The 480,732-nt window shown below is 44.3% G+C and overlaps 2 protein-coding genes across 5 annotated transcripts; both read left to right on the top strand.

Annotated features, from left to right (window-relative positions):
- Nucleotides 1-78,961: 78,961 nt before the first annotated feature.
- IFIH1 (interferon induced with helicase C domain 1) lies at nucleotides 78,962-222,043 on the top strand. Of its 2 annotated transcripts, none has more exons than XM_029605609.1 (16): nucleotides 78,962-79,060; nucleotides 87,200-87,368; nucleotides 95,652-95,828; nucleotides 107,380-107,463; nucleotides 142,762-142,991; nucleotides 146,557-146,767; nucleotides 160,097-160,314; nucleotides 166,259-166,375; nucleotides 177,917-178,040; nucleotides 180,928-181,146; nucleotides 185,409-185,665; nucleotides 186,030-186,179; nucleotides 206,876-207,037; nucleotides 215,378-215,568; nucleotides 220,558-220,651; nucleotides 220,756-220,947. In XM_029605609.1, exons 2-16 carry the CDS (start codon nucleotides 87,341-87,343, stop codon nucleotides 220,945-220,947), a joined length of 2,454 nt encoding a protein of 817 aa, XP_029461469.1. In that variant the 5' UTR covers nucleotides 78,962-79,060; nucleotides 87,200-87,340. The 2 variants fall into 2 exon arrangements, with proteins under 2 accessions (XP_029461469.1, XP_029461468.1); XM_029605608.1 differs by lacking the exon at nucleotides 78,962-79,060 and adding an exon at nucleotides 79,149-80,276 and having other exon boundaries at nucleotides 220,756-222,043.
- A 181-nt stretch (nucleotides 222,044-222,224) lies between these two features.
- Nucleotides 222,225-479,979, top strand: FAP (fibroblast activation protein alpha). 3 transcript variants are annotated; one of them, XM_029605610.1, is made up of 27 exons: nucleotides 222,225-222,262; nucleotides 245,946-246,053; nucleotides 246,751-246,835; nucleotides 276,341-276,436; nucleotides 291,537-291,631; nucleotides 291,756-291,830; nucleotides 298,717-298,769; nucleotides 298,866-298,938; nucleotides 302,436-302,556; nucleotides 335,752-335,906; nucleotides 337,920-338,023; nucleotides 338,156-338,291; nucleotides 364,999-365,043; nucleotides 380,202-380,306; nucleotides 380,395-380,465; nucleotides 384,400-384,453; nucleotides 387,215-387,339; nucleotides 391,221-391,268; nucleotides 394,219-394,317; nucleotides 405,539-405,608; nucleotides 407,633-407,827; nucleotides 429,170-429,224; nucleotides 451,779-451,878; nucleotides 456,462-456,526; nucleotides 462,959-463,031; nucleotides 463,288-463,361; nucleotides 479,523-479,979. In XM_029605610.1, exons 2-27 carry the CDS (start codon nucleotides 246,048-246,050, stop codon nucleotides 479,622-479,624), a joined length of 2,280 nt encoding a protein of 759 aa, XP_029461470.1. In that variant the 5' UTR covers nucleotides 222,225-222,262; nucleotides 245,946-246,047; the 3' UTR covers nucleotides 479,625-479,979. The 3 variants fall into 3 exon arrangements, with proteins under 3 accessions (XP_029461470.1, XP_029461471.1, XP_029461472.1); XM_029605611.1 differs by lacking the exons at nucleotides 222,225-222,262; nucleotides 298,717-298,769; nucleotides 298,866-298,938 and having other exon boundaries at nucleotides 245,885-246,053; XM_029605612.1 differs by lacking the exons at nucleotides 222,225-222,262; nucleotides 245,946-246,053; nucleotides 246,751-246,835; nucleotides 298,717-298,769 and having other exon boundaries at nucleotides 276,398-276,436.
- Nucleotides 479,980-480,732: the final 753 nt, after the last annotated feature.

The raw sequence follows: 480,732 nt of genomic DNA, 5'->3' as shown, positions 1-480,732 counted from the left end.
ATCCTGGTATCCCTCTGGCTTGGGCCCACCTGTGAGTAGCTTCCGAAACCACTTTTTTCGTGTGCCCATTTCCATATCCCCTGCTCGTTTGTGGTCGTGACACTGGCTTGGATTTTTGCGTGTTTATCTGCAATGGAATTGTACAGATTAGATAAAGAAACATCTTTCACATGTGCGTCTACATGGAACACTGTAACATGCTTTTTGTGACACTCAGCCCAGATTTTTTGCCAAATGTCAGCGCCCCATACCGGGCAGTGATGTATCTTCCATTGATCTTTATGCCATTTTGGTATCCACTGAGTCATTCCTTTCATGACTGCCCAACTGTCAGTATAAATGTGGCAATCCGTTTCCCCTTTTTGTAAAGCCATCCATATGGCATAAAGTTCCGCAAACTGGCTAGATTTGCCTTTCCTTTCCTCCTGACTTTCGTTTGTATGGGGATTATACACTACAGCCTTCCATAATCGCTCGGTTCCCTTCATTCTAGCCGAACCATCTGTAAACCAAGCATGTAACTGCTGTTCTTTGGATAATTGGTCGAATGGTACCCCGGTAGTAACTGGAGAAGGTGGAATATCCAATGTTTCTATCTGTTCTTTTTCTTGATTAATAGGAATTTCCGCTACCTGTTCATGGAGCATGGAGTGCCCAGCCAAGCCTGATTTCGCCCTGTCCTGGATATACCATTTCCATTTTACAATGGAAGCTTCGTTGCGCATATACCCTATCTGATGGGTATGCGGGGTGCTGTGTACCCACTGCATAATTGGGATTAAAGAGCGCATAAGGATTTCATGGTTCTGAGTTAATTGGTCCGTGTCTAACAAAGCCCAGTAACATGCTAGTAACCTGCTTTCTCAAAGGCTGAATACTGCCATGCAGCATCAGGTAATTTCCTGCTCCAAAACCCTAATGGTACTCTTTTACCGTCTTGTTTCTGCCACAAACTCCAGTCCGCATGACAAGATGAAAACAAAACTTGTAATTCTACTGGCCCTTCCCTGATAGGCCATAAGTCTAATGCTGTTTGGATAGCGACCTTAGCCTGATCAAAAGCAATCTTGTTGTAATCTTCCCCATTCAAATTTTTTCCTTTTTTCGAGTGACTTTATACAATGGGAAAATATTTGCCCAAATGTGGAATGTGCTGTCGCCAGAATCCAAATAGTCCTATAAACTTCTGGGCTTCTATTTGATTCCGTGGCGGGGAAAACAACAATATCTTATCCTTTGCCTTTGGTAAGATTTCTCTTTTACCATTCGACCACTGTATCCCCAAAAATTTCACAGTGTTGCTAGGTCCTTGTATTTTATTCTTGTTAATTTTCCAACCTCTATTCTCCATATTTTCTACTACTTGTGCTAGAGCTATCGCTACTTGCTCTTCTGTATCCCCTTGTACTAATATATCATCAATGTAATGAGTTAATTGTATGTCTTTTGGACAATCATACCTTTCTAAATCTTCTGCCACCCTCCGGTGACATATGGTAGGGCTATGTAAGTATCCCTGAGGTAGTCTAGTGAAGGTATACTGTCGTCCTTCCCACGTGAAGGCAAATTGTTCTTGGTTTTCTTTACAGATAGGAATTGTGAAAAAAGCATTTGCTAAATCAATTACGGCGTACCACTTCCCCGAATGTTGCTGTATCTGCTCTACCAATGTTACAATATTGGGGACCGCAGCAGTCAGAGGGTCTGTATTTTTGTTCAAAGCCCTATAATCTTCTGTCATTCTCCACGAACCATCTGATTTCTTCACTTGCCAGATGGGATTATTCCAACGGCTAGTGGTTGGAATTAGCACCCCCACTTCCTGTAAATCCTTAATTGTTTCTGTTATCTCTTTATGTCCTCCAGGTATCCGGTATTGCTTTTGGCATACTGGACCCCTTGTTTTAGGCAAAGCTATTTCTGGACCCACAGTTCTACCCACTATATTGTTCTGGATAGATATACTGGTCTTTTGTTTTCAAATGCTACTTGCTTACTTGGCGCCTTTCCAAACACCATTTACCCACATGTTGTATTCAACTTAAGTCCCTGTAACAGATCCATCCCAATTATATATTCCTTAATGGGTACAATTACTACCTTAGCTTGAGGAATTTTTTATCCTCCCACGACTAAAGAAATTATGGTTCGTTTTCCTATCACAGTTTTTCCTCCGAGACCCGCTAATTCTACCTTTTGCCCCCCCATGTTTCTTGGGATTTCCAAATATTAAAGTGGCCTCCGCCCCCGTATCTACTAAAGCCATCACCTGCTGTGCCTCATTTCGCCATTGTATTTCTACCCCAATATGGGGGCGATTATCCATGGTGATGGCAGCGATTTGGGGGGGTATGGCCTTTTTCCTATTGTGCCCAGGATAAGTCCGGATACAGTCTGGTACTATTGGCCTCCTGAGGTGGGGCGCTGGGTTGTACGGACTCAGACTCGTTTATGAAGGGGTTTGTAGCATTTACCTCTTGCTCTTTTTTCTCTTGCAACAATTGGTTCATCTTGTTAGTAACACTTTTCCCCAGTCTTCCTCCTTTTCCACGTAAACTTTGTTTTGTTTACCCTTGCATTTTTGCAGATACAATTTATACATGTCTTTGGTTGGAATACCATCTATTTTCTCTTTAGCCACTCCGGCAGCTATCATGCTGCAAACGTATCTCTCCTTGACACCCGGGCGACCGGTATCTCGGTTTCGGTGATCCCTGTATCCCTTTCAAATACCTTCTCCTCTAGCACATACTTCACCTTTAAATGTGAAAGTCCTTATCATTGTGCTCTTGTATCCCGAAATCTAGGACCCTCTCTGATGCCTGAATCAAATCTCCAATTTTCTTCCAGCCGTATTTAAATAGCAAGGTCAACATAATGGACGCAGTGTGCCGGGATTACGGTAATGCATAATCTCTGCCTGAGCCGTACCGGGCAAGGGGTAGGTCCATGAAATCTCCCTGCAAAATTCCTCAGACACCATGTTTGCATGGTAATTTAGTTGATACACTGTATATATCATTCATATTATATAATGGTTTGTTACTGACGGGGCCAATCTAATACAGTGCTATACCTTGTTTTAGTGGGCAGTGGCACTACTCTAAACAAGTCCATCATGTCCCCTTGCCAAACTACTGTTCTGATAGCTGCCCTTACCACGGGATCGGTAGAAATAATAGTGAATCTTTTAACATCTTTTTGATCAATCATAATGTCCTCCCACCCCCCGATTCATATAATCTCACTAGCCAGCGGTCAATAGGTTCTGGTTTTCGCCGCCGATGCAGCAGGAAAATTGCCGGTGGAGGTGGCCGCTGCAAAACGCCGACACAGGGCGAATGTCGGCCTTTGCTGGCCGAGGAGATCACACTAGTCCCGGCGCTCCGATAACCCCCCCCCTCCCCCGGTCCCGTCGGAAGCTGTGTTAGCTGGGTGGTAAGTCCTCTACATATATTACCTTGGAAATATTGACTTTGATAATTCTAACACGAGTGGCTTACCCAGAACCAGCAAGGACGAGGAGGATAGAGCTATCCGGGAGGTTATGAGTGGGAATACCCCCAGGAGGGGGAGAATGACTCAGAAACAGCTATTGGAGAAATACACACCCATTGAGACGCCGAAGGTGATAACAATGGAGTCCCTGTGGCATGCTATGAAGGGGTTGGAAAGAGCTGTTATCAATTTGACCAGTAATACATTGGAATCCAATAATAGGATTGTGAAAATTGAGAGAACTATGACGGAACATGCTGATAAACTGCATGGGATGGAATAACGTATGGACAAAGTGGAAAATATTCAAACTGAGATCTTGAGAGTGGAAAATATAAATGTGAAGAAGCTTGAGAACATGGAAAATCAGACAAAATATTTAAATCTCCGAGTACTGAACTTTCCATTTATAAAAGAGATTTCTGCTTATGAAATGTTAAAGAATTATATGATAAAGATATTGAAAATACCTTCAGAAGGGCTTCTGAAGGTATCAAGAGTGTACTACCTACCGAATAAGGGAGAAAAGGCAAAAGAAGTGGATCAGGAAGAAGAGAACCCGTTAAATCTGACTCAGATTTTGGAATTATCATTGGAATCTGAAGTTAAAAAGAGAATGACGTTATTCCTTTCATGCACTTTTTCAGCAGATAGAGATCTGATCCTAAATATATTTATGAGAAATAGGGAGGAAGTTTATTATGGAAAAAAAAATCTGGATTTATCCAGATATATCTCATATTACCCAAGAGAGACGTAAGAAATTTTCTATCTTTAAGGTCTGAAGTAGTGGCTAGGGGTTCCAGTTTTAGCCTGAGGTATCCCAGTAAGTGTGTTGCTAAACATTTGAATGCGAAGTATATTTTCTTTGAACCTGCTCAATTGCAGAAGTTTCTTGAGCCTAGCAACCCCCAGAATCTGGAGTAATCGTAGCATCGTATAGTAAGTTCTGCTGCAGTCATGTGACAGTCTAAATGTTTTGTGAAAGTATATTTTGATTTCTTGTAAACCGCCATGTAAACCCCCCCAGGATTGCTTGGAATAATAGATGAGAACTTGAATGATTTAACTGAGTAAGAAATTAAAAGTTTATGATATTGAACCTAATTTGTGAACATAAATCTACGCATTGTATAATGTTTACTTTATGTGAATATTGAAAAGTTAATAAATATTAAATTAAAAAAAAAACTGACAAGTATTGAAACAACAAAGAGCATAAAGAAAAGGGATACAAAAGATGTGTGAATAAATAAAATAGAAATAAAAAAAGAAAAATGAAAAATAAAAATTGCATGAAAGCTAAGATCAAAAAATATAGAACCGTAAATAACCTATAGGTGAGCCTACGAGATCCAATAGGTGGGGTGAAAAAAGTGGGTGATAATCTTGTAACAAGCACCAACAATGTGTGATATTAAAAAATAACTGCATGTGTGCAGAAATGGAAATAACTAAATTAGCATAAGGTGCAAATCACTGAGCTGGCACAACCGTCTATAACTGTGAAAATAAATCAAAATTGCTTACTTGTAATATGAAAATTAATAACGTAAATATAGATTCCACACGGAGTGTAATGATGACAGTGAGAGGCACTGCTTTTAGTGTGGACTCCAAAGCTGATTAGTATTCAAGGCAGCAAATGATTGACTACAATATAATCGACAGAGGTGAACAGAAAATTAAGCTGATAAATAATTGTAAATTCTAAAGTGATGTATTAGCATACTTTAAATAAACACTACCTCAATGTGCAGGAACGCTCAAAAGATACGAATCAGACAGGTAGTCACTTAAACTGAAAGTGAAAACAACTACTATCTCTGATTTTCAATGTATGAACCAGTGAAACTAAAAGTTATAAAAATCCTATAAATATGAAAACCTAAGGTAACTACTGCTGAGTTCCCGTGCTGAATCAAATTCAATAACAGGCTCATACATATCCAGCATAGCTCCCTGCTTCAACGGCAGGGGAGAAGAAAAACAACCAATAAGGGCTGTATAACATAGTCTGGGTAAAACAAATAAGCATGGGTGTAGCTTGCTTATTGCGGCGGCTACTACCCCTAACTAATCAAGCTAGATATTTCACTTGGCTGCAGCTCCATCACTGCTCTCTACATTAAAGGTGGGGGTGGAAGGGAAATAGAACCAAGAGCTAAGAGAAACAGATAAGTATGAGAGAAAAAATGTGTGAAGCTTGCTGGGCAGACTGGATGGGCCATTTGGTCTTCTTCTGCCGTCATTTCTATGTTTCTATGTTTATGCTGTGAATTAAATTGTAAATAAAAGACCAGGAGAATTGTACCAAGAGTGATCAGCAGAGGACTGAGCAGCCAGACAATTCGGCAACAGAATGAAAAAAAGTGTAAGATAAAATCACTGCTGACAATGACAATGACAATGAATCAGGAACTTGGAGACAATCAGGACCATGTTTCATTTTAAATGTTTTATACATGTCATTTATCCATTGTTACCTTTTAAGTATTTATTTGTTTTTTTGTTATTTGTGTTAGTCTTGTAATTTTTTGTATTGTATTGTCAATAACCGATATTTATTTATTGTAGCCCCTGAGGCAGCCCCCGCGAGGGGGGCGAAACTCGGCCTGAGTCGGGCATTTTGTGCATTGGACCTGTGAGTCTCCTGAATAAAGTTTCCAACGGACATTTTTAGGCATCTATTTTATGTGCATTTCCCCCAAGGCACGGAGAAGGCAGGTGTAGCAATTGTCAAGGCACAGAGAAGGCAAGCGTGGTCAGATGTAGCAGAGGTCAGGCTTGGAGAAGGCAGGCAAGGTCGGACGCTGCAGAGGTCAGCACCAGGAAGTCAATCAAAGTACGGCTGAGACGAACGAGGAATCAGGAACTTGGAGACAATCAGGAACACGGAACAAGGAAGCACGGAGGCAACAAGTACTCAGAACCAAACAGGGAACCGAGGAAACCTGTTGCAAAGGCAACGCTATGGTGGAAGGCCTGAGCATTTATACACTGAAGGATCTGACGTCAGCATCCGGGTCCTTGGCCAGGTTCCCACCGCGGACCCTTTAAAAGGTTTACTGATGCACGCACCTAGGGAGGGGCGCGACACTGCTGACGGCGGAGAGGCCTTCGGATGGAGACATCCTGGCTGGAAGTCCCAGGAAGTGGAGCAGGTCGGAGCCAGTTGCCCACTGCCGCAAGCAACGGGGAGCTGGAGCGTGGAAGTTGCTTAGAAAGGTGAGAGGGCTGCACCGTGGGGCTGCTGCGGGCGGCGAGCGTAACAATCTGGGGACAAATGACCTCGCTAGAAATGATACTCATACAGAATGGAAAGATTTCCAAAACCTAGGGAAGAAGATGCGACACATGGCAAAGACTATTGCCTTTTCGGAAGTATTACTGGTTCATGGAAAGGAAAGGCTATGCCATAAAGATAATTTCAATTCATGGCTCAAAATAAAGTGTAAAGAAAATTGTTTTGGATACATTGGAGGCTGGGGCCCTTTATGGAACAATGAAAGGTTATATGGTAAGGACTGCCTACATTTCTCTGTGGCTGGAAAGAGGATGCTAAGCATGAAATTCAAATCATACATTAGGCATTTAAACTAGAGGATGGGGATGACAGGAGATGGCCAATAAAATTTACAGGAAGTGGGAGGTGAAAACAACAAAATCAATCCTCTCAAAAAAGATGGCTGCAAAGAGCAGCAAACCAAGGCCTAGATTCATAATTCTACTATAAATATGGCAAAAATAGCACCTGTGATAAAAAGAGCATGGTTAGGATAAATTTCCTGGTAACACCTAGGTATTTTTTCACAACACGAGTTAAATTTATTGCATAGGTTCCCAAAAAAGTTAATTATATATACCACTGTAAGAGAGGCCACTAGTAACACGGGGTGAGGTTTTTTGGGGTGGGTTCTGGGGGGCATGCACAGTTATACGTGTGAACAAAACTATTACCATCAGTGAAGATTTAATGTGATTTGGAAGGACGAAAGGTAAAAGAAGAGCAGATTTGTACACTTTATCCTCTACCTACCTTGATTGCAGCTAGGTAGAGAGAGCATCAAGCTAGGTACAGAGAACATGGTACAAATCTACTTTTCTTTTACATTTCAACACTCCAAAATCACATTAAATCTTCACTGGTGGTAACTGTTCTGTTCGTATGTATGACTATGCATATAAAACTGCCCTCCAGAATCCATTGCACCCCATAAACCTCACCCCAAATTCATAATGCCCCCTCTTACAGTGGTATAAAATGTTCAAATACAAGTGAGCCTCCACAGATGCTCTCACTCTCACTCTCTCTCCCTCTCCCTCTCGGGATTTTTGATAAATCCCATAATGTACAGAAAAAGGTGTAGTTATTTCCGGCATTAAATCCCAAACTCCTCCCACTCAACTACTAATTTTACATTTGCATATGCAATTTGTGATGCAGTATTTATCGCATGCATTACGCCATTATCGCGGGTGTTAAGGCCCTAACGCATTTTGATAAATGACCCTCCAAGGCAGAAAAATTGTAAAGTTATGACCACAAATGCTCATAGTCTGGGCAATAACATTTCAGAGCTGCAGAACTTTATGGTGGACACCAACTTGGACATTGTTGTTGTTACAGAAACTTGATTCATTGAGTCTCATGATTGGGATATGGCCATCTCACGCTATAACTTGTTAAAGAAGGACAGAGAAGACAGAAAAGTGGGAGGAGTAGCTCTTTATGTAAAAAAAAAATATCCAAGCAACTGAAATGCAAGGAACATGGGGTAGGGAAGAAGCATTACGGGCTGTCCTAAAAAAATAAAAGATGGCACTTCTATTTACACTGATGTGGTCTACAGGCTTCCGACTGAAACAGAAGAACAGGATAGTGATCTGATCAAAGGCATACAAAAAGTGGGAAATAAGGGTGAAGTTTTGCTGTTGGAGATTTTAATCTGCCGGATGTGGATTGGAGTATCCCTTCAGCAAAATCTACAAGAAGTAGAGAGATAATGGATGATCTTCAAGGGGCTCTGCTCAAATAAATGGTAATGGAACCCATGAGAGAGAGTGCAATATTCAATTGGCGCTCACTAATGGGGATAATGTCTCTAATATTCAGGTAGGTGCTCACCTACAGTATGGTTTGATATAGAAAATAGGATACAGAGAAGTCGCACAAAGATCCGGGTTTTGAATTTAAAAAATACGGACTTTGTCAAAATAGGAACATAACTGGAGGAAGAACTACAAGACTAGAATAAAATGGATGAGGTGGAACAACAGTGGGCCAGATTAAAAGGAGCTATTACAAAGGCCACAAAACTGTATGTTAGAAAAGTAAACATAAGTATGAGGGAAAAAAATGATCTGGTTCTCAGAGGAGGTGGCTGAAAAAGTAAAGGCCAAAAGAACAACGTTCAAGAAGTACAAAGGATCCCAAAAAGAGAATATTTAGTAAAAATAAAGGAGATGAAGAAAGAAATTAGGAAAGCAAAAGGTCAGGTGGAAGAAAGGACTGACAAAGAGTTAAAGTGAACTGACAAAACATTTTTCAGATATATCAAAGAACAGAGGACGGCCCGAGGTGGGATAGTGAAATTGAAAGCTGACAAGGAGCAAAGTATGGAGAAAGATAAAGGAAATAGCAGATATATTAAACAAATACTTCTGTTCGGTGTTCACTAAAGAAGACCCTGGGAGGTGGACAGTTGCTGGTTGATAAAACCATGGATGGCAATGGGGTAGATGCAACCCCATTTATAGACGAGAATTTATGGTATGAGCTAGGAAAAATGAAAGTGGACAAGGCCATGGGGCTAGAAAACGTTCATCCCAGACTACTGAAGGAGTTCAGAGATCTGCTGGTGGTTACATTGAAAGATCTGTTCAATAGATCCCTGGAAATGGGAGTGGTGCCACAAGATTGGAGAAGAGCAGTGGTGGTCCCACTTCACAAGAGTGGTAGCAGAGAGGAAGCTGGAAACTACAGACCAGTTCGCCTCACCTCGGTGGATGGAAAATTAATGAAGACTCTGCTGAAGGAAAGAATAGTGAACTATCTACAATCCGGTGGGTTGCTGGACCTGAGGCAGCATGGATTCACCAGGGGATGGTCCTGTCAGACTATTCAGATAGATTTTTTTGATTGAGAGAATAGAGAATTGGATCAAGGAAGAAAGTGCAATGTGATTTACTTGGATTTCAGCAATGCTTTTGATACAGTCCCTCATAGGAGGCTCATAAATAAAATGAGAAGCTTGGGAGTGGGTGCCAAGGTGGTGGAGTGGATTACAAACTGGTTGACTGACTTGAAACCATGTAATGGTGAATGGAATCTGTTTTGAAGAGAAAATGGTATTAACTGAAGTGCCACAGAGATCAGTTTTGGGACTGGTTCTGTTTAATATCTTTGTGGTCGACATTATGGAAGGGATAGAAGGTAAAGTTTGTCTATTTGCAAATGATACTAAGATCTGCAACAGAGTAGACATGCCTGAAAGAGTACAGAAAATTAAAAGTGATTTAAGAAAACTTGGAGTGGTCAAAGACTTGGCAGCTGGGATTCAATACTAAGAAGTGCAGAGTTATACATCTGGGGTGTGGTAATCCAAAAAAGCAATATGTGATGAGGTGAACAACTAATGTGCACAGACTGAGAGAGAGAGAGAGAGAGACCTTGGTGTAATAGTTTCTGGCTATCTGAAGACAACATAACAATGCGACAAGGCGATAGCTAAAGCCAGAAGAATGCTGGGCTGCATAGAGAGAGGAATAACTAGCAGGAAAAAGGAAGTGATAATGCATTTGTACAGGTCCTTGGTGAGGCCTCACCTGGAGTACTGTGTACAGTTCTGGAGCCCGTATCTCAAAAAGGATATGGAGGCAGTTCAGGGAAGGATGACCAAAATGATGTGGGGTCTGTATAAGAATTGTTATAAGGAGAGGCTGAAGGATCTAAATATGTTTATCCTGGAAGAGAGGAGGTGCAGGGGAGATATACTCATCTTCAATACCTGAAAGGTTTTAATGATGTATGATCTTCAAACCTTTTCCTTTGGAAAGGAAACTGTAGAAATCGGTGTCATGAAATGAAACTCCAAGGGGAACAACAGAACCAATGTCAGGAAATACTTCTTCACAGAGAGGGTGGTGGATTTCTGGAATGCCCTTCCAGAAGAGATGGTGAGGATGAAATAGTAAACTAATTCAAAAAGGCATGGGATAAACACTGGAAATGAAGGGTCAATGGAATTAACCTGCACGGAGCAGCAGTTACTACTCTTAACAGAAGGCACCTTAACCAATTAATCTGATGTTTGTGACGCAACTGCAACATCTCTGTCTGCTTTGACGGCAGGGGAAAAAAAGGGAAATTAGGTTCAGATGACAGCCAACCCTAGGCCCCAACTTTTATGGTTCTGGATACTGATATGAAGACAGTAGGGTAAAGCACAGGACTGCTTCAATGGCCAAGTCCAAAAAGCAAAGCATGTTCAAGCAGCATTGTCTAAATTATCATGAAGGCTGCTCACTGTGTAAGAACAATTTTGTAATGAATATTTCAGTTGCTTGGTTTAGATTGTAAATATTGCTATCTTTAATATAAGGCTTGGGGGTAGTCTGAATGGAGCAGCAGTTACTACCCTCAAGAGAACTATGGGTTAACCTACACAGAGCAGCAGTCACAACCATAGGAAACTTGCTGGGCAGTCTGGATGGGCCGGCTGGTCTTTTTGTGCCATCATTACTATGATAAGAACTATGTTAAACACATAGGGCCTCATATATTAAGCAACTTCCTCATAGGCAGAGAATGGAAGAAACGTTTTAGTAAATCAAGTCCTTAGTAGAGATGTGAATCGGAACCGGAATCGGTTCGGATTCCGGTTCACATGTGGTTTTTTTTTCCATCGGGCCCGATCGCGGTTTTGTTTATCGGCTGCGCCCGAGCCGATAAACAAAAAACCCACCCTGACCCTTTAAAACTAATACCTTAGCTTCCCCCACCCTCCCGACCCCCCCAAAAACTTTTTACAGGTACCTGGTGGTCCAGTGGGGGTCCCTGGAGTGATCTCCCGCTCCCGGGCCGTCGGCTGCCACTAATCAAAATAGCGCCGATGGCCCTTTGCCCTTACCATGTGACAGGGTATTCGTGCCATTGGCCGGACCCTGTCACATGGTAGGAGCACTGGATGGCCCGTGCCATCTTGTGCTCCTACCATGTGACAGGGGCTGACCAATGGCACCAGTAGCCCCCTGTGACTTAGTAAGGGCAAAGGCTATCGGTGCCATTTTGATTACTGGCAGCCGATGGCCCGAGTGCAGGAGATCGCTCCCGGACCCCCTCTGGACTACCAGGGGCTTTTGGCAAGTCTTGGGGGACCCTCCTGACCCCCACAAGACTTGCCAAAAGTCCAACGGGGGTCCGGGAGCGACCTCCTGCACTCGGACCATCGGCTGCCAGTATTCAAAATGGTGCCGATAGCCTTTGCCCTTACTATGTCATAGGGGCCACTGGTGCCATTGGTCAGCCCCTGTCACATGGTAGGAGCACAAGATGACGCGGGCCATCCAGTGCTCCTACCATGTGACAGGGTCCGGCCAATGGCACGGATACCCTGTCACATGGTAAGGGCAAAGGGCCATCGGCGCCATATTGATTAGTGGCAGCCGATGGTCCAGGAGCGGGAGATCGCTCCCGGGACCCCCACTGGACCACCAGGTACCTGTAAAAAGTTTTTGGGGGGGGTCGGGAGGGTGGGGGAAGCTAAGGGATTAGTTTTAAAGGGTCGGGGTAGGTTTAGGGGTTATTTTTGTGTGCAGTTTTTCCCGCCCTCTCCCAAAACGATAAGAGAACCCCCATGATCAATATCATGGGGTTTTCCTATCGTTTTGGGGGAGCCCCCGATTTCTGACGATTTTGAAAATATTGTCTGATATTTTCAATCATCTGAAGCCCGATTCACATCCCTAGTCCTTAGTTCTTCAACTTAGATGATGAAGAAAGGGAACAGATGCTGAGCAGAATATACAAGAAACTTCAGCTACTAAATGCACAAAACAGCATTCACAAGAGTCTGACACTTTGGTGGCTTCCATGTTAGACCTCATTTTCACAATGATCATTGTCCTCCAGCTTTAGTTCATTTTGATAAGAAAATGTTTTATATGTTAGTTTCATTCAGTTGTTTCTTGCTTTATATTAGACTTTCTTTTTCTTCTACCTTTTTTTGAAGATTTCTAAGCAATTACATCACAATAATTCTACATATTGTTTCTTACTGTGAAACCACCATAACACAGCACAGTGCCAGCTGTAAAGCTATTCATTCAGAGGAGCTGGTGCAGTAAATACATTTTATAACTTATCTATGGAAACAATTCTTAGTACATATGGCCCAAAAAGAGATGTGCTTACATCTAGAAACTGGAGGATTCAAACAACCAGAAAAAAAAGTACCATTTCATGTACTCTAAATCAGCTCTAACTGGTCCTATCTATAAGAACACATAAGATAACAAAAACCATCACTCACCACTGTGTGTACAGTGCACACATGGACCTATTTCAGACAGGCAAACAACTGGTAAATACTTTATCTTAAAAAATACATTTCCAACTAGAAAGTGATTAGTCTTACTGACCCTCAGTTCACTGTCAAAATATCAAAGAAGAAGACTTTTTGATCCAATGAAAAAGCTTTGTGCTTTGAAATGAAGAGAGGCGTGCTGAATAGTTCTGACATCAGATGAAAACTAGTAAAACCAATCATTGGAGATGTCACTAACCTGATCAAAAAGAACATCCAAGCACACATCAATATACTGTCAACATGAAATGGATAGAGAGATAGTATGAAACTTTTCTTCAGAAAAAGATCTCTCCCTTCTTTGGAAGTAAGATTAATGTTTTTCCTAACCTTTTCACGAGTACACAGATGCAGCAAAAAGAATAGGGGCATTCTTTTTTTCTGAAATGTCCATGTAAATGTGTTGTATTTCAAGGGAATACATTTATTTTTCACAGTTAAAAAGGTTTCTTGCTGATAAACTTGTTTAGAGAGTACTTAAATGTAAGACTAATTTTTTTTGTCTAGGGGTTCTTCTGATAAATTGATATATACATATGGTTTTACTTGCAAAGATTTAACAACTATTTCTCCAACTATAGACTTTTGTATGTATTATGGTGAATTTTTTCTACTACTCCTGGGGGAATTCTGCGCAAAAAAATTTAAAATTCTGCGCACAAAAACTGAAAATTCTGCAAACTTTATATTGGTCAAAATAACACAATGTACATGACAGTCTTTAAGTAATTACATTTTAAATTATTACAGAAAAAAGTTATTACTTAAAGTTGCAGAATTTTAAATATTTTGAGCAGAATTTCCCTAGAAATTCATTGTAAGAGTGTCCCTTCCACATACACACACCCTCATACAGGCTCCCTCACTCTCTCGCACACACACATCCCCTCATACAGGGCCCTCTCTCTTGCATACACACCCACACAAGCTCCCTTTCTCTTTCACACATACATCCCCACACAGGCTACCTATGTCTCTCTCTCACGCAGCCCTTCACACAGGCTCTGTCTCACACATACACAATCCCTTCACACAGGCTAGCACACTCACATACACACAATCCCTTTTTCATACACATGAGCTCCCAATCTCTCACACACATACACACTCCTTCACAATCTCCTCATATAGGCTCCCTCTCTCTGAAACCCACACTCAATCATCCACCCCACTCCTCTCTCTCTTACCTCCCATGCTCTCTCTCACACCCTCCTGCTCTCTCTCACCCTTCCCACACCACCCCCCTTCCCAACCATGCTCTCTGTCACCCTCCCCTCTCTCACACACACATTCTCTCTCACCGGCATCCCTCCCCCATGCTCTCTCTCTCTCTCCCCTCCCCTCTCTGACACACATTCTCTCTCACCGGCATGCCACGGGATGCGCTCCGTTCGCGGCGAAAAGGGAAGGCCCCCATGTGCTGCGAATGGCGTGCTGGGCCTTCATCTTTGCCGTGAACAGAGCGCGTCCCACGGCACATGGGGGACTTCCCTTTTCGCCGCGAACGGTGTGCTGGGCCTTCATCTTCACCACGAATGGAGCGTGTGCCACGGGACGCGCTCTGTTCGCGGAATGCCGGGGTCTCCTCTGCTATTTTTTGCACAGAATTTGGCAATTCTGTGCAAATTCTGTGTTCCGCAGTAGCGCAGAATTCCCCCAGGAGTAACATATTATTTCCTCTTCTGGCAGGTCAATCACACCAATGGCTTATGCACTTCTGCCAATGGATGGAGTTGGAACAAAAGCTGACGTTCTGGATATATAGTCCCACTCAAACATCAGCCAGCCAGAATTTTTGTCTCCAGCAGATGGTAAATGTGTATTTCCTTACAGTAAAAAAAAAAAAAAAAAAGAAAGGAGGAAAGGAGACATCAAGAAAACATTTATATAGCACCGCTTGCCTCCTGTGCTGATTCCATTCAGCACCTCCCTCAGTAGAGTGCCTTCAGTTCTGTAGCCTTTGGTGGTGTGGATTTGAGATTACATTAAGGTTGCAGGCTGAGAGAAGCTTGGTTGTGAAGGCTTTCACCCTCTCCCCCCATAATCAGGACCCATTCCTGCTCTCAGCCACGGAGAGCTGAGCTCAGGTAAAAGCTTTTACTTTGTATTAAAAAAAAAAAAAAAGGAGAAGAACAGGAACTTCCTGGTGAGGAGTTTCCTACTGGGTCTGTTTCCCTCGGCACTCAGCTTTCCTGCTCACGTGTCTGGGGAGTTCTGTAAGTTGTGGAGGTGAGTCAGGCACTGCAGGTTGAGCAGCCTTGTGGCAAGGCCCCGCTCTCAGGCTTCTTGCCACATGGTAGGCTGTGACGGTTAGTTTGCATGCCTTCCCTTTGTGCCATTGATGTACATCTGTGTGTCACCTTGTGCATCCAAGTTAGGCATCCTTCCTTCTTGACATACAGCTTGTGCACCTAGTTTGGGCATTCCTTGAGTGTGTGGACCTGGATGCAGGGCTTGTATGCCTACGTTGGGAGAGAATACTAAGCACATGCCTGGATGCACATTGTTTGTGTGCCCGTTTTGGAAGTGATTCCTATGCGCTGGTAACTGGACGCACTTTTTGTGCATCTAGCGGGGCACGTCCCTATACCTGTCTGAGCACATTTCTTACCATGGCGCTGGCAGCAAATAAGTTTAAGCGCTTATTTATTTGTGCTGCATACCATATCAGGGCGATACACCTGGACGTTTCTACAGGCCTGTGTCAGCGCTGCCTGGATGCTCTTGAGAATTTGCCTCCATCTGAATTGCCAGATGGTCCCTCTACTTGGTTTGAGAGGAACCAAAGGCGACACAAAGTAGGTGTTCCCCTCCATCTGTTGATCCACTAGCAAAGTCATCAGGGGAGACTCGCTCTCTGGTTGTCAGGTTTGGGCCCCTTGTTCGGGCCTAAGGAACTTGGAATGGACCCATCCTCCTTTTCCTTGGTGCAATTCTTCCAGGGATTACAGACATTTCTACAGGGGTGGTTGTCTGTGTACAATGCCTACTAGTTTAGGACCAAGCCCTAGGAGTTCTCCAGTGCCTTATTGGCAAGCTCCATGGTGCAGCACGGCCTGACAAGGTTCGAATGCATGTGGATCAAGATAACACCAATGCTGATGGCAGTGGTTCTCCTGTTGTGGAAGGGAAGATTCCCCTGGATTTGCAGCCGCATAGAACTCTTGTATGTTTCTTTCATTGAGATGAATGGCTGAGCTTGATCTCTCAAACCTTGAGCACCCTCGGAATGGCTGGGACTGCACCTTAGGGGTGCAGAGGAAGGATTCCATTTTGATTAACCCACGCAAGGCCTCATGTTTCTTCTGGATGCGATTCAAGAGTTGCTTGATCTGGAATGGGGTGTCCATGCCTGTTGTATACTCATAAGTTGGTATTTTTTAACAATGTCCACGCCTGTTGTATGGCAGCAGCTACAATATGGGTGGCCGGTCTGACGCTGTTCTGCTCCCAGGCCTGACTCCCTAATGTTGGCAGTTGTTGATGTCCTTTTCCTGTTCTCTTTCTTTTGCTTTTTCTACTTCTTCTATTTTCTTTCCTTGGGAGCCATGGTTTTGTTCCATTTTGACATTGCACTCACACCCTATTATGACTAACTGTATTTAATTACTGATTACTTCTATACTTCCTATTGGTATATATACTGTATATATGATACAACCTAAAGTTTACTTACAGTTATTATCCTATGTTTTAAACATGTTTTTTTCTGGAGTGGGTGAAGCCCGACATATTTGGCTAAGCTGGATATCTTGTAGCTGCGTGTATGCTTTGGTGTTTGGTTCATTCTTTTTTTTTCCATTTTATTTTTATTAAGTTTAAACAATATAGATAGCAATGCAGCATATCAATGAAATACAAAGTGGCAGGATTAAATCTAAAAAAAAAAGGAAATACAGTTTCAGAAAAAGAGAAAGAAATACTTTCTTTTACTCACAACCCCATCACTTCTTTTACCATGAAATTGGGGGAGGAGATTCAAAGCAAATACTACCTGCACATAATTAGGAAACAGAGAGAGGTGCCAGGACACATATTTAGTATACTTCGACTACCATTTAGCTGACATTTTCCGGTAAATGTGAGTCAAGAAATAAATGTAATTGTGAAGGCTCAAAGAACACATATCTGTTGTTGTGTTCTGCGGCCGCGGCCGCCCACAGGCACGGTCCCCTACCTCGTTTCCTGACCGTGCCGCCGACAGCGTCGGCTCTGACTGCCCTGCTTCGGGCTCAGCACCCCTGCGCATCGGCGCAGGCCCCTGAGAGAACCACCGGATTCGGAGCCATCCCTGCTCCTCCCTCGCGGTCGCCTGCTGCTCTCCCCCGTGGCCCGGATCCAAGATGGCCGTCGCCATCTTAGGTGCGAGGCTACGCCTCTTCACTAGATTTAAAGGGACTTTGTCCCTTTAATTGCTCTCAGCTGATTCCTATCCACAGGGCCAGAGGAAGTCTAAAAGGAGACTTCCTCTGACCGTTCCTTGACTTGGCAACGTCTTCTGTGAGAGTTGTTTGAGTCTGCTTGCTTCGGTGAGTTCCAGCGTCTTGACTCCTTGTTCCAGTTTTGTCTTGGCATTCCTGGTTCCTGACTTCGGATCAGCTAGCGGTGATTCCTGGTATTGACTTCGGATCGGCTAGCGGTGATTCCTAGTATTGACTTCGGACTGGTAAGCGGTGATTCTCTGGTGTTTGACTTCGGACTGGCAAGTGATGATCCCTCGGTGTGTGACCTCGGACTGGTAAGCAATGACCCTCTGGCACTTGACCTTGGACCTCTTCCTGACCATCGTCTCCAAGGGCCCACCTAAGTCCCAGCGGCCCGGGTCCCTACGGGCTCCTCCCGGGGGGATCCTGGGCTTCCAGGGGTGAAGCTCCTGACAGCCCTTGCACCGTACGTCTGTGGAATAGATTTAGTTTTTGGGTACTTGCCAGGTTCTTGTGGCCTGGATTGGCCACTGTTGGAAGCAGGATGCTGGGCTTGATGGACCCTTGGTCTGACCCAGTATGGCATTTTCTTATGTTCTTATATTCCTTGACCTCTCATAGGTCCACCTAAGTCCCAGCGGTCCGGGTCCCTACGGGCTCCTCCTGGGGGGACCGCGGACTTCCAGTGGCGAAGACACACCTCCGTTCCTTGACATCACGACTCCTCATCCGCCTTCACAGTCACACCTGTCAACAGTGCCAAGGGTCAGCTGGTCACATCTTCTGTTCCTGCCTCGTCACCCGACGGGAGAACCTACGGATCTTCCTCCAAGATATACTATCCTTCCGTCGGCCCAAGAGTCCACAAGCCTGAGCATAACATCTGTTAATCTGAAATCTTAGAACACATTTACATGGATAACGCATTATCATATTAGCTCCTAACTGACATGCTTCTGGGCCCATTTGAAGATACTTCTTATTTATTTATTTATTTATTTATTTATTTATTTAGAGGATTTATATACCGATGAACGTTGGGAACATCTCATCGGTTTACATTAAAACAAAATTATAGCTAACCGAGCTTTACATAGAAATTGGAACCAATTGTAACAAGGAACAGAACAGATAATAACAGGACAACATTAGAACTTAACTTATGAAGGGGAATAAGTAAAAATGGATCAAACACATATATAATAGGGAAAGGAAGGGAGGATCTATTTACAGGAAACAGGGGGTTATAGTAATAAAAATATAATAATAATAATATTAAGGAATTCAATTACAAGTAGTAAAGTGCCAGGGTAGGATGTTAAGCAAAAGCTTGCTTGAAGAGGCAAGTTTTTACGTTATGTTTAAATTTTTTTGGGCAGGGTTCCTGCCGCAGGAAGGGAGGGAGTTTGTTCCAAAGGACGGGCCCAGCTAATGAAAGAGCTCGTGCTTTGGTGGAAGCAAGCTTGGATTGCTTAGGTGATGGTATGACAAGAGTAGCCCTGTGCTGTTGCCTAATTGGTCTGTTTGATTTGTGAAAGATGAAGTGGTCAGATAACCAATGCATTTCTTGGTTGTGTAGGGCTTTATGGATCAGTGTGAGGGTTTTATAAGCTATTCTTTCGGCAACAGGTAACCAATGTAAGTTTTTAAGAATAGGGGTGATATGTTCGCTTTTATGTGTGCTAGTGAGAATGCATGCAGCAGCGTTTTATAGAAGCTGTAGCGGCAGCAACGTACTTTTGGGTAAACCTAGCAGTATAGCGTTGCAATAATCTATTTTGGAAAGAATGAAAGCTTGTAGTTTGGTGCGAAAATCATTGAGGTGCAGAAGGGGTTTGATTTTTTTGAGGGCGTGTAGTTTGAAGTAACCGGATTTGAGAGTGTTGTTCTTATGACGTTGCTGTGTAATCCTAGCAATGTCTGGATATATCCTTATTTTCTCTCCCAGGAACAATTTTCCATGATTTCGAAGAAATAACTTTAACACTGAATCACGATCAGAAGGAAATATAAATGTCATAAGCAATGTTCCACGGTATTCTACATTCTCTGTATCAGAAGATTCCAAAACTGCAGATAAATTACTTATATGAGCAACAGCTTCACCATTTTCCTGTACCACATTAGAGGATTCAACTTTCTTCTTTACCGGAACTATATAATATATCCGGGATAATGGAGGGAAAAATTCTTCTGAAAATGAAAGGCTTCCTGTAAATACCTTTTAAAAACATCACAAGGTGTAAATTTAACACAGGGAAAATTCAAAGCTCTTAGATTTAAAGCTCTAATAGTGTTTTCCATATTTTCCATCTTTTTTTGCATTAACTAAATCTGATTGCACCAGTTCATTCTGAACCAATTGCCTAGCCTCTGTTCATTGATCCAAAGTAGAAATCTTATCATCATGAGCAGAAATTATAACCTCCATTGCTTGTACCAACTGTTTGCTTTCCGACATGATCATGGTTAATGAGGAAACAGACTTTTGAATCGTGTTAAGAGCTTCCCAGACCAGTTCTAAATTGTTCCAGGCTTGACAAAACAAAGTAAAGAAGAAGAAGTAGTCAAAAAATCACTGTGGGACTTACCCAATTCCTGGTGCCTCACAGACAGGTCTATCCAGTAACGAGCGGTTACTGGATAGACCTGCGTTAGTGCCCGGCGCACCCGCAGTTGCCGCACGCACAGTGCAGCTCACCTACCGCTCGATCCTGTATGTAAATAGCTTGCAAATGCAAACTGCGTCTAAGAAGCGTCCGTGAAGCGTTAGGCCCGCGCAACCCATTTTACTGGATAGAGCGCCTATACAGTATCCTGGGTGCGCGGGCCTAACGCTTCACGGCCACGCTGGTATCTGTCATTTCAAATGTCATTTGAAATGACAGATACCAGGAAGTCGGGGAAGCGACGAAGCGGCGAAGCGACTTACTTTTTGCAGCCCCTCCGGACATCGGACGACCTCTCCTGCCTCCAGCTGCTCGCGAAGATGGACGCCTGCACGGCCGCTGAAGAATTGACGTCACGACGTTTGGCGTCACGGCATGTGACTTCACGTCTTCAGCGGCCGTGCAGGCATCCATCTTCGCGAGCAGCTGGAGGCAGGACAGGTCGTCCGATGTCCGGAGGGGCTGCAAAAAGTAAGTCGCTTCGCCGCTTCGTCGCTTTACACTGCCGGTCCCTTCTTCCCTCCTCCCGGAGCAAGGCTGCTTTTCGCACCCTGCTTCGGGAGGAGGGGAGAGGGGACTGACACGGGGGAAGCCACGATGTCCGGAGGGGAGCTGCAAAAGTAAGTCGCCGAGCGTAGGATTGCCCGTCCTCTCCCCTCTCTCTCTTGCAATTTTTTTTTTCACTTTTTTTTTGCTTCGGGAGGAGGGGAGAGGACTGGGGCTGCCCCGGAGACCAGCATCCATGGACGCGGCCAGGTCAGGTGAGCGGGGGCTGGGGGAAAGCTTGCCGCCTACCCTTACCCCTGCCTCTAACGCAGGGGTAAGGGTAGGCGGTAAGTTAGCAGGTTAAACGCGCGGCAAAATGGCAGGGTAAAATAGCGATAGTCGGGGCGCGGGTTACTGGATGCTAGGGAATAGCTAATTCGCTCATTTGCATGCAATATACATGCCGCGTGCGGAAGGGGTTGCCCGAGGATTTTAGGACGCGGTAAGGGTAGGTTAAAGGGGGTTGTGGATCACAGGAAGGGCTAACGCGGCCAGAAAGTGAGTAGAACGCGGGTTAGGAGCGGGGTAAACGCGGCCGCACTTTACTGGATAGACCTGAGAGTCCCATACCCCATTCGGGGTGGATGCTTGAATTGCACTTAGTTGAAATTTAGGCCTCTCAGCCCCTTGAGGTAAATTTTCAAGTGTTCTTGCTTTCAGCCACCATCTCCGATGACCACCACATCGGACCGGGTTCCTACCCTCGCTAACACTGGCTCTTCCAGCATACCTAACTAGACTGGTGTATTCAGGTCTTCGGCACGTTCGTGGGCTGGGGGAGAGGGAATCTAAGGAGCTCCAGGGCTTAGTGTGACTTGCATATCTAGTGGGGGAAGGCTGCACTTCACCAATTCCCGCAGCAGACACTCCCAGAGTTTCTCTGTCCTGCGCGGTGAAAAAACTCTCAATTCGTTGTTGCACAGGGCCAGCATCAGTAGGGATAGAGGGAACCTCCCTAAGCCGACCCTTTCTTTTGGTATGCGGCATTTTGTTCAAGGAAAATTAGAGTGAATGATAAGAGCTCAAACGCCTTCCTCTCTCTTCAGAGCGCCATCTCAGCTCCTCCCCTGGTTCTTTATTTTTTACCTTGACTTCTAAGAGAATATAAGATACATTGCAGTTATACCCTTCTGATAAGAATCTATGCCAGTTAGAGGCTTTCGTTTATTTCCATATTCAAGGTTGCAGCCTTTCGTACTATTTTCCGGGTTTTTGTTTTCCTCACAGCAGTGCAGAAACTCAGTTATTCTTTGAAAAGAATTCTGGGAGTTTCAGGACTCCCTAGCAGAGGCTTCTGAGGGTTTCAGAAGTGCTCTAGGTTACACTATAGCCTACAGCTTTTCCATCTCCCCCCTTCATTGCCTGCTACTTCTCTACTCCACAACTGCCATCCTAGGTTGCTTCTCTTTCCCCCAACCCCAACACAAGCTGCTGTTCTTTCATTTATTGTTGCCTCATATGAGGCTGCTCTTCCAATCACACTCCCCCCAGGTCTCAGGCTTTTCCCTGCCACACATCTACATTCTCTCCCCTCCAATAAACTAAACTATGCTACCTCTTTTGCTTCTTGCAGCCCGCCATACTTCCAGCATCTCCATATCTCCTCTACCCCTTCTCTAACAGGCCACTGTTCTTCTAGTCATCGGTGTTTCATGCTTTTGTTGCTGCCTTAGAATGTTAATCATAGAGACTTACGCCTTTGAAATCCTAAAATGTGCAATTCCTCTGGTGAGCAGTGTTTGCTGGCATTTTGATGAAAACCTGTTTTTTTTGCATTGTTGATTATCATCTGGAGTTTTGTACACTTTTATTTTATAAGAAGGTGTTTTTTTACATTTGGCCTCCCTTTTCCTGGAGTTATTATCTCTCTGCACAGGGATTGGGCTACCACATGAGAAGATAAACATGCTAATGCGAATTACCTTTGGGTTTGTTTTCCAAAATCTGCCTAGCACCCCCAAACCACACCAAAATTGATCTTTGTGGCCTGTTACTTACATTACTACTCATAAATAACATTTTACCACACATATAAGAACAGAGTAACCCCTTTTACTGAGATACTGGAAGTAAAACTGGAAAAACACATGAACACAGCAATATGCATCACAGTGCAGTACGCCATATACTTAACTAGCACTCACCAATTAAACCACCTCGTACCAGCCCAAGGCAGTAAGAGTAATAACAATATTACAGAGAGCAAATGCAGATGATTTTAATACTGAAATCACTTGCTATTATAATAAAAGCAAGAACCCCAACCACAAACCCAGATATATTCTAAATATTTAAGTAGTTACTTGGCCTATAGGTACACCCCAGCAGGGAATCCAAGGAAAAAAACCTACATTTAATGTCCCATAAAAGTAGGGAAAAGCTATGTCTTGTTGGGGAGTTAGTAATCTGTTCTAATCCGTTATGCTGATGGGAGGAGCAATCATTAGGCACAGCCCACCACCACCCATTTGACATTTGAAATGACAGGTACCAGGAAGTGAATCCCAACTTTAATCAAAAGAAAACCTAAGGCGAACAAGGCGCAGGGCGAAAAGCGACTCGACATGCTCCTCTGGAGGCGCGCACCGTGGCTCCCCTGCCTCCTGGGGGCAGCCGGCGGCGAAAGCGGCTTCCAGTGGCCCCCGCCGGCGAAGATGGATGAACTCACGCCCGTAGTGCACGGGCGCTCGTCAGCAAAGGCGCATGAACGGGCGTGCGTTTGTCACGCACGCCCGTTCATACGCTTTCGCTGGCTTGAGCACCCAAATTGACGGGCGCCCACGTCAGCGAAAGCGTATGAACGTACGCCGTGATGTCACGCATGCCTGTTCATGCGCCTTTGCTGACAAGCGCCCGTGCACTACAGGCGTGCGTTCATCCATCTTCGCCGGCGGGGGCCGCTGGAAGCCGCTTTCACCGCCAGCGGCCCCCGGGAGGCAGGGGAGCCACGGTGCGCGCCTCCGGAGGAGGGCAGAGAGGACTGTAAGAAAAAGTAAGTTAACTTTTGTTACACTTTATTTACAATATTTTAATAGCATGTCGCGCCGCTTTTCGCCCTGCGCCTTGCTTCGCGAGGAGGGGAGAGAGGACTGGGGCTGCCCCGGAGACCGGCAGCCAGGGCAGGTGAGCGGGGGCTGGGGGAAAGTTTGCCGCCTATCCTTACCCCTGCCTCTAACGCAGGGGTAAGGATAGGTGGTAATTTAGCAGGTTAAAGAAGCGGCTAAACTGCAGGTTAAAAAGGGCGATAGTCGGGGCGCACGTTACTGAATGGGAGGGAATAGCTAATCCGATCGTTTACATATCATATGCATGCCGCGGGCGGAAAGGGTTACCCATTGATTTAAAGAAGCGGTAAGGTTGGGTTAAAAGGGATAGTGAATCGCGGGTTGGACTTACACGGCCAAATTGTGAGTAAACAGTGGGTTAGAAACGGGATAACTGCGGCCGCGCTTTACTGTATCGGCCCAATAGTTGGTAGTGATGACTTCCAGGCAGTAGAGTATATGAAGCAAGTCTGGGAACAAGAGCCCTCGAGGAGCGAATACCGGTTCCAGACTGTCACCTAAAAAACAAAGGAGAGAGCGAGGCCCCCAAGGAGCAAGTACCTCTGGTAAGTCCGAGGAGGCAGAGTAGCTAGGAGGAATCCAATTCATTTCCTTGCTAACTCGATGTGTTAGCAAATACTGAGACCTTAAATATCCGTCATGGGTGATGACATCTCAGGGGGACGCCCCCGAGATTCGTGCCATTGCCGATACTTCAGTCGGGGCCACGCCGCGCATGCGCCCCTCGGCCTCCAGGAACATGGCGGATAGCAGCGTCGAGCCGGTCCGGGAATGCCCGAGGACTTGTGGCAGAAGAACGCCACGGCAGCCAATCTTCCAATGGCCGGAGAGGGAGGTGCCAGAGAGGTAAGGAGGGCGGAGAGAGGGCGTTGGGCACCGACGGACACAACAGGGCCCTTGAGGAGATTCGATGAAAGTGGCTGTGGTGTCCTGGGCTGAGTAGGTCCAGAGGAGGATGATTTTTTTTTTTTTAATCTCTGGGGCAAATGCAAACCCCCGCACTTCAGAATCCATCTATGACAAGCAACGGGAAGCAAAGTAGTATTAAGCAACTCTCGGTGCACCTAGTGTCTTGAAGGTTATGCCTCAGTGAGTCTGTAGTACTTCTAAAATAGGCTGAGGAAAACGCTAAATGGTGTTGCGCCTGTTGGTCGCAGACAGCTGCGACTTTTTGCTGCTCACCTCATTTTGCCCCTATAGCTCCGATTCTGGCTAGGATGGCCACCATTGCCTCTGCATGACCGACTTCCCTGGTGTCCCCGGGATTGACGTGGGCGGTCCCGGTCGCCATCTTGAATCTGGTGTAACTTAGGGCATGTGCGCGGTGCGCCTGCCTCCGTCTTATCCTCGTCATGGCGGGAACCTCGAGGGCGTCCCCATCCGCATGACATCACTGCCTACATGTACTTAAGCCTACCGGACCTTCCTACCAACGAGTTAGCAAGGATTCCATCTTGCTCAATTCCTTTTTCTCAGAGACGCTTTGCCTCACTGTTCCTGCGTTCCTGACTGAGTGACTCAGGTACCCGCTCCTCGGGGGCCTTGCTGCATTCAGGGCTATCCGCTCCTCAGAGAGCCTTCCCTGAGAGTCTCACCTTCACCAGCTTAGCGAGTTCCTCTCGTTACTTCTATGGATGACCCTTCAGTGTCCCTACTTCGGGGTCTTCGCTGCTGCTACAACGATATCTCTACTGCAACACCACGGAGTGAGTACTAGACCTGATCTTCAACTCTGCTTCTCTCTTCCTGTGTGGATCCTCGGGTTACCCCGCTCTGCGGACCACTACTGGATCCATGCTGTCTTGTGCCTGCTGCCAACATCTATCTCCAGCCTACCCCGCGCTGTGGACCACTACTGGAGCTACCACGCACAATAACTACCAAGAAGCAAGTATTTCCCGGGTTACCCCGCTCTTCGGACCACTACCGGAGAGAATCCATCTCAGGTCTTCCTACTCAAGGACTGAGTTTACAAACCCGCTCCTTGGGTTTCTCTTTGCTGTATAATAAATATATCTCTGACTCCTGTGTCCATCACTGCTGAGACCCCGTCTGTCGTGGAGAGTCTCCACAGGGCTCCTCCCTGTGGGTGGCGTCAGCTCTCTCCATGACCCAAGGGCCCACAAACCAAGTTCAAGTATAACAAATGGTAAGCCAGTGCTTTAGAAAGCCTCTTCTTAAAGGTTGGTTAAATAGTTATAAGGTACTTGGCTCCAGGTCTTGCAGCAGGTGATACAGCATGGGATCCTGGCTGTAGGTTTTCTTGGGTGACACTGCACTCTGAGTGGCTTGTGTTGAGGGCTTCTGTCTCTCACATCTGATTCTCTCTAACCAGTGGCATAGCCATGGGTGGTGGGCTGTGCCTAATGAAAAGGCCTTACGTGTATGTGTATGAGAATGGGAGCTTGAATGTGTGTATGTGGATGAGAATGAGAGCTTGAATGTATGTATGTGGGTAAGAATGGGAGCTTGAATGTGTGTATGTGGGTGAGAATAGGAACTTGAATGTGTGTATTTGGGTGGGAATGGGAGCTTGAATGTTTGTATGTGGGTGAGAATGGGAGCCTGGGTATGCATCAGTGTATGTATACGAATGGGAACCTGTGGGGGGGGGGGATGAGAGAGTGAAAGCTTTGTGTGTGTGTGTGTGTGTGTGTGTGTGTGTGTGTGTGTAGAGAATGTGAGCTTGTGTGGGGGAGGAGAGCATACGAGCATGAGGGCTTGTGTGTGTGAGGGAGTCTGTGAGAGAAAATGTGTGTGTGTGTGTGTGTGTGTGTGTGTGTGAGAGGGAGGGAGGGAAGAAAACAGTGTCTTGTTCCTGTTCTGATAAGTATTTCTAAGGGGAAAGACTTCATTAACGGATTACACGTAAAAGTTACTCTCCTGGCATTAGAAACCCATGTCACATAAATTAACACATCAGTGCCACTAAGGATCAATTAATCTAAATCAGATCAAGTAATTGTACGATAAGAGATATGAATCAAATGATGGCTTACCAATACGAATTAGAAGAACCAGGCCAGCGTGTTACACTGAAATCAGCATAATAGCCCCGAGTGACTGGCCTTCACTGTTTTTATACCGTCAGTCTAGGTTACAGATTATGGCTTATAAATTAGAATATTAATCTAGAACCTCTGATCGCTACATGTACTAGTCAAGCTAAATATACAAGAACATTTGACTATAAAAGAGAAATTCTTTGATCTTCCATCAAATCTACAGCAAGACATCTATGTGCCTTGATCATAGCTCATCAGTCTTTAACTGACAAGAAGACATTTAATTTCATATATTAAAACATAACATAGGATGGGTACAATCTCCAATATTTCTAATATTTAAATGCAGTACTAAGATACAGTAAATATATTTATTTTTAAGTTTGTAAGAATATAATGAATTATTTATTTTATTCTGGTTCCGTATTACCATTAAAGGGAAAAGTTCTGGGAACTCTGCCAAATTTAGGACATTAATCACAAAGATAGCAGAGTGCTGGCTAGTTTCCCGGATTTAACAATTGTAGGTGTTTAAAAAAATATTCTTCTTTAGAAGAGAGAAAAAAGTTTCAAATTTGTTACTGCAGTTTATTCAAGAATAGCTGTGCACTAGTCATTTTTAAATCTAAAGAATAATTCAGAACAATTTAAAAGAATACTGAATGGGTCAGAGAGTTATTGATTTCATAATTCTATGTTCATGATACAAGGGTAGCAGATACAATGTCAACAGTAGGAGAAGAGAGACACTGAAAAGGAATTAGGAAATGAGTGACAAGGGAAAAATGGGAAAAAAGAGACTGTGACCAACTGATTAGAAAAATACAAAGATCAGACAACAAAGGTAAAAAAAAAAAAATTATTTTGAGATTTCAGCAATTGGAATATGCCATCTTTGGGAATGTTCATTTCTTATATTTTTGTATTTTGCTCTTTCTTCAGCATTCCACTGTTCATGGTCTAGTTTCTCAGGCTTTCTATTTCGGTTTTGTTTGCGTGTTGCTGTTTCTAATTTGTAGTCTCTTATTTCTATATTAGGTAAGGGTCAGTCTCTGTTTTACCAGTATGTGTGTGTGACTGAAGTGCAATATTTCTGCTTTCATTTAGTTTCTCTGTAGTAGTCCAGCTTGTTCTGTTACTCCAGTAGGTGATATATTAATGTTCTAGCGCCCAGTGTAGTATTTGCATTGCTGCTTTTTCGTAAGATTGCTATTATTTCAGTTCTGAGAATCAGTGCTGTGACTGATTGGTATGGCAATATTCTAGATGTCTCTTTCTTTGCAGGAGTTTGTTACTTCACCAAATAGCAGTGGAGGGATATTTTTTGTTGAGGTAACACCAGAATCTGAATATTTGTTTTTCATGTTGGTTGTAAAGTGAATTGTCCTAGCTCTGCTCTGCACCTGTTCTGGTGATTAATGATATTTTATTGTAGTTATGATGATTTCTGGCTTTCTACAAAGAGAATTCATAAAAAATATATAAATTTTTGTTTTATTATATGATTGATTGGATCTGTTTGTTTTCTTTGCATTTTACATGATATACTTGTGCATTTATAAACTGCAATAAATATAAGATAATTAATACAGTTTAATAAGGAATTTTTAATTCTGGTAAGTGCTTGAAATAATTGAGGTAAAATGTTTTAAAGATTTACGCATGATGCATAATCGCTGTTGCAATTTACTTAGAAAGTCATTGTAAGGTGCAAAATATGGCATTATTTATCAATAAGAATATAACTAGTAGGTCTCAGACTTGCATGCCTACAGCCCACCCATGTTAAATTTGTGCCAACCCAAAAATCAGTTCCGGCTATGCCACTGTCTCTAACTTCTTGCTCTCTAAGTCTGCTGCAGCAAACCGCCCGGCTCCTTGAATCTCCCAGCAACACTGATCCCAAATCCTTCATCTCTCCTTCTGCAAACCAGAGGACACACACAAAACAATCCCCCCTCCCACACAAAAAAAAGATCTAGTTCTTGGCTGGAAAAAGAAGTGAAGTCAATTCTAATAGGCTGAAACCTCTAATATTTATTTCATATTTTCATATTTATTTATATACCGTTATTCTAAATTAACAATCATGGGCAGTTTACAATAAAAACAACTATTTAAAACATAAAAATCAAATACATTCTAAAACAAGTCACATTTCAAAACCATCTATACAATAAAATGTCATCAGTTTTGGCTCCTTCTTATCAGAAATGGGTCTGATTGGATGCACAGGTCAGGGCAACCCTCTAGCCCATCGTAGGGCAAGCTTAGTCTTTGCACATCTCTTCAATAGGCAGACGCCTTCCAAACTGCCAAAGCCAGCTTGTGCAGCCAAAAACAATTACAGTTTATGCAAAACATTCTGCGAACCTGCATCTCATGATCCCATGGGTTACCACACTGAAACAACTATCTGCTCATCAACAAATTGCCCTGGATGGTATTGGACAATTGGAGGTCCTCTTCTATTTAATACTTCAAAGTATCTAAATAACAATACTGACTGTCTAACTGGCCTTCGAGGTACTAAAGGAACATCTTCTGGATAACCTCAACAAAAATTATGCACAGGAAAAAAGGTGATTACTAATTCTTCTAGATGTGTGTTGTGTCCGCCGGTTCCCGACACCCTCTCTCCGCCCTTCTTACCTTTTTGGCGACTCCCTCTTCGACCGCGGGAAGATTGGCTGCCGCGGTGTCCTTCTGCCGAAGTCCTCCGGCGTCCCCGGACCGGCTAGATGCTGCAACCAGACATGTTTCCTGGAGGCCCTAGGGCGAGCGGTGGCGCGGCCACCCGACTGAAGTACCGGGCAATGGCGCGACCTTGGGGGGCGTCCCCCTGAGATGACGTCACCCCGCGACGGATATATAAGGTCTTAGAATTTGCTAACAGATTGAGTTAGCAAGGGTTGGGTTACTCTACCTAAGCTACTCTGCCTCCTCGGACTTACCAGGGGTACCCGCTCCTCTGGGGCCTCGCTCTCCCCCTTGTTTTTCAGGTGACAGTCTGGAACCGGTACTCGCTCCTCGAGGGCCCTCGTTCCCAGATTTGCTCCGTATTCTCTTCTGCCTGGAAGTCATCACTGCCAACTACATCAGTGAGTTACCATCGCTCTCTCAGAGCTTTCTCCTGGAACCAGGTACTTCGCTCCTCAAGGGCCTATACATTCTAGCTCCTGGCTTCTATGAGACATTGTGTGTTACCATCAGGTTCAATACATGAACTCTGCATACCTTGCCTACTCACTATATTTCAGTTTCTCTACAGCTCAGCCTCCAGGGATCGCTGCTCCAGTATCTGAGAGACTACAGCCCAGCCGGGCATTCCAGCTCACTACTGCCACCTTTGGTGGTTCAGTATACTGTCTAATAAAAGAACTAGTGTGTGTCTGTCTCCTAACTCTGTGCCTGACTGGTGGTCCCTCTCGGGATCTTCCCCGGGGGCGTGGTCATCTGCCACTGGTCCAAGGATCCACCCACAACTCTCCTAAATAACTACAATGTGCAACAGCAACCAATGAATAGGGGGAAGGGGGTTGGAACATAGAACATCCTAGATGGCCCACAGGTGGGGGAATACATCGATGGTGTTATTGGTGACTGCCCAGTAATGCTCAGTCTGAATTCTGGCTCTTACTTCCGCTCTGAAAATGGCCTCACAATTGCTCGCTCTGCCACCAGCTCTTTCTTCCTCCCTATTGCATCTGATTGTCTGCTTTGTAGTGGCCAGGAGTAAGTTCACCAGGTGGTCACAGTGTTTCTCTGCTAGAGATTTCCCGAAAGGGTGTCTGTGCATGAAGAGGTGAGGTGAGAGTACAAGCCAGAATTTCAGGAATAGATTTTTTAAAAAGTTGAAGAAGGGAGTTAACTTGGGGCAAGCCCCAGTATATGTGTGTGTGGCACAGAAGGGGCACAGGGGTGGGGCACCTGAGATAGCTTCTAACATGCTCCCCATGCATATTGTCCCATGTACAACCTGCCATGAGTGGTCTCCATATTGCTGTGGTGTCAGGGTGCTATAGAAACTTTTCCATCTTGGCCTTGCCTTATCCCCCAACATGCCATACCAGTCTGTGTCAGGGTGCGAGACTAGGGCATCAGATTATATATTTTCTTGCATGGAATCTCCTGCAATGCTACAGTGAGGATCACCAGTAGCCTGCTGGGGCTTTGGGGTGAGGGAAAAGGGGTGGATGGGGAAGAGGCTCTGGGGATGGGGCCTATATGCAGAATCAGAAGAGGGGGGATGGAAGGTAGGCAGGGATCTGTAGCCTGAGGATTCCCCCCCCCCCCCCCTTACCGGCTTCATGGGTACTCAGTTAGCTATCGCTTGAATGGCCCCAGCTAGGGATGTTAGGTCTTTTCCCCTAGTTCACCGTTAAAAGTTGGCTGACCTTGGTGATTTCAGCTGAAGCAAATCAATGGCATACCGTGGGGGACTCCAACATCTCCACACCCAGAGCGGAGTTGTGGAATAGAGGCTTTTCCCAGTAGTCTCCCACAGGACCCGCTGATCGCCTTGAGGCGGAAATCATGAGCCAAGACTTAACAAGGTCTTGATAGAAAGACGGCAGCACCAATTGGCGACCAGTGTACCCTTCTGGTTTGATTACAAATAGCTGCCAGTCTTACTAAAACCCACCCTCCTGGTGGAAATAAAAAGCAGCCAGGGGGGGGGCCACAGATGAGAGAGGTCTGCATATAGGAATCTCTGCATGGCTTGTACTTGGCTTGTGTTCCTGGATTTTTAGAGAAACAATGCTTTGTCCTCCTTCCTTCACAGGAAGGGACAGGACTCTCACAGAGACCCAGTGCCTATTCTAGGTCCAGAAAATGTCCAGCAGCTTCCTCTGGATGTGGATGAGGAACTCCGCAGGAGGGCTCGGGGTGGTCAGCCAATGCACAGCATGCTAGACACCAGCTAATTTAAGACCAAGACTCTCCTGCAGTAGGATACCAGATGTAACAGTCTCGACCACAACCCCAGGCGAGTGTCCACCTTCTCCTCCAGTTCTCACCAGTTCATTAAGATGGTTCCTCAGATATTTCAGGGCTTTCTGGCTCCATGAAAAGTTATCAACATCACTTGGAAAAAGGTCCCCCCCGCTGCAGTTCTATCAAAAGCCCAGCACATTTCCCCCAGTTGATCTTGGCGGAGGATGTGCATGAATACGCCCACTGGCAGGTTCATATCCTCTCCAGATCAAATGGGTCTTGGAGCATGTCATTGGCATAGGCAGATAAAGTGACCTGGAGTCTGGATTCTTGCAGTATCAGCCCTGTGAGCCGCCTATTCAGGAGAGAAATGGCTCAATGGCCAAGGTGTACAGTTGTCCGAACAAGGAACAGCCCTGATGTACTGTTATAATTAGTGAGGTTTGGGTGGACTCTTGGACACTATGGCAGCTGACCACGCCCACGGGGGGAAGTTCCATGAGGGGCCACAGGTCAGGTTCAGCTTAGGACACACAAACACAGAGATTGATCTTTTATTAGACAATGTGAAGAAGCCACCAGAGGTGGCAGTGGTGATCAGTAGAAGTAGCCCGGCTGAGCTAGTATCCCTCAAGCGCTGGAACAGCGACTCCTCCGGCAGCAGTGCTGTACTGGAAAGAACTGAGAATAATGAGTACAGTGGAATATGCACAAGCCCCAGTATGGAGAACCCCAGGATAGGGAGAGCAGGCCCTCGAGGAGTGATTACCTGATCCCTGAGAGCTGAGAGGCTTGAAGGTAATGTACTCACACGGCGGTTCCACGTAGGAGATGGCACTAGGGCTGGAACGGAGGCAGGTACTCGAGGAGCAAGTACCTGGTTCCAGGGAACAGCTCTGAGGTGAAGATGTTAGTACTCACTGGTGTTGAAGATAGTGAATCCTTCCAGGCAGAAGAGAAGGTAGGAGCAGGCAGCGAGTCAGGGAACATGGGCCCTCGAGGAGCAAGTACCGGTTTCCTAATAGTGTCCTGAAAAGCAAGTGAGGACCCCGAGGTGTGGGTACCCCATTAGCGTTAAGAGTCCAATGGAAGATTGGAGGCAGAGTAGCTGGGTACGGAGAGCAAATTTCATCCGAAAGGAATCCCCTTGCTAACTCAAAGACTAGCAAACATAGTAGGCTTTAAATATCCAGGCAGCATGACGTCATCACAGGGGGACGCCCCTGAGGTTCGCACCAAGCAGGAAATAAGAGTGAGGGCCGAGCAGTGCGCGCGCCCTAAGGAACTAGTGGAGCATGGCAGGAGGCGGCGCCCAAGCCGGTCCGGGGACGCCGGAGAGGACGGCAGGCAGAAGCCGTGGCAGCTAGGCATCCATCCACAGCGAGAGGAGGTGCAAAGAAAGAACGGTAGGCGGAGTGAAGCCATCGTGATGGAATGGTTGCAAAGTACCCCCCTTCAAAGGGCGGGCTCCTCTGCGGGTACCAGGTTTTGGTTTCCAAGGATGCGAGAGATTAAACTGATGGAGCATCTCTTTGTCAAGGATATTAGCCAGAGGCTCCCAAGAATTTTCTTGGGAGCCAAAACCTTCCCAAGAGAGAAGGTATTCCCAGGTTTTGCCTCATTTGCGGACATCAAAAATGGCTTCGACCTTGTATTCTAGGTCATCTTCTGCATTGATAGGAGATGGTTCCTGAGATTTGGAAGATAATTCACTGATGAGTGGTTTCAGAAGTGAAACATGAAAAGCGTTACGGATGTTCAATCCAGGTGGTAACTTCAGACTGTAGGTAACATTGCCAAGACGTCGGAGGATTAGAAATGGTCCAACGTAGCGAGGAGCAAATCGAGAGGAGGGTATCTTCAGTCTAAGGTGCTTAGTGGATAGCCAGACTTTGTCTCCAGATTGAAAGACAGGCGCTTTGGAATAATGAGTGTCATAAAACTTTTTGGCTCGATCACTCGCTTTAAGTAGCATTGCTTTCATCTGAGTCCATAAATGATGGATTTCTTTAGCAGTGGATTGAGCTGCTGGGGACGTCACTGAGAGCTTCAGTGGAAGTGGCGGTGATGGTGAGCGTCCATATACCACTTCAAATGGTATTGATCCAGTTGATGTTGCTGGATGAGAATTAATGGCGAATTCAGCCCATGGTAACATTTCAGCCCAGTTATTCTGACGGCAACTCACATAGGCCCGAATGAACTGTTTCAGGGTCCTATTCATCCATTCTGTTTGGCCATTTGATTGAGGATGATAGACAGATGTATAATCTAGAGAGATGTCGAAGAGTTTGCACAGGGACTTCCAGAATCTTGCCGTGAACTGTGATCCTTGATCCGAAACTAAATGCTTTGGTAGACCGTGGAGGCGAAAGATATGGACTATGAAGAGCTTCACAAGTTCCGAGGCTGAGGGTAAGCCAGGCAGTGCCACGAAGTGGGCCATCTTGCTGAAGCAGTCGACTGTGACCCAGATAGTATTCATTCCTCCAGAAAGGGGTAGATCAACTACAAAATCATTAGTGATATGCATCCAGGGCTGTTCCGGAGCTGGAAGCAGCAATCCCCATGGTTGGCCCGAAGTAGGTGTGTGCTTGGCACAGTTGGCACAAGATGCCACATAGGAGAGAGTGTATCTTCCTTGATAGTTGGCCACCAGTAATACCTCAGTAGCTTCAACAGGGTACGACATAAAAAAGGAGTGTGATAGGGCATCAGCTCTGGTATTCTTGTCTCCAGTGCGATATTTGAGCACAAAGTCAAAGCGGTTGAAAAATAAGGACCATCTAGCTTATCTATGGTTAAGACTTTGCGCATGGCGGAGATAATCTAGATTTTTATGGTCCGTAAACACGGTAATTTGATGTTGAGCGCCAAGGCTGCCATTCCTCGAATGCCAACTTAATAGCCAGGACCTCTTTGTCACCGATCTCATAATTCTTCTCTGCTGGAAAGAAATGTCGTGAGAAGAAAGGGCAGGGACGTAAGGACTTGGAGTCTCCAGTCTGGTTCAGAACAGCCCCCACACCGACGTCAGAGATGTCGACCTCTACAATGAATGGCTTGTTGGGGTCCGGATGATGTAGGCATGGTTTCGTGGAAAAGGCAGTCTTTAAATCTTTGAACAAGGAAATGGCCTCCGCAGACCATTTAGAAGCATTGGCCCCTTTCTGGGTCACAGCAGTCAAGGGCACCGTTAAAGAAGAATAGTTCTTTATAAAGCTTCTATAGTAATTGGTGAACCCCAAAAATCATCTCAAGGCCTTCAGGCTGGTAGGTTGGGACCAATTCTTGATACTTTCTAATTTTTGGGGATCCATCTGGAAGCCATCTTTAGACACAATATAGCCAAGAAAAGGCACGGAGTCTTTATGGAATTTGAACTTGGATAGCTTGGCGTAGAGTCGGTGTTCTCGGAGTCTTAGTAGAACTTGCTTGACATCTTCTAGATGAGTAGACAGATTCTGAGAAAATATCAGGATGTCATCTAGGTATACTCCAACACTCTTGTACAACAAATCCCGCAGAATGTCAATCATCATGTTCTGGAACACAGCGGGTGCGTTGCACAAGCCGAAGGGCATTACTAAGTACTCAAAATGACTGTCTCAAGTGTTGAAAGCCATTTTCCACTCATCACCACTGCAAATCCGGACTAAGTTGTAGCCCCCTTCAGGTCAAGTTTCGAAAATATCTTGGCTCCCTGAAGCTGGTCAAACAGCTCTGAGATTAAAGGCAGGGGGTAATGGTCTTTAATCATAATCTCGTTCAGACCTCAATAGTCGATACAAGGACGTAAGGTTCTGTCCTTCTTCCCCACAAAGAAGAATCCTGCGCCGGCTGGCGACTGAAGGTCTAATGAAACATTTCTGTAAATTCTCCTCGATGTACTCTATTGCAAAATCAGCCAGTGGTCGATTGCCTTGCTTCAGGTCCACCAGATCAGAACCAGCAACAGTCATTCGAGCAGGATCATCAAAAACGGATTTAAATAATTCTAGAAATTCATCAATATCCTGCAGGATTGGATCCTTACATTCCCACAGCGTTGAAGCCCAAGACAAGGCCCTTCCATCAAGATAAGATAGAATATAAGTAGTCTTGGCCTAGGCTATGGGGAAGTGTGCAGGCTGCAAAGCGAAATGCATGCAGCATTGGTTTAGGAAACCTCTACATAGAAACATAGAAATGACGGCAGAAGAAGACCAAATGGCCCATCCAGTCTGCCCAGCAAGCTTCACACATTTTTTCTCTCATACTTATCTGTTTCTCTTAGCTCTTGGTTCTATTTCCCTTCCACCCCCACCTTTAATGTAGAGAGCAGTGATGGAGCTGCAGCCAAGTGAAATATCTAGCTTGATTAGTTAGGGGTAGTAGCCGCCGCAATAAGCAAGCTACACCCATGCTTATTTGTTTTACCCAGACTATGTTATACAGCCCTTATTGGTTGTTTTTCTTCTCCCCTGCCGTTGAAGCAGGGAGCTCTGCTGGATGTGTGAAGTATCAGTTTTTCTTCTCCCCTGCCGTTGAATCAGAGAACTATGCTGTATATGCATTGAAAGTGAAGTATCAGGCTTATTTGATTTGGGGTAGTAACCGCCGTAACAAGCCAGCTACTCCCCGCTTTGTGAGTGCGAACCCTCTTTTCTTCTCCCCTGCCGTTGAAGCAGAGAGCTCTGCTGGATGTGTGAAGTATCAGTTTTTCTTCTCCCCTGCCGTTGAATCAGAGAACTATGCTGTATATGCATTGAAAGTGAAGTATCAGGCTTATTTGATTTGGGGTAGTAACCGCCGTAACAAGCCAGCTACTCCACTCTTTGTGAGTGTGAATCCTTTTTTCCACATTTCCTCTTGCTGTTGAAGCTTAGAGCGATGTTGGAGTCACAGTAAGCATGTGTATGTTTATTTAATAAGGGTATTGACTCCAGGCAGTAGCCATCATTCTGGCGAGTCACCCACTCTTCATTGGCAGCCTCTTGACTTTATGGATCCACAGTGTTTATCCCACGCCCCTTTGAAGTCCTTCACAGTTCTGGTCTTCACCACATCCTCCGGAAGGGCATTCCAGGCATCCACCACCCTCTCCGTGAAGAAATACTTCCTGACATTGGTTCTGAATCTTCCTCCCTGGAGCTTCAAATCGTGACCCCTGGTTCTGCTGATTTTTTTCCTATGGAAAAGGTTTGTCGTTGTCTTTTGATCATTAACACCTTTCAAGTATCTGAAAGTCTGTATCATATCACCTCTGCTCCTCCTTTCCTCCAGGGTGTACATATTTAGATTCTTCAATCTCTCCTCGTACGTCATCCGATGAAGATCCTCCACCTTCCTGGTCGCCCTTCTCTGTACCGCCTCCATCTTGTCTTTGTCTTTTTGAAGATACGGTCTCCAGAACTGAACACAGTACTCCAGGTGAGGCCTCACCAAGGACCTGTACAAGGGAATAATCACTTCCCTTTTCTTACTCGATATTCCTCTCTCTATGCAGCACAGCATTCTTCTGGCTTTAGCTATCGCCTTGTCGCATTGTTTCGCCGACTTCAGATCATTAGACACCATCACCCCAAGGTCCCTCTCCTGCTCTGTGCACATCAGCCTTTCCCCCCCCATCAAATACAGTTCATTTGGATTTCCACTCCCCATATGCATGACTTTGCACTTCTTGGCATTGAATCTCAGCTGCCATATCTTCGTCCACTCTTCCAGTTTCCTTAGATCTCGTCTCATTCTCTCCACTCCTTCCGGCGTATCCACTCTGTTGCAGATCTTAGTGTCATCCGCAAAAAGACAAACCTTACCTTCTATCCCGTCCGCAATGTCGCTCACAAAGATATTGAACAGGACCGGTCCCAACACCGATCCTTGCGGTACACCACTTAAAACCGCTCTCTCTTCAGAGAAGGTTCCATTTACCATCACACATTGTCTTCTGTCCGTCAACCAATTTGCAATCCAGGTCACCACCTCGGCACTCACTCCCAAGCTTCTCGTTTTATTCACCAGTCTCCTGTGCGGAACCGTATCAAAAGCTTTGCTGAAATCCAAGTATATGATATCGAGCGCTCTTCCTCGATCCAATTCCTTGGTTACCCAGTCAAAAAAGTCAATCAGATTTGTCTGACACGATCTTCCTCTGGTGAATCCATGCTGCCTCTGGTCCCTCAATTCTCCAGACTGTAGATAGTTCACTATTCTCTCTTTCAACAGTGACTCCATTACTTTTCCCACCACTGAAGTGAGGCTAACCGGTCTGTAGTTACCAGCCTCCTCTCTGTTCCCACTCTTGTGAAGCGGGACCACCACCGCTCTTCTCCAATCACTCGGCACCACTCCCGTTTCTAGGGATCTATTGAACAGGTCGCACAGCGGTCCCGCCAGCACATCTCTGAGCTCCCTCAGTATCCTTGGATGAATCCCATCAGGCCCCATGGCTTTGTCCACTTTCAGATTCTTTAGCTCTTCCCATACATTATCTACTGTAAATGGATTTTCCTCTGTTCCGCTTCCCTCCAGTTTCTTGTTGTGTAGAGATGGTCCTTCTCCAGGGTCTTCTTTAGTGAACACAGAGCTGAAGTATTCGTTTAATATTTCTGCCATTTCTTCGTCTCTCTCCACACATTGATCATTTCCACCTTTCAATTTCACTATACCACTTTGGACTTTTCTCTTTTCGCTGATGTATCTGAAAAATGTTTTGTCACCATATTTTATATCCTTGGCAATCCTCTCTTCTGCTTGACTTTTTGCCAACTTGATTAATTTCTTAGTCTCCCTCAGTTGAATCAGATGTTCTTCTTTGTGCTCCTCCCTTTGGGATCTTTTGTATTTCTTGTATGCAGTTCTTTTAGCTTTAATTTTGTCAGCCACCTCCTTTGAGAACCAGATAGGTTTCATTTTTCTTTTGCTTTTCTTTACATTTCTAACATATAGAGCAGTTGCCTTGGCGATTGCTCCTTTTAGATTGGTCCACTGTTGATCCACATCTCTCTCATTTTCCCATCCATTTAGTTCTTCCTCTAGGTACTTCCCCGTTTCCTCAAAGTCTGTGTTTTTGAACTGTAAAACACTGGTCTTTGTGCTTCTTTTCCATATTCTTTTAGTGATATTAAACCATACCGTTTGATGATCACTGGTGCTGAGGTGGGCGCCCACCTTGACATCAGAGACAATATCTCCATTATTGAGCACTAAGTCGAGAATAGTTCCTTCTCTCGTGGGTTCCAATACCATTTGTTTGAACAAAGATACTTGCATGGCATCCACTATTGCTCTACTGTTTTAGATTCTGCAGATGGGATTTTCCAGTCTACATCTGGCATATTAAAGTCACCAACGATCACCACTTCCCCTTTCTTACCTATCTTATGGAAGTCTCTAGTTCTTTGAATCTCTCCAGAGAAACGAACTGGAGCAGCCAGAGGTACCATAGTCTTTATAGTTACTTCAGGTAACTGACCTTCATTACTGGAAATAGCACCTTGCGTCTTCTGTGCTTGTAGCTGATGAAACGCTGAAGTGAGTTTCTCCAATGCGTCTTGTAGTTCAGCAGTGCCTAGGGCCAGGCCTGGAATGGCCTGCAAGCATTGAGCTGTGCTGGATCCATGGAGTTAGCAATCTGGTAAAATTAGTGAGGTTTGTGTGGACCCTTGGACACTGTGGCAGCTGACCACGCCCACGGGGGGGAAGTCCCGTGAGGGGCCACAGGTCAGGCTCAGCTTATGACACACAAACACAGAAATTGATCTTTTATTAGACAATGTGATGAAGCCACCAGAGGTGGCAGTGGTGAGCAGTAGAAGTAGCCTGGCTGGGCTAGTATCCCTCAGGCGCTGGAACAGTGACTCCTCCGGTAGCAGTGCTGTAGTGCAAAGAACTGAGAATAATGAGTACAGTGGAATATGCACAAGCCCCAGTATGGAAAACCCCAGGATAGGGAGAGCAGGCCCTCGAGGAGCGAGCACCTGATTCCTGAGAGCCAAGAGGCTTGAAGGTAATGTACTCACACAGCCGTTCCACGTAGGAGATGACACTAGGGCTGGAACGGAGGCAGGCCCTCGAGGAGCGAGTACCTGGTTCCAGGGAACAGCTCTGAGGTGAAGATGATAGTACTCACTGGTGTTGAAGATAGCGAATCCTTCCAGGCAGAAGAGAAGGTAGGAGCAGATAGCGAGTCAGGGAACATGGGCCCTCGAGGAGCGAGTACCGGTTTCCTGATAGCGACCTGAAAAGCAAGTGATGCCCCCGAGGAGCAGGTCCCCCATTAGCATTAAGAGTCCAATGGAAGACTGGAGGCAGAGTAGCTGGGTACGGAGAGTGAATCCCATCCGTAAGGAATCCCCTTGCTAACTCAAAGGCTAGCAAACATAGTAGGCTTTAAATATCCAGGCAGCGTGATGTCATCACAGGGGGACGCCCCTGATGTTCGCACCAAGCAGGAAATAAGAGTGAGGGCTGCGTGACACACGCGCCCTAAGGTACTAGTGGAGCATGGCGGGAGGCAGCGCCCAAGCTGGACCGGGGACGTCGGAGAGGACGGCAGGCAGACGCCGCGGCAGCCAGGCGTCCATCCACAGCGAGAGGAGGTGCAAAGAAAGAAAGGTAGGTGGAATAAAGTCATCGGGAAGGGACGGTTGCACCATGTACTCCCCTCCCAAAAGCCAGGAGCGCTGTTAGGATCCAATTTACTTTGATTAAGCACTCGGCAGACAAATACAGGAGGTGGAAAAGACCCACAAATCTTGCCGAAGTCAAACTCCTGCAGGGTCTGCATGAGGTACCCATGATCCAATCTTTCGAATTATGTGTGTGTGAATTAAGTGTGTGTATGGAGGATGCCCTGCAACACACTTTCTCCTGGTCTAAAGACAACAAGCCACTGACAGGTTCTTCTTACGGCAATAATAGATCAGGTCCTGGATTAGAAAGATGTTATCAAAGATCGAGCAGCTTGGGACCATGTAAAATTGGTCTTGGTGGATCATGTGGTCTAGCACAGATCCTAGCTTCAGTGAAAGTGCTTTGGCCAGGATTTTTAGTCTGTGCAGAGTAGTAAGACCATCTGCCAGTTTTGCAAGTTATGTGGATCCCCTTTTTTGGAGTGCAGGGTCAAAACTTCACAGCGACATGACAGCAGTAACTCTCCAGTCTCCAGGGCTTTTCTAGAACCCACAGGAGATCGGATCCCAGCAGGTCAAAAAATTAGCAGAAAAACTTGTCCGACAGGCCATCGATGCCCGCCGTTTTGTTACAGGGCATCCAGCTCAGAGCCTCAGAAAGTTCAGCTAGAAAGAAGGGTCTCTCTAACCTTTTTCTGCTGTCTGACTGATGGCGGGAAGCGCCTTCCACAAGACCCTGCAGGAGTTTGAATTGACTGTCTCCGGAGAGAATAGAGTTGAGTAAAAGTCCCGAGCCACTGCCAGGACTCTCTCCAGGTCTGTGAAGGGAGCTTCAAGATGCACCACCTCTCCCTGTAGGTATTTCATCTCTTGACCATGCTCCCTGCAAACACTCCTAGCATAATCTTGACAGAGTCATTTGAGGCGGACCTTCTCCACATCCCACCACTGTCTCCGCAAGGTAGATTCCACTTCAAAGGTGTGCCATTCCACCCAGAGCTCTCAGACTGCTGCTATGAAGTCCCTGTCCTCCAGCAAGGAGTTCTTGAAATGCCAGTGTGTGGCATGAGGACCAGCCAAGTCAAGCCTCACCTTCACAGACAGCAGGTGGTGGTCCGAGAAAGCTGCCACCTCAATGGCACTCGAAAAGGCTTATGACTTTAAGAAGCCTCTTATGTACAACCGGTCGATCTGGGTGTAGCTGATTTGTTCCCCCACCACCCAGACATAAGTGAAGGAGGTGAAATCAGCTGGGTGAAGCAGCTGCCAGATATCAGCCAGGGAGAAGTGGCTAACTATCTTTCACAAGGCTACCACCAAGTAGGGGTAATATTCCTAGCCTCAGTGATGTGCAGTGACATTTATAGTTGGGGATTCAGTCTCGCTCCCTCAGCCCCCTTTCCAGTTCCAACTCTCCCCCTCCCCAAATCCTGAGTCACCAACAATCTGTCTCCTTCCATTCCCTCTACCCTCCACTACTCCCCTCCCCTCCCCAACTTTCAGCAGTCTCATGCCTTCTGTCCTCTTTCCCCAACATACAAAAGACAGTTGGAACCCATATGGCATTAGGCTTTTGTATTATGCATTGGGTGTGGGCTTGCCCCTCAGAAAGCCATGAATAAATAACTACAATATAGTAAACCTCCCATACCGAAACAGCACTAATTGCCAGTACACTAAACAATGCACCAACAATGCAAATATTGCATCAGGCCCTAAAACACCATTACACCACCTATTAGGTAAACAGAACAAGCCAGGCTGCCTAAAAATACCTGCAAAATACCTTTACCTAAAAATATTGTATAAGAGCTTTTAAAATTATGTCAGATAAGAAATATTCACATTTATAGATAGATCCTACATTGTCTCAATAGCTCATGTACAGAATTTTGGGATAACACTTACATAACTCCAGTAAAAGCTATCACAGTCTGCCAAGAATACAGTTTACTCAAGCAACACATCTGCCATATCAAAACAACACTAACTCCCAGGACTCAAACAGCAACAACTCTACCCAGAAAAGAGCACCACTGCAAATATTACATCAATAAAATATTTAAAAACAACAGACATATCAAATAACATCCAACAAGTAAAACAAAAAAAATCCTCTGCTCTCCATACCTGGGAACTTTTAATTTCCAGTCGCCTTGAGTTTGACCCGAATTAGTTGGGGGGAAGGGTATATAAACTTTATCCTCTTTCTTTTCTCCATACACACACTTAATTCACACACACATACTCAGTAGCTCTTTCTTCACACACACCACACACACACACACAAAAGCACTCTCTCACACTCAGTGGCTGTCTCACTCTCATAAACATACACATACATACTCGGGTACTCTCTCACATTCAGTGGCTATGTCTCCTTCACAAAAAAAAAGGTACTCTTATACTCTGGCTTTTACACACACAGGTACTCTCTCACACAAAAAAAGGCACTTTCTACCTCACACACACACACAATACACATATTCAGGCATTCTGTCACATTTGGTGGCTCTCTGCACACACGCATGCACACACACACACACACACACACTCACTGGCACTCTCTTCAGTGGCTCTCTCTCTCCCTCACACACATACTCAGGCACTCTTACATTCTGTGGCTCTCTGCACACATACACATACACACACACAGGCAATCTCTGGAGGCTAGAGTGGCAGACCTGGAGGATCTGAGGCAGACAGAGAGGTATATAGATGAGACCTTCAGAGACATAGTAGCCAAGTCCCAACTTCAGACTGGCAGCCCTAATGCTGCCTTGGAGGAAGAAGATCTCATGATTGTCCTTTCGCACTGAGGATATCTCCCCAAGGCCTACTGCCCAGGAGGGAAGTGTTAGGTCAGCCGTCATAGTTGGTGATTCGATTATTAGGAATGTAGACAGCTGGGTGGCTGGTGGGGGTGAGGATCGCCTGGTAACATACCTACCAGGTGCGAAGGTGGTGGACCTCACGCGTCACCTAGATAGGATTTTAGGCAGTGCTGGGGAAGAACCGGCTGTCGTGGTACATGTGGGCACCAATAACATAGGAAAATGTGGGAGGGAGGTTCTGGAAGTCAAATTTAGGCTCTTAGGTAGAAAGCTTAAATCCAGAACCTCCAGGGTAGCATTCTCTGAAATGCTCCCTGTTCCATGCGCAGGTCACCAGAGGCAGGCAGAGCTCCGGAGTCTCAATGCTTGGATGAGATGATGGTGCAAGGAAGAGGGATTCAGTTTTATTTGGAACTGGGGAACCTTTTGAGGAAGGGGGTGTCTCTTCCGAAGGGATGGGCTCCACCTTAACCAGGGTGGAACCAGACTGCTAGCGCTAGCCTTTAAAAAGGAGATAGAGCAGCTTTAAAACTAGAATAAAATGGGAATGCCGACAGTCGCTCAGCAGCACATGGTTCGGAGAGAGGTATCTTCAAAGGATACTAATGTTGCATTAGAATTAGGGCACCCCAACAGTGAGGTTCCAATAATAAGAAAAGTAGTCCAGGTGCCTGTAACTAAAAACTCACCTGAGCTAAAAAATTCTAACTTATCCCTATCAATTAAAAAGCATAATGAAAATACAAACAAAAAACAAACTTTGAAATGTTTGTATACTAATGCCAGAAGTCTAAGAAGTAAGATGGGAGAATTAGAATGTATAGCAGTGAATGATGACATAGACTTAATTGGCATCTCAGAGACATGGTGGAAGGAGGACAACCAATGGGACAGTGCTATACTGGGGTACAAATTATATCGCAATGACAGAGAGGAGCACCGAGGAGGTGATGTGGCACTTTATGTCCGGGATGGCATAGAGTCCAACAGGATAAACATCCTGCATGAGACTAAATGCACAATTGAATCTTTATGGGTAGAAATCCCTCGTGTGTCGGGGAAGACTATAGTGAGAGGAGTATACTACCATCCACCAGTATACTACCATCCACTGACAGTGAAATGCTAAGAGAAATTAGGGAAGCTAACCAAATTGGTAGTGCGGTAATAATGGGAGACTTAAATTACCCCAATATTGACTGGGTAAATGTATCATTGGTACATGCTAGAGATATAAAGTTCCTGGATGGATTAAATGACATATTTATGGAGCAATTGGTTCAGGAACCGACAAGAGAGGGAGCAATTTTAGATCTAATTCTCAGTGAAGCATAGGATTTGGTGAGAGAGGTAACTATGGTGAGGCCGCTTGGCAATAGTGATCATAATATGATCAATTTTTAATTAATGACTGGAAGGGGACAGTAAGCAAATCCATGGCTCTCGTGCTAAACTTTCAAAAGGGAAACTTTGATAAAATGAGAAAAATTGTTAGAAAAAAACTGAAAGGAGCAGCTACAAGGTAAAAAGTGTGCAAGAGGCGGGGACATTGTTAAAAAAATACCATCCTAGAAGCACAGTCCAGATGTATTCTACACATTAAAAAAGGTGGAAAGAAGGCAAAACGATTACTGGCATGGTTAAAAGGGGAGGTGAAAGAAGCTATTTTAGCCAAAAGATCTTCATTCAAAAACTGGAAGAAGGATACAACAGAAGAAAATAAGATAATGCATAAGCGTTGGCAAGTTAACTTGGCAAAGAGAGAATTTGAAAATTGAAGTTGGCCGTAGAGGCAAAAACTCACAGTAAAAACTTTTTAAAATATATCCGAAGCAGAAAGCCTGTGAGGGAGTCAGTTGGACTGTTACATGATCGAGGGGTTAAAGGGGCATTTAGAGAAGATAAGGCCATCGCGGAAAGATTAAATGATTTCTTTGCTTCGGTGTTTCCTGAAGAGGATGTTGGGGGAAGTACCCATGCTGGAGAAGGTTTTCAAGGATAATGATTCAGATGGACTGAACCAAATCACGGTGAACCTAGAAGATGTGGTAGGCCTGATTGACAAACTGAAGAGTAGCAAATCACCTGGACCGGATGGAATACACCCCAGGGTTCTGAATGAACTCAAAAAATGAAATTTCAGACCTATTAGTAAAAATTTGTAACCTATCATTAAAATCATCCATTGTACCTGAAGACTGGAGGGTGGCTAATGTAACCCCAATAATTATAAAGGACTCCAGGGGCGATCCGGGAAACTACAGACCGGTTAGCCTGCCTTCAGTGCCAGGAAATATAGTGGAAAGTGTTCTAAACATCAAAATCACAGTACATATAGAAAGTCATGGTTTAATGGAACAAAGTCAGCATGGCTTAACCCAAGGCAAGTCTTACCTCATAAATCAGCTTCACTTTTTTGAAGGAGTTAATAAACATGTGGATAAAGGTGAACCGGAAGATGTAATGTACTTGGATTTTCAGAGGCGTTTGAGAAACTTCTTTATGATAGGCTTTTAGGAAAAGTAAAACGTCACGAGATAGGTGGCGAATCCCGATGTCCTTTCATGGATTACAAACTGGCTAAAATACAGGAAACAGAGAGTAGGATTAAATGGACAAATTTCTCAGTGGAAGGGAGTGGGCAGTGGAGTGCCTCAGGGATCTGTATTGGGACCCTTACTTTTCAATATATTTATAAATGATCTGGAAAAAAATACGAGTGAGGTAATCAAATCTGCAGATGATACAAACTTGTTCAGAGTAGTTAAATCACAAGGATTGTGATAAATTGCAGGAAGACCTTGTGAGACTGGAAAATCGGGCATTGAAATGGCAGATAAAATTTAATGTGGATAAGTGTAAGGTGATGCATATAGGGGAAAATAACACATGCTATAGTTACACAATGTTAGGCTCCATATTAGGTGTTACCACCCAAGAAAGAGAGCTAGGCATCTTAGTGGAAAACATATTGAAATTGTTGGTTCAGTGTGCTGCAGCAGTCAAAAAAAGCAAACAGATTGTTGGGAATTATTAGAAAGGGAATGGTGAATAAAACGGAAAATGTCATAATGCCTTTGTATTGCTCCATGGTGAGACCGCACCTTGAATACTTTGTACAATTATGAAAGAGGTGTTTAAAATCATGAGATGTCTAGAACAGGTAGATGTGAATCAGTTATTTACTCTTTCAGATAATAGAAAGACTAGGGGGCACTTCATGAAGTTAGCATTTGGCACATTTAAAACTAATCGGAGAAAGTTCTTTTTCACTCAATGCACAATTAAACTCTGGAATTTGTTGCCAGAGGATGTGGTTAGTGCAGTTAGTATAGCTGTGTTTAAAAAAGGATTAGATAAGTTCTTGGAGGAGAAGTCCATTACCTGCTATTAATTAAGTTGACTTAGAAAATAGACACTGCTATTACTAGCAACAGTAGCATGGAATAGACTTAGTTTTTGGGTACTTGCCAGGTTCTTATGGCCTGGATTGGCCACTGTTGGAAACAGGTTGCTGGGCTTGATGGACCCTTGGTCTGACCCAGTATGGTTTGTTCTTATGTTCTTATTCATTGACTCTCTGCAAACACACACACACAAACACAGACACTGGCACTCACATTCATTGGCTCTCTGTGCACACACACACACACACACACAGATACTGGCACTCTCTACATTCAGTGGATTGCTCGCTCTCAGACACACAGGTTCAGGGCCTCCCCCCTCTCTTCCCCATTCCACTGAGTCACATGTCCTCTCTTATTCAGCACCACCCCCTCCCCCCCATCCCTGCAGTGGCCTGCCGGGTCTCATCTTCAATCGCCACAGTTTGGGCTCCATAGCAGTGGCCTGGTAGATCACAGGTTCTTCATGAGTGGCATGGACCATGGTAGTCGCACTGATGCAACGTGAACTTCTATTGTCACATTTCGATGTCACAATAAGCTGCGAGATTGGCCCTGCAGCGGCAGGAGAGGATACTCAATTGGTTGCGACTCCTGCTGCTGGTTGTGGGTGTAAGGAAGTGGCGGTTGAGTGCAGCATCAGTTCGGGCAGGGTTTTGGATTAGCCGTGCCTGACTTGAAACAAAACCCACAAAGAAAAAAATTAAATAAAGGAAATCAGTCGGGGCTGGGGATTCACTAAATCTCTTGAAGGCCCTGACCACGTGTTACTGCCCAGCCTTGATGGTCATGGGCGTCGAGGTTGCAATTAAAGTCACGTTCATGCACAACCTCCTCAGCAGGATCCAAATTCTGCACTAGGGCTGGCAAATGGCAAAAGTATTGAATATCTAGCATATCGGCCTGCAAGGATTCCACAAGCAAGATGGTCACCCTCCAGCATATCTGGAATGGCTAAAAAATGCCCTTCTGTGCCACTCCAGGAATCAGTTGGCTTCACTTTTGGTAATGGTATGGATCTCCTGCAGGAGGCTTGTGGATTACCACCTCTTCCAAAGAAAGGAGAGTACCCAGCTCCTGCAGAGACTGTCCCTGCAGCCGTTGGAGTTAAGGGTGCTGATCATCAGAGCCATTTTCTGTCAAGATTAATCTGACACTTGACCAGATCCCTCACGGGGGGGAATTCCAGCAGCAAGCCGAACCTGTGAGCATGCTGTTTGTTCGCTGTGCTCACAGTCTTGCTCTTCAGAAAGTGGTTCAGGAGGATGTCAGTGGCGATGCGAAAGTGCTCCACTCCAGATTACTTCCTGAGAGCTCTGTCCACCTTACTAACCCTTCTTCATGGCTCATGGAGGAAGGCATCCAGTTCATGATAGGGGATAGGGGAATTTAGACCTCTGTGGCCCGAGGAGAAGGCAATGGTGCTTTGTGGTTCATTTGAAAGTAGTTGTCCTTTGGGGCGCTACTAGAAGGCTCCCTCTGCTTCCCTTCCCATCCTGGGTCCAGCTGAGTCAACATTTCCCCTGGTGGTTCCTTCAAACAGGAGACCACTTGCTGTTCCTGGGAAGGTGCTACCTCTGATCTGGGGGTGTATCTCCAGTTCCAGTGGGACGGTGGTCTATCCTTGTTCAACCAGATGCTCCTCCCCCACTCTAGGACTAGTCCCCAGAGCTTCACCCGGCTCCCTGCCTTTGCCAATTATACCTACCAAGGGGAGTCCCCTGCTCTTCCCCAGCTGCTGCAATAATCACTTGCATTGCGGCCAATGGTGTCAGGAGAGGCAGGGAGGGAAATCCCTTGGGAGTACTCCTGGGGGAATTTTGCGCACAAAAATTTTAAATTCTGCGCACAAAAACTGAAAATTCTGCAAATTTCTGCAAACTTTATATTGGTCAAAATAACACAATTTACATGACAGTCTTTAAGCAATTACATTTTAAATTATTACAGAAAAAAGTTATTACTTAAAGTTGCAGAATTTTAAATATTTTGAGCAGAATTTCCCTAGAAATTCACTGGAAGAGTGTCCCTTCCACATACACACACCCTCATACAGGCTCCCTCAGTCTCTCGCACACACACACATCCCCTCATACAGGGCCCTCTCTCTTCCATACACACCCACACAAGCTCCCTTTCTCTTTCACACCTACATCCTCACACAGGCTACCTATGTCTCTCTCACGCAGCCCTTCACACAGGCTCTGTCTCACAAATACACAATCCCTTCACACAGGCTAGCACCCTCACATACACACACAATCCCTTTTTCATACACATGAACTCTCAATCTCTCACACACATACACACTCCTTCACAATCTCCTCATATAGGCTCCCTCTCTCTGAAACCCACACAAGCATCCCCACAGCCCCCCTCTCTTACCTCCCATGTTCTCTCTCACACCCTCCTGCTCTCTGTCACCCTCCCCTCATAAGGGCTCCCTCTCTGAAACCCACACTCAAGCATCCCCCCCCCACTTACCAATCAAGCTGCTCTCACCCTCCCCCACACCCCCTCTCCTCCACACATTCTCTCTCACTGGCATCCCCCTCCCCTCATATAGGCTCCCTCTCTCAAACTCACACTCAAGCATCCCCCACCTACCCTCTCTTACCTTCCATGCTCTCTCACCTCCCTCCCCCCTTACCAATCATGCTCTCTGTCACCCTCCCCTCTCTCACATACACATTATCTCTCACCGGTATCCGCCCCCCCATGCTCTCTCTCACACGCTCCTGCTGTCTTTCACCCTCCCCTCCCCTCTCTGACACATATTCTCTCTCACGGCATGCTGCAGGACGCGCTCCGTTCGCAGCGAAGATGAAGGCCCGGTGTGCCGTTCGCAGCGAAAAGGGAAGGCCCCCATGTGCTGCGAACGGCGCGCCGGGCCTTCATCTTCGCTGCGAACGGAGCGCGTCCCGCGGTACACGGGGGCCTTCCCTTTCGCCGTGAATGGCGCGCCGGGCCTTCATCTCGCCGCGAATGGAGCGTGTGCCACGGGACACGCTCCATTCACGGTATGCCGGGGTCTCCTCTGCTATTTTCTGCACAGAATTTGGCAATTCTGCACAGGGGGGGAATTCTGCGCAAATTCTGCGATCCACAGTAGCGCAGAATTCCCCCAGGAGTAAACTTGGGAGTTCCACTAGTGGCAGTTTGAGATTCTCAGAGTTGAGACCCGGTAGTAGCAGGGAATCCTAAAATTGAAGTCAGAGGGAATCAGCTCAACCCAGTTGTGAGATGCATCAGATAAGGAAGGTGGCTGTTCCCATTCTATACCCTCTAGTCCTAGAAGTTGGGTGGCAAACTGCCTGGTTTTGAATTGGACTTTCCAGTTTTCTGTTCACTTGTACAGTGTCCAGTCAGAAGTACTAACCGGACACTAAAAATCTGTCTCCTGTGGTAGGCAGTTCCTTTCCCCTACATCTCTGCACCACTTCCTGTTTACAGGTAGGGGAAGGGACTAAGGCAGAACAAGCGGCTCTGTCTCCTCTCGCTGTGCTGTGATTGGTAGCTGTAGGGGGAGGTGATGGGACCTCATCTAAGCACACTCTCCTTAGCAGCTGCTTCTGTGTATCTTCCCCCACCTCCTCTCTCTACTGTGATTGGAAGCTGTGGGGAGAGGATATGAGAACACAGCTCAGTCTCTCCCTCCTCTTGGCTGCTCTAGCAGCACTTCCTGCATATCTCAGAATGGCACAGAGGAGGCAAAAAAGATGGGATGTGAGAGAAAAATAAGAGGATGTAGGGAATGAGGGAGGTACAGGCTGGGAAGGGAGAGGGAGTTGCACAGGCTGAATGAGAAAGCCAGAGGTGCCGCATGGAAGGAAGGGGAGAGGGAGGGGCACAGGGAATGAAGGAGAGAGACAGAGGGCACAGGGGCTGGAGGGACAGACACAGACGAGGGCACAGGTAATGGAGGTCAATAGGGCACAGGAGAGGTTGGAGGAAGAGAGAGCAGGGGCACAGGGGCTAAGGATGAAAAGACAGGAGGGCACAGAAAATGAGAGAGAGAGAGAGAGAAAGAGAGGGGGAACAGGGCCTGGAGAAGACAGGAAAAGAGACAAGGTAGGAGACAGGAGGGAGAGAGATAAGGGGCAGTGGGAGGGGTAAGAGACAGTCAAGGTACAAGGAATGGAGGGAAAAGGGAGGAGCAGGTGACAAATATATGCAAATTTATTATGTCAGAAAGGAATGGGGCACCCCCTCCTCCCAGTCCTGAAGTGTCCAGTCACAGTCTATGAAAAAGTTGGTAACCCTACCTGGAAGTGAGGTGACAGCAATGTTGCCTTCTCCTTCCTCAGCAGTCTCTTCCCCGGTGACCTACCTGATACTTTCAGTGTGCTTGGCTTTTCACTTTTTCAAGGTCTGCCCCTCCTCAAACCCCCGTAGCTCTTTCTGTTTGAACACAGAAATAATTGAGGCAAATGATGCTCCTGGTACCTGGTAAGTTGCTGTAGGAAGTAGTAGCCTCTTGGCTTTCTTCCTACTTTGGCTTCTGTCCCTGCCTCTTCTCCTTTTCCCTCGTCTACCTCCATCTCTTGGGATGGTATACTGTCAGGCAAAGGTGGAGCATTTCCAGCCAGAGCTTTACCATTTTGGTTCTACTTTTCAGTATGGACAGAAGTGCTGCAAGAGGGAAACACAACCAGGTAAGCTTTGATCTTTTTAGGTTCTGTGGCCGTTTGCTTCCTCTTGCATGCGGACATATTTTATGGGCTCTTTCCCTTAGAGGCTTTAGAGTCTTTGGATTCTGCTGCCCCCCAGCTCTGAGTCCCTGTCGCTTGGCTTTGGTGGTAAGGATTTCATGGGGCTTGATGAAAAAGGAGCCCTCTGGGCCTTGATCTTGGCCAAAGGAGCAGGGTTGGTGGGGGCTACCTTCTTTTTCCAGCTCTGGGCATTCTCTGGTTGTTTTATGTGGGGGCAGGGGGGGGGGGGGGAGGCTGGGATTGGGATCCTGCCTGCTCTGTTTCCACGGAACTATGCCCTCTATGGGATCGTGCTTGCTGGAGGTGTCGCTGGAGGCCTTTGTTGGAGGGGCTGAGATTACTGTGGTCGAGGTGCTCGACTTGGCGGTGTTGCGCCCATCGGTCGCAGACGGCTGTGCCCTCTATTGCTCACCTTTTTCCTGCCTGACTTGGTTCCTTTTGGGAAGATGGCTGCCTCTGTTTCTCCACGCCGACCCCTCCGGTCCAGCATGGGCGATTGCGTTCGCCATCTTTCTCCCGGAGTCACCTAGGGCACGCCCGCACAGCCCCGTCCTTTTACGTGCTTCATGGCAGGAACCTCGGGGGTGTCCCCACTGCATGACCTCACAAGCTCTGATATTTAAACTCTGTTCACGGTTCCTAATATGAGTTAGCAAGGAATCCTCCATGCTGACCTTTCTACATTACCAGATGCTTCCGCTCTGTGTACTCTTGCTCCAGGATGACCTAAGTACCCGCTCCTCGGGGGCCTTGCCTCACTCCTCTACACCCTCTGGGGTTATCTGCTACCACCAAGGATGCCTAAGGTACCCGGCTCCTCGGGGGGCTTATTTCGTCCCGGACCTCCGTTCCTTGGGGGTTCTCTCCTACTACAGCTGCCAGCATCAGAATGAGTACTACCGCTCCAGTTCTGTCTCTGCATTGTCTCATCTCTCTCAAATAGATCCTCGTCTATACCGCACCACTACCGGATCTACTCTCACTGGCCTTTCCATCTAGGCCTGGGTTCTCGGCCTACCCCGCTTCGCGGACCACTACCTGACCTATCTCCCTCTCGGGACCTGGTGAGACTGTGTAACTGCCTTTTCTACTCTGCAGTTTTCAGACGGAACATTGCCATCAGACATCTCCTCTTCTGGCTGGGATCATTGCCCGTTCCTCGGGTTACCATCTACGCTGCAGTATAATAAAGACTAACTTTCTCTGTGTCCATCTCTGCTCGGAGCTAGCCTATTGCTGCAAGTCCCCGCAGGGCTCCGCCCTGTGGGAGGTGCCATCTCTTCGAACGACCAAGGGCCCATGCCTCAATGTCCAAAACACAACAGGCAGTCACTTGGAGGGATGGCCTTGGTGATGGTGGTGTTTAATGTTACTCTCGGGCACCTCTTTCCAGTATGCCCAATCTCCCCGTACACATAGCACCTCACCTCCTCCGTTGAGTAGTGCACACAATATACAAAACTGTCATGGAGAATGGTAAACCACCTCTCGACCTCCTGAATCAACAACTCTCATTTATACGATTGGATCCGGTGGCATGCACGGTCATTGTGCCGTGTGGGAAGAACCAAAATAGGCAATTTCAGCTCCCCCAGGGCATGAAAGTGCAACTCCAAGGCATGTTTGAGCGGGGGTGAGGGGAAGACATTGAAGAGGATGACCCGAGTTCTCAAGCCATCCAAGCATTCGAGGGGGTGGAAAATCCGTTTCACCACCAGCCCTTCAGTGAACATCTGGTAGGTGGTTGCTAGGGAAAACAGAAAACCTACTGCCTTCCCATACATTTTACACAGGCTAGATGTTCTATAGCCCCACCAGCTTCACCATGGCCGTGGCAAAATCCTGGGGCTCATCATTAGGGAGCATGAGGCAGCGGACTTCGTGTTTATGGCTCAAGTTAGCTGCTGCTCCACTGGGAATTATGCCACTGGGCTATGAAAGAAAATTTGGGATGCCGACGGCCACCACCACCTTATACATGGGCTTGGGGGCAATCAGGCACAGCTGCAGCTGTCTAGTTCTAGTTCTATGGGGAGTATCCTCCTCCAAGGTATGAATTGGATGGATTTTTGTTTTGTCTGTTTCATTCTAGGTCAGAAAGCCTCTTCTTCTCTGCGTGGGGCTCCGCATAATTGTGTGATACCATCACCCAACATAATAGGCTTACTAGGCGCAAACAAATTCAGTCTGCCGGTTGGCGGTCCATCTGGCTTTGGCAGGGCAAGCACTGGCACACCTTGGGGTGCTGTGATTTGACACTATATGATGCCACTTGGGGTATTCCCGCAACCAAAATGATGCTTAGGTGGAAATCTCTCCTCCTCTCAGTGCTGCTAGGACTCAGTTAAGATCTTCCCTGAATGTCGACAGTCTGAGGTGGTATTCTCCCTCCCTCCCTCAGTGCCAGATTGGGATCCCCTCTTACACTCAATAGAATGCTGAGCTTAGGTATCCCCCCCCCACCCCCAGCTATGCTAGACTGGATTCCCATCCCACCTCCAACCAAGGTAGGCAGCATTAAAACTGCTCCTGGTTGCATCCCACTTACCATGGCACTAGGTTGTATTGTCTGCAAGGTGGCACCTGACAAGGTTATGTTCCCTCCCAGGATGGTGCATGGTTGAGTGTGGGATCCTCCTGAGCCTGGCCAGGGCAGCATGTTGATCTCTCCCTGTCTTACCTGTGATTATCCCATAGCAATGCACCCTGCTGGTGCAGAGCTTCCCGAGGATTTTTGCTTGTCTCCTATGGTGGCCATTAGATATTCCTGGCTCATGGTTGTTTCTCAAGGGGTATGAGGGCGAATTTGCATGGGGCTGTTTCATTTGCTCTTCTTTATGCCTGAGGGGTGCCTGCAGGCATAAAGAGTATGTTTGTTTGCTGAAGATGTAAGATGCGGCTGAATGGTGGTCAGATTTTGTGGCATTTGGTTCCTGGGTCCAGGCTTTATAACTGAAGGGATTTGTCCATGAGTAGAGGGGGTTTGAAGTTCCCCTTGAACGACAGGGGTTGGAATCCATTGATTCTGGATAAGGTTGAGGCCCCGGCCTTGTGGTTGGTTGAGTGGTGGGTGTAGCTGGTGGTCTTGTATATCCACAAGCTTTCAAGACCTCACTGACAGCCAGAAAAGTAGCTACATCTGGCCCAGCTTGCTATTCTTTCTTGCTGTCTTTAGGCATGCTTTTAATGTTATAGAAAAAACTGAGAATGTTCTTGAATAAGGGGAGAAAAAATAAGGAGAAAGTGCAGAGCCAGCAGTGGGTGCAAGTTGTTGTGTGAGGCTTGAGAAAAGGGAGGGGGTACCAAAAAAACCCCAACAAACAGGTATTGACTTAAATGCAGTCGAGAACCTGGGGGAGCCTGTGTTAAACTTCACACAGACAGTGGGTAAATGGGGGAGGGGGGGGGAGAGAAGAAATATAACTTCCTAAAACTTATAGGCTGCAATGGGGAAAGAAAGCTAAAGGTCTACTCGGCCTGGTAAGAGAGAGAAATAAAATGGGAAACTCCACCTAGGTGGGGCAAACACTCACACTAGACTCTCTCCCACACACACACGAGCAAACTGAAGGAAAAGGCAGGTAAGTAACTAAACCCTGTCTTTTAGAATAAATGGAGAGGAAAGAGGAAGGGAAGGACTGTATTTTTTTTTATCTGATGCAGAAAAAAAACAACCCAGAGGTGAACTGTGGTCCTTTCAGCTGTAAACTCCCCACCTCCACTGTCCCAGAAAAGACTAATCAAGCTGCCTTACCCTGAGCAGAGACAGAGGTGGTGAGATTTGCTCTGAAGAAAACAGTAGTCAGTTGCACTGGTGGAAACTGAGAAGGGGGAGGGGAGCTAGAGCACTAGAGTGAGCCTGTTGGAGGTAGTGTCTCTAGGGTGGAGAAGGGGGAGAACAAACAAAGCAGTACTTTCTTCTCTGTTGTTCAGGGAGGAGAAAAATAAGCTGGGCAAATGCCTCTAGAACATCTGACTCTCTCCCCAATAAACTGCAGGAAACAGCCTTGCTTCTGGAATCTCCCAGCAGCCTTTGCACAACTATTTCCTGCAGTTGCTTGTAGGCTGTATCACAGACGTTATCAGTACACTGTGGTGCAGGGGAATAACTGAATATGGACAGACTGAAAATTATTTTAAAGTTTTACCTGCTTGTGGGAGTACCCATGCCCCTGGAAGAGCCCCCTGGCCAAGCTGAAGAAGTAGGCAGGCAAACTAAACAAATAAAAGGAATAAAATAAAAGCAAAAAGAGAAAAGAAGTAAAATAAATTAAAATAAAAGGAAGAGGGTTTCAGGAAGTTGCAGGGGGACTGCAGCAAGCCCCCACTGCAAGGATCAAAATCCTCAGCCCCTGGGTACGCCCAGTAAAGCACTGGGGCACAGGGGAGAGATGGGATAGCTCCTGTTACTGTATCAGACATGATTTGCTTTGAAAGGCGTCTTAACTTCTGGAACGCAGTCACAGCTTCCATAGACCAAGTAGCAGTGTTGGCTCCCTTCTTAGTCATTGCTGTTAATGGACTAGTCAACGAAGAGCAATTTTTAATAAAGGTCCGGTAGTAATTGGTAAATCCCAAAAATCGTCTTAGAGCCTTTAGGCCCATGGGTTGTGGCCATTTTTTAATACTCTCAAGCTTCTGAGGGTCCATTTGGAAACCATTGTTTGAGACAATGTAACCTAAGAAGGGCACGGATTCTTTATGAAATTCACATTAGACAATTTGGCATACAAGCGGTTCTCGCAAAGTCTCTGCAGAACTCTTTTGACATCTTCCTGATGGGATTGCAGATCCTGAGAAAATATCAAGATGTCGTCTAAGTAGACAATGACACATTGGTAGAGTAAATCATGCAGAATATCGTTCATCATGTTTTGGAAGACAGCCGGGGCGTTGCACAAGCTGAAGGACATCACCAGGTATTCAAAGTGTCCATCCCGGGTATTAAAAGCCGTCTTCCATTCATCGCCAAAGCGGATGCGAACTAAATTATACGCTCCTTTGAGGTCAAGCTTGGAAAATATCTTGGCTCCCTGTAACCTATCAAATAGCTCCGAGATGAGTGGTAAAGGGTAGTGGACCTTTATGGTGATCTCATTCAGACCTCTGTAGTCAATGCATGGACGTAACGTTCTGTCCTTTTTCCCCACAAAGAAAAATCCTGCCCCGGCAGGAGACTTAGAAGATCTTTTGAAGCCTTTCTGGAGATTCTCCTGGATGTACTCTGACATTGCCTTATTCTCCATTACAGAGAGGGGGTAGACCCTTCCTTTGTGTGGTTCCATATTTGGCTTCAAATTAATTGCGCAGTCATATGATCTGTGTGGAGGTAACACATCAGCAGCTTCCTTTGAGAATACATCTTGGTAAGACGCATATTGAGGCGGAAACCCAGGCAACAATGGGGTAGTTGGCATGCATGGTATTGGAGAGACTTCCATTAAGCATTTGCCATGACAGTCTGGGCCCCAATGTGAAAGCTCCAAAGTGGTCCAGTTGAATTGTGGCATGTGTTTCTGCAGCCATGGTAGCCCAAGTACCAAAGGGTGCAAGGCCTTCTCTAGCACAAAGAAGGAAATAGTTTCTGTATGGAGAGCACCGGTATGCAAGCTCACTGGTTCTGTAAGCAGAGTTACTTCACCCGGTAAGGGCTCTCCATGAATAGAGGATAATAGTAATGGAGGCATCATAGTAGTGGTAGGGATCCGCAAATGTTCCACTAAACGTTTCAAAATGAAATTTCCCCCTGCCCCAGAGTCTACTAAGGCAAGGGTCTGATATTCCAAAGGCCCGCAGATTAAAGATATTGGAGGAGAGAGTGGAGGAGAGGGTGCATTTAGACCTAAGAAGAGTCCTCCCACAGGATTTAGGTTTGCCAGTTTCCTGGACATATAGGACATGTTTGTACAGCATGACCAGCTTGTCCACAATACATGCATAATCCCAACCTCTTTCGGACTCGTCTCTCTTTAGAAGTCAAATGACTGCGGCCCAATTGCATTGGTTCTTCTTCGCCAGCAGCAGGCCCTAGGAGTGTAGACCTGGGTACAGACTTGATACAAATCTCCCCCTGGAGTGGTCTTCTGGGACTCTTGACCTCTTGAACTTTGTCGCGAATTCGGCGATCAATCTTTGCTGCTAACTGCATAAGTTCCGCTAAGGTCTCGGGCATCTCACGAGTCACCAGTTCATCTTTCAACCTGAGTTCAGGCCTTCAAAAAATAGGGTTTTCAGGCACCTAGGGTCTGAATGTAATTCAGAAGCCAACGTCTTGAATTCAATAGCGAAGTCTGGTAAAGGTTTGTTACCTTGTTTTAGATGAACCAAAGCTGATCCTGCTATCGAGTACCGGGCAGGATCATCAAATACCGACTTAAACTTCAAGAAACCGGGCAAGATCATTCAGGATAGGGTCATTGTGCTCCCACAGCGGTGAGGCCCAAGCCAGCGCTCTTCCGTCCAGATACAAAAGGATATAGGTGGTCTTGGCATATGCTGTAGGGAAATGGTTAGGTTGCAGAGAAAAGTGCATGCAACATTGATTAATAAATCCTCTACATTTCCAAACTTCACCCGTGAAGTGTGTCGGAGCAGAGAGAGGCACTGTAGACTTGACAGTCACTTCTGGCGGTGTAACTTCTTTACCTGAGGCAGCCGGCACATTCATCTGTGCATGTAGCTGATTAAAGGCAACAGTCTAGTTGTCTAACGAATTCTGTTGTTCGGAGATTCACTGGGCCAGGCCCGGAATGGCCTTCAAAGCGGAGAGCTGAGCCGAATCCAGGGAGTTAGCAATCTGTTATGGTTATGAGGTGTTGGATGGATTCTTGGGTACTGCGGTGATGGCACTCCCATGGGGAGGAGCCCCATGAGGAACTGCAGAAATAGGCTAGACTCTATACATGCAGACACAGAGAAGTTGTACTTATTATACAGCTCGATGGTACTACCTGGGGGAGTGAGCAGCAGTGAAGGTAACCCAGTGAAGTAGTCTAGGGGTCCTCAGCAGAGGAGACCAGTCTCACACTCGAGTAGGTGATAGGCAGCGCGGCGTAGCAGGGACAGGTCCCGGATGTAGACACAGAGTGCTGAAGCTAAAGGTGAGACAGACTGAAAGGGTTAGTACTCACTGAAGCAGAAAGCTGTATAGTTGAAGGTCCTGGCAGGCAGAAGTTGTTCAGTGGCAGGCACTAGATTAGGGAGAGCAGGCCCTCGAGGAGCGAGTACCCAGTATCCCAAGAGAGATACCTGAAATAGAGCAGAAGGGCCCCCGAGGAGCCCCAAAGGGCAGAGAGAGCTTCCTGCGGCAGCTGGGAAGCGGCAGAGCAGCTTAGACCGTAGGCAATCCAATCCTTGCTAACTCAGTTTGTTAGCAAACGAAGGGCAGGCTAAATACCAGGATGTGATGACATCACTCAGAGGGGTCGCCCCCGAGGTTCCCGCCATGACATGGATAAAGACATGGGTGGCGTGTGCACGCGCACCCTAGGAGGCCCTCAAGAAAATCATGGCGAACACCGTTGCCATTGCCAATCCGCGGACGCCGGAGAAAGCGGCATGGAGACGCAGGAGCAGCCATCTTCCCAAGGCTTGAGGAGAAAGAAGGAAGAAAGGTGAGGCACAGAGGTCGAAGCAGTCTGAAACCGACGGACGCAACAGCATCATAGTGGATACTGGATAATACTTTAAAATCATCGGCTCAGTGTGCTGCAGCAGTCAAAAAAGCAAACAAAATGTTAGGAATTATTAGGAAGGGAATGGTTAATAAAACGGAAAATGTCATAATGCCTCTGTTATTGCTCCATGGTGAGACAGCACCTTGAATACTGTGTACAGTTTTGGTCGCCGTATCTCAAAAAAGATATAGTTGCGATGGAGAAGGTACAGAGAAGGGCAACCAAAATGATAAAGGGGATGGAACAGCTCTCCTGTGAGGAAAGACTGAAGAGGTTAGGGCTGTTCATATTGGAGAAGAGATGGCTGAGGGGGGATATGATAGAGGTCTTTAAGATCATGAGAGGTCTTGAACGAGTAGATGTGAATCGGTTATTTACACTTTCAAATAATAGGAGTAGGGGGCATTCCATGAAGTTAGCAAGTAGCACATTTAAGACTAATCGGAGAAAATTCTTTTTCACTCAACGCACAATTAAACTCTGGAATTTGTTGCCAGAGGATGTGGTTAGTGCAGTTATTGTAGCTGCAGGGTCGGATTTCCCATAAGGCCAACCTAGGCCATGGCCTAGGGCGCAGCAATCAGGGGGGCATATATACAGCAGAAATAACAATCAAACATTTACAAATTTTTCAGTATTATTTTGAAAAGGCCATATAAAATGCTGTTTTTTAAATTTACATCCATATACTTTAAATAAATTGAGCAGTACATTTACGTTGCCCATCTCTACAGTTTGCGCTGTCTTGCTCAGTCACAGGCAAAAAGCATTTGCTATTTCTCTCTCACGCATTCAGCATAAACCACGTGTTAGAGGAAAATTCCAGATCTGGCATTACAATAGTGATTCCAAGTGATTCATTACGCTCATATCACTTGTCTTCTACATATCTACTGATAATAGGTACTTATATTGTTACTACTTTTATATACTGTTTTTGGCTGAAAGCCGTAAGCAGAAAAAGTTGACTGGGGTGTTCGCCAAATTATAAGGGGGCTGCGATTTTTATTATAAAACATGAAACACACACAACTTATGGCTTGTTTATGCAGCATCATTTAATGTGGTGTAATGTAAGTTTGACACAAAATGTAAAACATTTCAATAAAATTCTATAATGTCAGATGAGAATCGATGTAAATCTTCTGCATTTTATGTCAATTTTATTCGCTGTTTTTTTGTATCGAATATGCCATCTGGGTGAATAATTTGAAGTAACCAAAGAAATAATCGTCGTACCTCGTATGGGATATATAGGCAGATGTCTGCATTTTGCGGGCCAGGTCGGGTTCAAAATATTTCAGCGCGGGTCGGGTCAGCCAGAAGAACTTCCGCGGGGCGATGCGGGTCCCGCGGGCTGAAATATTTTTACTGGTTTTGGTCTGTTTTATTTTGCTTTTGGGTTCACTCATCGCAAGTTTAATAAAGTTTCAAAAATAAACTATAGGAAAATTAGGTTCTTACCTGATAATTTTCGTTCCTGTAGTACCATGGATCAGTCCAGACTGCTGGGTTATGCCTCCCCTCCAGCAGATGGAATCAGAGAGAAAACTGAAAGCACCCCCTAGATCAGGGGTCAGGAACCTTTTTGGCTGAGAGAGCCATAAACGCCACATATTTTAAAATGTAATTCCATGAGAGCCATACAATATGTTTAAAACTAAATACAAGTAAATGTGTGCATTTTATGTAAGATCACACTTTTAAAGTACAATAAGTCTCTGAAAATATTACACCAGGCCTTAAGACACCAATACATCTCCTATTAGGAAAACGGACTAAGTCAGGCTGCTATAGAGTCCTACACAGAAACTACACGCCAGCAGAAAACCTCACCTGAATCACGTGCTGTCCCTCACCTAACATAGAATAAAGAGACCAAAACGCATAACAAGAAGCATGCAGAAAAAACTGAATTGAAAACTGCAACAAGCCAGAGTCTCTGTATGCAGTGTAACAAAGGAAAAAAGAAACATCACCCATCCTTATAAAACAAATCAAGAAATATAAAATCAGCAGTAGTAAAACTGTACTAACAAAAAGAACATATTTCGAAACAGCTGATGAGTGGAATATCCAATAATTAAAAACTCATATAAAACATTTCCAGATACCAACAAAATATTTCAAAATAGCAGACACAAGACCCAGTAATGAAAAATAATAAGGATACAAAAATTTTTTTGCTCTGCATACCTGGGAACGTTTGATATCCAGGTGTCCTGAGATTGTTCTGAATTAGCAGGAGGCGGGGTGGTTTGCTTGGAACTTTCTCCTCTCTCAGTCACATACCAGCGCTCTCTCTCACACTGGCTCTCAATTACACACCTATACACACATGCTCTCAGTCGCTCACATATACACATGTTTTTTCTCTCTCACTTATATAGGTTCTTAATTACACATTTACACACATGCTGTCTATCTTTTCACACTTACACACACACACACAGGCTTTCAATCACATAAATACATGCTGTCTTTTTCTCTCACACACAGACTCTCATTCACATGCTTACAAACATGTCCTCTCTTTCTCTCATTTACACACAGGCTCTCAATCACATACTCACATGCTCCATCACCTAAACCAGCTCTCAATCACACACAGACACACATGATCTCTCTCTTACTTATACACACAGGCTCTTAATCATACATACATATGATTTCTCTCACACACAAAGGATCTCAATCATACACACATACTCTTTCACACAAACAGGTTTTCAATCACAAACTTACATTCATGCTCTCTCTCTCACAGGCAGGCTCTCAATCACAGACATACTCTCTTTCACATGTACAGGCTCTCAATCATTCACATACATGCAATCTCACACACACACACACACAACCCCCCCCCCCCCCCCCCCGCGGCCCGGAAGAGGAAGTGGAGCGTATCGTGTGCCTGCGCGGCAAGAAGAGGCCACGCTAGTGCGCTCGGCATCGGCCCGAAGAAAAGAAGACTGCAGCGCGGCTCGGAGGAAAATGAAGAGCTTCCACCGCGGCAGATGGGACTCCGCCTCCGCGAGGGTTGAAAATGAAGAGGTTAGCGTTGGGAGAAGGCTGTTGCTGCTGCCGCGAGTTCCCGGGGTGGGGGAGAGAGAGAGTGAATGAGTGAGCAAACACACATGCTTGCTCGCTCATTCACTCTCTCCCCCACCCCGGGAACTCGCGGCAGCAGCAACAGCCTTCTCCCAACGCTAACCTCTTCATTTTCAACCCTCGCGGAGGCGGAGTCCCATCGGCCGCGGTGGAAGCTCTTCATTTTCCTCCGAGCCGCGCTGCAGTCTTCTTTTCTTCGGGCCGATGCCGAGCGCACTAGCGTGGCCTCTTCTTGCCGCGCACGCACCCGATACTCTCCACTTCCTCTTCCGGGCCGCGGGGGGGGGGGGGGGGGGGAGAGAAAGAAGAGAGCACGCCGGTGCCGCTGACTCCAGCTGTCCTGCCGCGTTCCGCCCGGGCTGACAGCATTTTAAGCCCGGGCGGAGGAGGACCGGGGAGCAGCTGGGTCAGCGGGAAAGTGTGGCGACACTTGTCTGCGAGCCAGATGCAGCCCTCAAAAGAGCCATATCTGGCTCGCGAGCCATGGGTTCCCGACCCCTGCCCTAGATATACTGGTGTGCCACCTGCCATCCTTCAGTATAATTGATATCAAAGCAGAAGAAATGGATCATCCTTCCGCCAAAAATTAACTATGGCCACTGGCTAGATCAAGTAGTAAAACTCTGCAAAAGTAAGCATTAACATCGCTCAAACACTACTGAGCCAACCAAGCAAACAAAGCCAAAAGGCAACGAAATGAATAATCACTTACCATATCAAGTTATCGATACCTGAAAGAGTGGAAAAGATACTGTTACGAGCGGACTCTCCTGAAACACCATTACTGGGCGGGCGTCTGGACTGATCCTTGGTACTACAGGAACGAAAATTATCAGGTAAGAACCTAATTTTCCTTTCCCTGTACGTACCAGGATCAGGCCAGACTGCTGGGATGTACCCGAGCTGACTTAAATGGGGTGGGACCCCGAGAGTCCCGCTCGAAGTACGCTGCTTCCAAAGGAAGTAGGTGACGGCCCTCGAACATCAACCCGATAATGTCGAGCGAAAGTATGCAACGACTTCCAAGTGGCCGCCCTGCAAATCTCTTGGCTCGAAACCAGGTGACTTTCTGCCCACGAAGTCGCTTGAGAACGGAGAGAATGGGCCTTGAGCCCCTCAGGAACAGCCTTACCGCCACCAATGTACGTGGCAGCGATCGAGCCCTTCAACCAACGGGCAATAGTTACTTTGGACGCCTGAAGCCCCTTCCTGGGGCCATGCCACAAGACAAACAGATGATCAGACCGTTGAAAATCATTGGTAACTTCTAAATATCGCATGAGCACTCGAACATCCAAACGTCTCAAATCTGACCCTTGAGAAGACTGTAGTTCTGTCGCCGAGAAGGAAGGCAATTCCACCGTCTGATTTACATGAAAGGCCGATACCACCTTAGGTAAGAAAGAAGGTACCATACGCAACGACACACCTGAGTCCGAAATACGCAAGAACGGTTCTCTACATGAAAGAGCTTGCAACTCAGAGACCCTACGAGCGGACGCGATCGCCACGAGAAACACCGTCTTGAGAGTTAAATCCTTTAAGGAGGCCCGCCTGAGAGGCTCAAAGGGGGCCGCATTGAGGCCTTTGAGAACCAAGTTCAAATTCCAAGACGGGCAAGGAGGCCACAGCGGAGGCCGCAAGTTCCGAACACCACGTAAAAAGCGTGCTATGTCTGGGTGACAGGTGAGAGAGGACCCTTCAACCTTTCCTCTCAAACACCCCAGAGCTGCTACCTGAACCCTCAGAGAACTGTAAGCCAAACCCTTCTTCAAGCCGTCCTGCAAAAACGTAAGGATTTGAGCTACAGAAGCCCGGCGTGGCGCAATCTTTGAGACACCGCACCAGGAGTCAAACACCTTCCACACTCTAGCATAAGTAAGCGTAGTAGAGGGCCTCCGTGCCCGAAGCAGTGTGGAAATGACAGGCTCAGAATAACCCTTTTTCCTTAATTGTCTCCTTTCATAAGCCAAGCCGCCAGACAAAAGCGATCCGCCAGATCTAAAAATACCGGCCCTTGCCGAAGGAGGTTCGGAAGATGACTGAGATGTAAAGGCCCGTCCGTCGCAAGATGAACCAGATCCGCGAACCATGGTCTTCTTGGCCACTCCGGGGCCACTAAAATCACCCGACCATGATGCGATTCTATGCGTCTTAACACCTTCCCGATCAGAGGCCATGGAGGAAATACATATAGGAGGACGTGACGAGGCCATGGAAGCACGAGTGCATCCACTCCTTCTGACCCGTGCTCTCGCCTTCGGCTGAAGAAACGCGCCGCCTTTGCATTGTGCCGAGTCGCCATCAGGTCTAGGTGCGGAATCCCCCATCGTAGGGTGATGAGACTCATTGCCTCAGCCGAGAGCTCCCACTCTCCGGGGTCCAAGTGTTGTCGACTGAGATAATCCGCCTGAACGTTGTCTACGCCTGCAATGTGGGTGGCCACGATGCGGGACAGATAACGCTCCGCCCAGGTCATCAACAACGCTGCTTCGGTCGCCACCGGTCGACTTCTTGTACCGCCCTGGCGATTTATTTATGCTACCGTGGTTGCGTTGTCCGAGAGGACTCGAACCGCCCGACCGCGTACCAGGGGCAGAAGATGGACCAAGAGGCCTGGCGAGGGGACCACGTTCCCTGTACCGCTCTTGATTGACAGACCGCTCCCCAGCCCGTTAGACTGGCATCCGTTGTCACTACCACCCACTGAGGTGGATCGAGATCTACCCCCTGCAAGAGGTGGTCCGGGATCAACCACCAAGCTAGACTGGACCGAGCCGGTTCCATCAGCGGCAACTGGGCACCGTAATCCCTGGTTTTCTGGTCCCAGCGAGAAAGAAGAGCTGTTTGCAAAGGACGCATATGCGCAAAAGCCCACGGCACCATTTACAGAGTAGAAACCATATGTCCAATTACCTGCAAATAATCCCATGCCGTAGGTAAGGGGAGATCCAGTAGGTTCTGTTCCTGAAGCATCAGGTTCTCCAGTCTCTGCTGAGTCAGGTATACCTTGCCCACCAAGGTATACCTGACTCAGCAGGTATACCTTGGTGGGCAAGGTATACCTGCCCACCAAGTGTTGGGCAGGTATACCAAGGTATACCTGCCCAACACTTGGGAATTTTTGGGAGCACGAAACGTGCTCCCAAAAATTCCAAACACTGACTCGGAACCAGCTGGCTCTTTGCAAAGTTGACTACCCAACCTAGCGACTGCAGTTGCTGAACCACCACCTGGACTGCTCGCTTGCACGAGTCCTCCGATTTCGCCCGGATAAGCCAGTTGTCGAGGTAGGGATGCACCAATACTCCCTGACGGCGCAGGAAGGCTGCGACTACGACGAGAACCTTGGTAAACACTCTCGGAGCTGTGGCTAACCCGAACGGGAGGGCGCAAAACTGAAAGTGTTCCCCGAGCACCATGAACTAGATCCAAAGAAGCCAAAAATTCTCCCCTGTGGACGGCCGCAATAACAGATCGAAGAGTTTCCATGCGAAAACGGGGAACGCGCAAGGCCCTGTTTACTCTCTTCAAATCCAAAATTGGCCGGAACGTACCTTCCTTCTTTGGAACCAGGAAGTAAATGGAATACCGACCTGTTCTGGTCTCGTCCGGCGGAACGGGCACCACTGCCCCCAGGGATCGTAACCGGGCCACGGTTTGGGCTATTACCAGTTGCTTTTCCGGAGGACCGCAAGGAGATATCATAAAAAGATCCCGGAGGGGCCGAGCAAAATCCAACTCGTAACCGTGACGCACCAAGTCGAGGACCCACTGGTCTGAAGTGATCTTGACCATTCCTCCCAAAACTGGGATAACCGGCCTCCGATGCGTGGGAAGGAGGAATGGGCCCGCACGCCTTCATTGCACAGGTTTGCCTGTGGCCAAACCCTGCGAGGAACCCATTTGTTGTGGTTGTCTGCCTCGAAAGGAAGGAGTCCAAGACTGAGACCTGGGGCCCTGCTGCCTTTGGGGAAAAGATCCACCCCTTCCCGTGCGAAACCGGCGTTGCCCTCGAAATCGGGACCGCGTGTTTCCGAAAGACCGCAATTGTCGGGGCTTGTCCTCCGGCAACTTATACACCTTATTGTCTCCCAAGTCTTTGATGAGTTGATCCAACTCCTCACCAAACAACAACAACTTCCCCTTAAAGGGAAAAGAAGCTAGTCGCGACTTAGAAGAGGCATCTGCCGACCAACGACGGAGCCACAATAGTCGTCTGGCCGCAACAGCCGAGGACATAGTGCGGGCCGAGGTCCTTAGCAAATCATACAGGGCATCCGCTGTATAAGCAACCGCCACTTCCACACAATTGGCCTGCTCCGCCTCTTCCGGCGGGAGTTCTTGGGTGGTTAGTAATTGTTGCACCCAGCGCAGTGTGGCCCTCTGGACCATACTGCTACAAGCCGCAGCCCGGACTCCTAAAGCCGCTATCTCAAAAATGCGCTTTAATAGGACCTCTAACTTCCGGTCCTGGAGATCTTTCAAGGCTACCCCTCCCGTGACGGGAATGGTAGTATGCTTAACCACCGCAGTGACTGCCGAGTCCACCGAAGGGACCTTAAAAATCTCTAACGAATCCGAGGGCAGAGGATATAATTAATTCATTGCCCTGCTAACGCGCAGGGATGCCTCTGGAACCTCCCATTCCTTAGATACGATCTGTAATACCTTAGAGTGCAAGGGAAAGGTTTGCGGGGGGGCTCTCAGACCCGCCATAGCTACGTCCCCAGTGGAAGTATCCGTGTCCTGCTGCGGTGCTGGGATCTCCAGCTCCTTCAAAACATGAAGAATCAAATAGTTCAGCTCGTCCCTGCCAAACAGGCGTAAAACCAGGGGGTCATCCCCTTCGAGACCCCTGAGCGTTGGAGATGTCGGCCCCTGCCCCATCCGGTGAGCCCTGGGTGAGATCCGGGAACCCCGGATCGTCGGCACCCCCAAGGGAACAAGCTCCTGATTTGCCCGGAGCTTCAGCCTTTTCCTGGTCTCCCGATTTGTCCTGCACAGAAGACACCTTAGGCACTTTTAGGGGGGGGGGGGGGGGGGGGTTCGTCTGGCTCCCAGCCTGCTTCTGCCTCCAAAATAGCCTGGTGCATCAACAGCACAAACTTGGAGGAGAAAGGCACCTTCCTTTTAATTGATCCCCCCACGGGAAACACCGGAGGGGGGGGGGCTCTTGGGGCATCAAATTCGGAGCCACTATGAGGACTCAAAGCCGGCGGTGAAAGCGGAGGAAAATCCTCCTCCTCAGAGGCAGAATCAACATGCTGCCTCATGGACAAGATGGCCGCCGGCTCCCCCTCACTGGGAGGCGGGGCCGACGATTGCGGTGCCGACAGCCTCCACAGCCGCGCCGAGGAGGATGGATCCGCGCCGCTGCGGGCTGCGCTCGGCCCCCGGGAGGGTCCCTCGCCCCCGGGAATGCAGCGGGAGCAGAGACCCTCCCGGGAGAGTCGCGCCCCCGCCCTACCGCAGGCCGTGCAGGCCGAAGAACGTGGCATCGAGGAGGCAGAAGAAAAGCGCGCCAAAAATAGGAGCCCTGTGCAAGCGCCTCTAACGCCGGGTGAAAACCTCCACCCCCTCCGGAGTCCCTGGTCAGGCTAATTACCAGCACGGCAGGCTAGGGCTGGAAATGGATCACTGCCTGCTACCAACAGGGCTTATGTGTCCTGCATCCACTTTTTATTCACTCTTTCTTTTTTTTTTTCTTCAAGTAAAGCCCTCTTCAGATCAAAGTCTGGAATCACTGTACTTCTGGGGGGGGGGGGGGGGGGGGGGGGAGGGTGACCGGCCCACCGGTAAACTTTCCCCCAAGACCAAAAGGGACACTAATCCGGGTAAAACAATAAGAGCCAAGCTCTCAGTGCCTGCCTGTACGCTGCGCTAGCAAAACCAACAAACAACTGCTACAAAAATATCAACTTTTTTTTTTTTCACACTAAGCAAGGAAGAGAATAAAACCAGTTGATCTAGCCAGCAGTTATAAAAATCATAAAGAACACCTGAAAGATTGTTTTAGTCAGAACAGACAGGACCGCAGGTTATGCCTCTCAATCTGCTGGAGTCAGAGGAAATACTGAAGGATGGCAGGTGGCACACCAGTATATCTAGGGGGTGCTTTCAGTTTTCTCTCTGACTCCATCTGCTGGAGGGGAGGCATAACCCAGCAGTCTGGACTGATCCTGGTACGTACAGGGAATACATATTAAATAGAAAATTATAAATCTACTTTTTAGGGGGAGGGGGCGCAGAATTGTGCTTTGGCCTAGAACGTAGAAATGTGTAAATCAGGCCCTGTGGAGCTGGGTTCAAAAAAGGTTTGGATAAGTTCTTGGAGGAGAAGTCCATTAACGGCAATCAAGTTTACTTAGGGAATAGTCACTGCTATTAATTGCATCAGTAGCATGGGATCTTCTTAGTGTTTGGGTAATTGCCAGGTTCTTGTGGCCTGGTTTGGCCTCTGTTGGAAACAGGATGCTGAGCTTGATGGACCCTTGGTCTGACCCAGCATGGCAATTTCTTATGTTCTTATGTGTTGATCATCAGCTCTGTCTTCCTCCAAAGAATTGTGTTGGAGCTAGCCTGTATTAGAGGGGCGGACTGGGAGGGAACTTCCCTACCCCTCTGCCCATACTCCCTCCCTCTTCCCCTGTCCTCCTTGACCCCTTCAAAGGCCCTTCAAATGGCCGCTGTACTGGCCGCCTCCATCTCCGCCCTGCCCCCTAGACCACCCCTCTCCATCCCCTGGCCCAGCTCACATAACCCCCATTTTTTACGCAAGCCAGCCGTTTAAAATCGGGCTGTTAGTGTTAGAATTCAGAGTCCATAACCAATAGATGTTTCCAAACAATAATGAGTTTATTTTTTTTCTCTAAGCACACAAGACAGTCCACGTGTAAGTTCCTCAATTTTCCCTTCTTTCAGAGGGTCTTACATGTGCTCCAAGGTGGGAATTAAAATCCACTTGGTTAGCCTTTAAAATAAAAAAAAAAAAAAAATCCAACATGCCACATTTCCAGCTCCTCAGGGTTAGTGCAGTAATTTCTCATTTAGTTGATGAAGGTGACATTAGCTCAGCTCACGAGGACCCTCAGCATTTATTCTAGTCTACTAGACTTCTTAAGAGACACCGGTGAGTCAATTAAAAGAGAGGTTGCAGGAAAGCCCAGATTATAACCATAAAGGTGCTAGGCTTTCTGATCCTCTGCCTGCTCAGTATTGGAACAGGGGAATCATTGCCTAATTAAATGCTTCTGAGTGCTTTGGTTTGCTTCTTTGTGGCTACTGAAATTTGGGGAGTTATGGCAGCAGCAGCTTGTCCTTGTAGAATGCTTGAGCCATGAGTGTCTCTAAGAAGCCTGGTCTAGACCATAGGGAGTTCATAACATTGTCCCTTAAGGCTAGTTTGTAAGCCGAAAACAAGTAACTTTTAGTTAGGTGCTCTGCCTTCTCCTGCCATTTCTCTCTCCTCCTTAACTTGCAGGGAGTGTATGATTCAGTTCATGCATAACTCAGGCCAGCTCTTTGAAGCCAGTTCTAAATCAATCAAAATACAGAACATCTTTTAGTAGTATTCTGGCTTCCTTGTAGCCTCTCTCTTACTTAACTAGCTTATTTATTTTGTTTATTAGGTTTTGTATACCATCACAAAGACAGACCATTGTAATGGTTCACAATAAAATAAAAATACACATCAATTTAATACCTAAATATGATTTTTAGGAATGTATCTTATAATACATAAAAGCCTAAAAATCTATAAAATTGATAAAATTTATGAAAGTACAACTCATAAAATAAATGCAAAACAAATGAAAGCTACAAAAAGCGAAAAGATCAGATTACGCTCTCTAATACCCTGTTTCCCCGAAAATAAGACCTAGTAGAGGTTTTGCTGAATTGCTAAATATAAGACCTCCCCCGAAAGTAAGACCTAGCAAAGTTTTTATTTGGGAGCATGCCCGTCGCACAGATCACCAGAGCATGCAGCTGTGATTTTTTTTACCTTGCAGGATTCAGTTAGTTGTCATCACAAACCAGCATAACCAGACAACTATTCAGAATATGATAAATGTTCATTTTTTTGTTCAACAATATATGTGAATTCTTCTTCATGGAAAAATAAGACATCCCCTGAAAATAAGGCCTAGTGCATCTTTGGTAGCAAAAATTAATATAAGACACTGTCTTATTTTCGGGGAAACACGGTAATACAGGTAAAGGAAAATTAGTTTCTTACCTGATAATTTTCGTTCCTGTAGTACCAAGGATCAGTCCAGGACACCTGGGTTGTGACTCCGCACCAGTAGATGGAGACAGACTAAAACTTGTGGGCGGAGCATATATGCCCCTGTGCCAGTCACAGCCCCTCAGTCATACGTAATGTCAAAGTAGACAAAAGCCAAAAGGCAACCATAGCTAACCATACAACTTGGTAGGGAAAAGAAAACCAACACCCCTACAGGAACCAGACTCCCCAACCGGGAGAGCGAATGGATCAGCGTACTGAAAAACACAATAATGAGCGGACTCTCCGTTACTATAACGCAACACTGCGGGCGGGATCCTGGACTGATCCTTGGTACTACAGGAACGAAAATTATCAGGTAAGAAACTAATTTTCCTTTCCCTGTACGTACCAGGATCAGTCCAGGACACCTGGGATGTACCAGAGCTAACTTACCGAGGGTGGGAAGCAGAGAGTCCCGCTCGGAGTACCCTCTCTCCAAAACCCCCAGCTTCAGTAGCCTGAACATCCAACCGGTAATGTTTAATGAAGGTATGCAACGACTTCCAGGTAGCCGCCCTGCAAAGCGTGTCGAATGAGCCCGAAGACCCACCGGCGGCGATTTTCCGCGCAGAATGTACGCAGAACCAATGGCTTCCTTGAGCCAACGGGCAATTGTCGTGCGGGACGCCGCAGCACCTTTCTTTGGACCCGAAGTTAACACAAACAGATGATCCGTCACCCGAAACGGATTAGTAACCTCCAGATAGCGAAGCCGGGACCTCCGCACATCTAGTTTTCTCAAGTCATTTGTTTTCGGGTCCGAAGACTCCGCAACCGAGAAAGCGGGAAGTTCAATTGACTGATTCCAATGGAACGACGACACGACCTTAGGAAGGAAGGAGGTAACCGTCCACAAGGAGACCCCTGAATCGGAGATGCGCAAGAAGGTCTCCCTACAGGACAACGCCTGTAATTCTGAAAACACGACGGGCCGATGCAATCGCCACTAGGAATACGGTCTTCAAGGAGAAATCCTTGAGCGTAGAACGTTTCAGGGGCTCAAAACGGCACTGAGCATAAGGCTGAGAGTACCCAGTTGAGGTTCCAAGACGGGCAAGGGGGCCGCAACGGAGGACGGAGGTGCTTAGCCCCCCTAAGAAAGCGGGAGATATCCGGGTGGAGAGCCAGAGAGATCCCCCGGACCTTACCACGCAAACAGCCAAGCGCCGCCACTTGAACCCGAAGGGAATTACACGCTAAACCTTCGGCGAGCCCCGCCTGGAAAAAAGCCAGAATATCGGGAATAGAAGCGGAAGTGGGGTCTAGGCCCCACTCCATGCACCATTCCTCAAAAACTACCCAGACCCGAACATAAGCTAGGGACGTAGACTGTTTTCTGGATCTCAGCAACGTAGCAACGACCGCATCCGAGTAGCCTTTTCTCTTCAACCGATACCTCTCAAAAACCATGCTGCGAGACAAAAGTGAGCCACATCCTCCAAACAGACGGGGCCCTGACGAAGGAACCCCGGGAATCCCTGTAGACGAAGGGGTGCGGCCACTGACAGCTGGACCAGGTCCGCAAACCACGGACGGCGTGGCCACTCCGGCGCCACCATGATCACATTGGATGGATGCAATTCTATGCGCTGAAGGATCTTTCCGATCATGGGCCACGGTGGGAACACATAGAGAAGCACATCCACCGGCCAGGGAAGCACCAACGCGTCGACTCCTTCTGCTCCCCTTTCGCGACGTCGACTGTAAAATCGCGGAGCCTTCGCGTCGTGCCAGGTGGCCATCAGATCCATGTGGGGCATTCCCCAAGTCCGGCGAATGAAGAGAAACGCCTCGTCCGCCAACTCCCACTCTCCGGGATCCAAGCGGTGACGACTGAGAAAATCCGCCTGGACGTTGTCGATTCCCACTATGTGGGAAGCCACGAGATGGCTGAGATGCCGTTCTGCCCAGAGCATCAAGAGCCGCGCCTCCTCCGCCACTAGAGGACTTCTTGTCCCTCCCTGGCGATTGATGTAAGCCACGGTGGTAGCGTTGTCCGACCATACCCGGACCGCCTGTCCGCGCACGAGGGGTAGAAAAGCTTGCAGCGCAAGACGGACCGCTCTGGTCTCCAGCCGGTTGATAGACCACCGGGTCTGCGACTCTGACCACAGACCCTGAACCGACTTCCAGCTCAGGCTGGATCGCGCCTGCCCCTCGAGAGGTAGAGGTAGATAGAAATCCTCGGAAACCGGTTTCCAGCGGGAAAGCAATGAGGACTGCAGCGGCCATAGATGAGCGAACGCCCAAGGGACTAACGCCAGCTGGATGCCATAGACCCCAGAACCGTCAGGTAATCGCAGACTCGTGGCCGGTGTAGCGACAAAAGACGTAGCACCTGAGACTGTAGTTTGCATATCCGGTCCTGCGAGAGAATCACACTGCCTCGCTACGTGTCGAACAGGGCTCCAAGATATTCCAAGGACTGAGAGGGTTCGAGATAACTCTTGTTGAAGTTGACCACCCAGCCCAAGGACTGCAAGAGCTGTAACACCCTGGCCACCGCCTGCCGACACAGACTCTGAGACTTCGCCCGGCTCAGCCAATCGTCGAGGTAAGGGTGAACCAGCAGGCCTTCCCGCCGCAACTGCGCCGCCACGACCACCATCACTTTCGTGAATGTCCGAGGCGCTGTCGCCAGGCCGAACGGAAGCGCCCGGAACTGGAAGTGCCTGCCCAGAATGCCAAACCTCAGAAACCGCTGAAACGCTGGTTGAATTCCCACATGAAGGTATGCTTCTGTGAGATCTAGGGACGCCAGGAATTCGCCGGGACGCACTGACGCGATCACTGACCGAATGGTCTCCATTTTGAAGTGAGGGACTCGAAGGCATCTGTTGACTCCTTTCAGATCCAGAATTGGGCGGAAAGTGCCGTCTTTCTTGGGGACTAAGAAGTAAATGGAGTACCGGCCCTTGCCGTACTGAGCGGCCGGAACCGGCGAGATGGCTCCCAGTCTTTGGATGGTATCTAGCACCGCCGCCTTCTTCTTGGGATCCTTGCAGGGTGAGACCAGGAAATTGTCCGTTGGGATGCGAGCCAAATCTAACTCGTAGCCATGTTTTATCACGTCGAGGACCCATTGATCCGATGTCACGCTGGCCTATTCCTCGAGGAATAAGGATAGACGCGTCCCCACGTTTGGAACAGCGTGCCGAGGACGCGACGAGGGATGGGCCGGCCGAACTTCATTGCGAAGGCTTGGACCCCGCCCCCGATGGGGCCCCTCCTTGCCGGCCAAAACGTTTGCCCCGAAAGGACTGCTGCCACTGGGTGTACCAAGAGGAAGACGGCCTATACGAGGGTCCAGAGGATCTTTGTGGCCTAGACTTCCTGGGCCCCCTGAACCGGGCTCTGCCTGAAAAGGAAGATCTCAACCGGGTCCTATCCTCCGGCAGCTTAAACGCTCGGTTCTCCCCCAAGTAAACCATCAAATCGTCCAACTCCTTGCCGAACAGCAATGTCCCCTTAAAAGGCAAAACCCCGAGGTGAGCCTTGGAAGAGCCATCCGCTGCCCAATTGCGCAGCCAAAGGAGACGACGTGCCGACACCGCTGCCACCATGGACCTAGCTGAGGTGCGCAAAAGATCATGGAATGCATCCGCGCCATAGGCAATGGCCGCCTCCAATCTGTCAGCTTGGGAAGCCTCCTCTGAAGAGAGACCCGCATTCGCCTGCAGGACTGAGCCCAGCGCAGACTAGCACGCATAGCAAAATTTGTGCAACTGGCGGCACGCACCCCTAGGGCAGAAACCTCAAAAATATTTTGAGTTGAACCTCCAACGTACGGTCTGGAATATCCCGGAGGGCTGTCGCTCCCGTGACCGGGATGGTAGACCTCTTCGTGACAGCTGACACTGCCGAATCCACCTTTGGGAGTCGGAGGAGCTCTAGCGCGTCCTCCGGCAAAGGGTAAAGTTTGTCCATGGCCTTGCTGACCTTCAGACCTAACTCCGGAGTATCCCATTCCTTGAAGAGGATATCCGTGGACGAAAAAAAAATGAAAAACGACCGCCGGCCCTGTGAACCCAATCAGAACAGGATCCATATTTGCCTCCTGGCGGACCACCACCGGAGGAGCCTCAATCCCCAGCTCCTGGAGAATGGCCGGAATGAGTGGCGACAGTTCCTCTCTGTGGAACAGACGCACCACCTTGGGGACATCCCCGTCGACGGCCTGCGCTCCTTTACCTGTACTGGGCTGCGCCGAGCCATCTGCTGCTGCCGTCCCGGCCCCAGGCAGGGGCTCCTCGGAGGCCTCTGTGTCCGCCCCGGAGGTATCTTCGGAATCCGAGTTCTGCGGCACCCCTCGGGGAAGCCGTTTGCCCCAGGCCGCTCTCTGGGTGGTCTTCGCCACCCTCCTTGCCATCTTCTTCTGCGGCGGGGACCGGTGGACCCTTGAACGCGAGGCGTCCCCCCGTCTGCGCTTGCTGCGCTTATAACGGCGCAGCAAAAGCGCCAAATCTTCAGAACACTTGCCCGAATCCGTTGCGTCGCTTTCCGAATGCCCCCGGGACTGGGGCCCCTCTGAAGGGACCTTCACCGCTGCGGGGAAAGCGTAGGAGGTAAAACCGAGGCCCCCACCGTTTCCCGCGAAGCTACCCGGCCGGTAGACAAAATGGCCGCCATTCCCGCGCTGACCAGGAACGGGTCAGGAGGCCTATCAGGGGGACCCCCCCCCTTGCGACGGCGATCGCGCGACCCGGGAACGGGCCCCCCGAGGAGCCGCCGACGATCCCTCGTCTCCCGGGACGCAGGCCGAGCAAAGCCCGTCCCGGGAGAGATGCGCGCGCGCCGAGTCGCAGGCCCTGCACTGCGAGCCGCGCGGCCTTGCAAAAAACCACGGGAAACCAAAGACGCGCCGAAAAGCACTGAGGGACGCCGAATAAACACAAAAATTCAACACGGCGAAAATCGGCGACCTCCCCCCTGCCGAAGACGCCCCCCCTCGAGCGGAACGGAGCGCAACGCCAAGGAACGGAGAGCCGACTGAAAACAAAAGTAAAAACACTTTTTTTTTTTTTTTTAATAAGAAAAAATGCTGTCCCAGGTGCTGAAAAGCCCTATGTCCTGCAGGGGTGAGTGAACCGGGCTCCCCGGTGTCACCCCTGACGCTGCTACTAGTCCAGCCGGGTCCTCAACCCTAGCAGCGGCCTCAACCTGGGGAGGGTAGTCCCCTCAGGACCTCTCAACTCCCCAGGGAGGCAGGGCAACTGGGACTAGAATTAAACAAGATTAAATAAAACCCAATTTGAAGAAAAAAACCAAGTTAGGCCTAATAAAATCAACCACAAAAGCGAACCTGACTAACCACACAGAATCAGGCCCGACAGGGCTGTGACCAGACCTGCACCACCTACTGGAGACAGAGTAAGACTGAGGGGCTGTGACTGGCACAGGGGCATATATGCTCCGCCCACAAGTTTTAGTCTGTCTCCATCTACTGGTGCGGAGTCACAACCCAGGTGTCCTGGACTGATCCTGGTACGTACAGGGAAATAAGCATTGGAGACAGGATAAAACAGTAAAAGCCTAAATAAAAGGTAAAAAAACTAAGAATGGCTTGTGTATGCTTCATTAAAAAGCCATGTTTTTAAATTACGCTTAAACTGTTTAAAATTATTCTCAAGTCTAAGAGTTGTTGGAAGCGTGTTCCAAATTTTGGGTCCTGCCAGTGATAAAGCTCGCTCTCTAACCTGATTCAGATGGGCCAAGTGAACAGAAGGTAACGTTAATAAGCCCCACTCCAGGTTTTCCTAGATGCAACTGGACATGGCTACTGTTTCGGGGGCAGATAGTGGGTAGACCCTGCCCCTAAGATGCATTTGACCTGGGTCAATTGAACAGTCATAAGACCTGTGGGGTTGTAGTGTCTCTGCATAACTTTGGAGGGTCCAGTGTCTCGAATAACTTTTTTGGGTATAGTTAGATTCAGAAGCTATGCAATCGCGTTTACCAGCTGCCCCCTCCCTCCACCATTGTGCTGCCCCTATGCCCTCCAAAGGAACTCCCTTTTCCTACGCTCACTGCACTTCCCATACCTATACCACGGTCAGCACCTACTGTTCCTCCTATTTTACCCTCGTTTTCAATCTTCTGAGTCATTTGAGTTAACCACAGATGTATATCCTAAGAACCCCAGGACATAAACCTATTTCCTGCCATCTTATCCCTAAGTTTCTCATCATAGTTGAGCCATGCCCAACCAGAGTAATCTTTGAATGCTCCCAATATGCTGTCAGCATATGACAACAATGCTCCATACCGGGAGGGATCGAAGTGCCCTACCACTCTAAGAAATCCCCTAGTCCAATTAACCACATTCTTGGATATGTTAGGGCCTGTCCCCTTTCTTTTACCCTTCTTCTTAGCCCTCTTACTATCCTTCCGTCCTCCCCATCTGCCTTCTAACAATCTAAAAATATCAAGATTTTTTTTTTTTTTTTACGTATTCTTTTAACTAATTGCTTCGGCACCTCTTCCCACAATTCCAGTAAGGACGCTAATGCAGGGTGGCCCATATCCTGCCCCTGCCCCTCTTCTAACTTTTTTCTGTAAAGAACCTCGCTCACTGGAACTAGAGGCTGAGGAGGAGCTAGATGAAGAGCTGGTACTGGGACTCCTGTGTTTCCTTTTTCTCACTTTCTCTAACATCCCCATCTGTCCCTTGTTTACCTGGCCCTGTTTCTTCTGCACTGCTCGCTGCCACATTCACAGTTTGTCCCTCTTTCCCCTGTCCGCTGCCTCTTGTCGCTGCTGGTCCTGCTGTAAAAGCTGTATCTCTCCACGATTCCTGCCTTGAAGTGCTGGGAAACATCTCTTCTGAAGCACCTGGGAAAGAAAACACAGTCCTATCCCCTCCCTGTATCTTTGTGTACTACTGTCCGCCTTCTCTCAGTATCCTGCCATTCCTCCCTCTGCCATCTCCAGCTCCCCTGCTCCTCTCTCCCCGAACTTGAGCTTCTGGGAAACTCCCCTCCCCTCTGGCGTATCTCTCTCTCTCTCCCCAAACCTCTCACTCCCCCCTGCTTCACTGACTCCTACAACCCCTCCCCTTCTGAATCTAGCTTCCACAAAATGCTCTAATATGTCAGCAATGAAAGCAGCCTGTGACTTGCTACCTCCCCTTTGAATATCCTTTCTTTGATTACTGGTATCCTCCCCCATACTGCTACTCTCCCTAATGCAAATTCCTTGACTTCTGCCAAGACCAGGTACAGATCTACCTCTCATTACCTTTATCGTTCCTTCCTTCTTATACCCCTACAAGCCGTTAAGCCCGTTAAAACGGGCTACATCCCTCTGTCTCTCACCTCCCCCTCATTCTCTCTCCCCTCACTCTTCACCACCCCCCTCCCCCACCTCTCCCTCTCACTCAGTCCCTCCCTCCCTCTCTCCCTCCCACTCAGTCCCCCCTCTCCCTCCCACTCACTCAGTCCCCCCCTCTCCCTCCCACTCAGTCAGTCCCCCTCCCTCCCACGCAGTCCCTCCCTTCACCCGCCTCCATTTCCTTCCGACGCCGTACTCGCAACTCCTCGCAGCCCACACCCACCTCCATTTCCTCCCGGCGCCGTAAGCGCGACTTCCCGCAACCCTCACCCGGCTCCATTAACTCCTCCCGCTCCTGCCGGCAGATCTCGGGGGGTTCGGAGTGCCGATTGTCAGAGTGTTTGTAAGGCAGTTGAATTACAACGGAGTGATCTACCTTATAAATGGCCTGTGACCGACGGCCCGCAAATGCGCAGTAGAGCGCAGCTCTACTGCGCATGTGCGGGCAAGGACGTCGGTCAGGAAAAAAAAATGGCGGTGGGGCCGCAGGAGCGGGAGGAGAAGCAGCGGCGCCGCGCGCGGCAGTGACCCCCCCCCCCCCCCGAGATCTGCCGGCAGATCTGGGGAGGAGAAGTAGCGGCACCGCGCGCGAGCGGTGCCGCTACTTCTCCTCCCGCTCCTGCCGGCAGATCTCGGGGGGGGGGGGGGGGTGTCACTCCCGCGCCCCCCCCCCCCCCCGAGATCTGCCGAGGAGAAGTAGCGGCACCGCGCGCGCGCGGCGCCGCTGCTTCTCCTCCCGCTCCTGCGGCCCCACCGCCATTTTTTTTTCTGACCGACGTCCTTGCCCGCACATGCGCAGTAGAGCTGCGCTCTACTGCGCATTTGCGGGCCGTCGGTCACAGGCCATTTATAAGGTAGATCACTCCGTTGTAATTCAACTGCCTTACAAACACTCTGACAATCGGCACTCCGAACCCCCCCCCCCCCCCCCTGCGTGCCCTAGCAACCCCTGCTCACTAGGCCTCCTTGTAACTCTTTCTCTTCCCTTCCTCCCCCTCACCGTGCCTCGACCTCTTCCTCCCTCCCAACTCCTTTGAGAATCATTAAGTAAGCCACTTGCAGCCGTACCTTCTTGTGGGTTAAAAGCAGGAAAAAATTGCTGGAAAAAAAGATAATGCTCCCCTCCCCCTCCTCTGATATGGGGGAACAACCCGTCAAAAACTCACCAAGGGAGGCGTTCAGAGAAATGTCTCCTACCTCTGCTGCAGTGTAGCCAGATGGGAGAGAGGGAGGACCCACCCCTCCCTCTGTCTGCAAACACCTCATTAGACTCCGGACAACTATCGCCCGACTCAGAGGCTCCCTCAGTTGTCTCACCAACCCTGTGTTTCCTCATGCTGCCTACTCTTCCTACCAGGTAAAAAACCTTGCTTTTTTTGCCCAAGTCAACCACAGCAACTGCCGAAAGCAGCACTAAAAGCAAGCACTGCCTTTTGCCTCGCTGCTCCCGGTTAACTGAAGCACCATAGAAAAAGGCGCCAGAAATGTTTATTTCCTGTAACCAATGGCGTAGCAGCAATTCAAACTGCTGCTGTCTCCATGAGTTACCGCCCCCCCCCCCCCCTTTATTCCAATTAACTCTTTCCTCGCTCTGCTTGCTCCTTGTTACACTTCACAGCGTGAGACAAGCTCACACTGTTTCTTTATAAAGCCACTTTCTTTGAATTCCCAAAGTAAAAAAAAACCATATTTTTGAATTTAAAAAGGAAGCAATTAAGTGCAATTTCTCAGCTCTCCTTTCTAGTTGCTTTGAAATGTTGATATGCATGCAACTCTAAAAATATGATGACGCTGCTAAAATGAACTTCATTAAGGAAAACCCCCCAGAAACGCATAGCAGCAAATGACCTACGCCAACAGATTTTACAAGACGCCGTAAGAGAAAGCGCAGACTTTTCGCTGCAGCCTGTTGGCAAGTTTTTACTGTATCGGTACCTCCCTCCTGGATTCCGATTACGTTTCGAAAGTGAGCCGGAGAGGAATCGAAACCGAAAGCAGGAGCCGCAGTATTAAAGAGCAGGACGGAAAGCTTATTCACGGGTTCCGAGGAGCCGGGCGAGCACAGTGACTCACTAGCGCAGAGCTTCGAAGCCCAGGGGGACCGGTCCAAGGAGAGCTGAAAGATGGCTGAGATTAACAGCTCGGATCCGAAGAGCCGGCTAGAGCTTTTAAGGGTTTTCAGGCCAAGGCTCAAGCGAAACATCCAGGCAGTGCAGGTGCTGGATTACTTAGTTTTCCTGGAGGCGGAGGAGAAGGAAAACATCAGGAAGGCAGAGGCCGAGCACGGGAACGCGCAGGCGGTGGAGCTGCTCCTCCAGGCAGTGGAGCGGGAGTCCCGGAACGCAGGCTGCTTTCAGGAATTTGTCACTGCTCTGAAAGAAACCGAGTGCTCCCAAGCCGCTAGGTACCTTGTACGTGAGGAACTGCCCTCTCCGGCCTTGGAAGCCCAGGACGATTACTGCGTGCTGCTACTGCAACGTCTCTTCCCCACCTTGGTGAAGAAAATCAAACCCGAGCCGGTGACGATAGCATGTTTTCAAAAGGGAATATGCAACCAAGAAGACGTAGACGTGGTGAGTACTGTATTAACGATCTCGGTATTTGTTCGTAGTGACATAACTACTGTATAATACGTTAAGGAAGTAAAAGACCAGTTGGCCCATGCAGGCTTGCTCATTTGCCTTTCTGTCTGGTGCTCTTCCACGTTGGGTGCATCAGTATATATTCCCCTAGGTAATCCAACATCAGCTGCCCTGCTCCATGTCTTTTACCTGACCTCTTACTACTGGTCACAAACTGGTCTCCACCACCAGGGCTGGCGTGACCATTACGCAGGACTAGGCAGTTGCGGACTGGCGCTGCCAGAGTACGTGAGGGCACCATTTTCAAAATGTGAAAGAATGGGTGACGGTGATGGCAGAGCACTTGCTAGGTTTGTACAAATTGGTGTATGGAGAGAGAGAGAACTGTAAGAGGGAAACCATAATCGATATCTCTAGCACTGTCAGATGGGCACATTCACCTCAGGGTGTTTTTGGTGGTGGTGTTGGGGAGGGTGGTGTTACATTGGTCTGCCTAGGGCACTACAGACCCTTGCACCAGCCCTGTCCACCACATTCATCAGTAGGCTATTCCAGGCATTGAACTCTTCTTTGGTTCTTACAAGTCCCATTCTTATTTTAACTCAGGTCCCCTCCCATGTCTTTAATCCAATTACCACCCAAAACTAGTGAAGCTGTTGTCCCAAACATCTCTAGACCCCATATTCATTGAGGCTAGTGTTATAACCATGCTTGCTTATGCAGGTTACTCCAGCCTTCTTGTAAGGTTGATGCAGTTGCACTGTCAATGTACCTACCCACTGGTTTGTATTCTCAGTCTCTTTGGTTTTTTAAAGTTACATATGGCAGTGATTGCCATTAGGGTGGATGGTTTCTTGGGTCCTGGAGGATAGCAAGCACAAGCTTATATGAGTGCAATTCATTTTCTCACCTCACCACTAAGACTGGAGCAGTCTCATAGAAGCTGCTTTGCACTTTCTGTCTCCTCTGACCCAGATGTACTGGAAAATGTAGACTACAAGTGCATCCTTAAGGCCTGGAAAGAAGCAGCAGTATGGTGGTTGAACCGTGGCCCAACTCACGGTATTGAGGATATAGCAGGATTCAGCATTGCAAACCTTTCCAACCCTCAATCTAGCATCTCGGGTCTGGACAGCAGCATCAATGTGGTTGGTGAAGTGTGGTCCAATTGATGGTGTTGCGGACAGAGCAGCCAGATGCAGTTAGTCAATCACAGTTACTGGATGTTGCTAGACACCAGACATAGGCCCCATTGCTGTTTATTGAGGCACAGCATGCAGAAAGGCAGAGCAGCCTGCAGCTACAGGATCTTCACGTTCCATTCATTCATCTTGCCGCTTGCATGGCAATTCTGGATGGCCAAGCAAAAGCAGATTAATTTTAAGGAACATTAGCTTCTCCATCAAGTATGGTGACAGCCTGTAGCGATGAGAACTTATGATGTCTTCTGTCATGGAAAATACTCATTTGCTGGGGTCACTCGGTGGTGGACAAGAAAGATAGGGTTTGAGCCACTCTCACTAGATCTGGCCAGATGTTAGATATGTGAGACCAAAATGCCAGCACATCTGTCTCCATGTCCTCTATGATCTCGGTGAGATAGTGTGTCACTGAGATTTGAGCTGCCGTCTCCTTCCGTGGTATTGGATGTGAATCTTTCTTCCCAGCTGCTTTAGGATTGTTTTCATTTTCCTGTGGCGGGTGTGCTAGGTATCGATGATGGGGTGCTGCTCTGATTTGAACTGCTGTCTGACTTGGCCAGTGAGGTTGTTTCCTCCTATGCTACTTCGCTCCTCTGCCTCAACCTGTGGTGCTCTAGCTGACAGACCTCCTCTGTCAGCATGCTCTTCATATGTGTCAGATTGTTCATCTCCAATGCAAGTCTCCCTTTCACATGTGGATCACATAATGTTGTGAGCATGTATGTGATGTTTCTGGTCAGAGGTCCTACTCTCTCTGTGACCTGCTTTTCCAAGACGCCAAACAACGCAGCACCTCACCTCTCATTCCCTGTTGAAAGCTCTTCAACGTTTCTAACAGGATATTTACTATTAGGGTGACATCTCCAAAAGTGGCACTTGTAGCACTCATCTCCTCTTTGGCATCCTTAAAAGGGCTTCAGGATTTTCACAAGCTGGCTCATGACTGACCAGTCATGATGCCCTAGGGGAGCCTGCACACCTAACTCCATTTCCTGAGACAGATTATGCAGGGGTGTCTGCCGCTCTACTACCCTCTGCAGCATCATTTAGGTTGAATTCTAGTGGATATTCACATCTATGATGACGCTTATGAGACATCTCTAATTCCTCCTGCTTTTCATGGAGAAGGTCACCCACCTTCTCGTTTTAGTGGAAATGTCCAGCGATTTTTCTACACTTCTGTAGTAGGCATGCTCTGGATCCCTGGACCCCAGCTCCAGGGCCTCCTTCACTGCTAGATGTAGGGTGTGATCGAAGCATTGTAAACCCTGATATCCACTGTTGGATATTGCCTTGATCATATTAGAGCCATTGTCAGTGATAAAGAAACCTGGGTTGAGACTTCTGGCTTTCTGATACAGCAGACAGCCTTCCAGCATTTGTTGAATCGCTGCTAAAATATTGGCAAAGGTATGGGAACTATCCGCCACATGAGTATGCAGCAAAGCCCACCTGTGTCCTGTTGCTCCGGACCCCGAGAAGCTGCTGCATGCCCCTACCTCAGCAAGGTCCCACTAGTGTGCTGTCAGAGAGAGGAAGGAGTGTGAGGCATTTGTGCAATAGTTACAATGTGCAAAGCGTGGGTCCTCCCTCATTTGAAAATAGCTCCAGATCACAGATTTCTTTCCTGATCCCTTGCCTTTGTCTGTATCCTTTAGGGTGGATGGCGCAGCTAGCAGTGAAGTGGGGGTGGTCACAGATGGAGCCTGAGGAACTGCAACAGAGGATTCACTCATCCTCTGCTCCTGCGCTGTTATTGTGGCCTGCTCTCCATTACTAGCATGTCCTCCTGGCTCTCTCTCCTCTGTCAGTGAAGTGGAAGCAAGCACAGTACTGACTGAACCTTCTAATACAGGGTCTTCAGCTAATGCCTCTTCCATCTCTGCTTCAGGAAATCCTTTGAAGGGAGATTCATCAAGCTCTGAATCGGAAGAGGATGACAAAACTGATCTTATAGTCTCTACTGCACTAAGGGTTTGCGGTGCTGGTTTCGGTTTCACCACTTGTACTTCTCTAGACACTGGGGGTTGTACTCTGCTGCTACTAGTACTACTAGTGCCTTCTCTTTCCCTCTTCTCTGAGATAGCAGGATCTGGCTGAGACACTGATCGAACAACTGGCGTATTCTCCCCAAATCTCAACTTCTTGCGGCTTGACATACCTGTCTCTCCTGCTAACGTTTGGGATTTGAACAAAATCCCTATTTGTCTTAGTTGGGGGACTCGCTGTTGTCTGTCTAGCAAATCCCTTGCCAACAACTGCAGGCTTCCCATATCCTTTGCCTGACATGATGGATTTTTTTTCTGCTACAGTGCTGGACAAAAGGTGTTATCAATCTTTATTTCTGAAAATTTGGTGGTTTGTTACACTAGTGTCATCTGTGTGACTAACTACTACAGTGATCCTTGGTGTGTAAGGTTGAACAGCACATAGAGAATACACTACAGTAGAACAACAATTTTAGTATTTTGTTCTGCTAGTGACTACAGTGCACACAGATGCACACAACACTCAGAAAAAGCAAAGAATGATACAGTGCTATAGTGAGCTCACTACTGTTAAAACAGAAGTAAAAATGAGTGCATTAGTAATTTAAATGCAGTAGCAAAATAAAATAATCCACAAATTGACTATCTGTACCTGTGGATGCACCAATGTATCTAACAGATACAGACCCAGACAAAGAGAGTTAAAACAGTCTTTCTATGTGGGATACTGTGGTAAAGTTCAGCTACAGCGCTGGTACTAAATTGGTAGCAACAGTTTTAAAATTTAATAAATCACTGTAAAAATATCCAGTGCCAGCCAGGCAGGATAAGCAGCTTGAAGTGACTTCCCCCTAAAGGGAAGGAAATGCTAAAGAACACTAAACTTCCTCTAAGTCTAAGTCAGTAGCAGATGAGATGTTAAAATTTTTTTTTTCTATTAACCAGTGCAAATTAACACAGTGTGACAGCAGCTAACAGGATTAGACAGAATGTTTCTAATCTTGAGCTAAAGCACTGTTGATACAGAAGACTGTAATAATACAGAATTCTAAGACAACAGCAAAGAAGGATGTATTCTCCAAGTGAGAGAGAGAATCCATCTGCAAGCTGAAACAATCAGGGATTGCAATAGAAAGAATGGAAAGTTCAGTGAGTTGCTGCTTCTCTCTGATATGTATCTTTGCTTTGTCAGTTTGGTTTCCTTGACAGTCGATCCCAGTTTTCCTCTGACCTCCAACTTGAGTCATAGGCATAAGGGCTGCTTGTTATGGAAACTCCACATGACATGCCCAGCCTCAGAGTCTATTGTTTTAGTGCAGCCAAAGCTTTTCAATGGGGAACCATAAATGAATGAAACGAATGACATATGTTTCATTCATGGGACTTTACATGCATTGTCTTAATTGTATGTATATATATCTCATGCATAATCATTGTGAATATTCTGAAAACTGACATGCTAGGTGTGTTCTGAGGACTGGGTTGAGAACCCCTGTTTTATAATATTGCAAGGGATCATATGGCCTAGAGGCTTTAAGTATAATACCTATAGTCTGGATCATCCTATGACTGGCTTGATAAGGTGTAGTTTCAGAATATTTAAATTAGAATGCTGATGTTTTAGAGCATTGTAGTATGGATCTTAAGATGTTATATACTGCTGGATATTAGTATCATGATGGATTAGATATTGATGGGTGTGGGGAAGGCTGGACATTGAATTTTATTAATGATAGGTATTTTATGTTGTGTGCTTTAGGCTGCTGCTAATAGTTTGTCTGTATATTGCAAGGAGTGAATTGTGGTGAGTGGTATGTGGTTTTGGTTTTTATGTTTAAATGATAGGGATTATGATCTGTTTATTTGAAATAGAAACATAGACAGTGACGGCAGAAAAGGACCAACTGATCCATCCAGTCTGCCCAGAAGCTTATGTTAGCATATTCCGTGTAGCATCTGCTGTACCGTACAGGCCACCCCCATATTTAGTTCCCCAAATCTTCAAAGTTCAGGGCCCATGCTTATGATGTATTTTATGCTGGATTATATTTTTAATTGACTTGCCTGACATGCTGTCGTTTTTTAAGTCATTATTGTATAGTGTGTGAGGGTAGGGGTTGTTATATGATGGAGTATGTTCCATTTTTATGTTGTAATTTATCCTGAGTTGTTGATAGAAGGACTGAATAGAAATCAAACTAAATAAATAAATAGGACTTTGGACAGAACTTCATCTGTCTTGCAGATACCACAGACAGTTGGGCTATAAAAATATCCGCACTGAATATGTATAAGGCAAATTGGCATACTTTGGTAATCCATTATTTGCAAATTTATTTCAATCATATTCATTGTGGATATCCTGAAAACTTGACTGGCTGAAGGATCACTAGGATAGGTATGAGAAGCTCTGGTTAATGTGCAGATTCAAGGTTGACAACCCTCAACACCTCTGCTAGAGGAGCTATATTTGTCTTTTAAAGCACATTTAAAACTACTTTAGCATATTTTATTGGTGACACTCATGCAAGCATTGCTAATATTGCATCAGAAATATGGTCCATTGTGAGGAAAATGTAAATGTGCTGTGCTACCAGTACATGCATTGCAAACATCTCAATAATATTAAAATGGCTTAACATGGATTAAGATAAACCTTCGCAATGCATATTGAGCCAGGGAAAAATAACACTTAAGAGGTGTGTTAAACTTTTTCCCAAGAGCATCAGCAGGTTAATACACTTGTTGATGCTCTATAGATCCCTCCCCCCCCCCCCCCCCCCGAGATATTTCAAGGGCTATTTAGTTCCAAGTTATATGACTGCCCACAAGTCAGTTGTTCCTTCCCAGCCTGAGAAGTTCCAAAATCCTCTTCCTCTCCATGTGTAGGATAAAGGGGAGTCTTGAGAAAGCTGGCAACATTTTTAATTATGACACTAGCAGGGCAGGAATGACTAGGGATAGTTCTTGCCCAAGAAGGAGCTGGAGGCTACTGATAATAGTGATGGGTGGTGAATTTTAGAACATTTCTTGTTGGGGGTTGGGTTAATACCAAGGCAGGCTGGGGGTATTTGCAGGACTTCTATTAAGGAAATTGGGATCTCTTGAGGGGAAGAAGTAGGACTTGGTTTGGGGGCTTGTTTCGGAAGTGGGGGGAGGGTGCACATGTAAATTTGGACTAACTGGTTCTTTCAAAATTGTGACTCAGAGGGAGACATGAATGCATGTTGCTGCCAATGGTATCATCCACACATTCCTGGCTTCATGAACATAGGATTCTCTAATCTTGGCAAATAACCTGTAATTAAAAACAGTATGTTAATATGCCATATTAATGTAGCTTAGAAAATGTGACCCTAAATTAGGTGCTAAATGTTGAAAATCAGTGCTAGGCACAAGACTTTCTTTCCTGACCCTGTCCTAGCTTTCTAGCCACCCACTTTTTAGGGACCTAAATTTAGGTGACTGGTGAAAATAGGCACGTAAATATAGGTGCCTAGCTCTAATTCAAAGGATCTGAATTACCTAATTCAAAGGATCTGAATTACCTAATTCAGAAAGGATCTGAATTAGGTGCCTAAATTCCTGTATTAGGCATCTAAACTATTTGAAAATTGACCCACTTAGGACCATAGTGCTAAACAATTCCGAGATGTTATTTAATAAACCCAGAGATTTATTGCTCATTCATGTCATTTATAATAGTACTTTTTGTTTGATTTAGATACTTGCTAAAAAAGATCAAAAAGGAGAACGGAATGGCACAAGGGAGCTGCTAAACAGAATTGTACAGAAGTGTGGTTGGTTTTCCCCGTTCTTGGATGCTTTACGTGAAAATGGTCATGATGACCTTGCTGATGAATTAATGGGAAAAACTGATGGAAAAAATGAAGGTACAGACTTTATTTTCTAAGTTCACAGTAACACTTTTGCTTACTTTCTCCTCTATATTGACTTTTTAGGGTAAGAACTTATTAACTATCTGAACAAGTTTTTTTTGTCATTCCTGGAATGCTGGTTTCAAATCAGTTTTGCATATATTTCATGGTAGTTGAAGAAAGATAATTAATTTTCCCTTTTAAACTGGTTTCTAGACTCATTTGGGGGGGGGGGAAGAAAGCGAATGACCAGACACCTAACTGGTTACAAAAGTAAAGATGCAGCTAGAAACAGTAGTTAATCTTGGAGAACGTTTTTGGTAGCTGGCCTGAATAGGGCGTTGAGTTTTACACAGAGATAAAGAACCTTTTAGTGCTAGTTTTTGTTTCCATACCAGCCCTGGTTGATAATGACCAATAGGTAATGCTGTATCTGATGCCCATTTGGTCTGAAACAGATGTATGGATTTCATCCAGTTCTGAACGCTCTAAGAGGACAATTTTCAAAGCCATTGATCTGGGTATCTACAAATTGCCCTCTTTTGAGTGGCTAAGAAGTATATGCTGGGTTCACACAATGCATTCTTTTAGCCACATTAGACACAAGCCATCCCTTGGCCTTATTTCCATGGCAGCTGGTCACTGGAGGGCTTATTGGTGACTTAGTCTGTGTACTGAGTTCTTCTCCTCTCCAAGGGGAGAACATCTATAAAGGACAGATTAAGAAAAGGAAGTGAGGGAAGCCCAGGAAAGCAAATCAAATCAGAGGAACCCAGGGGAAAAGAAACAAGGAGAATAAACTGGGAATGTAAGAACATAAGAAAATGCCATACTGGGTCAGACCAAGGGTCCATCAAGCCCAGCATCCTGTTTCCAACAGTGGCCAATCCAGGTCATAAGAACCTGGCAAGTACCCAAAAACTAAGTCTATTCCATGTAACCATTGCTAATGGCAGTGGCTATTCTCTAAGTGAACTTAATAGCAGGTAATGGACTTCTCCTCCAAGAACTAATCCAATCCTTTTTTAAACACAGCTATACTAACTGCACTGACCACATCCCCTGGTAACAAATTCCAGAGTTTAATTGTGCGTTGAGTAAAAAAGAACTTTCTCCGATTAGTTTTAAATGTGCCCCATGCTAACTTCATGGAGTGCCCCCTAGTCTTTCTACTATCCGAAAGAGTAAATAACCGATTCACATCTACCCGTTCTAGACCTCTCATGATTTTAAACACCTCTATCGTATCCCCCCTCAGTCGTCTCTTCTCCAAGCTGAAAAGTCCTAACCTCTTTAGTCTTTCCTCGTAGGGAAGCTGTTCCATTCCCCTTATCATTTTGGTAGCCCTTCTCTGTACCTTCTCCATCGCAATTATATCTTTTTTGAGATGCGGCGACTAGAACTGTACACAGTATTCAAGGTGCGGTCTCACCATGGAGCGATACAGAGGCATTATGACATTTTCCGTTTTATTCACCATTCCCTTTCTAATAATTCCCAACATTCTGTTTGCTTTTTTGACTGCCGTAGCACACTGAACCGACGATTTCAATGTGTTATCCACTATGACACCTAGATCTCTTTCTTGGGTTGTAGCACCTAATATGGAACCTAACATTATGTAATTATAGCATGGGTTATTTTTCCCTATATGCATTACCTTGCACTTATCCACATTAAATTTCATCTGCCATTTGGATGCCCAATTTTCCAGTCTCACAAGGTCTTCCTGCAATTTATCACAATCTGCTTGTGATTTAACTACTCTGAACAATTTTGTGTCATCTGCAAATTTAATTATATCACTCGTCGTATTTCTTTCCAGATCATTTATAAATATATTGAAAAGTAAGGGTCCCAATACAGATCCCTGAGGCACTCCACTGTCCACTCCCTTCCACTGAGAAAATTGTCCATTTAATCCTACTCTCTGTTTCCTGTCTTTTAGCCAGTTTGCAATCCACGAAAGGACATCGCCACCTATCCCATGATTTTTTACTTTTCCTAGAAGCCTCTCATGAGGAACTTTGTCAAATGCCTTCTGAAAATCCAAGTATACTATATCTACCGGTTCACCTTTATCCACATGTTTATTAACCTTCAAAAAAGTGAAGCAGATTTGTGAGGCAAGACTTGCCTTGGGTAAAGCCATGCTGACTTTGTTCCATTAAACCATGTCTTTCTCTATGTTCTATGATTTTGATGTTTAGAACACTTTCCACTATTTTTCCTGGCACTGAAGTGAGGCTAACCGGTCTGTAGTTTCCCGGATCACCCCTGGAGCCCTTTTTAAATATTGGGGTTACATTTGCTACCCTCCAGTCTTCAGGTACAATGGATGATTTTAATGATAGGTTACAAACTTTTACTAATAGGTCTGAAATTTCATTTTTTAGTTCCTTCAGAACTCTCGGGTGTATACCATCCGGTCCAGGTGATTTACTACTCTTCAGTTTGTCAATCAGGCCTACCACATCTTCTAGGTTCACCGTGATTTGATTCAGTCCATCTGAATCTTTACCCATGAAAACCTTCTCCATTATGGGTACCTCCCCAACATCCTCTTCAGTAAACACCGAAGCAAAGAAATCATTTAATCTTTCCGCGATGGCCTTATCTTCTCTAAGTGCCCCTTTAACCCCTCGATCATCTAACGGTCCAACTGACTCCCTTACAGGCTTTCTGCTTCGGATATATTTAAAAAAGTTTTTACTGTGAGTTTTTGCCTCTACTGCCAACTTCTTTTCAAATTCTCTCTTAGCCTGTCTTATCAATGTTTTACATTTAACTTGCCAATGTTTATGCTTTATCCTATTTTCTTCTGTTGCTCAGGCAACATTTAAACCATTGTCATTGTTTTGTATTCTTTTAAGGGGTTAACAGTCTTATTCTATTATTTTTGCTATATCTAATGAGCGCTCAGATGGAACTAGACTTTTTTTTTCACTTGTTGATTTTCCCTCCTGGGTGTTTCGTATTGCTAAATAAACCCACTTAAAGAACACTTTGTGGAGGCTGTTTCTCCGACTCAGCTCACACGAAGAGCCAGGGAAGTCTTAGCTTCATGTCAGTCTTTTACAGTTAGTTATAGCGGACTGGATAAATGAGACCAAAGTACTGTTTGCTAGTTCTAGGTAATTCAGAATGTTGAAAGAAAGCTCAAGGTTCATAAAGTTCAGCTTTCTAACTGCCTAACAGCTAATTCTCCAATCCAGAAGAAGGGAAGAAAAACCACAGTGCATGGTATTGGTGCCCAAATCTGAAATACAGTGGAAAAGAAATTTTCTGCCCAACTCTTAATCCGGTGATCATCTTAAATCTCTGGCTTACCACTGTTCCCCAGCCTCTAACTGTATCATCGTACCCAGCAGCTCGTTTTCTTCCAAAATCTTGCCCAGTTTTCCTTTATAAGTAAAGCAGTGACACTTTCTCCATTGGCAAATGTTCACAATTTCATCCTGCCTACTCATTTTTTTCCTAAGAAAAATAGCCTGAGTTTTGGACAGATTTTCAGCATGCATTAGCCTTTATGCCTCTTTATTTTCTTTTTGTAGTTTTTCCGTATGGCCGGCACCATTTTGTACGGAAAAACGATTCGCGTGCAGGAAGTCATTCCTGGACCCCCGCTGGACTTTTGGCAAGTCTTGTGGGGGTCAGGCGGCCCCCCCAAACTGGCCAAAAGTCCCTGGGGGTCCAGCGGAGGTCTGGGAGCGATCTCCTACGCTCCTGACGTCGGGGGACAAAAAAACAAAATGGTGCCGGCGCTACTTTTGCCCTGTCATATGACAGGTCAAAGGTAGCGCCGGCGCCATTTCTACAACGTACCGGAGGCCCGAGAGTAAAAGATCACACCGGGACCCTTCCTCTGGACCCCAGGTAATTTAAGGCATTTTGGGGGGGTTCGGGAGGGTGGGGGATTTATTTTAAAGGGTCTGGGTGGGTTTTAGGGTTGTTTTAGTGTGCCCGAGAGTGGAAGATCACACCGGGACCCCCCCACTGGACCCCAGGTAATTTAAGGCATTTTGGGGGGTTCGGGAGGGTGGGGGATTTATTTTAAAGGGTCGGGGTGGGTTTTAGGGATGTTTTAGTGTGCCGGTTTTTCGATTTACACGATATTTAAAAAACCCAAACTGCGACGATCCGATTCCATCCCCCTCCCAGCCGAAATCGATGGATTCACATCGCTACTAAGCGACTATATACAAATTGTGCAATGCCATGTGAAAAAACAAAAAAGCACCTTCTCTGAATATGAATGATCACTTATTACATAGGCCCTTACCTAAGCGCGGTAAGGGCCTATGTAATAAGCGGCCGCATCTGCGCTCAAAACCCACGCTGATAATCCTTGCGTAAAAGCAAGCGAATGAACGGGTTTCCCTATTTGAGAAAGTATGAGTCTGGAAAGTATTTTTGATATTTCAAATAACTGTACCGCAAGCGAATGAACGGGTTTCCCTATTTGAGAAAGTATGAGTCTGGAAAGTATTTTTGATATTTCAAATAACTGTACTGCAGAAAACATGGCAAATATTTTCATGGATGCTAATTCACACTGGCATAGCAGCAAGATAGGTGCTCAGTTGGGCACCAGTCTGGATGCTCTGGTGCCCAGAAAGGCACTTAGCTAATTACTATTCTTGCTGCTCGGATGCTGAGCTAGGTGCTGAGCTGGTCGCAAATCTGGCTGCTCAGATGTCAAAAGAAGCACCTAGGGAAGCACCTACCTAAGCTGGCCACTCCGCCAAGAAATGCACCTAGCAATGCTGGCCGCTCAGTCACCCAGAAAAGCGCCTAGCTAAGTTGGCCACTCGGATGCTGAGATATGCGCTCAGCTAGGTGGTTTTCAGGATGCTTGGACGCAGATATAGGCCCCCACCCAAGTCGGCACTGATATTTAATTCTTTCCCCGATCAAGCAGTAAAAAAACTCACATTAAAAAAAACCCATACTAGCATTAGCGTAGCTCCCTGCATTGCCTATGATTAGATAATTGCCTCCTTTGTATGCTGTTAGCATGCTTTCACGCAGGAAAAACCGCGTGTCTGTAAGTGCGTTTGTATGTGCTTTTTTCCCCCGCGCATAAAAGCCCTCATATCCCCATATAGGGCTGTGCACGAGAAAACGTGCGTACAGGCATGTACAAACCTGTGGCAGCTTTAGCGCACCTTATTACATTGGCCCCAGTATTTCGCACCCCCAAATACAGGATCCCCCTCTTTCACCCTCTTCCCCAGCTTTTTCCCTTTCACCTTTTCTCCCTCTCCCTGTTCCACATCTGCAGATCTTTTCCCCCTATTCCCAGTCTATCCTCTTCCTGTTCCTGAGCCATATTTCAGTCTTCCTCTTCCCAATACCTGGTCCTTTCTCTGTCTATCCTGCATGCTCTTTCCTCTCCATGACCCTGCCCCTTATTCAGGGCTTTTTTCTCACTCTCCCTCAGTATCTTATCCACTCTCTTTCTCCCTCCGTTCCCCTGCTCCCTCCTGGTTTTTCCCCTTATCCCTCAAATCAAATCTGCTCTTTCCCTCCCTACCCCTCATCCTAGGTTTAGTCTTCTCTTCCTACATTTCTCCCATGATCCCCGGTATCATCTAGCCTGCGAACTGCCTCTGTTTTTACCCCTCCCCCAGATTATATCCTGGCTTGTCCTTGTGATGTTCTCCTCACTCCCAGCTGGCAGGAGCAGCAGTGCAGGACACCATGTCAGCATCCTGTGCCCATGTCCCCCCTGGCATTCATTCTCCTCCTTACCCCTCCCCCCCCACCCATTTACTCCTATTTTCACTGCTCTCTCACCCGTATGCATTCACCCTTTCTCCACTCACAACATTCACCCCTCCTTTCCACAAATCCTTCTTGTCTGACTGGAGCTCTGGGTGATGACTCCTTTTCCTCCACTGTTGTCAGCTGAACCCCAGTTGTCTGCAGCACAGAGAACCGGGATTCTCCAAGCCAATGGAGCATAGCAGAGAAGGGCCCTATATGCCAGGCAGCGGGTAGGGCTGGAGAGCGAACAGGAGGGAAGGGAAGGGGCTGGAGCAGGGCAGGGGCTCTTCTCTGCCAGTCATTACTGCTGTGTGGGCTTCCTGTTCTTGCCCTTCCCTTCCAGTTTTCTGTAGTGCTTTCCAGTTGTGGGGGGAACAGGTGGTCAGGGCATGGAGCAGCAAGCAGGAGATTTGGGGCACTGTCCAATAGAGTCAGGCATGAGCCCTCGGAGGAGGCTCATGCTGGGGCTGTCAGCACTGCTGCACAGGAAGAGCTTTCCAAAAGCACACTGGGTTGAGAAGCACAGAGCTAGGTCCATCAGGGTGTACATCCTCCCCCCCCCCCCCCTTCTCGCCTGATAGAGTGACTAAACATAGCCACTAGGTGGTTATATTGTAGCCGCTCAAATTATGGGTGTTCCTGGGGGCAGGTTGGGTTAGGCAAGTAACTTGGCCAAGTAGCAGACACCAGACACCTCAGGATATGCCACCGCACCTCACGTCAGAGATCTTGGAGTACTACTAGACAACAGACTCAGCCTCAATAAATTCATAAATAACACTACAAAAGAATGCTACTTTAAATTACAAGTGCTAAAGAAACTAAAGCCCCTGCTACTCTACAGGGATTTCCGCACAGTACTCCAAGCCATCATTCTCCCCAAATTAGATTACTGCAATTCACTCCTGCAGGGCCTTCCCGCATACACCACCAAACCACTCCAGATGGTACTGAATGCCACTGCAAGGATCCTTACCAATGCCAAAAAAGGGACCATATCACCCCGATCCTCCAGCATCTCCATTGGCTTCCCATCAAATACAGGATTCAGTTCAAAACCTGCATGATGATTCATAAGGCCATACACAACATCTCTCCCCTCAACTTAACCTTCCAGCTTCAACTACACTCTTCTAAAAAACCAACCAGATGGGCATACCAGAACAGAATGATCACCCAACCTGCAAAATCTACCCTGAGGAAACGCGCTCTATCTACAGCGGGCCCGTCCATCTGGAACTCCCTACCACCGGACCTCCGCCTTGAGCCATGCCACACTACTTTTAAAGTGAAACTCAAGACTTGGCTCTTCCGTCAAGCTTTCCCAGAGAGCTAAAGCAAGAAGAACAACAACCACTCTTGTCTTACAACAATAATGTAATGTCCATATTGCTTATATTACTTCAGTTATATGTTCCAAGTTGTGTTCTAAGTTGATCTTAGTTGTTTCATAATTGATTGTACTTTATTTTAGATTATCCGTTTATTATATACGATATGTTCCTTGTAAACCGCCTTCCCGGCGATAGTTATCTCTGTTAAATGTGAACCGGAGTGATATGTATTGTATACAGGAACTTCTGGTATATAAAAACCAAAAATAAATAAATAAATAAATAGCACTAATTTTAAACCTAGCCGGCATAGTTAAGTGGCAGACCCTGTGCATTTCAATAACACAATCAAATCTAGGCAGCAGTGTTACAACCAGTTAGATTTAAGTGAATATTCCACACAAGCTAGCTAGCTAGCTAGGTAATTCTCCTAAAGTTAGCCAGCCTTAACTTAGTTGGCTGTCCTTGTTCCCTGAGTGCAGTATTGACAATCAACCCCTTTGTTCTTTACTTCCACTAGGATCCTGTTTTAACACTCCCCACTGTGAAACTTTTGTGCTACTGTTGCCTATACTGTTATGTTCTTTAAATTATTTACCCCTATTTCTCCCCTTATCCTTCAGCTTCTTAGAACAGTTGTCTGATTGCTCAGGCAATTCATGCCTCTTGCTAGCTAACACTAAAGGAAGGTTTTTCTTAGGCTGATCCCTTCAGCAATACTCTTATATTAGCAGGACCTCCGAAATGTGAAATTCTCCATAGACCTCTCTGAAAGGTGTCTCACTTCATCAGACAATGGATAAATGAGGGCTCTCCTCTGGATACTTGCAAAGCCATGCAACTACTTTATACCTCATCGTTTTTGTAGATAAACGGAAACCTTCCATTTTCAAAAATGTAATTCTTGTCTCCTTCATTCCGATTTCCACTTCACTAGCTTTCTGCATTAAGGCCTGCTGTTGTGAGCCGAGTCCACTTGATGGTAGCACTTACTTGGCGCTGGTTTATGTGGATCAGGTCTGTCCCTCACCTCTCCACAATAAAAAGTTCAGAGCAGAAACTCTGCTTCAGTTTTATTTTCAGACCGTGATGAAACTAAGTCTGAGTGCAACAAATGTTGATACTTTAAAAAAAAAAAAAAAAAGTTAATTTACTTTACCTAAATTAAAATTTGTTTCATTTTTATTGAACACAGAAAGTGAAGAAAATGGGATTGGAAAACTATTCATTTTGGAGGAAGAAAATCAGAACAAAAGCAAAGCAGAAGCAGCAACAGCTGGATCTGAGGAGCAGGCAGAGGAGGCTGTTGATGGCTCTGAGACTGAGAGAAGTGCATCAGGAACAATTGTAGAAGAAGCAACTCTACTTTCAGGTAACCTAACCAGCTAGTGAGAAGGCGCCCAGAGTGAATGAGTAAATGGCATTGTGGACTACTTCTTGTTATAACAGAGTGAAATAATAGTGGGGGCATAATGAGCTACTAGGCTGAAAGAGATTGGGGCTTGCCTGCTAGTGTAGCTTAGTGGTAACATTTTATTTTCCTTTGGAACCAGAAGGTTGCAAATTCATAGTCTGAAATCCCCTAGAGAGAAAAATAGGTTGTAGTATTATAAACTGCTGTAGTCCGAGCAGAACCCTCATAATCAGTGATAAACAAAAAAAAAAAAGAAATATCAAGTGCCATAAAGTGGAAGCACTGCAGCCCATGTTCCAGTCAGACAAGGCTGTGTACTTTAGCTGTAAGGAAGACATGTGACTGATAGTACGTTACATACACATGAATTATGGGTTTTCACATTTTTAGATGTGAAATGTATTATAGACGGAGAGGGCGATTTTCAAAAGCTCTGGCTCTTTACCTAAGTAAAATGTATTTTTGATAATTGCTCGGTGTATGTGGGTAAAATTATCCGCTTGGTGGAACTATCCATGTACTTTCACCCACATTTTCATGGAGGTGCTCCTGTGGGTAGTGTTGCATCAGTAGAGGCAACAATGTGCGTAGTTTGGCATTTTCAAAACTCCACGCATTGTGTTCGCTGGAGACAAGTACTCACAGATATGCACTTGTTTATCTCCACAGGTACTTTTTCCATAGCAATTTTGAGATAAAAAGTATTCTCATACTTGCCCCTTTTGAAGACATTTGCTAAACCCATGGGTAGAAGTACCTGCCGACGTTTGCCTGCCTGCATCATTTTGAAAATTGTCATATAAAGTTTCACGTTTTATATCCCTTCTCTAAGAATACTTCCTTCTAAAGAAGTGATGTTAGGTGGAGGAAAAATTGAAAATATAGTTTTTTGGCATCAAAGTGCCAAAAGAAGAAATATGTTCCATGTGGGTGGTGGTCATGCTGGGGTCTTACCTGTTTTATAAGTTCTCCATAAAGGTGCACCATTAGGATATCCGAGTTACATGGCTTCAGGTCCTGGTCCCAAAAATTCACAATCTAAAAAATTTACCTGAAGGCATCTACAAATAGTTGTATTAATATATGTGCCAAGCTTCAAATTCATTAAATAGTTAAATAACTGTATGTGTTAAAACTGTTAGTATACACTGTTATTTGTAAGTTTAGTAAAAAAGTAAATTTTGCTGGTCAGATTTTTTTTTTTTTTTTCAGGTTGCACAGCAACAAAAAAAACATGAACAGCAACAGACTTGCTAACCGTTTGTTGGAATCTGTTTTTTCTAATCTAATTGAATAGGCTACTGAGGGAATAAATAATCTGGGTTGATATTGAAAGTTAGCCAGATAAACTTATGCAGCTAACTTAGCCGAGATATTTAGCAGCACAGCCATGCCACTGAATATCCCTGGCTAACTTTAAAATTAAACATATAAATATACCTGGTGTGAAGGGTAGCTGCTGTGTGAGCCCTTTGTGCTGCAGTGTACTTGATGCAGCCTCGAGGGTGTACTCATGAGTCCTACGCTGGCACGAACATGCCTTATAGCAGGAGTGTCTGAAGTTTCTCCTTTACCAGCTGCCTCCCCCACAGGTTGAGTCCTTGGATTCTTGTGGACAGAAGGACTTAGGTGGGTCCCTAGGGTGGAGGAGATTAGTTATAGTCCAGAGACACACTGGGGTCAGGGCAGGCAGCAGACTAATGGCTTTAAGAACAGGCCAAGGTCTGGGTAGGCAGCTAACAAGAGTGGTCATGTCTAGGCAAGATGACAAGATATGGAGAATCGGACCAAGAGAGACATAAAAAGACACACAGAAGACACTGGACGAGATGGACAGGACCGGGCAAAGTTGGATGAGGACGGCTGGAGAAGACAATTCTGGACGAGTCAAGAAGCAGGAATCAGGAACATTAGCAACTCACACTGCAAGGTAGAAGACCCATTGCTGAGGCATTGTTGGCTCCTCTACAGGAGCCTTAAGTACAGGATAGTGGCAATGTCATCACAGGGCGCTACAGTTGAATTCCTGCCTCGGGCCCTTTAAAGCTAGTGCCATCTGGCACATGCACACCTAGGGAGAGGTCGAGGAGTAGCATCATGGTAGTGTCCTAGCCCCAATCAGCACTGGCGGCCTTAGGGGTAAGTGAGGCAGCTCACAGGAAGGCCCCATGAGCCACGCTTGTTAACAGTATCCCCCCCTCCAAAGCCCTCTCTCCAATCTTCTGGGTTTGGGCTTATTGGGAAACCATTTGTGGAATTCGGATATGAGTTGGGTGGCTTACAGATTGCATGCCGGTTCCCAAGAATTTTCCTCAGGTCCTTAGTCCTTCAAGGAGATAAGATACTGCAATTAGTTTTGGACTCTCCAGGAATCTAAAATCTCCTGGACCTCAAACTGAGTGTCTTTTTTACAGCAATTTTGTTGGGCAGGAGAGGTGGTCTGCTCAGCCAAGAGAGAATGTCAGGTTTTAAAATTGAGATGTGGAAGTTATCATGGATTCATAAGGATGCTGGTAGTTTGAGCTTATAAGCTACAGGTCCCAGTTGGCACACAATTGGAAGTGGATCTATAAAACATGGTGCAAACATTAGAGATGACATCTTTAAGTTTAGGGTTTTGGTGCTGAGCCAAACTAGATTTCCTGGACAAAGGAGTCGCTGGATGATGCTTCTTGTCTGCATGTCTTGAAATGCTCTGCCATTTGCTCTAGGAGATGGTATGCTTCTGACAGTTCCTGGATTTCCTCTCCCATCAGTTTAGCTGCTGAGCAAAAGTCATAGATCGGAATAGGCCTAGGTGTACAGGTATGGTGCCCAAACACGATGTAGAAGGGGAATGAAAAAGTGGAACTGTTTCCTTGGTTATTATGGGAGAATTTGGTCCTTGGGAGAAGAGAGGCCCTGTTATCCTGCTGTTGGTTCACATAGAAAAGCCTTGAGACTCTGATGAGCTTGCTTGGTTTGTCCATTGCTCTGGGTGTGGTAAGCAGAGGTGAAATCCAATGTAATTTTAAAATTCTTGCATAAGCCTTTCCAATAGTAGGCTGTGAACTGAACCCCCAGTCTTAGACAATGTGAAGGGGAAGCCTGTGTAGGCAGAAGATGTGTTGAACAAAGAGTTTGACAAATTCAGACGTAGATGGGAGGCCCGGAAGGGGTGTGAAATGAGCCATCTTAGAAAAATCTATCCATGAGCACCCATAAGGTGGTATTGCTGCTAGAGAAGGGAAGGTCAATGATGAAGCCAGTGGCCAAATAGGTCCAGAGTTCCTTGTGGTATAGCAGTGGTTGTGACATCTTATTCATGGCACACGTGGGGCAAGATTCTATGTAGCATGTCACGTCTGTCTTCATCTGGGACCATCAGTAGTGTCAGACAATTATAAGGTTTGAGTGATACCTGGATGACCTGCCAAATGGGAGTCATGAGTCCACTGAAGAACTTTCTTCTCATAGGTGCTGGGAAACTAGAGTTTTCCCAGGAAGGACTGTGATTATGACAGCCACTGCACAATCAGGGGCTGTCACCTTCACAGTATCAAAGGAACGTGAGAGGGCATCTGTTCATCAGTGGTTTTCAGCGGGACGGTACTGCAATTCAAAGTCAAACCGATTTGAAAAATAACGACCAGTGGGCTTTTTGGGGGTTCAGTTTCTGCACTTGCTTTAGATGTTCTAGGTTTTTGTGATCCATATAGATAGTTACTGGGTGCTTGGTTCCAACAGATGTCTCCATTCTTCCAAAGCTAGCTTAACTGTTAGTAGCTCACAATCTCCTATGGTATAATTCTTCGCTGCCAGAGAGAATTACTTCAGAAAGTAGGAGCAGGTCATTAGTGTTCCATTATAGTTATGCTGTAGGAGGACAATGCCTACCCTGAGGGTGGACACATCTACATCCAGGATGAATGGCTTGGATGAAGCTGGGTGATATAGACATGGATGAAATCCTTTTTGAAATGTCCAGTTTTTGGTATCCAAGTCCTTCTTAGTTAGGGCTGTGAGTGGTGCTGCAAAGGAGGACTAATCATATATAATATATAATAATTTTGCAAACCCCAGGAAGCACTACAGCACCTTAAGGACCATGGGCCGCTCCAGTATGGATTTTAATTTATCAGAGTCCAAACAGAGGCCTTGGCAAGAGCTAATATATTCCAAGAAGAGAAGTTCTTTCTATTTGAAAGTACACTTCCCTATCTTGGCATAGAAGTGGTGCTCATGGAGTCTCTGGAGGACTTGTTTCATATGATGTCAGTGCTTTGACAACGACTTGGAGAAGACTAGACTATCATCCAGTTAGACTACCACATGGGAGTAGAGAAACTACCAGAAGATTTTGTTTACCATAAATTGGAAGACTGCTAGGGCATTGCATAACCCGAATAGCATCATTAGATATTCATAGTGTCTATCATGGGTGTTAAAGGCGGTCTTCCATTCATCGCCCTCTCGATTTTTGATCAGGCTGTATTTCCCCAAATGTCCAGTTTGGTAAATATTTGTGCGCCCCCAAGAAGGTCAAATAGCTCAGAAATCAAGAGAAGAGGATAGCGGTTCTTCTTGGTAGAAGGGTTAAGATCATGATACTTAATGCGGGGATGTATCAACCCATCCTTCCCTGCGAAAAAGTATCCAGCCCCTTCAGGTGCGGAAGAAGGGTGAATGAATCCTTGGTCCAGATTTTCTTTAATATCCTTGGACATATGCTCTGCACCAGAAATAGAGGCTATGTAGACCCTGCCTCCGGATGATACTTTTCCCTGGCACCAAATCAATACCACAGTCATAGGAACAGTGTGGGGGCAGGAGCTCTGCCTGGTCTGTACTAAAGATATCTGTGTATTCTGTGTACTGCGGTGGCATGCCAGTTAACTCCAGAGTAACTGTCTGGGCGAGACCTTGATGAGACATCACTCATGGCAGCAAAGGCTCCATTTGCTGTGCTGTAGAGTACACCAGTCAATATGGGATTGGTGCAACATGAACCAGGGTATGCCCAGAATGACCTCAACTTCCTTGGAAAGCATGTACAAGTTAATGTGCTCTTGGTGCAGGAGGTGAGTCTGCATAGTGAGTGGGATGGTAACCATTGTGACCCATTCCCAGTAAGGGTTCTCCAAGAATAGATGAAATGATGAATGTGGTGATCAGTAGAACTGTTGGAATTCTATATTGATGTACTGATGCCTCATGGATAAAATTTTCCCCAGCACCAGTTTCTAGGAAGGCTTGTGCATTGACATGGGTGTCCCCGACTGAGATATACTGGTACTAGGATTTGTGGAGAGGTTCAAGGTCAACCTAGGATGACTTCTCCCACTAGATCTAGGTCCTGGAGTTTCCCAGATTAATTGGGCATTAATGCTGTACAAAATAAGCATAGGTTGAGGCACCAGTGCCTCTGATTTTCCTCTGGAGGAAACTTGAAACAATCTACTTGCATGGGATCCTCAGAGTACTAGATTAAGGAACTTGTATAGTAACTGTGGGAGCTAAACAAATTGGTCATTGAGTCGAGCATCTTTCATGGGCTTGCTCCTGGAAATGAAGTTCAAAGCATATGGCTAAGTTGATCAAGCCCTCCAGACTGTTAGATCACATTTGGCTGACTCATATTTGATTCTCTGATAACCCTTACCAAAAGATGGCAATCAGGCCATTGGATTTCATCTGCTTGCGTCTGAAAGTGAATGGCATATTCATTTACAGTCCTGGAGTAGTTCAGCAGACATGGAGGGTGTCTATCCAGGTTCGTCGAATATCAGCTCCCTCAGGAAATTGCCCAAGTTCCCTAGTAGTGGGTCGTCATGCTCACAGAGGGCAGAATCCCAGGCTAGGGTGGAACCTTCCAGTAGGGAGAGGTTGTAAGTGACTTTCATCTGGTCTGAGGGGAAGAGAGGTGCTTGTAATTCAAATTAGGCAGATGGAGCATGACAGAAGTGGACTGGACAGGAGGAGTCAGAGCAGGTGCCATGACTATAGAAGCCTCAAACTGGGAAGCCATGCCTTGCATGAATTTCGTCAAATCCTGTAGCTGGTCTTGCTGCTGTTTCAGCTGGAATGCCAGTCCAGAGATGGTGGAGGTTTGAGACAAGTTTGCCGAGTTCATGGCCTCAGCAAACTGTAAAGGGTAGTGGGTTTGTGAGGCTCTTGTGCTGTGGTTTAATTGCCGCAGTCTTGAGGGCATATCCATGAGGCATACACCAGCCTGTGGCGAACACACCCTGGCGCATGAGTTTTGAGCTTCACTTTTACCAGCTGCCTCCTCCACAGGTTGAGCCCTTAGGTTCTGTTGGCCAGTAGGACTTAGGTGGTTCCCTAGGGTAGAGAATGTAGCTACAGTCCAGAGGCACATCGGAGTCAGGGCAGGCAGCAGACTAATGGTGTCAGAAACAGGCCAATGCCAGGGCAGGCAGGTAACAAGAGTGGTCAGATTCATGCAAGGGGTCAGGCCAAGGGAGATATAGACACACAACACACTAGACGAGACAGACAGGACCTGGGGAAGGCTAGATGAGGATGGCTGGAAAAGAGAAGACTGGACAAGGCAGGCTGAATGAGGATGGCCAGAGAAGACAAAGCTGGACTAGGCAAGGATTCAAGGCAAAGCTGCATGAGGCAAGGCAGGATTGCAGGAATCAGGAACACTGGCAACATGCACTGCAAGGCAGAAGATTTGTTGCCAAGGCTAATGGATTTCTTGTAAGGTATTAAATCTGGGACTAAGTTCTGATTAGATATTGGGAATATATACTTTCTAACCACTTTCAATAGAAATATTTTAGTATTTGAGAGCTGGTGATGTCATCATAGGGCATCATAACTGAGTACCTGCCGTGGGCCCTTTAAAGGTAGTGATTTTGGGCTTACACAAGCCTAGGGAGAAGTCGGAGAGCAGCGCCATTGCAGCGTCCTAGCTAGGGAAGGCTGCATGAGCCACGCTGCCAAACATCTTGTTAACTTTAACCTGTTCAATAGCAGATCTAACTTAGCCAAATATGTGTGAATATTGCTACTTATCCGGCTAAGTTAGCTAAACAAGCAGTGCCTCCCTGTTATGCTCCTGTCATACCCAGCACTTAACTGAATAAGTAGTCCAGCTAAGTGGTGGCTGATGAACGGGGCCAGATATCCAGACATCACTAATAAGCTGGATAAGTCCTTACTTATCCAATTAAGTAGTGCTGAATATTAGCCTCTATTTCTAGGGTTTTATGAATGCATGTTATGATAATTGCCAGCAGAGGGTGATATTGCACCTCTAAATTAGTTTATATGAGATTTTTCATGAAGAAGTTTTCTTTTGTACAAAATTCAGCTTTCTCTCTCTCTCTCCCAATTTTAAAGAGAATGTATTGGCATGAGCATTTGTGTTGCCAAGTAATACATTAGGTAATGAAAGGCATGGAAGATGAGAAGAGAAATAGCAAACAGTATTACAGTACTTCTGAATCGCAATTCCTATTGCATTCTTGGTCTAGTTGCAAGGTATCCAGCAAACACAAGGGATCTGACAACTTAAAAGTACTTAGGAAGTGTAATTTTTTTACTTTCGGGTCGATTCAGTAAAGTCCGCGGGAAAGCGGGCGAACGCCTGCTCTCCTGGCGCGCGCACAGGCCCCTCGCCTGTGCGCGTGATACAGTATTTAAATGAGGCCCGGCGGTAGAAACGGGCAAAAGGAGGCGCTAGGGACACTAGCGCGTCCCTAGCGCCTCCTTTTGGCCCGGAGCAGCGGCTGTCAGCGGGTTTGACAGCCGATGCTCAATTTTGCCGGCGTCAGTTCTCGAGCCCGCTGACAGCCACGGGCTCAGAAACCGGACGCCGGCAAAATTGAGCGTCCGGTTTTCGACCAGACAGCCGCTGGCCGACTTCAAATTTTTTTTTTTTTTTTTTTACTTTTTTTACCCTTCAGGACCTCACACTTAATATCGCCATAATATTAAGTTGGAGGGTGCACAGAAAAGCAGTTTTTACTGCTTTTCTGTGCACTTTCCCAGTGCCCGAAGAAATTAGCGCCTACCCAAAGGTAGGCGCTAATTTCTGAAAGTAAAATGTGCAGCTTGGCTGCACATTTTACTTACTGAATCGTGCAGAAATACCTAATAGGGCCGTCAACATGCATTTGCATGTTGAGGGCGCTATTAGGTTCGGCGGGTTGGACGTGCGTTTTCCGCCCCTTACTGAATAAGGGGTAAGGGAAAACACGCATCCAATGGCAGGTTAACAGTGCGCTCTGTCAGAGCGCACTGTACTGTACTGTATCGGCCCATATGTGAGTAACTTATACAGCAGTTACATGCATAAGTTACACCAGTTTTCAAAGCTTCGAAAACTATCCGAAATAATGAACGCAAACTGGCCCACATTAAGTTACTCCTGCTCTTTGTGGGGCATACCTTGTGCATGTTAGTTTGCATGCATACTCCTAAAATCTAAAGTTTGTGCATTTATTCAAACTCCACCTCCTCAACTCAGTAACGTCTAGCTTTTGTGTGCATTATAGTATGTGTGAAATTGGGCCAGGCATGATGAGATTTGTACAGTGTTCTCTCAACCTAGCTTGATGTTACTTAGGTAGAGAGTCCATCGAGCTAGGTTGAGAGAACAATGTACAAATCTCATCGTTGTCTGAGTTTCCTCACTCTGAAGGACATCAAATCTTCACAAGAGTGTACTGTTCTGTTCATTCGTCTCACTCTGCATGTAAACGTGGCCCCTAACTCCCACACTACACCTAAACCTCACCTCGAGTTACTAGGTGGGCCTTGTAGATGGTCTCTTTCTCGCATACTCTCTGACTCTCCAGCTTTTTGATAAATCAAGGCCTTAGTTTGGACTTGAGTTAACAGGTTGTTCTTTGCCTCCTGCAATTTCAGCATTAAATTTAAAGGTATTTTAATGTTGACGTTGTGTACGAATATATATAAAATTACAAGGTACACCTTATTAAATGAATGTGTCCAGAGGGTGGTGCCTCAGTTTTAAATAATGTTACTTCATGTAAGTTTGGGTAATAGGACCATGAGATTATCAAAGCAGGGAAAACAGTTCTGTCAGCCCAGGAATACCAGCTATCTCCAGCAAGTTATTAGCTTATAGAATGGCTTCTTTTATATTTTAAAAAATATGGGGTAGATTTTAAAACTTTGCACGATCGCGTACTTTTGTTCGCGCACCATTTGTGCAACCTGCACGCGCCGAGCCCAGCTCGCGCTGTCTGTTCCCTCGCCCACCCCCCCTAACTTTGCGCGCGCCGGCCGGCAGCCCCGTTCCGTGTTCCGGTCCCGGGGGCTGGTCCGGAGGCCATAGCCACGCCCCCGGAACACCCCCAGGCCGAAACCAAGCCCGCGTCGCCGCCCCCAAAACGCTGCGTCGCTCCGGCCACGCCCCGACACGCACCTTTTAGAAAGCCCCGGGACTTACGCACGTCCCGGGGCTTTTCGCGCGCCGGCGGCCTATGCAAAATAGGTGCACCGGCGCGCGAGTGCCCTGCGCGCGTAAATCCAGAAGGATTTACGCTTGCAGGGCTTTTAAAATCCGCCCCTATATGAGCAACTCACACATTTTCATATCATTAAGCTGAAAGTCACTTATCTTTATCTGATTGGCATCCGAAGTTGATCACTTCTGTTCTATGATGCTGATTCTCACTACGCTGAGTGATTAATTTCTTTTTGTTTTAAAGGGACATTGCCCGGGTTGGTAAAATGGGACTTAAAATATTGCTGATATTTTATTTACAGCTACTGCACCAGTTCCTGTTCAGCTACTGCTGAGTCGCCTTTGCCTCAATATGTATGTATTTGCTTCCCTGGAAACAAATGTCAGTATTTGTGGTTTGGCATGGCATTTTAACCATTTTCATTTAAAATAAAAAAAAGTTTTAAAGTCTTTCCACAATCCTATAAGAAATCCTAGAGTTAACTGAATAGCTAACCTTAAACAATACTGGGTTATTAGGCTTTTTTTATTTTAGACATTTTCAAATTCTTATTTCTTAACCCTAACTGTGGCCTTTGGTGCATACTAAAAACTCCTCCTTTGTCATGGAGAGAAATTTCTGACCTTTTACTGGTATTTTCTTAATATTCTTTGTATTACTTGCATTTGTATTACTATTATTCCTGGGAGAATTCTGTGAATGTACACGTGGATATCATATTTTATAACATACACGCATGTTATAAAATCGGCGTGTCTATGTGCGAGAGCCAGGAACCGCGCTCACATGGATGTGCGCGCCTTTTAAAATCATCCTTATAGACTCTCTCTCTCTGGCACACACCCCCACCCTCACACATGCTCTCTCACACATGCACACAGGCTCGCAATCTTACCACACACCCCTACACACAGTCTCTCACACTCACCGGGCCCTGCTTCATCTTTGCTGCGAGTGGGGTGGGCTTCGCTTGTGGCTGCAGGTGCTCGCTTCTCTGCCACGATGTAGCATACCAGGGCCTGCTCCCTCTTCGCCACGACGCAGCATGCTGTGGCCTGCTTCCTCTTTGCAGCAAGCGAGATGGGCTTTAATAGTGGTCACCAGCATGATGCGGCATGCTGGGGCCTGCTCCGTCTTCACGCAACGTGATTGCTAGGGTCTGCTATTTCTTTGCCACGAGCGGGATGGCCTCTGCTTGTGGCACGCTGGGGTCTACTCCAAATTCTGTGCAGAAAACAGAAATTCTGCACATGAGGGGAATTCTGTGCTCCGCAGTAGTGCAGAATTCCCCCAGGAGTATACTATATAAAAATTCTAATTATAAATAATTAGACAGTAGAATCCTACTGACAGGCTTCCCTTCTGTTATGGGATTAGCCTTGTGGGAGGTTACACAGAAGCCAAAAGAACATAAGAAATAATAAACAGGAAATAGTACTGAAGTAACCATAAAATATTAAGTAGGCTAAATTTATATTTTGTGGTTTGTTTTTTTTTTATTCTCCCAGGTATATAAACAAACTCATTGGGCCCATATGTCGAAAGTTTTTTTTTTTTCCCCCATTCTCACAAAACTCCTTTGAAGATAGGATCCATTCTGAATTTGAAAAGTTAGATAAAGGGCTGTGGTGTGTTAAATTTTGGAATGCTTCTAAAATTTTCTGTCTCCTGGGGACCAGACTTTGGCTGACAGCTGTACATCAGACCACTAGAATGATATTGAGGTCCTTGGCAGATGCAAGAGAACTTAAGTTTACCTGCTGCCTTAATGCTTATCTTCATTGCCTGGGATCCTGCATTGGTACATGGATGAATGGCTTAGGAGTTGGAAAAAGGAATAAAAGTGTGTTTCTAAACACGCATCCACCTTCTAATATGGAATAAGGTTCTGTGTTCTTGGCAGTTGTCCACAAACTGCAAATTTCATGTTGAACAGACTCAAACTCTTGTGCCATAAAAACGTCTAGTATGCTTTTGTGTGAATTTTCTGTAACTTGAGTACAAATGCTACATGTATTTAGATATACAAAGGACACTTTTTTTTTTATTGTTTCTTTTTTCAGAATCAGACCTGAGCTTGGCAGAATCGAGCATAAACAGTTTGAATGATAGTCTGGTACAAAATGGTGACATGGGCAATGATTCAGGTAGGACCTCTTGTTCATTTATCATAGTAAGAAGTAAAGGTTTTTGATTCCTAGTGCTAGTTTAGTCTGTGTGTAACTTGTATTTTTAAAGTTTTGGCTTTTTTTTGGGGGGAGGGGCGGGGGAGGAGGGAGAGCTGTTTTTCATTTTTAACTGAATTCCTTATTTCCTAGTGTGTAGCAGATGGACTCAAAACAAGTGGGTATAGTGTGCTCGTGCTAGCACTTGGAGACGGATCTGACATCAGCACGGGTACATATACCCCCGCAGGAAGTGCAGCAATTCAGTAATTTCCGTCTCCAAAGCAGTTTGGAGCTACCTCACGCTCGCTGAGCGTTTTTCCAAATTCTAACGACTAAATTCATAGCAGAAACCTACTTGAAGACGAGCCCCGCACTCCTGCGGTGATACCATTTGGTCCCTCCCCCAGTTGAGTTTCCAGAGGCGATTTCCGTGGTCCCCTCGGAGGTAAGGGCCTCGGTCCGGTGGCCGACTCGTGGCAGGGACCTAGCCCCCGAGTGAGAAGGGCTCCGGCACGGCATAGAGGCAGCCTCGGTCCCAGCGTGGGCTTGGCCCCCGAGCGAGACTAGTTCGGGCGCGGCCTAGAGGCAGCGGGTGCACTTCCTCGAGCGAGGTGGTGACAGTACTTACCCTCTCCCCCCGCAGCCGGAGACCGCCCGGGTCGCAGCCGGGAAGCGCCGAAGACAAGGTAAGGCGTACATCTTTACTTATTGGTCTCCGAGGAAGTGAGGATTAGCAGAGTCTGCCTACGTGGCAACCCGCCAAGGGGGGTCGCCATTTTGCCTGCCTACTCTCCTTCTGCCCTGGTTCGTCAGCCGTGCAATAGGCGCACGTTGATAGGCGCATGTTGTTAAGTGCACGTTGATAGGCGCATGTTGCTAAGCGCACGTGGACAGGCGCACGTGGATAAGCGCAGATTGGTAGGCGCACATCTTTCGCGCATATTACAAAGCGCAGACTCCAGCTGGGTTCACAGACGAGATGGAGCGTAAGAGAGCCCATGCGTCAGCGGAGCCGGCACCTCCAGAATCAGGCATAAGCCTCTGCTCTGCATGCAACCTCAGAGCCACTCAGAGCGAAGAAGCAGACTCCCTATGTGCCCAATGTGAAGAGGCCCTGTGAGTTCCAGGCCAGGACCGGTCGCAGCCCAGCGTACTTGCCAGTTCCTCAGGGAACACCCCGGACCTAGCAGGCAGCAGTGAGCAGCCAGGGAACCCGAGAGACCTGGTGCCCCTAAAGTCAGATCCGGCTTCGCTCTCCTGGGTGGAATTATTCAAGGGGATGCATTCCGTTGTCACAATGCAGTCTGCTCCCCGAACGGGTCCATACGTTCCGAATGACCCAGCCCCTGGACCCTCAAGGCCTAGGCACGGCCACTCGCCACCCGGAAGCCCCACTTATGGGGATTCAGATTGCTCTGAGGAAGATGACGAGCCCCCCCCGAGGAGGGAGAACTTCCCTCGGGGATTGAACCATATCGGACCATGCGGCGTTTCTTTCTGAAAGAGGATCTCCCAGGCCTGATTTCACAATGCCTGTCGGAACTGGCTCTCCGGGGCCATGACACCCCAGGGGAACCTAGAATGAACCCCCTGTTAGAGGGCCTGTGCCAAACGACTCACCATTTTCCCCTCCTACGAGCAGCACAGCAGCTAATCGATCTGGAATGGAATGCGTCGGCCTCATTCAAAGGGGGTTGGGCCTTGGCTGGCATGTACCCCTTAGACCCGGCAACCAAGGAGATGCTGGCGTGCAGCATCTCCTTGGTTAGCCGCAATTGTGAAGCGCACCACCATTCCGGTGGAAGGGGGGCGGCCCTCAAGGATACACATGACCGGCGCATTGACACCATTCTGAAACACGCCTTTGAGGTGGCAGCTATGTCCCTACGAATTGCGACCTGCTGCACCATGGTGACGCATTCCTGTTTATCACAGGCTAGGAACAACACCCCGGGAGAAGAGATGGAATCAGCTCTCTCGTTCCTCACTGACGCAGCCTCCGACCTAGTCCGTACGGCAGCCAAGGGAGTGTCATCCTCAGTGGCAGCCAGGAGACAGCTCTGGCTACGTAATTGGTCAGCCGACTCCTCCAAGACACGTCTCACGAGAATGCCCTTTAAGGGATCCCTCCTGTTCGGCAGCGACCTCGAGAAACTGGCCAATAAATGGGGCGCATCTCCATTACCCCGTCTACTAGAAGACAGGTCAAGGAGGAGCCAGCGCCCTTTTCCTAGACCATCCAGAGGTAGAAGCTCTCAGCGCTTCAACCCTTACAGGACTCGCTACCAAGCACCTCGTTCGCAGGCCAGGAACCAGTCCTTTCGGACTAAGCGCAACAAGAGGGGAACTGGCTCGGGTTCGGGTCCCGGCCGTACCCCACAATGACAATCAGCTGACCCATCCGGGGGTAGCAGCTATAGGGGGCAGGCTAAACCTCTTCTACCGCAGGTGGGTCGAGATTACCTTGGACCAGTGGGTCCTCGCCATCATCCGAGAAGGGACTTTCTTCAGCTCCCGCCGGACAAGTTTGTGGAATCTCCTTGTTCACCCAAGAGGACGGTACTAGAAGTTACCTTGCAGAGGCTCCTGTCCCTAAAAGCCATAATCCCAGTGCCTGCAGGGGAGATAAATTCTGGGCATTATTCCATTTATTTCATAGTGCCCAAGAAGGAGGGCACTTTCAGGCCCGTCCTGGACCTCAAGTCAGTCAACCGGCACCTACAGGTCCCCAGCTTTCACATGGAAACTCTGTGGTCTGTCACTAGCAGAAAGAATGTCAGAGTGTTCTGCAGACACTAATGATATTGTGACAGTGTGACAGCAGCCCTGCAGGCATATTTTAAGTCCTGCTAATTGAATTGCCCCTGAGGCAGCTCTATGAGCGAAACTCGGCCAGAGTCGGGCATTGAAATAAAGGGCTTCTTCTGATCGTCCGATTCTCATTGTCTTTACTGTATCACAGCCAACTGGATCGGCTTCCGATTTGCTTTTTGGAAAAATTCAGTACAGCCAGGGGAGTTTCTCACATCCCTAGATCTGTCTGAAGCCTACTACATATCCCAATCCATCGGGATCACCAGCGCTATCTACGCTTCAAAGTCCTGAACCAACACTTCCAGTTCCGAGCTTTACCCTTCGGGTTAGCCACCGCACCGCAGACCTTTACCAAGATCATAGTAGTAGTGGCGGCGTCACTCAGGAAGGAAGGAATCCTCGTCCATCCTTACCTGGATGATTGGCTGATCAGGGTAAAGTCACCGGAGGAAAGCCACCAGGCAACCAACAGAGTTATAGCTCTTCTGGAAAGCCTAGGATGGGTAGTAAACTTGAACAAGAGTTCCCTACAGCCTTCTCAGTTGCTGGAATACCTAGGAGTCCGATTCGACACCCAGGAAGACAAGGTCAGTCTGACCTCCAAGAGGAGATCAAAGCTCCGGAATCGTCTGCTGGCCCTGCTGAGCGCCACCCGGCCCATAGCTTGGGATTACCTACAGGTCCTCGGCCTTATGGCATCCACTTTGGAGGTGATACCATGGGCGCGGGCTCATATGAGACCATTACAACGCGCCCTCCTATCTCGGTGGTGCCCACGATCCCAGAACTACACAGTACACCTACCTCTATCAGCCAGAGTGCGGAATCAGCTACGGTGGTGGTTGCAGCCCGGCCACATGAGCCGGGGGTCAAGAATGTCCTCCCCAACCTGGACCCTGCTCACGGCAGATGCCAGCCTGAACGGATGGGGAGCACACTGCGAAGACCTCACCGCCCAAGGGCAGTGGAACAGAGAAGAGTCAGGATGGAACATAAACCGACTAGAGGCACGGGCAGTCAGGCTAGCATGCCTGCGATTTGCCCACAGACTTCGAAACAGAGCGGTCAGAGTGATGTCGGACAACGCCACCACGGTGGCATACATCAACCGACAGGGCGGAATCAGAAGCCGACAGGTATCCCTAGAAATAGCCCCCCTGATGACTTGGGCGGAAGAAAATCTTCAGGACATGTCTGCCGTCCACATTGCCAGGAAGGACAACACCACGGCAGACTTCCTCAGCAGAGAAAGCCTAAACCCGGGGGAATGGCAGCTGTCGCCCAGTCCGGGAGTAGCTTTTGTACATCCCACTTGTTTTGAGTCCATCTGCTACACGCTAGGAAATGTAGAGATTACTTACTTGATAATCTCGTTTTCCTTAGTGTATGCAGATGGACTCAGCATCCCGCCCGGCTGCCGGCATACATGGGGATTCACTGACTCACGGTAAGCCATGTTTTTTATAATAGGCCATCCATCCTGTCGGGTGTCGACGCCTTCTGGTTGAGAACACTGGCAGTCTCCAGCTACTATCAATCAGTCAGGGTAATCCTGTTCATTTCATCGATCGGTCAGCTACACATATATCCATACAGCTTTTGCAAGGAAGATTACTGATTTGCTGCTCTTCCTGTGCGGGTATATGTACCTGTGCTGACGTCAGATCCGTCTCCAACTGCTAGCACGAGCACACTATACCCACTTGTTTTGAGTCCATCTGCATACACTAAGGAAAACGAGATTATCAGGTAAGTAATCTCTACATTTTAATCCCCCTGCCATATTCACCTTAGAAGTATGTGGTTATGTTCTTAACCACAGTAGTAATGGTTTTGGGGCCTTATTCAGAATAAACTGGGCTTTTTTTTTTTTTTTTTTTTTTTTACCTTTACCTAAGGGAAAAAAATCTTGATTGACTAAGGCCTTTAGTCTGGGATCTTTAGCCCCATGATAGAAACCTAGATTGTGATATGGCAATTGTCCCATGGCAGAACTAATTTCACTAGATGGCGGGTTCTCTATTTCAGTGTGACTCCTTAGAACAGACTTTATTTAAGAGGTTTTTTTTTATACCGAGGTATAGCTAGCAGCCTTCACTCCGGTTTACATATACAACAATCTATTACATTTAACTTCCCAATCAACACCAACCTGGGTCATTGTGGACCCTGCGTCTGGAGTATATTTGTTTTTATAATTCTGAGGTGCCCTTTCAGTGCTTTTTTTCTGGACAAAGCCTGCAGTCCTGGATACAGTGTGTACTTTATCCTTTTTAGCAATGCAGTTACTTCCTCTGAAATTTGGGACTGCTGTCACTGTACTTTCCCTCTTGTCGAAACTGGGGCAGCATGAGCCTGGAATCCAGCAGCAAGGATCAGTGTGCCCCATCCCATCTCATCATTCCCTGGGCTATTGAAAAGGGCACACAGGATAATTTATTAAGGAGGCAATTTTGAGTAGCTTGCAGTGTTGCCAGCTTGCATGAGCACTTTTAGAGCACGTATACTGTAGACCTGCCCTTTAAAAATTGCCCTATCCTGTACATGCCCTAAAAGACCCAACATGCGTTTGCATTTCCTGTTTATGTGGATGGCCAATTGGGGGATAAAAATAATACACATACATTTGAAAATGTAGAGCTTCTTATTCAAAAGCATGTAGCTGGTTGACTGAAAAGTTATCCGGCTAAATGAAAATTTGGAAACGTATCTGGTTGAATTCTAGCCGGATAATATCCGGCTAGAATTTAGCTGGAGAAGTTAGGAGCATTCCGGGGGTGTAACTGGGAAGAGTCAAATTAGCCATATGACTTATCCAGCTAACTCTAGTCAGCTTGTAGACCTTTCCTAAAGTTTACCAGGTAAAATTATCTGGCTGGGTATATTCAGCGGCTCAGCCGCACCATTGAATATACAGCACTAGTTAAGTTTATCCGGCTCAGCTAAATATAGACCTCCAAATGTCCAGTCAGTTTTACTCCCCCAACCTAAATACCTCCCCCCTTCCCCTGGAATACCTTCTTTTACTGCGGCTAAGAACACATACGCTGTGAAAGGCCACACATACCTTTAACTGCTATGAAGGGGACAATCCTTCCCAGATCTGACTCTGTTTTATATATCAGGCCCATGATCATTTTTGCTTCTTTCCTTTTTCTTATGTGCCTTCTTTTCATTCTGTGTATTAATACTTGATATCTATTTTATTATAATTTTGTATCTTTACAGATAACGCACACTTAGTTTTGTTTATGTACAATGAATGCTAAAGGAGAATTCTCATAACGATCTGAATACTTCAGAGGGTGTAATTAGCTTTTTGCTAATGTTAGGAGGCAGACACATTGGGGACAGCTCAAACTGTCCTCACATAGTCTGCAGGTATAAATGGTGCCAGCATCAGTTATCAAAGGGAAAGCACGTACATACTTTTGCTCTGAGATTTGCTGCTGATACAAAGTACGTGTGGTCACTTGCACCTGCTTTTTCTGCAGGCAAAGGTTTTGCTGGAAAGGTGCATGTGAAAATTTGCAAATATAGTTGCAGGGTGTTCCCGAAGGCATGCCCTCGGGAACGCTTCCTCTTAGGGCAACTAAAAGGAACAAGATGTGAATTTTTTGCCACATTAAGGAAGGCAATTTCCAAAAAAAGTTGATTACCCATGGGGAAGGGGAACACTTTTTTTTTTTTTTACTAATGTAAATCACTTTGAAAATTGACCTCGTATAAATTTCTTCCGGCGTGGACCTGCATCTGCTATGTTATACTGGCCTACCTGCTGAGGACCAGCTCACTGCTCTTGGCATGGATAATTTCCAATTAAAGGTACACTGTAAAAAAAAAAAATAAATGCACAAAACTAACATTACAACAGCTACATTTAAATCTGGGTAAACTTGAAGCATTGTATTATCTTCCTGATGCCATGCCGATAGAATTGAGGATGCAAAAGGAATTTAAATCTTTCAAAAATGATCTAAAAACATGGCTTTTTATACAAGCATTTGAGAGTGAAGTAATCAAATAATCTAAGGAGAAAGAGAACATGCAATTTTGTTTGCCTTTTGACATGTAGTTTGTCTTTTATTGGTTTGATTGATTTTATATTTTTATGACTGTCATGACTTAAATATGTAATAATTGAAAGTGATGTTACTTATTGTTTGTTGTGAGCCGCCGTGATTGAACATAACAGAATGATGGTATATAAATGAATAAAAATAAATAAGTAAAAATGATGCTTTAATTTCCTGTATCCAGGGATTAGGGGAATGTGGGGCTAGGGACAATTCTGCCAGAAAGTGTCCCACCTTGCCGGAGCTTGGTTTTGGGTTGATTTGTCTTCTCAAACCTTACCTCAAGGCAAGTTACTAGATATAGTAGTTATTTCCCTGCCCCAGAGGGCTTACAATCTGACGTCTGTTTATTAAGCAGTGGTATTTTTGCCAGAGAGAAATTACCATGGGATTCACTAACCTGCAGTAAACAGTCCTGTAGCATTGTAAATCCTGTATAGTTTTTCCTGGTGCTAAAGTACCACTGGGAAATAAACTGCAGCAAAGTGCCCATAGTGAACAGCACGTGATGGTGGCCCCATAGCCTGCAGCTTCCATCTTTTAAAGGGCTTGAGCAGCCTGTATAGTGCCCCCCCACTCTGTCAAGCTTAAAGGGTCTTTGCTTGGCCACACCCTCTCCTTCCCAAATTCTGCCTCTTTGTAGTTCAAAAAATAACTTCTCCAAACCCTACATCCTGGCACATCCCCCCAACCCTCCCTTGCTCATTAACTTAATTTCCCTGGTGATCCAGTGGAATCCGGAGTTCTCCTAGGACTCTGGGCCTGTCGCCGCCATTTTCAAAATGGTGCCAGCCTGCCACATTACAGATTCTTGCACCTGTCACGTGGGATGGGGTTTAGGAGGGAGAGGCAGGGACTCTGTAAACTTTTATTTCTTATTTATGCTACTTTGGCCGCCTCAAATGGCAGCAGGGGTGGTGCGACAAGGGGACAGCAATAGACTTCCAAGGGTTTTACCTCGACTGGAGGGTGCACTGTCAGGCCGATGCAATACCATGCGCTCAGGCTAGCACACAGGTTAACCCACGGTTGGATGTGTGTTTCGGACATGCGTCCATAACTCCTTATGCAATAAGGAGATTAGCACGTCCTAAACAAGTGTCCAAACCAGCAGATGGCTATTTGCGCTCATCACATGTAAATGCCATGTTGATGAGGCTGTTAGCTAGTATTTCCTTATGTAAAAAATGGCCAAATTTTAAAATCTCCCCCTCGCGTAAAATCCGTGGCTTATGCGCACAAGAGCCGGGCCTCGCAAAAGGGGCGGGGAGGGGCAGTCCAGGGGGTGGGGCGGAGCTGGAGGCGGCTGGTACAGTGGCCATTTGCCGCTGTGCCGGGGAATCGCGCACCAGCAGCCTGCCAGCGCCCGCAACTTACACCAGCTCAGGAGCTGGCGTAAGTTCTTAAACAAAGAAAAAAAAGGTAGGATGTTTTAAGGGGTCGGGGAGGATGGGGAAGAGGGAGGGAGTATGGGCAGGGGGGTAGGGAAGTTCCCTCCTAGTCTGCTCCTTAATTGGAGTGGACGGGGGGGAAGTGGGGAAGGCTGCGATGCGTCGCCGTGCAAATTTTGCAAAAATGTGTCCCGTCCCCCCCGCCACACACACATGCATGGATTACAAAATCCAGCACGCATGTGCGCAAGGCCCACATGTTATAAAATCGGTGTGTCCATGTGTGCGTGCTGGGTAGCGCGTGCACCTATTAAAATCTACCCCTAAGTGTGTGCTCGACGCACACACTTTTCCCCTCAAAAATTAACGCCAGCCCCGGAGCTGGCATTAGGTCTTGAGGATCTCCAAAAATTTACAGAAAAGCAGAAAATACTCCTTTTCTGTGGTTTCTCCGACTTAATATCATGGTGATATTAAGTCGGAGGAATAACAGAAAGCAACTTGAACAAAAAAAAAAAAAGTATTGCTGGCGTTCAGGTTAGGAAAACAGATGCTCATAAAATTGAGCGCCCATTTTCTTAAACCTTGCACCGCCACTTCTTCTGGGTGCCCAATGCCAAGGAGGCACTAGGGACATATAATTCCCCCTAGCGCCTCCTTTTTAACGCAGTGGCTCATTAACCTATTGCATCGTTAGGAAAGCGGGCGCTCAATCATGAGCACCTGCCTTGCCCACATGGGTATGGCATTGGCCTGTGTGTGTGTTGCTCAGCTTCTTTAGAGACACTTGGGTGTTTTGGAATGTGCATTAGCATCTTGATGTTCCCTGGAAAAGTTAGCTATAACTTGTGAGGTGTAGCTAAATCTCCATAAAATAATGCAGCTTGCGAATTTTGATGCAAGCTGCATTATTTTATTTGCATATTTATTGCTAGTAATGAGCTGATTTGCATGCATGGAAATCAGCTCTTTTTAATACCTGTGTTGTGCTGGTTTTCTAGAGGGGGAGGTAACACATGGTATTTCAAATACCGTATGTTATCATTGAGTTAAGACATTGACCATGGGGGAAATCCCTAACACATCTTAATAAATGACCCCCCTAACTTTGTTTCTGAGGTAATGGAAGGTGAAGTGACTTGTGAGGTCACAACAAGCATTAGTGGGAGAAGTGGGATTTGAACCCTGGCTTCTCTGGTTCTCACAGTGATGTTCTAACCGCTAGTCTATTCCTAGGGGGGGGATGAGGTGGCACCGCACTCGATAGCCTGGTGCTGATGTCATGGCCATGTGAGCTACTGCAGCTCCTGGCCTACCAGGCCTCCCAAAGAAGTGTGTCACATGTTGTGGATGAGCTATCATGGCTGTATGGTGCTCCCCCATCCTTCTGAAACATGAGGCATTGGGCCTGGGGCTATCACCGCCCAAGGATAGCAAATGTTCCCCACAACAAATTGTGCCCAAAACTAAGCACATCTGGGCAAGCTGAGGTTTGCATAAAGGTTGTTATGGTACAATTTATTCTGTCTAATTGTTTGCCTCCTGAAGTTGCATAAAAATATAGTATTTCAATATTGTTTAAGCAAATGAACTTGAAGGCCTTCTACTTTTTTTTTAAGTTCAACACTTAAATCTGGCTCCTTAAATCTTTTTTGAGGGTGAAAGAAGAAAGGTAGAGATGTGGCTCAACTCTTAATATTATGAAAAATAATTTGGATTTTGCAGATTGTTGTGGGGGGAGGTAGGATTCCTGAAAGGCACAATGATGTAAGGAATTTATTTTCTAAATAGGGCTTACAGTAGTGATGTAGTCTTTTTAATGCGACATGCCGCACGGTATTAGATGGCACATCATATTACATTGTATTAGGAGATCATTGATGTCATAGGGAGCACTGACCTCTGGACTCATTAGCTTGAATCATAAAGCACCCCTGCTGATGATAAATTTGCAAATAACTTGTGTCAGCATTGCACTTTGCCTTGAGTGTTTAAGCAAAAAAGCCCTTTTCAATTTTGATCAACTTTTGAGATCTGCAAAGCTGTTTCCAGTAAGAAATGTTAAAGGAAAACTCACACTATTCTGAAAATAATTTTCTGTTTGTCTGCTCCCCATTTATCTTTAAAATGGCACTATAAACCCCATTACTGAAGCACATAAGTAGATTGTCTCATATTAAGATGTCATTGCCTGAAATAAAATAGTGGAAAAATTCATCCCTTAGATCATTTATTTCTGAAATTATAATTATAGCAATTGAATGTGGCATTCAAGGAACAATTGTGTGTGGCTTTAGTTAATTATTTATTTGAATTACGCCATAGCCATAACAGTCCAGGCGGAATGATATGCAAAACACTGATAATGCATGGGAAGAAGTAGTAAACAATCCTGCTCCTTTGCACTTCCAGCTCAGTCAGAATCAAGGCTGGAATTTGGCACCATGAGCTTTCATTCATAACTACTGGGGGGGGGGGGGGGGGGTTTCCTCCATTTTGCATCCCCCTCACCCAATACACTTAGTCTAATTTATTGCAGTGATGGTCCTAAACTGGGGGCTATGTCCCAAGACTCCTTCCAGGAACCTGCAATCTTGGACCGTGAATCTGGCCACCAGCTGTCTCCCTTAAACAGTGAACATGACTCTCTCCTCTCTGGGAGCAGTGAATGCTGCCTCTATAGCTTCCCCATGGCAGTACTCAGCAGTTACCCCTTGAGCCATTTGCCTGTGTAGCTTTTTTAAAATAATAAACCATCCAAGTAGAATATAACTTTCATTCCTTTCTTTTATTCTGAAAATTCAAATAGCTATTGTAGTTTAATAATATTAGTGAATTCTTTCCTTCCAGTGTTCGGAATTGTAAGTGGTTGCCATTATTCTAATTCTAAAAATAAAAATAGAAATATTTGACACTGAGTGACTTATAACCATAAAGTCACTTAATGATCAGACATCGATTTGCAAAAAAACAACCTTAGACCGTTGTAAATCTAATAATTGTAATGCAAGTTAATTTTCAGATTAGTAAACAAATTAGCAGTAATAAACCACTTGTACCCTTTCTTAGTGTTAATCTCTGGCCTTAAATTCAAAACTTTCTTGGGTAATAGAAAAAAAAAATGATTTGGAAGTTGGATTGAACCCCCTCTGCATACATACACACACCCTGATAATTTTGTTACTATACTATTATCTTCTAACTGGTATACGGCAGCCATATTCCTCCTGTTCACCTGAACATACAGTTTGCTGTTGCATGTCTGTGGTTCAAAGGAATCAAATTTAAGATTAGAAACAATCAGCAACACAGATTCTTGTAAAATATTTTGCTGGCCAAATAGTAATTCTGCTTTACTGGGAGTTCACCTTCAAAGACAGCTGAGCGCTAGCCAATTTGGTGTAGCATCTGGAAAATGCACAGATTTGTGTTCTGAGGAGCAGGATTCATCTGCAGAATCCAAGGGATCACCAGAAAAAATTTAGTCCAAAGCAAGGAAAAATAATTTAATTAGACTCCAAGAATAAAAGTGCAGAAAAGGCAGAAAAATCAGCCAAAAATGCACAAAAACAGGAGAAATAGCTTCTAAGACACTTCACAGTTCTCAAAATTGTTATTCCAGAGCTTCCCAAAATCTGTCTTGGAGATCCCACAACCAGTCTGTTTTCTGGATATGTACAATTAATATGCATGAGATAAATTTGCATACCATGGAGACAGTATATGCAGATTTATGTCATGCATATTCATTGTGGATATCCTGAAAACCCGACTGATTGTGGGGTCACGGGAGGTTTGGGAAATCCTGGGTTATTTGCTCCCTCTCATGCAGTCTGTGTCAGCAAAGAATTTTCCCAGGATTACCTCTGGGACCATCTTCTTCCTCAGGTTCCAGTGACAGGAAACTGCTTCTCCTTTATTCAGCACTCACTGCTCCAGATTTCCTTAGTTGAAAATGGTGTCCCTGTGGATTAGGAGGCCTGATACTTCCAGCTGGCCTGTTTGTTTTATTTAAAAGTTTTTATATACTGCTTTCTCCAGAGGATTGTGCAAAGCAGTTTACACAATTACATTCACAGAATGCAGTAACAGATTAAAACAAGCATTACATTAAAACAAATATTAATACAACATAGAATTTGACTCTTCCATCTCTACAATCTAATAATAATAAGATGTTACTTTTTAGTACTAGCGTACTAACCTGAGTTATAAGGCCTTGTTCTATGTTGCTTCAATGTCAAATGCCTTCTTAAACAAATGCATTTTTAAATTACATTTGAATTCCTTTAGATCTGTGCAAATGCTTAAGGTATCAGGCAAGGCAATTCCAGAGAGTGGGGCCCACAACAGAAATCGCCTTCTTCCTTGTTATGTCAAGCCTGCTGATTTTTATTGTAGGAATATCTAGTAGGTTTTTTCCTGAGGAACATAACTCTGGAAGGTTTGTAAAGTTGCAATGACGTGCAGGTCCAGATTAGTGAATCATCATGAATTAGTTTGAATGTTGTCGTCAATACTTTCTATTGAATGCGGAAAGGTATTGGTAGCCAGTGAAGTGAGGCCAGAATAGGCCTGTTGCCCTTACTGGAGAGAATGTTCTCTCCAACAAATCAGTAGAACCCAGAGATGGACATCATCAGGAGTCTCCCTCCTTGAGCTCCCAAACAAGCCATCTTACTCTCAAACTAGACTCCTTAAGCTCCTCCTAGTGCCTCATGGAAGCACCATATATACACCACAAATTGCCCAACCCCCTTTGGTGAAAGAAGCATCCTATCCATCACAATACCACTCGAGTGAACCCAGACAGGGGTCACACTTGCCACCACCAACACACACACACAAAAGATTGGGAACTCGCAAAAGACAATTCTTTTTTCAGTTCCACATAACTACTTGCGCAGTATATGAGAAACATTCACAAGAGAAACAGCTGCAGCCCTAACAGATATATTTCCATTTAAGGGGACATATTCCAGGGGGACCCTCTTGTAATCCTATAGCCAGCATAGGGTCACCCTTAAAAAGAGAGAGAAGGATAAATGATGCCGCCTGCTAACAAAAATGCAATTAATCACAGCACACACAACATTATTGAACTTTAGCCAAGGAAAATGAAGAATACAGATATAGGGTATATTTCTGCAGGTACTTCAATCTCTTGGACCTGAAGAGAGAGCTCATAAATATATTACACTGTATAACACATGCACCTGTTAATTAGAAACCTGGATTCTGTTTCTCTGTGTGGGAAAGAGAATTCATTCACCAAACTTAGGCCCGAGTACCGGAAGAATCATCCACTGTTTACACATGGAACCAGCAGGGAACAAACACCATCAAAAATCATCCACTGATCGTACAAGGGATTAGCAGGGAACACACTTTTTTTTTTTTTTTTTTTTTTAACAACATTAGGAAGTCATTTTAAAAAGAGTTACATGTGTAAATGTAACATACTATTGTAGCAATTTTAAAAATCCAGTTATGAATGTAAAACACATTTACACATGAATATCTTATGGACAATTCAATGGCATATATTGTAGCAATTTTCATAAGCCCAACTACATGGGTAAAGTGCATTTAGACATGCAAAGCCAAATTTTAAGCATGTAAATGCTTTTAAAACCAGGCCCTAAGACATCACCCACTAGTTCATACAGGAAACTGGCAAGGAATCAAATAGATACAAGAAGAGAGGATAAAGAATGCAATCCAAATATCCACGAAAAATTAAAGAATTCTTAATACAAACAAATGACAATATCACAAGTCAAAGCTCTATAACTCTTTAATTTGCAGCCTCTCGCCACACAATGGGCCGCAGGCTGTATTCAGCCTTTAGAACGTTTTTCATCTAATCATTTATTGTCATTTGTTGCTCTATATTTAAGCAGTTGTTCTTTATTATATCGACAATTTTTTGTTTAATTTTTCACTTTTATATTAAACGCATCTTTACCCCAGACTATACCACCAAATCACCAAATTTATAAAAATGGAATACTTAGCCCGACAAATCAAATCTGTTATGTCACCAAGCTATGCTGTTCAGAAACAGCATAGCTTGGTGACATAACAGAGAAAAAATTGTAGATATAATTTGTGATAATATCTGTAATTTTATAATCTCTGTAAATTTAATTCATCTTTCAGATATGGGTAAGATGCTGAAAAGAAAGGCAAAGTTAGTAGAAAAGGGTGTCCTCAGGTCTTGGACACTTCCTCTTAGAAAAAAAAAATTGTGTCAAAGCACTCAACTGAATAGCACAAATAGCTTTCTTTTTTTCAGCTGGCCTTTAATCTGTGACTTTTAGAGAGTGGTTGTGAGTAGTATTATGAAGAGCAGATAATGCACATTTTAGGAGTAGCTATTATACCTTGATGGGAAGCAGGAGGTTATCTTATTGTTTGATGGTCAAGTATTAACGCCTTTCAGGATGAGAAAACACAATACAATAGGTTCACTGATGAATATATTCGGGGTGGACCGGAAAGGGGTTAATGTTTAAATGGTTTGTATCGTATCGTTTTTTTTTGTTTTTGTTTTTTTTTTTTACAAAAGTGGATATTTTTACTGGAAACCACCTAAAAATGCTGATAGGCAATTAATAAATGTTAAATAAATAAATAGAAATATTGAGAGGAAAATTAAAGTAGAATTATTTGGAATATTTTTGGCATTTTGTAATTTTTTTATTCATTTTCATTTCTTCCTGAAATCTCAAAATAAATATTAAAGGCAATGTCCTTAAATATTATATATCATTCTTCAGAGTGTTTTGTTTTCCAGCTCTCTTTACAGAGCAGGCATTTAACTTTTGGAGAACTGGTTCCCCTACAATTCCAACAAAAGTCCCTTCAACTGACTCTGTCCAGCGCATGTACCGCAGCAGATGGTGCCATTTTGATGTATGGTATTGCCTGCACCACAACAGGCTTTGGGATGGCCTTGTTTCTTGGTGGCACATTTCATCTCCTCTGCTGTAGTAGGCATCATCTTAGATGACCTCCCACTGATTGATTCTCCTCCTTGGATGATGTCAAAAGACCTCAAGGCTCTGCCAACAAAAACATCACCTGCTTTACACCCTGGTGAATATCCATGGGTTTTTTTCCCCTCCTTTCATATGTTCCCCAGGATACTCATGGCAGCCATCTTGGCTCATTGTAGCTATTAGAACCAAAAATGAAAATTTTATTTCAAACAGTCTACAGCAATAAAGAGCTACAGGCTCCACAAAAATTCTTAAAAATAGTTCAGGAACACAAATATCTCACTCAATACTCATACTGGGCCACCAATGTATGACCTCTTGCCTTCACTGGAGGGTGGAGGGGGTGTTTTAAACTTCAGAGACTGCTATGTCTGGAAAATGTACGGATTTGTTCTATGGTGAGCAGGTTTTACCTGCAAGACCTGAGAGATCACCAGAAAAAATGTAGTCCACACATAGTTGTGTTCTAAAGCAAGGAAAAATAATTTATTTGAAGTCCAAGAATAAAAATCAAGAAATGGCAGAAAAATCAGCAACAGTTAAACATGTACGAAAACAGGAGAAACAGCTTCAAAGACACTTCACAGTTCTTAAAGTAGTTACTCGCTTTCCTCTCATACAGCTCAAGTCATCAAATAGAAGAATTTTTCCAGGATTACCACTCTCTTTTCCTCAGGATCCATTGACAGGAAACCTTTTCTCCTTTTATTCAACAATCACTGGCTCTAGCCTTCCCCATTTGGAAATGGTGTCCCCATGGGTTAGGGGTCTTCATTTTTCCAGTTACTCTAATGTCTTTACTGGAGAGAAACCGCTGTCTCCAATGGATCACTAGAACCCAGAGATGGATACCTCACTGGGGCTACCTTCCCTGAGCTTCCAAACAAGCCACTTATTCTCAGACCAGACTATTTCAGCTTCTCTTGGTTCTTCATGGAAGCATACACCACAAATTGTCCATCCCCTTTAGGGAAAGAATCCTATCAACCCCAATGCCACTAACAGCCCCCGCTCCTGGTAGATTCTCCATTTCAATGCTTAGCACACGCTAGTGAGCTCATTCAGGGGTCACATGCAATAAATACAGTTTAGCTGGGATGATGTCTTAATGTTTGTGCATCAGAAATTTGTGATTGAGGATAGACCTAGTGTAGGAATAATTTCTACCGTGATATATGAAGTTCTTTGTATCCCATCAGACAAGTGGGTTATGCACATCAGCCAGCAGATGGAAACAGAGATCAACAAGTTCACTGACATCATTCCTTGTAAGCATCCGGCTGACACCAGCCTGCCAACATTCTGTCTCCAGCCAATGTTTATGCAAACATCCTGGGCTGTGGCTTGGTAGGCTGCATATAAAAAGATTTGGCAGAGGCTCCTGAGGTAAAAGATGAGTTCTCCCTCACTCAGTTGAGCAGGGTCCTGGGATTTAAACCAAAGGAAAAGAGCACAGTCTGAGGAAAAAGCCAGGGTTTCCTCCCTCAGTGCTGTATATCAGGACCATGGGGCTTCGAGGAGGATTGGGGGGGGGGGGCTGTTCTGTCCTCTCCTCTTCTCTTTCCCCTCTGACCCTCCCCTCCAATTTGTACCTGTTTTCTTAAATTTTGCCTGCTTTCTGTGACTGGAGCTACAAAGTGTTTAGGAAAAAAAAAAAGGGAAGTGGTTTGGTAGCAGGCATTAACAGCAGCAGGGCTGTCAACAGGGAGTACCAGACTGAGTTTTGGAAGATTAAGGGATACGGTTTGAGAACCAGAGTGGTGAGTCACCAAGCTTTGGAGTTTTATGGGGACCACAATGACGTTTCCAGGCATGAGGAGAGATTCCAAGATAGCCTCAGGCACAGTGCGCAGGAAGAAGGCTGCTGCTGTCTGCCGCTTGCTCCATGAAAAAAGTATAGCCTGGTAGGAGGATTGTGGTATTGCTGTGACTGCTCGAAAGCCAGTGGAGGCATGTGAGGCTCAGAATTCAGTGTGGCAGGTGAATTGACACAAACAGCTTACAAAATTAAGTGTACTTGCCGACACTAGTAGTATTGGATGAAGTCATGGTAGTGAGGGGCGCTGTGAAGGGGGATGTCTGGACTCCTCCCCTTTTATACTAAACCTCACATAAATAAATAAATTAATTAAATTTTAGAACCAGGTGTTTCTTCAGGGACTGCAGCTGTGTCTAGACCAGTGAGGAAGGTTTCCTCCTCTTTAGATGTGGCTTCCCTGCCCTGGGCAACTATTTCTCTAAAGTGTTTCAAAAGCTTACAGACCTTTTGTATAGGGCAAGGGTTCTCTTATGACACTGCTCTTGCCCCTTGGGTACCTTCTAATTCCTCAGTCTCGCTGGACAGGAAGCGAACCGGATGGAAGAAAATAAATATGAGACGGGGAATTCATTTTTCCCTTCAGATGACTCTTTTGATGGGTTTAGGGAGTTTCCACAGTATATAAGTGAAAATGAATTACAAGAGAATAAGTGTCCTCAGGAAGAAGAAGATCATCGTTCTATGCTGCAGCTTTTGATGGGGAATAGCTAGCAATCCTGATTTTCCAGTCTCTGGGCACATTTAATATTGTAAATGACAAAAGAGATGAGAGTGCCACGTCCAAAGAGGATATGATTATAGTCAGCCTTAGAAAATCCTCCAAATGTTTCCACTTAATCAGGCAGTACAGGACCTGATTGATTTGGAGTGGATCCTATGGATCCTCTCCAGAAGGAAAAGTTTTTTGTTTTCCCAGGGTGGATGCGTTGGTTTGCTCAATAACCAAGAGAACCACTATCCCTGTTGAAGGTAGCACTGTGCTTAAGGATTCCCAGGATAGAAATATAGAATCTGTTTTTAAGCAGGCTTTTGAGACCATCAGCATAGCACTTCAGATTTCAGCTTACTGTTGCATAGTGGTGAGATCTGGCTGATGTCTTGTGAAAATTGTGCAGGAGGAGTCCTTGGAGGATTCTTTGCTGTTTGAACCAGTAGCTTTATTTGGCAGATATCTGCTTCGATTTAGTGTGCTGTTCAGCTAGGGAAATGGCAACCATAGTGGCGGCTCGAAGGCTTCGTTTGATTTGGAACTGGTTGGTGGATTCAACCTCTAAGACCAACCTGACAAAGCTTCCCTTCAAGGGATTGCTTTTGTATGGAGAGGAGCTGGAAAAGATGGCTATGGCCTGGAGAGACTCTAAGGATCTCAGGCTACTGGAGGATAGACTTAGAACTTTGGCTCATAGCTTCTCATCCTGCATGTATGGTAGGTATTGGGATTCCAGGTTGTTCAAGCAGGGTAGAACCTCGGCTAGTCAGAGATCTAGGTCTGTTTCCCTCTACCAGTTTCTTTGCTCCAAAAAGTGAGGTAAGGATGAAGCCTTGAAATCTGGATCCACCCAGACCTCTTAGTGAGGACTTGGGAGCCCTATCTCATAGTATAATTTTAAAAGGAACGTGTGTATTGGCGGCAAGTGGAGAGACGATGCAGTTTTAAATTGTGCTCATAAGTACGCGCTTATTTAAAGTAGATCTTCATGCGTGTAATTTGGCTAGGGCTTTAGCAGCTTTTACATGTGTATGCAGTCGAATTTTAAAACATGCTCACGCAAGGGAAAGGTTTTCCATGTAATCAACCAGTTCACCCAGTTCAACTTGCAAGCACCCACTTGATCCTGAACCCTCACACTGTGCTAACTCCCTAAAACTTGAGATATTCAGATTTGCTCCTCATAAGGACCAGAAGTAAATTTACATGAATAACAAGCCGTGCCGTGGTCACCTCTTTTTAAAATGTGGATTTACACATACAAGTCTTGGCCCCACCCCAGAACGCCCATGCCCTTCCCCTTTTCGTCCCCCTTTTTCTTAACGATCAGGGTATGTATATACATACTTCACAGCTTCTTAAAATGTGCCTTGCTCATGCGAGGCACGCATATGCAAGTATGTGGCCGTTTTTGTGCGAGTGATGCTTTTAAAATTGCCCCGTCAGTCAAAAGATAGGTGGCTGGCTATTCACGTTTTGTTGAAGATGGGCCCAGATTACATCCAATCAGTGAGTCCTGGACATAGTGCTAAACGGGTATGCCCTGGAATTTGTTCGACCCATTTCCAACACCTATGGTTCTGCCAGAAAGAGGGAGGAGGTTAAGGTAATGTTGCGAGGCTTCCAGACATAAGGGCTGTTATCCCAATATCAAAGGAGCTGGAGGGATTAGGCCATTATTCCATTTACTTAGTGGTTCCAAAGAAGGAAGGAAGGCTTTTTCTATCCCAGTCTCAATCTGCAAGGGGCCAATGACTTTCTGAAAGTGACTCATTTCAGAATGGAGACACTGAGATTATGGCTTAACTGAGGCTTACCTTGACATTCCCATAAGGAAAGATCATCAGCACTTTGTTTTGCTAGGTCAGCATTATCAGTTTCAGGCTTTGCCCTTTGCGTTGGCAACTGCCTCAAGGACTTTTTTTCAAAGGTGATGGTTGTGGTGGTGGCAGCAGTGTTGTTCAAAGAAGGAATTTTGGTCCATTCTTATCTGGTGAAGACGAGTTTCCAGTGGTGCTTTACCCATGGAAATGGCCTGTTATAAAATTACCCGGCTGATACGGAGGTAAACTTATGCTTGGATAGCCTGTATACACATAAGTGTTATGTGCCCCACCTGTGGTCGTCCTACGCATGGGACCGCTCAACTTCAGGGTCACACAGCGGGTCCCGGTCCTGTCTCCCTCATGGCCCTTGCAACTCTGGCTAGGCCCTGGCTTCCCGCAGGAGCCGTCGCCGGGCCTTCAGTCACGCGCCGTGCCTCATGCCAGGCCTCTGCGTCTCAGCAGCTAGCCACACCCCTACGTGCGCGTGCGGACCAGCTGCCCTGATGTAGATTCCAGGGTGGGGCCTAGTTCCGTGGCGCACCCTGATTGAACTCATATTATAAGGAAGTTCCTGGCCTCACTTTCTTGCCTTGGTAATCGGGTCGGTTTGTTCCTGAGATTGCCCTTGCTCGTGTTCCTGCTTGCTTGTTCCTAGTCTCGTTCCAGTTCCGTTACTGCTTGTACCTGCTTCCTTGTCCTGCTTGTTCCTGTGTTCATTGTTAGTCTCCCTGGTCTTATCTCAGACTGACTTTCTGGTAAAGACCTCAGCTTGTTCCTGACCAGCCTGCCTGCCGCCTGCCAAAGATCTCAGCCTGCTCTTCGACCTTGCCTGACCTCTGGATCGTGACCCTTGCTTCGTTGACCACTCCTCGGACTGATTCTTGGACTTTAACCCTGCTTGCCTGACCTTCTTGATTCTGGCTCTGTCCCTAGCCTTTTCCTCACCAACTCTATTCTGGTTCACTTTCCTCCAACCTGTTTCCAGCTTCAAACCCGATAGCGCTCTTCCAGTGTCTGTGGGCACGCCGGACTCTGACTCTCCCAGCGACCCGGGTCCCTACGGGCTCCTCCCGGGGGGACCTCTGGCTTCCAGTGGTGAAGATCCACACTGCCTCTGTCTCCTTCCGTGCTCCGCCCCCTGTGGTCAGTCCCTGTACTGCCACAGGACAGGGGTCCACCCCCGAGCGCAACAATACGCTTACCCATATTGAGCCGAGGTGTTCCCGAGAGTGGAGTGGAAGAGTTTGCAGTTACATGCCTACTTCTGTATTTTCAAATGAATGCACATGAATTTCCTTGAAAACAAAATCCATACACAAAGCAGCATGTATAACTGTGTGTGGGTAATTTTGGTGGGATAATTTCCAAAAGGAATATATATGTGCAATTTGAAAATTGGTGTAACTTATGCATGTATTTAATTGGACTTACCTGCTCACGTTTACACCTGCTGATTTCTGCGGGCACATTACAAAATGATCCCCTTTGACATGAAGCTGTATGGTTACCCTCATTACATATCTTTCAATTTTTGAAGGCATCCGTGAAGATGGAAATTGAGTGACTGAAGAAATTTGAGGGAAGCATGGATGAATTCTACCAGAAATGATTTAAACAGACGTAAGAGCCTATTTATTAATGTGCAATATTTGCACCGCGGGGAAAACTGCCACAGGATTCACTAAACCATGCTACTGAATACCACAGTTTACTGAATCCCATGACAATTTTCCATGTGTTGCCACAGCTGGGAATCTTGTGCGTTCTCAAGCAGGGCAACGCGCTATAGCACTCCTCCATCCTGGATCCACTAGGTTTAAAATGACAGCAAAGCCTCCCTCCCCCGCCTAACCAGAGTCCGAGAAATTCCTTGGGGGTCTAGTGGGGCCCTCCCAACACCCGATCTCCTCCTCAACCAATTAAAAAAAAATAAAAATTAGGAAGAAGCCAAATTAGACCCAGGGGCGCAAAGGAGCACCTGGGATCAGCCAGCACCATTTTGAAAAATGATGCTGCCAGGAGAGAACAGAGTAGGGTTGCTTCTGCTGCCACTAGACCATAAGGATTTCAAGTAAGCTTTAGGGGGAGGGTTCCAGGAATGTGGGGGGAAGCGGGGGGGGGGGGGGGGGGGGCTTTTGTTCAAAAGGATATCTAAGGAGATTTTTACTAATTTTTTATTTTTTAAGTGCAGGAGAAGGGTTGTGAGAGGGGGATTCCATTAGACCTCAGGGATTTTTGGAACTTTCTAGAGAGAGGGCTTTTCTGGGGTCATGTGACTCCTTTAAATTCCAACCTAGGAGGATGGAAATACATGTTAACACGCTGATGCTACCAGGAGAAAGTTAATCACGTACTTTCTGTGAATAAGGTAGATTGCATAGTTTAACACAAACTGTGTAATTCAGCCATGCATTATGTTTCTTAATGCACAGTAAGCACTGCTTACCACATGTTAATGCGTCAGTACAGCTTAGTAAAATAGGCCCCATAATTTTGTAACTGAGACTGGGGAAAGAGAACAACTGGGAATAAACCACTAGAGATTTTGCTATTTAACGGTGATGTTTATTTTCATTTGCTTTAACAAGATTTTGATTTAAACTTTTTTGCACTCCAGATTTTTATCTTGATCCCTCCTCCAAACTTACATTATTGTAGAGCAGCGGTTCTCAACCTATGGGTCGCGACCCCGGCGGGGGTCGAACGCCCAAAACGCAGGGGTCGTGCCCTCCCGGTCTCTCCCGCTGCCGTTGCCGCCGGGCTGTCAGCACGTTCAAGCCCAGCGGGAACGGCAGCGGCGCTAGAAGAAGCCCTGCACCCGCGGCTGGGCCTTTTCTTCTTCCTGCGCCTGCCCCTCCCGTGACCCGGAACAGGAAGTGAATCGTGGTGCGCGGGAAGGAGAGAGAGCTGCGCCGCGCGAAAAAGTAGCAGCGGCGGCTGCAGCATCGGCCCCCGAGCAGTTGAAGCAGCCGGTAATGGAGAAAGGAGAGAGCAGCACGAGCCTCCCGCGGCCGATGGGATTCTTCTTTCTTGGCCAGTGGAGGCTGCGCAGCTCCCATTTGTGCTCGGGGGAGAAGAGGAAGTGAGTGAGAGAAAGAGAGAGAAGCAGCCAGCCAGCCTGTGTGTGATTGACTGGTCAGAGAGCTGATGTGTGTGTGTATGTGAGAGACAATGAAAGTGATTGCTCAGGGAGATGACTGATGTGTATGTGAGAGTGTGAGACATCAGTCAGGGAGGTGACTGATGAGTGTGTGTGAGAGAGAGAAAAAGCATGGAAGGGAGAAGTCTGGGTATGTGAGAAAGCATGGGCGTAAGAAGCCTGGTGTTGTGGGGGTGAAAGAAAGCATGGGAGTGAGAAACCAGGGTGAGTGTGCATGCATGAGAGAGAGAGACTGCTTGGTAAGGTGATGGTGTGTGTGAGAGAAAAAGACTGGTGTGTGTGTGTGTGAATGAGAGAAAATGTGATTCAGGGAATGAGAAGCCTGTGCACGTGGAGAGTGAGCATGGAAATGAGAGAGACTGGTGTGTGTGTAACAGAGAGAAAGTGATTATGGGAATGAGAAGCCTGTGCATGTGGAGAGAACAAGCATGGGAGTGAGAGACTGGTGAGTGAGTGAGTGTGTGTGTGTGAGAGAGAGAGACAGAGAAAGTGATTATGAGAGTGAGAAGCCCATATATGTAAGTAGAACACGGGAGTGGGAAGCCTGTGTGAGTGTGTGTGTGTGTGTGTGTATGGCATGAGAGAAACTGTTCAGGAAGGTGACTGGTGTGTGTGTGTGTGAGAAAGTGATTATGAGAGTGAGAAGCCCGTATATGTAAGTAGAACACGGGAGTGGGAAGCCTGTGTGTGTGTGTGTATGGCATGAGAGAAACTGTTCAGGAAGGTGACTGGTGTGTGTGTGCCAAAGACTGTTTGGGAGATGATTGGTGTGTGAGAGACAGAAACTGGTCATGGGGGCATGACTGGTATGGTGTGTGTGTGTGAGAGACATGGGCACTAAGGAAGAGGACCATAAGTATAGAGCTTAGCTTCTACTGCTGCTTCTGGTGAGTGCCACGGCCTGCAGGGAAGGGGAGTAGGAGAGCTGCTGGAGGGGGTAAGTAAAGGTGGCTTTTTAAGTTTATTTTTCTTGACTGCCATTTTAATTGTGTGATGTCTGCTTTTTTGAAATATTTTATTGGTGTTTGGAGAATGTTTAATAGTTTTTATGCGTTTTTAATTGTTGGATGTTCATAGCTGTTTTGAAACATTTATTCTGCTTATTAGTATAGTATAGTTTTACAATTATTTCTGTGTGGGGATCTATAGCTGCTTGCTAGTTCTGTTTTCCTAATAAGAGGTGTATTGGTTTTTAGGACCTGATTTAATATTTGTAGTGTTGCCTTTTCATAGATAGGGTTGCTCCTGTTTGAGTGTATTCCATAATACAGGTGTAACTGTGTGCGGATTAGTTTATGTGCATTACTACAGATCCTGGGAGTATGTTAGGTCGGTTCTGTGTCTGTTACCGAGATGAGATATTTTGCTAGCATGTAAGCGTTTGTATCGGTCTTATTTGTTGTGTTTTCTCAGAGGACATGCATTGGTGGTAAACTGCTGTCTTTTCATAAGTAGGGCTATTGAGCCTGGAAATAGAAGGAGTTTGAGTTGCTGTTACTGAGATGTCACTAGAACCAGAATATCTTTTTTGTAGGGTGAGTTGTATGGGGAATGTCATAATTCTGCTTTACATCCATTATTGTGGGTCAGGGGGGTTCCTGTGGATACAAACTGTACTTTTACATCTAGCCCCGTGACGATCATGGGTCAGTGTGCCATGCATGTGAGAACCTATGGTGAGTTGAGTTACATTCACATTATAAATGTCATAATTAAATGATAAGTGTGCACTAAAATCCAACCCCATCCATAACCCCGCCCCCATATGACCAAAGCCCCGCCCTCACCCCACCCTCATGGGGCGAGGGCGGGGCGAGGGGTCACCGCAACATGAGGAACTGTATTGCGGGGTCACGGCATTAGAAAGGTTGAGAACCACTGTTGTAGAGAATGTTAATTATATTTTTTTATGTTAATGCAATAAGTTGCTCATCCAAAATATTATGAATTTGAAGCTATTTTGGTGCAGTGGAGTCAGAGTGGAGTTGCATCTTTAGAAGATGACCGAAAAGGACTGAGATTTGTCAAAAAAAAAAAAAAAAAAAGCAAGCTACAACTTATTTTTTTTTTTCTTAGATTTTAACAAATTGTGCTTGTAAATGAAAATATCCCACTGGCAGTTTCAACAACATGGTGGCACTTACTCATATCAGTTAAGTCTTACTGATCAAGATGATAATATAATGGTCATTTTTCCAAACAAGTGAACAGTTCTTGAGCAATGTTTACAAAGGATTAAGCACTAACACATATTCCTCTATATCAGCATGCATGTCTAGCGTTTCCTGGTGTCTTGACTTCAGCAGGCATATTTATTAGCGGCCACTGAACTGGAAGTCCTGTGGTGTATTTGTATTTGGCTTTCTCTCCAGTACTTCTTGGAAATACAGATGGAATGTCAAATCTTGCTCTCCTCTCCGTGCTTTTTCCTGCAAATGAAATCAGTAGGAAAATGAATCTTGTTCTTCTCTTTCTCCATCAGCATACCTTATGATGACCACTTTTAAAGATAAGCACTGGCAGAGGTGAAGAGAGTGGAGCTTTGCTTACATTGTAACAGTAGGTTTGTTTGCCAGGAAATGGTCTTGGAACAAAAACAAATGTTGACTTTATATTGTAAAAACAGCCTTATAATACCTGGTGCATTAGAGAAAAAAACAGCTGGTTCTGCATGCTGATTGCCTCTGAGGCGCTATCAGTGCTAAAAGAACTCTTAACCTGCTGGCTGTGTTTGATAGGTTCCAGCTGCCCATGTTAAAATATGACTGTCCTGTGCATTTCTGACTTGTGCACTCATTGATTTTAGATCATACTGTATTTAAAGGGGCAATATCACAAACTTAAAAATCATAAAAATTAGTGTATTTTGTATTGATTCCAGAAGAAGAAGTAAAAGGAAGAAATTTCAGGAAGCAAGAAAACAAAAACCAGACTAAAAACCTGCATCTCAAATGACTACTAAGGAGGCAGAGGATGTAAAGACGGTGGAGGGGGGAGTGGAGAGTAGAGCAGAGATTTCTATATCTGTCCAGAGGTCCCCAGCGAGTCAGATTTTCAGGATATCCACAATGAATATGCATGAAATAAAATTTGCATGCTTTGGAGGCAGTACTTGGAAATGTATCTCATACATATTAATTGTGGATATCCTGAAAACCCGACTGACTGGGTGTCCTCCAGGACTAATTGGAGGATGACTGATGTAGAGGAATTGGAGTAGGGAAATGATGCATCATCCTGGAGGCTGTGCCACACATATACAAACACCCAGGATGACCAACTCATACCCTCACATAGCATCCAGCCAGGACTGTCTGCAAGGAGAAGTGGCATCATGGCTAGCCCTAGCATATGCATACCATTGATGCCAGGGAGGGAAATATGCAAGCCCTGACTCTGGAGGGCACATATATCAGATCATTCACCCTTTATGAACACTCTGTAGTGTTTTTTTCTTTTAAGGGGGGGGGGGAGGGGCAGTGCTGGTCTTAGCCCCAGAGGTGCCCTCTGCAGGCAATCTGAAAATACATTGTGGAGGAAATGTCCCCTGTATAACTGAGAACCAAGTTAGGGAGCCTCTCCCAACTTCCCCCTCCCCTCAAAGCAGTTGCAGCCCATGTTGGAGCTACAACAGCTGGATAACTAAGTTCCGGGGAGGGGGGTTACATCAGAGCTATCTGAAATGAACTCTTTAATTAAACAAAAAGAATTGTTGACCACATGTATTTATTTAGTTAAAAAGCTTTTATATACCGCTATTTGGATATAACCATCATAACGGTTTACAGTATTTGTCAATATCTAACAAATAAACAGTACAGAAATCAAGAGCGTCATTCTTACATTCTTAAAATTAAACAAATTACAATTTAAAATCAAATTTAACTCATTCATCTAAACATTCATATCATTAGCAGTCTCAAAAAGCTTTGGCTGCATGGTATATTCAAGTTGATACTGAAAATATTTATTCCGTCTGTTTTGTCTGTACCAAAGGCTTGCTTGTATAACCAAGTTTCTTAAATTGGATCACATTAGTTTCTAATCTTAACTCTATAGGCAGTTTGTTCCAAATTGTTGGTCCAGCCAGTGACAGAGCTCTTTCCCTTACAGATGTTAACTTTGCTGATACCAATGATTGAATAGATAGAAGTCCTTTATTGGCAGATCTTAAATTTCTCTGCGGCGTGTGTAGTCTTATTACCGCATAAGGAACTGTTGATCGCTGTTCAGGGTCAACAAGACTGCGTTGGTCTTTGGACTGATAAACCACATCCAGAACAGCAATGCTGATCATAAACAAGCTATTTATTCTGTTGAAACTTGTGGAATGCCCTTTTATTAGAGATGGTAAAATCATTTTGCCTTATACATTAAGTACAAAACAATTTTGTAAAACCATGTGTTACATGTCAACTTTTTGTTTGAAAAGACATTTTTATTGTGCCAAAATGTGGATTTTTGTAGGATGGCCTAATTGTGTGTTGGTGTATTTTTATTTTCCGAGAGAAGTGCAGGGAGATGTGTTATAGCTCAAGGGGTTGAAAGTAGACTTTTACAGTGTCATCTCTAGTACATTACCTTCATCTTTAAGCAGTGGTAACGATATAAAAAAACTTTAAAAAAGGTTTTGGGTCAGAGCTAGCAGTATCCTCCAACTTCCATTTTTCTCAAATGGGAAAAGGAAGCAAGCACAAAAAGGTTTCAGGCCTGCAACCCGGTAATCAGCTGGCAGAAAATCACCACTGTGTTTAAGCCACAATGCGTGCTGGTAATTGAATCCTTGAAATAGTGTCCATGTTAAACACCTGGTCCAAGACAAGTGTACATTAGAGGCTTTAATAAGCGCAAACTAAATAGCGTGTATAGGAGAGCATACCTTGCTATTTCTAATGCGCTTGAAATCTCATTTGCTTCTGGCCTTCCTTCATTTACACAGCTGTGTGTTATGTTTAGCACTTAGATGCCATTGTCTTCCAAGACCAGTTTAATGTGTATTTTAGAGTCTTCGAGGTGACTTTTAAAAGCCCGGCGTGCGCATCAATTAGGAGATGCGTCAAAAAGTCAGGCTCGTGCACGCCCACCATATTTTAAAAGCCGCCCAGATATGCATGTATCTCCCACTGCGTGCACAACTCACCCTGATTCAAAAAGGGGCATGATCTGGGCGGAGTCTTGGTAGACATGGGCATTCCAGGGCGGGGCTGAGAGATGTAGGTGCAAATACTTAAGCGCCTGAGTGCTCCCAGGTCTTGTGCTGTGTTAAGTTTATCTCTGCCAATAAGGTTCATGCGCCAGTGTGCACCTGTGCACCAGTTTGAAAGTTACCATCCCTGTACATTCCATGCTAGTCTTTAGTATATAGGTTTCTTAATTTTATTTGAAATGTAAAGTCTTTCACCCATAGAATTTACACCCGGTTTCAAAGCAAACTTACATGTGTGAGTTTGCTTTTGAAAATTAAAGGAGGAAACCTACCCACACACATTTTGCACCGGCTAATTTGTGCGGGTATTTTATTACATACATACTGTTGGAAATTCAAAAGTCTGTGCATAGTTGCAAACCTCTCCTCAAAGCCTCCCACCCCCCCAGGAATGCCACTCCTCACTGCAGGTAAACTTGTGCATGCAGTAACACTATGTAAAAAGTCTGTTTCCACAAGTAAAGCACAGTTTTTACCCACAGAAATGGCATTTAATGTTAAACTCAGGGACGATAATGTTAAAACGAACAAGTGTGCAAGCACAGGTATGCAGGAATTCTAAATTGTCCACAAAAGTATGCACATATGATTTAAAATATACCTAGTATGTGTACTCCTAATTTTAAGCAGTTAAATGAGCAAACGTTAATCGCATATCTTCCTTAGGAATTTGTCAGCTTTAACAAGGGCAGCTAAGCAGATTTTTAAACATGCATGTGTGAAGTAATAGCCAGTTAGACTGGACCAACTGGTGGACTAATTGGTAAATCTCTAGGTCATCTTCAGCCTGCACTGTCCCCAGTTTACCCAGACCCCTCACCCAGTCAGTTTTTGGCTATGAGATTTTTTTTCAGACTTTCACCTTTACAAGAGCAGAAGTAAATATGCGCAAGTAACAGCCTGATGTGTGCTGCATTTGGTTTTAAAATTGGGATTTATGCATGTAAATGTTGGGCCCCATCCTGGAATGCCCCTGACACACCCTAACTCTGCCGCCCCTATTTTCCACGTATTGGGTGGCTCACACATGTGCATATATGTATATAATTGGGCCATTCCTGAACATACCCAGATCAGTCCAGAAAAGTGGGTTTTGTATCCCTGCCAGCAGGTGGAGTTGCAGGTGGAGTCAGAGAACAATTAGAACTTTGGGCACTGCTACATAACGAGAGTGCCACCTGCAGTCCTTCAGTATTTCTCTGACTCAAGCAGGTGGTAGGATGCATCTCCTGCAGTCTTAGTTTTTTTCAGGGTAATTAGGAAATTTATTTTATTTTTCCTTCTCGTTTGCTTTCTGAGGTGTTAGGAACCTTCGTGGGTCATCCCTCAGTGGAAGCCGGGTGTCGAGGGGGTTAGACACCCCTGACTGTGTTTTGCCCACTCCGTCCTGGGGTGTACAGGCCAGGGGCTCCTGGTCTTCCTACCCCCGAAGCTGCTCCCTCGACCCCTGTTAGTGCAGGCTTCAGTAGTTTAGTTGTTTAAAGTTAGTTTAAAAAAAAAAAAAGTCTCTTCAGTCTGAGGTAAGGAGTCTGCACTGGGGGAGTCTGCTGGGCAGCAGGCTGTCGGGACATCTTTGAGCTGTCGCAGTTTCGTTTCCTTCCTCTCCCAGGGCTCCGGGTTGATAGTGAAGGTAGGCAGTGTGTGTACCGGGTCCAGGCCGCGTTTTCAGCACCCGGGTGGCTGAACAGCATGGTTCCTCGCAGAGGCCTTGTTTTTCTATGTTTTTTTTCCCGCGCTGCCGGTGGCACTCGCACGGCTGCAGGTCTTGGGCCTATTTTTTTCTTCCCTCAGCTGCTCTGACCACATGGCTACGTGGCCTGGCATGCTGCCGTGAAAATCGGCAGTCTGCCGTTCCTGTGGGGTGCGCGGGCAGAATTTGAACTCTGCGTCGTTGTGCCCAGACTGCTCCGGTTCGGAAGGCCCATCGGGGGTGGCCCCTCCCCCCCCGCGGGGGGCGGGTGACTCGCAACACTCTGAGCAAGAAGAGGATTCCCCCCCCCTCCCGCTTTGGTCCCCATGGCAGAAGATCCAATGTTGGGGACTGGGGAATCGGCCCCGCAGGACCCCCCAGATGGGGAGGTAGACATGGGAGATTTTTCCCCAGAGTTTATCTTGTTGATGCATCAGGCCTTTTTGGCATGGAGACAGACTTCCTTAAAGAGACCCGGGCATGCTGGGGATCCCGCTGAGCCCCCTCTGAAGCAGGGATGTCCTGCAGCCACCCAGCAGTGCCCGGTGGTCCGCTCTCGTCCTGGGGAGGATGGTTGCGGGGATTCCCATGACCCAGGTTTTGGGGCAGGGGCGGCGCCGGTTCAGAGTCTGGGGGTCGGATCTGCGCAGTTACCGGGTGCGGATCCGGACCAGAATCCTGATCCGGTGGACACAGATACGGATGATCCTGATGGGGATGACCTCCCTCCGGTGGAGGGTGATGATCCTACTGTTGTCTGCCTGTTTAAGCAAGATGAGCTTCGTCCACTTATTCCCCAGGTACTGGATGTCCTCAGTCTTAAGGTTACTCAAGAGGATTCCGATAATGAAGGGGTTAATCCGGTTCTGGATGGTATTCGGGGACCATCAACAGCTTTTCCACTGCCTAAGAAAGTCCGAAAGCTGGTGACCCGCGAGTGGGATTCTCCGGATGCGGGCTTAAAGGTAGGTAGGGTGATGGGAAAGCTCTACCCGCTGTCGTCAGAGGTGCTGGACCTGCTGAAGATTCCGAAAGTGGATGCGGCCGTCTCAGCGGTCACAAAGAAGACCACGATACCCGTGGTGGGATCTGCCGCCTTAAAGGACATGCAGGACTGAAAGCTGGAGATCCAGTTGAAGCGGGTTTTTGAAGTGGCCGGTTTTGAGCCTTCGAGTGGCAGTCTGCGTTAGTCTTATGCAACGAGCGTGTCTGTGCTGGGTCCAAGAGGCGAGTACTAATGTGGCGGACGCCGACGGTGGAGCGTTGCAGCTGGCCCGTTTGGAAGCCGGAATTGCATATGGAGCAGATGTGCTATACGACCTCGTTCGGACCTCTGCTTGGTCTATGGTGTCCGTGGTGGCAGCTCGTCGCTTTCTCTAGTTATGGAATTGGGCAGCGGACCTCTCCTCAAAATCCCAATTTTGTAATCTTCCCTTCAAGGGCAAGCTTCTCTTTGGGGAGGAGTTGGATCAGTTGGTCAAGCTCCTCGGGGAGTCCAAGGGCCATAGGTTGCCAGAGGATAGAAGAGCGACCAAGGAGGAAGAACTTCCTTGGTCTCATTTTCGGGACTCTCGCCATTTTCGATCTGGCAGATATTCCACTCCGGTGGGTTCTAAGTTGACACTGGGTCGCCAACAGTCCTTTTGCAGTGGCTGCTGCTCCGGGAGGGACTCTGGACACCTCGGGTCGGGTAGCAGTAAACCCACCCAATGAAACCACAAGCACCCATTTCATCGTAGAAGCTGTCTGAGGCAGATTATCCGGCTTTTACGTGGAATGGGCAAGAATAACCTCGGATCGCTGGGTCTTGGAGGTGATCAGGGATGGTTATGCCCTGGAGTTTGCGCGTCCAGTCCGGGAAGTGTTCATGGAGTCCCTTGTGCTCTCTCGCGCCAAACACGAGGTGGTACAGGATACCCTGCAGCGGCTGCTCTACCTCAGAGCCATTGTTCCGGTGCTGGAAGCGCAGCAGGAACGGGGACAGTACTCAATTTACTTCTTGGTCCAAAAAAAAGGAGGGCACTTTTCGTCCCATCCTCGATATGCAGAACTCAACTGTTGTCTCAGGGTCCCTCATTTTCGTATGGAAACCCCATGGACTGTGATGGCGGCGGTTCGAAAGGGAGAGTTTCTAGCGTCCCTGGATCTCACGGAGGCGTATGTTCATATTCCGATCCAGGTGAATCATCAGCGGTTCCTGCGCTTTAAGGTCTTGGGTCAGCACTTCCAGTTTCAAGCCCTTCCGTTTGGCCTCGCCACAGCTCCTCAGACTTTCACCAAGCTTATGGTGGTGGTAGCAGCTTTCCTTTGCAAGGAGGGTATTCTGGTCCATCCTTACTTGGACGACTGGTTGATTCATGCCAAGTCTCAGGAGGGTTGCGTACGGTCCGTCCACATGGTGATGGTCACCTTACAGTCACTCAGGTGGGTCATCAATGTGCAGAAAAGTAATTTGGAACCCACCCAGAAGCTGATTTACTTGGGAGCGCGATTCGATACATTACAAGGCAAGGTGGAGGCGGAGGATTGTCTGAGGAAGTTGCAAGAACAGATTCACGCTCTCCTGCGGAGCGAGCAGCCCACAGTGTGGCATCATCTGCAAGTCGGATTTGGTGCCCTGGGCGTTCGCTCACTTGCGACTGTTACAACGTGCGCTCTTGTTGCACTGGAGTCCGGTGTCTGAACAGTTCCATCTCCCATTGCCGCTATTTCCCAAGTCCAGATTCAGTCTGTCGTGGTGGCTGTCGTGCGACAATCTGGAATGGGGAGTGGACTTGGATCCTCCGGATTGGATAATAATCTCCACCAATGCCAGTCTGTCCGGCTGGGGAGCAGTGTGTGCATACACAACCACCCAAGGGCTCTGGTCTCCGACGGAGAGGTCCTGGTCCATCAATCGGCTCAAGACGAGAGCTGTACGGCTTGCCTTACAGGCGTTTCTCCCCTGGATACAGAACAGCATGGTTCGCTTGTTCTCCGACAATGCGACGACGGTAGCTTACATCAACCGCCAAGGGGGCACAAGAAGTCCCGCGGTTGTGCTCGAGGCTCGCCTCCTGTTCGCCTGGGCAGAGTGCCATCTCCGGGGAATTGCAGCTTCTCACGTCGTGGGAGTGGAAAATGTGCAGGCCGATTTTCTCAGCAGACAACAGCTCGATCCTGGGGAATGGGAACTGTCTCGCGACACGTGGAACCTCATTTGCGCCCGGTGGGGTGTGCCGCAGTTGGATCTGGCAACCAGGGAGAACGTGAAGACCAACAGATTTTTCAGGCGTCGGCGAGAGCAGGGCTTGGTGGGTCTTGATGCGCTGGTGTGTTCCTGGCCTGTGGGAATTCTTCTGTATGCCTTTCCTCCGTGGCCCCTCATCGGTCGACTTCTTTGTTGCATCGAACTCCATCCCGGCAGGGTGGTTCTGGTGGTGCTGGAGTGGCCGCGTCGCCCGTGGTTTGCGGATCTGATTCGCCTGGCCCTAGAGGGTCTGTTGCAACTCGCTCATCTACCGCATCTTCTCTGTCAGGTGCCCATATTTTCGGATCGGGAAGATCACTTGTCTCTCACGGCCTGGCTTTTGAGAGGCGACGTTTACGCTTGAAGGGTTATTCCGAGCAGGTTATTTCCACACTCCTACAGGCTCGCCATCCAGCCACGTCTATGGCTTATGTTCTCATTTGGAAACTGTTTGAGGCATGGTGTCTCCAATGCTCCTGCAATCCGTTGATGGTGGACGTCATCTGGGTGCTTGAATTTTTGCAGCAAGGACTCGCTAGGGGGTTATCATTTAATTCCCTTCGGGTTCAGGTGGCAGCGTTGGGCGCCTTGCGGGGTCGGTTGAATGGTGTGTCTCTAGCTGTCCATCCGGATATTGCTCGCTTTCTCAAAGGGGTTAAACATCTGTGTCTGCCTGTCCGGCCTTTATGTCCTGATTGGAGTTTGAATCTAGTTCTCCGGGCACTGTGCGAAGGCCCCTTTGAGCCTCTGTGCAGGGCTTTGTTGAAGGATCTGACTTTAAAAACAGTGTTTTTGGTGGCTATTTGCTTGGCCCGCTGGATTTCGGAATTGCATGCATTGTTGTGCCGCGATCCCTTTCTTCGGATTTATGATGATAGAATTTCCCTGCGCACGGTTCCCTCATTCCTTCCCAAAGTGGTTTTGGCCTTCCATGTCAATCAGGTGGTGGATCTTCCCGGTTTTCCGCACTGGGCTCGGGATTTCTCTCAGGGCAGGGACCTTCATCTATTGGAGGTCTGGCGAATTTTGCTGCCCTACCTGGAGGTCACTAATAATTTCCGACGTTCGGATCACTTGTTTCTCCTGTTTGGGGACACGAACAGGGTGACAAGGCGTCTAAGGCGACCATCTCTTGTTGGATTAAGGAAGCCATCGGCTCTGCCTACATTTCCCGAGGGCGTCAAGTGCCATTGGGTCTTAGAGCACACTCAACCAGGGCACAAGCGACCTCTTGGGCAGAGTGTCAACTCCTGTCGCCTCAGGAGATTTGTAGGGCGGCAGTGTGGTCTTCTTTACACACTTTCACTAAACATTATCGCTTGGACATTAAAGCTGATGATGAATCGTCCTTTGGTGAGAGTGTATTGCATGCGGGTCTTTCGGGTTCCCGCCCAGTGTAGGGTGGCTTGGGTACATCCCACTTTTCTGGACTGATCTGGGTGTGTTTAGGAAATGAAAATCGGTTCTTACCTGCTAATTTTCGTTCCTGTAATACCACAGATCAGTCTAGAGGCCCACCCCTTTCTTCAGATACCGAAAGACTGCATTGCCTTACGATTTGCTGTTTTTTTTAATTACGGAGCTCTGTGTTGACAGTTACTCAATGAAGCAGTTTCTGAGTCTGTTTGTGAGGCCGCTGGTTGTCGTTTTTTTGTTTGGGTTTCAACCTCTGCCGCTAGTTAGTTCTGTTAGTGTGGGCTTGGGTACAGGCCAATACTGAGGGACTGCAGGTGGCATTCTCGTTATGTAGCAGTGTCCAAAGTTCTAATTGTTCTCTGACTCCACCTGCTGGTAGGGATACACAACCCACTTTTCTGGACTGATCTGTGGTATTACAGGAATGAAAATTAGCAGGTAAGAACCAATTTTCATTTTTAAAATATGAGTTGCTCATGCTTGACAGATACGTATATGGCCTTTTAACACAAGCAACTTTTTTTTTTTTTTTAAATTCAATCTTTGCAATAAATGCTACTAACCTGCATATTTATATTGACAAAATAAGTAAAAATAGCAAATTGGAATTTTGCTAACTTATAGAATAAATTGAGGTTTTCTTCCTATTTTTCTATACAGAAAAAAAATCTTTATCAGTAGTAAGCAATGTGGTTTAAACATTTGTCAAAATTCTTTTATACTTATTTGTTTGCAGAAATGCAGATTATTGTGGCATACTTCATAAAAGCAGCTGTGAGGTTGTATATTGTTCATAATTTTAAAGCTGTCTCTGTACAGTCCTTATAAGCTTTTTTTTTTCCCCCTTAAAACAAGCAAGGTGGAAAGTTATTTACATATTTAGAATATTCATGTAATAATTATTGATGCTAATAGTGTTTTTATTTTCTCTTAATAGATCACGATGAAGAACAGGGTGCCAGCAAAAGAGCCTCCCCTGAGCCTGAGATGACCCTCAGAGACTACCAGATGGAGGTGGCACAACCAGCTCTGGAAGGGAAGAACATTATAATATGTCTCCCTACAGGGAGTGGGAAAACCAGAGTGGCTGTGTACATTTCCAAGGAACATTTAGAAGAGAGGAAAAGAAAATCCAAGCCTGGCAAAGTTATTGTGCTGGTTAATAAGGTATCCCTTTAAACTGCTACGTACATTAACATTTTTTGCGTAGCTGCACTGAATATTATTACAGTGAATAGCGTGAAGGTGTAGCCTGTTATTTAGAACAGGGGGCTAAGAACCAGAAAAGGCGAGGTTCAAATTCTTCTCCCACTGATGCTGCTTTTGACCTTGGGTAAGTCACTTCACCCTCTTACCTCAGGTGCAAAACTTAGGCCTCTTGTACCTTTCATCGATTCAAACAGAAAATCTTCAGTGATGTCAGCTTTGGTGTCCGTACCTCTAACTATCAGGTCGATACAGCAAGGCCGCGTTAGAGTGCGGCAGTGCCGGGCGCACCCTCGTTCGCCGCACGCACAGTCCTGCTCACATACCGCTCGATACCCTATTTATATTGCTTGCAAATGCAAGCCGCGTCTGCGAAGCGTTAGGCCCGCGCAACCCATTTTACTGTATAGGCGCTTAATACAGCGCCTATACAGTATCCTGGGTGCGCTGGTACCTGTCATTTCAAATGTCATTTCAACTGACATTTGAAATGACAGGTACCAGGAAGTGGATGGTTTCCCCCCTCCCAAAGAAAGGTGCAGGGCGAAAATTAAAACAAAAGGGAATAAAGTGTAAAAAAAAAAGTAAACTTACTGGCGGGAGCCGGCGGGCGCGCGTGCTGTCATCGAGGCGGGAGCCGGCGGGCAGGTGGGCGCACGTTCATCGAGGCGGGAGCCGGCGGGCGCGCGTTCATCCAGGTGGTGGCGGGAGCCGGCGGGCGCGCGTTCATCCAGGCGGCGGCGGGAGCCGGCGGGCATGCGTTCATCCAGGCGGAGGGAGCCGGCGGCGAAAGCGGCCTCCAGCAGCCCCTGCCGGCAGTGAATGAATGCACGCCTGTGTACTCCCGTGCAATTTCGGCGCTCAAGGTGTGACATCACGACGTTTGAATTCACGGCATGTGACGTTGGCGTTCTCTAATGCCCGGCCTTGAGCGCCGAAATTGCATGGGCGAACACAGGCGTGCATTCATTCACTGCCGGTGGGGGCTGCTGGAGGCCGCTTTTGCCACCGGCTCCCTCCACCTGGATGAACGCGCTCCCGCCGCCGCCGCCCGGATGAACGTGTGCCTGCCGGCTCCCGCCGCCGCCGCCTGGATGAATGCGCGCCCGCCGGCTCCTGCCTTGATGACTGCACGCCCGCCCGCATGGAGATGGGCGATTCGGAAAGTGACATCCAAGGTATTTATAACAACTTTACCAAAAGCGGGGCTCGCTGCAAATGTTAGTATATATGTATCTAGCATTATTGTTTTAAGTTCATTTAAGGAATCGCATGTATAGTGCAATGATTCACAATATCATTTAAAAAAAAAAAGGGGGGGCTAGCCGACAATAATAAAATAGACATGGACAGTACATAAGAGATTAAAAGCTGCCCTTTCCTATATTTAATGCCCAGGGCTTTATGGCGCCAATATAATTCTTAATGTTTTTGAATTTTGATTTGGAAAAAGCATCCCGATTTTGAAATCTGACGCTTAGAGTTTTTCAAGTGGCAATACAGAGTCCCATTTTAGGTTTTTAGGTTTTCTTTTGTGGGAAAGTTTGCCGTCTACCCTTAACCCTTGCCTCTAACGCAGGGGTTGGGGTAGGCGGTAAGTTAGCAGGTTAAACGCGGGGCAAAATGGCAGGGTAAAATAGTGATAGTGGGGGCGCGCGTTACTGTATGAGAAGGAATAGCTAATTCGATCGTTTACATCTGATATACATGCCGTGTGCGGAAGGGGTTACCCGGGGATTTAAAGAGGCGGTAAGAATCGGTTAAAGGGGATTGTGTATCGCAGGAAGGGCTAACGTGGCCGGAAAGTGAGTAGAAAGCAGGTTAGGAGCAGGTTAGGAGCAGGGTAACCGCGGCCACACTTTACTGTATTGAGCTGTGTATATGTAAAACCAACCCAAAAACTTTTCCCTGGTAACGCATGGGTAACTCAGGCATAAAGCACAGCAAACCAGCGCGCGTTGCGCTTAGTGTGAGGATTAAGGCCCTAACGCAAAATGATAAATGATCCTGTTAGATTATAATCCTTTTGGGGAAGGGAAATATCTTACTCTACCTGAATAGAACTCACCTAGAGCCCGGATTTGGAAAGATGAGTAATCAAATATAAAATACAAATGAGTTTTATTGTGACACTAATTTGCCCACATGGAGATACTAGGTTATGTATGCTTATTGCACTGAAAGATGGTTTTTATTAGTCATTGTACCTTATGTTCAGAAAATATTTTGACATGGCAAAAAAATCACCACAACCCCAGACAAAATACATATCAATACAAAAGATTCTTTAGGTCATAGTAATCAATATTTCTCCGTATATATGTTAGATTCGGGAAATTAAAAGCCCAAAATTGAAAATTATGTACTGAAAAATAATCAGAATTATGCAAAAGTAAATACTTACATTTTTTACACATTAGATTAAACAGAGCAGTATAATACCCTCTCCAATCAGGTCCCATTCCTCTCCCCCATCTGGTCTTGCCTAAGTACTGTCCAGAAGAGGAGAGTTGGCAGTTCTGACTGCTGCTTCTCCAACCCCCCCCCCCCCCAACCACACGCAAACACACACCCTCTGATCAGTGCCGATACCGATACCAGCACACCTGGGCAATCAGCAGTGATTGATACTTGCCTTTTCTCCCTTGATGGGTTTCGAATGCTGCAGCAGCCTGCAGGCAGCCCAACATGTGAAGGACATTGTTGTCTCGTGCAAGACTGCCTGATTCCTCCTGCGTTCCTGGGCAAACTGTCCCCTGACAGCCTGCATTCTCAAGTCATTGGCCCAAGAGCTGGTGTGGTGCAGGGCCTCCTGGCAATGGGGAAAAGTGAAACGATGTGAAAAAAGGCATGTCCACCATACACGCGTATCAACTGTCCACATGAAGAGCAAAAATTCCTTTGTATACTCATAGCAATACCAAAAAGCACTCTTTTTTTTAAATTGTCATTGAATGCCAATAAAAGCCAGTCTTTGTCAAAAATGTGTACTTAACGTTCAACTTGCACTTGTCACATCCAACATGCTTGAAAAAATGTTTTCTACAGAAAGTCTAAAGCAGAAAATCAGTATGCTTTGCTGGAAGACTTTATTAAACAAATATCTACAGAGTAAACAACCATTGGGAAAATGTAACTGTCCAGGGGTCAGTAAAATCCGAACCTAAATTTGACTTTACCACCTTTCCAGTCTAATGGGTGTCTTCTACAGAGGTCGTTCTTATATATATATACACATGTACATACAATGGTAGACCAGATACAATACCTTTTTCTGTACTAGGTAAAGCACAGTTTCTTTCCATGTTTCTTGGGTGCTGTTTTTGCTTGAAATTCATGTATAAATTTTTCCAAATGTAATATTTTAAAAAAATGTAATTGTTTTGAGAAGCATACTAAGATATTATAAGTGTGAAGTCAGAGCACTTCATTAACCTTGGTGATGCAATACTGAGGTAAATTAATATGAAAACTATTTTCTGTGTGTTAAAAGTTTGAACATGTCATGTTGTGTATCTTTATTTAGGTCCCATTAGCTGAACAGCATTTTCGGAAAGAATTTCATCCATACCTAAAGCGTTGGTATCAGGTTATTAAACTCAGTGGTGACACCGCGCTGAAAATCTCATTTCCTGAAGTTGTGAAAAGTCATGATATCATTATCTGTACCGCTCAGATACTGGAGAATTCTCTCATCAATGCAAATCTAGAAGATGAGGATGGTGTTAAGTTATCAGGCATGTCCTTCATTTGACCTTGTGTTGAAAGTCTGTTGTTCACATTAATACTTTCAGTAAGAAAGTTTTAGAACCAGGGGAAAATCTAGAGGTCCATATTCAGCTGCTATCTGACTGAGTTCATTAGCCAGATAAACCTATCTGTCTAACTTAGTTTGTCCCTTGCCACTGAATATACCCAGCTATCTAAAAGTAGGCTGGATAAGTCTATTTGGCTAACCAGAGTTAGCTGGAAAAGTTAACTGGCTCAACTCAACTCCTCCCAGTTATTCTCATACCCTGCTCGCTAAGTGGCGGCCTCTGATCCTGGGCAGATATTAAGCAGCCGCCATGTATCTGCCTCCCTCTGGCTTAGTGACTGTGGGTTTTAGTGCCACCTAGCTGCTTTACAAAAACTGTGCATATTACCCTTGCAGTCTCAGCAAACAAATCTAAATCTGGGTTTCCCCAGCAAAAGAAAGTATACTATTTCCTACTTGCCGGTTCAGTGTTCGTATCTTATGTTACAGTTATAGTCTGTTTTCCTTGAAAAAAGTTCAACCCAGAGCAGTTTAAATCAGAAAATAATACAATAAATGCATCATAACAATAAAATATATCATCATAATATACACCAATAAAAATGTACAGTCAATAAAATACAAAAAACATTACTAATTCAAACTGACAATTAGCTTACAGTGTTCTATATCAACAAAACAGGGGGGCAAATGCGTCTTATTTCCTATGAGGTGAATTTTAAAAGCTCGATGTGTTATGCTCGGCTTGTGAACCCTTGGACCAACGGGAGGATGGTATACCTTGGGAGAAGATCCATAGGTTCTCCCGTCGGGTGGCGAGGCAGAGCAGGAGACGTGACCAGCTGACCCTCGGCACTGGAGACTGAGGCGACTGTGGGGGCGGACGCAGAGACGAGAAGAGACGAGCTGTGTCTTCGCCACTGGAAGTCTGTGGTCCCCCCAGGAGGAGCCCGTAGGGACCCAGACCGCTGGGACTTAGGTGGACCTTTGAGAGGTCAAGGAGCTCGGTGCAAGGGCTGACTGGAGCTTCACCCATGGAGACCCGCGGTCCCCCCGGGAGGAGCCCGTAGGGACCCAGGCCACTGGGACTTAGGCGGGCCCTTGAAGATGGCGGTCAAGAAGGAGTCCAAGGTCAAGTGCCAGAGGGATGTCGCTTACCAGTCTGAGGTCACACACCGAGGGATCACCACTTGCCAGTCTGAAGTCAATACCAGGAATTACCGCTAGCCAATCTGAAGCCAGGAACACCAAGACAAGACAGGAACGCGGATCCAAAGCACAGGAAGACTCACTGAAGCAAGCAGATCTGACGAACGAAGGACATTGCCAAGTCAAGGAATGAGCAGAGGAAGCTGGCTTTTATACTTTCCCCTGCTCTGTCTGATAGGGAACAACTGCAGCTGGTTAAAGGGATCAGGTCCCTTTAAATCAGCCAAGGAGGCGCGGCCTCATGCCTAAAGATGGCAGCGGCAATATTGGATTTCCTCTGCGGAGGAAAACGCTGCTGGGCGCCGCGAGGGGGGAGCAGGGATGGCTCCCCCTGCGGCGAGCAGCACGGGGACCTGTGCCAGAGCGACGGGCCTCAAGTCGGAACCTACTCCCGCGGCGGTTCGCCGTCGCGTGCAAGGTAGGGGGCCGTGGCCGTGGCCTAGCACGGCCGCGGAACACAACACGATGTGCACAATAATTAGGGGATGCGCAAAGAAGTCAGGCTTGCGCACGCTGAGCAGATTTTAAAAGCCGCTGAGATACATGCATATCTTCACAGTGCTCACATCTTGAAAGTTTTCAAATAGGCATTTCAAGGCATGAACCTAAATTGTGTGCGTCAGTACTGATGTGACCTGGCGCGCAAGGAGGCCCCCTGTCGCATAACTTTACTTCTGCTATGGATGCCGTGCAAGTTAAAATTTAAAGAAAACTAGGCAGATCTGCGAGATTTTATGGTTCGTGGCTAACTAGGGGGAAGCAAAGGCTATCAAACAACGGGGGTGGGGGGGTTGACGGACCTCTCTAACTGGGGACAAACTGGTAAAACTGGGAATGGTGTCGGCGCGTGCCCCTTTAAAAATCCTCCGATTTATAAGGTAGAAGTGGGATTTGTGCACACATGCACGCCCCCACTTAAATTTTGGCGCATATGTGACGTGTGTATGTTATAAAACAACCTCTTACCAGGGCATGGGCCGATATATGTGCGCACATGTGCTGTTTTGAAAGTTTCCATCCCTGTTTGGAATCATTTAGGTGTGGTGAGCAAGGGGAGTGACCCAAATTGTTTTAAACAAAATTAAAATAAATGGGAAATTTTATAAAATATTTCCCATTTCGTTTCAACAAAAGCATATCCCTGCTGATTATAAGTATGTTTCTATTTAATTGGTACTATACAAACTCTCCCTGTGTATCTAGAATTAGAATATTTAATTTGTATTTATTTATTTTTTTGTTTATTTAGTGCTTTTCTATACCGACATTCATGATACAGATCATATATCGGTTTACATGGAACATAGGGGAAATAACATTAACATAACCAAGAAAAAGCAAAAGTTACAATAAAACAGGGGTACTCAAACTGGGAAGAAGAGGAGCCAATGGCGGAGGAAACTCTGAACAAAACGATATCAATACAACCAAAACAAAACAGTATTTACAGTAGTGGTAAAGGGGGTGCGATGACTGGAGGGCCTTGGAGTGTGCCTGGAGCTGGAGGGGTCCCAGATTAAGGGAAGGCTTGTTGGAATAGCCAAGTCTTAACTTTTTTTCTGAATGTTAATAGACAGGGCTCTTGTCTGAGGTCAGGGGGCATAGCATTCCAAATGGTTGGCACCGCTGTCGAGAAGGCTCTCTCTTTGGTGGTTGAGTGGAGTGTGGATTTGGCTGGGGGGGGGGGGGGGGGGGTGTGAAGCGATCCCCTGTAGGCTTCTCTGATGGGTCTTGGAGACGTGTGGAGAGTGAGTGGGTATTGGATATCGATAGGGGTTTGATTGTAAACGGATCTGTGAATGATGGCTAGACATTTGTGTAAAATTCTGAAGCTTACAGTGAGCCAGTGCAGATTTTTTAGGATAGGTGTGATGTGGTCTCTTTTGTTGGCGTTTTGATAAGATTCTGGCAGCCGAGTTTTGCAGCATTTGAAGCAGTTTGGTGGAAGAGGTGGAAAGACCTAGTAGAATTGAATTGCAATAGTCTAATTTGGAAAAAATGATGGACTGGAGTACCGATCTGAAGTCCTGGAAGTACAGAAGCAGTTTGAGTCTCTTTAGCACCTGAAGTTTGAAGAAGCAGTCCTTGGTTGTGTTGTTGATGAACCTCTTTAGATTTAGCTGGTTATCTCTTGCTTGGCTGACCAGGGTGTTGGTGTGGGTCAGGTAAAGGTTATCACTGTGGTTGGGAGAAATAAGGAGCTGTTTGGTCTTAGATGTGTGCAGAACTAGGTTTAGGTTCGTTAGGAGGTGGTTTATGTCTTGAAGACAGTTATCCCAGAAGTTAAGTGTTTTTGAGAGGGATTCGGTTATCAGGATCAAGAACAAGAAAATGCCATACTGGGTCAGACCAAGGGTCCATCAAGCCCAGTATCCTGTTTCCAACAGTGGCCAATCCAGGCCATAAGAACCTGGCAAGTACCCAAAAACTAAGTCTATTCCATGTTACCATTGCTAATGGCAGTGGCTATTCTCTAAGTGAACTTAATAGCAGGTAATGGACTTCTCCTCCAAGAACTCATCCAATCCTTTTTTAACACCGCTATACTAACTACACTAACCACATCCTCTGGCAACAAATTCCAGATTCCCTGTACGTACCAGGATCAGTCCAGACTGCTGGGTTATGCCTCCCGTCCAGCAGATGGAGTCAGAGAGAAACTGAAAAGGCACCACTGATATACCCTGGTGCGCCCCCTGCGATCCTCCAGTATATCTCTGACTCCAGCAGATGAGAGAGCATAACCTTGCGGTCCTGATCTCCTGTAAATTGAATGTGAAGGGATTTCAGTATCAGGTTTGACTTAATATAGAGGAGAAATCCTGTGACTAGATCAATTAGTGATTTGTACCTAATTTGGTAATAATAAGTGGAGCCATAGCAGGCCAGGCAGGGCACTGCCCTATAGCCTTTTCCCGGGGTTTTTTTCAGTCTTACCCAGTGAGAGGAGGGGAGGATTAATCGGTGGGCCGGTCACTCTCCCTATCCGCCTCCTGAGAAGTTTCATTCCTCGGAGAAGAAAGTTTAGTCGGGTGTGCTACACCCCCTGCAGGCTCCACCAGCCACTTGTCTGTGAGGTACTTTAGCTGCCGGTGGCAGCGCTATTAAAAAAAAAATAAAAAAAAAAAATTTAAAAACGAGGTAATTGTGTCCACTGCCTGCGTTCCTCACTGTGGTCTCCGGAAGGGGTGGCTTGTCACCCAGCCCTTACTCGCGCCGTTTTTCGCGCCGTTTTTTGGTGTTAAAAAAAAACAAACAAAAAACCATGCCCCGAGGCACTGTTTGTACGGCATGTGGGGAGCCGGGCCGTCGGCTCTCCCGCGAGGGCCTTTGCTCCCGGTGCCTTCCCGGGGGTGAGGGTTCCTCGCGGGGGTCAGCCGCGGCCGGGAGCTCCCCTTCCCCGCGGCGTGGGGCACGGCCAGCGTCGGCCAAATCTCGGCAGTCCGCACTGCCGATACCGGGGGCGGCGGCCATTTTAGAAAATTTGGCGGCCATTTTAAATGACTCGGATCGCGATGCGGTTTCGTCGGAAGAAGGGGATGACTCTTCCCCCCCCCCCCCCCGTCCCCACCGGATCTTAGCCCCTGCGGGTTACCAGGGCCTGTTAATTTGCCACCTGTGGGAGCAAAAGGAGGTTCTTTGAAGAGGCCTCATCCCTTTTCCTCACAATTTGTACTTTTGCTCCACAAGGCTTATATGGAGGCCGAAGCGGAATGGGAGCAGGGTACTCCTGCCCCAGATAAACGGGGGAGACATTCTACTGGTCTCTTTGGCTTGGGGGATCCAGCTTCGGCACCTCCGCAGCAGGCTGCTCCAGCTCCTTCGGCTCCCCCTCCAAAACCTCCTCAGCATGTAGCTCCGGGCCCCTCTTTCACAGGATCCGTCCACGCCGGATCCTGATATGGATGTAGGGGGTACGGACCCGGTTGAGGGGGATGATCCTCAGATACTCCGCTTATTTCATAAGGAAGAACTGGATCCCTTGATTGCCCATGTTCTTCGGGAACTAAAGATTCCAGTACCCCAGGTTGACTCCAATTCCCAGCCAGGGGATTTTGAATTAGACGGGCTCCGCACGCCTGCGCATGCCTTTCCTTTTCATAATAAACTGTTTCAGCTTGTATCCCGGGAATGGGATAATCCGGAGGAAACTCTTAGGGTCAGCCGCGCTATGGATAAGCTTTACCCTCTCCCTGCGGATTCCTTGGAGCTCCTTAGGGTGCCAAGGGTGGATTCGGCGGTCACTGCCATGGCTAAACATACCACCATTCCCGTAACAGGGGGTACGGCCCTTAAGGATCTTCAGGATCGGAAGCTGGAGACGTTGCTTAAGCGCATCTTTGAGGTTTCGGCTTTGGGAGTACGGGCGGCCGTTTGCAGCTGCATGGTACAAAGGGCTACCCTTCGTTGGGTACAACAGATGTTGACATCTCAAGATCTGCCTCCGGATGAAGCAGAGCAAGCAAACCGTATAGAATCCGCGGTGGCTTACGCCGCGGATGCCTTTTATGACCTCCTCCGCACTTCGGCCCGGTCTATGTCTTCGGCTGTGTCGGCACGGAGGTTACTCTGGCTGCGTCATTGGGCGGCGGACTCTTCCTCCAAGGCCCAACTCGGTTCCTTTCCCTTTCGGGGCAAGTTGTTATTTGGCACAGAGTTAGAAGACCTTATCCGATCTTTGGGGGAGAATAAAGTGTTTGTTGCCAGAGGACAAGCCTAGATTTTTTCGCCCTTCGGGTACCTTCCGCGGACGGTTTCGCGGGCAACGCCGTTTTCACTCGAGAAGGGGGTCCTCTTTTTGCTACCCGACAGCCGTCTCCGCGTTCCCAGTCATGGACTCCTTCCTTTCGTGGTAGAAGGCCGGCACGCGCAGGGGCGTCTCATACCTTCGCCACCTCTAAGGCGGCTCAATGAAGGGACGCCGGTCCATTCCTCCGTCCCGGAGGTAGGAGGACGACTCTCTTACTTTCGGGAGGAATGGGCCACAATTACCTCAGACCAATGGGTCCTCGACATTATATCTCACGGCTACGCCCTAGATTTTGCAAGGCCCCTGCGCGATTTGTTCCTTATCTCTCCCAGCGGTTCTCAGGTAAAGCAACAGCGAATTGCTCAGACCCTGGAGCGATTGCAGGCGCTGGGTGCAATAGTGCCTGTGCCGCCCGCCGAGCAACGCACGGGCTGTTATTCCATCTATTTCATCGTTCCCAAGAAGGAGGGCACATTTCGGCCGATTCTGGATCTCAAGCGAGTCAACAGGGCGTTGCGCATACCGCGGTTTCGGATGGAGACCCTGCGCTCGGTCATAGCGGCGGTACACAAAGGCGAGTATTTGGCTTCCTTAGATCTCACGGAGGCTTACTTGCACATAGGGATACAAGAGTTCCATCAAAGATTTCTGCGCTTTATGGTCCTGGGATCTCACTTCCAGTTTTGTGCTCTTCCGTTCGGTCTGGCGACAGCTCCGAGGGTGTTCACCAAGGTAATGGTGGTGGTGGCGGCGAGTCTTCGGAGAGACGGAGTGTTGGTACACCCGTATTTGGACGATTGGCTCATCCGAGCAAAATCGCGACGTCTCTGCGAAGATGCGATTCAGGCAGTCCTTCACCGGCTCCACTCCTTGGGGTGGGTGGTCAATTACACCAAGAGCCATCTGATCCCCTCCCAGAATTTGGAATTTCTGGGCGCCTCGTTCGATACGAAAGTGGGAAAGGTTTCTCTCCCACAGGCAAGGATGGAGCGTCTGATGGCGCACGTTCGCCGTCTCCTCGCCCTTCCCCTGCCTGTGGTATGGGATTACTTACAGGTTCTTGGATATATGGCATCCACACTGGATTTGGTTCCGTGGTCATTTGCGCATATGCGGCCGCTACAGAGGGCGCTTCTGTCTCGTTGGGACCCCAAATCGGAAGAGTTTCAGATACCTTTGCCAATCTTACCCCCAGCGAGGACCAGTCTACAATGGTGGTTGGATCCGGTCCACTTGCTCCAAGGCACCGATTTGGATCCGCCTCAATGGATCATTGTCACGACCGATGCCAGTCTGACGGGCTGGGGAGCAGTCTGTCAGTCTCAGTCCGCTCAGGGACGTTGGACGCCTCCTCAGACCAAGTGGTCGATCAATCGTTTGGCAACAAGGGCGGTTCGCCTAGCATTACAGCACTTTCTGCCTTTGATTCGGGACAGAGCAGTTCGGGTTCTGTCCGACAACGCAACCACGGTAGCGTATATAAATCGGCAAGGCGGTACACGGAGTCTACCGGTAGCAACCGAAGCCAGCCAGTTGATGGTGTGGGCAGAGCAGCACCTGTCTCGGATTGCGGCGTCCCACATCGCAGGAGTTGACAACGTTCAAGCAGACTATCTCAGCCGGCAACGACTAGACCCGGGAGAGTGGGAACTATCTCCCGAGGCACTCAGACTCATCTGTCGCCGGTGGGGAACTCCCCGGTTGGACCTCATGGCAACTCGTTTGAATGCCAAGGCAGCTCGCTTCTTCAGTCGCAGAAGGGAACACGGGTCGGAGGGCGTAGACGCGCTAGCTCTTCCCTGGCCTGCGCACGTTCTTCTGTATGTGTTTCCACCGTGGCCGTTGGTGGGGAAAATATTGTGTCGCATAGAATCCCACACGGGACCCGTCATTCTCGTAGCTCCGGAGTGGCCGAGGAGGCCGTGGTTCGCCGACCTCATCAATCTAGCGGTGGACGGCCCCTTGCGGCTCGGTCATCTGCCTCGACTCCTTCGGCAGGGTCCAGTATTTTTCGACCAGGCCGATCGCTTTTGTCTAGCGGCTTGGCTTATGAGAGGCGGCAATTGAGAAGGAAAGGATATTCCGAGTCGGTCATTACTACTCTTCTGCAGGCTCGTAAGCCCTCTACCTCGGTTGCTTATGTCAGGGTATGGAAGGTTTTTGACTCCTGATGTCAGGGTCTGGAAGTGCCGTCGCGGAAGGCTACGGTGTCTCATATTCTGACTTTTTTGCAAGAGGGTCTAAAGAAGGGTTTATCCTATAATTCTCTGCGTGTGCAGGTAGCGGCCTTAGGCTGTTACCGCGGTAAACTTGACGGAGTTTCCATTGCCATGCATCCGGACGTTGCACGATTTTTAAAGGGAGTTAAACATTTGCGACCCCCGGTGCGACCTATCTGTCCTTCTTGGAGTTTAAATTTGGTTCTCCGAGGTCTTTGTACTTCTCCGTTTGAGTCTCTACGAAGGGCTACTCTCAAGGATCTCACTCTCAAAACTGTTTTTCTCGTCGCTATTTGTTCAGCTCGCCGAATCTCGGAACTTCAGGCGTTGTCTTGTAGGGAACCTTTTCTCCGTATTTCTAATTCGGGGGTTTCTCTACGTACCGTTCCTTCGTTTTTGCCTAAGGTAGTTTCCGCCTTTCACGTCAACCAGACGGTGGACCTACCGGCATTTGCGGTGGACGGGGCTGAGGCGTTGCGGCAACCGGAACTTCGCAAGTTGGATGTTCGAAGGACGCTCTTGCGGTACCTGGACGTTACCAACCCCTTTCGGTTGTCTGATCATCTGTTTGTCTTGTGGGGTGGTCCAAAGAAGGGAAATAAAGCTTCAAAAACTACGATCGCACGCTGGTTGAAAGAGGCGATTGTGTCTACTTACATTTCCCAAGGTCGCGCCGTTCCGGAGGGTCTTAAGGCTCATTCTCTGCGCTCCCAGGCGGCGTCGTGGGCAGAGAGTGGGTTTATTTCCTCGCAGGAAATTTGCCGAGCGGCTACTTGGAAGACATTGCACACCTTTGCGAGACATTACCGTTTGGACGTGCGCGCTCCGACGGTGGACTCATTCGGCAGTGGTGTGCTTCGTGCGGGACTGTCAGGGTCCCACCCCGTTTAGGGCAGCTTGGGTACTTCCCAGCAGTCTGGACTGATCCTGGTACGTACAGGGAAAGGAAAATTAGGACTTACCTGATAATTTTCATTCCTGTAGTACCAAGGATCAGTCCAGACGCCCGCCCATTTCAGTGAAGAGTGTAGAGTCCTGCAACTGTTGTTTTTTCGTGTTTTTCGGGTTCCGTTTTTTACGGGCACTTGCTTGTTTTCATGGTTTCCTCGTTTTTTCCACATGTTCATATACGTTTCATCTTTATATTGAGCTAGTCACAGAATTTGCCATTGTTTTCTAATTTCATACTGCTTTGTTATGGATTATACTGGAGGATCGCAGGGGGCGCACCAGGGTATATCAGTGGTGCCTTTTCAGTTTCTCTCTGACTCCATCTGCTGGACGGGAGGCATAACCCAGCAGTCTGGACTGACCCTTGGTACTACAGGAATGAAAATTATCAGGTAAGTCCTAATTTTCCTGTTTAATTGTGCTTTGAGTAAAAAAGAACTTTCTCCGATTAGTTTTAAATGTGCCCCATGCTAACTTCATGGAGTGCCCCCTAGTCTTTCTACTATCCGAAAGAGTAAATAACCGATTCACATCTACCCGTTCTAGACCTCTCATTATTTTAAACACCTCTTATCATATCCCCCCTCAGTCGTCTCTTCTCCAAGGTGAAAAGTCCTAACCTCTTTAGTCTTTCCTCATAGGGGAGCTGTTCCATTCCCCTTATCATTTTGGTAGCCCTTCTCTGTACCTTCTCCATCGCAATTATATCTTTTTTGAGATGCGGCGACCAGAATTGTACACAGTATTCAAGGTGCAGTCTCACCATGGAGCGATACAGAGGCATTATGACATTTTCAGTTTTATTCACCATTCCCTTTCTAATAATTCCCAACAATCTGTTTGCTTTTTTGACTGCCGCAGCACACTGAACTGACGATTTCAATGTGTTATCCACTATGACGCCTAGAGCTTTTTCTTGGGTTGTAGCACCTAATATGGAACCCAACATTGTGTAATTATAGCATGGGTTATTTTTACCTATATGCATCACCTTGCACTTATCCACATTAAATTTCATCTGCCATTTGGATGCCCAATTTTCCAGTCTCACAAGTTCTTCCCTCAATTTATCACAATCTGCTTGTGATTTAACTACTCTGAACAATTTTGTGTCATCTGCAAATTTGATTATCTCACGCATCGTATTTCTTTCCAGATCATTTATAAATATATTGAAAAGTAAGGGTCCCAATACAGATCCCTGAGGCACTCCACTGTCCACTCCCTTCCACTGAGAAAATTGTCCATTTAATCCTACTCTCTGTTTCCTGTCTCCATGAAAGGACATCGCCACCTATCCCATGACTTTTTACTTTTCCTAGAAGCCTCTCATGAGGAATTTTGTCGAACGCCTTCTGAAAATCCAAGTATACTACATCTACCGGTTCACCTTTATCCACGTGTTAACTCCTTCAAAAAAGTGAAGCAGATTTGTAAGGCAAGACTTGCCCTGGGTAAAGCCATGCTGACTTTGTTCCATTAAACCATGTCTTTCTATACGTTCTGTGATTTTGATGTTTAGAACTCTTTCCACTATTTTTCCTGGCACTGAAGTCAGGCTAACCGGTCAGTAGTTTCCTGGATTGCCCCTGGAGCCCTTTTTAAATATTGGGGTTACATTTGCTATCCTCCAGTCTTCAGGTACAATGGATGATTTTAATGATAGGTTACAAATCTTTACTAATAGGTCTGAAATTTCATTTTTTAGTTCCTTCAGAACTCTGGGGTGTAAATCCGGTCCAGGTGATTTACTACTCTTCAGTTTGTCAATCAGGCCTACCACATCTTCTAGGTTCACCATGATTTGATTCAGTCCATCTGAATCATTACCCATGAAAACCTTCTCCATTACGGGTACCTCCCCAACATCCTCTTCAGTAAACACCGAAGCAAAGAAATCATTTAATCTTTCTGTGATGGCCTTATCTTCTCTAAGTGCCCCTTTAACCCCTCGATCATCTAACGGTCCAACTGACTCCCTCACAGGCTTCCTGCTTCAGATATATTTAAAAAAGTTTTTACTGTGAGTTTTTGCCTCTACAGCCAACTTCTTTTCAAATTCTCTCTTAACCTGTCTTATCAATGTCTTATATTTAACTTGCCAACGTTTATGCTTTATCCTATTTTCTTCTGTTGGATCCTTATTCCAATTTTTGAATGAAGATCTTTTGGCTAAAATAGCTTCTTTCACCTCCCCTTTTAACCATGCCGGTAATCGTTTTGCCTTCTTTCCACCTTTCTTAATGTGTGGAATACATCTGGACTGTGCTTCTAGAATGGTATTTTTTAACAATGACCACACCTCTTGGACATTTTTTACTTTTGTAGCTGCTCCTTTCAGTTTTTTTCTAACAATTTTTCTCATTTTATCAAAGTTTCCCTTTTGAAAGTTTAGCACAAGAGCCTTGGATTTGCACACTGTTCCTCTTCCAGTCATTAAATCAAATTTGATCATATTATGATCACTATTGCCAAGTGGCCCCACCACCATTACCTCTCTCACCAAGTCCTGTGCTCCACTGAGAATTAGATCTAAAATTGCTCCCTCTCTCGTCGGTTCCTGAACCAATTGCTCCATAAAGCTATCATTTATTCCATCCAGGAACGTTATCTCTCTAGCGTGTCCCGATGATACATTTACCCAGTCAATATTGGGGTAATTGAAGTCTCCCATTATTACTGCACTACCAATTTGGTTATCTTCCCTAATTTCTCTTAGCATTTCACTCTCCGTCTCACCATCTTGACCAGGTGGACGGTAGTATACCCCTATCACTATAGTCTTCCCCGACACACAAGGGATTTCTACCCATAAAGATTCAATTTTGTATTTAGTCTCATGCAGGATGTTTATCCTGTTGGACTCTATGCCATCCCAGACATAAAGCGCCACACCTCCTCCCGGGTGCTCCTCTCTGTCATTGCGATATAATTTGTACCCTGGTATAGCACTGCATGCGGGTCTTCCAGGTGATTCTCCACTAAAGAGTATGGTGGGGGAAAGTGATCTGCCAGCCCTCTTGGAAGGTTAAGTTTTGCTGCGTACCAGAATTCAGACAGCATCTGCGGATCCCACGAGGCAGGCATCTGACAAAGCATTCCAGATGCACTCAGATGATGTGGAAGTTCCTGGTGCTGCAGGAGAGCAACAGGAATGCAGGAAGCTTGACTTTCGTGGAAATGGGAAGTCCCACCAGTGGTTCCTTTCAATAGAATGGAGATGGTGGAGAATCAGGTCAGCAGGTCATGGCCCATCAATTGGTTAGTGACCATTTCAAGGTACTGGTGAAAGCAATTAAAAAAGAGGGAAGCAAGGAGGCATAGTATTTTACAGTTTGGTGGGCTATTTTGGTTGAATTTCCCATGTAAATGTGTGATTAAATCCCGATCTAACAAGTACATATTCTATGAGCCATCTCATCTAACTTCTTTTCTTATTTCTAGTCAATTGATGGGCCACTTCCTTCTGTTTCTGTGTCCTTGGTTCATCATATGTATATGCTGGCATGACTTTTAGCTGATTACATTTTTGTAGTATAGGGGTGGCTAACTCTGGTCCTTAAAAGCCACAAATAAGCCAGCTTTACAGGATATGCACAATGAATATGCATGAGAGAGGTTTGTACGTACTACCTCCATGTATGCAAATCGATCTCATGCATATTCATTATGGATATCCTGAAAACCAGGCCTGTTTGTAGTTCTCGAGGACCGGAGTTGGTCACCCCTTTTGTAGTATTTTTGGGATAATTGATATTTCTATAAATTGTGATTCTTGTTCCTTTTTATATTGTGGAGTTGTTTATATAAGTGGCGCTGTTAAATATTTTTTCTTTATTTTCTTTACTTTTTTATATTCTGCTTTTTAGACACTTCAAAGTGGATTACATTTAGGTATTATAGGTATTTCTGTCATATGGCTTATCTTTTTATATTTCAGCTCTAATCAAACAAGGTATATTTCTTGTATTTCATATATTGGAAATTAAAATTAAAACATTTCAGGAATGTCTGGATTATTTTCTGTAAAGATTTTTTTTTTTTTTTTTTTAATTTTTAAACCTAGTCATTATTTTTATAGCCAGGAGATAAATATCCAGTAAGTGGGATATTTACTACTATAATATAACGTAAACACTTGAAAGTGAAATTATCTGTTTTGCAAACTCTTTTTTTCCAGATTTTTCTTTAATTATTATTGATGAGTGCCACCATACTCAGAAGGAAGGAGTCTACAACAACATTATGATCCGGTATTTAAAGCAGATGAAAAGAAACAAGAAAAATAGGAAAGAAAACAAGCCAGAAGTTCCACTGCCTCAGATCCTGGGACTAACGGCATCACCTGGTGTAGGAGGGGCCAAAAATAATCAGAAGGCTATGGAACATATTCTAAAAGTAAAGTATTCTTACTATTGCAAGATGATCTTTCAGTGGTTAATTTTTCAACTATCCACATTAGTGTAAAGTCTGCGGGTACTTTTTACCCACAGACTTTATACTAAAGGGAAATTGTATGGGTACTTACTTTAAAAAGAAAAAACTATCCCACCAAACTATCTGTACACATTTATACCTGTTTAATGTATGCACCGCTTTTTCAAAGAAAAACCATTGCAAATGTACGTGCACGGTTTAAACCTTTGCCTAATGCCGCCCCCAGGAACATCTCTGCTCACCGAGGGTAAAGCTATGTGCATACAGGCAGTATGTATATCCTTTTACCTGCATATTTGGCAGACAGTTTTGTAAAAGAATATTTCTGTGGATAAAGCACAGTTCTACCTATGGATTATAGTTTTGAGTTCAGCTCTATGAAATCATTTCTGGAGATCCAGAATGCTGGGCGTGGGATGGGGTGTCGGAGTGCCAGAAGGATGCTGCTATCTGCTGTTGCTGCTCCCCTAGAACAGCTCTTTCTACTGTCGCTGCCACCTACTAAGTACCTCCTGCTCTTCCTGTCTCCTGATGCTGCAGAGACCTGACTCTCTGCCATGGGCCAAACAGAAGGCTGACGAGTCTGGATGTGGCCTTCGAGGCAATCCTTTTGAAAATAATCCCCATAGTTTCTAATCCCCATTTTAAAGGCAAAATGGACCATGTTTAAAGGATCTAATTTAGTTTAATGCTAGAGTTGACATTATTTACTATCTTCATGGGATGTTAATTACTATTTTTGTGCCATAAAAAGCAACCCAGCCATTAGTTGTAGTATCACATGAAACTGAAGTTGTTAATAAGTCCTGGATGGCAGTAAAATCTTTACAGTAACAGTGCTCTGTGGATTTAAGTACTGCCAAGCAGTGATAGTGTCAAAAGCAGTCAAACTGTTTTTAGCTGAAGAGAATGTTCTACCTGTTTTAATCTTTGATTGCATAGTACTGATTCTGAGTGTCTTTTTGAGGTAGTGGATGCCAAGGCTTTATGTTTACATGTTGTATTGATCATCGCTCATCAGAGTAAAGTTTCATATTGTCCCATCCTGGCTCCTGAGATTAACTCAGGCATGTTTTTCTCTGGGTGGATCCCCATGTCCTTGTACTGTTCATAGTCAGACTGCACAAGTTTACAGCCCTTGTGGTTTACTGATTTTCTGGATATTATTACTCAGCCCCAGCATTTCATTAGCCTTGACTGAGCACATCATCTTGTGTGTCTGCATCATTGTTAGAGTTTGTCACAATTCCATGCAATAGTGAAATGCATGTCAGTCATGCAAATAGTATATGGCGATCTATGTGTATTTGTACTTTACTGCTGCAAAACTGCCATAGATGCCTGTGTACAAAACATAAGAATATAAGGTACATTGAGCCTAGTATTTTATCTCTGACAGTGGCCAGTCCGGGTCACAAGCACCCTTCAGATCCCCGATAGTTGATTTATTCCTTGTATCATATTCACAGGGATAAGCACTAACTTGATTTGATATAGATTATATTGATTATGATATAGATATATATCATATTATGATATAGATATATATCATAATGCCCTTGTATAGATCCATGATGCGACCGTATCTTGAGTATTGTGTGCAGTTCTGGTTGCCCCATCTGAAAAAAAGACATAGCGGACACAGAAAAGGTACAGAAAAGGGCAACAAAAATTATAATGAGGTTAGAATCTCCCTTATGGAGAAAGACTAAACAGGTTAGGCTCTTTAGCTTCGAAAAGAGATGACAGAGGGGACATGATTATATGTGAATATATATATATATATATATATATATTATTTATCGAGTTTTATATACAGTCATTCGGTTTCGCCATCATAACAATTTACAAAAATACGAAGGATTACAAGGTTAAGGAGGATAACAAGGTTTTCAAAAAGGTTCAAAAGATTGTTAACATAGGGAAATCATATACAAGGTAGTTGCTGTTCAGTTTTTTCACGTTTCAAATTCTTTGTTATAATACATACTTGTGTTGAGTTTCAATTTTCTTCAGGTTAGACCGGAGGGGTTTGGCGTTGTTTGTTCATTGGGTGAGTTGGATGCTTTGGTGAACATCCATGTTTTTAGATCTTTTTTGAAAGTTTTTAGGTTTTCTTGAGTTCTGAATTCGGTTGGGAGGGAGTTCCAGAGATTTGGGCTTCCTAGAGAGATTGCTCTCTTTTGGGTTGAGGTGAGTTGTTTGGAACGAGTAGTTGGTGTCTTTAGAAGTCCTTTATTTGCTGATCTGAGGTTTCTGTTTGGGGTATATAGTTTTATGGAGGAACTTAGCCAGTTTTCTTGTTTTTCATATATAATTTTATGTAGAACGGATAGTATTTTTGATTTCAATCCTGAATTTTATTGGTAGCCAGTGTAGTGAGATAAGTGTTGGAGTGATATGGTCATGTTTTTTGGATCCAGTGAGAATTCTTGCGGCTGCATTTTGTAGGATTTGGAGTGGGCGGATAGTGTTTAGAGGTAAGTTGACAAGGCGTGAGTTACAGTAATCTAGGTTAGAGAAAATGAGTAATTGAAGGACTGATCTGAAGTCGTTGGTGGAAAGGAAAGGTTTTAAATGATGGAGTGTTAGTAGTTTATGATATCAGTCTTTGGTTTTTGTTGTGATATGGTTTTTGAAAGAAAGTTCTTGTCAATTATTACTCCAAGATTGCGGGCATGATTGACTGGAGATATAACCGTATTTTGGTTCATTAGGTTGAGTGGTGGAAGTTGAGGAGAGTTGTTCTTTCTGTCTAATATGATTATTTCAGTCATGTCGAAGTTAAGGATGAGTTTTAAATTGGTTATTATTTCCTTTATTCTGCTTAGGTAAGTGGCTGTTAGTTTGTAAGTTTCTTCTAGTGATTTTTGTATTGGGATTAATATTTGAATGTCATCAGCATAGATGAAGTGGGTCAGATTAAGATTTGATAGGAACTGGCATATTGGAAGCAGATAGATGTTAGAGTGTTGCTGATAGAGCGGATCCTTGGGGAACTCCAGTGTTTAGATTAATTTTCTTTAAGAGGGTATAACTGAGCAGCACTTGGTAGGATCTTTGTGATAGGTATGAAGAGAACCATTGTAGGGTTGTTTCCTTTGCTCCAATTTCAGATAGACAGTTAATCATGATAGAGTGGTTTACTGTAACAGAGGCTGCTGATAGGTCGAGTAGGACTAGAAGGTAGCTGTGGCCTTTTTCGAAACCTTTGAGTACGAAGTCGTTCATTGCTAGTAGTAGAGTCTCCATGTTCAGTTGCTTTCTGAAGCCAAATTGTGTGGGTAGCAGGATGTTGTTTTCTTCCAGGTGGTCACTGAGCCATGTGTGGATGACTTTCTCAATGATTTTGGCAATGAGTGGTAGGTTTGATATGGGTCGGTAGTTCAGTGGGTTTTCTGGATCAAGATTATCCTTTTTCACAATGGGTTTGATGATTGCGATTTTAGGCATTCTGGGCAGTTTCCTTCCGTAAGGGAAAGGTTTATGATGCCAGTTATCGTTTTAGTTATTGATGGTTCAAGATTTTTTATCGTTGTAATGGGTATGGCGTCTATAGGGTGTTTGGCTGGGTTCATTTTTTTAATGATCATTTGGACTTTCAAAGAAGATGCTGTCTCAAAGTTGGGCCAGCTTTTTGTTTGAATGTTCTGTATTTTCTGGTCTTGTGAGTCATTTTTTAGGTTGTTCTTTATGAGGATTTTGATTTTTTCATTAAAGAAATCTGCGAAGTCGTTACTAGTGATCTTTGGTGTTGATTGGGACTGATCATCATAAGATGGTTTGTTTAGGCTTTTTACTATGTTGAAGAGCATCTTAGGGTTATGTTGGTATTTGTCTATTTTCTCAGTTTTGTTCTCTATTCCTTTCCAAATAATTCCTAACATTCTATTTGTCTTTTTTGACTGCCACTACACACAGAGCCAAACATTGTAATGTATCTTCCTCAAGGTCTCCGAGGTCCTTTTCCTGGGTGGTGGCTTCCAACATGGAACTCAGCATTGTCTACTCGTAGTTGGGATTATTTTCCGTAAGTGCATTAGTTTGCACTTGTCCACATTTAATTGTATTTGCAGTTCTTCACAATCCAAACATCACAAAACACATGCTATATTTAGTATGTGTGGTAAATGCATTTACCATGCGCACTAAAAATAGCATTATTTATTTACTAAGGCCCTATCATACCTGGCATTTTTTTGCATGTTTGGAGGAGTGTGAAAAGATAATATGCTAGATATGCAAAACTTTCAAATTGCATGATAATGACCATGCCTTAAATTCTCACTGATGATTTCCTAGATCCACTTCCTCCTCCAAACCTAATTAGTCATTATAATGCTGTTTATGAAGTCTACAGTAGCTGCATTTAAACTTTTTTGCAAGCATTTTTAGTGCATGAAATGTAATTTCAGCCTGGGGCTGTACATAGCATGCTGTGGTCGGCATGCTATCAGTTCAACAAGAGTGGAAGCCAGTATCCTGGCCCCCACCCCTCAACAACCCAGACCATGATTACCAACCTTCTCTCCCTAACAGACTACAGTCACCAACCTCTCCAGTCCTAAACCCAGATCCCACTTGCCAATCACTCCCCCACCCCTCAAGTAAAACACAGATCTACACATATGTTTAATTTTTTTAGGGTCAGCATGAGGAAAGAAGTAGCAAGATAATTTTTTGCACAGCATCTATGTTCTAAGGATGGTACTCACTTTAATGTGGCACTTGGAGCATATCATTAACTTAGAACCTATGGGCCGGATTTTAAAAGGGTTACACACATAAGGTACGCACGTAACCCTTCTAAAACAGCCCTGCGCGCGCTGAGCCTATATTGCATAGGCTTCCAGCGAGCGCAAAGCCCCGGGTCGCTCATAAGTCCCGGGGCTTTCTTGGGGTGGGCGTATCGGGGGCGTGATGCGGTCAGCGCGTCATCCGGGGGCATGTCGGGGGGGGGGGGGGAGGCGTGACGCAGTCGGCGCGTCATCCGGGGAGTGGTGCCGCGGGCGTGGTTTCGGCCCAGGGGTGTTCCGGGGGGGTGGCCACGGCCTCCAGACCAGCCCCCAGACCGGAACATGGCGCGCGGCAGCCGGCCCGGCGCGCGCAAAGTTACGCCTGCCTCTAGAAGGCGTAACTTGTGCGATAGAGGTGGGGGGGGTTAGATAGGGCTGGGGGGGGAGGTTAGGTACGGGGAGGGAGGGGAGGGGAAGGGGGGGGGGAGGCGGAGGGAACGGGCAGCATGCGCCGGGCTCGGCGTGCACAAGTTGCACAAATGTGCGCGGCTACACGCGTATCTTATAAAATCCAGCTTACTTTTGTTTGCGCCTGGTGCGCGAACAAAAGTACGCGCACGCGCTGTGTTTTAAAATGTACCCCTATTTATACTAACCACAAGTTGTTTGCATGGCAAAAATGTGCATTAAAATTGGACAATTGATTGTAGCACGCGTTTTTATACATATGCCTCTGTGTTGTTCTTGTTGGATCTGCTTACATATTGAAGAATACAGGAGTAAAATTTTGAACAGTTTGGGACCAGTTTTCAGCAGGATCTAGTCACCTAACTATGGAAATTTTCACCCCGTTAACTGGCTAAATCTAGCCACTCAGTGAACATGTACCTTCGATGTGTTCCTGCAGTCCAGAGAGGACTTTAATGGCTATTACTGATTTTCGGCATTAGCTAGCTAATTTTTGCTGCCTAATCCAGAATGCACAAATGTCAATCCTAAATCCAGCTGCCTAACTTTTAGGGAACTGGATTGAGGGAAAATTTTCAGCAGCAGCCTAGCCAACTAGATTGCAACTGAAAATTCTAAGTTAGCTGACTAGGCCTGGCTGAAAATTGACCCCTTTGTGAAGAATAAACTGCAAAACTCCTTTGTTTTCTTATTTTTTGTAGATCTGTGCCAATCTTGATGCATATAAGATTATGACAGTTAGAGGCAATGAAATACAGCTGAACAACCAAGTGAAGGAACCTTATAAAAGGATTGAAATTGCAGAGGAAACAAGAGAGGTAGGATTTGCAGCATCCACACAACATTTATGTATAATTTACTTTCTGTACAATTTACCTTGCTCCCTGCTGAGCTCTCACTGTTATGAACAGATTCTGCAGATCAGCTGAAACTAGACAATAACCAGCTGAGGAGCCCTCCTTCTTGATTCTCTTAAAGGAAATCAACTAATAAAGCTTCTTCCTACAGAGTGTGGATAACACTTCTGAGCTCTGCTGCACTGCCCAGTGCACGGAGACAAGCAAAAATGCAATATTCCTCGTCCTATGTTCCAGTCCAGAACATGGAGGCAGAGTTGTAAGTTATTTTTGTTGACATCACCTATGTATGTCATATGCGGAAACTACAAGTAGTTTACACTTCCAGCATTAAAGACCATGAGATGGGGTGTCTGGAAGGATGAGGGTGGGGAGACAGGCAGGGATATTAATACTGTGGGTGGGAGGGATTGGGGGAGGGAAGGGGACTGCATTCAGATCTATTTTATTGGGAATGAGGAAGCAGTGGGGGTGCCCAGTGACCTGTTTAAGAAGATTGGGATGGGGTGCACCACCCTCCCAGGTGGAAAGCCTCCCACCTACCCGTTACTTTTTAACATCTGCCCCCTCGTCCTGCTGGGATTGCTCTGCAATGCGATCCTGGCTGCTTCCAGCATTATCTAAGTAATGGGTGGGTGGGAGGCTGTCTGCCTGAGAAGGGGGTGTGTGTGTGGCTGTTTGGAGGGGTCAGAAGGGATAAACTACAGAGTTACATAAGAACATGCCATACTGGGTCAGACCAAGGGTCCATCAAGCCCAGCATGCTGTTTCCAACAGTGGCCATTGCAGGCTTGATGGACCCTTGGTCTGACCCAGTATGGCAATTTTTTGTTCGTGGGAAGGATAGGAGCTGGAGGCCCAAGCCGGCAGCATTCGGCATTTTTAAGTTTACATTATCTGTTTTAGATTAAGGTACATTTTGTGATCAACAGGAAGAGGGGGAAATAGAGATGTGGTGGGGGAAGGGAGGCCTGTGACTTAATGGGTTTTTTTCCCTTTTAAAAGATGTTCTACTTAGCTGGATATTTCTGAAAATATCCGGGAAAGTAACTAGTTATCAGGCCACACAAGGCTGGATAATTTTAGGTCTAACCAGCCATATTCAACTAATGGCTGGTTAGGGTTAAAGTTATCCGGCTATATGTAGCCAGATAACTTTTAAACAAGTATATTCAGTGGGATGTTTAGCTGGATAACTTATCCACTAAATGCCCTACTAAATTTTGGCCTCAATAGGCTCCTAATTTTAGGTTCCTAAAAACTGTGTGGCTCTAAGAGCAGAGACAGGGCAGGAAAAATAGATGCTTAGCACTAATTTTCAGCATTAGGTACATAACTTAGAAACTTAAATCTAGGATAATGAATAGCAGGCTTAAATTTTGGGCTCCTAAAATTAAGTGAATTTTCAGCTGAAAACTTAGGGTTCTAAATTTGACTGAAAATAGGTGTGTAACAGCTAGATTCATCAAATGACTATAAATAAAACAGAAATATAACATGTTAGCAGCCTCATTAAGAAAAGGGGCGCGGTTAGGTTAATTTGAGATATACTGAATGGCATGGCCACAGGCAGAACCGATTTTATGTTGTGTTTTTGTGATATTTACTTATGTTGTTTCTTTTATTAATTTGTCTTAACCTTTTAGCCTTGAACAATACATCGAGGAATAGCTCTATTATTTTAATAATTTTAATTTCTATTCTTAACAGCTAAATACCTCATTAATCTGCTTTTAAAATTTTAGCTGTTATCTTTTATTGGACGTATTTATTGTATTTCTCATTATTGTTTAAATTGTAAACCGCTGTGAAGGCTAACGCCAATGCGGCGGTATAGAAAAAACCAATAAACCATAAACCATAGGTAAATAGTGCGATATGCGGAATGTTATCGCGGCACACAACGCCTTAGTGTGTCATGCGTCATTTAATACATCGCGCATCAATTAACGTATTGCGCATCTTTTTTTTGTTTATATACCGGCTTCATGCATAAGGGTCTGTCAGGCGGAGAGAAGAGAGGAGGTGAGTTAGTTGATTGGAGTTATTTAGTGCATTCTGAGTGCTGTGTCTCCTGTTTAGTGTTTCTCATCTGTTTCCCTTTCTTTTGTTTTTTGTCTTCTTTGTTGAAGTGAATGTTTTGTTTGTCCTGTTTGTGTTTGTCAGGAGGAGGAGTGTTGAGGAGTGGTGATGGTGGTGAGGAGGAGTGATAGTGTGGAGGAGTGAGGATTGGAGAGTGGGGCGTGAGAGGCATGGAGAGAGAGGAGAGGACAAGGAGGAGGGAGGAGAAGAGGATGGAGGATGAGGGCAGGAGTGGTAGAAAGAGGAGTAGGGACAGAAGTAGAGATAGGAAGGAGGGAAGGGATAGGAAGAGGGGAGGGGAAAGGGGATAGGCAAGCGCATATAGAGGCAGTTGGGTGGCAGGCTAGGGATAGATAGAGAGGGCAGAGAGGAGGGGAGTTAGGGTAGGTGCAGGAGTTGGGGTGGGAAGAGGGAAGTGGAAGGGGGAGTGAGAGTGAGGAAACTGATAACACCTTTTCAGAAGTGGAAGTGGCCCCCAGTTCTGGCAGCAGAGCACAGTCGTCTGAGGGCTTGAAGTTCAGTGTCGAGGACAACAATAGGATAATAGCAGGGGTCTTGAGAACTATGTGATGCTCTTCAGCAACCGTGCGCCCAAGTCATCAAGGGTATCCAAAGCCCAGATCTGGTGCACGATTGCCTCAGCCATATCCAAGCACAGCAGAGTGAAAAGGAATGTGGAGCAGGTGGCCCAACTGTAAAACAAGGTGGCTAGCCACAACAAATAAATACAGCAGACCGGAGGAGGAGCCCTTATCCCATCATCATCATTATATTGATGGAGGAGGGCCTCATCAAATAGCTGGGACAAGATGTCTTCAAGGGGATGGATAAGCGGCTGGATACCACCAAGCCGGAGCCGGTAAGTTCACCATAACTATAAATGTCAAGGTTGCTACAGATGTCCACAACATGTGGCATAAGATGCTTACATTGATGCAAAGTGTGCATCTGATGCCAAATGGTACAGGTGTACTCCTTTGCATTGGTACTTACGTCTTCTTCTTTGTTTCTAAAACTCTTGCCCAGGACTCCACCAGTCACAGCCATCACGCTCCAGGGACCAGCAACACACACTACTTTTCCATCACCCCATTCAGTTAGATGCCCAGACACAGGTCAGTGATGAGGAGGAGGAGCAGCTGCAGATGCCTGCAGCCCTCAGCTCAACCAGCCTGCTCAACGTAAGCCTGAACATATTATACTTCATAGAAGATCGTAACCTGCAGTGGAGCCAGCACAACCAACCTCTAGCTCACTATATCACCAGCAGGAGGCAGCAGGCACTGAGTTGAAATAGCCTACCATGCCACTATTGGAGGCACAAACTGCAGCTTGTACCCACCCAGCACAGCACCAACACCAAAGAACCCTCTATGCATGAGCAGCTGGACCTCCTGGAAAGAAGGCATGGGGTATACCTCCACCACATACAGGAAGAGTCAGTCTGCCTGAGGAGAGCTGTCAACAGTCAGACCTAGGCCCTGTGTGAACAGATGGCAGCACACATGCAGGCTCTTACAATTGTGTCAACATTCATCAACAACTTGACCAGTGTGTTGACACAAATTCTATAATGCATGCTGGAGCCTCCACGTGTGCCTTCCCCAGCATCCTAGGAGTCTGCCCCATAGCAATTCATGCTCAGAGAGTTGACCCAGGGGTAGATCCCCCCCTCCAAAGAGATGTCGACCCAAGTGGAAAACCATGCCACAGAAAAGGGGCATGAAGCTGCAATAGTGGTGGCATTTATTGCCATATTACAAGACTTGTGGAAACAAGCCTAGCCGGGCCTCTATACAGAGTTCCTGTGCCAGCTAGATGGAAGAAGGCTGCTGAGCCTGTCCTGACTACAGAGTTCCTGTGCCGGCTTGCTGATAGGGATGGTCTATTGTCAGCCTGTGTTGTCCTGCTGCCTATTTATAATGCTCTTCTTGATGCGCTGCCCATACTCCAACCTTCTTGAAGTGATCTCCAGTCATGATCCTGCTTCTTTCTCTTCTCATCATATCTCATCTCCTGCTACTGCTGCTGGTGGGTCATCTCATCATTCTGCTGCCTCCATAAAGCTGTGTCTTCTCCTGGGGATCCTGCTTCCATGTTGCAGTGTCTTCTCCTGGTCCTCGGCCTCCAAGCTGCCTTCTTTAGTCCTGGTCCTGCTGCCTTCTTGATGAACACTGCTGCCTTGGCCCTTAGGCTGTCCCCCCTGAGTGCACTCTTTCAACATGAACTGTCTGGGCCTTTCACTTGCCATCACAAAGTTTTGCCGCTATCAACTCTAAATTGTACTGTAGCTATTGGGTTGCCACTTCTGCTTTCTATTTTCTTTGTTGTAATCATGATTATACAAAAGGATAAGATGTTAACATTGTATATGTAATGTTGCCATTTGTAACAACGTATGTACAGGTCTACACTCAATGTACTGGTCATTTCAGTTACAATATTATATGCTATTTGTTATCTTGTCCTTGCAGAATGTGATTACCAAAGACGTTGACATTTGTTGTATAATAAAGTGGTCACAGATTTTGAAAAAACACTTTCTGTTTGTGTCTTTTCATTGTGGGGCGGATTTTAAAAGGAGCGCGAATAGCCTACTTTTGTTTGCGCTCCAGGCGCAAACAAAAGTACGCTGGATTTTAGTAGATACGCGCGGAGCCGCGCGTATCTGCTAAAAACCTGGATCGGCGCGCGCAAGGCTATGGATTTTGTATAGCCGGCGCGCGCCGAGCCGCGCAGCCTACCCCCGTTCCCTCCAAGGCCGCTCCGAAATCGGAGTGGCCTCGGAGGGAACTTTCCTTTGCCCTCCCCTCACCTTCCCCTCCCTTCCCCTACCTAACCCACCCGCCCGGCCCTGTCTAAACCCCCCCCCTTACCTTTGTCGGGGGATTTACGCCTCCCAGAGGGAGGCATAAATCCCCGCGCGTCAGCGGGCCTCCTGCACGCCGGGACGCGACCTGGGGGTGGGTCCGGAGGGCGCAGCCACGCCCCCGGGCCGCCCCGGGCCGTAGCCCCGCCCCCGGAACGCTCCCGACACGCCCCGAAAACGCCGCGCGGTTTGGGCCCACCCCCGACACGCCCCCTCCGAAAACCCCGGGACTTACGCGAGTCCCGGGGCTCTGCGCGCGCCGGTAGGCCTATGTAAAATAGGCTTACCGGCGCGCAGGGCCCTGCTCGCGTAAATCCGCCCGGTTTTGGGCGGATTTACGCGAGCAGGGCTCTGAAAATCCGCCCCTATGTTTTTTGTCTTAAGGCCATTCCAACTAGGCACACTTCTCACATGCAAGACCATATGGCCTAGGCCATACAACTGAAAGTTTACTGTATGCATCTAAGGAAGACAGAAAGAGTAAACCTTCCTTACTGTGAAGCTTCTCAAGTGGCTCCTATTGCATTTTCCAGAGAATATACTGTTAGCTAATTCTTGGGTACATGGGCATGTATGTGAGATGGGCACTAGCTAGCTAGTGTTCGCCTCCATACTCTGGTGGAATAGTTGCAGAAATGATTGGCTAGTCCTATAGCTTTGTCTTCAGGCTGTTGAGTACCAATTGGTTATATAATTATGCTAATGTCATAGTATATTTATAACAAACCATTGGCCTCTTCCATTGTGAAGATATCTCAGCTCTGATGAAACAGTGGGACTTCTCTCTGGATCGAGCACTAAATGCTGTCATCACATAAATCTTTAGTCAGAAGCAGATTTGTAAAGTACAGAAAGCATTAGGTGGTGGTCAGCGCTAGGAAGCAGAAATATGCAGCTGCTGGTGCCAGTCCTAGAGAGTTCATAATCTGAAGCTCTTTGAACCATGTATACCTCCAAATATCAGGACAATTAGGCCCACTCAAAGTACTAGGTGGAAGAGCCTCAGGGGCTGTGATGGTGGGGGGGAGGGGTGTTTGGAGGTATATACTACAGGCAGATATCTATCTATTCAGATATGTACCACATGTCTGAGGTCTGACGCTGGCAGATTTTTACAACCCCCTCCTTTACAGAAGGAATAAACAGTGTCAGGCTAAGGTAAATGTAAGTTTACTCAGCGTGAAGCTGTTTCTCCCCCTTCCTAAACAATCATATCTCTGAGGCACCCCTTGAAAAGAGGTGGAATCACAGGATTGCTTGTGTCCAAAGCCAGTGTGTGCTAATTTGGTGCACACACATTGCCTGCTCTGGGGTATGCATAGATGGAGGCTGACATCACCCCAGACACTGATTATAGACTGAGCACATCACTCACCTAGATGCACACAGAAACATATATATCTGTTTGGCCATAATTTTGTACAAACTACCTCTAACACTTTGTGCACCTACACATGCCCAATGTAGATGTTCCTGAGCTGTTCAAAATCAGCCATCATTGATGGGTGTGGCAGACTTATCCCTACCTGCTAATGATAGAGTCTGAGTCCTAACTAGGCTCAGAAGATTGACACCTGGCAGCATTTATCAGAGGTAATTGACATGGGCCCTTCCAGCCCTCAGGTGGCACTAAATTCTTGTCTTTCTAGAGAACAACATAGAAAGTGCATAAGCCATCATGCCAACCACATGAGACCTCTGGGAGCAGTTGACCTATACATTCAGCATAGCAACAGGTTTAAGATCGAGGCAGATTGTAGGCTCATGAGGTAATCAGCTAAAAACTACTTCTATAGCCTTTGTGCTAAACACAGAGCTCATGATTGAGAGTCTATCAGCACACCTGATTTGGTGACCACAGCCACAAACTGTAAAAGTGACATACCACATGAGACACAGCTACTCTTATATGTTGGCCACAAGACAGGGCAGCAATGTAGACAAGCAAGGGCCTCAAACCAGAAAGGACCTGAAAGGTGGTGACTTACCTTGGAAATTGACCATTCTGCAACCTGCTCTCCCAAGGAGTACTCAGCCTATGTGCTTAAAGGGTGGCCACAGAAAGCATATGGAGTGTAATTGATACTAGCTATTGCAACACACTACTCTGCATATTTTCTATGTACATACCTAAAGCAAGGTTCTATATTTTCTATGTACATACCTAAAGCAACGTTCTATGTACATACCTAAAGCAAGGTTAGCCTTGTGTTCAATGACCGGAACATTTTCTTAGGAGACGTGGGTGCGATTAGAGTCATCACAAAATATATTCAGAGCTAGACATTTCAGAGGTGACTTGCAAATCCAAGTAAAGGCATAACACCATCCTATTCCCAATCCTGCCTTCACACAGTCTGAGCAGCATCCTTGTTTAGACTCCTCATGCTAACATTGCCAGCATGACATCCCAATGGCCAAGGCCCTCACCATCTGTACCTGAGTTGACAGTTTGTCTAAGTAGGGGTAGCAGGGTGTAGCTGTGTATTGGTTCAGGCAACCACAAAGAGGTATGCTAGCTTGCAGTGACCTGTGAGCATTTTGTGAATGCCACATTCTTGGACATGTGCTTTTCTAACGGCTGTAAGTGAAGGTGTGCTAGGTGAGCACTCTGATGTCAGCACTGCCTGTGAAACAGACGAGGCAGAGCTGACGTCAGTGTCTTTGCATGCCCGTGTGACACAGTGCATCTGATGTACAGGTGCATGTGTTTAGATGCACACAGATGTCAGCAAGGGAATGTGGCTATAAAATGTTAATTCTGTGACAGATACTTTTAACTGTCAACCTGTAGCTTTTAAGCAGCAGAGCTACTTGTGATTTAATATGATTTCTTGAGCAGTTGTCCTCCATGTTTAGGGCCCTGCTGGAGTTCCATCATACCAATGCCACTATCTCACTCACACGAGAGGGCTAGAACAGGGTCCAAGACGTAGGTCCGCTAAGCAAGACAGCACAAGCTAGAGCAAGCTATGTACACTGTGTTGGCAGTCCTACTCGAAATCTATTGCGAAACATGGCTCTTTTAGACTAACTACCAGTCAGAAAACATTAGGCCAGCCACATGTCTTTGGTGAAATCTTTACTTTGAGTATACTTTTTTTTTTTTTTTGCTATATTCTATTGCTCCATTGTAAAGATGTAGCTTAACTAGGCCTACATGGTTTCTTTTTCACACTGACCCAGAGAAAGAAAGATAGAGAGGAGAACAGCTGGAAACACTGCTGGGTGCTGTTCCATGGCCTAATGGGCAAAAAATCTTTGTATGATGCTTTGCTGAAGCAGGTTGCTGCTGCGTCCGTTGGTCGCAGATGGCTGTGACTGCTCTGCCTCACCTCTTTTTTGACTTTCTCCTCCTCCATGGGTAAGATGGCTGCCTCCGGTACCGAGTGCCGAAACCCTCAGCATCTCCAACTCAGCATGGGCGTCCCCATGGGCGTCCCCTCCGCCATGCTCTTTCCCGTGGCCTCTTAGGGCGCGTGCCCGCATGCTGCCTACGCTTATCTACACGTCACGACGGGAACCTCGGGGGCATCCTCACTGCATGACGTCAATACCTCCGGGTATTTAAGCCTCCGCTCTGCTTCCAACAAACGAGTTAGCAAGGACTTCAGTTTAGCTACTCTGACCGCTTCTAAGCTGCACACTTAGAATCCTCGCTACCCTCCGGAGTATATCGCTCCTGAAGAAGCTCTGGGCACCCGCTCTTCGGGGGCCTCTCGCTTCCAACTACCTTTCGGGGTTTCTAAACTAGACAACCGCTCCTCGGGGATCTCTCTCTCTCTCTCTTCCAGGATTATCTGCGCTCCCAGGTACTCGCTCCTCGAGGGCCTAACCAGCTCAGCATATCCTGCACCATGGACTTCGGGTTCGCCTTCACCACCAACCAGGAGGATTCCAACACTACTCTCAGTGAGTACCTTTATGATCCAGCTCTTCATACCTCCCACCAGGTTCGGCTTATCCTGCTCTGTGGAACACTACTAACGTTGTACATCTGGGTGAGACTTCTATATCTGAGGCTGTCTGAGCGTATTGGCACCTTGCTGGACTTCAGTGCCATACCTTCCTGCATAATCACCTGTTATCTACAGCAGTACAATAAAGCTTTTCATCTCCAGTATCTGCTCTCTGAGTCTAGCCTATTGCTGTGGTTCCCCACGGGGCCCCTCCCCATGGGAGGAGTCATCGCACAGTGACTAAGAGTCCACATCATGCCACAAACCCAACAGCTGCAAGTCAGCATGGTGTCCTCTGCTTCTACAGGTGGACATGAGGGATCCTTGGGTAGATCTGGAAGTAGGTCTATTGGTATACCATGACGTACAGCGAGATTATGGAATACATCAGAGCAGAACTCTCTCTGCTACTATGGGTGTGGCATACATTAAAGTTCCCCCTGTTTGTCCAAATAGTGAAAGCTAATTTTGAGAACTCCAAAAGTGCGTTCTATGACACAGCGATAGACCATAAGGCCTTGTTGAACTTCGTCTCTGCTGGCATGTTGGGAATAGCAACGGAGTGCAAAGCCAGATCCTGCAACGATATCTCTGTGGCAAAGAGAGAATGGTTGCATCACGCACACTACCGTGACTTTGTGATATTGCTGCAAACCCACAGCGTGCTATAAGACAGTAGAAGCTGTGCTCTAGCTTAGCATGAGCCTTAAAAGACTATTTCCCAAACCAAAGTCCATGCCACCTTTTTCTCTGACACTGTATGAACACTATAGCACTTGCTTATGCTGTGTCAGATCTTCTATAATGTGAAACTTCATCTGGGGTTCCTACCAAATGTGTGCATGTCATTCACAACCAAGCTATCAGTACCCGTTTCTAGCACTCTTCTAACAATGAAACAGTACATCACAGATGCCACACATGTCATAGCAGAAAAACATCAACCTTGAGGTATGACTGTGCAAGTCCTGGGCTGTTCTGCAGTATGTCCTCCAGAGATACACATTCATCTGCTTGATACAGTGAATAAGCTAGGGCTTATTCACTGTATCAAGTGTATTTACCAGTGTGATGGTCAAGACGAACTGTGGCTGACATCCTGGCTGATCGATCACTAACGGCACGCCCGATCATCATAGAGGCCGTCCTTAAAATTTTCAAATAGCGCAAATGCCTAAGTATAAAGGAATTGTACGTGGCTCCCGGGTACCTGGCTATCATGCTGAGGATACGCAGTTGATGGAGTGGAAGAGCTTTCTGTTTCAGTAGATCTCATCCCCTGCGACAGGGTGGTTTGATGGCTATGTGAGTGCAGTCGTTAGCTCCCATAACATTTGGAAAGTTGGCAATGGCATGACAGTCTCTCTTCAGTTCCATAAAGTCTTGCCTATTGTGAGGGAATGCTATGTAGCGATTAATGTAGTCATGCACATCTGTTATGATCTGGCCCAGACAGCAGGAAAAAGAGGTTTGAAACATTCTCCCAACAACTCCTACTGTCATTTGGAAGGAACCAGATGCCATGAAATGCAAGGTGGCAATAATTTGAGGCCTGGTATAGCGTGTGACCTTTCCGTGACCAGATCCGGATCGCCTCTGATTTCTTCATATAATTCCAGGATAGCCTGAGAGTTGAGGCGATACCTGCTAACCACACATTCTTCTGGCATGCCCAGCAATGTGGTTCGTGAATGAAAGATGCGCTCCCTGCATCGCATGGCCAGCACTGCCATGGGCCAGGACGCTTGACCGGTGGGCCTAGTGGCTCTGGCTCTGGTGCTGGAACTTCCTTTGTCTGTTATGGTGCTTGTTGCTCCTGTTGCCATCATTGCTGCTGAGCAGCCCGAAGCAGCAAGTATCCCACTGTAAATAAATTTGCCCCAAACATAGTAGCTTTAGGAAGACAGGCAGGTAAGAAAAGGTGTTTTTATTGGCTCAGGAGGGTTTGGTAGGTGTGTCTGTTAGGACGCATTTTATCCTGTGTGATAATAGCTGCAATAATAGCTGTGATCCACGATAACTGCCACTGTCACGCGATAACGTTTTTGTCCCTCTACCCCAAAAGAAATGGTGTTGTTATTTCAGACATTAAATCCCTTGTTATTGTGCATTAAATAGCCGCAAATTGTGCTAGGAGACCCTAATTTGCATTAACTCCTCCCATTTGCATACTCAAAATAAATTGCATGCTACCTTGCATTTAGTTATTTAGGTGCCTACATTTAGGAGCTCATCTTTTTTTGAATATCAGCCTCAGGATATTTCTGTCTATTTAAATTTTAAAGAAATATAACTAATTATATAAATGCCTTCAAAAAATGAGTCTTTGGACCTCTTTTATAAATGTTTTCCCTACAGCCACAAAACAAGAGAAACCATTTACAAATCAAGTCATTTCTTTGAAAGATGTATGCAAATCAGTGTAAAACCACAAATTAGTATGAAAGTAAATGAGTCTTCTTTGCATTTACTCTGATTGCATTTCTGAAAATATTTTTTAAGGAAAAAAAAATTAAGTGTGCAAAGTATGAGTTTGCAAAAATAGTCCTTCATCTGTATTACTCCATGGTATGATTTATTAATGTTTTTCAGAATCCATTTGGAGAAAGAATTACCAAGATTATGACAGATATTCAAAGTTATTGTCAGTTTTATCCAAATGCGGAATTTGGTACCCAGTCCTACGAGCAATGGGCAGTTCAAAAGGAGAAGTCAGGTAAAGTTTATAATGAAATTGCACAGCTGGTTTTAACTTACTTTATACTTCAAAACTATATGTCCGAAAGGAATGGAGGCTTTGATTTTCAAAATAATGTCGAATACCTGGCTTTATGTGTGTAAATGGCTGGACTGAAATAGCCCATGGCTGAATGCATGTAAAAGTGCATTCAGCCATGAGCTATACATGGGCTACACATGTACTGTTACTCAAACTGAGCAGAGGCGCTCCTGGGTGTGGGAGAAGAGAAGTCAGCATTTACGCACATACTTTATTTTAAAAACTATGCACATAAGTGTACACATTCAAGTTACACTCTCTGATTGGAGGTGTAACTTCACACGAGTGAATGTGTGTGAGTTCTCTGCCAATTACTCATATATTTTCAAAGTGAACTGACACATTTGCTTTGAAAATACTAGGTAAAGTTTCCTATATGATGTAGAGGCAGACTTTACTACTATGTAGCTGTTTAAAAATTACCCTCGAATCCGTGTGTCTGTGTAGATATCTATCTATATGATGAGTTCTCGGTGAATATTTTATCAATATTTATGCATATCTCTATGCACATGCACCCATTGGGGGCTTCATTCATGCATTTGTCTTGGCTACTTGGACAAGGGTATCACTGGCACTGAGGTAGGGTTTCAGTCAGATAGGAATTTCAGAGAGAAAGGCAGGGGATTGCAGACATGGGGGCAGGAAGGGTTTTAATTTGATTTGGGCCTTGGGGAGAGACATAGGGGATCATTGGTACAGGAGAAGGCTTTTCTATTAGACTGGAGCTTTTGGGAGAGAGACATGGATTGTAGAAATCCCTGTCCAACCAAGGCTTCAGAGAGAGAGAGAGAGGTGGGGAAGGGGGAGATCAACTAACATGAGAGATCAACCTCCTAACTGCAGTGCAGCTCATTAAAGATAATTCAAATTGTGTTTATCACCAGGATTTGCATTAACCTCTAGTAATACATAAACTTAACCAAACCTCTCAGAGCTGTAGTTAAAGTCTGTGCATTATCCTCTGGGGGCCTAATGAAAAGATCGATGTGAGCCACAATCATCCCCACAAATTCCACCCGATCCCCATCACCCAGAGTGAGGAGGCAGTCCCTTCAGGCTGACTCTCCCTTGTCTTATCAATCAAGCACCCTGCCTCCCCAGCTCAAAAGAACCCTCTGATTCCTCTCCCTCTTCCATAGGAGGACATTGCCACCTATCTCATCTGTCGGTATCCAATAAGTGATAGGGCAGGAGAGACCAGACCGCCCACTTACTCTAGCCATCTCCACCATGTAGAATGGTTCTGCCCAACCTTGCTTCAATCACATAAGGTCAGCCAGTGCCATTTTGTGTGATGGAGCCAGTGAGTGCATTAAGGAAGCCTACTGTCTCTTGGCCTCATCACTTATTAGATGCCATCAGATTAGGTAATGTGGGGGACCTCCTGGGAGGGAATGAATGGGTCTAGGGGTATGGTTCATTTGGCCTAGGGGATCTTGATTGAGACTTGGGGGTCGCTGCATAATTAGAGGAAGAAATGAGGAGGAGAAGGGATGGTGATTACGATCTACATCAGGCTTTGCATTAACCCCAGAAGGCTAATATAAATGTCTCATATCTGTGGCTATGCATTGGCATTATTTCCCCGCAAAACTCCAGGTTTGATACTCTTTAGTACCTCAGACATTTAGAGGTAACTTTTAAAGGGATGTCGGTGGATACAATAGTGTGTTTTACATGCAGAAATTGCCTTTTACAAAATTGCCCACACATATGACTTGTTTGCACATACATTTACCCAGACTAAGAAGAGGCATTCCTAGGAGTAGAGCTGGGGAGTGGTTTGTACTTATGGCCATACTGTTGGATTTTAAAAAGTGTGTGCATAAATATTCACAAAAGATTTGTGTGGATGTTTTAACAGATGTAGCTTTTGCACATAGATTGGTGGGATAATTTTCAAAGCAGATTTAGGCACATGGGGTAGATTTTAAAAGCCCTGCGCACGTAAATCCTGGATTTACGCATGCAGGGCACTTGCACGCCTATTTTGCATAGGCCGCCGGCACGCGCGAAGCCCCGGGACGCGCGTAATCCCAGGGCTTTGCTTGGGGGGTATGTCATGGGGTGTGTTGGGGGCGGCGCGGCGTTCGGGGGCGTGTCTGGGGGCATGGTGGCGGTCCGTGGGAGGGGCCTGAGGCATGACAGCGGTCCGGGGGCGGGGCCGAGTGCTCCGGCACAGCAGCCTGTGCCGGGGCAGGGAGCCGGCGACGCGCGCAAGTTTTGCCTGCCAGAGACAGGCGTAACTCAACGAAATAAGATAGGGGAGGGGGATTTAGTTAGGGCTGGGGGGTGGGTTAGATAGGGGAAGGGAGGGAAAGGTGGGGGGGACAAAAAAAATAGTTCCCTCCAAGGCCACTCGGATTTCGGAGCGGCCTCGGAGGGAACGGAGGCAGGCTGCGCGGCTCAGCATGCGCAGGCTGCCAATTTTGCGCAGCCTTGCGCACGCCGACCTCTGATTTTTGTTTGCGCCAGTTGCGCGAATAAAAGTACGCGTGCGTGTACTTTTTAAAAATCTGACCCAGTATTCCTCTTTGAAAATTGGTGCAAGTTATGTGCATATTTCTCACTATTTTCTACACAATGTACTCCTAAATGTACTGTTTTCTGGGAAATATTCCCTTGGTGATATCAGCAATTATTGCAGGTTGTTAACTATTTTTTATGAGACTGAGTACTTGGGTCCCTTAGCCAACTAAAATCTAGCCAGCAGAGCCAAGCACTCAGAGTTTTGAAAATAGACTCCAATATATCTGTGTGTGTGTATATATACACACACGCACACACACAGAGATACTATATATATTTGTTTTTTTTTCAGCTGCAAAAGAAGGAAATCGCAGAGAGCGTGTTTGTGCTGAGCACCTAAAAAAGTACAACGATGCACTACAAATTAATGATACCATTCGAATGATTGATGCCTACAATTACCTAAAAAATTTTTACAATGAGGAAAAAAACAAGAAAAATCAGTTGTGTCTGGCAAATGAAAACTCAATCCTGAATGAAACAGATTCATTTCTAATAGAACTGTTCTATGGTAAGAATCTACTGGCTATGTCTCATCACTTAATATATTTAGTAAATGATCAATGAACAGAAATGATATACAGCATTTAGAGCAGGGGTGACCAACTCCGGACCTCATGAACCAAAAACAAGCCTAATTTTCAGGATATCCATAGTGAACATGTATGAGAGATTTTATTTATTTATTTATTTATTTATACATTCTTATATGCCACAGCTTCCAATCCCATTGTCCAATCATAGAGATGAAATAACTTATTTATTATCAAACTATCTTTATGCTAATATTTAAATCAAGAGAACAACGTCATCAGAACTTAGTACAAGTCTTTTTTAATCTACTGTCTCTCACCACGCAATGGGCCACAAACCGTATCAGCCGTTTGTTCAGCACTTCACTGTAATCATTTGACGTTGTCTCACACAACTCACCCACAAATTTATTTAATCCATTTAAAAACCAATTTTCCTAAACTCGGAAAAACTTTTTTACTTTATTTTATTATCAATTGTTCTCTATAAAAAAATATACTTAGCTCCCACTGTAGCGTTTCAAATACTGCCCGACATGGACCATGTTTCGGCTGTCACCAGCCTTCGTCAGGGGATACCTCGTAATAACATTTCCTTGAGACGCCTCAGTTGTTCAGATATTAATCTATGTTAACCATGAAGTCTTTAAATCTTTAAAGATAATGTTTCTATTTTCTTTATTTTCAATTTCTCTGTTTCAATTCTCAGCAACAATGTCTGGGAATAGTATAAATGAAACCAATAGTAGAACAATAACAACAAACATTAACAGTCCCACCACAGCATCTCTAGTGCAGGTAGTTTTGCCATGAAAATTGATGTGCCTACTTTTTAAAATCAAAAAGTATGAGGGCAATTTTACACCTGTGCGCATAGGGCTTAAAGTATGTGAATAAAAAGTACTTTCAGATTTTAACCTGAACTTTCAAAGCGGACTTGTGTGCTTAAGCATTCTTTGAAAATTGGGGCTGTGAAAATTATTGCAGCGTATGTGCATAACATTGATTTTCAGAAGTAAAAGTGTAAATTTACATGCATACGCATTTACATTATTTCCCTGCCCCAGCTCCGGACCAAAACATCTCTCTCTTTATGCATGTAAAACTATACACATGAGACATGCACTTAGTTTTATGCGCACAACCGCCTGGGCAATTTTGTAAAGCCTATTTATGTGCATAAAGCCAAACTTTAGACATGTAAATACTTTTGAAAATTCAGCCCTATGGGCCTGATGTTCAAAAGCATTTAAATGCTTAAAAAATTGGTTTTATATGTATATATGCAATTTACCCATATAAGTGGACTTTTGAAAATTGCTACAATATGTCATTGAATTGTTCATGATTTTACCATGTAAGTGCACTTTACACAGGTAAATGGTTTTTGAAAATTGCTACAATAGTAGTTCCATTTACACATGTAAATCCTTTGAAAGTTGCTGTCATGGGGTAATTTTCAAAACAGGTGCACAGGCGCACATGTACGCATGTATGTGGGTACATGGCCAGATACGCGGCAATTTTATAACTTGTGGGCAAGTTACAAAATAGCCCTGGTGCACATATGCGTGCACCTAATTTTACAGCTGTGTGCGCACAGCTGCGTAATGTCTGCTTTAAGTCGTGCAAGTGAGGGAATGTTATAACAGTTGCATGTTCACATCATGACCAGTTTCACCAGTTCGTCCACCAGTTTATCCAATGTTCAGCTAGATCCTCTGAACTCCCCCAGACCCCTCAAACACTTCACACATGCCTGGAACTAGTTTTATTGAGACTTATACCTCCTCCACAGCAGAAGTAACTGTACGCTCAAATACACCTGGGTGTGCACCCAGACATGTACTTACCTGCACATGCCACACCCACATTTTCCCCCTTTTTTCCCCCAATGCAAGATATATATACACACATCAGGACTTGCACACGTATGAAGGCGGCTTTTAAAATCGGATGGATGCGTGTATGTGCTACATCTCCCAGTTTTGGCGTGTGCCCAGCTTTTAAAATTCACCTTTTATGTGTGTAAATGTAAACCCTGCCTGGAACAGCTTTCCCAAATGTAGATAAAAGTGCTCATGCAAGTCTTATGGATGCACTTTTACCTACATGGACATGAATTTTCTTAAAGGAGTTATCTATGGGTAAAGCACTGCTTGATCCTTGGAAATACCTTTTCAAATTACTCTTTATAAGGATAACTTTCAAAGGGACATCTGCAGATAAAACTGTGTTTTAGGTAAATAAATAGCCTTTTACAAAAATGGAGATAATTTTTCAAACGTATTAATTAACGTGTGTGAATGAACTCCACATAGAAATGGGCTTTGGAGAATTGCTACTTTTATACATGTAACTCCTTTGAAAAGTCATTCCTTCGTAGGTAAACTTATGTGTGTATGTCATGTTCGCACATACGTTTACCAGGACTGACCACAGACATTCCTAGGGGTGAGGTTGGGAAGGGGTTTGAACTGATGTGTACTTTTGAATTTTAAAAACTATGCAATGTAAATTTTCAGAGAAAATTTCTGCACACTTTTTAGCAGGTGTGTGTTGAAAAGGTTTTCTGTGTGGATGTATAAGTGTAAGTCCACTTTGAAAATTGGTGTAATTTGTACATGTATGTATATATTTTCTGACCAACCTGCATGTGATATTACAAAATTAACTTCCAAGAGGGTAAATTTCAAAGCCATTTAAGCCATAAAACCTGATTGTATGCACATACATGGCTGTTCTAAAATTGACCCACTCTGAGTGCACACAAAAGCACGTATGTAACTCAGTTTCATGCATACTATTACACACCTGAGGAGAAGCATTCTAGGAGGAAGGGTTTGGACATTTTGAATTTAAAATGTATGCGCCTAAATGTAAATCCCTAAATTACGCCCTTAGAAGAGGAAGTGTAACTTTATGCGAGTGAATATGGCCAATTGCCTGAGTATATTTAAAACAAAGTTGCAAGCTTGCTTTGAAAATACTTAATAAAGTTTGCATGTTTGATTATACATGTAGACTTTACTGTTATGTCAACCATGTTATTTATTTATTTAAAAAGACTTTGGCAGCGGGTTACTAGTAATGACAAAGAGAATATAAAAACAAATCAGGAATAACAAAATGCTAATAGTGCACTGAAGCCTGTACACAGCCCAAGTCATTGAGACTGAACTAATCAAAGCCTTTATAGCTGAGGTAATGATGATAGACTGGAAAGAGCTAGTTAGGCCTCAGAAAAATTAGGACTTGCTGAGGTCTATATATGCCTGGTTGAATAGATCGTATTTCAATGTTTTCTTAAAATCTTTAGCTTTAGGTAAAGATCTGATCTGCAGTAGGATGGAATTCCAAAAAGTAGGACCTGCAATAGAGAAGGCCCACTCACGGGTTACTGCCAAAAAGTGAGTCTGGGAGGGGGGCACTTCAAACAGGTATTAGATTGTTGATCTTAAGGTTCATGAGGGGACATAGAAATGAAGAATTGAGTATAACCAGGGGCTGCTGACATTGTGTATCAAGTTATGTATTGTGGATAATATTTTATATAAGGACCGCCATTGGACTGGTAGTCAGTGCAGGAAGTACAAGATTGGAGTGATATGATCACATGGTTTTGTGTTCGTGAGCAATCGAGCTGTGGAATTTTGAGCCAGCTGAAGGGACTTAATTGTGGATTGTGGGAGGCCAACATATAAGGAGTTACAGTAGTCAATTTCGGTAAGAACCAAAGATTGGAGAACAGTCCTAAAGTCATCAGGTTCATGCAGAGGTTTGATATGTCTAAGAAAATGGAGCTTATAGTAAGATGTTTGTAAGACTCACTTGACATTTGATTTCATGTCAAGCTTGGTGTCAAAAATGACTCCAAGGTTTCCAGGCAGTATGTGAAAGGAAAATATATTGGACATGTTGGGAAAGGCAGGATTACCTAGAATTATTATCTCAGTCTTTCATGGATTCAGGCCAAACTTATTGTGAGATAACCAAGAATTAATAGAAGGTAAACAGAGCGGTGGATTGTCAATTCTGCTGAATCAGGAAATAAAACTGATTATCATCGGTGTGAAGATGGTAAGAAAGTCCTAAAGTGGAAAGAAGAATGAAAATGGATGTAAAGATATATTAAACAATGTTTTAAAATTACTATCTAAATAACTAAATAAATATGTATGCTACCATTTGTGGAGCAAGTATTTCTAAAATATTGGTTGTCTGTACACATATTTTATAGAGAGCAAGAAAAAGCTGAAAGATTTGGCTGCAAATCCTAAGTTTGAAAACGAGAAGTTGGCAAAACTTAGAAGAACCATATTGGAGGAGTTTACAAAGAATGAGAAAGCCAGGGGAATTATCTTCACAAAGACTCGACAAAGTGCAGCTGCCCTCTTACAGTGGATCATTGACAATGACAAATTTGAGGACGTGGGTGTTAGGGCTCATTACCTGATTGGGGCAGGCCATAACAGTGAATTTAAACCAATGACTCAGGTACAGAATAGTGATCAAATATAATCATGGTTAACATTTGTTTAATTTTTACAGTTCTTTTGTGGACTTTGATTTGGTTGCTGCTGTTGATACAGTATCTTGTCCAGCACTTTTATTTTGTATTAAGCCTTTTTACAGTTGATTAGTTGCAAGATACTAGAATGACCATATTTCTTTATACAGTACAATTATTATTATTATTAGATGAATGTTATTGGGTTGAATAGCTCTTTTGGGATTCTATTCAAAAATATTTTCCTTTAGACAAGAGAATAAAACATTGCTATAAAAGGCAATGTTTATAGGGACAGTTAAAGAAATAATATTAAACAGTGTATCTGAATTATAACATTGCTTGTTACAGAATGAGCAGAAAGAAGTTATCAATAAATTCAGTGCTGGGAAGCTAAATCTGCTGATTGCAACTACTGTAGCTGAAGAAGGCCTAGATATCAAAGAATGTAATATTGTTATTCGTTATGGTCTTGTCACTAATGAAATAGCTATGGTACAGGTAGGTGGAATTATCTTTTACCTATTCTGTAGTTTCAAAAATAAAATTCATCTTTGCATTTGGTAAAGGAAATTATATCACATTTTTAGTCTGATTTCACACTCATCTCCTTCCTTCATAGTTACACAATGTTAGTATAAGGAATTAATCATGTGGTTTATAAAAAAAAACAAACAGTAGCAGCGTAATACATGAAAAAATACTTTCCTATTAAAGGTTTTATAGCACAACAAAAAGTGGATTATGAAAAACATTAATTTCCTAGCGTGTAGCAGATGGACTCAAAACGAATGGGTATAGTGTGCTCCTGATAGCAGTTGGAGACAGAGTCAGATTTCAATCTGACGTCAGCCCTAGTACTTATACCCCTGCAGGAAGCTCTGCTCTTCAGTATTTCTCTGTCTCCATAGCAGCTCAGGACTCTATACACGCTTGCACAGCGTTAGAGTATTCTAACCAAAGAAATCCAAGACAAAGAAGAAATCATACCTTTACAAACAAGCCCTGCTCTCCTGCAGTGTTACCTACGGGTCCCTCCCCCAGTTGAGAATTCCTGAGGTGATTTCCACGATCCCTCAGAGATAGGCCTCAGTCCGGCAGCCGGTCCCCGGTGTGGACTTAGCTCCCGACAACGGGTGCGGCTGAAAGGCAGCGGGTGCAACTTCAAGCGCGGCGGTGAAGGTACCTTTCCCTCTCCCCCCGCAGCCGGAGTCCGCCCGGAATGAGACTGGGAAACGCCAAGACAAGGTAAGGAAGAAAACTTCCTAAAAGTCTCCGGTCTCCGAGGCTCGAAGAGTTGCACAGATCGCCAGCCGGCGTCAGTGCTACCGGGTTGATCAGCACTATCCGGGCTAGACCCTGGTCCGATACGAGGGTCCTCCCACGTGGAGACCCTCCGAGGTGGGCGCCATATTGCTCGCATGGTCACCGTTGACATTTTCGCTTGATCACTGCCCTGTCCGCCAATTCGATCCATGCGCACAGAGGCGAGCCGTGCGCACAAAATCACTTGTGCGCACACCGGCGCACGCATAAGTGCCGTGCGCACAGCAACGAGCACGAGGGCGCTGGGCACACAGCCACAAGCTCAACTGTGCCGGGCGCATAAGTAAACCCCGTGCACACACCGGCGCGCGCATCTTATTGAGCGAGCATCTGACCTACACGCACAACTTCGGCCCACCTGGAGCACATAACTAAGCCTCCCAGTGTACACTTGAACGCACAATCCGGAGGTTTCTGCATTCCTACGCGCACAAACCATGGCTCCACCAGACAAGAAGCTCAAAGCTCAGGTCCTCTGCCCAGCATGCCACATTAGAGCTGCGCAGCACGAAGAGACCACGGCCCTGTGTCTACAGTGCGAGGAGGCTCTAGGTGAACCGGGTCAAGTTCCTCCCCAGCTGGTACTGGGATCCAGATCAACAGACAGTACCCCCAGCAGGAGCCTCCTTCAAACGGGGCTACCCGGGGATGCAGCGCCTCTCAATTTAGACCCAGCATCTTTCTCCTGGGTAGAATTCTTCAAAGGCCTCCATACCTTTGTCCACATGCAACCGGCACCTCTGATGACACAACCACAGCCTCCCCCAGAGGACCCTAACATCCCAGGACCTTCTAAACCCAGAGAAGTGCCTCTACCGCTCAAAAGCCCCAACATTACATAAGAACATAAGAAATTGCCTTGCTGGGTCAGACCAAGGGTCCATCAAGCCCAGCATCCTGTTTCCAACAGAGGCCAAACCAGACCACAAGAACCTGGCAATTATCCAAACACTAAGAAGATCCCATGCTACTGATGCAATTAATAGCAGTGACTATTCCCTAAGTAAACTTGATTAATAGCCGTTAATGGACTTCTCCAAGAACTTATCCAAACCTTTTTTGAACCCAGGTACACTAACTGCACTAACCACATCCTCTGGCAACAAATTCCAGAGCTTTATTGTGCTTTAAGTGAAAAAGAATTTTCTCTGATTAGTCTTAAATGTGCTACTTGCTAACTTCATGGAATGCCCCCTAGTCCTTCTATTATTCGAAAGTGTAAATAACCGAGTCACATCTACTCATTCAAGACCGCTCATGATCTTAAAGACCTCTATCATATCCCCCCTCAGCCATCTCTTCTCCAAGCTGAACAGCCCTAACCTCTTCAACCTTTCCTCATAGGGGAGCTGTTCCATCCTCCTTATCATTTTTGTTGCCCTTCTCTGTACCTTCTCCATTGCAACTATATTTCTCACAGGACAAGCAGGATGGTTGTCCTCACAAATGGGTGACATCGAGGATGGAGCCCACCACGGAAAACTTCTGTCAAAGTTTAAACAGAACTTTGACTGGCCCCTACTGGGCATGCCCAGCAAGGCACTGACCCTGCAGCCAGCAGGGGTCTCCCTTCAGTCTTCTTTTTTCCGCGCAGCAGTTGCCACGCGGTGAAAGGAGCTCTCTAACCACGTTCCTGACAGGAATTTGGAAGTTAATTTCCTAAGAAAATTTGCCCCTCAGGGGTCTCCCTTCGACAAATTTTTAGTCGTCTTACGGAACCCGGTAAGTTTTTTGCCTTTTTCCATCGACTACCGTCGATTTTGGCCCTTGAGGCCTGTTGGCACTTACCGATCCCCAGCCTAAATTTTGGCTTCAGGCCATGGCAACGGGGTTCCGCCGTTGTCCGGATTGTACCCGGACTATGTCCATCACAGACCCCCACAGGGTTTGTGTAATGTGTTTGGGTAGTGAGCATGATGTCCTGACTTGCACCAAATGTGCCTTAATGACACCCAAGGGTCGCAAAGCCAGGATGGAGAAGATGGGGCTCCTCTTCCATGCACCCACCCCAACGCCATCGATAGCATCGATGTCATCGGAACCGGCACCGTCGAAGTTGTACCATCATCGTCAACCCTCCGGTGACCGTCCGCCATCGATCGCTTCTCGGCCTTCGACTCCCGTCCCTTCCCCGGATGGGCGAGGGGATCGGAAGGAAAGGCACCGCCATCGACGGCACAAGTCTCGGCCTGTCGAGGATCCACAGCCATCGACCTCTGCTCAAGCCGAGCCACCGACAAAGAAGCCGCGAACAGACCGGACACCCTCCACGTCTCGTTCGCCGCCATCGAGGAAACCCTCACCCTCCCGGGGTGCGGGGGCCGTGATCCCACCGGTTACGGTGGTCCCTCCGGCCCTGCCTCAGCCTCCCTCTCCCGTCGAGCCGGGTATGGTTACCCCTGGTCTCCGGGCAGAACTGGACCGGCTGGTCCAGGAGGCCATCGAGAAAGCGATGAAGAAATTGCAACCTCCATCGGCACCGTCTCCGGCACCGGTTCCAGTGCCGCCCCCGACACCGGCATCGGCTTCGCCACCGAGGAGGGAACCGACCACCGAGCCGTTGATACAAGTGCTAGCACCGCTACTGAGCCGCATGGAGGCGCTCATGACGGCCCTTCCATCGGTGATTCCAGTACCATCGACAACACCACCGTCTCCGACTGGATTTTCATCGGCAGGAGAAACACCGTTCCGGATTCCCCATTCCGGGGTGGTTCCATCGGTGCCTTCTGGTATATCTCCACCGATATATCCTTCGGTTCCATCCATTCCACGCCAGGCACCGATTCCATCGGCAGCACCGTAGCCATCGATGCCATTTCTGGTTCCACCTACGGCACCGATTCCACCTCGGTTTCCATCGATGCCTTCAGAGCCTCAGCCAGGTCCATCAGGGCTACAAGCCCCACTTGATCCCTACGATACCTGGGGTGATGATGATGATACATCTTCTGACACAGATTTGCCTTCGCCACCATCTCCTACAGAGAGTAGAAAAAGATCTCCTCCTGAGGATCTATCTTTCATTAATTTTGTGAAAGAGATGTCAGAAGTTGTACCTTTTCAACTACAATCTGAAGCTGATGACAGACACCAGATGATGGAACTCCTTCAATTTCTGGATGCTCCAAAAATCATCGCTTCCATCCCTATACACCAGGTGTTTTTGGATCTGCTCAAGAAAAACTGGGAATCTCCTTCATCAGTGTCCCCAGTTAACAAAAAAGCTGACTCCACCTACCTTGTCCAGTCAGCACCAGGTTTCCAAAAACCTCAACTGGATCATCGCTCTGTTGTGGTTGAGTCCGCGCAGAAGAAGGCCAAGCGTCTTAAGCCACACTCTTCTACCCCACCTACCAGGGACAACAAGTTCCTAGATAGTGTTGGACGGAAAGTCTATCATGGAGCTATGTTGATTTCACGCATAGCTTCATATCAACTTTACATGACTCAGTACAACAGAGCCATCCTTAAGCAGATGCAAGACTATGCTGACACGTTGCCAGACCAATACCAACCGCAGCTTCAAGCCCTTCTTCACAAGGGATTTGAGGCAGGGAAGCACGAGATTAGGACTGCCTACGACATATTCGATGCTTCCACAAAAGTTTCAGCCACAGCCATCTCAGCCAGACGTTGGGCTTGGTTAAAATCATCCAACCTTCGCCCAGAGGTTCAGGATCGTCTTGCTGATTTACCCTGCTTAGGCGATAATTTGTTTGGAGAACAAATTCAGCAGATTGTGGCGGAGTTAAAAGACCACCATGAGATGTTGAAACAACTCTCATCTGTCCCACCTGAGCTGACCTCCAAGCAACCGCAAAAGAAAGACTCTAAGAAGTCATTCTTTCGACCACGCCGTTATTACCCTCCATCGGCCAGGCCTCGTCCAGCTCGATCCTCTACTAGGCCTCAGCCGCGTCAGCCTAGGAAACAAAGGCCTACTGTAGCCCCTCCTCCTGGGCCTGCGGCTGGCCTTTGACTCCCCTGTAGGGAACACATGCCAAACCCCTCTTCCGGACATCCCTGTAGGAGGTCGACTGTACCATTTTCTACAACCTTGGTTGCAGATCACCTCAGATCAGTGGGTGCTAACAATTATCGCACAGGGTTACCACCTCAACTTCATAACTCTTCCGGCAGACTCCCCGCCTCTTCAAGCGTGGAGTCTATCCACCCATTTGGCTCAATTACAACAGGAAGTATCCCTTCTTCTGCAATCAAATGCTATAGAACCCGTTCCTCCCTCTCAACGAGGCAAGGGATTCTATTCCAGATACTTCCTAATACCAAAGAAATCAGGGGGACTACGTCCCATTTTGGACCTTCGAGCCCTCAACAAATACCTTCAAAAAGAGAAGTTCAAAATGGTAACCCTAGGCGTGCTGCTCCCTCTGCTACAAAGAGGGGATTGGCTGTGCTCTCTCGACCTCAAGGACGCTTATACCCACATTGCGATCACACAATCCCATCGCAAATATCTGCGGTTTCTAGTAGGCCACGACCATTATCAATACCGTGTCCTCCCTTTCGGTCTAGCTTCTGCCCCACGAGTCTTTACCAAATGTCTCGTAGTGGTAGCAGCATTCCTAAGGAAGGAAGGTGTCCACGTCTACCCATACCTGGACGATTGGCTAATCAGGGCCTCCACCCAACAGATAGCTCAATCCTCCCTAAAATTGACAATTCAAACACTCCTTTCCTTAGGGTTTCTCGTCAATTACGAGAAATCTTGCTTAGTCCCGTCTCAAACCTTATCCTTCATTGGGGCAGACTTGGACACCTTACAGGCAAAGGCTTACCTTCCTCTTCAGAGGGTCCACACCCTAATGTCCCTGGCTCGCCAGCTCCAGTCTCAGAACACTGCCACGGCTCGCCAGTTCCTCATTCTCCTAGGGCACATGGCATCCTCGGTTCAAGTCACTCCCATGACCCGACTAGCCATGAGAGTAACACAATGGACTCTACGACACCAATGGATTCAAGCTTTTCAGCCTCTGTCCTCCATAGTCACAGTCACACAAGCGCTGCGCCTATCCTTAACCTGGTGGACGACTCAGGTCAACCTCCTTCAGGGCTTACCTTTTCTTCCACCGGATCCGCAAGTAATCCTAACCACCGACGCTTCTCACATCGGTTGGGGAGCCCATGTGGACGACTTTCAAACCCAAGGGTTATGGTCCAAAGAGGAAGCCGAACACCAGATCAATTTCCTGGAACTTCGAGCAATCCGCTATGCGCTCCGCACTTTCAAAGATCATCTCTTTCATCAGATAATCTTAATCCAGACGGACAACCAAGTGGCCATGTGGTACATAAACAAGCAGGGAGGCACAGGCTCCTTCCTTCTGTGTCAGGAAGCTGCGCAGATCTGGGCGGAAGCCCTCTCCCACTCCATGTACCTCAGGGCCACTTACCTACCGGGAGTAGACAATGTATTGGCAGACCAGCTGAGCCGTGTCTTCCAACCACACGAGTGGTCACTCGATCCTCTGGTAGCGACCTCTCTGTTTCACAAGTGGGGTTCTCCCCGCATAGACCTCTTTGCGTCCCCTCAGAACCACAAAGTGGACGATTACTGCTCTCTCATTCGGAGCCAGCACTCTCGGCCGAGGGATGCATTCTCCCTCAAGTGGACAACCGGTCTGCTCTATGCATTCCCTCCACTCCCTCTTGTGTCAAAGACTCTCGTGAAGCTACGCCAGGACGGAGGAACCATGATCCTGATAGCACCTTACTGGCCACGCCAAGTATGGTTTCCAATACTCCAGGATCTCTCCATCCGCAGGCACATTCCTCTGGGAAAGGACCCGCATCTGCTCACTCAAAACGACGGATGCCTCCTCCATCCCAACCTCCAAGTCTTGTCCCTGACGGCATGGATGTTGAAAGGTTAGTCCTTCAGCCTTTCAACCTTTCAGATTCCGTTTCTCGGGTCCTGATAGCTTCACGAAAGCCTTCCACAAGAAAGTCTTACTCATACAAATGGAAAAGGTACACATCATGGTGCACTTCTCAATCCCTTGATCCCCTTTCCTGTCCAATCTCCAAATTCTTGGACTATTTATGGCATCTCTCTGAATCAGGTCTTAAAACCTCTTCTATCAGAATGCATGTCAGTGCGGTAGCCGCCTTCCATAAGGGTATTGGGGGTAATCCTATTTCAGTACAACCCCTAGTAACACGCTTTCTTAAGGGCTTGCTCCATCTAAAGCCGCCCTTGCGTCCTCCGGCCCCATCCTGGGACCTTAACCTGGTTCTTGGTCGTCTTATGAAACCTCCTTTCGAACCTCTGCACTCCTGTGACTTTAAATATCTCACTTGGAAAGTGTTATTCCTTTTGGCTATTACTTCAGCTCGCAGGGTTAGTGAATTACAGGCCCTAGTTACCTATCCGCCTTACACTAAGCTCCTGCAGGACCGCGCAGTACTCCGCACTCACCCTAAATTTTTACCTAAGGTAGTTTCTGAGTTTCATATCAATCAATCCATCATACTACCTATCTTTTTTCCCAGGCCCCACTCCAACTCTGGAGAGCAGACCCTGCATACCCTAGACTGTAAACGAGCTCTAGCTTTTTACCTAGACCGTACAGTTTCCCATAGGAAGAGCACTCAATTATTCGTCTCTTTCCATCCTAATAAGTTGGGACAACCTATGGGTAAGCAGGCTCTTTCTTCCTGGTTGGCGGACTGCATTTCTTTTTGCTATGAGCAAGCTGGCATTCCTTTTCAAGACCGTGTTAAAGCACACTCTGTGAGGGCCATGGCGACGTCAGTGGCACACCTTCGATCGGTACCGCTTCCTGACATCTGCAAAGCTGCAACCTGGAGTTCTCTCCATACCTTTGCAGCCCATTATTGTTTGGACAAGGCTGGAAGACAGGACTCCATCTTCGGCCAGTCTGTCTTGCGTAACCTTTTTCCAACCTGATGTACCAACACCCTTCCACCTACCCGGTTGGGTGCGGATGCCCTTTCCCAAATTTCTCCTCACTTATTGTGCCTGCTGCACACCGTTGGGTACATTTGGTGCAAGTCGGGACATCCTCAGCTCGGTACTCACCCATTTGTGAGGACAACCATCCTGCTTGTCCTGTGAGAAAGCAAATGTTGCTTACCTGATGTAACAGGTGTTCTCACAGGACAGCAGGATGTTAGTCCTCACGAAACCCGCCCGCCTCCCCGCGGTGTTGGGTTCGTTTTATTCTTACTTTCTAGGCACTGCCTGTAGCTTTGAAAATCAGACTGAAGGGAGACCCCTGCTGGCTGCAGGGTCAGTGCCTTGCTGGGCATGCCCAGTAGGGGCCAGTCAAAGTTCTGTTTAAACTTTGACAGAAGTTTTCCGTGGTGGGCTCCATCCTCGATGTCACCCATTTGTGAGGACAACCATCCTGCTGTCCTGTGAGAACACCTGTTACATCAGGTAAGCAACATTTGCTATTTTTTGAGATGCGGCGACCAGAATTGTACACAGTATTCAAGGTGTGGTCTCACCATGGAGCAATATAGAGGCATTATGACATTTTCCGTTTTATTAACCATTCCCTTCCTAATAATTGGGGACACGGACACCTCGGATGAAGATCAAGACTCCCTGGAGGAAGGGGAAATCCCTCCAGGAACGGAACCTTACCAACATGAGGCGGTTCTTTGCTAAAGATGAACTTTCAGACCTCATGGCGCACAGCTTGAAAGAGCTCGCTATCCCAGGCACAATGCCACACTGGAACCTAAGATGAACCCCCTCTTAGAGAGACTCCATCAGGCCTTCCGCCACTTCTCTTTGCTGCAAGCCATCCAACAACTGATTTGACCTGGAATAGGAGGCTCCGGAGGACACTTTCAAAGGGGGGCGGACCTTGGCAGCCATGTACTCCCTGGACCCCGCTACCAAAGATCTCCTGGTATTCCCCAAAGTGGATGCATGGTCTGCACGGTCTTAAAGTGCACTACCATCCCAGTCGAGGGAGGAGCGGCACTCAAGGATGCCCAGGACAGACGCCTGGAATCCATCCTCAAACAGTCATGCGACGTTTCAGCTATGTCACTTCAGATCGCGGCCTGCTGTGCCGTGGTGACACGCGCCTGCTTATGAAGGACCAGAAATGCCACCACACCCATTGAAGCACTAGAACCAGCAGTTTCGGGAGGCATTACCGAGGAGAGACCTCTCCGTCGAGAGGTATTTTGGCCGGGACTGTGTGTGGGCTCCTGCCCCTTCGGGGTCGGAGTTGGAGAGGAAAGTTTGGACTCTTTCACGTCCCGCCCCTCTGACATCATCAGCGGGGGACGGTTCCCTCTTTAAATTCCAGTGAGCTACGGTGCGCAGCCATCAATGCGCCCCTTCTGTAAAATTTCCTTTAATTTCTATGTATCTATATGGGCAGGAAGAGAAAAGTAAAGGTCTGGACTTCCTCTCCTGGGACATCAGTAAGGGGACCCATGGACCTACACGTTGCTAGAGGGGTAAGTTACCCTACTCGAAGTACAATTCCTGATATATCTTTTTCCTCTGGGTCCCCAGAAGCACAAGGGCCGCAGCAGTTGTCTCAACCTAATATGGCAGAGCTAAATCCTACAATCCAGTCTAATTCTTCAGGACCAAGAGATGTGGAGAAAACAAATGATGAACTGATAATGCTTCTATTAATGTAGGAATGTCTGAGGTGCAATTGGGGATGAGACCTCAAGAAATGGTCTCTGACCCTATAGTACCACAGAATATAACCTTGCGAGATGTATGGATAGCTCTAGATAATCTTCAGAAAATTATGTCAAATTCAATTGAGCAAAATAGAGTAACTGTTTTGGAATTTAAGAATGTAATGGAGAGTCATGATAGCCACTTGAAACAACTAGAAGAACAGGGGAAAACTTTGTCTACTCAGGTGGAGGTATTCAAGGAGGTAAACAATTTCTTTATAAAGGATGGTATAGTAATCCATAGAGAGATGGAAAATCTGGAAAATCAGAATCGTATTAGAAACTTAAGATTATTGAATTTTCCTGAAACCAGACTGATCTCTGCTATGGAATTACTAAAAAAATACTTGGTTGAGGTGCTAGCTATTTCATCAATTGATGAGGCATCTATTTTTAAGATATACTATATTCCAAAAACTAGAATAAGGACACAAGTGGGTCAAGAGGAAATGGACACTGTTCAACATTCTCCTAATTTAACTTCCTTCTTGGAAGCGTCACTCGATGACATTTCTCAGAGGTCAACTACTTTGGTCACCTTTTGCAGAGAGAGAGACAAGAATCAAGTCCTGCAAAAGTATTTTGTAAATAAAGAACTTAATTTTTGTGTACAAAGGGTTCAAATATTCCCTGATGTTGCCAGAGCAACACAAGTAAGGCGGAAACAGTTTTTGGTTTTAAAACCTAGAGTGTTGGCTTTAGGAGCAACATTCTACTTAAAATTCCCATGTAAATGCTCTGTCGTACATCAGAAGAATAAATTTATCTTTCAAGATCCATCCCACTTAGAGTCCTTTTTAATTGATAAAGAATTAGGTTGAGAATTATAACTGCAATAAATATAAAATCTCCTATTATCTGTAAGATTAGATTACAGTTTTTTTTCCTTCGAATATTTCTTTGTAAGATTCCTCCCATGATGTGGACTAGATATTGTTTGATTGTCTATGGTATAGAAGTTATTGTTTGAGGTTGTTATTCTTCCAAACAAAATATTTTCCTGAGAATTTTTACAATTGTTAAATTGTTGAAAAAACCTAATAAAGTATAAATATAAAAAAAAAGAACCAGCAGTATCATTCCTCACAGATGCGACCTCCGATCTGGTGTGCACCGCAGCCAGAGGCATTTCGTCCGTTGTGGCAGCCAGAAGACAACTCTGGCTCCAAAGCTGGTCAGCTGATGTGACGTCCAAGATGAGACTCACGAGAATGCCTTTTAAGGGAACCCTCCTGTTCGGAAGCGAACTGGAGAAGTTAGCTGACAAATGGGGCAAATCCCCAGTACCACGGCTACTGGAGGACAAGAACAAGAGAAGCCAGCGCCCCTCCCCCCCCCCCCCCCCCCCCCCCCCCAACATCTAAGGGCAGGGGATCACAGTGCTTCAAACCGTACATATCAAGCATCTCACCCCACAGGCAGGGGCCAGTCCTTTCGGAACAAACACAACAAAAGATATTAAGATATTAAGAAATTTAAAGCAGACTTAAAGACGTGGCTTTTTACATGTGCTTTTACAGAGGCATGACAAATAAATCAGCAAGTTTTATATTGTAATCTTTTTAGCTTATTGATCTTATCATTTTATGATTTTTATATTTGTATTTTACTCTAAGGATGTAATATTGTTTTAGAATAATTTAATGTTACCAACACTTTATGGTATTAATAGCTTTATGGTATTAATAGCTGAAACGTCGAATGACTGTTTGAGGATGGACACTATTGTATTTTCATTTTAATTGTACGCCATTGTGATGGTCTTATGACTGATGTAATGGTATAGAAAACCTAAATAAACTACAAACTATAAAAGGGGAGCCGGCACTGGTCCGTCCAGGCCCCAGCTGCACCCCACAATGAAGATCAGCCGACCCATCCACAGGAAGAAGCCATAGGGGGCAGGCTTGCCCTATTCTATCAAAGATGGGTCGAGATAACTTCGAACAAGTGGGTCCTAACCATCATTCGAGAGGGATATTATCTGGACTTCCACAAAATCCCTCCGGACAAGTTTGTGAAATCTCCCTGCCAGGATCCTTTCAAGAGGATGGCAATGGAATCCACACTGACCAAATTGCTTGACTTAAAGGCCATAACGCCAGTGCCCACGCAACAACAAAATACTGGGCACTATTCCATCTATTTATTTGTTCCCAAGAAAGAGGGTATGTTCTGGCCCATCCTTGACCTCAAGTCCGTCAACTGCCACCTGAGGGTCCCTCGCTTCCGCATGGAAACCCTACGCTCGGTCATAAAGGCGATACAGCCGGGAGAATTCCTTACATCCTTGGATCTGTCAGAAGCCTACCTGCACATCCTGGTCCATCATGAGCATCAGCGTTTCCTACGCTTTGCAATCCTGGACCACCACTACCAGTTCCGGGCACTACCCTTTGGGCACCCCGAACATTCACCAAAATCATGGTTGTGGTGGTGGCGACACTGAGGAAAGAAGGAATCCTCGTACACCCGTATCTAGACGATTGGCTGATCAGGGCAAAATCCCCAGAGGAAAGTCATCAGGCGACCACCAGAGTCAAAACTCTACTGGAGAACCTCGGGTGGGTGGTCAACACAAACAAGAGCTGTCTGCAGCCCTCCCAATTTCTGGAATACCTGGGAGTCCGGTTCGACATCATACAAGGTCATTCTGACTCCTACAAGGAGAACAAAACTGATGAACCAATTGCAAAACCTGTTAAGCAGTCTTCCCCCCCCCCAAGGTGAGGGACTACCTCCAAGTCTGTCTCATGACATCCACACTGGAAGTGGTTCCATGGGCAAGAGCTCACATGCGAACCCTGCAGCGTTCCCTACTGTCACGATGGAATCTGATGTCCCAGAACTACTCCATTCGCCTCCAGCTCCCAGAGGAAGTTCGAACCCAGCTACAATGGTGGCTACAAGAAGACCATCTCAGCAAGGGAGTAAGGCTATCCCTGCTGATCTGGATCCTGCTCACCACAGATGCGAGCCTACCAGGGTGGGAAGCCCACTGCCATGAACTGACCGCCCAGGGGCAATGGGACAAGGAAGAGTCGGGATGGAACATCAACCGACTGGAAGCACAGGCAGTCAGGCTAGCCTGCCTATGGTTCAGGTACAGACTCCGGGGCGAATCGGTCAGAGTCATGTCAGACATCAGAGTCATGACATCAGAGTCATGCCTACATCAACCGCCAGGGAGGAACCAGGAGCTAACAGGTGTCCCTGGAAATAGACCCCCTAATGGCTTGGGCGGAATCAAACCTACAAGAGATCTCAGCTGCCCACATCGCAGGAAAAGACAATGTCACTGCGGATTACCTCAGCAGAGAAAGTCTAGACCCAGGGGAATGGAGGCTGTCGGCCACAGCCTTCCAGTTGATAGTAAACCGCTGGGGAACACCAGCCATGGGCCTCCTGGCAACCCGGTCCAACGCCCAAGTTACCAATTTCTTCAGCCGCAGACGGGAACCACAATCCCAAGGGATTGATGCCCTCGTCCAGGCCTAGCCACAGGAAATCCTGCTATACGCCTTCCCTCCGTGGCCGCTACTGGGCGGGATCATCAAGATAGAACACCACAAGGGACCAGGACTTCTAGTGGCCCCGGACTGGCCAAGAAGGCCGTGGTATGCAAACATGCGAAGACTACTGACAGGGAGCCCTCTCCCTCTACCTCCACACAGGGATCTGCTCCAACAAGGCCCGATTCTCCACGAAGACCCAACTCTATTCTCTCTTACGGTCTGGCCATTGAGAGGACATGCCTGAAGAAGAGCGGATACTCGGGGGCGGTGATTGACACTCTGCTCCGAGCTCACAAGTTTTCCACATCTCTAACCTACATACGAATATGGAGAATATTCGAAGCCTGGTGTGAAGACCGCGACATGCTGCCGCAGACAGTCAAAATTCCCACAATTCTGAAATTCCTGCAGAACAGCTTACAGAAAGGGGTTTGTCTCTCAACTCCATCAAGGTGCAGGTGGCCGTATTGGCCTGCTACAGAGCCAAGGTGGAGGGCGGCAGCCTAGCCTCTCACCTGGACATTTCCCGCTTCCTGAAAGGGGTCAAACAGGTCTGACCACCCCTAAAGTGGCCAGTACCTTTATGGAATCTCAATCTAGTCCTAGACTTCCTAACAGGAGCCTCCTTCAGACCCACCCGCAGTCTGTCCCTCCGACTACTAACATTGATGTCTGTATTTCTAGTGGCAGTCTGATTGGCCCATCGTATCTCCAAGCTTCAAGCACTGTCCTGTCAGGAACCGTTCCTCAGGTTCACATCGGGATCCCTATAGCTAGGCATGGTCCCCTCTTTCCTCCCAAAAGTGGTTTCTCACTTCCATCTAAACCAAACCATCTCACTGCCATCGCCAAACGAGCATAAGAATTTTGCCGCCTTCACCATCTTAACGTCGGCAGAATCCTAGTCTGTTACCTGGAAAGGTTGGAATCCGTACGAAAGACGGACCAACTATTCGTCCTTCACAGCGGGAAGAAACAGGGGGAAGTGGCCTCACGGGCAACCATAGCCCACTGGATCAAGGAAGTTATCAAGGTGGCCTACGTAGAGGCAGGCAAGCCTCCACCTCTACAAGTCAAGGCCCATTCCACTAGAGCTCAAGCAGTGTCCTGGGCGGAAACCAAGATGCTGTCACCCGCTGAGGTCTGTCGGGCGCCGTCATGGTCCTCCATTCACTCCTTCTCTAGGCTCTACCGCCTGGATGTTCAGGCTCGGGAGGACACAGCATTTGCAAGGGCAATACTAAGTGGGCCAAGGGCAGCCTCCCACCCAGTTCGGGAGTAGCTTTTGTACATTCCATTGGTCCTGAGTCCATCTGCTACACGCTAGGAAATGGAGAAATTACTTACTTGATAATTTTGTTTTCCTTATTGTAGACAGATGGACTCAGCATCCCGCCCACGGCTGCCGACAAACACGGAAACCTCGGGTGGCAGTCCCCGAGAGCAAGACAAACGTGGGTAAGCCAAGCTTCCCTCTAAGACACCCAGACCTACCGGGTGTTGGCGTTTCTCGGTTGAGGGCACTGGCGGTCTCCAGTTATAACCACATCAACCAGTTCAAGTTAATCACGTTAATCAAGTTATTCAGTCACACATATATCCACAATTGCTTTTCGAAGAGAATACTGAAGAGCAGAGCTTCCTGCAGGGGTATATGTACTAGGGCTGACGTGACTCCGTCTCCAACTGCTATTAGGAGCACACTATACCCATTGGTCCTGAGTCCATCTTTCTACACTACGGAAAATGAAATTATCAGGTAAGTAATTTCTCCAGTGACAAGCACTATTGTATGCAGCCACATATATTTAAACTGTAAATACCCAAAACTAAATTATGTGTCACAAAAAATAATTTAGTAATCAGTCTTTCATATGATGAACGGTATCATAATGAGGTACAAATAGATCTGTTATCTTATGCACTGTGCCCTATAGCCCTATAGTACAAGGGTAGGGTAAGCAACATTTTTGAAGTATGTGCCAAAATTTCATTTGGGGGCAGGCAACTCCTTGAGTGCCACAAGCTCCCCATCCCAGCAGCCTCATGGTCACCCTCAAACCCCCACCTTCCTCATGCTTACCCCCATTCCTAGTAGATTCACGCTTGCCCCCAGACCCCATGCTTAATCCAGATTCCGACCAGCCTCTTGCTTAGCCCTAGACCCCATGCTTACCTTCAGACTCCAACCACCACCATCAGCCTCCTGCTACCCCCAAATCTCCACCCCCACCAGCCTCACACTTACCCTCAGACTCCCATTTTCATCAGCCCCACATACACCTCCCCCCCCCCCCCCCCCCCATAATCTTGTCTCCCACAAACTCTTACTGGTAGCTGTCCTCTCTCTAGTCCTCTGTGGGCCTGGTCCCCTTGCAAACAGTAGCACTATCACTTCTCCAATGAGCAGCTTTAGGTCTTCATGCTGCCATCGCATTCACACTCCTGTCTCTTGGCCAACTGATCCTCCTTAATGGTGTCCCACAGATACTTCCACTGATTTTCACAATAATGCTGGCAGTAACCTACTTTCCCACATGTGGTACAGACTTAATCATCTGCGGCCCATGCAGTTCTTGGGTTCGCAACCTCCCTACCTGTTGGGCAGCGATCGTCACTGCCTTCTGCAATTGGACTTGCATGCTGAGGCTGTCTTCTCCTGGCTCCTCCTAATTGGCTCCTTGCTACCTCCATTTCTGCCTCCTCTTCATCAATCTCACAGGGCCACAACCGCAACATCTCAGGTGTGAGGCCAGGTACAAGACCTAGAGTCAGTGGTGGTTAACAGTGACAGCATGCTATATTGCTTTTCAGTGCTATGCGACTAAAAATGATTTTGCAAGTCACTCGTGACATGTATGCTATAGTATAATCATATATCATGCCACAAATGTCCTACCGTGGGAGATATCTTCAAAAGTTACTAAATTCAAAATAGAGATCCTCTGAATATGTTTTACAAAAAACTACTCCAAATAACTTATATCAGATACCACATCCCCTAAAAGTTTTCTTATCTTAGAGCCAAACCAATCAACTACTTGGTGGTTAATATGTTAGTTTCTGATTGGTGAAGTTATATTTAAACTCTCCTCTTAGTAGCCACTTCATATGAATTCAACCAATGTGCTGATAGTAAAAATATGCCCAGATGATGACAGAATTGATTAATGACAAGTATAAGCTAAGTATCCAATCAGAAGGTGAGCTTACAATCTGTCGAGGTACTGTTACTAAGCCAGTTATGAACAGGTGAATGTAAAAACCAAAACGAAAGATTATCCAGACTTCATATCACAAGAACATAGACCAACTGATCTCACTAGTCATCCCATGTCTTTAAATTGTAGATCCACTTTTGCTCAATGTAGCACAAACAGCGATCATAGTCACTGCATCAATAGGGCAGAGGCACTCATTCCACAGGAAGAATTGAGGCATTGCTGATCCTCCACTGTTTTGAACAACAACACACATTTTTACTATCTTATATTTATATCTCAAGAAGGCAGTGACTGTGATCATTGTTTGCTTCAGTGTGAGCAAACATAGGCAGAATGATTTGCATAGCATTTAGGAGCCTAACTTTGCGAATTGGGCTCCTAAACTGGCCCTTTTGAAAATTTTCTATGGCTGAGTGGTTACTTAAATTTAGGATCCTAAAAAGTGGGTGGTGGAGTTTAGGTGCTTAGCACTGATTTTCCTCATTAGGTACTTAACTTAAAATCCTAAATATAGGCAAATGAATAGCAGGCCTAAAGTTAGTTCCTTAAGGGCCCTATTTACTAAGCATTTCCCCCCATAGACACAAAAAGGGGAGAAAACCTTTAGGCATTACACAAAAAGGCAAAACCTTTAGGCATTACGTCCCTAAGTTAACCACTTATTATGAGTTGCAAACTTAAGGAGTCATTGCCATGTTAGGCATTTACCACGTGGCAAATGCCTTGCGGAAGCAATAGCATGTGGTATATTACCCCTGATAATGCAGGCATGATAATGAGCTGCTTTGCATGGAAATGCATGCAAAGCGGTTTATTACTAAAGAGTTTCATGTGAATAATATAATATAACTTGCCTGAAAAATTCCAAGCCAAGTTATTTTAATAAGTTATCAAAAACTCAGGAGTTGTAGCTAACTTTTTTTCCAGGAGCTTCGAGATGCTAATGCAGGACCTGATGCTCCCGGGGCTGTCAGTACAAGGGCCAGAGTGGCCTGAATGAACCCACCCCAACATGTGGGAACCCCCATGAGGTCTTGTGAAACCCCCATCCACCCCCCCCACCCCCCCAGCACTGCTCGTAGAAGTGGATCCAGTGGCCCGATTTCAAAACTACAAGAAATAAATGTGTGCAGTAAAGGTCCCTCCCTTTCTTTTTGAACTCTGCCTCTTTGTAAAAAAAAATTAGCTCTTTGGCCTCCGAATCCCCCATAGACATCCAGACACCCTCCAATAGGTACCCGAATCCCCCCCATATCCTAGCCCAACCCCTCGGCGGCATACCTTAACTATCCCTGATTGCCTAGTGGAGCCTGGTATGCCTCCTAGTCTCCAGGCCCTATGCCATCTGAATTAAAATGGTGCTAGCTGGCCGCATACCAACTTATGCTCCTAGTTCTAATAATCAGTTGTTCTGCTCATTACTTTATTTCATCACCTTAACTTTGGCCCCATTACCACCCACTTTTCAGATTCTAGATTTAGGGTCCTAAGTTTAAGCAGTCAACCCTAGTAAACTTTCAAAAGGGACAGTTTTAGGGAGCTAAACTCAAAAAGTTAGGTAACTAAAGCCTTTGAAAATTAACTCATCTTAAAATTTACTAGGGCTGAGTGCCTAAATGTAGGTGCCTAATTTCACTAAGAGCCTAAATTTAGGAGCTTAAAACATGGGTGGCTACAGGGTTAGAGTTAGGATGGGGAAATTAGTTACGTGATTAGCATTGATTTTTTAGCACTAGGGACCTAATTTATGATCCTAAATCTAGGCAAATGAATAGCAACCCTATATTTAGACACCTAGAGACAATATTCAATAGCATTTCACTGGATAGCGAGTGAGTTATTTGGCTAACTGCCAGCCTTTCAATATCTTGGGTACTTATTTTCCTAAATTTTAGCCAAATAAGTCCTTATCCTGCTAAACTTTTGTTGGGGGTATTTGAGGTGAGGATGAGTTTTTTGATAACTCTAACTGCCCTCCAGAGCAGGTCTAAATTTATCTGAGAACATGTTCCCGGATAACTTTGTTAAACTGGCTATATTCAAAAGAATATAATAGTTAAGCACCAACATATAAAAAAAAACAACAAATGCAGTCCAACGGCCATGGCTTCCCTCCCCTGTGAGTGGATAACAAATCTCCACATCCCCCAAAGATCCTCATTATGTTATACTAAAGTGTTGTACCCAAAGTAATAATAGTCTTACAGCAATACTGGTAACTTGCACTGGTAACTTGTCAAGGTATTATCGGATGCTGCCAGGACCATGACTCCATTATCCTTTACTATTTGAGGATGCCAGACAAGGAGGTATGGATGGAGTTGGCTTGAGGGAGGGGGAAGGGAGTGGGTGTAGTGAAAGACCCATTCAAAGATTGAATACCTGAATCACTGAGGGGAGCGGGGGCACTGACCTCTGGCCTGCCTCCTTGGGCCTTTTAGCCTGACACTTTTATATAAATTTATGGGGAGCTTGAGGGGTTGTGGTACATAGACCCATAGGCCCTAGTTTGGAATCTACTCAGTGGGGGCAGTGGGCCATGGCTGCCGAATTGAACGTGGTGGTTATTTTTTTAATGTTGTCAACTCTTATGTGGCATAAACTTTGCTGTCCAGCTACGTTTAGCCGGATAACTTTGAACCTGATTGGCAATATTCAAAGATAGCCAAATAACTTTATTCTGGGATATTCAGATGTTTAGCCTGCTGAATATCCCTGTTAATTTATCTGGATAACTTTAGCTGGATAATTTATCCTTTTTAAGATTTTTTTGAAAACAGGCCTCCTAACTTTTAGGACCCTGAATGGAGGTGAATTTTAAGCTGAACGTCCCCTCAGTTCGGCTGAAAATAAGAGAGGACTCTAAATTTAGGAGGTTAACTTTTTCTGAATATCTGCTTTATGAAGGCTGATACTTCAAGAAAACTGGGTTCCTAAATTTAGGTACTGAAGTTAGATTTCTAAGTTAGGCATCCGTTTTCAGTCAAATTTAGTTATCTAAATTCTCATCTGAAAATTCATCTAAATTATGATACAAAATTTAGAGACTTAAATTTAGTCTGCTCTTTATTTGGATAGATTTACGATCCTGAATTAGATGCTTAGTGCCGAAAATCTGCACTAACAAGTGAATTTTAAAAGCCCAACGTGTGCATCAATTAGGGCATATGCGAATTTGTTAGGCCAGTGTGCACCAAGCAGATTTTAAAAGCAACTCAGATACATGTGTATCTCCTGCTGTGCACACACAAATGTTTTTCACAAAAAAGGGGCAGGGCGTGGTCTGGTCAGGGCATGGGCGTTTCTGAATTTCACATTGAAATTAGTGCATAAATACTTAAGACGCACAAGTACATGCCATGGTCCCCTGCACGTAACTTTATTTCTTTTTTGTATGGAGTTTAAGTCATAAAACATAGTAAACTAAACAGATCAGCTGGGTTTTAAGGTTCGGGGTCAATAGGGGGAAGGAGGGCTAATAAGCTGGGGAGTTTAGCAAGTCCTATCCTATTCTTGGTAGAAGCAGCATTTGCACACATAGGTGTGTCCACTTAAAATTATGTGCACATGTGCTCACAGTCAGCCTCTTTTATAACATTTACATGTGTATTTTATAAACTAGCCGCATCCCTGGGCATAAGCCAGAAAACGTGTGCACATGAGCGCCCATCTGCTGGTTTAAAAGTTACCGTCTGCGCACCTAACACTTTTCCCTGGCCTTACTCCACTCCTCTGGCCACCCATTTTTTAGGATTAACAATTTATGAACTTCGTGAAACTAGGAGCTTAAATTTTGGCTCTCAACCCTTTTACATTTTCAAAAGAGCCAAATTAAGATCCTAACTCCCAAAGTTAAATAGCTGAACCCTTTGAAAAATGTATTTTATGGGGTAAATTTTGAAACTGGGTCAGAGCATAAATTAGCCACCTAATCCTGAGCTTCCAAATTTTAGGTCTAGATTTAGCTGGTTGGTTTTAGCCAGCTGTCTTGGGTTAATTTTTAGCAGCTACTTAGATGGCTAAAATTTTAAATTACAACACCCTGTGTATTTTTGAGGCGCAGAGTGCATGGGGTAAATCAGGCACGGAAATTTTAAACATGAAATCTCCAAACTTTTTTGAACCCACTCAAACTCTTGCTAGTGGGAACCTCTTTCCCAAGGGGGAGGGGGGGGAGGGAAGTAATTTTTAAAGAGGTCTTTTCTGTAGCTAAACACACTCATTTATCCACAGAAATTCCCTTTTCAAATTGCCCCATAATTTTTTTTATACCTTTTACAAAGTTTGGGGTATGCCCTGAAATATTGCAGTAATGAAGTTTAAAAAAAAAAAAGTTGAGATTTTCATGAATGTATTGGTGGCAGCGAGAGTGGAACTCTATGTAAATGATTCATATATCCCTTAATTTATCTCTTACAAACTTTAGGCACGTGGCCGAGCTCGAGCAGATGATAGTACCTATGTATTGGTAGCAAGTAGTGGGTCTGGAGTTGCTGAACGTGAGCATGTGAATTCATTCCGTGAACAAATGATGTACAAAGCCATTCGTAAAGTTCAAGATATGGATCCAGAAAAATACTTAGATAAGGTATTGTTGCGATCTTTCCCCATTTGGAGGCAGGAATCTATGCCTAATATCTGAAAAAATCTGCACCATTCGTCATTATCAATGTTAAACTTGACTTCCAGTTTTTGTAATGATGTGTATGTGTAACTTAAGACATATTTTACCATCTCCTTTTAATTCCTCTCCAATTAAAAATTTAAAAAAGATGAGATGGTAAAATATGTCTTAAGTTGAATATAAAGCGGAAATATGTACACACTAGCTAGTTTTCTTGAGATTATTTAGAAACTAGTGTATCCCTGATTATATAATTTATCCTTCATGATGTGTATGTATAACATAGTATCATAGTTAATGTCAGCAGAAAAAGACCCAAGTGGGCCATCCAGTCTGCCAGCAATCTTTAGTTTTTGTTTTTTAATTTGATTCTTAGGGTAATTGTTGCTCTGTGCAGATTACCCCAGTCAACATGTGTTATCCTTTTTCTTCACCTCCATCATTTAGCCACTAGGAAATCTCTGTTTCTCATGCCCTTTGGAATTACATTACCATCTTTGTACTCACTACCTCTTCTGGGAGGGCGTTCCATGTATCCACCACCCTTTCTTGACATTGGTCCTGACTCGACCCTCTTCATTCTTTTTATTATGACCCTTTGTTCTACGGTTTTCTTTCCTGAAAGTATTGGTGGCGACTGAATGGGGGAGGGTGGTTATGTCAAAAAGTGGTGAAGTCTGAAAGATAGCAGTTGTAAAAAAAAAAAAGAACTAGCTCTAGGCAGTGGCCATGTCTGTGAATAGGAGTGATAAAGCAGAGTTGGAGATGAGTGTAGAGTTAGGGTAAAATTACTGGTGAGTAGAAGAGGTAGAGCACAGTTGGAGGTCAGAGATATAGGTTATGGCAAAAAAGAGTGTAGCTATAACCCCTGTGACTAATCATTTAAAGTTTTCAACCACAATTCTGATGTCATTCTAAATACCTGACAGAAAGGCTTGTTGTATATGTACATCTTTATTAAAACATCCTGAGCAGACAGAGAGAGGAGGGGAGGAAGGAGGGTATTTCTCCCTTTCACTGTTTTGTGACAAGTACAGACAGAGAGTGCAATCTGCTATGTCATGCACCACCTGGTAGCAGCAACTTGGAATTCCAGTTCAGGAACCATGCTTTTGATGGTGTCACCATCTCAGTAGCAGTAACTTGGTCTTCCGGGGGTCTTCCAGGTCAGGAAGCCTCCCTACCCTAATATGTCACAGGTCACCCTGTAGCAGTAGTTTGGACTTCTAGTAAAATCTTCTTCGGCATTTAGTTTGAGGCTTGGGAAGGCTAAATCTCCCCAAAGAATAGTGAGCCAGTTGGGTCCAACTAGAGATTATCAGACATTCAGATTTGGGTCCAGTGTTTCTAGCTGTTTCTTAGGTCCTGGATTTTGTGGCTCATATTGTGACACTGGCCCTGCTTGGCCAAAAAAGCTAATGTGCTATTAAGTGGGTGGGCCCATGAAGACTCTTCTTGAAGCAAGAGAAATCCCAATTTCTATCTACAATAAAATGGTGTGTATGTAGTGAGGAGATAAAAGGGAATATTGCTTCTGCTAGTTCACATAGTCCTAGCTCTTTATTTTAACTGATCAAGTGGTCAATTTTCAAAAGCCTTTTACCCAGGCAAAAGATTCATTTGAAAATTGCCCATCCCATAAACTGGTAAAAGTATGCCTGGGGGCATGTCCAGGGTGGTGGTAGCTTGGCAGTAATACTTCATTCAACATCCTGGGCAAGTAAGATCAGCTTAGTGATGGTGAAGCAAAAGGAGAAGTCCTGGATTTTCCCTGTGACTCGGGAAGCAGCCTTGTCCTATGGACACTCATGTAGTTTTGAACGGGATTACCAGTTGACTCTGGCGCAATGATCTTTGGAGAGCTGTTAAATGCCAAGGTGATGGTAGACTTTCTGGACTTAAACAATGTTAAACCAGGAGGTGAGCATAACTGGCATTTGGATGCAGTGTCTGGCAAGACCTGGAAGTTGGCACTAATTGATATATCACCATTCCGTCGCAGAGGTGGGACCCATCAGAAGAGCATCAGAGTCCATTTTAAAACACTGGACTAGTATAGATATGGGTTTAATGCAGGCTGAACAGACTGAGAGAGGAAATCAGGAAGATAAACTGAGAAAGGTATTAGATTTATATTCTTCTTTTGTACATATATACCTGTGTCACTTGGACTGGTAAGGCCTGAAGTTGTTAGTCTGGGAAGCAGTTGCCTTTAGTGAGAAATATTTAGACTCCTCCTAATCCATTCCAAGGTTTTCTGAATAAAGAGGTAGAATTAGTGCAAGAAAATCAAAATAAGCGAGTTGAAATCTTGAAAATCAACACGGAGAAAATTTAAAAAAATGAACAGCGAATAGTGAAAGACAGTTCCTTGTATGTACCCGGATCAGTCCAGACTCCTGGGGTTTGGCCTCCCCCCCCCCCCCCCAGCAGATGGAGACAGAAGTTTACCAAACAAAATGCCGCCTTATATAGGATGGTGCCACCTACAGTCTGGCAGTATTCTTCTGTCTCCAGCAGGTGGAGGAGGTGCAAAACCTACAGTCTGTGATGGTGCCTAGTTTGAGATTTGAGACAGGATAGTGAGGTATTTAAAAAAAAAAAAAAAAAAAAAAATCAACTATAGCTTTCTGAGGTCCTGAAAGGACCATCCCCCCTGGTTTCAGAGGCAGCTGAGGTACTGGGTGGACAGCCCAATTTCCAGCTAGAGTATTTATCTGGGGGTGATACCGGGGAGCCCGGCTCACTCCCCCGAGTTGATCCAGGACCCAGAGGCTATTAGGTATTGAAAAAAAAATCTTTTTTGGTTTCTTTGTTCGGGCTCGACTCTCTCTTCTCTCCGATTGCGTTGGGTTTGTTGCGCTCCATTTCGACGCAGTCTGGAGGGGTGGAGATAGTTCTTTTTTTGGCTCGCAGTCATGCTGCATCGGGCCGCATGTAGGGCCTGTGCGGCCGCGTCTGTCACGGGATAGTTTATGCGCCACTTGTCTCAGGGGGAGAGGGAGCCTCCACGACCCCGGGAAGGTTCTTTGTTCGGGTCCAAACCATGACCGGTGCTTTTGGGGAGCTGCAGTCCTCGGCCCCCAATCCGTTCCTGCGTAGCGTGGGGAAACGGGCACCATTTTGGGTCCTATGGAGTCAGCGTTGGAGACAGCGGGCGCCATTTTTGCTCCACTTACACCGGCGACCTCCGCGGCACAGACAGCGCTCAGGGAGGAGGATCCCCCACCACATTTGTCCCCATAGCGCAGGGTCCCTGAGGGGGACAGACCAAGAGGCCTGGATTGCCTAACGATGCAGATGCCCCTGACGGGGATGGGGATGATATTTCCTCTGATTCTTCTTTTTCATCCGATTTCATTTTACTAATGCATAAGGCCTTTAAGGCCCGGAAGACGGGCAAGAAAAGGCCTCACATTCAGGACCCCCTATCTGGCCCCCAGAAGCGAGCAAAGACCGCCCAGGACCCGGGCCTGCAGAGGGGACAATATCTGACCTCCTCTGGAAGATCCGGACACTTCTTCAGACATGGATGACCAGGATTTCCCGTTCCAGCCCCCAAGGGGGGTTGAGGGGGAGACCAACCCACCTGTCTGCAAGGGTCTCATGGGATGGATGGTGATGATCCGAAGGTTGTCCATCTTTTTAGGAGAGATGAGCTGGGTCAACTAATTCCGGCTATCCTAGGGGAATTAGGGATCCAGTTGCCCCAAGAGGGAGTCTAGGTTGGGGGCTACGGACCCGGTGGTGTTAGGTCTCAGGGGTCCGCCTTCAGCCTTTCCTTTCCACTTTTTGGCAACGGACTTGCTTTTCAAGGAATGGGATACTCCGGATTTGGGGCTTAAAGTTGCGAAGGCAATGGATAAACTCTACCCCCTGCTGGAGGAAGCCTTGGAGCTGTTAAGAGTGCCTAAGGTGGATGCTGCGGTGGCGGCGGTCACGAAGAAGACTACCATCCCAGTTACCGGGGAGGATGGCCCTTAAGGACCTACAGGATCGCAAGCTGGAGGTTCAGCTCAAGAAGATCTTTGAAGTCTCCACGCTTGGAATCCGTGCAGCTATGTGTATTAATTTTTCCTTACGCACAGGTCTTCGTTGTGTCCAACAGCTGCTAGCCAACGATTCTCTTTCCCAAGAGGAAGCACTCCAGGCGGGATGGCTTGAGGCCGTGATTGCCTACAGTGCGGATACCTTTTATGATTTGCTTCGCACATCGGCTAGATCCATGGTGTCGGCGGTGTCCGCACAGTGCTTGTTGTGGCTCCGCAACTGGGCAGCAGATGTTTCATTGAAATCTCAGCTGGGATCTTTGCCATTTAAGGGCAAGCTCCTGTTTGGGAAAGAAATGGAAGATCTCATTCAGTCCTTAGGAGAGAATAAGGTGCATCGGTTACCAGAAGATAGGCCAAAGTCAAGGGGGTCTTTTGCTTCCAGGTCTCGGTTTCAAGGAGGTTGGAGGCCTCTGACCTCTCGGGGATCCGCGTCTTCCTTTCGACACAACGCCATCAGGCAGCAGACCTACTCTCAGTCCTTTCGCGGGCGATGTTTCAGTAGACCTGGCGCCAACCAGAACGCGCCAAGTGGAAAGCCCTCACAATGATGTGCGGCCGGTCCATTCCTCGGTTCCAGTGGTGGGAGGCAGACTGTCTCTATTTTATGGGGAATGGGCCAAAATCACTTCGGATCAGTGGGTCCTAACAGTGATAAGACATGGTTACGCATCAGCGATTTATGGTCTCACGTGCGGTCTTGTAGCAAAATGCCGGGCCGTAAAGGAGACTCTACAGTGTCTTCTCGACCTCAGTGCCATTGTTCTGGTTCCATCAGCGGAGCTTCGAAGAGACCGTTATTCCATTTACTTCGTGGTGCCAAAAAAAAGAGGTAACCTTTCGGCCCATGCTAGACTTAAAAAGGGTCAACAGATGCCTGCGGATCCCTTGGTTCCGGATGGAGACGTTACGGTCCGTAATTGCGTCTGTTCGACAGGGGGAGTTTCTTGCATCCCTAGATCTCACAGAAGCATATTTACATGTCAGGATCTAGGCCACTCACCAACTGTTTCTGAGGTTCTCAGTGTTGGGTCAGCATTATCAGTTCCAGGCGCTTCCATTCGGTCTTGCTACAGCTCCCAGAATGTTCACCAAGATTATGGTGGTGGTGGTGGCCGTGCAGTTATGCAGGGAAGGATTTTTAGTACATCCATACCTAGATGATTGGCTGATCTGTGCAAAGTCGGAGTTGCTCTGCCAGGAGGCGATCCACAGAGTACTTCAGTTGTTGAGATCCCTGGGCTGGGTAGTCAACGAGTCAAAGAGCCAGTTAATCCTTTCCCATTCACTTGAGTTTTTGGGAGCTTTGTTCAACACACGGCAAGGAACAGTGTCCCTCACAGAGGAACGAATGCACAAACTCCAATACAGGTGCGAGCCTTGTTATCCAAATGGGTTCCGAAAGTCTGGGATTACCTACAGGTGCAATTCCATTTCTCCTTACCTCTGACGGAGTCTGCTCGGTCCAGCCTAGATTGGTGGTTGTCCCTGGTCAATTTGTGAAGGGGAGTTCCTTTGGTAGTTCTGACCTGGGCAGTGCTCACTATGGATGCCAGCTTGTCCAGCTGGGGGGCGGTTTGTCTGCGGAAATCGGTGCAGGGACAGTGGTCCCAGGAGGAAGCTCGATGGTCCATCTATCGACTGGAGACCAAAGCAGTACAGTTAACACTGCAGGCCTTCTTACCACTCCTCAGGGGCAAGTCGGTCAGAGTTCTCTCTGACAATGCGACCACGGTAGTCTACATCAACCGTCAGGGGGGCACCATGACCCAACTAGTGGCGTTGGAATCTCGTCTATTGATTGAATGGATGGAACAGAATTTAGCCTGCATAGCGGCTTCTCACATTGCCGGAGTGGAGAATGTGCAGACGGACTTCCTCAGTTGCAATTATCTGGACCCAGGAGAATGGGAGCTCGCGGACGACATTTTCAGGTCATTTGTGCCCAGTGGGGCACACCTGGTATGGATCTAATGGCGACATTCAAGAACGCCAAGGCTCCTCGTTTCTTTGCTCATCGCAGGGACACTGGAGCGGAGGGCATGGACGCCCTGGTACTTCCCTGGCCTACGGATATCCTGCTTTGTGTTTCCACCTTGGCCTCTCATAAGCAGGATCCTTCGCCGCATCGAGTTACATCTGATGGAGGTAGATCTGATGTATCCCGAGTGGCCAAGACGCCCATGGTTTGCGGCTCTGGTGAATCTAGCCATAGTGGCTCCCTTACGGTTCCCGGACTGGCTGAATCTGCTTCATCAGGGACCTATTTGTTTCGACCAGGTCGAGCGTTTTTGTCTAGCGGCATGGCTTTTGAAAGGAAGCGGCCAAAGTCCAGGGGGTACTCTGATGCTCTGTTGTCTACAATATTACTATCCCGTAAAGTATCTACTTCTCTATCTTATGTGAGAGTCTGGAAGGTCTTTGAGGCCTGGTCTCTTGACAGAGAGATTGTCCCTACTTGGGCGGGCATTCCGGAAAATTTGAATTTTCTTTGGGCTTGTTTGGCGAAGGGATTATCATGTAGTTCTTTGCACGTACAGGTGGCAACGCTAGGTTCTTTACACGGTAACATTCACGGAGCATCCTTGGTGAATCATCCTGATGTCTCTCGTTTCCTTCGGGGGTGGCGAAACATTTGCGTCTGCCTGTGCGACAACCCTGTCCATCTTGGAATTTGAATTTGGTTCTTAAGGCTTTGTGTGGGGCACCTTTTGAACCTTTGCGCAGGGCAAACTTGAAAGACCTTACCTTAAAGAGGGTTTTCTTGATGGCTATTGCATCTGCATGCAGGCTGTCTGAGCTTCAGGCACTGTCTTGTAGGGAGCCCTTCTTGAGAATTTCGGATTTTGGGGTTTCTCTGTGTACAGTACCTTCTTTTCTTCCTAAGGTGGTGTCTTCATTCCATTTAAATCAGTCGGTAGAGCTGCCATCTTTTTCGGACCTGGATACCTTGGATCCCTTCTCTAAGGATTTATGGAAGCTCAATGTTCATAGAGCATTACTGCACTACCTGGAGGTTACCAATGGTTTTCGAGTATCAGATCACCTTTTTGTGCTCTGGAGTGGACCAAGACGGGGTAACATGGCTTCCAAGACTACTATAGCTTGGTGGCTAAAGGAGACCATCAATTCTGTGTATTTATTGGATGGTAGCTCCTTGCCAGTAGGTCTTTGGGCTCATTCTACTCATTCCCAGGCTGCATCCTGGGCAGAATGTCATCAGATTTCTTCCGAGGAAATTTGCAGGGCGGCTACGTGGAAGTCCTTGATACTTTCGCCAGACATTATCGGTTGGATGTTTGGGCTCCAGAGTCGGGAGGATTTGGAGAAGGAGTGCTCAGAGCGGGCCTCTCTGGATCCCATCCCAATTCAGGTTAGCTCTGGTACATCCCAGGAGTCTGGACTGATCCGGGTACGTACAGGGAAAAGAAAATTGGTTCTTACCCGATAATTTTCGTTCCTGTAGTACCACGGATCAGTCCAGAGTCCCGCCCATTTTTGTCCTTGGAAGGGAATGGCGAGTCCGCACTGTTTATTGATCCTTTCTTGACAGATTACTTGCAATTGTTTTTGGTTGCATGACATGGATCCTGTATCCATTTGGGGGTTGTTGAACAATTTGGAGGTTGTTAGGTTACTGTATATAGTTAGTTTGGGTGTTTGGTGATCCATTCTGCTTTGACATTGCGTAATACTGCTGGACTGTAGGTGGCACCATCCTATATAAGTCTGAGTTTTGTTTGGTAAACATCTACTAGGGGGGGGGGGGCAAAATCCAGGAGTCAGGACTGATCCGTGGTACTACAGGAACGAAAATTATCAGGTAAGAACCAATTTTCTTTTTGGTGATTGATAATAAATTAGAACGGTTGGAATATATGGTTAGGAATCACTCTTTGCTTCATTAATTTTCCTAGAGCAGTGATGGCGAGCTCCAGTCCTCGAGTGCCACAAATAGGTTAGGTTTTCAGGATATCTACAATGAATATGCATGAGAAAGATTTGCATGCACTGTCTCCATTGAATGTCTTACTGTCTTTTTAAATGCTAGGTTGAGTCAGAATACTCCATTAGCTTCCTCACTGATACCATCTACCTTAGAAAACTCCTCTTCATAGATACAATAGCTGTTTGAAATTTGATAGTAATGCAGTTGCTATCAATTTATATTTACTCATGCTTTTTCTCTTATTTTTGATTGTTAAGATGGATCTCACTACCTTTTATTGAGTGTTCACAATTTTTTTTATTTCAGATCCATGAATTTCAGTTGCAAAGCATAAATGAAAAAAAAATGAAAATCAAGAAGAAGAAAACTAAAACATTCACAGAAAATCCGTCGTTGATATCATTCTACTGCAGAAACTGCAATGAACTGATATGTTCTGGAGAAAACATTCAAGTTATTGAAAACATGCATCATGTCAACATGACAGAGGAGTTCAAGTAAGTTCACAAAGTGGAACTGTGTAGTTCTAGCTGAATTATGCTGGAAAATAGATGTTGTTAATAGATTCATAGAGATAGTACATTCTCTAATTTTTGATTTAAAAAAAAAAAAAAAAAATTGTTCCCGTGTTTATTATTTAGTTTTCCTTCTCTCTCTAATAGGGTCATTCATCAAAATGTGTTATGACATTAATGCACACAATAACGCGTTAACGTCATAACGCATGGTGCAAATGCAAATTTATGGAAGGGGCGGAATTAGGGAGGGGTTTGGGCGGGATTAATTAAAATAAGGGGCAATATCGCACCATACAATAGCATAATGCATGCTTTCTAGTATGTTATCTCACCCTAGATGGATGGTACCCTGTTGTAGAGTCTATCAAGCAAGGGTGAGAGAACATTGTAGAAATATCATCTTTGTGAGAATTTCCTCGCTCCATATGATGTCAAATATTCACCGACGTGTACTGTGCAGTTTGTACGGCTCATTCTGCATGTAAAACTGGCCCTTAAACCACCACCAACACCTCACCTCAAGTTATTTGCTGGCCTTCTTATAGTCATATAAATACTACTATGAGGGCTTTATAAATAGGCTCTTTTGCGCTCTCTCCTTTCTGAGCTGCAAAATGGAAGTATCACAGGGTGCAAAAACTTTACTGTACCATGTGACACTGTTACCATGCGGTGTGGTAATTCTAAAAATTACCCTAAACACACCTCTTTCTCTTACCGCGGGCATTATGCATGTGATATTATAGCATTTTGATGAATCTAGGGGCAAGTCTTTTAACACTGGAGCACTTTCCCTTAATTGTTCAGCATTGCCATAATCTGATATTCTTCAAGAAAGTATAGAAGTTGTAAGGGTGGTACACTAGATCTTGTGCTCTGGTCCTGGAATGGTAATTTCATGAGCAGAAGGGTGTTTTATGTAATACCTTGAAGGCTTCTAATGTAGACATAATCATTAAAAAAAAAATATGAGTATGTCTGTCATTAATATTGATCAGAGTTTTGTAGTAATGAATACAAGTGCAGACATTAATTATAAGTGGTAAACAGTGAAGAGTCATTCATCTGTTGTCATTCAGTAATAAAAATGAAAGACCAGCACTTCTAGTTATATAAAAGGATTTAATACAAAAAACATATCGATCAATAGAAAAATATGTAGATCAATAGCAAAACATATTGGAATTAATTTTTAAAGGAGTTTCATATGTAAACATAGTATATATCGTAGCAATTTTCAAAAGCCCATTTATGCATATAAAACCTTTTCAGAATTCAGCCCTGTGGAATGAATTTTCAAAGGAGTTACATACCTAAAAGTAGCAATTTTCAAAAGTCCATTTATGTGCGCAAAGTCCATTTAAATGCGTAAAACCCAGTTTTACCTGCGTAAATCCTTTTGAAAATGACCTCCACCAATTTTGACTGAATGAAAAATCATCATTTTTTTCTTGAACCAAAATGTGTGTCAGCATGGTCTTGATTCTGTGAAATAGCAAGATGTAAAAAAATCTATCACAGGACAAGACCGAATATTCCCTTAGTTGATCTGATTATTTTTTTTTTTTCTTGCATGGCTAAATATGCCACAAACAAAATTCCAAAGTTATGTAAATGGCCATCTGGAGATTTTCTAAGGACCGAAGCCTATGATAGTAACATTCAAAGCAGCACGCGAGCGCACATGTGCATGTTTGCTGGCTTGCACCCAGGGATGTGGCTAGTTTATAACGTACGTGCATATATGCACACACATTGTAAAATAGCCTTGCCGCGTGCACACGTGCGCTCAATTTTAAGTGGGCATGTGCGTGCAGATCTCGCTTCTGCGTAAGTGGGGAGATTTTAAAAGGGGGCGTGTGCTGACGCCATTGCCTGTTTTACCAGTTTGTTCCCAGTTCACCCACTTAAGGCATAAGACTTCTAAACTCCCCCTAGTTTAATAGCTCTCCTTCCCCCCCCGGTAGCCCAGACTCTTTAAACCCCGCTGTTCTGTATATTTTATTTTTTTTGTTTTATTACTTACACACCATCCATAGCAGAAGCAAAGTTACATGGCAGGGGACCCCGGAACACGCCTTGCGCATAAGTATTTGCGCGCTAATTCAAGGTAAAATGCATGAACGCCCTTGCCCTACCCAGTCCACACTCACACCCCGCCCCTTTTTGGAAACTTTTCATTTATGCGCTCAGCAGGGGTTCCGCTCGTATCCAAGTAGCTTTTCAAATCCACTCAGCATGCGCCAGCACAACATATTCGCATATCCCCTAATTGATGCGCGTGCAAGGCTTTTAAAATTCACCTGTATGTTTTTCTATTATATCTGATGTATATCTAGAACAGATAGTGCCTGCATTTTGTCTTATTATTTTATTGTTCAGTGTTTTAGCTCATAATAAATGGAGACATCTTATTCTAGAAGCCTGGTCCTTTTTAAATCAAAAATGAACCTGCAGAGGATTGGCTAGAAAGTCTAACCAGCACAGCTGCTGAGTGAAGGCATAGCAGCTCCACTAAACACACGTTCCAAAATTGTTTTTCCTCAATCTGGGTCAGGCACTTGATTTATGCTATGCTATATAGCATGATGCATCAGGAAAAGTAGGCTCCAATAACAGCAGTAGTCAATAGTCAGGAATATGGATGCATCTTTTGTTTCCCTAAATATAACTATCAGATGTGGTAATATCCTCTCTTAACTTTCTGCAGGGTTTTTGAAACCACTTTCAAAATGGCTTTAGGTTTTTAGGAGGAATTATTTGTTTTTTAATTCTATTTTTATTGCATTTCTCAAAGTCAATGTCCAAAAAAATAACATTTTATTGGAAAGAAACTGGAACTCACGATATAGCCAAACTCTCCCATATAATTATCAAGTCCTGTGTAAGCTCTCTAAGGCCTAGATTCGAAATTTATAACAAAATGATGAAGAACAGCACCCGCAATTAAAAAAAAAAAAAAAAAAAGCATGGTTAGGGTACATTTTGAGTTACCACAACACGCGTTAATTTTATTGCACCCGTGATAATTTCCATGTTAGAGAGAGAGAGAGAGAGATACTCTTTATAAGTCTTTATAAGGCTCTTATATTAGTCAACTATTTATAACACTGTAGGAGGGTCAACTAGTATCTCAAGGTGAGGTTTTGGTGGTGGTTTAGGGTTTGGGGCCCAGTTTTACATGCACAGTCAGAGGTATGAACAGCACAGTACACATCCGTGAAATTTTGATGTGATTTGGAATGAAGAAGGGTACACAAAGATGAGATTTCTACAATGTACACTCACCCTAGCTTGATGCATTCTCCACCTAGGTGGACACGCAGCCTTTCAAAAATTTGCTACCTTCCCCATCATAAAGATGATAATCTGCTATGACCAATACAATCCGAATTATTTTAAACACATCCCATGATAATTTCAGATAGCACTTTTTCAAGTTTAAAACCATTTTGAAACTGGATAGCAAGCTCGTTAGATAAAAAGAGTGAAATCTGGACTCAAAAGTACTGTCCTTTTATTGTTTTCGTGTGCCTGATATGCTGACAGAGTTATTAGAGATATACAGCCCCAAAATGTTCATTTTTTTTGTTTTGGGAGGAAGAAGTTCATTTTTATTCAGTTCATTTAGGGCTGGATTTTAATACCCACACGCGGGCGTACATTTATGCACGCAACCCAGTGCGCGCATGTTATAAAATCAGGGGTTGGCGCGCACAAGGGGGTGCACACTAGTGCACCTTGCGCGCACCGAGCCCTTGGGGGGCCCTGCTGGCTTTCCCCATTCCACTCCCCCCACCTTCCCCTCCCTTCCCCTACCTAACCCGCCCCCCAGCCCTACCGAAAACCCCCCTAACCTTTATTTTATAAGTTGAGCCTGCCTCTGGGCATGCGCAGGTTGCGTTCGCTGGTCCAGCAGCAATATGGAGGCCTCTGGCCACGCCCACAGACCGCCCATGCCCCACCTCTTTTTTCAAGCCCCGGGACATACGTGCACCACCGGGCGCGTAACCCCCCCATGCGCGTAAATCCTCCTGGATTTACGTGTGTAAGGCTTTTAAAATCTGCCCCTTAATGTTTTCTTTTTTGTTTTTAAAATCTGCCCCTTAATGTTTTCAAACTGAACAAAATATTAAACAAGAAAAATAAATCACAACACAAACCTCAAATAACTAAAAAAAACAAAAAAAACAAAAAAACCCAAAGGACACCAGGAGCTCTGCCTGACCATTAAGGGCCTAAAAGCTGCCCTAAGCTAGGTCTGAGACCTGATGCCAAGGCCTAGACCCAGGCTGGGCTCAGTCCCATATTGAGCCCTGCACCATGCCCTAGCTCCAAGACCTGCCCAGTGCAGACTGGGTCTTTGCCAAGTGCTGTAGCCAGAGAGCGCCCACTTTGGCTCCCTCTTACCCCTAGCAAAATAGGAAGGATTAATGCCCAATCACTCCTGTCTGGATCTCAATGCATTAAAAATGGCACCATCCACCTGGGGACAGCACCAAAGTGCAGCTGGTGTCATATTGTTATAATGACATAAATTTCTACAGCCGTACAACAAAATGGAGCCTTCTACAGCTAGCCAACACCATTTTTAAAGCATCAGGACCCAGGCAGGTGCAACTGGACATTGTTCTTGCCCGCTTCCCTACTAAATTTGAAAAAGGGTTAAGAAGGGGAGCACCCAGCCCTGGCACTTGAAAAGGATCCGCCCTGGTGCTGGGTCCAGCCAGGTGTTAGGCCTCAGCACTGGGCTAGCAGAGGCCCCCCTTTTTTTTTTTTTTTATAAGTAGCAAATACAATATCCAAAAATATTTTTGTTGGAGGTTAATTTCGGTTCTGGCCTCATTCGTTCCATTGTTTGCATCCTTACTAGTTATTTCACATTTGGCGATGGCAATTGAAGCTCCAGGTTGCAGATTTGTTTCGCAGAATAAGTCCTAATTTTTATCATTGTCTGTTACAATATAGAGACCTGTACATTCAAGGAGAAAACAAAACACTGCAAGAAAGGTTTGCAGACTACCAAACAAATGGAGAGATTATCTGCAAAAAATGTGGCCAGGTAAGTATACAGCCATCTATTTCTGTTGTGTTCAAACGTCTGTTGTTTTTCTCTTCATAGTACCTAACACAAATCACATATGTATTTTTTTAAATATTTTTCAGACATGGGGACCTATGATGGTGCACCGTGGCTTAGATCTGCCTTGCCTGAATATAAAATATTTTACTGTGGAGTTTAAAGGAGAGAAAACAACAAGAAAAATTTGCAAGCAATGGCGTGACCTACCAGTCAGATTTCCTGTGTTTAACTATGCCGATCACTGTGATAGTGATGATGATAGTGATGAGGATTAATCTTGTTTAGAAGACTGTATAAAAGGGCAGTTTAAACTTTATAATAGAGCCTTCCATGCTATGGATACAGGCTATATTTATTCATGGGGGAAGTAATTTCAAAGGAGTTACACGTGTAAATGTAAGTACTATCGTAGCAATTTTTAAAAGCCGTTTATGCACTTAAAGGTGAATTTTAAAAGCCAGGCGTGCACATTAGGGGATGCACGAATAAGTTGGGCTCACATGCGCTGAACAGAATTTATAAGCCACCCAAATCCGAGCATAATTGGTGCAGTGCACACATCTCAGAAATTTTCAGAAATGGTTGGGGAATGGGCGTGGTCTGGACAGGGCATAGGCATTTCGGGGCTGGAACCTAAAATGTGCACATAGATACTTATGCGCACTGGCATGCACCGATTTCCCCTGTGCATAACTTTACTTCTGCTATGGATGATTTGTAAATGGAAAAGTAAAGAAAAATATGCAGATCAGTGGGGTTTTAAGGGTCGGAGCTAACTGGGGAGAAGCAAGGCTATTAAACTAGGGGGGCGTTGAAAGACTTATCTTTTAACTGGGCAAACTGGGAACAAACTGGTAATATTGGCAAATACATCAGCATGTGACCCTTTTGAAATCCCCCCACTTTTGCAGTAGAAGCAGGATTTGTATGCAGATGCACGAGCCCACTTAAAATTCAGAGCACATGTGCGTGCAGCCAGCCTATTTTATAACGTGTGCATATACGCATGTATGTTATAAAATAGCTGTATCTCTGGGCACAGGCCGACGAACGTGCGCACATGTGCACCCATACCGGTATGAAAGTTACCGTCTAAACATGCACTTATGCGGGTAAAGCCTATGGACAATTCAATGGCATATATAGTAGAAATTTTCAAAAACCCACTTACATGAGTAAACTGCATTTACATGTGTAAAACACAATTTTAAGGGTGTAAAATGCTTTGAAAATCAGGCCCATTTTGTTTAGAATAATGTCTATATTTTGAATCATCTTTAGATAAACAGAGAAGGAAATCAGTTTCTGTTTATACAGCATAGTCTTGGTGTGTTTTCTTTTTAATAAAGTAATGAAAATGTTAAAACTCAATAGATCTGTCACTGAAATATGTTCCGTATGCTATCACTCTTATTTCTGGAAATATATTGAACATTTTCAGTTTCCACTAACCCTGATGGAAGCACACTCCCCCATGTGTACATGCTTATATATTCTCATTCACCTTCCATGAGAGTTAACACCATTCTGGGACCTGAGGTGCAATGTTCTAAAGTCCTACATCTCAGAAACCTTATCCAGCTATAACAGGTATTGTAAAAGCCTGAATTTAGTATGTGAATTTATGAGGGGGGGCGAGTTCCCATGTTCACATCAGGTCCCTGTATTTTCTGATGCTGACTTAGCCTGCACAATTTATTTCTGTTATGCTTTTGAAACAGAGCTGTACAAACTCTGGTTCCACGATAAAAATAATAGCTGAAATATCATTCATGCTATATACTTCTGATGCTGCAGAGGGTTATCTTCACAGACTGGAGAGTCGTAAAATCTGTTGTGGATACCTGAAATTGTATGTCATTTAATTCCTGCTTTGTTCTAATCTCAGTGTAAAAGAGCCTGCTGCCCCTTTGTCATTGAAGGCACAGGGTAGTACCCAGATACTGGCATCTGCTTTGTGGGTCTGACACTGATAGCCAGACTTCTGGTACTGAGTATATGTAGACTGGGTTGTGAATCAGTTGCAGTGCCAGTGCTATGGGAGTAAAATAAAATCAATGAAGTACAAGGGTCAGCGGTGGTGAGGAGCTATGGGCAAGCCTCTCCCACACTGATAAAAACAAAAAAAACCCCAAAAAACGGATGAACTCAGATGAAAGTTAGCACACTGCTATGAATGCACCTTAGATTGCAAAAGGGACATGTATTTGATTGAAGAAAACCCTTAGAAAGTTGGGCACTGCTGGAGGGTGTTCACTATAGGGACATGAAAGCACCAAGACTTCAGTCCACAGTTTAGCTCCTGCAGCACCCTAGAATCCAATATTGCCATGATAGCTGTACTTGCCTTGAGAAGAGCCTAGTAATAGAAGGAGAAAAAAAAAAGTAACATTCTAAAGTCTGGTGGAGGGATACCAAGGGAATACTGTAACTGGCTTCCCTATGGTTTGTGGGGTAACATTAAGTATTTGTAAGAAAATCAGTATTATGTACTGAGTGTATATATATCTAGAAGGGTTCAGAGGAAGACCTGAAAGATCAATTTATAGCAAATTGGGAACTAGCTGGAACTATTTTACTGAAGGTGATGTCACCTGAGTAAGGATTCCTGTACTAAAAAAAAAAAAAAGTAAAGTAGCACAAGTAGAGAGAGACATTGAAAAGTAAGAGGGAGAGATATTAGAGTGTTCTTCATGAGAGACTTGGACAGCCTTAAAAAAAAGAAAAAGTGTTCAAAAAGGATCAATACTATGAGCAACAAATGTTTTAAAAAGGGACTGAAGTATTTTTAAAAAGTATGAATGGAAGAAGTGAATGAATGCTCTCTAGTGGGAAAAAATTGGTTCCTTAAAGGTAAGGTTAGCATTAGATAATTTCTATTGGGCAGATTCGTGAGAAATTTAAATTTTTGCTTTTTTCAGATTTTGAATGAAAAGTGATTGACAGTAACAAAGTTTAAAGGGATATTAGTTAAATAATTTGTGTAATAACTTCTCAATGTCTATAAAAAGAAAATAAATGTCTGCAGAATACTGACATTTATTTAAGTGATAGAGGAATTGGGACCAAGTGTTTTAGTCTAACTGAATAAAACTCAGATCTGGGAAATTGGGTAGAAGTGGCTTGTGATGAATTGCAGGAGGATCTTGCGAGACTGAAAAATTGGGCTTCCAAATGGCAGATGAAATTTAACGTGGACAAGTGCAAAATGATGCATATCGGGAAAAATAACCCTTGCTATAGTTACACAATGTTAGGTTCTATCTTATGTGTTACCACCCAGGAAAGAGATCTAGGCATCATAGTGGATAATACATTGAAATTGTTGGCCCAGTGTGCCATGGCGATTAAAAAAGCAAACAGAATGTTAGGAATTATTAAGAAGGGAATGGAAAATAAAACAGAGGATGTCATAATGCTTCTGTATCACTCCATGGTGAGACCACACCTTGAATACTGTGTGTAGTTCTGGTCACTGCATCTCAAAAAGGATATAGCTGCACTGGAAGTGCAGAGAAGGGCGACCGAAATGATAAGGGGCATGGAATGGCTGCCCTATGAGGAAAGGCTAAAGAAGATAGGGCTGTTCAGCTACAAAATCATGAAAGGATTTGAACAAGTTAATGTAAATCAGTTATTTACTCTGTTGGAAAATAGGAGGACCAGGGGGCACTCCATGAAGTTAGCAAGTAGCTCATTTAAAACAAATTGAAGAAAATTCTTTTTCACTCAGTGCACAGTTAAGCTCTGGAGTTCATTGCCAGATGATGTGGTTAAAGCAGTTAGTGTAACTGGGTTTAAAAAAGGTTTGGATAAGTTCCTAGAGGATAAATCCATAAACTGCTATGACGGTAATTTATAAGCAGTAGTAGCTTGAAATCTGTCTGATGTTTGAATACTTGCCAGGTACTTGTGACTTGGATTGGCCACTGTTGGAAACAGGATACTGGGCTTGATGGACCCTTGGACTGACCCAGTATGGCGTATCTTATGTTCTTACGTGAATTCTCACAAAAAGCTGACTAATCGATACATTTAGCAGATTGCTTGTTAATCACCTCCATCACTCCCAAGTTATCGCACTAGAATATCACTTTCTTGTCCCAGGACTTATCCCCTCAAATAACCAAAGCTACCACAATGGCAAATAATTCAAAGAAAGTGATGATCTTCATAACTCCAGACTCTATCCATGTTGCGATTCCACTCACGGGAGGTTCTCCATGAGCAGTCCTACTTACTCTAATGCCACTCTGGTTCTTGTGCAGCCTCAACGCCTCCGACTCCTGATGCCGGTGGATCCACCTCTGCCTTTCTTGTGTGGTCTGAATTAACATTGACCCCGATACCATCTGAGCCTGGCTGCCGCTCTCTGCAGCTGGAGAGAAGCTGCCTGTTGTTCTTCACGGCCTGGAATGCCACCGAATGCCGCTGCTGCTCCTGTTCCCCCTAGGCATTGCAGCACGCCCCTGCTTGGAATTTAAAAGGACCATGATGGGAAAAGCCTCATGGCCCCTCCTAATAATGTCACGGCTTCAGGCATTTAAATGGCCATTTCTTCCGTTGCTTCAAGCCTTCGCAAGGTCTTCAGGTCCTGTGCTCTCCATCATGGTCCTGTTCAAGGTCCTCCGTGTTCCTGGTCTCTTGTTTTTGTTCCTGGTCTTCTAGTTCCAGTCTTCATTCCTACGTCTAAGTCTTCAGTCTAGCCTTCATTCCTGCATCTAAGTCATCAGTCCAATTTTTCAGAGTCCTGTCCTTCAATGCTGGTTCAAATCTTCGGAGTCCTCGTCCTGATTTCCAAATTGCTGAGTCTGAGTCCCTGAGTTCCAAGTTCCAAGATCCGAATCTCTGCAGTTCTTTTGCCAGTCGCCTGCTTGTTCCTAGCCCTGAGCCCTTGTCTTGTTCCTGTTTCAAGCCATGCTTTAGCCTCCATCATGTCCAAGTCTTCAGTGTTCCATCCAAGTCTTTAGCATCTTGTCCACATCTCCAGAGTCACCTTTGAGTCCTCTACCAGAGTCTGTCCACATGCACAAATCATTCCCAAGTGGGTAGTCCAAAACGGCTTTCGGAGTGGCTGGAGGGCTACCCCAGAGACCAGCATGGGTTGCTGGTTCTCAGTTACTGGTGCATGTTTGATTTCCAAGTATTCCTGTTCCAAGTCAAAGAGTGTTCCTGTTTCATGCCCAAATATGCTCGTTCACCAGCTGCATGGACCATGGCCAGCCCTGGGGTTGTGTCGGTCGCTTTGCGGCAAAAAGGGCTCACACTCTTGAGCGCCCACTCACAACACTCCAGGCATTAGGTCAAAAGGCAGAACACCAGGAGCCTTGACAATATGCTCCCAAGACCATTCCACTCGCAGCGTCAGTGTATAGCTCTAAGTCATGGCTAGAAGCAGGATCAGACTGCCATATAGAGATTCCATTAAAATCGTATATTATTTTACAAGCATCGTATGGAGAAATTTCTAGCACTGAATGTTAGAATTTACCCCGATTTTTCAAAACAAACCCAACAGAAAAGGAGACAATTTCTTATTATGAAGCCCAGGGTCTACCAAATAGGAGCATCCTTTTTTCTCAAACACCCTTGTAAGTGTTGTATCACCTATAAAGGTAATTCATATGTTTTCTATTTACTTTTTCAGTTAACTTTCTTCCTAAGTGATAAAATTGCAGTGACTTAAATATTACAATTTAATCCCCCTTATCACTAATGCATATCCCATGTAAAGTAAATAAGCTTAGCTGTTAAAGCTGTTAATTACTTCGTGAATAATGTTGACAGAAAATTTTCTAGATTCTAGAGTATTGTATCCTTGTATTGTGGATTATATGGTGTAAGAGGAAAGAAATATTTCTGTTTCTTGGTAACTATTTGTTTAATTTTCTAAATATTCCACTTTTTTCTCCAGTCAAGATGCATTCTTGAAAAATTTGTTGATTAAAATGATGATTAATAATAAAATCATATAAAAAGAATTGCCAAATTTGAAGATATTCATGGATAGATCTTGAGATCCAGATATAGAAAAATTTCCAATGTACTGGCACTGTGGCTCTAGACAACCTTAGTAGAAAAATCTGGACCATTGCAATCACCCTGCATGCAAAATTCAATGCTCATATCAGGGATTGAAATTTTAAGCAATGTAGCTTTCTTAACTCCTAAAAATTGTTGTATAATGGATCTCGATTGGATCACTTTAGTCTCTGGGAGGCATGAAATCATTGCTACAGAGTCCAATATCACACCCAAGAAGGTAAGGCAAAAACTGGGCCCTCTGTTTTCTGCATCACTATGGGTATGCCGAACTGATCAGTCACCCAAATGAAAGCCTGCAACAACTCCTTTCAAGCCTGGGGTTCTATATTTCCAATAAACATGAAATCATCCAGATAGTAAACCATATCCTCATTACCAGCTACTTGAGTTGTAACCCAATGTACATATGTACTAAACAACTCAGAGGGCACAAGAAATAATACAACCCATGGGCAAACATCAGTCCACAAAGAAACTAACCCTTCCACTCAAAGCCCAACAGAGGAAAACAGTCAGATTGTACAAGCAAAAGCAGGAAGGTCTTTGACCATTAAAATCCCAGGACCACACTGCCTCACAATCTGCTCTACAGAATCAAAACCTAATAAAGCACCAAACACAATTCTCTGGGCACAAAATCATTCACAGAACATCCCGTTGGATGATAAATTGTGAAATCAATCGAAACTTTCCTTGTTCTTTCTTGGGTATTAAAGCAAGTTGGGAGAACATCATCTTTTGATATAGAGGACTTGAGAAAGGATCAGTAATTCTGGCCATGAACAACTCATAAAATGCTCCTCCTTCCCCTGGACCCAAGTATGGGATGTGGAAACCATCAAAACCTATCCAGCAATGCCCCAGCAGCCTCCCTGTTGGGGTACCTATCCAACCAAGGTTGCATAGCTTCCACTTTGACAGGTGTAGGGCCCCTGTTCAAGGGCCTATCTACTGGGGCTGCACGAATTGGACTGGACTTTTGGGGGCACTTTTTATCCAAGTGATTGCTGCAGATGGAACAGTTGTGATTAAATTTACACTCGGAAAAATTATAGACGAACCTCTTGAATCACCAGCATATGTCCAGCATGCCTGATGGCCCTTTGCACAAGATATTTGACATAGCAGCGTCTCAAAGGAGGTGACCTGCCACAGTCAGTGCTGCTGAATTTGTTCAACCACAATCCAACATCCTGTGTGCCCTACGTCACAAACTTTTTCTCTTCCATCTTATCTCTAAAATGCTCATTATAATTGATGAGCCCACCCCTTATAATCCTTGTAAGCATCTATTATTGTGTCTGCATATGCCAAAGAGGTCCGTAATGGCCCACTACATTTGCTAAGTGCAGGAAACAATGAACTCAGTTCAATACATTCCTGGCTACTTTCAAGTCTTTCCCTCATACCTCATCCTTCTTAGCTTTCTTTTTGTCCAAGCTACCTTTACTCCTTTGCCTATCCAATAAGGAAAATATATCTTATTGCTGCTTTCTAATTTGTTTTATATACTGACCCCCTCCCATAATTCCGAAAGGGTTACCAGCACCAGAGGACTCCTTTCGCTACTAAGCAGAAGGCACGATCCCACAGCGAACTATCAGATCCAGACAAAAAGCTAGATGACTCGAAGAAGAATCTGATGACTTAAAAGAGCACCTATGCTTACACTTGCGTCTATTTATCGATATATGCTCTTTCTCCTCATCCCCATCTTAACCTCATGCCCTCCCTTTTCACCCCTTTCATCCTGAATTACATTTGTCAATGGTGTCTCATTGTTGGCTGCTGCAGACTTACCTATTTCAGTACTATTAGTAGGTGAAGGAGCAGCCGTCTCAATCTCTCCATCCATTGGCAATCCCTGAGATTGTCCTGCACCATCTGGAAAATTTCTATATTCATTTTGCCTGGATGTCCCTCAGTGGTCCTCCTTGGCTCGCACCACTACCCTCTAGCTAGATTGTGGTACCAGCAATGAGGAAAAAATACTCACTTCCACATCAGAAGGTAGGGACATGTATGGGTAGGACAATGGAGGCCACCCTTGAGGCCAAAGAATTAGGCTGTGACCAAAAGCTGGACTATCACCCCAGGAAAACTCAGAGATCAGTGGGGGCCCATACAGGCCAGAAGACAACCCCCAACAAGCTCTACATTGGGGGGGGGGGGTGGTGTCAAGGGGAAGGCCCATATCCACTAAGAGCCCAGCCCAGTAGCCCACTCTCTTGACACCCCATTTAACTGCCCAAAACCCAGACTGACATGCCATGAAGCAGGGTCAGGTGTAGGCCATGGTGGGTTGTGGGGGAAGTAAAACCACAGATGTTCTACTGATGTCCCCTGCTACTCCACGTACCGCAGCTTACATCGTGTGCCAAGATCTTTAGGAGCTTTGGCAGAAGACCCGCACCTCCTTACAGCTTCCACAGGAAGAAACAAGCAGACAAAAAGCACCAGCCAGCATCTCATCTCAAACCTGGGGACTTGGTATGGTTGAGTGCCCACAACCTATGGCTCAGAATTCCCTCTACTAAATTTTCTCCACAGTTCATTGGACCATTTCCCATAATTCGTCAGGACCAGTAGCTTATCTGTCAAAGCTAACACAGACCCTGAAAGTCCACAATGTGTTCAATGTTTCGCTCCTCAAGCCACTACTCTTGTCATGGCCCTCACAACCTCCTCTTAAACCAATGGAAGTTACATCTGAGGAGGACACTGAATATGATGTCCAGAAGATTCTTGACTCCAGAAGAATTCAGAACAACCTTCAGTACGTCATCTCCTGGAAGGACTTTGGCCCTGAAGAAAACACGTGGGAACCCGCCGCCAGTGTCCATACCCCCTTAATTACTAAAGAGTTCCATCGATTTCCCCAGAAGCCTAAATCAAGAGGCCTGGAGAGGGGGCTTAAAAGGGGGGAGGAGTACTCTATCAATGGGCCAACTGCGGTTCCCACACCATGGCCAGCCTCCACTCACCTTGATATTGCTCAAACTCTCTTTGTGGCAAAATTGCTGCCATCATGCTGCTGTACCTCACCACCTCCTAAGGCGCATGTGCACACATCAAGCCAGAACTTATAGGCCCCCATGGTGGAAAAGACTGAGCAGCACTAGGAGATGATGTCTGCACAGGCTGGGGATTTAAACCCCAGCTATGCCCCCAGCTGCCAACTCAGCTTCAGGTCCTCTTGCTTTGCAATGCATGTTGCTACTTCTTTGTGCCTTGCCTTACTGTTCTTGTGCTTTGCCTCATTGTTCTGTTGTTTTGCCTTGCCTTGTTCCTGCTTTGCCTTGCCTCTCTTTTGCCTTATCCTGTTCACCCTGCCCTGTCTTGTCCTAGTCCTCAGTGTTTTGTCTGTCATGGCCTGATTCCTGGTTCAGACTTCTATTTATAGTGACTTTGCTTCTGTATTGCTGCCTGCCTTGGCCTGGACCCAGATACTGTCTACTTGCTGCCATCCCTGACCATACCTTGACTTTGTCTGACCGCTCCTTATGGGACTTTCACCTAAGTCCTGCCAGCCTCTGGAATCCAAAGGCTCAGCCTGCAAGGAATGGGGCCGGTATAGGTGAAGCTCCTGTTCCAGTCCCAGTAAGAGCGAGTCCACCACCATCTGTCAGCATGGACCTAGCAGGTTGGCTTGCAAGGCTGCGTCAGTGATACCACAGCCCAAGGGCTCACATCTGTGACAAAATTTAATGCAAAGAATACAAAAATGAAGGGATAACCGCAATGATTCAGTCATGGCCAAATCTGGATTTAATATATTCATTCCCTCATTACTATTGATAGGTCAGACAATAAGAAAAATAGAGAAGGAAAGAGTCTGTTCATTCTAGTGGCAGCAGATTGGCCAAGGAGACCATGGAATGCAGACCTATTGATTTTACATATCAATCAGCCTCAAAAGCTATCAGGTTACTGAGGTCTTTTATTCTAAGGTCCAATAGTAATCGAAGACCCATCTGTTATGGATCCAGAAGTGGACCCCTGTTCCGAGGTAAGGTTAGCGCTGCCAAAGAGGGCGTTAACCCTCTCTGGTCCCTACCGTCGGAGGGCAAGGCTTGAACGTTCGCCCGTTGAGTAAAGACTTCGCCCTGGAAGCTTGCGGTTCCCCCAGGAGAAGCCCGTAGGAACCCGGCCGCTGGGACTTAGAAGACTCCCTCAAGACTGAAGATTGGTCTGGATGCAGGCGCCTCCTGCAGGTCGTAGGTTCCAGATGGCTGGCACCTCCAGCAGGTCGAGTCAGTCCAGGAGTAAAAGCTGAAGAGTAGTCTAAGGCCGTTCTGAGGGTCGAAGCCAGTACAAGGGTCCACAGCCAGTCCAAAAGCAATCCAGGAGAAGGGTCTGCAGCCAGTCCAAGGTCAAGCCGGGAGAAGAACGAAAGCCGGTCCAAAGGTCAGGAGCCAAGAATCAGTCCAATGAGGAAGGAGAACAGGAGCAGGACGAAGATCAGGAACAGCGATCAGGAACGCCAGCACAGGATCCAGGACCAGAACCTCAATACCAAGGCAAGGTCTGAGGAGCAGACCTTGCCTTAAATACCTGGAAAGAGGGAGGAGCCTCAGGAGGGAGCCACAACATTTCCTGTCATGGCCCCTTTAAATCTCTTCTTCAGCCGTGTGCGTGGCTCTATGCAGCCAGGAAGAGGGAGGAGTCAGCTCGGCCCTGCTGGGCTCCGCGGCTGGTCTGGGCAGCGGCCAAGGCCACGGGAAGAACGCCGGAGGAGGCTCCCTGCTCCTGCAGGAGCCTCCTCCGGGCCCACCTGATGTTGCGGGTGAGTATCTGGTCCCGGCCACGGACCGCTGCGTCCGGCAGCCATGACAGTCAGCCCCGGTCGCGGCTTGCTGCGGCCGGCGGCCATAACACCATCTTAATTTTATCTTATGACTCTTAAAATGTCAAGATTAGGAAGGCTTCTCTTCCACCATAATTTCTACTTTGTTAAAAGCAAGAAAGAATTCAACATCACTAGCATATATACCAGTGTGGTGTTTATTTGAGGAACACTGCAAAAATTGTTTAATATCCCCTTGGCAGGCAGAAATGCAAAAATATTTTAAAAAGGTCTAACTTTAAATTCTTTAAAAGTTCAGCTGGTAGCAATATCATGTTACAGAGGTAGAATTTAAGGTAATTCAGTCATGTCCCATCCAAATATCACTCATTTTCTGCATGGGATAAAAAAGGTTATATTCCCCATTTTGAGCAATTGTGCCAGAGTGGAATCTAAATTTTGTATTAAAAGCACTTATATCAGAGAAAAGATTTGAAAACAAAATGGCGAACGAGAGTGAAACGGTGCTCAGCAGCATGAAGGAAGATATGATAAAGGAGATAGCCAGAGGAGTCTCTGCAGTACTACAGAGAGCCCTTTTATTCATATGGCTCTTCGACTCATGTGGCTCACAGTCATAAGCAGAACACACTGCTCCTATCTCAAGCCCACTGTAAGCCCTATCATCGGTCTCCCCAACAGGGCCCCCACTCTTAATTTGGGCCTAAGCTATTCAGGCTTACAGCTATTTCCCTTCAGCTGCTATTCCATGCCACTTCAACCACCCAGCCCCAGCTTCCCAGCTGATGCAGCAGCGATTCCTCATCCAGGTCCTGGCTCCCTCTTTCCCTGGGATCACCACTAGCCCCCATCCAATGGGACCCCAATTACAGATGTTGTCTCCAGGCGACATAATCCAGAAACAGGTAATTTTATATTTACTCCACTTGTTTACAATCTCTTTTCCTTAAAATGAATGTTGTCTTCAACATTTTGATCACTTTTGGGACATCTCTAAATGACTCCCCCTCCCCCCTTTCCACATAAAAAGAATGACAATGTAACCCCATCCATTCCACACTCATACCTCTAGACAAGGTAAAGACGCAGGGTAGACCACCAAGTAGACAAATGTTGCTAATCATAGCACATTTCTCAGTGTTCCTGTTAACTCAGAAACAAGTGTTACAAGGAGATCAGCTCTCTCAATGCAATTATTTGATAGGAAACTTTACATTTATCATTCTTTTTACCACCAGCGTAGCTCTTTCCATTGATGGAACTGGAGATATGTAGTAACCAAATACTTTAGATGGATCACAATTCCTCAAAAAATCACTATTCCGCACACATGTTATAAAATCCATGGTTGGTGCACGCAAGGGGGTGCACAATTGTTCAACTTGTGCGCACCAAGCTGCGCAGCCTTCCTCAGTTCCCTCCGCCCTCCGCCCACCACCTTCCCCTCCCTAACTCGTCCCCCAGCCCTACCTAAACCCCCCTCTTACCTTTAACTTATAAGTTGCACCTGCCGGCCTATGGCCGGCCTGCAATCCCAGGCACAGTGGCAAATGGCCGCTGTGCCTGGAGGCTCCTGCCCCGCCCCGGGACATACGCATGTCCTGGGGCTTGTATAGGCTCGGCCTGTGCCGTGCCTGTATCTATTTCAAAGGGTTACACGCGTAACCCTTTGAAATAGATAATATAATTGTCTTCTAGATATCCAGGAGAGCTACCTTTATTTATCCCTGCTTGATACTCAAATCCACAGGCTGGGTTCAGGGCCCCTGTTCCCAGCAAAATCTCAAGAACACTCTGGCACCCAATTGGCACCTGACATCAAAGTTTCTTGTACTAGTGATTCTTCTCTCAGCAGCATTTCAACAGGCAGTCATACTGATTCTACTCCATTGCTACTCTCCAGCTTCTTGTAGAGAATCATGGTTTGTTGTATCTGTAGAGTATGGAGGCAAGGAACACACTTGAGGCAGCTTTCATCGCAGGCAGGAAGAGAAGGGAAGGGGTGAGCCCTCACGAGGCTCTTCCTTTTATTGTACATTCATACAAAGGCAGATGATGTGTCATTACATGATTGGCTACTTTCCCATAGCAACAGACGAGTCCCTACACTATTGGTTTTGGCTCAGGGGGTGTGCACGGATCATATCATTGGCTGCTGAATTCTATACCTCCTGACTTTGTCCTGCCTCTGACTAGGGAACACCCAGCCCTACTTTCAGGCTAACAGGATTAATTATAAGCCAGAGAAATACATGAAGTCAGGTATCCTTTCCTAGGCAGAGACTTAAGCACAAGTGATGCTTTTATTCAGGCAAGTGTCAGGGAGAAGGGAAGTTAGTGTTTAACCCTGATGAAATGGCTTGCTGGCAAGCGCATATTTCCCACATCTCACCCTTTCTGTTTTTGTTTAGGCAGCTCAGTAAAGCTTTAGACCCTTACTGAAATCTGTTATGTCTTGGTATGGGCTGGAAATAGGGGAAGGGGGATTATGGAGAGAAGAAAGCTAATTCGACGTGGTGTGCCAGCTGCCGATGAGCTCCTGAATCTCCATATCACCCAGAGCTGGTGCAGGTGGTGTGCCAACGCTGCAGGGCTCATGATTCCCTATTAGGCATCTTAAAAGACATCTTTGTATCCGGGCTGAGAGCAAGGTTTCAATATGGATATGAGGGTTGGGTATGCACTGAATACAGCATCACAGGCAAACAATTAAGACAATTATGGTCATTATAATAGAAATCACCCTTTTGAGACCAGAAATATCAGGGAGCCAGGACCATAGCCAGTCCCATGGAGAAGTAGGTATTCTGCCTGAAAATGGTGCATCAGCAACCATGGTTTCTATCTGCTCTATGGTATGTGTGAGGTTTGCTTTATAGTCTGATATGTACACACAGCAATGAGATCCAATTAATGCACAAACACCACCCTTTAAGGCTAAAATGGTTTCTAAGGTATAGCTGTTCTGAATGCTACTTCTCTAATCTGAGGACTTCTGTTGTGAGTAGTTTTAATGCATGGACAGTCTGATTAAATAGGGCAGTCGTCCAGTTAGCTAGGATGTGTAAGTCTCTGTAATTCATAGCTGTCCCCATTGGGGGAAACAGGCTTCTAGCTATCTGAGTTTCTGTATACTTTTCTATGGGATTATTTATCGCCTCCCTTTTGTTACAGAGCCTTGCTTTGGGTAAATTTTTGACTGCATAGTATGAGGGGAGGATGTAGCCTAAAGTGCATCTGTCTCTCCATCTTGGGGAAATGTACATATATGCTCTACGCCCACATAACATCCATATGTTTCCTAACAGATTAGTGGACATGTCATTGGTTATCATTTGGGCTATATAACTACAAAAGGTAAATCCTTCATCCCCTCTATACTTTCTGTACTTGCTTGGGTCTCCCACTGCACATCCTGAAATCTGCCAATTGCATACATATATGTGGTATAATTATGTAAGTGTTCAGTGATTAATACAAAGGTTCGGTTACAATATGGATATTTCCCACCTGAAGTCCCTTTCCATCCCCTGTATCATAGTCCCAACAAAGAGCGGCAGTCTCTTGAATACAGCTACCAATGTGTAGTATGGTATTATTAACTGGAGAGTTAATGAAAACACCTCTCTGTAAAGGATAATTAGTCCATACTGTAAGGTTAAATGGTACAGCATGCATCAGTAGTTCTCCGCAGGCTTGGGTTGGCATGTGTGTGCAGATCTAACAGTCTGTTCGATTCAACAGGTGTGAAAAGTTCGAGGATGTACATGTTGTTCTGTCAGAGTCCTTGTTCTGAAATCGCCATAGCTGGAGAAATAAGGCAAAAGATGAGGGTGCAGAACACAATTGTTAATGAGTTGGCATTCAGGCAAGAAAAAGCAGCTAATAAGTTCTCTGGAGTTTTCTCAAGGCCTTGCTGTTCTAAGAGTTGTGCAGATTGGTTGGATAGGGCCTTGATCTGTCCCCAGGTCATGTGGTGCTGCTTTTTGCAAGGAGTCCGGTCTCTGTCCTTCTGAGGGCTGTGGAGGCTCAGGGAGAAGTTGGGGATCGGGTCCTGTAGACCTGGACACCTTTCCATCTTTCCACGGCTTGATACCTGTGGAAGCAAGCAGAGAAACATATCCTCGTCCCTTTGATAAGGGGACGGGACCGTACCAGACATTAAATATTCTATACAAAACTGATGGCTGTAGGTGACTAACCCTAGTCCCATAATGATTACTCATGGCTGTGTTCTTATGTGAACCTGATATGTTTAGATGATTTAAAGTAAACAATACTTTGTTCAGGGGGAAAATCCAGGGGCAATCCCCCCTTTTTCTTTTTGTTTGGTCCAGAGCTCTTAAGCGTATGATTGGCTCTCTCCACAATGGCTTGCCCTGTGGTGTTGTAGGGGATGCCAAATAAGTATTTAATGTTCAATTATTGACAAAATTCATGTAAAGGAATGGCTGCAGTAAATAGAGCCATTATCAGTTTTCCGAACAGAGGGTAACCCCATTATCAAGAAAGTGTTTATGCAGTGATCAATTTTCATTCAGTAAAATAGCAATAAATGTAAATTAATCGTTTAAAGGAACAATCATTTGCAGTAAGCTGGATCACAAACAAGTATTTCAGACATTACATTAAACATAAGTTACACAAGACTGACATATATTCATATTCATTCATCCTGCAAATATTCATTCATAGTCTTCTTGGCATCAAGACAGACAACAGATAACACATAATTTGAGCTAAAAATCTTATCAAAAAGTTATCAAAAACAAAATTAGATCAAGGATCAAAAGTCAAAAGGTGTTAGAAAAATGTTAAAATAAACTGCAAAGTGTTCACCTTCACATCTCCTCATGGCAGGAAGGCTGTAAATCTGGAAAATATTAAAAACTGGCATACAGCAAAATTTATTAAGGTAAGGATAAAAGTGAAATTCTTACTTTTTTAACCTTGAAGAAATCAATTCTATTATTCAATTTAATAAAATCAATTTGGATTTGCAAGAAAAGGCTTGGGAGGGATTGCTTTAGATGTAGCAACCTCTATCAGTAAAATTTTTAAGGTTCAGAATTCTGTATAAATTTTGTGAAAAAGAAAATAAAACTGAAGTTTCCTTAAGACAGAAGGTCTGTAGGCCTGAAAAATAAAAACTATTATACAACAGAATTATTAAAACAATAATATAATATAACTTGTAGAATAACATAGCGCCTCCTAGTGGAGACCCCATCATTACTTTATGGAATGCAACTATTGTTCCAGGTTGCAATCAATAATACTCTGAGCTTACTTTCAATGTGGAATATCAGAATAGAATTTCTTCATATAATTATTAGAATAGGAAATTAAACACGCTGTTCGCGCTAAAGTGACTGTAACTACTATTAAATGTCCTTGTCAGTAACCTCAGTTCAGTATTAACGAAGTTTGAAAGTATGTTTGAAAGTATTAAAGGATTAATGACAGATTGAGAGGAAGGGCTAGTACAGGAATGCTGAGTTATAACATATATATACTAGAGAGAGAAACTGCAGTACTAAGTCCAGTTTTTTTTTTTCTTTTCAAAAGTTCTCCCTCCCTCCCCCATGAGTGGCAAGCAAGAGTTACAGTAAAGGGGGGGAGGAGCAGTGTTTCTCAAAAGAAAAGAACTGCACCCAAGGAGTTAATCCTTCAGTCAATAGGAACTTAAAGATAGCATTGTTTAACAATTGATAACATCGACCACAGACAATGGCTTGGCAAGGACTTGCTGATTCCTTGCAGACAGATTCTATTTTTCTCCTGTAGAGAAAATTACAATAAAAATCTGTGCGCTGGCAATTCAAGCAATTGCTTATAAACTTAAATCTCAGAGAAATGGAGTCATTTTAAATGTGAGCCAAATAAACTTTGCAAAAGGGAAACTTTCACATGTAATTTACACAGAATATTATTCAAATTTCAGTACAGTTTTAACATAATGCTATGCATACACTTTGTGGGGGAAAATACTCTCAAAGTATGCAGATTTTTTGTAACTGAATATCAAAGACTAATAGAAACCATTTTTTCCAAGTTTGCTGTGCCTGCTCCAGCACTAGATGTAGTCTGGTTTGTAACAGGTCATTGTACTGTCTCATTAAATCATTTTTTTCATAGTGATTTTTTCTTTGCTTGTAACGCAGGAGTGTAGCTGCTTGGCCCAAGGTCTTATACGCTGATTTCTTTGAAGACCTGTGGGCATAGCCACTGCTCATGGCACTCAACTCTATTGCTGCCACACCTAGTTCTTTGTTTCTTTCTGTAATGGGAAAGGCTTGAATCCCTTTCAATAATTCCTCTCTTGTGAGATTTCCATGTTCTAGGTGAAATCCCATGCTGACCGCGGCACATAAATTGTTACCGGGAGCAGTGGTTTGAGATGGTAATTTACCTGGACAAATTGATGATGCAGAATCAATGACTGTCTCAGGCAATGGCAAATGAGGGTACAGGGAGTGGTTGGTGGGGGAAGGGGGTTGCAGGCAAGATGGAGGAAGGCTAGTTTTTCTGACCTCAGTGTTTTCAGTTTCCTGGGGCCTTTTCTCTGAGGTGGACGCAGAGGAAGCCACAGGAGCCATGTGAGTGTGTGTCCCCAGATGTTCTATTTCATTTTCTGTCCCCCTTTGTTCATGGTTCTTTTCTGTGATGGGGAAGGCTTGAAGTCCTTCTAATAATTCTTCTTCTGTAAAGTTTTCTTTCTGCGGTTTCTGCTGAAATTCAATGCTAACCGCCCCACCCAGGCCAGGTTGTGGCTCTATTGTTCTCAAGGACTGCTTTTCTAAAGAGGTGTGAATGGGCTTGGGTGTGGGTATGGAGAGCTGATACAAAGAATTTGCTGTCTCTGAGGGAGACTGAGCATAAGATGGGGGAAGGGTATTCTGATTGAGCTTGCCTGCTTCTAAAAGCACATGGTTTGAAAATGCTGTCTTTAAACTTTTTTTTTCTATGTGTTCGATGGCCTCTGTACATTTTTGCCAGATTAATCTTTGCTTTATGGGAGCTCTGGGAGCCATATGAAGACAATTGCCGATTGAAATCCATTCCTGGGTATTTAGAGTTCCCGCCTCCATTGAATACCAAGGGCAACGGCAAGCTATTTCACTTATTAATTTTTCTAAGTCCCCCAGGCTGACTTGCGCTATTTTTCTTCTGGTGATGAAATAATGATTATTGATTATTTTCTGCAGCTCCCTGGCATGTAGCCTCTGCTGTACAGTCAAATCACTGCCCATGCTTACGAATGTGGGGAACAAACTTGCTGAGAAATACTTTAAAAATTACTAAGAAGTACTTTTTTTAAAAAAAAATATTACGATTGCAAATCTGTTGAACGGTACGTACCTTGGCTATGACCAGCCGAAATAAGCATGGAGTTTATCATCTCGTCGCGGGTCACCAGATGTTGAGTATGGAGGCAAGGAACACACTTGAGGCAGCTTTCATCGCAGGCAGGAAGAGAAGGGAAGGGGTGAGCCCTCACGAGGCTCTTCCTTTTATTGTACATTCATACAAAGGCAGATGATGTGTCATTACATGATTGGCTACTTTCCCATAGCAACAGACGAGTCCCTACACTATTGGTTTTGGCTCAGGGGGTGTGCACGGATCATATCATTGGCTGCTGAATTCTATACCTCCTGACTTTGTCCTGCCTCTGACTAGGGAACACCCAGCCCTACTTTCAGGCTAACAGGATTAATTATAAGCCAGAGAAATACATGAAGTCAGGTATCCTTTCCTAGGCAGAGACTTAAGCACAAGTGATGCTTTTATTCAGGCAAGTGTCAGGGAGAAGGGAAGTTAGTGTTTAACCCTGATGAAATGGCTTGCTGGCAAGCACATATTTCCCACAGTATCCTTGAATGATATTTCCTTTATATCTATCTTACACTTACTTACATCTGTGTATGTATCTGTTGGGAGTTGGAATATCTTAATTTGATTTCTATGCACTACTTTGTCTTCTCCTGATCTAGATTTGATTTTGTACGTGCTTCCAGCTGGTTTGAAGATTTTCACTACTATGTAGGCTTTTTCTTCCCAGAAATCTTGAATCTTCTTTTATCAACTATGTACCTCATTTTCCTCAAAAAGATACAATATCCTAATCTTATTATACTGACTTTGCATTTTCTATAAAATGCTTCTTCCAGATTTGTATTTATATTTATTAATTTCAAAACGTATATAAAGCAAAACAACTTTGCATAGAGAAATATGAATCATTATAAAAAAAAAAAAGATTAATCCAATATATTTATAACATACATCAAAATTCTATATCTAGTAGAGTCTACATCCGGCGGGGAGGTTTGGAAATTACAGGAGAAAAGAAAAGGAAATTATTAAGGAAAAAACATAACATGAAATCTGCAGACAACAAAAAAAGAAAAATCACTTTAAGGATCGAAATTAGGAACTGCGGAAGATGCCAGTCTTCTTGAGTCCAAAAATAACTGCAGTTGTTCAGGATCAAAGAAAATATAGCAATTATTATATTTAATTATATGCTTATAAGGATATCTTAATGTGAATGTAGCATGTTGTGAAATAGCCACTTGCCTTAAAGAAATCTTTAAAAAAAAACCCTCTAGTTATTTTAGCCAAATCTGGAAAATTCTTAATTTACTGTCAATAAAAATAAGAATTAAGATTGCTAAAATACAATCTCACAACTTTACTAAGGTCAGTTTCCATTATAAAAGATACTAGTAAGGTACTATGCTTTTATAATCTCAGGACCAGAATTTTCAAAATAGTTCATCTGATTAAGTAACACTGAATTAAGCTAAGAAATCTGGTTCTGATGAACATTTGGGCAAGTAGAAACTGGCAAAAAATATAACTTAAGCAAAGAAATAGAATCTGATTCAAAATGTAAAACAACAAGTGTTAATTGGCAGTTCTCTAATAACCTTGGGGAAATTGAGCAAAGAGATATTAAATGCCTGGATTGATTTTCCAGGGGGCTCCTTAATAACCACACTATTCACCGAGATGCTCTAGTTACTCCAGAAAGCTGATCCCAATTTAACCCTGATTTTACAAGCCAAAGCTGACCCTCAGACCCCTGACTTAACAAATTGGACAAATGTACAAAGAAAACTTTGGAGACAAAGAAATCATCTAAAATTTAAACAAGGATTATGGTACAGAGAAAGACCCTTCCAAACAAGTAACAATTGAGCAATTCATTGCTCCAGCTTGTCTCAAAAAAGAAACATTTCAAGCAAAATGTTCCCATGCAGGACACTTTGCAGTAGAAACATTAAAAAGCTCCCATCAAGAATATTATTGGTCAACCATGTGTGAAGCTGGGTAAATAATGTGACAGGTGCACTTTCTCCAAAGATGTGCCACCAGACGAGAAAGCCGAGTTGCATCATATTGAAGCAAAGTATACACTAGAAGTACCTGCAATTGATTAGAAATTTTTAGAAATAAGTGTCACCAGAGTCGAAAATGTATTGATTATGACAGATTTGTTCCCAAGATTTACAATGGCTTTGCCAACAAGAGATCAGACTGCTTTGACAACTGCTAAGATTATCATGCAACAATGGATAGTACATTATGGCTGTCCAACAAGAATCCATTCAGACCAAGGATGAAATTTTGAGTCCACTGTCATAAAAGAATTATGTCAAATGTATGGCATTACTAAAAGCATAATCACCCCTTACTACCCAGAAGGAAATGCATAATGTGAGCGCTTCAACTGCACCATGCAAAACATGCTCTGAACATTAGAAAAAAGACAGTGATTAGACTACTTAGAGCTAGTTTTAGCATACAATAACCATACGCATAGCTCAATGGATTACACACTATTCTTTTTAATGTTTAGCCGTGATATAAAGTTGTTATATGATGTATAGATAAACACAAATGAAAGCAAAAATCCAGAATAAATAGATACCTGGATAGAAAATCAAGGACAATACCTGAAGGAAGTGTGCAGAATATCCTGAAATGAATCCTTGAAAAAGTTTAAAACTGGAAGAAAGGGGGAGGAGCAAGATGGCAGCATGAGTCTGGACATGGACTTAGCTGCTGTGCACTTTGTTTTTTTCTGTTTGCAATTTCTTTGTAAAAATGCCTTCCAAGTGCAAAGGAAGGTACAGATCTTTCCTAATGAAACCTCTTACCTCCCCTGGACAGTAGTCAAATAACTTCTTTCATGTCCCAGTAATTTGCCACAGATCACAGCAGGGACTACATCTGTGCCCATTTCACTTGAGAAGGATGTTTCCTCTCAGTCCCCTAGACCAACAGCTCCTGCTGGCCAAGATAAGCCACCTCCTAGATCAGCATCCGAGGTAGAGGGGGGCCTGGAGTGGATTTGGTGTCTCTGTGCAGCTCTCCATGATTGCTATCAAATAACCCCAGAAGATCTGTTCATGGATTGTTGTCTCAATTCCAGGATGTAAGTGAAAGCGCTAGATTGGTATCTTTGGGATTTGGCCTTGCTAATTCCATGCAACTAAGGAGTGAGGTCAATTGGGGTCAGTCCTTCTCTTTACCAATGAAGCTTGCAGTTGTGACTTTGGATTCCTTCTGGGAGCTTTTGATGGGATTTGGGAAGACTCTTAATAACTGTGTTACCAAGATAGACTTGCTTTCTTCTAATTTGGTGCCCTTGGTTTTGTAGCATGGCAAGCAATTAGTGGAGCATGGTAACAATAAACAGGTTATAGAAAAGAACATGTAAAGTATCAAAAAGCTTAAGTAATCAAGGAGAACATTGTGAAACTTTTAAAGCACAATAGAAACTTGGCTTTATTTTCCTTTCTGAGGCTGGATAGTAAGGGGTGAGGATGCCTGTAGAGGAAAGAGCAAAGACTTTTGGGATTGAGTTGGTGGGGGGCGATGACTGAAGTTTTGCCTTGGGCACCTAATACCCTTACACCGGCCCTGGTGATGAAGCTCATCCCACCATAGCCCAAAGGTAACAGGAGGCCATGTGTGTATATGTGTGTGAGTATCTGAGAGCCTGTGTGTTTGTGCATGTGTGTCTATGTGAGAACCTATGGGGCGGAATTTCAAAGGGTTACACGCGTAACCCCAAAAAGCTGCTCCTGTGCGCGCTGAGCCTATTTTGCATAGGCTCGGCGACGTGCGCAAGCCCCAGGACACACGTATGTCCCGGGGCTTGAAAAAGGGGGCGTGGGCAGGGTGAAGCGGTCCAGGGGTGGGGCAGGAGCCTCCAGGCACAGCAGCCATTTGCCACTGTGCCTGGGATCGCGGGTTGGCCATAGGCTGGCACGTGCAACCTATGCCTGCCCAGAGGAGGGCGCAACTTATAAGTTAAAGGTAAGGGGGGGGGGGTTTAGGGAGGGCTGGGGGGCAGGTTAGGGAGGGGAAGGTGGTGGGCGGAGGGAACGGAGGAAGGCTGCACGGCTTGGTGCGCGCAAGTTGCACAATTGTGCACCCCCTTGCGTGCGCCGACCATGGATTTTATAACATGTGCACGGAATAGTGATTTTTTGCTGAACTGGCTTCTGGTTTCCAGTTCAGTTTTTGTGTGCATGTGAGAGAGTGAGATAGAGAGGAAATGTTATTTGATGTGTCTGCTGTTTTGAAATATTTAATCGATGTTTAGGAAATTTTAAAATGATATATTGGGGGGGGGGGGGGGGGGGGGGGTTATCCACCCCAGGTGCCAAATACTCTAGGTACACTTCTGTTTGGCCTGCCATTTTTTCTTCACTTGGGGTGGTTGTAATTGAGCCACTGATGGCTTGAGAATTTTCTTTCTATTTGCAAATATTGAGTAAGGCAGCGAGCAGCAAAGTTACCCACTCAATATTTGAAAATAGAAAGAAAATTCTCAAGCCATCAGTGGCCCAATTACAACCACCCCAAGTCTAGTGAACATGGACCTTAACAGTGCCAAGACAGAATTTAATATCTTTCCCCGTAAATCTACCTCCCTCTTCCATCCTACCCTTTCTCTATTTCTGTCGATAACGAAGTCATCCCTCCAGTCCTCTCAAACTAATAACCTTGGCATCATCCTCAACGCCTCTCTCTTTCTACACATATATCCAAAACACTACTAAAATGTGTTATTTCTCTATAACATCAGCAAAATCCATCCTTTCCTTTCCAAACACACTATCAAAAACCTTATCCACACTCTCATCATCTCCTGCTTAGACTAATGTAAGCTCCTCCTCGCAGATCTGTCTTCAGTACAATCCATTCAACATTCAGCTGCACAACTTTTCTGCCAGTGTTTACTATATATTTATATAAATCTCTTCTCAAGACACTACATTGATTCCCATCACTATCCACCGCTGCATAAGGTTCAAGCTTTTTTTATTTTCCTACAAGTGCATTCACTCTGTAGCCCCTCATTATCTCTCCCTAAGAGGGCCAGTTTAACTATTTAAGAATCCTGGGCAAACTTTTGTGTAAAGGACCATTCTATTTTTTTGCTATATTGACCACCATCTTCCCTTTCCTCCCCGACCCCAGCACTCTCCTTCCCTCCCCCTGTTGATCTGATGCTGTTGGCCTGTTGCCCGCAGCTTTTCTCCTCTGTGCAGGCTGATGTGAGGACAGTCACACACTGCCGCCTCCTAAGAACATAAGAAATTGCCATGCTGGGTCAGACCAAGGGTCCATCAAGCCCAGCATCCTGTTTCCAACAGAGGCCAAACCAGACCACAAGAACCTGGCAATTACCCAAACACCAAGAAGATCCCATGCTTCTGATGCAATTAATAGCAGTGGCTATTCCCTAAGTAAACTTGATTAATAGCAGTTAATGGACTTCACCTCCAAGAACTTATCCAAACCTTTTTTGAACCCAGCTACACTAACTGCACTAACCACATCCTCTGGCAACAAATTCCAGAGCTTAATTTTGTGTTGAGTGAAAGAATTTTCTCCGATTAGTCTTAAATGTGCTACTTGCTAACTTCATGGAATGCCCCCTAGTCCTTCTATTATCCGAAAGTCTAAATAACTGATTCACATCTACTCATTCAAGACCTCTCATGATCTTTATGACCTCTATCATATCCCCCCTCAGCCGTCTCTTCTCCAAGCTGAACAGCCCTAACCTCTTCAGCCTTTCCTCATAGGGGAGCTATTCCATTCCCGTTATCATTTTGGTTGCCCTTCTCTGTACCTTCTCCATCACAACTATATCTTTTTTGAGAGGTGACCAGAATTGTACACAGTATTCCAGGTGCGGTCTCACCATGGAGTGATACAGAGGCATTATGACATTTTCTGTTTTATTAACTATTCCCTTCCTAATAATTCCTAACATTCTGTTTGCTGTCTTGAATGAGCAGTCAGTTCTACCGAGAAGGGGCTATCTCTTATGTGTGTCTGTGCAGCACTGCGTATAGATAATCTATAGAAATGATAAGGGCTATTTGTAAGAACCTTTCTAAATCAGGCCCTAATACTTTTGTCAATCATGCTCAAAAATGCATATTTACGCTTCCTTTTTTAGCCATTTGAGGGCTGATTACAGTTCCCTACATCTCTTCTTGGTGCTCCACCCAAACTTGGCCCTTAGGATTCATAATTAAAGAGGAACTACAACTAAACTGAGTTTGGTCTTTCATGTTCAGAACAGCTTGTTTGTGCTACCTCTTTAGCTCATTTGATGCTTGATTTCCTTCCTGAAGCTTTCCTCTAGGTCAGTGGTTCCCAACCCTGTCCTGGGGATCCCCCATGCAAATTTTCTCTTATGCATATTCATTGTGGATATCCTGAAAACCTGACGGACTGGTGGGTCCCAGGCCAGGGTTGGGAACCACTGCTCTAGGGGCTCTACTTTTCCAAAAAATGTGGCCCTTTTGGGAGGGACGGCTGGATAAGTAGAGTATGTGGGAGAATAGAGTGCCAGAAGACTGGTGGGCAGCATGGGGGGGGGGGAGAACTGGTGGCGGGTAGGTGAAGGACTGACAGTGGGACAGTTTTCTGTTTTTGTATGTATTAGGTCTGTAATGGCTATGTGTGTGCCACATTGTAATCTTCCTAGTTTTCTATATTTCCCCAAATTGTTAGGAGATAGACATAAATGTATAGCTACTTATACTTCCTTTTGCATCCCTAAGTAAGTTATTTAAAAAATGATTTGAATCTGTAGAGAACATGGAGAGTGCAAATAGATTTCAGAATAAAATGTGAAAAAGGGTCGCTGAAACACACTCCTCAGCTATCTGACCCAGACATTAAGATCCAAGGATGCTGTTGGTTATATTTTAAGCAGATGAAGAGAGTATAGAAACCTCAGAACTCCTGAGTCACCAGCAATTCAGTTCAGCTTCAAGAACGCCCTGAAAAATATGTTTCCAATTTCAGGCTTAAAACCTACAAAGTTTGCCAAAGTTTTCAACATAACTGGAGAAATATGCTCTGGGCTTGGCTTAGGACACTGCTGCATGAGCAGGCTGCTCCTCTTTTCCTGTAAACTGTTCTCATTGATTCGGAGACCAACACCTCAAGCTTCCTTGTCATCTGCCCACCCTAGAAATGAAGGTCAGTATACTCTAGTTAAAAGTAAAAGCTTTAAAACATGTAGCAATTTGTTTTAGAGCATTCTGTTGTCTGTCAGTTCAACCCCAGTCTGAAGTGCAGCATTCATTTCATAAGAAATTTAGTGACCAGACCATAGAAATTTGACTGCTTGTTAAACGAACCAGTACTGCCAAGAAAGTTTGAAATGCCTGGTAGGGATACTTACAAAAATATAAAATCATCTTTCTGTATATAGTTCCAAGGAAAGTCCCTATCTTAAGAAAATTTTTTTTTTTAAACAACGCATAATTAAGCAATGGAATTTGTTGCCAGAGGATGTGGTGAAAGCTATTAGTGTAGCTGCATTAGGTTTGGATAAGTTCCTGGAGGAAAAGTTCATTATCAATTAGTAAGGTAGAGTTGCAGCAATCCACTGCTTATTCTTGGGATAAGCAGCTTGGAATCTATCTAACCCTTGGGATCCTGGCAGGTACTGCTGACCTGTGTTGGAAACAGGATACTGGCCAGGATACTGGCAGGTTTTATGTTCTTCTATTCTGAAGAATCTACAGCAATGGTTTTGAGTTTACACATAGTAAACAAACAGCCATAGAATGTATAGTCAATGACTGAAGTAACTGAGTTCTTAAAAAAAAACAAAAAAAAAAACAAAAACTCAACAACCCATAAACGAATCTCTTTTTTTTATATTCCGCAGACTCCACAAAAGTTATTGCTTGGCGTGATTGCTGTAACTGTGATTTCAATATCTATAGCTTGTATTGTGCTGCTGGCAGCGACAGGTAAGCTCATTTAAGGCATTGATAATGGTAAATGTTTAAAAAGAAAACAACTCTAATAGTTCTAGTAATGCTGCTTTTATTTGATATAAAAAAGTCTTTTCTGTTTGTTTCATTTCATTGGCCCACTGTCAAGTCTGCTATAGCTTTATCACTTTGTAGGAATGTTGGCTTGGCATGAGAGCAGAGCACCAGTGCAGATTTAGAATTGTGGAAAATACTACTGTAATATGATATATGCATTATAGTCACAAATGAAGCATTAACTTTGCTCAATGACATTAATAATGTGTGCTGACAGGGCTGAGAATGTATATTTTTGCTTCATCCATCACTTTTGTATGCTTTCCTTTCCTAATCTTGAAGAAAGTTTATTAGCTATGTCAAGAGGCCTCTATGATAGTTAGGCTTTCTCAAAATGTTTAAATTTCACATGATGGGGGGGAGGTAGAGGTCAAGATGGCCTCTTTTGTCAGCTGTTTTGGAACTGATTGAATAGTGCTACAATAGTTTGAAGTCCTCTACCTCTTTGACTTTATCGACTTTTTATAATGGGATAGTACTTTGGTTTTTCACTTTCTTGTTAAATTATGATAAAGAAGAATACTTTTGTTCAGACAATCTGCTGCTGCAAACTCCTCCTCTAGAGGGTGCATGGTGGCAGTGGCTCTCCGATGCATCTTTGTTCTGGTAGTTGTCTCGGAGGATCAACTGGAAGAAGGCTGTTGAGCAATGGCAGAAGTTTCTGCTGGAGCTGTCGCTATCCTAGCTGTTAGCAATGAGCATGTGATGCCTGCACGCTAGGGTGGTGTATTAATAGCATTTAAAGGTTCCATGTCTGTTTATGCTGCTGAGGCACATCTGACAAACATTCAGTGTTACTTTGCGATTATAAACAGAGGCCATTAGAGAAGGAACAAAGAGAGGGAGTGACAACAGTTATTCTTTGACCTCTATATTTGGCTATTTGATTGTACATAGCATGTTTACTTCCATGAGTACTGAGATGCATCTCAGTACTCAGTTCATAGCAGTGCCAACAGTAGGGAAGCAGGGTGTCCTAGCCTAGAAACCACTATGCCTGCTAGGGTGTTTTCTGGAGTACAATGTGTGAAAGCATAACCTCTTGTAGTATGGCATGACTGCTGGGGATACAAGGCAGGAGATGCGGTGATAGAGCCTTTGTATGTAACAGATGGGGCTCCAATGGACCAGGGTGGAACGGGGAAGTGAGATTGTGAGGCTATGCCAGCAACGCATGGGTTTGTGATTGAGCTAGGACTCCACACAGCCAGCGGCAGCCCAGAGACACACAACAGTTTGCCAGAAGGAGAAGCAGAGGGAACCTCGGAAGAAAAAGTGAAAATGAAGAAGCAGTACTAAGGCGGAGAAAGGGCATCCAAGAGAGGGGAAAGGTAATGCAGCTTTAAGAAAGCCTTCTTGGGATGTGTAGTCCCATGGAGTCTTAGTTGATGGGGCTAATCAGGGTGTGATTTAGAAGGAAAGAAAAACAACCTAGAAGTGTTCCCATGGTGGCTCAGTTGGTAAGTGCTGTGCAGTGCCATACAGAAGATTCCTAGTTCATGCCCTAGTTTGTATCTTCCGTTCCATGGATTGGTTGGTGCTGCGGATAATGCAGAGGCTGTGTTTACTACTACTTAGTGGGGACATGGCCCTTTATGTTAGAGATGCCATAGGATAAAAGTCCTGTAGGAAACTAAATGTTCTGAAGAATCTTTGTGTGATTTGTTTCTACATTTATATTCCACTACTTCTAAAAATAAGTCCAATATTGACAAACATAAAACTCTGTAAAATAAAGCATACAATTCAATTAAACCCCATAGACCTGGCCAAAATGAACAGATGGATGATAAAATGCTAACAGAAATTAGGGATGCTAACACATTTGGCAACAAAATAATAGTGGTAGATTTCAATTATCCCAATACTGACTGGGCAAATGGCACAACAGGACATGCTAGAGAGGTAAAGTTTCTAGATGAAATAAATGACTGCTTCTTGGAGCAGCTGGTCCGGGAACCAATGAGAGGGGAAGCCATTTTAGAGTTAAGTTTTAGTGGAACACAGGATTTGATACAAGAGATAATGGTAGTGGGGTCAAGTGGCTACAGTGATCATAATGCAAACAAATTTCAGTTAATGACGGGAAAAAGGACATTAAGTAAATCTACCTTTCTAGCATTTAACTTTCAACAGGGACACTTTGATAAAATGAGGAACATGGTTAGGGGAGAGATCCGAGGCCTGAAGTAGATGGTGTTTCCTTCCCCAGAGAAAATGGCTGGGGATCAAGAGAGAGTGGAGAAGAAAGGGTTTCCTAAATGAGGAATGCCCCCAAGAAGAATTGGAGTGTGGAAGATGCCAGGGAAGTCCTTAGCACTGGTGGAGAAAAGGGCATAGGAAGGCAATAGAGAAATTAGAAATATAACTCCCTGCATGCAATTGAGTAAAACCAGGAATGGATCAATCTGTTCTTAAAATATGGAGCCAGTTGGCAGCCCTAGGTCTGGCCTAGGCCTCAGTGCTAGGCCAAACTTGGTTCTAGGTCCTGGTGCTGGGCCCAGGCAGCTTTTTGGCTGGGAAGGTACAGCCAGGGCCACAGGAGGCCCTTTTTTTTAAAATGCCAGAAATACAAACAAAATATCCAAATACTTTGGTGTATTTAAGAGGCTATTTTTTATTTGTTCCATTTGAAACAAACAGAAAATAGCCTCATTGATTGCATATTCCTAAATGCACAGCTGACATTTTGAATAGATTGTAGTGGCGAAAGATATTTCATTGGTAGACCTGTGAGGAGCAGGTTACAGTTGACTAAGGTGATGAGAGAATGTATAAGAGCTCTGGTAGTATATTCAGAAAGCAGGTCTCCCACAGCTCTCTCACAGATCCCCTGGCAAGCCATCTCTCTTCACTGCAATCTGTCCTAAATTCAGCTGCGTGACTTTTCTTTCTCCAAAGTCGCTAAGCTAACATAACCCCTCTTCTGAAGTTACTACATTAGTTCGCTATCTGCTCCCAAATACAGTTCAAGCTCCTTTTTCTCACCTACAAATGCTTTCACTCTGCAGCACTTCACTACCTCTCCTCCCTTATCTCTCTCTATTCCCCTCCTCATGCACTCCGGTCGTCGGATAAGCCATTCCTATCCGTGCTCTTCTCCTCTACTGCCAATTCCAGATTCTGTTCTTTCCACCTGGCTGCGCCGTGTGCTTGGAATAGTCTTCCTGAACTGGTGCATCACGCTCCCCCTTTTGCCATGTTTAAATCCCATCTAAAGACCCACCTTTTTGAAACCGCTTTTCAATCCTATGCCTGATTGTCACCTTTTAGTCTTGACAAACTTTTTTTTTCTTTTAACCAAATCTCTTGTCCTGTATGTTTGTCTTATTAGATTGTAAGTTCTATTGAGCAGGGACTGTCTTTTTGTATGTTTGTACAGTGCTGCATATGTCGTGTAAGTGCTATAGAAATATTAAGTAGTGGTAGTAGTAGAAAGATATGGATTTTATTGATATAATAGAGAAAGAATTGATACATTTTAGTAGTATTCTGGATGAGTCTAGAGTAGGAAAGAGAGCAAAAAGATGATTCCAAAATTGCAGCATTAAGGGAATAGAAGGATGACTGTGTTTTCCACAGAAATAGAGAAAGGGGAAAGAGGGGAATATGTTTTGGGGGAAAGAGGTTCTTTCTTAATCATGTTGAGTTTATGATGGCAGTGGGACATCCAGTTAGCAATATCAGACAAGCAGGCTGATATTATGTATTCCTGATGAAATTTCTGCTGTAGAGTGGTAAATTTTGGAGTCATCAGCATAAAGATGGTATTGAAGTAGAGGAGGACCCATTAGAAGACATACTAAAAGTGTGATAAGAGAACACCCCCAGAGTTCTGAAGGAACTAAAAAATGAAATTTCAGACCTATTAGTAAAAATTTGTAACCTATCATTAAAATCATCCATTGTACCTGAAGACTGGGGGATAGCTAATGTAACCCCAATATTTAAAAAGGGCTCCAGGGGCGATCCGGGAAACTACAGACCGGTTAGCCTGACTTCAGTGCTAGGAAAAATAGTGGAAAGTGTTCTAAACATCAAAGTCACAGAACATAGAGAAAGACATGGTTTAATGGAACAAAGTCAGCATGGCTTTACCCAGGGCAAGTCTTGCCTCACAAATCTGCTTCACTTTTTTGAAGGAGTTAATAAACATGTGGATAAAGGTGAACCGGTAGATGTAGTGTACTTGGATTTTCAGAAGGCGTTTGACAAAGTTCCTCATGAGAGGCTTCTAGGAAAAGTAAAAAGTCATGGGATAGGTGGCGATGTCCTTTCGTGGATTGCAAACTGGCTAAAAGACAGGAAACAGAGAGTAGGATTAAATGGACAATTTTCTCAGTGGAAGGGAGTGGTCAGTGGAATGCCTCAGGGATCTGTATTGGGACCCTTACTTTTAAATATATTTATAAATGATCTGGAAAGACATACGAGTGAGATAATCAAATTTGCAGATGACACAAAATTGTTCAGAGTAGTTAAATCACAAGCGGCTGTGCGCGCATGTTATAAAATTGGGCTTAGATTTGTGCGCACCGGGTTGCACGCACAAATCTACGCCCGCGCATAGCTACTTAAATCTGGCCCTAACATTTTTTTCCAGAGGGAAAAATCCCTTGGTATTTTCCCCAACAGTAAACATATAGAAACATAGAAATGACGGCAGAAGAAGACCAAACGGCCCATCAAGTCTGCCCAGCAAGCTACGCACTTTATCCATTTTTTTTTCCCTTTTTCTCTCTCCCACCTGTTACTATTGGCTTCCAGTACCCTCCAGCCCTAATTCCCCTCCACCCAATTTAGAGAGCAGCTCTGTATCTGCATCCAAGTGACATCCAGCTCAATTAGGGGTAGCAATCGATGTAACAAGCAGGCCACCCCCTTGCCCCATACTCTTACCCACCCCTGTTTTTATTTTTTTGTTTTGTTGTATTTATTTATTTTTTTTTGGAAATAGCAGCCCTCCATCCTTCCGCTCCGTGAAGGTGGAACACCAACTACTGGCCACTGGCATCCCGCTTCGTGAATGCCTCTGTGGCTACTGCCGCTCCATGCAGTGTTTGAATGCCGCTGTGGCTACTGCCGCTCCGTGCAGTGTTTGAATGCCTCCACTTTATTCACGCCCTCTAGACTTGATGGATCCACAGTGTTTATCCCACGCCCCTTTGAAGTCGTTCACAGTTTTAGACTTCACCACTTCCTCCGGAAGGGCATTCCAGGCATCCACCACCCTTTCCGTGAAGAAATACTTCCTGACATTGGTTCTTAGTCTTCCTCCTTACCACTGGGAAAAATACCCTGGAAGTAAAGGGCCCCCCAAAAAAGCATGATGGAGGCCCTGGGACTGTGAAGCCACCATGGCTTAAAGGAGCCACTCAGCCCTGAGCAACCCCCTGAAATTTAAGAAAAAAACCTAGGATTCTCTATAGGGCCCCTGGCCTGTCCAATTTCATTGCCCCTGGCAGCAGCCTTAGTAAGAAAAATTATAAGAATTTTTTTTTAAGATCCTAGTCAGGCCCCAGCCCCAGCTCCTCCCCATCAAGTACAACTTTTGGCCCCAGGAAGCTGGAGCCCCATCCTAGCCGGCCACTCCCCAGAGCTTACAATTTTAGCTCTGATGGTGTAGGAGGGGACCCAGACCTCTCCCCCTAAGCTCTGGGCCTGGCAGTGGCCATTTTTCAAAATGGTACCAGCTGGCTAGACATCCTTTGCCCTATCACATGATGGGGCGGCTAGCACCATTTTGACAAATAGATGCTGCCAGGCCCACAGCGCACTCTACGCTTATGGCCAGGGACACAAGAACACTTAGACTCAGTAGAAAGTATAATTTCTTTTTATTAATCAGTATAAGTATTCTCGGGAGATGCTGGGTAATGGATGCCCTTTGTCTGACAAACTGACCAGCATCTCACTGTATACAGGAAGTGACCCTTCTTTTATAGATAACATTCAATACTGGAAAAGGATAGAAGGTTCTAGAGATTTGCATGACTGCCCAAAGGATCATTTACATAAGTTGTAATGTCAACTGCATGATAAGATCGTCCCTAACTACCCCTGATTAGTTTCCCCAGGAGGTGTAGCCCATTTACCATGGCTTGATAGTCCTTTGTTCTGTTAAAATCTTACTGGTCAAGATAATTAACACGTCTGTAGCTGTGTTGATACAAACTCCTGAGAATAGTGCCTGAAGCTCCCCGTTGGTTTCTTCTTTGTGACCCTATGAATAGGCATCACCATTCTAGTGCCAGCTTGTCTGCCTTTATAGATATCCAGGGACATTCTGCAAGTCATTCTCAGAAAGTCACTTAGTTTATTCAGCCCAGGCAGGCTAGAGAAAAGCAGAGGCTTCTGGGGATTTCCTTCTCCATGTTGGTTTTCTGTTCAGGCATACTTCTCACTAAGGGTAAAATAAGTTCATGGGGGCTTTTGGAGAGTGAGGATCCTGGCTTCCAGGGGCCAGAATTTGTACTTGATGGGGAAGGTTTGGGGCTTGGGACGGGGCCTGACCAGGATACTTAAATTTTTTAAAATTTTATTTTTATTACTATGGCTGCCTCCAGGAGTGGTATGGAAGATATGACAGAGGGTCTGTGGCGATCCCTGGGTTTTTTCTTAACCTTTGGGGGATTACTCAGGGCCAAGTGGCTCCTTTCAGCCTAGACTCCATGGGCTTTTGAGGCAAGCCATGTTATTTAATTTAGCCTATTAATTGTTGTGAATATCAACTCCTAAAATTGTAAAAGGGAGGGAAGGTTCTTATGTATGTTTGAACTACTGCACAGGTACATAAGATATTACAATGTTAGAATGTTTTTCTCTCCTTTCCATTTTCAAACTTACTGCATGTGATTGGACAATGGGTTCAGTTGATGTCATATGAACCATTTTTTATTCTTTCTCTCCCTGTATGCTGCTTTCAGTTTCATTTCTGATATGCCTAGCAACAGTGCTGTTATTATTAAAGAAAGTAGGCATTCTTGTTTTGCACAGATGCTTTTTTTTCGTAAGTAAAAACTAAACTACTTTTTGAAACTTACTGTTAAGTGGCTTGTGCATTTTTTTCTCCTGGACTACTTACTTGAAACACAAAGGTTGAATTGCAATCTCCAAAACTGGGTTATAAGCCCAGACACCCAGTGAGAAGGTATTTGTTTACTGTAACAAGTCTTAAATGCAGAACATGTTTAGCCACACCAGAAAGTTCTATAAGAATTACATTGGTTTTGTGTAATATGGATCAAGCTAAAGTGGAAGACCTTGTGATATTAGAAGATGGAAAATACTTCCCTGCCTGGTCTACCAAGATGTGAGCCTTTTTCAACAAAATGGACATCATTGATACACTGGAATAAGACTGCCCAGCTGAAAGAGAAGCCAAGAAACAGTGGGAGATGCATGATGCCAAACTCAAAACAAAAATCATCTTGTACATAAGTGATGGTATTTTAAAACTAATTGCAGCTCTTCCTACAGGGAAAGAGATGTGGCAAATGCTTAAGGAAACCTTTGCACAGGTGTCTATGGTTTCCACATCTATAATTTTTGAAAGACTGTAAAGCCCAAAACTAACAGAAAGAGGGAACCTGACTATACATGTGTCAGAGCTCATATCAATGTGAAAAGACTCTACAATAATAATAATGTCAGTTTGCCATAAAGGAATTTATACTCCGCTTGCTCCCTGAAAGCTATACAAACACTGTAGTATTGCTTAGACTGCAGACTGAAATTTCACTTAAACAGGCAACAGCCCAACTTGAAACATGGAGGCAACTACAAGAACAGAAAAGTTCAGGAAGAGCTCATAATGACTTTAAAGCAGAAGCAAGAGAAGTGGTGTGTTTTTTGTACAACAAGAGAGGACATGTAAAAAGGCACTGCAAAGTAAACAAAGACAATGCTAAACTTTCAAAAGGGAAACTGATAAAATGAGAAAAATAGAAAAAAACTGAAAGGAACAGCTACAAAGGTAAAAGTGTGCAAGAGGCATGGTCATTGTTAAAACATCCCATCCTAGAAGCACAGTCCACATGTATTCTACACATTAAGAAAGGTGGAAAGAAGGCAAAACGATCACCGGCATGGTAAAAAGGGGAGGTGAAAGAAACTATTTTAGCCAAAAGTTCTTCATTCAAAAATTGGAAGAAGGATCAAACAGAAGAAAATAGGATAATGCATAAACGTTGGCAAGTTAAATGTAAGACATTGATAAGACAGGCTAAGAGAGACTATGAAAAGAAGTTGGCCATAAAGGCAAAAACTCATGGTAAAAACATTTTTAAATATTTCCAAAGCAGAAAGCCTGTGAGGGAGTCAGTTGGACCATTAGATGATTCAGGGTTTAAAGGGGCAATTAGAGAAGATAAGGCCATTGCGGAAAGATTAAATGATTTTTTTTTTCAGTGTTTACTTAAGAGGATGTTGAGGAGATAACCTTAACTGATATGGGTTTCATGGGTAATGATTCAGATGGACTGAACCAAATCACGGTGAACCTAGAAGATGTGGTAGGCCTGATTGACAAACTGAAGAGTAGTAAATCACCTGGACCAGATGGTATACACCCCAGGGTTCTGAAGGAACTAAAAAATGAAATTTCAGACCTATTAGTAAAAATTTGTAACCTATCATTAAAATCATCCATTGTACCTGAAGACTGGAGGGTGGCTAATGTAACCGCAATATTTAAAAAGGGCTCCGGGGCGATCTGGGAAACTACAGACCAGTTAGTGGAAAGTATTCTAAATATCAGAATCACAGAACTTATAGAAAGACATGGTTTAATGAAACAAAGTCAGCATGGCTTTACCCAAGGCAAGTCTTGCCTCACAAATCTGCTTCTTCTTTTTTGAAGAAGTTAATAAACATGTAGATAAAGGTGAACCGGTAGATGTAGTATATTTGGATTTTCAGAAGGTGTTTGACAAAGTTCCTCATGAGAGGCTTCTAGGAAAAGTAAAAAGTCATGGGATAGGTGGCGATGTCTTTTCGTGGATTACAAACTGGCTAAAAGACAGGAAACAGAGAGTAGGATTAAATGGACACTTTTCTCAGTGGAAGGGAGTGGGCAGTGGAGTGCCTCAGGGATCTGTATTGGGACCCGTACTTTTCAATATATTTATAAATGATCTGGAAAGAAATACGACAAGTGAGGTAATCAAATTTGCAGATGATAGAAAATTGTTCAGAGCAGTTAAATCACAAGCAGATTGTGATAAATTGCAAGAAGAACTTCTGAGACTGGAAAATTGGGCATCCAAATGGCAGATGAAATTTAATATCGATAAGTACAAGGTGATCCATATAGGGAAAAATAACCCATGCTACAGTTACACAATGTTAATTTCCATATTAGGAGCTACCACCCAAGAAAGAGATCTAGGCATCATAGAGGAAAACACATTGAAATCATCAGTTCAGTGTGCTGTGGCAGTCAAAAAAGCAAACAGAATGTTGGGAATTATTAGAAAGGGAATGGTGAATAAAACGGAATATTTCATAATGTCTCTATATCGCTCCATGGTGAGACCGCACTTTGAATACTGTGAACAGTTCTGGTCGCCGCATCTCAAAAAAGATATAATTGCGATGGAGAAGGTACAGAGAAGGGCTACCAAAATGATAAAGGGAATGGAACAGCTCCCCTATGAGGAAAGACGAAAGAGGTTAGGGCTTTTCAGCTTGGAGAAGAGACAGCTGAGGGGGGATATGATAGAGGTGTTTAAAATCATGAGACATCTAGAACGGGTTAATGTGAATCAGTTTTTTACTCTTTCAGATAATAGAAAGACTAGGGGGCACTCCATGAAGTTAACATGTGGCACATTTAAAACTAATTGGAGAAAGTTGTTTTTCACTCAACACACAATTAAACTCTGGAATTTGTTGCCAGAGGATGTGGATAGTGCAGTTAGTGTAGCTGTGTTTAAAAAAGGATTGGATAAGTTCTTGGAGGAGAAGTCCATTACCTGCTATTAATTAAGTTGACTTAGAAAATAGCCACTGCTATTACTAGCAACAGTAACATGGAATAGACTTAGTTTTTGGGTACTTGCCAGGTTCTTATGGCCTGGATTGGCCACTGTTGGAAACAGGATGCTGGGCTTGATGGATCCTTGGTCTGACCCAATATGACATGTTCTTATGATCTTCTTATAATGTTAAAACTAGTTCTACTAGCAGAAAACAAAGCCCCTTGAGTAAGAGAAGGGGAAGGGAAACCTCCAAGCTACAGTAAGGCAGGACCACAGGTCAATAATGAATTTAACAGAGAAATCTTTGAGGATAGCAAACACAAATGAAGATAGGAAGCATAAGTATATGGATTTAGGTGCCTCGTACCAATATGTGTGCAATAAAACTGTGTTTGCTTGTTTAGAGAAATGCTTCAGAGCGGAGATTTGCCTAGGAGATGGATGGTTGAAGCACATTGAAAAAGGAAAATCCAGTTAAGTAATTTGATTAATGGGAGAAAGTTAGAATTGTTGAGTTTATGGATGCTTATTGGACCACTAAAATGGATGGGAATTATTTAAACCTTTCTTACTTGATGGAATGAGGCTATAAAATCTACCTAAGGAACAACATAAGAACATGCCATGCTGGGTCAGACCAAGGGTCCATCAAGCCCAGCATCCTGTTTCCAACAGAGGCCAAAATCAGGCCACAAGAAACTGGCAATTACCCAACCACTAAGAAGAAGATCCCATACTACTGATGCAGTTAATAGCAGTGGCTATTCCCTAAGTAAAATTGATTAATAGCCATTAATGGACTTCTCCTCCAAGAACTTACCCAAACCTTTTTTGAACCCAGCTACACTAAGTGCACTAACCATATCCTCTGGCAACAAATTCCAGAGCTTTATTATGCGTTGAGTGAAAGAATTTTCTCCGATTAGTCTTAAATGTGCTACTTGCTAACTTCATGGAATGCCCCCTAGTCCTTCTATTATTCGAAAGTGAAAATAACCGAGTCACATCTACTCGTTCAAGACCTCTATCATATCCCCCCTCAGCCATCTCTTCTCCAAGCTTGAACAGCCCTTACCTCTTCAGCCTTTCCTCATAGGGAAACTGTTCCATCCCCTTTCTCATTTTGGTTGCCCTTCTCTGTACCTTCTCCATCGCAACTATATCTTTTTTGAGATGCGGCGACCAGAATTGTACACAGTATTCAAGGTGTGGTCTCACCATGGAGCGATATAGAGGCTTTATGACATTTTCTGTTCTATTAACCATTCCCTTCCTAATAATTCCTAACATTCTATTTGCTTTTTTGACTGCTGCAGCACACTGAACTGACTATTTTAAAGTATTATCCACTATGATGCCTAGATCTTTTTCCTGGGTGGTAGCTCCTAATATGGAACCTAACATCATGTAACTACAGCAACGGTTATTTTTCCCTATATGCAACACCTTGCACTTGTCCACATTAAATTCCATCTGCCATTTGGATGCCCAGTCTTCAAGTCTTGCAAGGTCCTCCTGCAATGTATCACAGTCTGCTTGTGATTTAACTACTCTGAATAATTTTGTATCATCTGCAAATTTGATATCCCCACTCATCGTATTCCTTTCCAGATCATTTATATATATATTGAAAAGCACCGGTCCAAGTACAGATCCCTGAGGCACTCCACTGTTTACCCTTTTCCACTGAGAAAATTGACCATTTAATCCTACTCTCTGTTTCCTGTCTTTTAACCAGCTTGTAATCCACGAAAGGACATCGCCTCCTAACCCATGACTTTTTAGTTTTCGTAGAAGCCTCTCATGAGGGACTTTGTCAAACGCCTTCTGAAAATCCAAATACACTACAATGAATGCATTGTAAAGAGAGATGGGGAGATCGTGCTAAAAGCAAGGAAGACCATTGCAAACTTACTTGAACTGTTGCAGCCTGCAGTCAGGTGCAATGCAATTAAGGCTTGTTTACATGGAAACAGAGGGATCAGTTTATGGTACAGACACTATGCTGATAGCATGTGGATAGAATACCTGCTCAACTTGTCCTCCGTCCCCCATAATAAAATACACAACACATTAACTGGGATTTAAATAGGCTGCAGTTTTTTAACACAAACTAACCCGAGCCCTTACAAATCAAAATTAACACACAACTCCAACTTCCCCCCCCCTCCTTTTCCTCCCCCTTTTCTCCACCACCTTATCCCCAGTGGTGAAGTAACAGCAAACCCACCCCTACTCCGCCTCGTACCAGCGAGAGTAAGCTCATACCGAGAACCAGGCCCCATAGTTCTTCGGTCCTCCCATGTAGCGGCCCTCCCAGCTACACGAGGCCTGCACCACTGGCCCCCACCACCGTAAACCCCCCCGCCTTACAAATTCCTCGGGCTCGGGTTTACCGCCTCCACTGCGACAATTAACAATGCACACTTATCAAAGCATTATTGCAGCACAATCTTCAAAACAAAAGGTGGGTGGGAGGGACAATAAGGCTTGCCGCCTACTTTCCCTCACGGGCTGCTGACCGTTGGCTCTGCGCGTCATCCTGTTCCTCAAATCCAGGGTACCCTATTGGTAGCTCTTAAACCCCACCTTGAACCTTTTCCTATTGGCCCGTTTTCCCGCTGTCCCCTGTATCCCCTCCCCCACCTAGCTATCCAAACCTCTCACTGATTCTCCCCATGTTATCATCGCCACGCAAGACAAGCTTGCTCTGCTGTCCTTTAACACGTGGATAGAATACCTGCTCGACTTGTCCTCCGTCCCCCGTAATAAAATACACAACACATTAACTGGGATTTAAATAGGCCGCAGTTTATTAACACAATCTAACACAAGCCCTTACAAATCAAAATTAACACACAACCCCAACTTCCCCCTCCCTCCTTTTCCTCTCCCTTTTCTCCACCACCTTATCCCCAGTGGTAAAGTAACAGCAAACCCACCCCTACCCTTCCTACTCCGCCTCGGACCAGTGAGAGTAAGCTCATACAGAGAACCAGGCCCCATAGTTCTTCGGTCCTCCCGTGTAGTGGCCCCCCAGCTACACGAGGCCTGCACCACCGGCCCCCACCGCCGTAAACCCCCTCGCCTTACAAATTCCTCTTGGGCTCAGGTTTACCACCACAAACAGGTTGATTTAATCAACTTGTTCCCCCCAAACTGCGGCCAATTACCATTTCCTAACCTCTCGTTCCAACCCTTCCTGTATAGAGTTATTGAACAGGTCCATACCCACCTCGGATAAATGGACCCCATCCCGGCGAACAACCCAGCTTCCACCACCCAGGACCATGGGTGCCTAATCCAGAACCCCCCTTCCCACACCATCCATTTTCCCAACTGCCTGTTTAACTTTTTGACTCCAGAGTGCCAAATTGCCTCATCCTTATTACGCAAACGGAGAATTACCTCAGACCATCCGATGCCATCGAATCATTATCTGCGAAAGGTCTTTCTTCATGCAGGTAAGTAACTCCCTGCATGATTTGGACCCGATATCGTTCCCCCCCTAGGTGTATGAGGAGAATATTTGGCGCGCCCTACATTTCTATCCTCTCGTAAGGAAAGGTAGGAGTTCATCCCAACCCATGCCCCTCTTACTAAACCAGGCTAACCGCCAACCCCCTTTTCTAAATCCAGATTCTTCCTGTATGGACGCTTCAGCGCTCTTCTTCTTGCCCGATGTATGTATGAATGGCCCACGATCCAGGCACATCCTTCAAAGCGCCGTGCCCCCATTCGCTCTGTAACACAAAAACATATGACGTTAGACATCACCCTACCCCCCTCCCTCGGCCCTGCCACTCCCTTCAAGGTGATGATGGTGCCCCTGGTGGCAGGTCCTCAGCGGTGACTTCAGGCTCAGGGCTAATTATCAAGGACTGCTTCCACAAAGTCCTTTATAGCAGATCCCTTCCTGAAGTTTCTCCCGGGAGACAGGAGTAGGATAACCATAAGGCAAGGAGGTTATGGGTCAGCACCACTTGTAAGGGAAGGCCCTCTTACAACTAGGCCCCTGAGACCAAACTTCCCTCATTCTCTACTAGAGTAAGGGTCACCTCCCTGGCAGCCCTTTAACATAACATATTACATTCAGGCAGAAGCTTCTTATGTATTGAAGTTTATTAATTAAACCAAACTCCACAGAAAGGAAAAACACTCAACTTAACAAGCATTACCAACCAAGCTTTTCACTCTGAGTTTCTAGCATACTTTCCCCTGCACAACATGTGGGCAAAGTAGGTTTTTCCCCCAGTACATTCTTCTTCCCCCAAGTATAACATAGTACTGAAACCTCCCCCACTGCAGGAACGTCTCCTTAGGCCAGCTGCCAGGTCCTAATTACCTCTCTTCCTCCAGCTGCCTTAATTAAGTAAAACAACTCTTTTCGCTGCCACAAGCTCCCCTTGCTGTGCAGTTCTAAAAACCATCTGTTAGAACTGACTTAGCTTTTAGTGGAAAAGGTCTGCCTGGGCACCATCCCCCAGCCTCAGGCTTTGGATCTTACTTGCCTTCCCTCCAGCTCTACCCCCTCCCCCTTTGGAGGGCTACTCTCTTTATGTCAGATAGAGTGCCCCTCCCTAGGAAGAAACTGCCCCTGTGTTTCCCTGCCCCCAACCCTTCCTGCGGCTGACTGCCCAGGGCATCTGGGAAATGTAGTTTCCTTCCTGCAAAGTAACCATGAAAACACCCAGAGCTCTACAGCACAGAGACTCCGCTCTGGCTCAACTCATCACAGTACTTCCACCGACCCAGGCCTTTAATACCGCTATCCGATACACCAGCTTCCGCCGCAGTAGTGACTGCACCGATACGAAACGAATGTGTACTGTATTTGAAAACAGTTTTTATTATTTTTTCAATGTAACAAATTACAAACACGAGAGACGTGACACTTCGTCCCCCTCTCCAATAAAGTATCAATTGGTACAAACCATCAAAAAAACCCAACCGCCTGCGAAACACATACGTTCCCAACCCCGCCAACCCCTCCCCCCCTTCCCTCCCTCCCCCCATTTTGTAATCCCCCCCCCACAAGGCCCCTTGGAGTCAAGAAAACAGAGCAATCCTAGCTCCCATTCAGCGCATATGGAAGCCAGACATGTCCACAAGAAAGAAGGCAATGCCACTCAGTCCAGAAGGTCCATGGGATCAATCGTTGATAATGGAGCTACGCACCGTCTGTGGTAACGACTGCAAGTAGACATCCCAAATGGCTAGAAAGCGTTTCCTCTGGGATGGGGTGTGCCGCATGGTCGCAGCATCAAGCAGCATCATTCGATGAAAGCCGTTTCGCCAGGTCCAGTAAGCAGGAGGTGACACCTCACGCCATTGAAGTAAGATGGTTTTCTTCCCCACCAAACATGCTTTATGGATAAGTAAGCGACTTCCCAGCCCTCTAATTCGCAGTGGAGAAATGCAACCAAATAAAAGCCATAGCGGAGAGATCGGAAGCACCACATCCATCAAATTCTCCAAGTAATGAGCCACGCGCGACCAAAAGTGACGAATAACAGGACAATCCCAAAAGGCATGGGATAAGGTGCCCCTGGCATGACCACAACGAGGACACGCCGCCGAGGGAGAGATCCGTAAATGGAAGGCTCCCTCCGCTGAGACATAACTTCTCCGCAAAAATTTATATTGCATTTCTCGGAAATATGAATTGATCGAGAGCTGGGAAACCCGCCGAAATCCAGCTTTGATAACATGAACATTGACTGTAAACACCCCATCACTATTCCATCTATCAACCAAAGCTGTGCAAGTGTCCACCAACACTAGTGATCGGAGGCGTTTATAATACTGAGACAGGGAGGGCGGCCGGTCCTTATCAAGAGACAATAGCCTCTGCAGCGCCTGGAGATGAGATGGCTGCCGCAAAGAGGGAGGAAGGGAACAGACATAATGCTTCAACTGTAAATAGGGAAAAACGTCCCCCGCCGCTATTCCATAACAAGTCCTAAGTTCGGACATAGACATGAAAGCGCCCTCTGGAGTTAACACCCGACCCAGTAGGTCGACTCCCTGCTTATCCCATCTTTGAAAAGCTGCAGTTTGGGAACCGGGGGTAAAGTCTGGGTTTCCCCGAATCGGAAGGAGCGGAGCACAGATCCTCGGAATCTGTAACAACCGCCTGAGGCGCCCCCAAGAAGTTCGCAGGGGCCGGACAAGAACACTTTGCACTAAGTGGGAGGGGATGGAAGAGGCGGGTGCCTGTAAAAGAAAGTGCAGAGAGGTGGAGGCGGCCAGCTCCAAGTCCGCCGGTAAGCAAATGACTGTAGAAGTGGTCAACAACCAGTCTCTGATTAAACACAAATTGCTAGCCAAATTGTAAAGAGCCAAGTCCGGGACACCCAAACCCCCCCGCCCCCAACGCTCCCGCATCCAGACCAATGGTATACGAGACCTGCCCTCCCTCCAATAAAAACGGCGTTGAGCCTTATCCAACTGCCGCAACTCCACAGCTCGAAGCTGTAGCGGCAGATTTTGAAACAAATATAGCCACTTGGGCAAGAGGACCATCTTAAAAAGATGAACTCTGCCCCCCAAAGAGAGCGGCAGTCGGGCCCAACTACGTAACCTGTCTTGAGTGTGCTGTAGGAGGGGGAGGACATTCAGTTTATAAAGCCGGGAGAGATCACGGGGGATCAAGATTCCAAGGTAGCGAAACGCGCCCTCCGCCCGTCTTAACGGGAAATCCCCATCCCAAGTGTCCAAGAGATTGTCCGGATAAGCCAGAGCCTCTGATTTGTCCAGATTTAACCGAAATCCGGAAAAACTTCCATAATCCCAAAACTTTTTAGCAGAGGACGAAGGGATTTCTGAGGGTCAGTTAAAAATACCAGAATATCGTCCGCAAACGCGGCGCACTTAAAGGTACTAGAGGTAAGGTGCAGTCCCTTCACCAGCGTAGCCACCTGTATGTGCAGCAGCAAGGGCTCCAACTGGAGGATAAATAAAAGGGGAGAGAGGGGACATCCCTGCCTCGTACCCCGAGCAATAGAAAAAGGCTTGGAGGAAGAACCATTGGTCACAATGACAGCTTCAGGGTCATGATACAATAACCTAATGATGTCAAGGCACAGACCCCCGAAACCCATCCGCTGCAAAATCCAAAAAAGATAGCCCCATTCCACCCTATCAAACGCCTTTTCAGCGTCAAAACTAACAGCCAGGAATGGAGCCTCCATCAGCTGACACATGGACATAGCCGCCAATACCTTACGGATATTAGCTGAGCCATAACGCTTGCGGACAAACCCCACCTGATCAGGACCTATCAAGCTGGGGAGCACTGTAGAAAGGCGATCCGCCATGATTTTGGCCAGCAATTTTTGGTCAAAGTTTAAGAGAGAGATGGGGCGATACGATTCAGGGGCCAGTGGGTCCTTACCCGGTTTTGGAATAAGAACTATATGTGCTCTATTACTATGAGCAGGGAAGGAACCCCCGAATGTGTACTGTAAAAGCGCTCATCTCCGCCACTTTTTGTGATGGTTGCGCTCAACACTCTACCAAACTGGTAACATGTCAAAGGACTCCCATCCTCATGTACCAAGAAAGACCCACCTATTCGAGGCCGAATTTCCAAATACTTCCTCGCCTGCCGCACTGGACATACTATCGTGTTCGCATCAGGAACTAAAGTAATAAAAGCACCTTTCCCCTCCTGATCCGTTTTTGACTTAGGAATAAACAAGCTAACCTTGGAATCATAAATTTGTACACACTGAACTGTTAAACTGACGTCTCGTTTACTACGCTGAGATAACGCTACCAATTCACTTACCCTCATAGCTCCAAAGAATGCCCATGAAAAGAAACCCTAAACAATGTCACCTCATGTTGTGACCAGCATACATCAGGCAATTGTGCTGACAAGCAGGCCAGATCATCGTAACGAATGGGCCTTCTGTTGTCTCCCAACTTGCCCAAGCTGCGCTGCTATCCCCCTAACACTTTTCTCACCCGAAAACTACTTAAAGGGTTACCTCATCCTCGCACTTTCTGGAAGAAAGCAAAACCTGCCAATTGCGAATGGACTGTGGCTACGGAATACCCTTGCTTCTTGGCTCCGGTTATGAATGCCACTACGGCCTGCTCAGACCCTGCTTCCTCGTGCCACCCCTTGGTTTCCAGAAAAGCCATCACTGTTTGTGCTCCTTGAATGTACGCCTTCCAAGTCACTAGGGCTACTGAGCACTGTATCATCTCCCACTCCTCTTCATCACCCTGCAAGATGCTAAATCCCCCCCATCCGTCTCCAAGATGCGAGCGCCCATAACGTTCTGCAGGGACATTAGGTACATTGCATTGCTTAGGTCCTCCCGCAACCATCTCTATTGGTGTCTTGTTGAGGCATTCCGCCTTGCCTTTATCTCTTCCTTTGTCACCCTCTCCGTAATGTTGGTTTAAATCCCTAACCCCCTTTTTTTTTTTATTTAACCATTTACCTTGCTAGTTATACCGTAGGTTAATTAATCCTTCCCCTTTTTTTTTTTGCCTTTTCATGCCCTGTTTACCCTTTCCCTTTATCACTTCCCCTATCCCAAACTCAACCCGCCCAGACGGACGCCCTCCGGTACCTTGGACCTGCCCCCACCCCTGACCCTCCCCCATGTTATTGTGTACGCTTTCCTTGCTTCAGTGCTTTGTTAGCAGATGTCTGCTGCACCGCCATGCATTTTGACACTGTGTGTGGTCCATTACAAGAAGAGCACGCATGCCTAAATTTACATTCCGGGAATAAGCATGTGGCCCTGTTGAATCTCCAGCATATGTCCGTAATGGACGATGTTATCCTGGAGTCATTACTTTTAACCGTATTCCCCACAGCTTTCCCTGGATAGGAAAAAACCAACTCCTGTAATCCCTCCCTCATTCCCACCTGTGTTAGCTCCCTGCATTGGCCTCCCTGACCCTGCACTTTTGTTGGTCATTTGAGTTAACCATAAATTGATATCCTGCATACCCCACAACATAAACCTGTTCCCGGGCATTTTCTCCCTAAAGCGCTCATCATAGTTGAGCCATGCCCAACCATCGTAATTCTTGAAGGCTCCCAGGATGCTGTCCCCATAGGACAGCAGGGCACCATATTGCTCTGGCTGGTAATGACCACCATGCTAGCTAGTCTAAAGAAACCCCTAACCCAATTAATTATGTTTTTGGGAACCTTTGTGCCAGCGTTACTGCCCTCCTTCTTCTTCTTCCCTTTCCTGCGCTGCCTTCTTCCTTCTAACAGGCGAGAAATGTTTACATATCTCCTTCTCTTTATGCAACTACGTACTTCCTGGGGACTCCTTCCCATAGTTCTGTTAAGGAGGCTAAGGCCGGGTGTCCCATGTCTTGGCACGGGCCTGCTTCCGCTATGCACCTGAGCTTCGCCGAATCACTACTGGCAGAAGTGGAAGAAGTAGAGGAATCCGAGCTGGAGCAAGAGCTGTCCGCATACTCCCTTCTCCTCTTCCCTGCTAATTTCTTAGTTTTTTGTTTAAAACTGTCATCACTCTTAGTACCTGCTATAGATCCTTGCAGGATGCCAGCCGACGATTCCATTGTCCCTCTTCTCACAGACTTGTCTTGCTGCCTGCTGTGGAGAACCGTCTCTTCCCTGGTCCAGTCCCTCCTCCGCTCCTGAAAAGATATACTTGGCACGTTCTCCTCCTCTGCACCTGAAACTAAAGACAGACCAGTGGCAGTCTCTGTCCCCAGGCTAGCTGCCCCCCGCTTACTCGCCAATCCAGCATGAAACCCAGATCCAAACTGCGCACCCTGTTGCATATTTCCTTCCCTTCTATCTCCACTACCCTGCGTTAAAGCTGGCTGCCAACATGGATCCCCGTTGGATGCCTGTCAAACCCGTTCCTTGCCCCTCACCCTCTTGTGCCTACCTAGGCTCCTTGATGCAAATCCCCTTCCCACTCTTGCTCCCCTGTTCTCAATAATGGACTTCTTAATTGCAGAAATGGCGTGCCCACACTCACCACATGCATGGCTTCCAGACTCTCCTCTCCTCTCGAAACGTCCCTCCGCTTGGAAGGAGACCCGATGGGTTCCCCTGCTGCGACCCCCTACTCTCTTACCGGCTCTGACCCCGGCGTCCCTCTGCTGCTCGCTGCGCTGGCTGCGAGATCGTCCTTTCCCACCCTCCGACGACTATCATGATGTTCCTCGTGCTTGTCTTAGGTCTTCCTCTCATCGCAGGGGTGCCCGCTGAGGAGGCGTCAGACACGGACCGAAACTCTCCTGCTCCTGCCTGCGCGCAGAGATCCCCACTTGTCAAGGGCGGGGGCTGGCCCGTGTAAGCCAGAGTGAGTGAGGTGGGCCCTGCTCGGTAGGGGGGGAAGGCAGGAAATCACTTTTTGAGGTGCTGAGGGAAATGTCGAGGCGTAAATTTCCCGTGTCGATAATGTCCCCGTCTGCCACAAAAACATCATCCCCCGGCGCTGCCTCCGGGCCACTTTCTCCGGAGCTTACCTCCTGATGGGGTGGCAGTGGCGGGTTGGAGAATTCAGGGTGGGCCTGCCCGGGCGTCTGCCCTGGAGCACGGAGGTGACCAGTTTGACCCCTATGACCCCTCTTGTATGTCGCGGAGGTGGCCGGCTCCGGCCTACCTACCTTCTCCTTGCCGCGCGGCATCTCTGTGGTAGATATGGCAGTACAGCAGCTAATACCACAGTGAGGACCAATCTAAAGGCTGAGGAGGCCTTAATTGAAGAAATGCGATTCGCGGTGAAAATGGAAGGTCCCCGTGTGCCACGAACGGAGTATGCCCCAGAGATAAAGGCCCCAGTGAAAGAGAATGTGTGTGTGTGTGTATATGTGAGAGGTGAGGTGAGGGGATGGGGTTGTGAGAGAGGAGAGGGGAGGGGGTGTGGGGGAGGGGAGAGTGAGAGCAGGGAGTGGGGTGTGAGAGAGGGGAAGGTGAGAAAGAATGGGAGGTAGAGCATGGGGGCAGGGGATGCTTGAGTGTGGGTTTCAGAGAGAGGGAGCCTATATGAGGAGATTGGGAACTCGTGTGTATGGGAAAGGGATCATGTGTATGTAAGGGTGCTAACCTGTGTGAAGGAGTGCATGAGAGAAAGACATAGGTAGCCTGTGTGAGCATGTATGTGTGAGAGAGAAAGGGACCTTATCTGGGTGTGTATGCAAGAGAGAGGGCCCTGTATGAGGGGATGTGTGTGTGCGAGAGAGTGAAGGAGTCTGTATAAGAACATAAGAAAATGCCATACTGGGTCAGACCAAGGGTCCATCGAGCCCAGCATCCTGTTTCCAACAGTGGCCAATCCAGGCCATAAGAACCTGGCAAGTACCCAAAAACTAAGTCTATTCCATGTAACCATTGCTAATGGCAGTGGCTATTCTCTAAGTGAACTTAATAGCAGGTAATGGACTTCTCCTCCAAGAACTTATCCAATCCTTTTTTAAACACAGCTATACTAACTGCACGAACCACATTCTCTGGCAACAAATTCCAGAGTTTAATTGTGCGTTGAGTAAAAAAGAACTTTCTCCGATTAGTTTTAAATGTGCCCCATGCTAACTTCATGGAGTGTCCCCTAGTCTTTCTACTATCCGAAAGAGTAAATAACCGATTCACATCTACCCGTTCTAGACCTCTCATGATTTTAAACACCTCTATCATATCCCCCCTCAGTCGTCTCTTCTCCAAGCTGAAAAGTCCTAACCTCTTTAGTCTTTCCTCATAGGGGAGTTGTTCCATTCCCCTTATCATTTTGGTAGCCCTTCTCTGTACCTTCTCCATCGCAATTATATCTTTTTTGAGATGCGGCGACCAGAATTGTACACAGTATTCAAGGTGCGGTCTCACCATGGAGCGATACAGAGGCATTATGACATTTTCCGTTTTATTCATCATTCCTTTTCTAACAATTCCCAACATTCTGTTTGCTTTTTTGACTGCCGCAGCACAGTGAACCGACGATTTCAATGTGTTATCCACTATGACACCTAGATCTCTTTCTTGGGTTGTAGCACCTAATATGGAACCCAACATTGTGTAATTATAGCATGGGTTATTTTTCCCTATATGCATCACCTTGCACTTATCCACATTAAATTTTATCTGCCATTTGGATGCCCAATTTTCCAGTCTCACAAGGTCTTCCTGCAATTTATCACAATCTGCTTGTGATTTAACTACTCTGAACAATTTTGTGTCATCTGCAAATTTGATTATCTCACTCGTCGTATTTCTTTCCAGATCATTTATAAATATATTGAACAGTAAGGGTCCCAATACAGATCCCTGAGGCACTCCACTGTCCACTCCCTTCCACTGAGAAAATTGCCCATTTAATCCTACTCTCTGTTTCCTGTCTTTTAGCCAGTTTGCAATCCACGAAAGGACATCGCCACCTATCCCATGACTTTTTACTTTTTCTAGAAGCCTCTCATGAAGAACTTTGTCAAACGCCTTCTGAAAATCCAAGTATACTATATCTACCGGTTCACCTTTATCCACATGTTTATTAACTCCTTCAAAAAAGTGAAGCAGATTTGTGAGGCAAGACTTGCCCTGGGTAAAGCCATGCTGACTTTGTTCCATTAAACCATGTCTTTCTATATGTTCTGTGATTTTGATGAGGGTGTGTGTATGTGTGTGTATGTGTACAAGAGAGAGGGAGTATGTGTGTGAGAGAGGGAGGGACAGAGGGAGCCTGGGTGAGGGGCAGTACTGAGAACGGGGTCAAACTCTGGGATTGGAGATAGAGTGGAAGGGCTTGAGCCTAGAGGTGGAGGGGAGAGATACTGGCAGGTGGAGGAGTTGAGGCCTGAGAGGACAAAGTGGCCAGGGGAGTAGGGAGAGCGTGTGGAAGGGACCCTCTTACAGTGAATTTCTAGGGAAATTCTGCTCAAAATATTTAAAATATGGAAAAAGTTGTCCCTTAGTATTCAAGCCAATTCCAAAAATTCTCTGTGCTGGAAGCTGACACCCCCCCCCCCCCCCAGCATGCCTTCTCCATCTGCTGCAGATAGTCACTCAGGCAATGAAACATCTACCATAGGAGTAGGGAGACACTAATACTCTCCACATAGCTTAGCACTAGAAGGAAATGCTGAACTTCAGAGTTCAGAGAATATTCCAGTTCTGGCAGATGAGAACCAGCAGCCACCAAGGAGTCTTTCAAAGTTTCTCTGCCCTAGATCGCAAATCAATAGAGGTGTTTAAAATCATGAGAGGTCTAGAACGGGTAGATGTGAATCGGTTATTTACTCTTTCGGATAGTAGAAAGACTAGGGGTCACTCCATGAAGTTAGCATGGGGCACATTTAAAACTAATCGGAGAAAGTTCTTTTTTACTCAATGCACAATTAAACTCTGGAATTTGTTGCCAGAGAATGTGGTTCGTGCAGTTAGTATAGCTGTGTTTAAAAAAGGATTGGATAAGTTCTTGGAGGAGAAGTCCATTACCTGCTATTAAGTTCACTTAGGGGCGGATTTTCAGAGCCCTGCTCGCGTAAATCCGCCCAAAACCGGGCAGATTTACGCGAGCAGGGCCCTGCGCGCCGGGAAGCCTATTTTACATAGGCCTCCCGGCGCGCGCAGAGCCCGGGACTCGCGTAAGTCCCGGGGTTCTCGGAGGGGGGCGTGTCGGGGGGGCGGGCCCGGTCGTCGCGGCGTTTCGGGGGCGTGTCGGCAGCGTTTTGGGGGCGGGTACGGGGGCGTGGCTACGGCCCGGGGGCGTGGCCGCGCCCTCCGTACCCGCCCCCAGGTCGCGGCCCGGCGCGCAGGAGTCCCGCTCGCGCGCGGGGATTTACGCCTCCCTCCGGGAGGCGTAAATCCCCCGACAAAGGTAGGATGGAGGTTTAGACAGGGCCGGGCGGGTGGGTTAGGTAGGGGAAGGGAGGGGAAGGTGAGGGGAGGGCAAAGGAAAGTTCCCTTCTAGGCCGCTCCGATTTCGGAGCGGCCTAGGAGGGAACGGGGGTAGGCTGCGCGGCTCGGCGCGCGCAGGCTATACGAAATCGATAGCCTTGCGCGCGCCGATCCAGGATTTTAGCCGATACGCGCGACTACGCGCGTATCTACTAAAATCCAGCGTACTTTTGTTTGCGCCTGGAGCGCAAACAAAAGTAGGCTATTCGCGCTCGTCTGAAAATCTACCCCTTAGAGAATAGCCACTGCCATTAGCAATGGTTACATGGAATAGACTTAGTTTTTGGGTACTTGCCAGGTTTTTATGGCCTGGATTGGCCACTGTTGGAAACAGGATGCTGGGCTTGATGGACCCTTGGTCTGACCCAGTATGGCATTTTCTTATGTTCTTATGTTCCATTGAGCCAGTGGTGAGAATCAGAAAAGAATCAGATCGAAAGGTCCTGACTTTATTCATCCTCTTGATCATCCTAGAATGGTGGGGTCTGCTCCAGATTACTATTAAAAAAAACCCCCAGAAAAGGATTCAAAGTGTACACTTCTCCTCTGCTCCTTTGGTAGTTTTATAGAGAATGATCTAAGTAGAAAAGAGCATCCAATATTATCAATCATGGAGATGCAGTTTCTTACACAGCTAATAATTTTAAATGACTTGCCAGTCGTGCCACTCATGTTGATGATCTAAACCAATTAAGTCACATGTTAATAAAGTCAAAGATGTAGGATATGAATGCTTTCATTCAAATGTTTGTCAGTTGAACTTTGCAAATATTTACAAATGCATGTACATGATAGAACTTGCTACATTCCCTTTTAGTAACTGCACAGCTATTATTTTATGCCACAAAAAAGAGAGGATAAAATGTTTCCTCACAGATTAAACAGGATTTAAATTGTTGGTAGAAAGATGATTGTTGTAGTCATTAGAGGCTATTTGTCTCAATATTGCTTTACAATTACACCTTGCTTGCACAATATACCACATTTCCTTCATACATTTTTGTTATACAGAAAAAACTGCATTTTCTAAATCTGCAAGTAATAGCTGCTTTGTAGGAATGTGCACACACAAGATTTTCAGTTTGGATGGCTCATTTGTTTTGCCTTTTTTGGGGGTTTATTTCATCTGTTTAACTAGTTTATGTGTATTGATGCTGTTTTGAGCACATAAGTGAATTTTATGCATGTGACTGGTACTAAAATAAGTGAAAATGAATGCTCATCCTGGTTTTTTTTTAATAAAAGTGAAATCAAATGTGTGTAGAATAGCTTGTGTTTAAGACCATATTTATTTTCTTGCAGAGTGTAATTTTATAGCTGCCTACATATCAGTAAAGTTTGCATATTCATTATAAATGCAGACTTTACAGAAGTTTGCTTTGAAAATTCATAGGTAAATGGCTATATATGCATAAACGTTCAGTCAGATAAAGTTACACCTCCACTTCAGAGGGTGTAACTTGTATACATACACTTATGCACATGTGTTTTAAAATAAGAAAGTGTGTGCTTAATAAAAGTACACACAAACCCGGGTTATGCATTTATATGCAAACTTGAGTCCCAGCTGATTTTGTAAAAGTCATTTATGTGCATAAAACCAGATGTTCTGCATATAAATGGCTTTAACAATTCAGCCCATAATTATTTCACTATGTTGCCAATGCAAGAAGAGATTGCATAAATCCAAACTCTTTGGTAAAATAGAAAATGTATATTAACAATCCAATAATTTCTCTCTGCTTACCTTTATCATCTACTCTGTGATGAGCACATGGTGCTTTTTTTGCAAAAAAACTGTTGGTTGACTGCGGACACTAGTCATTTGCTGTAAAAGTAAAATTGCAAAAAAAAGCTGTCAGGTCGAGTAAGTGTGAAAGTCAGTCAAGGTGTGAAAACTTACCCATTTCAAAACAAATATTGACTCTGGCCTTAAGCTCAGAAATCTCCATAACAGTGCATGAGGAAGTTGTAACAGTTCCTATTGTGAATGGGATGCTAGCCTTTAAGTAAGAGTTTAAAATCGTTTTTGTTTTGTTTTTTTACTCCTTTCATATAGTTTCCTGGCTTTCAGAGATGTTCAAATATCACAAAGTACATTAAGTGTTCTTCAACCAACAACTGCTTTCAATGCTACTGTGCCCCAGATGGCCAGTTTGAGCAGGATAAGCTGTTATAACCATACATCTTTTTTTACATTGCACCCTGATATTTAACTCTGTGATATTAAACAGATGGGTCTTTTCATCACCTTTGATGATGGACAGTAACAGTAAAAAGAACAATATAGAACACTGCAGATCTTGTTCCAATAAAGGGCATTTATAAGGGCACTGGAAATATGCCAAATTCAAGATTCTTGGCATTATTCCAAAAAGTGATCTGAAAATTCAGCAATAGTGAAAATACATTTTTCTTATACATTCTAAACTGTGATTGACTTTTGAAACGTGGACTCTTTTTTTTACTGTCACTCCTAAGGATCAGTTGTTGTGAAAATGTAAACAGAACAACCAAATAAATATTTTTATAACCATTTACTAACTGAAATTTTAATAATGTGGGGTTTTTTTTCTCAACCTTGTTTCCAACCTTCTCTCCAACATTTTGTATAATATTTTACAGTATGTAAAAAAAAAACCCACTAGAGTGGAAAAAAAATATATGCGTATAGTACAAGTAGGATCCCACTCAGTAAATGCCCCAGCTGCACGAATTATATATTAATGAAATGACCTTCATAGATGTGACAACCATGCTTAGGCCCCAACAGACTTGGGTAAAATGTAATCATCAGGTCATATAAGATTCAATGGTGAGGGATCTGGCTAAACTGAGGGGAGCTCAGGCTGAAGAACTAGTGGGGTCTTGATGACCTTGAGATAGACTGGGCAAACTGGTGGAATAAATGGTCAAACTGGCTATTTCCTTCACTCATGCATGTAAAAGTTGACATGTCCTAAGGAAGGACACATGAAAATTTATTTCCTTGCATAACTGCTTAAATTTAGGAGCACGCATATGTGCGCTAGACATATTGGGGGTAATTTTCAAAAGGAGTTACATGCGTAAATGTAGCTACTATTGTAGCAATTTTCAAAAGCCATTTACTCAAGTAAAGTGCATTTATGTGAGTAAATCCTATAGACAAGTCAATGGCATATATTGTAGCAATTTTCAAAAACCCACTTACTCAAGTAAAGTGAATTTACCCCAGTAAACCTGGTTTTTACTCGAGTAAATGCTTTTTAAAATCAGGCCCATTTTATATTATACGTGCACACAATTTAAAATTTCAGTGTGTGTGGGCATGCGCACATTCATTTTTAGGTTACCATCCATGGGTGACTGCACAAATTACAAGGTAGGAAGTCACCAATTGAATTTCCACATTATCTTTACAAAAACAAGTTAGGCAAAAAAGAAAATGAAGTATACATGAATGGTAACATAAAAATTATGAAAAGTTTATTATTTATTATTTATTTATTTATTTATTTATTTATTTATTTAGAGTTTTTTATATACCGACAACCGTTTGCACATCGTATCGGTTTACATATAACTTGTAACTATTTGGCAATGCCTTAACATAGAACGGGAATGCCTTTACATAGAACAGGAACAATACGTACAAAAACTAACAAAATAACCTGGTAACTAAGAAACTATTTACAGGATTCAGTGGTATCGTCCAAGTTACAAGAAAATGGTCCTCATATTGCTTTCTAGAGTCCACAAAAAGGAGGGAGATCTAATGCAGAAAAATAGGAAAAAATATCAAAAAGAAAGGCATAGAAGTATCAAGCAAAACTGCAGAATATATATATAACTAGCCGTTAAGCCCGTAACAACGGGCTACATTAACATTTTTTTTTCGGTCCATTTCCTTACCCCTCATTCTTCCCTCCCTCCCCTCATTCTCCCCCTCCCCCTCATTCTCCCTCCCCCTCTAGTCTCCCTCCCTCCCCCCTCCCCTCATTCTCCCTCACCCTCTAGTCTCCCTCCCCCTCCCCCTCACTCTCTCCTCACTCCCTCCTCCCTCCCCTCAGTCACTCCCCCTCTCTCAATCTCCTCCCAGCTCATTCACAACCCCTTCGGATGGCACAGACGGAAGATCTCCGGGGGAGGTCCCTCCCTCCTTCGCGCGCGCCGCCGCCGCCCTACTGCTACTGCTCCTCGCCACGCCAGAAGTCCCTCCCTCCCTCGCGCGCGCCGCTGCCACTACTGTTACTGCTCCTCGCCGCGCCAGAGGTCCCTCCCTCGCATGTGCCGCCGCCGCTACTACTCCTCGCCACGCCAGAGGTCCTTTCTTCCCTCGCGTGCGCTGCCGCCGCCGCTACTGCTCATCACCGCCGCTACTGCTACTGTTCCTCGCCGCGCCATTTTTGTTACAGGCAAGCTCTGACTGACGTGCTGCTCGCGCATGCGCGGTAGAGTTGCTCTCTACTGCGCATTTGCGGCACGTCGGTCAAGCTTCATTTATCTAGTAGATAATGTGACTGCCTAAATATTTATCAATAGTGCATTTATCGGTAATTCCTGATTAGCAGAATTAAATATCAAGAGGCCCACGTGTTCCCCATCAGCAAATTAGAAGGTGTTCTATCTTATAGGAAAAACTATTTGTTATTTCAGATCATAGACGTTGTATCTATTTTCAGAATGCTTAACTAAACATTTACATGAGTACTGAAGAAAATATTCTGCACCAAAAGATAAAACTTCCTGATGAACTGAAACTCTTTCCTTACAAACATCAAGAAACACCCAAATTCTGTGACCACAAAAAACTCATCCAAATATATACATATATATATATATATAGCTAGATATATTAAAAAAAGAACATTTAAAGCCCAATCCCAATCTGGTTCTGAAACAACAACAAAAAAAGAGAATAAAAAAACAGGAAAGTAACCCTTGGTATGTCTTCCTGTAAAGACCTTTTCAAAGTCTGCTAAAAATGTGAACTGTCCATGGAAAGATTCATTGGAACAGATTCCTCATTTTGTAATACATCATGCTTTTCCTCTGGCAAGTAATAAACCTTAGTGATGTGGGGATGGGGGTGGGGATGGGGGTGGGGAAGGTTGTTTCAGATGGCATTTCAAGAGCTCAAGGAGAGAATTTCTTCAGCATCTCTCCCGGTAAGCTAGTACTTTGAACCCATAGGCCTTTGAAAATTGGACTTACAAAGTCTGTGGGTAGAAAAGTACAGGCTGATTTTGCACCTGCTATTTGAGTGGGTCGGGTCCATAGGGAAAATTATGCGTGGAGATTTGAAAATAAAATTTCCATGCACACTTTAATTCCCCCCCCCCCCCCCCCCCCCGCCCTCCATCTCCCAGGTCCATCCCTGTTCCCTAGGGGTAGAAATACACGCGCTGCTTCTCAGCGTGTATACTTTTATCTGCAATAAGACTGGGCAATTTTCAGTAGCACATTTTATGTGGTTAATCTTGCGAAACCTTTTGAAAATTGTCCTGATGATATTAATTGTGTTAACATTTGCTTTTATCTGTCTGTTTTGGAAAACAGGCCGGACTCCAGTTGACAACTCAAGAGCATTCACTTTTGAAGATGTGTTCAACAATACTTTTTATTACAAGCAATATTTTCTTCAGTGGATTTCAGGTATTTAAAGTTTTAAGGGTTTTCATTTTTTTTAATCTTCCAAAGTACTGTTTACTTTATTTCGGAACATGTATATGTGATAAGGCCCTGCTTTTGCTGAGAGGAACCCATATGTATCTTGTAAAACATGGTCATGCCATATGTATACTATACTGAAAAACACTTTTAAAATATAGATATCCTTCATGTCCACACTCTTTAAACTTCCCTCAACTATATGACTTGCCGCCTCTATCCCTAATGCCATACCAGCCCACCTGACCTATACTCTACGGCATTAATTCTCTTCTCCAGCCACTGAGATGTAAAGCAATGGCCAAGGAAGGGGGTTAGGTAAGAAGCGTGACTCTTTTGAAACCTATTTCTACCAATTTCATCCCTGCTTAAATGTCTCATAAGACAAAAACATCCCTTTGACCAGCAGGTTTAAAGCCCCTTAGCAAAGATAACCTACAAAATCAATAATTTGTTACTTTCATGCACACTGTGAACTACATTTAGAAGCCATGCCAGTATTTGATATACCTCAGTCTAATGCAATATGTTTGCAATTGCAATCATAAGAACAATTTCCAAAGTCATAGGATACAAAGCAATTGGCCTCCATCAATACAGCATTGTTCCACAGAGCACATACTTTTAGCTGTGTTTGGCGGAGGCAGGCCTGGAGGTGTGTTGTGGAAGAGATGGGAAAATAATTAGGAGAATTTTAAAAGTCCTACTCGTGCCATAACCAGGAGATACGATAATATGTTGGACTGGCAGATTTGAAAGTATGTGTGTATCTCCAGTTTTGCGCACAAATGAAAAGTCCGAAGAATGGGCAGGGCATTGACATGGCCTGGGTGGGGCATTGGGTGTTCCTGGATTTATGAATGAAACCAACGCATTAAAAACGTACGCGCAGAATTGCACGCCGGGCTCCCCTACCACGTAACTTTACTTCTGCTATGGATGGTGATTAAGTCCTAAAACAAAAAAATATAGGCATTTCAGTAGGGTTTTAAGGGTCAGGGTTATGAGAGAAAAAGAAGGCTATGTGGTGTGCTTCAGAGCTAAAAGTGCAACAGTGTTTTTTGTATTGTTCTTGTTGCTTACAATAAAAGGATTTCAAATTGAAAATTCCCTCCCCACCCTTGTATGTATATGTTCACATTTGAAATAATAACTACTATGGGGGCCGCTGTAATACGCCGTTCTAACCCTATCACCGCTTTCAACTTCTATTTTAGCATGGGTGTCTCCCATAGTAATATAAACCCTATATAAGGTTTAGTACCAAAAACCTGTACTAAAACAGGAGTTAAAATTAGCACTAGGATTAGTGATTCTCCCTGAAAATGCCATGGTAATTACCCTATTAGGCATAATCCTGCCTTACAGGGAGGTGCACTAAGTGTCAGTCAGCCTTGTGCCCATCTTTTTACAGCATAGAATGTAACTCCTGGCTCATTGCAGGAATTAAATTTCCTAGAGTATCTTTTACTGATCCTGGGCAATGCTTCTGTGTGCATTGGGGCTGTCTGAGGTGGCTTCTGCTGCTTGTTCAGAAATTAATCTATAAATAAATAAATAAATCAATCAAAGCCAAGCTGAAAAGCTTGGTTATGATTTATGTTTCCTACCTTGTTTCATTTGTCAAGAAAATATTTTGTTAAATTGGGTGCTTTTCCTTTAAAAGCCAAGGGCAGATATTTGGGAGAAAACCTCATCAGTGGGATGATCCAAGGTCTGACCTGCCCGTTTTCACTTTCTTTCGCTGGGCTGACAGGGCAGCAGCTGAGCCAAAGGAGGAGAGAAGTAGGGATGTGAATCGTATTTCAGACGATTGAAAATATCGTACAATATTTTCAAAATCATCAGAAATCGGGGGCTCCCCGAAACCGATAGGAAAACCCCACGATATTGTTTGTGGGGTTCTCTTATCGTTTTGGGGGAAGGTGGGAAAAACGGCACACAAAAATAATCCCTAAACCCACCCCGACCCTTTGAAACTAATCCCTTAGCTTCCCCCATCCTCCCGACCCCCCCCCCCCCCCCCCCCAAAAAGCTTTTCACAGGTACCTGGTGATCCAGTGGGGGTCCCTGGAGCGATCTCCCGCTCTCAGGCCGTCGGCTGCCACTAATAAAAATGGCGCCGATGGCCCTTTGCCCTTACCATGTGACAGGGTATCTGTGCCATTGGCTGGCCCCTGTCACATGCTAAAATTTTGTTCTAATTTAAATGCAGGTTTTGTTTCATTTGCCCCTTGGTGGGTATAAGAAAGTCCAGCAGGAGAGGACCCAAACATGGTTTTTCAGAAATCTCCCATCTAAAGACATTTTTAGGTCCTCTCCAAAATAACTGCTTTTAGCTTTCGGAGGAACTTCCTCAAACCATTATAATAAAATGGGGAGATATATATAATATGAATTTACGAAACTTTAGAAGATTTCACTTTTAATAAATGTTTGCATGAGTAAAAGCAGTTTGCTTCAGTAAATAGAACAGTGTGGTGTGGTGCATATGTAGTAGTCCTGCAGCCATTTGTACATTCAAGGCAAAGATTCTGGTGCCTATTTACTAAGAATATGCACTGATTTTTTTTTTTTTGTGTCATTTTCGTTTTGGATTATTATCTGTTAAATTTCATTTTTATAATGGTTCAGGAGGTATTTATTTCGGGTTTCTCTAATTTCAGAGTTAGTGTGCATTAGCTAACGACCTGTTCCCCAGTTGACACTTTTTAACTTTTGGTAACATTTTTTGTTAGCGTGCACTAACTGAGGCAAAGGAGGAGAGAAGTGCTCTTCTGAACTGCTGTTGGGGCCTCAGCAGTGAGAGAAAGGAAGCGGCGACTGGTTCAGGTGTCAAAAAAACCCCATTGACTATTTCATGTTGGTCAGGCAGCAGCAGCAACTGCATTATTGGGGTCATCTAGTTAGTGTGCACCAAAGTCCCATTAGTGCGCACTAATATGAAATTTCATGAAATTTTGTCAAATTTTTTTTTGTTTTGGGGCGCTCCTGAAACATGATAAAATAGATTATTTTGTTGCCATTGTATATTTCATTGAAAATGAATGCACATCCCTACTATTTACTAAGCTGTTCTAATGCCTAAAGCGGCAACTTTCAAATGCGCACATGTGTGCGTTTGCTTGCACCAATTTTATAACATGCTCATGTTTATTAACACATTATAAAATCAGCTGCCCACGCATACATGTGCATACAATTTTATATTGATGTGCGCATGTGCGTGCGAATGCCGTCTTGAGCGTGTAAGTGGGGGGATTTTAGTAGATGTATGCAGCGACGCTAATACCTGTTTCCTCAGGCCATTCCCAGTTTAACCAGTTAACCTATAGGTCTTTCATATTCCCCTAGCTAACCTACCTTTTTTTTTTTTACCTGCGCCAACCCTTAAAACCCCACTGACTAGCAAGATTTTTAAATTTTTCTACTTATGCGCCATTCATAGCTGAAGTAAAGCTACATGGATAGGTACCCTGGTGCACACTTGTGCATGTAAGAGTTATGCACTGGTAAATCAGGCATGCCCAAGCCCCCGCCCCTTTTTTGTGAAACATATTTTATCTCATACTGGGAGATATGTGTGTGGCCGCGGGCCTTTCAAAATCAATACGGCTCGTGTGCATACGAGTCACACATGTACCTCCCGGTTTGCCATGTGCAAGCCTTTGAAAATCTACCTCTTAACGTGCAGTAAACAGTGCTTTTCTGTGCATTAAAAACAGCATGGAAATGTACAACTTCTGCATATTTCTGGCCCATAGATCTGGCATAATGTGGGCAATGGTTAGGAACTGCATCTCATACAAATGCATGCAAAGCAGCTCATTACTATGTTAACTGAATAATGTGGCTTGTGTCAAGCTGTAGAAGCGGTGTTAATTATTGAACCTTAAGTACTCCTGTGGAGGTGTAGCTAATTTTCCCCTAGGAACACTGGAATGTTAATTTACATTCCAATGTTTTGGGGAGTTGGAATTTAAAGGGGCCACAGGGAGCCAGAAAAGTCCCCCTACTGTAGTGTTTGAAAAATCCCTGGGGGTTTCCCTCCCGTACCTTGATCTTGACATTAAAAAATAAAAATTAGTAAGAAATCCCCTTATGCCTCATTCTCCTGTTAAAAAGCCCCAGCCCTTGAAAAAAATGCTTCTTACCCTCTTTCTCCCCCCAATGTGTACTTGAAATCCTGGTGGTCTTGTGAGGGTCTTGTGTGTGGCTCCAGCTGATCCTAAGTGCTCCTTTACGCCTCTTTCATGAATGGGTCCTAAGGGAGCATCTTGCTATTTTTTATTTTTTAATGGGTCGAGATGTGGGAAGGGTGTTAGGAGAAGGGTGCCAGTAGACCCCTAGGGATGTTTGGAACACTACAGCTTTTCTGGGGCCATGCATCCCCTTTAAATATAGCAGCCCTAGGATGGGGGACTGCCATAGCGCATTGCTGCAGTCCTGAACTTACAAAGTTCCTTGCTGCGGCAATACACAGAAAATTAATACATGATTCACAAAGCTAAGGTACTCAGTGCTGCAGTTTAGTAAATCATGCCATAGTTTTTCTCATGGTACAAATACTATACTTTAGTTTTTAGGTTCCTCTGTGACTTTTACTAAGTACGTTGGTGGCTGCTACAAGTGTATCAGTATCTCAACAGACATGGATTTTTCAGGGCAGGGAGCCAGGAATGGCAGCTTATCAGGATTGAATGTCTCCTGTGAAATGTTCCATCTGCTCTTCACAGAGAAAATTATGCCATAGGAATGACTATGCCTCACCCCTGTTATGAAAACACTTGACTCCAAACCTTTTAAGTTTTGATTTGCAGAAACATATACAATGAAAATATGTCCCATAATGGATGCGTTGCTAAAATTGTATTGGCTGAACTTCATAAAATATAGGCCCTTAATACAACAGTATCTTATTTAAGTGCAATTTAAATCTCTACTGAGTAATGTTTTTAAGCACATAGTAGTTAGGGAAGAATCCGTTACCCATTAAGGTTACAAGAAACTGTATACCCTCTGTGCACAAAGCAATATTTCAGAAATGTACATAATACAAAAAAGTATCTATCTTTTATCCACTATTTTTTATCTTTATGTCATTAATGTTTTAAAATTCATTAATCTGCTCTCTAGCAATAACTTAAATAGCAAATTGGACAGTTATTGGAGGAAAAAGGAATTTAATTGTACAGAAAAATCTGATTACCACATATGGGAATGGGAAAAAAAGTTTGTTTTCACTGCTAAAATGGCTAGGGTAGAAGCAGCTTGAACTTCATGGACCTCATCTTTTGACCTAACCAGAAACTATACAGTAATTACATAACAAATCTTTTCCCTCTTTAAAATTACGTCACAATTCCTGTCAACCCCTGACTGTAGCCTTGTTTGGGAAAAGTGTCACAAATGAATCATCTGGTATGTTGCAGCGAAGTACAAAAAAGCCCCAAATATTTTCTACAATACCATGCAAACATATAGAAAGGAAGATCTTTGGAAAAAATGAATCCTATGACAAACACTTAACTGAAAATGATACAGTAACCAAGCTCATGAAACATTGTTTCATGAGCTTTTAACCCAGCTCATGAAACATTGTTTCATGAGCTGGGTTAAAAGGTGAAAGAGGCTATTTTAGCCAAAAAAAATCCTTCAAAAACTGGAAGAAGGATCCATCTGAAGAAAATAGGATAAAACATAAGCATTGTCAAGCTAAGTGTAAAACATTGATAAGACAGGCAAAGAGAGAATTTGAAATGAAATTGGCCATAGAGGCAAAAACTCATAATAAAAACTTTTTAAAATATATCCAAAGCAAGAAACCTGTGAGGGAGTCGGTTGGACCATTAGATGACAGAGGGGTTAAAGGGGCTCTTAGGGAAGATAAGGCCATTGCAGAAAGACTAAATGAATTCTTTGCCTCCGTGTTTACAAATGAGGATGTTGGGGAGATACCAGTTCTGCAGATGGTTTTCAGGGGTGATGAGTCAGACGAACTGAACGAAATCACTGTGAACCTGGAAGATGTAGTAGGCCAGATTGACAAACTAAAGAGTAGCAAATCACCTGGACCGGATGGTATGCATCCTAGGGTTCTGAAGGAACTCAAAAATGAAATTTCTGATCAATTAGTTAAAATTTGTAACCTATCATTAAAATCATCCATTGTACCTGAAGACTGGAGGGTGGCCAATGTAACCCCAATATTTAAAAAAGACTCCAGGGGCGATCCAGGTAACTATAGACCAGTGAGCCTGACTTCAGTGCCGGGAAAAATAGTGGAAACTATTCTCAAGAACAAAATTGTAAAGCATATAGAAAGATATGATTTAATGGAACATAGTCAACATGGATTTACCCAAGGGAAGTCTTGCCTAACAAATCTGCTTCATTTTTTTGAAGGGGTTAATAAACATGTGGATAAAGGGGAACCAGTAGATGTAGTATATTTGGATTTTCAGAAGGCGTTTGACAAAGTCCCTCATGAGAGGCTTCTACGAAAACTAAAAGTCATGGGATAGGAGGCGATGCCCTTTCGTGGATTACAAAGTGGTTAAAATACAGGAAACAGAGAGTAGGATTAAATGGTCAATTTTCTCAGTGGAAAAGGGTAAACAGTGGAGTGCCTCAGGGATCTGTACTTGGACCGGTGCTTTTCAATATATATATAAATGATCTGGAAAGGAATATGACGAGTGAGGTTATCAAATTTGCAGATGATACAAAATTATTCAGAGTAGTTAAATCACAAGCAGACTGTGATACATTACAGGAGGACCTTGCAAAACTGGAAGATTGGGCATCCAAATGGCAGATGAAATTTAATGTGGACAAGTGCAAGGTGTTGCATATAGGGAAAAATAACCCTTGCTGTAGTTACACGATGTTAGGTTCCATATTAGGAGCTACCACCCAGGAAAAAGATCTAGGCATCATAGTGGATAATACTTTAAAATCGTTGGCTCAGTGTGCTGCAGCAGTCAAAAAAGCAAATAGAATGTTAGGAATTATTAGGAAGGGAATGGTTAATAAAATGGAAAATGTCATAATGCCTCTGTATCGCTCCATGGTGAGACCTTACCTTGAATACTGTGTACAATTCTCATCGCCACATTTCAAAAAAGATATAGTTGCGATGGAGAAGGTACAGAAAAGGGCAACCAAAATGATAAAGGGGATGGAACAGCTCCCCTATGAGGAAAGGCTGAAGAGGTTAGGGCTGTTCAAGCTTGGAGAAGAGACGGCTGAGGGGGGATATGATAGAGGTCTTTAAGATCATGAGAGGTCTTGAACGAGTAGATGTGACTCGGTTATTTACACTTTCGAATAATAGAAGGACTAGGGGGCATTCCATGAAGTTAGCAAGTAGCACATTTAAGACTAATCGGAGAAAATTCTTTTTCACTCAACACACAATAAAGCTCTGGAATTTGTTGCCAGAGGATGTGGTTAGTGCAGTTAGTGTAGCTGGGTTCAAAAAAGGTTTGGATAAGTTCTTGGAGGAGAAGTCCATTAATGGCTATTAATCAATTAGGGAATAGCCACTGCTATTAATTGTATCAGTAGCATGGGTTCTTCTTAGTGTTTGGGTAATTGCCAGGTTCTTGTGGCCTGGTTTTGGCCTCTGTTGGAAACAGGATGCTGGGCTCGATGGACCCTTGGTCTGACCCAGCATGGCAATTTCTTATGTTCTTCCCGAGAAGCTAATCGAACCTACATGACATCCCAGTGACCATGGCCCTCACCTTCAGCACATGATCATTGACAAATAGCCTAGCTAGGTGTAGTAGGGTGCCATCTGTGCAGGGGCGCATGCAACCACAAAGAGTAGAGTTGCCAAGTGGCTCCGATTTTCAGGACAGGTTGATCCTGTCCAGGTTTAAACCCATTAAATGCTGGGATTTGTTCTGATTTCCCTATTGATATTACTAGCAAAACGAAGACTATAAATACCTGCATACATGGGAGTAAGACCAGGACTGGATCAGCATGTCCTATAAATCTGGAGTCAGTTGGCAAACCTAGTCAGCAGTGGCTCTGAAACTGCTGAGGCAGTGGTGTCAGCAATGTTTTGGCACACCCCCGTGACACGAAGCCTCCCCAGTACAGGTGCATAACTTCACATGCACACATTTCTCAGCTCCAGAATAAGGCTGTAAAATGGGAACTCTGTCATTGAAACCTTAAACTGTCTGCCTGTACCTTTAGGCTGTGCCTTTAAGCTTCAGAGCTAATTGAGATTTATAGCATTTCTAGAGCTGTTGCTCTTCATGTTCGAGGCCCAGCTGAGGTCTCATCACACCTATGGCACTATCACCCCCAAGTGAGGGCTAGGATGGAGTCTGCTGGGGGGGGACCACCAAGTGAAACGCCGCTAGCTATGGCAAACTATGTAGGCAGTCGTCACAAACTCTCGTGCCACACATGCCTCTTCTAGTCTCATTATCAGGCAGCCGCATCTATTTGATATTATCATTACTTTGTCTACAATTTTCAAGTTCAGTCTACTGCTCCATTGTCAGAGGAATCCTAAGTGAGCATACATGTTTTCTGTTACACACTGACCCAGACAGAGAAGCAGTGAAAGAAAGAAAGACAGAGTGGAGAGAAGCAGCAAACACTCTACTGGCCTCCCTTCCCTGGAAAGGAATGGGATAGGTGAGGCCTATCAGAAAAAGTAGTGTTGTTATAAGGTTTTGCCAAAGCTGGCTGCCACTCAGACTGGTGTCATGGGGGATCTGGGGGAAGAGCTGGAAGTATCTCAATTGGTAGTTTGTGGTGTAGTGAGATTATGAAAGACACAGCAGAGCAACACTTTATCTCCAACTTTAGGTGGGGCATATATTAAAACTCCACCCATTTTGTCCAAATAGCAAAATCGATTTTTGAGAACTCCGAAGGTGCATTGTATGACACCGTGGGTAGCAAATAAAGCCTCATTGTATCTCGTCTTTGCCAGTGTGTTAGGAATGGCAAGGGTGGTGAGAAGCCAGTGTTAGAAACTATGAGGTTTTGGGTGGACCCTTGGACACTGTGGCAGCTGACCATGCCCACGGGGGGAAGTCCCTTGAGGGGCCACAGGTCTGGCTTAGCTCAGGACACACAAACACACAGTTTGATCTTTTATTAGACTGTGTAATGAAGCCACCAGAGGTGGCAGTAGTGAGCAGCTGGAGTAGCCTGGCAGGGCTGGTATCCCTCAGGCGCTGGAACAGCGACTCCTCTGGTAGCAGTGCTGTAGTGGAAGGAACTGAGAGAATGAGTACAGTGGAATATATTCAAGACCCCAGTATGGAGAACCCCAGGGTAGGGAAAGCAGACCCTCGAGGAGCGAGTATCTGATCCCTGAGAGTTGGGAGGCTTGTAGATGATGTACTCACGCAGCAGTTCCACGGAGATGGCACTTGGGCTGGAACAGAGGCAGGCCCTCGAGGAGTGAGTGCCTGGTTCCAGGGAACAGCTCTGAGGTGAAGATGGTAGTACTCACTAGGGATGTGAATCGTGTGATCGATCGTCTTAACGATCGATTTTGGCTGGGGGGGGGGGGGGAATCTGATTGTCTTAGTTTTTTAGGTTAAAAAATCGTTTTATCGGGGAAGGGGGGAGGGCGCGAAAACCGGCACACCAAAACAACCCTAAAACCCACCCCGACCCTTTAAAATAAATCCTCCACCCTCCCGAACCCCACCAAAATGTTTTAAATTACCTGGGGTCCAGTGGGGGGGGGGGGGGGGTCCCAGCGCAATCTCCCGCTCTCTGGCCACGGCTGCGTTAAGAGAAATGGTGCCGGTGGCTCTTTGCCCTTATCATATGACAGGGCAAAGGTAGTGCCGGCGCCATTTTGAATATTGGCAAATCGGCCCAAGTGCAGAAGGTCGCTCCCGGACCCCCGCTGGACTTTTGGCAAGTCTTGTGGGGGTCAGGAGGCCCCCCAAGCTGGCCAAAAGTCCCTGGGGGTCCAGCGGGGGTCCGGGAGCGATCTCCTGCACTCGTGATGTCAGGTCACAGGAACCAAAATGGCGCCGGCGCTACCTTTGCCCTGTCATATGGTAAGGGCAAAGGGCCACCGGCGCCATTTCTCTTAACGCAGCCGTGGCCCGAGAGTGGGAGATCGCGCCGGGACCCCCCCACTGGACCCCAGGTAATTTAAAACATTTTGGGGGGGTTCGGGAGGGTGGGGGATTTCTTTTAAAGGGTCGGGGTGGGTTTTAGGGTTGTTTTGGTGTGCCGGTTTTCCCGCCCTCCCCCCTCCTCCGATTTACGATTTTTGACGATAAATCGGGGGAATTGTTGTTGTATCGTGGCTCTAACGATTTTTGACAATTTAAAATATATCTGACGATTGTTTTAAATTGTCAAAAAACGATTCACATCCCTAGAACTCACTGGTGTTGAAGATTAGCGAATCCTGCCAGGCAGACGAGAAGGTAGGAGTAGGCAGCGAGTCAGGGAACATGGGCCCTCGAGGAGCGAGTACCAGTTTCCTGATAGCGACCTGAAAAGCAAGTGAGGCCCCAAGGAGCGGGTACCCCGTTAGCATTAGATAGTCCAATAGAGATTGGAGAGGCAGAGTAGCTGGGTACGGAGAGCGAATCCCATCCGTAGGTTACCCGTAGGTTTACCCTTAGGCTTACCCTTTGGTTTACCCTTGCTAACTCAAAGGCTAGCAAACTTCGTAGGCTTTAAATATCCGAGCAGCGTGACATCATCACGGGGGGACGCTCCAGAGGTTCGCGGCAAGTAGGAAATAAGAAGGGCTGCATGGCGCGCGCGTCCTATGGTACATACGGAGCATGGCGGGAGGCAGCGCCCAAGCCAGTCCGGGGACGCCGGAGAGGATGGCAGGCAGACACTGCGATGCCCCTTTGTAGATTATTATTGATATCCTTCCCCTCCCCTCCTAAAATATCACATTGTACCATAGTGCTCCTTGCAGATCGTTTCACTATTTTTATTCCTTTTATAATGTCAGAATGCTATTTTCCTATATTATAATCCTTTGCAATAATCATATGTTATAAATGTATAAATATCCTATGTTATAAATATCCTATGTTATAATCCTATGCTTAAATGTATCGCCTTAATTTTTCTTCCATGTTTCTTCCATGTTAACATGTTACAATGTAAAAATAAGCAGACCCTGCCTTATTAGTTATTGTTCAATTGTAAACCGATGTGATATCTCGATCGAATGTTGGTATATGAAAATATACAAATAAATAAATAAATAGTCAGGCATCCATCCGCAGCATGAGAGGAGCAAGCAAAGAGAGGTAGGCGGAGTGAAGCTGTCAGAAAGGGACGGTTGCAACAGCCAGATCCTGAAACCATACCCAGAATCTCCCTTGACAATGACAGATTTAAGGCATTAATTATAGCAGTCGCTTTCAGATCTGGCTGGCAAATCACAGTGTGCTATAAGACAGCTAGCCTGTAGCTTGGCCTGAGCCTAAAGGCCGATTTCCCTACTTTAAGTGCATGCCACATTCTTCTGGGACAGTATATATGCAGGACAACATTAGCAGAATCTAGCTCTGATCTTCCGGACTACTAAATCACATCTGGGGATTCCAACAAATGCATGCCAGGCCCTCTCAACTAAGCTAAGGCTACTGGTGTGTAGCAGTCAGCCAACCTTGAGGGGGATTGTGGCAGGTGGGCAATCTGTGTATGGAGGGGAATGATCAAACTCTTGATATGGTGTGGGAAATTTCTCAGTTTAAGTTAAAAGGCTTATTTTTTTTTAAGTGTGAAAGTGGTGGAAATACAAACACGCAAACTTCTGTTTGTTGCCTGCCTTTCTGACTACCTATTTAAAACAAAACACACAAACACATTAAATAATATATCCCAATAGTTTACTTCTCCCCAATACTTTTAAGTTTTAAACATTTCTCCAAGCAGTATTTACTGATTCTTTCCAGCTACCAACAAGGTGATCCTCTCCTCGTAGTGCTCCCAATTTTTGTGTCCCTGTTCTCCCCCAAATCCTCTGTCTCTCTCTCTTTCCCCTCCCCAAGGAGCTTCTAACTAACCTATCGGGTGGATTTTAAATGCCCTGCCTGCGTAAATCCGGCCGGATTTACGCGAGCAGGGCCCTCGCGCGGTGGCCCACCTATTTTGCTTAGGCTGCGGGCGCACGCAGAGCCCCGGGACGCGCTCAAGTCCCGGGGCTTTTAAAAAGGGGCATTTTGGGGGCGTGTCAGGGGCGTCGCCAAATGACGCGGCATTTCGGGGCCGTGATGCAGCGTTTGGGGGACAGGCCCGGGGGCGTGGCGCCAGCCCGAGGGCGTTCTGGGGGCGTGGCCGCGCCCTCAGGAACAGCCTCCGGGTCGGATCTTGGCGCGCCAGCAGCCCGCTGGCGCGCGTGGATTTACGTCTGCCTCCGGTAGGCTTAAATCCATGGATAAAGGTAGGGGGGGTTTAGATAGGGCCAGGGGGGTGGATTAGGTAGGGGAAGGGAGGGGAAGGGGAGGGGAGGGAACGGAGGCAGGCTGTGCGGCTCGGCGCGCGCAGGCTACCCAAAATCGGCAGCTTGCGCGCGCCGATCCCGGATTTTATAAGATACGCGCGGCTACGCGCGTATCTTATAAAATCCAGCGTACTTTTGTTTGCGCCTGGTGCGCGAACAAAAGTACGCGATCGCACTATTTTTTAAAATCTACCCCTATGGCTTCCAGCTAATGTTTGAACCAGATGAGGATCCATGGGGTTGCAGTCACGGCAAGTTAGAAGTGCAAGCCAATGTCGGAGTGGCCTCGGAGGGAACTTTCCTTTGCCTTCCCCCCACCTTCCCCTCCCTTCCCCTCCCTAACCCATCCCCCCCTACCTTTGTCGGCAAAGTTACGCCTGCTTTCAGCAGGCGTAACTTTGCGCGCGCCGGCCGGCAGCCCCGCTCGTGTTCCTGTCCTGGGGGCTGGTCCGGAGGCCTCGACCACGCCCCCGGGCTGGCGCCACGCTGCGGCACGCCCCCGAAACGCCGCGGACACGCCCCCTCCCGCCCCTTTTCGAAAGCCCTGGGACTTACGCGCACCGGCGGCCTATGCAAAATAGGCGCGCTGGCGAGCGTAAATCCTTCCGGATTTACGCGCGCAGGGCTTTTAAAATCCGCCCCTGTGTGGAATTTTCATTTTAATATTCATGTGCATACTTTCACACATATACTTTACACTTCAAAGCATGTGATAAGTACATAGCTACACTGTACCTACTTTGCCCCACTGGTCCAAATTTTCAATAAAAACCTTTTCAGGGATTTTTCCATTAAAAATGAGCTTGCAAGCCTATGGTTACAATGTACTCCAAACTCAGTAAGCAGTTCAAAAATTGCCCCCTTAGTGTTTTTGTTTTGTAGTAATTATTATATCTTAAGGAAGAATGATAGAATTGTCAACTACTCTTTGGAATTATCCAAATAACCATTTAACCTTTACTTTTCTAAAAATTCCTTTTCAAAAGAGTCCTCTAATGTGTAAGGTTAACTTAGTTTTTCACTTTTAACTCTAAGAGTCTTATGTTTTATTGATATATATATCAATAAAACATCTACCATATAAATGAGCTTGGACCGACGTGCCGCAAATGCGCAGCAGAGAGCAGCTCTACTGCGCATGCGTGAGAGCACGTCTGTCAGAGGGGAGCCCAGTGGACGGCTGTCTTGGCAGCGGTGGCAGCACAGAAGGTCTCCGGGGGTTTCTCTCTCTCGCGCGGGGAGAAGCAGCGCGCGAGAGAAATGGGAGGTTGCCGGGAGTCTCTATCTCGCGCGTGCCTCACTGAGCATCGGGCGGGCCAGCAACGAGCCCGGTGGAGAGGCGCGCGAGAGAGAGACCCCCAGAGGCCTCCCATTTCTGTGTCTGTGCCGCCACTGGTTCTCCCCGCGCGAGAGAGAGACACTCCCCCCCGGAGACCTCCCATGGAGCAGTGGCGGCAGTTAAGTATCAGGTGGGCAAGAGAGAAGAAGAGGGAGTGGAGGAGGGCTGAGGGGTTGTGGAGGAGGTGGGAGGGAAAGGAAGAGGATGTGAGTAAGTGGGGAGGGTAAAGTTGTGGAGTACAGAAAAAGGGAGTGGAGGAGGGCTGAGGGAGAGGGGAGAAGGGGAAGGAAAGGGAAGGTGAGAGGGGAAGGCAAAGGGAAGAGGATATGACTGAACAAGTGGGAAGGGTAAGAAGTTCTGGAGAAGAGAAAAAAGAGTGGAGGAGGGCTGGGAGAGGGAAGGGGTTGTTGTGGAGGAGGTGGGAGGGGAAGGAAGAGGATGTGAGTAAGTGGGGAGGGTAAAGTTGTGGAGTACAGAAAAAGGGAGTGGAGGAGGGCTGAGGGAGAGGAAAGGGGTTGTTGTGGAGGAGGTGGGAGGGGATGGAAGTTGTGGAGAACAGAGCAGCTCTAACCGTGCCGGTGTGAATGATGGAATCTCGCCCGTTTTAACGGGCTTAACAGCTAGTATATATATATATATATATATATATATATATATATATATATATATATATATATATATATATATATATATATTACATAGGCATGCAATAGGAAAAAGTACTTTTTTAATAAGGCCCTACATTACCTAGCAGGAGCAGGAGCTTTTGAGTTTTTTTATGGACAGTGGGCATAAGAACATAAGAAGTTGCCATACTGGGTCAGACTGAGGGTCCATCAAGCCCAGCATCCTGTGTCCAGCAGTGGCCAATCCAGGTTACAAGTACCTGGCAAATACTTAAATATTAAGTAGATCCTATGCAACTAATTCAGTAATAGCAGTGGCTATTCCCTAAATTGACTTGATTAATAGCAGTTAATGGATTTCTCCTCCAGGAACTTATCCAAACCTTTTATAAACCCAGCTACTCTAATTGCCCTTACCATATCCTCTGGCAACAAATTCCAGAGTTTAATTATGAGTTGAGTGAAAAGGCATCTGCAACTTCTTTGAAGATTGTTAGTACCTCTGAAGTCGCCATCTAGATAGCAACAGGAACCGTGGTGCAAAGCAGTGGTTTATGATGTCGTGTTTGCTAAGTAATGAAAGAATACATTATGAATGCACAATATCCTGACTATGTTCCCTCTCTTCCTATTTTTTTGTAGAACATGAGTATCTCCACAAATCTACAGATGGCAATGTTATCCTTTATAATGTCAAAACTGGAGACACTTCCATTATTCTGACCAACAAAACGATGGCATGTATATTTCAAAGTATTAATACCCAGTGATGCACTTAAACAAGAATCATTTTCTATTTGATCCCTTCCAATTTTACAAGTGGCTGTTTCTAACCATATGCAATTGTTTCTTAATTTGAAGGATGATTTGAATGCCACCAATTATCAGCTGTCATTTGATCGAAAATTTGCATACCTGGAAAGCAATTACAAAAAGGTAATTATCACTTAGTCCAGATGCATGCTATCTTGTTGGCTAATTTAATGTTTGGTAAGTTATCATTTAACAAACTATTAGAAAAACTCCACTATGGTTTTATTATATAGTGACAAAATGTGAGCATATTCCTAACAATAATGTACCTATGTTTCTTAAAACAATAGTCCAAGACCCCAAAGCCACTTCTGCCATGCAGTCAAGGGCACAACCTGGCTGCCAGTCTCATGGTCGAGGGATTACCTGGCCTAGGAATCAAGAGAATGGCCTGACCTTCAACCATGGCCCACTGTTTTTAGCACAAAGTTAGGGTGCAGGGCTTGGTTCGCCCAGATGACCAGTTTGTTGCTGGAGGAGTACAGAAATAAGATGATGCAGGAGGCTAAATTTAAATGGGCAGGGTGTTTGCAAACCCAACCTTTTTCACTTCTGTTTGTCGCTGGTGTATCTTACCCTCTCACCCATGCTACAGGATGCTACAGGAGGGATGCCTTAAGATTAGGGACCTAGGGCCAGAGTGGTGTTTGGAGAGTCAGTTAGGGACATTTTGTTCACAGCTAAAGTGGAAATTGAAGGTTCATCCTGGTATTTCTGTACTTGAACCTATTCTTAAACTATTATCTGTCAAGTTTCATTAAAATTGTTGCAGTTCATTTATGATGGCATATGGCAGGGGTTGGCCCTCCCTACACCACTGAAGAACAAGATGCAAAAATTGAATTTTGATGCAGGTGATCTGGCAACCATTTGCTGTGTTGGCTCAGATGGAGCCTTCATGCTGATGAAATATGCTTAATTGGAGGGAAGTTGGGCCAACCACAGTTCGCATGGCTGGATGGATTCGCCTTTCCTGTAGAGTTAACATCGCCCATTGCCCCTTAGTGTGTCATGAGGACACCTCACATGAGAAGGCAGAAACCAACTAAATCAATTAACAAGCAATCAAATTTAATGTTAACCTGGGTGAGCCCCCCTAGAGTATAATGAACATTTATTCTTGTAAATAAATTTGTAGCCATGTGCATACCCAAAACTCAGAAGTCCTTCATGTGAAATGTAGGACAGCACAAGCTTGAGGGTTTGGAGGGGTGTATATGGTGGTAGAGGGACCATCAGATCCAGGTAGGCAGGGTTGTGCTACCTATAGCCTTTTAGACCTCCCAGGGTGAAAATTCCATCCTTTAGAGCATCTGAATCTAGCTGTTTAGTTTAGCACAAAAAATAGGTAGAAATGGTTCAGGGGAAGAAAAATAAGGATATGCATTCATTTTAAACAAACAAACGGCATATCTAAACTGAAAATGGATTTGTACAAAAATACCTGAAAATTATTGGGGGGGTTTTTGTTTTTAAATGGCCTTTGTGAGACCCTCCAACACCTTTTCTGCCCACCAAGAAAACCACAGGACCTGGGTCTACTTGGCTGGGCTCACTGAGCCTTGCCAGGGCCTCCACAGTCCCCTCAGACTCTTCTTCCACTCCCAAAAATCTTGTCAAAGCCAGGGACCTCCCTAGTCACAACTTATCCCTCCCTTGGGATGTCCACTTGCCTGTGAATAGCACCAGTGACCCTGAGGCTGGCAACAAACTGACATCATTTTGACGATGAGCTTAGAGCTGGCCAGAGCCATTTTGTTGAACTGTTCCATTGAGAATTAGCTACAAGAGATGTTGTTAAAAAAGTATCCACAGACCTTGTACCAGAGTGGGCTCTTCAAATTTGCTTCTATATTATGTTTTACAAAAAATTCAAGTGATATATGCTTAGAAAGTAGAAAGAAATGGAAGCGCATACAGGCCGATCCAATAAAGGAGCATGGAAAATGGGCGCTCAATGCTGAGAGCCCACTTTCTTATCGCACGCCCAGCCACCTCTCCTGGATGCGTGAATGAATATTTAAATGAGGGGTTACGCTGCCAAGGAGGCGCTAGGGACAAATGTGCACCCCTAGTGCCCCCTCAGTAGGGAGCGCCCAGGAGAGGTTGGCTGTCAGTGAGATAGGAAAATGGATGCTTGTTAATTGAGCATCTCTTTTCCTAACCTGATCTCCGGCTTTTTAAATTTTTTTGTTTTTTTGCAGTCTGTCCTTTTTGTTTTTCCGACTTAAAAGTTGAGCGGCGAAGGTTTACTGAGCCATGAGTATAACATGGGGGCAACCGCGAGAGGCTGGCAGGCGCAGAGTGGGCTGGGGGAAGGGGGTTGGAGCACAGGATAGAAAGTGCTGGAAACAGGGTAAGGAGGAGTTAGGGTAATATGGGGTGTGGAGTAGAGAGGAGATCAGCGTGATTTAAACGTGAGGCAGGGATTGGTTAAAGCCAATGACGCTGGGGTGCTCAGGCAGCAGTTGCAGCGAGAGCGGCAGGGCTGAAGCACGAGGTCTTTTGTCCCGCCCGCCCTCCCTAGAAAAGGATGCTTTTGTTTGGTTTTTGTACTTATATAATTGTCGCAGCTGAGGTGGAAAACCCGAGCCCAGTTTAAGAGTTACATGTTTAAAGGGGGAGTTGGGGGAGGGGGGAAAGGGTGTACCCTGCATAGCCAGGGGGGGGGGGGGGCTGCTACGCGGGAAGACGAGAGCCCGGGGATAAAGGTTCTCAGTGGAGCCAGCTCTCGCTGGCCCGTGGCGGAGCAGGCGGGGAAAGGGGGAGGGGATGCTCCACCATTGGGGTTTGAAGGTGGTGGAGATTGGGGAGAGAGGGGGGGAAAGACAAGAAGGGGAAGTTGAGGGTCAGTTATGTTGTAAGGGCTCGGGTTATGTGTAAATTAATAAACTGCGGCCTATTTAAATGCCATTCAAGTGTGGTGTGTTGTTATTGGGGGGTGTGCCTAGAGAGCAAACAAGTGCAAGTGTTGCATCCCATGTTATATTGCCACGATATTAAAATCACAGGAAGTACAGAAAAGCAGTATTTTATACTTTTCTGTACACTTTTTTGGACTGCACAGAAATTAACGCCTTCTCTGGGCAGGGTTAATTTCTGAGCATAAAAATGTGCAGGTTGGGTGCACATTTTTTTTTTTTTTGATTGGGGGAGACCAGCTAATAGTCTCATCAACATGCATTTGCACGTAATGAGCACTATTAGTTTCATGGGGGGAGGGGGGGGGGGTTGGACGCATTTTTTGGATGCGCTAATCCCCTTATAGAATAAGGAGTTGTGGATGCGCTCCAAAACCCGCGTCCCACCATGGGTTAAACAGTGTGCTCGGCTGAGCGCGCTGTATTGCATCGGCCTGATAATTTCAAGTCTTACTTTGCTTCTAGCTCTTTGGTGTGGAGAATGCCAACTAATCAGAAAGCAGCTTTCATCCAGGTAGTTTTCTTATTGGTGGGCCCTCTCTACATCTGCTTTCTAATTTTGATTCCAGGTGAAAACAAGAGAAAAGATGTTTTTCAGCAACAATTTGTGTGGCAGAAATTCTTGATAATTTTCATGTTAGAGAGGGCAAAGCTACCTATTGGGTATGCCTTCTGTCTGAAAAAAATGTACAGATAACTTGAAAACCTTAAAAACTCCATGTTTTTTTATTACTAGCTGTAGTTTCTATATCCATATCTGAAATAAAAGAAATGTCTGCATTAATTAACATAGACTTTTAGCTCAGATAAACAAATGTGATTTAAATAATCACATTTTCCATGCTGCTTTAAGTACTGATATGTTCATTATTCATGTGTTTGCTTTATAATAAATCAGATATATCACGAGTTCATTTGTATTCATGCCAGAATATTACAGAATGATGTAAGACCTGGAGCTTCATATTGCTATTGTGAAATAACTAAAATGGGAATACTGTAAATGTTGCTATCTACAGCCTGCACCACATAAATATTTCCTTATATTTTCAAATCAATGTAACCTTGCTCATTTTAACCTATGACCCTGGGCTCAGGCTTACTACTTTTTGGTTGCCATGCCATGTTATTTGCATGCCTAGTGCTAGTTCAGGTAGCTGGCACAGCAGCAATGTATGCAAATACACAGTGCAAACCATCTTATTGTTGGTCTTAAGACAAAAATATTTTCTTTTAATTAATATGAAATCTAAAAACAATAAAGCACTGATGGGAAAGGCCAGGAATTCTCGGCCCATCTCCAACCTGCCTATTAGCCAATGTGTTAGAAAAAAATCTTTTGACTCAACTAGATGATTTTTCTGTGACAATGCTGTTATAGACGAAAGTCAATATGGCTTCCCGGAAAGCGCATAATACAGCATTATTGATATTACCTTTGCTCGATACCTTACTTTACAGCTTAGAACATGGTGGAATGAGGATTCTGGTACAACTCAATGTACCAGCTGCTTTTGATACGTGCATGCTGATCTCCTTGGTTTCACAGGTGTTATATCAAAATAGTTTAATTTTTTTTTTACAGAACAGGAAGCAGAGGGTTCAATTAGGGTCAAAGTGGCTGGCCATGTCCTTGAGTCCTTCAGGGCTCTGCCCTTTCTTCGGTTCTTTTTAACCTTTATCTTGCTCCATTAGGACATGTTTCTCAGTCACTAGGACTTAAATGTTTTATCTATGTAGGCGACATTCAATTTTACATCCTGAACAGATTTTCCATATTTGTATGGCAAACATTAAGCAAGGTTGCTAAATAAACAGAGGACTAAGGTAGTATGGGTGGGGTGAACTCCGTTTAATGGCACTAATATAATTGTTGTTAGTTATAAGGAGATTCAACTTCCTTTATCATCTGAAATACATACCTTAGGGATCCTATTGGATTCCAAATTAACTTTTAGACCATAGGTTTGCCACTTAGCCAGAAATGCATTTTACAAATTGAAAACGTTAAAACCATTAAAATCTGTTCTCCCTGTTACCATGTTCAGGACTGTGCTACAATCTTTGGTGCTGGGCAGATTAGACCACTTAGCACCCTTTATGTAGGATTGCCTTACAATCTGTTAAAGGCATTCAGTAGCAACTTATAACTGTGTTTTTCCTGAATATTTTTCCTGTATATATGTTTACTGAATAAGTATTATCTGTTTTATGTGACCATGGTTTTATTATATATTGTTTATGCATTTTTATGATTGTACTATTGTAATCCGCACTGGCCAGAATTGTTTCTAGGAAGATATGGAATATAAGATTTTAAATAAATACTATAGTGTAATTATATCAAACCTAAGGGTTTTCCTTGTGCATGTATCCTGGTCAATCTGATGGTCGTTCTCCATGGCACCATATTGCATGTGCCTTGTAGATTAATCACTGCACACTTTGCCTCTACCTGACTGTAGCGCTTGGAGGTGGACCCTTGTCCTGGAGCAGAGGAAGATGGCCTCCTGGTAGGGACCAGGAAGCACATGCCTCCAGGGGGCAGAGCACTGGAGGAGACAGAGGCTGGGATGAACTTCACCACTGGTAGCCCGAGGTCCCCCTGGGTGAAGCCCATAGGGACCCGGGCCGCTTGGACTTAGGTGGGCCTTTCAGGGTCTCCTGGAGAGATGGTAGACTGGCGTGCCCACAGGCAGGGAAGGAACATGGTCAGGTTCAGAGCTGGAGGTCAGGTGTAGCAAGGAAGACCAGAACAGCGTAGGCGATGACAAGGCAAGGGATAGAACCAGAATCAGAAGATGTAGTCAATCAAGCTAAGGTCAAATACCAGGAATCAGTCCGAGAGTGGTCAATGTAGCAAGGTCGGGTTCCAGAGGGTCAGGCAAGGTCACAGGCAGGTTGAGGCCAGAAGGCAGGCAGAAGGCAGAGTGGTCAAGGAACAAGCTGTGGACAGAAGGCAGGCAGCAGGCAGAGTGGTCAAGTAGCAGGCTGAGGTCAGTACCAGAGAGACAGTCTGAAGGTACTACCTGGGGAGACGGACAGATGAACACAGGAACAGAAGGACGCTGGAACAGGAGGATGCAGGAACAAGGCTGGAACAGTATTATTCGGGAACAAGGCTGGAACAAGACTGGAACAAAACTGGAATGAGACTAGAACAAAGCTAGAATGCAGTGACAATCTAGCAGAACAAACCCGATTGCCAAGGCAAGGAAGTGCAGACAGGAACTTCCTTAAGTAGCTCCTTCGATCAGGGTGCACCACGGAGCTAGGACCCGCCCTTAGCCCTACAAGAGGCCGGGCGGTCCGTGCGCATAGGGGCGTGGCCAGTGCCATGGACGACGCTCCTTAAGTTATCCAGAACCATACAGGAAGTTCTTTCCTAGGCAACATGAATTCTAATTCCTGTAGAATGTAAACTAATCATCCTACTTAATTTCTGATACCTGTTTCTACTACACTATCATGCTGGGGTATTACCTGAAATTTGATGATCAGTACAGTAGCCTGGAATGTGGGATGCTGGCTTACATTCCGCCCTCCCTCTCGTCTAAAAAAAAAACCTTCCCTCTAAAATATACCAAAAAAGTCAGTCACATTAAAGAAAGGGAGTACTGATGGAAAGGTATGACAGATGAATGGCAAATGCTGTTCTTCCTCTGTACTTCTGTTACCCGACTTTGCTTCCATTCTGAGAGCATGACATGTAAACTGCCATTTTCTTACAGAGGCCCATAATAGTTTCTAGCTGTACATGGGCACACGTTCCTTATCATGCATCTATCAGGTTTTACCAAGGTTTTGTGATCTGGTTTTGTGGTCAGATATAATTATTTAAAAATCATATTGTGTCCTTAGCTGCCAAATAAGGAAAAAAATGCCAGAGTGCTGAGGAACAATATCTTAATGAACAGATGGACTTCCAACATCTGATTTTCGGATAAATATTTATATTAAGGGGGTGCAGCTTTAGTGCAGTGCCATCCATGATTTTCAGACTTTACAAATTTGTGAACATAGCACAGGATCCTGTCCTTGTGATTTTGCATAGTAATTATGTTTTCTTGCTTATTCTATCTTTACAGCAATGGCGATACTCTTACACGGCAACATACTACATTTATGATATCGAGAATGGGTCAGCATTGAGCTCTACTTTTAGCACACTTCTTATACTCTGTTTATGTTACACTGTACATCCGATGACTTTTATATTTATTCTGTTTTATTTCAGTGATGTTGTGACAAAAAATGAACTGCCACATAATATTCAGTACATCTCCTGGTCACCTGTAGATCATAAATTGGTTAGTGAATTATTACAATATTCAAAGTGCAATTCTACTCTGCTAAGAAATTCTGACTTTTTTTTTTTTGTATTGCGGGTTCTTTGGGAGTAGAAGAGGGGAAGGAAAAGACTATTCACTCGAAAATGGTGTTTATGAAATTCTCTATAGTCTGTCAATTCTGTGACCAAGAATAGAGTGGAGGAGTAGCCTAGTGGTTAAAGCAGCAAGCTCTGACCCATGGGTTCAAATCCCACTGTTGCTCTTTGAGACCTTGAGCGAGTTACTTTATCCTCCATTGTCTCAGGTATAAAATTAGATTGTAAGTACTGGGGGCTAGGGAAATACCTGAATGTAATATAATGGAATGGAATATAAAAATCCAAATAAAACTTTGTGATTGAATTATCACTATCCCAGTGAAATGCTTTAACTGAGCATTTAAGCTAAACTATAAACTATATAGTAAGGGGAGTTGGGTGGCCAGAGAGATTAAAAGAGAATGAGCTGGTGAACAGGCATAAAGTATATTTGGGGGTGCTCAATTAATTGTATTCTTAAAATGCAGCTTCTCATATTCATCATCTGAGCAATATAAATTATTGCCCACTTTAAACTCTGCTTATTGTATAACAACACTAGCAGAAAAATATGAAAAGGTATTCTGTTAGAGCTAGGCTTCCCAAACTTGTTGTTGCATCGAAGGTGGACCCTTGGGCTGAGGTGGGGTTGACACAGCCCGTAGGTAAGGACCTACAGGTCCCCACCGTCAGCAGGCGAAGTGGGCTGATAGACAGAGGCCGCTGGAGCTTCACCTATACCAGCCCTCGTTCCCTGTAGGTTGAGCCTTTGGGAGCCGGGGCTGGCAGGACTTAGGTGGGTCTCTGTGTGTAGTCGGAGTAAGGATCGATTTAGTCCAGGGGCAGCAGATGAGAGATGGTACAGTCATACCCTGGACAGGGTTATGTCCTGGAAACTTGGGCGCCAATGGAACAGAGGCAGACAGGCGCTCGAGCAAAAGCAGGCCGAAGCCTGAGTATTTATTTATTTATTTTTAATTTTTATATACCGATGTTCCTGTAAAGAATACATATCGCACCGGTTTACAAGGAACTGAACAGACGCCTCCAGGGCGGAAATACATTAAAACAGTCGCCTCAAGGCAGAATACATTAACACAAGTATACAGGAAAACTATTAAAAGAGAACTTTCATAAACTCAATTAAATGTAACTGTGAACCATAAATCAGGAACCATAAATCAGGAACATATGTACAGAGGTAGGTATATCGTCTGTCGCTTCACCAGATTTTAGCTCTCAGGGAAAGCTTGAGTGAATAGCCAAGTCTTTAGCTTCTTTTTGAATGTCGGAAGGCATGGTTCTTGGCGGAGGTCCGGTGGGAGCAGGTTCCAAAGATGGGGACCTGCAGTGGACAGAGCTCGTTTCCTCAATGAGGTTTTTGTTGACTGGGTGTGAAGCATGTTCTGGTATGCACTTCTGATCGGTCTATTGGAGACGTGTTGCTGTAGTTGGAAGGATAGGTTGAGGGGGGAGATGTTGTGAAGAGCCTTGTGAATCGTCATGAGGGATTTAAATTGTATCCTAAATTTTATGGGCAGCCAGTGAAGATTTTGGAGGATAGGGGTGATGTGATCCCATTTTTTGGTGTTAGTGAGAATTCTGGCTGTCGCGTTCTGGACCATCTGAAGTGGTTTGATGGTGTTGGCTGGCAGGCCCAGGAGGAGTGAGTTGCAATAGTCCAGTTTAGGGAGGATGATCGATTGTAGTACCAAGCGGAAGTCTTGGAAGTGTAGAAGAGGTTTTAATTTTTTTAAGACTTGCAATTTGAAGAAGCAGTCTTTGGTAGTATTGTTTATGAACTTGGTGAAGTTGAGTTGGTTGTCCAGAAGTACACCAAGATCTCTTACTTGTGGTGTGTGGTCGATTGATGTGAAGGAGAGTTGGGTGGAACTAGTTGGGTTGAATAGAGAGCACTTGTCTGGAGCTATTATGAGGATTTCAGTTTTGCTAGTATTTAGCACGAGGTTGAGGCTTGTTAGCATGTTTTTGATTTCCGAAAGGCAGCTGTTCCAGTAAGACCACGTTTTGTGGAGGGATTCCATTATCGGGATGAGGATCTGAATGTCATCCGCGTATAGGAAGTGTGTTAGCTTGAGGTTAGATAGTAGATGGCAGAGTGGAAGGAGATAAATATTGAATAGTGTTGGTGAAAGGGATGATCCTTGAGGTACCCCCAGCTTTGATCTGATAGGGAGTGATTCTTTGTTGTTAATCCTGACCTTGTATTGTCTGTTTTCAAGGAAAGATTTGAACCAGTTGAGCGCTGAACCTGTTATGAGTAGACCACATTCAGGGGGTAAGTCAAAGAGGCGTTGAAGAGCAGGCTTGAGTCAAGGCTGGCGGCAATCCAAAGGCAGTGGCAAGCAAGCTGAAGTTTGATCACGGAGATAGTCAATATTGTAGTCAGGAAAAGCAGAGGTCTGGGTCTGGAGATAGGCAATAGCGAAGTCAGGCGAAGCAGAGTTCCAGGTCTGGAGATAGGCAACAGTGTAGTTAGGTGAAGCAGAGTTCTGGGTCTGGAGATAGGCAGTAGCGTAGTCAGGCGAAGCAGATGTCTGGGTCTGGAGATGGGCAGTAGCATAGTCAGGCGAAGCAGAGGTCCGGGTCTGGAGATAGGCAGTAGCGTAGTCAGGCGAAGCAGAGGTCTGGGTTTGGAAAGAGTCAATGGCGTGGTCAGACAAAGCAGAGTCAAAGTTGTGTAGCCAATACAAGGAACGAAGCAAGGTAGGAACAAGGAGACAGGAACCAGGAACAATGAGGTATAGGAACGCAGAGATGAGTCGAATCTCTAGGAGGCAACAAGTACTCGACCAGCGAGGAGACCTGTTGCAAAGGCAATGCTAAGGAATGGAGCCTGAGCTTAAATACTGTAGCTGAATTGATATCATCCGAGGCCGCAGCTAGGTTCCCGCCATGGTCCCTACTTAAACATCAATGGTGCGCATGCCTAGGGAGGGGTGCAGTGCGAGTAGCAGTGTCTTTCCGCGAGCCATGCGGAGAGGCCCGATGAGACATGGTGGCAGGACCAGGAATGCCAGGGGCTGCAGCAGGGCAGGAGGCACCGGGGGAGGCCCGAGGACTGAGCTGACAACCCACCACCGCCAGCGAGGAGGAACTAGGAGCAGGAATCACTGTAGAAAGATGAGGGGGCTGTGCCGCGGGTCTGCCGCGGACAGCATATGTGACACTTGTCCTGTAGGCCTATTCATTCATACAATTTTTACAGTTGTACTCTATGCCTATTATAATCCTTACACTATACTGTGATCAGCAACACTATACTGTTGCTGATATATGTACATTATACCTATTGTAAACCTCTCTCCATTTGTAACACGCTCTGAACTCATCTGCTGGAGGAGCATGAGATAAATAAGTGATGATAGTGGTGATTTGCATCTTATAACAAATTTGCTTTTATTCCTTTTTCATTAGATTTATGTTTTGGGAAATAATATCTATCTGAAATATAACCCGATGGAGCCAGCTATTCAAATAACTACCAATGGAAAGGAGGATGAAATCTACAATGGGATCCCTGATTGGGTTTATGAAGGTAAATCATTTTAAGTAAAAGCTATTCTGTTAGTGCAAGGCTGCCCAAACCTGTCATGCTGACCCTGCAACAAGGCCGTTTTCAGAATATCCACAATGTATATGTATGAGATATATTTGGATAAATTGGATCTCCAATGTATGAAGATTTATCACATCCATAGTTTTTGTAGATATCCTGGAAACTCATCTGGCTGTGGGGTCCCCAGGACAGGTTGGGGAAGTCCAGTGTTATAAACATAAGAACATAAGAAAATGCTATACTGGGTCAGACCAGGGGTCCATCAAGCCCAGCATCCTGTTTCCAACAGTGGCCAATCCAGGCCACAAGAACCTGGTAAGTACCCAAAAACTAAGTCTATCCCATGTTACCATTGCTAATGGCAGTGGCTATTCTCTAGGTGAACTTAATAGCAGATAAGGGACTTCTCCTCCAAGAACGTATCCAATCCTTTTTTAAAAACAGCTATACTAACTGCACTAACCACATCCTCTGGCAACAAATTCCAGAGTTTAATTGTGCGTTGAGTAAAAAAGAACTTTCTCCGATTAGTTTTAAATGTGCCCCATGCTAACTTCATGGAGTGCCCCCTAGTCTTTCTATTATCCGAAAGAGTAAATAACCGATTCACATCTACCCGTTCTAGACCTCTCATTATTTTAAACACCTCTTATCATATCCCCCCTCAGTCGTCTCTTCTCCAAGGTGAAAAGTCCTAACCTCTTTAGTCTTTCCTCATAGGGGAGCTGTTCCATTCCCCTTATCATTTTGGTAGCCCTTCTCTGTACCTTCTCCATCCCAATTATATCTTTTTTGAGATGCGGCGACCAGAATTGTACACAGTATTCAAGGTGCGGTCTCACCATGGAGCAGTACAGAGGCATTATGACATGTTCCGTTTTATTCACCATTCCCTTTCTAATAATTCCCAACATTCTGTTTGCTTTTTTGACTGCCGCAGCACACTGAACCGACAATTTCAATGTGTTATCCACTATGACACCTAGATCTCTTTCTTGGGTTGTAGCACCTAATATGGAACCCAACATTGTGTAATTATAGCATGGGTTATTTTTCCCTATATGCATCACCTTGCACTTATCCACATTAAATTTCATCTGCCATTTGGATGCCCAATTTTCCAGTCTCACAAGGTCTTCCTGCAATTTATCACAATCTGCTTGTGATTTAACTACTCTGAACAATTTTGTGACATCTGCAAATTTGATTATCTCACTCGTCGTATTTCTTTCCAGATCATTTATAAATATATTGAAAAGTAAGGGTCCCAATACATATCCCTGAGGCACTCCACTGTCCACTTCCTTCCACTGGGAAAAATGTCCATTTAATCCTACTCTCTGTTTCCTGTCTTTTAGCCAGTTTGCAATCCACGAAAGGACATCGCCACCTATCCCATGACTTTTTACTAGAAGCCTCTCATGAGGAACTTTGTCAAACACCTTCTGAAAATCCAAGTATACTATATCTACCGGTTCACTTTTATCCACATGTTTATTAACTCCTTCAAAAAAGTGAAGCAGATTTGTGAGGCAAGAGTTGCCCTGGGTAAAGCCATGCTGACTTTGTTCCATTACACCATGTCTTTCTATATGTTCTGTGATTTTGATGTTTAGAATACTTTCCACTATTTTTCCTGGCACTGAAGTCAGGCTAACCGGTCTGTAGTTTCCCGGATCGCCCCTGGAGCCCTTTTTAAATATTGGGGTTACATTTGCTATCCTCCAGTCTTCAGGTACAATGGATGATTTTAATGATAACTTACAAATTTTTTACCATTAATGGTAATCAACAGTCCTCAAGTGCCTCAGTGTCTGTTTTTCGGGATAATCAAAACTATGCCAGTTCACTTCTCTCTTGGATCAAATGTATGTAAATATATCTCATGAATATTCATTGTCACTGTTCTGAAAGTCAGATTTGTTTGTGGCCTTCAAGGACCAGAGTTTGCCATCCCTGGTATGAAAAGCAGCAAAATTCGTATTTTTAGTTTGTACTATATGCAAGCAGGACTCGGAGGATAAAAATAATTTCAAATGAACATTTTTACAACTCTTCAGTTTGGAATTAGTACACACCAAGAAGCTGTCAGTCCCTCTTTGGTTCTTGCTGAATCTTCTCGGTGGCCTATATTTTGTGAACAGCTGCCTTTTCAGCTCCTAGCAGAAGCAGAGGGCATGGTAGGAGCGCAGCAGCTAGAACAGGTCCCCAAATTTTTAGAAACAAAACATAGCATAATAAAACTGTTATTTTTACCCCTCCCAGGTGTTATTATATTCATGAAAAGCATTTCAGGAGACAGTAGCTGGCTTTTGCTTCTGCTGTGCTGCTTCAAGCATTTTCTTGGGCTTTAATGAATAGATTGAGTTTCAATATTTAATTTCAGGATAAATATTTATATTGAGAGGATACAAACTGTTAGCAATTAGTGTAGAATTCACGTCTGATATTCCTTTCAGCTATAATCATGTACTTTTCCTTCTCAAGCTACTGCTAAATATTATTTGAAACACACACACAAAAAATCATTAGTTCATTGCTTTGTTCTCTGTGCCTACTTGCTGTGTAAACCAGTCTGTTATTTCCTAGTAACCAGGGCAGCCCTGATCACCCACCATGAGAGGGGCAGAGCGGGGCTTACTGAGTCACACATGAACATGTACTCAAGGAAGACAACTCTACAGAATTGCTTGGAATAAATATGACTGCAGCTTTATTATTACTAACATAGCCAACTAACTAAGCACTACTACTACTACTACTACTATTTATCATTAACAGCGTTTAATTTGTAGATAAAGAATGGAACTGTGGAATGAGGAGGGGAGGGGGAGACAAAGAAGTGCTAGGTGTGACCTGTACGAGAGGGTGGGGTCAGTTCCAGGTGTGAACACTCTCTCTCTCTCTCTCTCTTCCTTCCAAATGGATACTTTCTCTCTCACACAAATATATGAACACATTCTTCATACGCTTCAGCTTCTTTCTTTTTCCAGTGATCCAACATCCCCTGCCCCCACCAGTGCTCAGCCCCCAGCTGTTCTTCACTTGATGAACGCTGGTGGCAAAGAATAACTGGGGGCTCAGTGCTGCTGGGGGCTGGGGATGGAGAAACACTGAGGTAAGAAGGAGCAGAGCAGAGAAATTGAGCCCTTTCTCTCTACCCTACTCTCCTCCTCCTCTCTGCCCCAAGGATCCCGGTCTTTCATTCCCAGCTTTTCCACCATGAATCCCCCATTGATCCTTGTTCTCCCTCAGTGGTTCTATAGCCCCCAAAGTCTCACCCCTACTTCCTGGTAGTACTTGAGTTCCCAAGAAAATTACCCTTTCCAGCAACTCTGCTCCTCTCTCTCCTTAGCCAGTAAGGCACAAGCATCCTCTTTGAGCCAGAATCAGCTGGCTCTTCTCTGCTTTGGGAATGAGGACAAACAGGTGTGTGTACTGCCTGCTCTCCTCAGCCTCTTTGGACTAGGGGTGGGGGGTGGCTTAGAATTCATAAGCACAGCCTGTTCCTTGCCTCTTTGGGGTAGAAAAGAAGGGCGCAGCACCTCATGCTCTCCTCACTAACCCCCTTCTATCTCATCCTTTCATTCACTTTTTTCCCCGACCCTCCAATCACCTCACTCAGAGACTGCCCTCCCAACTTTGATCATCTTGCTCACACCTCAGTCCCTCCAGTCCCCACACTTGCACCTCAGTGCACCTTCAATCCCTCACTCATTCTATTCTCCCTGTCCTAAACACAACTCATAGCCTCTCCTATCTGCTCATTCACTTTCTTGCTCTTCTACATCCCTTACTCATTCGCCCTTCCCTCCCTCTGATCTGCTCACTTACTCTCTTGCCTCCCTTTATAACCCCTCATGCTCTTATCCCTCCCCCTCCCCCGATGTGATCACCGGGGGCCCAGGAAGCCAGCACAGTAAGTAGCAGTGAGACCAATTACCCAAAATAACAGTAGCGGCAGAAACAGTGGGGCTGATAGACATTCATCTTGTGTCTCTTCAACCGTGGCCATTCTCCCTAACAGCTTAATTGTGCTGGGAAATCTCACAAAAATCTAGGCCATATGGCTGCCCTCGTTTTAGGGTACTGTAAATACCCACATTAAAATACTCACTTCATACCTCCATCCATACCAGACACGCTATCATATCACACACCACATTATCACATTAAAATACACCATGTAAACTAACAATACTTATGACTAATGCTATGTTCAAACTGTCTTATGCAATGTTAAATTTATATCAATTACAGAATGTTATTATAACAGATACCAAGTATCTACAATGTTTTAACAAATAATATCATGATACTCAATATTATGATGGACAGTATAGTATACTATACTGTCCATCATAATATTGAGTATCATGATATTATTTGTTAAAACATTGTAGATTCTTGGTATCTGTTATAACATTCTGTAATTGATGTAAATATAACGTTGCATAAGACAGTTTGAACATAGCATTAGTCATAAGTATTGTTAGTTTACATGGTGTATTTTAATGTGATAATGTGGTGTGTGATATGATAGCGTGTCTGGTATGGATGGAGGTATGAAGTGAGTATTTTAATGTGGGTATTTACAGTAGCACATAGCATTATTTGTTATAAAATGTATTTTTGATATGATGGTGAAATAAAATTATTTATACAATATTTGTTTGGCATTAAAATGTGCCGAGTTCCTCTGGTTTAGTAGTGATTGACTCTAGTAACAGAGGATGCACTTATGTATATGACTCGTCTTAGGGTAAGCATCTCCAGGATTTTCTGCTCTAATCTGGTTTCTCCGGGTGCAGGGAGTAGGGCACGTGGCAGAAATGATCTGTGTTGCTATTGACTCTGCTCCAGTTCCGCAAAGGAGCCATAACTGATTTATACTGCCAGTTCTACTCTACTTGCTTGGGTCCTGGAAATAGCTCTCGGTAACACACAAATAGTGATTGAATTAATTTAGCATGTTTGAAACTTGTAAGCAGTGTTAGAGGGTCTAGGTGAACTGGTGAAAGACTGGGTGAATTGTTATAGGTATAGGCAAACTGGTGAGTCTACTATACAAGTATTTTCAGAACAGTATAAACACATACTGTATAAAAGCTTGCCTCCACATTTTAATCAGGGTTATTTTTATGCAACTAATATATACTAGAGATGTGCATCGTTTTTTGTGTTCGTGTCGTTCTTCGTTTTTCGGCCGCCATGGAAAATGTCGTTTTTTTTCGGTTCGGGTCTTTTTTTTCGCGAAAAATCGATTTTTAGTTAGTGCGCGCTAACTCCCCGTTAGTGCGCGCTAACTCCTGTTAGCGCGCACTAACAAAAACCGTTAGATTTTGTTAGTTTTTGTTACTTTTTGTTAGTTTTTGTTAGTGCGCACTAACAGGACTTAGTGCGCACTAACGGGGAGTTAGCGCGCACTGACTCCCGTTAGTGCGCACTAATCGGAAAGACGAATTTTTGCGAAAAAACAGGAAAATCCTGATTTTTTTCGGGCTCCCTGAAACATGCCGAATTGGACAATTTCGTTGCAATTTTCCAATTCAGCAAAAACGAATGCACATCTCTAATATATACATTTATAAAATAGGTAGAGAAAGTAAGCATTTTCTGGCATTGGAAATATGTGCATTTACTAAAACACACAAGTACTTTCAGGGCAGAAATATGCAGTATTTTTAAACTCATTAAATATAAGACCCTGGATGATATAACATCTAATCTCAATCTGAACAAATATGACCTGTTATATTGATGTCTAATTTTAAATACTGAGTGTACCTTTATACGATGCTGCTTGATAGTGCAGCTATCGTGTCTCTGAGCCTAAACTAAGGCTTATAAATCATTAGGTACCTCTGTAATGATGCTCTTGAAAAAGTCCACTTTCTAATTATAATGATGCTGGCAACACAAGTGCCATTGCTGTCACTTATCTTATATTCTGAGGTCAGTCTTTCACAGCCGACATCTAGATGTTTCGGAGGCTGGCTCCTTCATCAAGGGCTGATGGTTTCAAGAGAGACTCGTGGAATGTTGATTCTATAAAGAGCATGTATGAAGACATCTTTAAGTTATTGAATAATATTTCACTTAACAATGGCTCATAGGAAGTAAGATACATACGTGAAATAATGGCAGCTGTCATTCATCAGAGTGTGGACTGTGCCGCTGCAATCGCGGTTTATGGAGCTCCGCTAGAGAGATGAGGGAAAAAGTCTCTAAGCTGTATTGCACCTCAAGCGGCTTAAAAATGAAATCGAATCAAAGATCCCTTTTTCAAACGAGTGAATGCCAGATTCATGAACGTGTGCAGTAGTGAGACTAAAACTCTTTAAGAAAATTATAAAACAAACTATGTATTTCAGCGTTAAAAGATGATGATCTATCAAGATTTTGAAAAAACTTCGCTGACATTTGAAAACTGTCTTTTTAAAACTTAATGACAATGTTTACCTGAAATTTAAAGGTACTCACTATTTGATAACCGGCTGCTCCTACGGCTCCTTTATTGGCGCGAAAAACGCCGACTGAGGAGCCATATTTAAAGGGAAATCCTCCAAGAAAAATGGGCGGTGCTGATGACGAAAGAGAAGTGGGCGGTGCTAATGACGTCACACTACCTGAACAAAAAGCAGAGTGCTGTGTCTAAATCAATGTATGCCACTCAATCTTATCATTAAGACCGACTGGTTCTAAAGTATTTAGGCGAAAAATCCATGCATTTTCTTGCTTATTAAGAATACTGATACTGTCTCCTCCTCTCCAAGATGAGCGAACATGTTCTATAATAGTCCATCTGAGATCATTAAAAGTATGTGAAAAGTCGATACAGTGTTGTACAATTGGTGCCTTCTGATCTTTATTATTAATTCTGCTTTTATGTTCCGTAAGGCGGACCTTGATCTTTCTTTTGGTCCTGCCTGTATATACCTTTGGACATGGACACTGTAAAGCGTAAATGACGAAATCTGTATTACAATTGACATCACTATTGATTTTCACTATGTACCCCGAAGTTGGATAGCTCCAGGTTGTACCTTGGTGCGCTTGTGGACAAAAAATGCATTTGCCACAGGATGTCTGTCCTGTCAAAGATGGAGCTATTGGTGCTGCAACTGAGGCTCTGATCACACGTTGTTTGATGTTCTGCCCTCTAGAATATACAAACGTGGGAACATGATTGAACACTGGGTGGGGGCTTAGAACATGCCAGTATTTTAACAAAATTTTTTTAATTTGTGGTGTGAGTTGGGTATGTTGTAAAATACATACCAAGTCTATATCATTTGGTTTGTTTTTATATTTTAAGAGAGAACCTCTATCTGAAAAGATTGCTCTTTTGTACGCATGGTTAATTACTTGTTTCGGATAGCCTCGAGCAGCAAAATGTGTTGCAAGACTATGTGCTTGCTTATGGAATTCTTCATCTTCTGAACACAGTCGCTTGATACGAAAAAACTGTCCAACTGGTAAACCTTCCTTGAATTTCCTGGGATGGTGGCTATCAAACCGGAGAAATTTATTTCTATCTGTAGATTTTCTGTATAATGTTGTTTTCAATGTGGAACCTTGTCTAATAATCCTAATATCCAAATATGATAAAGTATCATGATGGTAGGTTAAAGTGAATTTGAGATTGGGATGTGACTGATTTAACCACTGATGAAATGTTATAAGGGAGGACTCTGTCCCTATCCATACAAAGAAGATGTCGTCAATATATCTTGACCACTGTAAAATCTGTCCAAAAAATAATGAAGTATACACTGTAGACTCTTCAAATTTGGTAACAAAAAGATTTGCCATGTCTGGGGCCACTGGGGACCCCATTGCTACACCGTGTATTTGAAGATAGTAATTCTGTTCGAAAGCAAAATAATTATGGAAAAGAATCATTTCTGACAATTTGACTAAAAAATGAGACGGAATGCGGTGAGGGCGGGGTCTTCGCATAAGTATATCTTTGATGAGCATAAGAGCTTCCATCTGAGGTATATTGGTATATAAGGCCTCTATGTCCAATGAAACAAGGAGGCTCTGTTCTGGTAAGTTTTGTACTTTTGCTAACTTAAGTAGCATGTCAGAAGTGTCTTGAACATAGGATTTGGCTAATGATACCTCTGATCGAAGAAAGTGGTCAATAAATTGTGCCAATGGCTCTAGTACTGAGCCATTGGCCAAGATGATGGGACGACAAGGGAGCTTCACTAGTCTTTTATGTATTTTTGGGACTCCATATATAACAGGAGTCCTTGGATGTGCTACTTGAAGAAAATTGTACTCTCGCGTGGTTAGATATCCATTTTGCTGTGCATCTGTAAGAATTTGCTGTATTCTATCTTGAAGAATGGATGTGGGATCTGTAGATAGTAATTGGTAATACTTTGTGTCTTGCAACTGTTGTAAAATTTCAGTTTTGTATTCTACTGTATCCAATATCACTACAGCACCACCTTTATCTGCTGGCTTGATGGTAATTAAAGTGTTAGATGCTAGTGAAGATAAAGCTAAACGTTCGCCTCTCGGCAGGTTGTAGAAGGTGTGAGATTTATTCTTCTCAAGTGTAGAGATATCCTGAAGGACTAAAGTCTGATATGCTTTTATTTGTTCATCTATTGGTCCTGGTGGTATCCATCGTGATTTATTCTTCAAAATTGAAATATCTGGAGTTGTGATAGGAACATTGTGAAAGTAATGTCGGATCATAAGAGAACGGAAAAATCTATGCAATGAAATTCTACACATGAATGGATCATGTATATTTGTGGGAACAAAGGACAGACCTTTGTTAAGTACCTGCTCTTCTTGTTGAGAGAGTGTATAATTAGATAGATTGACTACTGATGATTCAATTGGGTCTGAGATCTTGTAAAGGGCTTGTGCCACTGGACGTCGTCTTCTTGTGCCTGATAAGGTTTGTTTTTCTTGCCCTGCGTACGACCTGGCTTGTATTTTGGTCGTCCTTTGTCTAAAAAAGCAGTATTCTGTGGTCTGTGATCTTGTTCTTCTGATCCACTTGAGGAATCTTCTGTGCCTGCGTCTCTTGTTCTTGTCTATCTTTTTTGTCTTTCTTATCTTTTTTACTTGGCCAGGAATAGATGTTGCCTTCAGCGTAATCCTTTTTATCTCTATTAAATTTGTTAATCTTATAACGTTTAATATCTGTCTTAAATTTTTCCATATCCGTTTTTAATTTCTCCATTGATGATTCTATTGTATCTATTGTTGTACTTTGTTTGTATTCATCCTCTATGACTACTAATTCTGCATTTATTTCCTCTGTAGTAATCTTAGTATATTCAATTATAAGTAACATAAGGTCCAAGGAACATTTATTTAAAATAGCGTTCCATTTGGAGAGAAATTCCGATCTCTCAGTAAACATGAGTGGCTCCTTTCTGATTCTTAATCCTTGAGGGATAAGCTGCTGCTTTATATATTCAATAAGGGTGACGCCATGTAGTTCCGCTCTTATTCTTCGCTTGTGTAATTTAGTGATGTCTTCAAACAGTATTGTGGAGGTAGGTGCAATAACTAGTGCATCTGTAAATAATGATGTCTCTAGAGCTATATTCGCCACATGTTCTGCCGAATAACTAAATGTATCCTTCCATTCAATGGTAGCCATATTGGGTAAATCCGAAACTCGTTAAATATAAGACCCTGGATGATATAACATGTAATCTCAATCTGAACAAATATGACCTGTTATATTGATGTCTAATTTTAAATACTGAGTGTACCTTCATACGATGCTGCTTGATAGTGCAGCTATTGTGTCTGTGAGCCTAAACTAAGGCTTATAAATCATTAGGTACCTCTGTTTTTAAACTCCTGCAGCACTTGCCACACAGTTTATAAAATACTTGCATAAATCTCTGCACATCCACTTGCGCATGCAAATTGCATACCGCTGACAGTTTTGAAAGTTGGGCTCATAAAGTGTGCCCCAGACATATGCAATGCTGAACAGTTACACATAAGAGACAGTTCCTGCTCCATGAATCTTACAATCTAGTCAAGACAAACATACATGACAAACGAGTCAATGAGAGGCATATTTATTGTAGAGAAGTGGGTCGGCATCAAAAACAGACTAAAAAAAAATGAGTTTTTAGATTAGATATGAGATGTGGCCAGAGAAGTAACATGTTGCAATGACACTGGGCGTCTATTCCATACATAATTTGCAGCAAGGTGGGAAGCATGGAGAAGAAGGGCACTGGTAGGGAGTATATAGGAAACCTCCCTCTGAACACCTTAAAGGACCAGCCACAGCTATCTGGCCCTGACCTCCTTGTTATGCCCCTCACCTCTAGTCTGAAGCGCTACCGGCATGGCTTCTGGCATCATTTATTTATTTATTTATTTATTTATTGATTTATTTATTTAAAGGGTTTTTTTATACCGGTATTCGTTGAAACATCATATCGGTTTACATGTAACGTGTAACAGATGGGAAATACATTAAACAGGGTGAAAGCTGAACTTGGAGGGGTATATCGAGGATTGTTAACAAACTTTGTTAGAGTTAAACATTGCATATCTTACATCAGGAAAAAGCTCAAAAACATTGCAGTTAATATTTACAATTAGTAAGTTAACAAGTTGTCAGCCAATTAATTTACAATTAGTTAGTTAACGAGTAGCTAACAAACTTTGATGGAGTCTAAACATTGCAAATCATGAATATGGGATAAGCTGTGACATTGGAGTTAGTATTTACCATTGGGTTGGGCAGATAAGATTGATACGAGGGGGGGGGGGGGGCGGGGAGGGAGAGGTGGAGGGATGAATGAGTGGGGTTATTCCGGGAAGGCTTTTCTAAAAAGCCAAGTTTTAAGCTTTTTTTTGAATTTTTGTGTGTTTGTTTCCAGTCTAAGGTCTGATGGCATGGAGTTCCAAAGTGTGGGACCTGCTATAGAGAAGGCACGCATTTTAGTGGAAGTTAGACAATAGGTCTTGTGAGGTGGGATGCGGAGGGTGCCTTTGTGGATTGCTCTGGTGGGGCGTTCAGAGGCATATAGGTGAATGTGGTTGCTAGACCAGTTAGTGTTGTTGTTGTGAATGGATTTGTATGTAATGAGTAAGTTCTTGTAGCGATGCGGGCAGAAACTGGCAGCCAATGCAGATCCTTAAGGATTGGAGTTATGTGGTCAGTTCTACGCGTGTTAGTTAGTATCCTGGCTGCAGCATTTTGGAGTATTTGTAAGGGTTTAATGTAAGAAGCAGGGAATCCTAGGAGGATTGCATTGCAGTAGTCAATTTTTGTGAGGATGGTAGCTTGTAGGACGGTGCAAAAGTCATTGAGGTGAAGGAGGGGTTTAAGTTTCTTAAGGGTGTGAAGTTTGAAGAAGGCATCTTTTATCGTGGCATTGATTAATTTTTTTAAATTGAGTTGGCTGTCAATGGTGACTCTGAGGCTAAATGCTTGTGGTTGGAGGGAAATTGCGGGTGCATGCTGATTCCTGTCTGTTAAGTACTTGGTGGTGTTATGATGTGAAATGAGGATGAGTTCTGTTTTTGCAGTATTCAGAGCAAGGTGTAGGCCGGTATGGAGGTGGTTTATTGCGTTGAGGCAGTTCTCCCATGTTTTGATGGTTTTGTCTAGTGATTCTTGTACAGAAATGAGAATTTGGACATCGTCCGCATAGAGGAAATGTGGGCGCTCTAGGTCGGTAAGTAGTTGGCAGAGGAGGAGGAGGTAGATGTTAAACAGTGTGGATGAGAGTGCGGATCCTTGAGGGACCCCTTGTGTGAGTCGGGTGGGTGTGGATTCTGAGTTTTCAATTTTGACCACGGAGCGCCTATTCTTAAGGTAGGAGGTAAACCAGAGGAGGGCTAAGCCAGTGATACCAATTTCAGAGAGGCAGCTTATTAGGGTGTCGTGGTTGATGGTATCAAAGGCAGTAGAGATGTCAAGTAGGACTAGGATGTAAGAGTGGCCATGGTCTATTCCTTTTAGTAAGGTGTCGGTAAGGGAGAGCTGTAGGGTTTCGGTGCTTAGGAATTTACGAATTGACTGGGTACAAGTATGTTGTAGTTTTCGAGGTAAGTTGTGAGTTGGGTATTGACCACATTTTCTATGACTTTAGCGAGGAGGGGGAGGTTGCATATCGGTCGATAGTTGGCAAGGTCTGAGGTGTCAAGGTTAGGTTTTTTTAGGATGGTCTTGACTACTGCAAGTTTTAGGGAGTCTGAAACTGGCACCGGAGTGATAAGTAATTCTGTTACCTGAACTTCGGTATAAAAAAAGTTATAAATAAATAAATAAGACTCAATAAAACACACACATAGTAATAACTACCTATACAAGTTAACCTAAACCCATAAGCAACTATGGCAGCCCACACCATCCCTATCATCAGACGCAGAACATCCAAAAACACCACCCTTCTCATCAACATGCCCACAGCACATAGAATATCCCTCATTCCAATCACAATCTCCCCAGCCTCACCACTCTTTCCATCATCTTATTCAACGCTGAATCCATAGGTAAAAAAGCCCCCATCCTCAACGACCTCCTCCTAGACTGTAAACCTGACCTATGTGCTATCACAGAAACCTGGTTAAAACACTCAGACACAGTCTTCCTCAACCAACTCCCTACCCACGCCTACGACATCCACTCAATTCCTAGACCAAAGAAGAAAGGTGGAGGGATATTACTTGCCGTAAAAAAGCATCGTAACAAAAAACCTATACGCATCGATCCCCCACCCAGACTGGAAATTGGTCTTTTCAAGTCCCGAGAAATACAAATTTGCCTAATAAAGACTGGAAATCGAACATTCCCAAGTATGGAGAGCATAAGATTTTTTTTATCCTAATTTTTAATTGTTGGATATTATTTGAGGTGTCTTCCAAACACCAAAAACATATTTCAAAACAGTAAATTAATTGTAATTATTGGATCTTTGATTTGTCAGCCATTTCGAAAATTTGTTAATTTTTTAGTATAGTTTTACTATTATATTTTATATTTCTTAGTTTTATTGTTTGATGTTTTTATGAGGAATGGTAATGTTTTTGTTTTTCATATACAGTATCTGGCTTGTTGAGGTTTCCAGCTCGGTTTTTATCTGCACATTTATTTATAATTTTTGGTGACTAGAATAAAAAATTCTCAGGTATGGAGAGTGGTGAATTTTTTAAATTTTTATTAGTTATTTGATGTGTATGCTGTTTTGAAATATTTTATTGGTGTTTGGGAAATATTTTAAACATTTCCCAATGAGTTTTTATATATTGGTGTTATGGTATTGATGTTTGGATGGATCCTTGGACACTGTGGCAGCTGACCATGCCCATGGGGGCAGTCCCGTGAGAGACCACAGTGTCAGGCTAGACTCTGGACATACAAACACAGATCTGAATCTTTTATTAAACAGTTTTGGAAAACACCAGAGGTGGCAGTAGTGAGTAGTGGATGTTGAGCAGGTCTCCCACAGAATGCTGGAACAGCAAAACCTCTGCTAGGCTGTGCTGTAGTGGAAAGAGACTGAGAGTTATGAGTACACAATGAGAAGCATTCAGCATCCCAGATAGAATTAGAAAAAGCTCCGAGACAGAGAGAGCAGGCCCTTGAGGAGCGAGTACCTGATCCCTTAGAGCAGAGAGACTCGGTCGTATTGTACTCACGTAGCAGTAACACAGATTCCACTAGACGAGAGGTCGGGCATTGGAACAGAGGGCAGGCCCTCGAGGAGCGAGTACCTGGTTCCAGGGAAGCAATACTGTGGAATAGATGGTAGTTGTACACACAGATGGAAACTGTTAGTGAAGTCTTCCAAGTAGAAAGGTTTGAAGATGCAGGCAGCGACTCAGGGAACATGGGCCCTCGAGGAGCGAGTACTGGTTTCCTGATAGCACCTGAAAGAAGCAGAAGAGGCCCCCAAGGAACTGGTACCCCGTTAGCAACCCCGAAGGGTACCAGAGCAGCTTTGGTACAGAGAGCGAATCCCATCCGTAGAGTTACCGTTGCTAACTCGATGAGCTAGCAAATACTGTAGGCTTAAATATCCAGGCAGCGTGACATCATATCAGGGGGATGCCCCTGAGGTTCGCACCAACGTAGAAATAAAGATGAGGGCAGTGTGCGCACGCGCGCCCTAAGGTGCCTTGGAGGAGCATGGCGGGAGGCAGCACCAAAGCCAGTCCGGGGACGCTGGAGAGGACGGCAAACAGATGCTACAGCAGCCAGTGGTCAAAGGTGAGCGGGAGGAGCCACAAGTAGTGAGAGGTACGCTGGGCGAAGCCATTGTAGACCGACGGTTGCAACAATTGGATGTTCTATTCATCAGCTGTTTTGAAATATTTGTTCATTTATTTAGAATGGTTTTACTATTATATTTTATATTTCTTGATTTTACTGTTTGATGTTTTATATGGAATGGTTACTATTTATCCATTGCACTTCATACAGAGTCTAGCTTGTTTCAGTTTCCACTTCACTTTTTGTCTGCACATTTCTATTTATACTGTATGGTGTCTTTATTCTGCATTTGATGAGGATCTGTCTGTGTTCAGCCTGTATCAGACCGAGGTTAGGTAAGCCTAGGAGTGAGTCAGATACCCCATAGCTAGTTTTGAAAAAAATCCCCCAGGCTGATATTTTCCTGCAATCTGCCCCTATAGTTAGCCTTTTGTTCTGTTCTTTTCTGTTGTTGTAAATAAAGTTTGTGTTTTGAAACAGCCACAGTCTGCCTCACTCTTTTATCCTGGCTGTTTCTCATGCTATGGCTCCCAGTTCCTACATGTGGTAAAAGCAGTGAGATTCTCCTGACCTAAGTGAGAAACACAGACAGTAGCCCACTGCCACAGAAAGAAAATACAACCTCAAATACACAGGATTTTATTTTTATTTTTCTCTTTTCCTGGGGCATAGCTGCAGGAACGGCCCAGGAATCTATTATAGCAGGCCAAGAGGAGTAATTTCACTTAAAGCAGCTATGGTATATTCTAGCCGGGCAGGCTAGAAAAGTTGGGGATTTTTTGGTTTTCTTTCTCTCTTCTTCCCTCAGAGAGTTATCAAGCTTCACTGCTTGTGCAGTTTGAGAAGCATAAAGAAAAAGGTTTTTTGAAGAGGGCACTATGGATCGAGTAATACAGACTCTTGCTGAGGGACAGCAGCAAATTCAGCTATTGAGCATGCCTAGGGTCTCAACAACAATACATTCTAGAGAGTTATAGTGCCCTACAGGCTGCCCTGGTTGCCATGCAGGAAAATGTAAACCAGAAAACGCTGCCTTTACAGAAGCTATTCAAGCTATCACTATCTATCATACTCCAGCTGCTCACATGATACCAAAGATGGCACTGGGGGAAAATCTGGAATCTTTTCTGGTAAACTGAAATGACTGCTTGGCAGCCGAATGACCAGAGGCATCTTGGACCACATTTGGGGCATCTGTTAACAGGCAGCAAACCCAGATGGAAGGGCTAAATATGCAGATGGTAAGGCCGCCATACTGGAAAGAGCAGGCTGTACTCCAGAGGCATATCAGCTTCAATTCTGACAAGGGAATCTCCGCCCCAGGGAAAGTCCCCAAAATGTATTCCACCAACTAAAGGACATAGAGTGGAAGTGGCTACAAACAGAAGGGAAAATGGGCCAAGAAGTAGCTAATATTGTCCTACTAGAACAATTCATAGCAAGCTTACCTCCACCCATACAGTGGCGGGTACTCAAGCATGCAGCGCTGACCCTGGAGTCTGCCGTAGAAATGACGGATGCTTTCTATCAAGTGTAGTTGGCTGGAGAATATTATAGTATACTAGAGAAACAGTCAGTACAAGATCCAAAAGCTACAGCCTGGATATAAAATATCCAGAGAGAGGACATCCACAGGGTCTGAAGCTTCAGATGTGTTTCCAATATGGATAGAAGGGGCATGTTCCCAAGAGTTTTCCCTGGAATATTGAAGATGGTTTGGATGCCAATCTAACAGAGGTTTACAATTGTAACCTGGTGGATGGGTGATTGCCTGGACATAGTAGTTTTGTGATCCCAGTGGAGTTAGAGAAGCTTCCCACACAAGCCTTGGTGAATTCAGGGAGTCAAAGTACTCTTATCTGGAGTGATCTAGTCAAAGAAGTACTGCTTAATCCTGAAAAAACAGTAACCCTCACCTCTATATATGGGAACTGGAAGCAATACCCTAGAGACCAGGCTGTATTGATGACCCTGGCTGGTTAGGGCTGTATAGAGATTGGAATCCCTGATCAGCTTCCATGCCTGGTGGTACTAGGATGAGACTATCCAAAATTTCAGACACTCTACGTCCACCTCACATCTTGCCTGAATAACTCAGGTTTTAATGAATTGTCTTCATGGGAGAGTTCCCCATATGAAGACTTGGGTTTATACTGTAAACAACCTAACATGGCTAAGCCACAAAGATACCAATGTTGGAAGAAATGCAAAGAAGGTTTAGGAGCTTCTAGGAAAGAAAATAAACTTGTATGAACTTCTTGTCTAGAGAGGTCTCCCTAGAACAGGCAGACGCTCACCCTAGGAAGGCTGAGCTCAGGGGTAGAGTATGTGATGGAATATGTAGGAAATTCCCTCAGAACACATTAAAGGAATGGGCCTTAGCTATCTGGTTGGTCCTCCTTAAGAGACAACCCATTTACCACAGGCACAGATAAGAGTAGCTTGCCTGATGAAAAGTATTCACGAGGAAAGGTGTAGAGAGAGAAAAATGAAGATACATAATGAAGAGTTGCAGACTGAATTCATTAGTAGGGATGTAAATCGTGTGCCCGATCGTCTTAACGATCGGGTTTGGCTGGAGGGAGAAAAAAAATCTGATCGGTGGAGATGTGAATCGGAATCGGTTCCAATTCACATCGTTAATTTTTTTTTTAGTGAGGCCTGACCCTTTAAAATTGACCCCTTATCTTCCCCCACCCTCCTGAACCCCCCCCCCCAAAACATTTTACGAGTATCTGGTGGTCCAGTGGGGGCACGGGGACCGATCTCCCGCTCTCGGGCCATCGGCACCATTTTGGCTGCCACTCAAAAATGGCGCCGAAGGCCCGACAAAAAAAAACCCACCCGACCCTTTAAAAATGACCCCTTAGCTTCCCCATCCTCCCGATCCCCCCCAAAACATTTTAAAATTAGCTGGTGGTCCAGTGGTGGTCCCGGGAGCGATCTCCCGTTCTCGGGCCGTCAGCTGCCACTCATAAAGATGGCGCCGATGGCCCTTTGCCCTTACCATGTGACAGGGTATCCGTGCCATTGGCCGGCCCCTTTCACATGGTAGGAGCACTGGCTGATCGGCGCCATCTTTACGATGGTGGTGGCCATCTTTAAAGATGTTTTGGGGGGATCGGGAGGGTGGGGGAAGCTAAGGGGTCATTTTTAAAGGGTCGGGTAGGTTTTTTTTTTATCTGGCCATCGGCGCCATTTTTGAGTGGCAGCCAAAATGGCGCCAATGGCCCGAGAGCAGGAGATCGGTCCCCGCGCCCCCACTGGACCACCAGGTACTCGTAAAACGTTTTGGGGGGGTTCGAGAGGGTGGGGGAAGGTAAGGGATTAGTTTTATAGGGTCGGGGTGGGTTTAGGGGTTGTTTTGGTGTGCCGGTTTTCCCGCCCTCCCCCCAAATAACTCCCATTAGTGGACACTAACGGGATTAATGATTTTTCACGATAAATCGGGAAAATTTCTATTGTATCGCGCACTCTAACGATTTTTGACGATTTAAAAAATATCGGACAATTTTTTAAATCGTCAAAAAACGATTCACATCCCTATTCATTAGTAGGCAAGTAAGAGAAGCTTGAACTGTATACAGAAGTGGACAGGGAGCCAATGTAGTGACTTGAAAAGAGGGGTTACATGATCATATTGACTGTGAAGGAAGATAAGCCATACAGCTGGATTTTGAATAGATTGAATTGGAGAAAAGTGATTCAGTAGGAAGCTTGTGAAGATCAAGTTGCAGAAATCTAAATGGGAGGTGATAAGAGAGTGCATTAATAAATTAGTAGCGTGCTCAGAAAGAAGAAACAACATCCTTTTGCAGTGTTCTGGATGTGTGAAGAGGAGAAGAGAGAGGCATCAAAGAAGATCCAGTTTATGGGCCGAGAGAACTGGGAGGATGAGAGTGTCAACATAGAAACATGATGGCAGAAAAAGAGCATACCGACTATCTAGTCTGCCTGTCCGACCAACCAATTCAGCTTTACAATCCCTACTATGTCCTCAGAGATTTCCTGTGTTTATCCTATGCTTTCTTGAATTCAGATATTGTTCAAGTCTTGAAGACTTCCACTGGGAGGCTGTTCTATGCATCCACTTACCCTCTCTGTAAAGAAATATTTCCTTAGATTACTCTTTCATCTTCCTCCTTTCATCCTCATCCCATGACTCCTTGTTCTAGAACCTTCTTTTTGTTGAAAGAGGCCTGCCTCCCATGCATGGAAACCTTGGAGGTATTTAAATGTATCTTCCCTAACTCGCATTTACTCTAGGGTATACATGTTTAAATCTTTGTCTGTCCCCATATGCTTTAGAATGAAGACTACTGGATATTTTAGTAGCCACCCTCTGGACAGACTCCAACTGGTTTATATCCCATTGAAGGTGAAGTCTTCAAAATTGTACATGGTTTTCCAAGTGAGGTCTTATCAGGGACCTATATGGGGTAATATCACTCCATTTTCCAGCTGACCATTCCTCTCCCTATGCACCTATGATAAGAAGAGAGAGAGAGAGAGAATTAGTCCCTACCTGCTCTGTACCAGCACAGATGGACCAGAGCAGAAGTAGAAGATAAGATCAGCTCTATGAACACTTCAGAAGAGATTCTAGGATCCAGTGAAGTTTTGACCTAAAGTTGAGTCTGAAACCGGTGTGTTTCTAGTGGTGCGTAGTGGAGAGGTGAAACACTCACAGGGCTACTCTCATGAATTATAAGAATATAAGAATTTGCCATACTGGGTCAGACCGATGGCCCATCAAGCCCAGTATCTAGGTCACAATATCTGGCAAGATCACAAACAATAAATAGTGTGCGACATCAGCTTCGTATCTGATAAGTAATAGCTATTTCTTAAGTCTACTTGGTTAATAATAGTTTGACTTCTAATCCAGGAAATTGTCCAAACCTTTTTTAAACACAGCTATTGTTTGTGGGGGATCATTGGCTAGCCCTGAATGCTAGCAGGAAAGTCTGCAGCACGGTGTGAGTTAAAAACATGTTGTGTTTTCTTGGAGACGTCCTGCTCTCCGACAAGCAGAAGAGACATTTTGGGGCGGATTTTCAGAGCCCTGCTCGCGTAAATCCGCCTAAAACCGGGCGGATTTACGCGAGCAGGGCCCTGCGCGCCGGTGAGCCTATTTTACATAGGCTCACCGGCGCGCGCAGAACCCCGGGACTCGCGTAAGTCCCGGGGTTTTCGGAGTGGGCGTGTCGGGAGGCGTGTCGGGGGCGGGGCCGGAGCGCGTGGCGTTGCGGGGGCGTGTCGGCAGAGTTTTGGGGGCGGGTACGGGGGCGTGGCTACGGCCCGGGGGCGTGGCGGCGCCCTCCGTACCCGCCCCCAGGTCGCGGCCCGGCGCGCAGGAGGCCCGCTGGCTCGCGGGGATTTACGCCTCCCTCTGGGAGGCGTAAATCCCCCGACAAAGGTAGGATGGGGGTTTAGACAGGGCCGGGCGGGTGGGTTAGGTAGGGGAAGGTGAGGGGAGGGCAAAGGAAAGTTCCCTTCTAGGCCGCTCCGATTTCGGAGCGGCCTAGGAGGGAACGGGGGTAGGCTGCGCGGCTCGGCGCGCGCAGGCTATACGAAATCGATAGCCTTGCGCGCGCCGATCCAGGATTTTAGCCGATACGCGCGTATCTACTAAAATCCAGCATACTTTTGTTTGCGCCTGGAGCGCAAACAAAAGTAGGCTGTTCACGCTCGTCTGAAAATCTACCCCTTTACTAATAAACTGAGGGGAAGGGACACTAGCAAGAGATCCCCAACTTTCATTACTGTCATGAATTGATTTGCATTTTTATTCCTCTTGAGAAACTCTGCTGGGTAAAAGGCAGCAAGCCAGGATTTTGCTAGTGAACCAAAGGGTAGGGGAACCCCACAGAAAATGCAACAAAGCACTGTGAATGACATAAATAGTTTTTTTTTTGTTTGGTTTTTGAGAAGCTGTACTGCCATAATAAAGGCTTTTTAGGACTTTTGCTATTGGACTGCAGGGAGGGGAACCCCACAGAAAATCCTATAACTGCATTGTAAGTGGAATAAATTGATTTGTGTGTGTGTGTGTGTGTGGAGGGGGGAGGGGGTTGTTTAGTGACTGCCCCAGTGAAGGAAGCTAGCTTGAACATGGTGTGTGAACCAGCGATTACAATTGCAGGACCAGTACTCTGGAATTCAATGCTGGAGGAGTTATGGTTAATGAAACCATAAGCTATTTAGGAAACTGATAAAAATCTGGCTTTTTAAGGAGGCTTATAATATCTAAAGGTAAAGAGACAGGGCTGAAGAGTTAAGCAGCAAGAGTGTTTAGAGGAGAAGGTCAAGAGTCATTTATTCATGTTGTGTGTTGTTTTTTTTTTTTTACTATTTTTGTATTGGTATTGTATTTTATTTATTTTAAAATTTTATATATGTAAAATTTATAACCACCTAGATTGATGATAGGTGTTATAGAAAAAAATAGAAAATAAATAAATCCTCCAGACTCCATTCGGATCACCAGGTGATCACCACAGCACCCAAGCATCTTTATGGTTTTAACCATCGCCTTATCCATCAGTTTTCCCACCTTAAGACCCCCAGATCTTGTTCTTTTCTTTCATGCTTAGAAGAATTTCATCCCTATATTGTACTTCTCCCTTGGGTTCTTGCATCCTAAATGCATAACTCTGTATAACTCTTGTTTGGAGAGGTTAAAGTCCCAAGGGCACACAAACATATTTATTCTTTGTGCATGCATCTGGCTTGCACTCCTCCCATACATGACTCTCTATCCTAAAGGTGGATCCTTTTTGTGGAGAGAAGCTTTCACTTATGGCCTAGGCAGTGGTGTGTTCCTTTCTCTCTGTGGTGTTAGATCCTGCATCCCAAGGGCAGAGATGCTGGGAGCATCCATGCAAGACAGGGCACTGAGTGTTAAATTAAATGTTTACTGATTCTTTAACAATTAACTTAAAGTCAATTTTTCATAAAGATGAAATTACAACTGACTGATGTATAAAAGTGGGGTTTTTTCCTCTTCTCTCGGTAGGTGTTTTTTTTTAATCTCAGATATCTGGGTAAAGCTTCCCATGGTGATTTTAATGTCCACAAAGCTTTTCCAGTGGGCCAAATGGGAATCCTATTGGAGGGGTACCCCTCAAACCACAGAGTCCTAGCTGAGTCCAGTTTATTCACAATTACCCAGCCTGTCCTAGTCCCATGGGGTAGAGATCTGATTGGGAAACTCCAAGATCTTGGTTCTTCTCCTCGATGGTGGTATTGGTGACTTCTATTGCAGGAAAAGTCTTTAGAGCATGGGAACCAAGCTTTCCCCAGCTCTGGAACCCTGTGGGGAGGAGTGAGTCAAAAAACCTCCCCACAAACAATATGCAAATATTGGCTCTCTGAAAAAATCTCTTGGCGACTGCTGCTTCACTATCATTGGTACTTGCCTCCTTTAGGGAGTAGATTGAGACTCATAGGTCTTTATCACTTGTCCTTTGTGTCCGATGACAGCTTTCTCCCTAGCGTGCAAAGTTTAAGCAGCTGCACCTTTTGGGAAAAATCAGGATACATCTTGGCCATCAAAAATCTCACGCTGTGGGTACTGTCTCACCTCAGGTGTAGAGTGGGCTCACAGGTCTTCAACCTCTTCACGGAGTCTGAAAGGAATCCGGCAAAAACCCATCTCACTGTAAAAATTATGAGGGAGATCCTCTGGCAGGGAGTGCACAGTGAAAAATTTCCTCTAAACTAAGGATCTTGATGAGGCCTCACCAGAGAATATAAAAAAAACTACATCCTTACTGCTCTGAATCATAACTCAAAATGTGTTATACTCTGGTGATTTAGTGTGCCCTTGGGCCTCAGCCCGGGCCCAGACCTTCAGGGCCGAGCGTTGACGGTGGCTCCGCATGGCTAACGGGCTGACCCTCTGCCAGGCCTGCAAGCTCCCAAGGCCAACATCCAAGGATGTTGGAAGTTGAATGGTCCTCCGACCATTCCCAGCCCATTCGGACCTGCTGCGAACAGCATGGAGCAGCAGGCCTGGCCTGAGGTTGAGGGCAGATGGAGGCCTTGACATGTAGACAGGACTATGGTCGATGTGGCGGCATTGCAGACAAGACACTTGGCAACAGCTGGGTTGATGCATCGGCATCACGGACGAGGAACTTGACAACAGTGGAGTTGATGCATCGGCATCACGAGCATGACAAGGAACTTGACATCCAAACAGGCAAAACACAAAGCATGGACATTGGCACTGTCTCTCAGGGCGCCCTACTCAGCCCACCCGCGGGACTGAGTCGTGGACCACCCTGTCCCACTGCGCGCCCTACACAGCCCTTGCAGGCTGGTCATGGACCACGAGGAGAACGGGACAAGTGCAGGGAAAGTCCAGGCAAAGAGGAACTCCAATGATGAAGCCGGTGTCACCTGAAGCTCCCTCTATGGCTGGCGGAAACGGAGGCTCAAGAGCACCAGGGCAATCCCACCTGCAAGCCACCTCATTCCCGGGCACACATCATCTGAGAGAACAAGCTTACAGGAACAGAAGGCTCAGGAGCACCAGATGAAGACGCAGGGAAGAACATCCTGGCAGGAAGACACATCAGGATGTGGAGGAACATGGCGAGACATCAGGACATGGACCAGGACCTCAGGCGAAACATCAAGACATGGATTCATGGTACAAAGCAGACGAGACGAGGAGCTCCACGAAGAACAGAAGACCTTACAAGACTCTGGTAGGCAGGAGCCTCCAGATGGGATGGTACTCCGATGCAAGGCGAAGAACAGACTGACAGAGCAGCCCTTTAAAGGGCTAAGGCAGGAAGTCCCATTAAAGGTGAGGCCAGCACACTTCCTGTGCCTGGCCCTTTAAATTCGGTGGAGAGGCGCGGACTGCGGATAGCTGATAGCGGCCTGCACCGATGTACAGTGTGCAGAAGAGGCAGGACTGGCCAGAGACGCAGGCCCGACGTAGGCAGCGGCTCCAGCCACTGAGGGAGACCCTGGGGGCGGCTCCAGCTGCCACTCGAGCCCGGGGATGCAGCCTTAGCGCCGCGAAGAAGCTGGCGACATCGGGGGTGGTCCCAGCCCCGAAGGAAAGTGCAGGAAGGCCGAGGTTCCGACTGCGGAGCAGAAGAGGATCCAGGGCAGCCTCTGGGCCATGTGGCAGGACAGACTGCGGCTCCAGCCACGCCAAAGGCCCAACGGCGGCATCCTGCCGCATCGGGTGAAGAAACAGCGTGGGAAGGTGAGTCTGCTCGCGAGGAAACCCGTGGGCAGCAGCGTTCATAACAAAATGATCACACCCAGATTACTAAAATGGCTGCACTAAAGAGGATGAGGCATCCAACCCAAACCCTCCAGGTTGGCAGGAACAGAAAGGGATGGAAGGCTCATAGATGTAAGGGGCCGAGCCAAGGGGGTGCTAAATCTGCATTTCTTAGCATTAAATCTCAGCTTCCATATCCTAGACCATTCCTTGAACTTTGCTTGATCTCTGCTCATGTTTTCCACACCTTCCAGGCTGTTTACCCTGTTGTAGATTTGGTATCATCAACTTTTCTCAAACCTTTCTCAAAAATCCTTCCACTTGATAGGGATGTGAATCGTGTCCTCGATCGTCTTAACGATCGATTTCGGCTGGGAGGGGGAGGGAATCGTATTGTTGCCGTTTGGGGGGGTAAAATATCGTGAAAAATCGTTAAAAATCGTGAAAAATCGAAAAATCGAAAAACCGGCACATTAAAACCCCCTAAAACCCACCCCCGACCCTTTAAATTAAATCCCCCACCCTCCCGAACCCCCCCCCAAATAACTTAAATAACCTGCGGGTCCAGCGGCGGTCCGGAACGGCAGCGGTCCGGAACGGGCTCCTGCTCTGAATCTTGTCGTCTTCAGCCGGCGCCATTTTCCAAAATGGCGCCGAAAAATGGCGGCGGCCATAGACGAAAAAGATTGGACGGCAGGAGGTCCTTCCGGACCCCCGCTGGACTTTTGGCAAGTCTCGTGGGGGTCAGGAGGCCCCCCACAAGCTGGCCAAAAGTTCCTGGAGGTCCAGCGGGGGTCAGGGAGCGATTTCCCGCCGCGAATCGTTTTCGTACGGAAAATGGCGCCGGCAGGAGATCGACTGCAGGAGGTCGTTCAGCGAGGCGCCGGAACCCTCGCTGAACGACCTCCTGCAGTCGATCTCCTGCCGGCGCCATTTTCCGTACGAAAACGATTCGCGGCGGGAAATCGCTCCCTGACCCCCGCTGGACCTCCAGGAACTTTTGGCCAGCTTGTGGGGGGCCTCCTGACCCCCACGAGACTTGCCAAAAGTCCAGCGGGGGTCCGGAAGGACCTCCTGCCGTCCAATCTTTTTCGTCTATGGCCGCCGCCATTTTTCGGCGCCATTTTGGAAAATGGCGCCGGCTGAAGACGACAAGATTCAGAGCAGGAGCCCGTTCCGGACCGCTGCCGTTCCGGACCGCCGCTGGACCCGCAGGTTATTTAAGTTATTTGGGGGGGGGTTCGGGAGGGTGGGGGATTTAATTTAAAGGGTCGGGGGTGGGTTTTAGGGGGTTTTAGTGTGCCGGCTCATGATTCTAACGATTTATAACGATAAATCGTTAGAATCTGTATTGTATTGTGTTCCATAACGGTTTAAGACGATATTAAAATTATCGGACGATAATTTTAATCGTCCTAAAACGATTCACATCCCTATAATCCATCAACCACGAAAATATAGAAAATAACTGGTCCAAAGATCACTAGTAATGCTTCCCCCCCAACTGCCAGCAGGAACTCCATTTACCACTATCCTTTGTCAACTTCCATTCAGTCACTTTATAGCCCATATCAAGGGCCCTCAATTTATTTAAAAATCACCTATGTGGAACTGGGTCAAAGCATTACTGAAATCCAAGTACACTACATATAGTGCTCTCCCCTGATCCAACTCTCTGATCACCCAATCAAAGAAATTGATGAGTCATCTGACAAGACCTACGTCTAGTAAAACCATGCTGCTTTGTATTGTCCTCTGTTTTAGCTGCGATTCCATTAATTTTCTCATCACAAAGATTGGACTACAGACCTGTAGTTCCCAGCCTCTTCCTTACCTCCACTTTTGTAAATAGGAGCCACATCCACCCATCTCCAGTCCTCCAGAACTATGTCTGACTCTAAAGATACATTGAAAAGGTCAGCAAATTGAGCTGCTAGAACGTCTCTAAGTTTCCTTATTACCCTTGGATGTATCCCCATTGCTTTATCAACTTTAAGTTTTGCTAGCTCCTCATAAACACACTTTCTGAAAATCGATTGATGTTTAACTCACTTCCAGACTTATTTCTGTTCATTTTGGGGTAGATTTTAAAAGAAGCGCGATCAGCCTACTTTTGCTTGCGCATCAGACTCAAGCAAAAGTACGCTGGATTTTAGTAGATACGCGCGGAGCCGCGCGTATCCACTAAAATCCTGGATCGGCGCGCGCAAGGCTATCGATTTTGTATAGCCTGCGCGCGCCGAGCCGCGCTGCCTCCCCCGTTCCCTCCAAGGCCGCTCCGAAATCGGAGCGGCCTCGGAGGGAACTTTCCTTTGCCCTCCCCTCACCTTACCCTCCCTTCCCCTACCTAACCCACCCACCCGGCCCTGTCTACACCCCCCCCTTACCTTTGTCGGGGGATTTACGCCTCCCGGAGGGAGACGTAAATCCCTGCGCGCCGGGCCGCGACCTGGGGGCGGGTACGGAGGGCGCGGCCACGCCCCCGGACCGCCCCAGGCCGTAGCCACGCCCCCGTACCCGCCCCCAAAACGCTTCCGACACGCCCCCGACACGCCCCCCTCCGAAAACCCCGGGACGTACGCGAGTCCCGGGGTCTGCGCGCGCCGGTAGGCCTATGTAAAATAGGCTTACCGGTGCGCAGGGCCCTGCTCGCGTAAATCCGGGCGGATTTACGCGAGCAGGGCTCTTAAAATCCGCCCCTTTATGTGATCCTGCTCCTGGTCCTTCTACAGTGAACTCCAATCAGAAATATTTGTTAAGCAATTTCACTTTTTCTTCATCAGCTTCTGACCATTCCTTTCCTTCACCTCCAAGTCTCACAATGCTGCTTTTGCATTTCCTCCTATTACCAACATATCTAAAAAAGCATGTCTTGTCTTCCTGTTTTACTGTATTTGCCATTTTTACTTCCATTTGAATCTTTGCATTCCAGAATTCTTTCCCAGCTTCTCTTACTTTTTCCAGATAGTGACCTTTCTTTCTCTTTCTGCAAACTCTTGCAGTTTTTGAATGCTGTTTTCCCTTACCTTTTCTCCTACTTCTTTAGAAAACCATCCACAGAGTAGAAAAAGAGGAAAGTGGGGAAACAGATTGGGGGGGGGGGGGGGGCACAAAAACTTCCATCTTGGTTATGTTAGGTTTAAGGTGGCAACAGGACATTGAGGCAGCAAAGTCAGACAAGTAGGTTGGGATTTGGAATTGGATTCTTGGTGAAATTTCTGGCATAGAGGGGTAGAACTGGGAGTCAGCATGAAAGAGGTACTGAAAGCCAAGGGAAGAGCTGCAGAGATAAAAAGGGAGAGGTCCCAGGACTGAGCCTTGAGGCTCACCCACTGATAGCAGAATAATTTTGGCAGAAGAACCACCAGAGGCTAAATTAAAATTTTGATGGGAGAGGTAAGAAGAAAAACAGGATAAAGCAGAGTCCCAAAATCAAATTGAATACAGTGTGCCAAGAAGTAAACAGTTATCAGCAGTATCAAAAGCAGCAGATAGGTCAAGGAAGATGGAAATCAAGTAAAAATCCTTGGCTTTGACCATGAGAATATCAATTGAGACTTTGGCAAAAGCAGTCTTTGTAACATAGTAACATAGTAAAGATGGAAGAGAAAGACCAAATGGTCCAACCAGTCTGCCCAGCAAACTTCCCTCTGTGCAGTTATCCCAAGCTTTATGATGACCCATAAAGATTTCAGCTGGCAACATTTTTTAATGGGTGATGAGCGTTTGTGAAAATTCAGACAGTGCTGCTTGACTTGCTTTGCTTATAGACTTTGCCATAGAAGCAGTCCTGTGCTTTTCCCCTTATGCCTGAGTATCAGTATCTCAGTCCTTAAAAGTCAGGGCCCTCTTGGTTATTCTCTGAATCCAATTCCCCTTTTTACCCTTCCATGGAAGTGGGGAGCGATGTTGCATTAAATTACCGCACAAACCCTTCACCTGGTGCTTATATTTTATATAAGGTGTTCTCTGCCAGCCTACTCAAAATGTTTATTTAAATTGAATTTAAATTGAATTTAAATTTAATAGGAGTGCAGAGGATGGTTTCATATATTAATAGACCACCTCCTCGGTGTCATTATTATTCTAATCATAAACGCACCCTCCAGCCTCCATTTTTATTAGAAAACGTATTTTTCATAAAAATCCTATGAGATGGGCTGCAGAGAAACCCCTCTTTTTGTTTTTTGTTTTTTATTTTATGAGCTTCAATTTATTTTTCTTCGTGTAAAACACACTTAAACTGTTTTCAGCCGTTGGAAGTATAACTGTTATACTTAGCTTTGAAATGTCTCGAATAATCCCGACTTGTGCAAGATTCGACAAGTGCTGTCTTCCTCAGGGTATATTCATCCTCATTTCTTCCTTTTTCCAAGAATTGTTGCTTCAATTTTCCAGTGCTCGAATGAGCCTCCGTCTTTGCCCAAATCCTGACGGCGTTCTAAATTCACCTACTTCCTGTTTGATTTTTAAACACACTTCCTGGATATCAGTTAAACCTATCAGTAGTCTTTAAATCAGAGAAAACCAATCCAATTGGTCATTGAGCCCTGCCGGCTGTTCCGTACGGAGTTTAAAGATCCATGCTTGCTCACGGTAATTGAGAACTGACTGACCCCCTGTTTATCCACAATATTATCAATCACAGACCACTCTAACTGTTCATATGTGTGATTGCTCTCCACGCAATGCTGTACAATGGGGGCTGAAATTGTGGCAGTATTTATGCGAGAACGGTGGTCGGCCATCCTAATTTTAACCGCCCTACTAGTGCGTCCGACATATACCTTCGGGCATGGGCATATGATCACATATATTACTGCTTTCGTGGTACAGTCCGTTATTGATTTTCTATATACTTTATACCCCGTAACCAGGTCAATCCAGGTATCTCCCTCGATTTTAGTATCACAGACTGTACACCTACCGCATTTACTGTGAAACCCCTTATCATTCATTTTTACATTGTTTTTTTTGCTGGGCATGAATAACTTGTTTCTCCTTCTTTTGGTTGTTATGAGGGGTTCTTGCTCGAAAATGTTGTGGAGTGCTACTATATGCCAATGTTTTCTAATTGACATTCTAATAGCTGTAGTGGACGTACTTTGAGGTAAAATGCATACCAGTCTGTTCTGTTCCTTTACGGGTTGATACTGTAACAGAGATTCCCTGTCACTGTATCTAGCCCTTTTATAGGCTTTCATACCACGCTTCTGGGGTATCCTCTCTCCTAAAACTTTTGACTGAGAATCTGCGCCTGTTTTTTGAACTCCTCAAGTGTAGCACAAATACGACGTATCCGAAAAAACTGGGAGACTGGTAACCCCCATTTAAAACCCCACTGGATGGAAACTTTATCATTTTGGTAGCCCTTCTCTGTACCTTTTCCATCTTGGGGGGGTCAGGAGGCCCCCCAAGCTGGCCAAAAGTCATTGGTCAGCCCCTGTCACATGGTAGGAGTAATCGACCCATGGCGCCGATAGCCCCTGTGACATAGTATGGGCAAAGGCTATCGGCGCCATTTTTGATTACTGGCAGCCAATGGCCCGAGGGCAGGAGATCGCTCCGGGACCCCCACTGGACCCCCAGGGACTTTTGGCCAGCTTGGGGGGCCTCCAGCCACATACTGTGTCACAGGGGCTACCGGTGCCATTGGTCAGCCCCTGTCACATGGTAGGAGCACAAGATGGCGCCGATGGCCATGTGACAGGGGCTGACCAATGGTGCCGGTAGCCCCTGTGACATAGTATGTGGCAGGAGGCCCCCCCAAGCTGGCCAAAAGTCCCTGGGGGTCCAGCGGGGGTCCCGGAGCAATCTCCTGCCCTCGGGCCATCAGGCCACCAGGGCCACCAGGGATGTTAGTAAGTCTTGGGGAGGGATTGGGATGGGGGGGGGGAGTTATTGTATTATAGTTAATCTTAATGCTTGGGGTGGTTTTTAATTTAAAAAAAAATGTGGCCCTCTCTCCATACAAACCCGAAAAACGGATTTTCCCCGAAGTTCAGGGAAAATCCTTTTCGGGGTTCGGAGCCCCCGACCCATAACGAATTAGGCAATTTCGTTGTAATTGCCTAATTCGTGATAAACGATTGCACATCTCTAATGATTAGACAAGATGATGGGGAAGGGTGTGAAAGTTTTCATATGATGGTGAGAAAGGGGAAGAACAAATGTGGAGAAGCCTGAAAATGTGTAGCTAGAGGAAAGGACTATGTCAAAGCCAAGCTGGTGAATAGGCGGAATAGATCATAAGTGAAGGTCAAATGAGGAGATTAAGGTGAGAAACTTTGAAGCAAAAGATTCAGAGTGGTCATCAACATGGAAGTTAGTCTCTAAGAATAAAGGAAGGGGAAAGTGGTTCTAGAAAGAATGAAAACTAGGAATCAAAGTTAGCAAGGAAAGAGGAAAATGACTTTTATAAGGGGATGATAGATGACAGCTACTTGAAAGAAAGTGGGGTGAAAAGATGAATAGGATAAGCTTCAAATGAAAAAAGGATTGGGCTTGAGGTGAAAGAAGGGGCAGAAACCTGCAGGAGGAAAAGAGAAATAGCCCAACACCACCACCACTGCCTACTGAGCATGGTGTAGGGGAGCAATGATGACCTCTATAGCAGCGCAGCAACAGAAACAGAGTCCTTAGGGGAAAGCCAGGTCTTGGTCAAAGCAAATACTTAAGCCATCACACTGCGGAATGAAGAAAGTGTGTGGAAGGCACATCCTCAGGAAACAAACCCTTTGTCTGCAGGACTGATTGGTCAACAATAAGCAAGCAAAGCCATGGTCCATTTGGGAGGAAGTAGTGGCTGAGCAGTAACAAGCATCCCTCCCCATCCAAGCAAAGCTCCCAACCCTTCTGGCCATCTCTTGCTCACATTGGGGTGTTTACAGTCCACAGCAAACTGTGGCCAAATGTCCCCATACCGCAGACAACATCCTGGTTGTGCTATGAGTTCAATAACAGTTCCAACTAAAAGCTACCACACTCATACAGCAACAACAGAACATATAATGTCATAGTAACATAGAACATAGTAATGACGTCAGAAAAAGACCAAAATGGTCCATCTCGTCTGCCGCTCTGTGCAGGTTACCCCCACGTTTCTGTTAAGGGTAGTAACTGCTGCTCTGTGCAGGTTATCATCAAGGAATAATGACCCAAATATTATAAATTTAACCCTTTCTTAGGGGGGTTTAGGTTCCAAAGGCACACAAACATTTTCCTCTTCAGGGCATGCATCCAGCTAGCACTCCTCCCATACATGACTCTCTATCCCAAAAATGGATCCTTTCTGTGGGGGGAAGCTCTCGCTTATGGCCCAGGCAATGGTGTGTTTCTCCCCGTGTGGTGGTAACTGCTGCATCTCAAGGGGTGAGGTGCTGGGACAAACCAAGCAGGACAAGGCACTGGGCATTAAATTAAGTATTTACTGATTTTTTAACAATTAAATTAAAGTCCATTTATTCATAAAGATTAAACTACAGCAGTCTGATGCACAGAGGTAATTTTCTTCTTCTGGGTAGATGTCCTTTATCTCAATTATCTGGCTAAAGCTCACCATAGTGATTTTTAGGGATGTGCATTCTTTTTCGCCGTATTGGCAATCCACAACGTATATTGCACTATTCGTAGTATTCGTGGAGAAGCGAAACGTATCATGATTCCCTACGAATACACGAATCTTCGCCGAATTATACGGCCATCTAAATAAAAATTTAAACAAACCCCCCATCCTCCTGAACCCCCCCAAGACTTACCAAAACTCCCTGGTGGTCCAGCGGAGGGTCTGGGAGCCATCCCCTGCACTCTCACACCCCTGAGTCCAGATTATTTTCGGTCATCCGGCCTGTCCCGGTCCCATAGAGTGGAGATCCAGTTGGGAATCTCCAGAGATCTTGGTCCTTATTTCTCGGTCTTGGTGCCCGCGACTTCTTTTGCAAGAAAAGTCTTTAGGAATCAGGAACCAGGCTATCCCATCCCTGGAACCCATATGGGGAAGGGTGAGTCAAGAAAAATCCCCACAAAAACAATATCAGAATACTTGCTTGCCAGAGAAATCTTTTGGCAACGGTTGCTATACTGTCCCTGGTGCTTGTGCCATTTAGGGAGTAGATTAGTGCTCACAGATATTCAGCCCTTGTACTTTGTATCTGGGACTTCTTCAAAGGGTGGAAGGTTTAAGCAGCCATCCCTTCTAAAAAACAGGATACACCTTGGCCATCAAAAATCTAATGCAGCAGGTATTGTCACTGGTGCTTGCCTCATCTAGGGAATAGAGTGAAGCTCGCAGGTCCTCAGCCCCTTATGGGAGTTCCCAAAGGGAATCTGGCAAAAATCCTAGTTTACTGCAAAAAATATGAGGGACATCCTCTGGCAGGGAGTGCACAGTGAGAATTCTCCACCAAACAAAATTTCCTATGAGGCAGGGAGGCCTCACCAGGGAGTATAAAAACAGTATCCTCACTGCTCTGAAGTTAACTGAAACTGACACCACCAAATATTAAACTAGATGCAGTAAATAGGCTGAGGCAACCAATCCCAGCTCTCCAGGCTGGGAAGGGCTGAAAAGGATGGAAATCTCACAGGGATTTAGACTGTATAAGCAGAGACCTAGGGTCATCTAGTGGTCGACTCAAAGGGATGCCACATAAATATATGTATATTTGCTGAATAAACAATCTTAAATTCCTAACAAAGAACACTAAACACATGTGTCCTACTTAGCTTTTTCAGATGAGAGAGTGGATGGAATGAAGCATGGACCCAAAAAACAGCAGGGTAGGCGATCCAGTGAAACCGTAGGTAGGCAACAAACAAAAGGATGCCACAAGAGCGTCATTATATCTCGTGTATCCGCCAACAGTCTGCGTCTCCTCTCAATGAATGTCTTTTCATAAATGTTTAGTGTTGACTTTATCCGGACCATCACTTGAACACTGTTTTCTGACTATTCAGCCCCTGAGGCAGCCACCACATGTGGCGAAACTCGGCCAGAGTCGGGCAATTTTATTTGATTCTACATGTCTCCTTGATTAAATTTTGAAAAAGACGCTCTTGTGGCATCCTTTTGTTTGTTGCTTACCTATGGAATGAAGCATGGACAGTGGAAGGGGAAGCAGGAGGAAGATGCTTCCAGCCATAAAGATTCTCCAACCCCTTTCTTTCCCCTTTTAAATAGCTCAATTGGGCCATAGATTTGAGCATGAGGAGGGTGTATTCATGCTCCCTCTCAGAGGAGACATTAGTGGCTGCAGGGGATGGCAGGCCCAGCAGAAGAAATGGCCCACCATGAACAGTACATGCTTGGTGTGCATAGGGGCCCATGCCATACGATCTACAACCCCAGAAGTGACGTGTGCCAACCATATAGCACAAGACTTTGAACCAATCCCTAGGCCAGGAGTTGCAGCATGTTGCCATGGGTAGGCCCAAGCCCTTTTCTCTCTCCTCTTGATGTGTGTGTGGGGTTGTCAGGTAACTGCCAGAGCCCCGTGCACACAGTGTAGTGTCAGCCATTTTTCTGGTCATATGATTTGATGCTGAACTATATCCCAGGTGTAATACTAAGTCCACATGTTAACACATGGTGAAGAGTGAATGCCAAAGCATTTACAATCTAACTGAAATAAAGAATGAAACAAAAGAAAGGAGCTATTACGTAACATTAGCTATTTCATTTTGAATTTTGTATCTTTAGAGGAAATGCTGGGTACGAGGTATGCTTTGTGGTGGTCTCCAAATGCTAGATTTATAGCATACGTGGAGTTTGATGACAGAGGTGTACCTATTATGGAATACTCCTTTTATGGTGATGACCAATACCCAAGAACAATAAAGATTCCATATCCAAAGGTTAGTTCCTTATGCTTTTATATATTTTCAATATTTTGCATTTCAAATGCACCTAGTGATTTCAATTAGATGCTATCAAATAGATCTGAAGTCCCTGGTTAATCTACATAATTTTCCTACATGTGCTATTGAGGGTTGCCCAATTCCTTATGTAAGTAGGTGGTTTTATAACTAGAAATAATACCTATTAAAATAAATAAAATGTTTGTTCCTTGCCAAATCTGGGCAGACCAGTCTTCATTTGAAAGACTTCTAGAATGGAAGTTTTTGTACTAAAAAGCACCAACCTGTCTGATACTGCTATCATCATTTATGCCAATGCTTCTGTGTATAATCACAGTTCAGTTCCCAAGTATACATTAGAGATGTGAATCGTGTCCTCGATTGTCTTAACGATCGATTTCGGCTGGGAGGGGGAGGGAATCGTATTGTTGCCGTTTGGGGGGGTAAAATATCGTGAAAAATCGTAAAAAATCGAAAAAACGTAAAATCGCAAAACCGGCACATTAAAACCCCCTAAAACCCACCCCCGACCCTTTAAATTAAATCCCCCACCCTTCCGAACCCCCCCCCAAATGACTTAAATAACCTGCGGGTCCAGTGGCGGTCCGGAACGGCAGCGGTCCGGAACGGGCTCCTGCTACTGAATCTTGTTGTCTTCGGCCGGCGCCATTTTCCAAAATGGCGCCAAAAAATGGCGGCGGCCATAGACGAACACGATTGGACGGCAGGAGGTCCTTCCGGACCCCCGCTGGACTTTTGGCAAGTCTTGTGGGGGTCAGGAGGCCCCCCCCAAGCTGGCCAAAAGTTCCTGGAGGTCCAGCGGGGGTCAGGGAGCGATTTCCCGCCGCGAATCGTTTTCGTACGGAAAATGGCGCCGGCAGGAGATCGACTGCAGGAGGTCGTTCAGCGAGGGTTCCGGCGCCTCGCTGAACGACCTCCTGCAGTCGATCTCCTGCCGGCGCCATTTTCCGTACGAAAACGATTCGCGGCGGGAAATCGCTCCCTGACCCCCGCTGGACCTCCAGGAACTTTTGGCCAGCTTGGGGGGGCCTCCTGACCCCCACAAGACTTGCCAAAAGTCCAGCGGGGGTCCGGAAGGACCTCCTGCCGTCCAATCGTGTTCGTGTATGGCCGCCGCCATTTTTCGGCGCCATTTTGGAAAATGGCGCCGGCCGAAGACAACAAGATTCAGTAGCAGGAGCCCGTTCCGGACCGCTGCCGTTCCGGACCGCCGCTGGACCCGCAGGTTATTTAAGTCATTTGGGGGGGGGGGGTTCGGGAGGGTGGGGGATTTAATTTAAAGGGTCGGGGGTGGGTTTTAGGGGGTTTTAGTGTGCCGGCTCACGATTCTAACGATTTATAACGATAAATCGTTAGAATCTCTATTGTATTGTGTTCCATAACGGTTTAAGACGATATTAAAATTATCGGACGATAATTTTAATCGTCCTAAAACGATTCACATCCCTAGTATACATGGTCTCTACTGTAGTTAACTATTAGCCTTGCAGACAGTGAATAATTCATTCAGTTCATGCATGCGTAATGTAAAAACATTCAGGATGGATTACAATATTTATAATAAAAAAACCCCAGCATATCCAGAACAGTAAATAATGCAAAGTATGATAAATAATTTAAATTCAAATAACAGCATCTTATCTCTATTTAAGCAAATTTTTTCTTTTAAGAAAATAAAACCTCCTTTTGATCTTTTAAACCATTCATTTTCACTTCTTCCTTCATATTACATTGTAGATAAGGTGAGGTGCTTAGTTCTATAGAATGCAAATTAATTTGCTAAGAGCTATAAAATGCAAGCTGGATTAATCTGAAAGAATGCAGTATTCCAATGGAATAATAGAGCTAAAACATTCATTTGTGGAGTATTATTAATTTCTAAAATGTATTAGATATTTAAATTCCTCATAATTAAAATTTCCTTTAAGATATTTCTGGCTAGGCAATGCCTCAATATATTGTACCTGAGAATATGTAATTTTTTTCCAGGCAGGTGCTAAAAATCCTACTGTTCGATTAATTATTGCGAAGGTATCTGACCCAAGAGACTTAAGTATTGTAGAAGTACCTGTTCCTTCAAAAATAGCATCAAGGTAGTGTAATCTCTGGGTTTTTTTCCAGTAATTCTTTTGCCACATAATTGTTTTTGAAATGTTATTGAACAGTGCAGTGCTGCTTCATGGATTCATCACATTAATATAGAATTGCTTTTCATTCATTGGCAGTGATTACTACTTTGTTTGGGTGACATGGATATTAGATGAACGAATCTGTGTGCAGTGGGTAAAAAGAATACAGAATTTTTCAATCCTAGCTATTTGTGACTTTAAGGAAAGAACAAACACATGGCTCTGTCCACAGGTATGTCTAAGGTATTTACATTATAGATTTTTGTGGGTTTTTTTTGTGGAAATTAACTATAGTGGTATATAACAAAATGTTTTTGTAGCATAGTGGACACGTTGCAGAATAATTATCTGGCCTGCAAAAGAGGGAAATATCTCAGTTTACCTTTCACTTCTCTTGTATGGTTTTGCCTAATTTTGTTCACAATATTCAGAAAATGAGGAATAAACAGATTACAGTGGGCTCTGGAATGATAAGACCTGTAAAAAAAACCCAAAAAACACCCCCCCAACAATTCCACACTCTCAAATGATAGTAGTACAAACTACAAAATGCCCTTTTTGTATTGGAAAATGAAGATTTATTTTTATTTATTTAAAAAATGTTGTACCTGTCCTTCCTCAGTTCAGGACGGGGTATAAAGAGCACACATATAAAATTGAGACAAGATGCTCTAGCAATGGAAGCTGAAGTAGTAAATAAAAGGAAAAAGATACTCAATGCACACAGAAACCTCATAAGAGAAAACACTTTGTGTTGGGAGACTCGATAATCAGAGCTACAAATTTGGTAATTCATTTTGAGAGGATGCTTTCCAGGATCCTCAGCTGGTAGAAATGTGACCTAGATAATCAATGCAATTAAAGAAAAAAGTAAGGAATCTAAAATAGATATTATCAGCCATCTGGGGACTAATGACCTTGCTAGAAACAGCATCCAAACAATGCAGAGAGATTTCCACACCCTTGGGAAGCAAGGTGGGCACATGGCAAAGACTATTGCTGTTTTTGAAGTGTTACCTTTTCATGGAAAAGGAAAGGAAAGGTTAAGCTATATAGATAACTTCAATACATGGCTCAAAACCTGGTGTAAGGAAGAAGGTTCTGGATATATTGAAGGTTGGGGCCATGTATGAAACAGTAAAAGGCTATATGGAAAAGACGGATTACATTTGTCATGGCAGGAAAAAGGATCATAAGTGAAAAATTCAATTTGTATGACATAAGGCATTTAAACTAGAAGATGGGGATGTCAGAAGGAATTTGGAATGTTACCCATCACAAACAGAGGAAGTGAGTAGAGAAATTAACAAAAATCAGCTCAGTAGGATAGAAGGTGGCCAATATTCAGTAAGTTGCTTAGTGGACAAGTTTTGAGTTACCCATCTAGTGCTTTGAATATCTACCTCAAGTTGTCCAGGAATAGCAGTAAACTGAGGGAAAAAAACTGGAAAGCTATGAGCACAAATACTCATAGTCTGGGCAATAAAATTCCAGATCTGCAAGCCATAATGGTGGAGGTGGACTTGGATATTGTTGCTATTTCAGAAACATGGTTTAGTGGGTCTTATGAATGGGATACAGCCATACCCGATATAACCTGTTCAGAAATAGAAATGACAGAAATGGGGGAAGAGTAGCTCTTTATGTCAAAAACAATATCCGAGCAACTCAAATGTAGGGGGGGGGGGGGGGGGGGGAGAGAGGAGGAATCACTCTGGGTTATTTTAAAAAGAGATGATGCTTCTTCCATTTACACTGGTGGGGTCTACAGGCCTCCAAATCTGTCAGAAGAACTGGATACTGGATAGAGATCTGGCTGAATACATCCAAAAGGTGGGAAGGACGGAAGAAGTGTTGCTCAGTGATTTTAATTTTCTGGATATGGATTGGAGTATCCCTGCTGCAGAATCTGCAAGAAGTATAGAGATGGTGGATGCCTTTCAAGAGGCTATGCTTATACAAATGGTGACTGAACCCATTAGGGGAGGAGTGTTACTGGACCTGGCATTCACAAATAGAGACAGTATCTCAATTGTTCAGGAAGGTGCCCACCTGGGCACCAGTGATCATCAGAAGGTATGGTTGGGGGGAGGGGTCAAGATGGCCACTGCTGGAGGACGCTGAGTCTCGCTGCTCTGCATTGTTTTCCTAATAAGAAGTTTTATTTTCTTCGAATTTATTTACTTTTTTGATGCAATGCCTCATAAGAGGAAGGGCAAGGTTAGGATATATCCTCCGGACCTACCTTGCACCTCAGGACAGCGGATAATAACTGACTTCGCGATCCCAGGAACCCGATCGGGGGAGCCATGCGCCGCTGCGGTAGTCTTGAGAGGAGCGAGACTATCACCTGGAGAAATTACACTAAGCCCCCCGGATCCCCGTGGCCCGCTATGCAGCTCTCCACTCGTCGACGCTGGAGGTATTGGATACATCGACCCAAGAATGGCCGATGAAATTCAAGGCGGAGGAACCCCCGGTGCTGCAGGAGCAGGGGTGGGAGTTTCGGACCAACCTCCACCACAGCAGGAATGGGAGATCCCAGACGGGGGGGAACCTTGGCGCGGGAACTACACCACCAGGAATATCAGATTGGAGGTCTAGACGGGAGGAGGTAGGAACTGTTACCCCAGTGCCCTGGGAATTTGTGAAACCGGCGGAGATAACATTAGAGTCCCTCTGGGACCTAATGATGGCTAATGCCCATACCCTTAGAGACCAATCTCAGCAGATGGGGGTAATGGTGAAAAGACTGGATGTGGTGGAGAAAGACCAGAAAGAGATTACTATTCAATATAATTTGGCTTTCCAAGAAATCTCAGCAAAAGTTAAACAGGTTCAAGATTTGAACTTTTCTTTAATGAGAGATCGATTATCATCACAAAGAAGAATAGAGTCTATAGAGAATTACTTAAGACATTTGAATATCAGAGTGGTGAACTTTCCCAAAGTTATGGGTGAACCAGTATTATTGACCTTTAAAAGATACATGTCTGAGGTTCTAAAGATCCCTGTGGAATTGCACCCTTCTTTAAAAAAAAGTTTTGTTTTTACCTGTTAAAGGTGTGACTACACAATTACCTACGGGTGAAAACAGGGTGGATTTAGAAAACCTCACGGAGTATCTGGAAAATTCAGGCTTGGAAATAATTGAGAGAGCAGTGTTGTTTGTGTCCTTCTTTACTGAACCAGACAGAGCTACTATCATGAAAGTGTATTTCCAAAACATTAGCACTCCCTTTATGGGGGCCACAGTTAGGGTCTATCCAGACCTGCCTAGGGCCACCCAACAACGGAGGAAAATATTTATTAATATGCGACCTGAGGTTTTGGCCAAAGGCGCGACTTTCCTTTTAAGATTTCCATGTAAATGTGTAATAAAATATATGGGAAATACCTATATTTTTTTTCTGCCTGAACAGCTGAGACAATTTCTAGAAGGGGGGACATAGCCTTGTATATTAAGGGACATATTTATTTATTTATTTGACATTTTCTATACCGATCTTCATGACAAGATTCATATCAAACCGGTTTACATGGAACTAAGGGATTAACAACATAACCATATAACAGGAAGGCCAAAGCACATATATTGTAATGGGTTCCTATCAGTAGTAAATATGATATGTTATGATTTCTGCATTTCTCCTTATGTTTTCCTTGGATGTCCTCCCCCTCATTATTTCCAATGTAATGCAGTTGAGTTTTCCTAATCCATATATATAGATTATATGATGGAAGTTGTGTTAATTTTTCCTTTTGGTAATTGGATTTCTGTATTTCCTTACAAAGTATTCTTTGTTATAATATTTGAAAATCAATAAAATATAAATTAAAAAAAAAAAAAAAGAAGGTATGGTTGGATATAACAGTCGAGGAAGAGAAGTCACACAAAGATAAAGGTCCTGGATTTCAAATGTTAGGATTTATGTCCTGCAGGTATCCCCGCAAGCCACAGCACCTACCTCTGACATCAGCCAAGTCTCAATGTGGAAGGAAGCTGCCAAGTTCCACCCTCTACGCCACCATGCCTCTCCTCTAGGTTCCAATGCTGCCCGGCCTCAGTGCAGCTTGAACGCTGCCAGCTCCAGCCTCCACCACCGCCATGATGCTACGACTTGGCTCCTCCATAAGCATGTGCACACACACGCTTCCTAGTCTTAAAGGGCTCAGGGTGGGAGTCTCCACAGTGCACTCTGATGACATCACACAGCCCTTCCTATATAAAAGTTCCATGGACAGCTCATCTTTGCCTCAGCAACGGATCTCCTACTCTTGAATAGTGCATGTTGCCTAATGTTCCTGATTTCTGTGTTCCTGTGCCTTCTCCAGCCTTATTTTCTCCAACCTTGCCTCATCCAGCCTTGCCTTGTCTTCTTTGTCCAGTCTTGCCTTGTCTTCTTCATCCAGCCTTTCCCATCCTGCCCATCTTGTCCAGTGTCTTTTATATGTCTCCGTCCACTCTTGGCCTGACTCTTCTGATCTTGACTTATTGCCTGGACCTGACCATGATTGCCTGCCACCTGGACCTGACTTTTTGTCTGGGCTTGACCATGATTGCTAGCTGCCCATCTCAACCTTGGCCTGTTGCTAACACCATTCATCTGCTGCCTGCCCTGAACTCAGGGATATTTTGACTTCTGATATCTTCATCACCCTAGGGACCCTCCTAAGTCCTGCCAGCCACCAGAACCCAAGGGTTCAACTTGCGGGGGAGGTGGCTGGTAAAGGTGAAGCTCTAGGCAGTCCTGCTACAGGCTACGTCCTCCAGCTGCTGATTAGCCTCATGGGTTCACCTTTGAGGCTGCATCAATTACCTCGCAGCACAAAGGGCTCACTCACTCACCCACTATCCTTTACAAAACACAGACTTTGGTAAAATGGCAATTTACCTAGAGAAGGAACTATAAGACTGAGAGGAGATGGATGAAGTGGGACAATAGTGGGCCAATTTAAAGGAGCTATAGAAAGGGAACCAGCATTTATGTAGAAAAAGTAGATAAAGAGAAAAAGGAAACCAATACAGTTTTCCAAGCTAGCGGCTGAAAACATAAAAGCAAAAAGATTGACTTTCAAAAAGTACAAAGGAACTCAAAAAGAAGAACACAAGGGAGAATATCTGGTGCAACTGTAGAAAATAAGAAAAAAAAATTAGGACTGTGAAAGACTAAGTGGAAGAAAATTTGCCAAAGAGGTAATGCATGTTGACAAACCATTTTTTAGATATATCAGAGAAAGGGAGAAGACCAGAGGTGGCATTGTAAGATTGAAAGGAGACAAAAAGCAAGGTGTGATGAAAGATGAAGAAAAAGCAGAAATACTAAACAAATAAGGAAGACATTGGGGAAGGACTGTTGATGGGTAGCAAGAATATGCATGACAATGGAGTGGATACATGCTCATTTACAGAGGAGAGTGTTTGAATAGAACTAGAAAAACTGAAAGTGGACAAGCCCATGGGGCCAGAGGTGATATATCCCAGGATACGTAGGGAGCTCCAAGAATTGCTGTTGGGTGTTTTGAAGGACCTGTTCAATAAATCTTTGAAGAAAGGAGTAGTGCCACAGGATTGGAGAAGGGTGGTTGTGGTCCCACTTCATAAAAATGGTAGCAGGGAGGAGGCTGAAAACCTCAGGCCAGTTAGCCTTATCTCTGTTATAGGAAAATTATTGGAGAGACTGCTAAAAGAAACAATAATGAACTATCTGCAATCCAATGGTTCACAAGATCCAAAAAAAACATGGTTTTCCAGAAGAAGATTCTGTCAAACAAATCAGATTTTTTTGATTGGGTGACTGAAGAATTGGAGCAAGGAAGAGCACTTAATGTGGTTTATTTAGATTTCAACAAGTCTTTTGATACAGTCCCATTTCGGAGGCTCATAAATAAAATGAAAAGCTTGGGAATGGGTCCCAAGATGGTGGAATAGAATACTAAATGTCTGATTGATTTATGTCAGTGAGTAGTAGTATATGGAACCTAGTCTGAAGAAAGAAGAAAAATGAATGGTGTAGAGTCCCTCAAGGATCAGTTTTGGGACCAGTTCTTTGTAACATCTTTGTGAATGATATTGCAAAGGGATTAGAAGGTAAAATTTGTCTGTTTGTGGCTAACACTAAGATCTGTAACAGAGTGAACACACCTGAGGGAGTACAGAGAATGAGATGTGATGTAGAAAAACTTTAGAAGCAGTTGAAGGGTTGGAAGTTGGGATTCAATGCTAAGAAATGCAGAGTCATGCAATTGGGGTATGACAATCCAAAAGAGTTGCATGTGTTGGGGGAGAAAGGCTGATGAGCATGAACTAGAAGAGAGACCTCAAGGTGATAGTATTTGATCTGAATGTTGCGAAACAATGTGACAAGATGGTAGCTAAGACCAGAGGGATGCATTGAAAAAGGCATAACCAGCAGAAAAAAGGAGGTGATAATGCTCTTGTATAGATCCTTGGTGAGACCTCATCTGGAATACTGTGTTCGGTTCTGGAGATCTCATCTCAAAAAAGATAAGGACAGAATGAAATTGGTCCAGAGAAAGGTGACCAAAATGGTGTGGTGTCTGTACAGAAAGCGATATGAGATGATGGAGCTTAATGGGGCGGATTTTCAGAGCCCTGCTCGCCTAAATCCGCCCAAAACCGGGCGGATTTAGGCGAGCAGGGCCCTGCGCGCCGGTGAGCCTATTTTACATAGGCCTACCGGCGCGCGCAGAGCCCCGGGACTCGCGTAAGTCCCGGGGTTCTCCAAGGGGGGCGTGTCGGGGGCGGGCCCGGTCGTTGCGGCGTTTTGGGGGCGTGTCGGCAGCGTTTTGGGGGCGGGTACGGGGGCGTGGCTACGGCCCGGGGTAGTCTGGGGCGTGGCCGCGCCCTCCGTACCCGCCCCCAGGTCGCGGCCCGGCGCGCAGGAGGCCCACTCGCGCGCGGGGATTTACTTCTCCCTCCGGGAGGCGTAAATCCCCGGAGAAAGGTAAGGGGGGGTGTAGACAGGGCCGGGCGGGTGGGTTAGGTAGAGGAAGGGAGGGGAAGGTGAGGGGAGGGCGTTAGAGGATTCCCTCCAAGGCCGCTCCGATTTCGGAGCGGCCTTGGAGGGAACGGGGGTAGGCTGCGCGGCTCGGCGCGCGCCGGCTATACAAAATCGATAGCCTTGCGCGCGCCGATCCAGGTTTTTAGCAGATACGCGCGGCTCCGCGCATATCTACTAAAATCCAGCGTACTTTTGTTTGCGCCTGGAGCGCAAACAAAAGTAGGCCTATTCGCGGAGTCTGAAAATCCGCCCCTTTATGTATACCCTGGAAAAGAGAAGAGACTGGAGAGATATGAAAAAGATCTTCAAAAACGTGAAAGGAATTAATGATGTGCAAAAACCTAAACTTTTCTGTATGAAAGGAAGGTGTAAACTAGGGGGTCACAATATGAAACGCCAAGGGGGAAGAGTTAGGAGCAATGTCAAAAAATATTTCTTTATGGAAAGGGTGCAGGATGCATGGAATGCCCTTCTGAAAGAGGTGGTGAAGATTAGAACAGTGATAGCAGTGGCGTAGCCACGGGTGGGCCTGGGTGGGCAGGTGCCCACCCAACTTAGACCCAGGCCCACCCAACTGGCACCGGAACTGCAAGGCTGTCGCGGGATCCCATCCCCGCGACAGCGAACAAGAGAACCCACGCCTCGCGCGCCATCACGGCACACATGGGGAAGCGCTGCTGCGGCCGTATGGCCAACCGGTCTTCCTGTTCGGGGGGGGGGGGGGGGAAGCGGAAGCACCGCGCGCAGCTTCCGCTTCCTCCCCCCAATGCAGGAAGATCAGCTGCCTCTCCTGCTGCCACCCATTCTCCTGCTATCTTCGGACCAAACGGCCCGCCGGACTTCCTGTTTGGGGGAGCGGAAGCGCCGCGCACAGCTTCCACTTTCTCCCCCAAAGCAGGAAGATCAGCTGCCTCTCCTGCTGCCACCGGCCTCCTGCTATCTTCGGGCGTCGGGCCGTACTGCCCGCCAATCTTCCTGCTTGGGGGGGGGGGGGAGGGAGGAAGCGGACGTTGTGCGCTGCGCTTCCGCTCCCCCCACCCCCCCGACAGGAAGTTCAACGGGCAGTACGGCCCGACGCCCAAAGATAGCAGGAGTCCGGTGGCAGCAGGAGAGGCAGCTGATCTTCCTGCTTTGGGGGAGAAAGCGGAAGCTGTGCACGTGCTTGAATGTGTATGTGTGGATGAGAATGGGAGTGTGTGTGGGTGAAAACTGGAGCCTGGGTGTGTATGTGGGTGAGAATGGAAGCTTGAATATGTGGGTGAATGGGAGCTCGTATGTGTGGTTGAGAATGGGAGCCTGGGTTTGTGGGTGGGTGAGAATGGGAGCTTGAATGTGTGTATGTGTGGTTGAGAATGGGAGCCTGGGTTTGTGGGTGGGTGAGAATGGGAGCTTGAATGTGTGTATATATGGGTGAGAATGAGAGCCTGGGTTTGTGTGGGTGGGTGAGAATGGAAGCTTGAATATGTGGATAAGAATGGGTGCTTGAATGTGTGTATGTGTGGGTGAGAATAGTACCTTAAATGTGTATATGTATGGATGAGAATGGGAGCTTGAATATGTGTGGGTGAGACTGGGAGCATGGGTTTGTGGGTGAGAATGGGAGTCTGGGTTTATGTGTGTGGGTGAGAATGGGTGCCTGGATGTGCGTCTGTGTGTGCATAAGAATATAAGCCTGGGGAGGGGTGAGAAAGTGAGAACTTGAATGTGAGCTTGGGGGGGGGGGGAGAGCATATGAGAGTGACAGCTTGAGTGTGTGAGAGGGAGTCTGTGAGAGAAAGCATGTATGTGGAAGGGAAGAAGACAGTAATAGAAGAAAGACACTGAAAAGGAATTAGGAAATGAGCTATAAGGGAAAAAATGGGAAAAAATAGACCAGGACCAACTGATTAGAAAAATACAAAGATCAGACAACAAAGGTAAAAATATATATCTATATTTTGAGATGTTAGCAATTTAAATATAAGCAACACAACCGCTCTCTCAAAATTTATGGACAGGTAGGAGCCGTGTATAAAATCATAATAATAAGAAGGCTAAAGTACCACAAATCACCGTGAATTATGTTTGTATCATTAAGTAAACCTCATACTTAGGCGTAGATGTGAATGCTATGCTGCATAATTTGGCATTATTTATCAGTAAAAAAACAACTAGTAGACCTGCATGCCTACAGCCCACCCATGTTAACCTTGTGCCCACCCAAAAAATCAATTCTGGCTATGCCACTGAGTGATAGAATCCAAAAGGTCATGGGACAAGCCCAGAAGATCTTTGCTGACTAGAGAATGGAAATGAAAAAAAATGGAGTAGCTTTTCTTTTACACCTTGGAGATAGCCTGCATGGAATGGCAGTTGCTAAGCCTGTGTATTAGTTTCAAACAAAATTGAAAAGAAAAACCAAATAGGGGCTACTTTGTTTCTTTCTGGGGATCCTGAAATGAATTAAGAGGGTCCCCTGAATTAAATGAATCCTATTTGTTTAATTCATTTGAAATAGAATGATTTTTATAACCATTATAGTCAATGGACTCATATAAATCATAAGAAAGTAATAATTGCATGTGAACTGTTAGAAATTAATACAGTGTAGAGCAGGTGGTCAGCAGAGAAGGGAAGGATGGGTAAGTTGTCAAAGAGATGAGAGTAATGACTATCAAAGTAATCCAATTTGCCAGTTTGACCTGTCGCTGTGAACCTGATCATGAAGCCTGAGCATGTCAGAGATTTGCTCTGCATTGCTTCTTAAGAAATTGTGTGAAAGCATAGCTCTGAGCTCTCTCTGAGTTTTTGCTAAAGTTTTTTGCTATGTCATATTTTATAGTCTCAACGTGCCAGCAACAGTTTGTCACACGAGAGACAATGCTGCGTCACATTGTCTTTGTCTCATAACAGATTTGTGTTGCTTTGCTTGCAGTTGCTGTTCTGTTTTCCCTTTCTGGTAATTGAAGCCTTAGGTATACTTTACTTTGTGTGCCTGGCAGCGGGCATAGGCGAGCGGTGAGGGCAGGGAAGAGATTGCAGCATAACAGGCTGAGTTGCGAAGCCTGTTTATGTTAGAGAAATAGTGCAGAGCAGACAGTGTGACACTCACTACAGCAGTTTCCCTATGTTCTCCACACAGCAGCGTGGTAGTGGCACAGTCGGGGCAATATGAAAGCATTGCAGAATATTAAATCATTTTTGTAATCTTCACATCCCCAGTGACTAAAAATAATCATGTCAGGGATAGGGAAAGGCAGAGCAAATGAAGTAAATGTAAATGTGTCCAAAATTGGCCAGGTTGGCACTGGCACTCACATGCAATCCTTCTATAATTTGTCTAGTGCCCTCTTTTGGAGTCTCAGGTTGTTTTTCATACATTTGCATTCTTCTTGGTTTATAATACAGGGGTGCTTTGTCCCCAGAACAAACATTTAAAAGAAGTAAAAAAAAAAAAAAAAAAGACAGTTTTCATTACCAGATCCCAAAACTTGATCTATCATTCTTCCTTTCCTCCAACAATCTTAGCCTGGTTCTTCCACCCTGTTGTATGTTTGAATAAACTGGAGTAGTTTCTCCAACACAGTCCTCATTCAGAGGAAGAACTGCTGGTACAAGACAAAATACGCTCAAGAGAAACCATTTACTGTATTGAATGCCATAAAAGGTTAAAGTTGTAAAAGGGAATGCATTCAAAACCAATAAATAAGGAAGTGCCAACTTGATAGCATTCAGGTACAGGATATGGGAAGGCTTTTTTGCCCAAAAATGCCTTCATTCTAAACGAGAAAATACTGGCACAAGACAAAAGATGCTCAAGCATAAACATTTCACTGTTCTAAATACGATAACACAGAGTAGTGCCAGAGATTTCATGCAAAACCAGAAAATCAGGACAAGTAACAGGCTGAGAGCAGCTCAATGATGTGGGAAATGTTCTCTAATAAAGCAGCCCTCACTACTTTCCTGGAAAACCAATGTGATGTACTAAGTGTGATAATAACCTTTATATTTGGCAAATCCATTCTATAAGAAAATCTAAATTGCACACTGCACCTTGGAAATCTTTGTGCCATGCAGCCTTGCTTCCATGCCCACACCTTATACCTTGGAGTTTCCTTTGCCATTCTACCTTGCTGTCATTCCCCAGACCTTGCCAATCTAGGGGAGCTGCTTTGCACCTCTTATTGTGCTCTGGAGCATTGAAGCCACTCTTTGTGCTGCTTGGATCCTTTATTAGAGATGTACATTTGTTTATTATGAATTAGGCAATTTCAACAAAATTGCCTAATTCGTTTTGGTTCGGGGGGAACCTGAACCACGAAACGGATTTTCCCCGAGCTTCGGGGAAAATTCGTTTTTTGGGTTAGTGTGGGGGGAGGGGCACATTTATTTAAAAAAAAACCCCAAAAAAACCCACCCCAACCCTTAAATTTTACTTTCTTATACCCCCCCCCATCATCCCGATCCCTCCCCAAGACTTACTAAAAGTCCCTGGTGGTCCAGCGGGGTCCCACGAGCGACTTCCCCCTCCATGCCATCGGGCTGTCGGGCCTGCTATGACTCAAAATGGCGCCGATAGCCTTGCCCTTACGATGTCACAGGGGCTACCGGTGCCATTGGTCAGTCCCTGTCATATGCTGCTACCATGTGACAGGGGCTGACCAATGGCACCGGTAGCCCCTGTGACATCGTAAGGGCAAGGCTATCGGCGCCATTTTGAGTCATAGCAGGCCCGATGGCATGGAGGGAGATATTGCTCGCGGGACCCCGCTGGACCACCAGGGACTTTTAGTAAGTCTTGGGGAGGGATCGGGATGGGGGGGGGGGTATGAGAAAGTAAAATTTAAAGGTTGGGGTGGTTTTTTTTCCCCGATTTGTGTTTTCTTTTTTATTTGTTTTTCCGGTTTCGGGTTTGGGTTCCAGTTTTGTTTTTGGCAAAAAACGATCCATGGGAAAATGAATTTTCCCACGAAGCGCCCGAACCAAAACCTTACCCGAGCCAGAAAAACAAAGCTCATCTCTATCCTTTATCAGTGCCTGCCACCTTTTCTGTTCCCCCTTCTTGCTGCTTTAGGATGATAATGCCACTTTTGATGCCAGTTTGCCCCTTGAGATACCATCAAGGGTTCATGGCACAGTTCCTGGTGCCTTCTTTTGGAGCTTTGGGGTGTTATTCCCACTTTTTCTGCTTCTTTGCTCCTGTTACAGTGACTTGGTGAAATTCTGCCAATGCTGGTTCCCCTTTTATGGAGTCGCAAACTATTCCTGCCACGTTTGGTGCCACTTTCCAGTCTCCTCAGCCTTTCTAGGTACCTTGGAATTCTTTCCCCATTCTGTTGATTTCTTCCAACAAGTTTTAAGATAAATGATTATTCTGGAGCTCAATAAAGGCTGAAAATGACCTGTAATGCTTCCTCCAGTGACTTTAGTACTTTATGTATGTTAATCTGTGCACCAACCAAAATTGTAGATGGGCGGCTTATACATTTTAAAATAAATAACTAAATAAATGTGAAATGAAAACAAATCAAACTAAGGGCCTGATTCAGCAAGGTAATTTCCCATAGACACAGAATGGGAGAAAAGCCTTAGTGAGTCAGGCAATAATAAACATTTTTTTTTTTCATTTTGAAACTAAGAAACTAATTTTAAAACAAAAGTTTTTTCCTGCTGCACATGCCTAGCAGTTGCTACTACCCTTAACAGAAGGCTTGGAGTAGTCTGCATAGAGTGGCCATTGCTACAACTGAAAATAAAAACTTGTCTTGATCTTTACCTGCCATCTTTCACTATATTACCATGTTAAAAACTACAGAATTTACGAGTCTGAATGTGCAAGTATCTCTTCAGGGAGTTCATCCCTCCCTTTGGAAAATGTTGTACATTAAACCCTTATTTAGGACAAAAATGGAAATACATCCTTATTTGCTATGTCCAGTATTAAGCCAGAGTTTTTTTTTTAATTTCTTTCTCATATATATAAGCATTCTGTTTATAATACTAAATACATGATAAATAAATGAAGTTGAATGGTTACTTTGAAAGTTGCTTTTTCTGCCTGGGTATTTTATATATTTTTTTGCTTTTAATCTTAGATGGTTTTGTCCACATGGGAGAAAATAATCATCCAGCTTTACAGGATGTTGAATGCACAGCCTGTCACTGAACTGGATTAGGTTGATATACACAAAGTTACTTCAGGAAGAAATGATGAAGGGCCATACTCAGCACCACTTATCTGGATGAGTTTTGACTTATCTGATTACGTGGTGGTGGTGGTGGTTGAATATCTGCCCTGGATCAGTGGCTATCATTTAGCAGGATAACTACATCTGGCTAAATAGTTAGCCAGCTTAGTGGTACTAGGCATGGGTGTAACTGGGAGGAGTTGAGTTAGCTAGATAAATTATTTGGTTAACTCTGGTTGTGCTGGAGACCTGTCCTAAAGTAATCCGTATATTTTTATCAAGATAACTTTTATATAGCTGGGAATATTCAGTGGCATAGCTGCGCTGTTGAATATCCCAAATAAGTTAGCTGGATAGATTTATCTGGATAGCAGCTGAAAATGTATCTATTTATTTATTTATTTATTTAAAATCTGTTCTATACTGTCGTTAAGCGGGTGCCATCACAATGGTTCACAATAGGGCACAAAAACTATGTTGTATAAAGTGTCTAGAATTCTAACTCTTAAACAGGTTATCAAAAATACTGTAACATAATATCATAATAAATACTATTTGATGAGTGTTATAAATCATGTCCAGTTTTTCTAACTCCGTTATAAGATCGTGCGTATTATTATATATTTGTATTCATTTTTTTATTTATATTTTGCTTTTCAACACTTCAAAGTGGATTACATTTAGGTGCTGTAGGTATTTCCCTATCCCCAAAGGGTTTACAATCTAAGGTCTAAATTCATCAACCCATGATGTTTTTTCATGGGAGGGATCCCACTATCACGGGGGTAGTGTCGCGGTGATAGTGGGGCCCCTCCCCTGAAAAAACATCATGGCCCAATGGATCGTTCTTTTGTCTCATGGCCAAATCCCTCGAGGCAAAATAATTCGCATAGCATCCCTTTAACGTGATGGCAGCCCCCAACCTCAAGGGACTGCCATCATCTTAAAGAGCCAGTGGCCCAAAAACTTAAAAATGTAGTAGGAAAATGGAGAGGTTGAGAAAAGGTCAGGGCTAACCCTCGACTCAACCAGTGGCTGCCAATCATGGCATTCCCGACTCCCCCTAAAGTTTAAAAATTTTAAAAAGAGCCTATGTGGCAACAGGCCTGGACCCCACCCCCCAAATGTTTCAAATATAACAGTCCCGCCCTGGGCCCCCACCCCAAAAAGTTCAACTAACCCCTGGCCCCCCATTCCCCCCAATTCTAACTAACGTCTAGCGCACTCCCTCTCCATAAAAACAATGTGCTCCAGGTCATGGGTCCCTTCTCATATCCACCGCTCCCAAAAGTTAAAATTTCAACAAACAGGTTCATGTGCCCTCACCCTCCCTCATCCACCCTTCCCCCATGCCTGACTGCCTTACTGCACCCCCCCCTCCCCAAACCTTAAATTTTTGTATGGGATTGCACATCAGGGCTGGGTACACCCTTGACCTAGTCAGTTGGTACCATTTTCCAAAATTACACTGACCTGAACTTGCTCCAGCCATGTGAACATAAGAACATAAGAAATTGCCATGCTGGGTCAGACTAAGGTTCCATCAAGCCCAGCATCCTGTTTCCAACAGAGGCCAAACCAGGCCACAAGAACCTGGCAATTACCCAAACACTAAGAAGATCCCAGGCTACTGATGCAATTAATAGCAGTGGCTATTCCCTAAGTAAACTTGATTAATAGCCGTTAATGGACTTCTCCTCCAAGAACTTATCCAAATCTTTTTTTAACCCAGCCACACTAACTGCACTAATCACATCCTCTGGCAACAAATTCCAGAGCTTAATTGTGCGTTGAGTGAAAAAGAATTTTCTCCGATTAGTCTTAAATGTGCTACTTGCTAACTTCATGGAATGCCCCCTAGTCCTTCTACTATTCAAAAGTGTAAATAACAGATTCACATCTACTCGTTCAAGACCTCTCATGATCTTAAAGACCTCTATCATATCCCCCCTCAGCAGTCTCTTACCCAAGCTGAACAGCCCTAACCTCTTCAGCCTTTCCTCATAGGGGGAGCTGTTCCATCCCCTTTATCAATTTGGTTGACCTTCTCTGTACCTTCTCCATCGCAACTATATCTTTTTTGAGATGCAGCGACCAGAATTGTACACAGTATTCAAGGTACGGTCTCACCATGGAGCGATACAGAGGCATTATGACATTTTCCATTTTATTAACCATTCCCTTCCTAATAATTCCCAACATTCTATTTGCTTTTTTGACTGCTGCAGCACACTGAGCGATGATTTTAAAGTATTATCCACTATGATGCCTAGATCTTTTTCCTGGGTGGTAGCTCCTAATATGGAACCTAACATCCTATAACTAGAGCAAAGGTTATTTTTCCCTATATGCATCACCTTGCACTTATCCAAGGTCCTGGGTTGGATCCAGGCCAGCATATATTGCGTGATATAAGCTGTTTAAATTGTAAGAGCACTACTGTGACTTGATGAATATTCAGTAAGGGGCAGATTGTAAAAGCCTACGCACGTAAATCCAGGTGGATTTACGCGCGCCAGGCCTATTTTCAAAAGTCCCGGGACTTGAAAAAAATGGGAGGTCGCGGGGCAGGTCATTGGCAGGTGGCGTGGGCATGGACAGAGGCCTTTCTTCAGCCACTGGGCCTGGGGATCACACGCCGGCACTCAGCTGGTGCGCGCAGGTTACGCCTCTGGCAGACGTAACTTCTGGGATAAAGGTACGGGTATATTTTTTTTTCGGGCTGGAAGGCGGTACAGGTAGGGGAAGGGAGGGGAAGGTGGGTGGGGCCGAAGGAAATTTCCCTCCGAGTCCACTCCGATTTTGGAGCGACCTTGGAGGGAACAGGGAAAGCCATTGGAGCTCCCCTAAGGCTCGGTGCATGCAAGGTGCACTAGTATGCACCCCCTTGTGCGCGCCGACCCCAGATTTTATAACATGCATGCGGCTGCGCACGCATTTTATAAAATCGGGCATACATTTGTGCGCGCCGGGTAGCGTGCACAAATATAGGCCGCGCGCGTAGGTTTTAAAATCTACCCCTAAGTTTGTACAGAGGCAATAGAGGGTAAAGTGACTTATCCAAAATCACAGGGAGCCACAGTGGCATTTGAACCCAAAATCACAAGGAGCCACAGTGGGATTTGAACCCTGGTTTCCTTTGTTTATGGCTCACTACTCTAACTTCTAGGCTACTCCTCTAGATCTTTGAAAAAGTTAATGTCAATGTTAATGTTAATTGAAAGGAAAGATAAGTAAACAGGTATAGTTTATTTTCTGGATTTCATAAAGAAAGCCTCTTTTAAAGAAGTGATATATAAAATGAATGGAAAGATGGCTAACTAAACAGGTGTAGATTTTTGTTTGGATTTCATAATTGTCTATAAACCAGTTTGGTTAGAGATGCTAAATTTAGTGACTGCCATAGACTTGCCTAGCCATCTTGATTCTCATTATATAGAGGAGACATCTTACATTTCAGTGTGAGCATAAGCACCAGCCAGGCTCAGATTTCCCACTAGGCAGAGCAATTGAAAGAAGACCTTCCTCCTGTGTCCTCAATGGCACTTTCTCACAAACATTGCTCATCCTGGGTGGCAGCATTCCATCAGATTCATCTCCTTAAAGGTAGAGGATCTCAAGGGTTAGTGTATTTTGGAGCACTGAAAAGTAGAATTGCTGCCAGACTGCCATTAAGGGAGCAAGTTCAGTGGCTCATGTTGAGTAGTGCTTGTGTGAAAGTGCCACTAGGACAAAGGAGGAGGTGCACTTTTCACCATAGGGCATGTTTGGAAGACGATCACCCTATCATCTGCCATTCCTACATCCTTGGAGGGAGCTAATCTCACTCTCCTCCATTTCTCGTATCCTTGGAGGGGAGAATCATAATCCCTGGACCTAGGGATGCTCAAGTGGCAAAACTGGCCCTGGTGCCAGCTCCATGTTTTCACTGGGTGCTTGAACACCCCAAAAATCAGATCGTCTTTCTGCGTTACCTCCCAGATCTCCCAGGCCTACAGCAGCTGAAAAGAGAGGAGATGTTGAAGAGGTGACAAGAGAAGCAGATCAGGCAGTAGTCTGATAATGACGGTACACAAGCACTCACAACATCCACGAAGCTGGCGCCTATGAATCAGAGCTGATTTTTTAAACAATCTATCTTTTTAAAATAACAGACAGATCAAGGAAAATATAACCAGTATCAACAATAGGATAGTGGTTAGAGCAGTGGGTACAAACCAGGGTTCAAATCCCATTGTTGGTCCTTGTGACCTTAGAGAAGTCACTTTATCGTCCCTTACCTCAGGTACAAAATTAGATTTTAAGCTCTCTGGGGATAGGGAAATACCTATAGTACCTGCATGTAATCTGCTTTGAAGTGACATAAAGCAGAATATAAAAATCTAAAATACCTCTGCCAATAGCTGCTCCAGGGCCACCTCCAGCAACTAACCAGCCAAAATCTCAGTTACCGGCCCCACTCCAGTATTCTGGGGACCCCCAGAAATGTTGGGGATTTTTGAATCTGTGCTACATATATTTCTCCCTACAAGCTCCATTGTTCCTGGATGATTTGACAAAAAACACTTACATCCTCTCGTTATTGGACGAGAAGGCTCTAGCACGGGCTTTTCCCCTCTGGGAGCATGCAGATCCATTACTGAAGAACTTGCAACAGTTTACTAAGCTGTTTAAAACAGTTTTTGAGAAGCCTGGTTGCATGACTGTCATGAGTTCTGATTTATTCCACCTCTTACAAGACACCAGAACACTGGCAGAATATGCCATTGAATTTAGAACTCTGGTAATGGAGCTCAGTTGGTGGAAAGACTGTTTTCTTACTATCTTCCTTAAAAGTGTCACTTCCCGAATTAAGGATGAGCTTGCTGCCCTGGAGCTGCCCACCTCATTGGAAATGCTCATTGACTTCTTGGGGAAGATAGATTGATGTCCCCAGGAGTGAGCCCAAGAGGGTCACATGGGAAAGAGGAATGTAACCTGGACACCATCTTTTCAACTCTCGCTTCTGCCTGATTCTGCCATGCCTGTGACCCTGCCACCATAAAAGCACATGCAATTGGGCCACTCTCTTTTGGCACCTGAGGAGAGAATCCAATGCAGAGAACTAGGCCTTTGCTTATACTGCATGGCTCAAGGCCATCTTTTAGCTCAATGCCCAGAGAAAAGGTAAACCCTGCCATGCCCAGAGTGACCTGGGTGGATAACCCTAAGCCTGACCACTTCAACTCCCGAGTTTCTCATGCCAGTTACATTACATCAGTCTTCCATCTGTTTATCCACTCGGGCTTTGGTGGACTCCTGCTCTGGGAGGAATTTCATAAAGCAGGAGCTGCTTGTTCTGTTCCAAATTACTATGGTCTTCTGACACTCTTATCCATCTATGGAGACCTTCTCCTTGGTTGGGTGACCTGGTCCACCGTGCCACTGAAGTTATATATTGGCCCCACACATATGGAGACCATTAGCTTCTACGTACTGTCCAGAGCCATAAGCCTGGTTGTGTTAGGTCTACTGTGGCTCCAGTGACATCAGCCCCAATTTGACTGGTCTACACGAGAACCTATTCATTGGAGAGCTGGGTATACTGAATACTGTATGGACTCTGAAGAGTCCTCTTTCCTGATGACTGTGGCCTCTGTCCTTCTGAACCCATGTAAGGAATCCAGAGAAACTCAAACTACGCCACAGCACCAGGAAAACACCCTTAAAGAACTCTACAAGCAAATACAAGAGCACTTGGGACAAAAGAGGTCTAAGCATGAAAGTTTGGAAAGAGAACACAATTGTGCCAAAAAAAGCTTGTGTTCCTTATGATTAAGAAAGATGCATCCCTGACTTCAGCAAGAAGGAGAGAGGAACTCTATACTTCTGTTTAGTCCTATCAATCCAGATCCTGAAAAAGAGAGATATTTTCCACACTCATGATGGGGACTGTCCTTCATCAATACAGGCCTGAAGAGGCTATTCCTTCATTTGCAGCTCTGCTTCGGTTCCAGGAGTTGCATGAACTAGTGGAGAAAACCAATTATTTAATTGTGGAAGCTACCACCCAAGTCAAGAAAATTGCAAGTAACCAAAGGGGGTTTTATCACCAGTACTCCTGCAAACACAATGCCTTGGGGGTGGGGGGCTTAAGAGGGGTACTGTTATGATCAGTGATCTACAGGTTGTCCCATGGACCACCACTCTTACTTGCAGCCCCAGGCCTGAGCTACTGCCATAAGCCTGACCCTACCAAGGATCTCTCACACAGCTGCATGGCAGGTCGCCACATGTGAACATGCAACATGTTCCAATGCAACTCATAGCTGGATGCCACCAACATCTTCTCTTCCCAGGCTCCTCTAGACTCACGCCTGATGTTCTGCGACTTAGAGGACCACACCAAGAAATCCCCTGCTGCACCTGCTGATAACCTCATAGGCTCTGGCCTGTAAAAGGCCCTTGCTTCCTTCCATCTTTGCCTCAGGAACAAGTCTCCCTTACATCCTAGTAGTTGCCCTCCAGCATTCTTTGTCCTGTGTCTTCAGTCTTCATTTCCAGCATCCTCCATCCTGTGTCTTCAGTCTCAGCTCCAGCAGTCTTCATCTTTGTCTCCAGCCTCTGAGACTCTTGTGTTACATGTCAATTTCTGTGGTTGCCTCTGCAGTTCTTCAATGTGCCTCAGTTGTTTGTTCTGCTCCTTGTGTGCCTGCCTTGCCTATCCATCCCTCTTTTCATTTTGGATGGATACTCAATATTGACCTCGGCCTGACTTCTGGATATTCTTGTTAGTGCCTGCCTTTGACCACTGCCTGACTCCCAGATCAGCTTGACTGCCACCTGCCTCCGACCATAGCCTGCTACCAGATAATCCTCAATGTCTACTGCTCCAATCCTGTTATATCCATAGATCTCTCCACACACAGAGACCCCCACCCACCCCAGCGCTGGTATCCAAAGGCTCAATCTGAGGGGAACATGGGCTGGTAAAAGTAAAGCACCAGTTGGGCCTCTGCCTCATCTGGGTCTGCCTGCCAATGGTCCAAGGGTCCATGCCTGCAGCAAACTGGCTTCTATTTATTGTGAAAACTACACAAAGAGCAATCGCCAACTCACAAAATCAATTTTAGAGTGGTGGAGAGAGATGTATATGAAAGCACCAATCTATAATATACTCATGATAATCAACAGGGGTATCAGAACGCTGGATATTTCCAAGTCTCACTAACTGGTTGACAGATTGGGCTATCTAATCATTTATTTCATTTGATTATCTCTGACCCTCAATGTTGTTGAAATTAATTTTTAATTTGCAAGTAAAAATATAAAAAATGTGTGTTAATCCAAACCTGGCAAAATAAACTTCCTAATTCTGATGAAAACAGAAGGGATGAAAACAGCAGGGAAAATATATATTATTTATTTCAAATATAGCAAAACATAAAGTCCCAACATCAACCCATATTTCAGTAATCCTGTTTAAGTTCAGTTTAGCTGTGTACAATACTCTTATTGCACCACTGTCCATCTCAATATATAGTGGTATGAAGCCCAACGGGTAAAGCCCCAAAGTACTAACTTTAAAATGAAACATCAGATGACATCAGTTAAGATTTAGTAGAAGAACATCCAAGATCAATGGAATTAGGTGAAAAATGAAGTCAGATGTCAAACTAGAAAATAAAAAGAGAAACAATAGCGAATGTCATAACATGTCAATATAGTAACATGACAAAAACACAGAAAATTCTTGTTAGAGGTTCAAATCTGAAATCACAAGTTTAACTGGTGGATCCAATGCTGTTCTTTTTGGAGAAGTCTCCTAGGGGTATCTCCCCCATGCCAATGCGGTATAATTTGATCAATGACAAAATTCAGTGAAGGTGATTGATGATCTAGATCAGTGGTCCCCAAACCTGTCCTGGAGGGCCACCAGCCAGTCGGGTTTTTGGGATATCCTCAATGAATATGCATGAGAGAAAATTTGCATGCACTGCCTCCATAACATGCAAATTTTCTCTCATGCATATTCATTGTGGATATCCCAAAAACCCAACTGGCTGGTGGCCCTCCAGGACAGGTTTGGGGACCACTGATCTAGATAATATGACTCTATAGACAAGTGCTTTCAAATACATCCCTCTCCCCCATTCTCTTTTGTATAATTCTATTTAATGTTTCTCATATTTTAAAATTGATTTATATTCCACCTTTCGTGACTAGTCAGGCACTTCAAAGCAGATTACATTCAGATCATCTTGGTTCATTTTGCTGGGGATGGAAGTGGTAGTAGTTGGAGATGGGGATAGTAAAGAAGAGCTTTGCATAATCTGGCAGCCTGTATGTCTTATGACATTTGGTATCAGACAGATTGTTAAATGAGTATCTAACTCAGGCATCCCACTGTTTTCACAGACTTGTTAGCTATTTTTCTTTTACAATATTTTTTAATACAAATTATATTTTGTTAAGATTTGTGACAGGAAAGGAAAACAGTTACAGAGATCAATGTGTTGAAAGAAGGAAAAAAATAACATGAGTCCTATTTTCTTTAGGTAAATCATCTAGAACCACCAGTTCATGCATTCAGTAAGGCAGAACAGGAGCAACTTGCCATGTTTCTGAGAGCCTGGGTCAATGGTAACCCTGGTAATTGCTGCCAACACTCTTTGATCAGTGTCTTTCTTCCTCCTCGTTGTACTTGTCACAAATCCATGCACAAGGTGTGCAGCAGAATTCACAGACTTATAGGTATGATGGAGATTTTAATGTGAATGCTTCCACTCTGGACCTTAGGATTGGGCTGAAACCAGCAGCTCATTTCATATAGGCCACCCTTTTAAGTATTTACCAACCTGAGTTGGATTTGAACCAATTACTTAGTGACAAAAGAGTCTGTAATATCTCTCTCTCTCTCTCATTTCATCTGATATCTCATACATGGCTTGTGAATTCCATGAAGTTAGCAAGTAGCACATTTAAGACTAATCGGAGAAAATTCTTTTTCACTTAACACACAATTAAGCTCTGGAATTTGTTGCCAGAGGATATGGTTAGTGCAATTAGTGTAGCTGGATTCAAAAAAGGTTTGGATAAGTTCTTGGAGAAGTGCATTAACTGCTATTAATCAAGTTTACTTAGGGAATAGCCACTGCTATTAATTGCATCAGTAGCATGGGATCTTCTTGGTGTTTGGGTACTTGCCAGGTTCTTGTGGCCTGGTTGTGGCCTCTGTTGGAAACAGGATGCTGGGCTTGATGGACCCTTGGTCTGACCCAGCATGGCAATTTCTTATGTTCTTATGCCTATGTTTGTCTTTTGCCCTTTGGGAGTCTCTGCTTCCTGTTGAAATTTCAGTTTGGAACTGGCTTTAGGCAAACTTGCAGGTCCCCTGGATCCTCTGCAGGTTCCTTGAAGCATCACTCTTTTCACCTTACTTCCTTTTCCTCCTACTGCTGGTTCCTGCTGTCTGCTGGCAGTTACAACTTCCTCTATGACTGAATTTGTATGCCATTGACTAAGCTCGCAGAGTTCCTTATCACATGTTATAAAATTGGTGCGTCCATGTGCGCACGCCGGGAACCATGCGCACATGGATGCACGCGCGCTCCTTTTAAAATCTACCCCTATATGCAGACAAGTGCAAAGTGATGCATGTAGGGAAGAGCAACCCAAATAATGGCTTTACAATGCAAGGTTCCACATTGGGAGTCGCCACCCAGGAAAAGGATCTAGACATCATCCTGGATAATTTGTTGAAACCCTCTGCTTAGTTTGTGGTAGTGTCCAAGAAAGCAAATAGAATGCTACAAATTATTAGGAAAGGAACGGAGGATAAAACAGAGGGTGTCCTAATGCCTCTGTATTGCTCTATGATGTGACTGCACCTTAAGAATTGTGTTCAGTTCTGGTCACCACATTTCATGGAATCTGTCGACCTTTAGGGATCCTGCCAGGTATTTCTGATTTGCATTAGCTTGGTGGATCTTTAGTCTGACCCAATATGGCAAATCTTATATTCTTAGGAACTCCTATTAGTCAATGAATTTGTAAGTTGCAATCCTTGGGTAATCCCAGTGCAGACCAAAAAGCAAAGTCACAATATTTAACACAAAATAAACTTTTGCTTTGTAAACCAGCCAGTAGTACTAGTTCATGCAGTACTCAGCTATCAACTTGATGATAGTAAACCATCATTTTCTTTCATAAAGTTAGATTAGCACTATAAGAAAATCAGGATTGCCACTTTTATTTAATAATGTGAAAGCAATGGATGTTTTGGAAGGAACAGCAACTACCAGATGAAGTAGCCCCACCGCCTCCTTTTTATTTTTTTAGTTACTGTTCCATCTGTTTGGAAGTCAATATTTTCCACTACCTGAAATTTTCCACTATGCCTTGCTTTGCACCTCAAACAGGTCATTTTCATTCCTACCTTTATTTGCATTATCCCTGTATTACTCCATATGCATTATACAAATAAGCAAAGAAAGAAAATACACTATTATCCTCAGTGGAAGTCTACATTTCCCATATTCCATTATGTTTTTTTTAGGAATATTATTGACTAACTTGTAATCTTGGGGTAGAAAATTATTGTCCCAGATGGTGAAAATATGATCGACTGAAGGGATTATTGTTCCTTGAAGGTCATATTTTCACCTCAGTGGATGTGGGTTTCTACTATAACCCATCAAAGTTGAGTCAATATCTGTTTCATGAACCACCCTCCTCATCTGAAGAGATTGGACCAAAAAATAGGATTTAAAATATGAGTGCTACTGGGATTGGTTAAGTGGCTCATGGGGCCACCAGGGTCTGGGCACACCGTTGAGGTGATGCACTTTATCCTGGCTAGGGAGGGAAGACCATTGCCCTTACTAAAGCAACCTCTACCAGCTATAGTGTGATGCAGGATAAAGGGGGGAGAAGGCTTTCTTCCAGTCTTCTGATGATGAGGGTACTTGAGGTTTTTGGGCTTTCCATCTCAGTAGGGGAAACCTATAAAAAAAGGTGGAACAGGGATAAAAAAAACAAACAAACCCCAGGAATGCTGCTGAGCTGAGCTTTTTTTCATAGACAGATCTTTTCCTCATATCTTCCTTTTTTGTCTTTGAGCCTAAAATATTCAGAAGGCTGCTTGTATTCAGAATCACCATCTGACTTGTATATCTGTGCCAAATCCTGCTGTGTTTCTCTGTAGAGATGTGTGAAATTCTTCAAAATACGTTCATTGAACAGTTCAACAGACTTGGAAAACTTTAGAAGTTCTGTTTGTTTAACTTTAAAAGAAAGAAAAAGTAAGGGAAATGTGAATAATTTGAAGTCAATTTTAAAAAATGTAATTTTTTTTAGATCAGATTTTTTCAGATTTCCTTTGAATTTTACCCTGATTTGCCAGGAGAATTTGATGAATTTCACCAGTGAAATTCAAACTTTCCTTTAAATTCAAACCAGGTTAAAATCTGCTTTCATTTACTTGCATATTTATGTTCCGCAGGAGCTGTTGAGAGGTATCTTCTAATTGAAAACTTTGTTTCACTATATTTTATTTTCTTTGCTATCCAGAATAGTTCAGTGCATAGACAGTAATGGAAATTCCCTAAATATGTCCATTTAGTATCAAATAACTTTTGCACATATTTTTAAACATTTTACTGTTTGTGGTACTTTCTAATGATGATCATCTTTTCTGGGAAATATACAGTGATGTGCTCCCCAATTTCCTATCAAGGGAATTATGCTTAATCAGTTTTGTATCAAGTGGCTTCTGCTAACTGTTCTCCTTGGTGAGATGCTCTTGGTTTTTATAAAATAATTTAACAAGTTTCTTTCCAAGAACCCCCAGGATCCTCCTCCAGCATATCATATGTTTTCTAAAAAGGATGACAATGAAACCATCAGAAAGAGATTGATGCTTTTTCATTATTATATTGTGAATTTATTTGGGATGTGCATTTGCTTTAAATAAATGAGTAATACACAAAAGAGACCATTTTCTGTCTATTCTGAATGAAATGAACTGAAAATAGCCTCCGATGAAAATACCCCAAAGTTTCAGGTAATTTTGTATTTGGAAAATTATTTATTAAAAAAAATTAGTATCCAGCATTACCGGGCCCATGCTGGACATCAAGGTCTGGACAAAGGCCAGGTCACATCACTGATACATGGGCCTAGGCTCATGCCTGATGCCAGGACACAACCAGAGGCCAAGTTCCATTGCCAAGATCTTGGCCTCAACTTAGGCCTAGGCCTAAGGCTGGGTTTATTGTCGAGGCTAAGGCCAAGAGGAACAAGACAGGCCTTCTATTGCCTTCTTTCTTCTTCCATTGACTAAAAATGATGCATCTATCCAAAGGACTCATCAAGTGATGCCATTGTGTTGCCATCCTCCCAAGTGGATGGAGCCATTTTGGGATATGGCTGTTAAAATGTATGGCCTAATATCAAAATGGTGCCATCCTTTCAGGAGAAAGTTGCTGCAGTGGCATCACTGCTATGAGTCCTTCAGATGGATGCATCATTTTTAGTTGATGGAAGAAGAAAGAAGATGGCGTAAGGCTTGATTCTTGGCCTCTGGGCCTGGGCCTCAATGATGTGATCCAGCCTTGGGCCTCCAAGCATCAGACCTGGGCCTCGTTGATGGAACCTGGTTTCAATGTCAGACTTGGCCTACGGTGCGGCCTTGGCCCGGGTCTCAGTGAAGAAACCCAATCAAGGCCTGGGCCTAGGCCAAAGAGACTTTACATTGAAGTCAGTGGAGCCTATGGATTGCTTTACCCATTGACTTCAATGTGAATTTAAAAAACGAATGATATGAAGGAACAAAAATTTTTTTTGTTTGAGACAAACTTGAAGAATGACTGTGACCTTTGAAAGAATGAACAAACTGAAAATATTTTTTGGACTCTGCACACCCCTAGAATTTATTTTTCTTACATTATACTGCTAGAATAATAGTCAAGCAATACTGATGAAGGAGGGCATACTTTGATGGCTCATGCTTTACCACTTCTCCATCTATTAATGAACAAAGTACCCTCTCTAGGAAATATTATTGTTATTGGATAGAAGGTGAATTACAAACTGCTTCTGCATTGGGATGGTTTTTTAAACATCTTTTTTTGGTATAGTGACTGACTATATGCACTGCTGATTTACTGTACTAGCAATTTCTTCACAGATGTTTGACCTGCTAGATTTAACCCATCAGCATGTGGAAATATTGATAGATCCCTTATTGCACATGTTATAGCTTATCCTATTTGGTGGATGCTTGTCAGGCTATTTTGCATCACTTGTGAAATCCTTAGAGTAGCCTTGCAACTGTAAAATTAATTAAAGATTGATCATGCTGGGAGGAAGAATGGCCTAATGTTTAGAGAAAAGGTTGAAAGCCAGGATTCAAGTCCTGCTTCTCCCACTGACACTCCATGTGAACTTGGCATGTCACTTTATTTCCTATTACCTTAGGTACCCACAGAGATTGTAAGATCTTTGGGGCAAGGTCTTATTGTACTAAATTACTTATTCATTATTTTGAGTATATATATGCTGCCAATCCATAACTCTTGGTGGCTTACAACAAAATATAAAAACATACATAAAGGCATCAAGGTAAAAACATATTAATGTACAATATACTTATCACCATTAAACAGCACTTCATACATCCAGTACTGCTATAAAATAAGTATGAAATACTACTTTCCTCTTTAAATCCCAAATACGTACTATTTCATGTTTCTTTCATTTTCAGAATCAACAACATATAGAAGAAAGCAAATCAGGTTGGGTTGGTCGGGTATGTATTGGTTAAAGTTTCTGCTACAATTGCTATTTTCAAATCATTTTTTCCTTGTTCTTCAATCACAATAAAAACTAGAGTTGTTAGTGAACTTCTGCAGTGATCAGCAGGTTCCCAGCTAATTGCAGTTTCTGGATTGCACTTCTGATTCTGAGGCTGATGCAATAAGGGGTAGATTTTCAAAGGGTAAAGCTGCCACTGCACGCGCCGAGCCTATCTTGCATAGGCTCGGCGGTGCGCGCAAGCCCTGGGACGTGGGTATGTCCCTGAGCTTCGAAAAAGGGGCGTGTCTGGGGGGCGTGACGGGGGTCCAGGGGCGGGACCGAGGCCTCCGGGGAATGGCGTGCCGGCAGCTGGCCGGCGCACGCAAGTCACGCCTGCCCAGAAGCAGGCATAACTTCTGCAACAAAGGTCAGGATGGGGGTTTAGGTAGGGCTGGGGGGCAGGTTAGAGAGGGGAAGGTGGAGGGTAGTGGAAGGAAAGTTCCATCCGAGGCTGCTCCGATTTTGGAGCGGCCTCAGAGGGAACTGGGAAAGCCATCGGGGCTCCCTTAGGGCTCGGCACGCGCAAGGTGCACAAGTGTGTACCCCCTTTCACGCGCTGACCCCAGATTTTATAACATGCGTGCGGCAGCGCGCGCATGTTATAAAATCAGGCGTAGATTTGTTCGCGACGGGTTGCGCGAACAAATCTACGCCCTAAGACTCACACTGAAAATCGGTGCTTGTTTTGCTGCATTCCTGTGCTCCCCAATGCCACATCTCTGTGTGCCCCAATGCAATATGTAAATGAGAGAGAGCATAAAAAGGGTGTGCGACAGAAGAATGTGCATCTCTAGCATTCAAAAGAGGTTATTGCAATGGGTGCTCAATATGAGCATCCGTTTTGATCACACTTGCTTTGGTTATTTTGTTGGAGTATTGATTTTGCATGCTGCAGTTTATTATATCAGGCGCCGATTGCTACAGATGTCTAAATTGTGCAGTCATAAGAAATATGCACTTCTTTTTGAGCCCATCCATATACATTTATTTTTTGTCACCGCAAGCAGTAAATTCAAGAGTCGATATAATACTAAGGAGGAAGACACATTTATCACAGCACAGAGAACCATATTTTGCAATGTTTCTCATGAGCCTTTGACTGTGAGTTGCCTTTTCTCCACCTCTGGGGCTGGAGTTAAATTCCCAGTGTTAAAATGTGTGCATTGGGCACCCAACACTTTCCTGCATCAGGCGGGAATAGCTAATGTCTTCATCTACATGGAATTTGCATGTGTTGGGTCCAATCAGGTTTGTGTTTGTTAGGGCGTACATTTAGATGTGCTGATCTCCTTAATGCATAGTGTGCTAGTCTTGCGCATCTAAAAAGCATGCCCAGGCGCACATAAACCCATGTACTAGGCTGGGCACCCTATATTGCATCGCCCGCCCCCAGTGCAGTAATTCAAAGGCTTAATCCTCTGAAGTACAGATCTATATTGAGGGCAATATTCAAAGGGTTTATCCAGATAACATTTGGAGTTATTTTATTTTTTAATTATTTAACAGTTTTTATATACCGATGGTCGTTGGGAACATCTCATCGGTTAACAAGAAACAAAAATCAGCAACAGGCTTTACAGTGAACATAGAACTGATGACAAAGTTAGAGGGGGGATGGGGAAAGAAATTAGAGGAGGGGAGTGGAGGGTGGGGTGCAAAAACTTGGAGGCGAGGGGATAGTGGGATAGAACAAGTAACTGGACGTTACGAGGGCATAAATTTAAACATCAACTATTTACAAGAGCATAGATTTAAGAATCAAATATTTTACAAGGAGAAATTAAATACAATTATACGTTACCATATGTTACTTCTATTTAGTTACAACAGAGATTATGGTACACATAATTATGGTACAAAAAGAGATTGTGTGGCGGTGGTTATAATGAACAATGGGAGGAGGGGCAGTTGAAGGGGGAGACGATATAGTTAGAAGAGGGGGGGGGTGTGTGCAGTTAGCAAGACAAAGAGCAAGACTTGAATATTTTTCTCTACTCCCTAGCTAAATTTTGGCTGGGTGACTGCCCTGGGTGAAAAGAGGCTGTGCTATGGGGCATTCCTGGGGTGCAGTTTTACATTCCCAGGCAGCACTTATATTCAAAGGGCCTGATTTTTCAAAAAGCATTTTACACACTTAAAATTGGGCTTAACATATGTAAATTCACTTTACCCATGTAAGTGGGATTTTGAAAATTGTTACAATATATGCCATTGAATTGTCCTTAGGATATTCACATGAAAGTGCACTTTACATGCGTAAATGTTTTTTTTAAATTGCTACGATAGTATGTTACATTTACACATGAAATTCTTTTAAATATTTTTTTATTTTATTTAAAGATTTTATATACCGACGGTCGTTGGGAGCATCTCATCGGTTTACGGAATGCAGCAAACATGCTTTACATAAAACAATGAACTGAAGTGATAAAAACAGAGAACAAGAAGTGGAAAATTTAGGGCTAACAGGGCACCGTGATGGAGAAGAACTGAAATTTTATATAAAAAGAGAACTAAGTAAACTAAGTATATTTTTATATACTGGGTAAATGCAAGCTGGGTAAATGTCTGCATAGCAACGTATACATATAAAGATCTAAGTTGCGAACAACTGGATCAGGATCAGGTCATTATGGGTGGCAGTAGAAGAAGCTAGGTAGGGAGGAAGAAAGGAGGATAAGGTGAAAGAGGGTAGCAGGCAGGGGGGAACTGCAATGGAGGGATAGCGGGAGAAAGGTAGAAAGGCCAGGGGGATGGAGCCAAAAGAGGGAACACAAGGGTCTGTGTGTGAGGGGGGAGAGATTGTTCATGTGTAAGCCTGCTTGAAAAGCCAGGTCTTGAGCTTCTATTTGAAATTTTTTGGGCAAGGTTCCTGGCGGAGGGTGGACTGCATGTTGTTCCACAGGGAAGGACCGGCTATAGAGAGAGCATGGTTTTTGGTGGATGTGAGTTTGGTAAGTTTAGGTGAAGATGTATACAGAGTAGCCAGATATTGGTTCCTAGTGGGTCTGGCCGTGGGGTGAAAAATGAGGAACTCGTTGAACCAGTTCATGTTTTGGTTGTAAAGTGCTTGATGGCTGAGTGTGAGAGTCTTGTATAAGATCTGTGAAGTGATTCGTAGCCAGTGTAAATGTTTGAGGACAGGGGTAATATGGGCATTTCTGTGGGTGTTGGTGAGGATCCGGGCAGCGGCATTTTGGAGCATTTGGAGGGGTTGGGTAGCATTTTTAGATAGCCCAGAAGGATGGCATTGCAGTAGTCAATTTTTGACAGTATGAAGGATTGGAGTATTGTCCGAAAGTCACTGAGATGTAAAAGGGGTTTAAGTTTTTTTAACATGTGGAGCTTGAAGAAGCTGTCTTTTAGGGTGGCGAGATGAACTTCTTTAGGGTAAGTGACACCGAGGCTGCGTACATGTTGTGACATGGAGATGTCAGTGGGTAGATTGTTAGGCAGGGGGAGGTTAAGGTCAGTATTGTGGGGTGAGATATGTAAGAGCTCGGTTTTGGTAGTGTTGAGTGCCAAGTAGTTGTTTGCGAGGAGGGTGCTGATTGCTGCAAGGGCAGTGTTCCAGGTCTTAAGGGCTTCGCATAAAGTGTCCTTAATTGGAATAAGGATCTGTACGTCGTCCGCATATATGAAATGCGGAAGACCAAGATCAGAAAGGAGATGGCAGAGGGGGGAGTAGATAGATATTGAATAGGGTGGAAGATAGCGAGGAGCCTTGCGGGACGCCTTGCATAAGGTTGGTTGGTTTAGATTCACTACTCCCAATTTTTACCCTGTATTGTCTGTCATTGAGGTATGATTGAAATCAGCAAAGTGTGATGCCAGATATGCAGATTTCTTTGAGGTGTTCTATTAGATTGGTGTGGTTGACTGTGTCAAATGCGGCAGATATGTCAAGGAGGGCCAAGATGAATGATTGGCCTTTGTCAAGACCTTTTATGATGTGGTCAGTGAGGTAGGTGAGGAGGGTCTCGGTGCTGTGGTGTTTTTGGAAACCATATTGTGAGGGGAAGAGTATGTGATGTTCATCTAAATAGTCTGTGAGCTGGCGATTAATGGTTTTTATTACCATTACCTTCATATATTACCTTTATATTAGCCTGATAAGTCTGGATGGACAAATAACTCCCCTAAAATTCTTCAGATAAGTTTATCCGGATAACTGCATCCAGATATGTTCAGCTTAACACTTAAGGCAATTTCCACTGAATAGCCGATTAATGTTATCTGGATAACTATCCCACTCGCCAGCGTACTCAGTATGGACCTCATGGCTTTTAGTCTTTTAAAGAAAAAGATAATTTACAAGGTCACTGTATGTGTGTGTGTGTTTCCCCCACATTTTCAGGAAATATCAGAGGGGATATGAGGATTCTGATAGAGGTGGGTCAATGCATAAGAATAAACTGTAGATGTATTTCCATGAGAATATATTATATTTCCTTTTCCCTGCCTGTAAGCAACATGATTAGCAAAAGTTGAAGTGTTTTGTGCCCCAGCAGCTGATCCATGGTTTTAACTCTATGGAACCTTACTTTAGCAAAATCATCATTGATAAACAGTAGGGGTGTGCATTCGTATTGACCGCATATGTAAAACGCTACGCATATTTTGTTTTTAACTTAAAAAAGTGATGTGACATAAACGATCGGATTTCCCACATATCCAACATAGCTATGTTGGATATGTTGGAAATCGCGATTGTTGAGCCAAAATAAAAATTTAAACCCCCTCACCCTCCTTATTCTCACAGGACAAGCAGGATGGTAGTCCTCACAAATGGGTGACATTGAGGATGGAGCCCTGTACGGAAAACTTTTCTGTCAAAGTTTCAACAAGCTTTGACTGACACTGGCACACTGGGTGCACTGAGCATGCCCAGCCTGCAATTATCCCTGTGAGCCACAGGTGTCTCCCTCAGTCTTCTTTTTTCCGCTCTGCAGTCAGCATAGCGGTTGGAGCTCTGTGAGGATTTTTTAACTAATTACCTCATGGAAACACTTAACTTTTCACTTCAAAAAACACTTTTCCCTGCACAGGTCTCCCTCCGCGTACGTTTTTACGACGCTCGGTGAGTACTAATTCTTATTTTTCGGTCTGTTTCTGTCACTATCTTAAGGCTGTTAACTGACTGAAGCCTTCCCTTCCCCCATTTTTCAGTTAGCTTAAACAGCTTGCGAGTATCTCTGTGACACTCTGCTTGCTTATGCTAGTGGGGTAGGGATTTTTTCCTTAACTTTAGGACCTCTGTAGCTTCAAGTCCTTCGTTCCCTGGTACCCTCACGCAGTCGATACCCTATCGCTACACCGGGACCCTCCTAAACCGCCCTGGGCTTTTATATGTCATCAGCGCCCCTCCCCCCACGGTGCCCTGATGCCTTTATCCATGTTTTTTGCTTTTCAGTGCTACCAGGCTTTTTCCTCCTACGCACTGTTTTTTTCCTTGGGCTTCCTCTGTGCCGTCCCTACCCGGATGCATGCCATTGACGCACACGCTGTTAGTCACTGCCATGCATACTCGGGTCGCCGCCACCGCTGCCCGAGACACTTTTTAACGATCCCAGGGTCACTTCATCGATGCCACCCCCCCTTTTGGGGATGCCATCGATGCCCCATCCTCCCCACCGATGTCCAGCCCTTTTCCATCGGTGGGCATCGGTGCCACATCGATTCGTCGGTGGGCATCGATGCCGGATGGTCCCCATCGGTGGACATCGGTGCCGGATGGTCCCCATCGATGGACATCGGTGCCGGATGGCTTGTCCGTCGATGGCATTGGTGCCGGATGGCCGTCCGTCGATGGCATCGGTGCCAGGTCCTTTTGCATCGATGGACACCGATGCCCAGGTGTTTCATCCATGGGCATCTATGTTAGAATGCATCCATCGAGGGCAGTCGATGCCAGGCTGCTCCCATCGGTGAAATTCGATGCCCAGGTGGGTCCCATCGGTGGGTATCCATGCCGGCTCGATTCCGTGGATGGGCGTTGATGCCAATGCCAGCCTTATGGCTGGCATCGATGCCCATGCCGATTCCAGGACTGGCGTTGATGCCGGGATGGAATTCATCGACTGGGAGATCCATGCCATCGATTCCATACGTGTCCATATCGATGCCACCGACACACGTGTCTGGGGCACCGATGCCATGTACACTTGGAAATCTGAGTCTGTCCAAATCGATACCGTCAACGTCTGTGGCCCTATAGTTGATGCCCGTGGCCATGCCACAAACGGCATAAATGCCCGCCTCCATGCATCGATGCCCTCGACACCTCCGTTTTCCTTCGGTGTCCTTGACGCCCTATTGATTCGACTTCGACTCAGTCGATGCCGGTATCTTTTTCAATAACGGCAATGTTTTTCGATTATTCGATTCCACATCGTTTCAAAGATACCTATGCCACTGCTGTCAGTGCCCGTCACTGTCATCATTCTCCTGGCCAGTCATCGACGATTTTTCATACCCATTTGATGATATCCTCGAAGCCCCTTAGGTTGCCTTCAATATCGTCAATACCGACATAGCACCGCCACATAATACCCTCGCCTCCTCACATTGCTCCACGCTTTGGGTTCTTTTTTAAGCCCCGTATTAGCTTAAGACACTCCATTGTGTCAGGAGCAGAGCAGGCGTGCTGACAGTTCGTCATCGATCGCCTTCCAGGACGACGAGGGCTTCCATCTCGGCGCTGGGGAAAGACCGGGCCGAGCACCGTGGCACCCATCATCGCCGACATCGTGATCGTCCGCCGCTGACGCCATCCAGCACATCGGTGCCATCCTTCTCCAGGCTGGACAACGCTCGGGCAGAGCGACATCACCACTGCCATCAGCACTGTTCCTACAGTTTTGGCAGTCCTTGGTGATCCAGAACTTCCGGATCCAGGTCCGACAGCTTCTGCATTGGCGTCACGACACATCGAGCCGCTGGGACGAGGGAAGGGAACATGAGTTCTGTTAGGGCTCCTCTGTTCCTGGCGTGCCCCACCGTCAAGTGGTGTGGGACTATGGCCATCTGTTACACTTAGCAGTCTAAACGCCACTCATGCCTGGCCTGTCTCCTCTGTACCTGTGCCACCATACCGGGTTTCAGAGCGAGATGGACGTTTACGTCCCCGGCCTTACCCTCGAGGACTCCGGAGACCGTCGGAGTCAACAATCTTCACCGGCTCGTCTTGCGGCGATCCACGTCGGATGGTAAGTACCCGCTTCGGCGGCATGCCCATAAAGTTGTGTTCTCCCATTCGGACCGTGGTTCGAAAAGTTCTGGGTCATGTGCCTTTTAGAACTGTATTAGTGTCACATATCGCTATGTTAGCTATGTTAGCCACAATATCAGGAGAACCCCTCTATCTTCTTGGGATTGCAGCAGGGCTTCTTCTCTTGTCAGTAACAAGTCCCTGTGCCGACCAATGCTCTGACTCTTGGTTCCCTCCCAACCAAGGTCCAGCTGCATTGGCTGATCTGCTAAACATGAGATTCAGCAACCATTGCCCCATGTACAAGTCCACCTTGAGGCCTGGCCACAGGTCTCAGTGTCTCCTTGTACAGCATACAGAAATGCGGGTACCACTTACCGCTCACACACCTGCAGGAGCCTACATGATATCCTCCATTGGGACACCTCCTGGTCTCCCATCTGGTCAGATATCAGAGCGGCCACCCCACCTTGTACCAAAGTCCCGGTACACTCCCCCAGGCGCTACGAAGTGCAGAGGGGAGGGGGGTTGGGGAGTTTTAATTGCACTATTCTTTCTTTTAACAGAAAATAGTTACTCTCCGCACATCCTGGACCTAAGAAAATCCAACTTTCTTTAGACGTCACAGGTACAATGGTATCTTTGGTTACCATCACTCCATACTGCAGTAAGTACATTATTTTAATGTTTCTATGTGCTTTATGGTGAGTCAACATTACAACCCCAAGCTCTGCCGCTGGCACCAGCTTCGGTAAGTGAACTGTCTCTTGCATCACTGTTGGTGAATGCTGTTTTCTCTGCGGAGTGTAACATCATTCACTTTCCTTGCATAGACTACTGCTAACCACTTTCAGTACATGCAAGGAGCTCTCACTTTTTTCAGGACTCACTATACATTTACTAACTGGGATTACTGTCACTGCCATAAATCCCTTCTGTAACACTTCTGGACACCACAGTCTTAAGACCCTCTTGTCCAGCATGCGCACAGACATTCTGATACATTGTTATATGTCCCTGCGCATATTTTCCATAACCTCAGCCTTTCAACTTTTCATGGTTGGGCTATGGGGTTTCTTCCCACTATGCATTTTTCTCATAATTCAAAACTGCTATGGGTTATATTCAGTGACATTCTATACTCAATGGACCTAAGTGGTTTCATTGCTTTCGTCCCTGATTCTTATCCCAGTTCGAACTAGGACCTAGTCTCCTTCGACTCATGCTCGCAATTCCTTAGGGTTATAAAGTTTCTCCTGAAAGCTGTCAACCCATTATGCATCTATTGCACTCCAGCATAGTTTCTCATAAACTTCCTGGACGTTGCACCCATGAGTTATGCCCTTATGCCTTCCAATACTGCTTTTGCAACAATTCTTTGTGCATACAGACAGACACCATAGGGACAATGTGCTTTCCAACTCATAAGCACGCATTACCTCTTAGCTGCTCTGCTAGACAGCTGCGCAGCTCTACCCTTGGCCCTTGTTCACTTCATGCGTCCTTGGGCCACATATCTAAGAGATTTAATGAACGCTCTATCAGACCTTCTCCACGTAGGTTCTATCCTCTCGAATGGTCTCAATTACATGTGTACAGGGCAAATCTTTTAACGCTGAGTTTAACTAAACTTTCCTCGGCGTCTGCATCATTCCATACGATGCACAGGTTCTGCTCCCTGCAAATGTTTCCTATGCGTTCCCTTAGATGCCTTTTCTTCCATCAAAGGCCTCTTCAATATATCTCTTCTGCTGCCTCTCGTAGCCAGCATTCTTCTAATGTTGAACTGGGATGGGGTTCAGTATTCTTTTCCCCACTCCCTGACTGAGATCAGTATGCTTTCCCATACTTCTCAATCCATCATATCAGTAACCTTTTATTCTCTCACCAGTCAGTCCCAAATCATAGACTTACTGATGTTCTTAGGTTCTGGTAGCATCACAAAACCTTCTAAACATAAATCTTGCCGTTTAATATGGCAGGCTTTACCTCCTGACGCTAAAAAAAAAAAAAAGAGGTATTACCCCCTTTTACTTTTCCACCATTTTTTCTTACTCCCTCGGATTCTGTTCTCCAGACATCCTCCACATAGATACACCTTTCTCTTAGGAGGTGTATCGTTTTGGGAGTTGGGTTCCCGTTTTCGGTAATCCTCTCTGAGTCGGCTTACCATGGATTATCCACTGATCAAGCCGCCTCTATTTCTCTAATCACGGAATGAACATATATATTCTCCTTATAAGTCTCATACATTCTACGTTTGAGCCTTTCCATTCCTCTCTTCCACAGTTTGGCAAGGGAACTTCTTTCCCTCTTAATGTCATTCCTGCCAGCAGGGTCCGTGAGTTATGCACTCTTTCCATACTCACCTGACTCCGTTCCTCTGCCACTGAGTAGTTCTACGCATTCAACTTTCTATCCTTTTCAGGTAGATGTTGTATCTCCTTTCCTCAGGAAATACTCTATTAATTTTTCCTAACCTCTCTCTCTCGCCCTAGGGAGAGACTGGGTTTTCCACATTCCTGGACAGTAATGCTGCACTTACATTCTATCTACATTGCACTGCATTCCATGTGAATTCCACTTGACTCTTTCCTTCATGCAAGGGTCAAGCTGCTACTTCCAGTGGCCACACAGACCTAATCCTTCTGATTAAGTGGTCTATATTTCCTTTCCTACCAACAAGCAGACATTTCACTACAACACTGTGGGTATCCACATACTGTTGTGTCCGTCTTAGCCTTAACAGCTTCCCTTTGGTTACTGCTGCTTGTACTTTTTTATCAGGTTGCAGCCTGGAGTCCTCTCCATACCTTCGCAGCCTATTATTGCTTACATTTGACTAGCCGGCATGCTCCATGTTTGGCCAGTCCGCCTACTCTTACTTTTTTCAATTCACTACCCAACATCCTTCCACGAACCCATTATGGTGTTGCGGATGCCCTCCGTTCCCATTTCCACCTCAGTCGTTACGCCTTTGCGCATCTGCGGTGTATCTGGTGCATTCCCGGGCATCCTCAGCTCGGTACTCACCCATTTGTGAGGACTACCATCCTGCTTGTCCTGTGAGAAAGCAAATGTTGCTTACCTGATGTAACAGGTGTTCTCACAGGACAGCAGGATGTTAGTCCTCACGAAACCCGCCCGCCACCCCGTGGAGTTGGGTCTGTATACTTTTATTTTAGTTTCGCTTGCGCTTTTTAGCTATAAGACGAGACTGAGGGAGACACCTGTGGCTCACAGGGATAATTGCAGGCTGGGCATGCTCAGTGCACCCAGTGTGCCAGTGTCAGTCAAAGCTTGTTGAAACTTTGACAGAAAAGTTTTCCGTACAGGGCTCCATCCTCGATGTCACCCATTTGTGAGGACTAACATCCTGCTGTCCTGTGAGAACACCTGTTACATCAGGTAAGCAACATTTGCTATCCCCCCCCCCCCCCCCAGACTTACCACAACTCCCTGGTGATTGAGCGAGGAGTGAGGACGCCATTTCTGCAATCCTTGGCGAGAAGCATGTGACCTCGGCGCCACGTCGAGTGACGCGGCGTCACGTGATTCCCGGCGTTGTCGCGCCGGAAGGCTCGTTCGGCCCAAAAAGAACTTTTGGCCAGCTTGGGGGGGCCTCCTGACCCCCCCAAGCTGGCCAAAAGTTCTTTTTGGGCCGAACGAGCCTTCCGGCGCGACAACGCCGGGAATCACGTGACGTCGGCGCCACGTGATTCCCGGCGAGTTCGCGCTGGAAGGCTCGTTCGGCCCAAAAAGAACTTTTGGCCAGCTTGGGGGGGGCCTCCTGACCCCCCCAAGCTGGCCAAAAGTTCTTTTTGGGCCGAACGAGCCTTCCGGCGCGAACTCGCCGGGAATCACGTGACGCCGCGTCACTCGACGTGGCGCCGACGTCACATGCTTCTAGCCAAGGATTGCAGAAATGGCGTCCTCACTCCTCGCTCGATCACCAGGGAGTTGTGGTAAGTCTGGGGGGGGGATTAAGGAGGGTGAGGGGGTTTAAATTTTTTTTTTTGCACATATGGACATATACCCAACTCATTTAATTTTTTTTATGTCCATATTGACCGCAAATGGGACCCCCTTTGGACATATTGACATATGGACATAAACTTTTGCTCTGCACATCCCTAATAAACAGAAAAGTTTGCAAATATCCAAGCTTGTCCTGGCTCCAAATATTTGCATCTATTCCGGCTGTCTCAGAAATTGCTCAGCTGACGAGGCAAGGCCAACAGAGACGGCTGTTCTTTAATGTTATTAGGATCAGCAGAAAATAATTAACTTCCTTTAAGTAATCTCAAAAAAGGAACCTTAACAACTTAACAAGATAGTTTGTAAATAAAATCCAAAGCAGTTTTAAAATTCTGCTCTCCTTGTTTAACTGAGAGATCCATCTTCAAAAGACCGTTGAGTGGCAAAGATAACTGGGTTATTTCATCTGGTTATCATTAGCCGAATTTTCAACCTAACCTAAGGGGCAGATTTTAAAAGGGTTACGCGTGTAACTGCTCCTGCCCGCGCCTAGCCTATTTTGTATAGACCCGGCGACGCGCGCATGTCCCGGGGCTTTGTGAAAGGGGCGGGATGGGGCGGACATGGGTGGGGTGCAGGTCCGGGGGCAGGACGAGGTAGGGGGGATTTAGGTAGGGCGGGGGGTGGATTAGATAGAGGAAGGGAGGAGAAGGTGGGGGGGGGGGGCTGAAGGAATGTTCCCTCTGAGGCTGCTCCGATTTCGGAGAGAACGGGGAAAGCTATTGGGGCTCCCCTAGTGCTTGGCGCATGCAAGGTGCACTAGTGTGCATCCCCTTGCTTGCGCCGACCCCGGATTTTATAACATGCGTGCGGCTGAACGCGCATGTTATAAAATCGGGCGTACATTTGTGCGCGCCGGGTAGCGCGCACAAATGTAAGCTGCGTGCGTAGGTTTTAAAATCTGCCCCTAACTGGCTAGGTTTGTTGCTGAAAGGTTTCCTTAAAGCTAGCTAGATAGAATATTTCTGGCTAGACTGAGATCAGTCATTTGGGTGACCAGAATTGCCTGGTGCAACTTAGCTGGCTAGAGTGGAAAATCCATACACTGTCGGACTATATTTAAAATACCTACCCCTGGGAATGCCTCCAGAACAATGCCTTGCCCTCCCCCCCACACACACACATTCTGACCAACTAAACCTGTGAGCCCTATGAATTCAGGCAGACAAATGTAGCTGACCAACAGAGACAAAATTTCAGTCAGAGGTTTACCTGAGTAACTGGGTAAACATTTGAAAAGTGACCCATACAATTCTGAAAAGACGTTACTGTAAATCTTCCGATTCCTCCCCTTGCAAATCATACCAGAGCGAGAGCTATGTTCCTGTCCCTTTAAAAATGTCAAGAAACAACTCTGAAATAGGACTCCCCCCCCCCCCCCCCAAATCTTTCTTCAGACTTTTTTTTCTGATTACAGTCCAATAAAATTGTATAGGAAAAGGAAAGAATATGACATGGGCCAGATCCTATGATTTTTCATGGGATGAAAAGAAATGTAGAAAATGCATTTTTCATCCCATAGGAAATCAGGGGAGGTATGCGGGCTAAGGAAAGCTACTTTGCCTTATTCCTGATTAGAGCTGGATACATTTATTCAGGGTAGTGATCTTTAGGAAGCAAATAAAAGCCACATCTCTAGGCAGGTAAATAGGCAGAGTAGCAGCTGATAATTTAGAGTACAGACAAGATCCACTTCCTGCACACACCGGATATCTTTTTTTGGGCCCTTTAAAATAATTTTTTTCCGTGTTTCAAAACAGCACTGACAGCAGTGAAATGTCCCCTCTTATGACAGTAGATATTCATGGAGACTCAATAGTCAGTTGCTATTTGCATAGTGGAAACTCAAAGCTCCAGGAGTGAATAGACAGTTATATCACATCTATTCATTTTCCCTTATCTATGGCCTGCAACTCTATCATAGAGAAAATTACAAAGGCATATTATTTTAGGTGCTTTCTAGTACTTTATAATCAATTGATATCCAAGCTGGCTGTGCTATAAATTTCCATTTCTAAGATAAGCAGGGCCCCCAGAACCTGCCAATCTCTGCAATCACCCAACCTGCAAAATCTACCCTGAGGAAACGCGCTCTATCCACAGCGGGCCCGTCTCTCTGGAACTCACTACCACCGGACCTCCGTTGATCTTAGTTGTTTCATAATAGATTGTACTTTGATTATTATCCGTTCATTATATTCGATATGTTCCATGTAAACCGCCTCCCCGGCGATAGTTATCTCTGTTAAATGTGAACCGGAGTGATATGTATTGTATACAGGAACTTTCGGTATATAAAAACCAAAAATAAATAAATAATAAATAAGTGGGCAGGGCTATAAAATGTGGCCCTTCACATGGAATTGATCAGTTTCCATAGAATAACTGCAGGAGAGAGGGGGCCAAGTCAGGTCTGCAGTGCATGTATACAATAATTCCCTTCCTACTCCCCTAGTGGATTCCCCCCCCCCCCTCCCGTTGCCTGGATTAAAACAGCAGTTGGACCCTGTGTGGCAGAGGAGGAAGATGCAGCCCACCCAAGATGCTGCTGCTTCTACTCTCCCATTCCTCCTCTTGCCAGCCTGAATTAGTGCAGTTTGTCAACGAGGGGCAAGGGCTATGGGCTGGAGGCAGGGTAGGGCAAAGAGGAGCTTGGATGTGTGGGTGATAAGGAAGAAAGGCTGGGGGATGGTAGTGAAAGGGGGGATTTGGTGGGTTGTGAGAAAGAGGGGGTGGGGTGTGTGAAAGAAGGGACTGAAGGGTCAGTGAGTGTGAGTTGTGCATATTGTCACTTGGGTTGGGGAGAAGGGAGAAAAAGAGGGCCAGTGATGGGGGGTGGGGGGGGGGGAAGGAGGGAGAGAGGACTGTGGCCAATAGCAGATTTACCCTGTCTTCTTGCCTACCTTAGCCTGATCTTCTCTCCTTCTCTTCCTATCCCTGAGATCTCCTTCACCTTTACATCAAAATCGGAGATTCCTTACCCATAATACTCTCAAAAGAAAAAAAATTAGTTAACCAGACATCATGGAAGGTTGGAAAATACTTATTTTTATTATTCAAAATAAATTTCCATGATTTAATCTGTAAAATAATTCAAATTTATGCAAATGTTCCACTTAATTTAATTTATTAAACATATCCAAAATAAATCTTGTTTAAGAGGATCGCAAAGTTTGTATTTATGGATTGCTTTCCTATTATCCATTGTGCTTCCACACCAGTAGACACTGGAGTGACCTATAATGAAGACAGAGGGAAAAGAAAAGTAACGAGAAAAGCCCACAGATCTGCAGCTCTTTAGATGTTTTAATCTATGAGAATGTTTTGCTGATTAATGGTTTACCCTTCTTGAGACAAATTCAAAATGGATCAAAAGTCAGATGAGTTGGGGTGCTTTTTGCATTGTTGGCATACTGCATGTACTGGTGAGAGCATTCCTAGCCAGAGTAACAATAAGTATGAGAACAATAAGTGTGAAAGCTTGCTGGGCAGACTGGATGGGCTGTTTGGTCTTCTTCTGCCGTCATTTCTATGTTTCTATGACAGAGACTCGGGGACCAGCCTAGCTCATTATATGGCAGATTCAGTGAGGTGCGCAAATTGCCTTACAAAAAGGGAAATGTTACAGCAATGCTTGGTTCGGGGTACATGGGATATTGTTAATCTTTGCACATTGTATTAATAAGCTGCAGTCTCTTTTTGTATCCTGCATGTTGATTTGTTGTGGCAAGGGAAAGGGGCGGGCAGAGAGGGGTCACACTTGCCTATGTTGGCGAGTTTTGGGAAATATTTTCACTAATTCCATGTCATATAAATCATTAGGATTCTTTCTGTTTTAACTATTGCTTCTGTTTCTATTTTAGTTCTTCATTTCATTGCCAGTTTTCACTGCAGATAGCAGATCGTACTATAAAATACTAAGTGATAAGGAAGGCTATAAACATATTCATTATGTTAGTGACTCCATGGTACGTACAAAGGATTAAGTTACAGCACTCAAGTGCATGCAATTTATGTTTCTAAAATGCTAATATTTACAACCTATGTCTTTTTAAGGCGAATGCAAAACCAATTACCAACGGAAAATGGGAAGCCGTATATATTTTAACACTAACAGATGACACAATGTAAGTATTTTATGTTGAACTCTAGTAAAAATGTCACTTTTCATCAAAATATAAATTATAATATAGAATTTTTTTTCTCCTTAATTGCATCAGTCCCTTATGCAAATAGGATTTACTTACTTTCATTCTGTCTTGAGCAAGTCTGCAGCATTTATCACATCTATAGATTCAAGCTTTCAATTTGATTTATCATGGATAATTTGTTTCATACAGCATGATACTAAGTATGTTCAAATAAATATTTAATTCCTGTAATTAGACAGTCATCTGTGGAATATTTCAGTGTTCATTTCACTGCAGTGGGTATTACATGTAAAGGGAATGGGTTTTCCTGCTTGTGTATGATAATTTATTGGTTTGTTCTCTTAAATGCACATTTTATCATAGATAAGGCTGGGTAGAAATCACAAGGCCGAGTTTTCTTGTGTGCCTTAAGCTTGTCTTATGGACGGAAACCCTGCTTCTAAGAATAAAGATCCCCAATTTATTAATCACAAACGAATAATTAATCATTTTACAATGTGTTGCTTTTGATCCCCTTTACAAATACAGAACAAAAGCAGTACAATTACAGGGCTTATGCACTGAAGCTCATGCTAAAAGTATTTTAGCATACGCTCATTAAAAATGTTAATGTACACACTAAAATGTCTCTTAATAAGTGATGCTCTAACGTTTGTAGCACATGCAGTGAAAAATGGTCCTGGGAGTGAGCACAAACTATTAGTGTATATCAGGGGTCACCAGACCTTTGAAGGGAAGGACAGCACAGCAATGTTTAAATTGCTAGGGGGTGAGGGGAGCTTTCTTTGGGGTTTGCTGCAGGGTCAGGGGCATGTCTGACCATTTGGATGCTGGGAAACAGAGGAGCAGGGTTTCTTTGGGTATGCTAGAGTGCCAGTAATATTTTTATATTTCTTTAATGTTGGCAACTCTGCCACAGCCCCAAAAATCTTGCCTCCTGGCTTTCTCTTCCACTGCATCTGCCCCCCCCCCCCCGAAGTGTGGGTGGGGCACACCCCCCCTCCTCTGCATCTCATTCATGCCCCTTTCTTCCCACTCACTCAATCACCTCCCTCTAATTTCCTATCTCTTTCCCTTTCTCCCCCCTTCACTTTGCTCGCCCCTTTTTCTTCTTTTCTCTCACTTATCATCTCCCCTCCCTTTCCCTTCTTTCTCATTCCCACCCCTCCCATGCACGTCCCACATGTCTCCTTTCACTTCACCCCTTCACTTGCTCTTCTCATTCACTCCTTTCCCCCTTCTCACTCACCCCTCTCACCACTCTCCTAGCAATCACATCCTACTTTGCAATTCAGTCCCTTCCCCTCCACTCTCTCCCCTCCTTTCCCTCTTCCATTCCCTCCCATTCACCCCTCCCCCTCCTTTCACTTCAACCCCTTTCCATCCCCTCCTTATTTGTCTCATCTCTGTCCCTCAACTCCCTTCACTTCTTTTACTCACCCACCAGTGGGGCCCTTCAGAAGCACAGCCTGGCCTCCCTGTCAGAGGCGTTCTGTGGTGCCAGGGCCCAGGCTGCTCCTTCTCCTGTTGGCAGGGCCTGGCTTCCCCGCCAGCAACTTTCTTTGGCATCTGGGTTGGGAGTGCTGCTTCTCCCTGGCCTCTCCTGTTAGCAGGTTTTGGCTGCAGATTTTTTTTTTTTTTATGCATGGCTCTTGACGGGTTGGATTCAGCCACGTCAAGCAATGGCATGGTGGCCCAGAAAAACTAGCATGGCAGGCTGGGTCTGGCTCACAGGCCACAGTTTGGGCACCAGTGGTGTATATAATAACCCCAAAAGCAATAGAATTTTCATGTTATATCCACCTGATTGTTAAATAGTTTGTGGATAGTACACAAAATACTGTGCATGCACTAAACTGAGCACGTTCCTTACTTGCTTGAAAACTGAGTAAAAGGTCCCCAGAAATGGGGCTGAGTGCAGTGTTGAGGGGAGGAATCTGGGAGCAACTGGACCGAAGGGGAGGAGGAAGAAATGGAACAGAGGTAGAGGAGAGGAGAAAACAAACATCTGCATGGCTTGTGTTACGTTGTAGTCCTTTTATGTAATACATTTCTATTGTGTGCCCAATGTTCCAGATATGAGAATGAGAGGGTGAGTGAGTGCAGGAGGAGGAAGAGATAGGAGAGAGAGGAGGGGGAGGAAGGGATAGGGGAAGGGAAAGGAAAGGAAGGAGGCAGAGCATATTAAGGAGATTTAGGAGGAGGTGAAGAAAACAACTGCACTCTGGGGCTGATCCTGGAGAACTAGCAGACTCTTTGAGAGAGACTCCAAAAAAGAAATCCCTGGCAGCAAGAAGTGCATTTGGAAATGAACAGCCTTGGATGTTAGCAGTCACATCCCTGGATGATAACATAGATGAACATCATTATCAGCACTTCTGAGAGAAAGCCACTAAGATCCAATTCCATCAGAAGAAGATGAGAGGTGGATGTGTCTGTCCCATTTGTTTCATACCACTGGAGCAAAGCTTTGCTGAAAGGTTGAGTCTGGATTTCATCATTTTCCTCCAAACTCCATGGATATGGACTCAACAATACATCAGAGATGAACTGGTGAGTTATCAGCATTACAATTAGCAACACACAGCAAGAGTCCACTAGTGTTCCTTTGCATGGTTGTTCTGCCTGTGGAGCCAGTGGGCTACAGGCCCTAATAGATGTGAGCCCATTTGAAAGGAGTGTGGGTAAACCAGGTCCACAACTTTTAGGAAGGTTGGGGACTTGTTGGGACTATAACATATTTCAGGGCAGGGGACTAGCAGGGAGGGGGTTTTGCTGTAGAGGAGCCTGACTTTTCAGATGGAAGCAAAAGGGACACATGTACTCCAACAATACAGCTTACTCATCTCACCTTTTTCAGGTCCAATGGCTATGTAGAAAGAAAGTCGAACTCCCAGACACACAGGACCTATACTGGAGGGACCTCACTGATGCCACTAAGGGACAGAAATTGGAGCAGACAGGCAGTGGATCCATCCTGAAGGGTGTGCCACAAACACCATGGTTGACCAGTCCATACCATCACATAAAATCCATCCAAAAGGACTGCTTTCAGATGGAGCCTTGTCTAGTGCTGGCAAATCCATCTGATTTACATCTGGAAGGCATCACACTGCACTGCATCAGAACATCCCCCCCCTATCTACGAGCACCTTGAAATGTTGGGCAGCACCTCTCTTGTAGACTGTTCATACTATCTGAAACTGAGCAGGACATAGCACATATGCAGTGTGTTGTTTCTGCACAATCGTGGTGATGAATTGGAACTTGTGAGATGGGTCTTTATTTGCAATAGATAAAAAATGATGCCTTATGCACTGTGCAGTATGCAACAGTATTTGAAAAATAGTTGTCATTGCTGCACTACTGGTTTGAAAAATCATTTTTTGTGGACTTACATAGAAATGTTCAAGTGTGTATCGGTATCTCATTCTCTCTCTCTTGTTTTCTCCTCTCTCCTCTACTCCATAATCATTTCTCATACCTACTACTCTAACAGCCCTGTGTCCTCCATCATTATCCTACAGTGCATCCTCTCTACTGAGCCCGTCAAATAACATTTCAGCTCACATCCTAATGCTGGATTTGAAGCAGGTGTTACATTTGAGGCCTTAGCAAGCATGTGCTAAATTATGAAGCTTTGTACTGGGGATGGTGGGAGGGTGTCCTTGCAAACCACAAAACACTCCTGATTGTCTTATTGTCCTGGCCTTCCTGGTGACCTAGGCAGGGGTCTAGTGTCCCTCCTTCCCCCTCTCACCATATATCAGGAAGACTGCGATATTGTCCAATTTGACATATCACCATGTTTGTTGGTTTCACTCTTACCTTTCCTGAGGTTTTCTATTAGCTCATGAACTTTTAAATGTTTAATTATAGAACATGTAATAAAATGCAGATGATTTTTCAGATACTACACTAGTAATGAATTTGAAGGATACCCAGGAAGGAGGAATATTTACAAGTAAGTTGCTATTGTTTATTACTTTTGGTTATTACTACTAATACAATAATAGCTTTAATTACTAAAAAGACCATAATATCTGTGCATACCATATATTAGGGATGTGCAGACAAAAAGTTTATGTTCATAAGTCCATAAGTCGAAAAGGGGGGTCAATTTCGGTCAATATGGACATATGGAGAATTCCATAAGTTGAGTCTATGTCCATACGTGCACCGGTTCCCTAAATAAAATTTAAACCCCTCACCCTCCTTAATCCCCCCCCAAGACTTACCAAAATTCCCTGGTGGTCCAGCGGGGAGTCAGGAAGCCATTCCTCTATTCCTTTGCGAGGAGCACGTGACGTCCTCGTTGGACACAAACGGAACTTTTGGCCAGCTTGGGGAGGCCTCCTGACCCCCCCAAGCTGGCCAAAAGTTCCGTTTGTGTCCAAAGAGGGGTCCGGGAGCGGAACCGCGGTGGACCACGTGACGGCCGCGTCACTCCGACGTGACGCGTACGTCACGTGCTCCTCGCAAAGGAATAGAGGAATGGCTTCCTGACTCCCCGCTGGACCACCAGGGAGTTTTGGTAAGTCTTGGGGGGGATTAAGGAGGGTGAGGGGTTTAAATTTTTATTTAGGATCAACGATCGCGATTTCCAACGTATTCAACATAGCTATGTTGAATACGTTGGAAATCCGATCGTTTTCGCCTCATCACTTTTTTAAGTTAAAAAAAAAAAAAAAGTAGCGTTTTACATATAAGTTCAAAACGAATGCACACCCCTACCATATATCATAAAGGATTTCTGTTAGCCTCTGTTATAGAAAACGTAATGGTTTCAAAGAATAACCAAGAGGACAAGTAATGACTGTGCATTCCCACTGGCTCTCCAAATAAGTGGGAGTGGCATTTGTTTGCCCAGAACGAGTACATTGCAGATCCAGAGTTTCTTTGGCTTCTCCGGGGTATGCCGTTGCCCCCTGCCACATAACTATTTCTGCTATGGATGGCCGTGTAAGTTATAAAATAAAGATAAATAGGCAGATCGGTGGGGATTTAAAGGTCATGATAACTAGGGAGAGTGCAGGCTATTAAACTAGGGGGCTCTGGAAGATCTATCTCTTAACTGGGCAAACTGGGTGCGAACTGGTAAAACTGGAAATGGTGTTGGCACGCGCCCCTTTTAAAATCCCCCAATTTACATGGTAGAAGCGCATTTGTGCGCACTTGCGTGTGCCCACTTAAAATTTTGCGCACATGTGCACACAGCCAGGCTATTATATAACACGTGCGTATATACGCACGCATGTTATGAAATAGCTGGGTCCCTGGGCACGGACCAACAAATGTGCCAACATGTGTGCCCCCACACCAGTTTGAAAATTACCTCTTTAGTAAATAAGGCAATTATGTATTAAGCGTATGTGCATGCAAAGTATTTAGTTTAGTTTGTTTTTCATTTCATTTTGTATTTCACTTATTTTGTTTTATTTTTTCGTCTATTTCATTCATTTTGTTTCATTTTTAGCATGTGCTCTTTTTTTTTTTTACAATATGCAGATTTTTGTGAGTAGCACAACTTAAATGATTTATCGTACACTAAAATGAAAGCGATGAGAATAATATTTCATTATTTTTCATGTCATTTTGAATACCAAATATTTATATTTTCCTGTCATTTTAAAACAGCACATCCCTACAATATTAGCTGCTTTTCTACCTGGCGAGAGTATGTACAGGAAATTTGGACTTCCAAGTCTGGTACAGGGCTACATAAAGTCATCCACCCAGTCACAATCATTGGAGGAATAAGCTTTTAGCACACTGTAGTACTTCACATATTGAGACACTTTAACACCCCTGTATTTTTTCCATTCCCGAACTACAACAGATGCCTCTGAGTAGCCAATTGGACTCTACAACAGGATACCATCAAGTTAAGCTGAGATAACATAGTAGAAATCTCATGTTTGTGAGACTTTCCTCACTCCAAATGACATCAAATCTTCACCGAGGTGCACTGTGCTGTTCGTATGTCTTAGTCTGCATGTAAACCTAGCCCCTAAACCACTTCTAACACTTCAACTTGAGCTATTAGCTGGCCTACCTATAGGCATATAAATAGTTGAATACAGTGAAGGGCTCTCTCTCTCTTTCTACTCCACCCCACTCCACTCCTCCCCTCTCCCCTCTCCCTCTTCCATCTCCTTCCGACCTTTCTCCCAAGCCCAGAAATGGCCAAAATGCAATTTGTAATCTTTAACACAAATTGTGTTACAGCTGTTTCGGGCATATGGCAAAGCTTAAAGCCAGGAAAAAAGGTGTAGTTATTTCTGGCATTAAAACCATGTGATAGCATCTGTTATGCTACACAAGATGGGAAATTGCCCCTCATGCTCATAAATCCCACCCAAACCCCTCCCTAATCCCGCCCCTTCCCAAAATTTGCATTAGCACCATGTGATAGTGCTATTATCACATGCTTTATGGTGTTAATGCGCGCATTAATGCCATAACGCATTTTGATGAATGACCCTGTAAGTTCGTCTAACTAGGTGTCTAACTTGGGCAACCTAATTTAGAGGCCTAAATTTAGGAGCTCAGCTTTTTCTGAATATCTGCCCCTAATTGAAAATCCAAGCAAACTACTAAAATACAATATTTCATCATGGTTTTTAATATGTAATTTTATAATTTTACTTTATAAATAGAACCAAAAAATTATTAAATATACATATGTATTATTATATATATATATATTTTTAATTTCTCCCTAGAATTAACATTCAAAAAGGTCCTTCAAGCAAAGAATGCATCAGTTGTAATATAAGGAAGACACGGTGCCAATATTATTCTGCAAAATTCAGCAAGAATGCAAAATATTACTCATTATACTGTTATGGTATGTATGTGACTAGAAAACTTAAAATATTTTTAAAGTAGAAATATATTTTATATTCTATTGCTGCATTTTTCCTAGTTAAGCAATAATTTTGACATCAGTTAATTCCTGTTTTATTCTGTATCATATAATAAATTTTGCTAACAGGACACTTTTCTAATCACCCATGTTGTTGTGAACTATGCAGGTAGCTTTTCTGCACATACTTTATGCAAACTTTCAAAGAGAAAATACTCACCTTGTTTCTCTTTGAAAATTAGCAAGTTCAAAGTGTGCACATTAACAAGTAAATCTTAAAAGGGCCACGTGCGTAAATTACGGGGATTATGCGCAGAAGTGCCAGGCCCAAAGAAAGCGGCAGGGCATGGTCTGGGTGGGGAGGGGAGGGGCAGGGCGGGCCGTGACACCACCATTCAACGCTGTCCCAGGGAAGCGCAGGCTGGCAGCCAGCTGGCGAATGCAGATTACTAGTGCTCCGGAGGAATAGTATGTAACAAAATTAAAAAGTATGGATAGGTAGGGTTAGGTTAGAGGTTAGGGAGGAGAGGGGGAAGAGGTAGGAAGGGTAGGGTTAGGGATAGGAAAGTTCCCTCCCAGTCCGCTTCTTAATTGGAGGGAACTAGGGAGGCCCGATTTGCGTTGCCGCGTGTAGGTTCTAAATTCCCCCTCCTGCATGTGAAGTCGAGGGCCGCCCGCACATGCGTGCACAGATTTTAAAATTCGGCACGCGTGCGTGCACAGGCATCGGATTTTATAACATGCGTGCGCCGGCACATGCACATTATAAAACCGGCACGTCTATGTGCGTGCGCCGGGAACTGTACGCAGATGGATGTGTGCGTGGACTTTTTAAAATCAGCCTCAATAAGCGTTCAAATGGTTTGCACTAGCTGTTTATGCAGGTTGTGGAGGTTGAGGGGAGCACAACAAATCACGTACATTTGAAATGCAAATGTACATTCACTGTTTTCCTCTCCCAACCTAAGTTTACCCAGAGGAATCCCTCTTTTTTTAATGTGGCTGCGAGTTCATGTGCTGTATGATCTAGACACACAGTACTTGTAGTCTTATTGGAGGAAGACAGTTTTCAGTCAGGCCATTTTAAAGATCTACCGTATCTACCTGGGTAAATGCTTTTGAAATATATTCCCTTTAAAGACTGCATGAAGGACCCACTTCCTAAACGTTCATCATCAGGGATGCTCCAGTCAATCCAATAAAGCCTTCACTCAAAATAATCAACCATGGAGTTCTACTTACCATGTATGTTAAATTCCATATTGCCCAGCTTTATAAATCTAACGACATTCAGTGCAGATTCCACTGATTATGAGCAAGGGGTAAGGAATAAAATGGAGTATGAGTCAGGACTTGAATTATGGCTTATAATTTAATATGACCTAATTAAGTATAATGCTGTTCTCAAATGGGTCACCTTCAGCCTCAGAATAGGGTAAAGTTTACTAGAGTTCACCAATCGGGAACCAGAAAATTCTGGGAAGCTCAAGGGGAGACAGATAAAACAAGGATCCACACTTCAGTTGTAATTCCAAAGAAAATACATTTACTGTAGAGCCCAAAATAATGTCCAGATTCAGAAGGCACAATCAGATTACAGTCCAAGAATAAAAAAATAAAGAGTCAGGTAGATTTAAGAAGAAAACTGTCACAGATGCAGTACGATTCGATATCCAAAAAGCAGACATCACATCAGTTATTATTTCTAGGTCTCAGTCTTTAACTCCAAGGTCTTCAGGGTAATCGCCTCATTTCTATCTTTGCTCTGGGCTTCCCCCGAAAGGATCAACACCTCTTCTTCTTGAGCTTGAATTCCTCTGCAAGGCTCTCCCTGATCTTATCCAAATATTTCTTAATCACACCACTACCTCGCACCTGGGAGGGAGTAGGTAGCTAAACACGTTCACTTACTAAACTCTCTCTTTCCATCCTTCTACCTTTGTGGAATCCTAGTGGTTAGAGCAGTGGGCTATGAACCAGGAGACCAGAGTTCATGTCTTGCTGTTGCTCCTTGTGACCTTGGGCAAGTCACTTTACCTTCCATTGCCTCAGGTCCAAAAAACTGTGGGGTAGATCTTTAAAAAAATACGCGATCGCGTACTTTTGTTCGCGCATCAGGCGCGAACAAAAGTACGCTGGATTTTATAAGATACGCGCGTAGCCGCGCGTATCTTATAAAATCCGAGGTCAGTGCGCGCAAGAGGGTGCACATTTGTGCAACCTGCACGCGCCGAGCCCAGCGTGCGCCGCAGGTTGCACAAATGTGCACCCTCTTGCGCGCGCTGCCTGTTCCCTCCGAGGCCGCTCTGATTTCGGAGCGGCCATGGAGGGAACTTTCCTTCGCCCTCCCCCCACCTTCCCCTCCCTTCCCCTACCTAACCCACCCCCCCGGCCCTATCTAAACCCCCCCTACCTTTGTCGGCAAAGTTACGCCTGCTTTCAGCAGGCGTAACTTTGCGCGCGCCGGCCGGCAGCCCCGCTTCGTCCTCCGGTCCCGGGGGCTCATCCGGAGGCCTCGACCACGCCCCTGGGCCGGTGCCACGCCCCCAAAACGCCCCCGAAACGCCGCAGCACACCCCCGAAATGCCGCGTCGTTTTGGGAACGCCCCGGACACGCCCCCTCCCGCCCCTTTTCGAAAGCCCCGGGACTTACGCGCGTCCCGGGGCTTTACGCGCACCGGCGGCCTATGCAAAATAGGCGCGCTGGCACGCAGGCCTTTTAAAATCCGCCCCTTAGATTGTAAGCCCTCTGGGGATAGAGAAATACCTACAGTTCCTGAATGTAAACCGATGTGATATCTCAGATCGAATGTCGGTATATAAAAATAATAAATAAATAAAATAAAATCCTGAGTTAAGAATCCCCTTGTTCTCCTCTATAACTTCTACCTTCACACTCTAATCACCAACTCCTCCTGTGCTTTTGTGCTGGAGCACCTTATACCTCTATTCATCCCATCCTTCAGAGGGAAGGAAGAAAAGCCTCTTGCATCCTGCAGAGAAATGTTCGCACACAGCTCTTTGCACTCTTCTTGCATTCCCTTGGGAGTAAGAAAACTTTAATTCTCCATCTCCTTTGTAACAACCCTAAGCAAGGTTACATAAGTAATTCTATATGGTCATTGAAATGGTTTGTATTTGGCCCAATGGCTGAGTAGAATGTTGCCACCTTTTGGAGTTAATTCCCAGACTGTTCTTGTAGTGATCACTCAGTGTAAGATCAGTCGAGTTCTTTTTGCTCCCTGGACGTGAGAGATCTACTTCAGTCACACTCTCAGTCCTAGTCATCTTAAAGAGCAGATTATGTGCAAACTTTGAAGCTCTAGCTCTTTTGGAATCAGCATCTATTAAGTAATAGCACCATGATCCTTCATTTGCAGCTACCCAGGGGTTTCCCCCCCTATTTTTGTAACTCCTCCCATTTTAACTCAGCCATTGTGGCATCAGACCACAGCCAGGAGTCACAAACCATGGCTCCTTCAGGGAATCCAGCTAATATAGATCTTCCATGACTCTGAGTGCTGCTTCTGCAGTATCCGCCAGCCTGACCAGGGAATCAAATTGAGACCTTCCATATGATGATGGTGCACAAGAGCCATCAGACCTGCACTTTCTGCACCATTTTGACAGAACATTAGTATTAAGCCAAAGTATTCCTCTCACTTTTTGGGACTGGCCGAAGTCAGAGTTAGGATGCTGGGCTCGATGGATTTTTAGTGTGACCTAGCATGGCACTTCTTATGTACTTATACTATTCTGTTCACTTTTACAGCAACTTCTTATTAGGTTCTTGTAAATTTCAAAATAAGTATTGTGCATCTTTAAACAAAATAAACACAGCTTTTATTTTTTTTTTAAACCAGGTCCAGGCATTCCTGTTTTCACTCTTCATGATGGACGTAATGATAAAGGTATCTTTTCATTTATTCATTTTATACTTTGGTTATTCTTACTGTCATTCACCAGAGCTACTTTAAAAGACTTGTGATCTTAAGTGGGCTACAAAAGTCTTAAGATGAACTCATCTTTAAGAATGATTTGGATTTTATTTAAAAGTTCAACCTGGATTGCCTTTGGCTTATGAGAAAATGCAATTTTGCATATTCATCAATTTCTGTACTACCGTAATTTAAATTTTATGAAACACTAATGAAGGAGGAAGAAGATGGATGAGAGGGATAGAGGAGGGAAAAGACTGGATAGAAGATGGGGAGTGTGGGAAAAGAATGGATGGTAGAGGGGAGGAAAATGGTTGGTAGGATGGGAAGGTTGAAGAGAAAGGGGAGACAGAATGACAAGAATAAATGGGAAAGAGGGAGGACCAAAAGTGGATTAGAGACAAGAAGAGATAATGGGATGGGAATAATAGGAGGAGGGGAGATGCAGGTTGTAGAGGGAAATGAAAGAAAAAAGAAAAAAACAGAAAATGGATGAAAATTTGTAAATAACATGATGCTAAATAAACAAAATGAATAAAATAAAGAAACAGAACAAAGGAAATTGAGACAAAGACGGGAACATTTTTTTTTAAGCTAAAGTATATCATTGATCATTTTGAAAAAAATTTGCTTTGTATGTATTGAAGGCAATTTTGAGATTGCCTGCGTTGCAAAATAAGCATGTTACAGAATGCACAGGGATTTCTAAATGAAATCTGCACATTTACTTTCCCTCTCTGAAACTAATCCCGCCCACTTTTACCAACATTTATCAAAATGCGCTAAGGCGTTTTTGCATGCGTTAAGGGCTTATCGCATGCGAAAAGCCCCATTAATGCATGCGATAGGCCCTTACCTCATGCGAAAACGTCTTTATCGCGTGCGATAGCACCATATCTTATGGTGCGATGCAAATTTCAAAAAGAGGAGGAGTTAGGGGCGGGGAGTGGGCTGGGTTTGCCAGTCTGCGAAATGCTATTGCACAGACTTAACGCCGATTTTAACTACATCTTTTTGAATAGCGTTAAACTATGCGATAGCTTGCGTTACCGATCGGTAAGGTTTTATTGCATTGTGCGATGTTTCCAGGAAGGCCTGTTTGAGTAGATAAGCTTGATAAGCTAGGTTGAGAGAACATTTCCCAAATCTCATCTCTCCCTAGATACAAATACCTATCTAGGGAGAGGTCCCTATGGCTAGTCTCTCTCTCTCTCTCATTAACAATGGTCCCCCAGTGGTTGAATACAACAGGTATGGCACTTATTGCAAAGTCTGAACATGTTATCACAATTTATGATAACTTAGCTCTTCGCATAGGTAATTAGCGCAACTTGCGATAAACTGTATATTAGCATAAAACATGCCCCTTTTGCTATCGCATGCGATACTTATCGCATTTTGATAAACCCAGGCCTAAGATGATAACTTTCATACCGGAGTGCAGACGCACATGTGCACCCATTTGTTGACCCGTGCCCAGGGATGCAACTATTTTATAACATGTACTTGTATATGTGCACGTTATAAAATATCCTGGCTGCGTGCACTTGTGTGCAGAATTTCCAAAGTTTGGAAGATCTATTCCTTAACTAGCTGAACTGGGAACAAAATGAGAAAACTGGCAATGGCATCAGTGCGTGTCCATTTTAAAATTCCCCCACTTACGCGGAAGTGGGATTTGCGCGAACATGTGCACGCCTACTTAAAATTCTGCATACAAGTGCATGCGGCCAGGATATTTTATAACATGTGCGCATATACAAGTATATGTTATAAAATAGCTGCGTCCCTGGGCACGGGGACGCAGCTCCCCCCCTGTTAACCCCGACCCTTAAAACCCCACTGATCTGCCTAGATTATTTTGGTTAATAACTTACACGTCATCCATAGCAGAAATAAAGTACACAGCAGGTGACCTTGGTGCGCATCAGTGTGGGTAAGTATTTATGTGCAAATTTCAGTTTTAAAGCCTGGAACACCCATGTCCCACCCATTTCATGCCCATGCCCTTCCCATTTCCCAGAAATTTCGAGATGTGCTTGCAGCAGCATTTACGCACATATCTGGGCGGCTTTTAAAATCCGCTTGACAGATTTTAAAAGCCCAATATATTTGCACATCCCCTGACTGATGCACGTATCAGGTTTTTAAAATTCACCTTTAAGATGGGGCAGAATTCAAACTGTGCTTTTATGTGGGTAAACATGTTTACTATCATAAAAACCTTTGATTATTGCCCCATTTCAGTATTATACAATTGCATTCATATATTTGCAAACCATGCCACAAAATGTACCACAGAAGACAGGGGACTGAAATTACTATAATAAACAGTAATAAAGAGAACTGCATCAATATAAGGTCCTAAACAGTGCTGTCTGTAAATAGAAGTGCTGATTTCTTTAGCTGTTCTGTGGGTCTATTTTATGGGAGGCTGATTTCTGTCTTGTCAGCTTCCCTATGCTCAGGGCCAGATGTATAGACATAGAAGGGGAGAAATCCCTTTTTTATGCTAAACCCACATGCAGTTTGGATGTGCGGATGGCTATAGAGATTATGCTTTTCTTTAATGGTCAAGACAGCAATGCAGGGTTGAACATGTTAAGATTTATAATCTCCATTTCTTACAGGTGGTTGTCATTTAACCTGTTGATATCAAAATATTTTTGCAACATTGGACAGTTTAATATGTATCTGACACTGTAGTTTATTTAGATGGTTAATAAGTCTCTATCATCTTTTGCTTTGAATGGCATAGAGTGGTACTGAAAATCTACTGTTTTCCGATGATTATGCCCATCTGAAAGGTCCTTGTTCTGTTTTTCTGGTAGCTCATCTATATTATAAACAGAAGGGGTACTGTACACTGGGTTGATTTGTGTGGAATAAAAACATATTCACTTGGATATGATCTTCTACCTAGAGCTTCGCATCCTAGAAAACAATACCGACTTGGAAACCAAACTGAAGAAAATCCAAATGCCTCGACAAGAAATTAAGAACATTGAATTGAATGGAACTTGTAAGCCTTGTAATATAGTATTTTTGTGATATGCTTCTTCCAATTGCATGTAGTGGTCAATTTTCAAAGGGATCTAACTGGGGAATTATGGAGTTAACCAGCTAAATCCCTCAGGGTGAGACTTGCACCCCACATAGTAACTAAATGCATTTTTAGAATATGTGTAGTTTTAGCCAGATTAAAAAGAGGTATTCTATGCGGAGTATTTAGGTCAAGGAAGTTAAACCACACACACAAAGTAACATCTTCAAATGTACGCATATAGTTTTACCCCTTTTCTTCTGCCAACACAAATGGCAGGTGCAAAAGTTCATGGGCACTTTTGTACCTATGTAAGTATTAACCAAAATTTCAAGGAGAAATAATCCAGTAGTTTCTCTTGGAAAATTCACTAACACTTACGTGAAATAAAAGAACCCATGTACTTTTCACCAGCCAGACTACTGAAAACTGTCCCCATTATGAGTACTGGGCATTCCTATAAGCAGTAAGTATGGATAACAGAAACCTCACATAACAACCCTCTGGCCATCAGCATTTCAGGTTATTCAAAGTTTTATGATTGCTGAGTTAGTCCACTTGAATATGTAGAACTAAGGATCAACAAACCAATAACAAATATTTATGTCCAAAACTTGTTTGCTTGCCCTTATTTTAGTTTATTTAAAAACCTTGATCGGAAATAAACCATCCACTCATCATATAAATTGTTAAGTACAAGAAACTCTATGCATGCACTCTAAGTAACATGTGCAACCGGGATCATCCTGAACCGCCCCCCCCCCCCCCAAAGAACACACCCATTACCATAAATTGTATCAAGGAAAACCCGGCAATTTGTCTTAGATAAACAGGACCATATCTTTATTGAATTTTAAAACAGCAATATAAAATACTTCTAAACCTATACATGAGCCATTTAACCAAAAGGGGGCCAACTGGACCTCTCACAATAACCACACAAGACATCCTTCCTCAGCTCCGGCCCCCTGACTTGTTATGTGAGCAAGGGAGCCTCCCCACCAGACTTGGCTGTGCCCTCTGAATTTCATATCACTTGTTACCCCTGAAAGTTTCATCAATGTGAGCGGTCCTTTCCAAGGCGAACATTAGCAACCCGTTATCAGGATGCCATAGCAAGCCTGTTAACACCAAGAACTCTTACCCTAGTCTCGGGTATGCCACCACAGGGGTGAGGTCGTGTTACACTTGCCTCATGCCCTCCCACAACAAAGCTGCAGCCTCAAGCACAGTTTCACAAAAAATACAACTTCCAAAGCTTCCTACAATGCATTGTTGAAGATATCTAGGCCTATATCCAAGAAATGAATCTTGTCATGCCTTTACAACCCCTTGTCCCCATCCACTCAGTCTTTCCACCCATAAATCTATCTGCTGGTTACCCTTCTTGCACCCTCTGTTCCATAGTTTTGAGTTGCTCCATTTAAGGTGCAGTATGATCCCTGATCAGAAAATGAGCATGCGGCTGAATAAGGCCAATATCTCTACCATGTCAATCTTTATCACTTGAATCAGTTGCCTGCATGATAGGTTATCCAAATCATTGCCTCTTAAACAAATGATAAGTGTATTGGGCTTAGCCCACACTGCAGCTTTGTGTTGCAGCATGGGCCAAACAGCTCCCAACGTATGATTCACCTTCCCATCCAGGAGATATGAACCCCTCAGGAAGCATGGTCCCAGATGCTGCCCATAAAGCCACTCTTGTGCTCTTCTGCCTGTCCAGTGAACAAAGGAATGCCTGACAATGCAGACCATCCTTCGCCCATGGGTCACCTGAAAGGAAATCAAGGTTAGGGTTAAAAGCACTACTCGGTCAGTTTGGGTCTAACATACAAGTTCACGACAGAAGACTTCTACCATCCAATCATCTGTATGGTAACAATATTCAATTCCATCATCACTACTCTGGTGGCTGCTCCTATCCTGAGCAAGTGGGTACCAAACTTGGCCACGTCATGGCCTAAACTGCCCAAACATGCTTTGATCACCACAGAGAATTGGTATCTGGTAAAAGGGAAAGGTCCGCGTGGATTAGCAGATGAATGCCATCTGTGGGCCTCATGGATAAATAAATCCTCAGATTCTTCAGCGAACAAGTTACTAGTGAATCAATGGCTTGCAGGGAGAGCATTCTGCCCCTCCTAAGCTGAGCCATTTTTGACCTGTGAATGACAATGGATAATGCCTCACCCTGAATTCTTATGTTACACATAAGCAAACCATTGTACCCCAAGTCATGCTTGGATGCAGCTCACTTATTCGCGACGCTCCAAAGAAGGCCAACACAAAAACTAAATGAAAAAAGTTCGTTTCAAATTACAGATGGTAAGACTTGCCACAACTAAATTAACAACTCATGAGTAATGGATATCCTCAGGTCCTTAATTTCCCCTACCTTTCTTGCCTGACTGGCCAACATTTGTTTATTACTAGAAAAGATCTAGTTGAGTCACCCCACATTTGTACTTTCGTGAAAAATGCCAACCTGGCCAGAATGCCCCATCATGGCGCCCATTGACATACCCCCGCCTCTGGCCCCTCAAGAAACTTCCAACTTGTTCAAAACCCTTGCAGTCTGACACCCAAGTAGTGGGAACTACTGAACCTTCCAGGAGTTCCCATGTGCTCAAGTTATAATTCTCTAAAGGTGATCCAGAACTGGGGTTCCTTCCTTGCCTACTCCCGGCACTTGCTGTCAAAAAGAATCTCATTTAACTCTGGAGAAAGTATTCGTAATACAATTAGCAATGCCTGGGATGTGGTGGGCTCATATTGTTATATTTCTAGCTAAACAAGTCATCACTACCTCTCTAAGCAGTTCTGCTAATCAGGGATATTTTGTGGATTGCCTATTGATGATCTTGACAACTGACTTATTATTGCAACAGAAAATTATTTTTTTTTTATTGTGAAGAGTTTTTCCAAACCACCAGCATGACTAGAACAGAAAATACCTCAAGAAATGAGACGTCCTTAGTTAAACCTGCCTCTGTCCATGTCAAATGTCAAGGTGCAGTGCACGAGGAAATCCTAGCAGCACTCTCAAAAACCCCAGCCTCCTGATGCATCTGATTGAATATCTAGGTCCCTGCTAGATACCGGGAGTTCCTGCTAAGCAGAGACACCATTGAAGTCCCTTAGAAAGGAAATCCATAGTGCCAAGTCCTCCTTGCTGGCCTTAAAACTCCTGATGAAATGATGCAGTCACACGATGCTTGCAGATATTGTGATCAATCTTCTCAAGAACACTCTCCCCATTAGTATGACCCTGCATGCGTAACTTAAACTACTGATGAGTGACTGCAAGTGGATAATGTTAGTTTCCTAGCTAGCAATGCCTGGTCCTGCAAGGCCCACAGTCTCTGCAACTTGTCATTTGGAAGCCTCAACATCATCTCCTTGGAGTCCAGCTCAATGCTAAGAAAACAAATCACTGTTGATAGGCCCTCGGTTTTTTCATGGGCAAGCGAGCTGCCAAACTCCTTGGTTACAGCTTGAAATTCCAGGAGCAAGCAGGTGTGCATCTCAAACCTTCTAGGGCCCACGAAGAAAAAGTAATCCAAATAATGAATGATGTTAGCTATGCCAGTGTGCTGCACCATTACCCAATGGACAAATTTGCCTGGTTCCTTCTTGGGTCTCACAGTCAGTAGAGGCAACATTATCTCCTCAAAAGGTTGGTTGATGAATGGACCAGCTATTCACCCAAATGTGATCTCTACTTCAATCTTCTGCTAAACCATTAAAGGGAATAATGAAACCTTCCTTGAAACCCAACGCAATCTTTTGGGCTTCCTTGTGCTGAGGGTAAGCATCAAGCAAACTTAACCTCTCAGCCAAAGCAATCAGGGATGGTGCCTTCCAGAAAGCTATGTCTTTACTTTTGCTTAGCAACTTTCACTGCAGGAGTCTTTTTGCCACATGAGTTCACTGAGTGAGGAGAGAAGCAGAAGGAGAAAATATGTCTAAAGTTGCAATCTTGACAGGTACAAGTAGACTTATTGAATCGCTAGCAGGTGTTATCTGCTCCTGATGCTGGTGCTGCCTACACAGGTTAGTGCATTTAGAGGACAGTTTTTAAAAGGATTTGCTCTGGAAACGAAGCTGTTGCTTGAGTAATTTCCCTGTGCTGAATATTGCCCTCTCCTCAGTAGCCAAAAGTATGTGCACTACACATAGGGATTTAATTTTTTCTCACAGGACAAGCAGGATGGTTGTCCTCACAAATGGGTGACATCGAGGATGGAGCCCAACCTCGGAAAACTTCTGTCAAAGTTTCTGGAACTTTGACTGGCCCCTACTGGGCATGCCCAGCACGGCACCAACCCTGCAGCCAGCAGGGGTCCCCCTTCAGTCTTCTTTTTTCCGCGCAGCAATAGCCACGCGGTTAAGGAGCTCTTACCACATTCCTGACAGGAATTTCTTCTTGAACTTCTTTGAAGTAAAATTCGCCCCACAGGGGTCCCCCTCTATCTAAATTTAGCCTGCGGTATTTCGGTAAGTTTTTTTTTTGCCGTTATTCGCCGATTACTGTCTAGTTCGGCCCTCGCGGCCTGCTGGCCGTCGACAGTCCCGCGGCTACATTTTTGGTCAATGGCCATGGCGTTGGGGTTCCGTCGGTGCCCAGATTGTACGCGCACCATGTCTATCACAGACCCTCACAGAGTCTGTGTATTATGTTTAGGGAGTGAGCATGATGTCCTGACTTGCACCAAATGTGCTCTTATGACATCAAAAGGTCACAAAGCCAGAATGGAGAAGATGGGACTCCAGTTCCATGCTCACACTCCGACGCCGTCCATAGCATCGACGTCCTCGGAACCGGCACCGTCGATGTCCTTCCATTGTCGGCAACCTACCGGTGACCATCTGCCATCGACGTCTCCACGACATCAACTCCCGTCCCTTCCCCCGAGGATCGTGGGGATCGGAGGGAAAAGCATCGTCATCGACATCGCAAGTCTCGGACCGTTGAGGAATCGAAGTCATCGACCTCGGTACCGTCAGAGCCTCCACCGAAAAAGTCTCGATCAGAGGCAGCACCATCCACATCTGTTTCTGAGATACCGAGGCAACCCTCACCCCATCGGGGTTTGGGAGCCGCGATTCCACCGGTGACGGTGGTCCCTCCGGCTCAGCCTCAGCCTCCCTCTTCCGTGGAGCCGGGTATTGGTCTCTGGGAAGAACTGGACCGGCTGGTCCAGGAGGCCATCGACAAAGTGATGCAACAGCTCCAGACTCCTTCGGCACCGACTCCGCCACCGAGAGTGGAACCAGTCACCGACCCGATTCCAGCAGCGCTGGCACCGCTGCTCGCCCGCATGGAAGCGCTCATGACCGCCCTTCCACCGGTGATACCTGGGTCACCGACAGCACCGGTGCGCTCCCCGATGCCAATTTCATCTGCTGGAGAAACACCATATCAAATTCCTCCTTTGGGAGTGGTTCCATCGATGCCGTGTCGTCCCTCGCCACCGATACATTCCTCCGGGGCGATACGCACATCGGCTCCATCGATGCCTTCGATGCCGGCACTGATGCCTCCGAAGGTATTTTCGATGCCCCCTGTGATTCCTTCGGGTTTCTCGGAGCCTCAACCGGGGCCTTCAGGTATCCAACCCCCTCGTGGTCCTACAGGTCAGCAACCTGACCCTTATGACACCTGGGGTGATGATACTTCCACAGATACCGATGATTTACCTTCACCACACTCTCCTGCTGAAACCAGAAAGCGTTCTCCCCCCGAGGACCTCTCTTTCACCAATTTTGTGAAGGAAATGTCGGAATTGGTCCCTTTTCAGCTTCAGTCAGAGCAAGATGACAGACACCAAATGATGGAGTTACTTCAATTTTTGGATGCCCCAAAAGTCATCACTTCCATTCCAATTCATCAGGTTTTTCTGGACCTTCTAAAAAAGAATTGGGAAACTCCTGGATCTGTTGCTCCAGTAAACAAAAAAGCTGACTCTACTTACCTGGTACAGTCAGCACCTGGCTTTCAAAAACCTCAGCTAGACCACCACTCTGTGGTGGTAGTCAACTCAAAAGAAAGCTAAAAGAATGAAGCCATACTCATCCATACCTCCTACTAAGGAGAACAAGTTCCTAGATAGTATAGGCAGAAAAGTACACCAAGGGGCCATGCTCATTTCCAGGATAGCTTCTTATCAGCTGTATATGACCCAATACACAGGGTCATTTTTAAGCAGATACAAGAATTTTCAGATACCTTACCAGAACAATTCCAACAACACCTTCAAACCCTCGTACTTAAAGGATTTGAAGCTGGAAAGCATGAGATAAGAACATCTTACGACATCTTCGATGCTTCCACTAGACTATCTGCTACAGCCATCTCAGCAAGACGCTGGGCTTGGCTTAAGTCTTCTGACCTTCGCCCGGAGGTTCAGGACAGGCTCTCCGACCTGCCCTGTTTAGCGGATAATTTGTTTGGTGAGCAAATTCACCAAATAGTTGCTGAATTAAAGGATCATCACGAGACCCTTAAACAGCTCTCATCGATTCCTTCTGACTTCCCTTCTAAACAACCATTTAAGAAGGAACCTAAAAAGTCATTCTTCCGTCCACGGAAGTATTATCCCCCACACACCAAGTCTAGGTCAACGAGGCCGTATCAAAAGCCTCAGCCTCACCAACCTCGAAAGCAAAAGCCCACAACAGCTCCGCAACCAGGCCCTGCGTCGGGGTTTTGACTTTCACTTAGAGAGCAGATGCCTAATCCCTCTACTAAACATACCAGTAGGAGGTCGACTAAGCCACTTTACAGAAAAATGGCATTGCATCACCACAGATCAATAAGTGCTAGCGATAATTGCACAAGGTTACCATCTAAACTTCCTAACTCTTCCTTCGGACTCTCCACCTTTGCAAGTGTGGAGACTTACCGACCACTCTGTTCTTCTAGAGCAGGAAGTTTCCCTTCTCCTCCAGTCCAACCCTATAGAACCCATTCCTCTCTCACAACAAGGACTAGGATTCTATTCCAGATACTTTCTGATCCCAAAAAAGTCAGGAGGACTTTGACCAATCCTGGACCTACGGGCCCTCAACAAGTACCTTCACAGAGAAAAGTTCAAGATGGTAACCCTGGGCTCACTTCTCCCTCTTCTGCAAAGAGAGGACTGGCTCTGCTCTCTAGACCTCAAAGATGCTTATACCCACATTGTGATAACTCAGTCTCATCGCAAATACCTCCGATTTCTAGTAGGCCAAAACCACTATCAATACCGAGTGCTCCCATTTGGCCTAGCATCCGCACCGTGAGTTTTCACCAAATGTCTCGTAGTGGTTGCAGCGTTCCTCAGGAAGGAAGGCATCCATGTCTACCCCTACTTGGACGATTGGTTGATCAGGGCCACAACCCAGCAAATCGCTCGGTCTTCCCTGACCCTGACAATTCGAACTCTAATTTCTCTAGGATTTCTTGTCAACTACGAGAAATCCTACTTACTCCCATCTCAAACCTTATCCTTCATTGGAGCAGACTTGGACACCTTACAGGCAAAAGCCTTCCTTCCTCATCAACGTGTTCAAACCCTTGTGTCCCTAGCTTGCCAGTTGCAGTTTCAACCCACAGCAACAACTCGCCAATTCCTCATTCTGCTGGGACACATGGCCTCCTCAGTTTATGTGACTCCAATGGCCCGTCTGGCCATGAGAGTCATGCAATGGACTCTGAATTCACAATGGATCCAAGCCACTCAGCCTCTGTCAACCATTGTCCGCATCACCGATGCACTTCGTCTGTCTCTTGCCTGGTGGACAAATCAATCCAACCTCCTCCAAGGCTTGCCCTTTCATCCACCAGATCCTCAAATAATTCTCACCACCGACGCTTCCAATGTCGGCTGGGGAGCCCATGTAAACAGTTTACAAACCCAAGGATTCTGGTCTCTAGAGGAAGCCAAACACCAGATAAATTTCCTGGAGCTTCGAGCAATCTGATGCGCTCTCCGGGCTTTTCAAGATTGCCTATCAAAATCACATAATCTTGATTCAGATGGACAACCAGGTGGCCATGTGGTACATCAACAAGCAGGGAGGCACAGGCTCCTTCCTTCTCTGTCAGGAAACTGCGCAGATTTGGGCAGAAGCCCTCTCCCGTTCCATGTACCTCAGGGCCACCTACTTGCCGGGCGTAGAAAATGTCTTGGCAGACCGGCTGAGCCGTGTCTTCCAACCACGCGAGTGGTCACTCAATCCCTTGGTAGCGACCTCTCTTTTCCAGAAATGGGGTTCCATCTGAATCAAGATTATGTGATTTTGATAGGCAATCTTGAAAAGCCCGGAGAGCGTATCGGATTGCTCGAAGCTCCAGGAAATTTATCTGGTGTTTGGCTTCCTCTAGAGACCAGAATCCTTGGGTTTGTAAACTGTTTACATGGGCTCCCCAGCCGACATTGGAAGTGTCGGTGGTGAGAATTATTTGAGGATCTGGTGGATGAAAGGGAAGCCTTGGAGGAGGTTGGATTGATTTGTCCACCAGGCAAGAGACAGACGAAGTGCATCGGTGATGCGGACAATGGTTGACAGAGGCTGAGTGGCTTGGATCCATTGTGATTTCAGACCTCTTTGCGTCCCCTCAGAACCACAAAGTGGCCAATTACTGCTCCCTCATTCGGACTCAGCACTCTCGGCCCAGGGATGCATTCTCCCTCCCGTGGACAACCGGTCTGCTTTATGCATTCCCTCCACTTCCTCTTCTGTCGAAGACTCTTGTGAAGCTACATCAGGACAAGGGAACCATGATCCTGATAGCGCCGCACTGGCCACGCCAAGTGTGGTTTCCCATACTCCAGGATCTCTCCATCCGCAGGCACATTCCCTTGGGAAAGGACCCGCATCTGATCACTCAAAACGACGGATGCCTCCTCCATCCCAATCTCCAAGCCTTGTCCCTGACGGCATGGATGTTGAAAGGTTAGTCCTTCAACCACTTAACCTATCGGATTCAGTTTCTCGTGTCCTCATCGCTTCACGAAAGCCTTCCACAAGAAAATCTTACTCCTATAAATGGAAAAGGTACACATCATGGTGCACTTCTCAGTCCCTTGATCCCCTTTCCTGTCCAATTCCTAAATTTTTGGACTATCTTTGGCATTTGTCAGAATCAGGTCTAAAGACCTCTTCCATTAGAATGCATGTCAGTGCGGTAGCCGCCTTCCATAAAGGTATCGGGGGTGTCCCTATTTCAGTACAATCCCTTGTAACACGCTTTCTTAAAGGCTTGCTCCATTTGAAGCCACCTTTACGTCCTCCGGCCCCATCTTGGGACCTTAATCTGGTTCTTGGTCGCCTTATGAAACCACCTTTCAAACCTCTTCACTCCTGTGACCTTAAATATCTCACATGGAAAGTGATTTTCCTTTTGGCTATCACTTCAGCTCGCAGGGTTAGTGAGTTACAGGCCCTAGTTACCTATCCGCCTTACACTAAACTCCTGCAGGACCGGGTGGTACTCCGCACTCACCCTAAATTCTTACCTAAGGTAGTTTCGGAGTTTCATATTAATCAATCCATCATACCTATTTTCTTTCTCAGGCCCCACTCCAACTCCTGGGAACAGACTCTGCATACCCTCGACTGTAAACGAGCTCTAGCTTTCTATCTAGACCACACAGTTGCCCACAGGAAGAGCACTCAATTATTCGTCTCTTTCCATCCTAACAAGTTAGGGCAACTTGTGGGTAAGCAGGCTCTTTCCTCCTGGTTGGCGGACGGCATCTCTTTCTGTTATCAGCACGCAGGCATTCCCTTTCAAGACCGTGTTAAGGCACACTCTGTGAGGGCCGTGGCGTCTTCAGTAGCACACCTTCGATCGGTGCCGCTTCCTGACATCTGCAGGGCTGCTACCTTGAGTTCTCTCCATACATTTTCAGCCCACTACTGTTTGGACAAAGCTGGAAGACAGGATTCCATCTTCCGCCAATCTGTCTTGCGTAACCTTTTTCCAACATGACGTACCAACACCCTTCCGCCTACCCGGTGGGGTGCGGATGTCCTCTACCAAATTCCACCCCAGTTGTTGTGCCTGTTGCACGCCGTTGGGTACTTTTGGTGCACGTTCGGACATCCTCAGCTTGGTACTCATCCATTTGTGAGGACAACCATCCTGCTTGTCCTGTGAAGAAAGCAAATGTTGCTTACCTGATGTAACAGGTGTTCTCACAGGACAGCAGGATGTTAGTCCTCACGAAACCCGCCCGCCGCCCCGCGGTGTTGGGTTCGTTTTCTTATTTTATTTTTCGGCCCTGCCTGTAGCTTTGAAACAAGACTGAAGGGGGACCCCTGCTGGCTGCAGGGTTGGTGCCGTGCTGGGCATGCCCAGTAGGGGCCAGTCAAAGTTCCAGAAACTTTGACAGAAGTTTTCCGTGGTTGGGCTCCATCCTCGATGTCACTCATTTGTGAGGACTAACATCCTGCTGTCCTGTGAGAACACCTGTTACATCAGGTAAGCAACATTTGCTATATCCTTGTGAATACTTTATTGCATATATTTTGTGAGTGCTATAAAGCAGATGCATAGCTGTGAGTGCTTTTTTATCCATAGTCCCTGTCGGCCCTGAATTTTCAAAGGGAAACTGCAGGGTGATTTTCTGTTTGAAAATTAGCTTGCAGGTCTGCAAATAGAGTAGCTCAGGAGCTACTGTTCTCCTGAGACTGAGGACCACAGCTGAAAGGGGGAGGAGCAAGAAGTCCACGTATACAATATCCGTGTGCACTAACACACGTTGAGCTCTAGGGATGACATTTCAGTGTCTAAGGGCATCAGAACTGCAATACCCAATCTGAAAAAAAAAGTCAATCTGGTCCAGCATCCATTCTCTAACAGTGTTGAACATATATAAAAACAAGACTGTGCAGAACAATCCAACCCTTATCATATCCTTTTGCTTTCCAGTAGTCGGTTTAGTGGTGGCCTGAACCTGGGGTTGCATCCTTGATCATTGTGCTTGAAATACTCTGATCTGGCTTCCATAAAATGGTCTAATCCCATTTGGAAGCTGGTTGTCCCCAATTCACAGCCTGGTGGTATAGCCCCCAGAGCCAGCTGCGCTGTGTATGCACCGATAGCTTCTTTATGGGTTAATTTATGCTCTTTAGCAAACTTTGAACTAAGGACAAGAAACTGATTTCATATCATCAATATTTACATTTCTTATTTGCTTATTTTTAGCCTTCTGGTACAAGATGACCCTTCCCATGAATTTTGATAAATCAAAGAAGTATCCTCTACTTATCTATGTGTATGTAATATTTCCTTTAAATCTTTAATAACCATCTAACAGTGGATAGCATGTCTTTCAATTTCTCATAATACTGTCATGAAAGCAAGTGATAACATTTCAGTTATGGACTTCAGTTTTTATTTTACTTAATTACATTGTTAATGTGCGGTTAAAATAGTTTCTGCAATCACAAAATTGAAAAGGCCACAAGGCTGTGGCTCAGTGGTAATGCCAGGCGGAGGACGATGGATTTGGCTTCCAAGTCAGGTCAGCATTTACAGCCTTTGGGAGAAAAGCGTCCCGGTCATTGTGCAATACCTAGTGGCCAGACTTAGGACCCATGTTTGCAAGGTTCCAGAAGGGGTTGAGGTTTGTGGGCCCCCAACTGAGTACTGCTGCTAAAATGGTTGGAATGAGTTGTGAGGGGGAATAAACATAGTGAAAAAAACACTTGAGTAGTTGTGAATGAAGTTTCATGGTGACCTAACCCAATAGAGGCAGGTCCTGGGTGAGCTGGATGGCCAAAGGAGCAGAAAAACACTGCCAGGCAAAAAAAGAAATAACTACAATTTTAAAAGGCAAAAAGATTTAAGGGGCAAACATCAATTATAGCTGAATGTTCTTAGAAGCTTTAGCAAATAAATATTTCTGTCAGTATTACTCATATTTGGTAAAGAAGAAAATTGATAAATATTGATTATATTTGAAAGTTTTCTCAGTTATACATTTTAGCTGTTAGCACATAATCAGAGGACACTTTCAGAGTTGCCCATACAGAATACCAGATAGACAATGCATCTTGTCTTCCATAGTATGTGCAATAGATATGCACCTGCATTCACTATTTCAGAAAATCAAAAACCCTAAAATGAATATGAGTGTGAAGTCCTCAGCCGCCTGGGGGTTCCTTTCTGTAAGAACACAGATGGAGCTTCCACCACCTATTCCTCTTTGCAGGACTCTGGGGTCCAAATTCTGGGAAATTCAAGAAAAATCCTCATAGATCACTTGATTAGTCCCCAAATAACACTTAGGCTGTTGAAGACATTATATTAACCTCCCATTGCAGCATCCACTAATTACGTCACACTGCTCAAGTTTTTGTCCAGCCCCGCCAGGCTCGCTGAGGCTGTATCAACTCTGCTTCATTGTAACTTTGCCCCAATACACTTTCCAGAGTTTCTTCACGGTGTTGCAGATCAAAAATGCCTCTCAGAGCTCTTTAACTATGCAAATAAACTTCCAGGAAGCCTTGTCTTCAGAAGGTTTTCTGGCCTGGCTCACTCTTCTCTGTGGTCATTCTAAGGGCAGAAAGCACACTTCTTTCCGGCCTCTTATAGTCCAACCTGTGTTCAGTTGGGAGGAACCCTGGCCTGACCATCTGTCCAAACTTCCACCCTCAGAGCTCCCTCTTAGGTCCCAATCCTAAAGCCTGCTAGGGGATATGGTTCCTTTCTCTTCCACCATTTTACTCTGCTCTGAGGGTTTCCTCTTGCCCCTTGGGCCCACCTAAAGCTTTTCCTGGCACTCTCTGGGCTTGTGCTGTGATGGGGCCATTACAATGATGCATTAAAAAATAGACCAGGGTTAGGCAACTCCGGTCCTGGAGTGCCACATACAGGCCTGGTTTTCAAGATATCCACAAGAAATATGCATGAGGTAAATTTCCATGCTATATCTCCATTATACGCAATAAAGATCTCACTTCGTAGCACAGTCCAGAGGTGTTAACAGGAGATCTAATAACATAGAAAAATTTTTTTTAATTTTTAATTTTTTTTAGTTTTTTGAATGACCATCATAGTTATAGCACAGGTACCAGCAGCACATGGAATACTGCTCAATGTACCCTTATGAAAACTGGGGGACTACTAGAAAACCCTTCTATGTGCTAATAGTTATAATTATCAGTCATTCAAAAACATGCACTTCACTAAGTGTGCTTGAGTACTGGAGATATAAAGTACAGTGGAACTATCCAGAGTTAACCTTTTCTTTAAAAACTGGGTTTTATATCTCATCTGTATAATTGTTTCCTGTAGGTATGCAGGACCTTCAAGCCAGGAGGTGCAACCCACATTTTCCATTGATTGGAAAACATATCTTGCAAGTTCAGAAGAAATTATAGTTGCTAGTCTAGATGGGAGGGGAACATCTTATCAGGGTGACAAGATCCTACATGCAGTAAACCGAAGATTGGGAACATATGAAGTTCAGGATCAAATCTCAGCAGTCAAGTGAGTATCCACTAAAATAATGAGATTTGTCCCAGTGAATACACTTTAATAAGCAGTTGTATATAATGAGGGGTAGTGTCTGAATTAAGAGGATAATTTTCAAAGTCATTTGTTTAGGTAAATAAAATAGTAATTTATCTGGGGAAATTGGCTAAAAGTATGTGCAAGGTGTGCACATACTTTCAGTTGAATTGAGGGGGATCAACCCCTAGACTGCCCTGTCCTTAATTAACCTTTCTCTGCCTGGCTGAAAGTACACGTGGGCTTTCACAATGTGCAGCCTTTTAGCTGTGGGAAGAAAAGGCATTCCCCTGGGTCGGGGATTAAAATAGTATGCATACTTCTGGAAATCTTTTACTCCCCTGATCTAAACACACCCAGGAAAATGCTTCTTTTTCCGCAGCTAAAAGTAATGTGCCCTTTGGAAGCTCTTGCATGCTTTTAGCCAGGCAGTGGGAGGTCCATATTCAAAAGCCATTTAGACTGATATTGTAATAGTTATCCATCTAAATGGCTTACCTGGCTATATTCAGCCTTTATCTGGCTAAATTCTAGCTGGCTATTAAGTTACTCGGCTAACTAATTAAGACACCTGGTTATATTCAGTAGTGTGGCTGCACTATTGAATATGCTTCCAAAGATAGACGGATAAGTTTATCTGGCTAAGGGCCTGCTTTTCTAAAGCTTTTCTCTTGTTCTGTGTCTATGGAAAAAATGCTTAATAAATGAGGCTCTAACTTTGCTATCCGGACTGTGTCTGAATATAGACTTCAGGAAAGCTACAGGCAGAGCATTCTAGGCACATTAATCTATCTTAATGCTCCTCGATTGCTCTGAAATGTGCCCTTCCTAATCATTTCATTAAGGGAGATAAAACATGTTAGCTGAAAGCCAGATCATTTCCTATTGTTGTGCCAGAGCTCTGGCATCTACTTCCTTTGGATGTTAGATTAGATTGAAATTATCTTTCTTTTTGAAAGATGGTTAATGCCTGGCTCTAATAATATCTTGATGCATACTTAGGTTATATTTGGGATGTAAGTTATGGAGTATGAGGGATTTTGTAAGTGATTGTCAGCTCAATATGTTATTGTTTTAACTGTATGTTTTGGTATTGTATGATTATGTGTTTTATTATGCATGTTTTATTGTACATCACTTTGGACAACCAATTGGGCAGGGGAGGTGGTTGAATAGTAATTTTAGTCAATACATTTCTTCCATGCTACTGAACTGTTGACCACAGTAATAACTCAGAGGCCACATGTGGTTTCCTAGGACCGCTCTGTGTAGCACTTGTACACCAAAGAATTTAGAAATTAATAACAAAGGGAGCAATTTTCAAATAGTCCTCATAGTCATAAATAAAGCACATGGGTGCTTTTCATAGGCGTCAAAATGGGATGGGCCACAGGTGCCATGGCCCCACCAAAATTTGGACCAGATAGCCAAAATGAGTTCATCAGACCTCAGCGACTCCTCCCCACTCCTTTGATTCTGTCTTGCTACCTGAGTGACAGAAGAGTGGTTTGATCCATACCCTTCAGTACAGCTTCCTCACAGGAGAAGTTACATCTTAAAGATGTAAATTCTGTTGCCAGCAGGCTTAGGCCCCCTTTTTTTTTTTTTTTTTTAATCACTGGCCCGACCTGTATTGCTGCTGTATCTGCCTTCCCTTCCCTTGGTTCCACTCTTGCGCCAATGCTTCCCTTCCTTTCCCTTGCTGCGGGACCTGCCCTCCCTTGCCATTGCTATTGGTTTTGCCTTTTGTGCTGCCGGGGAACCTGCGTTCATTGCCACCGCCCAACCTGCACTGCTCCTGCTGCTGTCCCCAGCTATGATCTAGAGTGGAAAGGAGTCATAGGTAAGTGGAAGGGGGTGGACAGAGGATGGGGAGGAGTAGGAGTCCTGGGAAGCAAGGGGTAGGGGCAATGCTGAAGACTGCAGTTCAGCCTTTGTGTTCAGAGTAAGTAGTTCAGATGAAAACATGCACAGGCTACTTAATAGTAAGTTCAAAAAAATAAATTTTGTATTTATTTGATAAAAAAAAATGCACATCTGTGCAAAACAAGAATATCTATTTTCATTACTAGCTACAGCTCAGATGCAGGACAGAGTATGTGCCTTTTTTTGTATGCTTCATGTTGCTCTGAGTTTCCTAGTGCATCAGAGATCTATGTACTCTAGCTGCAGAAATTTCTTCTTTCTTACCTGGTCATAATAATGGCCAGTTGGACTCAGCATGTGGAAAACTTTCTAGTCATCATGGGACAAGGTAGATACAGCATTAACGCCATTCATAGACATAGGAACTGTCACTTTGTAAAATCTGCTCTTCTTAATGTACCCTTTCAGCCCATAAAAATTATGACATTATCAACTGCATTTTTTTTTACTTCTTATAAATGTTCACGCTATTTCCAAAAAATTTCAGTTATTTATTTTGTTATACAATCTCAGAAAACAGATTGCTTTTTCATTACAGATCCTGCTCCTTGTTCCCTCAACCCTTGTCCTACAGCATTATTAAAAATCATACAAAAGGACATTCTTGATGTTAAAAAATGAATTGTAAATCTATCATTCTGTGGTGAAGTGCTATTGCCCTTGAAATATGCCTCAGTTCATCCCCTATTGAAGAAAGCATCTGCTAATCCCAGTGATTTTTCTAGTTACCGTCCCATATCCATGCCATTTCTGGCAAAGATGATGGAATATGCTGTACCTAAACAAATTTCTGATTTTTTTAATGAACTCACTGTACTGTTGGAGACAGGATACTGGGCTTGATGGACCTTTGGTCTGACCCAGTATGGCATTTCTTATGTTCTTATGTATTCAATCAACATCAATTCAAATTTCATAGGCATCATAGAATCGAAACCTCCTTTTTAGCCCTAATACAGTTCACCAAGGTTTTAATTCTGGTACAGATTTCATGTTAATTTCACTCACTATATCTGCCGCTTTTGATTCTGTGAATCATGATATTCTGTTTTCTCGTCTTGTTGAAGTGGAATAGGAAGATTAGTGCTTAGTTGGTTATGATCTTATCTTCTCAATAGATTCCAACAGGTCATTTACTGTCTGAAGCGTCATCCTGGCAGGCAATGGTACAGGAGTTCCACAACAGTCTATTCTTTCAGCATCCCTATTTAACAATTATATGATACCACTTTGCAGATTCCTTGCCATGTTGAGTGTAACATATAAGTTTGGGGCTAATTTTCAAAGCGTTTAGGCTCCTAACTTTTGGAGTTAGGATCCTAAATTAGCCCTTTTGAAAATTTACAAGGGCTGAATCCCTAAATGTAGGCTCTTAGTTTCATTAGGCCCCTAAATTTAGAATCCTAAAAAGTGGATGGCTACAGGGGTGGAGTTAAGGTGGTGAAATGAAGTTAGGAATGTAGTATTGATTTTCAGACCTAGGCACCTAATTTAGGAGCCTAAATCTAGGCAAAAGAGTAGCAGACCTAAATTTAGGAACCTAAGTTTTAGGCCCCTAAATGTATATGAATTTTCAGTTGAAAACTTAGGCATCTATGTTTAGAAGCCTAAATTTAGGAGCTCAGCTTTTTGAAAAACATTTGCTGCTTTATGCCTATGACATACAGTTTTTCCTTCTGTTCAGATCTTCCTGGTTGACTATATTTTATTTTGCCACAATTTGCTTATCCTCCACTAGAGGCTGGTTGCATCATTACTGGCCTTTCCTAAATGTTGACAAAATGGAGCTATTGATACTCAGCAGATTTCCCCTATCAGATACTCAATCTTTACCTTCAATGGACTTGATATATTGATTGCTCATACCATCTGAAGTTTGGTAGTCATCCTAGATTCATCTCTCTCCATGCAACCACATATTCAATCTGTTGTCAAATCCTTTTTGCTGAACTGTGTTTGATACACAACCTCAATCCACTTCTTAAATCCTCTGATTTACATACAGTTCTTCAATCACTGATTTTCTCAAGTATAGATTAATGTAATTAATTTTTCCAGGGACTCCTGGCTAATATGCCACGGCCACTCCAGTTAATACAGAATAAAGCCATGTGTATGTTAATACAAATCTAACAGAAACACACGAAAGGGCCTTCTCCGTCACAGACCCTATATTATGAAACTCATTACCTGTCTGGGTTTGAAAATCAGAGAATTGAAGTTATCTAAGAAAGCGCTCAAGATATTCTTTAGAGATGGGTCTGAAATATCAGATTAATTTTGTTATCATTGGATTTTGAGTCTTTGAGAATATAACCAGAATTTAGTTTTGTATGTTGTTGTATAGGTGCTATTTAATTTATTTATTTATATATTTATTTATTTATTTACATATTTAACAAATTTATAACCTGCCTCCCCAATTTAATTAAATCACCCAAGGCGGTGTACAAATCACAGGCATAATAAAAAGACTAAAAATGCAAAAAGCATAACTGCACATTTATAACAACATACTGAAATCTAAGTGCAATCTTTCCTCTGCTTAACAACCCAGAAAGAATCTCATATCTGTGAGAATAAGCATGTTTTGATTTTCTTATGGAAAGTCATGTACTTTTGTTCTTCTCTAACCTCTGCCAGGAGATAATTCCACAAGATTGGGGGAGATGATAGAAAAAGCTTTTTCATCATCAGATATGTCTTCAATCCCTAAAACAAAGTACTACCAACAATGCCCCTTGACTAGATTGCAATGGTTGAGTACACATAAACCAATGCAATTTCTTAGGTAAATACTCTGGTCCCTTTCCTATCAATATCCAAAAAGTCAATATTAAGATCTTAAATTGGGTACATTTGTTTATGTACAACTAATGAGCCTTATTTTTGTTGTTTGGGATATGCCTATCATTAACTGAGCCACCATATATTGTACCACCTGAAGCTTTGAAGGCCCACATAAAGGCCATTACAATAGTCTATCTGGGATACAATCAGGGCTTGAATCACTGTCTTAAACATAGTCTTTTGTAGAAATGGGCAGTCTCTTTACCATCTTCAACCTGTAGTATATTCCCTGAAGTAATTGTGATACTGGGATGCCATTAAAACGTTTGAATTTAACTTAACCCTTAAATCTTGTACCTCTCCACTGAAGTTACCTTATCAACATCAGTTGTCATGGTCACTGGTTGAAAATCCTTGTTTATTTATTTTTATTTATTTAAAAAGTATTTATATACTGTCTTTTAAAAAAGAAATTTTATCAAAAACGGTTCACAGATTTAAAACCAAAAATAAAATAATCAAAATAAGATGGAATTTTTAAACTTTACATAAAAATTGGTAATAACTAGACAGAATGCTAGTATATAAGGTTATTAAAAATATAAAAAGTTTGGAACCATGGGCTTATTGTTTTGGGGGAAAAAGGGAAAGAGGGAGGGAAGGGGAACGGGAGGAGGAAGGGGAAGTGGGAGAAATAGAGCGTAAAAATTATATGAGATAAGGGAAGAAGGGAGAAGGGTATGATAGTTGGAAACGTGTGAATGAGCAGGTATGTTGTAGTTATGTGTAGTATAAATGGGATTGTAATGGGTGTAACTAAGTTTAAGAGGGTAAGTTCGGTATTGATGATTAAGTTTAATTAGAAGACGTGTTGAATGCAAGTTGAAAAAGATATGTTTTGAGAGATTTTTTGAAATGTGCAGGGTTGGATATCGAGCGAAGATGGTTTGGTAAAGTGTTCCAAAGTGTTGGACCGGCTATTGAAAAGGCTCTTTTTCTAGTGAGGTCTAATCTGGCTTGTTTAGGAGAAGGGATATCTAGTAAATTTTGGTTAAGTGATCTTAAGTGTTGCGTCTGTTTGTATATGCGCAGTATTGAACAAAGCCAGGTAGAAGTATGAGTATGGTTATGAATTAAACTATGGATAATAGAGAGAATTTTGTATTTTATTCTGAACTTTATGGGTAACCATCATCAGGCTCGTTTGAAATACTTTTGATTGCTATTACAATACTAAACATAGGAATTATCTATTGTCCCCCTGGTTGTCTCAACTCTGAACTCTCAAATTTTCTAGAAACTATCTCTACACTTCCTATAGATCTAAACAAAACAATACTGCTGGGTGACTTTAATCTACATATCTCTAATCCTTCCATAATCACTAGTTCCTTTTTGGATGCCATGTCTGGCCTCGGCTGGGATCAACTCATCAAAACCCCTACGCATATCAAAGGTCAAACATTAGACCTAGTATTTTTCAACCCACTTCAACATCTTCCAACTCCGAACAACATCACAGTAGTACCCATTCCCTGGTCTGATCACTACAGAATTCATTTCACTCTAAATTTAAATAAAAATCCATATACAACAACAAAGAAACAATCAATAATACATAGAAGGAAATTCATTAGCGCAGACACATTTGTAGAGACAATCGCCCCTAACATACCTACCACAGTTCTTTCCAACATAAATGATACAGTACACTCTTGGAATACTACAATTACAACCACACTCGATACAATTGCTCCGTTTAAGCAGATCAAACAAAATAGAAATAAAAAGAAAATAGACGCTCCCTGGTACACAAAATCACTGCACACCCTTAAAACTCTCCTTAGGAAACTAGAACGTAAATGGCGTAACAATAAAACCACAGAACTAAAAAACAACTACCGCTGTACCCTACGCCGTTATAATAAAGAAATAAATCAAACAAAAAAACTCTACTATGCCAATATCATTGCCAAAGCCAATGGCAATCCAAATACACTATTCAATATAGTAAAAACCTTAACCTCTTCCCAAAATGAAAACTTCATAAATGTCGATACCAACTTCTGTAATAAAATCGCTAAACATTTTGAAACTAAAGTACTTAACATTTCTGCTGAATTCTCAAACCTACCTTATCCCACTCAAAAAAATGAAGTACCCAGTCAATCATGGTCAGAATTCACCCCTACCTCAGACACTTCTATTTTAGCCATTATAAACAAACAAAAACCCTCCAACTCCCCTTATAATCCATGCTCTGGAGCCTTTTTCAAAACTCTCAAACTTGAAGCCTGCTCTTTTCTTACTCTTTTAGTTAATCAATCCCTAGAATCAGGTGAATTCCCCCACACTTTAAAAAAGACCTCTATACTACCAATCTTAAAAGCTAAAGCAAAAGATACATCTGATCTCAACAATTACAGACCTATAGCATCTCTTACTTCCCTGGCTAAACTAATAGAATCTGTAGTACTCCATCAGTTAACCGATTTTCTTACAGAGCACAATATTCTTCATATTAATCAACATGGATTTAGAAAAGGTCATTCCACAGAAACACTTCTTCTATCCTCTTTTGATACTTTTTTCCGTGCATTCGACTCATATACAGACTACATTATAGTTTTCTTAGATATATCAGCAGCATTCGATACCATTAATCATCAGATACTCATTTCAGGTCTTCAAAACATAGGCATCACAGGTACAGTTTTGAACTGGTTTACATCCTTTCTCTCCAACCGACCTCAACAAGTCAATTATAGTCAGCACTGCTCTTCCCCATATATCATTAATTCTGGCGTTCCTCAGGGCTCATCTCTTTCTCCTATTCTGTTCAACATATATCTACTTCCTTTATGCTACATTCTATCCTCTCTTAATCTTCAGTTCAAAATTTATGCAGACGACATCCAATTTTTTGTCCCTTATAAATCATCCTGGTCAGACACTCTATCTTTAGTTTCTCTATACTTATCTACAATCAACTCTTGGCTCTCCCATAATCGATTAAAACTGAATCCAGCAAAAACTGAGCTCGTATACTTAACTTCCATCTCTGATTCTTCATTAGGTCCACCATCACATCTTACAATCAATAATGTTACTATCCCCATAACACGCTCTGCTATAAGCCTAGGTGTAAACATTAACTCAGATCTTTCTCTAAAACAACACATATCCTCACTTACAAAAAAATCGTTTTTCAAACTACGTCTGTTAAAACATCTTCGTCCTCTACTATTTTACCGAGATTACAGAACCATTCTTCAATCCTTAATCTTCTCTGGCTTAGACTATTGTAATGCTCTTTTCCTGGGATTGTCAGACTCTTCACTATACCCCCTTCAACTGATCCAAAACTCTGCAGCCCGGATACTAACCAGAACATCTTTACGTCATCATATCACCCCTATTCTACAATCATTACACTGGTTATCACCACCTATTCCCAAAAGCTCTGTCTTCTTAATCTTTAACTTCAGTTGACTCTGCAAAAACCACTTTGACTCAATTTCCATTCTAATTCTGCCATATGTCCTACCCTATTCATGCTTTCTGCCTTTTTCTCTTAGAAATTCCTCCATTTCGTTGCTGCAGAATTCCCCTCAATTGTCAGTTCTAAATTTTTCTCAGAAATTTATTTTCAGCACAGTAATTTATAAATTTTTCAAAACCCTCCCTTTTATTTGACAACAGATAGGTGTTAGTGTACTTTGAATAGTTGTCCATAAAAATAAGAAATAGCTCTTGCCACCCTTTGTTTTTACTGCTAGAGGGCCAGAAACATCCGTGCAAACCAGATATATGTTTGTTATTTTTTTTGTTTGCAGCACAGGAAATAATCTTTTTTTTGCTTTTCCTCTCATATAAAGTTCACAGGGCATGCCTTTATCTTTAAGACTGCAAAGGTGAAGTCCATCTTCTTTTCTGGCCTTGTTTAGGCATTGATAATGAACATGCCCACATCATCTGTGCCATAAATTGATCCCTCTATTTCCATGTAAACAAGCTTTAATTGAACTGATCCTGTCTGCGGGCCACATCAGTTCAAGTAAGTTTGCATTTATAGCTTTTAACATGATCTCCCCATTCCTCTTTATAATGCATTCATGGTTGCTTAGATGGATTTCACTGCCTCTTTCCATCATGTAACAAAGAGAATTCTCATCCAGAATTCAGGGGTCCATAAACTCAACAGTTCTAACTTTCTCCTCATCAATCAAATATCTTATCTGTATTTCCCATTTTCCACATCCTTCAACAGATCTCCCATCTGTCAGGCAAATCCTTGCTCTGTAGCATTTGTCTGAACAAGTAAACACACTTTAATCCAACACATATTGGAATGAGGCACCTGCATACAGAATGGATTTATGCTTGTTATCTTCATTTGGGTTGTTAGCTATTTTAACAAGCATTTAACTGCTAATATCATTATTGACATTTTCATTTTGATCTGTTTTCCTGCCTTACTGTAGTTTAAATGCTTAAACTCCCCCTTCTCTGCTTCAAAGGGTTTTGCTTTCCTGCTAATAGAAGCAGTTGCTACATTATCTTTGTTTAGCTTGCAATGCCTTTCTACATGACCTCTTCTTGCACAAATAGCGTACTGCATCTTTTGTTTCTGCTTTATTCTGAACTTTTCTGCTCTTGTAGTTGCCTGCATATTTCAATTTGTGATATTGCCTGTTTCAGAGACATTTCAGACTGCATTCTAAGTAGTTTTACAGTGTTTGCATAGCTTTCAGGCAGCGAGTGGAGTCTTTTGCGTTGATATGAACTCTGACACTTGTGTAGTCATGTTCCCCCCTTCTGTTAGCTTTGTGCTTAACAGGCTTTGGAAAATTATAGATGTGGAAACCATAGACACCTGTCCAAATGTCTCCTTAAGTGTTTACCACATCTTCTTTCCTGTAGGGAGATCTGTAATTAGCTTTAAGATGTCATCACTTATGTGTAGGATGATTTCTGCTTTAAGCTTGGCCTCATGCCTTTCTCACTGCTGCTTGGCTTCACTTTCAACCAGGCAGTCTTGTTCCAAAGCATCCATAATGTCTATTTTGTTGAAGGCGACTCACATCTTGGTTGACTATGCAGGGTAGGATATTCCATCTTTTAATATCACAAAGTCTCTCCCTTTATCCTCACCCTTCTTGCTCTCATACCCTGCCCTGTCCTTTTCCTTCAGCCACTCCTCTCGCCCCACCCTTCCTCTTCTCTCCTGCATCATCCCTCCTCCATTCCTTTCAGCCTCCTTCCTTCTCCTCCTCTCCCTTCAGCCCCCTCCTTTCTCTGTTCCCAGTCTGCTTTCATCTCCCTTCTGCCCCCATACCCCTGTACCACAAGGGAAATGATGAAGACTGAGTGGCCCCCAATGTAATATTGCTGAGACTTTGTAGTTTTTCTTTTGGGGGATGGGTATTAAGTCAATGCTGTTTTTCGTGTGTGTGTGTGTGTGTGTGTGTGTGTGTCTGTGTATGTTGGGGTTGCTGAGCCTTTATTTTTTTCTAGGGTACAGGCCTGTCTTCTGTGCCCCCAGTTACCTTCTCTCCCTTCCTGCCCCAAGCTCACTCCCATCTCTTGCTCTCATTCCTTCCTGCTCCCACCCCTATCCACCTCCCACAAGAAGAACAATAAAGGCTCAATGGCCCCAGGATTTTACTTTACTATGTTGGGACCATTGAGCCTTTGACACTTTTCTTGTGGGAGTGCCATGTAATATAACATCCTTCCTTTACTCCCCATAAGAAGAATGGTGCCCATCTTAGTATAAGAAGAGTCCGGCTTCTTGGAGTGGCCATTTTAGGTGATGTCTACATATTTTCTGTTGCTAAATTGTAATCACTTATTTGGTATTTGGTAAGGGTCATTTTGCGTGCGTCATCATCATCATTAATCATCATCATTATCTTTTATTTCATGCTTTTCCAGCGAGTGAGCTCAAAGTGTGTTACATAATAAGGCAAACAGAGAACAATACAAAAAACAAACAAACCAGAAAACATCACAAAAAAACAAGGCCAAGGAAATTCAACCCACAGGGGTGCAAGAGGAAATGCACAGGTAGAAAGAGGGAATAACAACAAGCTGTAGTAAGGTTGTGCCAAAAAGGAATACGGCAGAAGGTCCCATAGGTAAAGGAAGGAAGGCATAATAACTGGCAATGATAAGGAGTAGTCAATCAGGAGATACAGTATTGTTCAGAAGTCAATCAATATGGGGATAAATCTGTTTTGGAAAAGGAGAGACGGGGTGGCCTAAAGGGAATGAGGCATCATTTAGAAGGAGATTCAGGGGAAGAAAGTAAAGGCACCTCAGGAGAGAAAAGGATGAAATTGAGGGGGACTCAGAGGGAGGCATGGGCAAAGGAGTTAGAGAGGAGGAGATAGTGGTTCAAGTTCACAAGCCCAAAGCTTCTACATACAGCCACATTTTCATTTTTTTTTCTGAATGTCAAAAGATCAGATGTCAGTCTGATGTCCAGTGGCAAGGAGTTCCAGAGAGAGGGGATTCATGCAGCAAAAGTTTGCTTTCTTGGGGTCAAGAGCAGAATTTCCCTGGGGGCAGATACTACAAGATGAGTGTTGGGTTGAATGTGCAGAGGGGGAGAATATATAGGCAGTCAGTTGAATATGTAGCAGGGAGCAAGACCTTTGAGAGTCTTATATATCAAGAGAAGGAGCTTGATGGTGATACAATAGGAGACTGGGAGACAATGAAGAGACTTTAGGAGAGGGGTGACCCGATCAAATTTGCTTGCATTGAGCAGAGTACATGCTGCAGCATTTTGAATAAACTGAAGCTGTCGAGTCTGCTTTTTTGGCAGTCATGCACTAGTCCAGAAAAGAGATTACACAGGCCTGGATGACAGTAGCATAGGCAGGGCCATCAAAGAAGGTGGTGGAGCTGGTTTTGTGATGGATCAAATTTGAGCCCCAGAGGAGAGTTTGGAGTGCAGAATAAAGCCAAGACTGCTGACTTGGTAACCGAAAGACAAAGTAGATTCCTCTAGAACAGTGATTCACAATATGGAGTCCGTGAGACCATTCAAGGGGGGTCCTCCAGAAGGAATGCAAGCAAGAAAGCTTAGCTAGAGAGAAAAGAAGTAGGCTGCTGCTATTTATGATTATTTGAGCTGCTGTCACAAGTCAGGAGAGTAAGAGCGGGGTCTATTACAACCCTGAAATCTTCACCCCACATTGTTGCAGACCAGAAGGAGGAGGGACCAGAAAAGGGCCATCTGCACCCATTAGAAGCCTCAAACAACACTGCTGCATGTTTAATGGAGATGGAGAAGAGAGGGACTGATTGCAGCCCTCGAGAGTCATAAACCCCAATGCTGCACAGTGCGGAAGTGGGGAAGAGAGGGGCCTATTTTGACTGTTAGAACCTTCTCAGCCATTGCTGCACACTGAGGAAAGCTGGATTATCACAGCAGTGAAAAACATTTCCCACTACCACCACGTGCTCTGCCACTGGTGTGACAGAGAGAGAAAAAAGAGGAGAGCTGCACCAGAAATGTGAGTATGAAGGGAAAAGACAGGGAAGAAAGAATGAGACAGGAATGAAGGAAGAACTGGAGGATGAAGAAGGGTGATTGGAATACATGATTGACCTGGTTAATGGGCCTGAAAGTGGACAGCAGCATATCAGGGGAGAGAAGGAAAGGACCCCAGGAATCATGCTGGACAGAGGTAGAGAGAGAGGGAGGGATAGAGGACCAACAGGGAAGAAGGGAAAGATGATCACCAAGGATGAAGGAGGACTAGGCAACAGACAGAAGTGGATATGACATTAAACACACAAGTTATATAGGGGGACACACAGACATGCATGGAGATCTCACTGGCCTTCTTCTTCTCTTTGAAAAGCAGGCTATGTTTGCTCTTTCTACAGTCTAAATTATTTTGTGTCTGTCATTTTGTGTATGTGTTTATAAGAATCATAACGGAAAACAATAAACTCTAAAAGAAAAGCAGACTAAAAGGGGTCAATTTTCAGGGAGGGTAAGTTTCAAAGCTTTTTATGTGGGTAAAGCCCTTGTTACCCTTGTGAAAAGGCCCTTTTGAAAATTACTAATGCCCGGCACTAAGGGTAAAAGAACCTGCACTGTGAACAGCCTGCAGACTTTTACCTGCGGGGAAGAAAGGAGCAGGGCTAGGTTGGTAGAGGGAAAGTCCATGCAGCGATTACATTTTGAATACCTCGTGCATACCTTCATGCATGTACTTTGCACCTGCGTCAAAGCAGATGAAACGTGCAAAGGAACAAAAATATTGTCTTTCCCCTGCCCGCCGGAGTTTTCAAAATGAATCTCTGTGGGCAGCTTCCCTTTGAAAATGAGATTGCAGGTCTGTAGCTACTGATGCTGATTTTCTGAAACCTTTTTGAATTTGCTTCCTTTTCCCCACTGTAGCTGGGCTGGAAGGTGGAATGGCTTCAACCTTCCATTCTGAGGGCACATTTTCAATAGCTTTGGAAATTGCGCTCGCTACATCTTCAGTTTAGATCAAAGTTTCATACATTATGAATGATTCTGGATTGCATCTCATTATTTCTTTTGTTATGGCATGCAAAATGGTGTTTAGGAATCTGTGAAACTTTTCAAGCTGAAAACGGGATCCATGTTCCCTGAAAAGCTGGGAACCCCTGCTTTAGGAATACCCTGGCGAGAGTGGTCAGATTATCCAATCCAGAGCCCTTCCATTTTCTGGGGGCTGATTAAGATGAGCTTTTCTGCTAGCTTGCACTTTCTCTATAGGGATCTGTGGCAGTTCGGCTTGTACTGTTTTCCAGTGTGCACCTCCTAATAGGAGGTGTTTTAGTGTTCTGGAACATGCTGCAATGCTTGCCTGGGCTGTTCTACTTTACAGATCCTCCTGAAATTTGGTAATCATCAAAGGTGTTGGTAACGATTTCAAATTTAGCAGGACTGTTTAAGTGGAAACGGCCCTGAGGGGTGTTTTATATGAGGAGTTGTAAGGAGAATTGCTATGCACCCATTTTTGGAGTTGGGGGCTCTGTGAATGTAGAGTATAGATTAACAGAACTGGAGGTGTAGTGTTTACATTGTTTGCCTGGACATACCATTACAATAATGAACATCATTTGTAAGCCAGGGCATGATGGGTATCAGCTCAATCTCAAATTTACTGCTAATGCTCTTAATAATGGCCTTGTGCCAAAAAACTTCTTTCTAAAGCGTTCTTATAAGAATAATCAATTATACCTTATATGGTTTACATGATGAATATATGTAAGAAAGTATGACATTAATTTTACATGCAAAGGACAGAGTTGGGGTAGAGTTTACATATCCCCCACCAACAGGAAGGCATTCATCTGCCCCTAATGCTTTTAGTGTATGTACATTATGGTAATTTTAAAGAGAAACTTAGTGTAAAGTGTTGTGTAATGGCCTCGAAAGGCCTTGCATACTGTTACATATGCGGGTGATTTAGTGTGCCCTTAGGCCTCAGCCCGACCCCAGATGAATCCAGGACCGAACCGAGGGTTGGCGACATATCCCAGGATGTCAGAAACACAGTCTTACCCTCTGCCGGGCCTGCAAGCTCCCAGCGCCAACAACATGATGATGTTGGTAGGAGAATGGTCCTCTGACCGTTCCGAGCCCTTTCGGACCTGCCGCTTGGATCAGCATGGAGCAGCAGGCCGGCCTGAGGATGAGGGCAGACGGAGGCCTTGACACGAAGACATGACACCAAGGTTGATGCGACGGCATCACAGATGAGGGTTGAAGCGAAGACATGACACCAGGGCTGATGAAGACATGACACCTGGCTCCATCGTCAAATTTCTGCCTCGGCTGGATTCTTCCCTGCGCTCATTCCGCTCTCCTCATGGTCCATGACCAGCCTTCTTGGGCTGTGTAGGGTGCGTAGTGGGACAAGGTGGTCCGCGACCAGCCCATTGGGTCCGCCCGTGAAGGTGGACTGAGTAGGGCACCCTGAGAGACAGTGCCAATGTCTACCTGCCCAGCTTCTCGTCTCGTCTGGACATTGTCAAGTTCCTCGTCTCGTCCCTGATGCCGTTGCATCAGCCTTGATGTCATGTCTTCAACAGCCTTGATGTCATGTCTTCAATAGCCCTGGTGTCATGTCTTCACTTCAACCCTCATCTGTGATGCCGTCACATCAACCTTGGTGTCATGTCTTCATGTCAAGGCCTCCGTCTGCCCTCATCCTCAGGCCAGCCTGCTTCTCCATGCTGATCCAAGCGGCAGGTCCGAAAGGGCTCAGAACGGTCGGAGGACCATTCTCCTACCAACATCATCATGTTGTTGGCGCTGGGAGCTTGCAGACCCGGCAGAGGGTAAGACTGTGTCTCTGCCATCCTGGGATACGTCGCCAACCCTCGGTTCGGTCCTGGATTCGTCTGGGGTTGGGCTGAGGACCAAGGGCACACTAAATCACCCGCATATGTAACAGTATGCAAGGCCTTTCGAGGCCATTACACAACATAAAGCATAAGCATTAATAGAGACCATGTACATTGTAGGGTTTATTTTTTTTTTGTTTTGTTTGTTTTATTTCATTGGTGGGTTTTGTTTTATTGGGTTTTTCGTTTGTTGGGATTTTTTTATGAGTGCTATTTTCCAATAGCACATATTAAAACCTGGCCACAAGCCTTATCCCCCTCAATTAAACATACTACTGAATTACATAAAAAACCTGGCCATCAATTCTACTCCCCCCCACCAACTAAATGCACCACTGAATTAAAATACTTCCCCTTGAATTTGTTCCCAACCCCCATCTGGGCATTCCTCCTCCACCAGCTTACCTGCTATTCCTGGTGTCTAAAGAGGGCAGTAGTGATTCCCAGTTGACATTTCCTATTTCATCTGAAATAAAATTACATCACTGCTTTGCATCTGTCCTTTTGTGCTGATAGTTGAGAGAAGGAAAATAGTGCATGTGCTTGTGAAAATGCCATGTATGTGCACTGTTTCTCTCCCTGCCTTAAATACTCATCTAGGAATGCCTCCTTGCAGCCTGTCTTAAAGTATAAACATTATGGAGGGCTGCACCTACTTTTAGCTGGCCTGAGAAGGCCAATTTTTACACTTACCATTTTTCTCTGATAAATTGCTATTTTTAGGGGTAAATAGCTTTGAAAATTGTCATCAGAATGGAGATACTTATTTTTCTATGGTTCAAAGGAGGAAAACATCTTTATTTGGCTTTAGGAGACATAACTCCATAGTTGCTTGGCTCTGTTTCAGCTTGTTAGGCCAACCCTTGCCTTGGATTTACTCTCACTGCATGCATAAACTTGTAATTCTGCTTTCCTAAAGAATATGCATGGAGTAAAACCAGAATTTGGGCCAACGTCACCAGAAGAAATGGAGCCAGTATGGCAACCCTAAACAACACCCATTGTGACCCACTGAGTAGTGAAGATTGAGAATCACTGATTTAAGTGGTGTACATTGATTTATTTTTAGTGTTGGTCTTTATTCTAATTTTTCTTTTTGAAAAGTGTTTCCCTATGTATGGCCCTATTTCCTCCTAGAAGAAAAATAAAGCAATTCTTTAGTGAAATCCAATTAAAAAAAAAAAAAAAGTAAAGATTTGTATCAGTTTTCCACACTGCCTTGGGCTACCACAGGCAAAACATGTTTATATTCTACTCTGGAATGTATTATAGTTGCAGATTTCCTTCAAATGCTTTTGAAACTCTGCCCTATGTACACTGAATCCCTCAACATTACCAATAATTCAACAACCCAGACTTTTCAGCAGCACTGACTTTTTGAACTATATTAAAAATAAAGTGGAACTGGAATACTAGGAAGGGTAAAAGACCAGGGTCCTCATCTTTAATAAAATAATAGAAAAGTAGCAATGTATGTAAAGTACATTGCTAGAATAAGAACATAAGAACATGCCATACTGGGTCAGACCAAGGGTCCATCAAGCCCAGCATCCTGTTTCCAACAGTGGCCAATCCAGGCCATAAGAACCTGGCAAGTACCCAAAAACTAAGTCTATTCCATGTTACCGTTGCTAGTAATAGCAGTGGCTATTTTCTAAGTCAACTTAATTAATAGCAGGTAATGGACTTCTCCTCCAAGAACTTATCCAATCCTTTTTTAAACACAGCTATACTAACTGCACTAACCACATGCTCTGGCAACAAATTCCAAAGTTTAATTGTGCGTTGAGTAAAAAAGAACTTTCTCTGATTAGTTTTAAATGTGCTCCATGCTAACTTCATGGAGTGCCCCCTAGTCTTTCTATTATCCGAAAGAGTAAATAACCGATTCACATCTATCCGTTCTAGACCTCTCATAATTGTGTTTTTATTAAAGATGTTTCCCTAATATTTTAGGCTTAATTCCCCATCCCTTCCATGAAGGTTGGGGGAAGGGAATTAAATTGCCCCCAGATCTCTTCCAGTGATAACAAGGTTGTTTTCCTGAGATCCTCACAAATCCCAGTCAATAGGCATACTGTATTATAAGTTTGTTTTAGTATAGAGCCCGCTTTTCCTCTGTCCATGTTGCGGCCCCGACTGCCTCCCCCACGATCGGGGCCAGGGCCACTTACCTCCGGACCGCGGAGAGGAACGCCAGGGTCCCAGCCTGGTGGGCCGCATGGCTGCGGCGTCTCCACGTGGAGAACGCCGTCGAGCCTGTCGGTAGCTCCGCCCCCCTCGCGCGAGATCAGGCCATTTAAAGGTCCAGCACCTGGAAGTGCTGGACAGCCCCCTAGATGACGTCAGACGCCGGCAGAGTATTTAAGCCGGCGTCTGACTCAGGAAATTTGCCTTGCAACGAGGTCTCTCTCTGAGAGTCTAGTTGGCGTCCTGTTCCTGCTTTCTGCTGGTTCCTGGTTCCTGGTCTTCCTGTGCCTGTTCCAGTTCCTGCTCCAGCTGATCCTTCTGCTGATTTCCTGGTTCCTGACTCCGGTTTGCTCCTGACACTCCCTGCTTGCTGCCAGCCCTGACCTCGGACCTGCTTCTTACTTTATCTGCTCCAGCCTTGTAAGTCCCAAGGGCCCAGATCCCTACGGGCCCCTCCTGGGGGGCATCCAGGGTCCTGGGTGAAGTCCTTCCAGATCCGCCGGCTTGAGACCGCCTAAGTCCCAGTGGTCCAGATCCCTACGGGCTCCTCCTGGGGGGATCTAGGATCTCCAGGGCGAAGCCGCCGCCAGGCCCTCAGCTGGATTCCGCCTCCCAGTCTGTCAAAGGAATGCTCCTTTTCACCAGGCCGGCCCAAGGGTCCACTGTTTCTCCCAGTTGCAACAGTCCATACTAGAAAGGTGGTGAGCTAGGGGGTTCTTTGCCATCAAAAGGAAGCTAAGCTTCAGAGTCCTACTGCTGATGCTATCAAAACCAGGTTTTCAGTGAAGCAAATAGCACTCACTACACAGTTTTGTTGTTCCATAGAATAGAAGTTACTGAAATATAGGATCTTCAATGATAATCTCATATACAGTGCATCCTTTGAGAGAGAAATCCATACTTGACTGGAAATTTACCTACTTTAATTCCCTCTCCAACAAGAAATTAATAAGACACTTCTGTCGGCATTTTTCAGATCAATGACCTTATCTTTCAAGATCCCAACCCCCTGACTATTGTTGCTGACTTACAGTGAAATATCACTTCACAAACAAATAATGGCAAAGTCCTAAACTGTAGAACTTTGACTGAAAGAGGGATTTGTATTGGAAATATACTGAAAGACAGTTTTAGCACAGAAACAGATCCTCAACCTGAATGACAAGAGGAGTCATAGCCCTTGAGTACCAGGTTTTCTGAGTACACAAAAAAGCAGAATGCCCAAGTAGTATTATGAAAACATATCAAGTGCAAGCTCTTCTATCCTGTTTGCATATCCGCTTTGTGGTTAAGAGGAGGGGGTAGTCTCTTTTAGTTGGTTAAAAAAACAAACAACTGGTCATGAACATAGCAGAGCTGAATCATTGAATAATGAGCAAACTATGAGCCTGGTTAAGCTAGAAACCCAAGCAAAGAAGACCCTTCCACTGAAGAAAACAGCCTTGACATTAGCTATGCAAGTCCTACAGGATAATGTGGACCCTTGTAACTAATCAGGAGGTAATATCAGGTCCCCCAGAAAGGTATAGACCCCCATGGATGATCAGGAGGTGACATGGTATCCAAAGGAGGACACAGGACCCCAGAATCTGATCAGGAGATGGTGCTGGATGCCTCAGGAAGGCATGGACCCCAGCTGCAGATTCTGAGGTAGAGTTGGGTCTGCCAGGTGGGAGTGGATCCCAATGATTGATTGTGAGGTGATATCAGGTCCCCCAGGAGGACACATACCCTAGCAGTAAACTGAGGTTTCCCAGCATGTGGACCCAGCAGCAGATCTGGAGGTAGAGTTGGGTCCCCCAAGAGAGTGTGGACCCCAGTGGCGGATAAAGAGTTTGAGTTTGGTTCCCTAGGATGTCATGGATCCATCAGTAGAGCAGAAGGGAGGAGACACAGCAGCAGCAGCAATCTGGATATGATGGTTCCTCCCCTTATGACCAGCAGTACCCAACAGCATAGCTGCATTTTTTGATATGGGCGAGACATGGGGTACAGTGGGAAAGAAAAAGAAGGGAAGGGCAACTATTGGCTCAAAGGGAATTCCAGAGGTTCTTTCTCTTCTATATGGTGGTATTTTTGCAGGGGCTAACACCGCCAAGTAGCTAAAAGTGCCAGTTGATACCTTGTAGAAATTATATGTAGTTTTGTAGTCTGAGACTAATGCCCACAAATTAGAAAAATATTCACTTTGATATTTTGCAGAAATCTATATAGTCATACAGTCTAATTAAACTTTTACCTATTTTTTTTTTATTAATACATTTTTTATTTTTAAATTTCAGTTAATTACATGATATATTCTCATATAGAACACGGTACATATATTCATAACATACATATAATCCAGGTATACTTATAATAGTCACATTTAACATTGCCAAGAATATATATACCTAAATATAAGCAATATGAGGAGCATATACATAAAGAGCGAAATAAAGTAATCCCATATTAGTAACAAGATAGGAGAAGCTGCCTTTCTTCATTCTATGTCGATCCCTCTCTGGGGGTACTTTGTGAATGACCAGTCAGAAAACCGCTGAGCTGTTCAGGTTAAAAAAATACGTAGTTATTATTCAAATATCTGATACAACATTTACTAGGATATTTCAATACGTATCGGGCCCCCAGAGAGGAGAGAGGAGGAATACTTTGGATATTTCAGAATTACTGGAACTATGTATAGATTCCAAAATTAGAGAAAGGAAATTCATGTTGGTCTCTTTTGCATTCATTTCAGACCATAATCATGTATTAAAACTATTTCTTAGAAATAGGTTAGCCAAGTTTTATGGAGCCCAAATATGGGTATATCCAGACGTAGTCAAGTCTACACAAATTCGTAGAAAAGAATTCTTAGTTATGAGAGAGAGAGTTCTAAGCATGGGGGCCCGATACTTATTCAAACTTTTACCTATTTCTAAATACTGCCACTCCTGTTTATAGTGAAGGGAGAGAAATTCCATCCAATAACATCTTCTCCAGTTGTGGCCACCAAGCAAAAAGGACCAATCAATTCCATTTCAAAATGGCGCCGATCGGCGCCATTTTGAGTACTGGCAACTGATGGCCGGAGTGCAGGAGGTCACTCCCGGACCCCCGCTGGGCTTTTGGCAAGTCTTGTGGGGGTCAGGAGGGTCCCCCAAGACTTGCCAAAAGTCCCTGGTGGTCCAGCAGGGGTCTGGGAGCAACCTCCTGCCCTCGGACCGTTGGCTGCCAGTAATCAAAATGGCGCCGATAGCCTTTGCCCATACTATGTCACAGGGGCTACCGGTGCCATTGGTCAGCCCCTGTCACATGGTAGGAGCACAAGATGGCACCATGGCCATGTGACAGGGGCTGACCAATGGCACCAGTAGCCCCTGTGACATAGTAGGTCAAAGGCTATTGGTGCCATTTTGAAACCAGCTCCGAGGGTGTGAGTGCAGGGAATTGCTCCCAGACCCCCCGCTGGACCACCAGGGAGTTTTGGTAAGTCTTATTGGGGGGGGGGTCAGGAGGGTGGGGGGTTTATTTAAATTGGTTTCTTTAGGCGGCCGAATAATTCAGCAAAGATTTGTGTATTCGTGGGGAATCGCGATACGTTTCGCTTCCCCACGAATACAACGAATATGGCCACATCCATTGCGGATTGCCAATACGTAGGGACCGAATGTACACCCCTATAAGATTCCTGTCTCTTCTTATGTAGGAGTACTATCAGATTGGAGGCTGTGTGCATCACTGGAGACTTTCAAGCAGCCACTTGGTCATTGAAGGAGGGCTCTTCCCAAGTCTGGCAGGCCAGCTGTGACTGTGGAAAGGACCGCATTCCCTACCCCTAACCTCTCTGAACAGCAGTTAGATGGGCATTGGTCCTGATCCCAATCATAAATAAACATAGCAAATGGAGTAACATTCAGATACATTTAGCAATAACAAAAGAGTTCATTTTATTGTGGTCTAACTAATGCACATATGTATCCTTTTTGTAATCGACATTATGTTTTCATCTTCACATTTGCTTCATAGAAAATTTATAGAAATGGGCTTCATTGATGAAAAAAGAATAGCTATATGGGGATGGGTAAGTATATTAATACTATGTTGTTTATGAATGAATATTGTTTACATGGGTGGGCACGCAAAAAAGTTTCACTTCATTTTTTGTCTTTTTTGTTTTGTTTTTGGTTTATTATGTTTTCTTTAGTTGAAACAAATAAAAATAAAACTGAAAGAAAAAAAAATAGGAAATGACAGAAAAAGAAAAAAGAAATGGTTCCTGCCAAGCCTCTTCCCTCCCAGCATCGCTGCAACAAAAAACCTTAGGGAAGGTCCAAAAAAACAAACCGGAAACTGATCCAATATTACAGTAGTGACCAAAAAAAGAGGATCAGTGCACCCCAGAAGTTCTTTAATCTGCACAGAACATCATAAAAAGCCCGACTCAGGCCGAGTTTCGCTCTTTGAGCTGCTTCAGGGCTATTACATTTAATGCCGGTGGTGGTCTCCATACAGCAGTTCAGCTTCTCTGAGTATGCGCCACAATTTTAATGTTAGCGCAGTCACTTCTCAGAGTACCTGAACTGCTGTATGGAGACCACCACCGGCATTAAATGTAATAGCCCCTGAAGCAGCTCAAAGAGTGAAACTCGGCCTGAGTCGGGCTTTTTATGATGTTCTGTGCAGAATAAAGAACTCCTGGTGTTCACTGATCCCCTTTTTTTTGGTCGCTACATAAAACCTTAGATCTTCCCCATCCATCCAACCTCCCCATAGGTATTGTAGCAATCCAAATGGGGCAAGAGTGATCCATAGTTGCTCCTGCCCTACTGGGTGCCTTTTTCAATATGGGTTCAGCAGGACCTGAGGCTGATGCCAGTCTGCTCTATGGCCATGCGGCAGATAGCCATGAAAAAAAATCAAAATGGCACTAGCCTCAGGGCTGACCAGCGCCATTTTGCAGCTGGGTCCAAGTGGGGCAGGAGTGGCTCCTCCCATTTGGACTGCTCAGCCTCACCAAGTGGGTAAGCTGCTGCCTGAGGAATGGGGGAAACTGGAAAAGTATGTGTGTGTGTGTGTGGGGGGGGGGGGGTGGATGTGGAGGGGGGAATACATTAAAAAATTACAGTGGCTTTTATTTTTTGCTGTCTTTCTGAAACAAAATTCAATGAAAAACAAATTTCTCCCGGGTTGTTTTTTTTTGTTTTATTCTCCAATGAAACAATCTGTGAGATTTTCATTGCATTTTTCATTTAATTTGAAAACTAATGCGCATACCCCGTATCTTTAACCTTTTTTCTCAAAGCCATTTTTAAAAAGTTTTCCCCTAGGTTTCCCTTAAGTGTTTCTAAACATTTTGGTAAAATTTTAAAAGAGGCTTGAGCATAAGCTCAATAATGGAAGCAAAACAGCCTTGTTCCACAGCACATGTCATGAGGAAGGGTGTTGCCCGTGTGGATTTTCCCAGAGACAGGAAGAAATCAGAAATCATAACTTAAAACCAGAAAAAGGGGTTTAAAAACCCTCATTACAGAAAACCACTAGTCTGCACTGCTCACTTTGTTGCCTAAAATTCCTGATCCTGTCATTAACTTTTAATTGAGGATTTCTTTGGGCTTCTGATAGAGATATCTGTTTCATTTGAAGTCTGAATCTCAGAGATGTCAGTTTGTGTAACAGTTAATAGGGATGTGAATCGTGTCCTCGATCGTCTTAACGATCGATTTCGGCTGGGAGGGGGAGGGAATCGTATTGTTGCCGTTTGGGGGGGTAAAATATCGTGAAAAATCGTGAAAAATCTAAAAATCTAAAAATCGCAAAACCGGCACATTAAAACCCCCTAAAACCCACCCCCGACCCTTTAAATTAAATCCCCCACCCTCCCGAACCCCCCCCAAATGAGTTAAATAACCTGCGGGTCCAGCGGCGGTCCGGAACGGCAGCGGTCCGGAACGGGCTCCTGCTCCTGAATCTTGTTGTCTTCAGCCGGCGCCATTTTCCAAAATGGCGCCGAAAAATGGCGGCGGCCATAGACGAACACGATTGGACGGCAGGAGGTCCTTCCGGACCCCCGCTGGACTTTTGGCAAGTCTCGTGGGGGTCAGGAGGCCCCCCACAAGCTGGCCAAAAGTTCCTGGAGGTCCAGCGGGGGTCAGGGAGCGATTTCCCGCCGCGAATCGTTTTCGTACGGAAAATGGCGCCGGCCATACGTGTATGGCCGGCGCCATTTTCCATACGGAAAATGGCGCCGGCAGGAGATCGACTGCAGGAGGTCGTTCAGCGAGGGTTCCGGCGCCTCGCTGAACGACCTCCTGCAGTCGATCTCCTGCCGGCGCCATTTTCCGTACGAAAACGATTCGCAGCGGGAAATCGCTCCCTGACCCCCGCTGGACCTCCAGGAACTTTTGGCCAGCTTGTGGGGGGCCTTCTGACCCCCACGAGACTTGCCAAAAGTCCAGCGGGGGTCCGGAAGGACCTCCTGCCATCCAATCGTGTTCATCTATGGCCGCCGCCATTTTTCGGCGCCATTTTGGAAAATGGCGCCGGCTGAAGACAACAAGATTCAGGAGCAGGAGCCCGTTCCGGACCGCTGCCGTTCCGGACCGCCGCTGGACCCGCAGGTTATTTAACTCATTTGGGGGGGGGTTCGGGAGGGTGGGGGATTTAATTTAAAGGGTCGGGGGTGGGTTTTAGGGGGTTTTAGTGTGCCGGCTCACGATTCTAATGATTTATAACGATAAATCGTTAGAATCTCTATTGTATTGTGTTCCATAACGGTTTAAGACGATATTAAAATTATCGGACGATAATTTTAATCGTCCTAAAACGATTCACATGCCTAACAGTTAATCACGAGATGTTATAGCTTAAAGACCCGAGAAAGGAAGTTTAAATCAGAGGTGACCTAACTCTTTCCAAGATCTTCTGATCAACCCAACCTGCTTTACTAACAAGCTGCTAAATTGTGAAAATAACTAAAGGAATTACGTAATAAAAGTCATTTTATTATTTTCTGTAGTAGTTTCCAAGTATTGTAAATTCTGTGTTGGAACTTTGATTGACAGCTGTATTGACCAAGAGAGCTATTTCAGTCCAGCAACTATGAAAATGAGAAAGAGTACTTTGTAGCATTAAGCAAAAAAGAAGTTCCACCCAGAAATAATTCAGCCTGTTTTCCAGAAACTATATCCGCAATTCAGGCAAACAGTATATGTGGTTCCAAAAACCACTACTCCTGTTAGAATCCACATATCCCCCTTGACATATCCTCCAAATGTGATGTCACTTGTACACCAAGCAGATAAATTATTAAGGGAATGCATAGAAACACACAAAGACGTGATAATCTCATAAGTCTTCTTTCCTTTTGGAAAGTAGGCCACAAGAAGGATAAATGAAATCCATAAAACAGAAACGACTAAAAAAAAATCATGAAAAAAAATTCTCTATCATGTAATTCTCTTTCTCAAGACGTTCCTGTAGAAGGTAAGAGGTCACCCTCAGAAGATACAGGGTAGGGAAAACTGGCTACAACTCCAGAATCGGGATTCTCTAATGCAGGAGCAACAGAGCTGCAAGACCCAAGGAGATCAATTTACATAGTAAAAGTCCACACATGGGAAGTGCTGCTCCAAAACCAAGTGTTTACTGAAAAAAATAGTAAAATTGTGGAAAAACAAATAATTCAACTTCCAGAATTATAGTATGTCACAATACACAGGCCAGAGAAGGAAAAAAATATAAAACAGAACAATAGTGTAGCTCCCACGTATCCCTTCTGGCTTCCCTTACCCCCAAGACTCTTCCAGAGTCATTAAGCTCCTCACTTTTTCCTTTGTACTTGTAGGTAGTGCAGTCCTTCAACAAAGGTTCCACTCATCTTTTCTTGAGATGGACGTCCTCTAAAGGTTGTACCCAAAGAGTATTTACCAACTTCTTTTGCACACAAACAGAAATCAACTAACAGCTGTGAAATTCCTAGAACACCACAAGAGAGCCTGTATCATAAAAGGTTTTTTGAAGGGTGAGCTTTCCTTCCTTAGAGAGAAAAAAGTTGGGAGGGGCTCTCCTACTCATACAAAAAGTAGAAATAGAAAGGAAACAAGTCCACTATGTCTTGTGGAAAAATAAGTGGTCTTTTCATTGGAAAAACATAAAAGAAGTTGGAGAAACTTCTCCAGAGGACTGGCTAGCACTCATGCTGCCTCTCTCTATTCCTCCAGAGCGTTGACTCCCTCTAGTGCTCGTGGAGAGACCTGTACAGTTTACGAATGGAGAAGAAACAAAGAAGATCGGTGTATCAAGGGACTTTTATTAGAACTTGCCCTAAAGTCCCTTGATACACCGATCTTCTTTGTTTCTTCACTACTCAGCAGTATTGGATAGGCTTCCGCTTTGTTTTTCAGGTCCATCTAGTTTACGGATGGAGACACACCCTTTTGGGGCTGGACTATGATAATCATTCACAAAATAACTCCACTCCTATCTAATGGTAAAGTTTAATAGGCTTTATGGTCAAAAAGAAACTTAAAAGGATAACTTTAAAGTAGTAGCATATGCACCCATATTTGCATGTGGAAAACTACTATGCATATATGATATGAGCAAATTATAAAATATATGCAAATATACCCTGCAGCTTGCATGTGTGTGTACAAAAAATGTGCAAATACATAACAACATAAGAATAGAAGAAATTGCCATACTGGATCAGACCAAGAATCCATCAAGCCCAGCATCCTGTTTCCAACAGTGGTCAATCCAGGCTACAAGAACCTGGAAAATACCCAAAAACTAAGTAGATCCCATGCTACTGACATCAGTAATAGCTGTGGCTATTCCCTAGGTCATCTTGATTAATAGCAGTTAATGGACTTCTCCAAGAACTTATCCAAATCTTTTTTAAGCCCAGCTACACTAACTGCGCTAACCACATCCTCTAGCAACAAATTCCATAGCTTAATTGTGTATTGAGTGAAAAATAATTTTCTACAATTAGTTTTAAATGTGCTATTTGCTAACTTCATGGAGTGCCCCTAGTTCTTCTGTTATCTGAAAGAGTAAATTAACAGATTCACATTTACCCATTCTAGACCTCTCATGATTTTATAGACCTCTATCATATACTTCCTCAGCTATCTCCTCTCCAAGCTGAATAGCCCTAATCTCTTTAGCCTTTCATCATAGGGGAGCCATTCCATCCCCTTTATCATTTTGGTCGCTCTTCTCTGTACCTTCTCCAATGCAACTATATCTTTTTTGAGATGCGGTGACCAGAAATGTACACAGTACTCAAAGTACAGTCTCTCTATGGAGCGATACAGAGGCATTATGACATTTTCCATTTTATTTACCATTCCCTTCTTAATAATTCCTAACATTCTGTTTGCTTTTTTGACTGCCGCAGCACACTGAGCCTATGATTTTAATGTATTATCCACTATGATACCTAGATCTTTTTCCTAGGTGGTAGTTCCTAATAGGGAATCTAACATCATGTAACTATAGCATGGGTTATTTTTCCCTATATGCATTACCTTGCACTTGTCCGCATTAAATTTCATCTGCCATTTGGATGCCCAATCTTCCAGTCTCGCAAGGACCTCCTGCAATTTATCATAATCTGCTTGAGATTTAACTACTCTGAACAATTTTGTATTTATTTATTTATTTATTTATTTATTTAATTTTTATAGACCGAAGTTCTTGTAGGAACTACAAATCAATCCGGTTTACATACAACTTTTAAATGCCCAAAAAGAGTAGTCAAATTTGATTACCTCACTCGTCGTATTCCTTTTCAGATCATTTATAAATATATTGAAAAGCACCGGTCCAACTACAGATCCCTGAGGCACTCTACTGTTTACTCCTTTCCACTGAGAAAATTGACCATTTAATCCCACTCTCTGTTTCCTGTCTTTAATCCACAAAAGGACATTGCCTCATATCCCATGACTTTTAGTTTTCTTAGAAGCCACTCATGAGGGACTTCGTCAAACACCTTCTGAAAATCCAAGTACACTACATCTACTGGTTCACCTTTATCCACATGTTTATTAACCCCTTCAAAAAAATGAAGCAGATTTGTGAGGCAGTATTTCCTTTGGATAAATCCATGCTGACCTTGTTCCATATTGCACTTTTTTGAATAAGTTCCAATCTATCCATCTAAATAGCAGCTTTGCCACTGCTTATTAAAAGCGCTACTTATCCTGCTTCTTAAGATAGCTGGATAAGTCTTGAATCGTTCTACTTATCCATATAATTAGCTCTTTTTTGAGACTTTTCTGTCCATCTTACATGGATAAGTAACTCTGTTTGAGACATCCATCTTTTATTCAGATAATTATTCAGAAGTTCTCCGGCTAAGTGGCAGCAAAGCCACTACTTAGCTGGATACGTCAGAACTTATCCAGCTAAATGGCGTGCAACTACTATACCTACGTATTTTTACTTCTAAATATAAAAATATATGCATGGAGATTTTACTCATGTAACATACATGTATTTACCGCCCGTAAGTTGGGATTTACGCTTGTAAGTTGGGAGATTTTCTAACATGGCAATGAAATTACCAGTGTTACCAATTAGTCTATCAGTTTGCCTAGTCGAAGTGCAGGTCATTGAGATCCCCCTGACTCTTTGGCCTTAACTTCCCCAATTTCACCCAGACCTCCCACCAAGTCAGTATTTCACTTTCAAGATGTTTACAATCACTTAATCCAGATAAAGAGCACATGTAAATATACCCGCATGAACTGTCAAATCTACATATGTAAATATCTTATAAAATAGCAGCTTACACATGTAAATGTTGGCCCCCAACCAGGAATGCCCCTGGACCACCTCTTTTTTATACATGTAAGCTGGCTTGCGTTGTAGATTTCTAAAATAGCATATACGCGAGTATGTGCTATTTACATGTGTATATACTGATTTTATGTGTGCAACTTGTGAAAATTCACCTTTAAATATGTACAATGACAAAACAGGCATACTAATGTACAAAAAATACCGTATATTCAAATAAACAGTGATAAAGTATAGCAAAGTCTTTTACTTTCCCCAGACATTGGCAACTGGCCTACACAAGAAATGTATCAGTTACTGCTTACAGTTTCAGGTGTGATGTACATTCATGATTGCTAAAGTATTTTTCTTTTCTTATTTCTAGGTTGTAGAAATCAATTTTCTTGTAAAGAATAAAATAAATGAGTGGGATTTGAGCCTTTAAAAACAAAAAGTTCAAATTGCAAACAATACCATAGTATTTGAGTAATGTCCGGTTGCTTTATGTCCGGGATGGCATAGAGTCCAACAGGATAACCATCCTGCATGAGACTAAATACAAAATTGAATCTTTATGGGCAGAAATCCCTTGTGTGTCAGGGAAGACTACAGTGATAGGGGTATACTACCGTCCACCTGGTCAAGATGGTGAGATGGACAGTGAAATGCTAAGAGAAATTAGGGAAGCTATCCAAATTGGTAGTGCAGTAATAATGGGAGACTTCAATTACCCCAATATAGACTGGGTAAATGTATCATCGGGTCACACTAGAGAGATAACATTCCTGGATGGAATAAATGATAGCTTTATGGAGCAATTGGTTCAGGAACCGACGAGAGAGGGAGCAATTTTAGATCTAATTCTCAGTGGAGCACAGGACTTGGTGAGAGAGGTAACGGTGGTGGGGCCGCTTGGCAATAGTGATCATAATATGATCAAATTTGATTTAATGACTGGAAAAGGAACAGTGTGCAAATCCAAGGCTCTCGTGCTAAACTTTCAAAAGGGAAACTTTGATAAAATGAGAAAAATTGTTAGAAAAAAACTGAAAGGAGCAGCTACAAAAGTAAAAAAATGTCCAAGAGGCGTGGTCATTGTTAAAAAATACCATTCTAGAAGCACAGTCCAGATGTATTCCACACATTAAGAAAGGTGGAAAGAAGGCAAAACGATTACCGGCATGGTTAAAAGGGGATGTGAAAGAAGCTATTTTAGCCAAAAGATCTTCATTCAAAAATTGGAAGAAGGATCCAACAGAAGAAAATAGGATAAAGCATAAACATTGGCAAGTTAAATGTAAGACATTGACAAGACAGGCTAAGAGAGAATTTGAAAAGAAGTTGGCTGTAGAGGCAAAAACTCACAGTAAAAACTTTTAAAAATATATCCGAAGCAGAAAGCCTGTGAGGCAGTTGGACCGTTAGATGATCGAGGGGTTAAAGGGGCACTTAGAGAAGATAAGGCCATCGCGGAAAGATTAAATGATTTCTTTGCTTCGGTGTTTACTGAAGAGGATGTTGGGGAGGTACCCGTAATGGAGAAGGTTTTCATGGGTAATGATTCAGATGGACTGAATCAAATCACGGTGAACCTAGAAGATGTGGTAGGCCTGATTGACAAACTGAAGAGTAGTAAATCACCTGGACCGGATGGTATACAACCCAGAGTTCTAAAGGAACTAAAAAATGAAATTTCAGACCTATTAGTAAAAATTTGTAACTTATCATTAAAATCATCCATTGTACCTGAAGACTGGAGGATAGCAAATGTAACCCCAATATTTAAAAAGGGCTCCAGGGGCGATCCGGGAAACTACAGACCGGTTAGCCTGACTTCAGTGCCAGGAAAAATAGTGGAAAGTGTTCTAAACATCAAAATCACAGAACATATAGAAAGACATGGTTTAATGGAACAAAGTCAGCATGGCTTTACCCAGGGCAAGTCTTGCCTCACAAATCTACTTCACTTTTTTGAAGGAGTTAATAAACATGTGGATAAAGGTGAACCGGTAGATATAGTATACTTGGATTTTCAGAAGGCGTTTGACAAAGTTCCTCATGAGAGGCTTCTAGGAAAAGTAAAAAGTCATGGGATAGGTGGCGATGTCCTTTCGTGGATTGCAAACTGGTTAAAAGACAGGAAACAGAGAGTAGGATTAAATGGGCAATTTTCTCAGTGGAAGGGAGTGGACAGTGGAGTGCCTCAGGGATCTGTATTGGGACCCTTACTGTTCAATATATTTATAAATGATCTGGAAAGAAATACGACGAGTGAGATAATCAGATTTGCAGATGACACAAAATTGTTCAGAGTAGTTAAATCACAAGCAGATTGTGATAAATTGCAGGAAGACCTTGTGAGACTGGAAAATTGGGCATCCAAATGGCAGATGAAATTTAATGTGGATAAGTGCAAGGTGATGCATATAGGGAAAAATAACCCATGCTATAATTACACAATGTTGGGTTCCATATTAGGTGCTACAACCCAAGAAAGAGATCTAGGTGTCATAGTGGATAACACATTGAAATCGTCGGTTCAGTGTGCTGCGGTAGTCAAAAAAGCAAACAGAATGTTGGGAATTATTGGAAAAGGAATGATGAATAAAACGGAAAATGTCATAATGCCTGTGTACCGCTCCATGGTGAGACCGCACCTTGAATACTGTGTACAATTCTGGTCGCCGCATCTCAAAAAAGATATAATTGCGATGGAGAAGGTACAGAGAAGGGCTACCAAAATGATAAGGGGAATGGAACAACTCCCCTATGAGGAAAGACTAAAGAGGTTAGGACTTTTCAGCTTGGAGAAGAGACGACTGAGGGGGGATATGATAGAGGTGTTTAAAATCATGAGAGGTCTAGAACGGGTAGATGTGAATCGGTTATTTACTCTTTCGGATAATAGAAAGACTAGGGGGCACTCCATGAAGTTAGCATGGGGCACATTTAAAACTAATTGGAGAAAGTTCTTTTTTACTCAACGCACAATTAAACTCTGGAATTTGTTGCCAGAGAATGTGGTTCGTGCAGTTAGTATAGCTGTGTTTAAAAAAGGATTGGATAAGTTCTTGGAGGAGAAGTCCATTACCTGCTATTAAGTTCACTTAGAGAATAGCCACTGCCATTAGCAATGGTTACATGGAATAGACTTAGTTTTTGGGTACTTGCCAGGTTGTTATGGCCTGGATTGGCCACTGTTGGAAACAGGATGCTGGGCTTGATGGACCCTTGGTCTGACCCAGTATGGCATGTTCTTATGTTCTTATGTTCTTATGCTTACCACCATGTCAGAATGGTTAACTGTTATTGAACTCTAGGGTTTTGCTGTAGCTGAGCCACAACAATTAGGGCAGAAGCAATATCCCTGTGGGAAAAAAACAGGTCTCATGATTGAGGGCCCGCTTTCCTAATTCTCTCCAGTCCAACTCTCCTGGGCACGCGTTGCAGTAAGCTAATGAGTCTCTGCATTAAAAAGGAGGCACTAGGGGAAATTGTGCGTCCCTAGTGCCTCCTCGCATTGGGTGCCAAGGAGAAGTGGCTGTGTGCGGGTTAGGAAAACAGAGGCTCACGGGTTAGAAAAATGGGTGCTAGTAAATTGAGTGACCATTTTCCTAACCTAACTGCTGTCAAGACACTTTTTCTCGTTGTTGCTTTCTGTGGTTCCTCTGACTTAATATCACCATGGTATTAAGGTGGAGGAGTCATAGAAAAGCAGTGTTTTCTGCTTTCCTGTTAAACTTTTGGGGCTCCTCAAGACTTAACACCAGCTCCAGAACTGGCGTTAAGTATTGCGGGTTAAAATGTGCGCATTGGGTGCACGGTTATTTTTTCAAAACTAGGTACTAGTTAATTGCCTCACCAGCATGGCATTTTACATGTGATGAGCACTATTAGCTATGCGCTGGTTTGGACATGTGTTTTGGATGCACTGATCTTATTGCATCAGGGGTTATGGATGTGCATCCAAAACATGCATCCAACCATGGGTTGACCTGTATTGCATTGGCCTGATGGTGAAGCTGTTCTAGCATTGTTCTCCTCTAGTTTTCCAAATCAAACCATGCCAGTTAGTACACAGATCCCTTGGTGGTCTAATTTAAGGAAAGCATTATTTCTTCCAGAACAACATATATTTACCCAGTACAATCTTCCATGTTTTTTTGCTGCACCTTCTGGATTTGGCTTTCTGACTCTATTGCTCATTTACTGGCTAATTTTAAAAGGAATGTGCGTGCACTCATAAATGTGCGTATTGGCGGGTGAGTGGAGATATGCTGCAATTTTATATTGTGCTCACAAGTACGCGCATATCATTTAAAATCCCTCTGCCGTGCATATGTGTGCATGTAATCTTAAGAGGCGGCTCGAGTAAATGTCCCACACGTACTTCCGCTAGGACTTTAGTGGCTTTTACACGCATATGCAGGCAGATTTTAAAACATGCTCGCGCGAGGGAAAAACCAGTTTTTCCAATTAGTCCACCAGTTTGTCCAGTTGATATTGAGGTCTTCAAGACTCTCTGGTTCTTAATTCTGTAAGCCCCCAACTTAACCCCGAACCTTCACACTGTGCTGAAAGCCCTAAAACATGAGATCTCTAGACTTGCTCCTCATCAGGACCAGAAGTAAAGTTACATGGACACACGCCATGTTCAGCTTTTTTTAAATTTGGAATTACACGCATAAGTCTTATCCCTGCCCCAGAATGCTCATTCTCCACCCCTTTCTCATCCTCTTATTCTTGACCCGTGCACAGGTATGTATGCACGTACGTCACAGCTTCTTAAAATTCCCGTTTCTTTTGCAAGGGCTGCAATTGCACATATGTGGACGTTTTGCACAAACAACGCTTTATAAATCTATCTCTTAGCCTGGTTTCCAAGAGGCAGACTGGTCTTCTAAAATCATCACATATGTATGTATGTAGGGGCAGGCAGATGGAGAGGTGGGTTCTCTATCTTTGGCTTTGCCTATCTGTGTAACATCTACTAATATCTTTTGACCATTCATCCAAATTCAAATTTCTGTCACAGAGTACCATGTGGCCACAGTCTCACACTTTTCATGTGTCCTCCATTCCCTCGATACTTAGAATCCCTTCTTCTTTTTTATTTTGATAGGGAAATAGATCGGCTCAGTTCATTTGAAATCTTGGAGTAGGTAAGAGCACATGGTACTTGGAGAGGTGCCATGCCATTGGCTGACATTGAGAATTTTGAAAATTGTCTTGACATCGGATATTAGTCAGAACTCTATGCAAATTTCTGGACCAGACAATGAAATGTTCACACATCTCCTTGTGACTATTCCTTTCAAATTTGCAGGTTTTCAACTCTGGGTGTTTATCTTATGTGCCAGATTAGTATTTCATATTTAAGCTCTCATTGTGTCCTGTAAAAATCTGTTAGGCAGTAAAGTACCCCACTGAAACATTGCCTCGACTTATTTCCAGCTTGCAAAATATCTGTTTATTATTACCCATGGCTTCCTGCTGTCAGCTAGATTTTAGTTTCATGTGCCAGTTTTCCATTTCTGCACCATAAACCATTAACCTTAAATGTAAAAAAAATCAAGTGTAGCATATGATATAGTAATTATTCTGCATTCTTTGTCAACCCTGCTCAGGAAAGCTTCAAAAGATTTTAGCAAGTTAGTGAAGCATGGCTTTCCTTTCAAAAAATCTCTTTCTAACTTGTTCCATCCTTTTCCCTTATAGTTATTAGGAGAGTGCCTAATGGTATTCTGATGTGTCACTAAACTATTTTCTGTAATATAATTGTATTTACTTTGGGGCATATTTACTAGAGTTAATAACAAGTTTGACTCTTAAAATGCATTAAATCTGCATTAATATGCATAATATGTAAAGAAACTGATAAAGAAACCAAGGTTTAAAGTTATAATGCAAACAAAATATTGACGATTTGCATCCCATACAAATACATGGAAAAAAGTTCATTAATATTAAAATCACAAATTGCTTTAAACAATGCAATTTGCGGAAATCTTTATGGGTAAAAGGGAGCATCATTTGGAAAATTAAAGTCAGAGGGGCAGGAACAATTGGAGATCACTCCTGTTCAGAACCCTATCAAGGTCCTTCATATGGGGTAGGCAAGTATGGAGATGGTTACGGCAGTTAGTGTACCTGGGTTTAAAAAAGGTTTGGATAAGTTCCTAGAGGAAAAATCCATAAACTGCTATTAATTAATAAGCAATATTAGCTTGAGATCTATTTACCAGTAATGTTTGGGTTCTTGCCAGGTACTTGTGTCTTGGACTGGCCACTTTTGGAAACAGGATGCTGGGCTTGAATGACCCTTGATCTGACCCAGTATGGCATATCTTATATTCTTATGTTCTTATAAGAAGACCTGCCAGAGAGTGTATGTGTGGGGATTCTGGGAGCTGAAGACTTTTGTTTTGTTAGGGGGGAGGTCATGTTCTGGGAGAGTGTTGTTGCTTGGGATGAAGATTTGGAAGATTGATGCTCTGGTGGGCATTGTTGCTGAGTTGGGGGGGGGGGGGGATGATAGTGTCTTGAGGACATGGAAGTTTAATTCAGGTTAGCAATGGTCCTTTAAGAAGTGAGGTGATGATGGTGGAGGTTTGCATTACCATGGCTAGTAATGCTGATGCTATACTGGCAACAGGAATGCAGGTCTGTTCCCACCACTAGTAATATCCTCATCATATTAGTTATGGAAACTGCTTAACATAGTATTTACTAAGGATTTAAGGCTGCTAGTAAATACATTGTTAACATTGTCGCACTAATGAACATTTAAAACAATGCATTAACATGCGTTTTTATTGCGGACATGGACCCTTGGGCCAAGACAGAGTTGATGCACCTTGCAGGGAGGAGCCCTGTAGGTCCCTCCAGTAGGCAGGTAGACTGGGACGAGGCAGAGGCCCAAATGGAGCTTCACCTTTACCAGCACTTGAGCCTTCAGGTGAGGGGCCGGCAGGTCTTAGGAGGGGGCCGCTTTGGATAGTGGAGATTCTTTGACGTAGCAGGATCAGAGCAGTCTGGGATCGAGTGTATCCTAAGACAGGCTGTGATCAGAGGCAGGCAGAGTTCAAGGATGTCCAGTGCTTTGGATATGTTGGGGATTACTGCAGCAGTGACACCAGTAACAATTGCTCAATGAATAATATTTTGTACGAATGTCCAAACAATTCAGCATTCAAAACAATTTCTACACCATAGAAAGTAGTGAATGGTGACACTTCAAGCATAAGCCACTATAGGAGCTTCATAACACCCGTACATGCTATTTATTGCATGAAATGCCCGGGTCATGTTTAATCATTGGTCCTCTCTAGTGTCCTAAATAAACATAATTTTTAAAAAAAATTTTTAATGCAAAATAAAAGCAGTTACTTCCCTTTCTTGGTAGGAAGCAGCAGCAGCAATAGGAATAAAGTTGCATTGCACCCATTGATCAATTTGGATGTGGCGACCTCACTCTGAATAGAGACGCTGACACTCTTGTGAAGTTCATCCCTGATGCAGTCTTCTTTCGAAACATGACGTTATGTCGGGTGCAATGCAACTTTATTCCTATTGCTGCCGCTGCTTTCAACCAACAAAGGGAAGTAAATGCTTTTATTTTGCATTAAAAAATTCTAAAAAAAAATGTTTATTTAGGAGCACTAGAGACTAGGACCAATGATTAAACATGACCTGGGTATTTCATGCACATACAGGTGTTATGAAGCTCCTATAGTGACTTATGCTTGAAGTGTCACCATTCACTACTTTCTATGGTGTAGAAATTGTTTTGCATTGTTTTGAATTCTGAATTATTTGGACATTAGTACAAAATATTATTCATTGAGCAGTTGTCACTGGTGCCACTGCTGCAGTAATCCCCAACATATCCAAAGTACTACGAGTGATTTCCAACCATTTACAGCAATTGGCAGTGTATATATATTATACATTGATGTTTCCAGAATAAGACTAGAGCAAACTCCATGAAACCAACAGGTAGCAGATCTAAAACAAATTGTAGAACATATTTTTTTTACTCAATACACAATCAAGCTGTAGAATTTTCTACTGAAGGATTGGTTCAAGGCATCTTGAATAGTTGGGATTGAAAAGAATTTGGAGAAATTCCTCCTAGAAAAAGTCTATAAACAATTATTATCCAGGTAGACTTGGGAAAGCTACTGCTGATTAGGGATGTGAATCGTTTTTTGACGATTTAAAATATCATCCGATATATTTTAAATCGTCAAAAAATCGTTAGGGCCACGATACAATACCAATTCCCCTGATTTATCGTTAAAAATCGTAAATCGGGGGAAGGGGGAGGGCAGGAAAACCGGCACACTAAAACCCCCTAAAACCCACCCCCGACCCTTTAAATTAAATCCCCCACCCTCCCGAACCCCCCCCCCCAATGCTTTAAATTACCTGGGGATCTGGCGGTGGTCCAGAACGGCGGCGGTCTGGAACGGCCCCCTCAATAGAATCGTGTTGTCTTCAGCCGGCGCCATTTTTCAAAATGGCCGCCGCAAAATGGCGGCGGCCATGGACAAAAACGATTCAACGGAGGAGGTCGTTCTGGACCCCCGCTGGACTTTTGGCAAGTCTTGTGGGGGTCAGGAGGCCCCCCCAAGCTGGCCAAAAGTTTCCTGGGAGTCCAGCGGGGTTCCGGGAGCGCTTTCTTGCCGCGAATCGTTTTCGTACGGAAAATGGCGCCAGCCATACGCGTATGGCGCCGGCAGGAGATCGACTGCAGGAGGTCGTTCAGCGGGGGTTCCGGACCGCCGCTGAATGACCTCCTGCACTCGATCTCCTGCCGGCGCCATTTTCCGTACGAAAACGATTCGCGGCAAGAAATCGCTCCCGGAACCCCGCTGGACTCCCAGGAAACTTTTGGCCAGCTTGGGGGGGCCTCCTGACCCCCACAAGACTTGCCAAAAGTCCAGCAGGGGTCCGGAACGACCTCCTCCGTCGAATCGTTTTTGTCTATGGCCGCCGCCATTTTGCGGTGGCCATTTTGAAAAATGGCGCCGGCTGAAGACAACACGATTCTATTGAGGGGGCCGTTCCGGACCACCGCCGTTCTGGACCACCGCTGGATCCCCAGGTAATTTAAAGCATTGGGGGGGGTTCGGGAGGGTGGGGGATTTAATTTAAAGGGTTGGGGTGGGTTTTAGGGGGGTTTAGTGTGCCGGCTCACGATTTTAACGATTCTTCACGATAGTTTACACACCCAAACGGCAACAATACGATTCCCTCCCCCTCCCAGCCGAAATCGATCATTAAGACGATCGAGGACACGATTCACATCTCTACTGCTGATACCTGTGAATGAGCAACAAAAAATGGATCTACTCTGGGATCTGCTGGGTACTTATGACTCAGACTGACCACTGTCAAAGACAGGCTGCTGAGCTCAGTGGACCAATGGTCTGATCCAGCATGGCATTTCTTCTTAGGTCTTCCATATCATTTATTTCTTTATTTAAAAGGTTTTTATATACCGCATATACACACACAAAGTGGAACTAGGTGGTTTACAATTAAAAGGAACATACATATTACCTTGTGAAGCTGGATAACCTTCAGTTGTTTGTCTCAACTAGACATTTTCTTCCTCAAAATACTGCTGTTCTTCAATATTTAAATATTTTGTTTTTTCTACAGTCAGATGCTACATATAATAAATTATATTTCCAAAGTACATTATAGCAAATCTTTCTCATTTAGTAGGACTGAAAAGAGATTAAAAGTAGTCAGTTTATGTTTAGTAGATTTTGGGGGTAATTCTCAAGGGGATTTTTGTGGGCAAGAATGTATTCCCCTACTGAAAAAAACACTGAAAATTCTCCTTCTCCCATCTACCCCATGTGGGGAAAAGTACATGTGCTATCCACAGCGCAGGTAGTTTTCTTGAACGGGAAGAGGAGTGAACTGGACCTGGTAAAGTATGCACGGAGATTTCATTTTTTAAATTCCTGTGCGTTCTTTTCTCTGCAAAGTATAATGGGCAAAGAATCCCTATGGGATTGACCTATGGCAGGATTTACAAAAGGATTTCTCTGCTGATATAATATATATAAATATTCATTATTTCATTGCTGTCATTGTGGGATGTTGTAATACAAAATAATCTATGATGTCATTTTTATGTAATGATGGTGAAAAAGGGTGATGAGTTGCTTGGGAGACCATTAATCTGAATTATTTTTAACTTTTGTATTACAAGCATAACATTACTTTAAGACCGCTTTTCCTCATGAATACTTACATATTTACCACTTCTGAACTACTCTATAGAATATAGTTTTCAGGAAACTCTGAAATTACCTTTATTTAACTATTTGGATGAATACAAAATGGTTGTGTTTTTATTTTTTTACTTTTTTGCACAAGTGTATTATGTCATCTGTTGCATAGCCTTTCTTCTATAGAAAATAATGAACATCAGTTTGGAAATATATCAAAGGACCTCTAATATGTTTGCTTTGTACAAGTACAATGCATTAAATAGAAACATGTCTGCAGAAATACCTTGTAAATTGTTTATTTCTGATATGGCATGAACTAGAGAATAAATTAAGAGTAAGGAAATACTGGAGTGGTGACAGATGATTACTGTAGCATTAACTATTATATAAAAACTAATCGAGTTTGGTCTTTATTCAAAGACAGACAATGGTGTAATTCAAATAGTATAAAACATAGGGAGTATAACTTTAAAACATGCATGCACTCCCCATATACATGTATATTTGGGTGCACGTAAAACTGCTCCAGTATTTTATAACCTGCACATTTGTAATATACGCAGGTTATAAAATGTGCGTCAATGTACCTGGGAATATGTGCACACATGTAAAAATCATACAAATACATTTTTGTTCTATCTGGATAAATTACAAGTTATCCAGCAAATTAATGGCACTTATCCAGATATGTACTAATTCATCCAACTAAGTAGCGTCAAAACGGCTACTTAACTGGATACATCTCAAAACCTTACATATCCAGTTAAGTCAGATAGACGGAGAAGTAGCACTTTTTAGACTTATCCAGCTAGCTGGCTAGCGTTTTAGGATGTATTCTGCTAAAGTGAGGGGTTTAGACAGGGCCGGGCGGGTGGGTTAGGTAGGGGAAGGGAGGGGAAGGTTAGGGGAGGGCAAAGGAAAGTTCCCTTCGAGGCCGCTCCGATTTCGGAGTGGCCTCGGAGGGAACGGAGGTAGGCTGCGCGGCTCGGCACGCGCCGGCTATATGGAATCGATAGCCTTGCGCGCGCCGATCCCGGATTTTAGCGGATATGCGCGGCTACGCGCGTATCTACTAAAATCCAGCGTACTTTTGTTGGCGCCTGGAGCGCCAACAAAAGTACGCCTATTCGCGGTATTTGAAAATCTACCCCTAAGTGAACTTAATAGCAGGTAATGGACTTCTCCTCCAAGAACTTATCCAATCCTTTTTTAAACACAGCTATACTAACTGCACTAACCACATCCTCTGGCAAAAAATTCCAGAGTTTAATTGTGCATTGAGTAAAAAAGAACTTTCTCCGATTAGTTTTAAATGTGCCCCATGCTAACTTCATGGAGTGCCCCCTAGTCTTTCTACTATTCGAAAGAGTAAATAACCGATTCACATCTACCGGTTCTAGACCTCTCATGATTTTAAACACCTCTATCATATCCCCCCTCAGTCGTCTCTTCTCCAAGCTGAAAAGTCCTAACCTCTTTAGTCTTTCCTCATAGGGGAGCTGTTCCATTCCCCTTATCATTTTGGTAGCCCTTCTCTGTACCTTCTCCATTGCAATTATATCTTTTTTGAGATGCGGCGACCAGAATTGTACACAGTATTCAAGGTGCGGTCTCACCATGGAGCAATACAGAGGCATTATGACATTTTCCGTTTTATTCACCATTCCCTTTCTAATAATTCCCAACATTCTGTTTGCTTTTTTGACTGCCGCAGCACACTGAACCGACGATTTCAATGTGTTATCCACTATGACACCTAGATCTCTTTCTTGGTTTGTAGCACCTAATATGGAACCCAACATTGTGTAATTATAGCATGGGTTATTTTTCCCTATATGCATCACCTTGCACTTATCCACATTAAATTTCATCTGCCATTTGGATGCCCAATTTTCCAGTCTCACAAGTTCTTCCTGCAATTTATCACAATCCGCTTGTGATTTAACTACTCTGAACAATTTTGTGTCATCTGCAAATTTGATTATCTCACTCGTCGTATTTCTTTCCAGATCATTTATAAATATATTGAAAAGTAAGGGTCCCAATACAGATCCCTGAGGCACTCCACTGTCCACTCCCTTCCACTGAGAAAATTGTCCATTTAATCCTACTCTCTGTTTCCTGTCTTTTAGCAGATGCTATGTGAGCTGAGCCTCCTCCCAGTGACTCACTCAGTCATCTATACAGAATCTAGAACTGACCCACCCTTTTGGGGAATAAACCTGTTCCATTATTCAAACTAAACAATTCACCCCTTGAGTCTCTCAAACTAAACATACACCCCTAGTTTCTCTATGGGAAGGTCTAGCCAGCCCTACATCTTTTATGTGAAATCATAATAAGTTATCTAAGTGTAATATGTATTGCAAATGCAAATTTGAGATATATGTGAAACATTTTTCTTTCCAATTTTATACCCAGAATCCCTTCTGAACTGAAACCAAAGTGTGGACCAGACCACAGCATTTTTCTGTAATAATAATACTCTGCTTTTAGAGGGATTAGGTAAAAATTATTTTCAGGGAGAACTATCATCTTTTAGAAAAACCCTCTTTTTTTTGTCTAGTTTCAGTACATGTATGCAAGAACATATGACACACTGTAGCTTTCTCCTACAAATTTATGTTACCATGAGCCTCCCTTAAACTGAAGCATCATAATGGAATATAGTAAATTACAAACACATTTCTGTTCAGTTCAGTACAGATATGAGTGAAAAATGTTGTGCAAGAAACTTGAACCATACAGCACCATATACATTTAGTTTAATTTCAGGAAATACAATGTTATGTCAGACTTCTTTATTCTTCCATTTTTGCTTTCAAATGGAAAAACAGTGGAGTGTCCCAGTTTGCTCTGAAAAAGTCTACTGCTCACTCACATTTTTTCCTATGTAAATATTGAAAAAAAGAAAAAGGCATTCAACCACAAATTACATTTTATGAAAGTAGACAAAACTGCAAATAAGGAAATATGACACAATTTTCTTGCACAAAGCTTTGTTACTCTTAACCTCCCTTGAATTAAAGGATTATCGCTCCATTTCAAGGGATATCTGGATTAAAAAAAAACTGTGCCAGAAAGTAGATTAACCCATACTAAGAACAGCATTCTGCCAGGTTTCTCTAATGATATAATATGCCACCTTCTACCTCATTATTTTCCTATTTTTTAAATATGTGAAATATAGAAAGGAGAAGATAATCAAAAACAGTCTTCCTGTTGCATCTGACCTCCTTCTCTGTTCCATCAGTCAGTGGTAAAGCAATGAGGCGCCCATGTAAATGATATCATAGAAAAAGGTCTATTTTTGTCAGTATCCACTGATTACGAAAGTTTACATGACTTTTCCAAAAGAATTTTTAAATGCATAACATATTTACTTTTCTGATGTCTTCTTCTCTTTCTGGAACTGCCTTTCTGCTTGATTGTCTATTTCTTTTCCTTTTAATTCTTTCCTTACAGTGAAGTATTATAAAGTTTTATGCAGCTGATAATGGTGTTCATCTGTATTTTGTTTAGGTGAACATGTGTAAAAAGTTTGGGTGTGTAGAATTCCTGGCTATGGAAAAATTACATGTGTAAATCTCCAGAGGTAAGAAATTTTACATGTAATTTCCTGCAACCGGGAATTTTATACACACACAAACTATTCTATCATGTACACATGAAAAAGCATACACAGGACAGCAGAAGGAGCTAGCAGAAGGAGCATGCACATTCGTGCACATACGCATATATACACCAATGGCAGCTGCAGTGCATGCACACACATCCGCAACCACAAATATACAGATGCGCATCCCCCACACCTATTCCAAGTTCCCCTGGTGCCTGGAACACACACAGGCACACATACACCTACAAACACACTCTCCCCCCCCCCCCCGACTCACCTTACACAACTTTTCCAATACACACAACTCATACTGACACACATGATCCACCACAAAAAATACCCGACATATACTCTCCCAACACACCATCCCCACACACACTCTACAAACACACAGTCTCTCTACATACACATATACACTCTCTATTCAGATATACAGTCCACACACACACACACACACGCACAGCCCCAACATCTCCCCACACACACATATGTCATTCAAACCACAAGTTGGCTCAAGTTTCAGATAATGGGGATGTGGCCCAATGCACCTCTGGCAGGCAGAATGAGGAAGGGAGGATGAGGAGGGTCTGTAGTGGGATTATCTATTGGTTGAGGAGGGCTTGGAGGGTTGAGAAAGTGATTACTTTTGGGGAGGTAGGGGCTGAGGAAATCTGCTGGAGATAAAGAATGTCTTTGGAAATTTTGTGTACTCCATGGATAGAGACCTTTGCTTTCAGTTTTTATTGTAATTTTCCTGGGAATTTCAATGATATAATAAAAAAAAAATCTGAGGAAAAATGACTTTTCTACTGAATTTTCTCCTGTTTGTTGTAAGAAAGTCATTTTTTCAGATTTTCTTATAACATTGAAATTCCCAGGAAAAATAAAATAGAAACTGAAACTGAAGATCCCTATCCATTTGATACATATTTCTAATCTTTTTTTCCTATCTCTGTCTGTCCAATATCCCCACACTATTCAAGATCCATATACTTTGCTTTTAATCTTTTCCTATCACCCTTCTCTATCCCTCCATTGCTATCCTGTCCTCCATTACTCCTACTCTGACTTATCTAACTTCTCTCTAGATCCTTTCCAGTCCTTCTCCCCAACTACCTTCTTGTCCCCTTCTTCAGAACTCTACACCCTTTCACCAGTTTCCTGTTTCAGTCTTCCTCCATAGAATATCTGCTGAACCTTTCACCAGCTTCCTGTTCCCACCTCTACCTCCAATTATTTCTTTCTTAAATGTCTCCAACCATTCTCCCCCACAGAAAATTGAGATGTGTGCTTGGAACTTGTACTCCACCCTGCTGCCAAGTTTTGTTTTCTTTCTTTGTAATTTTGCTTTACTCCCTTAATGGGATTGAAGTACTTGCTGTTATATCTAGTTACAGTATCTGTTATAAAATCGGGGGTCAGCGCGTACAAGGGGGTGCACAATTGTGCACCTTGCACATTCCGGGCCCGTGCCGAGCCTGTGCGCCAAGCCGTGCTGCCTTCCCCCATTCCCTCTGAGGCTGCTCCAAAATCGGAGCACCCTCAGAGGGAACTTCTCTTCCCCCCACCCCACCTTCCCTTCCCCTACCTCCCCCACCCTTTCCCCCCACCTTTTTTGTCTTCTTTTTTTTGTTTCACAACTTACTTCAGCGGCCTGGGAGGGAATGGGGGAAGGCAGTGCGGCTCGGCGCAGGCTCGGTTCGCACAAGTTGCACAATTGTGCCACCCCCTTGTGCGCGCCAACCTCCAATTTTATAACTTGCGCGCGCAGGTTATAAAATCGGGCATACATGTGTGCGCGCCAGGTAGTGCTTGCACATGTTCGCCTGGGCGCATGTTTTAAAAGCTACCCCTATATTTTTAGCTTGTTGTTGTTAATAATCTTTAGATATGCTAAACTGGATACAATGTATTATTTCCCTTCTCAGTTGTATTTGCATTAAGATCAACATTAACCTTTATTTTATTTTTCGAGTCTTATGGGGGATATGTAGCATCACTGGCTCTTGCATCTGGATCTCGACTATTCAAATGTGGAATGGCAGTTGCTCCAGTTGCTAACTGGGAGTATTACGGTATGGAAATATTACTAAAAATAACTTGGGAATGTAACAATATTTAATTAATCTATAAATCTGTTGGGTGAAGATCAAGAAATGTATTTAAACTATATAACAATATAATAACTTGGAAATGAAAACTGCTATAAGACTCCATTGTTTAAATTGGATCTCTGGACCCATCAGTGAATTCTTCTTGAAAACCAACAACTGATTGATCCAAATTTTGTAATCTTTGGAGTTCAAACTGCTCAAATGAGATGAATAGTGACTGTTTTTTTCAAGAACAATATCATCCATAGTGTCAATGCATACTTCCAGTCAGTCATGATAATTAATATTTACTAATTTAAAAGCAAATTTATTCCAAATGAAACATTCATATTTTGTAATACAAATGCTGGTTGATATGGTAAAGCATTAAGATACAGGTATAAAATAAACTGAAGCTACTTGCTTTGTAAGGTAAGTATGAAGAAAATAAATCAAAAAGAATTGTAGAGATGATATCAATAATTTTGATATAATCAATATCTTTTTTCCAAGAAGGGCTTCAATATATTATATAGTGTAATGTTTCAGAAGCAGACATGTACCACCTCTAGAATGGATGGCCTGGTTGGTAGCATATTTTTTTGTACCTGAATTGCATGAAAATTTCCAAACTGAAGAGGGAAGGAGGAATACATATTTTATTCTCATGCTATGCAGTAAAACAAAGTACGGGGAGATGAAGAGGACCATACTGAGTGGGTAAACTTACCTGGGTAATTTTAGCCAGGATATTCAACATGAAATGAAAAGTGGTTGAATAATGTATATCCAGCTAGGTTTAAAGTTCACCAGGTGAGTTTACCAAGAAGACTATGGACCTCCTCTCCATCACGGCCAGACTTACCGGGCAAAACGTAGCCAGGTAGCGCTGAATGCTAGTATTGCCATGATAAAGTTAAGCCCCACCCCCAGATTGCCTCCATGCCACCTCTTTTGTATTCTGGGGCATTCCTGGGGCTAGAAATACCTTTGCAAAGGTGTTATGCAGATGGAAAATTAAGGGTTGAAGTGGGAGGGATAAGAGAGGAGGGTAGGTGCATTATTGTCAGATTTCCTTAACCAGGTTGGGGGCAGGGGGAGGAGGGTAGACTGACAAGCTTACTCCTGTTTTTTTAAATTGACTACTTGGAAGGATTTTGGGGGGTGGGGTTGGGGAGCTCAGCCTAGCAGGGCCAATTTGAGTGGTTTTTGTTGGGGAGTCCGTGATTTGAGCTGCCAGGCCTGCACGGGACTACTGCTGTTTAGGTTTTGTTTTTTTTAACCATATGGCCACTTAACCAGCTATATTTGGAATATAGCCAGTTAGGTCTTTAGTTATTTGGCCACATGAAGCTGGATAACTTTAAACCTAGTCAGCAATATTTAAAATTAGTCAGTTAGGTTTAGAAATTATCTAGTTAAAGTTAGCCAGATAATTTCAATCCTCAGTATTCAGTGGGAATATCCCAGATAACTTACCCAGTTATTGCTAGCCAGATAAAATAGCCATTTTGGAGATTTTGAATATTGGCCCTTTAAAGGCCTGAATAGTATAGCCTCCATCCCAGTCAGCACTTGGGCAACAGGGCACATGGGGAAGGTCATGTACAATTAATTGAGTACCATCAACCACATAAATCCAAAACACAAAATAAGATTCAGTCTCTTTCTTCTCTAAACACATTAGAAAATGGTCATCTCTCGGACAGGTACCCTTCTAACCTAGGCCCTTCCAGTACCTTTTAGGAAGCTGAACACTTACCTATGTTCCTCTCCCTTCCTTCTCTTAGCGAGTTTTGGCAAATTTTCTTGATCTGTGAATTTTCCCAGACAGGGGTACTCCCAAACCTAGTGGTGTGTAGGAGGAAAATTTTGTTCATTTTTCATTTTGTTTCAATTCTGGGGAGCTTTTTTCCCACAAATTTTGTTTTGTACAATGTTTATTTTGGTTCTTTAGTTTAAAAAAAATTAAATAAACATTGAAAAAAACAGAAAAAAAATGGGTCCACCCAAGCCCCCTACCCATCCCTCCAACCTGGAAAAATGCCGGCGCTGGCTACCACTTACCCGGTCCAGGGTAATCTGCAGATGAGGCCCTGGACCCGGCCCAAGCTGGGGCCTTGCATGGGGCTTAGGATGAGGTCATGGTGATCTACCATGGCCTAAACCTAAACAAGGCTGAGGCTTAGGCCTGGGCCTAGGCATCAGGGCCAGCTGGTCCTGAAGCCTCAGACTTACATAGGTTTTGGCCATGGTAGGTCACCATGACCTTGGCCTAGAACCTATGCAAGGCCCAGACTTGGAGGCCAGGACCCAATGCCTAGGCCTCAGTCTAGGCCAGGGCTCGATGCTACAGCCCAGTCTGGAGGCTGGGTTTGACTTCTGGGCCTTGGCCTAGGCCAACATCTACCACCTGCTCAAAAAATACAAAACTAGAGAACCACTCCATAAAGTTAGTAAGGAGCACATTTAAATCAAATGGAGAAAATTATTTTTCACTGAACGCATAGTTAAGCTCTAAAATTCATTGCTGGAGGATGTGGTAAAGTTAGCTAGCATAGCTTGGTTTAAAAAAGGTTTGTAAAAGTTCCTGGAGGAGAAGGGTTTCTTCCGGGTACTTGTGATCTGGATTAGCCACTTTTGGAAACAGTATATTGTACTTGATGGACCCTTGATCTGACCCAGTATAGTATTTCTTATGTTCTCTTATAGTTCTGCTGAGTCTCTCTCCTTCCAACTTCATATCATAGCCCCTTAGCCCGGATTTTCTATGGAATATTGCACCTATTGAAGACTACTACATATTTCAATATTTCTGCCACATTTGTCTTTCCCTTTCTCTTTCAATGAATATAATTTTGAGCATTTTAAGCCTCATTGTATAGGGTTAATGTTGCCGACCCATATCCCACTTTTATTTCTGCTCTCTCGACTGCTTCTATCCTCTCAGTGTCCAGAACATTTTAAGATTAAAAAATATTAGTGTCCTGCTAAAAGAATAGCTATGTGGTGATTTTTAAAAATATGTTACGAGGTTTTGTTTGGATACTTTAGATACCTAAGATACATTTATCAAATCGGGTTAGGGCCTTATCACGGGTATTTATAAATAACGCATTGCGAGATGAGTATGCAACTTTTAAAATTTTTTCTGAATGGGAGGAGTTTGGGCGGAGCTAAGGCAGAGTAAATTAAAATGAGGGGTGCTTAGCGTTGCATGCGATAGTGTAAGGCATGTTATTGTGGGTTTTGATGCTGGAAATATCTACAACATTTTTCCTGGTGTTATGATGTGCGATATGCCAGAAACGGGATTTGCACTAACAACTGCAAATCCCGTTTCTGGCAGAAGAGGGGAAGGGAGGAGAGAGAGCGCGAGGGCTTTTGGGGAGGCACGCATATTAGTCAACTTTTTATACCACCGTAGGAGGGGAAACCAGTAACTCGGGGTGAGGTTTTGGTAGTGGCCAAGGTTTTGGGGGGTAGTTTTACATGCACAGTCAGAGGTACGAACAGCACAGTACACATCAGTGAAGATTTGATGTGATAAGGAGTGAGGAAAGGTATACAAAGATGAGATTTGTACAATGTACTCTCGATCTAGTTTGATGCACTCTCTACCTAGTTGCTATCCTACAGTGGTATAAATAGTTTACTTATATGAGAGCCTTATAAAGAGTCTCTCGCTCTCTCTCCCTCACCCCCCCCCTCCCCCCCCCCCCTTCTCTCCCCAGCCCAAAATGTTGAAAAGTCTGTCTGGGCACTTCGTAATTTAAAATGTGAAAATATTGCAGGTGCGATAAATTTAATGATTGTTGTGGTAAAATAGCATGTGTTGCGGTATCTCGAAAATTACCCTAACCACACCCTTTTTTTTAAAATCACTGCCGCTATTCTTGCAAAATTTATAGCAAAATGATAAATCTAGGTCTTTGTCTTACTGCATAAAGCATTTTTTTGCTTCATAGGTACCAGCTTATACACAATGCTGATGCTGGATGAATTTCCTAAATGTATCAATTTAATGTATTTATTTATTTATTTATTTATTTATTCTCACTATCCAGTGTTCAGAGTGGGGTACATAAGAAACATGCATAGTTTAAAAAAAACACTACAGTTTGACTATATCAATGCAAAGAAAATTGTGGATAGAAAATAGTTTGATTATTAAAACTCCAATTGTTATTTAAATCTAATAATATTGCCAGAGGGGGAGGGTTGCCTTCAGTGATCTGGGACAGGATTTTGGAGCAGTGGGGCAATTTGCCACCTTAGGCATAGACTTAGGCTTGTACATAAATCCATACATAAATAAATGCCTAGCCTTTGGGAAGCCAGGAAGGAGAGAAAACCTTTGCCCTTTAGCTTTACTGGCAAAATAATAGCAGTAAAGGGTTTGATCTCAGGAGACTTGTCAATTAAATCCCTGAGGCAATAGTCTTAGATGTGTCTTAATGGAATTAAACAGTGCTAAAGGTGGAAAGTAGAAAAAAATATGAACATTACTATAAGTTCACATGATGCTACAATAAATGTTCCCTATTGGGTTTTAAATATTGCAGCATCCATCTACACTGAGCGTTATATGGGTCTCCCAACTCAGTCAGATAACCTTGACCATTATAAGGTAAGAATTCTAATGGAATTATTTTTTTTTCATTACTTTAAGTTGATTTACCTTACTGTATATTGGGACTGACTAAGAGGTTAGTCAAGTTTCTTTTATTTCTTTTTATTTCTTTTTTATTTCTCAATTTCACAGAAAAGAATCCTATATATTAGCTCTTTTAATTAAAATAAAATCAGAGCAACAAAAATGCTGGGACTGGGGGGAAAAAAGGTTGCAATGTGGGCTGTATTGTATAGGAGAGATGGCACTTCCTTCTACATTGGGTTGGTCTACAGACCTCTTATTTAGTTGGAGGAACTGGACAGAGATCTGGCTGAAGACATCCAAAAGCTGGGAAAGATGGAAAACCTGGTATTGGTGGGAGATTTTACCTGACAGATGTTGATTGGTGTAATCATACAGTGGATTTGGTTAGAAGTAGAGAAATCCTGGACTCCCTTCAAAGGGCTGTCCTCAGACAAATGTTGATAGAACACATGAAGGAAGGGGCAATATCAGAACTAGTACTTATGAATGGAGACAGGCCTCTAATATATTGCAGGTGCCCACCTGAGCACCAATGATCATGAGACAGAATTGTTTGATATAACATCAAAGGTGGATGGGAATCATACAAAACTGAAAGTCCTGGATTTCAAAAATGGGAAAATATCTTGATGAGAGAGTCAAAGGAGATGGATGAAGTAGAAGAACAGTGGACCAAACTAAAAAGAGCTAGAGTAATCACAACAGATTTTTATGTCAGGAAATTAAATAAAAGTAAGAGGGAAAGGAAACCATTAGGGTTCTACAAAGAAGTGGCTAAGGCAGAAAGATTAGCATTCACAAAATACACAGGATCCACAAAACAAGAATATCTGGAGAAACTGAAAGATGCAGGAAAAGAAGTCCGGATGGCAAAGCACGAATGGAAGAAAAGATAACAAAAGAAGTAAAATGAGGCAACACAACTTTAAGTATGTCATTGAAAGAAGGAAGGCAACCCAGCGAGCACATATGTACGCCCGATTTTATAACATGCGCGCGCAGCCATGCGCATGTTATAAAATCCGGGATCGGCGTGCACAAGGGGGTGCACAATAGTGCACCTTGCGCGCCGAGCCCTTGGGGAGCCCTGCTGACCTTCCCTATTCCCTCCAAGGCCGCTCTGAAATCGGAGCGGCCTCGGAAGGAACTTTCCTTCTGCCCCCCCCAGCCTACTTAAAACACCCCCCTAACCTTTATTTATAAGTTGTGCCTCCCTCTGGGCAGGCATAGGTTGCAGTTGGCCGGCGCGCGATCCCCTGGCACAGCACCAGAGGCCTCAACTCTGCCTACGACCCACCCCTGCCCCATCCCCTGCTCGCCCATTCAGTAAAGCCCTGGGACTTACATGAATCCCGGGGCTTTACGCTCACCACCGGGCCTTTTGAAAATAGGCCCGGCGTGCATAACCCCCCAGGCGCGTAAGGCTTTTAAAATATGCCCCAATGTGTGCAGAGAGATGAAGAAACTATAGAAATGCTAAATAAATACTTCTGATCAGTTTTCACTGATGGAGAAGGGCTTCTGATGGTTGCCAAGGGAACATATAGGACTGGGTTAGATACAATGCCATGTACATAGAAACATAGAAATGACGGCAGAAGAAGACCAAACGGCCCATCCAGTCTGCCCAGCAAGCTTCACACACTTTTTTCTTTCATACTTATCTGTTTCTCTTAGCTCTTGGTTCTATTTCCCTTCCACCCCCACCATTAATGTAGAAAGCAGTGATGGAGCTGCATCCAAGTGAAATATCTAGCTTGGTTAGTTAGGGGTAGTAGGGGTAGTAACCGCCGCAATAAGCAAGCTACACCCATGCTTATTTGTTTTACTCAGACTATGTTATAAAGCCCTTATTGGTTGTTTTTCTTCTCCCCTGCCGTTGAAGCAGGGAGCTATGCTGGATATGCTTGAAGTATCAGTTTATTCTTCTCCCATGCTGTTGAAGCAGAGAGCCATGCTGGATATTATTTATTTATTTATTTATTTAAGTTTTTTTATATACCAACATTCAAGACTGTAGTCCCATCATGCTGGTTCACAAGAAACAGGGGTGCAATAAACTTTACAATTTGAACAATGGTGCAGAAAAGCAGTTACATGTAACAGGGAATCAATAACTAGGAGTAAGAAGGAAAATGAAGATCAGATATGCATCGAAAGTGAAGTATCAGGCACATTTGGTTTGGGGTAGTAACCGCCGTAACAAGCCAGCTACTCCCCGCTTTGTGAGTGTGAACCCTTTTTTCTTCTCCCCTGTCGTTGAAGCAGAGAGCTCTGCTGGATGTGTGTAGTATCAGTTTTTTCTTCTCCCCTGCCGTTGAAGCAGAGAACTATGCTGTATATGCATAGAAATTGAAGTAACAGGCTTATTTGGTTTGGGGTAGTAACCGCCGTAACAAGCCAGCTACTCCCCCCTTTGTGAGTGCAGATCCTTTATTCCACATTTCCTCTTGCTGTTGAAGCTAGAACGATGTTGGAGTCACAGTAAGCATGTGTACGTTTATTGAATAAGGGTATTGTCTCCAGACAGTAGCCATCATTCTGGCAAGTCACCCACTCTTCATTGGCGGCCTCTTGACTTTATGGATCCACAGTGTTTATCCCACGCCCCTTTGAAGTCCTTCACAGTTCTGGTCTTCACCACATCCTCCGGAAGGGCATTCCAGGCATCCACCACCCTCTCCGTGAAGAAATACTTCCTAACATTGGTTCTGAATCTTCCTCCCTGGAGCTTCAAATCGTGACCCCTGGTTCTGCTGATTTTTTTCCTACGGAAAAGGTTTGTCATTGTCTTTGGATCATTAAAACCTTTCAAGTATCTGAAAGTCTGTATCATATCGCCTCTGCTCCTCCTTTCCTCCAGGGTGTACATATTTAGATTCTTCAATCTCTCCTCGTACGTCATCCGATGAAGATCCTCCACCTTCCTGGTCGCCCTTCTCTGTACCGCTTCCATCTTGTCTTTGTCTTTTTGTAGATACGGTCTCCAGAACTGAACACAGTACTCCAGGTGAGGCCTCACCAAGGACCTGTACAAGGGAATAATCACTTCCCTTTTCTTACTCTATATTCCTCTCTCTATGCAGCCCAGCATGTTTATGTGTAACTAGCAAATCTGAAAGTGAACAAAACCATGGGGCTGGATGGGTTGCATCCCGGGATGTTAAGCAAGGTCAGTTTCTCCACATGAAGAATCCACATGCCAGGGTGAAAGGTCTGTATGTAGAATTAGAACTTAGCCTTGGGACTGAGTGTGTCGTCTTCACCAGTTCGGCCCTAAACACTGAAGTAGGGGGCTTCACTTTGACTGGATGACCATGGAATTTTATCAAAGAAGAACATTAGATATAATCTACCCATATTTCAATATGGTCTTTCAAACTGCTCACATAGACTCTTAAATAAGGTGGGTGGCTTGGGGATGAGTTTTAAGGTGGTAAACTGGCTTAGAAGATATAGAGGGTGGTATTTAATGAAGTTTACGGATGGAGAAGAAGGTCACTAGTGAGGCTTCTCAGGATTCAGTTTTGGAGATGATCCTAATCAATTTTCCAAAAAGTGATATTGCAGAAGATCTAGAAAGGCAAATGTATTTGTAGATGGTGTTGACAATATGGATGTGCTTTCATTATGCATGGATGCAAAAACTGGAAAGAATGAGACCATGTTTTGTTTGTTCTGAATAGAGAGAAATAATAATGGCCTCCTTGAGATTTCCTACACCCTCCCATACCTTAGCAAAAACTCAAGGCCTGGGCTGAGTCTAGCCAGGGCCTGCACAGGCCCCTCTGACACCTTCCTGCCCTAAAAATCTAGGCTTGGGGGTCAGGTGTCACCGAGTCCAGCCAAGGCCTCCCTGGGCCCTCTGACTGCCGTAAAGTATGTGCTAGAGCCAGGGACTTTCCTGATCCTCTTTACCCCTTCCATTGGGAGGAGTCTTCAAGAAAGGGGCAAGAGCGATACCCCTTTGGTCCTGCCTTCAGTGAGTCATTTAAAAAATGGTGGTTTTATTTTGAGTGCAAAAGAAGCATTCAGAGTGAAGAGAGAGTATGTATGGGAAGGATTATAAGATGCTAGATGGAAAATAGAGAAGATTTGTTAAGAAATGGTAGGTGCTGGATAGGGATCCTTAAGATTTTCCCCCATGCAAACTGGTCCATTAATTTAGGCCTGGTTAGCATGGAGGATTGGACTGAAAAATTGATATACCGACAAGCAGATTTTTACTTACTTTTAGATCCCTTATTTCTCTCCTGCCATAAATGAGACATGTACAAGGGATGTACAAGGGAAAAAATTTCACTTTTGTTGTTTGGTTCGTTTTCAGGAGGTTTTTTCCCCACAAATTTTGATTCGTGGATTGCTTGATTCTACTACCTTAGGAAGCTTGCTCGGCAGACTAGATGGACCATTTTGGTCTTTTTCTGCAGTCATTACTATGTTACTATATGTTACTATGTTGATTCATTTCATTCGTGTGAAAAAAAAGAATCAAGCCGAAAAAAAAAAAGCCAAAAACCGCCAAAAAATGAAAGCAAAGCCTCCCTCCTACACTCCTTAAAAATGCTGGGGCCAGTATTCCCCCAGGCCATCGTCCAGCCCAGTGAGGATCCACCAGCAAGGACTATGCTGAAGCCTCAGACTTGCGTAGGCTGAGGTTGCGTAGGTCGCTGCAGCCTTAGCCTATTTAAGGCTGAGGCCTCTGCCTAGGCCATACCCAGATCCAGGCCTGATGCTGCAACCCGGAGGCTGGGTTCTTATGCCGGGACCTCAGCCTGGACACAGGCCTGATGTTGCGACCCAACCCAGAGGCCGGGTCACAGCCTTGTCATATGGCATTGAAGAGTGAAGAGGACCCGAAGAGGAGCTCCTAGGCCTCTTGGCCTAGGCCCCAGCATTGGGCTACGACTTCCAGGTTGGGTCACAGTATCAGACCTGGGTCTGGGCCGAGGCCTCAGCATTGGGACTCAGCCTTCTGGTCTGGTTACAGCATTGGGCCTGGGTCCAGGGCAAGGCCCCAGTGCCTGGACCTGGCCTCTTGGTTGTGTCATGGCATCAGGCCTGAGCTCAGGCTCTGGCCTAGGCCTTGGAACCCTGCCTCTTGTGTCAGGTCGCAATGTCAGGCCTGGGTTGGGGCCAAGGCCCTGGCATTGGGACCTGGCCTCTGAGTCCTGTATTGGACTGAAGCCCCGGCATTGGGACACAGCCTTCGTCAGATACCCGGTAGATCAGGTAAGGTTTTTTTTTTTGTTTTTTTTTAATTTTTGGGGTTCTCAGCCAAGGCCCCAGCATCAGCCTATGCCTTTGCCGAGACCCTGGTATCATACTCAGGCCTGGGACGCAGCCCATGCTTTGGGCCTTGGGCTAGGCTCTAGGCGAGGCCCCAGCTTTGGGCTTAGTGCAAGGCACCGGTGTCACACTCAGGCATAAGCCGCAACTCCTGCTTTGGGCCTTGGCAAATGCCCTAGGCGAAGCCCTAGCTGTAGTCCTAGGTCTAGGCCTGATGCATTAGTTTAAATTGAAATGAACAAATAAGGTTTGTTTCATTTGGGGAATCCTGATTTGGTTCGGGGGCCCCCCGAATGAAATGTATTAACCTTATTTGTTGCATTTTGCACTTTTCATTTTAAATGAATGCACATCCCTAATATCCAGTTTCATTTACACATTTGCTGTTTTTTTTGTCACATTTGTCACATTTTTGTCACCACATACTGGTGATTAAATTAGCCCTTTAATTCCTGAAATTCTGTATATTTATTTTTATTTATTTATTATTTATTTATAACTTTTATATACCGGCATTCGTAAAAAAAACATCATGTCGGTTTACAGACAACTGAGAAAGGAAATTACAATGATAGATGGAGGAAGGATAGGAAGTTAAAAGGTGACAACTTTACTGTAGAGCCAACGGGCGCCACAGTTATTAAATGAGATTACATGTGGTTAACCAGGTTGGACATAAATTAATTATATACAAGAGGCGACAGAGTGGGGGGTAGCGCGGGGTGGGGGATGAAGCGCATAGGGGAGGCGGGGTGGGGTAGGAACTGTACAAGGGGGCAGGTGGTGGCGATGGGAAGGAGAGGTGGTGACTGAATATCAGGAAGCCATAAAATGGATGGGGTGGTGAGGGAGGGAGGGTGTGTAGGGGGGCGGGGGGACACTGTACTAGGGAGAGGGAAATAATGAGTGTTGAGGAGAAGTCAAATGCTAGGGTTGAGAGGCGTTGGGATAGGCCTGTTTAAATAACCAGGTCTTGTATTATTTATGAATAATCTACAGTTTGGTTTCTTAGATGTTTATAAAAAGTAATGACTTTGTTAAAGAAAAGCCTTTTATATTAAATGTGCATCATAAATCACATCTGCTGAACTAATCATGGTTTACCTTTTTCAGAACTCAACTGTGATGGCAAGAGCAGAAAATTTCAAAAATGTAGATTATCTGCTCATCCATGGAACAGCAGATGGTGAGGTTTCTGCAGTACAAATACAGAGCCAGCATCACTATGTTTGAGAAACATTAAGTACCCTCTTTTACTTCTGATTAAGTGCAATACGTGGGTGTGCTTGGTACCTTTTTATACAGTATATGGTGATGATTACTCAATGATGGTAGTGTCAACTATATCAATGGGTAATTGGAGATGATCATTTCCAGTTAATGTACTATAATCTCATCTGTTAAATATTTAACAGGTACCTTGTTCTTTTTTTTCTTTTCAGATAACGTACATTTTCAACAGTCTGCTCAAATATCTAATGCACTGGTTAATGCACACGTGGATTTTCAGGCAATGGTAAAGTGTCAGATGTATTTTCAGTACAGAATTACAAAACCATTGTGTTAACTCTTCTCCATTGCATATTCATGACTGAACATTTCTTAAAAAAAATATTCTATCTAGTTTAATATTTCAAGTGAATTTAATTTCTGTGCTTGGAAAATGTGAATTTTTTTCTAAGGCCAATATATTTAGTAAATTCTGGGGCTGATATTCAACCACTGTGTGACTAGTTAAGGTAGCCGAATATAGATATCTGGCTAAAGGGGATATTCAGTGGTACAGCTGCTGGGAATACCCTACTTGCATTGCTGCGCATATTTTTGTAACATACCCCCCGTTGTGCACATGTGATGCCACCCGCCCGCACCTGTGCACGCCGATATTAAAATTGGCGTGCGCAGGAACCGTGTTTTATAACATGCATTTGGCGATGCATGCATGTTATAAAATCGGTGCATCCATGCGCGCTCTCCAGGAACTGCGGATACGTGGACGCGCTCGGGCAGATTTTAAAATTGACCCCTGAGTGAAAATGTACTTTCTATGAATTTTTTAAATCTGCTGGTTGTTAGTTTCATGGAATATCCCCATGTTTTAGAACTATTTGAAATGGTAAATAACCATCTTTTATTTACCTTTCCTAACCCACTCATGATTTTATAAACTTCTATCATGTCCTCTTTCAGCCATCTGTTTTCCAAGCTGTGTAGCTTCGAATTGTAGTGGATCTATTCCATCCCCATTATCAGTTTTGTAGCCCTCCTTTACACCTTTTCCAGTTCCACTATGTCTTTTTTGAGATGAGGCGACTAGAATTGCACACAATACTCATGATGTGGTCACAGAGGCAATATATTTTCTGATTTATTCTTCTTCCTGTTTGGATCATTCCTAGCATTCTATTTGTAATTTTGACTTCTGCTGCACACTAAGCTGTGGATTTCAATCTATTGTTCACAAGAACTCCCAAGGTCGATTTTCTGAGAAGTGACTACCAATACAGAACCCAGCATTGTGTACCTGCAGTTGGGATTATATTTTTCTATGTGTATCACTTTGCACTTTCCACATTAAATTTAATCTTTCAGAATCGCAGTTTCCCAATCTTGCAAGGTCCTTCTGCACTTCCTCCCAGTTGGCTCCTTTGAATAATTTCATGTCATCTGAAAATTTGATTACCTCTCTGGGGTATTCCACTATCAACCTTTCTCCATTTAAAAACTATTTTGTTCTACTCTGTTTCCTGTCTTTTAACCAGTTATTAATTTATCCCATGCCTTTTTCATTTCATGTGTAGTCTCTTATGGGGGACTTTGATTTAATGGCTTCTGAAAATCTATATACATTATATCATCTGTCTCCTATTTATCTTCTTTTTTTACATCTTCAAAAAAATCTAATAGATTTGTAATTTTTAAGACGTTTGTTTGCTAAAACCATGTTGACTCTTCCCGATAAAGCCATATCTATACATATGGTCGGTAATTTTGTATTTCAGAATAGCTTCTATTATTTTGCCCAACACTGAAATCAAGCTCTCCTGGATCATCCCTGGAGCCCTTTTAAAAATCAGCATTACATTGGCCACCCTCCAGCCTTCAAGCATTGTGAATGTTTTAAATGATAGGTTACAGGTTACTAATAACAGGTTTGAGTTCTTTAGAATTCTGGGGTGGATTCCATCTAGTCTTCATGATTTCATATGCTTTAGTTTGTTTATTTGATCTCTTACATCCTCCATTATTTATTTTTTTAAATTTGATTTATATTCCACCTATCAGGCATTTCAAAGTGATTACATTCAAGTACTGTGGGTATTTCCCTATCCTCAGAGATTTGTTTTAATTGCTCAGAATTATTGCCATCAAAGAAAATTTCTGATGTATGTTCCCAACATCCTCTTCAGTAAAGACTTAGGCAAAGAATTAATTCCGTTTTTCTGTTATTTCCTTCTCCTCCCTGAGTACCTCAATGTTGAGGGTGGCATTGCTTCCTGAAAAGGAGGTTTGGGCTCTCTAAGTAATCCTTGATGTTAATTAGTCCTTTGTCGTCCCGTCCCGTCCCGTCCCCCCCCCCCCCCCCCAACTATCCACTGTGGTGAAACTTTCATTTTGCTCTGTTAGAGTGCTTCAGAAAATGTGCTCTTGTTTTGTACAATCTGATTTAGAATAGATTGCTTATGCTGTACTGTCAAATACAATGGTAATTCTCAACATCAGCCCTTAGGAAGTTGCAGTTGCTACAGGACACAGCTGATAGAATTTTATGTGGCGCAAGGGCGAGATTTCCTTGTTACTCCCCTATTATGAGAACTTCATTGGCTCCCTGTGTGTCGGCGGACACAATTTAAAATTTTGTCTGTAGTTTTCTATGACAAAGGTCGCTCATCCTTACGGATCACTTGAGTTTTTATACTCAGACAGGGAACTTGTGTTCAGACCCAAAAGGGCCTATTAAAAGTCCTAAGACTTACACTTGCCAGGAGGGCAGCTTTTACTTTCATGCGCCCAGTCCTATGGAACCCCTTGCCATTAGACATCAGACTGGAGATGATTATACGTCATTCAGAAAACATTTGTTTAAGTTTAGCAGGCATGGTCATGGAAGGACTGTCCCAAGATTCAGTCTTTAGCACCTATTTTTGACTGATCAGGGTCAATTAATTAGAATTAGCCTAGATTTTAGTGGAATCTTTAGAGAAGTATATGTTTTAATTGACTCTTTCAATTTTGTTCTGAAAATGTTGTATTGTATTATTTGTTGTTGATTGATGATATATTGTAATTTGCCTTTACATTCTTTGAATATTGAAGTGAGAAATCAAATCTGAATAAATAAAAAAAAATAGTTGGAAGTATGTGCATAAGTTACACAATTTTTCAAAGCAAATTTATGTGCACGTAATCACTTTGAAAATTTTCCCACAAAAACTAACCACATATAATTACACCTGCTAATTTGTACACACAGATTTTTCAGGAAAATTTATGTAAATAGAAAATGTAAAAGTATTTATACAAGTACAAACCCACTGCTCCCAGAAACACCTCTGCTAAGTTTGGATAAACTTACACACATACAGGGCACACCTATATAAGTTTACCTGCATATCAAGAGGACAATTTTACAATAGGCCATTCTGTGGGTAAAGCACTATTTTACCCACAGAAATACCTTTGAAAATTATCCACTATGGGCCTGATTTTAAAAAGCATTTACTCAAGTAAAACTGGGCTTTTAAAAATTGCTACAATATATACCATTGAATTGTCCATAGGATTTACTTGCCTACGTACACCTTGTTCAAGTAAATGCTACAAAAGTAGTTACATTTACGCGCGTAACTCCTTTTGAAAATTATCACCTATATGCACAGTGTATTTTTGGTACCTTTCTCCAAATTACTAAATAGAGAGAGCTGTTACACAATGAAAAAAAAGATGGATTCAATGGACCATCTTTATAAGTTGTCTCCTGACATAGCCAATAAGGTGTAAAGAGCCCAACTTTTAAACCCATCTGAGGTACAGCATTTGCTCACATAAGTGGAGGCGTATTGATTAATGCTAGTGTAACTCCTGGGTGAGTTAGAACGCTGATGCTGTCTCCAAAGGCACCTAGAAATAAAATAGACCCTATCTGTAACCAGTTCTCCACTGATAGCTTTTACCTCTGAGATCCAGGGTTCCCTATGGGGAGAAGCATAGCTTCAAGACCCTTTTGCATTAACCAAAGTACACATTTCTTTTTCCCAAGCTCTGTAAACAGCACAGATAATCTCCATATATAGCAGCAATAATCACACTGAAAAGTAATGTGGTTTCCAACTTCTTTATTGATAGTTGATAAACTAAATGAAGATTTTTTACAGCACTTAGACTTAAAATAAAGTTGATTAACAATAATGAAGAAGAAAGATTGCTAAGAGTGAGGACACACATTTATTAAAGTCTTTTAATTTATGGAAGCCAATTCCTTAACAATTGTTCTCCTTCTCCTTTCAGTTAATCCAATGGAAGAAGGATTATGCTTTCTTCAAACTCCCAAATTTATATCAATCTTCTTCCCATTGGAGAACGGTTAGAATTTAGTCTCAAATACTTATCAGAACCCAGTTCCCAATTCTCATACCTCTCCTGCAGCCCTCTTAAATATATTAGATCTCCTTCTGAAAGCACCAGTAGGCACGCTCCTCTCAAGTGCAGCACACGTGAGTAGTTGAAAAAAACAGCTCTTGAACAATACCTTCAACTCCTTCCCTCTGGCCATGGACTAGAATCCTTTTCTCCTGGATGAAATTTCCACTCCTCAGGCTCTTCCTAGGTGAAAGTCATCACTTCTTCCCTATGGTTTTTAAACTGATTCCCTGTACCAAGGGCATTCAGTTCTAAAAGGAGCAAAAATAGTCTTTGACTAAAAAGGGAAAAAAACAATGAAGAGACAAGAAGGGTGGGAAAAAACCCCTTGTCCCCCAACTGAGAAGAAAGTCACTGAAGAAAAGCAATTCAAAGTGAAACTCCTCTACTGATTTATCCTGGGCCGGGTTCCTCTTCCCATCCACCAAACCCATAAAAATAATAGGCCTCTGCCGCCCCCCCCCCCCCCCCCCCCCAAGAACCCTGTGATCTTCCCCTACTCCTCTAACCCCCTTATACCCATCCTGAGACAGAGAGCAGCAGAATCTTCCCTACCCCTTGATCTATCCTTACATGGAGACTACCCAAATCCTCTGTATGTATCCCTTCACAGGGAAGGATTCAAAAAATGGATGAAAAGATTAAATAAACCAAAAGAGGTCAAACATAAAAGTTGACCCGCAAGAGGGGCAAATCAGGAAAATCCTCTGAACTCAGTTAGCAAAAATATTTAACAGAAAGCAGGGATATCCTTCCTTCTGAAAGATTAACCATAAATCTGTAGCCTATGATAGTGGGTGGGGATTATATACTGCTAGAGCACATCATCTGCAACTTCCTCATGGGGAAAGGGGATCAAAATCCAAACCTCTCTTCACTAAATCTCTCTGAACCTACCCAGCTAACAAGGTTTTCAGGTATATTCCTTCAGGTAAGGAAACCAGAATTTCCTTACATTTACTATTTTTAAACTGTATAGCAGGAGCTACACAGTTTATAAAATACCATGTATTTCTGCTCTGAAAGTACGTGTGCATGTTTCACTGCTTGCGTTATTTGCAATGAAAGAAAACACTTTCTGTACACATTTTATAAATATACATGCGTATATTTTAGACATGAAATAATTGACACTGTGCGAATAAACACCCAGGATTAAACACAGTGGTGGATATTTTATAAAATATGCATGTATAACATTTTGAAAATAGTTACTTGTATGCATACTTGGAATCACCAGTTAACGGAGACCTCCACCAGTTCATCCATTCCTTCTCCAGTTCACCTAGACCCTCTAGCATGTCACCCTGAGCCTTCACCATTTCACGCAGACCTCCCACCCATAAACACAGACAAGCCCAATTTCACATGCATGAGTCAGCAGGTGTAAAAGTGTACGTATAAATTTAGTAATGTATATGCATATATTTCTTATAAAACAGCAACTTGCACATGTACTACTGAGCCCCGCCCTGGAACACCCCAGACCACCCTTCTTTTCCCCCATAAAATATGTGCATGAAACAGAAAATATGCATGTATTCTTGACATGTATATGTTAATATATAGATGCATACATGCTATTTATTTATTTATTTATTTATTTATTTAACACTTTTCTATTTAACACTTTTCTATACCGACCTTCATGAAAAATTTCATATCAGATCGGTTTACATGTAACAAAGGGTATAACTTAAACAAGAACAATTCACTAGAAGCGGAAGTTACATATAACAAGGGTAGTTAACTTGGAGGCTAGGCTAGTCAGAGGTATAGGACAGTGTAACTGAAGAGAACTAGAAAAGGCAATGAAACAAAAGAAACGGCGGCTTAATTATAATGTCTAAACATAGCGGGGCGTTAGCCGGTAAAGCAGAGTCCTGTCCGGTTGACAATTAATGGCTTAGAAAGTTAGGGGAAGGCCTGGAGGAAGAGCCAGGTCTTAAGTTTTTTGCGGAAAGTTTGAAGGCAAGGTTCTAGTCTGAGGTCAGTGGGCATATTGTTCCAGATAGTTGGACCTGCTGTAGAGAATGCTCGTTCTTTGGTGTATGATAGTCGCGTGGCTTTTGTTGGGGGAACTTGCAGGGTACCTTTGTACGCTTCTCTTATAGGTCTTGAGGATGAATATAATTTGAGAGGAATCTGGAGGTCTAGTTGCTGATTTATGTGCATATTATTATTTTTGTGTGCAAAACCCCTTTGAAAATTCACTTTTAAGTTTCAGCCATAACAAAGCTTCCTAGCTTTTGGCTGAAAATAGGTCTAAGTCTAGCAGAGATGTGCTATAGTAAACCAATATAAGAAAAGACATTTCCTGTTTTGTTTAGTTTACAAAACAAAGCAAATACTGTTACCTATTAAAAAAACAAAAGTTCCAGGCTCGGTTCCTCGTCCCACCCACCAAACCCACAAACCCTGGGTTCCTCTTTCCATCCACCAAACCCCCCTGCCTCTAATCCCCTTTTACCACCCTGGAGGTCTTCCATGGGCAAACACCATCCACAGTAGCTCCTTCCATGCAGCTTTCGTTTTCAAAATGGTCAACCAGAAGCTGTAACCATTATATTATATGGAAGAATCTACCATACAACATAATGGCCATTTTGAAAACCTGGAGCTGCAGAAAAGGAGCTATTGCAGATCATTACTGCCTATGGAAGACCCCCTGATAAGGTAAGAAAGGGTTGGAGGAGTGAAGTGAGGTTGGAGAGGTCCAGGGGGTCATAGATGGTCTTTTATTTTCACTGTTTTGGTGGGCAGAAGAAGGGAGCACTCCATTTCATTTTGCTTGATTTTTTTTGTTTGTTATTTTGAATAAGCAGCAAACAAGAGTTCAGTTAGCTTTAACATAGCTGGGCATATTTAAGCTTGCTATTCCTGCACACAGGGGGTAACAGTCTAACTTACAGGGTCATTTTGCATTAGGGCCTTAATGCTCATGATAACACCCACATTAATTAGCACAATGCATGCTAGTATGCAAATTTCACATTTGTAGAGAGAGAGAGAGAGAGAGAGACTCTGTATAGAAATCACTATGTCACTCTCTATTTATACCACTGTAAGAGGGGGTACTTTAACTTAGGGTAGGGTTTGGAGGGTCAGAGTTATGAACAGCAATTTTGACATCACTGAGGATTTTCTGTCGTTTGAATCGATGAAAGATGCAAGAGGATTTGATTTGTACAATGCACTCTCTAGCTTCAAATACCCCTTGCTCCTGACCAAACTACACCTCTAGTATTTTGTCCCTTCTGGAGGTGTAGTTTTGTCTAACCAGTAAAGTTTGGATAGGGATTTCAGAATTAAATATCCATGTATACTTGCCCTTCTCCGCCCTAACCCCAACCCCTTTTTACTACAGTGAAAGTACACATGCAGTAAAACTGCATGTGTACTTTTAACTAATGAGAGGAAGGCAATTTTCAGCCCAGGGAATGTATCCTGGTAACTGCTTGGGCCTTGTGGATATATGCCCCGTTTTCACCTTTTGCTTGAATTCTCATCCCCTAGCAGCAAGGTAATGTCCCCCACAGCAATTAGCAAGCCTGGAGTCATCAGAATCAATGCCATTCAATGATCCCTTGTGTCTTTAAGAAGGTTAACTTGAATGGGGAAACGCTACCTTTGGGCTAGGCATATAAAAGTTTGAGGTCATCAAAGTCTGCTTTACTTTTAGCAGATATTTATTGATCCTCTTTCCTCTCAAACCCTTAAAAGTTCAGGAATGCCTAGGCTGAATGGAAGCCTGTTTACATTATTATTTTTCAGCAGTCTGATAGATTAACCCTTGTATAAAGTACATTCTATGACCACAGATGGAGAGTGAAAAATAGCAGGGACAGGGCAGTGAGAGAAGGAAGAGACTGGAGACAGTGTTACCAGAAATGTAAAGGATTTCTCGCCATTGCCATAAAGACCCACATAGGATAGGATACAGGATGGGGCAGGGAGGGAGGCTGATCACAGTGCTAGGCCATGTTAACCTTGGGCATCCCTCCTAAAAAAATATTCTGTTTTGGTTATTCCCCTGGTTCAAACAAATTCTTTTTAAAATTGTCCTCAGAAGGGGAAAACCACTTATGGGCAGATTTTCAAAGGCTACGCACGTAACATGAGGAAATCTGCCCCTGCGCGCGCTGAGTCTATTTTACATAGGTTCAGTGGCACGAGCAAGCCCCGGGACATGGCATCAGCTCAGGGGTGTGTTCAGGGGCGTGGCGGTTGTCCGGGGGTGTAGCAGAGTGCCCCGACACAGCGGCCTGTGTCGGGGCCTGCCGCACCAGCAGACATTCGGCGCGCGCAAGTTACGACTACCCATAGGCAGGTGTAACTTCCAGGATAAAGGTTAGGAGAGGGATTTAGGTAGGGCTGGGGAAGGTGGGGGAGGTGGAAGGAAAGTTCCCTCCGAGGCCGCTCCGATTTCAGAGCGGCCTCGGAGGGAACGGGCAGCGCGCGCAGGGCTTGGCGCGCACAAGGTGCACAAATGTGCACCCCTTGTTCGCGCCGACCCCGGATTTTAAAAGATACACGCGGCTACACGCGTATCTATTGAAATCCGGCGTACTTTTGTTTGCTCGCGCTTTTTTTAAAAATGTACCCCATAATACATTGACCCCTTAATTTGATTGCATAAACCATCATTTTATTTATTTATTTATTTATAACTTTTCTATACCGAAGTTCAAATAGCAGAGTTAATTATCACCCCGGTTTACATTGCAACCATAAAACAGTGACAAAGTTGTCTTACATAGAACAGGGGGAGAGAAAAACTTGGATACAGCTTAAGCATGGGGAGTAACGTGTCAAAACTGGTAAGAACTGATAAGAGTTGGCTTTTTGGGGTAACAAGGTATTCCGAGGGAGGGGGTAGGAATGAGGGATTGTAAGGGGGTTGGAAGGTGGGGGGGGGGGGGGGAGGGTAGCGGAGGGTTACCATAGATTTAATGAAACTAATATACATATATTAAATAGCTTAGTCAGCGGAAGAAAAAGTGCTTAGGCATCTGAGCTTAAGAAGAGAAGGTCCGTAGAGGATGAGGCAAGGACAAGTGTTATGGGAAGGCTTGTCTGAATAGTAGCGTCTTAAGTTTCTTCTTGAATGTAATTGGGCATTGTTCCAGATCCGATAAGGCTACCAGGATTCTGAAGTTAGGGTCCTCTATTTTCACAGCATGTTGACTATTGCACATGGAAAAGTTTCCACTGCTTTCATAACAACAACTTCTACATATGATGCCCATTATGCAATTTCCTCCATTTCCAATGTATAACAAATATATTCACAAATCTTGATTTTAAAAACTATTATTTTACCCACATTTGAATTATATAACTTGTATTTAAGTTGTACCATAGCAATCTGTGATAATCAGAAATAAACTGCCTGTTCATCTGGAACTTAGAACAGATTGTCAATGTGCCTTGCACAGTAATTATCTGATTGTCAGCAACATACAATAGTTGATGACTACTTGAAATAATGACTTGGCAGCAAACTTGTGAGTTTAGGACAGTGATTTTATTATTCAAGGAAAAGCAGATCTCGTATTGCATAATATATTGCAACACAAAGATCAAAACCTAGAGAAAGACATTGCATGAAGTGGTAGTATGAACTGTTGCCGAGACTGTAGATTAAGTACAAATTTGAGACTTGGCATATACTGTAATATAAACTACAATGCTGAATTAATTTACCCTAATGCTCAATTATGTCAGATTGTATTGCTAGATGAGTAAAGGTTTAATTCACCCACATTCAAGAGGAAGGCATTTGTTTGACTTCAGCAAATAAAAATAACCACAGCCTATGTTAACAAAAAACATGGCTCAAAGGCCCCATATCTCTCAGAGTAAAAAAATACATTTCTTGTATGAAGGTTTTTAGGTCAGCCCCAACTTGGAATCATGTAATACATAATGAAAGTACTACAGAACAGCTCCATCCTGCCTAACTATCCAGCCCTCTTCCCTTCCACCCTCCTCAACACCCACCCACAAAATCATCAGACTGGAGGCAGGTATAGTGGAAATAAAATGGCTGCAGTTTTATTAACTTGAATTCAAAGAATATAAATAATGATCACATCCTAACATTTCGGTCCCAGGTTCAACCAGTGCAAGTATCTATTGTCCATACAGTCCAAATCCCTGATTTACATGCTGGCTGCTGACAACCAGTCAGATTGAGCTGGCCATTACGAGGTATTAATAGCCCACCAGACAGACCCAGTTACACAGTGCCTGTGTTGATTATAGAATTTCTAAAATATGTATAAATATTCGTAAAGCCTGCCAGTCTGACCCAGCTACTTTCTTGCTTGTATTACTACTAGTAATTTGCCATCAACTTATAAGCAGCTTGCTAGACTGGCTCAGCTGCTTGATCATCATCTTCACCCCAACACTCACAATCACATAATAAACATGTACATAAAGTAAGCCAGTTAATCTAGTAAATTTGGATTTTCAGAAGGCATTTGATAAAGTCTACTATGAGAGACTTCTCAGGAAATTAAAATGTCATGGGAAAGGAGGCAATGTCCTATTGTGGCCTGGTAACTCTTAAAAGTCATGAGGATAGGACTGAATGGTCAATTTTCAAAATGGAAAAGGGTCATATATTACCCCTGGGATCTCTACTGGTACCTGTGCTGTTTAACATATTCATAAATGAACTGGAAAAGAGAACAATGACTGACGCGATCAGATTTGTAGCCAATACAAAAGTATTCAAAATTGTTAAAACATAAGCAAATTGGGGCGGATTTTCAGAGCCCTGCTCGCCTAAATCCGCCCAAATCCGGGCGGATTTAGGCGAGCAGGGCCCTGCGCGCCGGTGAGCCTATTTTACATAGGCCTACCGGCGCGCGCAGAGCCCCGGGACTCGCGTAAGTCCCGGGGTTCTCCGAGGGGGGCGTGTCGGGGGGCGGGCCCGGTCGTCGCAGCGTTTAGGGGGCGTGTCGGCAGCGTTTTGGGGCGGGTACGGCGGTGTGGCTACGGCCCGGGGTGGTCCGGGGGCGTGGCCGCGCCCTCCATACCCGCCCCCAGGTCGCGGCCGCGCCCTCCGTACCCGCCCCCAGGTCGCGGCCGCGCCCTCCGTACCCGCCCCCAGGTCGCATCCCGGCGCGCGGGGATTTACGCCTCCCTCTGGGAGGCGTAAATCCCCCAACAAAGGTAAGGGGGGGGCTTAGACAGGGCCGGGTGGGTGGGTTAGGTAGGGGAAGGGAGGGGAAGGTGAAGGGAGGGCAAAAGGAAGTTCCCTCCGAGGCCGCTCCGATTTCGGAGCGGCCTCGGAGGGAACGGGGGTAGGCTGCGCGGCTCGGCGCGCACCGGCTATACAAAATCAATAGCCTTGCGCGCGCCGATCCAGGTTTTTAGCAGATACGCGCGGCTCCGCGCGTATCTACTAAAATCCAGCTTACTTTTGCTGGCGCCTGATGCGCCAGCAAAAGTAGGCCAATTCGCGCTATTTGAAAATCTACCCCATTGTGAATAGTAAATGGTAAAGTTTTAGTTATACTGATTGTCAAAATCAATTTCAAAATGGTATACAATGTAATAAATAAAATATCATTAAAACCAAGTACCAAAGTATAATGAAACAAAATGTATGAGTGTGTGAGAGAGAAAGAGAGACTCTGTAGAGAACAAAATGTCACTCTAATATTTATAAAACCACTGTAAGAAGGGGCACTTTTAACTCTGAGTGGGGCTTGGGGGGGGGGGGGGGTAGTTTTACATACACAGGAGGAGGTATGAACAGCAAAGTTGACATCACTGAACATTTTCTGCTGTTTGAATCGATGAAATGTACAGGAAGAGTTGATTTGTACAATGCACTCTCTACCTACCTTGTTTGAAGCTAAGTAGAGAGTGCATTGTACAAATCAACTCTTCTTGTACTTTTCATCAATTCAAATAGTAGAAAATCTTCAGAGATCAGTCCTTGTACTGGTTCTTTTCAATATTTTTATGAGTGACGTAATGGAAGGGTGGTCAGGAAAGGTTTGTCTTTTAGCCAGTGATCACCAAAACATTATATATAGGCCTCTATGAAAATCCCCCTAAAATAATCACCAATATACAAACAATGGGGATTCAATGTATTTCTGATAAAACTCTGGTGTCTGGTACCCCTACTCGAGGTTTGAACTACTTTCTGGTATTTACTCTAATAGAGACAGGTACCATTTTTGCTTTTATAAAGTGACTTCTGAAAAACTCCCATGTTGAGTGTTTCATTACTTATAAATTTCAAAAACTTATGTGACCTGAAGGTACTGTCCCATATCAACTCTCCTCTGTGGGACTTCAGCCTTTTAAAACCGCCATTTGCAAGCAATAAGATAAGTTTGATTGGACTGTTGCTCACATAATTTGAGTAGAGTGGTTTTGAAAGAGAATTGATATGGGACAGGACCCCTGAGTCCATGTTAATTTTCTCAGGGAATTACCAATCTTTACCTGATAGGAACAATCTTTTAGATATGAGGTAAACGATTGAAGGGTTTTACCACCGAGACCAATTTCAGATAACCTATGAATCAGAATGACATGATCCACGGTGTCAAAGGCGACCGAAGGATCAAGTAAAATTAATAAATATGATTGGCCAGCATCAAAACCCCTAAATAAGTATCTGTTAAGATACTAATAGAAAATATTTTAATACTAAATCTCTTTTAAAACCAAATTAAGGGGGTCATTTATCAAAATGCGCTAAGGAGCTATCGCATGCGAAAACGCCTTTAACACATGCGATAGCAGCATATTGTATAGTGCGATGCAAATCCAAAAAAGAGGAGGAGTGGGCTTGCCAGTCTGTGAAGTGCTATCACACAGACTTAACTACACCTTTTTCAATAGTGTTAAGCTTGCAATACAGGGTGGTAAGGTTTTGAAGCTCCTGGAGCACCAGCCTAGCCATGGGGGAGGAGGGGGGGGGGGAAAGAGAGAGAGAGAGAGAGAATGAGAATGCCCTCTCCATAGATAGGTATGTGTATCCCTGGTAACTCAAGGTGATATTTAGGTAGTAGTGTAGGGGGTTAGGGGCCACTTTGACATTCAATGTGAGATGTACGAACAGAACAGTGGTCTCTTGTGAAGATTTGATGACCCTTGGAGTGAGGAAACTCACTCCAAGATGATATTTGTGTGAAGTTCTCTCAACCTAGCTTGATGGACACTCTACCTGGGTAACATCAAGCTAGGTGGAGAGAACATTGCACAAATCTCATCTTTGGGTGAGTTTCCTCTTTCCGTAGGTCATCAAATCTTCACAAGAGACCACTGTTCTGTTCGTACGTCTCATGTCAAAGTGACCCCCTAACCCCCTACACTAATACCTAAACCTCACCTTGAGTTACTAGGTGGGCCTCCCATAGGGATACAAATACCTATCTACGGAGAGGGCATTTTGTCTAGTCTCTCTCTCTCTCTCTCTCTCGCTCTCTGAAATACAACAGGTCTGGCACTTATCACAAAGTCTGAAAACATCATCACAATTTGATAAATCCAGGCCTAAGATGGAAAAACTATATTGTTCGCTTCAAGATGCTCTGCATTTGTGCTTGTACTACTTTCTCCATTATCTTGGCAATTAATGTTAAGTTTGAAATTCGTCTAAAATTATTTAAAACATTATTGTCAGAGTTTTTATTCTTTAAGATTGGCCTAACTGAAGCACATTTTAAGAGAGATGGCATTTTTCTTCAGAGAGTGATAGGATTACCATATTAGAGATGGGGTTAGAGACTATATGAGCGACTGATTTTAAAACTTTTATAAGAATTGCATGTAATGGATGGTTTGTCTGATTCATATTTTTTAAAATTGATTCAATTTCTAAAGAAGATGTAATCTCAAAAAGTGTCCAAGGGGTGGTATCTTGCTGCTATAATATTATCTTTTGATCTAGAGATGGAGAAAAACTATTTGTCAATTTTTGAATTTTTTTCTTAAAAAAGATTGCAAACTCATTGCATTTGCTTCCTGACATTTCAGGATCTATCGATAGGTCAACTTCATTAGATTTTGTTAAATTTTGTACCATCCAGAAAAGGATTTGGGGGTTAAATTTCAAGTCATAGATTTTTTTTTTGGCATAATATTCTTGTTTAGTATTATTTATTAAGATTGTATATTTAGAAAGAAGGGCTCTAATTATCCCCAATGTCTGATTTGAGGTGTTCTTTCGCCATAGTCTTTCCTTCTTTCTGAGCAGTCTTTTAAGTTCTCTTATCTTATGGGTATTCCATGGGGTATTTGGCCTTTTATTAGTCAGGTGCCTGCTGATAACAGGACTAAGTTCATCAGCAATCATAGTGGTTATATCTATCCAGGATGTCATTGCTATATCAGTATTGTCATAGGTTATGTTATTGAGAGCTCCTGGTAGTTTCTCTACTAAGTCCTCAGTCTTAATGGACTTACGAATAGAGAAAGAAAGTTCATTACTCTTAACAAGGAAAAGGCTAATATTACGAGGCATTGTAACATAAATTAGGTTATGATCAGTTCAGGAGACAGATTTAGTAGGGGTGTGAATCGTGTGATCGATCTTCTTAACGATCAATTTTGGCTGGGGGGGAGGGAAATCTGATCGTCGTGTTTTTTTTTTTTTTTTTTTTAAATCTTTAAAAATCGTAAATCAGGGGAGGGCGGGAAAACCAGCACACCAAAACAACCCTAAAACCCACCCCGAACCTTTAAAACAAATCCCCCACCCTCCCGAACCCCCCAAAATGTTTTAAATTACCTGGGGTCCAGTGGGGGGTCCCTGCGCGATCTCCCGCTCTCTGGCCATGGCTGCGTTAAGAGAAATGGCGCTGGTGGCCCTTTGCCCTTATCATGTGACAGGGCAAAGGTAGCGCCGGCGCCATTTTGGTTCCTGGCTCCCGACGTCATGCGTGCAGGAGATCGCTCCCGGACCCCCGCTGGACCACCAGGGACTTTTGGCCAGCTTGGGGGGGCCTCCTGATACCGGCTACCCGTATGACATAGGGCAAAGGTAGCACCGGCGCCATTTTGAATATTGGCAATACGGCCCGCGTGCAGGAGGTCGCTCCCAGACCCCCGCTGGACTTTTGGCAAGTCTTGTGGGGGTCAGGAGGCCCCCTCAAGCTGGCCAAAAGTCCCTGGGGGTCCAGCGGGGGTCCGGGAGCGATCTCCTGCACGCGTGACGTCGGGAGCCAGGAACCAAAATGGCGCTGGCGCTACCTTTGCCCTGTCACATGATAAGGGCAAAGGGCCACCGGCGCCATTTCTCTTAACGCAGCCGTGGCCAGAGAGTGGGAGATCGCGCCGGGACCCCCCACTGGACCCCAGGTAATTTAAAACATTTTGGGGGGGTTTGGGAGGATGGGGGATTTGTTTTAAAGGTTCGGGGTGGGTTTTAGGGTTGTTTTGGTGTGCCGGTTTTCCCGCCCTCCCCCGATTTACGATTTTTAACGATTAAAAAAAAAAAGAAAACCACGACGATCAGATTTCCCTCCCCCCAGCCAAAATCGATCGTTAAGACGATCGATCACACGATTCACACCCCTAGTAATTAAAATGACAGTGACTAATGGTTCAAAACAGTATAATTTAAAATTATGTATGCACATGCTTACATAAATAAAATTAAATAAAGCAATTCCATGCATGTTTAGGAAGGATTATATAATATGCATATGTCTTGCATTTGGCCTCATCTACCTTTCTCAGGTAATAATATAAAGCTCTTTCTAAACATTTGAGTAAAATGGATACAAGCATTACAAACCAAAATATGCTTGTGTATTGTAGTATCAACTAAAGGTATGATAATTAAAAAAAACATATATTTTTTTTTCAGAATTGCAGTTTTCATTAAGATGTAATTCTCATTGTGTCTGTAATAATTTAACAGTAAAGTATGAAAATCTAGTGTTAAAATGTTTACCCTGCCAAACATTCAGATTCTCTGAGCACCAATTCCCAGGGTAGATTTTTGTTATAAGACATTGAGAATGACATAATCCTTTTCATTCTGTTTCTTTTTCAGTGGTATACAGACAAGGACCATTCAATCTCAGGCAATGCAAGGACACATCTTTACACCCATATGACTCATTTCCTCAAACAGTGTTTCTCTATCTCGTCATAACAAGGGCAGAAAAACCATATTGTCTTCTGTTTTTATATCTAGACATTTTCCCCAGTGGTAGTAATTTAAAATTAATTTGTTTTAAATTGTCGGTTGTTGGATTGCAGTGCAGTTTCAACTGAGCAGACAAAATATGTTCCAGAGACTGTAATAACTAATGCCTTTGAATTATTTGGCATACATGTTACATATGTTATTGATATTAGCAAATAATATGAGATCACATGTTGTGACTAGCATTGACAACACTGGCATGGTATTGTATTGTATTTTGTATTATACATGCAGTATTATATAGAGGAAATGTGGTTTTCACAAATTGTAGTGTGAAATATGACACCTGTTGGAAAAATAAAATTAGAATTTAAAATGATCTGTAAGCTAGTGAATTTCTTTTCTAGAGCTCAGATAGATTAAATATCACATGTTTCTAATTTTTTGAACTTTGGAAGATTAAAACATACTATATAACTACAGAAATCATAAAATTAATATTCTGTTTTCCAGATGAATGAGATTACATCATATTAATTTCCCAGGAGTGGAGCAGTTAACTAGTAGGGAGGGCTAGCAGGCTGCTTGACTCTACTACTACATGCCTCTCTCCTACAAATTCAGCAAACGCTGAAGGGCAGAAATATCAGCTCCCCACGATGCTCCCTTGAAGACTTGGTAAAAATAAAAACAATATATAATAAAATTTATTACACACTAAAGTTAGCATTTCATAGTGTTGTACAAACATAACAAAATATATACAATTCAAAAACTCAATCATAAAATAACATCAACAAAGAAAATATCTAAAGCTACTACTGTAGATAGCATACTAGAAGCGTTCCAGAGAAGGGCAACTAAAACGGTGGAGGGACTTCACCGAATGACTTAGGAGGAGAGATTGAAGAATCTAAATATGTATACCCTGGAGGAAAGGAGGAACAGGGGTGATATGATACAGTCTTTCAGATACTTGAAAGGTTTTAATGATCCAAAGTCAATGACAAACATTTTCCGTTGGAAAAAAATCATCAGAACCAGTGGTCATAATTTAAAACTCCAGGGAGGAAGACTCAGAACCAATGTCAGGAAGTATTTCTTCACGGAGAGG

The sequence above is a fragment of the Rhinatrema bivittatum genome, chromosome 6, assembly GCF_901001135.1.
Source record: "Rhinatrema bivittatum chromosome 6, aRhiBiv1.1, whole genome shotgun sequence".
NCBI classification, from domain to species: domain Eukaryota; kingdom Metazoa; phylum Chordata; class Amphibia; order Gymnophiona; family Rhinatrematidae; genus Rhinatrema; species Rhinatrema bivittatum.
The sequence above is the reverse complement of the archived record's forward strand: the minus strand, read 5'-3'. Positions and strand labels throughout refer to the sequence as shown.

Bases quoted from the DNA above. Each gene is read 5' to 3' on its own strand.
- IFIH1 (XM_029605608.1), top strand. From the start codon at position 79,827: ATGGCTGAGATTAACAGCTCGGATCCGAAGAGCCGGCTAGAGCTTTTA. The intron at 160,315-166,258 runs GTAAAGTATTCT...TATTTTTTGTAG, and splicing joins CTATGGAACATATTCTAAAA to ATCTGTGCCAATCTTGATGC. The intron at 178,041-180,927 runs GTAAAGTTTATA...TTTTTTTTTCAG, and splicing joins AGTTCAAAAGGAGAAGTCAG to CTGCAAAAGAAGGAAATCGC.
- FAP (XM_029605610.1), top strand. The intron at 246,836-276,340 runs GTAAGCTCATTT...TTTGGAAAACAG, and splicing joins TGTGCTGCTGGCAGCGACAG to GCCGGACTCCAGTTGACAAC. The intron at 394,318-405,538 runs GTAAGCCTTGTA...GCTTATTTTTAG, and splicing joins CATTGAATTGAATGGAACTT to CCTTCTGGTACAAGATGACC.